Source organism: Lampris incognitus, chromosome 7 (genome assembly GCF_029633865.1).
Source record: "Lampris incognitus isolate fLamInc1 chromosome 7, fLamInc1.hap2, whole genome shotgun sequence".
NCBI classification, from domain to species: Eukaryota; Metazoa; Chordata; class Actinopteri; order Lampriformes; family Lampridae; genus Lampris; species Lampris incognitus.
In genome coordinates this window covers 46,299,415-46,849,781 of record NC_079217.1, presented here as the reverse complement: position 1 = coordinate 46,849,781, position 550,367 = coordinate 46,299,415, and the positions used below count along the sequence as shown (strand labels likewise).

Sequence of the window (550,367 nt, the reverse complement as noted above, 5' to 3'; positions counted from 1 at the left end):
TTATATATCCGTGACGACGTTTCGCCTCTCATCCAAGAGGCTTCATCAGTTCGCGCCTTTCTGACTAGACCAAGCTAGTTCACGGATATATAACCAAGTCCAGTTGCACTTGATTCAATTCCTTTGGATAATTATGACCTGGATGATGAGAACATTCACAGACAAGATTTAAGAAGAGATTTAAATCAGATTTCCATACTAAAACAGGTGATCCCCTGTGGTGACCCCTAAAAGGAGCAGCCAAAAGTAGCAGTAGTAGTAGCAGTAGTTTTAAGAAGAGATTTAAAAGCAGTGATCGATTTAGCAAACCTAATCTTAACAAGTAAGTCATTTCAGAGTTTGGGGACCCGGACTGCTAAAGCATGATAGCCTTCCTTTGGTTACCAATCGGGGCTCTGGTAATGACCAATAGGGTGCTCAGGCTCATGTGGAGTAAGTAGATCCTTGATATAATTAGGGGCCTGGTCATATAAAGCCTTGAAGGCAACAATACAATTTTAATTAAAGTCAATGCGAAAATGAACAGGGAGCCAATGCAGGGAGGCCAGAATTGGAGTTACACCAATCAGCCAAAACATTAAAACCATAGCGAATAACATTATCTCATTACAATAGCACCTGTCAAGGGGTGGGATGTATTAGGCAACAAGTGAACAGTCTGTACTTGAAGTTGATGTGTTGGAAGCAGGAAAAATGGGCAAGTGTAAGGCTGTGAGCGACTTTGACAAGGGCCAAATTGTGATGGCTAGACAACTGGGTCAGAGCATCTTCAAAACGGCATGTCTTGTGGGTTGTTCCCGGTATGCAGTGGTCAGTACCTACCAAAAGTGGTCCAAGGAATGATAACCAGTGAATCGGCAAAAGGGTCATGGGCACCCAAGGCTCATTAATGCGCATGGGGAGTGGAGGCTAGTCTATCTAGTCTGATCCCACAGAAGGGCTACTGTAACTCAAATTGCTGAAAAAGTTAATGCTGGCCATGATAAAACGGTGTTACAGTGCATCACAGCTTGTTGCATATGTGGCTCTGTATGTGCCTCCGTACAGTACCTTGCAACAGTATTCAACCCCCTTGACAATCATCACTCATTTCTGGATTATAAGATACTCACACATCTGTTCCTGAACAATATTATTTTTGTGAACCCATAAGCTCTAACAGCATGTTCCCAAAGCCAAAATAAATTATGTTTCGCTGACTTTTTTAAAATAAATTAAAAGCTAAAATATAGTGCTTGCATAATTTAAGTATTCAACCCCCACATATCAACAGAGTACCCTTTTGCTGCAATAACAGCCATGATTCTCTGGGGGTAAGTATGTATAAGCTTTGCACATTCTTCTGGAGTAATTTTTGCCCATTCCTCTTGGCAGAATGTGTCTTGCAGGTTGGTGGGATGGTGGTGTCTGGGACTGTGATTTTCAGTCTGTGCCACAGATTTTCAATGTGGTTGAGGTCCAGACTTTGACTTGGCCACTCCAAAACGTTCACCTTTTTGTTGCTGAACCATGCCATTGTTGCTGTAGCCGTGTGCTTAGGATCACTGTCCTGCTGGAAGGTGAACCTTTTCCCAAGCTTCAATTTTATGGCAGACTGCAACAGGTTTTCTTCCAATTTTCTTCCAATTTTCCCTCAATTTGAACAAGGCTCCCAGTGCCTGTAGATGAAAAGCAACCCCATAGCATTATGCTTTAGCCATCATGCTTCGCTGTAGGGAGGGTGTTTTTAGGGCATTAGCAGTGTTATGTTTGCACCACACATAACGCTTTGAGTTTTGGCCAAAAAGCTCAACTTCTCATCTTCTCCAAGCGTGCGTTTTTTGCACAGTTTTGAGCAATGGTTATTTCTTGCCATCCTCCCATACAGGCCAGATTTATGGAGAGCCCGTGATACGGTTGACTCTATGCCGGATCTACCATATGGGCAACCTGGGCATATGCCCAGGGGCCCCTAAGCATAAAAGGGCCCGCCACGATGGGAGAAAAAAATGTATGCGTTTTGTTGTTGTTTTTTTTTATGTCGGGCTCCACAGATATATGACATAAAGCTTGACCCATTCTCTTGATAATTATCCAATCAGAATGAAATAAAAGTTGTTTCCAAGAAAATTAAGTCTCATGACTGGTTATTATATTGATGAGATGGCTGGGCAAGTGGTGACTGGTGAGCAAGTGGCAATACACTGTATAGACTGGCTAACGGTCAAGGTGGGTGGGCATAGAGAGGTGGCTTACATTGCACAGATTCAAGATCAGTTTTTCGTAAGCCAAGTCAAGGTTAAAAACTTTTCTCCTGACCCACTATCAGTTAGGTTGTATCAGTGAGAAATTGCGGGGGGAAATTGCCAAACAGCAGAAAATGGACGGCGGTAACCAAAAGCCCAGCGGAGCTGCCAAAAGAAAGGAAAAGGAAGTGAAAGAAGCGGCCACAATAAAAAATGTTCCGCGAATAAGTTTTTTTTTTCCAAAAAAGATAAACAAAGTGAAGAAGAGGGCATTCCGATGGAGGATGTCGAGTTGCAAGTAGTAACAATAGCCTGGAGGCGTCTACCATCGGTTGCAGCAATGCACAGCCTTAGCTAGCTAGCAACGAAAACGTTAGCCTGGGAGTCTTTAGCTCCAGCAGCGACACACTGCCTCTGCTGGGGGTACAGCAAGATAGGGAAATGACGAAAAAACGGGTGAAGAAACAGACAAAGACAGGGATGACCAAACAGTGGAAAGTAACGTTACTTCAAGCTCATTTGCAGTGGCAGGTCCCATCATTGGTGAAGACCCTGCATTGTGGGTCTTCGCATGCTTACTAGCCTGTTTTGGAAAGAGAAGAATGACCTCTGCAATAGGCCTCAGAAAGGTCTTGGTGGAGCCCTGATATGTCACTTTTAGCTCCACCTTGCACACCTTCCCATCTGCGCTGGGATGGGTAGCCACAACAAGAGCCGTAGGCCACTCGTTGTGTGCTGCTTGGCTGTCCTTAAAGAGAACAATGTCCCCTTTCTGAAGATCCCATCGTTGTTCGTTCCACTTGCGTCGTCCCTGAACTGTAGGCAAGTACTCATGCCTCCAATGAGTCTAAAACCTACTGGCGAGAGCCTGCACTCTTCTTCCAAATAAGCCCTTGTCTGTGAAATATCCTGGGGGAGATGGAGCACCAGTCTTCTGTGTGAGAGGTGTCGCAGATGTGAGCAGGAATGGAGAGTCTGGGTTTGATGACACAGGGGTAAGTGATCTGGCATTTAAAATGGCAGAGACCTCAGCCATTAGAGTGCTCAGGACGTCATGTGTGTGAGGTGAATGTGTTCTTGGGTCAGTATGCAATCAAGGATCATACGGGCAATCCCGATCATTCGCTCCCAAACACCCCCCATATGATAGGAATGAGGAGAGTTGAACTCCCATGAGCAGCTGTGTTTATTCAGATATCTGAATGCTCTCACCCTGCTCTTCTCTGTCTCTGAGGAATCCAAGCTCTTTCCAAGCTCTGACAAAATTGATTCCGCAGTCTGACCTAAGACGTTTGGCAGGCCCTTGTAGGGCAAAGAATCGCCTCATATTGTTGATGCAGTCTGTGGGTCCAAAGTGGGTATGACTTCAATGTGTACACAGCTCTTGTGGACATGCATGTGAACAGTAGCGCCCAACGCTTACTTTCAGCTTAGCCGCCTCTAGTAGGTACGCCTAACAGTCACTGTCCATGGGCCAAAAACATCCATGCCTACGTAGGTGAAGGGAGGGGCTACTGTGACGCGCCCAGGGGTCAGATCAGCCATCTGCTGTTCCACCGCTTTGCCTCTGAGCCTCCGGCAGGTGACACAGGTGTGTACAATGGAGCTGATTAGCCTTTTGCCTCCGACGATCCATTGGCCTGCAGCTCGGATGGCTCCTTCACTGAAACGGCGTCCCTGATGTTTCACCTGTTCATGACGATGGCGGACTAGGAGTAGGGAAATGTGGGAAGTGGAACCAAATATATTACTTAAATCCAGGGAAAGAAAAGCCTTTTGCTCAAACAGAGATTGATGTTGGTGAATATGGTTGAAGTTGTAATGGTGAACTTTACAAAATACAAAGCAAAAAACTATGAAAAGAAAAAGAAAATTCAGACAAGAGGATACCCCCCCCCCCCATAGCACTTGCCCAAAGTGCTATAAAGCCCCACATAGTACACAACCGCTTAAGATGCCTTAAACCTAACACTCATGTATCTTGGCACTCCTCACTAAATACCAGAAATGGAGGTGTAAACTCATATCGTCGAGAGAAGGGAAAACAAAAAACAAAAAAAACAAGCAAAAAAAAGAGAGAAAAGAACAGAACACCCAGCCTTCACCATTAGTGGCAGCCTCCAAACACAGTAACGAGTGAGAATAAACACATCTAAGACTGGATCACGTCATTGGCAACAGTCTGGCGTGGATAATAAGCACAAATTATAATTGTGAACTGAAAAAGTCAGTCAAAGTCTCAAAAAAAATCTTAATTGCACTTAATGCAAAACTTATCAATATGATATTTAAGTGGTAGCTTATGTTTTCAACCTTAGAAACGAGTGAAAATAAACAGATCTATTATTGGCAACATTCTGACATAGAGAATATTACATTACATTACAGTCATTTAGCCAACACTTTTATCCAAAGCGACTTACAATAAGTGCATTTAACATAGGAAATCAGGAGAACTACTTGTCATCAGAGGTCATAAGTGCATCTAAACAAGCATCTAAGAGCAAAACCAGTGCTAAAGTAAAAGCGTAAGAAAGAGATTTTTTTTTTAATGAGTGAATACAATAAGTGCTAAGAACAAGTAACAGGGTAGTAGTTCTTAAAGAGGTGAGTTTTCAACCTGCGCCGAAAGATGGGCAGCGACTCCGCTGTCCTGACATCAGTGGGGAGTTCATTCCATCACTGTGGGGCCAGGACAGAAAAGAGCCGTGACCGGGTCGATCAGCAGCAAGGGCCTCTGAGCGACGGGGCAACCAGGTGTCCCGAGGCAGCAAAGCGAAGTGGGGTGTAGGGCTTGACCATGGCCTGGAGATAGGAGGGAGTTGTTCCTTTCACTGCCCTGTAGGCTAGCACCAGTCTTAAACTGGATGCGAGCAGCTATTGGGAGCCAGTGTAGGGACATGAGAAGGGGACTTGTGTGGGAGAACTTAGGGCGGTTGAACACCAGACGAGCTGCAGCTTTCTGAACAAGCTCCAGAGGTCTAATGGTCGACGCCGGGGCGCCAGCAAGGAGGGAGTTGCCGTATTGCCGTAGTCCAGCCGGGAGATGACCAGAGCCTGGATGAGCACCTGTGCCGTCTCGTCAGCGAGGAATGGGCAAATCCTCCTGATGTTATGGAGGAGAAATCTGCAGGAGCGAGGAACCGATGCAACGTTTGCAGCAAACAAGTCGGTCGCCCAGGATCACACCCAGATTCCTCGCAGTCTGAGTTGACGTCACCACAGTGTGGTCAATGGTGATGGCCAGGTCTCGGTGCGGGCAACCTTTCCCCGAGAGGAGCATCACCTCTGTCTTGTCCAGATTGAGCTTCAGATGGTGTGTCGCCATCCACTCCTAGATGTTAGTCAGGCGTGCAGCAATGCGTGTCTCTACTTGTGGGACGCCTGTAGAGAATAGCCACAGTTTACAAATTACTGTCTAGATGATCACGAGGAAATGTTTATTTTTTTATTTTTTACCCGTGCACATATCGTGACGGACCATCTGCACTTCAACGGACAGGTAGCCGGCTATTTCTCCAGCGTGGGCATATCTTTGCTTCCTGTGCCACTCGGCGCTTCCAGAGTTCTGCTGATATTAGCCTTAACAAAGGTAGACGCATCCAACGGTGACTTGAACTCTGGCGGCTGGTGCTAACAATGTTTTTTTTTGGGGGGGGGCGCAATTTAACTCGGCGCAGCACACCTGACAGCTGCTTTAATGTCCACACAGTCACAGAGTTATTAGAAGGTGCTCTTAATAACTCTGACTGTGTGGACATTAAAGCAGCTCAGCTGTCAGGTGTGCTGCGCCAAGGTAAATTGCGTCCCCCAAAATTTTTGGCACCAGCCGCCACTAGACTTTGGACCCTTCAAATGTGAGATGGAGCGTTGCAGGATATATGAGGGAGCATTTCAGGCCAGCTTTGCGAAGCATTTTCTTTACCGGATTGAACGCAGTTCTCTTTCGCACTAGGTCAGTACTAAAGTCTAGGTAGAGGCTAATCTTTGTCCCACGATATGTCAGCTGCCCCGATCTCTCCCAGGATAGGCGCAGAATCTGTTCCTTAGCTCGATAGTGATGCAGGCATAGAACCATGGCTCAAGGGGCCCCGTTTGGCTGCGGTGGTCTGAGGGCGCGGTGAGCACAGTCAACTTGTGTGTCTGACATTCTTGTGTAAGAAGTGGGGTTGTTGTGAAGCGTCTAGTGTGTTGGTGTGGTGTTCTGTGTCTGTCACGTCTCACTCAAAGCTTCACCGCTGGCTAACAGAAATGCGAACAGGAGAGCTGAGCACCTAAGTCTCTCCGGGCCAGTATATACAGGTGCATCTCAAAAAATTAGAATATTGTGGAAAAGTTCATTATTTTCCGTAATTTAATTCAAAAAGTGAAACTTTCATATATTATAGATCCATTACACATAAAGAGAAATATGTCAAGCCTTTTTTGTTTTAGTCTTGATGATTATGGCTTACAGCTCATGAAAATCAAAAATCCAGTATCTCAAATTATTTTAATATTACATAAGACCAATCAAAAAAAAAAGGATTTATAATACAGAAATGTCGACCTTCTGAAAAGTATGTTCATTTATGCACTCAATACTTGGTCGGGGCTCCTTTTGCACGAATTACTGCATCAATGTGGTGTGGCATGGAGGCAATCAGCCTGAGGCACTGCTGAGGTGTTATGGAAGCCCAGGTTGCTTTGATAGCACCTGTAGCCTCTCTAACAGCAAGCCCTATGTAGCGCCTCCTCGTGGCGACACACGATAACTGGGTACACCTTGGACCCTGATTGAACTACAAGGAACTCGGAGGTGGTCTGGCGCCTAAACGTGCGGTACGCAGGCCCACCTGTGTGTAGATATTCCCTAATGCCCAGGATCCAGCCCCCAGCTATGGGTTAAATAGTGCCACTGCCTAGTGGATACCTCCCTCGGGAGAGGAATAGGCTACGGGAGTAAACCCCTACAGAAAATCAAAGTCCATGGTGCTGTTGGTTTTTGTTTTTCTTGCCCTTTTGTATGTGTTTAAGTCGGAGAGTACTGCTGGCGTCGTGTGTGGCTGCTGCTTCTCCCTCTCGTAGCCCCCCTTCCCATCCACCCCTGTATGTCTCTATTATGTTTATATGTTGTCTTGTTTCACCCCGTTTATTGTAAAGCGACTCTGAGTGTTAGAAAAGAGCTATATAAGATTGATTTATTATTATTAACTTCTGGTTTATGAGGGAAGATGCCCGTGCCGAATACCTCGACCAGGAACGATTCCATAACGGAGGAGGGATGGCTGTCTTAAATTTTTTCTGGGAAACCAACAACTCTAATATTCTGCCTCCGTGATGTTTTCCTGATCATCCGCAGGGTGCGAACTACGGGGGAGCCAGGGAGAGCCTTAATAAGACATGAGCTCCCCTGAAAACATGATTTGTGAAAAAAAAATTTGGGGGGGGGTCTCTGAAATATTGACAATATGCTATGCATTTCTATTTTTCTGTGTCTTTATCATCATGGATCATGCGTAAAATTAGGCTATTATTTATGCATGATTCATACACGAGGATCACTTTTAATAAAGATACTGGCATGCATGCAGTTCTTGCCATCACCGTCAAAGCGTGGCGGCGCAATCAGGAAAAAAAACAAACTTTCTGGAAAAAACTCAGTCCCACTCAGTCTGCGCACCCAAACGCCATCATTCATTTCTATTTAGTAGTTAGCATACAGATAGCTATGTCAAAAAGAAAACAAGGGAGCTTAGTCACAAATTTTGGATTAACTAAAAATTCTAAGCCAATCGAAGAGCAACCAGAGCAAGAGGCGGCTTCTACAACCGACGCCAATGCTACATAATGCTACACCTGCTGGGGTGCTGTCAGCACAAACCCGCTAACACCCGGTGTGACAACGCAGGACAAGCCGACAGAAGGAGCTGGAGATAGGGGTAACAGCTCGAAAGAGGAAGAGGCCGATGATAATGCTAACCCTACCTGCCCCTCTCTCCCACCTAACTGGGCCAGCCAGCAGTGGAGGGAATGGAAGGGTGGAAACTTGGGGTGCACAGTATGCAGAGACGCAAAACCCCTTCTGTTTTCTGAAAAGGTAATTGGCACGCACTTACCGGAAGAGTGTATTAACAGGGACGCAGGCAGCCATGCACAGAACCAGTAGCGCAAATAAATAAATAAAATCTACAAATATCGTGATAGCATAGCACACAGAACGAAGTCGCAGTTGAAGTCGCAGCAAACCAAGCAAAAGGAGATTCTGCCACACGAGGTACTCGAGATCAATTCCAAGTTAATGGAAGAAACGGCAACTTCATTCAGATCCGCCTATATGGTGGCCAAGGAGAGGCTGGCTTATAAAAAGCTCCCTCCTTTGATGAAGCTTCAGGAGCTCAGTGGCGCAAAAGTAGGCACTGTACACAAGTCAGATCACTCGTGTGCTGGAATTGTAGGCCATACTGCACAGCAAATTCGAAAGAAGGTTGTTTCAAATATTAAAGAGATTAATTCAAAAATCAGCATCACCGCTGATGAAAGCACAGTACACGGACGTACTTATCTCATTATATACATGAGATGTGATGCGAGTGGGAAAGGCGATGTGGACAACGTATTTTTAGACATTGCAGAACTGACAGGGTGTATCCAGAATCAATTTACAACAGTTTGAGACAGAGCTTTCACCACACGGGATTAGATGAGATTTTGGGGAAACACCTCATCAGCATCGCCTCAGATGGGGCTTCAGTTGTCATTGGCAAAACCACTGGAGTGATTACAAGGCTTAAATGCGATTTCCCAAACATTCAGACAATACTTTGAATTGGCAGTCATTGACTCTCTCAAAGAGGTTGCTGGATGTAACCATTCATTCATTCATCTTCAGCCGCTTCTCCGGGGTCGGGTCGCAGTGGCAGCAAGCTAAGTAGGGCAGACGTCCCTCTCCCCAGCAACGCCCTCCAACTCCTGCATCCCAATGGCTTCCTAAGGCGAACCCCGGGGTTCAAACCTAGGACGTTCTTGCTGTGAGGCGACAGCGCTAACTACTGCGCCACCGTGCCGCAATGCAGTTGTGTACAGTGCAGCTGTGTAGGTTATAGTAATGTTAACTTAAGTAATGTTATAACATGAATTTAAGCTAACTTGATGTACTTTTCGCGCTCAAGTTTAATGCATAGTAAATTAAGTGTTTGCCTTGTTAGACTTTTTTATTAGTTTGTGGACAATTAATAAAAGCAAAACAAGTGTAACGTTACCAATGTCAATTGACAGTTTAATGGCTTGTAGCGGCACTTTCTGAATCTGGGAATGTGCTTCTAAAAAGCTTACCTATGCCCTTGATGGTACTGTACGAATGGTGTTTAGCTACAGTATTTAGCATCCAAAGCGCCTCCACTTTCCCCCTTTAGTCACGCAGTTAGCGATGTCGCCTTGTGGTGCAGTAAACTGCAGATCGAAACCCGCAGCGGGTGGAAATATGCTCGGTTATGTTAGAATAAATTCTACTCAAAATAGTTGAGCTATATTATAAATATAATTAATCAGAAGTTACTAAAAAATAATAAGTACATTCAGCTTAAAAAATATAAGTACACGCAACTTAAAAAAATACATCTGGATCTAGATAAATTTCTTTCATGTGTAACACCCGTCCCACGTAGCTAGTATATAGTTTTCACTGTATAACTGGGGTTTGTAGTACGATGGGCAGGGCCCTGGGTACTTTTAACAAATGGCTGCCGTGCTAACCTGTGCACAATAAATGAAACTCCTAAGCTAACCCTTTTTCTTTTATACAAAAATGAATTTTAATTGGCGACAGTGCCTCCACTTAGCAGGAATATAGATATACTAATTTTGTTTAATCCTACTAAGAATTATGTTTTAAAGTATTTGTTCCCTAATGAACAATTTCTTTAATTACTATTTATACTTCGAACCCAAAATACACCTTCATGAAATGTAAACATGACACACAAAATACTTTAAATGCAAATTATGAATTTAGTAAATGTAAAAACAAATATCTAAATCAATAATAAAAATAACAATTATTCAAAGGACAAGATACTTCACATCACTTAAACGTATTGACCTTTTGATAATGGGCTTTCTAATTAAATTCCATTTGACTTTAAACACTTTCTTATTTCGTTACCTATATACCTCCTACCCAAAGGGCCCATACACACACTCACACACACACTCAATACTACAAAAAAAAAAAAGAATGTCTCTTTTTTCAAAATAAAACGTTGCAGGCCTGAGTCCATGCTTGTAGTCCATGGGCCAGAGCCCAAAATTTCCTATTTCGGTACACTCAAGGTGGCAAAACTTACTTATAATTTTTGAAAGGATCCATGTCTGTAGATGATATTTTGGTATGATAACCATTCCTGAGTGGCAGCTGTATCACAGTTATCACCTCATGAAGTTAACCACCCCCTAAAGTAAATTGCATTTTAGACGCTGGTGCATAGCCTGGTTTAGCCTCATGGTCAGGACATTTTTCAATGTTCTATAATATTGTCTTTGGTATCATTTTAAAGGGGACCTTCTTAGCTTTCATTCAAGCCCTGTTGTGGATATTTCTCACAAATATAGAGGTCACTTCAGCTCTTCAACCCGTCAATAACACACATCTTTCTGCAATGTTCGCCTAAACTATATACTTTCTTTTTGCCCTGTGGCATCTAGGAATATCAGGGACACAAAACACAAAAACTGGAATACTCACAGGACTGTAAAGATTCAGGAAATGTATAATATACCCATACTATTTCATTGTGTGAGGTGATTGTGCACCTTAAATTAGAAGGGCTTTATTACTAAGAAACTAACTAGACCAAAGCCAGTTAGTCCATGGGTCAGACCAGATATCGATATCACCCAAGGTGACACAACTTCACTGGTGCCATTTTATTTGGTAAACTAACAGAAGTAAAATAATACATGATAACCTTTCCAAATGAGCAGCTATTTCATTTTTCTTCCAGGAAACCTGTTTCTGTGCCTCTCACGATTGTGTATTTGCCCAGATTTTTACAAATATAGCATTTCAACACCCCTGGTACTGATTAGCCTAGCTTAAACTCTGGGACAGTTCTTAGTTGGCCAACAACCAAGGATAACCAGTACTGTGTACTTCCATTCATTGTGCTAAGCTAGGCTAACGTGCAGCCAGATAGCTTTCTACTAAACACATATAGAGGAAACTGGTATCTATCTTCTTGTCTCAATCTGGAGAAGATTGTAAGCTAATTTCCCATAATGTTAGCATGTTCTTTTAATGTATATGTTAATATGATTAGTTAAAGTGGCTACGAGAAACTTTCATCTTGTGTGGATTTTAGCGGCCTCATGTGGACAAAATACAGCTGTTGCATAGCAACTAGGTAATGTATCTATTTGTGGCTATGTAAGATAAATAATGGTAATATGACGCTGGTGAAGCAAAGTAAACTTTGTTTTAGTAGTGTTCATACACCTAAGTTACATGTATTTGTTTGTATGTGGCAGGTGAAAACTGACTGAATATGGCCACTGGTGAACAAGCAAGTTTTTACCCAATACCAAAGCGCCCACGGGTGGAGTGCATTATCCACTGTTCTGATGATACAGATAAGCTGGTTTCACTACAAAGTGTCGACTCATGGAGAACTCTGCTCAGGGCAGCTCAGATACGAAATCATGCACCAGTTTTGAAACTGGCAAAAGACATTCCTGAGGGACAGATTCCAGCAATCTACTACCACAGAAAGTGTCGCAGTATCTTCACTATGAAGCAAATTCTTGATGGCCTCCTTGCAAAAGAAAAGAAAAGTTGTGTCTCTGCTGAAGAGAAACAATCTAAGAGAGTAGCTCGACATGCTCCAAGTACATCTAGGACTTATGATGCAGAGTGCATATTTTGTCAGAAAAACAGCAAATATTCCAAGAGACAGAATACGAGAGAAGTACTGGTGCAGTGTCGAGAACTGCGAGCTGATGCAAAGATCAGGAGTGCAGCAACAAAGAAAAGGGACAGCAGAATCCTTGCCATTGTGAGTAGAGACCTTGTAGCAGCTGAAGGGCACTACCACAGGTCATGCTATAGACTTTACACCAAAGAAGAGGTTTCCAAAGGAGAGGTTGCCAGCAATGAAGATGATGATGCTGCAGCCCAGTATGAAGCTACTGTGAATAAGGCCTACAATGAGCTGTTCCTCTTCATCAGGATGGAGCTTTTTGGCAATCCTCAAGTGATGACAATGACTGATCTCTCTTCTAGACTGGTAGCTTCAATGAACTCCCAAGGCATTGCCCAAGTCAAGGAATCAACCAAGAAGCACATAAGGCGAAACCTGGAGAGTGAGTTTGCTGGAGCCTTGCAGATATTCCCTGATGAGAAAGGAAAATTCCTCCTCTATCCCGATAACTTGTCCATGAGGGAACTTGCCAAAGAAAATCAGTCTCTCAAAAGGGAGCTGCAGACCCTGAAAAGTGTCAGTGCACAAGATGTTATAGCCAAAGCAGCCATCAATTTGAGAGCAGACATTAAAAGTCAAGATGTTCCTCAAACCTGGCCGCCTGAAGTCAAACCAGAAGCAGAATGTCCTACCATTCCAGAGTCGCTCATTATCTTCCTGTACTCTCTACTCACAGGCTCAAATGATCCTGATCATGCATCCCAGAGAGTGCAGTGCCTTCTGCAGTCATTTGGCCATGACATAGTATATGCAGTGACATGTGGAAATACCAAGCCTTCCAAGCACATTGTTCTGCCATTCAGTGTCAAATCGTTGACAGGAAATGTAGAGTTGATAAACATCCTCAACCGACTTGGTCACAGTGTGTCCTATTCACAGATGGAAGAGATCAACACTACCCTGTGTCTCCAGAAACTCTCATCATCAGGGAGTGGCATTGCCCTTCCAGCTAACATCCATCCTGGCATATTCACAACTTTAGCCTGGGACAATATCGACCGTCTTGAAGAAACTGTCAGTGGTGAGGGAACATCTCACAGAGTCAATGGGATTGCTGTGCAAGCAAAGCCAGTCAACCCACTTCCTGTCCAATCCATGCCCACTGTTCCCAAAACAAAGAAGAGAAGCATTGATGGACCCCCACCAATGTTACCAACTTACAATGCTGGACAACGGGTAGGGCCACCACAAAGCAAAAAGTCAGATGCCGATACTGCAGCCAATACTAAGCTTGCCAGAGAGAAAAACCTTCTTTGGGTCCTAGCACGCATGTCACAACAAGAAGAACAGTCAGTCAGCAGCTGGACAGGCTTCAACATCCTGACTCGAGGAGAGATGACGGTCATCCCCGACAATTGTCTGTTGATTGTCTGTGTCTTTGACCAAGCCCTGTATGCGAAGGCTGTCGAGATCACATGGAAACACCATGACAAGTTCCATGATATCATCGGTAGGCTTGGGGTATTCCACACCATCTGCACACTGCTGGCAATAATAGGAAAGCGTTTCCAAGATGCTGGACTCAAAGACCTCTGCATTGAGTCTGGCATGATTGCAGAAGGCTCAATTGCTGGTGTTATGGATGGCCGCAAGTACAACAGGGCAGTGCGACTACACAAGCTCCTGTATGAGGCTCTCATGCGACTGACCTTGAATGGTTTCCTGTCCTGGTTGGAAGAAACTCACAGGAATGACATGGTTCACCTGAATGAGACACTGAAGACCATTGACAGCCTTGGGAAAGAAGTCTCACAACATGCTTTGAAGGAGGTCCTCGAGAACAGCTCTTGTACACGCATCATGGATCTATTTGAAGTCTACCGTGAGTTCCTTAGTGGTGGAAACGGCAGCCTCTCGAACTTCTGGATGTCCTATTTGGACATGGTTGAAATCTTGTTGGGGCTCATCCGAGCATCCAGAGAGGGAGACTGGATGCTACACTTGGCTAGCATTCGAGCAATGATCCCATGGTGCTTTGCTTATGACAGGATGAATTATGCACGCTACCTCCCCTACTACTACGCCCAGATGTCTGAGCTGCCCATCACACACCCAGATGTGTACACAGAATTCATGGAAGGAGGCTTCTCAGTCCAACTGGGCTCCACCAATCCCTTTGGCCGAATCCCTGTTGACCAAGCTATAGAAGAAACGGTGAACAAAGACACCCAAACAGCTGGAGGGACAAAGGGATTCAGCTTGAAGCCAGGAGCTGTGACCAAATATTATCTCACAGCTGAGTATAGAAGCATGTACCTCAGACAGCTGAGAGACCTGACAGGTCAAGGCAGGTGCAAATGGTCTCATCCAGATCTACAGAGTCCAAGGATCAAGAGAGATGAAGCAGATGTCCAGTCTCTCATGGACCTTATGGATAATAACTGGCTCAATCCTATGTCCCCTGATGAGATTGATTTGGTTAGCCTCTCCACTGGCAACATGGCTCCACCTGATGTGACCATAGATCTCTTGAGAGCTCTTGAGAAAGGAGAAGAGGCCTACCAAGCATTCCAGCAAACAAGGTTAGATGCAGACCCACCACCTGTGAAATTCCACGACAAGATGACCAAGCAAAGTCTGAAAACATTCTCCAATGTCAGCACAAAACAAGCTCATGGAAAGAAAGCACAGGATGTGGTTCTGAAGGCAGATAGAAACCTTTTCAGTCACATGATCCTGGTGGCTGAAAGCAGGAAGGTGAATCTGAAGGATGTCCTTGCCTACCCATTGGGCCCACTACCATGGGCACTGGCAAATGCTGATGGGTCCTTACGAAAAACAAACAAGGCTGCACTTGCCAGAGAGCTTGAAAAGAATGTATCTCCTGCAGAAGACATCCCAATCCCATCTACTTCCATCATTGATGGGATGAGCCTGGTCCAAAAAATGAATGGCAACAACAAAACCTTTGCACAGGTGGCAGAGTCAGCCTTGACCCAGATCCTCCATGAGGGAGCACAGAGTGGGAGGATTGATGTTGTTTTTGATGTCTATCACCAGACTTCGATCAAAGATGCTGAACGACTGAACCAGGGTGGAGACATCACTCTCCAGTACAAGAATCTTGCAGGGGGACACCACGTCCAGCAGTGGAGAAAATTTCTGTGCAGTTCCTCCAACAAGACCAGTCTCATCAAGTTTCTGGTGGAAGAGTGGAAACTCCCACGATACAGAGCTATGCTGCATGGCAAGGTGTTGTACATGACCTGTGAGGAAACCTGCTACAAGTTGACAGAAGATGGGTGTGAGGAAGCAGCAGAACTGCACTCCACACATGAAGAAGCTGACACCCGTCTGCTCCTGCATGCATTGCATGCAGCAAATGCGGGCTCAAAGTCAGTTATCATCACAGCTGAGGACACTGATGTCATGGTGCTTTGTCTTGGCTTCCAGAAGGACATCACCTGTCCCATCTACCAGAAGTGTGGGACTCAGAACCGCACACGGTTTGTCGACATCACCAAACTGGCAAGTTCACTTGGAGACAGCATCTGTGACAGCCTAATTGGCTTACATGCCTTCACAGGCTGCGACACTGTCAGTGCATTCGCTGGTCGAGGGAAGCTGAATGCCCTGAAGATAGTGAGAAAGCACACTTCCTGCCAAGAGACTTTTAGTCAACTGGGACAGACATGGAATGTGAGTGATGAGCTGTTCCAGAAAATTGAGCAGTTCACCTGTCGGATGTATGTTGCTAATAGCAGCACTGCTGAGGTGAACAAACTGCGTTACCAGCTCTTCTGCACCAAAAGGGGAGAGGTTGAGTCCAGCCAGCTGCCACCATGTAGAGACTGTCTCTTTATGCATGTTCAACGAGCCAACTATCAGGCAGCAATATGGAAGTGCTGTCTGCAGGCTAACCCTGTGGTGCCAAGCCCTACTGAGTATGGATGGACAGACGATGAAGGCAAGCTGGCCATTTACTGGATGCGCTCCCCACCTGCACCAGATGTGGTCTTGGAAATGCTAACATGCAAGTGTGTGCATTCATGCAAAATGCCAAGCTGCATGTGCCTGTCAAATGGACTTCCATGCACAGACATGTGCAGGTTACAGACCTGCAGTAACCAAAAACAGCAGGATGGTCCAGAACTGGACTTTGAACTTGGGGAGTCAGATGATGAGAGAAACGAGCAGTTTGATGAATGACAGATGATTCTGATGGTATTACTGTGGTAGTGGTCTATTGATGCACAGGATGTTGATTCTGGACTTGGTTACCCAGAGCTTGATAACAATAATGTAACCATATTCACATATACCCATTACCCTACCCATTACCATTACATATACCCACTAATGATATGGGATTACATGTATCATTGACTAAGTATATGTAAATGTCAATGTTGTTTAAAATATTAAAATAGTTCATTACCTCACCATGGTATTCCTTTTTATCATGTATTTTGAGTGTGTATTTAAACAAATGTATAGAGACCAGTTTGTGACCTAACTGGCTTTGGTCTAGTTCTCATTTAAGGCTCACAATCACCTCACACAATGAAATAGTATGGGTATATTATACATTTCCTGAATCTTTACAGTCCTGTGAGTATTCCAGTTTTTGTGTTTTGTGTCCCTGATATCCTAGATGCCACAGGGCTAAAAGAAAGTATATAGTTTAGGCGAACATTGCAGAAAGATGTGTGTTATTGACGGGTTGAAGAGCTCAAGTGACCTCTATATTTGTGAGAAATATCCACAACAGGGCTTGAATGAAAGCTAAGAAGGTCCCCTTTAAAATGATACCAAAGACAATATTATAGAACATTGAAAAATGTCCTGACCATGAGGCTAAACCAGGATATGCACCAGCGTCTAAAATGCAATTTAGTTTAGCGGGTGGTTAACTTCATGAGCTGATAACTGTGATACAGCTGCCACTCAGGAATGGTTATCATACCAAAATATCATCTACAGACATGGATCCTTTCAAAAATTATAAGTAAGTTTTGCCACCTTGAGTGTACCGAAATATCGTCTGGCCCATGGACTATTGGAAGCGTGGTGACCAAAAACAAATGGCCGTTTCACTTGACTACGTCACGCAGCAAAATACAACAGCAGGTGCATGGGTTATTGTTACTCACAGGCCGTGAGTTGGAACCAGGGTGATTGATGGCTAACGAATGAAGCGAGTCAAGGCGATGAAAACCACGAGTGAAACACAGGCGGGAAATCGTCAACATGTCCGGATGAAGGGAGAAGCTGAGTGGAAGACGTCTACTTGTCTTTAAGGTCCAAGGAGTACTTCCCGGTCCTCTCGGTCTAATGAGTGGACATGACAGTTTTTTTTCCTCAGTCACCGTACTCGTCATGAAACTCATTACTTGTCATACTGAGTTCAGTTAAGCTTTAGCGGGTTGCTAACATCAATATATGCTAACACACAGTAACATGAGCGGCTACTACAGAAAACACAGGCTTGTAGGCTAATAGGCTAATCGCGACTAGCGTGACAATTCTTTACTCAGATATAGCATCGTTACAGAGTGATACAAAACACATACACTGAGATATTTACCTTCGACAGATTGTACACGTCCTTTACACATTGTGAAACTCTGCATTCACCGGGTGAAGTACATGACGCTCCGCTCTCTCTCTCTCTCTCTCTTTCTTGGCGTTTTCAGTCCGTCCTTCACACAGCTGCCTGCTCTGCTTGTCGTCTGACTCAGCCCCTGCATCGGACCTACGGGTTCAACTTGAGTTTTCAACCCCTCCGCCCTTCTGATTGGGTTTTAAGTTGGCAACAACCAATGCAATTAACCTAATATCATGACAGACAACCAAATACTGCCAAGTTAGTTTGTGAACTGCCCACGTTTTTCCCTTGATTTGTATAGCCAAACAAACTATTTAAATTTCAATCAACTTTATTGACACTACAATGAACGTCACGCAATGACATTTATCAGCCTGTATTGCTTTTCTTTTTCTTTTTTTTTTTATTCACATGAACCGTATTAAACATTCATCTTAACTGATTTTAATGAAATACTTTTTTAAACTTTATTAAGTCATATATATTTGTCTGAAATGTCAGATTTTTAGACGGGGCTACACATGCAACCACTTGACATAATAAAATTAAGTCAATTCGACATTTAAAAAAAAATTCTGTGAACCTCCACACAACACTGAAGAGAGGCATGTCAGCCAAGACAGCCCAACAATGTCCAGAGCCTTCAGCATCTCAGGGCGAATCTCATCCACACCCAGCGCCTTGCCACCGAGGAGCTTCTCAGAGACCTCTGCCAGGGATATGGGTGGGACTTCCCCTTTGTCTTCAGACTCTACCTCCTCCACTGACGACGTGTTAGCCGGGTTCAGGAGCTCCTCAAAGTGTTGTTTCCACCACTCGACAACATCCCCAGTCCAGGTCAACAGTTCCCCTCCCAATTCAAGCCCTTCTTCCCTTCTTCATCTGTGATTTATTTTATTTATGATGTTTGTTTTTCTTTCCCTTTTGTATCTGTCCAAGTCGGAGAGTACTGCTGGCGTCGTGTGTAGCTGCTGCTTCTCCCTCTCGTAGCCCCCCTTCCCATCCACCCCTGTCTGTGTTATGTTTATATGTCGTCTTGTTTCGCCCCGTTTATTGTAAAGCGACTTTGAGTATTAGAAAAGCGCTATATAAGATTGATTTATTATTATTATTATTCCCTTTCCTGAGTTGCCGGATGGTTTGCCAGAACCTCCTTGAGGTCAACCGAAAGTCCTCCTCCATAGCCTCGCCGAACTCCTCCCACAACCGAGTTTTTGCTTCCACGACCACCAAAGCCGGAGCCCTTCTGGCCTCCCGGTACCTGTCTGCTGCTTCAGGAGACCCCTGGGCCAACCAAGCCCAAAAGGCCTCCTTCTTCAGCCTGACGTCTCCCCTCACTGAGTGGATGAAACCACTTCGAGCTTTTTAATCTCCAAGCTGTACTTTCTGTACCACCAGTCTGCAAAGAATGCAAGATTGCGCGAGGAAGCAGCTGCAGATCTAAATATGCTAATTTTGAGAATCAGACAGATATTCAACATCAGGTGGGTGGCAAGTAGTTTTAATATTGTAAAAGCAGTCGGGAATAACTAGTCTGCTTTAGCGCATCACAGCAAGCGAGGATGCATCTCGCAGCGACATCGAGAGGAAGAAATTCCTGGGGCTACAAAAACACTTCACGAACTCTGGGTTTTTACTGGATCTGGCTTGCAGGACAGACATAGTCTGTGAGCTGCAGGGCCTCTCACTGAAATTTCCACAAAGAGACATGTCTCTAGTGGATGCCAGTCACCACATTCAGCAGACTATTGCTATACTGACAGCCATGAAAACAAATGGAGGTAAATCCACACTGAAGGCCGAACAGTACACATCCCTGGACCTGTTTAAAGATGTTGACCTCTTTGAGGGCAAGGGCAAGATTAACCAGAGTAAGTTTTATCAATCTGTGATTGACAGTCTCACAAAGCGAATGTCAGAATCAGACCTTGTCCAGATGCTTAAACCTCTGGATAAGCAGTTTTGGTCACAGGACCCTAATGCATTGATCCTGTATGGTAAAATGAGGTACTGGCACTTGCTAAAACACTTGGCGAACCAGCCAGAGAGTTGGTTGAGGAGTTCCGCGACTGGAAGTTACAAGATAAAGCACCAGGTAAAACGCTGGAGAAGCGTTGTACAGTAAGCAGGACATACCTTTCCACCTCATGTGAGTGGGAAAGGGGGTTTTCTGCAGTTAATAATACTGATAGCAAGACCCACAATAGGTTGCATAAAAACAGCCTCTTATTGCTCCTTTTTGTGGATCTTAATGGACCCCCTTTGGAGATTTGACCCAACGCCCTTTATCACATCTTGGATTGAATCAGGTCATCACCAGTCCACATCATGGGCTTCTGGATGAACAGTAAATAAAGCTGATCCCAGGCCTCTGTGGTCACTTATGTTTTATGGTAAGGGCTATTCCCAATTAACTGTATTATTCACTGTTAGCACTGTATTTTATGTGATGAGTATTGATGAGGACTGGATCCCTTTGTAGGCAGCCTGGCCTATTTCAATCAATCAATCAATCAATCAATCAATCAATCAATCAAGTTGCATTGGTATTTACAATGCTCATGCATGTGTGTGTTGCTATAAGCTGGTTTGTTGATCCGTGACCCTCATATTTGATGTCTTAATTGTACCGAGAAATTAGTGTCCTCATCTGTATGTATGGTAACTTAACTGTTGTTGATGAGGACTCAATCCCTTGTAGGTAGGCTGGCATGCTCTGCAGGTGAGAAGTCGGATGTTGGTATGTGTCCTGGTCGCTGCACTAGCCCCTCCTCTGGTCGGTCGGGGTGCCTGTTCAGGGTCGGGGGTGGGAATAGCATGATCCTCCAATGCGCTATGTCCTCTTGGGGAAACTCCTCACCGTCACTTGTATCAAAGGCGGCATATCGTAGCCCTGCCCGGATTGGCAGATGGGGTGAAGCAGAGATCGGGACGGCTCAGAAGAGTGGGGTAATTGGCCGGATACAGTTGGGGAGAAAAGGGGGGTAAAAAAAAGAGAAGAGGAAATGGCTGCAGTGAATACATATTTCACAAAGAGGGGGGAACACCAGGTGACGTATACAAGTGGAGGAGAGTGCACACAGGTGAACTATATCTTATGTAGGAGGTGCGACCTGAAAGGCTCTGGAGACGGCAAGGTGGTGACAGGGGAGAACGTAGCTAGGCAGCATCAGATGGTGGTCTATAGCAGTGTTTCTCAACCGGGGGTCCGCGGACCCCTAGTGGTCCGTGGTGTAATTGCAAGGGGTCCGTGAAATTAAAATATCTTTAAAAAAAAGATCCTATGACATTTATAGAAATAGGATTATTTTACTCAAATGTGACTCAGACCTTTATCTACCTAAACTATAAAGGGTAACAGGACTTTTTTCTCTAATTACATCTGTTTCACAAGTGTAATTTATTGTATTTTAATAAGAGATCTCGCTCCCGTTTGCATTGTTAAAAGTTACTGCATAAAAATTCTGTTGTTACATATATCTGAAAGTTACTGAATACATACTGTTTTGTTAACTATATCTGAAAGTTACTGCATAAGAATTCTGTTTTGTTAACTATATCTAAGTTACAACTGAAAGCTCTTATTTTTGCCCCAAAGAGTGAATAAATGCTATAATGCAATTTAAAATGCAGTTTCTACTGTTTCTACAAATTGCAACCCCCCTCCCCCGAGATCAGGTGGAGGGGTCCTCAGGGTAGATCAAAAATACGCAGGGGGTCCAGGACCCCAAAAAGGTTGAGAACCACTGGTCTATAGGATGACTTTGGCGACCAAGAAGAGGAAGCGAGTGAAGGCAGAGCCAAGGATCAGATGGTGGAAGTTGAAGAAGGAAGACTGTTGTGTGGAGTTCAGGGATGAGTTAAGACAGGCACTGGGTGGTAGTGAAGAGTTGCCGGATGGCTGGGCAACCACTGCATAAATAGAGAGGGAGACAACTAGGAAGGTACTTGGTGTGTCACCTGGACAAAGGAAGGATGACAAGGAGACTCGTGGTGGAATGAGGAAGTATGGCAAAGTACAAAGAGGAACAGGTTGGCAAAGAAGTGGGATAGTCAGAGATGAAGAAAGTAGACAGGAGCACAAGGAGTAGTAAGGAGGAGTAAAGTGAAGAGAGAGGTAGCAAAGGCAAAGGTGTATGGTGAGTTGTTTGAGAGGTTAGACACCTTGAAGGAGAAAAAGACTTGTACTGGTTGGCTAGACAGAGAGACCGAACTGGGAAGGATGTGCAGCAGGTTAGGGCAATCAAGAATAGAGATGGAAATGTGCTGACAAGTGAGGAAAGGGTGTTGAGAAGGTGGAGGGCGTACTTTGAGGGGCTGATGAATGAAGAAAATGAGAGAGAGAGAGAGAGAGAGAGAGAGAGAGAGAGAGAGAGAGAGAGAGAGAGAGAGAGAGAGAGAGAGAGAGAGAGAGAGAGAGAGAGAGAGAGAGAGAGAGAGAGAGAGAGAGAGAGAGGCCTGCTGGATGATCTGGGAATAATGAATCAGGAAGTATGGTGGATTAATAATTCAGGTACTAAGCAGAAAGACAAAATACAAACACACTAAATGGCCATATGTATGTGGACACCACCCCTAATGAGTGCATTTGGCTCGTTCAACCACATCCATTGCTGTGAACTCCATAGACAAACATTGGCAGTAGAACGGGTTGTACTAGAGAGTTCTGTGACTTTCAACATGGCACTGTCAGGATGCTACCTTTCAAACAAGTCAGTTTGTCAAATTTCTGCACTGGCTAGAGATACTCCTGTCAACTGTAAGTGCTGTTACTGTGAAGTAGAACCATCTAGGAGCAACAACACCACAGCAGCAAAGCAGTAGGCCACACAAACACACAGAACGAGACCACCAAGTGCTGAAGCACCTAGTGTTTAAATTTGTCTGTCCTCGGGTGCACCACTCAGTTTGAACTGCCTCTGGAAGCAACGACAGCACAAGAACTGTTTATCGGGGGCTTCATGAATTGGGTTTCCATGGCTGAGTAGCCGCACACCAGCCTATGATCACCATGCGCAATACCAAGCATCCGTGTGGTTTATTGGTGGTGTGATCCTCCAGCCACCATTGAACTTTGTGACAGTAGTTTGGGGAAGGCCCTTTCCTGCTTCAGTATTATGATGCCCCCGTGCATTAAGCGAAGTCCATTAAGACATGGTTTGTCAAGTTTGGGGTGGAAGAACTTTGCTGGTATGCAGAGTGCTGACCTCAACCCCATCGAACACCTTCAGGACAAATTGGAACACCAAATTCAAGCCAGGCCTTCTCGGCTAACGTGTACCCGACCTCACAAATGCCCTTGTGGCTGAATGGGAGTTAATCCCTGCAGCCATGTTCCAAAATCTAGTGGAAACCTTCCCAGACGAGTGGCGTGGAGGCTGTTATAGCAGGAAAGGGGGGGGGGACCATCTCCATATAAATGCCCTTATTGATGTGATGTTCAGATGTCCACATACTTTTGGCAATGTAGTGGTTCCTCTCCATAGCAGTTTTCCAACAGAAGAGAACACCACCTTCCAATAACAGGCACGTGCTCTTGATTAAATCGAAAAAATTCATCAAAATACAATCTAGATATGTATAATCTTTATGTATATTTATAGCCGGTAGTCACCTCTAAATTGTATTCCTTAACAAAATTATAGAATTCAGGTTTTGCTTTTCATATTTAGATCACTTTCATCAGGATAGCATAACTAGCTAACTTGTCACTATACAGTCTCTTAATGTTAATCAAGCTTTGAGATTAATAGTCTTAAGTGTGAAATATTAAATACATCTGAATATTGACTCATTAGTTTGATCTGTTAAAACTAACATACTAACTTCCATAGGAGCTTCCACTATCTTTAGTATTAAAATGTTCATTCATGCGCAATTTTAGCACATAATACGCCTGCACAAGCTATCTTCATTAGCACTCCCATTTGGAGGTCCTCCGGGCTGGAGACATACCTTTCATTATACAGCCAAGGGCATTAACATTGAAGACTTGGAAAAAGGACCATCTATACTTTTAACATCTTTTTTTTATTATTATTATTTTTTAAACAGATCAGTACAACTAAAAATAAAACGTTTGATGTGCCTGGCAAAAACTGACCTGTGTATGGCTAAATGCTTATGGGCTGGGTAGCTATGATATAGATATGATCAAACAACAACTTGTCTAGCTAAGCCAATACACAACACGGCCAAAAAGTATGTTAACACCCCTTCTAATTAATGGGTTTAGCCACAACCATTGCCAACAGGTGCATAAAATCAAGCATACAGCTATGCAATCTCTGACAAACATTGGCAGTAGAATGGGTCTTACTGAAGAACTCCATGATCGTCAACGTGGCACTGTAATAGGATGCCACCTTTCCAGCAAATCAGTTGGTTACATTTCTGCCCTGCTAGAGCTGCCCCCGTCAACTGTAAATGCTGTTATTGTCAAGTGGAAACGTCTGGGAGCAACAACAGCTCAGCCGCAAAGTTGTACGCCAATACAAGCTCAGAGAATTGGACTGCCGAGGGTGCAAATATCGTCTGTCCTTGGTTGCAAAACCCAATACCGAGTTCCAAACTGCCTCTGGAAGTAACATCAGCACAAGAACTCTTTGTCGGCAGCTGCGTGAAGTGGGTTTCCATGGTTGAGCAGCCGCACACCAGCCTAAGGTCACCAGGTCCAGTGCTAGGCTTTTGGCTGGAGTGGTGTAAAGCACACCACCACTGGACTCTGGAGCAGCAGAAACATGTTTTCTGGAGTGATGAATCACGCTTCGCTATCTGGCAGTCTGATGGGCGAGTCTGGTTTGACGGATGCCAGGAGAACACTACCTGCTCAAATGCATAGTGCCAACTGTAAAGTTTGGTGGAGGAGGAATAATGGTTTGGCCTACACAGAGCCCTGAGCTCAACACCATCGAAAACCTTAGGGAAGGATTTTAACACCGACTTCGAGCCAGGACTTCTCGGCCAACATTGAGTGTCCGACCTCATTAATGCTCGTGTGGCTGAATGGGAGCAAATCCCCGCAGCCATGTTCCAACATCTAGTGGAAAGCCTTCCAAAAACACTGGAGGCTGTTATAACAATAGTGGGGTGTTACCAACTCGAGATCAATGCCACTAGATTTGGAATTAGATGTTCAACAAGCATACATGGGTGTGATGCTCAGGTGTCCACATACTTTTGGCCATGTAGCGTACTTCAGACCAGTCTTATGGATAGAGTAGCTTTAGAAAGGAGATAGGATTAACTGAAACCAACTAAAAAATAAAATAAAACAAAACTCCTTCAGTTTCACTTCTCCAGTGTTATACAAAAGTACAGTGAAATATCTTATTTACACAGATCAACCACTCTTAATTCATCAAAATGGGTGAAGGACAAACAATATGGCTACAGCTCCCATTCTAGCACCAACATTTTGACCCTGCATCTTGCAACTACTTTATTGTATCTTTAATGAGTAAAGGTTTGTGAAAAAAAATGCCATTCAGTGTCATCCTACATCAGCTAACCCAAGCCATGTTGCCGCACAAATCTCACTCTGAACTAGTCTTTCCTGAGATTATCTAAGTTATCCATTATTCAGGAGAACCTTTTTGGATAGTAAGGATTAATCAGTTGTTGGATATTGAGCACTGTATTAAAATTAACTTTATATAGCTGTTACGAGGAACATTTCGTCTGCTTTAACATTCAAACCCCTTTTTGCATTTCATCTTTTGAATTGGTCAAACCAAAGCTGCCTTGATATGGTATCATCAGTTTCCCCCAATTTTAGTGTGTTGTTTACAGATGTCAAAAAATACTCAAAATTAAATACATGAAATTCATTGGTAAAATACCTCACTTTAACTAAAATTACATCCCCATATAAGAAATGTTGGCGTTTTAGACAAATTATACAATGGATTTAAGCTGCATGTTATAGCACAGAGCCCAAACATAGTTGAGGTTAGACATTGGCTCTCAAAGTTACATGACAATGATTTAAACAATTCACCCTGTTTGCCAATAACTCCTACATGCATACTGTTGTAGTGAGACAGGCCAACTCAAAGTTCAGGGGGGTTCCAAATGCTGCATTTAAAGAAAAAAAAACTTGCACCAGCTGCTGAACTAAATACTGCTGCTTGATGCACCATTGAGCAACGGGTAGTGCATTTATGGATGATAGAGACTGCATTTCCTAAACAGGAACAGGACCACAAAAAAATTAATAGCATTTTATGGGCACATTGAAAGGGGTCTTGAAGGTCATATTTGATTTTATCTGAGAGTTTGGAATAGCAGCTTGAAGTTACCATGAAGGCCAAGTTTGCTTCATGGGGAATAGGAAACAGTAGAAACCACAGGAAAGAGATCATCTGGGGCTGGTCATACATGCATACACAATAGACTGAATTTATGTAATTGTAATAGACCTACATTTGGATGGAGCAGCTTACGCCAAACGCAAACTCAAGATGTGCAATTTTTGATAAGCCAAGTGCCGTGGACTGCGCATGAGCTTTGTAATATTATACAAAAAATACTTTAACCCCTCTCCTCTAACAGTTTTACATTTCATTTATTTATTGGGGAATTTTCCGCCCCTTCTTCTCCCAATTGTATCTGGCCAATTACCCCACTCTTCCGAGCCATCTAGAGCTCTGCTCCACCCCCTCTGCCGATCTGGGGAGGGCTGCAGACTACCACATGCCTCCTCTGATACATGTGGAGTCGCCAGCCGCTTCTTTTCACCTGACAGGAGTTTTGCCAGGGGGGTGTAGCGCATGGGAGGATCACGCTATTTCCCCCAGTCCCCCCCCCCCCCCAACAGGTGCCCTGACCGACCAGAGGAGGCGCTAGTGCAGCGACCAGGACACATACCCACATCCGGCTTCCCACCCACAGACACGGCCAATTGCGTCTATAGGGATGCCCGACCAAGCCGGAGGTAACACGGGGATTCGATCTGGCGATCCCCGTGTTAGTAGGCAACGGAATAGACCGCGATACTAACCTCTAACAGTTTTGGGACAACATAGTGAGGCTCAGGGAAAGGAAAAGTAGTAGGGGAGAATCACATTTTTACTACTTTTATCAATCCCCGTAGGGCAATTCTCTCTGCCTTTAACCCATCCTAGCTATGTAGCTAGGAGCAGTGGGCAGCTGCCATGCAGCACCCGGGAATTTGCAAGCACTAGTGCTTGGCTATAACGTATAAATCCCAAAAAAAAGTGTGACGTTTAGTTACTTGACGTTTGCTAACAGTGGTCAAGGCTGCAGTTTTTCTTGTGAGGACCGCCGCAGGAGCCTTTGGCTGGCCGTTACTTTACAAAGTCTGAATTGTATGAATGCTGAAGTGGGATGAAGTGGCATAAGTCATGCCTTCGGTGCAAGCTCTGCACATTTCTGTCAAAAACTGGGTTAAACAGTCTTAAGACACAACACATCTTCTGAACTCCTCTGGTTTTTCCATTGCTACCAATGTCAAGTCTAATTTGAATTTCAGCCATCTTTTACCATCTCAGATATTCATCAACTCAACACTTGGAATAAACAAACCAGCCATACCAAACAGTCCGCCCCTCGGGAGAAACAGTGGCTACATACAAAAAAAGTAAAGCAGTTGCAAACGTAAGCCAAATTTCAGTGAATCTCAAAACCATATACATGGGGAAAATGTCTTCTGTCCAGTTTGGAGTACAAGAGTCAAGGTACTCAACAGATGACACCGTTACTCCTACACCGAGATATAACACGATAATCCAGTCAGTGTCGAGGCCTGGATGGAAACTTTAGGACGGAAGAAAAACAATCAGATGAACCTTTATTGATTTACAGTATGGATTCCTTTTTTAAAATTTACACGTAACATTTCCTGCGATGTTTTTGGTGTATAGGAAAGTAGGGCAAAGGAAAATGGCTTTTTTTTTCTTAAGCAGTGGTTTTGTTCTCAATCTGCCTGCACACAACAACGTAATATTTTTATTCCTCAGAATGTAGTGTGAAAAGAAAAACAGTTCTTAAATACAACGGTTCTGGCAGATGTCTGAAGGGGCAGGTCCGGTCTCCGCTAGTCGGTAGGGAATGAGGGGCTACAGCAGAATCTGATGTTGGGGGCCCAGATGGAGGTCAGTTCAGAAGCTGTCCACCCACATGCCCAATCCCCTCTCTGCTAGTGCACGGTTCACTGACATCACCTGGGTGGGAAGACAAAAACATAGGTCAGTTCAAGATTTAGATTTTATATATATATTTATATATATATATATATATTACTTTATTAATCCCTGTAGGGGAATTCTTTCTCTGCATGTAACCCATGCTAGCTGCATAGCTAGGAGCAGTGGGCTGCCACCGTGCAGCGCCCGGGGACCAACTCCAGTTCGTCTTGTCATGACTCGGTCAAGGTCACAGACAGGAGTATTAACCCTAACATGCATGTCTTTTTTTTTTATGGTGGGAGGAAACCGCAGCAACCGGGGAAAACCCACCAGACATGGGAAGAACACACAAACTCCACACAGAGGATGACCTGGGATGACCCCCAAGGTTGGACAACCCCGGGGTTTGAACCCAGGACCTTCTTGCTGTGAGGTGACAACGCTAACCACTGTGCCGCCCATTATTACTTAATTTTTTTTTTTACTTTTGACATGCTTCCAACCACACACAACACACACAAAACACACTATACCAATGTACGTATATACATATAAACACATTAATTTACTTAAAGCTAAGGACTGTCTCAAAGCAAGATTAATAATTTCATTTTGAAATACATTGTTCCAGATTAACAGCCACCGTACTGCAGCCAACAGTGATTTGGACACCATCAGCTGGCCAAAAAACAAAACCTTGGCTATGTAGGGTTGGGTTGATTATGTCCAATGTGACATTCATAACGTACCTCATCTCCTACCATGTTCCACAACTGGACAAGTGGAAGGCCTGTGTTGTTGTCATAGTTCGAAACCTTTAGAGAGTAAAAAACATCATCAGCAAATGTTTCTCTCAAGTAACTATACAGAATCTCACTGTTCAAGACAGGAAGTACCTGTGCAAGTGATGCAACTCCTCTAGTCATCTCCTCCAGTGCCAGCGTGGCCTCTGCTGAGAACCCATCTTCTCCTGTCGAAGGGTTTTTGTACATGTGTTTAAACAACAAACAGCAGCAATCCTTCAAGTTAACAAAAATCATATTGTAACATAAAAGGAAAATCCCAAATTAACACAGGGTACCTGGAAGAGGGGCGATGTTGTCAAGTAATACCTCGGCACCTTGGAACGGTAATGTTACAAAGTCCGACCTAAAAATAAAAAATGACAGCAGCAATCAGGTAAACATCTCAGAGGCATGTCTATGTTTGGTGCAACTCACACATTGATCACAAGATGGGGTAATTTCCAAACTGTGTAAGAAAAATGAAAGCAGACAAATTCAAGACCTGTGAAAAACAATTTGAAGATTGCTCGTTTCCACACCCATCGTAATGACGATGCTGTCACTACGACGGGTGTGGAAACGAGCATTACTAACCAGTGTCAATATTTACAATTTCATGTCATGAAAAAAATCTCTTGATATGCAAGTCCAAAAATGATAGATGGTAATTTTTGTAAATTTGGAATGGCGCCCCCCCCCTTTTTTTTTTCTCCCCAATTGTACTTGGCCAGTTTCCCTGCTCTCGTCCCGGTCGCTGCTCTACCCCCTCTGCCGATCCAGGGAGGGCTGCAGACTACCACATGCCTCCTCCGACACGTGGAGTCGCCAGCTGTTTCTTTTCACCTGATGGTGAGAAATTTTGCCAGGAGGACGTAGCGCGTGGGAGGCTCACACTATTCCCCCTAGTTCCCCTTCGAACAGGCACCCCCACTGACCAGAGGAAGCACTAGTTCAGCGATCAGGACACATACCCACATCTGGCTTCCCACCTGCAGACACGGCCAATTGTCTCTGTAGGGACGCCCGACCAAGCGGGAGCTAACACGGGGATTCGAACCAGCGATCCGAATTTGGTATGTTATCCTGTGTGTGCACTTGTTCTGTTAGATTTAGTTTTAGTTCATTTGAAATGGTTGTTTGTAAATCTTCCACTAATTTTTCAAAAATACCTTATTTGCCGTAGCGAGTCGATCTTTACCCTGTCGTATCCACCATAGTCCACATATCTGATCTCCAGCTCATTCGTCTCTTTGTAGAAGCTGATAATCTGAGCTCTCCACCAAGCTCCTTCTGCTGTCGGGGCTGCACAGATCACTCCCACTGAGACAGAGACAGAATGACTACAGCAACTGCTCCAAGTGGAGATGTGCGAGTTATCTGAGCAATGATTCTGCAAGTGAGTGATTTTGAAGACGCCATTCTCAAAAGCAATGCAACTTCCTTACCTTCGGCAGGTGAGGGCAGGGCGGGTGTACCAGGCTGCGAGTAGCAGAGGAACATCTGCTGATCCAGGCTGCGCAGGGCATGATAAGTGGGGTGCGTGTGCTGCTGGACGAAGACGTGGCCCGCTGACACAATGTTAACCACGATCACTTCCACTGTCACACCACTGGGGAGCAGCAACTAGTCAAACAGACCACATGTCAAGAGAGAAATGGTAACCTTTCTGACAAATGGCTTACATGTGACCGTATGCATGAGGTAGATTCACACTGCAGAACTTATAAATATATATGCCAATATAGCAAACTGCGATATTGGCCAACAAAAATGTTGATTCATGATAAGAAGTTGAACTTGAGATTTGTCCAATCAACATGTTGTGTGCCTCCATTGTAGGTGAGCAGATTCTCAAAAACATTTAGAAAAGTGCTTAGATTATTCCAGATCAGTAAAGTTTGAAAATAAGAGTTAGTATGGAGACCTGGAGGAGCAGATAGGCCAGCCTTACCCAGGAGGTCATAGGGAGTGAAGGCAATGCAAGTGCTGGAGGCTGAGCTGCATACAAGTTGTTCAAGTCCAAATCTTTGAACTTCTTCCCAATCAGCGCCAGGGCTTTGTCGACTCGCTGCTGAGTGCCTGGGCAGTGATTAAAAAGATGTCAGGCTTTTTGAAGCAGGTGCTACAAGCCTGCTTCAAAACTGTGTGCGTGCAGACCAGTAAAATTGCTTTTCATTTTTCCCCTCAAAAACCCAATCTGCCCTCCCTACTAATGCACTATTTACATTTTACACAACCTACCTGCAATTGTTAGGAATTCTTAAGGTGATGGGTTTAATTAAAAAAAAATTTTTTTTTACTTTTTTTAAAATTAATGAACTGCAAAACCCCCGAAATATCTCTAGTATATCAAAAGCCCCATTCTAATTTTCCTACAAAGCAACTTTGGGCCCAAACTACCATTGAAAAACATGCATGCGCATACGGTTTTGAAAATCATGACTTAATTAACTAGAACGACCAAGGCTGTCATTATGACCCTTTTGGATTTTCAAAGTTTAATAACTTTTTTTTTGGGGGGGGGTACAGACCTGCTGCTCCCTGAATGCTCCTAACATTGCATATATTTGCATTAAAATTAGCTTTAGATCAATTGCAAACAAAAAAAAAGTTAGGATCAGATCTACCTACAACAACCATGAGCGGTCAAAATGACCGCCGTTTTTTAAACTCTATGTTCTGTCAAGATAAATACCCAATTGAGATATTAACGCAGTCCATATGTTAGTACGTCTGTTAAGAAACGAGTGACACCAAAATTAACATTTTAACAACTATAATACTATTTTTAAACAATTTAAACTTCAGAGAGACATGGTTGAACTTGAATAGCAAAATTGAAAAAGTGAAAATATTACCTGAAAAACAAAACTGAAAACACATATTGCTCATCTAGCAAATGTAACAAGGCTTGTAAAATGTGAAATGTAAAAAACGAACTGAAGATAACTGAAACAGTCCCAAACAACAACCGGAACTTAAAAACTACTAGAACGACCATGGCGGTCATTTTGATCATTTTGGATTTTCAAAAATTAATAACTTTGTGGGGGGGAAAAATACAGACCTGCTGCTCCCTGAATGCTCCTAAAACTGCATATATTTGCATTAAAATGAGTTTTAGATCAAGTGCTCCAAAAAGAAAGTTATAAGATCTACCTAAAACGACTACGAGCGGTCAAAATGACCGTGTGTAATTTGCGTGTCATCGTGCACGCCATGTCACTATTTATGACTTGTGTTGTTTGCATCATTGCCTTTGCAGCGTTCAGTTCTTCACATCTCACGTTTTATAGGCATTGTTACGTTTGTTAGATTAGCAATATGTGTTTTCCGTTTTGTTTGTCAGGTAATTCCAACGTGTCTGGTTACAGGCGCCGTTTCAGACGCACCATGACTACCACCGAGACGTTGTAGTATTTACAGGCGTTGGACACCGGCTATTTTGAAAAATAGTACTAAAGTTGTTAAAATATTAACTTTGGTGTCAGTCATTTCGTAACAGACATACTAACATACGCAATGCATTAATATCTCAATTGGGTATTTATCTTGACAGAATACCCCGCGGAGGTAATTTTGACCGCCATTAGTCGTTTTTAGTAGTTTTTAAGTTCCGGTCGTTGTTTGGGACTGTTTCAATATTTATTTTCAGTTCTTTTTTTCTTTTTCTTTTTTACATTTCACGTTTTATAGGCCTTGTTACGTTTGTTAGATGAGCAATATGTGTTTTCCGTTTTGTTTTTCAGGTAATAATTTCCCTTTTTCAACTTTGCTATTCAAGTTCGACCATGTCTCTCTGAAATTTAAATTGTTTAAAAATAGTGTATGGTTGTTAAAATGTTAAGTTTGTTGTCAGTCGTTTCCTAACAGACATACTCACATATGCAACGCATTAATATCTCCACTGGGTATTTATCTTAACAGAATATAGAGTTTAAAAACCGGCGGTCATTTTAAGTAGGAGTGAAATCCCGGTTGTTCTAGTGTTAAAAAAAAGAAGTTGATAACGAACAATTTTTTTTTTTTTACATTTTGTGACAAGTGCTTTCCCTATCAGCTGACAAAGACGGGACATCACACACTGATACAATCCTGCCAATTCCAAACATGTCCCTGACATCAGCGCTTCTGTCTCAGTGTGATGCCAATAAAATGGTGGAGGTTGCCTGACTCAAATGAGTAAATGCTTTGTTTCTTTTTCTTTCATCAGTTTATATATTTTCTTTTCATTTGTGTGTGTTCTGATTTAGTAAGGTCCTTTTTTTTTTTGAGTCTTCACTTTACTTATATCATGCCTCACTTTAAACAAGGCCGTCACTGGCTGTTGGCAATTTGCGGATTGTCACACCACTGCAAGACCCATGGCAAATGACAAACAGCAAAAATCAAACATGTTAATTAATAACATTCTGTTGGCCTGTATCAGTTGCCAAGCGGACTGGGGTGATTAAGGCCCTGTCCCAATACTTCCCTTTAGCCCGAACACTCGGCCCTGCCCCTACATCCTAGTGTAGGGTGTGTCCCAGTCTGATGTGAGATTGAGGGGTAGTGTTAATGCAGCCCTCAAGTTGGCCCTAGAGAGTATCCTCCTGATGCAAGCCCAAAAACAAGTGGTTGAATGAATGCACTGCGAGCTGTGGCTGAAGGAGATTGAAAATGGCTACCGGTCCTAGTAAAGACATGTACGAATGAGAGTATTTCTTTGCAAATAATTATGCAAAAAAATTTAAACTCATGTGGAATATCTTAAGTTTAATTTGCATACAATGGATTATATAATTGATTCTTCATGACAAAAATGTATGTATGGTGTCAATAGAAACTTTACCCCGCCCCTAGAAATTACAGTTACATGATGACTCAGGGAACAAATAACACTATGGCAACATTGTACACATCAAAAGCTATAAGAAATGGGGTTAAAGGCTTGTTACAAAATAAAAATAAAACAAGACACCAAAGATGTCAAAACAAAAAATTGGTCAGAAAACAAAGAAATAAGATCAAAGGAGCATGAAAATAAATGAAAAGGCATTGAGACATCCATTCATGTTTTCTTATTCCTTTTTGTCAATTTTTTTAACACTTTAATGGGATTAAAGAAGATGATTTAAAAACGAGTGAAATTAAGTTTGCAAATGTGAATGATATCTATCCATTAAAATTATCAAGTTGATTTAATCAGAATTGCTTCTTTTTCTTATTCTTTTTGTTCATTTTCTGAACACTTTTCATGGATTTAAAAAAGATCATTAAAAAAATTAGTAAAATCAAGTTTGCAAATCTGAATAAGATATATATCCATTAAAACTATCAAGTTGATTTAATCAGAATTGCTTCTTGGCCAGCCGCCCATGTAAAGGAGAATATCAATGAGCTGACGAGATGGTATATCAGACATTTGCCAATAGAAACTGTAGATACCTGTGATATAACACACACACACACACACACACACACACACACACACACACACACACACACACACACACACGCGCACACACACATATATATATATATGTGTGTGTGTGTGTGTGTGTGTGTGCATGTGTGTGTGAATACCTGTGGTATCTAGCTACAGTGGTTCAGTTATAAGGGAATAACGCTAGGGATCACATGTTATTCTTGGGACGTTTCACTGGTTACTGGGCTATTGATGATGTAAACGAGTGGCGTCCCATTTCGTAGTTAAATAGTTGTCCCCCTACCCCTTGTAGCTTAGTTCTGAAATTCAACTGAGGGCTTCTGAAACAAGGGTTAGGATAAAAAGGAGAGTAATGGAAAACAGCCTAAGACTGGATCTGTGCACCCTTCATACTACCAAAGTCTCAGATTAGGATTTTCTAATTTAAGGGCAAATTGTTCCAACTCTCATGTGCTCCTGGCCTAAGATGAAAGACAAGTCCAAAATACCAGTATTATCTTAAACAATTCTAAGCTGAGAAAACAAAACAATGGCTCCACAGAAACAAGCCTTTTCTTTTTTCCCCCACAAGGGCAATTTCTCTAACTCACCTTCTATGTGACAGATCTGGAACTCCTGCGTGTAAGGCAGGGTGGAAATGTAGATTTTTGCACCCGAGTTTTGCTTTAGGAAGCTGACATATCTTCCCTGCTTCCCAATTAACCGTCCTACCAGATGCTGAGAGAGTCAGACATACACATTAAAGAACATATGCAACACATCAGGACATGAATTGGCATAAATTCATCCAAATAAGTGTTAAGCATTATGCATCAACACTTGGGTCTTATTTGTAGCTTTGCTTTTAACAGTCTCTGCCAGTGCCTTCCTAAAGATTGTGTTGTGGAATGTGTGCAATCTCAGGAGTATATCAATAATTACACATTGTGCTCACTGTGCTGTACATGGCCTTAGTTCAACTTACAGACCACTTGGAGGTTACCTAGTTTTTGGTGCCTTCTTGTGGAGAGTTAAGCTCTAAATTCAGTCACTTAAAAATAAAATAAAATTTAGGAAAAACTAGAAAAAGGATCTAGTCATTTTTAGGTGTCCTTTGGCAGAGGATGGACTCAACCCAGTAAAGTGGTAAATTGCCTTCACCCCTTAGCTGTTCTTTGCTTGTCAAGGGACAAGATGATAGTGTCATATGACAAAAAGTACTCGGGTGAACTGATTTCAGCAATCCCTCCAGTTAACTTTGGGCTTAATAAAACAAATCTAGAAATCCACAAACACCCGTCACTGTTGACTGATCATGCTGGCCAAAGTTCAGAAAATGGACACTGTCAGCATTTGTCTGTAGTGTTTCATCTGATTATTTGTGCCTTGGTGCCAACTGTCTTCACTTACCTTTGGCACCTCGATTTCCCAAATTATGACCTCCGAGCTCGAGGCGGTAGCGAGGCTGCTGTCATTGTCAGCAGCCCCCATAGTGCAGCCGCTGTCCACAGAATCCATGCTGTTGACATCAGAACCTGTAGACAGGCATGCGAACACGCACACAAACACACACGCGTACAGAAACACACCAAATGCCATTTTCTTCACCACTGCTCACTATAAGCAAGACTCAAAAGGTACACGTTCTCCTCAAAAAAGATCCCAAGATGCTTCAGGTCAGCAGAAGGATGTCATCAGAATTCAATGAGTACAAAAATCTGAAATACAGCTCAACACAACCAATGAAGCCTAACTTTCACTTACAAGCCTGAAGACTTTCACCCAAAAAATGTCGTATTTTTTGGGTGTATTTGTGACAATTGCCAATTCAAGAATTTTAAAATTATAACTTTTTTTACATAGCAATTCATTTTTTAAAATGGGTACTGTCATGTAGAACTTGTGGAAAAATGATACAGGGCAAAGTGTTTCACTTTGTTACTGTAGTCGCCAAAAGCGGAACAATGACAGGTAGCAGCCAAGTACGACAATGCAAAGTTGTTGTGACCAAAAGCAGATTTGGCAGACAAAACTTCAAAGATTTTACCAAGAATACTTCAAAGTCGACGGCTAACACTCAGGATCAACCATGTTCCCTCCCCACCCCCCCTTTTCTTCCAATTGTACTTGGCCAAGTACCCCAGTCTTCCGAGCTGTCCCGGTCGCTGCTCCACCCCTTCTGTCGATCCAGGGAGGACTGCAGACTACCACGTCTCCTCCGACACATGTGGAGTCACAAGCCACTTCCTTTCACCAGACAGTGAGTAGTTTCACCAGGGGGACGTAGCGCGTGGGAGGATCACGCTATTCCCCCCCCCCCCAAGTTCTCCCTTCCCCAAAACAGGCACTCTGACCAACCAGAGGAGGCGCTAGTGCAGTGACCAGGACACATGCCCACATCCGGTTTCCCAACCAAAGACATGGCCAATTATGTCTGTAGGGACGCCCGACCAAGCCGGAGGTAACATGGGAACCATGTTTTTTTGTGTGGCGGTGGGCTAGCTGCTGACCGAACATCAGCCGTGATTCTCGTTTCACTTTGGGCGGTTTTTTGGAACTTGGAGAGCTCAAACACTAGGGTCATAACCAGGGTTGGGTATCATGAAACAGTTATGACTTAGACAGATTCCACATTTCCAAGAATCAGTTATGTGATAGAGGTACAATCAATAAGATTTCAACTTAATCACAGCAAAAAATGACCATGTATCAGGAGGGCTGAAAGAGCTGTCGCTCTATTCCAATTGCAAAGCAATAGCTTTTCCAGGAGCTGAAATTTCTGGCCTTCAAAACCTGCATTCCAGGCATGGAATCTTTATTTGGGTAAAATTACTAGACAGCTCCCTGATCTTTAGAAAGTCAATACTCTCCCAGAGAACAACGGGTTAAAGACATTCATCTGCAGGTTATAACATTTCAGTATAAAACAGCCAGCTTTGCAACTAAACTCTGAAGACAATAAAATGCTTTTTCATTAATTGTTTACACGCTAAATCCCACTCCATATGCAGTGATGGGTGATATGGATAATACTTGATTGACATACATATAATATATGGTTACATATGCAAAATACCATAGGTTTTTTTTTTAATCGTCTTATTATTTTTATTTTGACGTTATATCATCGGTCCAAACAAGTCCAACAGAACAGGAAAAACTTAACCAATTCCCCCACCCCCCAAATACCAGACATGCACATATAAACATTTTGTATAACCAGACATCCATAAAAGAAAAACAAATAACACAAGTAAAATGAAATTACAGTGGTGCTTGAAAGTTTGTGAACCCTTTAAAATGTTCTATATTTCTGCATAAATATGACCTAAAACATCATCAGATTTTCACACAAGTCCTAACACTAGATAAAGAGAACCCAATTAAGCAAATGAGACAAAAATATTGTACTTGATCATTTATTTATTGAGGAAAATGATCCAATATTACATATCTGTGAGTGGCAAATGTATGTGAACTTCTAGGATTAGCAGTTAATTTGAAGGTGAAATTAGAGTCAGGTGTTTTCAATCAATGCGATGACAATCAGGTGTGAGTGGGCGCCCTGTTTTATTTAAAGAACAGGCATCTATCAAAGTCTGATCTTCACAACACGTTTGTGGGAGTGTATCATGGCAAGAACAAAGGAGATTTCTGAGGACCTCAGAAAAAGTGTTGTTGATGCTTATCAGGATGGAAAAGGTTACAAAACCATCTCTAAAGAGTTTGGACTCCACCAATCCACAGTCAGACAGATTGTGTACAAATGGAGGAAATTCAAGACCATTGTTACCCTCCCCAGGAGTGGTTGACCATCAAAGATCACTCCAAGAGCAAGGCGTGTAATAGTTGGCCAGGTCACAGAGGAACCCAGGGTAACTTCTAAGCAACTAAAGGCCTCTCTCACATTGGCTAATGTTAATGTTCACGAGTCCACCATCAGGAGAACACTGAACAACAATGGTGTGCATGGCAGGGTTGCAAGCAGAAAGCTACTGCTCTCCAAAAAGAACACTGCTGCCCATCTGCAGTTTGCTAAAGATCACATGGACAAGCCAGAAGACTACTGGAAAAAAAAATGTTGAGGACAGATGAGACCAAAATAGAATTTTTTGGTTTAAATGAGAAGTGTTACGTTTGGAGAAAGGAAAACACTGCATTCCAGCGTAAGAAGAAAGGTTCACATACTTTTGCCACTCCACTCACAGATATGTAATATTGGATCATTTTCCTCAATAAATAAATGACCAAGTACAATATTTTTGTCTCATTTGTTTAATTGGGTTCTCCTTATCTAGTTTTAGGACTTGTGTGAAAATCTGATGATGTTTTAGGTCATATTTATGCAGAAATATAAAAAATTCTAAAGGGTTCACAAACTTTCAAGCACAAACTGTATATTAAAAACAAGGGAAAAGAAGGATTACATTGTCGTGCTGTCAGCTTCCATAGCCTCAACAAAGGTTAAAAAAGGCTGCCAAATAGTATGAGATTTCCTAGTGGACTCTGACAGTATATCCAATCTTCTCCAATTTGAGATGGTACATGACTTCCTTGATCCAGTGACTATGTCGGTGGCACGGGGTTTTTCCATTTAAACAGTATCAGTCTCCTGGCCAAAAGAGAGCAAAAGGCCAACATGCTGATTTCCCATCCACTAAGAGGGGTGCCCACTGGGACCACACCAAACAGTGCAATGAATGGAGACGGTGCTACTGCTTTTCCAAACATCTTAGAGAAGGTCTCAAAGATGGTTTGCCAAAATATGTAAAAATCTGAATATGTCCAAAACATGTGCAGCAGAGTGGCTGAAGCCTGCCTGCATCGATCACATGTAGGATCTATGTCGGCTTTGATCGTAGAAAGTCTGACTTTAGACCAGTGCAGACGGTGTACAATTTTGAATCGAATAACAGCATTCCTAAGACAAATGAAAGAGGAGTAAATTCCCTGTATTATTTTATGCCAAGTTTTTTCTGAGATTGGTTCTTCTAAATCTGTTTCCCATTTATTTTTAAGGAGGTCTAAAGGCGTAAAATTGTACGTGTATAGTACTTCGTAAATTATACTTATAGCCTGTTTTTTGACTGGTTTACACTTAAAAATTGAATCCAACAGAGATGTGGGAGGGCATGATGAAAAGCAATCTAAGTTTGAGGCTACAAAGTTCCGGAGCTGCAAGTACCTATAAAAGTGTGATCTGGGACTATCACATTTCTGCACTATCTGTTCAAAGGAGGCAAAATTGCAGTCAATATAGAGATCAGACAGTGAGACCATACCCCTTCTGGACAAAGTATCAAAAGCCTCATCCATTACTGATGGGACAAACGTGTTTTTTTGCAATTGCTGCCACCTGCGATAGGTCTCTAAGGGAAAAGGATATTCTAAATTGATTCCAGATTTTAACTGAGTGTACAACTATCGGATTAGAAGTAAAGCTACAAATAGATTGTGTGAATGGCAGTTCAGAGCACAATAAGGCTGCTAGAGAAATGGACCCAACAGACATCTCCTCCAGAATTGTCTATCCGAGGACAGTGACATCGTTCCTCATCCAGTATAGCAATGCTCTTATGTTGGCCACCCAGTAGTAATATATGAAGCTTGGGAGCACCATCCCTCCCATTGTACAAGGCCTCTGCAGAGTGCTTCTTTTAATTCAGGGTGTTTTTTTGTTGTTGTGCCAAATGAAAGTCGATATCTGATTATTTAGTTAGGAGAAGAAAGTTTTTGTTAAACAAATTGGAAGACGCTGGAATATATACAGAAATTTAGGCAGTATGTTCATCTTTACCGTATTAATTCTTCCACCCAGAAAGAGAGCTAGGGGGTCCCAGCACTCAATATCTTTGCCTTAGATTAGATAACAGAGGCTGATAGTTAGCTGCATATAGATCTTTGTAGTTATGTGTGACCCATACCCCAAGATACTTAAATTTCTTAGGGCTAATTTTAAAAGGGAGCGATTCTAAAGGCATCCGACTAGCCCCAGCGCCTAAAGGACTCGGCTCACTTTTCTGAATATTAACTTTGTAGCCAGATATTTTTCCAAATTCTGTCAGTAAGACCATTAACTTAGGGAGGCTCGAAAGGGGCTGTGATATGTACAATAACATATCGTCCGCGTTAAGCAAAACTTTATGCTCCAATCCTGCTTGCTGAATTCCGTTGAGATCAGTATTTTGCCTCAGAGCTACAGCAAGTGGTTCCATTGCAATTGCAAATAGATGTGGAGACAAGGGACACCTCTGTCTTGTGCCACGTTGGAGCTCAAAGTAGGTGGACAGATTATTGTTAGTGCGCACGGCAGCCGTCGGAGATGTATGTAAGAGTCTGATCCATGATATGAACTTATGGCCAAATCCAAACCTCTCCAGTGTGTTGAAAATATAGCCCCACTCCACCCGGTCGAATGCCTTTTCAATCATCAAGTGAGAGCACTACCACTGGCACGCCGGGTGGAGAGGGGATGTAAAAAATATTCAAAAGGAGTCTTAATGTTAAAGAAAGAATAATCATTCTTAATAAAACCTGTTTGGTCAGGTGATATGATGGAGGGAAGATCCCCCTCTAAGCGGTGTGCCAGAACTTTAGCACGGATTTTAGCATCGGTGTTTAGAAGAGAAATTTTAGAGTGAAGTTTTTTCTGATTCACGCAATATGAGATGACCTGGCCCCGTAAATATGCCTTCAGCGACTCCTATATTGTTAAAGAAGACATTCCAGAGGTTTGGTTAATATCAAGGAATACTGTAATCTGGGACACTGTGAAATTAGTGAAGGCTTCCTCTGACAGAAGCAAAGGATTGAGTTTCCAAGGGCGATAACTGGACTGTGTATTAGGGATATGCATTTTCAGAGTTAAGGGACCATGATTTGAAATAACTATAGTGCCGTAATCACAACTGGTTACAAGGGGTCTTTTATCCAGCAAAAAATTATCCATACATGAATACGTCTTATGAACTGGGGATAAATAAGAGAAACCGCCACACATCTGCTACGCCGTATGATTTAAGAAAAAGCTGAATCAAACGTGCTGATTCAGCCAGGGAGGTCTTCTTGGGTAAACTGTGGTCTAAGACAGGGGAGAGTACACAATTCATGTCACCACCAAGAATAAGATGGTGTGATGTCATGTTTGGTAAAAGAGTAAAAAGATTGGAGAAGAACACAGCGTTATCCGAGTTTGGTGCATATGCATAAAGTTCCCCCACCACAATAACGTAGCGCCCTGTGGGGTCAGACTCGACACTTATCATCATAAATGGTGTATGTTTATCAATTAGTATGGCTGCCCCTCTAGCCTTTGAGTGGAAATTGGAGTGATGTATCCATCCTGCCCGTCCCCCTCAGTTGGAAATGGTCTGTTGTGCGTAGATGGGTCTCCTGAAGGAATGCAATATCTGTATGAAGCCGTTTCAAATGTGTAATACTTTTTTACGCTTCACTGGATGGTTAAGTGATTTAACATTCCAACTTACAAAGTTGACTGAGCAACCATCCAACCCTCTGGGAATGTTGGTTTTAGTCATGCTAAGTGAGAAAGGTTGAATATCTGAAACCTATAAAAAGCAACAGCATAACAGCAAGTGAAAAGTAAAGCAGACGTCTGGCAGATTGAGTCCGATACATGAATAAGTCTGGTACACGCCCCCTACGAAAACAAGGTGAACACAGTACCCCTCCACAATAAATCCTCACATTAATGTTTGTATTGGGGAACTCTACAGAGCAAACTGCTCAAGCTTCCGCCATAAACTTTGCTGTATACTAAAATAAGATATAACTGGTAATAATGGAAAAAAAATAGTGACAATATGTTTGAGCACATATTATCCCGTAAAAGTTAGCCTTGAAATGTAACAGAGCAATATAAGCCCATGACTGAGGGTAACTAATAATATGTCAACTAATAAAAAAATAATTAAAGGGAAAGGAAAGGAAGCCTCAACAGCATTAGAAAACAGTCTCCCAGTCAAACCAACCAATTTCAGCTCCCCACCCCTTGTGAATATGAACAAATAAGTTGTTGCCCCATTGCAGTAGGCTTTAGATTGAGATGGTAAATAAACACAAAGCTCTGTCTCACAATCATACTTCAGCCTTTGTTGTCAGGCCGATGCCCCAAACAACTACATAAACTATAATAAAAGTGGTAGGATTGGCAAAAAAAAAAAAAGAGAGGCAAGTTTAAACAAACATCAGCCCTTTAAAGTTGGCCTTAAAATGGAACAAAACGTTATCAGCCCATAATTGGGGATAACCAATATTCAAGAGACAAAATAAAGGAGAGAGGAGCATTAACAGAATTGAGAATGGTCTCCTAGTCAAGCTACCTTCACTTCCCCACTTCTTATGAATACAAACAGATTATTTCTGCCCTGGGGCACGCTTTAAATTGGAATAACATATAAGCAACATAAAGGTCAGTCTCTCACACTCCAACCTCTGTTGCGGGGATGACGTACTTCCTAATGTAGCCCATCACTTTAGCTGCGTCTGTGAATTGCTTCTCTTCTACTTTGTACATGATGCAGAGACGGGCTGGAAACCGTATCCCATACCGGATGCCTTGATGGTTACGGAGCAGCTTCCCAACTTCCGTGAATGCAGCCCTGGCCTTAGCGACGCTTGCAGTGTAGTCCGGAAAAATGTCAATCACCTCCCCGTTGAATCGAAGTGGAGCTCGAGTGTGCACACAGCTGAGCATATCGACACAATCGTAATAGTAGTGTAGCTGAGCTACGATAGCGCGTGGTTTCCCCATCTGGTCTTCTTGGAGCCAGGCTTTTATGTGAGTGGTCTACAAGCATTTCTTTAGTGCTTCTCTCAGCAGCTTTGAGACCGATGCAATGGAGCTTGATCCATTCGTCTCGGCTACCCCCAGTATCCTGATGTTGCTGCATCTCATTCTTACCTCCATGTCTTCAAATTTCTCTCTATGCCCTACCACCTCTGCTTTCAAATCAGTTGCCGTCGTCTGCAGCGCTGCCACCTGGTCTGACCATGTTGATAGCCCACCTTCCACCTCTTTGACTGTACCTTTCATTTGGTCAATCTCAGAATGGATCGCCGCCGTATTATTTGTTATTTCCAATTTTACTGCTTGAAGCTCACTTTTAAGAAAATTAAAGTCTTCGGCAAGTGCATTTTTCAGTTCAGATTTTATCACAGCCGAGATGTCCGCTTTTAGTGAGAGAAGGATCTCTGATTTCAGGGCTTCAGCATCCATGTTTGGGCTTTCTGGAAGAGGTGGGGTCGTTCGCACCGGGGTGCCGGTGGAGCTTGAATTCAAGGGGGCATTGGGCCTAGGTCTGGATGGTCCGCTGCTGTATTTATATTTGTGCAGATTTGTTGCCATCGACCTAGATCCAACTGTTGTCTGACTTTCCAAATACCTTTGGGTCAGATTTCAGAATGTTTTATAATGGAAAGCGCTTATCAATTGCTTATCAATTTTAAATAAGACAAGAGGTTCGGCGAGAGCTCAAACTAAACACAGCCTACTCCATTGCTAGCCCAACAGTGCCCCAAATACCATATTTAAGAATCTATTTGAAGGGCGTCAGGGCGGTGTGGCGGTCTATTCCATTACCTAAAAACACAGGGATCGTCAGTTCGAATCTCCGCGTTACCTCCACACTAAATGAAATGGATGTCACCAGCGCAGAAATGACTATGACCCTCAAGCCAATGAAAGAGGCAACCAACATAATGTCTGAGGATAGCACACTGACTTTATCAGTGATAGCGCCACTGCATGCACAGCTACTCCACGACACAGAAGCAGGCTTCTGTGGTGACACACCGATCATCCGGGAAATAAAACAGGCAATCCACTAAGATCTGGCCAAGAAATAAACAAGTGTGGTGGAGAAAAATATGCTCCACACTGCCTCTACCCTGGGTACCAGGTTTAAAGCACTGCCTTTCCTCTCCCAAGATGAACAACATGACATACACTCCAAGGTGATTGCTGAGGCTGCAGCACTTGAGCTAATTTTTCTATCCAAATAATAAGTGTAAAAAAATGATTTGCACTACATCATAATTGTGTGTGCTTATGCTTAATAAATTGTAATACAGATTTCACAAGTACAACCATATATAATGTGTGTGTGATAAACTGGTGTATCCCTACATGACACACACACTTTACTTACTTACATATATATATATATATATATATATATATATATATATAGCTAGATATGTGTGTGTGTGTGTGTGTGTGTGTGTGTGTGTGTGTATATATATATACACACATACATACATATATATATACATGCATATATATACATACATATATACATACATATATATATATACATATATACACATACATACATACATATATACACTACCGTTCAAAAGTTTGGGATCACCCAAACAATTTTGTGTTTTCCATGAAAAGTCACACTTATTCACCACCATATGTTGTGAAATGAATAGAAAATAGAGTCAAGACATTGACAAGGTTAGAAATAATGATTTGTATTTGAAATAAGATTTTTTTTACATCAAACTTTGCTTTCGTCAAAGAATCCTCCATTTGCAGCAATTACAGCATTGCAGACCTTTGGCATTCTAGCTGTTAATTTGTTGAGGTAATCTGGAGAAATTGCACCCCACGCTTCCAGAAGCAGCTCCCACAAGTTGGATTGGTTGGATGGGCACTTCTTGCGTACCATACGGTCAAGCTGCTCCCACAACAGCTCAATGGGGTTCAGATCTGGTGACTGCGCTGGCCACTCCATTACCGATAGAATACCAGCTGCCTGCTTCTGCTCTAAATAGTTCTTGCACAATTTGGAGGTGTGTTTAGGGTCATTGTCCTGTTGTAGGATGAAATTGGCTCCAATCAAGCGCTGTTCACTGGGTATGGCATGGCGTTGCAAAATGGAGTGATAGCCTTCCTTATTCAGAATCCCTTTTACCCTGTACAAATCTCCCACCTTACCAGCACCAAAGCAACCCCAGACCATCACATTACCTCCACCATGCTTAACAGATGGCGTCAGGCATTCTTCCAGCATCTTTTCATTTGTTCTGCGTCTCACAAACGTTCTTCTTTGTGATCCAAACACCTCAAACTTGGATTCATCCGTCCACAACACTTTTTTCCAGTCTTCCTCTGTCCAATGTCTGTGTTCTTTTGCCCATCTTAATCTTTTTCTTTTATTGGTCAGTCTCAGATATGGCTTTTTCTTTGCCACTCTGCCCTGAAGCCCAGAATCCCGCAGCCGCCTCTTCACTGTAGATGTTGACACTGGTGTTTTGCGGGTACTATTTAATGAAGATGCCAGTTGGGGACCTGTGAGGCGTCTGTTTCTCAAACTAGAGACTCTAATGTACTTATCTTCTTGCTCAGTTGTGCAACGCGGCCTCCCACTTCTTTTTCTACTCTGGTTAGAGCCTGTTTGTGCTGTCCTCTGAAGGGAGTAGTACACACCGGTGTAGGAAATCTTCAATTTCTTAGCAATTTCTCGCATGGAATAGCCTTCATTTCTAAGAACAAGAATAGACTGTCGAGTTTCAGATGAAAGTTCTCTTTTTCTGGCCATTTTGAGCGTTTAATTGACCCCACAAATGTGATGCTCCAGAAACTCAATCTGCTCAAAGGAAGGTCAGTTTTGTAGCTTCTGTAACGAGCTAAACTGTTTTCAGATGTGTGAACATGATTGCACAAGGGTTTTCTAATCATCAATTAGCCTTCTGAGCCAATGAGCAAACACATTGTACCATTAGAACACTGGAGTGATAGTTGCTTGAAATGGGCCTCTAACACCTATGTAGACCTTGCACCAAAAACCAGACATTTGCAGCTAGAATAGTCATTTACCACATTAGCAATGTATAGAGTGTATTTCTTTAAAGTTAAGACTAGTTTAAAGTTATCTTCATTGAACAGTACAGTGCTTTTCCTTCAAAAATATGGACATTTCAATGTGATCCCAAACTTTTGAACGGTAGTGTATATATATACATATATATACACATACATACATACATACATACATACATACATACATACATACATACATACATACAGTGCATCCGGAAAGTCGGAAAGTACTCACACCCCTTCACTTTCCCCACATTTTGTTATGTTACAGCCTTTTTCCAAAATGGATTAAATTCTTTTTTTTTTTCTCGTCAATCTACACACAATACCCCATAATGACAAAGCGAAAAAGGTTTTGTAGAAATGTTTGCAAATTTATTAAAAATAAAAAACTAAAATATTGCATGTGTTCACACCCTTTACTATGAAACTCAAAATTGAGCTCAGGTTCATCCTGTTTCCACTGATCACCCTTGAGATGTTTCTACATCTTGATTGGAGTCCACCTGTAGTAAATTCAATTGATCGGACATGATTTGGAAAGGTACACACCTGTCTATATAAGGTCCCACTGTTGACAGTGCATGTCAGAGCAGAAACCAAGCCATGAAGTCAAAGGAATTGTCTGTGGACCTCTGAGACAGGATTGTATCGAGGCACAGATCTGGGGAAGGGTACAAAAAATTTCTACAGCTTTGAAGGTCCCGAAGAGCACAGTCGTCTCCATCATTCGTAAATGGAAGAAGTTTGGACTCTTCTTAGAGCTGGCCGCCCAGCCAAACTGAGCAATCGGGGGAGAAGGGTCTTGGTCAGGGAGGTGACCAAGAACCCGATGGTCACTCTGACAGAGCTCCAGCATTCCTCTGTGGAGATGGGAGAACCTTCCAGAAGGACAACCATCTCTGCAGCACTCCACCAATCAGGCCTTTATGGTAGAGTGGCCAAACGGAAGCCTCTCCTCAGTAAAAGGCACATGACAGCCCGCTTGGACTTTGCCAGAAAGCACCTAAAGGACTCTCAGACCATGAGAAACAAGATTCTCTGGTCTGATTAAACCAAGATTGAACTCTTTGGCCTGAATGCCCAACGTCTCATCTGGAGGAAACCAGGCACCTCTCATCACCTTGCTAATACCATCCCTACAGTGAAGCATGGTGGTGGCAGCATCATGCTGTGGGGATTTTCTTCAGCGGCAGGAACTGGGAGACTAGTCAGGATCGAGGGAAAGATGAATGGAGCAAAGTACAGAGAAGAGAGATCCTTGATGAAAACCTGCTCCAGAGCGCTCAGGACCTCAGACTGGTAGTAAGAATATATCAGTTGTATCCTATTTTATATTAGGGAAATGGAGTGGGACCTTAGTTTATATATACAAGATATAATAACAACACTGAATTTGGAATACAAAGATGAGCTTATTTGTTGACTCTTGTTTTTGTTTTCTTGTGGTCTTTCACTGTAGCAGGAAGAGCCTGAGGACCATGCTGAGGAGCCAGGTGGCCCAGACAAAGGCCTAGGTGATGATGAAGAGGAAGGCCCTGCCCCCAAAAGAAGAACATAATCTTTTTCACTGATGAATCTATTGGGCAAGACATTCACTGAAGTCAGAGTTGTTTTCCCTAAATCTGCCCACACCAGAGCTGAAGAGGCAATGAAAAAGTATCTGGAAGCCTCCCCACTATCACTTGCAGAAGATCCCCTCAGCTGGTGGAGGTCCCACGAGACTGTCTTTCCCCTACTGGCTAAGTTGACTAAACGCTATCTAGTATGCATCCCTGGTACTAGCGTTGTGGCAGAGAGGGTATTCTCAACTGCTGGGGACAGAGTAACTGCACAGCAGAGCACGCTCACTTCAGAGCATGTAAACCAGCTTCTATTTCTACAGAAGAACCTAGACATTCTAGGCAGTGGTGTACTTTACAGCTAAATGTAACAGTTCTTGTTTGCACTTTGCAGCTCAATGTAGCAGGCAGCTATCGTTTGTTTGATTTTGTTATTTGAATATTGAATTTAAGTATTGAATTTAAGTTATTATTTGAAGGTTTGCACTTTATCTTTGCAATCATTTTTATTTTTGTATTAAGTGTTAATTTTACCCTTTGTCTCTGGGCTGCCTTGGTTTCCTATTGACTGAGTGGACTAAAGGAAAATAAATCTGACTCAGGGTTGACACTGAGTAGCAAACGTTTACATTTGATTCAGTGTGATTTTTTATTTGAGACCTATAAAAGTGTCTACCACAATCAAATGGGAAAAGTAACCAAAACAGCAATCTAAAATCAAATCTATGAATGTATTGAGTTGAGAACTGATTTTGAATCACGAATCGAAACCCCAGGTATCAGAATCGAATCGTGAGATTTCCTGAATCGTACACCCCTATTTTGCATATAGCGTGTCAGCCATAACACAATGCAGTATGTGTATATGCTTTGGATAAATTACTAATGTATCAAGTTATATTTAAACATGATGATAAATGATAATGAATGAAAACGAAAGCCACTTTATTTTGTGATTGTGGGTTGTAATGAAATTTGTCTTCTGCATTTAACCCACCCTATTGTATAGGAGCAGTGGGCAGCTGCAGCGCCCAGGGACCAACTCCAGTTCTTTCCATTGCCTTGCTCAGGGGCACAGGCAGGAGTATTAACCCTAACATGCATGTCTTTTTGATGGTGGAAGGAAACCTGAGCAGCCAGAGGAAACCCACGCAGACACGGGGAAAACATGCAAACTCCACACAGAAAGGACCTGGGACGGCCTGGTGTTTGAACCCAGGACCTTCTTGCTGAAGGCAACAGTGCTAACCACTGGGCCACCGTGCCACCTGTAATGTGATAGTAAAAGGTTTAACCACTGAAAATGTCAGTCTTTGTTGTGAACTAATGTAAACAGTACAGTGATGGCAAAAGGATTAATGAATAAATAACCACTGAGCTAGTGGGTGCATCTCAATACAAAGAGCATCTCCCTCATTACTACCTCCCCTCCTCTGTGAACCAGAAATATCTGTGCCACCATAGAACATCTCCTGAGGTGTCCTTCCACAGAGGACACACATGTATCCTACCCAGAAAGTATATTTAGTTGAGAACCCACCCAAAATCTGACATACCAAAAATTAAAAACATGGTGGGTGAGGCACCAGCACCTAAAACTTCTGACAACACTGTTGTTTGATTCAGCATAATGTGTTATGTGTGTTATTTGCACCATGCTTGCTGATATATTTTGTTCTTATTTCTATTTCTTATTTTATTTCTATTTGTTTCTATTTTCTTGTTAGTTTTTAGTTGGTTTTTTTTCTTTTCTTACTAGAGCGTGTGTCTGTAGAAGAACCCAATTTCCCCTTGGGGATGAATAAAGTATTCTGATTCTGATAAAAGAATGTTTATAATGTGCCATCTTATATAGGATATATTAGCTACTGAAGTCACCTGTGAGAACTGCAGGTAATAACATAAAAATAAATTAAAAATGTATATTAAACATAGTATTGAACAGAAGATCGAACTTCGATCCCATGCCAATAGCCTTTCATATTTTCTCACTTTCTCATCTCATTTCTACCCCTCTCACCACTCGTCTCCTATTTGGAAGAAACTTGGACAATTGGTAATGTGTAAAATGAAGAAAAAAAAACAATTGGTAGAGTGGCGGAGGAGGAGAGTAGTAATAGAGAATTTTTTAATGCACCCATTGCATTTACCTGAAATAAAAAAATTTGATTTTACATTATCTCTCAACATAAAGGGAAAGTAAACAGTTTGATGAATGAATACGCAATAAGCAGCACAGTTTTTACAAGTAAGCTGTGAAAATAAAGGTTAGACAGAAGCTATATTATGGTATAAATTAAAGATTATTCGTTAATTTATTAATGTGAATGATTAAAAGGTAGAGCTCATACAACTAAGATGCGAGTCTGCAGAATTCTCTCATTTTTGATTTCATGAATACCACCACTGAAACTTTTCCAAACCACTCAAGAGATTCCTCGTCTCGCTTGCGTAAAATACTCTGACATAACGTTGGCTATGCACACAGCAACTAAGCATTTGGATCACATTTTGTGACACTTTTTTGCTGAAAAACAAAACAAAACCAACACGGGATCGGCGGTTCGAATCACTGTGTTACCTCTGGCTTGGTCGGGCGTCCCTACAGGCACAATTGGCTGTGTCTGCGGGTGGCGAGCCGGATGTGTGTATGTGTCCTGGTCGCTGCACTAGTGCCTCCTCTGGTTGGTTGGGGCACCTGTTCATGGGGGGAGGGGGAACTGGGGGGAATAGCATGATCCCCCCACGCGCTACATCCCCCTGGTGAAACGAACGAAGCAGCTGGCGACTCCACATGTATCGGAGGAGGCATGTGGTCATCTGCAGCCCTCCCCGGATCAGTAGAGCAGGTGGAGCAGTGACCGGGATAGCTCGGAAGAGTGGGGTAATTGGCTGGATACAATTGAGGAGAAAACGAGGGGGGAAAATTCAAAAAAAAAAAAAAAAAAAAAAAAACATGCTACACCTCACCATAGGCGTCAGCAAGGTGAACGAAGATCCTGAGCTACAAGATGGCAAATGTAAGAGACTTAAAAGAATAAGGTTTTATGAAGAAAGCCATTAACACCAAACTGGTAAGGGCAAGCAGTACTTCTAATTTACAGCACCGAGTATTCTTATCCTCACCAACTGCTTTTTACGATTTCATGATTTCAGCTGGGTTAGCGAAGATTATTCAAAAGGCCTCTTCTTACATCATCTCCCATCAAATTTGCAGGCAGCTACATATGGTGTGGCAAAATATCCAAAGCAGAACTATGAAAGGGGTCTGACATTTCTTATTACTCATCTACAGTAGATATAAAGACTACACACCTTGGTTTAAATGGCAGGTTTTTGTCAAGTAAAAAAAACAAAACAAAAAAAATGGAGCTGAGATACATCATGTCAGAACTTTTTCCGCTTATTTTGGAAATTGCAACCTATAAAAATAAAGTGAAAAACAATCAGAAACGTTTTAGGGGGAAAAAATATCCATCCATTCATCCATTGGAACCTGAGAGCGGGAAAAAGTATCATTTTCTAAAAAAACTTAGTGCTATAATAAAATCAAAAGGTTCTTCAACAAAGTATTAGTTTAGGGGTGTGCACACTTATGCAACCAGGTTATTGTAAGTTTTTTTTCCTCCCCTTAAATGTTTGTTTTTCAGTTAATTTTTATTATAGGCCACAATTAAAAAAAAAAGTGAAAAAAGTTCTGACATTATCTTGGTTTCATTTTTTTTACAGCACAAAAACCTGCCTAACAGGTGTGTGTAGACTTTATATGCGCTGTATATTCTACCAAATGTAACAACCAAGATGTGTCTTTGTAGCACTTCAACTGACAAGTTATAAGCTCTGCCTCTTTTTCTTGATGCTCTGGTCACAACAGAAACACCGCTACGCACTGTAACCTTGGTCAACTGTCCTGTGCACTGTGTGGCTAACTTGCCAGTACAGACAGATCCACAATGGTTAGGAGATGTACGAGGGGAACGTCTTTTTTTTTTTTTTGGATCCCCCCCCCCCTTTTCTCCCCAATTGTACTTGGCCAATTACTCCACTCTTCCAAGTCACCCCGGTCACTGCTCCACCCCATCTGCCGATCCGGGGAGGGCTGCAGACTACCACGTGGCTCCTCTGATACATGTGGAGTCGCCAGCCGCTTCTTTTCACCTGACAATGAGGCATTTCGCCAGGGAGAGGTATCGCATGGGAGGACCACATCACCCTCCCCCCTGAACAGATACCCTGACCGACCACAGAAGGTGCTAGTGCAGTGACCAGGACACACACCCATATCTGGCTTCCCACCCCCAGACAAGGCCAATTGTGTCTGTAGGGACGCCCGCCCAAGCCGGAGTTAACGCCGAGATTCAATCTGGCGATCTTGTGTTGGTAGGCAACGGAACAGACCGCTACGCCACCCAGACGCCCATATACAAAGGAAAAGATCTTCAAGTGACAACTGGTATCCCAACAGAGTTTTTAATTTCCTAAACTGAAAACAAATTTGCCACCTTGACAAACTCCGCCAAGAATTATCTTAGCCAGCTACATTCTTAATAGCCTTCTACAGCTCAGTTGGAGGAATGTGGATGGTTTTGTACCAATGCAGCTTTTAACAGTTAGATTAGTCCTGGCACCAGACATAGTAGGCTTCTACTCTAAATACAGCCTTTCGATATCAATTTAGAAATGGTCCAGTATTATAACTAACCTACAAAAGTCATATAGATTAGTGAGGCTATCATCCTCTACTTCCACTGACAACTGATGAGGTTTTCCTTTTTTCATTGCAAATGGAATCATTTGCACTCAATTTTTCTTTCATTTTTGCAGACAGTCATTTATTCATATATTCATACATCTTGCTATGTAGTGTTCCGCAGCATATGTGATGCCTTTCTATTTGAAAAAAAAGTTTCCTGACCTCTATAAATTATCAATTACAACTGGCTAAATAGTATGGCTATTGCGACTTTCAAGTATCGTAAAATAACAGAGAGCAACAGTATGTACGGGTGGGCAGAGCTTCAGGTCTGTCAATCGCCATAATATCATACCTTATCATATCATCCTCCCCTATACATCCTGTACACTAATGACTGCCGCAGTGAGTTCAAAAATCATCACATTGTGAAATTTGCAGATGGCACGGTGATAGTGAGCCTGCTGAAAGAGAATGAAATGTCCCACGGTCCTCCTGTCATAGACTATTTCTCCAAATGGTGTCAGCGAGCCTTTTTAGAATTAAATGTGACTAAGACCAAAAACATGCGTATTCACTTTAGACATAATCCCTCCAACCCAGTCAACACTAAGATTAATGGTCATGAGGTGGAAATTGTTGAGTCATATAAGTACGTGGGCACTACAATTCATAACAAGCTGAACTTTCATTGTAACACCAGTTTGCTATGCAAAAAGCCAGCAGCGCCTTTTTTGTCTGAGGAAGCTGGCTAAGTTCGGTGTCGACAGGTCCCTGTTGACTTTGTTCTACAGATCTTTCATTAAGTTGGTCATTACTTTTTCTTTTATTGGTTGGTATGTCTCTCAACCTTAAACAGGAAAAAATGTACTAACAAAGGTGATCAAGGTACCCAACAGAAAAGTCTATCTGATTTATATAACAAACAGATGTTAAGGAAAACAGAATCCATCCTGTCCGACAGCACCCACCCCCTGCACCTATAGTTTCAGACCTTGCTTTCTGGTTTCCACGTCAAATACCCAGTGGTCAAAACCAATAGATAAACACTCCTTCATTCCCTCAGCCATTTCACTGCTAAACTCCAATAGTAAGAGGTAATACCAGCTCCACCTTGATAAACACTGTTAACACGGTTTACTGTTGCATTGTTTTTTGTTGACTTTGTTCTCCTCACTACATGTTGTATTTATTTGCCTTATGTGCTCTGTGGAGTGTTTGTGTGTTGCCACTGCTACACAACAATTGTCCCCCTGGGGACAAATAAAAACCTACTTGACCTGACTACCTTATGACATCTCCTATATACACGTCAAGCTTACTTGTATCCATCCATCTAGCATATCATTAGAAAATAAAAATGACTATCCAATAAATACATGTTTGGAATCATGTCTCACCTCCAGATTGATCTGCCTCCACTTCATTTGTTGCATGGCTGCCATTGTTCAGACCCATTCCATGGAGCCTTTTGGTTTCACACACAGCATTTAACGTATTCCCTGCAGCCAAGTCCAACACAGCCAAATCGGTTGACGTCTCAGCTAACGGTTGAGGCAGAGTAGGCTCCCTTTCTGACATGTCTACAACTTGAAACAAAGTTTTGTTCTCAGGCACACTGTTATGGAGATCTTCAATGCTGATACCATCCTCAGAGTAGCATGTGCTGCAAGCAGAATCCGCTGCTAGCATAGCACTCTCCTCTGTGTTCAGCTTAACTGAGATTGGCAGTGGAGCGCCTTTCACTGCTTTGTGTGAGGTTGGTGCCCAATGGCCTCTGTTTTCATTTTCAACTTCATTTTCTTTGTGGCCAACTTGAGTATGCTCCCACGCAGGTGCTGTAGAAAAACCATTGGGCATCCCTCGTGCTTCCTTATCAGGGAACTCTTCCTCTGTAAATGCACAGTCCATCGGGGAAGGACCTCCCAGCAAGTGTCGGTGTTGGTGGGCTTTGGTGATCAAGTCTTGCTGGAAGACTTGCCTGCCATTGCACACTGGCACGTCGCTACTGAAACTAGGCTGACTTCTGTCTGTATCATGGCAGCTGGTAACACCGAGGACCTCCTGGGTGGCTGCCATGATTACGTCAGTGATCAGGCCAGCAGCCAGAAGTTTCAACTCCTCAACACTGGCTCCATTTTCCTGCTGCTCTTGAAACACCAGGGAATCCTCTGATGCTAGGTTGGTGGAGTCATGGGCTGGGATCTGGGTTGCAAGGGTTGAGGCTGGGGCAGGTGCCGGAGAGGGTGTGCTGGTTAGAATATGGTGGTAAGAGCCTTGGGCTGACACAGGCATTGCTCGAAAGTCTGCCTCTGATGTTGCTGCTCTCTTGGATTTGGCTGTGATTACTGGAGAAGCCATCTCTTCTATATTATGGTTGGGGTGATCCTTTATAGGCTGTGCTACACAGAGTATTGAAACCTCCTGTGCAACCTCCCCTTCCGGCTCAGGCCTCTCGGCATTAGCAAGGTTAACCACTCGGCGGGAGGCATGTTTCACCTGGGTGATTTGGGCTGGCTGACAGTGCAGCACTATTTCTTTAGCTATCGATTCGGAGACATGGGCTGGCTCCTTCACATAATTCTTAGGGTCTGTTAACTCAGCAGGAGTTGAACTTCTCTCTGGGTCACTGGGGTAGTTCTCTGATACTTTGAAGGCAGGAAGCTCCTCTGCTCTTGATGGATTCAGAGTTGAGGCTATAGGCTGTATTTCTTCCGAGTATGTTGTGACTTTGCTGATGTGTGGCACTGCTTCTTTTGAACTCTGTTCCAGTGAAGGTGAAGCATTAACATCTGCGATGTGGACCTGGGCAATGACTTTGTGTTCCTTTGATCCCAGATCTTTGACTCTTGGAGGTTCATCACTGATGGCTTGTCTGTGGGTACTGGTGGTGGCTTTACCATTTGTTGGAGTGTCTTTCTCAACTAAACCATTGCTGATCTCTTTCTGGGGGCTTAAGAGGCCCATTGTAGCCGGAACCCCCTCTGGGGGTGTGTGGCTGGTAATTCGCTCTTTCTTCCGCGAGATGTACCACCACCAGCCAATGAGTGCCAACACTCCGGGCAATGTGTAGGGAACAACAGAACGGAACCTCAGTGGCATCTCCTTGGGATTTTAGCAGCTACACCTAGGAGGAGTTACATAAGAATGCAGAGGTTAGATTAGGTGGTGAAGATAACTCATAGATCACAAAACCCAGGATTCCATAATCTGTGCTCAACAGGTCACTGTAGGCTGATTTTAATTTAAAAAAAGGTTGCTTTCTCCTGAATTCCTATAATAATAAAAAATTAAATATAACCGCAAGAAGCAATTAGCAGGGTCGAAGCACCTGATGGCCAATGCTTAATCTGGACCCATTTGCCATTATGATCCCTGTAGCATTTCTAGTGTCAGATTCTGATACATTCAGGTAAGAAAGTAGAATAATGAATACAATGGAAGTGAAAGGACCTTCTTAGACTTTAATGCATTTTATAACACATCAATTATACATGACAGCATCATGAGCTTATGGATTGTTCACCAGTTTACAATACTGAGGATTTGGACATTTGAATGGAGTATATACTGCTTTCTATGACTGAATTATACGTTACATTTAAAAGCAAAAGTCCACAAAATTTGGCACGACATCTCAGAGTGTACTCCTGTACATATATACCAAACTTGGTTAAACTAGCTCTATGCATTTATGAGTTAGGGCATTTTGTTATAACAGAATTTGAAGGCCATTCATAGCAAAACAAAACAGTATATCAAAGAAATAATGGATATTTGTTTCATGACAATCCAATGAGGCTGCGTGTCAAATTTGGAGAAAAATGGATCAAATCTTCATTTTAATACATTTGAATAGTGAAAATGAAAAAAATTTCATTAGGTTTCAAATTGCAGACAATTCAGTTTGCCAGATGTTGGCATGTTTAATATGGAGGGATGTGTTATTAAAAGAGGAGCGCATGAGGAAATTTTTTTTTCTATGATTTACAGTGACCAATTTATTGCTGTTTAATCTTTAGAAGGTTGCTATAGCGCACCACTATTGGTGAAATGGCATATTTTGGTGAAATGGCCATGTTTTTGTTGATCAACCTGACGTTTTAGATTCTGGTATAACCTTTGCCAAAGACACAGTTTGCCAACTTTGACCAACCATATAATCATTCAGGAATTATGCAATTTGCTACTGTAGTGCTCCCTACGGGCCAAAATTCTTAACATGTTCTAAATTAATTCAGTCACTGATAATGTGTCAACTTTCATGAGTATCAGACTTTGCATTCACAAGCAATTGTAAACTGTAAATTGATTTTGTAAAGTATGTGCCATGTCCTAAAATTGATTGGATAGTGACCAAATGATATGGAGTACCAAAAATCTTGTAATAATTTTTATGCTGCATTCATATGGAATTAGGGAGATGGTAAACGGCAGTTGGATAAACCACAAACTGCGTGATAGAGAGACAGGATGGTTTTATATATATATACACTACCGTTCAAAAGTTTGGGATCACCCAAACAATTTTGTGTTTTCCATGAAAAGTCACACTTATTCACCACCATATGTTGTGAAATGAATAGAAAATAGAGTCAAGACATTGACAAGGTTAGAAATAATGATTTGTATTTGAAATAAGATTTTTTTTACATCAAACTTTGCTTTCGTCAAAGAATCCTCCATTTGCAGCAATTACAGCATTGCAGACCTTTGGCATTCTGTTAATTTGTTGAGGTAATCTGGAGAAATTGCACCCCACGCTTCCAGAAGCAGCTCCCACAAGTTGGATTGGTTGGATGGGCACTCCTTTGAGCAGATTGAGTTTCTGGAGCATCACATTTGTGGGGTCAATTAAACGCTCAAAATGGCCAGAAAAAGAGAACTTTCATCTGAAACTCGACAGTCTATTCTTGTTCTTAGAAATGAAGGCTATTCCATGCGAGAAATTGCTAAGAAATTGAAGATTTCCTACACCGGTGTGTACTACTCCCTTCAGAGGACAGCACAAACAGGCTCTAACCAGAGTAGAAAAAGAAGTGGGAGGCCGCGTTGCACAACTGAGCAAGAAGATAAGTACATTAGAGTCTCTAGTTTGAGAAACAGACGCCTCACAGGTCCCCAACTGGCATCTTCATTAAATAGTACCTGTTAGAGCCTGTTTGTGCTGTCCTCTGAAGGGAGTAGTACACACCGGTGTAGGAAATCTTCAATTTCTTAGCAATTTCTCGCATGGAATAGCCTTCATTTCTAAGAACAAGAATAGACTGTCGAGTTTCAGATGAAAGTTCTCTTTTTCTGGCCATTTTGAGCATTTAATTGACCCCACAAATGTGATGCTCCAGAAACTCAATCTGCTCAAAGAAGTGCCCATCCAACCAATCCAACTTGTGGGAGCTGCTTCTGGAAGCGTGGGGTGCAATTTCTCCAGATTACCTCAACAAATTAACAGCTAGAATGCCAAAGGTCTGCAATGCTGTAATTGCTGCAAATGGAGGATTCTTTGACGAAAGCAAAGTTTGATGTAAAAAAAATCTTATTTCAAATACAAATCATTATTTCTAACCTTGTCAATGTCTTGACTCTATTTTCTATTCATTTCACAACATATGGTGGTGAATAAGTGTGACTTTTCATGGAAAACACGAAATTGTTTGGGTGATCCCAAACTTTTGAACGGTAGTGTATATATATATATAGTGGGAGAAATGTTTCATCACTCAACCAAGTGACTTTTTCAACTGACTGCAGGTATCCCCCAACATTATAAACAACACAGTTGCATTACAACCGAAACCAACGATTGGTTTCATATGCGAATTGGCGTTAACATTAACTAGAGGTTCAATGGCCATACGTACTATTCACAGAGAACTGGGGAGCAGAGGCAATCACAGCATTGTGAAATGGCGAAAGATGTACTGTGCTTCAGTGGATGATGAGAGTCAAATCTTAAGTACTTATCAGTATGTGTAGGTATAATTTTAGTCACATAATTATAAGATGGTGACAAATGTAGTCTTAGTCCCCCACCCCACCCCACTCAGTTCAGGGATGGTCGTTCTGTCTTCACATAGACGGCATCTTAAAATGCTGCGATTGCAAACATTCCAAAATCCTCTGAATAGTACACATGGCCATTGCAACTTTATGGTCACGCCCATATTTGCATATGAAACTGATCGTTGCTTTCGGTCGTTATGCCACTGTATTGTTTATAAGGGTGGGGATACCTGCAGTCAGTTGAGACTAAAAAAAGGTAATTTAGATGAGTGATGAAACATTTCTGTCCATAAACATTGTATCCAGATGAACTGATTCAACTTTCTTTGATTTTCTTGCCTGGATTTTTGAGCATGCATAAAGACATTTAGAACAATTAGTTTTTTACTATTTTTTACACAAATTGAAAAAAAAATCATTTCAAGAGTATCATCTAGATTTTAATTTAATTTATACTTAATCAAATGAACGGATCTCGAGAAAAAAAAAATTGATTTAATCTTTGTACGACTGACTGGACAAGTGCAAACAGGGGAACACAACTCCAAATGGACTTCCACACTTTGTGGTTTTTTCCAAATGACTATCTATCGCCCACTCGCAACAGATATGAGGATAAAGATTTCTTTCCTCATCAGATGTACCGTTTTCAATTTTTTGTATGCCAAGTTGGCCTTTAGATTTTGATTGATGAGTGACATCTTGGCACACCCGACAATTCTGTACCTCTGACTGTAAATTTTAAAAGTTGTTCATGCTGATGACTTCAGTTATTGAGGACCCAGGGCGTCTGGGTAGCGTGGCGGTCCATTCCATTGCTTACCAACACAGGGACTGGCGGTTCAAATCCCGTGTTACCTCCAGCTTGGTTGGGCGTCCCTACAGACACAATTGGCCATCTGAAGTTGGGAAGCCGGATGTGGGTATGTATCCTGGTTGTTGCACTAGCGCCTCCTCTGGTCAGTGGGGCGCCTGTTCAGGGGGGGAGAGGGAACTGGGGGGGAACAGCATGATCCTCCCACGTGGTACGTCCCCCTGGCGAAATGCCTCACTGTCAGGTGAAAAGAAGCGGCTGGTGACTCCACATGTATTGGAGGAGGCATGTGGTAGTCTACAGGGGGTGGAGCAGTCACCGGGACAGCTTGGAAAAGTGGGGTAATTGGCCGGATTCAGTTTGGGGGGAAAAAAATTACTGAGGACCCATGAAAACATTGTAATACCCATGTTACCCTGTAAAACCATTCCTGTCTGGCTGACAGTCTTTGCAAATTCTGATACTGCTGATAGAATGACTCAAACATGCCTTGGAGAGAGCTCAATCAAATTCTTGTCAATGGCCAGCATGTTTGGGAGCACTTACATCTGTGAGAGCAGCTTCTCAACCATGAAGCACATCAAGTCAAGAGAGACAAACAGGCCAACAGATGAAACTCTGTTCCAACTCATGCAGATTGGATGCACAAACATTGACATTCAGTCCATTGTACAGAACTCTATAATGATCCACCTGTGGGTGAGTTTCAATGGCTTCATCAGTGTATGAATGTGGGTGAATAGGTGAATGTGAGGCATACATTGTAAAAAAAAAAGCACTTTGAGTGGTCGGTAGACTAGAAAAGCGCTATATAAAACGCAGTCCATCATAGTCATACATGTTGAAATGTAACTGTTTCTAGTGATGCAAGGGGGATGTAGAAATCTAACAAGAGGCTTGAAGGGGAAAGGCAGGGAATTCTCACAACTGTTAGGTCAGACTAGTGGTGAGACTACTGACAAGAGACCCCCCCTTCCTTATTGTTAAAAATGGACAACCCAGGCGTCCCAGTAGCATGGTGGTCTATTCTGTTGCCTACCAACATGGGGATCGCCGGTTTGAATCCCCATGTTACATCCAGCTTGGTCGGGCGTCCCTACAGACACAATTGGCCATTTCTGCGGGTGGGAAGCCGGATGTGGGTTTAAGTCCTGGTCGCTACACTGGGGCCTCCCCTGGTCGGTCGGGGCACCTGTTCGGGTGGGAGGGGGAACTGGGAGGAATAGTGTGATCCTCCCACGCACTACGTCCCCCTGGCGAAACTCTTCACTGTCATGTGAAAGGAAGTGGCTGGCGACTCCACATGTATGGGAAGAGACATGTGGTAGTCTGCGGTCCTCCCCGGATCGGCAGAGGGGGTGCAGCAGAGATTGGGACAGCTTGGAAAAGTGGGGTAATTGGCCAAGCACAACTGGGGAGAAAAAAAAAAAAAAGGAAAACCCAGCATTTCTTTCCTTAACAGACCTGGACAACCTGTTATCCATGATGATGGAATGTATCATATGGGTGACACTAGGGCGGTTATCATGACCCGGGTGGTGTTGTGACATCTGGCGGTGTCATGATCTGCTCCGGTTGCAGTCAACGCTTCTGTTGGTACATGCTGTCAGTTATGCATCTCTCTACACAACACGTGTACACCACTGAATATGGACATTTGGCTAGCACACTTCCTCTGCAGAGTCAACAACCTTCCCAGCCCAGCAGTGACAGGCTTTGGGGTCGACCATGTTAACATTACCACTGAACATCAGTAAGAATTAAATAAGCATCAACTTTTCTGCATTTGCAAAGAAATTAATAGCCTAAAAAATGATGCTTTTACTTCCTATGAAGAACACACACCTAAGTGTTTCTTAATGTGGATACAGAAAAACACCTTTTAGAGGACATTGTTGTGCGATAAATGGCCACAATAGGGAGACTCCACATAACGTAAACCAGGGAAGTCCTTTGGTGCTGGGCGATAAAATGTTTTTCACGTTTCACGTCATCTTCAAATATGAAAAATGTGATTCTTGTTAGCCCTTATATCTTCACTTAATTTACATCTATTTAACGCCATGCTCAAGAAATTAAAAAAAAAGTTTTTATATCATTTATATGAATTTCTCTTCCTGAAATATACAAAAATGTTTCAATTACATCCCATTTCACTTACAGGCATACACAAAACAAACAAAAAGGCTGATGAATGGAGTGTGATGGAGAGAAGAAAAGTGATCTACAACCAGCATGAAGACAGCCAGCAGCATATCAATGTCCATGTTCTTCTAAAAATGTCCGGTCATTATTAAGTTGTGTATTGAAGACAGTTTGTCGTGTGCACACTCCAGCTCTTAATAAATTGGTAAAAGAATTACACAATACCACTTTAAACAACAAAATGCAATAGCAGCTTAATATGCCGAGCGTGGTGGTAAGCTACCATCTCCGCGATCACACACAGTTGAATCGGTTCATCTGGACATGATGTTTATTGAGAGAAACCATCTCCATGACTCATTGTCCCTATAATGGAGCAAATAGCATGATGGCTCAAACAGTCAGTTCCACTAGCTGTACCACCACCATGGGCTGTAGCCCAGGGCACACATTACAACGTAGTGTCACAACATGAAAATGAAGCCATGTAATCGACTCTGTGCATAACTGTAGTCCACTGACTTCCGGTTTCTACTGCAGCGGTACCAGTTTCCCATTTGTTGGTGTGTGCTATGAACAATGGTATATTTTTTGCGATGCCTGCAAGATAGATGTCAACGACGTGCACAGAACTGTCGACAAACTTTCACCTGCACCTACCAGCAAATGGGTGACAAGTTTCAAGTTGTACATATCAAGTTACGTCCACAATTATAAGGATGAGGATACTCATCCTCATAATTGTTACGTCAAGTTACTTCCACAGTTATGAGGATGAGTATCCTCACCCTCATAATTGTGGACGTAACTTTATATGTACAACTTGAAACTTGTCCCCCATTTGCTGGTAGGTGCAGGTGAACGTTTGTCGACAATTCTGTGCACGTCATTGAAATATATCCATGGTAAATCTTGCAGGCATTGCGAAAACTATGCAGCTGTCAATAGCACACGCCAACAAACGGGAAACTGGTACCGCTGCAGTAGAAACCGGAAGTCGGTGGACTAGTTATGCTGTTGATTGGGGTATAAAAAAAAAATCTCGAGTGCAACAGTCAAAAGTAGAAAGTTAATCAATGTGCGGCTTGTTCGTTTACCCATTAAAAGTTGCACTCAGCAATATCTTTGACAGTAAAGGATAATTCCGTTTTTTTTACCTGGGTGTTGTTTTCATAGTTTTTGTAATATCATTATACTCACTGGCTTCATTTTGGAGATATTGGACATGGGAATGGTTGGTTAGGTTTAAACAACTTTAGAAAGACACACATTGTGACAAGCCTACATGGGACCACTGCTGGACACAGCTATACAATGGCGTCTTCTGGTGCCATGGAGTACGAGCGTCATACATGTTCAGACACACACAGTTTAACTCAAATATCAAAATCACATATTTGGAAATGAAAGTGGAAGTTATTACACAAAACGTCCAAACACATCGACTTTTGAGTCCTCTGTGAGCACTATCAAGCTTAAATAAAATGTCCCACGAAGATACACATGTGAGACGCAGAGCCACAGCAGTCTCCCAAAGACACTGCAAGCAACAGCATCCCCAAGGGGTGGCTGGGGTTGGGGCATGGCCATCATGCTAAAATTACTGCCCCCCCAACAGACATGTCCCAGTCATTCTAATCTCTTTTTATTTTGAGATAAAGCTATGGATGTGGAATGCCATGTTGGTTATTGTTAAATTACACAAATCTTTGAAATGATAGTGATAAAGTGATAAAGAAAACGAGTATGAAATCTAATGTGTGGTGTTTTGTAATTGCATTACAACTTTAGATCTGACATTTTTGCATCCATAATTCATTATTTTATCCTACAGAATACAGATACACCTAGAACTATAGCCACTTGTGGAATTTTTGGCCACCTAGAATCTTGATATTTGAAATACAATTTCTGTTCAAGACTATGATTCAAGAATGAAAGATACTTGTAAATAATATAAAATATGACGTGCTGGACATAAATTTAACCTTTGTTATCAGCTAATAATATTTATCTATAAGCAACCCACACCCTTGATTTACTGGTGATAATGCATTCAAATTGGAATTTGATAGTTTAATTAATGATTCCTTGGCTGATGTCAATATAATCTGATATTCTCATCAGCCAAGGAATTAAACAGTATGCAATTTATTTATAATATAGTGTCTTTAACTTTGTATTAACTTGCATACCCTGATATTCCTCTATGCCATGGATGGGCAACATGATCCAGAAAAGGCTGGTGTGGCTACAGGCCTTTGGTACAACCAAGCAGTTACACACCTGAGTCTTCAAATCAAGGTCCTTAGCAAAGACTATTGGTCGACTGATAGAACCAGGTGTGTAACTGCTTGGTTGGAACAAGACTGTCGGTTGACTTAATAGAATCAGGTGTAATAAGGGCAAAAAAATGAAGAAAAAAAGGCCAATTAAAAGTTGTTAATTGCAATTGTTTTGTGTAACAACCATAAACTTAAGTTTCATGACAACTGTCCTAAGTGAATAGACCAGTCCTAAATAGACCAAAAAAAGTGCAGATATATTAAATATTTATAATCACAACTTGTGCTGGTATGAAGGTCACTCCAGCTAGTGGACTCATTAACATATCTGCACAACACTGTATACCGTCTAGAACATTTTGTATTTTTTAAGAAAATAAAACGCAAATATCGTTATTTCATATATAAAAAAATGTATCACCAACACCTTCAACGACATTAGAATAGGAGCCCTGATGCCAAAACACAGTTGATTTGTTAAGTGTCCCACAAAAAGGTCAAGCATTCCTCCTTTCACGCTAGACGGCAAACACGTGTGTCTACATGACAGGCTAAATCAGAAAGTCAAAAATCAAGCTGTCTGACCTTGTGTGGTGAATAACTAAGGGGGCAGGCTGCGAATAAGATAGGCTGAACAACAGCAGCCTGTATAAGTCACCTTAAACACCTGGTGTTGGAAGACAGAAAAACCCTAAGCACACTTTATGCATACAAAGCTCACTTCTGCACACTTAGCCACTAGGCTACTCGTTCTCCACTCGGGTATCTTACTGTCGATTGTACGAGAATTTATAAACGTAACGTTCAGTTGAACGAGGCACACACACAAAAACCCCAACAAAAAGCAAAACTACCTTGCCATCGTGCAGTGCACAGTAAAAGTCAACAAGAATGGCATTTCAACTTTCGCCCCTTTTGATGGCAATGCACAACGTGTGCATACCGAAGTCGTGTGTCAAGATAGTTTAAACTGAATTATTAACAAATTGCAAATGGCGATTACGACCGCAAATAACGCTGTCCTAACGCGTCGTGACTACCGGCTGGACATCTCGCGGACTATTTGCTACGCTGCTCGCTCGGGACTGGCGTTACACACCGCTGCTCGCTCGGGACCGGCGTTACACACTGCTGCTCGCTCGGGACCGGCGTTACAGGTCACAGAAACTTGCTGGCTTTGACCTACACTGCTCGTGCACTACACGCTCGGTAGGCCGCGACGCATGATTCGGTCTTTCGAGCGAGTTGACTTGACAGACCGTCTCGCGCATGGCGGCTCTATCGGCCGTTTACGAAAAACCCCAGTCAAGAGCGGGCAGCAGGCGCAACGCACCTTTCTCACGAAACGCATTTTCACATTCGATAGTGACGGCACGGCCCCCCCCCCCCGGCTACCCGACTCAGTTAAGCCTCCTGTCAAAGGCTAACCATTTTTTTTTTGTGTGTGTGCGTCTCAACTCGATTCACGAGTCAGTTACTAAAGCTACGTAGACCACGCTAGACGTGCACGCCATGTCGCAAACTTTACATTAGAGAAGAGCGCGCGTGAAAGTCTTACGTCCAAAGGTCGCGGAGCTAAAGGACATTTTAAGTCGGGCTAATAATTCTGTCCGGCAACTCGGGCCTCTGGAAGCTCCCGTTAGCAAAGCATGACGAAACAGTATACACACACACACACACACACACACATGCGCCTTGTTGCGATAGTTGTCAACTCTGAAACGTGGCGTGATCGTGCTTCGATTTCAGACACCCGAGTTTGCTAACGAGCATGTGCGACCGCATGTCTTGCGCCGGTTACCTTTGGCGATGTGGTACCATGTCCCCGTATGCGATACGCGGGCGGCACGTCGCGGCTAGCTAGCAGTAGCTCCAGAAGCATGACACGCGACTTACCGTTTCGTAAAACCGAGGCAAACGGGCCAGTCTTTTGGTGTGCGACTGCTGCGCCCGGACGCCGAAATAAAACAAACGAAAATAAAAACCCGTCTCGAAGGTCAAGCAAAACGTTTGAATGGACGACAAGCGTGGCTATCCTTAACCGATGCGGACAACAACAACGCGTCGGATAAAAACTGACAAGAGGTTCCCGTTTCCCTGTATTTCATGCTACTCACTTATAGAATTGTGGCGTCTCCGGGGCCGCCACGGTGAGCTGGGCAGGACTACTGTACCTACTCCGGGCCCGAGTGTATTCCTACGTGCCTCCTATCTATAAAGGCTCCCTCTCTATCGGTCCGTCCCCACGTGTTAATCGCTCTAGCGCTAGACACTAAAAACAGACTCAACAGCTGATTAAACCTCGCGATAATAACGCCGATAGCCACGCACCTGCGCCTGGCTCATTTGTCGAGTCTTCCTGTACATTCGGAAACACACGCTTAGATCAATATCATGTCTGCTACATAGCATCCGAAGCCCATGGGTGTAGGTAGGTAAATAAAAGGGCATCGTGACTTTTTGAAAGTCGATGAAAATTCAACCCAAATATAATCTCGCGATAATTGCAAAGGACGCAGTAGTTCATGTGAACTAGTCTACTACTACTACTACTACTACTACTTCTTCTGCTTTCGGCTGCTACCATTAGGGGTCGCCACAGCTGATCATCCGTTTCCATTTCTTCATGTCCTCTGCATCTTCCTCTGTCACGCCAGCCACCTGCATATCCTCTCACCACATCTATAAACCTCGTCTTTGGCCTTCCTCTTTTCCTCTACCCTGTCAGCTCCATATTCAGCAGCCTTCTCCCAGTATACCCAGCATCTCTCCTCCACACATGTCCAAACCATCTCAATCTTGTCTCTCTTGCTTTGTCTCCAAACCGTCCAACCTGAGCTGTCCCTCTAATATACTCGTTCCTAATCCTGTCCTCCTTCATCACTCCCGATGAAAATCTTAGCATCTTCCAACTCTGCCACCTCCAGCTCTGCCTCCTGTCTTTTTGTCAGTGCCACTGTCTCCAAACCATATAACACAGCTGGTCTCACAACCATCTTGTAAACCTCCCCTTGAACTTTTGCTGGTACCCTTCTGTCACAAATCACTCCTGACACTCTTCTCCACCCACTCGAACCCTGCCTGCACTCTCTTCTTCATCTCACTTCTGCACTCCCCGTTACTTTGGACAGTTGACCCCAAGTATTTAAACTCATCCACCTTCTTCACCTCTACTCCTTGCATCCTGACCATTCCACTGTCCTCCCTCTCATTCACGCATATGTATTCCGTCTTGCTCCTACTGACTTTCATTCCTCTTCTCTCCAGTGCATACCTCTACCTCTCCAGGCTCTCCTCAACCTGCACCCTACTCTCGCTACAGATCACAATGTCATCTGTGAACATTCATAGTCCACGAAGACTCTTGCCTGATCTCGTCCATCACCTTTGCAAACAAGAAAGGGCTCAGAGCTGATCCTTGATGTAATCCCACCTCCACCTTGAACCCATCTGTCATTCCAATCGCACACCTCACCATTGTCACACTTCCCTCATACATGCCCTGTACCACTCCTACATACTTCTCTGCCATTCCTGACTTCCTCATACAATACCACACCTCCTCTCTCGGCACCCTGTCATATGCTTTCTCTAAATCCACAAAGACACAATGTTACTCCTGACCTTTTCTATACTTCTCAAAGCAAACATAGCATCTGTAGTGCTCTTTCATGGCATAAAACCATACTGCTGCTCACTAATCAACACCTCTCCTCTTAACCTAGCTTCTATTATTCTTTCCCATATCTTCATGTTGTGGCTGATCAACTTTATACCTCTGTAGTTGCTACAGTTCTGCACATCGCCCTTGTTCTTGAAAATCGGTACCAGTATGCTTCTTCTCCACTCCTCAGGCATCCTCTCACTTTCCAGGATTGTGTTAAACAATCTAGTTAAAAACTCCACTGCCATCTCTCCTAAACATCTCCATGCCTCCACTGGTAATGTCATCTTGACCAACTGCCTTTCCATGCTTCATCCTCTTCATAGTGGCCCTCCCTTTTTCCTTGCTAATCCACTGCACTTCCTGATTCACTATCATGTGAACTATTCTAATGAGAGAGAAAAAATTGGACAATTAGCTCCAATCGGAGTCACCACAGTTTAAGGACTTGTGGGTGCAGCACCTACTAGCAGAGTCTAGGGCAGCGTCGTTTCCCAACCCAGTCCTCAAGGAACACCTATCCTGCAGCTTTTCATTGCAACCTTGCATAGATAGCCCTGCTTGTACTTACTCAACCAATCATCTCACAGCACTTAATTACGCAAGGTGTGCAACAGCTGACATAATTCATTGCTGATTGGTTGAATAACTACAAACAGGTACCTGTTCAGGGTTGCAAAGAAAATCTGCAGGATATGTGTTCCTTGAGGACTGGGTTGGGAAACTCTGGTCTGGGGCATGCATCATCAGTAGTAAATTAAAAAAAAAAACGCCTTTTCAGTTGACTTTGAGAGTGGAATTAGATTGTTTATAAATATTTTGGCAGTGGAGTTTGGCCACCTGCGAAAGTGATTGAATGCATTTTACTAAAGTACTGTACTTGTTACACAGACAAGAATGACGTGAAGCTCACTCTGGTTCAACACATTTAATTTTTGTTGGGAATCTGTTAGAAAATATGACAATACAGTTCAGGTCAGAAGGGCCCTCTGTTGTGTGCATATTTGAACTCACTCATCATGTACTGACTGACAGCTCGTACTTTACTGGACTGTATAATTTTCCCATATTACTCAGTTCCTTCCCACTATAACCAAATATAACTAACAATAATGAATATAAATGCCATTGACAACTCATACAGAATGCCATAAACACCTTATTACCTACACTGATCTGGATTCTCTTTTGACAAATCTCTCGGGTGCCACGCTAGCACGGTTGCCTCACAGCAAGAAGGTCCTGGGTTTGAGCCCCAGGGTAGTCCAACCTTGGGAGTCATCCCGGGTCATCCTCTGTCAGGAGTTTGCATGTTCTCCCCGTGTCTGTGTGGGTTTCCTCCGGGTACTCCGGTTTCCTCCCACAGTCCAAAGACATGCAGACCAGCTGAATCGGCCGTACTAATATTGTGCCTACGTGAGAATGTGTGTGTGTGTGTGTGGGGGGGGGGGGCTGTGACAGTCTGGCGGCCTGTCCAGGGTGTCTCCCCGCCTGCTGCCCAACAGGCTCCAACATCTCCGTGACCCTGAGAGCAGGATAAGCAGTTTATGGATGGATGGATGTCTACTACCTGGTTCTGTTTATAGTCGGCTAACCTGTTGGAAAATATGACAATACAGTTCAGGTCAGAAGCGCTTTCTGTCGTGTGCATATTTGAACTCACATACTGACGGCTCCTACTTTTTGCGTCAACTACTGATGCTGAGTACAATGTATAGAGCGCCCCTGCTGACAATGCTGTGCTTAGCAGGAATAAAATAACCGTGGCGTGGGTCATTTCAGTCCCAGCAGTCATTGGGCGGCAAGCGGGTACACACCCCGGACAGGCCAGCAGGCCATAGGCTCCAGCATCCCCGCGACCCTGAGAGCAGGATAAGCGGTTTGGATAATGGATGGATGGGTCGTTTCAGTCGCACATTGAGTTTCCACAGCTGGTTGCACACGAATGCAACCCGGAAAATAGCTTTTGTTGACAATTTTAGTCTCTTCTGGAATCGCCCTGTTTTCTTCTGTCGAGATGGTATCCACCCAAATGGCCTGGGGTCACACATTTTAACTGACAATTTGTTTTACACAATCGGGAACCGTCCCTCTGATTTACTATTTCCCTCCACATGTCCCACTGGTCATTCCTGGTCACCACCAACAAACCTCTCCCTCCGCTATAAACTACACTACCTCCCCGCCTTGTGCTCAGGAGGGCCTTCTACTACCTCTCTCAGATGTAATCCAGCACTGTGTAGCCCCTCGTCTTTGGTCTGCATGTTGTGCAGCAGCAAAAAGGTCAAAAAGTGGTTTTGCAATTGATGAGCAGTTTTCAATGAACCTTTGATACCACATAATCAACCCAAGGAAGGACTGGATCTTCTTAGGCGATGGTGTGAGGCCATCCGGACACATCAGGTCTTCTGGCTTAATGTTGGCCATAGCATTGACCTTCGCTGGATCTGTGAGCATGCCTCTCTCGGTGATCACATGACCGAGGAACTTCACTGACCGTCTCAGTAAGTGACACTTTTTGGGGAGAGCTTGACGTTGTGAGTTCTCAACCTTTCAAAGACCATTTCAAGCTTCTTCAGAGCCAGATGGAGCAAAAACCAGCAGGTCATCAAGGTAGCAAAGAAGGAACAAAAAATTCTGGTTGCCAAAAATATTCATCATCATCCTCATGAAGCTTGCCGGTGAGTTGCAAAGGCCTTGTGGCAACCTGTTGTACTCATGCAGTCCAACTGGCATTGTGAGGGCCATGTATTTTTTGTCCTCCTCATGCACTGGAATGTTGTAAAACCCGAAGGTTAAATCCATTGTGCTAAAAAACGCATTGTTGCCCAGTGCACTGAGGCAGTCGGCCTGATGAGGCAGGGGGTGGGCATCCTTGACAGTTCTGGCATTCAACCAGCGGAAATCTGTACATATCCGGAGGTCACCTTTTTTTTTTCCAGCACAGGACCAGGGGTGAAGCATACCCACTGGTGGATTTCCATATGATACCCCTCTCTTTCATCTCGTTGAGGGCCACTCGCAACTTCTGGTACTGGGCTGATGGGACGCATCTGTATGGTAGGTGGAAAGGCCTCTCATCAGCCAGGTGGATCCGGTTGACGAAATCCTTCACCTCTCCACCGTCAAGGGCATGCCTGGAGATTATATCTTGGTAACTGATAACAAGTTTACACATCTCAGCTTTCCACTTGCCTGACACTTCACAAGCCTCAAGGTCAACTTTTTCCAATCCATGCTGCCTCAGGACGTTAGAGAAGGAGCCGGGCTCGACATTCTGCCCACCAGTCACGTGCTGCACATAAGAGGACAAGACAGTGCCAGCTTTCTCGTCACATATATCCTCCAGTGCAATGCAAGGGTACACATCTGCTATTTTAGCATTCCTTCTCAGTGACACTGGTCTATCTGTGGGATTCATGACTTTAACTGGCACCCAACCATTACTCCAGAGAGGAGTAACTACACAGCCCACTAGAATGTTCTTAGAAGCAGAACGCATGCTCGTGGGTTCAACAACCACAGTGCTGCCTGGTGGACCTCGTGTCTTTGCTGGGAGCTTCTCCCCACACCAGATGCTCACAAACTGGAGACAGTGTGAAAGGTCGGTTGAGTCTTACAATGCCAACAACATCAGGGACAGTAACAGGAAGTGCCAGCCAGCATAAATCATCATTCTCTGCCTGTGCATGTGTTGGTCTTGAGATAATCTCCCAATATCTGTCTGACTCTTTCAGTTTATGAATGACATATTTTATTACATTGGTCCCGAGAATTAAGTCATCAGCCTGGCCAGGGATAACCAAGGTGGGCACCAAAAGTTCAAAGCCATAAGCATCCAATATTAAATCACACACACTCTTAAGAGTACACATGTTTTCCTCCACAGCCAATAAGCAAAATGTCTGGATTTTCCTCCACCATGCCATCCAGGGTTCCAGCTTCAATGAGCCTCGCTGCTACTAATTCACTCAATGTGCAGGCCATGGAGCCAATTTCCAACATGGCATTAACAGTGAGCCGTTTGTTCACGGTGACCGGCGTATAGAAGAGACTATCTGTGCTACTAACATGCTGCACATTCTGAAATGCAATTTTAGGAGACACGGGAGATAACTAATTAAACGCAGCATAAACTGATTCAAAGTCAGGTACTTCACCGAGGGCATTTCGAATATCACCTACACTTCCCCTCTCCAAATGCAGGGGATCTAATTTCCCTGACGACCGTGAGAACTCTGAGTGACTGGCTGACTCCCATAGGACTGGGTGGTCAGAAGCTGAGCTGACTGTGGGTTAAAATTCAGTGGTTCCCAATCTTTTTTTCTTGGAGCCCCCCCTACTTGTTTCTAAGAAAAGCTGACCCCCCCCCCCACGGCCTGTGATTCATTCCAAATATATATTTGCAAAAATTAATCAATTATAGTTTTTCCACCTTTATATTCAATAAATGTCTCATTTCCATCCTCAGAACATCTGCGTTTAAATGACTCTTGTCTTGTATAAGCTTAACATTTTTTTTACTTTTAACAACCCAACAGAGTAAGCCTGTTGACGTCTGACTCAGGCTCATTGAAACATCAACATAGTACTAGTTTTCATCTGACCCAGGCTCATTGAAACAACAACATAACGTACTGTTGTAATCTGACATCCACGTGCACATCATGTAAAGTTGTGAACACTTTTTTTGACAGACAGTGGGCCTATGTGTTATTCTGGCTCTAACAGTAACATTTTTACTGAGTCTCTACCATCCTGTTCATTCATAAACCAATAACACTGTTTGTTTGTTTTGACAGGCAGTGTGTGTTATTTTGGCACATACAATAACAATAACTTCTTGCTTACATTTTTTTACTGAGTCTGTGCCATCCTGTTCATTCAGAAACTAATGGTCCACCTTGGGCTTGCATGCTTGTGACCAGGGATGGAATGTCAGGTGCGATGCTGGTGTACATCGAGTCTGTTGCGGGCTTTTATTTTTATCATTACAAGGGCACCGAAGGCTGTCTCGGTTCTAAATGAACGGGAGAATAACTCTTGTAACTGCGTGTTTGGCCAGTCTGGGTGCAACAGCATGTCCTTTGACTATCCAAATCTTTTTGTATCCGTTCTCCTGGAAATATTTCTTTGACACCAAGTTGGCTTGAAGGTCAGCAAGCTCATCATAGCTGCAGCCCCACCCATGCAGCAAGTAAAAGGTTCTCATAGGGCAGATAGTTGGATGAGAGATAGTAGTCCATAGCCATAAAAATATATTGGCCTGTTGTAGTTGTGGTTCGACTGGTAGACCTAAGAATGTCTTGTTTCAAGTCATCACCGTCAACATATTGAACATAAATGATGAGCATGGACTTGTCTGACACTGTTGTCATTTCATCCAACTGAATGGCAAAGGGAACATTCCTAAGCTTCTCATGCAGCTGGTTCGGACAATCTCCAGCCATTTTATCAATTCTGTCTTTGACGGCGTTGTCAGAGGTTTTCACTTTATCAACCGCGTGTGGGCCACACAGCCTCTCTACAATGTTCAGACAGGCGGGTTTGATAAGCTGCTCTCCAACAGTGTGTGGCACTCAAATGACGCCTCCGTGGCTCTGTGTAAATCACTGCCTGCTCGTTCAAATGCTTTTCTGATGTCGGCAGATTTTCTTGATAGCGCCACCTGCTTTTTCCTCTCAAAAATTTCTGACTTTCACCAATAGTCTCTTGATGTTTTGTCTATTGGTGTCGTTTCATTTTGCTTGGCTTCATGCTGTCATGAGCTAGTTTCTCACCACACATGACACATTCTGGCCGAGACTTGTCCTGTCCTTCCATAGAACCAAAGTTAAGGTAGCTCTCGAAATAAAGCCTTACTTTCTTTCTTGACACTGAGTCATCTGCACTTTTACATTTCTCAGCCATGTTGTTTCATTTATAAAGTGCTGCTGCTGACTGCAGGAAAAAAACCAAGATGAGCTAACATTAGCTGCTGACTGAGTAGCTACCTGACAACACTGCCCACTCACAGTTTGATAGCGCAGATTGACGGATCACAGAGGTGTGGTTACTAGGTGTAGCCCAACTACATTTTAGAAGGGAGGGGAGGCAAAAATGTATCTTTTTAAATATTTCATATATAGACTTTTGGAAAAATAAATTATCCAGTAAGTGAGTTATTATGCTTTTATTTAACATGTGCACTTTGACAACCTCAATGCAGAAAAGCCTCATACATCCACTGTGATCTTTGGTGCCCCCCCTCAGAGCAGACAAAGCCTCGTGCATCCCCCTGGGCTCTCAAGTACCCCCCCCCCAAGGGGTGTGCGGACCCCAGGTTGGGAACCACTGGGTTAGATGACAGTGCAGGGCAGTTCACCTTCTGGTGGCCTGGCGCATAGCACCTGAAACATAGTGCGCTAGACTTACAGTGAGAGATGGTAGTGTGTGTTGTGTCTTTACACTTGCGGCAGGCACGGGAAGCACCGTGTGCACCATTGCCATTAACACTGTGGCACAGGCTAGATTGTCTGGGTTCATCTCACTGGGAAAGAACATCAAAGACTTTACATAACATTTTGGCCATACGGTCAAGACTGGACTTTTCGGCTGAGCCAAAAAACTCACTAGACTCTACAACAGATTGCTTACATGCCTGGAGCTCAACTGGCTGGGTTGGCACATTGGCACACAGTCCCGTCATTGGTAAGAGTGTTCTGGTTCACCTGCGGGGAGACACCAGCTCTTGATTTTGTCTCACACTGGTGCTCATCTTGCTGTCCAGTACTCTGTAGGCTTGCTCTTGAAAATTAACGCTAAGCTAGGGTCTGGGCAGTTCCTGATAAACATCACTGCAACCTCACTGCTGAGATTATCCATTCTTTTGCGCTGCCCATGAGACACTCATCAGCAATATATGCTGCTCTATTCAAGCGTAGCCAGTAATCAAAAGGGCCCTCACCTTGACTGGGGAGTGTACTATCAAAGTCAGCAAGTGGCATGCTGGAGTATGACATCTCCCTAAAGTGCTGCTTGAGATTACTGTAGATTAGAGCTGGGTGATTAACAAGGTCTAGTGATGGATTGCGGCATAAACTAACCCTCACTACCTCCTTGGCCCTGCCCCTGAGCCTGTACATAATCTCCTCAGACTGGTCTGTGTGCTTGATATTCCTTCTCCTCATATACATCCCCACCACATCAACCAACACTTATCTGACCCATCCCCGCTGAAGACTGGTGGATCTTTGGTGTCAGATTCCAGATTCCAGATTGAATGTTAGGTCCTGGTTTGTACCCTGGATGTTGGAATTACTAAACACACTATGAGACCAGGAGGGCTGAGAAGCTTTACCAAAGCCACCCTCAGTCAATAGCCTGGTTGTAACCGAGTCACCTATCTGCTTACCTAACTCCTCCATCAGCACACCTAACTCTCTAATTGCATCACCTGAGACCCTTGATGTGGATGTGCTTGATGGCATACTCACATTGTGTTCACCTGTACAAGCATCACTGTGTATGACATCATCAAGAGCAATGAAACCATGCTCTGAGCTGGGGACCGTAAGGTTGTATGGGTTCATACACGTGTTCATGCACAGTATCGTTAATATTGTAACGTGCATGGATAAGCAGGGGATGGTGAGACCGTGAGGTCATCGGAAGCGCGTGCGCCCAGAGGCGTGAGGGGGCTGATATGCTGAAGCACGGGGACGCGCTTCCCGGAGGAGGGGGGTTAGTGTAACGTGCATGGATAAGTAGACATGTTAGCCCTTTGGTCGACTGGTTAACGTTGTCGCCCACGACGCGGGAGATACAGGTTCGCGTCCCGGATGTGACGGTTCCCGACTGCCCCCCTGAGTTCGCTGCAATATCTTGCTCCAGCCCCACTCTCATCACTAACCACGAGAAAATGGCTATACAGCATGATCGTATAGACTTTTTTTCCCTTCAAATTAACAATACATTCTTTAGTATCACACGTTTTTGTTTTTTCAATGTTTCCCCTTTTTTGTCCCCAATTGTATCTGGCCAATTACCCCGCTATTTTGAACCGTCCCGGTTGCTGCTCCATCCCCTCTGCCGATCCAGGAGGCGCCCCGACCGACCGACCAGAGGAGGCGCTAGTGCAGCGACCAGGGCAAAGACCCACGTCCGACTTCCCGCAGACACGGCCAATTGTGTCTGTACAGACGCCCGACCAAGCAGGTGGTAACAGGGGGATACGAACCGCCGACCCCCGCATTGGTAGGCAACGGAATAGACTGCTATGCTACCCGGGCGCCCCAGTATCACACGTACACATACATGTTCCCGTGTGGCTAGGACGCTAGTCACCAGAACCCATCTTTACGTAGCATAGAAAATGAACTTTAAATGCAACGAATACATCTGCACAGTATATCTGGCGACAAAAAGAACACTCGTTAATATCTTGCTCCTGCCCCTGCTCACTTAAAGCAAATTATTGCAGCGAATTAGGGGGGCAGTCCGGGGACCGCCGCGAACCCGTATATCCCACACTGCAAGTGACAACGTTGAGCGCAGTCGACTAAAGGGTCCGACCAGTTAGCCAAGGGCCAACGTGTCTACTTATCCATGCGCGTTACATTATCTTGAACATTAGCATTAGCCGCTAGCTACACGACGCTGGAGCGGCAGCGGCAGGCCTGTGGAAGCTAGCTAGCAAATTTGCAGAACACCATTCATTTATCGCGATAAAACAATTACAGTAGGCACTCATAACAATTACACTTGATCACAAATCATTACATATACGTTCATAAAGCACTTAATACGTGTGGATCATATTTTCAGGTTTATAACATTTTAATTCACCAAAGGGGACGAAGCAAAGATTCTTCTTACCACTCTCATCACCGATCGCGAGAAAAGGAACGAAAGTGACGTTTACAATGATTATAGCCAGTGCCAACTAACACCATAAGAGGGCGCCAGGAATATAATAAAACGTTTCGATAATTAAAGGCCATTAGAACATTACTCCCTTGGAAACAATAATGTAAACTACTAATAAGACACATTAGCCCCTAGCTTACGGGTCTGACCCTTTAGCCGAGCGGTTAGTGATGTCGCCTTGTGGTGCAGTACACCCCGTATCGAATCCCGCACCGGGCAAGAAAATAACCGGTTCCATTGGTGGCAGCGGTGGGATCCGGAAGTGTGCAAATCCTCAGAAGTCTCTTCGGAGCGCGGGAATAACAAAGCGCGGGGGCGCGCTTCCGGGAGAGGGTGACGACTGTAAACTACTAATAACACACGTTAGCCCCTAGCTTACGGATCTGACCCTTTAGCCGAGCGGTTAGTGATGTCGCCTTGTGGTGCAGTACACCCCCTCTCGAATCCCACACCGGGCAAGAAAATAACAGGTTACAATAACATAATATTTTGACAAACTTCAGCGTATTAACATGCGGGTACTTTTTACTTCTGCTACAACTGTTTTCTATTTCGGTATTGATTAGAAATAGAAGGAATGGAGTGTACTCAATTTATTGGGTAAACCAGTCTAATCTGTTACCTATTCCACGACAACCTCAGACTACCACGAGGGCTCCTACTATCTCAACAAAGCTAGCCTTACTCAGTATCAGATCTGTAGAGCTGGGGTGCGCGATCTCCTCCTTGCGTATCGGAGGATAAGCAAAGCTTGGCCCTGTTTTCTCTTTCGCCTTTAACGTTAGGCATATTTATTTAGGCAAATACAGCAGGTCTTAGCTCTCTACTACCGACTCTTACAACACACACTGTCGCACACAGAGAACGTGGCGACGTCACATCTGAATGTACCGTAATACAATGAGTAAGGGCGCCATCAAATAACAACACTTAGCACCCTCACTATCTCTCTGGTCATTGGATTACCTGGAAAACAAAACAAAAACAAAATAAGGCTTCTTCTTTACCTTGACAATGAGAACACACTCTTTGCACTTCTAAGTGCCAAACATGTCTTGAGCAAACCTCTTTAGCTTTAGCTTGGTGGCTGGCTTTGTCATTACATCAGTGATCATTTGCTCAGTAGGACAGTACTCCAAGATTACCTTTCCATTATGTTTTTCTCTTGTATACGCACAGTGATCAGCGGGATTCTGTACAAAACAATTTTCGCTCAAACATGTATGTAACATTCCAGTTTCCAGTTTCTGCCGGACTGCTTTAGACTATAGAGAGACTTATGCAACTTGCATACTAGCTTTTCACACGTTTCTGACTTTTTCTCATAACCTTCTGGTTGCTCTATATAGATTTCACAGTCAATTGGTGCATGCAAATAGGCTGTCTCAACGTCCATCTGGTGTAAGACTAGGTTCTCCTGCGCTGCCTTCTGCATGATTACTCTTACACTTGTCATATCAGCTGTGGGTGAGAATGTCTCCTTGTAGTCAGTTCCTGGTTTCTGACTGTAGCCTTTTGCTATGAATCTCGCTTTGTATTTATCAGATCCATCAATGTCACACTTGAGTGTGTAGACCCATCCACCCCCCACTGCCTGTTTACTTGGTGGCAACTGGCTGAGGCTGAAGGTCTTGTTCTCCTCCCGTGATTGCATCTCCTCGTTCATGACATTTTTCCACTGCCTTGATTTGGTTGATGCTATGGCGTCCTGGTAGGTTTGAGGAATGTTGCATACTGCTCTATAACAAGAGTCCACACATGTTTGCAGTTTGTCCTCTGTATCCTCAGTATTCTCGGTCTCGAATTCCTGTAGGTAAGCTGGTCTCCTCTTGGTTCGTGTTGGGTTCCTTCTGATTAAAGTCTCGGTGACTTTGCGCGGCTGTATGTGTTCAGTCTGTTCAGGTAAAGTCCCAGAAACTCCACTCTGAACACCCTGACCTGGTACATTTTCCACATTTTCATCAACATTTTCTTCACTGTCATTGACCCTGGGATGTACATTCCTATCACCATATTCTATGTATAACTCAGGTGTTTGTGTTTCCTTTTCTTTGGCTGTCTTGGTTGTGAACTTCACCAACCTGTGCTTTTGGACCCTCTCTGTGTCTGGATAGTACACCAGATAAGCTGGGCTGTTTTATCGTAGCCAATGAAAACACCTTGCTCGCACCTACAGTCTAGCTTCCCTTTCTCTTGCTTGTAAGCAAACAGATTGATCCAAATTTCTGCAGTTTGGATATGTTTGGTTTCTTGCCTGTGAACAATTCGTATGGCGTTTTCTTTGTGCGCCTGCTGTAGCACCTGTTCCTCACATAAGCTGCTGTCTGCATAGCGTAGTTCCATAGCTTATCTGGTAACTCACTTTCTATCAGTAAGCATCTGCTTATATCATAGAGAGTTTGCCAACCTCTCTCTGCTGTGCCATTTTGGTGAGGTGAATAGGGTGAAGACGTCTCATGTCTAATCCTATTCTTGGTTAACAGTGCCTGGAAGTCTCAGCTTGTAAACTCAGCGCCGTTATCTGAACGGATACACTTGACTTCTCCGTAAGGTGCTATGTCTGCTAAGAACCTTTCTGTGGCTTGCACTGTCTCACTCTTGGACCTTAGATACACAGCCACACGGTACTTGAGTAGCCGTCTGTAAAAGACTGTGCATATCTGTACCCTTCCATGCTCGGTGTTGGCATGGGACCGGCTAAGTCAGTGTGGACTAGTTCTAAGGGTTTCTTAGCCTTTCTGTCTGGCTCCCTATTTCTCATCTGGGTAAATTTGCCCTGTGTACACACTTCACATAACTGATCTGGTCTGCCTGCACTTCCTTTTATTGCCATGCCTTTCACTACACCTTGTAACATTTGTACATCTTCATATTTACAATGCCCCAAAATTTCATGCCAAGTTTGCATGTAGTGACACCCTTTACATTGGTCAACACTCTCCTCAACAGTTGGCAAGTAATACAAATTTCCGTTCTCGTGGATGTCAAACCTGCTACAGTCCTTGTTAACCATGCGACTGTCCCCTTTCTTGAAAGATATTGTCGCCCCTCTGTTTGTTGCTCTTGCCATCGAAAATATGTCATGTGGGTATGAAGGCATGTACAGTGTATCCCGTAGCTGTGCTCTGTGATGTCGTCCAGCGCTGTCTAGTAGACATATCATCACCATCCCTCTTCGCTGTGCCATTCCACTGCACTTGGTCCCATCGGCTAACTCCACTGAATGGGTGTCAGGCTGGAATGAGCTGTCGAAGCTTTTAAACTTTCCGATGTCGTTCACAATGTGGGATGTTGCTCCTGCATCCACCATGATGCCTTTCATCTTCACGTTGTCTGGTGGTCTCTCGTTCTTTGTGTGCTTGGCCTTGTAGAGATGGTCTTGTTCACTATTTTGTTCCTCCGTGACTTTTCTGACACCATCTTGTTCTCCCTTTTTCTTGCAAAGGGATTCTTGGTGTGTATTATTTTTGCAGTAACTGCACCACACTTTTTGAAAACATTTTCTTGCCTTGTGCCCTTTTATTCCACACTTGTAACACGTCACGTTGGCGTCTTCATCTTTTCTGTTGCTAGCATGCGTCTTGGTGGGGCCTCGGCCTTGCCTTGCACATGTCTTCATCACATTATCCGTAGATCTTGCCGTGTTCATTATCTTCGTTTTGTGTTATGTGGACGGCTAGCAGCTTAAAAGAGTCTGGTAACCCGCCTAGTATCATGGCTACTATCAGTCCATCACTCATGGTCTCGCCTGCATCTCTCAGAGCCGTAATGAGGTTCTCCGCCCTTATTACGTAGTCCGTAACACTCTCGTTGTCCGCCATGCGTAGCTTGGTCAACAACGTGTATAAATGTATTATCCGCGGCTTGCTTTTTCCGGAATAATGTTCTTTCAGTATTCTCAGAGCCTTCCTGCCATCATCAGCGGCTTCCTGTCTTATCAGCGATAGGCTTTTATCATCTATTGGTCTTATTAGCTCAGCATAGCAATCAGCATTCTTCCTCCTATCTTCAGCTAACTGTTATCCGCTAGCGCCGGTCGGCTCATGTAAAATAGTGTCTTTGCTTACCTTCAGATCCGTCGAACAAAAGCTGCGGTGCCAAGACTCCTGTTGCTCTGCTTGCCATTTTGCTAACGCGCTAATTTTACCGTGGCCTACTAGCTTGCTATACTTTTTCTTTGCTAAGCCAGCTTTTTGGCTTCATTGGCTAACGCATAATACATTGAGTAAAACTTCTCCCGAGAATATAAACACAGATTAAGAACCTCTGTGATATAAATGCTCACTTATCTCCAAGCTGGTCCACATAGCCTGTAGAAGTTCAGTGTAATACTTTGCGTTAAACCTCTTCCGGAATGCTAGCTTGTGTCCAACTCTGCCTGGGCCCATAACCTGTTGAGCTGGGGTGTGCAATCTTCTCCTTGCATATGGAGGATAAGCAAAGCTTGACTCGGTTTTCTCTTAAGCCTTTAACGTTAGGCATATTTATTTAGGCAAATATAGCAGATCTTAGCTGTCTACTACCGACTCATACAACACACACTGTCCACTTACAACACACACTACTGTCGCACACAGAGAACGTGGTGACGTCACATCTGAATGTACCATAGTACAATGAGTAAACGCGCCATCAAATAACAACACTTAACAGGATCTCTAGCCAACAACCATTTTTAGTAAATGACAGTATAACGTCCTACAATTTAGATTTTTTTTTTCTTCCTGAGACGTGGTTAACTGAAGGCAATAGCGCTACTTTTCTCAACGAGACAGAGCCAGAAAATTTTTGTTTTATGAATACCTGCCTGACTGGCAAGAAAGGAGGAGGAGTAGCTACCTTATTTAAAGACGTTTTCCAGTGCAAAGATTTTATTTGGTGATTTGACTTCTTTTGAGTACCTCAGTTTTATATTGGAGGATGCTCCCAAAATTCTATATTTAACCATTTACAGACCTCCAAGATAGTCTGTTTATTCTATTGATGATTTTACTGAACTACTATCAGCTATTATTATTGATTATAACTTCTTTATCATAACAGGGGATTTTAACACTCATATAGATAATAACATGGGCAATAATGCCAAAGATCTCTCTGCACTACTTGACACTTTTGGTCTCTCGCAACATGTGAAAGAGCCCACGCACACTTGAGGCCACGTTCTATATTTGGTCATCTCTAAAGGTCTCGACATGTCATCTGTTATTGTTAAGCACTTGGCCCTTTCTGATCACTGCTATATCTTCTTTGATTTACTGATCATACCGGATGTTCAAACTAGCTCTGTATCTGTTAATAAGAGGTATATAAATTAGAGTACTAGTGCTAAGTTTACGGAAAGGATAACTATGTCACAAACCATGAATTCAGAGTCAGTTGCTGTACTCCTAGATAACTTGAACATTTTGAATGTCATGGATGTTGTTGCACCGCTAAACGTCAAGAAAACTCTTGAGCAAAAAGAAGGCACCTTGGAGAAATACCATGATGAAGCCTTGAAAAGAGAATGTAGGAAAGCGGAATGCAAATGGAGGAAAACTAAACTTCAAATCCACTACGATTTGTATAAACAAAGCCTTTACAATTTTAACTTTGAGTTATGCAAGGCTAGACAGCTACGTTTTTCTAACTTGATTAACGGGGACATTAATAATACCTGCACTCTATTTGCCATGGTTGACAAGCTTACGAACCCCACAAAACACATAGCCCCAGAACTCCTCTCCACAGAGAAACGTAATGAATTTGCTTGCTTTTTTGGTGAAAAAAACAAAACAAAACTATTAGACAGACCATCAACGCCATACAGTCAAGCAATAAAACTGTGTAGTCTAACCCTAGAAATAATCTGGTCATTATGTCACAATTTAATACCGTTGATCAAGAAACTCTTACGGAAACAGTTCGGCATCTTAAATCATCTTGTTGTCTCGACACACTGCCGTCTGATTTTTTAAAAACTATTCTTATCTGTAAAAACTGAGTTACATCAAATAGTTAACAGCTCACTGCTATCAAGCACTTTCCCAAAGTCGCTAAAAATAGCTGCCATTAAACCACTCCTAAAAAGAGAACTCTGGATACCTCTGTTAAATAACTACAGACCAGTTTCAAATATTCCTTTTATAGCTAAGATCGTCCAGAAAGTTGTTTCTAATCAACTCAGCAATTTTTTTAACTAAAATGGTCATTTTGACAAATATCAATCAGGTTTCCAACCTAACCACAGTACTGAAACAGCTCTTATAAATATGTTAAATGATATACGGCTGAATACTGACTCAGGTAAAATATCCGTTGTGGTTTTACTTGATCTCAGTGTGGCATTTGACCTGTAGATCAAAGAATACTGTTGGACACGCTGGAACATTGCGTAGGACTTTCCGGAGCAGTCCTTAATTGGTTCAGGTCTTATTTAGAAGACCAGAGTTACTTTGTCGCCATCAGCAGTTATGAATCTGATCGAGCGGCTTTGACATGCGGAATACCCTAGGGATCAGTTCTCGGACTCTCCTGTTTAATCTGTACATGCTGCCTTTAGGGCAAATTCTCCAGAGCAACAACATGGATTACCATAGTTATGCAGATGATAATCAGATATATCTGGCTCTCTCACCTGATGATCTCAGCTCAATAAACTCACCGTGTCACTGTTTGGAGCAGATAAATAATTGGATGAGCCAAAACTTTCTTCAATCAAATAAGGAAAAACAGATTATTGTGTTTGGCAACAAAGAGAACTATTATAAATTAAGAACTCAAGTCTCAAGCTCTAAAAACCAAAGACCAAGCCCGAAATCTTGGCGTTTTAATAGACTCAGATCTCACGTTCACCAGCCACATCAAAGCAATCACTAAAACAGCCTTCTATCATCTTAAAAATATAGCCAGAATCAAAGGTTTGGTATCCCAAAATGACCAAGAGAAGCTCATCCATGCTTTTATTTCCAGTAGAATTGATTACTGTAACAGTCTCTTAACTGGTCTTACCAAAAAGACCATTAAACAGTTGCAGCTTATTCAGAATGCTGCTGCTAAAGTTTTAATCAGGGCCAAGAGAACAGAGCACATTACTCCAATCCTGAAATCTTTACACGGGCTTCCAGTTAGATACAGAGCAGATTTTAAAGTGCTGCTACTTGTCTACAAATCAATGGTGTAGGCCCAGAATACATCATGCTTGAAGAGTATAAACCGGGTAGGGCTCTAAGATCCATGGACTCAGGTCAGTTAGTTCAGCCCAGAGTACAAACCAAATAATGGTGAAGCAGCATTTAACTGTTAAACTGCATGCAACGCAAGCAAACTAGCAGAAGATCTTAGATGTGCCCCAAATATAGCAATTTTTAAATCTAGGTTTAAAACTTTTTTTTTCTTGTGCCTATGATTGAGCACTAAAACTTGCATCTTATTCCTACTGCGCTTTAATTCTGGAGGTAGATCTGTAGTCACTCCCGGTGGGGAAGTGACTATATTTTTATTCGATTTTTTTCTTTGTACCGTGTATTTTCCTTTTATATGCCTGTCTGTAATTATATTACTCTTTTAAAATTCTATTTCAAAGTACATTTTCATGTACTTCGTACTCTTATAATTACATTTTATATATGATTGTTCCTATTTGTTTTTATTTTAATTACATTGTAGCGAATTCGGGGGCAACCACAGGAACTGCCGCAGTCGGGACGCAAATCTGTATCTCCCGCACCGTGGGAGACATCGCAAACCGTTCGACTAGAGTCCGACCCATTAGCCAAGGGCCAACGTGTCTACTTATCCATGCACGTTACGATATTTTATATGGCTGTTCCCAGGCGGCACAGTGGCGCAGTGGTTAGCGCGGTCGCCTCACAGCAAGAAGGTCCTGGGTTCAAGCTCCGGGGTTGTCCAACCTTGGGGGTTGTCCTGGGCCGTTCTCCCCGTGTCTACGTGGGTTTCCTTCAGGTGCCCCGGTTTCCTTCCACAGTCCAAAGACATGTAGTAGGTCAGGTGAATCGGCCGTACTACATTGTCCCTGTGTGTGTGTGTGTGTGTGTGTGTGTGTGTGTGTGTGTGTGTGTGTGTGTGTGTGTGTGTGTGTGTGTGTGTGTGTGTGTGTGTGTGTGTCGGCCCTGTGATAGTCCGGCGGCCTGTCCAGGGTGTCTCTCCGCCTGCCGTCCAATGACTGCTGGGATATGCTCCAGCATCCTGCGACCCTGAGCGAAAGATAAGCGGTTTGGATTATGGATGGATGGGTGGTTGTTCCTTTTCTGTTTTTATTTGTGGAAAGCACACTGAATTGCCCTGTGTATGAAATGTGCTGTATATATAAACTTGCTTGCTTGCACAAATCCCAAAATAAAGGACCAAACAACAGTGTAATACTCCCAACCAGCTACGGTTACAGTCCGAGCTATCAATCCTCCAATACATGGCCCTTCGAGTCGGATAGAGTGACCGCTGTGGAGAGTGAAGATGTTCCTATATAATAAAAGTGAAACAATGCAGCAAGCTGATACCCGACCCAGACATCAGATACGTCCACCAACCTGGGTCGCTGACTATGACGCCCCCCTGCCTGCCGCCGAGAGACCGCCCCTTGCTGCTGCAGCACTCTCAGTCCAGCGCCCCCAACAGAGGCAGGAGTCCTACCACCGGATGGAGAGGACAGCTGAGATACTACCTCTCACCCCACCTGCCCTTTGATCAGTGGAGTCCAGTGGGTGGTACCTGTCTAAAGTATCCCAAGGAGTCAGTGTACTCGGGACCCGAGCACAAAAGCACCCCAGACCCACTGTCTCCCCAACAGCAAGCACTGCGACAGATCAGGGAGGATAACCAGGCTCCAACTCCCCATGATTGAGATGCATAGGCAGCTTAATGCAAGTCAAGGGCCAGATCTATCACTTCTTCCTCCACCCCTCTCCATGGTACACAGCCCACTCGCTCAGCCAGCAGTGCACGCCACTGCTCTCAGTCCGCCAGGCCCAGCACCACAGGCCATCACCAACTCCTCATCAGTGCCTGTGCATGCTGTCAGCAAATAAGAAGCGGAGGATGGAGACTGCCCAGTGGCAGAGGAGGACATGAAACCTCAGCCCTCCACTATCACACTGCCCACAGATCTAGTGGTGGAGCTTACTGCATGCCTAAGGAGGATAGGGATGACTCCAGAGCAGCCGCTCAGCCACCTGACGTCTGAATACTGCGAGCCTTATGCCGAGTCGGTTGTATCAGGTCTTGTGGAGAGGTCACACCATCTGACAGAGCCACCAGTCCACACACATAAATCACCTTCTTCCATTAACCCACTGCTAAGCCCCCTTTATGACCAGAGACATGAGGACTTTCACTCCAGCCGACAGACAGAGAGTGTATATCGGGGCCCTCAACCCACCATCTCAGATTTCAGTAGGGGGAACCTGCGTGAGTTTGCCAGGCTAAAGATCTCCCTGGAGAATCTTCCCCCTAGGGACACGATGTAGAGGTTTAAATATCAGATCCTGGTAGACCACCTGAAATTTGAAGACACACTGCTCATTGCAGACTCATATACAAACTCCACCCAGCCCTATACAGACACCATGGCCTCTTTAGCAGAGCATTATGGGTAAGCCCACCAGCTGGCGTTAAGGCGCCTTGCAGACCTAATGGAGGCACCTAACATCCGTAGCCATGACACAGTTGCCTTTAAAAGATATGCCCTCAGAGTGAGAGCCTTGGTGGGCAAGCTTGACCAGCTGGGAGAGAAAGGCCATATTGAGCTTCAAAGAAGAAGTGTTAGATCTGGCCCTTGGCTTGCATTAAGCTGCCTTTGCATCTGAATCATGGTGAGTTGGTGCCTCTGGTTATCCTCCCTGATCTGTTACAGTGCTTCCAGTATTGCAGGCGGAGCCTCTGGCACCTGTCAGGGAGACAGTGGTTCTGGAGTGCTTTTGTGCTGGGGTGCTGAGTACACTGACTCTCTGGGATACTTCAGACGGGTACCACCCACTGGACTCCACTGATCCAAGGGCAGGGGGGCGAGAGATAGCATCTCAGTGGTCCTCTCCGTACTGTGGTAGGACTCCTGCCTCTGTTGGGGCAGCCATCCCTCGACGGCAGGCAGGGGGACATCATAGTCAGCGACCCAGGCTGGTGGATGATTTCCATCTCTTTCTTTGTGTAGGCTGTCCTGGCTCTAGCAGCCTCAGCTTCTGCTAATGCTATAGCCACTGCCATGCTGGCCCTGGTTGACACAGGCAAACTAGCAGATGATCTTGTGGAAAACTTTGAAGACCTCAGAGAATGAGAAGAGTGTGACTTTGCGTCTGCATTTGCTTGTTCTCTAGCTGGAGTGTCATTATTTTCCATGTTGTCAACTGAGTTGTGCTGTTGTAGGTGGGGTTGTTTAATGGCTGGTGAACCTGACTGTAAATGACTGTCACTGCTTCTGACAGAACACTGCATCTTGTTTACATCCCTCGCAGAGTGCTATCATTTCACTATACTGTTATTCCCCAGTGTCCTCACAGTGAGCCTATACTGAGTTTTCACAGTCAGCTAAACTCCTCTTCTTTCATCTCTCCAAGGAACAGGCAGTGGTTGTTTTAGGCAGATTCAATATGAAGAAGTGTGAAACTTAAAAAAGGTACAGTAAAAATAAAGCAAAATAATAATACATGCAGTAATACACTACTGACAGGAAAGCAGGTAAGTACAAAGCTAAGTATGATGGTAAAAAATATACAGGCAGATGCATGAGGTAAGTTTTTTTAATACCTTTATTATATATACAAAATCTGGTCATAATAACAAACTAGCAAATAGTACAACTTAGACTGAGCTATTACACATTTTTTAGTATTTCACAAACTAATAAAAAATAAGGAAAAAAATAAATAATAAAAAGACAAAAAGACAGAGGTCTAATCAGAAATCAATATATGTATGTTTTTGTAAATATTCAAAGCTTGTTTGGATTGTATACATTTCAGTGCTTTCTTAAAATGTATTAATTCATTCATGAAGACTAAGAATAGTGGCCTGGCATTAATAAATCTAGATCTATGGATAAATTGTTTAGCCATAATAATCAGGCTATTGTACAACATTTCCATATTTCTATCCTCCATTACAACTCCAAATTTAACATCCTTATACCCTAAATTGGGAAAATGAAAGTCTTTTTCAGATATCCAATTTTGAAATAATTCCCAAAAGACTTTAGTATAATTACAAGTAAAAACAAATGGTCTAACGTTTCAATAACAGAATCACAAAAAATACTTTTTTTTTTATCAATGTTAAATCTTTGTCTCAGAAACTCACTACAAGGATAAATATCATTTGTCATTTTAAAGTGAGTTTCTTTCACTTTTGGTGAAATTGGTAGAGTGAGGTATCTGGTTCTAATTCTGCCTATAATCTCTTTAGGATAATGTTTTAATAGATTTTTTTCTCTCATGTTAATGGTGAGGAAAGAGTACGGAGGTAAAGGCATCCCTTACAATTTTGTTTGTGCATTTTTTTCTCCATAAAATCGAGATTGTCTATGTAAAGTGAAGGCATCTGTGGTACTAACACGTCATAAGGCAACATTCCTTTTATCATATTCACCATTACTTGTCGGACTGCCTTGATAACCACTTAGAATATATATATTTTTTTGTATATGTCACATTGAATTTATCATTGAATTCATTGTACTCTAGAAGATTTCCTCTTGAATCCATCAAATGTAAAATAGACCAAATACCTCTCGCCACCCAATCATAATCACATAAAGATTTTCTTTTAAGCAAGATACATCTGTTATTTCAGATTGGAGAGCTGTGTGGAGTGAAATTGTGCTTATAAACCAGTTTCCAATATGAGAGCCTGCTGATTAAATCTAGACACCTTAATAGGTAGTTTAGCAATACAGAAATCACATCTTAATCTAAAATTTATCTCACCACACTTATTACATATTTCAGAAGGAACGTTAAACCAGAATCCGTTATTATTTTGTATGAATTGTTGTAACCATTTTATTTTTTTATCATTCCATTCATTGCCTCATATTCAATCACAGCCCCCCTCTTCTAATGATTTTACCACATCCCCTTTTCTAATATAATGATGTTTGTTTTTCCAAATAAAGTTGAAATTTGTTTGATTGATTGATTTAATTAAATTGTCAAGAATGACTAATGAAAAAGCTGGGTACATAATTCTAGATAATGTTTCAATTCTAGTCATCAAAATACGCCCGAAGATTGATAAATCCCTCTGTAACCAAGAAATTAGTATAGATTTACCTTTTTTTTATAATAATCTCAATATTTAGTTCTTCTCTAGCTTTACAATCTTTAGTTATAACCACTCCTAAGTATTTTAATTATTTTTTTACTGGAATATCATACAATTCTATTAGTGGATGGCCATGTATAGCAATTAGTTCACATTTCTTTAAATTTAAGTGTAGTACAGATGCTTTAGAAAACTCATCTATCTTCTTGATTACCAGAGGGATCTGGTCTGAACTCTTGAGGAAGATGGTAGTATCATCTGCCAACTGAGTTATGACCAGATGCCTAGCACACTTAAAGGCTCAATGTCTGGACTATTTTTAATAAAAATAGCCAACGACTCTGCAACTACAATAAATAATAAAGGGAAGCAAGAACAACCCTGTCGAATCCCTCGTTTAACCTCAAATCTTTTAGATGTTCCTTTAGGGAGAGAAACCGAACTATTAATGATGCATGAGGCAAGTATGCGATGCCCAGTTCAACTCAACACCATGTTTAGTCACATGGTTACAAAATATTAGCAAATTCGAACAAATGCACAGAAAATCATTGATCAAAAACATTAATATGATAATGATAAACTTACTGATAATGCCACTCAAAGGTCTGGAAACAAAAGGATGGCTGAGGATTATCTTATCTATCTAAACACAGGGTCGCTCTGCTTTTTTTCTGCTGATGAGGGACTTCCTGTCTGAGACTCTTCTTCTCTGCTACACAGGACTTGCAATTGCAAAATTGTCTGCAATACCAGCAACAGCCACTAGGTGGTAAAAATTAAACGCACTGGAAGGTGTGTCGTCCCGGGTCGTCCTCTGTGTGGACTTTGCATGTTATCCCCGTGTCTGCGTGGGTTTCCTCCGGTTTCCTCCCACAGTCCAAAGACATGCAAGTCATGTGAATTGGCCATATTAAATTGTCCCTAGGTGTGTGTGTGTGTGTGTGTGTGTGTGTGTGTGTGTGTGTGTGTGTGTGTGTGTGTGTGTGTGTGTGTGTGTGTGTGTGTGTGTGTGTGTGTGTGTGTGTGTGTGTGTTTCGGCCCTGTGATGGTCTAGCGTCCTGCCCAGGGTGTCTCCCCGTCTGCCGCCCAATGACTGCTGGAATAGGCTCCGGCATTCCATGACCCTGAGAGCAGCATAAGCAGTTCAGATAATGGCTGGATGGAAAACAGTTCCAACACAGAGCCTAGTTGAGCTAGACCGCACACTGCGTCTAGCTACCATAACGTCTTGCATTACATGATGAATATAAATTATACTATGATCACAGAGAATACTCGTGTCTAGTTAGCTGAGAGCGGCAGCATTAAAACTGTATAATAAACGCGTAGTTAAGTTAAAATTAAATCGCTGTTCTTAATTTATACACTGGCCAAACCCAGTAAATATTCATGTCTAACCTTTGCTTTATAATCTTAATTAGGAGTCCAAAACATTCACCACAAACAAGTGAATGCTATTTCAGTTTTTTGGAGACAGATTATGGAATTGTTTGTCTAGGATATACTGAATGCACGAATAAATGACAGACACGTGTGCCAAGCTCAGAATGTGTAATCTCCAGAAGCATGTAATGACCCTACTACATTGGGGTCATGCATGAAACAAAAAACAAGTAGATTGCTGATGGCATCGAGCTCACTAGACCCTGTAACATACTCCTTTTCCAAAGTAAACACCAACATATTAGAGCATTGTGCAAGTACATAGTGCAACACGTCACAATATGACTTGTAAATAAAATAAATCTTTCCCCATATCAGAACATTACAACAGTCTGTTAACTACTGTATTTTTATTTTTTTAATGGCAACAGCCATACACAGTCCATATTAAAAGTTGAGTCTCTCAGGTGGCTTAGACAGCCGTCTAAGCCCTTGTATATCTGTGTCCCTCTGAGGGTCTGGCTCCAACTGGCCCAAGAGGCCCTAGGTGTGAGCCTGATGGGGCTTGGCTCGGCCACAATTGGGGGAGCCTCTGCAGCGCTATTCTCTGGAACACGTGTAGGCTCTGGCTCATTCTCTTCGCAGGCCTGAGTAGGCGTTGGCTCTGCTGCTCTGAGGTCAACCCTGTTGTGTCGATAGAGTGAGCCGTTGACATTCACCAGGTAAGATCTCGGTGCAACCTTACGGAGGCAGGTCCCAGGCGAACCAGTCATAGAAAAACTTGGCAAGCTGCTTCCTGTGATGCAGTTTCTCAGTGAGCCCTACCACAACGACTGGTTCAATGAGTTTATTTGTCACTGGAATGGAGGTTTTCAACCGACGAGACATGAGGCGTTGTGCCAGGCTGCTGTCCATGTTTTCGATGGGAGTATTCCTCCAGTGTAATATGGCCTTCCATGGGTCGGCACTGTCATGCATAGCCTTATGCAGTAGATTCTTTGCAATCTTAATGGCCGACTCTGTCTTGTCATTTGCTTTCAGGTGCCTTGGAGAGGAGGTCATGTGCTCAAACTCCCATTCAGAGGCAAAACGTGCCAACTGCGAACTAAATTGTGGGCCATTGTCTGTGATGACCTTGTCTGGCTGGCCATATTGTGCAAACTGTGTCTTACAAGGCTTGATGACTTTCTCTGCGGATAAGTCAGGGAGGAGTTCAACCTCCCAAAAATCTGAATAGTGGTCGACTATGAGCAGATAGTCCTTCTGCCTGTGGCTGAACAGGTCCATGATCACAATCTGCCATGGCCTGGTGGGCAGTTCATGTGAGAGCATGGTCTCTTTTTGGTGTTTGTGAACATACTCGTTACAGGTTGAGCAGGTGCTCACAAAGTCCTTTATTTCTGCCTGCATGTTGCGCCAGTAAAATGTCTCTTGAGCTTGCCAATAGCATGCATCTCCTCCTATGTGACTCGTATGTATGCGTGGAAGCCTCTCTGAATGTAGTGATTTCGGGATGATGACATTCTGCCCCCAGAATGAGATGCCATTCTGTGTGCTGACCTCATGCCGGTAGGGCCAATTGTCGGGAACACAGAGACTGGCGGACACAAATGCAGGCAGGCAGACAGTAACCAGTTCTCAGGGTCTTTAATTCGGTCCAACGGTCAAAATCCAGAAAGGCAATCAGACAGGCAGAGGTACAAAATCGGCAGGCAGAAGATTTCAAGAACCAGGCGGACTAACAAACAGGCGACGGGACCAAAACAGGAGACGGAGACTCGGAAACCAGGAACGAAACAGTCAGACACGGGGAAACTCTCTTACATGAAACGCTGGAATGCTGCTCTAGGAGACAAGACAATCTGGCACTGATGCACAGGGGAGCACTGGTGAAATACACACAGGAGGGAAGGGATAACGAGGCACAGGTGAAACACATAAGGGCAGGGACAGGTAATCACATGGGGAATAGGACGTGAACACAGAGACAAGACTATCAAAATAAAACGGGAAACTGACACATGACAGACCCTGACACCAATATTCTCTGATAATGAGAGGCGCTTCTTCTCTTACATCTGGCCAGCCCATGAGAACTGTAGACTTTAGTGTCTGCAGATATTCATCCTGGTCAGTGTGCAGCCTGATTTGTTCTAAACACTGGTCACTTATGTTTAAGTAGTCTGTCTGATTCACATCCTCTTGCTCTTGCATTAAGGAGCAGATAGTGTGCCACTGGTAGGCCATTCCTCTGCTGGTGCATCCTGCCGTTGCTCTGCTGAGCGTGTCGCTGATGAACATTTCAGGACCTGGTTTATAGACGACCTTCAGACTGTAGTTCTGTAACGTCATGCGCATCCTTTGCAGCTTCTGGGTGCGTTGAGGAGAAGTTTGCTGAAGATAGAAATTAGAGGCTTATGGTCTGTCTCTGCTGTGATCAGTTCGTGGCCGTATAAGTAGTGGTGAAACCTCTGAAAGGCGAAGACGATGCTTTTTTGATGTGTGAAGTTTTTTTTTTTCTGTGGGGCTAAGAGCTCTCGAAGCAAACGCGATGGGTTGGCCTTCCTGCATGAGGCAGCAGCCGAGCCCACTCTGGCTGGCGTCACTCTGGACTGTGATTGGCTTAGTCACATCATAGTAGTGCAGGACAGGCATGGATGTAGCCAGAGACTTGAGGTCATGAATGTCCGTCTCATGTTTGGGCAGCCAGTGCCAGGGGGTTTCTTTGTCCAGTAAGCGTCACAACGGCTTGCAGACACTCAACAGGTGTGGCATAAATTTGGCCAAATAGTTGGCAAAGCCGATGAGACATTGCACACCTTTTGTATCTTTTGAATTGGGCATGTCGATGATGGCCCTCACCTTCTCTGGGTCAGGCTTCAGTCCAGCGGATGAGAGAATGTGGCTGTGAAACTGGACTTCGGCTGCCTTGAACTGCAGCTTCTTTAAGCCTAGCCGCAGCTTGACCTCACGGCAGTGCTCCATCAGCACCAGGAGCTTGATGTCATGGTCAGTCTCAGCCTCTTTGTCTGTGTCCCCGCAGCCCACAACCAAGATGTCGTCAGCAATAGGCTCGATGCCTTTCCGTTCAACCAGGAGCTCATGTTGTTTTCGCTGATACACCTCAGGTGCCACTGATACTCCAAATGGTAGCTTGAGCCAGCTTTTCTTCCCCCAGGGAGTTCAAAAAGTGGTCATGAGACTGCTCTCGTTGTCCAATTTGCATTGCAGAAACGCATCTCTGGCAACCACCAAGGTGAAGACTCTTGCCTTTGTAGTTTGTACAGGACGTCCTCCAGAGTAGACATAATGTAGTGAGAGCGCTTTAGGGCTTTGCTCAGGAACTTAGGATCAATGCATAGCCTCAGCTTTTCCGGCTTTTTCATGATTACCATGTTGCTGATCCGGTCGGTCGGTTCTATGACGGGTGCAATGTGGCCTTCAGCCTCATACTTATCCAGCTGGGCTTTAACAGCTGCCTTCATTGAGATGGGATCATTGCGAGGAGCACACTGAACTGCAAGAATACTGGGATCCAGGTCAAAATGGACTTCCCCGAGTACGGATTCAACAGGTTAGTTGAACACATCACTGTATGTTGACCAGCTGTTCCTTGGTTAGGGCTCCGGGCTGTGCATGTTGCACTTTAAGTACATCATCAGGGAAGTGCAAAACAGTGATGAGGCTTAATTACTTAGGAGTGGTTATAACTAAAGATTGTAAACATGTCTTCTCTCTCATGAAGTGCATGAGACACAGGCGTTCACAGGTAGAGCCCAACAGAAGAAGATCTTGGCTTGTCTTCACTATCTCAAATGAGAGCTCGTATTTGTGGCCTCTTACTGTACATTAATTATCAAAGATGCCCATGGAGTCCAATGTCTCCCCCAAGTACAGCTTTAGTCTGGTGTTGGTTGGGTGGAGTCGTGCGTTGGGTGCCAGCCTTTTCTTATCCTTGAGGCTCATTACATTACAAGTGGCCCCAGAGTCAACTGATATTGTTGTGGCTTGTTGTGAAAACTTAATGTTACAAACCATTTTGGGCGGCACGGTGGCATAGTGGCTAGCGCTGCCACCTCACAGCAAGAAGGTCCTTGGTTCGAACCCCGAGGTTGTCCAACCTTGGTGTAGGATGAAGTAAAGAACTTTATTACATAACAGAACATTACATGGAATCAGGAGCGAACCAGACAGAAAATGAATGCGATAAAATCACCGGGGACCTTAAAGTTAACTGGAAATGTAGACGCGAACTTGAGAAATTTCAAGCAGCAGTTCAAGCTGTATGTTGCGGCTATAGGGGTGACGGGCGTCAAAGGAGCGAAAGACCGCCATGCTACTCACCATCGATGGAGCTGATGCGCTGGAGGTGTAACCACACATTCACGTTTGCAAACTAGGGAGACAAAACAAGCTGGACGAAGTCATCCAGAAATTCGACGAACACTGCCTGTCAAAAAAGAATGAGACTTACGAGAGGTATGTGTTTAGGTCGCAGATGCAACGCGAAGGAGAGACTTTTGATAGTTTTCTCACAGACCTTAAGCTAAAGGCTAGTACCTGTAACTTCAGTGAACTAAAAGAGTCAATGATTCGTGATCAAATTGTGATCGTCACATGTGACAAGAAAGTCAGAGAAAGACTGTTAAGAGAAGCGGAATTCAGTTTGGACAATGCTGTGAAAATATGCCAGGCCAGCGAGTTAGCTAAACAGCATGAGGAAATGTTTGAAGGTGCCGCTAAGGGACTAGCTTTAGCTCGGCCAAGTGTGAATGTAGATGCCGTTTTACAAGGAAAATGTGTGCGGAAAATACTGAGGTGCTCGAAGCAAACAAAGTGACACATTTAGCTGCAAACGTTGTGGAGATCATCACAATCCCAGGCATTGCCCAGCATTTGGTAAAACGTGCTCCAGGTGTAAGGGACAAAACCATGATGTAAAAAATTGTTTTTCAAGAGAAAGGAGAGAACGCAAGGTTCATGTAGTGGATAAAACTGATGGAGACAGTGATTCACTGAGTGATTCATTTTTAGTGAACATGGTTTCCTGTGACTCTGGAAAAAGTGTGCTGCCAACTGAGAGTGTAGACATTGGACATCAAGTCAGTGCAGTGGGAACAGACAAATGGACGGCACCTCTGTTAGTTAATGGGACAAGGGTGTTCTTCAAATTAGACACAGGGGCAAAAGCCAACCTGATTAGTGTAAAATACATTAAAGCACTTAAAGAGAAGTCACAAATACATAAACGAACAGTCCCACTGAAGGCTTATAACAGACAGCGAATAGAAACCAAAGAGGTGTGCAGGCTGAAAGTGAATGTGAAAGGGAAGCAACAAAATCTGATGTTCGTGGTTGTTCCTAATGATCATGAGTCACTGCTAGGAGACAAAGCATGTGAGGGCCTTGAGCTGGTCAAGAGGGTCTACAAAATCAACAGTGAAAAGGTGGTTCTTAAGACTCACAGCAACACAGTAACTGACATTGTGCAAAAGTTTCCTGATATCGTCACGGGACAAGGGATATTGCCATTCACCTAAAGAATAGAGCTGAAAAGTGATGCCAAGCCAAGTCGTGCATGCCCCACGGAGAGTGCCAGCACCACTTCGAGCCAGCTTAAAGAAAGACCTCAATCGGATCGTGAAATTGGGAGTCATACAACGTATCAAACAATCGACAGACTGGGTGAACGCTGTAACATGTGTGAAGAAACCCAATGGTGAGTTAAGGTTGTGCTTAGGCCCCAAAGACCTTAATGAGAACATTAAAAGAGGGTACTACCAGATACCAAAATGGGAAGAAATCACTAGCGAAATGTCAGGGGCCAAATTCTTCAGTAAACTAGATGCATCTCATGGTTTCTGGCAACTGAAATTGGATGATAAGAGCAGCAAGTACTGCATGTTCAATTCACCGTTTGGCAGATACTGTTTTCTTAGACTTCCATTTAGAATCAAATCAGCTCCCGAAATCTATCACAGAGCAATGGAAATGATCATTTAGCATCTAGAAGGCACCCGGGTTTACATTGATGACTTAGCTGTGTGAGGCTGTACACTAAAACAACACAATGAGAGACTGCTGAACCTCCTACAGAGAATCCTGTTGAGTGGTCTGAAACCGAACAAAAACAAATGTCAGTTTGGGGCAACAGAAATCACTTTCTTAGGTGATAAGCTGTCTGGAGAAGGAGCGGAACCAGACCGCTCCAAAGTACAGGCCATTCTGGACATGCCCCCACCTACAGGGGTGTGGTAAATTTCCTAGGCATCCTGAATCCCGAATGTCTCTACAAAAACGGTCTGTATCAGAGATCTGCTGCACAAAGGCAAAGTGTTCAAGTGGACTGCCAGACATGACAGAGAATGGAAAAAGCTTAAAGAGACACTTGCCACAGAGCTGGTGCTTACCCTTTTCGATCCCTCATGTAGAACAAAAATCTCCACGGACGCATCCAAAGATGGCTTTGACGCCGTGCTTCTCCAGGCTGACGACGACGACAATTGGAGACCAGTGGCATATGTGTCCAGAGCAATGACAGAGACTGAAACACGATATGCCCAATTGAAAAGGAGACCCTAGGGTTAGTGTTTGGATGTGAGAAGTTTCATGGCTATGTCTATGGACTACCCACCTCATCATGATGAGGCTACAAAGATATGATATGGTTCTAGTCTACACGCCAGGTAAATACATCATTCTGGCTGACGCACTGTCCTGAGCACCTGCAGCAGTCACAAAGACACAGGTCAGCACCTCGGTGGATTTCAGTGGATGTGGAAATGCATGTTAACTTGATTGCTTCTTCCCTCCCAGTGTCAGACACGATGTACAAATTTGCACTAGAAAAGGAAAAAGACGTAACATTGCAGACAGTGATGGCCAACCTCCAACATGGGTGGACAAAAGGTAAACTCTCACAATTCTATCCTATCAGGGCAGAGTTGAGCTTGGTCAACGGCCTACTGCTGAGCCAAACAGGATTATCATTCCAGAGTCTATGTGCCAAGAGATGCTCAGCCGGATCCACCTTGGCATTGAAAAGTGCAAAAGAAGGGCTAGGGAAGCTGTTTATTGACCAGGTATCAATAGAGACATTGAGACACTGATTAGTAAATGTGATGCATGTCAAAGACACCGTTACAAACAAACCAAAGAGCCAATGCTTATTCAAGACATGCCAGCCAACCCATTGCAAAAAGAAGGAACAGATCTCTTCCATTTGAATGGAAAGGACTTCCTCTTAGTAATAGAGTATTACTCAAACTGTCCTGAAATTGCACAGCTAAACAGAACATCTGCAAGCAGTGTTATTACTCACCTGAAAAGTATTATTGCCAGACACGGAATTCCTCAAACAGATCAGAATAACAGTGGCCCCCAGTTTAGCTGCTGGGAGTTTCAGATGTTTACAGAACAGTATGGGTTCCAACACACCACATCAAGCCTTCTCCATCAACAGGCAAATGGGAAGGCAGAGAAAGGAGTGGAAATTGTCAAAATACTCCTGAAAAACGCCACTGAAACCAACTCAAGACAGACCCTTACCTGGCATTGTTGACCTATCGATCCTCACCTCTGGCATGCGGAGCATCACCTGCGGCGCTCCTCATGAACCGTAAACTGCGCAACACACTGCCATGCATGCCTGTGAAAAAGGAAAACAGGGAACTGACACAGAAACACATGTAGCTCAAGTGAGAACAGAAAAAGAACCACGACAAGGCTGCCAGGAGTCTGAAACCTCTTACAGAACATGATGTTGTCCGAATCGAAGAGCCCTCTGCATGGAACAGAAAGGCAATGGTCCTGAAAGAAGCAAGTCCAAAGTCATATACCATTAGGACTGAAGATAGACAGGTGCTGCGGAGAACAGGCAGGTGCTGATGTGACATCTCCTGTTGTGCATCCTCCTGACATGCAGCCGACTGAGCTTCCTCCACCTACCCCAACGACTGAAACACCAGTCATGCGCAGGTGTAGCAGGCCTAGAAAACAGAAAGTTATAATGAACTTGTATGATTAAAAAAAACAAAAACAAGAGACTGTGAGTTTGGTTAGCAATATCCTACAAGACATCGGAGTGTGGAGTTATTTGAAAACTTATCAGAAAGTTGCATTGAGTTGGGATACATGAAAAGGAAATAATGTGACTTACCTGTTTGTTGTTATACAGTATACATGTACTGAAAAGTGTTAATAATATTGTTTGTTTAAATGACTAGGTATGGCAATAGCTTATTGTGACTTACCCGTTTGTTATTTTACCTGAAAAGGAAAGTGTAAAAAATCTGGTGTAATGTTTAGATGACTACGTTTGGTTATACCTTAACAGTCTCTAGACATTATAATTACCTTGTATTCTTATTCTTATTCTTTTTTGTATTAACTTCGAAGGAAGGAGGATGTAATGATATGTGCCCACCTGGCCAGTAGGTGACAGTATTGGTATATCTTGTGTATTGTAGAGGGTTAAGGTTCATGCGCAGAACTTTCTAGGGTCAGAATATGTCACAGTCATTGAGCAGACAAGACGTGATTAAATACACAGGGACAAGAATTACTTTTCAGCTTGATTTATTACACAACAGAACATTATGACAGATTTCTGACAGTCATTCTGGCTGGCGTTCGTTCTCTGGACAGTGACATTTTTGGACTGTGTTGCACATTTACTGAATGGACTGTGTTGTTGACCGTGGTTGTTTTTTTTGGGGGTTTTTTTTGTGCTTTGTTCTCTCCGTTGTTGTATGTTTTTGGTAGTGTCGTTTTCTTTTGGATATGTATTTTTTGTCTTTTGTGTTGCACTGCTGTGGGCTGGGAGAAACGAAATTTCGTCTCTTTTGTGTATGAAAGTACATGAATGAGATAACAATGAATTGTTTCTGATTCTGATTACAATACCTTTTCTTTTGACATTCAATTCAGCTTTGCAATAACAGGCCTTCAAATTTCATCAGCTAGGCCTCGTGTAATAAAATGCATAGAGCTAGCTTAACTGAATGTGATGTATATGTGCAGCACACACTTGAACTGTCATGCCAAATTTGGTGACATTTCACCTACAGTTGACACTACAATATCATATGTAACTCATTCATAGTAAGCAGTACACACTCCATTCAAATGTCAAAATGTTCAGTATTGCAGATGAACAATGACGGTGTGAGCTCATGATGCTGTTATGTATAGTTCACTTCTATTGCATGTATAATCATACTTGGTCTCACCTGAAACTTCCAGAATTTAAGACAGTAAAAACGCCACAGGGATCAGTGCCTCACGGCTCGTCAGGTGATTGGACCCCAGCAACTGTGGCTATACATCTCCCGGTGTGGGAAAATGGCGGCGTGAACTCGCGTTTACGGCGGCCTCACCCAGTGCCGACTATGCGGTGTCTTTGTCCACGTCTGCATCTAAGTTTGTGTCTTCATGTGGAGTTTTTTATTTTGTTCATCAAAATTTTTTTTCTCCGTTTAACGGCTAGGAGAGCTGGCGTTGGATCGGCTGAGAGAGCTTACGGCCCTTTCCGGAGCCTGTACGGCCCTGCCCGGAGCTGGACCCAAGGAAACACCGAGGCGGTCTGGCGGCAGCCTCGCCTAGTGTCGACTGTGCAGTGTTTTTGTGTGCGTCGTCGTGTGGAGTGTGGGTGAGGTGTGTCGAAGGTGTGTTGCTGAGTTGACAGGCTGTCTGTTGCCTCTTCTGCCTTTCAAAATATTTGCATATACCCACCCATGTTGAACTGGAAAAAAATCACATTTACAGAAGCACATCCTTGCAAACATATTTCATAAACTGTAAAGTTAGCTAGAAATTAACTGTGAAATATGATTCTTCCGAGTGCCTTGCTTACCTGCATTTTTTTTTTTTTTACTGCTGAGTTACAGAGCTGTGGGCTAGCTGATCCACACTAGCACCACCCCACTGTGCAGCATGGCTTTACCGACGTTCCCGGTGATGATGAAGGCGATGCCATTTTGCATGATAAATTGTCCGGCATGTTATTATTTTTTTGATTGCAGCACTTTTTCTTTCTGCTTCACAGAGAAAATAGCCACTGTGATACTTCAGCATTTAAAAAAAAACACTGTGCAGTGTGCATTATGTACGTTGTTTTGATGAAGCACTGCTTCACCTGTTGTCTTAGAGGAACCCCCTCTGAACTACATACGTTTACATTACAGTCATTTAGCCGACGCTTTTATCCAAAGCGACTCACAATGAGTGCATTTAACGTAGGAAATCAGAACTACTAGTCATCATATGACACCTTAAGTCTACTAACTGGCATAACTATGCCAATATGCTGGCTCTAGTTTGGTAAAATTAAGGAGGAAACTACCAACTAAGGCTTATGTTCAACAACTCAACATCAAAGTCACCACCGAGGGGAGTTCTGTGATGTTTAATCACTCACTCACTCACACACACACACACACACACACACACACACACACAAAAGCACGCAGACATACATACACACGCACTGACAGACAGAGACATACACACATATACACACACGCACGCACGCACACAGACAGACAGAAATACATGCACACACACACACACACACACACACACACACAGAAATACATGCACACAGACACAGAAATACACACACACACACACACACACACACACACACAGACAGACAGACAGACAGACAGACAGACAGACAGACAAACAGACACACTCACACACACATACACATACATGCTTGTAGTCCATCGAGTCCGATGATGGTATCTTTCCTTGTTAACGGTGTGTTCTTTGTTGACTGTAGAGTCCAATATTTGATCCATAAGTTTTATTGCATGTTGGGCATAGGAAGTCTGAGTTAGTGGGGGCAGGCATGTTGTGTGTCTCCTTAGTCTTTCCTGTTGTTTTTTCCCACTCCTCTCCATTTCTAGCTGTGCTATACCTCTGTGGCAGATCTCCTGCCAGTTAGAACTGTTGATGGCAGCTTGCTCCAGTCTCAAGGAGTCGATACAAAACTTCTTCAGCGATGTTTTTAGCTGGTCTTTGTATTGCTTCTTCTGACCACCTCCGGACCGGCGACCCAGATGATGCTGTCCACACAGGACTTGATGTGGCTGGTGTTCTTGAGGCATGCTAATGACATGCCAAAGCCAGCGCAGTTGGTGCTCAGTGACCATGGCTTCTATGCTCTTGCAGTTGGTCCTAGCAAGAATCTCAGCATGAGGAACACGGTCATGCCATGTGATCCCCATGAGTCGCTACAGACACCTTATGTGGAACCGCTCCAGCAACCTTAGGTGGCAGCTGTATGCGACCCAGGCTTCACAGCTGTATAGGAGAGTTGTGATGCAGACGGCTTTGTAAATGGCAATTTTGGTGTGCAGGTGGAGGTTTTTGTTTTGGAAGACCTTACGGCAGAGTTTGCCAAAGGCTACAGAGGCTTGTTTGATTCTACTAGTTTGGATATATGTGTTCTTGTAGTTCCTGTAGTTTTTGGATATGTGTTTTTGTCTTTATTTGTTATTTCATTTCATGCACTTGCGCACATGAAATGAAACCTCATTTCCCCCAGCCCACAGCAGTGCAACACAAAGTGTTTCTGATTTCTGATTCTGAGTTTTGTGATCAGTGTTGCAGCCCTCAGGATGCTGCCCAGGTATTTGGAAGATGGAGCAACTGAGAGTGGTTGGCGTTCTATAGTGAAGACAGGCATAGTGGGTGAGGGGCTGGACCTCCATCGGCATAACACCTCAGTCTTGGTGGTGTTGACTGATAGACCCAGCCTGCTGTAGGCATTCACAACTACGGTATAGATGGTTTGCAGGTCTTCTTTTGTGTGAACTACAAGAGCGCAGTCATCAGCGTACTGCAGCTCAAGGACCTGCGGTGCAGACAGCTTGGTGGTTGCCTGGAACCTTTGGCTGTTGGAAGAGGTTTTCATCTGGCCTAAAGTCTATTGTGATCCCACTACTGTCTACCAGTCTTCCAGATCTTTATGAAAAAGTTTTGTGACACATAGGAGGTAAATGTTGAAGAGTACCAGTGCCAACACACACCCCTGCCTCACTCCAGTGCATCCATTGAAGGGCGCCAATTTCTGATCTCGTATGGCCACCAGTGCCACCATCCCATCATGGAACTGTAATATAATGTTCACAAATTTGCTTGGGCAGCCAAACTTTCTCAGGATTTTCCAAAGTAGCTCCCAATTCACAGTGTCAAAAGCTTTGGAGAGGTCAACAAAAGTCACGATAAGGTCCTGAAGTTGTTCGTGGCACTTTTTTGTAGCTGTCTTACTGTGAAAATCATATCCACAGTACTCCTGTTCTTCCTGAAAAAGCACTGTGACTCTGGCAGCTGATGTTCTGTCAAGTGCACCACCATCCTGCATAGCATGACCTAGGACCTTGCCTGCAACAGCTAGTAGGTATATGCCATGACTGTTGCTGCAGATGGACTTGTCACCCCTGTTTTTGTACAGGGTGACAATTTTAGCATCTCTCCATTGTTGAGGGACACTCTCCTGGCCCCAGACCTGTAGGATGTACTGATAGATCATTCTGGTGCACAAGTATCCTCCTGGTTTTAGGAGTCCTGCTGAGATACCATCACTGCCAGGGAACTTATTGTTCTTGAGGGAGTTGATGACTGCAAGTGCTTCTTGAAAAGTTGGTGAGTGGTCAAGGTCTGGGATGGGCAGAAGAATTGGCAGCTCTTCCAGGATGGATTGGTCTGTTGGTGAGTGCCGGTTAAGTAGGGTTTCAAAATGTTCAACCCACCTTGCCAGGATCTGCTTTTAGTCTTTCAGGGTTGTCAGTCTGTCTTCTGATTTTAAGGGTGTGATATAACAGTTCCTAGGGCCACATACTATAGTCTTTATAGAACTGTAGAAGTTGTGCATATCATTTCTCTCAGCATATGATTGAATCTCGTGAGCTTTTTTCATCAACCATGCATGTGGTCTGTTGTCACCATTATCAAGGAGAGTTCTAATGGGATCATTTTCTTGTTTTTACTGCAGGATGGAATTCCCAGTAGGTGCAGTAACCTACCCAGGAGGTTGGCTGAGTGGACAATTTTTAGGTCACCTTTTCTAGGCTCCTCCCCAACTGGGGTGAGCAGTGTGGTCCCAAATAGGGCTGCTCAGTCACACGGGGGACTGCCAGAAGCAGCTGCCACTCAATCCTAGCTGCTAGCGACCATATACTCTGTGCCACTGATGTGCAGGACTGACTAGGAGCTCCCAGGGCAATTTTACCCTGCTCCCATCGCCAGACACCCCAACGCTACCAGACTTCAAGCGAATATAAGGCCGGATATTGTACACCATGGTCAGAAGTGGAGACCTACGCAAGGAGGTTTTTAGAGTGCCACAGGGGGTGCACAGTACTCAGTAGCACTCTTTGCCATGACAGGTTGGTCCTTTTGGCAAGGGCTTATACCCAGGATGACCAGTCACATATCATGATTGCAGGAGGCTGCCGGAAACCCCAGACTGTCGATGAACCACCTAATGTGTGCCGCCAAACACATTGCTTTTCTCTTGGGGTGTGCTCCCCTAGCCTTTGTCTCTAACAGACTTCCCACAAGGCAGTGGGGCAGTGGTTTGTCATAGACAGCCTCTGGGGACCATTGCAGCTCTGAGATCCCCTACCAAGTTTACCTGAGGCCACGAGGCACCCAGTTACTGTGTGTGGCCACGAGGAGGCCTGGCAGGGGTCTTGGCGAAGGAAAGGCTATGTAAGGGTGGGGGAAGGCTTACGCACTGGCCTGCTTCCTTGTTCACCACAAGGGCTAGCCAGTGGCTGCAAGCTGTAAGCGAGAGGTTAGAAAAGTAGGTGGTAAGCAAGCGTGCATCTTTCCTGTAACTACTGCAACAGACGCATCACATCACCCTGTGTGAAACACACACACACACACACACACACACACACACACACACACATATATATATATAAACACACACACACACACACAGACAGACGAACAGACAGACAGACATACATTTATAAGTGAAAAACTACCCAAGCCCCAATCAGGTAGGCAGGTCTAATAAAATAAAGGAGGACCCATTATTCTATAGTGACCAAAGAAGTTCCATCTGATCACACCTACTCAAAAGACTGCTTGTGGATAATGTCATCACCTTAATAAATCTACACCCAAGATTTCATTCCAGCTGATGTGTAGGTGCTGTATTTTAACCTTGTTATTAATCATATAAACCTGTTGTGAAATTTTAACTTTTTTTTAGTCTTAAACCAACCAGCAATATGTATTTCTACAAGATATTCTCAAAGATATTTCAGCTTTATTAGCAAAAAATGGTCTCACTTCTTGAAATACCTCTCTGCTTTCTGTTAGCAAGAGTGTAGTATATATATATATATATATATATATATATATATATAGCATAACAGAGGCAAACCGAAAAGCAGTAGAACTTCAGTCTCTGTCAGTAGATATTTTCAAGTATAGTAGGGAACAAAACATTTTATTACTAACAGTGGAATAGTTCAATTTGTATATTATTATACAGAAACTAACTGCTTTACAAAAACAAAATAATACAATATCACATGTATGTACAATGTAGTAAATATACCATCTCAAATTGTACACAAAATATTTACAATTTTTCTCACATACTGCTTTAAAAACAAAACTCAGACAAATACTATAAAGACATTAGATTTTGCATAACATCAAATAAAACATGCCACAGTTTCACCTTTACAAATCCATGACTTATTTAAATTAGTGCAAGTCAACCATTTGATTCAGAGTTTATGGATACCTAATCCTTAATAATCTATTCACATAAAAGTCAAACTAAAGCTCAACGTAAAAGTAAAGCTGTGGAATGATGGACATTTGAACTCGCGTCGCTAAAACTGAATAATTCTCAGATTTGTATGAGTTTATGAATAGCACGTTTGTGAAAGACCAATTTGGGGGGGGGGGATCGAGAAATTATGCAAAAATATTGAGGAGTCTACGATACACGTGTCTGTTCTGTCAGACCTCGTGTTCTACGTTGGGTAAGAGATGCTGTGTGTTTTTCAGGACAACGTGCCACATCTCCCGCGCGGCAGATGCTGTCATACTTCAACGCTTCATATTCTGTGGCCGTTTTAAACGGATTCCTCCCTGTCCCGGGAATTATGCTGCATCTAAAACACCGCCTCGGACACGCCAACGGTGTGAAAGTTACCATATGTGGGTGAAATGCCATGCAAAACCCAGACGTCGCTTCATTTCTAAAACGTTAATTCACCCTTTTGTAATCTCGTGCCCGAAGAGGAAAAGAACGCAAGTGAATTTCCCGCATACTTCAGATGCTATGTTCCCTCAAAAATGGCATGGTTAACAACTTTAATACTTTCACATGTAAATATGGAGACACATCAGAGATCTATGGCGGACGATAGGCACCACGAATAAGAAAGTGAACGTTTCATCAACACAACCCGACACCAAAGTGATCTGAGAGACTTCCCACCTGTAGGATTTTGACAATTGACCCAAACGTTAATTAACACGGTGCTGCAAATCTAACATAGCAAAACATGACACATTTACTTGTGGTTTGGTCTTGATCTCTTCAACGCAACCAAAACAGACCTCTAAAAAAACACACCTACAATGAACACCAATAAGCATCCAGAATACTGAAGAACATGTGACCACTGTGATTTTGCAGCTGTGTAATTGCCACTGACTGATATGTCTTCTTCATGTACCCTACTTATTATTATTTGTTTTTTTGGACCCCCCCCTTTTCTCCCCAATTGTATCTGGCCAATTACCCCACTCTTCCGAACCGTCCCGGTCTCTGCTCCACCCCCTCTGCCAATCCGGGGAGGGCTGCAGACTACCACACGCCTCCTCCGATACACGTGTTGACGCCAGCTGCTTCGTTTAAGCTGACAGTTCAGGGTTTCGCCAGGGGGACGTAGCGCGTGGGAGGATCACACTATTCCCCCAAGTTCCCCCTCCCCTTCCGAACAGGAGCCCCGACCGATCAGAGGAGGTGCTAGTGCAGCAACCAGGACACACCCACATCTGGCTTCCCACCCGCAGACACGGCCAATTGTGTCGATAGGGACGCCCGACCAAGCCAGAAGTAACACGGGGATTCGAACCGGCGATCCCCATGTTGGTAGGCAACGGAATAGACCGCCGTGCCACCCGGACGCCCCATGCACCCTACTTCTTAACTCTGCCACAGGACATCTGCCTCAAGATATGGTAACTGAAACAGTTAATTCAGTAGTTTATTCTATCATTGTGTAATTTTTTTTTTATCCTTTACAGTCTCTCGTGTATACAATAGTCAAAGCAAATATCTTATTCTTCCCTTTACATTGTTCTGTTGTGGACCTGAAGCAATTTAAAAACACGTTAGTTACAAAATGCTGCTTAATGGCCATTTTCATATCATCTGCTCATTCCCTTTCAGTCATGTATTCAGCAGAAATACCGTCTGTAGTAACATGTCTGTTCACCAGATTTACTCTACGCACCTACGGGAATAAAATCATTCCTTCACATGCATTTCAAACGACTAGGGAACAGTTTTAGAAGAAAATGAACATTTTTTTTGTACGCTTTAGTTCATGGTATGTAAGATGAAAAATATTGCAAACAAGAAATGGATTATACAATTTTAAAATATCACAATACAAGGAGGAACGAAATGCCAAGAAAAGTATGAGTTGTACGATACTCAACTCTACTAAGACCATGCATAGATGTTAAGGCAAGATATAAATATTTGATGAACTAATATTTGTTGAGGCTTGACGAGGAAGCTACACGGGGAACCCGAGCCGGTACAGGGTGGAGGATGAATTTCATACTTGATGTGCATGGTGTGCACTTGTCAATGAAACCTCATGGCGAAATGGCAACTTCTTTACAAACTCAAGTTTTTTTGAAAGGTAATTTATATTTAGGTACTTCTATAAGTTCTTAAAACACATTTAACAATGAAAATGTTGTGCCAGTTTGTAATTGATGCAGTGTTCCTTAGTGTGCTGGAAATGACACTACATTTCTATCCCCTCAAACACTAGTCAGATTCTGATAAAGTACTGTGTAGATTAGATCAACCTACAATTCAACTGTCTTGTCAGTGAAATATGAAGTTAAATGTAACGAGTTCAGCGGGTAGGGCAGGAACCGCCGCAGCCGAGATGCGAACCTGAGTCTCCCGCACCAAGGGCGACTACATTAACCAGTCGACTAAAGGGTTCGATCCGTTAGTCAAGGGCTAGCAAGTCTAGTAATCTGTGGTTGTTACATAAACATCAGAACTTGTTCTGATATAACGTGGGTACTGTGTTTTATTAGCCTTGCACAGCCAGTCTAAATCCTGTGAGGTCAGCTCAGTTCACGACGAGATATTTGTCTAGAAAGGATCCACTGAGAACTGATATCTCCTGGCACTGGAAACCTGGTCTGGCACAGCCATATTCAGATTTTATTACTCTTGTTACCTACACGAATCACAGTCTGGGCACTGTCAGATTTAAAAGATTTGAAAAAGGGGTGGCAGCAACGGGCGCTTACAAAAAATACATTGGAGGTGATTGGATCCACCATCTGTTAATCAATAGCTAGTCCAATCAAACGAATGGGATATGGCACAACCTCAGAGTTAAAGAAACAGTAGCAAATGTTATAGCGAACAGTGAGTAAGCATAATGGTAAGCATATATTTAGCTTGTTGCTATGTTGGTACACGATTCTTACCGTTTTTATAAGTAAAATCTATGTTGAAGTCCTGTATTGTTTCTGTTTCCCAGTTCAGTACACTGTGGCTTCTCATGTCATCACCTAAGCCACACCCGCAGTCCCTCAAAGGGCGCCTTAAAGGTTCAGTTGGAGGGAGGCCGGACTGGTTTCACAAGTCCCAATAATTTGATCTCGTGAGACCAGGTGGCTGTGCCAGGCTACTGGAAACCAGGATCAGTCAGAAAACTATGGGGAGGATTTAGATCGGTGGAACTCAATCGTGTGCCAAGGAGGGCCAGGTGAGTTCACTGATTTGCACAACTTCAATCACAGAAGAGGACTAATGAGTGAGATCAACTGTTGTGGAGTGTGGTTGGAATGAGAACTTCCATACTCTCAGACCTCTATGACACATGTTAGACACCACAGGTTTAGATGTTGAAAACCAGCGAGCAGCACAGCCATTGTTGTCCATCCATCCATCCATTATCCAAACTGTTTATCTTGTTCTCACGGTCGCGAGAATGCTGGCGCCTATCCCAGCAGTCATTGGGCGGCAGGCGGGGAGACACCCTGGACAGGCCACCAGGCCATCGCAGGGCCGACATACACATTCACACCGAGGGACAATTTAGTATGGCCGATTCATCTGACCTACGTCTTTGGACTGTGGGAGGAAACTGAAGCACCCGGAGGAAACCCATGCAGACATGAGGAGAACATGCAAACTCCAAAAAGAGGATGACCCAGGATGACCCCCCAAGGTTGGACTACCCCGGGGCTCAAACCCAGGACCTTCCTGCTGTGAGGCGACCGGGCTAATCACTGTGCCACCGTGCCGCCATTGTTGTCATTTTCCAAATATAGGGTTGTCGTCATGTAAACCCTACCCGTAGTTTGCTGACTGAGACCAGCGCTAACCTAAACACTTACTGCTGAGCCTTGCCAGACCGCAATGAGCAAAGTGAAATTTGTGGGCTGGCTGTGTGATGCTTGCGTTTTCTCAGAAGTCATTTCACTCCAGTGAAACTGAGGTGTGAAAGTGTAGTGGGCACAAATAACATCTCTTGCCATTAACAATTACTGAAATTAGTTATTAAATAGGTTCTACTTAAGGTAGAAATCTGGCTGTGAACCTGCAACATAACAGCTGTCATTGTATTGCACCAAGTCCATGTATTGAATTTGCTGTTCTTCATTAGGTTGTACAAAATAAAAACAGGTGGTGGACTAGAGTTTATGTATAAAGGATTATTTCCTACGATGCAGTTTTCATTTTCATTCTGTTTAAACAAAATCAAATGGCTATGCACGGAAAACACAATTCAATCTAGGTTAACACCACACACACAAAAATGATTTCAGCTATTTACAAGTTTGCACCTTCCCCTAGTGTTTTGCAATTCTTAAGATGATATATTGGTAGTGCTTGAAAATAACATTTTTGAAGCATTTTTCAAAGAGTAACATTTTTGTACTACTATCTGTACAGGATAAATACTTTCAGGCAACAGGGTATGTGGATGATTGTATATTTGACGATCATTGAATGTCATTTATGACATGGCTCTTTTGCAGCATGAATAAGGTGGTAATGTGGAGAGGAACCCTTGACAATTAGTACCTTTTCTTTGTCCCTAGAAAGGTTTTACTTTTATTTAAAAAAAGAAAAAATTATACACATCGAAAACCCTGACGAAGGCACACCATGGATAAAACTTCAACATCTAAATCAACACTAAGGACTAGTAAGGAATAATCTCTCTATGTATAGTATGTACAAAACCGGGGGGGGGGGGAACTGAAAAGACATGCACAACCGAATCCAGATTCAAGATGGTTTGAAGATTCTGTTAGAGACGTTGCCTTCTATTGACTGGTCCATCTTGTACCGATCAAGGAGAAGGCTGAAGCGAGATGTTCACCAGTGTTTATGAGAACTTCAGCACGTAGCTTAAACTCCACCCCCCAAAACCACCCCACCCACCCACCCAACCGCGCTCTCACACATACAACGCCTCAAAATACCTCCATGATGTTGTAGTCCAAGACCACTACCACATCACTCGCTTGATCTTTATCATTTTTAACATGATATTTACATAATTTTCAAAGTCTTGTGTTTATATGTGGCCTTAAAGATAATTTTACATTCAGAACCTACCAAACTACAGGGAAGCCAGCCGCAAAACACTGCGGTCAGATCCACACGTGTTGTCAATGTACAATTTATTATCTTTCATCTCGACTCTCAAAAAAAAAAAAAAATTCCTTTCACCAAAGGGACTAAAACTATTAAACGTTGGCTCCTCATTCAATTTAGGCCAGGTTAAAGCTAAAAATTAAGATTTGATAATCTCTAATAGCAAATACTAAAACTTAGCTTTCACTTGTGGTTCTCCTTTCTTTTAATGCTTCGAATGTAATACACACACACACACACACACACACGCACAGAAAAAAAAATCCAATTTTCCTGCAAGTTAACAACAAATAAGAGACAAAACAAATAAAAACTCAAACTAAAGAACTGCAGCATGAAGTCTGGCTACGGGGCCAGGGAGGGCATTGTTCTCTCTTGTCTCTTACTTTCGTTTTCTCATACTATTTTCTTAATGCTGGGTCTCTTGAAGCTTCCTGCACTGCGCTGCTTCTGCACCTGACTGGCTGAGCCGTGGCGTGTCCGGCCGCTGGTGGACAAAGCCGAGCTGGGGGACAGCTGGACGTTCTCCTTGTCCACACCTGTGGGGGGGAAACAAACATGAAAAACAGAGCCTGCTGGTAGCAGCAGAAAGAGCAGATGTCAGGAGTATGGGTGGGTCGCCTTGGCTGAGGCAGAGGAAACACCACATCTGAACACAGTAAATCATTTGGAAACAAAATCAATTTTGAGAAAATCTGTGGGGTTGCTAAGCAACATCCCTACAGACAATCTGGAACTAATTCCCCCATTACAACTGTCAGGGACAGGTTTCAGATATCTGAGAATTTACATCACAAGACCTTAAGGATTTGCTTTTATCCAACCATGTAAATATCTGGTATGCTGGTCAGTGCTGCCAAATTCACTCTTTTTTTGGGGGGGGGTCCCCCTTTTTCCCCCGAATTGTACTTGGCCATTACCCCATTCTTCTGGGCTGCCCCGGTCGCTGCTCCACCCCCTCTGTCGATCCAGGGAGGGCTACAGACTACCACATGCCTTCCCCCGATACATGTGGAGTCGCCAGCAGCTTCTTTTCACCTGACAGTGAGGAGTTTCACCAGGGGGACGTAGCGTGTGGGAGGATCATGCTATTCCCCCCTGTTCCCCCTAACCCCCCAAACAGGTGTCCTGACCGACCAGAGGAGGCGCTAGTGCAGCGACCAGGACACGTACCCAGATCCCGGCTTCCCATCCGCAGACACGGCCATTGTGTCAGTAGGGACGCCCGACCAAGCCGGAGGTAATTGTTTCCCATTTCTAATGCTTTTGTGTATATATCTGTATGCATGTGCTTTGCTATGTGCATTATACACACACCATAAACACTGTGGACAGGTGGATCAAGAAGAGGCCAGCTGTTTCATTGTTGGTGTGCATGTGTGTACGGACCTGGTGAATGCTGTGAAGTGGCCAGTGAGGTCATGGAGTTAGAAAGGTTCAGGTTAGCTGTGATGCTTAGCTGACTCTGACTGGAAGGGGGGTATGGGGAGGTGGGTGTGCGCAGCTGCTCCTGGCCCCGCTCCTCCTCAGCTGTTGGCAGGTAGCTGTCAATCAGGGCCTCCAGAAACTTTACAATCAGCTCTGCGTAGTCTGGGATCTGAGTTTGCTGAGAGAGGGAGAACGTTTCATTAAACGAGCAAAGTTAACATTGCACTGAAAAAGAAACTTTGAAATTAAAAGTTCTTTTGAGGAATAAAACAAATTAATCAGTCACAAACTAGAGTTAAGGGAATAACGTTCCTGTTTAAATACAGTTGCAGAATAAATGAGATGACTTGATTTGAGTAGGTTGCTTCCCCCTTGCATGATCATCCAACCACTTTTAACTGCCTGAAAACTTGTAGCTTTTTTGTATATTTATGTCTGACTGCCTGATACTATTACCATCAGCGCAATGCCTCTTTTAAAGGTATCCCACTTTTGAGTTGATCAGGTTTTTGACTGTGGCGTGTTGAATGTTTCCAATGAAGCTTCCGCGTCCGCCCCACAGCTGTTGGCAAGCTAAAATTGTGAGTTGACAATCCCACAGACTGCACATACCCACGATTATCAAGTATGTAAGATTTGTTTCCATTGAGTAATAAATCATATCCTGCACTTGAGTTACTGAGATAAAAAATCATTAACTAAGGTCAAACAGAAAAAACGGTTTGAAGAACGTCTTTAGCCCAGATGATGCAAAGCCTCAGTTACAGCGAATGCAACAGGCAGAGGGAGCGACACACTGAGACGAGAGGGACGTGGAAAGATCTGTCTCAGAGACTGGGACAACTTGAGGAATTCCTTAAATATTTTACAGTAAAATATTTATAAATAATCTTTATAATAAATGTATAATAAATAGTTTATTATAAATTTATAATAAATAATTTATAAATATATTTATAATAAATATTTAAAATATTAGTAAACAATTTTACAAATACAAAGATGTAAAAGAAGGCTCGGAAGAGTGGGCTAATTGGCCGGATACAATTGGGGAGAAAAAGGGGGGGGAAATCCCCCCCAAAAAAGATGACTGCTATGGGCCACATCTGGCCCGCGGGCCGGTAGTTTGGGACCCCTGGATTAGGGGCATTATTTTCAGATTTTTCATACGTAGTTGACCCATGATCAATGGCAACTTAAGCTTCAGGCTATCTCTGGCAACTCTGCATATGACGTGTGTGTGTGTGTGTGTGTGTGTGTCTGAGAGAGAGAGAGAGAGAGACAGTGAGAGTGTGAGAGAGAGAGAGAGAGTTTTAGTGAGTGAATGTTTTATAGATCCCCACACTAAATTTTACCAACAGGTTTCAAGTCTGGACTGTTTCAGCAGGCTAAGTTTCTTGAGCATGGTGGTGTCCCAAGCTGCCTCAAGAGAATTAAAGGACAATATCAAAGGTGGATAATATAGGTGTCATAAATTATACCTTAGAGAAGGGCCCAGCAAACCTCCACAGCCCATTAAAGCCAAAGCCTGTAAATAGAGAAAGCAGAAGGTAGAATAACAGAAGAACCATAAAGGAACAACTTGCAATTGCTGTGTGCTTCACATGATCATCAAAGCTCAAATGAAAAAGCACAGCACAGCCTCATTAAAAGTGATAGGATGTGTATTACTCTGTAAATAAGAGGGTTGGTACTGTGGGGGTGACTCCTCATGGTACACCACACTCTGGACAATGCCATGGACGGGGTTCAGGAGGTTGGTATCCTGGCACATTGACAGCAGAGTGATGATCTTGGAGTCCAGCAGATTGTGACTGTGGAAGATAACCATGTGTAAAAGTAAGCAACTACTTCCATAATTATGCAAATCGTGATATGCACATTTGAATTAATACTAAGATATTTAACAGGTTCATAGGGGACTGCTGTCAAAAACAGCTATACATTTAATCAGTACTTCACAAGCACATAGTTTTACATTTTGACAATGTAGCCTACAGTTCAGCTTAACGTGGGGTATTTTTTTAATAGATTCAAACAACTTCAGAAACAACAGGCTGCATATGTACTACTTACTATATGCAGGCATGAGTTGGTGTGTATATTCGAACATTTTTAGACTCACAGGAAGTCCAGAGATGCACTTGAAAAAGGTTTCCATAAGACCACAAGAGAGCAGCTGAACAGCAGCCGGCTCTTTTATTTGCTTTGTTATTTACGCTTACTCTGCTCTTAATCTGTTATCACCACTTCTGGTGTGGAAAGATGGTGGCGCGAATTCATGTTTGTGGCGACCTCAGCCAGTTCGGTCCATGCAGTGTCTTTGTCCACGTATAAGTTTGTCTTCATTTGATAGGTGGGAGAGCTGGCGCTGGGTCAGCTGGGAGAGCTTGGTCTGCTGCGTCCTGTGGGCCCAGGGACCATGGCCCTGCCTGGAGCTTTGCCCGAAGAGGTAACACCGAGGGCAGTCTTGCAGGACACGGAAGTGGGGCAGGCTAAGCTAACTGTGAGCCTATGCAGACCGGCAGTTCCGATAACACTGAGGTTGGTCTGGTGGTGGCTTCGCCTAGCCTTGACTGTGATTTTAGTGTCGTCATGTGGAGTGCGAGGAGGTGTGTTGAAGGTGTCTGGCCGGGAGAGCTAGCATTGGATCGGCTGAGAGTACTTGGTCTGCTGCGTCCTGTGGGCCCAAGGACCACGGCTCTGACCTGAGCTGCGCCCGAAGAGGAAACACGGAGGGCGGTCTGACAGGACGTGGAAGCGGGGCAGGCTAAGCTAACTGCTAGCCCATGCAGACCAGCAGTTCTGACAGTCATCCTGGCTAGCGTTTGTTCTCCTTGACAGTAAATTTTTATTTTTTTGTTTAGTTTAAATATATGTGTTAGTTTGGATAAACTATGTGTTGTAGTTTTTGGATATGTGTTTTTGTCTTTGTGTTGCACTGCTGTGGGCTGGGGGAAACGATGTTTCGTTTCATCTCATGTGTGCAAGTGCATTAAATGAAATGACAAATAAAGTGTTTCTGATTCTGATTATTGTCCTTTTGCAGGACAGTGCTCTGTTTTCAAGGAAAAAGATTCCAACATTGTATACTTACACCACAGGGAAGACCTTTGGGAAGACAACACTTGCTTCAGCCAAGTACTCGTACAGAATCCGCTGGTCAAAGTCATCAGTGGTGTATTTGACCTGTGTTGCCTGGAAAACCATAGCAAGAGAATCTTGGAAAATGACAGATATTCATGCCGCAAAGACATACAATGAAATAAAAGCAATCCATATCATTAATTAAAATTCATCTGGAGTAACTTGTACGAAACATCTGAGAGTTGTATGTGATACTTGTAGATATCCTTACCAACACAGTGAGCAGCAGAGCTTGGATCTTGGGGTCTGTCAGCACCTCTTCATCCAGCAGTACATTCGACTCAGACACAGACACCTTGCGCAGGTGAGAGTTGCCGATTCTTTGGGTCTCTGCATGGGACAAAGGAGACATGGGTAGGGTTCTCACTAGGACTAGGTTCACTTCACACCAGGACTACACAACCAACTGACCCAAAACCAAAACTGCCATTTGCATTCTTTGCTATCTTTTTTTCCCTTAAAGGTAATTTAAACACCTGGAAGATAGCCACTGATGGGTGCTGACATCACAAGCGTATAAAATGGGCAGGGTATATGATTTTTTTTGGAAGGAAGTACTTTTGATAGTATGTACAGTTATGACCGTATGATCAAGGACCTCTCATTGCTGCGGTGATCAAAACCTCTGAAAAACTTGTTTTATACTGCAATTAAGTGCCAACTCCTCAGCTGGTTTTTCATCTACATCTGGGCATTGGAGAATGGAAGATAGCCAGGCAGTGCCTCCATATTTTTCCTACTCCTGGTAGGCAAAAAAAGGGGTGGTTTGTTGCCAAGTCTGTGCACTGGAGAAGGGGAGATACGCATGGTGTGGATCTGCACTCTAATGAGTGCATTATTCTAGTTACAATAACGTTTTTATTTCCTGAATCCCATTTCTTTCACTGATTTTTGATGTTTTCTTGCTCTTGTAAAAGGTAAACAGTAATAATTAAAAACAGGATCTGGCAGGGCAATATTACTTACAAAGTGACATTTCTTTGAAGTAAAACAGGCTCATTTGAAAGTCAACTGTTTTTCAATCTAGACATTTTGAGCAGCTGTATTAAGCGACGGCGTTCCTTCGCTGCTCCATGCATGCAGCGCTTTGCTCCAGTCAACACTTGGTTCAACGCTGAGTTCATGTTGAATGGAAAAACCACAGTTCACCACATCCAGTACAGCCGACACACCTTGTGCAAATGTTTTAATAATAATAATAATAATAATAATGGATTACATTTATATGACACTTTATATAGACACCCAAAGGGCTTCACGTTGAAAGGGGAAACTCACCTCAACCACCACCAATGTGTAGCACCACCTGGGTGATGCACGGCAGCCATTTTGCACAAGAACGCTCACCACACATCAGCTTGAGGTGGAGAGGAAGGAATTATTGAGCCAATTACATGGGGGGAATGATTAGGTGGCCAGATGGAGAGAGCCAGGTTGGGAATTTTGCCGGGACCCCCTACTCTTTGCAATAAGTGCCATGGGATCTTTAATGACCACAGTAAATCAGGACCTTGGTTTAACGTCTCATCCGAAGGACGTCATCTACTACAGCACAGTGTCCCCGTCACTGCATTGGGGCACTGGGATTTGATTTTTGTTGTTTTTATTAGGTGCAGAGGGAAGACTGCCCCTAGTGGCCCACATACACAACTTCTAGCAGCAACACAGTTTTTCCAAGAGGTCTCCCAACCCGAGCACTAGCCAAGCCCACACCTGCTTAGCTTCCGTCATTCGGCAGAGCCAAGGTACGTTAGTACGTGTTAGGCTGCCAGCAAGTTTTAAGCTCTATCCATGGCAAAATTTATATATTTTATTAACAAAAAATATCACTAAGTCATGGCCTAAGAATAAAAGTAGGCTTCTGAATAAGTTACTAAGCACGCAAGGATGTTGTCAAACACTTCAAGAAATATATTCCGAAAGAAGATCCAATAGTCTTAGCCTGATGAAGTATCACTCTTTGTTGGTCTATACTCAATTAATACTTTATTACTCTGTCAAAGGGTAAGAAATGCCAACAAAGGTAAAATTCTTAGGACACCATATGACATCAACCTACAATACTGAATAAAACCCTTGAGGAATACTTTTCAACCGATATTATAATCAACAACAGACACAAGCTAGACTAGAGACTGAAAATGAGCAGATATGAGATATGTAGTCTGCAGTTGTTTTCTGTAGGAACTTTAACCACAAGAGTCAGCATAAAATATGTTGGGTTTTTTTTGTGTGAAAAGGTTTCCATCTTGCCACCCTACCCCATGGAATATGAAGATTGTTGTCACTTGTAGGAAGCAACCAGTACTTGCCAGAAATTCTTGCAGCTCCCTGCCATAGGCCTCTTGCCAGCTTCCCTAACTAGTTTTCACTTTGTCTTATCAATTTTTGAGGGCTGTCCCGTTCTTGGTAATGTCACTGTTGTGTCATACTTTCTCCACTTGTTGATGATTGTCCTCCATGTGTTCCATGTTACATCTAATGCCTCGGAAATTCTTTGGACCCCTCTCCTGATCGATACCTTTCAACAACGAGATCCCATTCATGCTTTGTAAGCTGTTTGTGGACCATGGCTTTTGCAGTTGGATGCAACCAAGAAAATGTCAGGAAAATCCTACAGGGAAAGCACAGCTGATGATTTCTTATGACATGAAACAGGCTTGTACTATCTCATAAAGAATTTACTTGACTCACTAGATTTTATATATATAATCTCATCTCTCATCTCATTATCACCCACTTCTCTGGCGTCGAGTCGCTCTAAGAAGGGCACTCCTTCGAGCTCCTCCTGGGGGATCCCAAAGCGGCGTTCCTAGGCCAGATTGGACATGTAGTCCCTCCAGCGAGTTCTGGGTCTAACCCGGGGTCTCCCCCCAGTTAGATGTGCCCGATAAACCTCCGAAGGAAGGTGCCCAGGAGGCACCCTAATCAGATGCCCAAACTACCACAGCCGGCTCCTTTCAATGTGAAGGAGCAGTGGGTCTACTCCGAGCTCCCTCCGGATGTCCGAGCTCCTCACCCTATCTCGAAGGCTGAGCCCAGACACCCTACAGAGGAAACTAATTTCAGCCGCTTGCATCCACGATCTCACCCTTTCAGTCACTACCCAAAGCTCGTGAGGGTTGGAATGAAGACTGACTGGTAAATTGAGAGCTTTGCCTTCCGGTTCATCTCCCTCTTCACCACAATGGTGCAGTACAGTATTAATATTTAGTGCTCTGTGTATGTTTTAATTGATGACTCTTGGATGTTGTTTAGGATAAAAGTGTCTGCTAAATAAGTTGATATAAATTTGAAATAAGGCAAAATGGAACTGAAATGAAGTCTATTAAAATTAAATAGAAAAGATCCATAGGAGCAACAAGCACTGTAAGCCAATCAAAAAGACATATAATCCATCCCATTTCCATTACCTATCTCATAGTCATTCTCTGCCACACGTCTCATCTTTGGTGGGGTGGTTGTGCCCGACTCCATTTCGGGTCTCTTTGGTGCTTTGGAGTCTGATATGAGGTGGTCAAAGCTCTTCCTTGTGCCTAGAGAACCAGACACATACATACATACATGCAAAGTCATCTTTAAGTACATAATTCTAGCAGTTTTTCTTTCTTAAATTGACTCAAAATAAACATCACTGCATTCACATGCAGGGCGTGTAGGTAGCTGGTATATTGGCTGGTATCCATACCTAGGAGCTTCTTGGTGTTGGCCTGGGAAGGCTGTCCCATGTCCAGGCTCATAGACTTGCGTGTACGCGGGCTGATCTGGCCCATGGTGGAATACTGGTGAGCTGAAAGGTAGGGCTCCGACACCTTGGGGGATGTCCACGGCTGGTTCTCCCGCAGGGTTCTTAGGAAAAGATTGATAGTCAGATGTGTCAGTTCAAAAATGTGAAGTGTACAGAGGAGCCTACAGCTAAACACAACCCTTCTGCTTCAACCTTTTAATTGCGCTATGACAACATTTCATTTTATTAAATTCATTCTGAAGATAGACCCCTAAGGAAGATTACACTTTGGCTGCATCCCGGCTTCTCATACAGCAAATCCAGTTCCACTATGACTCAGAATCAGAATCATGTTTATTGGCCATGTTGGTTTGGTTTGCACACACATGGAATTTGACTCCGGTTTCGTGGCTTTCTCAGTGTACTTAAAATTCATTCTTTCAAATTTTGCTTCACCTAACCTTTATTTAAATCCTTGCAAAACACATTGAGGGACAGACCCTGATTTAACATGGTGCACAGTCACAATAAAAAAAAAAATAAAAACTTGGGGAAAAAAACTTAAATGCAATTACAATCAAATACAAAAGGACTTACAATCAAACAAAAGCATCACAGAAAGTTAAATCAGTTCATCTGGACATGTTTATTGGGAGAAACGTTTCATCACTCATCCAAGTGACCCCTTCAGTCTCAACTGACTGCAGGTATCCCCAGCCTTATAAACAATATAGTTGCATAACGACCAAACCAACTATCAGTTTTATATGCAAATTGCCATGACCATTAAGAAGTTACAATGGCTGCGTGTACTGTTCACAGAGGATTGGGGAATAGTTGCAATCACAGCATTGTAAGAAGGCGACAGATGTAATCTTAGCCCCCCCAATTCAGGGATGGTTGTTCCCTCTTCACATAGATGGTGTCTTTGACTCCCTGTTCAAACCAGCGTTCCTCCCCATCAAGGATGTGCACATCCTCATCCTTGAAAGAGTGGCCACTGGCCTGTAGATGGGTGTAGACCAGTGGTACTCAACCTTGTCCTACTCAGGAGCCACATTGACAAAAAAATATTTTTTGTGCAAGAGCCACAATCCAAAAACGTCCCTTTCCTCCCTGAAACCATTATGCATTTGACAATAAGGATAATAGTAAAATGTTATTAAGGAATGAAAAGCATGACCTATAGTGTAATAACTGTAATTTATTATTATTATTATTATTTCTACCACAAATGTCATTACTGGCAGTGTTTCAACAATATTCATTACTAAATGATTTCCAAGTGCTGATCACAAAGTCCATAACAGCAGGTAACACATAGCACATTGCTGATCGTCTCAGTCCATAACAGCATAACACACAGCACATTGCTGATTATCTCAGTCCATAACAACATAACACACAGCACATTGCTGATCATCACAGTCCATAACAGCATAACACACAGCACATTACTGATCATCTCAGTCCATAACAACATAACAAACAGCACATTGCTGATCATCACAGTCCCTAACAGCATAACACACAGCACATTGCTGATCATCACAGTCCATAACAGCAGGTAGTCTGTCTCATTTCTCTGTGATGTTTTCCTTTCTCTCTCCTGTCTCCCTTCCTGAAGCGAAAAAGGTAACAGACTTTCAGTTCTACTGTAGCCTACATTATTAGTATTTCAGACTAGAAGGGGTTGTCAGAAGAGCAACATTGAACTTACTTCACTCAGTGCGATTTCTGACACTCCTTCTGCTGCACAAGGGATTTGCAGTCAGGCTCTGCACTGGAAACGGCAATCTGAAGGGCCTCTGTTGTGTGCTGCAGACTCAATCTGTTTCAGTTGCAACATTTTATTTCTGAGAGCGCAGAGAATGCTGCTTCACACCGGTATGTGGACAGAAACATTGAGATGATACATCTTGCAAGTCTGGATATGTTTGGAAGATGCCCCACCAATTTCCAAAAGTCTACGACATCTTTAATCTGAAACTGACACTGAAGTTCATTCGAGCCCTTTAACTCCACAAACTCCATTTCAAGCTGCACAAGTCCAAACTGATGGCTTATTTGCTTAATTTCATCGACCTCAATCAGGAATGGGTTTTTCACAAGTAGAAAACCATTTCCTTGATCCTTGAAGTCGCATTATCTTGATTTGTAGTTTTGCTTGAGCTCAGTTAGCACATCACAGAATTGTGATCGTCAGGACGGGGCAGCATCCACATGCAGCATCACTTTCTGCACGGCGGGGAAGAAGCCGTGGACACTCTGTTCAATTAAATTAAATTTGTCAGAAAATCCCCTGACAGCCGTGTAGAGCTCATACGCGGTCTTGTTTTTCCCCTGCATCTTGACATTAAGTTCGTTCAAGCGTTGTGTAGTGTCACACAGGAAAGCAGCAGAAAGCACCCACTCCTTGGCAATCCGAAAATGAAAATTGGGAAGTCTCCCCTTGGCCAACACTAAAGGCTTTCAGTGGTTGAAGCAGGTCCATAAAATGTGCAAGCATACGTCCTTTAGATACCCATCTAATCTCGGTGTGTAACATCAAATTCCCATAGTGAGCGTTAAACTCTTCACATAGCAATTTAAAGTTCAAGTCGTTTCTTTCTCAGCAATTCCTTCGTTTTTCAGTACCTCTTTCAACAAAGCCACGGCCCTGTTTCTCTTACAAAGCATCGCTGGCGCGCCATCTGTTGTGAATGCTGTGATTTTTTTTCTTGTCCAAAGTTAAACTTTGCCAATGATTCCAGTCCAGTGTTTTTTTTTATCTCCATGCCTGTTGTTCCATTTACCACCATGTCAAGCAGTTCTTCTGTAATGTCAAACTGACTGTTGATTCCTCGGACAAAGATGAGTAACTGTGGCGTGTCATTGATATCCAGGCTCTCGTCCACTGCAATGCTGACAAACTCAGCGGATGACAGTTTCTCCTTAAGAATATTTTCAGTATTCTCCGAAATGTCTGATGACCTCCTAGCCACAGTAGAATCCGACAGTTTTTTTTACCTCTCGTTCCAGGTCTTTTTTCTTGGGAAACAACATTGCACAGGCGAGCAGTATGCAATCCTTCACCATTTCTCCATCAGTGTATGGCTTCATCTTTTTCATCAGTTCATGTGAGATTTTGTAGGATGCCTGTCGCTCTTTCACTAGTAATAGTGTGGGAGAAGTGTTTCTGAGCAGTTTGGTTCTGTTTGAGCCTCGCCAGCTTTTCAGCCTTTAGCTCTCCACCTTTCAGAAAGTCGGTACTGAACCTTGGGTGTTTTGTTTCGTGATGGCGCTGCAAATTGGACCTTTTAAATTGTGAAATGACGTTATCACAAAGCAGACAGATGCATTTTCCTGAACCACTGGACACGAAGAAAAACTCGAGTTCCCAGTCCTCTTCAAATGTTCGATATTCCTCTTCATATTTGCGCTTCTTATGTTCTTTTGCCATTTTAGCTTCATGCTATGCCAGTTTTCCCAGTGTGATTGAGTTTGCACTTGTCTCGTGCGCGAGTGCGAGACCTAAGAGAAATTGTGATTGGTTGTTCAGATGGTTGAGGGGTGGGAGCGTAATAGATTGATGTGACTTGCGAATGAATGAGAATGAAATGGTGATGAATTCTGATGACAATTTTTTTAAAAGATTTTTTTAAGTAGGACTTAAAAAAGCCACAACTAGTCATAAAGGAGCCGCGTGCGGCTCGCGAGCTGTGGGTTGAGTATCACTGGTGTAGACGGTGGAGTCCTGGCCTGACGCGTTAGCTCTTCTGTGTTGTGCCATCCTCTTGGCCAGTGTCTGTTTGGTTTCCATAATGTACAAGTCATGGCAATTCTCCCGGCACTTAACAGCCCACACTATATTGCTCGGTTTGTGCCGGGGGACCCGATCCTTGGGGTGAACCAATTTCTGGGGTTTTGAACGCAACCGAGATGCGTTCTTTGGAAAATATGTCTCAACTTTTCTGAAACTCCAGCCACATATGGAATAAGCACTGGTTTATGCTTAGACAGCTGTTGTCCTCCTCCCTTCGATCGGCTGGTGCACTGTTTTTCACATCCTCCCTGGTGAACTTGATGTGGTTGTCCACAAAGTTAATGTGGTTGGTGAAATGTGGTATGCCCTGAGATTTAATTTTAACCCAGGTGTTGCACTAAAATCTGAACCAATGGCTAGGTGGTGTCCCTGGACAGGACATCAGAGCCTCTTTCCACTTCCTCCATGTACAAGTTAATTACTACAGTTGAGATTGGGGAACCCATAGCACACCCATACTTCTGCCTATAGTACTGCCCCCAGTATGTGAAGTAAATGGGATGAAGACACAGCTTCAGGAGCAAACACACTTGGTCGGTATTAACAGTGGTCCTATTGCTATGGGTGGGGTCGTCCTGTAATTTAATATGGACTCCGTCTACTGCTTCATCAACAGGAACGCACGTAAACAGAGATATAGCATCACAAGAGACCATTGTTTCATCCGCCTCTATAATGATGTCCCTCAGCACCTAATCCACAAAATTTATAGTGTTCTGAATGTGAGGTTCATTACAATTTGTATCACACTACTACCGTCAGGCCACATATACAGGACTCTGAAATGGAGAAGAGCTCACTTTGGCAGAAGTTTTGTCTCCTGCCATAGTAACACTAAACAAACTGCATTGATGATCTAGCATCCAGCCAAATTTATCTGTGAGTGTGAGTGAATATTGTTTGTTTATGAATGTTACATGTTTATGTATCTGTATGTATATCTGTATGTTGCAGTGCGGTTATCTGTATGTTTCTGTACATGCATTGGCTGTGAAACAAATTTCCTGCACAAAAATTCCTGGGTGAGGCCGCTGCAAACGTGAATTTGTGCCGCCATCTTCCCACACCGAAAGCAGAATACATGTCTATTGTGATTTGAAGCTATGATACTGTCGTAGTATCAACTACAGGGCTGCCAACTTTTGAGTTCAGCTTGGAGTGATATTTATTCCCATGTGTGTGTTTGTGTGTGTGGGGGGGGTTCTAGTAGTATTTACTTTTGTTATACAGTGATGTGGCTTAGCCATAGAAAAAAAAAACTGGCATCATAAGAGTGTACAGTGTTACATTTACTGAAAATGTCAAAACATTTGACAACTGACCAGTATTTCCGACAAGATGAAAAGTTCTATTCACATTTCTTTTTGAGGTTGACTGTCCTAAAAACCACTAAAATATACAACCAGAAAGGTTAACAGAAACAGGTTCACAAATTCTCATGTGCTCTGTTCTAAGTGCCGGTGGCTGATTTTGCAGCCTTGATCATTGATTGGGATGGCTCCCACTTGAAGCATGGCTCCAGGTCTGCCATGTTGATTGTCATAAGAGGTGTCAGTGTCCCCTCCAGGCCACGCTGTTTCTAGCTTTTGTTTTCTTTAATCCCAGCAAAGAAAATACACACTCTGCATCAGTATTGGCGTGTGGCAGGACTAACACCAGTTTAGCAGTGGCAGAGTCTCTCAAACCTTCCCACCCCTGTCACCTGAAAAAACATGAACAACAAAGTTAAGTTGCACCATTAATACATTTAGACAAGTCACTGAAAATAAGTTCAAGTTTTCAAATGAGACATACTTAGATTTCTGACCTTGTCTTTTAAGCTTGCCATGTTGGCCCAGAAGCCCTCAATTTCTGGGTCTGCTGCCAAGTTAAGCGTAGACATTGTCTGATAGTCTAGGGATTCTTCCCCCAATGTGTCATGTTCCAGTGGGCTGTGGTAAGGGAGAAGGTGGACATGTCTTTGTTTAAGAGAGACAAGTGCAGAGTTACAAAATTGTACTCACTCCATATGCGATGTACTCCAAAGGGTAAGGTGAAAATTAGTAGTTTTTCAAAATAAGTATTTGTTATTAATTTCTGAAGAAATTAATGTTGATATTTCAGAATAAATTAATATTTAAAAATGTTACCTCAAAGTAAAGGGCATCCTGTGTGAAGTTGGTATGAAGCATTAAGAGTTATCAACTCTTACTGCTTCATTTATGGCCAAATTTGTGCCAGGCCCATGCACGTGTTTGGAACTGGTGGCACCCCTATTGAGCAATTTCAAAATAGTTTTACACATGTGGGTCAAATTTGTCATGAAACCTATCCTGCGAGTTTTGTAATTATTGGATAAACAATTTCTGATTTATAGTCTGATTTGTTTTATGCCATGTCCTATTTCTTTTTTTTTTAACATGTGTAGCGTCCCCTAGCGTTTGATTTCAATGAAACTTTCAGGGTGTATTTGAGGGACGTATGTGAATATATCCTGCAAGTTTTGTGATGATTGGCCAGACTGTTGTTGACTTTAGTCCATTTATGTTCTGAGCCACACCCTTTTGAAGTTTATCTTGAAAACTAAATGAGATAAACAAGATTTATGCAACTTTTGTAAGTGTGGTCCAACAATGATCCATAGACACAGTTTAGGAGGAAATATAAAAAATGTGTTGTTTTTTTTCTCAATTCAAAATGGCAGAAAATCTAGTCAGGCGGGATTTAGTGGTTCTTGATGCTAATTTATAAAGTAAGGGTATATGGATGCCTAACCAAGTTTTGTGTAAATCGGGACTTGCAGTGTAGGAGTTATGACTTTTCACATTTCAGAATTCTGACCTTTATTATAGCGACCCCATCAGGCCAATTGGGGTCTTAGTTCTTGGGCAGCACGTGCACAGACCTCCCAATCAATGGGCAAAATCGCATATCTGTACCATTTACAATCTCACGGCAATCTGTGTAAACATTTCTGAAGAACAAAAAATAATTACAAATGGCGTAAACTTTAAATGTGCTTGCCCAAAGTACTGCAAGTGGGGCCATGTTTTGAAACGCCATACGTTTCGTTTTCTATGGCGATAGCAGGTAGTTGCTGCTAGCAAAACCTGTTACTAGGCAGTTGCTAGGATGTTTGGTGTAGTTAACAGGGAGTTGCTAAACAGATTGAATGGTATTCGGGCTGGTTGCTATGGTGTTCTGGCAGATTGCTAGGGGGTTGCTAGGTGGTTTCTATAGTGTTTTATATATATTATAGGTTGGGAACCATGTTCGACTTCCAACTCAAGTTCGATGTGAACACAGAGTTAATTGTCAAGTGTGGACAACAAAGAATTCACTTAATGCGGAAGCTTAACTCCTTTAGTGTCTGTAACACCATCTTATGTATTTTTTACCAGTCATTTATTGCACGTCTTTTGACTTTTTCCTCTATTTGTTGGTTTAACGGGTTGTCTGTGAAGGACAGAAATAGACTAAACAGTATCGTTAAGGTCTGCTCCAAAATAATCGGAGTCTAGCAGAGAGACTTGCGCTCCCTCTGGGAGAAACCTGTGGCCCAGAAAGCAAAAGGAATTGTTAGCTAGTCTGACCATGTCCTGTCCAGTGAATTCACTGTAATGCCCTGAGGCCAGCACTATAAAGTGCCCCCTAGGAAAACGAATCACTATTCTAGGTCCTTCATTCCTTCTGCTATCAGGCTGTTAAATGCTGAGATTAGTCATTTTAAATAAATGCTTTACATTCTTTTAAACCATAGTAGTTGGTTTATACTTTGTTTGTTTTTCGCATGGCTTGTGGGCCTGTACATTCACTGAATGTAGTGGGGGAATGTAACATGCAATGCATCTTAGAATGTTTAATTTATCTATTATTCTATTCTTTTAACTTATATTAATTTTGCCCTTCACCTGGTCCTCGTGTGAGTCTGCATGCAAGGCCACATGAGGGTGACAGTGTGCATCTCTTGCCCATGTACTGATCTGTCTATTGTCTCTGACATAATGATGATTGCCACTTGTCTGTGAGCTTGTGTATGGTCTGAGTAGATTGTAAAAACTGAATTGCCCTTGTGGGATATATAAAGTTGTCTGAATCTGAATCTGTTTTGGATGGTTGCTAGAGGTTGTGAGAATGTTGTTATGGTTGGGGTGGTTGCTAAAGGGTTTAAGCAGTTACTAGGGTGTTTAAGGTGCTCGCTAAGCGGTATTTGGACGGGTTGCTAGGTGGTTGCTGAAGTGTTTGTGGTAGTTGCTAGGCTGTTGCTAGGGGCCCTCAAGGTGGTTGCAATGGTGTTTTGGCGTGGTTGGTAGGTAGTTGCGATGGTGGTCTGGATGGTTGCTAGGTGGTTGCTGGGGTGTTCTGGGTGGTTGCTAGGCAGTTACTAGGGTGTTGGGGTTGGTTGCTAGGTGGCTGCTAAGCCATTGGTAGGGTATTTGGGATGGTTGTTAGGGGGTTGCTATGTGGTTGCTGGGGATTTCGGGTGGTTGCTAAGCAGTTGCTGTGATATTTTGGGTGGTTGCTAGGCAGTTGTTAGGGTGTTCGGGGTATTTGCTAGGGTCTATCTATCTATTTTATCTATCTATCTATAGTCCCACAGGAAACCTCTTCTCTGACCCACTTCCCTTCCCCTCCCCTCATCTGCATCTCCATGGCGGCATTTTGATGGATAGTGTGTGTGGGTGGTGCAAAAACAGCGGGTGGTGATTCACGCCGAAAATTGTACATAATAATAATAACAATAAGTAATAATAATAATAATGAGACAATTCGCATGGAAATTGTGAAAAGTGAGAAGTGCTCTTTTCCGCCATTCGTACTGGAAAAAGAGGAGACGAAGCCAGACAGATGGCACGAAGCGACAGCTGAGAAGCTATTGTTCATGTATGTTATAAGGGATTAATATGTTTATTTCACAATTAAATACAATCTTTAGAAAAAGTACGAACCTTCTGGCTGATCCGGTCTGTTGACTTCCTAGTGGGGCACATGGAGAGACCTGCAACAGAGAATTATGTCAACCAACACAACGGAAAACTTTACACTCTGAATAAATGACAATTAATGAAATGTGTCCGCTTAAATCGTATGATAAACTCATGTGTTGTGTTGAGCCATGCCTTACCATGAGTTAGCCGCTTAGCGACCAGCTAACCGTGGCCTGTTGAGGCCCACTAGCCTATTAGCCTACTCTCTTTAAATGTGAAATCAGAATCGGAATACTTTAAACATATTGTAGTGATTTCAGGTGGCAGCCGGGATGCAAACCCAGGTCGCCCGCACCACAGACGACTGGGCTAACCAGTCAACGGTCCGACCCTTTAGTCGACTGGTTAACATAGTAAACCGGGTTTGCGACCGGGTTTGCGTCCTGGCTGCAGCAGTTCCTGGCTGCCTCCTGAATTCACTACATTGATGGCTATGTTAGAGAAGAAGCATTTGTTGGTGGATTTGTAGACGGGAGCACTTTTGTTGTGATTGGGGAAAGAGGGAGGGTAATGTAGGATTTTGGTTAAACAGCATACTGGGTGTGGTATATGTGTATTTTTTTGTTTGATTTCTTTGATTTGGTGGGGGGTCTGTAGGCTGGAAGCCATGCCAAGAGCTACAGGTTACTTCACTATTTTCTGTTTTGTCTACCTGTGTTGTAATTTTTTATTCTTGTCCTCTGATTCCGTAGAGTTCGATGGGTTTGTGAAATGTTTTATTTCCCTATTGGTTTGGTATATGTGTACTGTATTTTGAATGTTTTTTTTCTATAAAAGAGAGAGAAAAAAAGAAAATTCACTACACTGGTGTCAGAAGTAGGATGGTGAGACCGTGAGGCCATCGGAAACACGTGCGCCCAGAGGTGTGAGGGAGCTGATATGCTGAAGTGTGGGGACGCGCTTCCCAAAGGAGGGGGGTTAGTATAACGACCACGGATGACTAGACTCGCCAGCCCTTGGCTGGGGTCAGAACCTTTAGCTGACTGGTTAGTGCAGTTGCCCATGGTGCATGTGACCTGGGTTCGCGTCCCAGCTATGGTGGTTCCCGGCTGCCCCCTGAATTCACCAAGGTTGTCCCTCAAATCATGGATGTGCAAAGATACATGGCTGATGATTCTGATTCTTCTGATCTGTCTATCTATCAAACTGGTCTCTCTCTCTCTCTCTCTCTCTCTCTCTCTCTCTCTCTCTCTCTCTCTCTCTCTCTCTCTCTCTATCCCTCTGTCTCTGTCTTCTCTTTGTTTCTATGTATCTATGTGGCTTGTCTGCTGTCAGTCTATCTATTTGTCTGTCTACCTATCGATCTATCTATATGTCTAAAAGCCCATAGAAAACGTCTTCTCTATGTGTGCATCATCATGGCAACATGGCAGGTGTTTTTGAATGCCCTTTAATTTTCAAAACTCTTGTCAATGCATTTTTAAGGGCAGGCACCCTCTGAACATACGCTCATATCTCAAAAACTACACATCACACAGCTTGGATTTTTACATCGTCAGCGTCACAAAAAGTCGGCGAACAGTTTGATGAATCATGTCTCTGAATAGAGTGAGATTTGAGGACGTGACAGTGACATAAAAACGTCAGAAAGAATAATAATCTAATCTTCTCTTTGCTCTCAGTTAATATGGGAGTCAATGTGGCAGTTGGTTAGCGCTCTTGTCACTTTGAGGCTCTTCGAGTCGCAAGTCTAAGTCCGCTTGCTTCCATAAGAGTGTAAGAAAAGAGAAAACAAAAAAGAAAAGAAAAGAAGAGTAAGTGTAAGTGTAAGTAAAAGAGCGCAAGTAAAAGTGTAAGTGTAAGTGTAAATACTGTGCTTCTTGTCTACTAGATATAGTTTTTGAATGATTTGCATGAACACAATGAATTCATGTAATGGATTATGCCAGCTCCAAAAAGACAAAACCCTTTTGGAAATGAGCTTATGTAAACTGTATAGTGTCATTACCCTCCATTACATAACCGTCACACCACCGTGCTTTACTGACCTTCAATTGTAGGGCAGTCATTACCCAAGCAGAAGGAAGTAGCACTGAGTACTGCTGGATTCCCCTGCTTGATTGTTTTTCCTTTGCTATTTATGTGCCTAGTAATATCTGCTATCCCCTGGTGACAGCAAGCTTTTTTTTTTTACCCTACATACGGAGCACCAATATGTACTTACTGTCCCCTTTGTTATGAATGTCCATTTTGGGACCATTCATATTTAAAAGAGCACCTATAGGATGCAGCTCCGCACTGGGCTTAGGTATTCAGACCCTGTCTCCCGTCTTTCCTCGAGGGCTCGTCTATCTCCCTCTGCTCTAACATCTCAGGATATTCTCTCAGTCTTTCATGTTCTTCCTCTTGTGTCTTTTCCTGCTGCTGACCTGCTTTCTCAGGGTCACAGGACTTCTTGGGGGGCTGGTTAGCCACCCACATTGAGATGAGTCTTTTTCTTCCCTGCAGCTGTCTGTGACACTTTAGAAAACATCCTATACCAGACACCACAAACTTATTTATCAACTACAAGCAGTACCAGTCAAAAGTCTATATTATAAATAAATAAGAGAATCTGAGCTGAGCTGTCATTGACAGCCATGGTCTGTTTCTTTAGAAAACAACAAATCAGCTAGCGTTACCTACTAGGGATGTCCAGATGTTTGACTAATAACATGTTTTATCATGTTTTTAAGCATAGAACGATATAAATAAGTGCTGGAATGCTGCAATAACTTTGCTAACTTTGCTCTACATAGGCCAGCTCCACAACTTTACACAGACAGATCCTGTGGAACACCTGACGAATTTATAAAATTAGACAAATGACCATTGCACTTACCTTCTTCATGTAATTTGTTTCTCCATCCGTGCTCCACTCACGCTCAGGAGGTTAGTTGTTCGACCACAAAATTATCGCGATTGGCTGCTCCACCGGAACGCGCATCGCAAAGATTTGTTGTTGTACACACTGCTGTTTCTTCGCTTAAAAAGCAGACATTTTACATCGGAGGAAGCGAAGACAAAAAGTCAGCAAGAGAAAAGGCATGTGTGGCATGAAATAGTTGAGATCTGTCAACTGGATAAGTCTCACGCTCAATGCATTGGAGCTGGCAGCCCTGCAGCCAAGATAAATGCCATGACATCTTAAGGGTGTAACTCCGCATTTATACACCTAATTCAGTTAAACTAGCTCTCTAAAATTAAGTTATGGCATTTTGTTATAGGAGCCCTAGCTAACAAAATGTGAAGGTCTGTTAGCAAAACAGAGTTGAATGTCAAAAAAACAATGGATGAACTTGAGCATGGCAGTCCAAAGAAGCTGTGTGTCAACTGTATTGAAGAAATAATCAAAATTTGTATGAGCAGTAGCTAAAAAACAGTTTCAGTAGGTTTCAAAATGACAGATAATTCAACTCACCACAAGTTATGATTGTTATAGCAAAACCATTGGACAAAAAAAAAAAAAAAAAAAAAAAACACTAAATGGGCGTCCGGGTACTGTAGCGGTCTATTCCGTTGCCTACCAACACAGGATCCCGGTTTGGACCCTGGTTCGAATCCCCGTGTTGCCTCCTTCTTGGTCGGGCATACCTATAGACACAATTGGCCGTGTCTGCAGGTGGGAAGACGGATGTGCGTATGTGCCCTGGTCGCTGCACTAGAGCCTCCTCTGGTCAGTTGGGGCACCTGTTTGGTGTGGAGAGGGGGAACTGGGGGGAATAGTGTGATCCTCCCGTGCGCTACGTCCTCCTGGTGAAACTCCTTACATTCAGGTGAAAAGAAGCAGCCAGTGACTCCACATGTACCGGAGGAGGCATGTGGTAGTCTGCAGACCTCCCTGGATTGGCAGAAAGGGTGGAGCAATGACCAGGATGGCTCAGAAGAGTGGGGTAATTGGCCAGATACAATTGGGGGGAAAAGGGGGGAACAACACTAAATGAAAATAGTATCTCAGAGTTAATTTCTGCTCATATGTACCAACTTTGGTTAAGATTGGAACAAGTCTTGCTCAGTTACGGCAATTATTGTACAATAGGCCTCACCAACAGTATTTGAAAGCCCAGTAAACCAAAATGGAATCAAATATCAAAATGCATGGATTACTTGTGTATGTGATGTCCAACAAGGCCGTGTGCCATATTTGGCGAAGACTGGATGAAATTTTGTCGAAGTAGTAGTGAAAAAAGGTTTTATTAATTTTCAAAACGAGGGACAATTTATTTCTCTGGAAGTGGGCATGTTTTATAAAGATGGATGCGTCATAAAGAGAGGAGTACAGGGAATTCTAATTATACTACTGTGACAAAGGTATTTCTATTCAAACTTGAGAAGGCTGCTAAAGCGTCGCCTATGAGCGTAATGATGTCAACTATTTTCTGGTTGCTCAGAATCTATATATGTACTAGTTTACCAAGTTTAGTCAAGACAGCAAATTATATAGCACTTTTCTAAATACTCAGATGCTTTACATCAGAGGCAAAAACAGATAAGCAAAACAAAACTGTAATAAAGGTCCACGGCCCTGCCTGGAGCTGTACCCGAAGAGGGAGCACCAAGGGCGGGCGGGCGGGCGGTGTGCCCTCGACAGCGGGGCAGGGTTAGCTAACTGCTAGCCCATGCAGACCAGCAGTTCTGACAGTCATCCTGGCTGGCATTCGCTCTCTGGACAGGGATTTTTTGGACTGTGTTGCACTGAGTGTGGGGATACTCACAAGTCCCCGGTTGAGCACCACCATGTTGGAGTTCTCCCCATGGAATGAGAGGGTCGCCTCTATATGACTGTGAGTCACTGGGGGGAAGGCTCTGACTGTTGTGTGTGCTTATGCACTGAATAGCAGTTTGGAGTATCTGGCCTTCTTGGAGTCTCTGGGTGGTGTCCTGGATAGGGCTCTGCCTCAGGACTCTATAGTTCTGCTGGGGGACTTCAATGCTCACGTGGGCAATGATGGAGAAACCTGGAGGGGCCTGATTGGGAGGAGTGGCCTCCCCGATCTGAACCCGAGTAGTGCCTTGTTATTGGACTTCTGTGTGAGTCATGGATTGGCCATAGCAAACACCATGTTCGAACATAAGGTAATTCATAAGTGTACTTGGTACCAGAACACCTTAGGTCGAAGATTGATGATAGATTTTGTGGTCATATCATCAGATCTGTGGCTGTATGTTTTGGACACTCAGGTGAAGAGAGGAGCAGAGCTGCCAACTGATCACCACCTGGTGGTGAGTTGGATCAAATGGCGGGGAAGGCTGCCAGACAGACCTGGCAAACCCAAATGTGTAGTGAGGGTGAACTGTGAACATCTGGCGGAAGCCCCTGTCCATGAGGTCTTCAATTCCCACCTCCGGAAGAAGTTCTCGTGTATCCCGAGAGAGGCTGGGGACATGGAGTCTGAGTGGGCCATGCTCAAAGCCTCTATTATAGATGTGGCAGGCAGGAGCTGTGGTCATAAGGTCATTGGTGCCTGTCAAGGTGGCAACCTAAGAACCCTCTGGTGGACACCGGTGGTGAGGGATGCCGTCAGGCTGAAGAGGGAGGCATTTCAGACTTGGTTGGCCCAGGGGTCTCCTGAAGCAGCAGATAGGTACCGGGAGGCCAGAAGAGCTGCAGCTTCGGCGGTCACGGAAGCAAAAACTCGGGAGTGGGAAGAGTTCGGCGAGGCTATGGAGGAGGACTTTCGGTTGGCCTCAAGGAAGTTCTGGCAAACCATCCGGCGACTCAGGACAGGGAAGACGGGCTTGAATCAGGCTGTGTTCAGCCGGGGAGGGGAACTGTTGACCCGGACTGGGGATGTTGTCGAGCGGTGAAAAGAACACTTTGAGGAGCTCTTGAACCCAGCTAACAAGTTCTTAGTAGAGGAGGTAGAGTCTGAAGACTCAGAGGAAGCACCATCCCTGGTAGAAGTCTTTGAGGTAGTTAAAAAGCTCCTCGGTGGCAAGACGCTGGGTTTGGATGAGATTCGCCCTGAGATGCTGAAGGCTCTGGACATTGTTGGGCTGTCTTGGCTGACACACCTCTTCAGTGTCGCGTGGAGATCAGGGACAGTACCTGTGGAGTGGCAGACTGGGGTAGTCGTTCCCATATTTAAAAAGGGGGACCGGAGGGTGTGCTCCAATTATTGGGGCATCACATTGCTCAGCCTCCCTGGGGAAAGTCTACTCTAGAGTGCTGGGAGGAGGCTCCGACCGATTGTTGAACCTGAGATCCAGGAGGAATAATGTGGATTCCGTCCTGGCCGTGGAACAACGGACCAACTCTTTACCCTTGCGGAAGTGCTGAGGGGGGCATGGGAGTTTTGTGGACTTAGAGAAAGCTTATGACTGTGTACCCCAGGGCACTCTGTGGGGAGTACTGCGGGAGTATGGGGTACTGGGGCAGTTGCTACAAGCCATCCGGTCCTTGTATAACCAAAATCAGAACTGTGTCCGCATTCTCGGCACAAAGTCAAACCCGCTTTTGGTGGGTGTTGGACTCTGCCAAGGCTGTCCTTTGTCTCCGATTCTGTTTGTAATATTCATGGACAGGATCTCAAGAGGCTGCCGAAGTGAGGAGTGTGTCCGTTTTGGGAACCTCAGAATTGCATCTCTGCTCTTCGCAGATGATGTGGTTTTGTTGGCTCCATCAGAATGCAACCTCCAGCGCACACCGAGGCGGTTTGCAGCTGAATGTGAAATGGCCGGGATGAGAGTCTGCACCTCCAAGTCTGAGACCATGGTTCTCTACCAGAAAATGGTGGATTGCTCCCTCCAGGTTAGGGATGAGTTGCTGCTTCAAGTGAAGGAGTTCAAGTATATCGGGGTCTTGTTCACGAGTGAGGGTAGGATGGAGCGGGAAATTGACAGGCGGATTGGTGCAGCATCAATAGTAATGCAGATGTTGTACTGTACCATTGTGGTGAAGAGGGAGCTGAGCTAGAGTGTAAAGCTCTCAATTTACCAGTCAATCTTCGTTCCAACCCTCACCTATGACCATGAGCTTTGGGTAGTGACCGAAAGGGTGAGATCGCAGATACAATCGGCTGAAATGAGTTTCCTCCATAAGGGGGGCTGGGCTCAGCCTTAGAGATAGGGTGAGGAGCTTGGACATCCGGAGGGAGCTTGGAGTAGAGCCGCTGCTCCTTCGCATTGAAAGGAGCCAGTTGAGGTGGTTCGGGCATGTGATTAGGGTGCCTCTTGGGTGTCTTCCTTTGGAGGTTTACTGGGCATGGCCAACTGGGAGAAGACTCCGGGGTAGACCCAGAACTCACTGGAGGGACTACATGTCCAATCTGGCCTGGGAACACCTTGGAATCCCCCAGGAAGAGCTGGAGGGTGTTGCCCTACTTAGCTTGCTGCCACCGCAACCCGACCCCGGAGAAGCGGCTTAAGATGAATGAACTTTTGTTAACGACAGGACAAAGATATCTTTATGTCAAATTTGGTGAAGATTGGACTTAATTTGTACGAGTTACAATGAAAAAATAATTGTAAGAGATTTAAATGAGATGTATATTCTTGTAAATTTTTCATGGTACCTCAAGGCCCTTGTGTGTACATGTGTACCAAATATCGGAGGAGACGTGGTTGTCGGCAGCCATTTTCAGGACAGTCCAGTTATATTGTGTGCTAAACTTGGGACAAATTTGCATGAGTTATAAAAAAAAAAGGCAGAAAAAAAAAGGCAGAATATCTAGTCAGACAGAAATGGTGTTGTCTATACTGCGAAATGCACACTGAGCCAAGGAATCCAGAAGAAAAGGAAATTTGTCTATATGTCTTAAGCTTTAGAAGTTATAGGCCAAAATGTAATAGGTGTTATTACAGCCCAACCTGTTGGTTGGATTTTTTCTTTTTTGCCTGAGTAATGTGGGAGTAACTAAAGCTATCTGCTAGGTTTGGTGACTGTAGCTCTTACAGTTTCTGACCTACAAATACTTTTAGGGCAGAATAAAAAGCAGCATAATAGTACTGCTACTAATAATAAATATACACCTGCGTGGCAATTAGCAGTTGCAAACACCTTAAAAGCCCTGACGCAATAGTTTTTTTTTTGGGGGGGGGGTGCTTTGTCTTTGTGTTAAGGCAGCATGAGTCAGAGCACAAGAATTTCATTGTATTCAAAAACACCTGACAATAAAGTTGAACGTGAATTTGTTGTGGATCAATGTGCAACTGTGATCCATTTGGCATGTTTCACAAATTCTTATACTTTTAGGATAGACAACAACATTATAGCTACAATTGCCATAGAAGTGAATGGGATTCCAAAGACTTAATTGTATTTAATAACTCAAACAATATGTCGGCCTATGGATGATTGATCAGTATACAATACTGAACATTTTGCAATTGGAATGGTTTTTTACTCTGTATAATGACTGACATGTAAATGCAGTGGATGTCTATGGCCAATCAAAATTATGATTCTGCTTTAGCGCTACCTATTGACAAAATACTACAAAATGTTTCATGGTACTTCAATGCCCTAGCATGCACATGTATACCAAATTTGCCTGAGATGGTACATTATCATCATTGGCGGTCACTCTTGGTCAAGTATGATTGTCCTCCCTCTGGGTCTCTCTGAGTCCTCAGGTGGGTTTAGAGACCGATCTTGGAGCTGCATTATGGGAGGATGCCTGCACATGACAGCTTTTTACATGGAGTGGCTGATGCGCCTGTAACCACCACATGGTCCTTGGCAGGGGGTGTCCAGAGTCCAATAGTATGGAGAACCGAGATGATTGGAGACCACCTCTGTTGCAGCCTTCATCCGCCTTCACTGCTGTTGTGACCTGGAGACATCTTCTGCCAGTTCCACCGTTGAGGTCTTTGTTGGATCGAGCTTTGTCTAGAACCTCCCCCTTGACCAGTTCACTTTGGGTGACCCTACCAGAAGCCAAGCTCCGGACGGCATAGCTCTTGGGATCATTGGTACACACAAGCTTCTCCACCACGGCAAGGTGGCGATCCAGGAGAAGTGAGATAGTACAATGCATGTATGTGTTATGGAAATTTTGGTTTAACAGGTGTCATCTTCAAAACTTGAAAGCTAATTATAGAAAAAAGGTAAGAAATATATATATATATATAAAAAACAGATCAATATATTTTTTTCAGCACAGTCCAGATATGTTGTGTGTCAGAAGATAAGGCTAACTTTGTGGGAGGTATAACAAAAAACTTTAAAATTTTAAAAATGGCAAACAACCAAAAAATAGATATGGCCATGGCCATGGTCTATTGAGAGATGCAGGATGAAACAACGAATGTAGCAAAAAAAAAAAGTTTCTATAGTTAATTTTCACCAAGTTATGGTAATTTACAACTCAAAAGGTTCCTATAGCACCACCGATGGGCACCACTTTTTGTATGAGCCCTCATTGTCCACTTCTTGTTTCTATTTTCTAGAAGTCTATAGAAGTCCTTAGTAAATTAAATATCTGGAATTGTGAGCATACAAATTACAATGGACGGACAACATACGCAAAAAAGAGTAAGTGTTCCACCCAACGTCCCGAGTACCTCCCTCCAAAAACAAACAACCCCCCCTCCCAACCCCCCCAAGACATTATGTCGCAAGGCTTACTTACCAAGGAGCAGTTGTGCTCAGTTGTACTCCATGGCCAATATGACAAAAAGAGTTGATATGCATTTTTGGCTGAAATCATTACATAAAGTAACTGTGGACCTCATGTCTGTGAATGTTCTCATTCACAGACATCATAAACGTATTGGAGCAGTCATTTCATAGCAGAAAAGAATGGTTATTTAAAAAAAGAAAACAAAAATACAGGCGATCACATGGCATCCCCCACTGTTCACAAGCTCACCTGCAACTGTGGTCAGCGAGGTGGCTGGAGTAGGTGTCCATGGGAACGGTGTCAACTGAGTGGTCCGAGAGCAGCAGTGATTTTCTGTGTTTGAGGCTACAGCGACTTCGAACCTCCTCAGACACTGTCAGCAACGCTGCAAACAAATTAAATATCAGGGAGAGATGGTAAGCCACTATCTGTCTCAAGCTAGCTGAACAAAGTCATTTTGGCATGTTTTAGTTTGGCCTAGATAAGCCTCAACACATCAGCTTATCCAAAATGGAAATCTTTTATGGATTAGCAGTTTGTTGATTAGATATACCTGCCAAATAAGCCACACTCTGGGTGTTGACTTCAAACTTGTCGCATTTCAGAAATTTGCTGATAAGGGCCAAAAGGGTGTGGAGGATACGCACAGTTCTCGCTACTGTGGTGGGAGATGGATGCCTGTAGCCTAGACACAGAGTTTATGAAAAACAGACTGAAACACAGATTCAACCACATTACTCTTCATCTTAACAACTGCTTGCTTTACTCATTTTAGAGCATTTGCACACAATTTATTTGACTCAGAAAAAACATCAACTCAGAAAAAACATCAAACAAGAAGTCGTGGTTTGGATGCCAAACTCTGTGTAATGCAAAGCTTAGACACGAACATGCCATTGCAGACAAATGTGGAGCATTGCATGAGATTAAATGAGTCTTGTAATTTGGTATGTGGCACGTTGTATCACTGTTCATCTTATTTGCCAACCTGTGAATAACAGCATGTTTGTGCAAGTCTTAATCAATGGCCCAAGTTCCTCCCTGTACCTTTGAGCAGGTGGCCCACTAGTGCAAAGTTGAAGTTGGAGCTGAAGTTAAGGCCTACAAAGTGATCCATCTGCTTACAGTGCCACTCTAAAGGTCGCCGGATCTCCATAAACACTTCCTCGGGACTCTGGAAAAGCATTAGCAAGGAGAGGTTAAATCAGAGACTTTTTTTTGTTTGTTGATTATCTGGTGTTGCCTCTGACAATTCCTAATGCATCAATGGTCATATGTATTGTTGTGAAATTGTCAAAATACTAGACTGAAACATCACTTACGAAACCCCTTCAGGAATGGAGATTAGTGAGAGCATCCAAATATTGGGAGTTGAATACAAGCAGTATTTTGGAGTATGTGTATGTCTTTGCAAGCTACCTTGTCGTTGAACACTCGCAGTGTGTCCAGTGTATGGAGGTTCTGCTCCAGCAGGGCGGTTCCCGCAGAGTACAAATTGACCTCATCTAGCTGCAGAACAGCTATGGCAACCCAGAACAGTGCCTTGTGCATGGGCGACTCCTGTAATGAATTGTGGGAAACAACACCCAAAGAACTGATTGGTGACAGTGAGGTTTATTTACTTTATTATTCCATATATATACTTTTTTAAATATACTTTATTATTAGTCCCCATGGGGAAATTCTGATCTGCATTTAACCCATCCTAGCTGTGTAGCTAGGAGCAGTGGGCAGCCGTCGTGCAGCATCTGGGGACCAACTCCAGTTCTTTTCCCATTGCCTCTGTCAGGGGCACAGACAGGAGTATTAACCCCAGCATGTGTGTCTTTTTGATGGTGGGGGAAACTGGAGCACCTGGAGAAAACCCACCGCAGACACAGGGACAACATGCAAACTCCACACAGAGGATGACCTGGGATGACCTCCCAAGGTTGGACAACCCCCGGGGTTCGAACCCAGGACCTTCTTGCTGTGAGGTAACAACGCTACCCACTGGGCCACCATGCCGTCCAAAGCCACCGTGCTGCCCAGGTGCCACTTAATTTATCAGGTTGACTGACACCTTGGTTTTATTCCTGCAAGCAAACTTACAGATAGATACAGTACCAGACAGCAATACTACAAGGAGAGTTTTTTTTAGTATTGCTGGATAAAATGCATGGGCTTGCTTAAAGTGTTGTTAAAGTAATTACTTGGTGGTTGATAAGGGGTTGCAAGGTGTTTAATAGTGGATTCTAGATGGTTGCGATCACTATGAGGCCTCAGCTTGGGCACTACAAGGTGGTTTTAAATGCATGACAAAAACAGGACAACACATAATAACCAGTATAGAACCCATAAAAACCTGAAAACAGCAAATCATAACCAACAGTTTAAGCTAGCTTAAAGGCTAGTTTAAACTTTCTAGTTAGCACTAGTCTGCTGCGGGAACAGATCATAGGTCTCCCCTATAACATGCATCCTATGAGTAATTTCAACCTTAAAAACTTGAATGATGTGATGTCTAACATGCATGTAATGTAAAAACTGTATAGGGAGATGCAGTGAGAAAGTTTCCAGAAGAAACAGAAGTATGAGCGATAACAACACTGAGCTCTGCGTAAAGCTGCATGAAGGAATTTGACAGCAGGAGGGCAAACAGGAAAACAGCGATTCCAAAACAGACACTCCCTACACCTTTTTCCTTGTCTCTCCCATCTCTTCCAAGAAGTTATGCCCACCTATGGTGGCTGAATATCAAACAGCGTGTGGTCCCTATCCATTCTATCAATGTTTTGGGCTGGAGAGTGCAGAGCGCTCGCTTCCTCACCTATCCTTGCTGAAGACAAGAGGAATGGGCAATAGTGTAAAGTTCCAGTTTAGGTTCTTTTCCCCATTTTTCTTCCCAATCATACCTGGCCAATTACCCCACTCTTCTGAGCTATCCCAGTCGCTGCTCCACCCCCTCTGCCAATCCGGGGAGGGCTGCAGACTACCACATGCCTCCTCCAATACATGTGGAGTGACCAGCTGCCTCTTTTCACCTGACAGTGAGGAGTTTCACCAGGGGGACGTAGCGCATGGGAGGATCACGCTATTCCCCCCAGTTCCCCCTACCCCCTGAACAGGTGCCCCAACCGACCAGAGGAGGCGCTAGTGTAGTGACCAGGACACATACCCACACCCAGCTTCCCACCTGCAGACACAGCCAATTGTGTCTGTAGGGATGCCTGACCAAGCCGGAGGTAACACGGGGATTCGAACTGGCAATTCCCGTGTTGGTAGGCAACGGAATAGACAGCTATACCACCCGGACACCTTCAGTTTAGGTTTTTGCCTAAAATGTCTAGCGAGGAGTTATTTTTACATCCAACAAAATAGTTAACAAACATCGTTGTCTTTGCTATGCTGGCCTATTCAGCACTATAATTGAACCTTTTTGCCACCAGTAGAGTGATTGGTTTTAGCTTTGGCTTTGTTCAACTGGTGGCCATGTGCAGCTAAACATGTTGCGGTAGCTGATCAGTTGTGAGAGGCTTGCCCATGGCTTTATAGGAGGAAGGCGTCTGATGAGAGAAGGTGAGGACTCAGCCAGACAGGGGGATGCCCTTTGCCTGACCGGCAAAAGAAACAATGTGCTACAGTTTAGATAAACTGTAGACTGAGGTGTTGACTCTCAGTGGGATCAACAGTACTGGAAATGCTTTCACATAACAGGGAGTAATTTTCTACACTGCTGTTGTTAAAAATACTGCTTACTGCAGTTTTAACAGCAAGCAAACTCAAAATAAGGACAGTATTTTTAGTTTAACTTTCAGTTAGAGTGTGCTTGCCTTCAGGTAGCCCACTAATAAAGCAAATTAAACAAATATTTTGTAGTTGCCATAATACATACAGTATACTATACTTTAATGTAACAAGAGATGGGTTTTGTAAATCATCCCCAACAAATGAATGCCATTCCCTTTGTTTGTCTTTATAGAATTTGAAGATGATATATTTTTCCCTAAAATGTACCCACATATTGTCTTATCCCTAGATCAAGACAGAATGTAGCATTCTATTCCTTAATGACACCAAGCAGTACTATTTCCATACATATTTGGATACACAATATCAGCTACTTTACCTTGCTCAGTAGAGGCTGCAGCTTGGTCAGCGCAATGACAGTAGCCTCTATCAAAACCTGGCTGTTGTAATTATCTGGCCCCTTTAGACAGCTCTCCAGACCCTGTGGCGGTAGGATGAGGAAACAAGACAAAGAACATATTAAGACAGGAGAGAAATAATCACACAATCTCCATCCATCCACCATCCAAACCGCTTATCCTGCTGTCAGAGCCGTGGGGATGCTGGAGCCTATCTCAGCAGTCACTGGGCGGCAGGCGGAGAGACACCCTGCACAGGCCGCCTGGCCATCACAGGGCCCACACACACACACACACACACACACACACACACACACACACACACACACACACATACATTCACACCTAGGGACAATTTAGTATGGCCGATTCACCTGACCTACACGTTTTTGGACTGTGGGAGGAAACCAGAGCACCCAAAGGAAACCCACGCAGATGCAGGGAGAACATGCAAACTCCACACAGAGGATGACCCCCAAAGTTGGACAACCCCAGGGCTCGAACCCAGGACCTTCTTACTGTGAGGCGACTGCGCTAACCACTGCGCCACCATGCTGTCTCATACGACCTCAATACATTGAAATACCATTTCATTCTGTCGTGATTGTTTTTCTTCCCCTGCCTTGCTCACCTGTTCCCCATTCCCCTGACTGGCTCCCCAGCAGTTATATCGCCCTCGGGTTGCCCTGACTCTTTGTCAGATCGACTTTTGGTAATCGGATGTTTCATGCCTTGCCCTGAGCCTTCCCTGCTGTGTGTATGTACTGTTCCTGTGTTGTAAGTTAGTTTGTGTTATTGAAGCATTGTTCTCGCCATCCCTGTCTCTGCTGTCTGCATTTGGGTCCTCTGCTCCTGCTCCCGGCATGACACTAACTGAACTGTATCTTGTATCTTCTTTAGTTAGTTTTTTCTTACTACAGTGTGAGTGTCTGTAATAGAACCCAATTTCCTCTCGGGGATGAATAAATCATTCTGACTCTGATTAGAAACTTATTTTTTTACTCAGCACAACCTTATAATTAAAGCATGAAACTAAACTGGATACACTATATATGTCCACTGTATGTGTGTATGTGTCAGTGAGGAAAAAGCAAATTTGTGTAGGAGAAAAAGAGCAAAAAGGTGAGCATACTCACCCGATCAATGCTGAGCAGCGGACTGGCTTTGCTGAGGATGCGGATGATCTGCTTAATCTGGCCATGGCTCACCCTCTTACTGATGCAGCCAAACACCACAAGTGCCCTGGGCTGTAGCGAGGGGTTGTACTGGAATGCAAACCTAACCAAGAAGGATTTACAAGTTTATAACAGAAGGGGTTCTGACTCCGTACACATGGATGAGAGAACCTTGTGAGCCAGACTAATCCTGCAAGAGTATCACATTGATGGTTTGTGCAGAACGGGTGTCGCCTCGCTCTCATTGTGTGAGACTTTTAAAAAGGCAGACCATCCTAAAATATGGCCAGTCCGATAGAAGCTTTCGAGACCAATCCAAGGAAAGCTACCTTTGATGAGACACAATACAGGACAACCACAAAAAAAAAAAAAACCTACTGCAGAAGTGGTGAGAATTAGTTGTGTCAATATCATTGAAAAACTGTTGACATGGCAAAGTTCGCAATTTTAAATCATGTTTTGGTTATTATAATGGATGTCACAACGCATTGTACGGTTTATGACTGCCTTTGCTGATTACAACTCTGCTGCACTGCATCCCAACTACATGACTACCTTGGATCATTCCAAGAAGCTGTGATTGGACAATTCACTTCCTACATGGGCCCACCATTTTGAATTTGCTCTCAGCACGCAGGAGGGCAGACCCGGTCTTGGAAAAGATGAACTTGCAGAGAGTTTGGTTTTCTAAGGTTAGGAATTGGGATAGCACATGTATTTTGGTTTAAAGAGGTCCATACTTCTGAGCGAGCTCTGTCCACTGGTCTAGCCACTTGCAGCCCGGGATGTCCCTCATACATGCCTGAGAAAAGGACAGATTGAGGTGACAATTAGGAAACAACTAATGGTTTTACATTAGGTCAAGTCCCCCCCCCCCCGTTTTTTTTCTCCCCAATTGTATCCAGCCAATTACCCGACTCTTCCGAGCCGTCCCTGTCGCAGCTCCACCCCCTCTGCCAATCCGGGGAGGGCCGCAGACTACCACATGCCGCCTCTGATACATGTGGAGTTGCCAGCCGCTTCTTTTCACCTGACAGTGAGGAGTTTCGCCAGGGGGACGTAGCACGTGGGAGGATCACGCTACTCCTCCCAGTTCCCCCTTCCCCCTGAACAGGCGCCCCGATCGACCAGAGGAGGTGCTAGTGCAGCGACCAGGAAACACACCAACATCCGGCTTCCCAACTGCAGACACGGCCAATTGTGTCTGTAGGGACACCCAACCAAGTCGGAGGTAACACGGGGATTTGAACTGGTGATCCCCGTGTTGGTAGGCAATGGAATAGACCGCCACACCACCTGGACGCCCAGGTCATGATATGTTGATAAAAATGTGTGCTTTAGTTATTTGATAGAACAAAAATAAAGAGAACGCAGGAGGAGGAGCAAAATAAAGAGTGTGACTCTGTCTTTGTTTTATGTTTGTGCTGCCTCTACCTCCATGATCTCGAGAAGGGCCTCAGTGACAGTCTCAAGGGAGGACAAGGCAAAGGTCTCCCTCTCGTAGGAGCCCGGGGAGAAGGAGCGGTCACGGTAGCTCGAGCGGAAGGCAATGACAGCAGCTGACTTGACCTTACTGATACCAAACAACAGGTAGAACTTGGGCAGGGAGAACTCAGTCAGGCTCAGGCGTAACACCTGTTTGGTTTCCTCTGGAATAAAATGAAAAGATAGATTTTGAAGAAAAAAAGTTTAAAAACCTGGGTATCTGTAAAAAAAATTAACAAAGAATAACTGCCTTTTGGAAAAATTTAAAGTCAAGCACAACAGTTTGAGGTATCTGCTGAATTAACCCATTTAAGAAAAATGACATGTTTTTTCTGTTTCATTTAAATTTGATGAAATTTTGGTGTCAGTTTAGAATCTGCACATGGCCATGCATCTGAAATTTATCATAACTCTTATGTTTCATATCGGTTTTGTTAGTCATATTTATTTTCCAAAATGCCAAAACAACAAAAAAAATTTTCAAAATTTACTTCACAGTATATTTTCAACCAGAAATACCAGAAGTAGGCACATCAACTCCACATATTTTTGGTGTTTGACTGAACTGCAAAGTACCATTTATTTCATTCAGTTCATTCTAGCCTTTGTGCTAGAGCTTTTTTCTTATTGTCGTTTTTATAGTCTCTACTCAGAAGGGGTTACTTGTAGATTTCCCATATTTTTCTGAATAAATCCATTTATACTCATTTCTTTTTACTCAATTTGGCCAATTTTCACTTGCCTAATTGAATAGGCCAATGTCATGAGAAAGTACCGAAAAATTTTGTCTCATACATGCACACAAAACACAAAATCTATTCAGTGTGAGTTCATTGTCTTTCAATGGAAACTCTTAGTGTAATAACCAAATCCAATTCTTACACATAGTGCATGCATGCACACAACTGATCCTATTCATACTAATGTTAAATAGTAGTTATACATATGCCATCAATTAAAGTAACTGATTAACCCCAAATAAAGTTCAGCTGTCCCTGTAGGATTTTCCTGACATCTTGGTTGCATCAACTGCAAAACCCATGGTCCACAAAGAGCTTACAAAGCATGTACAGAATCTCATTGCTGAAAGGTATCAATCAGGAGAGGGCTGCAAAAGAATTTCCAAGGCATTACATATACCATGGAACACAGTAAAGACAATCATCAACAAGTGGAGAAAATATGGCACAACAGAGACATTACCAAGAACAGGACATCCCTCCAAAATTGATGAGAAGAAAGGGGAAAACTGGTCAGGGAGGCTGCCAAGAGGCCTACAGCAACATTAAAGGAGTTGCAGGAATTTTTTTGCAAGTACTGTTGCCCTCTCATGCACGTGTCCCTGCACAACTATCTCCCATATTCTTCACGTCTGGGCTATGGGGTGGGGTGGGGGGCAAAAAGAAAATTCAAAATGAAAGAGTTTTCATATGAAAAAACAAACAAACAAACAAACAAAACATCCAAGCCTGGCCAAATTTTGCAAAAAGATACATCCAGTCTCCAAAATCCATGTGAAAAAATGTTACGGTCTGATAAGACCAAGGTTGAACTTTTTGGCCATAATTTCAAAAGGTATATTTGGTGCAAAAACACAGCACATCACCAAAACAACAAAAACAACACCATAGCCATGGTGAAGCATGGTGGTGTCAGCATCAGGCATTGGGGCTGCTTTTCTTAAGCCGGAACTGGGGCTTTAGTCAAGGTGGAGGGACTCATGAATGGCTCCAAATACTAGTCAATTTTGGTACAAAACCTTCAGGTGTCTGCTAGAAAGCTGAAGAGGAATTTCACCTTTCAGCATGACAACGAGCCAAAGCATATACCAAAATCAACAAAGGAATGGCTTCATCAAAAGAAGATCAACGTTTTGGAGTGGCCCAGCCAGAGCCCGTACCTGAATCCAATTGAAAATCTGTGGGGTGACCTGAAGAGGGCTGTGCACAGGAGATGGCCAAAAAGTTCAACCTTGGTCTCATCAGACCATCACACATACCTCCACATGGTTTTGGGAGACTGGATGTATCTTTTTGCAAAATTTAGCTGGGCTTGGATTTTTTTACATTTTTTTTTTTGTGAGAAAAGACTTCGTCTTACCACCCTACCTCATAGCCCAGACATATGAAGAATACAGGAGATAGTTGTGTAGGGACATGTACATGTGGGGAGCAACCAGTACTTGGCAGAAGTTCCTGCAGCTCCTTTAATGTTGCCGTAGGCCTCTTGGCAGCCCCCCTGACCAGTGCCCTCCTTGTATTCTCACAGATTTTGTAGGGACGTCCTGTTCTTAGTAATGGCACTGTTGTGCCATATTTCTCCACTTGTTGATTGTCTTCACTGTGTTCCATGGTATATGTAATACTTTGGAAATTCTTCTGTACCCCTTCTCCGGATCGATACCTTTCAACGAGATCCCATTAACGCTTTGTAAGATCTTTGTGGCTTTTGCAGTTGATGCAACCAAGATGTCAGGAAAATCCTACAGGAACAGCTGAACTTTATTTGGGATTAATCAGTCACTTTAGTTGATGGCAAGTGTATACTAATTATATATTTTTTTAAATGTTTATTGGCATTTACAATTTTAGCATATGCAAGTCACATATTGAATAATTTAACACAATAAACCCCTGACCTACCCCCACCCGACATTCCCAGATCCTCAAGGAGAAATACGGATTAAAGAAATAATGAAATTACATACAACTAAATCGAAGACAAAAAAAACAAAACACACAAAACAAAACAAAAAAGGTTCAAGAAAAATAAATAATCAGCATGGTTCATCTATACACAAAAAAATATGGCGGTTTACAGTCTATACTAGTTGGGCTGTTCCTGACTCGAGTCAAGAGGCTTCCCAGTATGTTATACTAGTTCAAGTGTCAAAAGTAAGTCAGAAAAGGCATCCAGACTTTCTTGAACTTGCCCCTGTTACCCCTTATGGTAAATTTTATCTTTTCCAACTTGAGATGAAACATAATATCCCTGATCCATGACATGGGATAGGGGTCTTGCGCTCTTCCAATTTAAGAGTATTAGGTGAAGATCTAGTAATGTAGTAAAGGCTACCAATTTATACATGTTAGATGGCCAGTCACAGTCTTCCAGTCTCACACCAAGTATGGCAATTAAGGGATGCGGATCAGCAGTTGTACTAAAAATTTCACTTAAGGATTTAAACATTGCTGACCAAAATGTATGCAGATCAGGGCATGTCCAGAACATATGCAAAAAGGCAGCTGGTGCATGTTTACATCTGTCACAAGTGGGGTCAATGTTGGGGTAAATTTTGGTCAATTTAGCTTTGGTAAGGTGGACACGGTGAACAATCTTAAACTGAATGAGCCCAAATCTACTGCATGAAGAGGAAGAGTATACCTGATCCAAAACTGTACCCCACAGATCATCAGGGAGAGGAGTACCAAGACCCTGCTCCCAGAGGTTTCTAAGCAGCCATTGGCTGAGGATTTATAGTGGCTAGTTTATTATAGATCCTTGTGATGGCGCCTTTGAGACTAGCCTCTGTGGCTAAAAGTCTATCAATTGATGTTGTCAGCGGTATCTTAGGGAAAGGATGGAAATCCTTCTGAACAAAATGCCTAATCTGTAAATAGCGGTAGAAGTGGGAGTGGGGTAGGTTAAAATTCTCTATCAATTGATTGAATGAAGCAAATATCCCATCAAAATATAAATCCTTTATAAATACAATTCCATTCCCACAACATGCTCGAAAAGCCATATCTAACTTGGCAGAGGTAAAGAGGTGGTTTGACATTATGGGTGTCATTAAGGAGGATTTTTGCAGACAGAATGTTTTCCTAACTTGAGTCCATATTCTGATTGTAGAGCTGTAACTGGATTTTTGTGTGGTGTGCCAATTACCATGGTAGTGGGGAAGTGACTAAGGAATGAATAGGAAGATCATGGGATTTTGTCTTTGCCCACGCAGGTGTGTGTTCAAGCGAGGTGCTTTGAACATGCATGACAACCTTCTGGATATTACTAGCCCAATAGTAGTAAAGAAGATTGGACATAGCCATCCCTCCCAGTGCTTTGGGACATTGTAGGAAGTCCTTACGTATCCAGGGCTGTCTGTCATCCCAGTTGAAGTTAGAGAACTTCCTGTCAAGAAAGCTAAACTGTTTTTTTTCGAATGAATATAGGAATGTTCTGAAAAAAATAAAGGAACTTAGGGATAATATTAATTTTAAGCAAGCTAATGCACCCAGCCATTGATAATGGTAATGTGCGTCAGCGCACCATATCTTGTTTGCATTTGTCAATTAAAGGGGAGAAGTTTAGTTTGTGAAAAAGCTGAAAGGAGCGAGGAACTTTAACCCCTAAATATTTGAAATTTGAGGTTACTCTCCCGAAGGGGAACATAGAGGCAGGGATACCAACAACCATAGGGTTCAAAGGGAGAACTTTGCTTTTTTGCAGGTTCAACTTGTATCTGAAGAGATCCCCCAAGTTGTTCCAGCTTAGATAGGATAGAGGGAACAGACAGTGCAGGGTTGGTGATATATAAGAGAAGGTCATCACTGTACAATGACACCTTGTGCACCCTTCCACCTCGGGTTATCCCTTTAAAGGAGCCACACTGTCGTGAGGAAGCTGCGAGTGGCTCGATCACTAAATCAAAAAGCCACGGGGAGAGTGGACAATCCTGTCTTGTTCCCCTATACAGCATGAAATATCTTGATTGTACATCGTTAGTTCCAGCAATTGCTAAGGGGTTGTTATATACTAATTTAACCCAAGAAATAAAGTTGGGTCCAAAGCTGAATCTTGAAAGTGCGTCGAAAAGGAAACCCCATTTCACTAGACCAAAAGCTTTATCTGCGTCTAAGGTAACTACAAGTTCAGGTGAAGCAGATTTCGACTGGGTGTATATTATATCAAAAAGCCTACGAGTATTATCGAAGGATTGCCTACCCTGAATAAATCCTGATCGATCAGGTGAAATAAGGGCTGGGAGAACCCCTTCAAGGCGCTTGGCTAAACATTTCGCAAGAATTTTAAAATTCACATTAAGGAGACTGATTGGATGATAGGATTCACAGCGCAGAGTTTTTCTGGGGATGGGACATATTAAGGCTTGCCTTAATATAGGAGTTGATTATACAGTAATGGGGAGAGTTCATTTGAGAACTACTTAAAAAATTCCACTGGGAACCCGTCTGGCCCAGGTGTTTTCCCCGGCTGCATACACTTGATGGCTTCCCGAACCTCTTCCACTGTCAAACTGCTATCAAGGTTGGACTTCTCTGCATCTCTAAGTGTAGGTAAATGCAATCCTTGAGAAAAGGAATCTGCCTCATCGGGACCGTTATTACACCCGAATATATATAGTTTACCATAATACTCAGCAAATGTATCATTAATTTGTTTATGGTCTGTAACCGTGGAACCTGAAGTGGTCTATATTTGTGTAATTTGACACAACACGTATGCCTGGCATGCCTGGTGAGCCAAGAGTCTGTCTGTTTTGTCCTCAAATTCATAGGTAGTGTATTTAGCCCTTGAAAGAAGATGTTGAGCCTTAGTTGTTGAAGCTAAGTCAAATTCTGTCTGAAGATGGATCCTCTTTTGGTAAAGTTCTGGGGTAGATGAAGTGGCATATTGTGCATCCAATTGGGCTATGTTATCACTGAGGTCCTTTAGTTTGGAAATGTTTTGTTTTTTATTATTATTATGTGAGGTGAAATTAATAATTTGGCCATGCAGGTAGACTTTCAGAGTTTCCCAGAGAGTTCCATGCGAGATATCTGGTGTTGCATTTGTTTCAATAAAAAAAAAATTAATCTGGATGCTCAAGTACCTAATAAATTTAGAGTCTGAGAGTAGAAGAGTTCAGGCGCCATGCACAGCATGACATGGGTTGTTCACGGAAAGACAATTTAAAGGAAATGGGGGCATGATCAGAAATGACAATACTATGATACTTATGATACTTAATGTGGTCAGTGATGGGTAGCAGGGGAATTCCTCCCAACCACATTTATCTGTCTGCAATGTTGACTCTTAGAAAACTGTTTTCACTCTCAGGCTTTTTTAATTTTTGACCTATCGATGGCAGGTTAAATACCATATATGTGTACCTTCCCAATCATATTTCACAATGTTTGCTACAGACACTGTAGTCTCCAGTACTACGTGGAACAGTACTGTAGCATAGTGGTTAGCACTACTGCCTTGCATGTTGAAAGTTCTGAGTTGGAATCATCGTTACTTGCTCTATATGAGTGTCTACAACTTGCCTGCAATGTTTTTCTTCCCATTCTTTCAAACTTTGGCATTTAACTGTTCCCAGACTTTAAAATAGGAACTCCATTCATACTTTAAACACTGCAGCTACTTAGCCTGGCTGTACTTGTAATCAACTTTGATTTTTTTTTCAATACTTCTTGAAATATGAGTCTTTTCCCATAGACAGGACTAGTGGTGTGTTCAGTTTGGCTAGAGTGAAGCTAGAATTAAACATTTCAGGTGTTTCAAGTCTGCTTGCAGATAGCCTACACATTTTCCACAGGAAATGTGCTTTCTGAAGAGAAGAAACAGGCATGCACACTCAGCCTCCACCGCAGTGTATCCCATTGCTCAAGTGTAATGGGGTAGATTTTACATAAGGAAAAATGTCTAAAATGTATATAATTTTCAAGGCACGTTTGACAATTTCATTAAAAACAGAATATTGAGGAAAAGCCATGGACACCTACAATAAAATAACATTCTAGAGCAGTGTTTCTCAACCCAATCCTCAAGGAACCCCTATCCTGTAGATTTTCATTGTAACCCTGCATAGGTAGCCCTGCTTGTACTTACTCGACCAATCATCTCGCAGCACTTAATTATGCAAGGTGTGCAACATCTGACAAAATTCATTGCTGATTGGTTGAATAACTACAAACAGGTACCTATTCAGGGTTGCAAAGCAAATATGCAGGATAGGGGTTCCTTGAGGACTGGGTTGAGAAACACTGTTCTAGAGTGTTGAAGAAATGATACTTTAAAATCTCACTGTCTACTGCGATGGGTTCTTTTCAGAGTTAATGAGTTAATTCCGGGGGGAAAATCATGCTAGTCATCAATTCAAATTTGAGTATTTTAAATTTGATAGAAACTCATTTAGCTATACCTAGTTTTGACCATGCATTGAGGTTAGTTAACAAAACAAATTCTACTCTATATTTTTGTCATAAATAATACAACACAGATCAAGTGGCAAATATAGTGTATGAACCCAAGACTTTGGTCCAAATAAATCACTTAAAATAGCCGAAACATTGTTTGAGGCTCCTCACCACTGAAGTTCAGCTGGGAGCAGGTGCAGAGGGAGTGAATGATGTTGATGACCAAACCGTGCGTGGAGGCTCGGAGAGACAGAGGGCCGGTGGCCACCAGTAGTGTTACAACATGGAAAAGATAAGGTAGATGGGCTGCAACATCTAACGAGTTGTTGAAGGACAGCATTAGCATGTAGCGAGCCAAGATGGCGATATCATCCCACATCAGGTGCTGCTCCAGTGTTGGCGTGGGTGACAGGCATGTCTTGTCAATGATCTTGCACATCCGACTAATGACCTGGCACAAAGCAAAAGGAGAGACATATTGATCAAAGGCATATTTCTTTACGCTGATCACAAAGAACTAGGAGGTTGTGCAGACTGTGGTGATATGGGAGGAATTCTGCATCACAATTAACAAATTATCGTATGTAATGCACAGCTGCAAAACGATCGAAGCCGGCATAGTTACGTCACAACCGAAACCAGCGATTGGGTTCTTCTGCAAATTGCCATGACCATTGATTAGCATTAAAATGGCCACGTGCAGAGGTGCTATAGAACCCAATGTTAAAACTATGTTATACAAATACAATTTCAAGAGTAGGATTAATCACAGTCACAGCTGGAAATCATCTCAGTAGCTACAATAAAACATTTCCCATGGCTGAGCTGTTTTCCTACCATTGTTTTATGAATGAAATTCAATAAGCAGAGCAGCCATTCACCTTCATTCATTTTATATCATGAAAACCACGACGGTGAAACAGATCTGAAGTCTTTTCATAAGGACTTTGAAATTATGATCACTTGATCGTTGTCATTTCATGTCAGATGTGGTCACTTTCATGCGAGGGTCCACCTAGGAGGCTGCACATCCACAGACTGACAGGCAAAACGTTTTTATTATGATTTTTTAGCTTGAGCACTGCATATAAAACACTTGTTTTTTCCATATTTCCTGTTCAATCGACTTGGGTGCTGCGCAAAAGTCTTATAATGGCAGGAAAAAAACAGGTTTTTCTGTGTGTGTGTGTGTGTGTGTGTGCATTTCCCTTCTCCCAGTAGGTGAAAAAAGGGGTTGGTTTGTCACCAAGTTCAAACCTTGGAAAAGGGGAAATACGTACACCTGGCGGAGGTCTGCACTCTGAGTGCATTCCTCTAGTTTAACATGTGCTCACAACACACTCTTCTGTATAGTTTCATTCTTACAAGGCTTTTAATTAATGTATGGGTGCTCTGTACAGAAGCGTGGTGGTATGAGCTACATCCTGAAATTCTAGGTTCATGGTGAAGGACTTGTTTGGTAGTATGTTAGCATGTTTTCCCCCCTGCATCAACATTACTGATTTTTCAGCAGGAAATCTCAAAATAATGAAATTTTACATGAAATTACAAGATTTACATAAAAAAGAATATCAATGCATGGCAATTATTTTATTTTTGCTGTTAGCTGTAAAGCGTATCGGTGTGTTCAAAACATCTGAAAACAAGTACAGCACATGAATATGATAATTTATCACTTCACATTCACTTATTACTACATTTACAGTAATAAATTGTAAAATTAATCTGCTGTATATGCTTTTAAATTCTTTTTGATATGCACTTTAAGGATCCAGCAACCAGGCGAGAAATATACACCTGAGTACAGCATGTTGATAGTTTAAAACATTAAAATTCAACTTCAGTAGAGTAACTTGTCTATGCTGAGAACGCTGCTAAGATGTAAATAAAACCTTTTTGTGAGAAATAAACTGTTGCTCCAAACTTTTCTTTTCCATTTTGTAATGTTAATCTATTTCAGTTTCATACAAAATTCAATGTTGTTGAATTCATTGCTGTATTTTGAAATTTACTGCTGGAAAAAAAAAAACCCAGTCATTTTGATCTGGAAAAAAACCGAACACGTGAGCTTCAACATTGTAGGTAATTTGTTAATCACTACACTATGAGGATATTGCCTATGTGTGAAACGGCACATTAATTAGAACCAGTGACCATGTGATTACACATAAAATGCTAGATTGTGTTGTGACTACACATTAAATAAATGCCTAACGACAATAAAGTGGGAGTGATGTGTAACATTTTACAATTCTTCTGCAGCCCCACACATCTCTGTGTCCCTCTTGTCGCCATGGCCATACATTCCTACAGATCCTCTGCCACATAGTACACTCCATGATCCAGTCCATACATCTACTCCAAAACTATCCCTCCCACCCCGCCACAGCACGTGTGACAAATGAAGGATATAAATGCAAGCTGATCTACATGTGTATCTCATCTCATCTCACGTCATCATTAGCCGCTTTTCCAGGGTTGGGTCACGGTGGCAGCAAGCGAAGTAGGGGACTCCAGACGTCCCTCTCTCCAGCAGCACCATCCAGCTCTTCCTGGAGGATCCCAAGGCGTTCCCAGGCCAGACTGGACATGTAGTCCCTCCAGCGAGTTCTGGGTCTACCCTGGGGTCTCCTCCCAGTTGGACGTGCCCGGAAAATCTCCAAAGGAAGGCGCCCAGGAGGCATCCTAATCAGATGCCCGAACCACCTCAATTGGCTCCTTTGGATGCGAAGGAGCAGCGGCTCTACTTCGAGCTCCCTCTGGATGTCCAAGCTCCTCACCCTATCTTTAAGGCTGAGCCCAGACACCCTACGGAGGAAACTCATTTCAGCCACTTGTAGCCGCGATCTCACCCTTTCGGTCACTACCCAAAGCTCATGACCATAGGTGAGGGTTGGAACGAAGATTAACTGGTAAATTGAAAGCTTTGCCTTCCGGCTCAGCTCCCTCTTCACCAAAATGGTCTCATACAATGTCTGCATTACTGCTGATGCTGCACCAATCCGACTGTCAATCTCACACTCCACCCTACCCTCACTCGTGAACAAGACCCCGATATACTTGAACTCCTTCACTTGAGGCAACAACTCATCCCCAACCCGGAGGGAGCAATCCACCATTTTCTGGTAGAGAACCATGGCCTCAGACTTGGAGGTGCTGACTCTCATTCCAGCCATTTCACACTCAGCTGCAAACCGCCCCAGTGCGTGCTGGCAGTCACGTTCTGATGAAGCCAACAAAACCACATTATCTGCGATGAGCAGAGATGCAATTCTGAGGTTCCCAAAATGGACACACGCCTCCACTTGGCTGCGCCTTGACATCCTTTCTATGAATATCATAAACAGAATTGGAGACAAGGGACAACCTTGGCGGAGTCTGACACTCACCAGAAACGTGTTTGTGCCAAGAATATGGATACAGCTCTCACTTTGGTTATACAAGGACCAGATGGGTCCCACAGTACCACCACAGAGTGCCCCGGGGTACACGGTTGTAAGCCTTCTCCAAGTCCACAAACACATGTAGACTGACTGGTCAAACTACCATGCCTCCCTCAGCACTTCCGCAAGGGTAAAGAGTTGGTCCGTTGTTCTACGGCCAGGACCGAATCCGCATTGTTCCTCCTGGATCCGAGGTTCGACAATCGGTTGGATCCTCCTTTCCAGCACTCTAGAGTAGACTTTCCCAGGGAGGCCGAGTAGTGTGATGCCCTGATAATTGGAGCACACCCTCTGGTCCTCTTTTTTTAAACATGGGAACCACCAGATTTGTGGAATGTAATATTTGTTTGTAGATGACAGATATATTTTTGTTTCTGTTTATTTTGCATTTAACAATCTCAATAACACTTTGTGGATTGTAGTATTTATCCTTTCCCATTTCTATTTATTTTATTATACATATTTATCAATTGGGCTCCAGCATCCCCACGATCCTGAGAGCAGGATAAGCAGTTTGGATAATGGATGGATGGAATTTCTCCCATATGGTGGTCAGTAAACAAAACACTATTTGGTCAATGTTCAAACTTTGAGTGACAGATCAACTGTGTCTAGTTAGCTAAATTGTTAAAGCCTACTATTATTATTATTATTATCATAATTCTCTGCAGCATCTTAACAGCATTATCCTCTTATGCCAACTAAATTCATGTCTTTGACTTGCCGAACAAAACTGGCCAATATGAAGTTTTGAGTACACTTTTTCATGCTCACTCACATTTTGATTTTTTGATAATCAATTAATACAAGGGACAACCAATTTTACTGGGTAAGATGGCAAAAAAATTCAAGTGCCTCAAGCCTTGATTTACAAAGAGGCCAAAAGTAGCAGACAAGGGCCCATTGTGCTCAAGAGGCCAGCAGGCCATGACGTCAACTGTGACTGGCACCTGTCACCCAGTGCTGGCCTTAAACACAACATCCATGTAAGGATGGATGTTTTGTAAAGTTTTATAGCAAACATAAGGAAATTATTGTACAAAAATCTAATCGATTCTGATCTAATCTAACACTGTTAAAATGCCAAAATATCGCTGAGGAGATTTATAATTTAGCTCAAATCCCAACTCTGTCCAGCTGTTCCTTGGCAAAACATCTTCACAATGACTCCCATTCACTGCAATGCTTTACTTTGTCTTCCATAGAAGGAGTACGGGCCTGACTTTTGTGTTGTGTCTGAGCTGTCTGTTGCATTTGGCTCATTAGAAGGGGGCACTGGGTTAAGGAATACACAGATAGTTAATGGAGATTAAGTGGAAATCTTGTCACGTTGGATTATATAAGTGAAGGAAAAGGCAGAAACATCCTGTTCCAGATGTGGATAAACTTCCTGAGCTGGTAAATATCTAGTTTACGTTGCATGGTTATTTAACCTTTTCACAACAATAACCCCATTTTAATGAAGGTCTATTAAAACATTTTTTTTCCTTTAAAACTATTAATTCTATTATTATAATTATAGAAAACATGTTTTAATGCTTTCAGAATCCTTTTAGAATCAGAATCCTTTTATTGGTCAAATGTATTTGAATTTACACAGAATTTAGCTTTGTGGTTGCTTGTGTACTTGTTAAAGACATAACAAAAATATCAAAACACAATATAAGGCAATAAAGACAGTTGATAAAAATGAGAAACTGTATATAAATATATAAGGTGCACACACACACACACATATATATATAGATATGTATAGATCTATACATAGATAGATAGATAGATAGATAGATAGATAGATAGATAGATAGATAGATAGATGGACAGATAGATGGACAGATAGATAGATAGATAGATAGATAGATAGATAGATAGATAGATAGATAGATAGATAGATAGATAGATAGATAGATATAATGTATGTCAGACCACAGTTGTATTAAATACAACTGTGGTCTGATTTTTGAAAATTTGCTTAAATGTAAGATTTAGATAAAACTGTAATTCAATATAAATGTAGTTTGTCAAATATTTTTCTTGAAAGCAAAATGCTTTCTTGAGATGACTGCAGTACAGACACAAATGATGCTCTTCACTGACATGGTGCTCCTGACCATAGTGCCTTGGATAAAGGACAGTTTTGTTTTTGCTCTCCATTTGTGTCAGATGAATAGCTTCTTCAGTTGGGCTTTATTTCATTTATTTAGTTTATTTGGACTGAAGTGCTGCCTGTCAAATACAGTGTCAGGAAGGACTTTTCACCACACAGTGGTAGCACTCAAAGTCTTCTGCACTGAAAAATACCTCACGCCAAAGCAATGATGGGTACCTTCTTTTGCAATAATTATATCAAATATCCGTTTTAGAGAGATTTTGTGCATGGCTTCAAGATTACAAATTACACCCGTCTTTTCATTTTGTTTTATCATCATCATCATCATCATCATTATGATTATTATCATCATCATCACATTATTATTATCACATTATTATCATTATTATTATTATCATCACATTATTATCAATATTATTATTATTATTATTATTCCATCCATTATCTGTGCTGCTTATCCTGCTCTCAGGGTCGCGGGGATGCTGGAGCCTATTCCAGCAGTCATTGGGCGGAAGGTGGGGAGACACCCTGGACAGGCCACCAGACCATCACAGGGCTATTATTTATTATCACATTATCATTATTACGATTATTATTATGGCCCTGTGATGGCCTGGCAGCCTGTCCAGGGTGTCTCTCCGCCTGCCACCCAGTGACTGCTGGGATAGAATCCAGCATCCCGCGACCCCGATTGGGATAAACGGCTTGGATAATGGATGAAAGGATGGATGTAATTCATCACAATATTTAGTGAAAGAAAACAAAGAGCAAAACAACTACAGGCTTAAAGTAAGAAAAGTTTAAAGAGCTACCAAGTAGTTGGTTTGGGTGAAGTGCCGCCTCTTGACATTTTCAAATATGTGTCGGGTGTGCGCCCCTACATCAGCGGTTGTGTTCACTTATGCTTATGTTCACCAAATACGTACAGTGAAGGTACATGAAGCTAAGCATCCTTTGGGAAGGAATAGGAACATTTAATCACTGCTCTGCAGCCAAACACCATACATTCCCATAACACTGGTTGTGGATCGAACAGTGGTTGTTGGTAATATCTGTATTCGGTTCTAGTTTTGGTATTGGGAGCAGTTTATAACGCTGTCTGTTCCTATTTGGAACATTAGAATATTTACCATTTTTTATTTTTTTAGGGTGTTGTTCCTTATTCGATGAGAGGGTCTAAGGGACAGGATGTTGTGTTGCTGTGAAGCCCCCTGAGGTGAATTTGTGATAATGGGCTATACAAATAAAATTGACTTACACTTTCTGGTACTATTTATTCACAGGTCTGTACTTACACTGCCTAAACAGAAAACACAATAAGTCTTTAGATGTCCTTTGTAAATTGAAATTGTTAATTACATAGTTTAGAGTAAGAAACAAGTTCAGGACAGAAAAAGAGAATGGGTGGCCTGGGGCCTAAGGACTTAAATGTTTACCTCGGGATTTCTAAAAACAGAAGGAGGGGGGGGCTCGGAGTGAGGACTACAGAATGGGAATGGAAAGGAGTTGGGTGGTTGTAGAACAAATACCGTCGATCACACTGTTTTCAGTGCAACTACATTATTACGCTGTGATAATGACAGAGGCGGAAATTAAGTATATTTCCTAAACTGAGTGAGAGCTCCATGATGAGAAAAATACGCAACATTTTGCGACCCAGGAGGACATTGGGAGAGGAGAGTGAAAATCAGGAGGAAAACCCCCCGGTCTTACTTTCAGGAAATGAGAGCCAATGGTGCTGCAAGGGTAGAAATAGAACAAGCAAACAAGCACAATAATCGATGAACACAGTAAAACATTATTCAAAGAGCTGTTCAAGTTAAATTACTTTATCAGCACATCCCTCTTATGGAATGGTGAGGAGGCCAATTCTTCCCAAATAAACTTTATAATGATATGCTAAAAGGTGTATCAACTTACTAATGAGTGAACCCAAACCAATGGCACAAAGTAGCATCCCACCCCCTTTTCTCTCCAGTTGTACTTGTCAAATACCCCTCTCTTGGAGCCGTCTCGGTCTCTGCTCCACCCCCTCTGCTGATCCGGGGGGAGTTGCAGGCTACCACGTTTCCTTCAATACATGTGGAGTCGCCAGCCACTTCTTTTCACCTGACAGTGAGGAGTTTCGCCAGGGGGATGTAGCGCGTGGGAGGATCATGCTATTTCCCCCCAGTTCCTCCTCCCCCCAAACACGTGCCCCGACCGACCAGAGGAGGTCGCTGCTAGTGCAGCGACCAGGACACATACCCACATCTGGCTTCCAACATGCAGACATGGCCAATTGTGTCTGTAGGGACGCCCGACCAAGCCGAAGGTAACGTGGGGATTTGAACCGGCGATCCCCGTGCTGGCAGGGAATGGAACAGATCGCTACACTACCCAAATGTCCCATGTTTAGACTTTATTGTGCATGGACAACACACACACAAACAAGTAGCCACTCCGCCCAACCTCCCAACAAGTGTAACCCCACCACCATTACCACCACTTTGGAAGCAAAAGTACACACCGCGGGAATCGTTTTGTATATCTCACGTGATGAACAGCACTTGTGCTTGGTTGTGTTCCATGAACAATTTGTCAAATATATTAAATATGCATTTTTGAAATAAAACCAATACATAAAGGATCTGTAGATCGATGAAAAAAAATGTTTTGTTGTAGGAAAGCAGTATTTGACTAAAGCGGGCCTTTAAATCATTAATTTCATGTAGTCCTTTATAAACTCATTGTGCAGAATAAATCTCACCTTGCTGGAAACCAGTTTAACATTCCCTGAAGCCAAAGCAACTGCAGTATCAGCCATGACCTCCGCTTTGATGGATCCCAAGCCTCCTGTGGCGCTGGTCTTAATAAAGCTGTCCAGCACCACATCCAAAAGGTCTGTTATCTAGGAGGAGATTGTAAAGTACAAAGGTCAAACTCATCCCAGTTATATGTCTACTATCATGCAGCTAAATAAAGACCAACAGTTGTCAGAAATAGACTATTAAATTGGTGCAGCAGACTAGTTCAAATTAGCCTCTATAATAAAAAACATTGCCCACTGACAGGAAATCACAGCACAGTCATCTGCGTATCAGCCAGAAACAATATAAATAATGGGTAATTTTACAAATGTGCAAAAAATGATACCACCATCACCATCTCAATACCCTCACAATGAAACCTAAAATGTGTACTGAATACAAAAGGGAAGTTTTCAATCTGGCAACAAGGAAATATCTGAGATGAGATATTGTCCAATCACTCATCGAACCCAAAATAGTACAATAAATAGTTCCAATTGGACCCTATGGAGTACAGTAAGGTTCAATGTTATAAGATTCTAAAAAAAGTTATGCAAACAAGGAATCAGACTTGGTGGTAAATGTTGACGTAAGGTAGTTTTGGCCTATATATTGAAGTGATTAATGCAATTCAGTTGTGGGAATTAAACCTGACAGGGCTATCATGGATTAGCTACTAATGGCAGCAATATTTTTTGGGGGGGGATTTTTTTCCCCCTTTTTCTCCCCAATTGTACTTGGCCAATTATCCCACTCTTCCAAGCCATCCCGGTCACTGCTCCACCCCCTCTGCCAATCCGGGGAGGGCTGCAGACTATCACATGCCTCCTCCGATACATGTGGAGCCGCCAGCCGCTTCTTTTCACCTGACAGTGAGGAGTTTCACTAGGGGGACGTAGCGCGTGGGAGGATCACGCTATTCTCCCCAGTCCCCCCCCCCAAACAGGTGCCCCGACTGACTAGAGGAGGCGCTAGCGCGGCAACCAGGACGCATACCCACATCTGGCTTCCCACCCGCAGACACGGCCAATTGTGCCTGTATTGACGCCCGACCAAGCCGGAGGTAACGGAATAGACTGCTACACCACCCAGATGCCCCCAGTGGCAGCAATATTAAAAAGAACGGTTCAGCATGCTGGTTATACCCACTTAAGATGTAAGAAGATGTTTGTGAGGAACCCCTTTTAGACTGTCCAGTGGGCCCAAGGACCACAGCCCCTGCCTGGAGCTGCGGCTGAGGAGGAAGCACCGAAGGTGGTCTGACAGGATGTGGAAGTGGGGCAGGCTAAGCTAACTGCTAGCCCATGCAGACTGGCAGTTCTGACAGTCATCCTGGCTGGCATTCATTCCCTTGGACAGTGTTTTTTTTTTTAGTTTGAATATGTTTTAGTTTGGATATATGTTTTAGTTTGGATATGTGTGTTCTTGAAGTTCTTGTAGTTTTTGGGTGTGTTTTCATCTTTTTGTTGTACTGCTGTGGGCTGGGGGAAACGATGAAATGACAGTGTTCCTGATTCCTGAACCCATGAGCTGCATGTTGTTGATTTTGGGAAGTGAGAAATCTCCCAACAAAACGTCATCAAAAATGTCGATGTCTGTCGACTAGCTAGAGAGATAGATAATTTGTAATTAAGGAGGACATTCTTTCCACAGTAGGTACATACATAGCACAACGATTAACACATACAGAATTATACAAAATACAGGATTTACAGGCACACTTAATTACAGGAGTCACACAACATAGACAAAGACACAGTTTGACATGCTAAACACCACAGACTAGTTTTCTTGTAACTCAAGAGGCGTTTACTTATTTAAAGCTCATATGGCTGTAGGAACAAAGCTCTGGCCTTTCTGCACATAGGTAATCTATACCTGCATCCAGAAGGAAAGGGGAGTGGGTGGTCTGGTTCATGTGTGATTGTGAGTGCTTTGCGGATCAGGGATGATGTAACACAAACAGATAAACTGGGGGTGGGAATACCAATGTGTTTGCTGGCTAAATGGGTTATCATTTAAGAGTTTATTCTTATAGATGACTGTCAGTATATGAAAAAAGATGACACCACACAGAAAAAGTGGCTCAATAATGCTATGGTACAGCAAAAGAAGATGGGGTTGGACAGACAGGTGATTTAGGTTAAGGATGGCTGAAAGTCTCTGTTGACAACACTTGTAAATGTCCATGGTATGCTGACTGAAGCTGAGGTTACTGACCAGTGTAATTCCAAGGGATCTGAAAGACTCCACCATCTCTACCTTCTCTCCTTTGATGGTGAGACTGGGGGGATGGACCAGTGATATTTTTGGGGGTGGGGGGCGGGGGCTAAAGAGCAGTTCCTTAGTTTTTAAGGAGTTAAGGTTGAGAAATGTATAGTCGCACCATGTGCTAAAATGGGATATGGAATGTTGATAGGCAGAGAGGAAGTCATTGTTGTTATTGAGCGGTGTGAGGATGGCTATGTCATCTGCATATCTGAAGGAGAGGGTAGTGGTGGATGGACTTTGACAGCTGTTTGTATAGAGAAATGGACTGAGTATGAACCCCTGTGGGGTGCCGGTATTGAGAATAATGGTGGGTGAGAGTGAATTGTCAGCCCTTACTGCTTGTTGTCTGTTGGAGAGGAAGTTATGGATCCAGTGGATTAGTGGTGATGGAACTTGGAGGTGCTGTAGTTTCTTGATTACCTGTTGTCACTGGTTTGTGTTAAAGGCGGTGCTAAAAACAATGAAAACAAGTCTGGCATAGTTTCCGGGGGTGTCCTGGTGTTGCAGCAGACAGTGCAGGAGAGAGGCCACGGCATAATCTGTGCCTCTCCTTTGCTATATGCAAATTGGAGGAGATCCAAGAATGGTAAAACTATGTGGTTGTAATTACGAAGACAAGCAAAACAAGCACAATCTATTCATTAGCATTATACAACAGCAATATGCTGTAGATTTAGAACTGACTGGGCCCATTAGAGCTAGCGATGCCAAAAAGAGCTAAAGGTCTATACAACCTGGAAAAAAACAAAAAATCTGGCCATTGCAAAAGTGCAAAATCAATTCTTTGAATGGTCAACTTTTAATTGAAGTCCCTTTTTACTGATTACTTTTTTCGTGATCACGCATGTTGTGAATGTCATTCTTGAACTCTCATGCATGGGACATGCACGTAGGAGCTCAACTTCTGGTATAATTTGGACACACAGCGATAACTGGAATCTGGCACTCTGATAGGTGTGTGTTTTTTTTTTATTATTACTTTGTTCTATTTTCTCTACTGATGAAACAGGAAGCTTGCAAACTAATGTTAATTAAGATTGCCATTGTTAATTAAGTTAGAAAAATGTAACATCAGAAAAATGTAAATAGCCTTAATCTGCAGTGTTCTGCACCAACATCTGTTGGTGAAAAATATATTTACTTGTATCTCGGCATTGTCAGTTTATCAATTATGTTTATGTACTTTTATTATCCTATTAAAGTTATGCATACATCTTGATTTAATGGTTTGGTCATATTTCTTTTACTGTGTTTGCATTATTTTTAAATCTCCAGCTTAAGAATTTGAGTTATGCATGTGTATTAACTATATGGCATCTATTTCCATGGTGCATTTGTGGGCAGTGGCAGGCACACCATTGATCCAAGGTACAATCCCATGGCTTCAGTCAGCTGTGCAGTAGAATAATAATGGTGACAAGATATACTGTTTCTCATTAGACTGCCACTCAGCACCAGATCGGTTGAGGCAGGGGTCTACCACACTAGACAAGAACCAAGAGGCAGGCTGTGTAAATATGCCTATGAGACAGTCCAGCACTTAGTAGCAGGGTTTAAAACGCTAGCTGGGAAAGTGTACACTGAAAGGAATAACCAGTGGCTGGGATAGTGTACACGAACTGAATAGAGACTGGAAGTCAAGTCCAAATGGGAGACACTGCCAAAGGTGGTTCAGAATGGCAGAGCTAAGATCCTGTGGGACTTCAAGTTCCAGACTGACAAGCAGGTGCTTGCTAAAAACCAGACATTGTGGTGGTCGACAATGAACAGAAGGCAACAGTAGTGATCAATGTAGCAACCCCGAGCAACAGCAACATCAGGAAGAAAGAGCATGAGAAGCTAGAGAAATACCAAGGGTTGATGGAAGAACTAGATCTGAAGTGGAAGGTGAAATCCACAGTAGTCCCAGTGGTAATAGGAGTACTAGGGGCTGTGACCCCCAAACTGGGAGAGTGGCTCTAGCAGATTCCAGGTGCAACACCTCTCTGTCCAGAAGACGGCAGTCCTAGGAAGGCTAAGATACTGTGCAGAATTCTTCAAACTTCCAGGCCTCTGGTAGAGGACGTGAGCTCGAGGACACCCCCCACTCCCCCCCACCCCCCGGAAAAAAAAAGAAAGACGAGATATCAACAGAATATTCAGAAAGAAAACATGATGGAACCAATCTACCTATATTTACCAATATTTAAAAATGCATATTTTTTGTTGCCAATTTACATTTATTTGCAATAGCATATATATACATGTATTTTCCATCCATCCTTCCATTATCCAAACCGCATAGGTGGAGCCTATCCCAGCAGTCATTGGGCAGCAGGTGGGGGAGACACCCTGGACAGGCCGCCAGGCCATCACAGGGCGCACACACACACACACACACACACACACACACACACACACACACACAGTCGTGTTTCACTATCCTTGTGCGGACCCCTCATTGACTACATTCATTTCCTAGCCCTTAACCCTAACCTTACCCACGCAAACTACATGCCTTACCCTAACTTTAACCTAACCCTAAAACCAACTCCTAACCCTAAAATAGACCCTTTTCCTTGTGCGGACCTCTGAAAGGTCCGCACAAGGTACATGCTGTCAGGTTTTGCTATCCTTGTGTGGCCATTTGGTCCGCACAAGGATAGCTAAACATGTGTACACACACACACACACACACACACACACATTCACACCTAGGGACAATTTAGTACAGCCGATTCACCTGACCTACACGCCTTTGGACTGTGGGAGGAAACCGGAGCCCCTGGAGGAAACCCACGCAGACACGGGGAGAACATGCAAACTCCACACAGAGGATGACCCACAAGGTTGGACAACCCCAGGGCTCGAACCCAGGATCTTCTTGCTGTGAGGCAATCGTGCTAACTACAGCGCCACTGTGCCGCCCTTTTCTGTTTTGTTTTTTGTTTTTTTCCCCTCTATTCAAAGGTTTGACACCTAATGCCTATGGATTAACAACTGATGGCACTAATGGAACTAACTAACTGAACTATCAAGCTAAACTGCTGAATCTGCCAAAATAAAAGGGGGGGGGGACGCTGTGTGGGCATTGACTGGAATCCAGTTAAAAACTTTCGGGTAGCTGCATCAATCTCTTCTACATGTGACCACTGTAACTCTAATTAATGGTCACAGCAATTTGCATATGAAACCGATCTGATTTCAGTTGTTATGCAACCACGGCAGTTTCAGTTGTTCTGCAGCTGTGTTGTTTACAAGGTTGGGGATACCTGCAGTCAGCTGAGACTGACAAAATAAATGAGTGATGAAACGTTTCTCCCATTAAACCTTGTGTCGTCCAGATAAGCTGATTCATTTTTCTGGGATAGAGTAATTTTAGCTAGAGTCCCTGAATTTGATGTGTCAGAAAGCGTGCAATAAGACCTACTTGTCCCAAGCTTCCCCAGATCTTGGCCTGTATGGAGGGATACATCTGTTTCTCGTTGATCGTCATGGTAATGAGCTTGTCCAAGATGGCAGTGACGCGCTGGCGCTTGGCGTCATCGGTGTGCTTGCAAAACCGCACAAGGTTGAGCAGCCAGGGAGTCATGTACTCAAGACACAGATGCTTCAACTCAATACCTGGAGAAAAAGGGAAAAATCTCTATTTTACAACGTAACATAAGATACAGCAGTTGTTAAATCTGAAAAGCCCCAATATTTTGCAGGGCCATGTTTACAATTGGACTTCTAATAAAGTGCAACTAATGCTTCTTTATTAAACAGCGAACATGTATAAAGATAATACAGACATAGTGTGTTCAGATTTACAATATGATTGTCTAAAACAGAAAAATAAGGAACACAGGCAGTTAAAATTATGCATCTTTACTAAATGTGGCTGTTGCAGATTAAGTTGTAGGAATGATTGTCATGTTGGGGGGAATGTACGTCTTCCTGCCTGCAGCTCATTGCAGGCATATGAACATGTCAATAAAACATTTCCAAACAAATAAGTCAGTTTTACATAAATAGGTCATGACTTATTGATGTCAATTTTGACATGAATGAATATTTGGACTGCAAGTCATGTGTGCTAATGTAAAACAGAAGCTGGAAGGGGGATTGATATTGATAAATTTAGAAAAATGAAAAATTATTAAACGGATATGGAGAGTACTTAAGTGCATGATATTGGATTTTTGCCAATATCCGATGTTTTCAAACTCACTTTGGCCTGTTACCCATACTGATACTATACTGAAAATATGCCCGTATTTTTTTCCACCTAATTGCAGAGAACATCAAGTTGCTCCTGTAATGGACTGAAATGAAGCTGTTACGCTGACCACAAAAGCCGTGCGGCATCGCACCACTGATCACTGCTTTTACGAGGCTGGTCTATTTTGTTTTTTTCTCTACACTCCGCAACGCAGTCCTCCAACAGACAAGTACAACCTGTTTAAACATGATTAAAATAAATACCTCATTGTACCAGAGACAAAGCGACGCAGCAACAGCTTAAGTACCTGATACGGCACCTGGCGAGATGGAGGAGGAGCTAGGCCCGGAGACACCCCACAGTGCCCAGAACCTCCAAGCATCATAAGCTACACCCCAAAGTAGACCATCAGAACATCATCGGGTTGTGTGGCCTGCTGCCAAAAAAGCATCAGAGTGGTGCCAGTTTGACAAAGATGTGGATGCAGCCCTTGAAGCAACAGCCAAGGGTGGTGGAGACCAGAGGCTCCAGTTAATGAGCACCTTAATAACGAGCATCACTTCAGAGAGGTTTGGCATCAATGAACAACGGGCCACAGAGACTACTGCAAATCCAAACCGATGGGAAGTTAAGATCGCCCAACTTAGACAAGCGCTGGGGACAAACAAGAGCCAGTAAAGGAAGGCAAGTGAGGAAAAGAAGGCAGCCTTGTTAGAACTTCAAGGCATGGTAAGGGAAAGGTTAATCACCCTTCGGCACGGTGAATGGCACAGGAAGAGGGGCAAGGAAAAGGCCGGCAAGCACAGTGCCTTTATTGCAAATCCATTTGGATTTACAAAGAAGCTGCTGGGGCAGAAACGCAGTGGTCACCTGCCATGCCCTGGGGAAGAGATCAACTGCCATATTAGCAACACCTACAGTGACAGCATGAGGGAGCAAGACCTTGGCCACTGCACAGCCCTTATATCTCCACCTGAACCCAGCACTCTGTTCAACACCAACGAACCCACACTGAGAGAGATCAAGGAGGTCATCAAGTCAGCCAGAACATCTTCAGCCCCAGGTCCGAGTGGACTACTGTACATGGTCTTCAAAAGGTGCCCCAGGCTTCTGAAACATCTTTAGAATATCTACACGGTGATCTGGAGGAGGGGAAAGGTGCCGCAGCAGTGGAGATATGCAGAGGGCGTGTGGATTCCTAAAGAGAACGCAAACAACATAGAGCAATTTAGGATGATCTTGCTCCTCAGTGTTGAATGTAAGATCTTTAAGATTGTTGTCAATCGCCTCACGGGGTTTCTCCTGAAGAACTCCAATATAGACACCTCAGTGCAGAAGGGAGGAGTCCCTGGTGTTCCAGGATGCATAGAGCATACAGTTGTGGTAACCCTGCTGTGGCTGGACCTTGCTGATGCCTATGGATCGATCCCACACAAGCAGGTAGAATTGGCCCTGATCAGACACTACATCCCAGAGAAGATCCAAAACCTCATCCTCAACTATTACAACAGCTTTAGCCTGACGGTGTCCTCTGGAACCTCGGCATCAGCATAGCATTGGCTAGAAAAGGGTATCATCACTGGCTGCACAATTTCTGTGTCCCTATTTGCACTAGCCAGGAATATGCTTGTGAAGTCTGCGAAAGTGGAGTGCAGAGGTCCCCGATCCAAATCTGGCACCTGACAACCCCAATCAGAGTGTTCATGGATGACCTAACGGTAACAAGTGCAACAGTGCCCAGATGCTGTGGCTCCTTCAAGGATTTGAAAGGCTCATTAGATGGGCAAGAATGAGCTTCAAGCCCACACAATCCAGGTCTCTGGTCCTCAGGAAAGGAAAAGTAACCGACCAGTTCAGCTTCTCTTTGGGAGGTACCCAAATTCCACCTGTGACTGAAAAGCCAGTCAAGAGCCTTGGTAAGATCTTCACCAGCAATCTGAAAGACACAGCAGTGCGCCATGCAACCAGTGATGACCTCAACACTTAGCTCTCGACAGTGGACAAGTCAGGGCTTCCTGGAAAATTCTAAGCCTCAACATGGAATCTTGCCTCAACTCCTCTGGCCATTTCTAATCTAGGAAGTCCCAATCACCATCATGGAGGGCTTCAAATGGAAGATCAGCCAGTTCTTGTGCAGGTGACCTGGCCTAAGCAGCATCGCCCTTTACAGGAATAACACCAAGCTACAGCTTCCTCTCAGCAGTCTGGTAGAGGAGTTCAAGGTCACCTAAGCCAGAGAAGTCCTGGTCTACCGAGATTCTGCTGACACTAAGGTCTCATCTGTGGGTATCGAGGTCAGAACAGGAAGGAAGTGGCACACGCAGGAGGCAGTTGAGTGGGCTGAGGCAAGGTTGCAGCACAGCATCTTGATGAACACGGTGGCAACTGGTTGGGCTGGGCTCAGGAGCAACTCAAGACCTTGCTATGGTAAACCCCAAGGAAAGGAGAGGCAAAAGCTGATCCAGGAGGAAGTATGCACAGCGGTGGAGGAAGCTCACTACAGCAGAAAGGTAGGTATGTGCAAGCAGGGGGCCTGGACCAACTGGGAGCATACAACTGGCCGAAAGATCAGCAAGGAAACAACAAGGGACCGGCAGTTCCCTTGCTTGACCTAGGGAGACAACTGAGGTTCCCGGACACCATCGCAACTACCACACTCAGGCCAAACATGGTCCTGATTTCCATGGCAACCAAGCAAGTGGTTTTGCTAGAGCTGACTGTCCCCTGGGAAGATTAGCTAGAGGAGGTGCACGAAAGGAAAAGAGCTAGGTATGCAGGTCTGGTAGCTGAGTGTTGGAGGAATGGGTGGAGGGCCCACTGTGAGCTGGTTGAAGTAGGCTGCAGGGGGTTTGCCAGCCAGTCTCTACACCAGTCCTGGGACTCTTGGGGATTTGTGGGCTGCAACGAAGAAAGCCACGTTATTTTGTCATTGTACAATTGTTCAGTTACAATGAAATGTTTTCTGCATTTAATCCATTCTATTGTATAGGAGCATTGGGCAAGTGTGGTGCAGCGGCCGGGGACCAACTCCAGTTCTTTTTCCTATTGCCTTGATCAGAGGCACAGGCAGGAGTATTAACCGTAACATGCATGTCTTTTTTTGATATTGGGAGGAAACCGGAGCACTCAGAGGAAACCCATGCAGACACGGGGAGAACATGCAAACTCCTGGGATGGCATGGGGTTCAAACCCAGGCCCTTCTTGCTGTGAGGCAACAGTGCTAACCACTGGGCCCCTGTGCCACCCAAGAGCCATTAGGAACATCATGGAAGCCATTGAAAAGGCTTCCCATTGGCTGTGGGTGAAGAGGGGTGACATGTGGTGTAATGCGCTACCTGGACACAAGTCGGTTGCTGGGTTGCTAGGGTGAGGATGTCTGATGTTAAGACCTGAAACACTTGATGACCCCAGGTTCATTACTGATGATGTGTCCGGGATGGACCACAGGATGTATCAAAGAACTACGAGAGGCAAAGTGACTTAGCGATGAAACCTTGTTTTTTTTTCATTGCACATTAACATACTAAATCAATCAATGGGTATCCATGATCCCATAGCTCAAACCATCTAGCTAATTCAGGACCAGTTAAAGCATTTGCCACATAAATTGGCGATTTCCAAGGTAGCCTACTTGAAATCTCCTTCAAAAACTCCTCAGAAAAAACGGCTGTTATGCAACCACATGTAACAAAGATGCAGTTGGTGTAGCAGGTAAAAAAAAAACCCATTCCGCCCCGCCTACATGACATGCCATGTCCATGCCTAGTCAATGGTTCACATCGCGTGCACATAATTAAAGCGTCATCTTATCGGCCTGTCACATCAGCATTTTGGGCCCATGACAATATTTCATTTTAAAGCCTTTATCGGCCAATACTAATGACGTGCTGATATAATCGTGCATCACTAATATCTATATCTACCTATATATATATATATATATTATAAAAACAGTTGCCAGCCCACAGTCGACCCCCCCCAGCAGCAATGCAGCAGTTCAGCTGGCATCAGCATCGCTGCCCTCCGTGGTGTGTCAACAACCATGGTAATGTTAGGATAGTAACGTTAGTCTTAAATAATCGTGTACACACACACACACACACACACACACACACACACACACACACACACACACACACACACACACACTGCAACTTTGAACAAACTACTTCATTACTGTACTCAAAATACTGTACAAATTATTTACATCACGACACGTATGCAACAGAGGATTTTGAACTGAAGTAATGACACATCAGTGTATGTTTTAATTGTTACTTCCTTGAAAGTTTACAACACCAGCAGCATTTTCTCCCGACATTTCAATCACCGAGTTCAGCTGATGAACGCATCTTCGTTCTGTGAAGCCGACAGCAACAAGCCACTGGTTAAACTGACTGCGGAAACAGTTTATTGATGTCAAAAATAAACTTAACGCTAGTTCTAGTAAGGTATACGCAGTTACAGTAGTTAATAGGCTAATTATCTAGCAACTCGTCCGCTGATGTGTGTATTTTTACCTTCATACCTTCCCAATAACAGCTATAGTTATGTTCACATTCCAGCTCATATTTGATTATTTGATTTGTTGATTTGACTGACCATCTGTTTACAGTACCGCGTGCCGGGGCGCTGTCCATGGTCCTGATTGCTTTCTGTCTGACCGCTCTACTATCCCAATACAATAGTCTAAGTAACTCATTCAACTGGAAAATCCAACACTTTATTGATGTATATATACACACATACACACACACACACCTAATGGTGCGTCTTTGTGTTTCATAACTAGTACATATATATATGCCTGCACCGAGACCTGGCCATCACCATTGACAACACCGTGGTGACACCAACTCGGACTGTGAGGAATCAGGGTGTGACCCTGGACGACCAACTGTCGTTTGCTGAAAACTTTGCATTGGTTGCTCGCTCCTGCAGATTTCTCCTATATAACATCAGGAGGATTCGCCCATTCCTCACCGACGAGGTGCTCATCCAGGTTCTGGTCATCTCCCGGCTGGATTACGGCAACTCCCTTCTTGCTGGTGCGCCGGCGTCGGCCATCAGACCTCTGGAGCTTGTTCAGAAAGCTGCAGCTCGTCTGGTGTTCAACCACCTTAAGTTCTCCCACACAACTCCCCTTCTCATGTCCCTACACTGGCTCCCAGTAGCTGCTCGCATCCAGTTTAAGACTCTGGTGCTAGCCTACAGGGCAGTGAAAGGAACAGCTCCTTCCTATCTCCAGGCCATGGTCAAGCCCTACACCCCCGCCGACCACTTCGCTCTGCTGCCTTGGGACGCCTGGTTGCCCCATCGCTCAGAGGCCCTTGCTGCCGATCGACCTGGTCACGGCTCTTTCCTGTCCTGGCCCCACAGTGGTGGAATGAACTCCCCACTGATGTCAGGACAGCGGAGTCGCTGCCCATTTTTCGGCGCAGGCTGAAAACTCACCTCTTCAAGAACCACTACCCTGTTACTTGTTCTTAGCACTTATTGTATTCACTCTTAAAAAAAAATCTCATTCTTGCACTTTTACTTTAGCACTGGTTTTGCTCTTAGATGTTTGTTTAGATGCACTTATGACCTCTGATGACTAGTAGTTCTCCTGATTTCCTACATTAAATGCACTTATTGTAAGTCGCTTTGGATAAAAGCGTCGGCTAAATGACTGTAATGTAATGTAATGTAATGTGTAGTGTGAACTAGGGCCCGTCATACTAGCATGCACTGGGGTCCGTTGTAACTACCTTACACCACCGGATATGAAAATTCCATCTCACGGTTATCCTAGGCAAAATAATCATGATTCACGATATTATGCTGATCCATCCATCCATCCATTATCCAAACCGCTTATCCTGGTCTCAGAGTTGCGGGATGCTGAAGCCTATCCCAGCAGTCATTGGGTGGCAGGTGGGAAGACACCCTGGACAGGCCGCCAGGCCATCAAAATATGCTTAAAAGGCTTAAAATGGCACTAAAACATACTGGAATCAATTTACCAGATATTTTGTTAAGAAACTAATGTTTTTATTCCATCCCAGATAGGAATCACATCTTTTTTTTAGTGGACACCCTTCAGCCATGGTGGCAGGCTTAGCATTTTGGAATGACTGGAAAGATGTGGGCTCCCTCTCCCTAAAATGGAAGGAATCCCCATCTGTCTATATGTATGTCTGTCTTCTGATTTTCCCAACAACCATTCTTCCAATCAACTTCACACTTAGTGGACATATTGCTGGGGACCCGAGGGAGTGCAGTGTCAAGTGTGAAGTTGTTTGGATGAGCGGTTTCTTGAGAAAGCTGCAAGCAGTAAAGTTTTCAGCAAAGTTAGTCATATGAATCACTGCTTCTTCACTTCTCATGGAGCCAACACACAAAAACACGAACAGCGCCACTCTGCCACTGCAACCCACACTGTGGTTGGAGGGGAGATTACACCCGTAGTCCTTCGAGTGCCGAGTGTTAAGTTGTTTGGATAAGCGGTTCTCGAGAAAGCTGCAAGCAGCATTAACGGAGGGCAAGCAATCAGCCTGTTCCGAATAGGCACTAGTTCAAGTAACTCGTGAGGATATTCACGGTTATCCCCATTTATGATTATCCCGATAATGGAAATTCACCACAATCAACTTTTCGTGAGTATTTATCACGATCAGCGATAAAATCCTTTATCATCTCCCATCCCTAATACACACACACATACACATTTGAATCAAAATGACTACTGGAATCTTTGTGTAGCTCAAGTCTGTCAAGTACCCAAATGATGCATCCTGGATTATGTTGGCAGACCTGGAACACATGCCAGGTATTTGAAGTGTTCTTGGCTAAATGCGAACTTGTGTTTTGGGATGGTGCTTGGGCCACAACAGCTGACGTTTCACAAGTCCACAAGGACACAATACTTAAATGTACACTTATTGATAAATGATCCATGGCTTTCAAATGCACATATGACCTGTACACACACAGAGGCCTGTGTTGGCCTACATGTGTTGATGTGGGGCATTTCCCGACAAGTGTCTGCACTTGTGTTCTTGTGACCTCAGGAAAGGTCATCTGTCGTGGCGCAGGTACTGTCCCACAAAATTTCTGGACGTGTTCTTAAACTACCCACTAAATTGAGGACGCATCAGTTGATTAGTTGGCAGATTTGAGATCCGCAAAGATCCCAGCATTTTTTCGATGTTAAAGGAGCATACCAGTGTTTGTATACTTTTTCACCCATTTACGACACATCACATACACTACCGTTCAAAAGTTTGGGATCACCCAAACAATTTCGTGTTTTCCATGAAAAGTCACACTTATTCACCACCATATGTTGTGAAATGAATAGAAAATAGAGTCAAGACATTGACAAGGTTAGAAATAATGATTTTTATTTGAAATAAGATTTTTTTTACATCAAACTTTGCTTTCGTTAAAGAATCCTCCATTTGCAGCAATTACAGCATTGCAGACCTTTGGCATTCTAGCTGTTAATTTGTTGAGGTAATCTGGAGAAATTGCACCCCACGCTTCCAGAAGCAGCTCCCACAAGTTGGATTGGTTGGATGGGCACTTCTTTGAGGAGATTGAGTTTCTGGAGCATCACATTTGTGGGGTCAATTAAACGCTCAAAATGGCCAGAAAAAGAGAACTTTCATCTGAAACTCGACAGTCTATTCTTGTTCTTAGAAATGAAGGCTATTCCATGCGAGAAATTGCTAAGAAATTGAAGATTTCCTACACCGGTGTGTACTACTCGCTTCAGAGGACAGCACAAACAGGCTCTAACAGGTACTATTTAATGAAGATGCCAGTTGGGGACCTGTGAGGCGTCTGTTTCTCAAACTAGAGACTCTAATGTACTTATCTTCTTGCTCAGTTGTGCAACGCGGCCTCCCACTTCTTTTTCTACTCTGGTTAGAGCCTGTTTGTGCTGTCCTCTGAAGGGAGTAGTACACACCGGTGTAGGAAATCTTCAATTTCTTAGCAATTTCTCGCATGGAATAGCCTTCATTTCTAAGAACAAGAATAGACTGTCGAGTTTCAGATGAAAGTTCTCTTTTTCTGGCCATTTTGAGCGTTTAATTGACCCCACAAATGTGATGCTCCAGAAACTCAATCTGCTCAAAGAAGTGCCCATCCAACCAATCCAACTTGTGGGAGCTGCTTCTGGAAGCGTGGGGTGCAATTTCTCCAGATTACCTCAACAAATTAACAGCTAGAATGCCAAAGGTCTGCAATGCTGTAATTGCTGCAAATGGAGGATTCTTTGACGAAAGCAAAGTTTGATGTAAAAAAAATCTTATTTCAAATACAAATCATTATTTCTAACCTTGTCAATGTCTTGACTCTATTTTCTATTCATTTCACAACATATGGTGGTGAATAAGTGTAACTTTTCATGGAAAACACAAAATTGTTTGGGTGATCCCAAACTTTTGAACGGTAGTGTACTTCATCTTACTCTTGAGTCCTGACCATTTTTCAAAGCATACTGAAATGTTAGAAAGATTTTTTTCATGTTTTTCCTACCTCACAAGTAGCCGTTTTTTCCCCCCATTCCTTTCAACATGGCATGCAAATCAACTTGCAGACATTTGAAACTTGTGTGAGACAGGTAATCCAGAAAAGTTATGCTGTCATTGCGGGACAATGCAGTTGAAAGTGCATAATGAGAAGTTTACTGGGGCTTTCAACTCCCTTTTCCTGCTATGACAACGAAACTCTGACAAAAAATAAAGGTGACTGCTCAGCATGATGTTTTAATCAAGCAAGTCTCTGCAAGCTGGTTTTCACGCCATACAGAAATTAATGTAAACCAAAGGCTGCCTTGAAGGTAGGGAAAACAAAACAACAAAAAAATCTAAAACATCTACGCACTGAAAATAGGTCAGGTGTGATGTGATATATACGTAATTTGTAGTGACCAGGCTGAAATATGGAAAACACAAGTATACACGAAGCCGAAGAAAAGCCCACAGGTTTTATAATATTTGTACTACAGCTGTTAACTTGTCATCATATTCAATTCTGACAAAATCTGAATGAAGAAATCAACAGTGTGGTTTTCATATAATAACCCCTTTTGGAGAAGTAATGCCAACTCAAAAAAAAAAAAGTTCTTACTTTTTTGAAGCCCCAGTAGCCAGGGGTATTGTGCAGTAGTAGCAAGTCCCCCCCATCTCAAACTGTAAACTGAGTGTCCTACATGCTTGTGATCTTGTGCGTTTTTATTCTCAAATTCAACTTACCAAGCACATACTCCTCAATAACAAGAGTTAGCTCTTGGAGTACTCGGTACTGAGCAATGCCCACAGTCACATAAACTTACTAGACTTGCTGAAGCCTGAGATGCACTCCTCCAGAAACTCCAGTGTTAAGTGGGGCTCGTTAGCAGCCAGGGTCTTGCTAATAGATACTATGAAGAGTGTGTTGTTAGCTGGTATGCACAGGCCTGATGTTTCCAGTAGCTGGCCCTCAATCTTCAGGTTGAAGGTGCAAGTCAAAGCACACAGGAGGTTGTATGCTGCAGACCTGTATGTGGCACAAAGAAGTGTTCGGGTTTTTAAAAAGTAAATGCACATGTATCTGTTTATCCATTATAACATACATACATATACAAAGACAAATACAACTATACATCTCTCTCTCTCACTCTCTCTCTCTCTCTCTCTCTCTCTCTCTCTCTCTCTCTCTCTCTCTCTCTCTCTCTCTCTCTCTCTATGTATATATATATATATATATATATATACATATACACACACACACACACACACACACACACACATTGATCAGCCAAAACATTAAAACCACTGAGAGGTAAGTGAATAACACTGATTATTTTGTCACAATGGCATCTATCAAGGCATGGGATATGTTAGGCAGTAAGTGAACAGTCAGTTCTTGAGGTTGATGTGTTGGACGCAGGAAAAATGGGCAAGCATAAGGATCTGAGCAACTTTGACAAGGGCCAAATTGTGATGGCTAGATGACTGGGTCAGAGCATCTCCAAAACGACAGGTCTTGTGGGATGTTCCAGGTATGGACTGGTCAGTACCTATCAAAAGTGGTCCAAGGAAGGACAACTGGTGAACTGGCGACAGCGTCATGGGTACCCAAGGCTCATTGATGCCTGTGGGGAGCGAAGACTGGTCTGATCCCATAGAAGAACTCATGTAGCTCAAATTGCTGAAAAAAGTTAATGCTGGCTATGATAGACGTATGTCAGAACACATTGCATCTCAGCTTGCTGCATATGGGGCTGTGTAGCAGCAGACTGGTCAGAGTGTCCATGATGACCCTTGTCCACCGCTGAAAGTGCATACAATGGGCACATCAGTGTCAGAAGTGGATCATGGAACAGTGGAAGAAGGTGGGCTCATTTGATGAATCACGTTTTCTTTTACATCATGTGGATGGCCAGGTGTGTGTGCATCGTTTACCTGGGGAAGAGATAGCATCAGGATGCACTATGGGAAGAAGGCAAGCTGGTAGAGGTAGTGAGACGCTCTGGGAAATGTTCTGCCAGGAAACCTTGGGTCCTGGCATTCATGTAGCTATTACTTTGACACAAACTACATATCTGAATGTTGTTGCAGATTAAGTACACCCCTTCATGGCAACAGTATTGCCTGACGATAGTGGCCTGAGGTGGTTTTAATGTTTTGGCTGATCAGTGTATAGTATACATACATGTATAATATAAACTGATCAGCCAAAACATTAAAATCACCTGCCTAATATGATTTAGGTCCCTCTCGTGCTGTCAAAAAAGCTCTGACTCATCGAGGCATGGACTCTACAAGACCCCTGAAGGTGTCCTCTGGTATCTGGCATCAAGACATTAGCAGCAGATTCTTTAAGTGCTGTAAGTTGCAAGGTAGGGTTCTCCATAGGTCTGACATCCCACAGATGCTCGATCGGATTGACAGATGGAGAATTTGGAGGCCAGGACAACACCTTGAACTCTCTGTTATGTTCCTTAAACATTCTTGAACTATTTTTGCAGTGTGGCTGGGTGCATTATCTTGCTGAAAGAGGCCACTGCCATCAGGGAATACCACTGCATTGAAGGAGTGTGCTTGGTCGCCAAAAATGTTTAGGTAAGTGGTACCTGTCAAAGTAACATCCACATGAATGTGAGGACCCAAGGTTTCCTGGCAGAACATTGCCCAGAGCATCTCACTCTCTCTGCCTCCTTGCTTTCTTCCCATAGTGCATCCTGATGCCATCTCTTCCCCAGGTAAATGACACACACACACCTGGCCATCTACATGATGTATAAGAAAACGTGATTCATCAGACCAAGCCACCTTCTTCCATTGATCCATGGTCCAGTTCTGATGCTCATGTGTTCATTGTAGGCACTTTCGCTAGTGGACAGGGGTCATCATGGGCACTCTGACCGGTCTGCGGTTACACAGCCGCATATGCAGCAAGCCGCGATGCACTGTGTTCTGATCCTGTCTATCACAGCCAGCATTAATTTATTTCAGCAATTTGAGCTAGAGTAGCTCTTCTGTGAGAACCGACCAGACGGGGCTAGCTTCCACTCACCATGTGCATCAAAAAGAGTGGATAAATCAGCCGAGTTGTGTCTGATCACTTCCTGAAACAATTCCCTCGCTCATGTCTCTCTGTCCTTGGTTTTTGAAAATAATTTCCCAATTACTACTGATTTTGGATTACGGACCTTGGACTATCTACAACAGATATATTTGGCTATGACTGCTGCCTGGATTGCCAATTTTTGGAAGTCAGACTGAAAAGATGCCAGCTAAGGTAACTAGCTGGCTACGCTAACTGGCACAAACAACATGCTGTGGGACCAAAAAAGAATCCTGCAGCTGAGGAAGTTGATGATATAAAAAGTTTGCTCGACTTTCTGATGGAGGAGGTTGCAGCGGTCAGACTGCAACAGAAAACATTTTGGACCTGGTGGAAAAAGTCAAGGCCCTGAGGCTACAAAAAAAACTGAGAAGGAAAATAGGATCGTCTTCCTGGAGAACCGGGTGGCCGATTTGGAGCAGTAAACGTGAATGAATTATGTCATTGTCACCTGGCTGGAGACTATACCCCGGTCATACACCCAGGCAGTGACGATGATGAACAGTGGGGGGAATTCAACGAGCTGGACTCAAACGTTGTGGAGCAACAGGTGACTGCTTTGGTTCAGTCTAAGGGAATTGAAGCAGACAATAAGTACGCTGAGGGATATCACCCTCTCCCTCAGAAAAACAACAGTGATAAACCGGCCGTAACAAGGTTTTCGAGCAGAAAGCATAAAAATGCACAGCTAAGGCAGGGAAAAAAGCTGAAGGGATCAGATGTCTACTCGAACGAACATCTGACGAAAAGACATGCGGACATCGTGAGAAAGGCACACTTGCTGAGAAAGCAGAGTAAGATCCAATCTATATGGTCAGCAAACTGCAAAATCTTCATAAAACTGAACGGAACACCAGAAGAGGCTTAAGTGCTGGTAATCAGAGACACGGAGGAATTGCACAAATACCAGCGAGTACAAAAGAACGACACAACAAGGTAATGAAAAAACCATGACAAGGTCTGAAAGAATTCATTCATCTTCGTCTGGAGAGAATGATGAAAAGCAAACAACAAGGATTACAGAATATAATCTAGGATTGAAAACTTTTGAATACATTGAGCATAAAATCACAAGACATGGAAAATGATATCAATGAAAACAATTTCTTCAATAACATCAACAGCAATTGCTTTTATTACACAGATAATCAGGTTAACATTAAGCTCAAATCTGATCATAAAAGATAATAAAATATCAACTATCTACTTTAAAAGCAGAACATGACACTTCCGAAACATCAGAGAATGTTTAAGCCAATTAAAAAAAAAGCATTCAATATAATAGCAATATCAGAGACTTGGCTCAGCCCTGACAAAAGTGTGGACTTCTAGTTGAACGGATATGTATCGACATAAACAGGAGAAATGATAATGGAGGGGGTGTGGCTTTGTACGCGGATAAAGGCTTAAATTATAAGGCAGCCATCACAATTTCGCTCTTGCCAGCTTCCAACACATCAACTTCAAGAACTGACTGTTCACTTACAATGTTACAATTTCATTTAGCAGACACTTTTATCGAAAGCGACGTACATCTGAGAGTTAATACAACACAAGCAAGTATCTAGTCAGGAGGCAACAACGCAAGTTAAGTTCCAAAAAACTAGGTTCGAGTCCGATAGGACATAGGTGTCAACAGGCAGTGCACAAAGGCAACGCATAGGGTGCATAGAAGCAAAAAAAATTTTTTAAGTACCATCAGGTGTGGAGGTGTTCATGAAAGAGTTGGGTCTTTCGCTTCTTCTTAAAGATGGAGAGGGATTCAGCGGATTGAATGTAGTTTCATAACTTGTTCCACCACTGGGGGAACTACAGAAGAGAAGAGTCTGGCTAGTGACTTAGGGCTCCATTGTGGCAGAAGTTCCCCGACACCTTTCACTGGCAGAACGTAGTGAGCGGGAATGAGTGTAGACCTGAATGAGGGAGTTCATATAAGTGGGAGCTGTTTTGAGTTGCTGTTTTGTAAGCAAGCATCAAGGTTTTGTTGTAAGCGAGCATCAAGGTTTTGAATTCAATGTGGGCAGCTGCTGGGAGCCAGTGGAGGTCTATGAACAGTGGAGTGAGATATGCTATTTTGGGTTGTTGAAGACCAGACATGCCGCCGAACTCTGGATCATTTGCAGACCTGCCAGTAAGGAGTTGCAGTATTCAATGCATGATATTACAAGAGCCTGTACCAGGAGTTGAGCTGCACGCTCAGACAGGTAGGGTTTAATTTTCCTGATGTTGTTACAGGGCAAATTGGCATTACTGAGTAATCGAGGCCACGTGAACCTTAAAGGTTATTTGGTCATCAACCATGACACCCAGGTTTCGGGCAGACTTTGTGGGCATGAGTTGGGTTGATTGGAGCTGGATATTAACCTGTTGTTGTAAGTATGGACTGGCTGGGATGACATGGAGCAGTCTTATATAGGTTAAGCTGAAGGCGGCGTTCTTTCAAGCAAGGCATGATGATATCCTTGCTGAGACTGTGAGGTCATCTGGTGGGAATGACAGAAGAGCTGGGTATCATCAGCATAGCAGTGGTACAAGAAACCATGGGAGTAGATGATTGCACCAAGTGAGTTGATGATGTGCGTGACTGTGGTGTTAGATGTGGAGGAAATGGTCTGTAGGACGTTGCATGGTATCAGGTCCAGTGAACAGGTAGTGGGACAAGAGTCCAGCAGAAACTTGGAGATTTCCTCCTCAGTCAGGGGGGAGAATGAGGGGAATGAGGCACTATTAGCTGGCAGTGGCAGACAGAGTTGGTCAGGCTCAGAGAACTGGTTACTGATGGCAGAAACTTTATCAGTAAAGTACGAGGCAAACATTGCTGCCTAATATATCCTATCCCTTGACAGGTGTAATTGTAATGAGACAATCAATGTTATTCACTTACCTGTCAGTGTCTTTATGCATGCTCAATAATCCAGGCAAGGAAATCACAGAGATGAATCAGTTCATCTGGACACAACATTTATTTGGAGAAACGTTTCAACACTCATCCAAGTGCTCTCTTCAGTCTCAATTGAGTGCAGGTATCTGGTATCGATCTGCTGATGCATTGTTTAGGTGTCTTCCTGGCTTTGATAAACGCCCAATTTGGACAACCACACTTAACCAGGGCTTGTTTAATGTGGGAGCTACCTAGTCATTGGATCAGATTTGTGCAGGACACCTGGGTTAAAATTCATCAACATCAAGTTCACTAGGGAGGATTTGAAAAATGACAAGTTAGCCTTCTTAGACTGTAAAATTGTAATTGGTGAAGAGGGACATTTGATTGCTGTTTTTTACTGTAAACCAACACGTACTGATCAGTACTTAAGGTTTGACGGTCATCATCCACTAGAGCACAAACTAGGAGTCACCAGGATGCTGTACCACCACGCTGACAATGACCCCACCAATACAATGACCGGGGAAGGGAAGAACTCTCCTTTTGTCAAAGCCAGTCAGATGCCCAAACAGTCCCCAGAGACTGAAGAGGTCAACTGGATGAGTGATGAAATATTTTTCCCAATAAATGTTGTGTCCAGATGAACTGATTCAACTTCTGTCAGTGGTTTTAATGTTTTGGCTGACTGGTGTATATAATTATCTATGATCACATACTATTTAACAAAGCTAATGTATTATTTTTATAAATTGTAAAAAATGCGTTGCAGGACTGACCTGAGGCTGGGGTCAGAACTGCCCAGATTGAGTAAGGCAATATTAAGCAGGGTGCCAGGGACATCTTTAGGTCTGATCTTGGTGTGCTGGGGAATGGAATCAGGCTGTGACAGCTCCCAGCGTGTGCGTATATGGATTATGGACTGGACAATGGCATCACACTCCTGGTGCATGAAGGTGAGCGGTGTGCCCTGGTTGGCCATGGTGAGGGTAAACTGGCTCTCATCTACCAAGCAGATCTCCTCAATCTCTGAAGCATAGTAGACGTCGTTGAGAAAAACGGGCTGGCCCAGGACACGAGTCCGCTCCGCCGAAGTCACCTGTACTGCTGTAGAGCCCACCTGATACAAAAGAAGACAGATATGACTGTCTGACCCTTGCAGTTATTACTGAATCTCTTCAGCCTTATCTAACCTTAATATACAATTATATCAATTTAAGGCTGTTGTATGCCAAATCCAGAACAGAATAATTCACTTTTGCATGTTCTATTTTGTTTTGACTTTGCACCACTGGTCAGCAGCTTTTAAAAAATAAATATATAAAATATTGGACATACTCTGTTTTGGAAAGGTGAGGCGAAGTTTCTCATCCAAGAACTAAAGCACTACCATGTTCATTTAAATAAATACTTCAGGATATGTGGGACAATTTAAGGCATAGCTAAATACCCTTCTTTAGCTTGGCTTCAAATACCGGTCAATGGCTCCCTCTTTTTGTTTTCTCTCCATTTTTGATTGTGTGATATTGTTGACGGCCGTGCATATACTGATTGTGCACTCACTCTCCCCCACAAAGTTTCACAATAAGCATGAGGCGGCTCCACATTTGTCTTTGCACATAATTATTACTTTTGGGTGCAGAGTCATGAAAACATGAGGATTTATCTACCATTTTGTTTTTCTGTGAATATTTCAAATGAGAACTCAACACTCGGTGCACAAAGGCTTTAAGTAAGCAACTGGCACCTGATTTATGGTTCTGTGTCAATGTCATCATGGGCTCTGCTGCAGACGGCGGTGACTTCAGTGCCTGATTTGTCTGCATGCTCTGGCGCAGTATGCACAATACTGTGATCTAGTTTGCGGTGCTATACCAGTCCAAGAGCTGCTCTATGTAAGTGGTATTAGTCAAATGCATGCCGTAGGCACCTTTGGTGGGAACCCATAGTCAACTCAACATGGAACCATAAATTTCGCCATACAGAATACTTAACTTTTTTTTTTGTGGACCCCCCCCCATTTTCTCACCAATTGTATCCGGCCAATTACCCTACTCTTCCAAGCTGTCCCGGTCACTGCTCCACCCCCTCTGCTGATTCGGGGAGGGCTGCAGACTACCACATGCCTCCTCCGATACATGTGGAGTCGCCAGCCACTTCTTTTCACCTGACAGTGAGGAGTTTCACCAGGGGGACGTAGCACGTGGGAGGATCACACTATTTCCCCCAGTTCCCCCTCCCCCCCAACCAGGTGCCCAGACCGACCTGAGGAGGCGCTAGTGCAGCAACCAGGACACATACACACATCTGGCTTCCAACCCGCAGATATGGACAATTGTGTTTGTAGGGACGCCCAACCAAGCCGGGGGTAACACAGGGATTCAAACCGACGAGCCCCGTGTCGGCAGGCAAACGGAACAGACCGGTATGCTATCCGGACGCCCCACTTAACTAAATTTAAACATTCTATTTACTGATTCTACTTATACCAGTTCTAAACCAAATGTAGTATAAACAAGAGGACAAATTTTCAGAGGTGATAGGACTCCATCTTTACCTTGATTGACACCTTGGTGTCTTTGTGGGCAAGCTTAAGTGCATTATGAAACACCTTAAGGTCTTCTTCCAGGGTCAGTGTGGCTGCCGGCAGCTTCTGTTGGTCAGGCTCAATGTGTTCCGCTAGCCTGGCCGGAGTGTCGATGAACTGAAGCCGCTTGCTGCCCTTGAGGCCGGTTAGGAGCCTCTCGTGGTACTTGGTATACTCTCTTACCCAAGTGTTGCAATTGTACACGTAGACAGCTGCCACATTCTCATAGGCAAAGCCCGGGAAGACCACAAACCACTTGGAGAGGAAGTCCGTCTTAAAGCGATTGCTTGGCCCGACATGTGTTAGATCCACCACAATCTCGTAGGGCTTGGCGTAATATGGTTTAAGTGTGAGGAGGACATGGTAGATCAGCAGATCACCATTGATCTGGCCTGTTTTGAACCTAAAGAAAGGGAAAGAAATGGGAGAAGGACGGAAACACAAAATCAACTGTAAGTTAATTTCAAAAGCTTTAGGCTACGTCCAGTAAACAACGGTAAGGCAAAGTAAACAATTGTGTGTATATGCAGTAGTCAATGGTTTTGTTGACTGACATTCACATGTCAACATCTGTTCAAAACCCTTCAATAATTGATTTTCTAATTATTTAGTCTGGAAATTGACACTGAAACAAAGATAATAACGACTTTTGGCTGTCACTGATGGACTTTCTTGGAATATTAATTTCTCTCTTTGTCTTTTTTCTTATGAGCTCTCATTAACATCTGCGGCACCAAAGTACATGCCCAAAATAACCTGGCTAAAAAGAGCCGTGTAGAGGAGGACCGGAAGTGTGCGTTCACAGCATCTCAAGAGGACTCTTCTCCCTCACTTACATACCAGACAATTGAACCTTTCACCCACCAGGGACCAACGTGAGGTAAGAGCTGCCTGTACATGTTTACCTAACTGATCCTTTTCTGAGAAAAATACGAAATGTATAAATTCAAGAAATCAAGTAAATTCAAGAAATCAAGTAGGAAATCTCTCTGAATGTATAATGTAGTAAATCTGTTTGTGATATTCGGTTGAGTAACTCTATCATTAGTTCTGTTCATATCAGCATGTGGCTTTCAACCTTGTTTTAGAGATCACAATGCATATCAGTGTATGAATAAGCCATCATTTTATCATCAGGTTTGTGAGATGAAGATTTGTCTGTGTTAGAGCAATTAGGAGGGCACAAAGATTTTAAGTAAACAGCAGGATGGGGCATTATGAGCCAGCTATGACTTGAGAGAAATTCTAAATTTCTCAGAATCCTGAGTTTCGAAGCTTCTGATCATCATGATGAGTGATGAAACGTCCAGATGAACCGATTCAACTTTCTGTGATAAAGCCGATCACTTTAAAATATCAGAATTCGGGCGTCCGGGTAGCATGGCGGTCTATTCCGTTACCTACAAACACGGGGATCTCCGGTTCAAATCCCCATGTTATCCCTGGCTTGGTCGGGTGCCCCTACAAACAAAATTGGCCATGTCTGCGGGTGGGAAGCCAGATGTGGATTTGTGTCCTGGTCGCTGCACTAGCGCCTCCTCTGGTCGATCGGGGCGCCTGTTTGGGGGGGGGGACTGGAGGGAATAGCGTGATCCTCCCATGCGCTACGTCCCCCTGGCGAAACTTCATACTGTCAGGTGAAAAGAAGCGGCTGGTGACTCCACATGTATCAGAGGAGGCATGTGGTAGTCTGCAGCTCTCCCCGGATCAACAGACGGGGTGGAGCAGTGACCGGGACGGCTCGGAGGAGTGGGGTAATTGACTGGGTACAATTGGGGGGGTCCAAAACATTTCAAAAAGAAGAAGAAAAATATCAGAATTGAAATTCTAAAGAAGGATATAATCCAGGTTTAGTAATAGATGTAATCTAGGTTTAGTAATTTGAGTGAAATTTCAGAGACATGACAAGTTTCGTTACCCCAAATACAATACTGAAGTGATACTTTGTCTCAGAAACATCGTTTTTTTCCTAAAAAAAGAAAAGAAAAAAAGATTAGAATTTGAACCTACATTTAGTCGGAATCAGATCTGAAGTTGAAAATGATATTCAAACCGACTTGTGTGGTGGAGCAAAACAAACTTATTCCAGCTTTCTCTGCAGCAGACAATGGAAAATACCACAGATACTAGCTGTCTGATTGACACCCAAACGGGTCTGATTGCTTTGGCCTCGGCTGGGGGTCTGATTGTCTGCCTGCTGGTTTCCACCCTGGTACTGGCATGCCAGGGATGCTATCTACAGCGTCAGGTAAGCGCCCTCTGCCATTCTCACAGCAACGTGGACTTAGTGAGTGGCACTGGCTATTGGAGCACCAACCAGCCTGAGATGGAAGGGCTGGTGGGGCCATGTGACCCCGGTGTCATGCTTGAGGAAGTGAAGGCAGACAGAGAGGTGGCTGAGAGGGAGACGGTAGAGATCCAAGAAAAGGACAAATATGACCTTGCAAGGCCGAAGGACGACGTGCAATCAAAGGCATTTGGTCCTGAAGAAATGGCCTTGCAGGTGTACAGTTCCAGCTCGAGGGACTCCTGTCCAGATATTCCCCAGGATCTAGAAGACATGCCCTTGATGGTGTGATGAGGACACACCACCAAAGTGAACTCTAGCCTCAGAGAAATCGAACGTAAAGAGCTGAATTCCACCATCATCGATGCAACCAGGCCGGTTTAGCTTTAACAATGCAGAGAAACAAGGCGTGTGTCACTGCCATCTCACACAATTAGATTTAAGTAAATCTCAGTGAAATGTGTTTCAAATCTGACAAACGTTGCTGGGATGTTGTTTGCATTAACTGACAAATATGATTTATGAAGACATAAAAGACTGGTTGGTGCGATAAGAATAATTTGATTAGAAAAGTGATTTTGTTTTTTTACCAGCTGCACAAATTAATTGCTTTTATTACTAGGTTTCATGTTCTGTGGATGGGAGATTGACTGATCCATGTCACAGACTATTTTTGCAAATTCTATGTAAACTTTTGAACATCTAACAAATGTGTACTGTGTGATACGATGTTTTCTTAATACTCTTGTTTAACAGCAGTAAGACTGCTGGATTTGACTTGATGCTTTCTTTTCAAAATAACAGATTTAAGTGAATACATTAACTTGGAAAAAAACAATGACAAGGTACCAACAGTAGACCACTAAACCTCTGGTATGTCTAAAGAGAACAAATCGATGCCCAGAATTATACCAAGGACCTTATTTGATGCCAAGGTGTTTGAAAGCCATGTTGCAACAATGGAAATAGAGCTGAGTACACAGAGTGCAAAGAGTATTTGTCACATTAATTCTCTGTGGAGCTATGGGTGCTAGTGCTTTGGGTGTCCAGAAAAGCGCTATATAAATCTAATGATGATGATGATGATTATCATTATTATTATTATCATTGTTATTATCATTGTTGTTATTATTATTAATAATATTAAAAATCGATGCCCAGACAAATCGATGCCCAGAATTTATACCAAGGACCTTATTTGATGCCAAAGTGTTTGAAAGTCATGTTGCAACAATGGAAATAATTGTGTTATTAACAATAATAATAACACAATTATTATTGTGTTATTATTATTGTTATTATTATTATCATCATTTCTTTCATGTTTCCTTTTTTACATCCTGTAGAGCCGGGTCCAAATTATGGACCTGAGGCACTATAGGGCAGATGTCACTTGATTGACAGTACTCATCATAATATGTGGGCTGTTCTGAGTAGGGCGATCTTCTGGACTGCACAGATGTTGATGTTATTATTATTATTGTTGTTTTTATTCTTATTATTAATATTATTGTTATTAATTATTATCATTATTATCTTCATATCTGTCAGATGAGGTATCTTAGATCTCTTACCTCTCCAGAGGACTTACTCTCATTTTAAATGTGATTTCTTAACTCTACTGTATTTGAAACCAAGCCATTTAAAACTCCCTGTTCTCCATAAAAGACTGTTTTGCAAAGTGTAAATTTTTTGATGAAGCTAATAATCAGTTTTGAGTCTATATACTGATGAAAACGGATGTTGCTTGGGTAGTTGTGATCTGTATTAAAATCAATTAATTAATATCTCTCCTGTTATGTACTCACTTTAGATGGAGAAAATCTAACAAGTGGTTGCTAAATTAGCCATTTGAAGTTTGCATCAATTTATTGACTCCAGTGAGGTGACTTAACAATTTTATCAACTGACCCAATGAGCATGGCAAAGTAAAACTAAAATCTGATTTCACATTGATTACTTTGGTCACCATCCTTGATGTTAACAGACAAGAGAAGTATTAAATAAGAACTAGGTTTTGATAGTTGAATGTTTTAATTTATTGGTGTGGGAGATTTCTCATTTGAAACAAACCCAAGTTTACCAAACGCCAAAGTGGAAATGAAAAAAAATTCCCTCCCTTTTTCTACCCAATTGTACCTGGCCAATTGCCCCACTCTGCTCCACCCCCTCTGCCGATCCGGGGAGGGCTGCAGACTACCACATGCCTCCTCCGACACATGTGGAGTCACCAGCTGCTTCTTTTCACCTGACAGTGAGGAGTTTCACCAGGGGGATGTAGTGCATGGGAGGATTACGCTATTCCCCCCAGTTCCCCCTCCCCCCTGAACAGGTGCCCCGACCAACCAAAGGAGGTGCTAGTGCAGCGACCAGGACACATATCCACATCCAGCTTCCCACCCACAGACACGGCCAATTGTGTCTGTAGGGACACCCAACCAAGCTGGAGTTAACACAGGGATTCGAACCAGCGATCCCTGTGTTGGTAGGCAACGGAATAGATTGCTACGGTATCGGGAAACCTGCTGAAATTAAAATTTGATGTGGTGAAAACACATTTTCAAGAGAAATGACCACCACTGAACATATCAATAATTAGTCAAAGATGCACAAAATCACAGTAGATAGTGTCATAACAGATGAACATTTTTGTTAATGACGTGAAGGACAAAAGATGTTTTGTGAATGATTACGTTCTGACTAAGCAGACTTGAACCAAAGGACTGGCAGTATTATCCTTTTTCTATTATCTATGTTTTGTAAAAAAAAAAAAACAAAAAAAAACAAAGCAGTTTTGCACCGTTGTAGAAAAATGCTTAAAGAAACACAGGAAACATGTTTAATTTTATTACTCTAAAATATATTGAGTTATTCCTTTCCTCCTCACTTACGCTGAATTGCAATAACCTCAACTACAACCACAGCTGTGCTGTCTCGCTAAGAGACGATGAATAACATCTTCATTTACATAATGCACTTTACCACTGGACACAGAAATAGAGTCTAAATGCACAGCGTGTTATCATGCTCGAGTTTCACAATCTGAGCAAGTGTGGAAAGAATGAATTGTGTTTGACTGCAGAAGCCCTTCACACACTACATTTATTCAAGGGGCCCCGTGTGAATTGTTCAAAAGTTCAATGTCCTTTAGCATTAAAAGCTTCCATTAGAATGTACTATGGACTGTAACTAGTAACAGCCCAATCTGCCCAGAATCCTTGCTAAATACATTTTAATATTGTATAAAGACACTGCTGTTTTGCACTAATACTATTTTTGTGACTGGTACAAGGTGACAATATACAGTTGATAATGCCTGAACATTTCATTTTAGACACATCTCAATACATTGAGTTCCCTCAGAACCGAGACAAAGGGGGCTTATTTTTAGAACGATGATTTAGGTTGGGAAAACTGCAAAAAATGTATGAAAACTATGCTTGTTGCTGAATAGGTGAAATTAATTCAAAATTGCCATCCCCCCCCCCCTTTCTCCCCAATTACCCTATTTTTCGAACCATCCCGGTTTCTGCTCCACCCCCTCTGCCGAACCAGAGAGGGCTGCAGACTACCACATGCCTCCTTCAATACATGTGGAGTCGCTAGCTGCTTCTTTTCACCTGACAGTGAGGAGTTTCACCAAGGGGACGTAGCGCGTGGGAGGATCACGCTATTCCCCCAAGTCCCAGTCCCCCCGAAGAGGTGCCCCGACCGACCAGAGGAGGTGCTAGTGCAGCGACCAGGACACATACCCACATCCGACTTCCTACCCGCAGACATGGCCAATTGTGTCTGTAGGAACGCCAAACCAAGCCGGAGGTAAAACGGGGATACGGGTCGGGATCCCCATATTGGTAGGCAACAGAATAGACCGCTATGCTACCCGGACGCCAAAATTGCTATTTTAAAAATAATAAATCAAGTTAAGAGAAAGAGGAACATCTCCTTTCAGCTGCTTCCTTTAGGGGTCACCACAGAAGATCATCCGTTTCCATCTCTTCCTGTCCTCTGCATCTTCCTCTGTCAGAACAACCACCTGGATGTCCTCCTCACCACATCCATAAACCTTCTCTTTGGCCTTCCTCGTTTCCTCTTCCCTGTCAACTCCATCTTCAGCATCCTTCTCCCAATCTATCCAGCATCTCTCCACACATGTCCAAACCATCTCAATCTTGCCTCTCCTGCTTTGTTTCCAAACTGTCCATCCTGAGTTGTCCCTCTAATATACTCGTTCCTCATCCTTCTTCATCACTCTCAACAAAAATCTTAGCATCTTCAACTCTGCCACCTCCAGCTCCGTCTCCTGTCTTTTTGTCAGTGCCACTGTCTCCAAACCATACAACATAGCTGGTCTCATAACCATCTTGTAAACCTTCCCTTTAACTCTTGCTTGTACCCTTCTGTCGCAAATCACTCCTCTCACTCTTTCCCATCCCTCTCACCCCAACTGATATATTTCTTAACAGTCAACCACAAATCTTTTTTTTTGTACTTCTAAAAAAAGCCAAAGCCACTTCATTTTGTCATTGTAGGTTACAATTAAATTTGTTTTCTGCATCCTATTGTATATTACTATTATGATTGCATACATAACCATCCTATTGTACAGGAGCAGTGGGCAGCTGCAGCATCTGGGCACCAATTCCAGTTCTTTTTCTCATTGCCTGTCAGGTGTAGGCAGGAGTATTAACCCTAACATGCATGTCTTTTTGATCATGGGAGGAAACCAGAGCACCCACAGGAAACCCACATAGAATCGGGAAGAACATATAAACTCTACACAGAAAGGACCTGGGACGGCCTGGGGTTTGAAGCCAGGACCTCCTTGCTGTGAGGCAACTGTGCCAACCACTGGGCCATCGTGCAGCCCAAAAGATCCTTGTTTCATTATTCCAGCCACAGTTGCAAAACAACCTACAAACCATATTGTCTCTCAAAATTAACACTGTCATGGTTACTATTTTACAAGAAAATGTATCCAATTATACGGGTTAAATCCCTGCAAAAACTTACTCTGAATACCTGCATATCATGGAACTGAAACCTCACGAACAGGAATATTCACCTTGTGCCTAAAAACGTTTCAACCAGCTCTACTAGATTAACTCTAGGCAACAAATATTCTCATCTGGCCTAAACTAAATGGCCTCAGCTGCACCCCCCTCACACATGTGAAAAAACAGAGACTTAACACTGGCATTTTTGCGCAAAACCATGAATTCTAGTGCAATCTGCAATGTGCAAAGAATACAATTCATACTGTTTGATATTATGTAAATTGATACCTTTTTATAATTGTGTGACCCACTCAGTCTAATATTGATTGAGCGTTTTCTGTTGCTGCCACATTTCAAATGATACTGTTCCCATAATTAAGGCCATCTTATAGTTCGATAATTTATGATCACCCATTATACGTCACCACAATATTGTAAAGGACCTATATAGTGCTTTTCTAGTCTACTGACCAATCAATGTATGCCTCACATTCACCTATTCACATACACATTCATACACTGATGGCGGAGACTGCCATGCAAGGTGCACATCTGCTCATCAGGAGTAGTTAGGGGTTCAGCGTCTTGCTCAAGGACACTGACATGCTCTCTGGAGGAGCCGGGGATCGAACCAGCAACTTTCCGAATTTTAGATGACCCGCTCTACCTCCTGAGTTGAGCCATGCCGCCCTAGTATCGCAAATATTCCATAATTGCTTGACTTTGTAGACGCTTGTGGATGCTGTCACTTATAAAAATTGTAAACACACGTGATTGATAATAGAATGCATTACCCAACTTTAATCATTTCTTCTCAAGATATGAAAGCAGAAAAACTAGGAGAAAAATTTGCTTTTTTGTGTATTTGTGAAATGATGTAATAATTGGAATAAGAATTATCCACCTCATAACAAGTGAGCCAGTGATGGGGTCAAAGTTCAGTACAATTCAAGTCTAAGCAATGGGTGCAACAACCCACTTGACTTGGGTAGGGATCAAGGGCTTGGTTCTTAGTTTATTACACTCATACCTCTCCAAAAAAAAAAAAAAACCCTTTTTGTGTTGTTCTGGGTAATCTACTTCCTCGATGGCTCAGTTGAGTTGTGGTGTACCTCAAAGCTCAGTTCTTGGCCCCCTTCTGTTTTTTATATACATGTTGCCTCTTGGCCAGGTTATTTAAAATCATGTGTTTTACAATTTTTATGTTGACAATACTCAAGTTATACATGCCACTAAAACCCACAGATCCTAGCAAATCTGACAACTTGCCTCTCTGATATCACATCCTGGGTGATCCAAAATTTTCTTAAATTTAATGATAAGTCTGAGGTCATTCTGTTCGGTCCCCCGAATTCCATCAGCCCTTTTGGTATTAATCTTGGTCGTCTGTCAAATATTAATCAGGCTGCTAGGAATCTAGGGGTAATATTTGTTGCTAACCTCTGTTTTTGTTCAAGTCAAAAATGTTCAGTTGTGTTTCTTCCAAATCAAGATAATCTCTAAAATTAGGCCATTTTTATCAATTGCTGATCTACAAAAAGTTTATTATTAATATTATTATAATTTTAATATTATTATAATTTACTATCTTCATTAAACCTTTTGCAGCAGCCATTTGCCAACTGGCATACAAACAAGAAACTGTTCACAAAATCAGTTTATATACAGAAAACATTTTGTTATATCTATGGAATGTATCAACATCCCTACCAGAGGTATTACATTTTATATCAAAATTTTCAACAATTTCAGACTATTCAATAAACTGTTCATTAAACTACAGTTCTATCACTCAGTTGGGAAAACTGGATTGCTGTAACTCAGAATGCTCTGTTAACCATCATAACAGAAAATATTAATTTCAATTCTTGCCCCTTTTTCTCCCCAGTTGTACTTGGCCAATTACCCCACTCTTCAGAGCCATCCAGGTCACTGGCCCATCCCCTCTGCCGAGGGAGAGGGCTGCAGACTACCATATGCTTCCTCCGATACATGTGGAGTCGCCAGCCACTTCTTTTCACCTGACAGTAAGGAGTTTCGTCAGGAGGACATAGCACATGGGAGGATCATGCTATTTCTGAATCAAAATCTAATAATTGGCACAACCCAAGGATTTTGTTTAGTACCAGTGATCATCTAGTAAACCCTGATTCTTGAGGCATTTCTGTATGCTAATTCTGAGTGCGAAATTTTTTTTTAACTTTCTTTTAAATTAAGATTACAGACATCAAGTTCAAGATTACCTGACATGCCCCCCTCTTTCTCCCAATTGTTCTTGGTCAATTACCACACTCTTCCGAGCTGTTCCGGTTGCTGCTCCACTCCGTCTGCCAATCCATGGAAGGTTGCAGACTACCACGTCTCCTCCAATATATGTGGAATAGCTTCCTTTCACCCGACAGTGAGGAGTTTCACCAGGGGGACATAGCGTGTGGGAGGATCACGCCATTCCCCCCAGTTACCCCTACCCTCCAATCAGGTGGCCAGACTGACCAGGGGAGGCGCTAGTACAACGATCAGGACACACACCCACATCCAGCCCCCCATTGCCAGACACGGCCAATAGTGTCTGCAGTGACGCCCGACCAAGCTGGAGGTAATACAGGGATTCGAACCAGCGCTCCAGTTGTTGCTAGGCAACGGAACGGTTTCCTTTTCTTTCTTTTATGTTCATACAGTGATACTCTTAGTTTAGACTGATACCTCATAGGGAGCTGATGGACATAGTTTCACGAGACAGTTTTTTTTTCTTAGCTCATTAGACACTTTACCAAACAAATTCTTTATAGAAATTTTATCAAGTTTTAGATCCAACCTGATAACTATTGCTAACCGTCCCCCTGTCCTCCGGTTGTTTCCCTGATGAGATAGCCAAGGTTCAATCTCTCGCTTAGGAAAAAAAGAAGAAGAAAAAAACTGTATAACATCTATTCTAACCAATAACAGCCATATTTCTAAATCTGCATTTATTGCAGTCAAGGACATCGACCAGGCATTAAAATGTGCCTTGCACTCACAAGTGGACAGCGAGACATAGTTTTTCACACCTGGCTTCAAAATGTGTCTCCAAATGTCTTAAGTGACCACTTGTGATCAGATCTCACTTTCCTGCTAAAACTGGATTAGATTAGATTAGATTAGATTAGTAATAGTGGCACTTTAAGTACTCTTAAGCCAGTGCAGGGAGCTGAGCTCTTTCAAAGAGTAAGTAAGCACCCGTTTTAGCCTGTCTTCAGCCATTCACAGTTTGAAATAAACGAAACAAGGGGTTGGGAACTAAAGGGCAGGGATGATGGGTAATGGGGGGGGGGGCTGAGTAATGTAGTAGAATACAATACCCTAGATTCTCAGAAGCCTAACCTAAGAGTTTAGCTGGCAAACAGTGGCATCTAATTTTTTTTGTCCCAGCTCATTTTTGATTGGTCTAACACACTAGACCCCACATGTCACCTATGTAACGTGGGTCTCCGTGTGTTTGATGCCCCCATATTACTAAGGCAATTCAAGAGGGTTCATCTGAGATAGTTCCCACTTCAAAAGGAAAAAAACGATTGCATAGTTGTGTTCAGTATTATTGGGACTCTATATAAAATGGTGCAGTCAGTCCTAAGACCTATTTTATTTTATTTTTGACAACCCAAATACCAATCAACATTATGTCATCACATTTCATAAATGATATGCAGCAGAATGAGAATATCATGCTGTAGTTAAAGCAGGAGAAAACCAGTCAGACCATCTTCCATTGATGTTGATCAACAGTGGTTGTATGGTCTCCTGTCATTGTTACACTATAGATAAAAATGAATGCTCCATCCATCCTGATTCCTGTACAGTTCTCAGGGTAAGCAGGGCAGATGGGAAAGGTCACACTTTTACAATGTGAGACAAGTTGTGAGTCATTTGAATGTGCTCATGTTTCATTCTTCTAGATGTTAAGCTATGCCCCAGCTTAGTACTGTTTAGAAACTAGGTCTTTGTTCACGTCTAAGTTTGTTTTGTCTTTGATTGATGGCTGAGAGAGCTGGCACTGGATTGGCTGGGAGACCTTAGTCTGCTACGTCCTGTGGGCCCAGGCACCACAACCCTGATTGGAGCTAAGCCCAAAGAGGTAACACCAAGGGTGGTCTGACAGGACACAGAAGCAGGGCAGGCTAAGCTAACTACTGGCCCATGCAGACCGGCAGTTCCGATAACATCGAGGGCGGTCTGGGGGTGGCCTCACCTAGCATTGACTGTGGTGTTTTTGGTGTTGTCGTGTGGAGTGCGGGGAGGTGTGTCAAAGGTGTCTGGCTGGGAGAGCTGGCGTTGGATCAGCTGGGGGAGCTTGGTGTGCTGTGTCCGGTGGGCCCAGGGATCACGGCCCTGCCAGAGTTGTGCCCAAGGAGGAAAGACTGAGGGTGGTCTCACAGGACATGGAAGCGGGGCAGGCTGAGCTAACCGCTAGCCCATGCAGACCGGCAGTTCTGACAGTCATTCTGGCTGGCGTTCGTTCTCTGGTCAGTAGAATTTTTGGTCTGTGTTGCACTGAGTGGACTGTGTTGTTAACCGTTTGTGTTTTTGTTTTTGTTTTGTTTTGTTCTCTCTATTTTTGTATGTTTTTGGTGGTGTAATTTTTGGGAAATTTGAGATATGTGTTTTGTGTCACGCTGCTGTGGGCTGGGGGAAATGGAATTTTATTCTTTTGTGTACGCAAGTACATGAATGTAAGGACAATAAATTGTTCCTGATTCCTGATGTGTATGAAGCTTATCACATCAAAGTGTTGCATTTAGCCTGATACCATACGTGCCCTTTTTGGGTTGCATCAGATGAACAAAATCAAACAAACGGGATTTACACAAGTAACAACGATTAAGAAGAAGTAGCAGAGAACAGAAAGTTGCCTATAGAAAATGCCTATGACAAATAAAGAGCACAGGACAAAGCACGAGACAAAAGTGATGTGTTTGGACAAAACACAATTACTTCTCTCTTCTCTGATGAAGTCAATATGGATTCTCCTACATGTAGTGAATGTATAAATAGACCAAGTCAGCATCCTCCTGCAACCCTCTTCCCTTCCTACCCAATCACACAAACTCCACCCCTTCTTGATTCATCAGCAGCAGAGTAGGACAGCCCTGTGCTGCAATTCTTCCCCCCCCTCTCTTTTTCTACCTTCATCCCCCTCCCTCCTTGCATTTGTCCTCTTCCCATCCCAGGCTGCTCTCTCTTTCTTCTTGCAGTGCGCATCAGAGCCTGCAGTGGACTGCATTAAATGGAGGCTACTGCTATCAGGCACCCAATTCAGTGTGAAGTCAGGACACAGGCACAAACCAGAGAGCAGCTGCAAAGGCTTGCAACCAATGGAGAGGTGCTAAATAAGCCCAAAGATAAAGACGGGAGGAGAGTGAGAGCATAAAGACGAGACGAGAAAAAAAAATCATCAGCCCATCGGAAAAACAGGGAGAAATACTTATAATCCAACAGTAGAACGAGGCAAGCTTGTGCCATCAAACACATTGAAAGAGGACTAATCGGTTTCATAAAACGAGAGAAGCTGGAGGAAGATACCACACGAAAAAAAAGGGAGATGACAGACTGACAGGATGGACAGGATGAGGTGAGTGATTTAAGGGAAAAGACGTTTTTTTTTCTTTCCCACCAGCGCACGTTACATATCTTTGTCTCTCACTCTTATATGGATAATAAAATGAGGAAACAACTGGAGCACATCAGCCCAGCAGACTAGTGGTCATTTATTAGGGAACTGCTGCTGTAACTCTTGACTATTGTGGACATATCATTCTTGACTATTGTGGACATATCAATTAGACATTTCATCTTAAATTAGATATTAATGACAAACCTTGAAAAGGTGACTTCTCTCTTTTTACTTGTTGCATTGACCTGAGGCTTCTCGAAAACTACAAATATGAGTGTGGAAATATGATACAGCAGTCTGCACACACACACACACACACACACACGCATGAATACAAGATATTGCACAGACACACTGTCTGTGAGTGTGTGTGCCATCCTAAATAAATTCAGATGCCTCCTGCTGCAGTATTTCCAAGCTACCTATTCCACTGCCAGAAGTTCAAAGCATACCACCACAGAATGGTGGGACCCCCCTCAAATGCAACAGAGCATGACAGCCAATCCACCAGTACAACTCAGGTACAGCGCACCCCTTATCACAGCCTAACGTGTCAACATTTAAGTGGAAAATTTAAGACCACATCAAAAATAGCCCATTCCAAGGGTGTCTAATGTAACCAGCTGCAAACTATCAGCACTTCTGCTGCTATGGATGAGAGGTCCTTTTAAAAGCATTTTAAAACCAGGCTTTGCCTTTTCCGCTGTACTTTGTCACATGGCGCCGATATGAATTTAATTTCAAATTTAACTTCAAAAACTGCAACTTAAAAGATTTTAGGGCAGCCCTGTGAGAGTTGGCGAGCTGAGTAATTTCAGAACCAAAATAATGGGTACCAACACCCAAAGGGGACTGGAGCAAAGGGGACTGGAGTTTTATTTGGTGAAAGGACTGACGATTTGACTCAAGCCGGGTCTTTTCAAACCAAAGGCTTAAAAAAATAAAGTATCAATAGAAAATAAAAATAATAAAATAAACATAAATAAAATAAAATAAGATAAAAACAAAGTATTAATAAAAAGTAAAGTATTAATAAAATAATAATAAAATAAAATAAAATTAAAGTATTAATAAAAAGTAAAAATTAAAAAATTAAATAAAATTAAATAAAAATAAAGTATTGTGGTGGTACACAATTGAGGGTAGATTCACCAGGGGCTGCTGCTCCTTTAAGGAAGACATTCAGAGTGCTGACGTAGGCACTGCTTAGAGTTTCCGGGAGGAGCCATGTTTTCAGCAGCCTAGCGGTTAGCTGGTTACCACGAGAGATTGAGCTGTATTGGTGTTATTTTGTGTGGCGAATAAACGGAATTGACCTTTCGCAAAGTCCCGCCCCCCTTAGTTACTGCCCGTCAAACATTTCAGAACTATCCAGGAAGTAGCCGGAAAACACCAAAACATGAAGGAAGAAATCAGCGCATTGTGTGGGTAAAAGTAACAGTAATAATACGTTAGCTGTATTAGCTATCAATAATAGCTAGTAGCAAGCTTAGCTTGGAGCAGACAGGTATTTTTGTTGATTTTGGATGGATTAAGCTGGCCATGGGGTCTGCTATACTGTGAAATCTATTGCCGACATTGCGCTTCTTGCGCTCTGGGTTTCGGGAAGGGGTAGAAAATTACACCCCCTCCAAACTTTTCAGATATCTAGTATCCGATTTGCAGATCCCATAGGCACACCGTTTCAGCATTTTGTTGTGTGTTTGAAAGCTTGATGGACCGTTGCTAAGGTAGGATTCGACAAGCACTGTTCTGGGGCGGTACTTAGCGAAAGGTCAATTGACTCGACCACTCCGTCTCCTCATTCCTGCACTCCCACAGTATTAACAAAAAAGTAAAGTATTAATAAAGTATTCTGATTCTGATTCTGATTAAACTGAGTTGAGTTATCTGACAGAGACCACAGACGAATAAGATTCTTTTAATCCAGCAGTCTATTTTAAGAGTCAATGCATTATAATGATGGAATAAAGCATGACTGCAATTTACAAAAATGCACAAGGATTAACTTATATAATAATCACGGGAAAGGGAATTATATAGTTTTTATATTCTTGCAGGAGTAGTTGAGGCAACCAAGAGAAGTTTCACGTGACAAAACATACCGGTGTGGTTAAAGCTTTATAGACCTGGTGTGCCACTGTAGAGAAAGTGGTAGTACTTTATGGAAGAACAACTTAGTTTCCTATAAAGCATCACCTCTTGTCGAAAAGATCTACATTCAGCCTCCATTACTTTGTGCATTTGTTTTGAAAAAAAGAGTGAGTGATGTAGTGGTGTGGTGAAAATTTTGTATTTGCAGGATATATAATATTGAGGTAATGTGTTTAACTGTGGCTATGAATTCCGTCTGTGTGAAATAAATCATTTCATCAGATTTGGTGGAGAATATGACCTGCCGACAAGTATTTCTAATCATTTTATAGTAATATCTAATAGTTTTGCTGATGGTCAAATAGGACCATTAGCAAAACGATTAGATATTGCTATAAAATATAATATATTGACTGCCTATGTCAGTCAATAGAGACATCAATATTTTATTGAAACTGAAATAATATACTCAGGCCTACTGATGAAGTATCTTGTTGAAAATTAGACATCAGTTAGTCTATTATCACAGAGTGGATAATGCTATGAATCTTATTCAAACATTTCATACAATAATAAGGATAATGATAATAATGATGATGACGATGATGATGATAATGACTGCGCTTTTACTTGTATTGATCTTTTGTTTAAAGTAAAATAAACCACTTATAAGAGCTTGATTTAACCAGAAATACCAGTACTCATATTAATCAAAAACATTCATATACTGCTGTCTTAATAAATTTATTAATTTCTAAAATGATCAAATGTGTTCCTAAAAGCCTCCTACAGACTGTGCGGTTTTAGCAATCCTATAAGTTTATTGCGAGCCACACTGTGCGATATGGATCTAATAAACGTGGGTACGACATCAACTTTGATGTATGTAGACTGTATGATAACACTACTGAATTGCAGGCTATGACACAAGTCCATAAAAACGCCATCAGCGTGCATGCTGCATCAGCGCGCGTAATCAATCTACGATGCTGGTAAAGCAACATAATCCCAAGCAGGAATCGAGTCTTTTCAATAGTCGCCGTAGCTCATTTTAGCTTGTTTTGTTGCTCGTTTTAGCTCGTTTTGTTGAATCCATTGCATTTGCGTCACTGATGCTAACAGCCTGTTTGTGTTTAGCGCCAGCAAAGATTCTGCATTGCGTTGATCAGTGCGTCATTTCGTGCTGCATTTCTATTGGTTGGTTAGACGTAGATCGCAGCAGCAGTCACATTGTGAGATGGTCATCCTAAATTTCTGACACTGTCAGACTTTTGTCCCAGGTTATCTTCGGTTGCAAGACTGTAACAACAGCCATCTTTGAACCTATCTCACAGTGCAACGTAGGACCACCGTTTTGGAGCCACGACCAAAGATATCGCCAAGTTTAGTCATGTTTCGTCTGAGACGGTCCAAATTGCACAGTCTGAAGGAGGCTTTAAAACTCTGTTGCATTTGACTGTTAAAATTGGTTGAAACCATCAGCACTAAAACTCATGCCAATGTATTTTCTGATTTCCAGAATATCTTAAAAATAAAACTAAATAATAGACTACTTCAATCTTCTTCAGTTGACAGCCAAATCCATTTTGACTGAGAAAATTCTGGGTCCAAAAAAAGCCCCAGTTAGATTTATGTGGTCTAATTAACTCCTTTATTCACCTACGCTACCACATATCTCCATTCCTTTTGGTATTCCCACAATAAAGTCAAATTAGATACAACACAGATTTAATTTTTCACTGAAGCTTTCTTCCACACCATCAACAAAGAGATGTATATTCTAATTTCTCTCTCTCACCCCCCCTCCCCTCCCATCTTTTCCCCTTTTACTCACACTTCATTTTCAAATCTCACGATACCATCTGGGCCCACCAAGAGCTCTCACCGTGAATAACACTTATGCTCCTCTGGCTTGCCTTGGTCTACTTCTTGCGTTTGGACTCCTAGGGAACTGGGTCCTGTCCATCTGCCCTTCTGTGTGCTACTGCACCTGGGGACATAGAGTGGTGGACTGCTCTTCACGGGGACTCACCCAGTTACCCCCTGGTTTGCAGCACAATATCCGCTCCTTAAACCTCTCCTTTAATAGGTGAGCAGCCCTGTTAGCGTTTGATGCTTTGTTGTTTGCCTGCTTCACAGGTCTGAAAATTTAGAATGGATTTTCAAAATGCAATTATGAAGTCCCAGGAAGGTAGACAGGTATGTTTTGGGAAGTAACAAGAGGTAGCTTTAGACCACAGTACAGTTGTTTCATGCATATACTTCTATAGTATGGTCAGCTGGACTTGTTATGATCTCATATGACCTCAAATGACCTCATTATTGTATTTTCCAGAGAACTTTGAAAAATGGCCACCATCTCATAAAACAACTGCACATATTTGTTTGTGTATAAAGGACAAAATTGCCGATTTTCATGCATTAAATTCTTTCGACAGTTTGCAAGATGTGGCGAGCCAGCTGAGTCATTATGGCCACCTTCGAACCTTGGACCTGTCTTATAACCAGTTGGAGCGTCTGCCACCCACCCTGCCCCGATCTCTGTGGGATATACGTGCAAGCGGGAACCATCTTCGATCACTGGACAAAAATGACACAGCCTACCACTGGAACCTTAGGGTTCTGGACTTGTCAGCCAATGAACTAGAAAGAGTGGTCTTCATCAACAACACACTGCCCAGTCTCCATGCTCTCAACCTAAGTCACAACAGGTTTTGGACTGTGCCTACAAATATGCCACACAACTTGGAAATAATTGATTTGTCCCATAATTATCTTGTGCAAATCCTGCCGGGCTCACTGGATAGAATGTCCAGGTTAGCTCGCTTCTACTTGCATGCTAATCGCTTCTTCTGGCTACCGGAAGGAATTTTTGATAGGCTGAGTGGACTTGAAGTCATGACTCTTGGTGATAACCCCTGGGCTTGTGAAGATGAGGAAAATATAACAAGGCTGTTAAGATGGGCTCAGCATACACGCGCCAACATCTTGGGCTGCCCTTGTTACATAAGGCCAACCTGTGGGCAGGCTAATCTGGCAACGCGTGAGAGGGAATGGCAACTTGCCTTGTACACTGAGCGACCATTTGAAGCTGATACTAGAGATATCAGGCATGACGGCCTGCCAGTTGCATGGACTACAGAGGTAACCTCTGATTACCAGGCTAAATCAGCCCTTATCGAGACAGAAATATATGGAAAAGAAAGAGGTGTGAATGAATCCGGGGACCAAATGCTGTTGATCCGGACATCTTCGACCACTTTTTACAGACTCGCCACACACATAGGCACAACTGTACAGCCACACCCTGCTGCTAAGACACCCCACATAGAAAAACCCAAGAGCCAAGGTCACACACTTGTTTTGCAGATTCCATATGCTTCAACTATGAATATTTTAGTCATAATGGCCACCTTGAACACTTTCTGAAATTTCATAACGCGTTATCCTAAAACTGAATTCACTGGATTATCTCGATAATCGAGTCTATAACTAATATTGAAAGAACCCCTTCCTAGATCCTCCTTTATTTCCTTTTTAAAAGCTGTTCCAACTGCTGCTGCCTAAAATCACAATCCTCTATCATATTTTAAAGCAGCTGACTGTTCCATAAATGCAGTTTTACATAGCTCTCAAGTTCTTGTACTTATAAGTGCATTGAAAGAAATGTCCATAATATCCTAATAACCAACCGAATTGGTGCAGTAATATCAAGGCTCAACTCTTGGTATAATGCTTGTCCATCAATAAAAGCTGTTGTGTGTTTTGAGTTATTTGAGATAAATGACATGTAATGAAATTGCATGTTGGTTCAAGATGAGTAAATTTTGCTGTGGTAGCTTCTTCTTTACACATATGGCATTCAACATGTAGCGCAGTTGTTGTTAATAATTCTAAGTGGTGACATCCTTTTTATATTTTATTCACCAAAAAAATCTTGTCAAATTTAACCAAGATTAGCAAATTTAACTAAAGGGATTATGACTGCTTTACAACTTAGTGCAGTGAAAGCAAACAAATGTGACAAATGTATCAATTACATGTAATACTCGTTAAGAGCTACAATGTACATTATATATGAGTGCTGAGTTTATGATTAAAAATGGATATCTGGGGCGTCCGGGTGGCGTAGCGGTCTATTCCGTTGCCCGGGCGTCCCTACAGACGGTGGGAAGCCGGATGTGGCTATGTGTCCTGGTCGCTGCACTAGTGCCTCCTCTGGTTGGTCGGGCTGCCTATTCAGGGGCAAGGGGGAACTGGGGGGGGGAATAGCGTGAGGCTCCCACATGCTATGTCCCCTTGGCGAAACTCCTCACTATCAGGGGAAAAGAAGCGGCTGGCGACTCCACATGTATCGGAGGACACATGTGGTAGTCTGCAGCCATCTTCGGATCGGCAGAGGGGATGGAGCAACGATTGGGATGGCTCAGAAGAGTGGAGTAATTTGCCGGGTACAATTACGAAGAAAAAGGGGGGAAAATCGAAACAAAAAAAAATTTTGATATTTGGTACAAACAATTACAGTCTCAAACAGTTTCAAGCTAAAACTTGATAGCCTTTGAGTGCATAAAATGAAATCAGTCTCTTCACCTGGTCATGATCTAAGAGGCTATATTATATATACACTTTATTGATCCCCATGGGGAAATTCCTCTCGGCATTTAAGCCATCCTGACTGTGTAGCTAGGAGCAGTGGGCAGCTGCCATGCAGCAACTGGGGACTAACTCCAGTTCGTCTTGCTGTGCCTCGGTCAGGGCCACAGACAGGAGTATTAACCCTAACATGCATGCCTTTTTGATGGTGAGGGAAACCGGAGCACCCGGAGAAAACCCACCGCAGACACAGGGAGAACATGCAAACTCCACACAGAGGACGACCTGGGATGACCCCCAAGGTTGGACAACCCCAGGGTTCAAACCCAGGACCTTCTTGCTGTGAGGCGACAGCACTAACCACTGTGCCACGGTGCTGCCCATATGTATATGTACTATGATATGTAGCCTGTGAATCGCCCTTCTCCCCGAGTGACCAGTTAACTGTTGGTGCAATGTCTTTATCATTGATTACATAACTGACTGCTCTGCCTTGTCAGTGGAGCAGTCAGTCGTGTGGACTGGCATCCCAGGTGCCAAGGTGGGGTGACATGGTTGATTTCCCAATTGCCCTGTAAACAGTATAAGAGCTCAGTAAAAGTAGTGATGATATCTTAAAAGATCAGTGCTACATGTCTTTTGAAACCATGATGCATAGCATCTTGAAACATGCTCAATAATCCAGGTAAGGAACTTACAGAAGACATTTTGATTAATTTCAGAGATGACTGCCTTAATCTTGTATGTGAGTATGAGTGTAAAATGGCAGACTACAGGAACCACCTGAGATTCAGCCTCAGGTGCAGACAGAGCAGGATTACACGTAAAAGCCTGCAAAGGAAATCTGTCAAGGGTCACAGAGCTAACAAGATCCTCCAGAAGGCACAGAGCCAGCTGTTGAACGAATGGGTGAGACAAACGAATTTCACCATGGACACTATGAAAGCCAGAGGAGTAGATGAGACCACTTCCCAACATGTGACTGAGTTCATGGCAAAGGCTCATCTAGCGCAACACAGAAAGTAAAAAACCAGACAGCAAAAGAAGTTCGACCTACTCGCTGCACGCCAGAGACAACGGCAAACAACTCACGGCACCCTCAACGGCAGAGAGACAGACGCCAGGCGCACACCGGTGTTGTGGACAAGTGGGTGAAGAAACTGATGGACAGACAACTCACCCAGGTGGAGAAAGACATCCTTACTAAGGGACTGAATTTTGCTGTCACACCGAGGAAAATCCCAATAGTGGAACTGATAACAGCCATGGAATCGGCGATCTGTAACAACAACATCGCAGACCCGGAAGCGGAGCAACTGAGGGCGAAAAATTTCCGTTTGCCTCAGCACTGCGAAGGTGCCAACGTCCAACATCAGTAGAGACGAGAGGAATGTTCTCACAAATCTCAGTAAGGACAATAACATCACCATCCGCACGGCAGACAAAGGCAGATGCACTGTTTTATAAAAACAGACAGACTATCATGAGAAAGTTATGACGTTACATAGCGACATAAATACTTATGAACCCCTGAAACAAGATCCAGGCAGTGGTTACAAGAAAAAAGATGAGATTGTCTGAAGCTGTTGGAACAGGACGATGCTACTGACAAAATAGTGTACAATAGATTATACCCAGGGGAAGCGACACCTAGTCTGTATGATTTACCTAAAATACATAAACAGGATGTGCCATTACGGTCTATTGTTTGTATGATTAACTCAGTGACCTATAACATTTCTTAGTTTCTGGCATCTATTCTTAACCCATTTGTAGGCAGTAATGAACATCACATTCAGAACACTATGGATTTTGTGGATAAGGTGAGGGACATCATTATGAAGGGGGATGAAACAACAGTCTCTTATGATGTCAAGTTTGTCTTCATGTGTGTTGCTGTTGATGAAGCAGTGGAGGTGGTCCATATGAAATTACAAAATGACCCCACTTTTAGCAATATGACCACCCTAAATACTGACCAAGTGTGTCTGCTCCCGAAGCTGTGTCTTCAGTCCACGTACTTCACATACAGGGGGCAGTACTATAGGCAGAAGCATGGGTGTGCTATGGGTTCCCCAGTCTCACCTGTAGTGGCCAACTTGTATATGGAGGGAGTGGAAAAGAGAGCTCTGATGTTCTATCCAGGGACACCACCTAGCAATTGGTTCAGATTTGTGGCAATCTCAGGATTTACCACATTTCACCGACCACATTAACTCTGTGCACAACCACATCAAGTTCACCAGGGAGGATGTGAAAAATGACAGGTTAGCCTTCTTAGACTGTGAAACTGCAATTGGTGATGGGGGACATTTGATTGTTGATGTTTACCATAAACCAACACATACTGATCAGTACTTAAGGTTTGACTCTCATCATCCAGTATAGCACAAACTAGGAGTCATCAGGACGCTGTACCACCAAGCTGACAACGTCTCCACCAACACAGTGGCTAGGGAAGGGGAGAAATCCCACATTAAACAGACCCTGGTTAAGTGTGGTTATCCTAACTGGGCATTTGTCAAAGCCAGGAAGATGCACAAACAGTGCACCAGCCAATTGAAGAGAGGAGAAGGACAACAGCTGTCTAAGAATAAACCAGTAGTGAACCTGTATGTGGTGGGAGTGTCGGAACAGTTGAGCGTATTTTCCAAATGCTGCGTCTCAGTTGCTTTCAAACCCCAAAAAATACTGCACCAGAAATGGGTCTACCCCAAGGATCACGTCCCCCGGCACAAACAGAGCAAAAAAGTGTATGCTGCTTAGTGCCGGGATAATTGCTGCGAGTTGTACATCGGGGAAACCAAACAGATACTGGCCAAGAGGGCGGCACAACATGGAAGAGTTAACATGAACAGAACACAGAAGAGTTAACACATCTACAGGCCAGTGGCCACTCTTTCAAGGATGAGGATGTGCACATCCTTGATATGGAGGAACGCTTGTTTGAATGAGAAGTCAAAGAGGCCACCTATGTGAACAGGGAATGACCGTCCCTGAACCAAGGGGGAGGGGGGATTTAAGATTACATCTGTCACCATTTTACAAACATTCCCAAATCCCCTGTGAATAGTACACATGACCATTATAACTCCAGTTAATGGTCACGGCAATTTGCATAAGAAACTGGTCGTTGGTTTGGGTCGTTATGCCACTGTATTGTTTATAAGGGTGGGGATACCTGCAGTCAGGTGACACTGAAGAGGTCACTTAGATGAGTGATGAAACGTTTCTCCCAATAAACATTGTGTCCAGATGGACTGATTAAACGTTCTGTGAATATGTTGCATAATAAAAGCAAATTATTTCTTTACCAATACTAATAGATCTACAATATATCTGCAACATATGCAGCATTCCCAAACTAGCGCCACTGTTTCCTTCCACTCAACATACACACACACACACACACACATACATATATATATACTGGATTATTTTGCTCCCTATTTGTTGAGCATGTTCCCTATCATTGGGTGTTTCTTTTAACAAAGTTATATATATATATATATATATATATATACATACATACACACACACACACACACATATATATATATATATATATATATATATATATATATTCCGCTCCTCATTAGTTGAACACTTTTATTAACACCATTGATGGTTTCCGGAAAAAAAAACCGCTATATATATATATCCCGAGGAATAGGCTACATGGGCTATTATGCCCATGTAGCTTGGGCAAATAAACAAGAGAGGAATGTCACCTTAATATTTAAGTTTATTTTCAATTTAACATCTATACTTGAATTTAAATTCCAATCTTTTGAGGCTCTAATTCTAGGTCCATCTCCCTCAGCCATGGAGAGACTCTGCTCAGTTCAGATTGTGAAACCGTATCAACCTCCTGATCCTTACTCACTATTTCTTGAAGAATTTGTCTCAGGTCTTGTTAAGCATTCTGATGAGAGTCTAATTCTTGGTGATTTTAATATTCATCTGAATAAGGCTGCTGATCCTCTAAGTAAAGCCTTTCTGGCGCTTGTTGATACTTTTGGGTTCACTCAGTTTGCTCAAGAGTCGACTTATTGCAGTGGTAACACCCTTGATTTGGTTTTATCTAAAGGGATAGCTGTTTCTGATCTGAATGTCTTGCCAACCACATCTGCTGTGTCAGATCATTTTCTCATTAAATTTGAAGCATTATTGGCCTGTCCTGTTAATGTCGGCACAGATGTAATTACCACTCGCCACATTGGTCCCTCCACTGTAGCTGCATTTGGCCAGCATCTGCCTGAGTTCTTGGCTCCTTTCACTGTAGACTGACTGTTGAAAATTACACTAGTGATTTAAATGTGGCCCTCTATAGTCTCCTCAATTCAGCTGCACCTCTCACTACCACAGGTAGGCAACTAAAGAGGCCTACACCCTGGTTTAACGATGAGACAGGTGCTCTGAAGTGGGACCGCAAGAGACTGGAACATAAATGGCATAAATAAAATTTGAAGTTGTTCTTTTTTTAACCTTTCATGGTATGAGTGTTTACTGAAATAAAAGCATGCTTTAGCTGCTGCAAAAGTAGTGCATATCTTTCTCTGACAAAGGACGATGCAGAGGACAGGAAGAGATGGAAACGGATGATCTGCAGTGGTGACCCCTAATGGGAGCAGCCCAAATTAGCAGTAGCAGTAGTAGTAGTAGCTTACCATTCATGGCCCATGAGTTTCTAGACTTTTTCTGCAATAAGGTTGATGAGATCATAAACAAAATTAGTTCTTCAACTCCAGCTACTCCAGCAGATCCTGTCTTATCAAATTCATATCTACACAATGAGTCACTGATAGTCCCTGTTACTACAGCTTTTAAGACAATCTTAATTTGATTGATTGATTTTATTTCGAACATGTTGAAATAATAAAATAAGATATATAGGCAGGAATACAAAACAAATGGAAATAACAGTGAACATATTTTGCAAACTCTTTGTAACAACACAAGTAATAACTAGTCCATGTTTGAAAAGGGCATAGGATGAAGTACAGAACTTTTCTGGTCCTACTCCTTTTTTATACATTATCAATCAAATCAAACCAAAACAAAAATTTCAAAACAAAAGTGAAAAACAAAGAAAGACCAATGCATAGAAATCAAAATAAACAAACCGGCACAAGTCAGAAAAAGCACCTTACACATCCTGTATCATGTCATGTTATTCCAGTCCACCTCTTTGTTCATCCATCCTATATCTGTTCAATATGTTATTTTCAAAGAGTTGTTTAAACTTACTTAATGATTTAAATGTCTTCCATTTCTTTTGTACGGTTGTTCTGTAGATTAACTCCTTTGATGGTTATACAATGAAGTTTCAAAGGAGTTAATCTATGGAACAATTGTCTGTCTTGATACTTTGACTAACCTCGTGTCAGCTTCTAAACCAATTACTTTCATACTTGACCCTTTACCAGCAAAACTTTTTAAAGAACTCAGGCCTTTCCTGGGACCTGCAATGCTAGACATTGTTAATTTATCACTTACTACTATCACTGTTCTCAGCAGTTTTAAGACAGCTGTGGTCAAACCTCTACTTAAGAAACTGCACCTCAATCCAGGGTCTCTTAATAACTATTGACCAGTCTCTAATCTTCCATTCTTTTCTAAAGTAATAGAGAGAGTTGTGTATCAACAACTTTCGACATTTATAGAAGAAAAATATCTATATGAACCTCTTTAATCAGTTTTCAGGGCTTGTCACTCCAATGAAACTGCTTTCACCAGAGTAGTGAATGATCTTCTACTTGCTACAGACTCTGATTCCACATCCGTGCTTCTACCACTGGACCTCAGTGCAGCCTTTGACACCAGTGATCACTGTATACTATTAGACAGAATAAATTGTAATTTTGGTGTCTCTGGCTTAGCTCTCTCTTGGCTTAAGTCCTACTTACCTGGAGGAACACATTGTATGTGCTATAATATTAAATCGACATTCTCTGGCATTAAATATGGCATACCTCAGGGCTCGGTTCTTGGCCCTCTATTTTTCTCCCTTTTCGCCTCTTGTCCAAATTATATGTAGTTGTGGAATAAATTCCCATTGCTATGTGGATCATACTCAGCTGTATGTGCCTATAAGGGCTAATGATCATGCTCAAATTACTAATTTAGAGGCCTGCTTGGCTGCAGGGGAAAATTGGACATCACTAAATTTCCTGCTTTTAAATTCAGATAAAACTGTGATGCTGCTCATTGGCCCTGCTAGACACGGACACCAATCTGATCAAGTAACAATAACAATCGACAACTCTGTGATTTCAAAAAGTTTGGTAGCCAAAAATCTTGGCGTTACACTTGATCCCAGCCTTTCCTTTGATAAGCACATTAAAATAAATCGCCAAGACTGCCTTTTTTCATATATATAACATGGCTAAAATTCGGTCGTTCCTATCTATGGCTGACACAGAGACTCTAATACTAGCATTTGTTTCATCCAGACTTGATTATTGTAATGTTCTGTTTTCAGGTCTGCCACATACTAGTACTAAACGTCTTCAGAAGGTTCAAAATGCTGCAGTTAGGATCCTAAAAAAAAACTAGAAAATTTGACCATTACACCAATTCTTGCCTCCCTTCACTGGCTTCCTATCCATGTTAGATCAGACTTCAAGGTGCGTCTGCTGATTTATAAAATCCTAAATGGGCTTGTCCCATCATACCTGTCTGATCTCCAGCTCTCTGCTCTCAAAATACAGGACTCCTGTGTGTACCCAAACTTAAAAAGAAGTCAGCTAGTGGCAGAGCCTTTTCCTATCAGGCCCCATTCTTGTGGAATAACCTGCCTGCTGCCATCAGACAATCAGACTGTCAAGTCCTTTAAACTCAAACTTAAAACTCATCTTTTTGCCTTAGTCTACAATTAGTTCCCTTTAAATTGAGTACTTCATGACCTGTACTGCATGGCAGGTCAATTTCTGTCTCAATGAATTTACCAAGCATTGTTCTGCCGACAAGATTATAGAGTATTGATTATTGATCACAAACTGTTCTTCTCTCACATGTTTTCTTTCTCTCTGAATGATGTCTTCTCCTTTCTCTTCTGCTATGTGTATGAATGGTGTGATTTGAGTGTCCCGTGTGCACGTGTAGTCTGTCCTTCTCCTAGGTCTCCATTGTGATGGTGGTCGCCACCGGGACACTGCTTGGCATCCTCCTTATCAATTTTTTTTATTAATATATATATCTTTTAAATCCATATCCTGTGCCAGTGTTATATTCTTCCCTCACTCCGATGTGTGATTTATGTTTTTTCTTGTCTCTTCTCCTGCGTATGTGAATGGTGTGATGTGAGTCTCTCCTGTGCGCATGTGTAGTCTGTCCTTCTGTCAGGCCTACACAGTGATGGTGGTCGCGTGGCTCAGGGCCCAGGCTGTTCCGGTGGCATCTGGATACTGCTTGGTATTCTCCCCATCAAGTTCTTTATATATCTTATAATTCTATTATAATTTTGTTATCCTCTTACATTGTTGTATTCTGTAAATTGTGTACACACAACATCCATTACACATCTGTCCGTATTGAGAGAGCAATCCCTCCTCTGTTGCTCTCCCTAAGGTTTCTTCCTATTCTTTCCAACTGTTAAAGGGTTTTTTAAGGTGTTGTTCCTTATCTGATGCGAGGGTCTAAGGACAGGATGTTGTACTGCTGTAAAGCACACAGACAAATGTGCAATTTATGATGATGGGCTGTACAAATAAAACTGACTTGACCACAGCAGTAAAGTCCATGCTGTAATTGAGCCAAATTAGAGGGAGGACTTTGGGAATTTCTTTATTCAGCAGTAGCTGCAGTGCACACCCACCACCATTAGGTAGCAAATGTGAGCAGTCCAGACCAGTGCCATGTATAGTCTGACCATCCTTTGATCTTTGCAACACGCACTGTGATTGGCTGAGAGCCTGCCACATGCTTGAAGGGCACCATGTTGCCTACCAAAGTCTGGCTTTGTCATCATGACGTTTCAATGCTCTTCCTGCATTTTCGGCCCATTTCTCGCCAATTTGTAGCAGTTGAAGGAGAAATGGTGTGTTATGCAGCTTGGGGCTGTTCCGTTCGGCTGGGACAAGGCCGTATGATGCATTAATTTCCACAGGATGCACAAAGGAAGGCAGTTTGGACCGTGAAGATTCGCAGGCTGGGCTGGGACTGGCAGAGTTCCTCTCAATCTTTAAGAAAAGACGAATGACCCAGTGCTTTCACGAACACCTATGCACTTCGTGGACTGAAAAAAAAAAAAAAAAAGAAATCTGCTTCTATGCACTGCCTCTATGCACTTCCTGTTGGCACCTACGTCCTATCAGACTCAAACTTAGCTTTATGGTATTTACTAATATTGTTCTCTTCTGCCTAGATCCTTGCTTGAGTTCTATCAGCTCTCAGATGTAGGTCGCTTTGGATAAAAACGTCTGCTAAATTAAGTTGTAGATTGTAGATTGTAATTTAGGATAGTGTACTAAGCTCGTCATAGGCAAGATTGAAGAAGTGGGCTTTCAGCTCTAAGTCTTGTGTCTCAGTCCAGGGAAATGAGTGTGTGTGAGTGTGTGTGTGTGCGTGTGTGTTTCTGTGTGTGTGTACCGACTTGTAAAACATGTTACTGACCCTCATTGGATAGTATGTAAATAAATTGTTTAAATAAATTGTACTTTTTGTATATCTTTTTTTTATAAAATTATATACCATTGCTAGTGGTATACTAGGTAATTCATCATAGCATACTTATTTACATCAGGCAAATCTATTCAAGATACCATTTTTTTTCCCTTGTTCTCCCAATTTAGTGGCCAATCGATCCCTATTTTAATTCAAACACCCACCCTCGCACTGTATGCATTCGCCAACTGAATCTCTCCGGCCGGCAGTCTCAAAGGAGACGCCTCCCCACTTTCGTGACAAGGCGACTCCAGGCCGAACCACTGCTTTTTCCGACACACCCAGAGACGCATTCATGTGACGAACACAAGCCGGCTCCGCCCCCCTCCTGAAGACAGCATTGCCAATTATCGCTGCTTCATCGAGTCTGGCCATAGTCGGATCTGACGAGACCGGGGCACGAACCACAGTCCCCAGTGGGCAACTATTCAAGATACAATTTATCTCATCTTCAGCCTCTTTTCCGTGGTCGGGTCACGATATACAATTTATGAGTCTAAAATTATAGTAAGCCTATGTATAACAGAGATTTTCTTAAAATGAAGCTAGTACCTTTTCGAAAAAAAGATTCACCTCTGAACTAGTATAAAAAGCTAAGGCATACTTTTTTCCTGACTATAATTTGTGGGGCAAGCAGTAATAATAAAATTATAAGCAATCAGCTAAAAAAAAAAGCTGACAGGACAACATCACGAAGCAGAAAAACTGCTCAAGTTTAATCTGGATGGAAACCTCATAAAGCAACCAGATGTAGCAGCGGAGGCTTTTAACCACTGTTTTGTTGATTCTGTGGTCACTATTGCACAGTTTTTCTCTGCTGAGCACATTAATGAATGGAACCAGACTTCAGCACAAGAAATGTTTCAGATCAAAGGTTATGATAATTGAGATTTAAACCAATCAAGAGCAAATGATGTATTTGGGATGGATACAGCAATGCTTAAAGAGCTCAGCACATCATTAGTTAATCTCATCGGTAGAATTACTAACCACTTGATATCCCATGGAAAGTTTCAAAGTGCCTGGAAGTCAGCTATTGATGCTCCAATATTCAAATCTGGGGATCCCCATTCTTCCTGTTATTACAGGCCCATCAGCATTCCACCTGCATTGTCTAAGGTTGCAGAGAAATGTGTAGCTGAACAAATTATCCTCCGTTTGAACAACAGCTCCTTTCCCCTGAATGAAGAGAACAGCCTGAGAGAGCCAACTGTTTCTTCTTGGAAAAAATTAAATCCCTGCTAGAAAAACGTCCCGTTTTTGGTGCAGTGTTTCTTGATCTCGGGAAACCATTGTAAATCACAGAGTTCTCCTGTCAGTTATCAACCCTTAATTTTTTTGGTAAATGCTCTTACATGGGTGGAATCTTATCTTTCAAGCTGAGCAAAAATCTGTTTAAGTACATATCCATTCATCAGCTGCTTTTTCTTGTCCACTGTTGTCCAACAAGGATCCCTCCTTGGTCCCACTCATATTGTTTATACATCAAAAATGCGGGGACACTAATACAGGTGTTTTCAGTTGAGATGGGTGATTAGACCTCTTCTCAGATCTGGGTGAGCATGTACACACTGAGTAACGTCTCCCTGGCCCTGGTAAAGCCTCCTACAGACTGTGCAATTTCAGCAATCCTATAAGTTTATTGCAAGTCACACTGTCAATATGGATCTAATAAACTTGGGCATGACATCAAGTTTGATGTATGTAGACTGTACGATAAAACCTACTGAATAGCAGGATACGATACAAGTCCATAAAAACGTCATCAGCGTGCGTGCCACATCAGCGCCTGTAATCAGTCTACGCCACTGGTAGACCAACATGATGCCAAGCAGGAATCGAGTCCTTTCAATAGTTGCCGCAGCTCGTTTTGCTGCTCGTTTCGATAGCTCGTTTTGTTGCTCGTTTTAGCTCGTTTTGTTGAATCCATCGCTTTTGGGTCACAGATGCTAACAGTCTGTTTGTGTTTAGCGCCAGCAAAGACTCAGCGTTGTGTTGATCAGTGCGTCATTTCGTGCTTTATTTCCATTGGTTGGTTAGTAGACATAGGTCGCAGCCGCAGTCACATTGTGAGATGGTCATCCTAAATTTCTGACACTGTCAGACTTTTGTGCCAGGTTATCTTTGGTCGCAAGACCGTAACAACGGCCATCTTTGAACCTGTCTCACAGTGCGACGTAGGACCACCGTTTTGGAGCCACAACCAAAGATATCACCACATTTAGTCATCTTTTGTCTGAGACGGCCCAAAATGCACAGTCTGTAGGAGGCTTAAGTTAGTTTAACTGCATTTTATAGCAGGGACAGCTTGCCCTATTGGTTCTTTTGAGTAAATGGCACAAGCTGACCTCACCTTATACCAGGGGTCGGGAACCTTTTTGACTGGGAGAGCCATAAAAGCCAAATATTTCTAAATATATTTCATTGAGAGCCATATAGTATTTTTAACGTATAATAAATTAAATATGTCTTACTTTTAATGCGACTTCTGGTGCTGCATGGTTTTGCTGATGGCCTTGTAGTCTGGTTCATACGTGGTGAGGTTGAGCTTCATGCAGGCGTTGAGGCTTCCATCAGTTAAACGTGAGCGTAGGTTGGTCTTAATGTTCCTCATATGCGAGAAAGACTGTTCACATGCATATGTAGAGCCAAACATGGTCAATACGGCAATACTCACACGCTGCATTGTGTGGTATGTCACAGGAAGTTCGTTCCAAGTTTTAAGAATCAGCTGGTCTTCAGGTTGAAGATTTTTAATTTCTGTCCACTTGTGTTCCCTCGCCAGCTCTGCTCGCTGTCGCGCAAGACTTTCCAACTCTCCATTAAGTGACTTGAACTTACTCATCCACATGTCTGATGCCTTCAGGTCAGCAACTTCCAGCTCAAAGTCTCCGATAGAGACCCCGGGGATGCATGTCAGGTCGATTTTGTCCACTGCACACTCATGTGGATGAGTGATGAACTTGAAAAGACCAGTGCGCGCACGAAATTCTCCAAAACGTGCTTTGAATGACTGCAGGAGATTGAACGTAAAGCCAGCTAGCTGCTGGAGATCCAGATGTTGAGTGGAGTCACTTGCTAAGCATGCATCTCTAAATTGTTGCAGTCTTTCAAAGTGCAGAAGACGACCTGTTTCAATGTCCCTGAGAAAGCCTTCCAGCTTGCTTTCAAATGCAAACACTGCTTGTTGAAGGGATGAGATTGTATTTCCAATACCTTGCATTTTCACATTGAGCTGGTTCAGATGGCCAGTTATGTCCACGAGATAGTGAAACTGCAGGAGCCAGTCAGTGTTGTCTAGCTCAGGATGCTTGACGCCTTTCATTTCAAGAAAAGTCCGGATTTCACTCAGGCAAGCTGCAAAACGGCTGAGCACCTTCCCCCTTGACAACCAACGCACGTTGCTGTGTAAAAGCAGACCGGGATAATGATTCCCAACTTCTTCTAACAGAGCTTTAAACTGGCGATCATTTAAAGCTCGGGCAACAATAAAGTTGACCACTCGAATGACCAGAGACATCACCTCACCAAGCTCCTAGCGCAAAGCGCCTCCTGGTGCAGGATGCAATGAAAACTTAGGATGGCTCTCTTTTCATGTTCACGGAGAAGCGCTACAAATCCTTTGTTCTTCCCCAACATACAGGGTGCACCATCAGTACAGACAGAAATAAGTTTATCCGTCGGTAGTTTTTTTTCTTTAGCAAACTCCATGAAAGACATGAATAAATCCTCTCCTCTTGTTGTCCCTTTCATTGGCAAAACAGCCAAGCTTTCCTCACGCAGTGTGTCACCTGCAGCATACCCGGCAATGATACTGCACTGAGATAGATGGCTAACGTCTGTTGACTCATCTAACGCGAGAGAAAAGTATGTCCCGGCGTTTATGTCCTTAATTTGTGTTTCCTCGACTTGATTTGCCATCATGATGCTACGATCGTGCACAGTTCTTGCTGACAGGGGCATGTCTTTTATTCGTTTGATTATCTTGTCTTTATTTGGGAAGTCATCAAACAGTTCATTGGCCACATCAAGCATGAATGTTTTGGCATACTCGCCATCTGTGAATGACTTTCCATTCCTTACTATTGCCAAAGCCCCCGCAAAGCTAGCGGAATTCCCGTCACCTTGCTTGGTCCACACACGTAGTTGCTGCTGACTCGTCTGCACTCTCCGCTGTAGCTCCTCGCATGCCCTTTTCCTGCTGTCCCCCGCTGGATATTTCGATGCAAATGAAGCATGGTGCGTATCGAAGTGCCGCTTTATATTTGACCGTTTCATCGATGCAATTTTATCATTGCATATTAGACATACCGCAGATCCTGCTCTCTCCACAAATGCAAATTCCTCTGTGCACGCAGCCTGGAATGCACGGTAATCATCGTCTTTTTTTCTTTTCGCCATCTTTTCCGTTACAAGGGTTGAAGCGGATAAACTAGTTGGCTATCTGATAAAATTGATTTCTTCACCTTTACAATGACCCGGACATGCTCGCGAGCCATTGGTTCCCGACCCGACCCACGGGTGACCCGTGACCCGTGAAATGTATCTTCAAAACTAATTTCTGTTTACTTTAAAATGACACAGTATTATTAAGAAATATCACAAGTATTTTAAAATCAGTTCCAAACTGATTTTTTTGAAAAAAAAAAAATTTTCAACTCAAAATTGTCTGGGAGCCATAGGCCGTCACCGGAAGAGCCATATATGGCTCGCGAGCCTTAGGTTCCCGACCGCTGCCTTATACCATACATAGCTCCATCCAATCTCAACATCAGAGGACGTCTACTCAGCAAACGTTACCAAAAACACCTGTGCATGTGTCCTGGTTCTTTAATGACTAGCCATCTGTGCATCCTGAGGTTTACATCCAAATGTATGCCTATTGCAGTATTAAAACACAAGTTACTGTTCAACTACAAAATTCCATGATCCATGTTACACATGGCTGAACAAGTGCTGTCTGCAACTAAATGCACCTAAAGCTTTGAGCATTTTCATTACCAAAACAAATCACTATACTGCAGAACCAGATACCTTTGTATCAGGAGAAAGATTAGAGGCTGTGACAAATCTATATATCTTGAAACTCTGCTTGACTCTAACCTCCCCTTCGAGGCTCAGGCAACTCAGTAAAGTCAGTATCCATCCATTCATTATCCAAACTGCTTATCTTGCTCTCAGGGTTGCAGGAGCCTATCCCAGCAGTCATTGGGTGGCAGGCGGGGAGACACCCTGGACAGGCCACCAGGCCATCAGAGGGCCGACACACACACACACACACACACACACACACACACACACACACACACACACACACACACACACACACACACCCACACACCGAGGGACAATTTAGTATGGTCGATTCACCTGACCTGCACGTCTTTGGACTGTGGGAGGAAACCGGAGCACCCAGAGGAAACCCACGCAGACACGGGGAGAACATGCAAACTCCACACAGAGGACGACCCTCAAGGCTGGATTACCCTGGGGCTCGAACCCAGGACCTTCTTGCTGTGAGGCGACCGCGCTAACCACTGTGCCACCGTGCTGCCCCATGCCGTAAAGTCAGTAATAAAGTAAAATTCAATGTAACTGATTTCAAATGTCAAAGTTGGTGAACTACACTAAAACCACTGCCATCTCTTTATAACCAAACACTTAAAACTCAAGTCACATGAAATTATTTTCAATTTCAAATCTTTTTTTCCATAGCTGAATTCCAAGAAAATACAACTCTGATCTGGGAAAACTTGAACAGTGTGCAAACACATCTTATGTGCAACATTTTTATGGCATTGCTCCTCTTCTACTTGGAGCTTTTGTGAACATTAGGACAAAACCATACGAGATTATGCAAGGAGTAACAAGAGGGGACTACATTATCCCATGATGAAAAAGCGCCTTCAAGTCAGTTTGACTTGTCAGTCAGAGCCTCACAACAGTGGAACTTTATTCAAACACAGAGAACTCAACCAGCACTAGTCATGTAGCATTCAGGTACTATAACATCTGACATCTGTAGGCAGTTCAAATCACAAGCTCTCTGTTGCTGCTGCCACCAAGCCAACGCCTGTCTCTGAACTCATCTCAGTTCTTTATGTGCTGTCCATTGCGGCCTTCATTTCATTGTGCAGCTTGCTCAGTGTGATTCTTGTGTTGTTTTACATGCATGTACCACTTAACTTACCATGTACTTTTGTAGTACATGCTTCAACTGCTTAATGTTGTCATGTCATGTAAATATTCGCTATTAAGAATTACATTTGTGAGTGTAAGATGTCATTTTTATCCATCTTTGCTTTGATTACGGGTAGGCCTATGCTCTAAAAAATTGTGTTTTAATCTTCATCTTTATCCAGCTGTTTGGAGCCTGTACACCATGTAGCAGTGTGACCCCCACCAAAACTCATACAGGCAAGACCAGAATAAAAGACTACAGGAAGAACTCCCTCTACTTTACAGCACCCAGGCTCAGCTCCACATGGTCAGAATAAGCACTCGGGCTGGTTGAGTGGACGCCTCACCTCACCTCTTGAGCAGCAATGTCATGGTACAATGCTGTGATTGCAAACATTCCCCAATCCTCTGTGAATAGTACACATGACCATTGAAACTCTAGTTAATGGTCACAGCAATTTGCGTATGAAACCGATCGTTATTTTCAGTGGTTATGCCACTATACTATTTATATGGGTGGGGATACCTGCAGTAAGTTGAGACAGAAGAGGTCACTTAGATGAATGATGAAACATTTCTCTCTCAATAAAAGTTGTGTCCAGATGAACTGATTCAACTTTCTGTTATTTTCTTACATGGATTATTGAGCAAGCATTAAGACATTTTGATTCATTTCAGCGAAGATTGCCTTAAACTTGTCAGTATGAGCAAACGGCATATAAGATGGCAGATGACAGGAATCCCCTGAGATTCAGCCTCAGGTGCAGACAGAGCGGGATTACACCTAAGTGCCTGAAAATGAAATCTTCGGTCAAGGGCCACCGAGCTAACAAGACCCTTCAGAAGGCACAGAGCCAGCTGCTGAATGAACGGGTGAGTCCAACTAATTTAAACCACTGACGCTTTGAAAGCCAAAGAGGAGCAGATCCAACAGACTCACGTCGCGTCTAGATGAGACCACTTTCCAACGTTTGATTGAATTCACAGATAAGGCTCGTCTAGCACAACACGGAAAGTTGAATCAGGCAGCAAAAGAAGTTCGACCTACTTGCTGCACACCAGAGACATCGGCAGACAATGGACGGTGCCCTCAACGACAGACAGTTCCCCAATTCTGTCTGTAGGGATGCCCAACCAAGCCGGGGGAAACAAGGAGAGTCGAACTGGGATTCCTGTGTTGGTAGGCAATGGAATAGACCGCCATGCCACGGGCCGGAAAAAAGACCTGAGCAATTTTGACAAGGGCCAAATTTTTATGACCAGGCGACTGCGTCAGAGCATCTTTTAAATGGCACGGCTTGTGGGGTGCCCCTGGTCAGCAGTGATGAGTACCTACCGACAGTGGTCTGAGGAGGGGCAAACCACAAACCGGCGACAGGGTGTTGGGCACCCGAGGCTCATCAATGCATGAGAGCAACGAAAACTAGCCCGTCTAGTCCGAACCGACAGAAGGTCTACTGTGGCAAAAGTCACAGAAAATTATAATGATGGTTACGGGAGTAATGTGTCAAAACACAGTGCATCGCACCCTGCTGCATATGAAGCTGCGTAGCCGCAGACCAGTCAGTGTGCCCTGGAAGATCCCTGTCCACCATTGAAAGCACCTACAATGGGCAATCGGGCATTGGAACTGGACCTTGGAGCAGCGGAAGGTCGCCTGATCTGATGAATCCCATTTTCTTTCAGATCACGTGGATGGCCATGTACTTGAACGCTGTTTACCTGGGGAAAAGATGGTACCAGGATGCATTGTTGGAAGACGACAAGTGGTGGAGGGAGTTTCTCACCAACATTTATCTTTTTTGACCCTGTCATTGTACTCCCTCGAGGAAACGTCAAAATGGTAGGGGTATTGTTGCCACTGCTCAACGAACCTTTTCTCAGTTTCGTCATTCCACCTTACAGAAGAAACAGCAGCATTCCTCTTTCTCTTTGCCATGTTTACATATGTGAACCAGAGAGTGCTCTGTCATCCTACTGGTCAAAGTCAAGGAACACTTCATAGGAGTTGTCAGACTAGGCAAGAAAACACAAAAAATGCTGGCATGCTAAGACTTTTCGTTGCGGAGTCATGGGGCGTCCTAGACGCCAAATCACTGTTCTTCAATTATGTCACGTTACATGGGGTTAAGGACGGCCGTTTGTCATTCCCGATGTCCATAATCAGGCCCAACGCTGGAAATTTGTCAACGAAGATAAAATCGTGTCAAAATCGAGTTGAATTCATATAGCCTGATCCCAACATTAGGAGATCCATTCAGAGCACTGAGACTGTGTTACATGATGAGGATCCTGGGTTTGAAAGCGTCTTTGTTTTAACCTATGGTCTATGTAGGTGACAATGGATGGCCAATTTTCAATCGCTCTCTCAATTGTGGGCAAATTTTATAGCCAGCGATGAACACAGAAACATAGGGAGAATTCAGCGGACTTGGTTACAAAGATGAAGTCTTCCCTCCTGTGCAGTAATATAAAAAAGGTTCTCTACCTGCTGCATGGAAAAAAATCACTCTTCTGAGAGTTTTACAGTGTGTGAAGACCCAGCTCTCGACAATCTCTAGCTGAGTGCCACCAAATTGCTCCCCATGTTCTTACTATAGGATCTCCCAAAACATCAAATAACATTGCCCCTTCATTGACAGAGGGAGCATCTTATATATGTTGAGCTCCTTTGTTACCTGCTACACACTGGGTTGGGAGATAAATAAAGAGGCTTAAAAACTCTGGGTCTGATACACAGTGAGCTTATAGCCAAAAGGTCCAGTTTTAGGTCAAATTACCTATGACACATGAAAAAAAGTGCATGAGGTGGTATAACAGGACATGCTGGGATAGTATAATTAAAATAAAACACGAATAAATAAAAACAATAACTGGACAATTATTCCTACACCATTATTCCCCACCACATGTAATTGTCAATTAAGTGTCCTTGGGCTATCATTTTGAGAAAAAAAACGCTGAAACACCACTTGGTCAAAATCCATCTATCAATACAAGCAGCTGCTAGCAGAAATACCCCCCCCCCACACACACACACACACGCGCACGCACACCCACGCACGCACGCACGCACGCACGCACGCACGCACGCACACACACACACACACACAAGTTCTTCTGAAAAAGCCAGTAATAGTTAAGGTCTGATACGTTAACTGCCCGACTAACTTACCTTGAAATGATAAAGTAGGTCCTCTGCTGTGAAGAGGCCCACTCCCCGCTACCCAGAGTAGAGCTAATGTACAAATGTATCCATGTCATCAGCAGTTCAATTTTCATATGGAGATCTTGTTTTATTAATACGTTCATCAAACATGGTGAGAAATGAATTCTCACTGACTTAAAATACAAGCTCTAAATTAATAAATTGAGCAATTCCCGAATTTTGCCAGGTACTTTAACAGTGCAACAGGAAAATGACTTCACATACACAGAATCTGGGAACATTTCTTGAACACAACGTGGATCATGTTGTTGGAATTGTATGCATGGTGTTAGTTAGTGTTAGTGCAAAGCACCCAAAAACCCTTGGCTCTCCGGGTTGCAGCCGGTGGAAAAACTACTCAGCACTGATGAGGCTGAGATCTGACTGAAGCAGGAGATGAAGAAGCAGTAGTCTAGCTATCCTACTCCAAGTAATGGAGTATCCTTACTCCATCAGTTGGAGTACAGTCTGGTTGAACCCCATTACCGACTTAAGATAATCAATCAAAAAAAAGGTCAGGTTGTTCTTTTTTGAAAATAAATAGCGACCATTCTAGTGGGCGAGAAGTCAAGTAACTGTGGTCCTCCAAATGGGTGTCATGTGGCACATTCTTTATCTAGAGGAAATGAGTGATAGTGAAGTGTCCTGTTAAAGCACCATCAAAAATGTGCACATTTGTCAAGTGTATCATCATTATAAAGACAAAAGGAACAAGCATACCCGATTCAATGGTACCGTAAAAAAGATATGCTTTAAATTTGAAAGAATCAATTGGGCCCATTACAGCTAGCAATGTCTTACCCCTTTGCTTACTCCCTACAGACCATAGGCCGCGGAACGCATTTCGAATGGGTAGGGCCAAGAATGATGTGACGACCCCCCCCCAAGCCACACTCATAACGCATAACTTTATTTATTATTGCCGTTTTTATTTGTCCTGATTATAGCCTACACTTGAGTCACAATCAAATAGTATAATCAGTATGATTAGAAAGCATAAATCATTTGACACGTCAACTCCAGTTGCATAGGATTAAAAAATGTCAACGCTCACCACCCCGTCTTAAACATTCCCAAAGAAGTTCCTCCGTCTCTCATTGTGCTGGATGAAGTCACTGGCAATGGCGAGACCATCCACATTGGCCAAAGCATCCCTGTGTGTGTGGCTGCACATCAAGTCATTGAGTCTCCTTTGAGTCATTGTTGACCTTAGATAAGTCTTCATACGACGAAGGGTTGAGAAAGACCTCTCGGCGCTGGCAGTTGACACGGGAATTGCATAAAACAATTTCAACAGCCTGTGTACATCTGGCAATAGGGTTTTCGCTACCGGAGCAGCATTCATTGCCGACGTTACTGATGCTACTGTTGTGACAGTAATTCCAGACGTTCGGATCGCATCTGGCAGCATATTCAACTGTGCGTGTAAACTGTCAAAGTCAAAATCCTTCTCGTAGAGTGACACTGTGGAGGCTGGGAAACTGCCCAACTCCCCTTTAGCCGCAGATACAATCAGACGTTCCAGGTCCGCTGCCACATGCAGGTCTCTCTGCTCAAAACGCCTGTCCATTTCGCCATCAAGAAGATCAAGAACTTCAAAGTACAGTCTCCTACAATGATTCACTGGGCTCTGGAATGTGTGCGCAGCCTCTCCAGAGTCGAATTTTTTGAGGCGTTTCTGTTGCTTGGGCAACACGGGGGCCTCGGTTAGGTCCTTTGAATCCTGTACCACTGTCTTGTAAAAATCCTTAAACGCATTATCTGACCTCTTCCGCTGAATAAAGCTTCGAGTAACTGCCACGGCTTTTTGCGCATCCTCTAATGATATGTTAACAGTTTGCAAAGTCCTAGACAGCTGTTCAATTGGTGAAAAACACATAAACGCAAGGTGCAGGCCAAAGAATGTGCTAAATTTGTCAAGGACTGCCAGAATGCCCCCAGCTTTCCTGCCAGTTTCATCATGTGATTCTTCATTTAGTTGTGTCATTAGAGAGGAAAGAACAGCGTAATTGTCTATGATTGACTTCACTGCACCCGTTCGCACTGTCCATCGCGTCGGACAGAGAGTGCGTAGGTTATGATTGCCAGGGCTCATTTAATTTTTCAAGACTTGGAACGCATGGTTTTGTTTCGGAGATTGCTTCACTAGATGTGTCACTTCTTGCACTAAATCCAACGCATCCCTAATGGCCTTGCATTGTTTCCCAGTGTCCTGCAAACATAAATTCAAACAATGCGCAAAGCAATGCACATATATGGCTGCAGGATTGCTTCGTTTAAATGTTGCGGCAACTCCATTCAAATGGCCAGACATACTTGCGGCGCCATCGTATGCCTGTCCCCGGCACATACTCGGCAAAATGTTACAGTGGATCAGGATCTAATTTAGTGCAGTGACAATGGTCGAGGCGTCGGCTTTGGGTAAATCAAATAATCCAATAAAATCCTTGTGAATGACATAGCTGTCATCAACCCAGCGAAACAGAGACACGAGCTGTTCTTTGGTTGAAATGTCTCTGGTCTCGTCCACTAGTAATGCATAAAATTCATCACGAATAGGCAAAATTACCTGGCCTAACACGCAATGTGAAATTAAATGAATCAGCTCATTTATTATGTCATGGCTCATGTAATTTTTTTCAGCGAGCCATTGGTCAATTTCTGGACAGTCCTGGGCTCGCAATTGCAATAGCTTGTAAATGTTGCTATTCTAGGGATCATGACCATCTAAAGCGATGCCCTGACCCATGAGATACATAATACATGTTATCTCTTTCACTAGCATCTCTCGTCTGAGTTTTTGCTTAGCTTTCAGTTGCGTGTCTAATTGGGCTGCAATGCTAGGTTGCTGGGAAACGTGTAACTGGTAGTAAGCCATGGCCTCTCTGTGGTATTTACTACTTTCATGTTTTCGAAAAGAATGTGCAGCATTTTTCCAATTTTGAAATCCAAGCACTGAAAATGCATTCTCGTTGGTTTTGCTTAAACCCGAACAGAGTCCTTTCATTGTCCAAAAGCGACATTGTGTGCAGAAAAGTTTTGCTCTTGTTTGACACAACGTTAGCCATCTGTGGTCCTTGAACCACTGGGGTTGAACAGACCGGTTTCTTTGAGAGGACCCTTCTCCCTGTACCCTTTTTATACCTGCGAGAACACCAGGGTCGTCTGGTTGACTGGACTTTGAGAGATCCCTGCAGCACTCACTGGAACAGTGGACTTCTGTGAGGCTCGTAACGTTAGAGGTAGCGGCAGAGGGTCGAACACTGGTTGGAGCACTGACAGTTCTGGGGCTAATTAGCAATTCTACTGCTGGTTCCTCAAGCTCAGAGGGCTCATTGTCAGCTGGGGTGAGGCTCATAACGTTGAGGGTAGCGGCAGAGGGGCTAGTTGGAGCAGCGACAGTTAGAAATTCTACTTCTGGTTCCTCAGAGGGCTTATTGTGGGCTGGAGTGACGGTGGTTGTCTCAGCTACCTTGGCTAACTTTGACCCGAAGAAATCAGTTATTTTTCGATGCATCATCATTCATTTTAACGTTACTATTGCTTAAAGTTTAGCGAACACACTAGCAGTTAATCTACTTACATAGAGCGCTGGTATTTTGTTCTGTGAAATTCACGTCTGTGTGACGCTAAGCTCACGTGACACAAATAACCAATCAATCATTAGGAAACAGTTTGTTGCTTGTGATAGGCTACGTACTGTACATAGGCTTACAGCTAGTGGAAATTCGCCAGTGAAGCACGCAAAAGTGCAATACATTAAGAATGTAACGTATTTGCGATTTGAATTTTTACACATGTTTATATTTGATGCACGCCAAAGTAGGTATGGCCACGGCTCTACTGGCCATACCGGTTCCGCGGCCTATGCTACAGACAAAGGGCAATAGTTCAAAATCCAGGCATGTACCATTGCAAGTTTACAAACAGGCAAAGAAAACTAAGCTGCATTAAGCAATTTCTGACCACTAGAGGACATATGGTAGTGCTACAGAAATTCAAAAACAGACACTCAAGCTCAGCTGCTCCTCGTCCCTCCCTCTCTGTGCCTACAGGGGCTGAAGTATTTCAAATGGCATGATCGGTACCCATCTTTTCAGCAGGATAATCCTCGCAGAGGACTTAAAAGTGACGCACAATGTTAAGTTTGTTTCTCCTGGATGTCTAAGAAGTCTAAGAATGTAGTAATTTGCTAACATATTAGCTTAAGAACTTGCTAATGTCATACATATTGCTATTTTATCATGCTTGCTTCCTCGCCACTCCGCAGGCTTCACCCTAGACAATGTTCTCATCGTGTGAGTCACCAGCATCTTCCTCACTGTTTTATATGGGGGGGGGGGGGCAGCTGATGAGAGAAGGAGACTCAGCCAGAGGGAAGTGTACTATTCCAGACTAGCAGAACCAGACAATGAATTGAAAGTTAAGGAAAACTGTAGACTAGGGTATTGAGTCTCAGTGGGATCAGCAGTATGAGCAATCCTTCCACATCACAGGAAGCCAGAAATATTGCTTAACACAACTTTAAGACATATTCTTTGTAAATCAATGATATCGCTCATAGCATGAGTCAAACACAATCACATTCTTCGTCACAGTTATCGATAATGACATGCAAATGGTTCTAGTGTTCTGAGGGGGAAATTGAAATGTGCAACACGAGGCGAAAGGTCGGGTACTTTCCAACCAGATTTGGTTGGCAACAATCAGATTACGACGTGAATTTCTCACATCTGCTAGTTAAGACTAAGTAGCAGTGACAGAGGCTGAAAGACGTACATCACACGCTTGTGAAGCATTTATGTTCCTTGCACCTCATGTGAGAGTCAAGGGCCTTGAACACTGTCTTCCCCAGCTTAAATGATTAAAATATTTTCGGACACATTTTGCACTCCGATTCATTGCAATCAGTTGGTTTGAGCCGTACCTGATATTTTTCCCTCCTCAAGCCAATTTTTATTAAGTTTTCCACATCCCTGCGATCTACTCTTGCCAATATTCTTCATGGCAAACTTTTAGTTTGAGCCGAATACGCTGACACAGACATTTCTTATGACAATTTCATTTAGACCGCTATCAAATAAAAAAAATTTCATGTTCTTATAAATTTCAAATATATAATTTTAATTCTGCTAAAACATCTAAATAATGGTTGCTAAATAGAACTGATAGATTCTCTACCATAAAAAAAATGTATTGACCTTGCATTTTTTTTTTGTTTTAAGATATTTGGAGATTTTTAAGAATTGCGAAGGAACAACCACGGTGCCGTAACACACAACAGGACAATAAAATACATCCGCTCTAACAGCAGACTTTACCCGCTTTGCAATTCTATTATTAAGTGAGATGTAACAGAGGCGCATGCCTTGCCTTACCTGCGAGCCACATAGTAGAACATAGGATTGCCAGTTTTTGAGGTTCCAGCCTGATAAAATATATTGAGAGTCTTCAGGGCTTTGAACTCCTCTTTTTCATGGACCTGGTGCCTTCAAAATGCATAGTAAAAACAGTACAGCTCATGATTCATCACAACATCATTTACTTCAAAAGGTAGAAATGCCATTCAAAACTCAGCAACTGGGGAATGAACCAAGAGCATCCCATGAATCTCTGGCTTAACATATAGAGCCCTATTCGGATGGGAGTAGTTTCTCAAATGATGTCTGAGATGTAATAAACAACATAGAACATCTGTCTTTTCATGTACTGTCTTTTCAGGGATGGTAATGGAATCGCTGTAGCTTTCCCCCAGTATTACGGCTAGGAGTGGCTAGTCTCCAATTGTGCGGTCGTGCACGGTCACGTGATGACTTGTGTGTAAAGAGTTAATTTCTGACAAATTACACCTTGGTCCAAATAACAACAACAGAACTTCAACCCAACCTTAACCATAAACATAACCACTAGCTAAACGCATCCCTAAACTTAATCACTACTTGGGGGCGTCTGGGTGGTGTGGTGGTCTATTCTGTTGCCTACCAACATGAAGATTGCTGGACCAAATCCCCGCATTACCTCCGCCTTAGCCGGGCGTCCTACAGACACAATTTGCTGTGTCTGTGGGTGGGAAGCCGGATGTGGGTATGTATCCTGGTCACTGCACTAGCGCCTCCTCTGGTTGGTCGGGGCGCCTGTTCGGGGGGGAGGGGGAACTGTGTGATCCTCCCACGCGCTACGTCCCCCTGGCGAAACTCCTCACTGTCAGGTGAAAAGAAGCGGCTGGCAACTCCACATGTATCGGAGGAGGCATGTGGTAGTCTGCAGCCCCCCCCCCCCCCCGGATCAGCAGAGGGGGCGCAGCGACCAGGACAGCTCGGAAGAGCGGGGTAATTGGCCGAATGCAATTGAGGAGAAAAAAGGGGGAAGGAAAAAAAAAACTTAGCCACTACCTAAACTTAACTGTAAACCCAAATCTTAATCCTAAACATAACTACCCATAGATGGATTTTTTTGGAATACAGGTGGGGAACAAAAATAATGACTGTAATGACCACAGGTATGTCAAAGAAGTAGAACGCAGTTCAACACCGGAAAAGAGAAGAGATGTTCATTTTACTTTGTCTGGAGTGAACGCCAATTCCAACACCAATTGAAAATTCCGTTCATAACCACAAAAGTCCCTCTGATGGGGCTTTGGTATCCAGATATAGCTGCGTTTTATCAGAAATCAAATTATATATTTGAAATAAATAAGAAAATGAAAAAGCCTTTTTCTGAGACAAAGTTGATATAAGAAATGTCTGCAAATATTACATAGGTTTAACCCTGGGTTTGACAAAAACCAGTAGGCAATTCATTATTTAAGTTCAGAGGAGGTACATGAAAAACAGAGATTGCTGGTTCAGACAGAATTAAAATGATGTTGTGTGTTACACAACAAACAAGAAAAAAACTCACTTCCCCCCAAGAAACTACTCCTGTCCGAATGGGGCTTAAGTGAAAACTCAAGAGGCTGTTGCATTATTGTAAAAACTGTACCTAGTCATGAACTCCTCAAATTTAGAACTAGTCAGATTAAGGCTGGACCAGTGGGTGTCAGCCACAGGTTTGTGCTCAGGAGGCCCCAGGTAGGCTAGAAGGGTTGCCATCTTGTCAAAGGGTCGCCTGCCCACTGCCTTGTGGTCCCTGTAAAGAGATGTAGCAATTAATTGAACATTGTACTGGTATGAAGAGCATTCAAGTGGTTTAGAAACCAGCAAACTGTTCTGCAAATGACATGTAAAGGCTTGTTTAAAGTGTCAAACCTCACTCAATGAAGAGCAGAGCTTGCAAAAGCAAATCATTCCCATCCTGTTGTATATTCCAATACAACTTGGGTTTTGTGTAAAAAAAATAAAAAGTTTATAAATCACCAATATGACAAGGAAGTTCTGGCAAACCATCCGGTGACTTAGGAAGGGGAAGCAGGGCTTGACTCAGGCTGTGTTCAGCCGGGGAGGGAAACTGTTGACCCAGACTGGGGAAGTTGTCGAGTGGTGGAAAGAACACTTTGAGGAGCTCCTAAACCCGGCTAACACGTCGTCAGTGGAGGAGGTAGAGTCTGAAGACTCAGGGGAAGACCCACCCATATCCCTGGCAGAGGTCTCTGAGGTAGTTAAGAAGCTCCTTGGTGGCAAGTCACCTGGTGCGTGGATGAGATTCACCCTGAGAAGCTGAAGGATCTGCACACTGTTGGGCTGTCTTGGTTGACATGCCTCTTCAGTGTCGCGTAGAGGTCGGGGACGGTTCCTGTAGAGTGGCAGACTGGGGTGATGGTTCCAATATTTAAAAAGGGGGACCGGAGGGTGTGCTCCAATTATTGGGGCATCACATGGCTCAGCCTCCCTGGGAAAGTCTACCCTATGGTACTGGAAAGGAGGCTCCGACTGATTGTCGAACCTCGCATCCAGGAGGAACAATGTGGATTCCGTCCTGGCCGTGGAACAACGGACCAACTCTTTACCCTTGCGGAAGTGTTGAGGGGGGCATGGGAGTTTGACCAGCCAGTCTACATGTGTTTTGTGGACTTGGAGAAGGCTTACGACCGTGTACCCCGGGGCACTCTGTGGGGGGTACTGCGGGAGTATGAGGTACCAGGGCAGTTGCTACAAGCCATCCGGTCCTTATATAACCAAAGTGAGAGCTGTGTCCACATTCTCGGCACAAAGTCAAACACGTTTTCGGTGAACAGAAGTGGCTGGTAACTCCACATGTATTGGAGGAGGCATGTGGTAGTCTACAGCCCTCCCCAGATTGGCAGAGGGGGTGGAGCAGCAACTGGGATGGCTCGGAAGAGTGGGGTAATTGGCCAAGTACAATTTGGGAGAAAAAAGGGGGAAATCCCCCCCCCCCAAAAAAATCTCAGGTGCTGTAAAGATTTACTGCACATTCACAGTGTACTGTCTATATTATGGAAGCTTTAAAATACCACACAATAATGACTTTTCGGGAAGACATGCAGCATGTACCATTTAGGACAGAGGAAAACACACTCGTTTTTGTTGGCTATGACTTCGATAACAAAATTTGTTCATTACTGGCTGGATGTTAGTTCAGCCTCCCATGGCTGACAGGCAGTTTTGCAGCTCTCGCTCATCTACCAAGACACACAAGTCCGACGTTCAAGACAATTGCCTATATCCTTCCATTTATTTTCCCTTCAGCAGTGTACATATTCATTCCCATGTATATTCCCACACCTGTTGCTGGAGAGGTACTGCCCAATCCTCTCCTGGTTGTTCCACAGCAGTCTGTGGAGAGCCAGCACATTGCCATCGCTGATAAAGGAGAGACTGTGGTTGATGGAGTCACTGGGTGGTGAGTCAGATGCAATGTCCAAGAAAAACCTACAAAGTGCATAAAAAAAAAGGACAGAAAAGGGGACTTAACGTTGTGTCAATGAAACATATCAGACAAATAACACCCGGCGGAGGTCAAGTTCAGGACCTCAACAAGAGGACATTTTGGAAGGAAAGTATACCAGTTATCAAGGGTAAACTGACTTATGAGGTGACTTTTACAATATCAAAGATTATATCGTTACATAGAAATTATGTACTAAGTATGCAATACATAATAACGTTGGTAAAAACATATCTTACATTTTTTAAGTATCCACTGATATTAAGTATCTGTTGTAGTGGAGTGCACAGCGCGTAAGACAAGAGTAGTCTTCAATATGTTCAATTTAAAAATGTTGCTGCTCATGGCAAAAATTCCAGATGGGTCTGCTGCAATTGGGCTCACTCAGGGATAAGCAGTGTGGAACCAAACACATGATTATATTCCAACATCTTTTTATCAGCAAAAAGAATTATCAGGGTTGGACGGATGTGTTCCACAATATTATTAAGTATACGTTATAAGAAAAGACAGGAAAGGAAGCGATAACAATGACATTGATAATAGTGATAAAATAACATAAAACAGCCCTTCCCTCCCACCTCCATCCTCCCACCCCTTTGATTGTCCAGAGTAGTTTTAAGGCACAATATTTAGCAACAAATAAACAACAAGTAAAGCTGCAGCTATTTCCATGAAGTCGGTTGTTATTTTTATGTCAAGGGCAGATGTAAAATGCATGTCATGTTATGTCATTTGGGTGTTATGGAAGTATATTAAAAAGGGTTCCAAAGTTTTACAGAATTTCTTCTCAGAACCACTGACTGAGAAGCGTGAAATCTCCAGGTTGAGGCGGGACATTACATCTCGAAGCCGCTGACTAAGTGTGGATGTGGCAGCATCCTTCCACCTGAGCAAAACTGCACGTCTGGCCAAGAGTGAAGCAAAGGTAACCATGCGGCACTCTGCAAATGTCAAATCAGGAGCCACTCCATAAGTAATGCCAAACAGTGTTATGTGTGAGTGTGAAAAACATCTTTCCAGAATTTTTCCAAGTGAGGGCACAGCCAGTACATGTGTATCAGGGTAGCGTCACTGTTTTTGCATTTGTAGCAGATGGAGGTGATATCGGGATAGACGCTTGATAATTTAACCGTAGACATGTGAGCCATATGAACCACTTTAAATTGCACTAGGCAGTCCTGCAGAGTGAGGGATTGTGTATTGATGTGAGAATGGAATCCCATTGGTCATCAGATAGTGCATGTCCCAAATCGTGTTCCCAGGCTGTTTTAATCTTCCCTAGAGGTGGACATGTCAGCATGGGCATTTTTATGTATAATGTTGACCATGCACCATTAGATAGTGAGTCAGCGGAGAGAAATGTGTCGACAGGGTTAGTGTCAGGTTTTTCAGGAAAGCACACAAGATAGAACACATATATGTCTGACCTGTTTATATTGAAAGAAGTGTGTTCTGGGTAAGTCATATTTCTCAGACAGCTGGGTGAAAGACATAAAATAGTTGTTTTTGAAAATATTTTTAAAAATCTGACGCCTTTCCTGCACCAACCGTGAAAGGCTGAGTGGTGTCGAGATGGTATGAAAAGATGATTGAAAGCAACAGGACTCCAAAGAGAGAAGTCTCTGTTGCCAAAAGTCTTCCTGAACTAGGCCCACACTTTAAGGGTATGACATAAAACCAGGTTGTCTATTAGTTTAGTCAGAGAGTAGTTGAGAGGTAAGCCAAGGAGTACTGGAAACGAAATATCCTGGCATGATCTTCGCTCCAGAGATGTCCATTCTGGGCTGTTTGGTGGTTCCAAAAAGCGAGACAGCGAATATTAGCAGCCCAGTAGTGGGGCGAAATGTTGAGAAACTGTACTGTTAGTTTGAACTGTTGCAGTGGGAGATGTATATAATAATAATGTAATCCAAGCTATGAATGACTGCCCTAATCCAAATCTTTCCAAAACTGTTGTTACGACCCTTGGTCTGGAGAGGGTGCAACAATTAGTGTACTGGGTAACAGTGAGGTGAGGGTGCAACACAGTGAGACATAAACGTTTAAATATAATATAAATATTTATCGACACCATGACAGGACAAGGGAACCGAACGGTTGCCAAAACAATAAACTACTAACAAAAGTACCCCCCCCCACAGTGATGAAAAGCACCAAACCTAAAGACAGAAGGTGGCAACCGCTCCTAACCTAGTGTTTCTAACGGGAGGTAAGCTACGTGATGGGGTGTTTGCCCATGGGCATCTTACCTTGATCCCCTTGCCCAAAAGAACTAAACAAATTAAAGGCTAAACATAACTCAAAATACACAGGATTTAAACAACGCCAAACTTAACCAAAAACGGGCCAGACATTACAAACACAAAATAGCTACAGAGACAAAGACAGCCACACAAAGTAGCTACATCACATAAACTAAAATCACACAAGCTAAACTAGCTGGCCGGGGAACTGAAGACATGTGGGGGTTTAAATGGGAGACTGCACAGCTGATGGAAATTGGATGATTTGCTGACCGGTTGATTAGGTGATGGAGTACCTGGCGGATACCTGAATGTAGAGTCAGAGTGAGGGTTAGATACAAAAAGGCAACACAAAACAATTATATGGACACGGACACACCTGTGGTCGTAACACTGTAAATAAGTACTTCCACTTGACTCGATCAGATGCTTTCTCCGCGTCTAATGATACAACACACTCACAGACATTTTCAGAAGATGAGTACAGTATGTTAAAAAGACGTTGGACATGAAAAAAAAGGAGTGATGATTCTTAATGAAGCCTGTTTGATCGTTTGCTATTATTTGGGGGATAACTTCTTTAAATCTGTGTGCCAGGACCTTTGCTAGAATCTTAGCATCCGTGTTCAGAAGTGAGATAGGCCTGTACGAGGCGCATTCTACAGGGTCTCTCCCTTTCTTGGCTACGAGAGTTATACATGCCTCATGTACAGAAGGAGGGATTCATATAGAACAGTTGTTAATTGTGGGGAGAGAAGCGCTGGAAACTTCTTAAAGAGTTCGGCTGGAAATCCGTCCGGCCCTGGAGATTTTCCAGATTGCATTGATAATATGGCTGGGGGGGAGGGGGCATATTTTTTGCTTACCTCTCCAAAGTAACTCAGAGCAGCTTTAAAGGATTGTGAGAGCATGAAGAGCGCGAAGATCTCTGGTCTTATTAGACAAAAATTTAACTCTTGACCTGAATGCCTAAGTGCTATATTTAGTGAAAAATGGGTATTGCTCATCACCTGACTAGTTCTATCCCGATGAAGTATGGCGGTGGCAGAATCCTGTTATGGGGGATGCTTTTAATGGCAGCGACATGAGGTCTGGTCATGATTAGGGAATGATAAAGTCAACTACAGAAGTCCTTGAAGAAAACCCTTTCAAGAGACTGCACACAATCTCACGCTGAGGTGAAGACTCATCTTTGAGCACGACAATGACCCAAAACACACAGCCAAGACACTGGAGTGGCCTCAGGACCAGAGGTGGACTTTATAATTAGGCAAAGGTCGGCAATTGCCTTAGGCCCCAAGCTACTACCAAGGGCCCCATAAAATGCCTCATAAACTTACAGTAAAATTTGTTTTCTTTTGTTTTTTACTTTTCTCTAATTATGTCTTTCTAAAAATCTACACGCTGAAATGGTATCAGAACGCTTAATTCATGAGTGTCTCAGGGCTCTCCCCTTCAGACTCCACTACATTTGGACTATTGTGTGATATTACTGCGCATCTGCGGAAATGATTCAGGTAGACAGTAACCAACTCGTTTAAACAAACAGCCCGGCATGGTGTAGACTGTTGGAAAAAAATGAAGCAAAGCTACCCCAACAGTGTGGAAAAGAGGAGGAAGCTGGAGGAAAACAGGATGTTTTTAGCAAAACTGCCAAAGGTAGCAACCTTTTTCATGGGGGCTACTTACAACACTAACATTACTTAAAGCGCACCAAGCAGCTGCTGCTTGCCCTAGTACTAGTGTTAGCACTGCTAATACTAGTGAAGAGCAGCTACCCGTTGCTGCCTGCAGTGTCAGCCCAGGTTGCTCAAGCGATGCTGCTACATGCAAGACAATCTTACAGGATCTTTCGGCTGGAGATGGTTACGGTCTGCCGCATTCACTCTCCATGATAACTATGGCTATGACGAGGATGGCGAGACAGATAATAATCAGCAACTAGTGAGTCGCAGTCACCCTGATCAATGTGTTACATTTGAAGATGACCCAGCACTCTGGCTGAAACATTTATCAGACAAAGACCACTGCTCAGTAGTGCAGAGATGACCAGTTCAGAAAAAGGAAAGAATGTTTCCACAAAAAAAATCAAGAGTTTCAGATTTATAAGCAGTAACTATTACGTGCAAATGAAGAATGGAGAGAATATAAGTGGGTCCTGGGTCATGTAGACTGAAAAAAAAAAGACTGTGTTGTGTGCTTTTGTTGCTGTCTGTTTGGAATTCAAGAAAAGAGCACTCAGCTATATGGGGATGGGTTCAGTCACTGGAAAAATCTTTTAGCCCACTTGAGACAGCATGAGAAGTCTGCTGAACACATCACAAACATGGACACCTGGCAAAATCTATCACAGAGACAACAAACAGCCGTGGATCAGGTGAACCAAGCTGTAACTGCTCTTGAAGTAAACCGCTGGAAAGAGATTTTAGAAGATTAACTGCAATTGTGAACCATCTGGCAGAGTGTGATCTTGCATTTTGTGGCCACTCAGACAGCTTGTTTGAGTCCGGCAATGGAAATTTCCTTGGTCAAGTAGAACTGATGGCTCAGTTTGACCCAGTCATGAGCGAACATTTGAGGAGAATTCAGGCAAAAGAGCTAAGTTACACTTATTTAAGCAAGCGTATTCAACATGAACTGATTTCCCTAGTGGCAAAGTGTAACACTTACACAATTTTAGAGAGAGTAAAGAATGCTAAATATTATGCAGTAATCATGGATTGCACTCCAGACCTCGGTCACAATGAGCAGCTATCAGTGGTGCTTCAAATTGTAAATTGTGATAGCTCAAAAGGTGTCTCCACTCATGGGCATTTTGTTGGTCTTCTTCAGGCACTTGACACAACAGGAAAAGGCTTATGTGGGTCATTTTTTGGGCACCTAGAAATACTAGGTTTGGATCTTTCCAACTGTCGATTCCAGTTTTATGATAATAGGAGTAACATGGAGGGTAAAAAGCAGGGTGTACAAATGACAGTGCTGGAACTAAACAGCAAGGCATTATGTGCTCCTTATGGAAGTCAAACACTGAAGCTTATTGTTGGTGATGCAGCCAAGTCTTCGGTGATATCTGTCAGCTTCTTTGGTCTGTTACAGTGACTTTACACTCTGTTCTGCTTCCCACTTCACTGCTGGACCATTCTCACAGAACATCTCCAGTACTTTACACTGAGGCATTGTCTACGACCAGGTGGGAGAGTAGGGTTAAGCTGTTAAAGCTGTTTGCGATCAGCTGCCTGAAATCATGAAGGCATTGACCGCTCTAAAGAACTACACTGCAAAGAAACAGGATGAAGAGGTTGTCTCAACAGCTGGAAGCATCTGCCAGGAGATGCAGAGATGGACTTTTGTGGTAAGTACCACTGTGTGGTACAATTTGTTGTTCCAGATAAATAAAGTGAGCGAGATCCTGCAGAGCCCCAAAGTTTCAGTTGAGACAGTCAGGAAAGAAATCAGGGCAGTGACAGAATTCCTTCAGGAATTTCAAGATCATGGATTCAACTCCGCCAAAACAAATGAAAGGGGATGGCAGTGAGGCTTAAGGTGGAGTTGAGCTTGCCACAGGGGCCTCAGAGAAGAGCAACCACACAGTCTGAGTATGAAGGAAGAGCGCAAACTCAGTCAACTGCAGAGGAGTTCTTCAAAAGAGTTTTCCTGTCTCTTATAGATACAGCCCTTGTCACATTAGAGGAGACATTTTAACACATCGAAACCTTCTATGAGCTGTATGGATTTCTCTACTCCATTGCCATAATGAGAATCACTGAGAAAAGAGGGAAGCTGGATGAATGCCGCCACAGACTGGAGCAGAGAATCGATGATGTTGATGCTAAGGACCTGAAGCTTGAGGTAAAAGGTGAGTCAGATCCTTCTCCACACATATTTCATCACCATCTGATATGTTTGATCATACATATATATATATATATATATATATATATATATATATAAACACACACACACACACACACACACACGGAGAATATCCTTGACATCTATCCAAATCTGAGTATAGTTCTAGAACTTTTCACTCTCCCTATGACAGTAGCTTCAGGTGAGAGAAGTTTGTCTTCCCTGAAACTCATTAAAATGTACCTCAGGTAAACTATGTCACAGGACAGGCTGTCTGCACTTCCTGTTCTCTCCTTTGAGTATGAAGTCAGGAAATCACTAGATATGGAATTAATGATTGCAAGATTTGCTGAGGTCAAGACTCGCAAGGTCAAATTTTAGTATGGCCATCTAAACTGTGCCTCCCCGCCATACACAATATAGCCTCATGGTATAAGACATACTGCAACTTCTGAGAATCCATGAAAAGAGATCCATCACCATTCTGATTACTCTTGATGCAACACTACACAACAGCCCAAGATTCCCTTCATGTATTTCTCACCCACGAAAGCTGGGTTTATTAGGGAGAGAAAGCAAGACAAACTCAACAAATAGAAGTAAAAAAATATATACATTCAAGGGGGAGGAAGGGAAAGACAGACAAAGAAAAAAGGTAGTCTTTTTAACAGTTTATTATGTTTATTATTTTTGTGTCTCCATAATTGACCTCTTATTGTCTTGTGTGTTAGCTTCTCATTTTAAGAACACAAGAGAGGAGACAGAAGACCATAAACAACTTCTCCAATTTATTCACCAGCAAACAGGTCTAGGATTGTGGTTATTTCTGGATATCAATTAAGAGAAGGAAGCTGATCTCACATCCTTACCTGCCTTCTGGTAAATTAAGATTTGGTTTTTAAGGGTGTTAGTGCTAATTCCGATTTGTTGACCTTCCATTTTCGTTCAGATTTTCTACAGTCTTCTAAGGGCACGAGTGTGATCATTCAGCCAGAGGAGGTTGTTTCATTTTTGTTTCCTAGTTTTAAATGGTGCAATTTGGTCAAGGATGGATAGGTACTATCATTGAATGAATTTAACATTGCATCTGGATTGAGACACTATATAGAGGAATTCAAGACTAAGAATAGAGAGCTGTAGTGGAACTTTGAAAACAACAGCTTTCTGGCCAGTTATAAGCATATCCACCAGATTAAGACACTCCAGAAAAACCAAGATGAGAGAGTACACGGTCTAAAATGTGATCTTGATATTTTGATTTTGATATACTCTATTGATCCCCACAGGGAAATTGTGCTCGGCATTTAACCCATCCTAGCTGTGTAGCTAGGAGCAGTGAGCAGCCGCCGTGCAATGCCCTAGGACCAACTCCAGTTCGTCTTGCCATGCCTCGGTCAGGGGCACAGACAGGAGTTTGGAATGTGCTGCCCCTCTAACATATTGAACAAGGTCAAAAGAGTCTATAAGATCTAAAAAATGTGAAGTGAGGGAGTGGGAAGGACAACATACGTGAATATTAAAATCACCAAGAATAAGCACCCTGTCATATTTAGGCATGGCTATAGATAAAACTGTACTTTTACAAGCTTGAGTACATTGAAGAGGAGTTACATGTAATGTAGCAACACGATAAGCTGCCCAGAGCAACAGTAAGTTTTCCTGCCCAACAAGGAGCTACAGCAGTGGCTGACAGAGACTGGTGGCATACCTGTAAAAATTGTGGACAAGTATTGCCACAAACAACAAAATCCAGAGGGGGCACCAGTGGTGTTTAGTCTTGGTGTTAAAAATGTTGATTTAATAATGCTACATGAAGTCACTCCATATTGAAATTTCGATATTGAATAAGTTTAATGTTCGCACCTATTAATAGTTACCATTATCGTGTGCTCAAGATCTTGTCCTTGATTCATTTTTTTCTGTCCTGTCTCTCTGAGGCACCAGTTTTTAGTCGGCTGATGCAGTCCCCCCCCCCCCCCCCATTTTCAACATATCAGCTGTTAGCTTGGTACCTAATGTTATATGAAGAATATTTTTTTTGTCTTATTAACTTGGCAATTATCCCTCATGGTTAATGTCAATGATAAAATGTTATTAGTTTGTTATGTTACATTGTTTGTCATCAATTATTTGATCATCAAAACAGCGGAGTCTCAGGGTGGTGCCCTTATTCTGTGGGAAGTGGATCTCAGACAACAGTGTTCACCGTGAGTTTTTGGTATTGCAGGAACGGCTGAATCCAGTCAGAACTTGACTATAGGGAGAAATATGGCATTTTCTTGGCCAATGTTGGGTGTATTTGAAATCGTTTTGCTTCTATAAATTCAGGTACAGTAACATTCAGATTGACATGACATCCTAAATACTGACAGCAAAATTTCACTAACATTTTTGCAAAATCCCCTTTAACACTAGAATGACCAAAACAGTCATTTTGACAGTTTTGGATTTTCAAAGTTTAATAACTTTGTGGGAAAAAAAATAAAATACAGACCTGCCGTTCCCCTGAATGCTCCTAAAATTGCATATATTTGCATTAAAATCCGTTTTAGATCAATTGCACAAAAAAAAGTTATGAAAATATCTACCTGAAACGGCCATGACTGGTCAAGAAGATGGCTCGTAATTTATGACATGTGTTGGTCACATCATTTCCTTTGCGAAGTTCATTGCTCTGTCCTAGAAACACACTAGTGTTCTCCAGCGCAGAGAAATAGTCTAAACTTGATTTTTGATTATTTCCAACATGTCTGGGTACAGCCGCCGTTAAAGACGCACCATGACTACCACTGAGGCATTGCAGTTTTTACAGGCGTTGGACCGTGGCGATTTTAAATTGTTTGAAAAATAGTATTATTAAAATGTAAATTTTGGTGTCAGTCATTTCTTAACAGACATACTAACATGTGTTATGCACTAATATCTCAATGGACCTATCACTCAGTCCCGTCCCTCAAATGCAGACGAGCCAATGGCAGTGTTTACCTGGCGTGTGTTTCTCACTACCAAAAAGACAAGTTGAAACTTTATCATCTTACAGTAATACCACCCGTGTGTCAAAATTTGAAGAGGACTTTCATTGCTAGCTAACGTAGCTGCATCTGGACTTTCTCGCTGTGGTGGTTCTACGCAGTGATGGCCAGCAAGGACAGCGCTGCAGGAGTCATGGTTTCTCCACAAGACAGGAGCTGATACGTGCCTTCCCTCCATCCTCCCTCGATGTGGGTAATGTACTGATTTCCAGGCATCATTACGGTAGTCTTTTGAACATTTTTTGTAGTAATTGTGCGCAAATCTTGTTTTTTCCGGAGATACGTTTTTGTTCTTTTCCACGCATACGAACTGAGTTAAATATATGTGTGGTGAACTGAATCACTAACGGGACTGTGCACATGAACAGTGCGTGCAAAGTTAGTGCCAATGTCTGGGCCTCTCGCGAGCAGGGACTGATTTGCATCAGAGCGCTTGAACTGATGGGGATTGCACACTTGCAGTGTCGTGGGACATTCTTTTGTAATTCATTGGGTATCAAGCTCACCACCGTACGTAGGCCTACCAGTATCTTGGGTTTAAATTATAGTAAAGAGCTCTGGTTTATTTTATTTAACTGAGCGCACTCATTTTTGGGAATTACTGGTTGACGTTTCAAAATAATATAAATAATATTCAAGGGGCCAGTGTTTAAAGCATTTAAAAGTTAAGAGAGTTAGCATGTATTGTTTTTTTTTTCTTTGGAAGTGATTTGAGTTGATTAACTATAGACCAATTCAGTGTATAGGTAAATGTTTTACCTTGTATAGGTAAAACATCTCTCTAATTTCAAGAGTCATGGGATGATTATTTTACTGTATTACAGTACATTTTGTAAATCACAATACATGTTATTTTTGAGTAACCTAATTCTTTTGTGTTTGAATTCTATGAGTCAAGTGGTTTATCTAAAACATACACCTTGTTGGGATTTAGAAAATATATTCCTGTCACACTGTTATATCCTGGGAGACAATTACACACATAGTAGTGTGCCTTGTCATTCCAGGTGGACGCACCGCGCTAAGCATCATTGAGCGTAACACTGTCCTCTCAGATTAGAAGGGGCATTAGAAGGGGGTTACATTTTTTTTGGGGGGGGGGGGGTTACAATTCGCTGCATTGGTAATGCAGCGAATTCAGGGGGGCAGTCTGGGAACCGCCACAGCTGGGACGCGAACCCGTATCTCCTGCACCACGGGCGACAATGTTAACCAGTTGACTAAAGGGTCTGACCCTGTAGTACCAAATGCACGCGGGAGCTCACTCGGACATCTAAAGCTAACGACTCCATTAAGTAGCAGCAGAGTTGCATCAGAAGTCATAGTTTTTGTGATGGTTTGTGGATTTAAGTTGAACAAAAATTGTCAAATGATGTGCATGGGGTACATGCAACACTGATACGAGGTATCCTGAGAGGATAGGCAATGGGGTATATTTTATAAGATAAGAAACTTTATTGTCATTGTGTACACACAACGAAATTTCGTTTAGTGACTCTCACACCAGCAACACTAGACAAGGTAAATGATTAAAAAATTTAAAAACAAAGATAAAAACAAGGACAAACAACATTTAGTATAAATAAGTGAGGTAGTAAATATAAGTGAGGTAGCAAAAATTATAACAAGACAATAAAAGATAGCAGCAGCTTTTAAAGTTCAAAATAGTGCATGGGGTTATTGCACATAGTTGTCCATATTGCAGTGGCTATAGGCAGATGTGTGTGTGTGGGGGGGGGGGGGGTGGGGGGTGGAGGCTACAGCTCTGGGGAAGAAGCTGTTCCTCAGCCTGTTAGTCCGGGTTTTGATGATGTGGTATCTTTTCCCTGAGGGCAAGGAAACGAACAGACTGGACCTGGGTGCCTTGTGTCTTTGCTGATGTTGCTGGCTTTCCTCTGTAGGCGGCCAGCATACACAGCATCCAGGTTCAGACGCACAGCTCCCACAATCCTCTGTGCTGTCTTTACCACCGGGGCCAAGTCCTTCCTGTTCTCTGCTGTGCAGCTGGCATACCACACTGTGACACATTGACAGAGGATGCTCTCTATTGTGCTTCTGTAAAAGTTGACCAGCAGCTGAGAGGGGAGACCGGCTTGTTTAAGTTTCCTGAGGAAGAAAAGCCTCTGTTGTGCTTTCTTTACCAGGTGGGAGGTGTTGAGTGACCATGTGAGTTCTTTGGTTATGTGGATTCCCAGGAATTTCATGTGAACCACAATATTCACCTCTTCACCATTTATGTGCATTGGGGGTGGGGTGGTCTTCCTGGAGCTCCAAAAGTCCACAATGAACTCCTTTGTTTTACTGGTGTTCAGGACCAGGTTATTGTCAGAACACCACCCAGCCAGATGTTGGACCTCCTCTCTGTAGTGTGTCTCCTCATTGTTGGTTATGAGTCCCACTATAGTGGTGTCATCAGCAAACTTCACTATAGTGTTGGAGAAGTGAATGGGGGTACAATCGTGGGTGAAAAGGGTGAAGACGGCTGGACTGAGCACACAGCCCTGTGGCACACCTGTGTTCAGGATGAGGGTTGAAGATGTATGGTTACCTATCCTGACATTTTGTGGTCTGTGAATGAAGAAATCCATAATCCATGAACAGAGTGAAGTGGTTAATCCTAGCTTGCTGAGTTTGTGTACCAGTTTATGGGGGATTATCGTACGAAAGCGGAGCTGAAGTCAATAAAAAGCATCCTGACATATGTGTTTGGATGCTCCAGGTGGGACAGGGCTGTATGAAGTGTAATTGAGACTGCGTCTTACGTAGATCTGTTCCCCCGATTGGCAAAATGGTGGCTGTCCAGATCTGTGGGGATGATGTCCTTGATGTGAGAGAGTATAATCCTCTCAAAGCACTTCATAATAATTGGGGTCAGGGCAACTGGGCTATCCCATTTCCCAAACCAAAACAAGACAGAGCCAAATGTCTCCGGTGGATTAAGCTGTGTGGCAGACCACACAGTCAACTCAACGTAATGAAAATAAACAAGGATATCTACATTTGTTCACGCAGGTACAGAGTAATGCTAGCTAGTTAATAAAATAAACTAATGCATGTATACATCTCAGTGCCTCTCCAGGATTAACGTTAGTTAATTGAAGGTAAATTAATTTATCTTACCCTGCAGTGCACTAACAATGCTGGTCCTGGATGATGTTATCTGCAATCGTGATGACTGTGAGTGAGGCTTTTCCCTTTTGCATTGTGATCTGTAAACTCTCACCTCCAATTTAAGCTTGTCACCCACCATATCTAGTTTTGAATTTGTACATATCCCTGCATAGCATGGTAAAGTCTTTTTTGATGCCTTCTAGATGAAATCAGGTCCTTCTGTCTCCAAAAGTTATGTATAGCCTCTTGGAATATCGTTTTGACATCGATAGCTGCCATTGTAACTCTCTAGTCAGCCCGGGTAGCTTGTCCGAGTTAGCAACAGCAACTAAGGGGACGGGGCTTAGTGATAGGTCCACTGGGTATTTATCTTGACAGAATATAGATTTTAAAAACCGGTCGTTCTAGTAGTTTTTAAGTTCCAGTCGTTGTTTGGGACTGTTTCAATGGTTATTTTCAGTTCTTTTTTTTTTACATTTCACGTTTTATCGGCCCTGTCATGTTTGTTAGATTAGCAATATGTGTTTTCTGTTTTGTTTTTCAGATAATATTTTCACTTTTTCCATTTTCCTATTCAAGTTCAACCATGTCTCTCGGGAAGTTTCAATTGTTTAAAAATAGTATTATAGTTGTTAAAATGTTAATTTTGGTGTCAGTCGTTTCTTAACAGACATAGTAACAGATGCAATGCATTAATATCTCAATTGGGTATTTATCTTGACAGAATATGGCGTTTAAAAACTGGCGGTCATTTTGACCACCCAGAGTCGTTCCAGGTAGGAGTGAAATCCCGGTCGTTCTAGTGTTAAGAATGTCAATGCTGCAGCCAGACCAAAAACAACAAAAAAGATGAGAGCAACCTTTGTTATTGGGGTTTTTGGGGCAGGGCTTGCCTTATTCAAGCATACAATAGGCTGTTTTGCTGAGTGCCAATCAACTGTAACTTTTACAATAGGGAACGTTTTAAGGTTAAATCTGATGATACACCGTGCAAGAGCACTTTCAACTGAAGCAAAACAAGCCCAGAATGAATGCCCCAGTAACACACCGAAACCGATGTGAAACACAAGGATTCAGAGGACTTGGAATATATCCATTTACAGTTGGTAAGTACCAAATACCACATTCACCTCAAACATTTTCAGAAGATTCCAAAACCATGTTTTCAATTCCATTTAAGGTCTCACAGTTTTTCAGGTCTCTGCATTAGAAGTGGGCTTTCATTTAGAAGAGGTTATGCTACAAGTGCCTTACCGCCTGGCTGCATCAAAGTTGCTCTTCACAAAGTCATTAAAAGGCCTCATGTGCTCCTCTTTAGTAAACAGCACATGGTTGGCAATGCTCTGCAGGATCTAAAAGGGAAAAACAGGAAACAGAACCTGAACACTGAGGTGGTTTTCACATTTAAACCATTTGGTCCCCCATTTATGATCTTTTTGTTCAGCCCAGATCCATCTTGACTGGTGTAAATGTCCCATGAAGAGACTGGCATACATCAAACTAGTCCCAAAAAAGAAAGAAAAAAAAATGCAAAAAATGAGGGGTCTCAGTCTGTTTGCAATTAGATGGTGGTGTAGACCATCTCTGGTGAGAAATCAATTTTCAGAAGCTGAACTCGATTCAGGAAAAGACGAAGTGCTGCAATGTACTGTGGTTTCATGGTGGGATGCTTTGATTGCTTTAAAGATTAGAAAACTTTAAAAAAAAAGAAGAAAGAAAATGTTCGCCTACGACTCAATGAAAAATCCTGCACTCTACCTTCCTGCCAAACTTGTTCTCCATTTTACCTAGGTAGCAAGTTAAAAGAAAATAAATTCCTGCTTTAAACCCGTGTTCATATCCCTATTTCCTTATTTTTTGGTTTTATTTGAATGACAAGGTGCACTTGGCATCGCAACGTGAAGCAAACTGGGCCGAATAAAATTAATTTTGTAACTAATTTTAAAAAGTGTTATATGTACTTATATTTAATGTTGCCTGCATCACTTTTATGCAACAGCAAAATGACAAGACCATTGGATTTAAACTTGTGACCAACACAGCCTGGTGCATCTCAAAGCAATCACATCCTTACACTTGACAATATCACTCATCTCCATTACCTTGGACATGAGCTTGAGACCACGTTCTATCCTGGGGAGGGGTTTTTTGTCCAAGATGCCTGTCTCATAAGGAGACACGATTGCTGGGTTGATGAAGCGTAGGAACATTGCACTTCCCACCGCACCAATGCTGTTCTGAGGAAACCGTTGGCTCACGACCTGGGAGGACGAAGAGTGAAAAGGGAGGATGAGGGGACAGAAAAGGGGGGAGAAAAAAAATGAGGGGTGACAGGAGTGAGGGAAAGGTAAGGTAAGGTTTGAGAATGGGATGAGATATGAGCAAAAACACTAAAAATAAAAACCAACAAATTACAGGCCACAGTAATTAAATGATGTTACAATGGAGAGTAAAAGTCAATGAGTGAAGCAAAGATCTCCCTCCAAATACAGCTAGCCAGAGTAAGAGACAGAGGCAGATAAAGAGCAAGACAGATAATCCAGGAGATGCAGTTTTGACAATAAAAAGGACCTCTTCTGAGTAGGAAAAAATGACAAATCAGGGTTATGAAGGATGACGACTGGAATTCAGCACTCGAGAAAAGGCAGATGATAAAAGTGGAATTATGGCTTGTAGAGTGAAATGCTGAAAAACTGCTGAATTTGCTGTCTCTGACCTGTGGTGCTTCCTTCACCACCATGAAAAGGAATTTTCCTTTTTTCTTACCTACTCATATTCCCAGATTGACTTTTTGATAAACAGGCATTCATCGAAAACACATAAATGCACTCATAACTCCATAGTTCTTTCAGAACATGCTCCCTTAAAACTAGAGCTCATTCTTACTGGAGCTTTAAGCCTCCTACAGACTGTGCGATTTGGGCCATCTCAGATGAAAGATGACTAAACGTGGTGATATCTTTGGTCGTGGTTCAAAGACAGCGGTTAATACGGTCTTGCGACCGAAGATAACCTGAGACAAAAGTCTGACAATGTCAGAAATTTAGGATGACCATCTCACAATGTAACTGCTGCTATGACCTACGTCTACTAACCAACCAATAGAAATGCAGCACAAAATGATGCACTGATCAACGCGATGCAGAATCTTTGCTTGTGCTAAACACAAACAGACTGTTAGCATCTGTGAACCAAATGTGATGGATTCAACAAAACGAGCAACAAAACGAGCTGTGGCAACGATTGAAAGGACTCGATTCCTGCTTGGCGTCGTGTTGCTCTACCAGCGGCGTAGATTGATTACGCATGCTGATGACGTTTTTATGGACTTGCGTTGTAGCCTGCGATTCAGTAGTGTTATCACACAGTCTACACACATCAAACTTCATGTCATACCCAAGTTTATTAGATCCATATCGCACAGTGTGGCTTGCAATAAATAAACTTATAGGATTGCTAAAATCGCACAGTCTGTAGGAGGCTTTAGACCCCAGAACACCATGGCAATTTAAGATGTGCCTGTTGTCAGATGATGGATTTGCAGAGTTTCTTCCTAACCCAGGGGTAGGGAACCATGGGCCATGTGTAAGGGAGAAGCCCCTTTTAATCAAAGAACAGACTTTTGGATCACACTTGCATAACTGCCACAACATGCACAGCTCTCGTGGAGCGACTTAGTCAGAAGAGAGACAGCAAGCTAAACTCTGACCAGCACTCATGTTCTACCATCACCCCTAGTGGCAAGACAATAAAAGAAGAGACAAAAACCCCTCTTTGATAAGCAGACCTTTTTCAAAGGATATTCAACATCGAGATGATCTAGCCCTCTTCCTCCGGGACAAAGAGTGGACAGTTCCCCTTGTAAAAACAAGAGGCATCCTGGTCAAAATCTCCCATCTTGATTCATCATGATTCAACATCCCTAAACTTTGAACATGGTGCTCGAAGAGTTGACTCAAGCCGCTTTACCAAAACAAGGACAGACTATGATAGTGCCCTCGCACCCCCCCCACCCACACACACTGCCACACATGGGGGGGCTGCACCTACATACAAAGCCACAGCCATGCACCATGGCTTTGTTGCTGCGCTACGAGATAAATGAATAAAGACTGACGCTTCTACAGACTGAATCTAATCTAACTTTCTTTGTATTTTTAAACTTTTTATGTCCACTTCTGTTAATGGTAAACGTGATACTTGTACCTTATCCTACCAGTGAAGTTGTTAAACCTTAAGTTTCAGCAAATGTCTAAGTGTATTTATTCAGCTGATTGTATATTTATGAGAGCTTGGTTGGTACCATTCTGGTTGTGTCAACAAGAACTCTGCAAATTTATGATCGAAGCTGTCAGGAATCGGGAACACTTTGTCGTTTCATTTCATGTACTTGTGTACATGAAATAAAACTAAACACCGTCTCTGCCAGCCCACAGCAGTGCGACACAAAGACAAAAACACATCCAAAAACTACAAGAACACACATCCAAACTAATACAGATATCCACACTAAACAAAAATCACTGTCCAAGGGAACGAACGCCAGCCAGGACGACTGTCAGAACTGCCGGTCTGCATGGGCTAGCAGTTAGCTTAGCCTGCCCGGCCTCCCTGTCCTGTCAAACCACCCTCGGTGTTTCCTCTTCGGGTACAGCTCTAAGCAGGGGCTGTGGTTCTTTGGCCCACCGGATGCAGCAGACCAGGCTGCCACAGCCAATCCAACGCCAGCTCGCCCAGCCAGACACCCTCGAAACACCTCCCCGCGCTCCACACGACGACACCAAAAACACCACAGTCAATGCCAGGTGAGGCTGCCACCAGAACGCCTTTGGTTTTATTGTTAATGCTGGTCTACATGGGCTAGCAGTTAGCTTAGCCTGTCCCGCTTCCACGTCCTGTCAGACTGCCCTCAGTGTTACCTCCTCAGACGCAGCTCCAGGCAGGGCTGTGGTCTGGTCCCTGGGATGCAGCAGACCAAGCTCTCCCAGCCAATACAGCGCCAACTCTTCCAGCCATCAAACGAAGACAAAACTTAGACACAGACGCGGACAAAGACACTGCATGGACGGCACTGGTTGAGGTCGCTGCAAACGTGAATTTGCGTTGCCATCTTCCCACACCGGTACTGGGTGAGGCCGCTGCAAACGTGAATTCGCACCGCCATTGCATAGTGGGAACACCAAGCAATAACTGATACTACAAAAACAACAAAACATGTAAACATTGAATCAACCATTCGAATATCAGTTTCTCACCTGCCTCATAAGGTGACCCAGCCTCTTAAACGCTGCACTCCACATGTTGGTTGAGACACCCTCGAGGGCAGGGCAGACTAAGCCCCCTCTAAAACACTGTTACCCTCTCCTTGGCTCTGATCTTGTAGTCCTGTTCCTGGGCTCACTTTGACTGCACCCTGCATCTTCGACCCCTCCAATCCAGACAGGCTCCAACACCATTCTATTCCATCCTGTCCTCAGCACCCAACTCCAAGACATACAAGTATTCTTACAACCCTCCATTAACTTGTTCATTGTCCTTGTGCTTTTAATTCTATTGTTCCAACTGGCTTTTTAAACTTCAAGCAATTGCTCTAGGACTATATCTGCTGTTGCTTTAACTTGCTGTTTCTGAGAAAAGTGTTCAATCAGGGGGCGGCATGGTGGTGCAGTGGTTAGCGCGGTCGCCTCACAGCAAGAGGGTCCTGGGTTTGAGCCCCGGAGTAGTCCAACCTTGGGGGGTTTTCCCGGGTCATCCTCTGTGTGGAGTTTGCATGTTCTTGCTCCAACCACTGCAATATTTGGATAATACCCCCCCCCCCACTATGTGGTTTCTCAAATACAAAGCAGATCATTTAGATTTTGTAACTCTCTTAGAGAGGTATTTAGTACCATTTTGATAGAAACCCTCGACACCTGCTTCTCATTCCATGTGGGTTAAAAGATACTCTATACTTTATAGCGCTTGAACTAATGAGCCATAAGCCAAAGTCCTCCGGCATTAGATTTTTCAATTTGTGGAGACCTTTCCTCGATAGAAAGACTAGGCTTTCCCACGATGCCAGAAAAATATCCCGAATTGTATTATGTAGTTTTTCTATCTCACCATTATACCGAGGATGCTCAAGCCAGTTCATTCTTAGTGCCGGTCCCAAGTCCAGATAAATAGGGAGGGTTGCGTCAGGAAGGACAACCGGCATAAAATCTTTGCCAAATCAAATATGCTGATCAGAAATCAGATTTCCATACCAGATTGGTCGAGGCCAAGGTTAAAAAAAACCTGCCACCGGTACTGTTGTCCAACAGGGTGTCGGTGGAAACTATGCTACTGCTGGGGGAAGGAGCAGGAGAGGGGAAGGCAAGTCCAGAGGCAGCAGGACAGGAGTAAGGGTAAGAGTGTGGAGGTTAGTCAGAACTTTGAATCTTGGCACTTTGATTGGTAAAGGGTGAGAGCTGGCCGATATGATGGAGAGTAGGAAGACGATATACTGGTAAGAGACCAGGTGGAAGGGGAGTAAGGCCAGGAGTATCAGAGGTGGGTTCAACCTCTTCTACCATGGTGCAGATGGGAGGAGAAATGGGGTGGGGGTAATTCTGAAGGAAGATGTCAAGAGTCTGTTGGAGGTGAAGAGAGTGTCAGACAGAGTGATGAGTATGAAGCTGGAAAGTTAAGGTGTGTTGATGTGCATATTGCCCCACAAGTTGGTTGTGAGATGGAAAAGAAAAGAATAATTCAGGAGTGAGCTGGAGAAAGTGGTGGGGAGTGTATCCAAGGAGGAGAGAGTGGTGATTAGAGCAGACTTCAATGGGCATGTTGGTGAAGGGAATAGAGGTGATGAGGAGGTGATGGGCAGGTACGGTCTCAAGGAGTGGAATGTGGAAGGACAGATGGTGGATGTTGTGAAAAGGATGGAAATGGTTGTGGTGAATACATATTTAAAGATGAGGGAGGAACACAGGATTATGTATAAGAGTGGAGGAAAGTGCACATAGGCGGATATCTTATGCAGGAGGCACGATCTGAAAGGAATTGGAGACTGCAAGGTGGTGACAGGGGAGAACGTAGCTAGGCAGCATCGGATGGTGGTCTGCAGGATGACTTTGGAGACCAAGAAGAGGAAGCAAGTGAAGGCAGAGCCAAGGATCAAATGGTGGAAGTTGAAGAAGGAAGATTGTTGTTTGGAGTTCAGGGAGGAGTTAAGACGGGTACTGGGTGGTAGTGAAGAGTTGCCGGATGGCTGGGCAACCACTGCAGAAATAGTGTGGGAGACAGCTAGGAAGGTACTTGGTTTGTCATCAGGACAGAAAAAGGAAGACGAGGAGACTTGGTGGTGGAATGAGGAAGTACAGAAAAATACACAGAGAAAGATGTTGGCAAAGAAGAAGTGGGATAGTCAGAGAGATGAAGAAAGTAGAAAGGCGTACAAGGACATGCAGAGTAACTCGAAGAGAGAGGAGGCGAACACAAAGGAAAAGGCGTATGGTGAGTTGTATGAGAGGTTAGACACTAAGAAAGGAGAAAAGGACTTGTACTGATTGGCTAGACAGAGGGACCGAGCTGGGAAGAATGTGCCGCAGATTAGGACTATGAAGGATAGAGATGGAAATGTGCTGACAAGTGAGGAGAGTGTGTTGAGAAGGTGGAAGGAGTACTTTGAGGGGCTGAGGAATGAATAAAATGAGAGGGAGAGAAGGTTGGATGATGTGGGGCTAGTGAATCAGGAAGTGCAGGGGATTAGCAAGGAGGTGCACAAGACATACTTGTGGAGGCATGGAGGTGTTTAAGAGAGATGGCAGAAGGGTTTTTAGCTATACAAACTTGGAAAGTGAGAAGATGCCTGAGGAGTGGAGAAGAAGCATACTGGTACTGATTTTCAAGAATAGGGGTGATGTGCAGAGCTGTAGCAACTAGAGGCATAAAGTTGATCATCCACAGCATGAAGATATGGGAAAGAGTAATAGAAGCTAGGTTAAGAAGAGAGGTGACAATTAGCGAGCAGCAGTATGGTTTCATGCTACAAAACAGCACTACACATGCAATGTTTGCTTTCAGAATGTTGATTGAGAAGTATAGAGAAGGCCAGAAGGAGTTACATTGTGTCTTTGTGGATTTAGAGAAAGCATATGACAGGGTGCCAAGAGAGGAGGTGTGGTATCGTATTAGGAAGTCGGGAGTTGCAGAGAAGTATGTAGGAGTGGTGCAGGATATGTATGAGGGCAGTGGGACAATGGTGAGGAGTGCGGTTGGAATGACAGATGGGTTCAAGGTGGAGGTAGGATTACATCAAGGATTGGCTCTGAGCCCTTTCTTGTTTGTAATGGTAATGGACAGGTTGACGCCCAAGACCAGGCATGAGTCTCCGTGGATTATGATGTTTGCGGATGACATTGTGATCTGCAGCGAGAGCAGGGAGGAGATTGTGGAGAGCCTGGAGAGGTGGAGGTATGCACTGAAGAGAAGTGGGATAAAAGTCAGTAGGAGCAAGACGGAATACATATGCGTGAACGAGAGGGAGGACTATGGAATTGGGAGGATGCAAGTAGTGGTGGTGAATAAGGTGGATGAGTTTAAATACTTGGGGTCAACTTTTCAGGGTAACAGGTAATACAGAAGACAGGTGAAGAAGAGAGTGCAGGCAGGGTGGAGTAGGTGGAGAAGAGTGACAGGAGTGATTTGCAACAGAAGGGTACCAGTAAGAGTTAAAGGGAAGGTTTACAAGATGGTAGTGAGACCAGCTATGTTATATGGTTTGGAGACAGTGGCACTGACAAAAAGACAGGAGGTGGAGCTGGAGGTGGCAGAGTTGAAGATGCTAAGATTTTCATTAGGAGTGACGAAGAAGGACAGGATTAGGAACGAGTACATTAGAGGGACAGCTCAGGTTGGACGGTTTGGAGACAACGCAAGAGAAGCAAGACTGAGATGGCTGTGACATGTGTGGAGGAGAGATGCAGGGTACACTGGGAGAAGGATGCTGAATATGGAGCTGTCAGGGAAGAGGAAAATAGGAAGGCCAAAGAGGAGGTTTATGGATGTAGTGAGGGAGAACATGCAGGTGGCTGGTGTGACAGAGGAAGATGCAGAGGACAGGAAGAGATGGAAAAGGATGACCTGCTATGGCGACCCCTAACGGGAGCAGCCGAAAATAGCAGTAGTAGATCATTATAGTTATTATTACTTTTATCACTATCATTATTGCCATTTCCTTTTCCACCTTTTTTTATTTCTTTTTTGTGTTATTCTTTTCTAAAGGGATTCAATATGGGATTGCTACAGGTATTGCATTACATTTCTGAACCATATTATTTTATACCTCTTGCACATTTGATATTCAGCTGTATGACTCAGTAGCTTTATTGATGCATTTAAAAGACAATAAAAATGTTCTGGGAAAAACAGGATGATAACCAGCATTACATTTAAAAACCTACACCTCAGTTATAACTTGTAGCTATGAACAGGGTCCAAATCTTAAAAATCCAGTCCAATGATTTCAATTCGGTCAGGGAAGATTTACCATGGGACTGAAGTCAGGAGTGTAATTTTTCAACTTCGGATATATCTTCTGACCTGTTAAAACTGTTCTTGCACATTGTCTCTGAGCACAGCTAATTCTCAGTGGGTTGCATGCCAAGCAAGTACCAAGCACAACCCCTATTGTTCCCTATACACCAATCAGCCAAAACATGAACACCACCTGATATTGGGTAGGTCCCCCTCGCGCTGCCAAAACAGCTCTGATTAGTCAAGGCATGGACTCCACAAGACCTCTGAAGGTATCCTCTCATATCTGGCACCACGACATTAGCAGCAGATGCTTTAAGTTCTGTAAATTGTAAGGTGGGCCTCCATGTATCAGAGTTGTTTTTCCAGCACATCCCACAGATACTCGATCGGATTGAAATCTGGGGAATTTGGAGGCCAGGCAACACCTTGAACTTCTTGTCATGTTCTTCAAACAATTCCTTAACAATTTTTACAATGTGGATTCAGTGCAGGTAAATGAATTAGAAAAACAGCTGCAATTTCACCATTTTTATCTTATCTGGTAGAATAAAAGAAACGGTGGCTTGCAGAAGAGGCTTCAATTAATGAAGTGGTAGCAGTGGAGGAGAACCATCCTTCTGTAATAAGTACAAAATCGAGACTATGTTTAGTCATGGAATCATCAATGTCATAATATTTTTTGGACAATGATCTTATATTCAATGGAGCAAATTTTAGCTTTTGGACTTTAGGTCTAGCAGTTGCCATATCAGCTTTCTTCAAATTGATATTAGCTTAATTTTGTACTGGTAGGCTTCTCTTCATAAGCTAGGGGTTATTTTAGTTTCTTATTCCAACAGGAATACTATATTGAATATTATACCATGATCACAGAAAACGCTTGTTTCTGATTGATTCTGGAGGGCGTGTGTTGAGCTGAAGTTTAACCACTTTTCTAAATTAATAAGCTGGCCCCAGTATAAACCTAATTACCCATAACTGATTTTAATATTTCTTTCAACTTATTTGGAGAACACAACAATTTTGACAAATGGGACTGCAGAAGGAAAAGAAATGAAAATATAGACAAACAAAAACAGCACAAGGAATTGGTACTTGCAGAACTTAAAAAAATAGAAGAGGATAAGGATGAAATCAATACAAAAAAGCCAACAAATTGGGAAATTACACTGAAAGATTTTCTCGACAAAAAAACAGAAGAACACTGACTTAGGTATGTACAGCGCAGACACTCTCAATGATACCTTGCATTAATTTTACACCTAAGTTCAGTCCACTAGGCCACAGGGCAAATATAGCATCACCAGTGTGGTTGCATTAGCAGCTGTGTAGCTGTTACCAGAGAGCTCGAGCATCTTGGAACTCTACCATTGTAACCTTACCAACTATAAAACCTAATTGTTTTTTGTACACTATCAAATAGTGCCACTATGTCACCAAAGTCTGCCTTTTTACTAGCGCCAAACAGCCAGGAAAAAAAGGAATTTAATGTTGAGCAGCTCACACAGTGATTGGTCAACAGAAAAGGCAGGCCACTCAAAAGTAAACTTATAAATCTCAGCTTTACATAGGAAGCAACTGTAAACTTCTACCTGAAATGGTCACAATATTATTAAGGAAAATATTCACATTACTGTTGGTGTTGAATGTGACAGTTTTGACCATATTGTTTGAGCAAAAAATTCTAAAAACATTATGATATGTAGAATTTGGTCCATACATGCTGGATCACGCTATTCCCCCGAGTTCCCCCTCCCCCCTGAACAGGCACCCCGACTGACCAGAGGAGGCGCTAGTGCAGTGACCAGGACACACCCACATCTGGCTTCCCACCCGGAGGTAACACAGGGATTTTATACCGGATCGTCGCTTTGAATCCCCATGGTATTGGTAGGCAATGGAATAGACCGCTACACTACCCAGATGCCCCGAGGCAATTTTTTTTTTTTTATTGTGAGGAGAGGGACCAACGTACCAAAAATGATAACTCTAGGTCCAACAGAGTGAGGGGCATGAGCTCTCAACGTTAATCCTTTAATTAATCACCCGTATTAGCACCACGGTGTGGACAAAATCTTAGCAAAATGCCATCAACCTATTCTGGGCCTAGATAAATATTATAAAGCAGGACTGGAATGTCTAGCCTAAAAGCTGTGGGAGGCAAGTTGTGGCAAAATTTATTCTGCTTATTCAAGATGATGCTGCTGATGGTAGCCTCGGTTCTGTGCCCTCTTGAACTTTTTTCTTTCTTTTTGTTTATTTGTTTAGCTTCCAGCGCCCACTCACTGATCACATACTGCAGGGAGGAACTTCTAAGCCTCCAACTGTCCACTGGACAAACTGAACAGACTTTTTACCGACTTTAATTGAACATTTTAACAAAAGTCTAGCAGAGCTTTTGGCTCTGTGTGGGCTGCAGCAGAAACACTGACGGGGTAAGCGGGCCGACACGCTCGTTAAATTGCGACAGCGGCGATTCCGAACCGCACTACCGTCAATCCACCTGGCGAATGTCCGTTCTTGGACCAACAAGATGGACGAACTCCTGGGGTTAAAACTGTGAGAAAATGGACCAAGGAGTCAAAACTGGAGCTCCAGGCCTGCCTTAACTGGACTGACTGGAGCGTTGTTGAGGCTGCATCTACAGACCTGGACGAACTTATAGACACTGTGACATCTTTCATCAGCTTTTGTGAGCACATATGTGTGCCCACCAAAACTTGCTGCACCTTCAACAACAATAAGGTTCACAGCTAAACTCAGGCAGCTTTGTCAAGCCAAAGAGGAAGCAGGAGTGGAGATAGGATCCAGTACAACCAAGCCAGAAATACACTCACAAACCAGATCAGACTGGCAAAAAGGTGCTACTCTGAATAGTAGAAAAACAGGTTTTCTGGCAATGACCCTACATCAGTCTGGGGAGGTTTGAAAGACATGACCAACTAAAGGAGACCCCCCCACACACACACACACACACACACACACACACACTGCAGGGAACTATCAACTGGCTGATGATCTAAATCGGTTTTACTGCAAGTTTGATAAGTGCCCTTTGACACCCCTCACCCTCTCCAGCCACAGCACACAACCAACTGTACCTCCTGCCAGCCCCTCTCCCCTTCCCCCGATCCCCACCTGCATTCAGGATCTGTGTTGAGGACGTGCACCAGCTCTTCCAGAGACAGAAGACCAGGAAGGCACCGGGCCAAGATAGCGTGTCACCCTCCTGTCTTAAAGTCTGTGCTGAGCAGCTGGCCCCCATTTTCACACTGATCTTCCACAGATCACCAGAGCTGTGTGAAGTCCCCTCCTGCTTCAAGACTTCCACTATCATCTTGGTCCCCAAGAAACCCTGCATCACAGGATTAAATGACTACAGGGCTATTGCCCTAACATCTGTGGTCATGAAATCCCTCGAGAGAATGTCTTTATGCATGATCAATAATCTGGGTTAGAAAATCAAAAAGTTGAATCAATTCATCTGGACACAATGTTGTGTCCAGATGAATTGGTAGGGGGTGCAGCTGGTTGTGTATTGTGGCTGGAGAGGGTGAGGGGTGTGAAAGTTTGCTTTTCAGACCTGCAGTACAACCCATTTAGGTCGTCAGCCAGCTAATGGTTCCCTGTAGCATAGGAGGATGATCTCCTGTAGCTGGTAATGTCTTTCAAACCAGTCCAGACTGATGATGGGTCGTTGGCAGAAAACCCAATTTTCAACTTTTCAGTGTAGCACCTTGTTGCCTCTCTGATCTGCTTTGTGAGTGTATTTCTGGTGTATTTCCAGCACTGTGTGCTTGGTCCTCAGCAACCAAAATCTTGTTGTAATAAAAAGATTTGCAGAGAAAATATAAAGCATATTTGTAATGCCTCGATTTAGTCACTTTAGTATCAAACCTAAACTAATCATTCCCTGGTTCTACCTGCTGATCATGAACTATCCCTCTAACTACAGGTGGAGAGGTGTCGTTGCTATGACACAGCTGTATGATGGTGGCTACGAATGTTCCTTTATACAGTTTTGAGGTACTGTTTCTGCGCTAATGACAGTTCTCCCAATGGAACTTACATCCATAGTTTGTCTAACTATGGATGTAACTATGGACAACGCTTTTTGGAAACACACCCCTGGAATCTGAGGTTTAGTACAGTATTGCTTAGCTGAGTGTGCAAGCTGAGTGCCATCTGTGGGTAGCATGCCAATGTTACATATGTGAGTTAGCACAAGCGTGTTGCCACCAAGGCAAGTAGTAAGCAGTTGGCTGGCAGAGTATGACATTTTGAAGTGCTGGCACTGTATATTACAACTAAAACTGTTGTTATAACTCTCTGTACTGGTAATTACAGTTACCATTAGCAGCTTTGGAAATGGACACGTGCACCATGATGATTACCTTGCTCTATTAAGCAGCACTCAGAAACAGCAACCAACTCACATCCCAAAGCAGTATCACTCTTAAGACGCTGACTCTTGAGCCTGTCTAAAGAAAATCTATCCCAAAACTTAATATAAAAAGAAATTAAACAAAACCACGAATAAAAATGACTAAAGACGAAGAGTAAATTGTGATGCCATCGATGGACACGTTGACATGTACAAAAATTAATGAAAGGAAACAATGAAAGGGATATCCAGGGATATTCCTTTCCAGGGATAATTTTCTTAAGTTGTTTTACATTAAAAAGCGAAAACAGAATTTGTGATCATATGAGATGTAATGTGTACTTTACATCTGTAAGAAAACATTCATGATTATTGTTTGAAAAAGTGTAATATTATGCATCCCCCAAGGTTTCAGACATTAGAAAATTGAAGATATGAATTCAGCTCATGTACGGTGAGTTTTCCCCTTCCCGTCCAGATACCAGCTTAAAAACCAAATGAAGAGTCCAGTTTTTCAAAACATTCGTTTCAGAGCCAGTTCATTTCTTTTTGTCATGACAGGCTCCAGCATCCCCGTGACCCTGACAGCAGGATAAGCGGTTTGGATAATGGATGGATGGAAGTCAGATTACACCATGTGGTTGGGTGAGTGGGGGGTTAAATTCCGCTCTATGTCAGTGTATTCAATACTGAGCACAATTTGAAACATGTTATTTAAAGGCAAACGAAATGTTTTGAGAAACAGTACTCCTGGAGTGCAGACATGGTGACCAGAAAGAACAGAGGGGTGAGAAGGATGCCGCTGGCTCTTTGGGCATTAATTGAAAACATAAAAATGGAAGAAAACTTACTATTGATATTAGCATAGTGATTTTAGAAGAGGATTGTACACAAACTAGGACATGGACAAAATAAAACATTTCCAGAAGAACATAAAATTAAACCCAAATTTAAAATTAAAGAAACAAGAAATGAACAAAATGCAAAAAAGTTTTTTTTCTTTTCTTTTTTTCTTTCTTTTTTTTTTTTTGCTTTAGGGGGAAAGAAGTGGCTGAAGGAAAAGCATTCTCTGAACTTACTGCTTTTTTGTTTTCCTTTTTTTCTTTAACTGTTGCTTTATTCAGTAGAGAGTGGCAAGTAGCCTACAGAACAGAGATGAGCACAATCATGGTCACCGCAGCAGCTACACAACACACACACACATTCAGCTAGCATGGCCTTAACCACTCAAATTCAACACACATTCGCATATTCAAAACATTTGAAAAACTTAAGCAACTGCTTTTTGTCACTGCAATCAAGATAAATGTGTGTCCATATGCTTTTGTGTGCATGTGCTTATGAAGGCTGTATAGTTTGTGTCTTGGTGTCCCTGCACTGAGGACTGGAGACACACATCCAGGAAGGATGTGAATCAACTAATGGTACCGGAAAAAAAAGGAATATTCTGCATTCACTTTGCATTAATATTTGTAGTCTATGTCACTTTTGTTTGGGTGGTGGGTCAAAAGTTATTGAATTGGTAAAAAAAAAGACACTAGCCTCGCAAAACCAGCCTCATCTCACAAGCTCAGTCTTGGAGCTGGAAGCTACAAATGACGGGGCATGGATTTGATGACGACGACAATAGGCAGCACTGTATTTTGAAAATGAAAACAATGGCTGTGCTGGATGTTCCCATCAATGCTGCTATCGAATTACTTCCACCAAAGACATTTGCAAAGATGGCAAGAATCTTGTGCAGGGGCATCTGGATAGCGTGGCGGTTGTGACAAAGTGGGTGAGAACACACCATTTTTCCCATCATCCATCTCAATTGTTAACAGGTGTTGGCTTTCCCTGCCACAGGGGTGCAGCCTGAACTCAGGTGCTGCTGATCAACCCCAAGGGACTATTTAAGCAGTTGCTGTGGAGTTGTTAGGGGGGTAGGACATAAGGGTGTAGATGTGTGCATGTGTTGTTAATTCAAGTTCTATTATGAGTTGAGTTTTGTTAAGTTGAGTTAACTGTTAAGTTGTTTCCTTTGCTTTGTTGATATTGTTTGTTGTTTCACATGTAGCTATACTCTGTAAATAAAACACGTTGGTTGAATGGAAACAGTTCTGAGTCTGCCTCCTACATTTTACCAACTCAGGCTAGGCTTCCCCACAGCGGTCTATTCCGTTGCCTACCAACACGGAGATCGGCGGTTCGAATCCCAGTGTTACCTTCGACTTGGTTGGGCGTCCCTACATACACTATTGGCCGTGTTTGTGGGTGGGAAGCTGGATGTGGGTATGCGTCCTGGTTGCTGCACTTGCGCCTCCTGTGGTCGGTCAGGGCGCCTGTTCGGGGGGACTAGCGTGATCCTGCCACGCGCTACGTCCCCCCGGCAAAACTCCTCTCTCTCAGGTGAAAAGAAGCGGCTGGCGACTCTACATGTAGCGGAGGAGGCATGTGGTAGTCTGCCGCCCTCCCCGGATCAGCAGAGGGGTCGGCGCAGCGTCGGGGACAGCTCAGAAGAGTGGGGTAATTGGCCAGGTACAATTGGTGAGAAAAAGGGGGGGAAATGAAAAAAAAAGAAAGAAAGAATCTTGTGGAGACATAACGACCTACATCCACTTAACTAAAAGTGGTAGTGGTGTTACTACCATCAGACCAGCGGGTTTGGAAATGTGGCACTGTGGTTCTACAGCATGGTGTTTTGTCTATCTGCTGATGAAAGGTTGATCCATTCACCTGCAAAGGCATTTTGGTCTACTCCAACTGACAACGCCCTGAACATGATAAACGCCTATCGAACCTTGCCCGACCACAATGAGCGAAGCGAAATTTGTGGGCTGGCCTTGCGAGGCTAAAATGACACACTAGAAAATTGCAGAACAACAAGGCCTCTTCATTTGGCTTGTGTACACTGTTGTCCAGCATCACTGAGCTGAGATGTGGTAACCTAGCATGGCTTTACCTTTGAGAGGGAATGGCACACAAGGGTTATTGCTTTTCAGACCCTAGGTACAAACAACACTCAAGCCACATGCACAGTGTGTTTTGTCTCAAAACAAACACTACGAGCTTTTGTACCCTAACACAAGTGCCCTGAGAGAGTTCAGCAACAAATAGCCACCTAAGAGTGTAGGAAGGCAGAAGTTCATATATGTAAATGACGTTAAACAAATGTACATAGACGAATGGCTGTGTGAGCAGCTGGAGGTCTTGCTTGGGGGGGGGGGTTGCGGCTGGGGTGGGGGGATTGGGACCTACCTGGTACAGGCAGTGGCAAACACTGCGGAGCTGTGGGGGGAATTCACTGGAGGATCCGATGATAGCCTGGAAGAAACGCTCGGTGATCTGCAGCAAGTTCCTCTGGTTCTCCTCTAGGTTTTCCCCTTGCTCAAGTCTGAGGAGAAGGAAACGAGAGCGTAAGCCGGAGTAAAGATCTGCCTAACCTCGAAAGAGCTTTTTAAATCACTGTAACATTTGTTGGTGTCTGTTAATGTGTTTTAGATGCGTAGTGAAGATACAAATGTGTTCATCCCAGGAAAATTGGACAAAAAGATTAACCTATTATGGAACAATAAGGACTTTGTGAAGTCAAATCTGAGTCAAAAGCTTCTTTCTTCTGGTCATATTCCAAAGGAAACACAGGAAGCACACACCTTATGGGGTGGTTAATCATGGTCTCTAAGTTTATTTCCAACGTTTCACACTTTATTTCTGACATATCCACTTTAAGCTCTTAATTCCTGTCACGTGAAGCTTTTTAGGGGAGTAAGCACCGTTGATGCATAGGCACACTAATGTAATCATTCTGTTCATTGTTTTGATGCTTTCCCTTCTTCTCTTGTCACATTGAGCTCAGTTTTTACCAAGTTCCCATAAACCAGATCTCTTGGGATTTAGCAGCCTTGTCTAGTCAGTGGGCATTCAGGTGGACCAAAGCCAATGGAACACTTCTGCTCACAGAACCCATAAAGACTGGTATAGTGGACTTTCTGCCATTTTGGATTTTTTTTTTTTTGTGGTCAGAGTTGGACCAATTTTAAACCTCTTTTGGCATCACTTTCTTCCCATAAAATGCCTAAAATGTTTATATCCTATAAATGGATTGGCCAAATCTCATATATTTTGTTAAACATGCTATTGGGCGAAGTATTACTAAAAATCCAGAATTTGGTCAAAAAATACTTCTGGTGGCCGTGGCCTGTGAAATTTCAGCGTATAACAGGGTGTTATTCGATGATCACTATGAAACTTGCTGTGGTCACAGCCCAGTCTATCTCGAACATCTGTACCAGCTTTGTACCAATTAATCCAAGTATGGTCGAATAGCAGAGATACCATCCAGATTTCCACGGATATAAGTTGTTTTCATGTCAGCCACTGAAAAATGCAAAAATTTCATTCAGCTTTGTAAACACATGTTAATCCACGGCATGGCATACCATTTAATAATGAAACGTTCATAGTTTGAGTTATAAAATACATTGATATAGGCCAACAGAATTTGGGTTTCTTCATTGACAAGGATAACAGTAATGCAAAGTGTTATTTAATGAGCCACTGTTGGCATCATTATAAAATCGGTTTATAAAAACCAATTTTACAAAAATTGGTTACAAAAATTGGTTTTGGATTTTCAAAGCTTAATAACTTTGTGGAAAAAAAAGATACAGACCTGCCGCGCCCTGAATTCTACTAAAATTGCATATATGTGCTTGGATGTGAGTAAGAGAGAGTTACACAAGTTACACAAGAGTTACACAAGTTCGGTTATGCACATGCTCTGACTAACACTGTCTACTACCTTGAGCTGGCATGAACTCCCCTGCAGACATCATGATCTGTGTATTTGTGCTTGGCCCTCTTGATCGTCTTGATCGCTGCTTGCAGCTATACTTTAGTATTTTTACAAATATTCCTACTGGAATGTGGATTTCTATATGTTGTAGCACAGATGACCAAAACAAAATCCTACATGTCTTTAAATTGGCAAATAAAGTGATTCTGATACTAGAACGACCAAGACGGTCATTATGATGGTTTTGGATTTTCTAAGTTTAATAACTTTGTGGGGGGGGGGGGGGGGAGATACAGACCTGCCGCTGCCTGAATTCCAGAGGTGTAAAAACCAGATCCAGAAAGTAAAAGTCCAAACCATGTATTTGCTCCACTCATGCACTACACCAGCAGATTCTAGTCAACACCACTCCTCAACTAGGTAGAGAAAACTAGCTAATGAAATCAGCTGGTTTAGTAACATGGTTTGAGCAAATACACGGTTTGGACATTTACTTTCTGGACCTGGTGTTTACAACTCTGCTGAATTCTACTAAATTTGCTTTTAAAATTAGTTTTAGAACAACTGCAAAAAAAAAAAGGTATGATAAGAACTACCGACCATTTGCAAACGATGGTGCGCGTCATGTCACTATTTATGATGTGTGTTGGTCACGTAGCTTCCTTCATGAAGTTCATTGCTCTGTCCTAGAAACACACTAGCATTCTCCAGGGCAGAGTAATAGTCTAAACTTGATTTCTGATTATTGCCAACATGTCTGGTTACAGACGCACCATGACTACCACCGAGGCGCTGCAGTATTGACAGGCTTTGGACAGCGGCCATTTTAAATTGTTTGAAAAATAGTATTTAAATTGTTAAAATGTTAATCTTGGGTGTCAGTTAGTCTCATAACAGACAAACTAACATATGTAATGCATTAATGTCTCAGTTGGGTATTTATCTTGACAGAATGTAGAGTTTAAAACCCACGGTGGTCAAAATGACTGCCCACAGTCATTCTAGTAGTTTTTTAAGTTCCGGTCATTGTTTGGGACTGTTTCAACGGTTATTTTCGGTCCTTTTTTTTTTAACATTTCACGTTTTATAGGCCTTGTTACGTTTGTTAGATTAGCCATATGTGTTTTCTGTTTTGTTTTTCAGGTAATATTTTCACTTTTTCAATTTTGCTATTCAAGTTCGGCCATGTCTCTCTGAAGTTTAAATTGTTTAAAAATAGTATTATAGTTGTTAAAATTTTAATTTTGGTGTCAGTAGTTTCCTAATAGACATACTAAAATATGCAATGCATTAATATCTAAATTGGGTATTTATCTTGATAGAATATAGAGTTTAAAAACTGGCGGTCATTTTGACCACCCATGGTCATTTCGGTAGGAGTGAAATCCCGGTCGGTGCAGCGGGGATGAGGATTATTTCCTTCAGTTTGTGGGTGGTGAGTGTGCAGGGAGCAGCGGTCACTTAGGTAACCCAGCCACCAGTCACTTTCACATGAGAAGCTCAAGCAGATACTAGAACATCTGGAATGTTCTTGCCATAACAGATGGACGGATGAATAGATGGAGGGATTGATGCAGTTCCATCTAATGAAACTCAAGGAAATAATGTTATGAAACATCGTAACAAAGATGAATTTATAAGTTGTACAATACAACTTGTATTTATACAGACAGAACCAACGAGAGTACCGCCTGTCTTTTACATGAGTGCCCTGTATTATACACCACTAAGAACATATTTAAGATCATTTACAAAAACATACAAAATATGACTGTAACAAACAATAAAATAGCACAACTAAAAAGACAAGTCAGTAATTATGAAATGAGGTAGATAATCAATCGAGAGTAGAAACAGATAAACTCAGAAGGTGAAATTAAAGACTTAAAATTCATTAAGACTATACAGTCAGGTTTGAGATAATTTCATATTTCATTGCATCTCAGTGGATCAATGCATTTAAAAGCATTTTCCCAGATCAGAATTAAAACAGGTAACCCAACATATGACCCACACTATCATTCTTTTAACACTACAACGACCGGGATTTCACTCATACCTAAAACGGCCACAGGCGGACAGCCAGTTTTTAAACTCTATATTCTGTCCTGTTAAACACCCAATTGAGATATTAATGCATTACATATGTTAGTATGTCTGTTAGGAAACGACTGACACCAAGATTAACATTTTAACAACTTTAATACGATTTTTCAAACAATCTAAAATTGCCGCGGTCCAACGCCTGTAAATACTGCAACGCCTCGGTGGTAGTCATGGTGCATCTGAAATGGCGTCTGTAAGTTTAGACTATTTCTCTGCACTGGAGAACGCTAGTGTGTTTATAGGACAGGGCAATGAACTTCACGAAGGAAATGATGCGACCAACACACGTCATAAATAGTGACATGACGCGCACCATGACGTGCAAATTACTCATGGTCATTCTAGGTAGATCATATATAACTTTTTTGTGCAATTTATCTAAAACTAATTTTAATGCAAATATATGCAATTTTAGGACCATTCAGGGGGCGGCAGGTCTGTAGCTTTTTTTTTCCCACAAAGTTATTAAACTTTGAAAATCCAAAACTCAAAATGACCTTCTTGGTCGTTCTAGTGTTCAAACAACTGCCTAATCTGAAATGCAACAAAAATGTGCGGTAAGGTGGTGATTTCCCTAACAGAGCTTTGTCGATAAAGTGTAAAAAGTGTTGATCCCTGCGCACTGATGAGGGGGCCTTCTGATCTATGTTGTGAGACTGCCACCATTAATGAGCTGTAAAGCACTGTGAAAAACTACACAGTGGCTTTAATCGTGATGCTGTTGTATTGTGTGCATGTGTGGCACAAAGGTTAAGTGAACCGTGTTAACCATCAGTGGTACAATATATGGTATACAAAAGAGCCCTCTCTTATTCTGATGTTTCCTGAGGTTCTCACAACAGTGAAGGGGCCAGTATTACCTTGTGGGGTCAACCTCAAAGCTAATATGGTCAGGGGTGGTGATGACCCCTCTCAACAGAGGCTCCAGTAGCTTCTGGAGGTACGCCGCCCCATATACCTGGCAGAGAGGGACAAAACGACACAGTCGCCAGTAAACATGCAGTTGATTCAAGCTGCCCAGCCAACAATTCAATCAACAACAAAAAAATGTTAGTAAAAAATGAACTGAAATTAAAAGCGGTTTTCCAAAATCTAATGTATTTCTGGATTTTTCTGGGCAGTTTTTTACTTGGTTCTTATTTCTTATTCTCTATCTAGGAAACTAAAAAAGGACCATACACTAATACAAATGAACTTTCCCACTATAGGTTTGTCAGAAGATCTGACTTGTCGCTAAAAATGCTTAACGTCAACTTAAGAATACTGCATTTCTAAGTACTACCCGTTTGTTGCCTGAGCAAAATACATCTGACATGAAGCATGGTGTAGCGGAGACCAATTATAGTTATTATAGCTATCATCTCATGAATGGTTCATACTAATCAACAGTCCAGTTGAAATGATCATTTTGGGTCTTCCAGATATGGAAAAAAAAAAGAGTGAGAGAGAAAAAATTAAACTGAAGATAATTCAGAAAAACATTTTTACATTAGTAATTTTACAAATGTAAACATTTTTTAATTATTTTTTTCAGTCACTTCCGTTAAAGCGAATGGTGCAACCTCTGGTCTGAAACTAACCTGCCTCTGAAATCACCAAAGGGATAAAGTGGCTTAGGGTGACTTTCATTTTTAAAGGGCTGTGCTCACCAAATCCAAAATTGTTGTATACGTTTTTTTAATTAGCTATCCAAGAGATAATTAAACACTGAAACCTTATTCACCGAGCGTGACGCATTTTTTCCATTATTTGATACGAAAATTTGCACAACAAACAAAAGTGAATCTCAAGTTGCTGACGTCCGGGGGTTGTGGTGGTCTATTCCGTTGCCTACCAACATGGGGCTCGCCGGTTCGAATCCCCGTGGTTCCTCCGGCTTGGCCAGGCATCCCTACAGACAAAATTGGCCGTGTCTGTGGGTGGGAAGCCGGATGTGGGTATGTGTCCTGGTTGCTGCACTAGCGCCTCCTTTGGTTGGTTGGGGCACCTGTCGGGGAGGGGGAACTGGGGCGAATAGCATGATCCTCCCATGCGCTACATCCCCCTGGGGAAACTCCTCACTGTCAGGTGAAAAGTAGCGGCTGGCGACTCCACGTGTATGAGAGGAGGCATGTGGTAGTCTGCAGCCCTCCCCGGATCAGCAGAGGGGGTGGAGCAGCGACCGGGACACCTCAGAAGAGTGGGGTAATTGGCCGGGTACAGTTGGGGGGAAAATCCCAAAAGAAAGAAAAAAACGTGAGCCTCAAGCAGTGAGGATGACTTGGTGGTTCTGTCACTTCTTCAGAGACAAAGAAAATAGGCCCAGTGGATTTATCGAATTCTGAGAACGCCTCAGAAGCAGAGAACTTCACAAGCTAACACAGGAGCTGCAGAATATCAGCGGCCCAGTTTAAAAAGACCAATTACTGTAGTCCAACTGATCCTGAACAGCGGCTGGCAATGTGTAACCAGTAGAGTCTTTGCGGAGGAACTGGATTAGGAGACACAGGTGCGTAATTGCTTGGTTGGAACAAAAACCTTCACCCACACCGGCCCTTTCTGGATGCGGCACGGTGGCACAGTGGTTAGCGCGGTCGCCTCACAGCAAGAAGGTCCTGGGTTCGAATCCCCGGGGTAGTCCAACCTTTGGGGGGTCATCTTGGGTCATCCTCTGTGTGGAGTTTGCATGTCTGCGTGGATTTCCTCTGGGGGCTCCGGTTTCCTCCCACAGTCCGAAGACACGTAGGTCAGATGAATCAGCTGTACTAAATTGTCCCTAGGTGTGAATATGTGTGTCGACCCTGTGGTGGCCTGGCAGTCTGTCTAGGGTGTCTCTCCGCCTGCTGCCCAATGACTGCTGGGATAGGCTCCAACATCCCCGCGACCCCAATTGGGATAAGTGGCTTGGATAATAATAAATCTATGCAATTAAAAAAAATAAAATAAATATATTGTTGTTACTACAGTAAGATATGGGCACTATGCTGAAATATAAGTAAAACACCACTGTGGCTGTCAGAGCAAGCTTCCTTCACCTCATGTTAACAGAGAACATCTACCCTCAGCCTTCTTTTAAACAGCTATGACTTTACTCATATGCTTCCTTGTACTCTGACACCAATGTTACTATCAGCTCAGCCACCATGTTGAGTGGCTCAAGTCATGTGAGCTCTCTGTCACGTGATTAAAGTTAATAACATGTTGATCAGAGTTTTTTACGATATCCAAAAAACAAAAATCAGACCAGCTCCGAATAAGAACATGACACATCGTTGCAGTATTGTAGTTTTGTACTCAGTGTCAAAGACCTCATTGTTTTGTTTTAAAATATCGTTTTTATTTTCATGCGAAACATTCGGACCTTGTTGTGAGTATACCTTTAGAATGGCAATCCCCCCCCCCACTTTTCTCCCCAATAGAGTCTGGCCAATTACCCCACTCTTCCGAGCCATCCCGGTCACTGTTCCACCCCCTCTGCTGATCCGGGGAGGGGCTGCAGACTATCACATGTCTCGGAGTCGCCAGCCGCTTCTTTTCACCTGACAGTGAGGAGTTTCGCCAGGGGGATGTAGCACGTAGAAGGATCATGCTATTCCCCCCAGTTCCCCCTCCCCCCCGAACAGGCACCCAGCAACTAAGACACATGCCCACATCCGGCTTCCCACCCGCAGACATGGCCAATTGTGTCTGTAGGGATGCCCGACCAAGCCGGAGGTAACATGGGGATTCGAACTGGCGATCCCCGTGTTGCTAGGCAACAGAATATACAGCCACGCTACCTGTACACCCCTCTAGAGTGAAAATTTATGTCAGCGCAAACTGTAGCCACAACAGCTACACAAGAGTTCCAACCTCAATAACTGAAATTTGACTTCATGTGATGCGGGAAATGCAAAACAAAGTCATCATTTTGTAGCTCTACGGTTTAAATGTTCTGCACAGATATTTCTTTTTTTGGGGGGAGGGGATTTCCCCCCCCTTTTCTCCCCAATTGTATCTGGCCAATTACCCCACTCTTCCGAGTCTTCCTGGTAGCTGCTCCACCCCCTCTGCCAATCCGGGGAGGGCTGCAGACTACCATATGCCTCCTCCGATACATGTGGAGTCGCCAGCCGCTTCTTTTCACCTGACAGTGAGGAGTTTCACCAGGGGGACGTAGTGCATGGGAGGATCAAACTATTCCTGCCAGTCCCCCACCCCCCGAACAGGCGTCCCGACCGACCAGAGGAGGCGCTAGTGCAGCGACCAGGACACATACCCACATTCGGCTTCCCACCTGCAGACAAGGCCAATTGTGTCTGTAGGGACGCCGGACCAAGCCGGAGGTAACACAGGGATTCAAACCGGTGATCCTCGTATTGGCAGGCAACGGAACAGGCCGCCACGCTACCTGGACACCCGCATGAAAAGACATTTCTGTGTCAATATGCAAAGATGGTGCCAAACCAACCCTGTTCAAAATGATGACTTGTGTGAAAGCCAAATGTAGCAAGAGAACATCTGCCTTCAACGCAAAGGAAATCACTTTAACCTGCACACACTCGCCACCACTTAGGCCTATAGACTACACGTTTCCTTTTCTTTTTTCTTTTCTTTTTAACAGAAAATCATGTCAAAACAAGCACATTTGGTCTACAAAGCCGCTGACTAAATGACAAAGGAATAATGCATTTTTGCACATCCCTACTTCCGCTCACTTGGAAGTTTAAATTGTGTTTTTATATGCGAAGCACCTCATGGACCTGGCCTTTAACTCACTCACACACTCATTCATTCACATTTAGCAGGCTGAAGACTTTACGCACGTGGTCAGGAGGAGCTGACCACATGCACAGCACCAAGGGTGCCGAGTAAGAGCGGTACATCCACGACTGTGTGTCCTTGTTACCTTGAAACAGAAGGTCATTATTTTGCTCGCCAGGCTGTTGCCTCTAAAGAGGGTCTGCATGGAGTCTGCCAGCTCCACCTCCTTGGAGAACATGTTCCACAGAAGCTGGTAGAGGAGGTGGCGAGAGTCAAACAGTGTTACCAGCACACGGGCGAGCTCATCCTGGAAATGAAACACACATGCAGGAATTAGGGATACTTGCGACACTGACATTTTTAGCCCATATTAACATTAACATACTATCTCTGCTGTATTCATCAGAAGTAGGGCCAAGTCATTTTGTTTTGCAACAACTTAAGTCTCACGTCTTGAAAATGAAGCACAAGTCAAGATGGTTAAGTCTCATGCCAAGAAAAAGTCTGATAAAGGCGCTACATTATTATATCATTTTGACATACTTAACTAGCAAAATTGTGTTTTCTCTTGCAAGAGTGAAAATATTTAAGACCTTTTTTTTTATGTTGTAGAAGTTTTTATGACCGTTTCAAATAACCATTGAAACGCCATAGAAATTAAGGGTTAAGGATTTTTTTTTTTGGTAACATGGCTACAACTCTGACCATATTGGCTCAACCTCAAATCACCCCGTACACATCATCCCTATGCACTTCACCTCCATTTCTATATTCCTATGAAGCCCCCGCCATATTGAAGGGAAACTCAACCCATGAAGGGCTCATTCATCAATATGTAGGCTGCCATTTCAAGCCATTTGTAAATCTTGTGTTTGGGGAGTGTGCCTAAATTATCACACTTAATTTTGGCCTACTCATAAAAATTTGGAAATTACATCAGTTGTCATTACTGGGCACAATATTATATTAAACTTGCAGTCAGTCATATTACATAGTTATTATGGTTGACTGCCCATTCTAAATTATCGGACTTGCCACATACAGTAGGAGTACAAGTATTTAAATAACCGAAATTTTCTACAATATGCAAAAACACCACTGAAATTAAAACATCAGTATGACTTGCTGACATTTTCTTCTACTGTATACGTTGCCTTTCATAAGCATCAAGACAGCAAAAGACTGAGCGCTGTGGTGAAGTGAGGTATTTACAAAGACACATGAAAACATTTACTTCCTGATTCTGATAGACATAGTGGCAAGGGTGTCCCAAAGCTACTAACTGTATTTAAAGACTTCAAGCCAGTCCACAACTGCGAGCTTCTCGCAAAGTGATGGTGAAGTGGGTAGGGAGTGGTTTGGAAAAGGCCTGTTTGCTTCTCTCCTCGACACTGTACTACGTTAAACCAAGACCATCAAAAATTATGACCATGGTTAAGCTAGAGTGAATATAGAAAGTCTACAAGCCCCTGTTAAAATGGCCATTTTTTGTGGTGTAGAGAAATGAAACCAAGACAAATCATGTCAGAACTTTTTCCACCTTTAATGTGAAATTGCAATCTATAAAATTCAAGTGGAAAAAAAATCCTTTAAGGGTAAAAATCCAAGTAAAATAACTTACAATAACCTGGTGGCATTAGTTGTACAGGAGCAAGAACAAGGTGTGATTTCCCTTCAGTAGTCTGGCAGAGGAGTTTATGGTGACTCGGGCAAGAGAGGTGCTGCTGTACAGAGACCCCAACGACACCAAAGTCTCATTGGTGGCCATCATAGTTAGAACTGGGAGGAAATGAAGGGCACAGAAGGCAGTCGATCAGGCTGAAACGTGGCTGTGGTAAGGTGTGCTGGTGGGAGCATTGGCATCAGGACAGGCAGGGTTGGGTAGCAACCCAAGACCTCAATACGACAAGGCCCAGGGATAAGAGAGACAATAGCTGGTTCAAGGAAGAGGCCCAAGCAGGGATGGAGGAAGCCCAGTCTAGTAGGATCGTAGGGATGTGGCAGCAGGGGGTGTGGACCTGATGGGAGCAAGCAATGGACTGGAAGATCTCGTGGTTAGAACTCTGGAAGGCTGAGCCACTCTGGATCAAGTTCCTGATTCAATCAGCCTACAACGTCCTCCCCAACCCATCCAACCTCTTCTGCTGGGTCTGGCAGAGACTATAGCATGCCCATTGTGCCAGAGGAGAGGATCCCTGGAGCACATCTTAAGATGGTGCCCAAAAGCCCTGCGAGACTGGCGCTATCGCTGGCGCCACAACCAAGTGCTGAGGGTCATAGCACATGTCCTCATCACAAGGATCTCTCACAGCAGAGAACAACAACCAGTGAGGTAGTCGATCGTCTTTGTCAAGGCTGGAGAGAGGCCAAAGTTGCGCCCAAGTTCAGCAAGGGGGCTCCTTGCAACAGCACGAGACTGGCAGCTGAAAGCCAACCTTGGGAAACAGCTCAAATTTCCAGACACCACACTGGACACACAGTGTCCTTAGTGTGGCCTTAGTGTGAACACACACTAAGGCCAGACATGGTCTTTATGTTGGAAACAACAAGACATGTGATCCTGCTGGAGTTGAATTGTTCCCTGGGAAGACCAGATGGAGGAAGCCTTCGAAAGGAAGAGGGCCAAGTACGAGAGACTGGTAGGTGAATGCCGAAGCAGGGGAATAAAGATCCAATGCAACCCCATCAAGGACAGGTGCAGAGGCTTCATGGGCCAATCTCTCTACAGGGTACTCAAGCTTCATGGAATCATGAGGCTGCACAGCAGGAGATGCATCAAGAAAATCACAGATGCCCCAGAGAAGGCATCAAGATGGGTTTGTATCAAGCAGGGTGATCGGTGGACTACACAAGCTACTAAGACATAAGCCGGGGCCTGATCACCCTGGGCTGGGTCGCTTCGGCGAGGGTGGCTGGTGTTGTAAAACCCAAAAGATCCGATAACCTCAGGTTACATCACTGATGCTGTATTTAAGTTACATCGAAAGGTGTATATTAAAACCAGTTGCATAAGTGTGCACACCCCTGATATAATACTTTGTATTTTTTTATGTTTATTACAGCAGTCAAGTCTTTTTGGGTAATAGTCAAGTCTTTTTGGGTAAGTCAGTTTGGCATATCTTTACTTAGCAATATTTTTCTACTCTCTTAATAACTATTGAAGTCTCCAATCCTCCTTTCTTTTCTAAAGTAGTAGAGAAAGTTGTGCATCAACAACTTTCGACCCATATAGAAGAAAACTATCTATAGGAACCTTTTCAATTGGCTTTCAGGGCATGTCACTCCACTGAAATTGCTCTGACCAGAGCAGTGAACAATCTTCTACTTGCTATGGACTCTGATTCCACATCTGTGTTTCAACTAGTAGACCTCAGTGTAGCCTTTGACACCGTTGATCACTGTATACTATTAGACAGAATAAATTGTCATTTTGGTGTCTCTGGTTTAGCTCTCGGATTAAATCCTACTTATCTGGAAGAACACTGTGTCTGGTATGAAATTATTATATCGCTATACAACCTTGCCAGTGAGGATGCACAAGACAGTGCATTATTAATGCCAGTCCCAATCCCACATACATCGGGACGGTTGCATCAGGAAGGACATCTGGCGTGAAACCTTTGCCAAACCAAATATGTGGATCAGAACTCAGATTTCCATACCAGATCGGTAGAGGCCCAGGTTACCAACGATCAACACCAGTACTGTCGGCCAGCAGAGTACGGCGGAAGCTATGCTACTGTTGGGAGAAGGAGAGGGGGGAAGGAACACCCAGAGGTAGCTGGAGAGGAGGAAGGGTAGGAGTGTAGTGGTGAGAGTCAGAACTTTGAATCTTGGCACTATGACTGGTAAAGGGAGAGAGCTGGCTGATATGATAGTTGAAGTTGATTGATTTTATTTTGAACATGTTAAAATAACAAAATAAGATATATAGGCAGCAATACAAAACAAATGGAAATAACGGTGAACATATTTTGCAAACTCTCTGTAACAACACAAGTAATAACTAGTCCATGTTCGAAAAGGGCATAGGATGAAATAAGGGACTTTTCTGGTCCTACCCCTGTTTTATACATTATCAATCAAATCAAACCAAAACAAAACTTTCAAAACAAAGCAAAAGTGAGAAAAAATAAAAGAAATAAAGACCAATGCATAGAAACCAAAATAAACAACAAAATAACAAAAAAATTTTAAAAAAAAACAGCACAAGTCATACAAGGCACCTTACACATCCTGTATCATGTCCTGTCATTCCACTCTAGAGAGAAGGAAGGTAGATACTGTGTGTGCAGGAGACCGGGTGGAAGGGGAGTAAGCCCAGGATCATCGGAGGTGGGTTCAAACTCTTCTATCATGATGCAGATAGGAAAAATGGGGTAGGGGTAATTCTGATGGAAGAGTATGTCAAGAGTGTGTTGGAGGTGAAGAGTGTCAGACAGAGTGATGAGTATGAAGCTGGAAATCGAAGGTGTGTTGATGAATGTTACCAGTGCATATGCCCCACAAGTTGGGTGTGAGATGGAAGAGAAAGAAGAATTCTGGAGTGAGTTGGGTGAAGCGGTGGAGAGTGTACCCAAAGAAAAGAGAGTGGTGATTACAGCCGACTTCAATGGGCGTGTTGGTGAAGGGAACAGAGGTGACGAAGAGGTGATGGGTAGGTATGGTGCCAAGAAGATTAATGTGGAGGGACAGGTCGTGGTGGATTTTGTGAAAAGGATGGAAATGGCTGTGGTGAATACATATTTCAAGAAGAGGGAAGAACACAGGGTGACATACAAGAGTGGAGGAAAGTGCACACAGGTGGACTATATCTTATGCAGGAGGCGTGATCTGAAAGGGATTGGAGACTGCAAGATGGTAACAGGAGAGAATGTAGCTGGGCAACATCGGCTGGTGCTCTGTAAGATGACTTTGGAGATCAAGAATAGGAGGAGAGTGAAGGCATGGAGTTCAGGGAGGAGTTAAGATGGGCACTGGGTGGTAGTGAAGAGTTGCCAGGTGGCTGGGCAAGCACTGCAGAAATAGTAAGGGAGACAGCAAGGAAGGTACTTGGTGTCATCTGGACTGAGGAAGGAAGACAAGGGGACTTGGTGGTGAAATGAGGAAGTACAGCAATGTATACAGAGAAAGAGGTTTGTAATGAAGAAGTGGGATAGTCAGACAGATGAAGAAAGTAGGCAAGAGTACAAGGAGATGCAGTGTAAAACGAAGAGATGTGGCAAAGCCAATGGAAAAGGCATATGGCAAGTTGTATGAGAAGTTGGACACTAAGGAAGGCGAAAAGGACTTGTACCAATTGGATAAAAAGAGGGACTGAGCTGGGAAGGATGTACAGCAGGTTAGGGGAATGAATGATAGAGATGGAAACGTGCTGATGAGCGAGGAGAGTGTGTGCGCAAGACGGAACGAGTACTTTGAGGGGCTGATCAACGAAGGAAAAGAGACAGAAGGTTGGATGATGTGGGTATAGTGAAACAGGAAGAGCAGTGGAATAGCAAGAAGGAAGTGAGGGCAACTATGAAGAGGATGAAGAGTGGAAAGGTGGTTGGTCCACAAGACATACCTGTGGAGGCATGGAGGTATTTAGGAGATATGGCAGTGGAGTTTTTAGACGTGCAGTATGCAGGCCCACCGGTGTGTGGATATACCCTGATGCCCATGAACCAGCCCCTAGCTATGGGTTAAATAGTGCCACTGCCTAGTGGATACCTCGGGGGAGGAATAGGCTATGGGAGCAAAACCCCTACAGAAAATCAATGTCTACAGTGCTGTTGTTTATTGTTTTTCTTGCCATTTTGTATCTGTTTAAGTCGGAGAGTACTGCTGGCGTTGTGTGTGACTGCCGCTTCTCCCTCTCCTAGCCCCCCCCCCTTCGCATCCACCCCTGTATGTTTGTGTTGTGTTTATCTGTTGTCTTGTTTCACCCCGTTTATTGTAAAGCGACTCTTGAATATTAGAAAAGCACTATATAAGATTGATTTATTATTATTACTATTATTATTATTATCTTATAATTCCATATAATTTTGTTATTGTGTTTCAATATTATATCCTTCTCTCTCTCCGATGTGTGACTAACATCTTTTTTGTCTCTTCTTCCGTGTACATGAATGGTGTGATGTCAGTCTCCCCTGTGTGCATGTTTAGTCTGTCCTGCCAGGTCTAAATGGTGATGCTTGTTGTGTGGCTCAGGACCTTGGCTGTTCCGGGGCAATCTGGACACTAATTGGCATTCCCCTCATCATATTCTTCATATCTGTGAATGTTCTCATTCATCCAGGTCATGGTTATCCAAAGGAACTGAATCAAGAGCAACTGGACTTGGTATATATCCGTGAAGATGTTTCATCTCTCATCCAAGAGGCTTCATCAGTTCGTGCCTTTCTGACTAGACCAAGCTAGTCTGACTGGCTGGTGATGAAACTCAGATATTTAGCCTCTTTGGAGTTGTTATCAGAGCTATTGATGTCCATGGCTCTTTGAGTTCCGATGTTTAGCCACGCCCGTCGTTATCAGAGCTATTGATGTGCATGGCTCTTTATGATCTGATGTTAAGCAGCGACGGTCGTTGGGGGTGTTAGTTTCGACGTCGTTAGTGCTCCGTTCAGTGGTCATGAGTAGTTGGAGCCGTTAGTGACCGACTGTTGTTCTTGGAGACTAAGCTTCTTGAGTGTCCTGGGTAGAGATGAAAGGACGGCATTGTAAGTGGGAGATAGGTGGTGTCGCGGACCTCCTCCTCTGTTGAGGGATGGTTTTTCCAGTTTCGCATAGATGGCTTCCTTCACCCCTCTTTCAAACCATCTATCATCCCTGTCCAAAATGTGTACGTTGCTGTCCTCGAAGGATTCTTCATATATTCTTCATATATTTTATAATTACATTATAAATCTGTTATCCCTCAGTACCCCAGGGCACTCTGTGGGGGGTACTGTGGGAGTATGGGGCACCGGGGCAGTTACTACAAGCCATCCGGTCCTTGAAAAACCAAAGTGAGAGCTGTGTCCACATTCTCAGCACAAAGTCAAACACGTTTTCGGTGGGTGTCGGACTCCGCCATGGTTGTCCCTTGTCTCCGATTCTGTTTGTGATATTCCTTGACAGGATCTCATGGCGCAGCCAAGGTGAGGAGTGTGTCTGTTTTGGGAACCTCAGAACTACATCTCTGCTCTTCGCAGATGATGTGGTTTTGTTGGCTTCATCAGAACACGGCCTCCAGTGTGCACCGGGGCAGTTTGCAGCTGAGTGTGAAATGGCCGGGATGAGAGTCGGGACTTCCACGTCTGAGGCCACGGTTCTCTACCTGAAAATGGTGGATTGCTCCCTCCGGGTTGGGGATGAGTTGTTGCCTCAAATGAAGGAGTTCAAGTATCTCGGGGTCTTGCTCACGAGTGAGGGTAGGATGGAGCAGGAGATTGACAGGTGGATTGGTGCAACATCAGCAGTAATGCAGACGTTGTACCGGACTGTTGTGGTGAAGAGGGAGCTGAGCCAGAAAGCAAAGCTTTCCATTTACCAGTCAATCGTCGTTCCAACCCTCACCTATGGTCATGAGCTTTGGGTAGTGACCGAAAGGGTGAGATCGTGGATACAAGTGGCTGAAATTAATTTCCTCCATAGGGTGTCAGGGCTCAGCCTTAGAGATAGGGTGAGGAGCTCGGACATCCAGAGGGAGCTCGGACTACAGCCACTACACCTTCGTGTCGAAAGGAGCCAGTTGAGGTGGTTCGGGCATCTGATTAGGATGCCTCCTGGGTGCCTTCCTTTGAAGGTTTTCTGGGCACGTCCAACTGGGAGGAGACCCCGGGGTAGACCCAGAACTCGTTGGAGGGACTACATGTCCAATCCAGCCTGGGAACACCTTGGGATTCTCCAGGAGGAGCTGGAGGGCGTTGCTGGGGAGAGGGACGTCTGGAGTGCCCTACTTAGCTTGCTGCCACCGTGACCCTACACTGGAGAAGCAGCTGAAGGGGGATGGATGGATGGATGGATAAATGAATGAATGAATGAATCTGTTCTCCTCTTTCAATGTTGTATTCTGTAAATTGTGTTTTATTATGTACACACAACAGCCATTGCATGTCTAGTTGTCTTGGGAGAGAAATCCCTCCGCTGTTGCTCGCTCTGGGGTTTTTCTTCTTATTGTTAAAGGGGTTTTTTAGGAGTTGTTCCTTATCCAATGCAAGGGTCTAAGGACAGGGTGTTGTATTGCTGTAAAGCCCCCTGAAGCATATTTGTGATACTGGGCTATACAAATTAAATTGACGACTCTTGACTTGACTCACTCTTCCTTGCAAAAATTCTACGTATCTCCTGTGAAAAGCCTCATCAGGTCTACCCAAAGATTTTCAACTGGATTCAGGTATGGGCTCGTGCTGGGCCATTCCAAAACATTGATCTTTCGGTGATGCCATTGATTTGGATGTATGCTTTGGGTTGTTGTCGTGCTGAAAGATGAAATTCCTCTTCATCTTTCTAGCAGACGCCGGAAGGTTTTGTGTCAAAATCAACTGGTATTTGGAGCCATTCACGCTTTACTGTGGGTTTGGTGTTCTTTTTGTGATGTGCTGTGTCGTTTTGGCACGGTTACACTCTAGGTAATGGTCACATAATTTGCATATGAAACCGATCGTTGGTTTCGGATTGTTTATAAGGGTGGGGATACCTGCAGTCAGTTTAGACTGAAGAGGTCACTTAGATGAGTGATGAAACATATCTGTCAATAAATGTTGTGTCCAGATGAACCGCTTCAACTCTCTGTGAGGACGAGAGAAAAGTTTTGACGCAGGTGCATATCGCAAGTTGCGCCAAGGGCTTTGGCAGATTTGATTTTTTTAGCGGCTGCATATTACTTTGAGCTGGTTGAGGTCTGAAGCAAAACAAAATCAGTCAAATGACAGAGGCCTAGTTTTTATTGTGTTTGCTCATTACCTGTTTTGCTACTTATTTGGCTAGTCATTCAAATGTTCATAAGTGCAATGTTCATTTACAAAATGTGTTACTTAAAAAAATGCACATGCCTTCTTTGCTGACTTTTTGTTCTTTTTATGTTTGTTATATAGAAACATCTGTTAATCTAGGCATCTTTTGGTAATGATTAATGTGGGGATGTGTTTATCATTCAGATATGGGATTTGTTGGGTGACATTTTACAAATCACAGAATCAACATATGAAATAAATCCAGTATTATTCCCATCCCTCCCCTGCTCCCTAACATGTCTCCAACCGCCCCCCCCAACATCCTCCGAAATGACATCAAGTACGAATAAATATATGACAGATATACAATGATCTCATTCACATAAACACAGACAAGGGAGAAAAGATTTTTTTTCAATAATAATAAAAAAAATACACTCATTTTTCATCTTTTTAAACTAATTCTTAATTAGACTGCTACAGTTCTGCTCCAACCAAGAAGTGATTAGGTTATGAACTATCCCAGCCTGTTATTTGGGTTAGGTTATAATAGTAGGTAAGAAAAGGCCTCCAGACCCTTTTAAATTTATTTGCATTCCCCTTGAATTTAAATTTGATTTTTTTCAAGCTTCAGGTGAAACATAATCTCTTTAAGCCATCTTGTATAGAATGGTGGCACCGCTCTCTTCCAATTGAGGAGGATGAGACGTCGAGCTAACAGAGTAGTAAAGGCAACCACATTGCACATTTCAGTCGACCACACTGCATCCTCTGGCCTCAATCCCAACAGGGCAATAATGAGTTGAGGTGCAATTGTCATATTATACATGTCACTAAGGGATTCAAAAACCTTTTCCCAAAAAGTCTGAAGGCTTGTTTTAGTCATCAAAACATGTGCAACCAGTTTGCAGTGGTAGTCTTTCATCGCTCACTGGTGGGATCAATGTTTGGGTATATCCTTGCCAGTTTCTCCTTAGTGAGATGAAGACGATGAACTACTATCTTGAATTGTATTAGACCATGTCTAGCACAAGGAGATGAGGAGTGTACTAGGTCGAGAACTGAAGTCAACTGGTCCTCTGCATAAGACAGGCCTAGGTCTTGTTCCCAAATTGTCCTTAGGTTGTTTAGAGATCGTGGGTTAATAGTGTTAATTACATCCGATATCCAGGAGATGGCCCCTTTGAGACTAGTATTAAATCCTAAAAGAGCATCTAAGGGGGTGCTTGGCGGTTGCTCTGGGAAAGGGTGATGGCCTTTCTGTACAAAGTGCCTAACCTGAATGTATCAACAAACAAAAAAAGGTGTGTGGCAGGGCATACTTTTCTGACAATTGTTCAAATGATGCAAATACTCCGTATATATATAAATCTTTAAGAACTCTAATGCCATTCCCAAGCCAGGCCCGAAAAGCCAGGTCTGGCATAGAGGGGGTGAAAAGATGATTTGCAAAAATAGGAGCCCGAAGTGAAGCGTTCTGCAACCCAAAATGTTTGCGAAACTGTACCCAGATCTTTAATGTATGATTAACTACAGGATTTTAAAAAGAGCCAGCACTAAGTGGTATAGGGGCCGAGATTAAGGACAGGAGTTTCCAATTCCAGGCTGACTTTTTTGACTAAAAGTCATTGGATTACAATTTAATTGCATGTATGTTGTGTTCACAAAATTCTGCCATAAATGTTATTACCCAATGTTAAACATATAAAATACTGGCTGCAACTTTTGGTCTCATTAAATCTTTAGGCAGGGGAAGCCATGGTTGGATGGAAGTCAACTGTCTTGAAAATAAGTACAGCATAATGTAACAAGCTGATCATAACACCAACACGAGCACATACCCACTGGGATCCAGGCACCACATTCGCCAGTGCCATGGCAATAGGCAACTCTCCCTGGTCTCCCATCATGGTGACCAGCTCCACCAGCCTCTCAAAGCGGTCAGCCAGGACTGTTTCAGCCAGTGTGTCGAACTCTGTCCCCTGCTGCAGGATTTTGGTTAGAACTTCCATGAAGGTCGCTCGTGTCTGGAGGTCCTTGTGATATCCCAGACCTAGTAAAGAGAGAAACGTTAAGTTTCCAGAACAGGGTTACAGCAGTCACTTGTAACCCCCCCCCTTTTTCTCTCCAAGTGTATTCAGCCAATTACTCCACTCTTCCGAGCCATTCCAGTCGCTGCTCCACCCCCTTAGCTGATCTGGGGAGGGCTGCAAACTACCACATGCTTCCTCCGATACATGTGGAGTCGCCAGCCAGTTCTTTTTACCTGACAGTGGGGAGTTTCGCCAGGGGGACGTATCACGTGGGAGGATCACGCTATTCCTCCCAGTTCCCCCTCCCCCCCAAACAGGCGCCCCAACCGACCAAAGGAGGTGCTAGTGCAGCGACCAGGACACATACCCACATCCGGCTTCCCACCTGCAGACACGGCCAACTGTGTCTGTAGGGACGCCCGACCAAGTCTGAGGTAACACAGGGATTCAAACCAGTGATCACTGTGTTAGTAGGCAACGGAACAGACCGCTACGCTACCCAGATACTGACAACTTCATTTTAGTGCCTTGCAACTCCATTCCCCATCATTTTCATTTAGGAAACATTAGGTTTTAGAGAGCTGTTGTTGTAGAAAGTATTTCTGCAGGGCTGTGTTCACAGCCTTGTGCACGCCGTCCCTGAAGGGCAGGCACTGCACACCCCTGATGCCTGGGGGGTATCAGAAGCATTCTGACAATTCTAAATTCTGCAGTCCTGTTTGCCTATATCAGCATATTCATCAGCTTATGTCATCTAGTTTTGCTCTCACTGTTTTCGTTCACTTACGGGAAGTGGTTACCCTGAGACACTGTTTTCCCTACACATATTGAATAAACCACTTATACTCTGAAGCTGCTGCCACTGAAAATTCTTTTGCAGATCTTCTTCAACACTGTCTCTTACTGTGAATAACCCACCAGTGAGATTTTGGCTCGATTATATCTGCTTTGCAAGATTCACATACTGCTCTTGGGCTTCCCATACAAAGTAAGGAGAACAAAATTACAAGGAAATTCACTCTGCATTTAACCCATTCTAGCTGTGCAGCTAGGAGCAGTGGGCAGCCACGCTGCAGCGCCCAGGGACCAACTGCAGTTATTTCTTCCTATTGCCTTGGTCAGGGGCACATACAGGAGTATCAACCCTAACATGCATGTTTTTTTCTCTTTTTTTCTGATGGTGGGAGGAAACCAGAGCACCCGGAGGAAACCCATGCAGACACGGGGGAAAACATGCAAACTCCACACAGAAAGGACCTGGGACGGCCTGGGGTTCAAACCCAGGACCGTCTTGCTGTGAGGCAACAATGCTAACCACTGGGTGCCCATGCCGCCCTACAATACATATATTTCAGCAAAATATTCACAACCTAGGATATTTTCATACACCCTGATGAGCACACTAAATGTTGAAAATGGGGAAATCAGTTGAGGAAAAACGTGAAAAAATAGTGTCCAGATTGCACATTTGGCAGTTCTGCATACACTTTGTTAATATAAACAAAGAATAACAGGGTTGGTTTTTATGGTGTTGATCATTTAATCTCAAATTTAATATATTATGAATATGTGGGCGGCCCGGTGGTGCAGTGGTTAGTGCAGTCGCCTCATAGCAAGAAGGTCCTGGGTTCGAGCCCCGGGGTAGTCCAACCTTGGGGGTCGTCCCGGGTCGTTCTCTGTGTGGAGTTTACATGTTCTCTCCGTGTCTGTGTGGGTTTCCTCCGGGTGCTCCGGTTTCCTCCCAGAGTCCAAAGACATGTAGGTCAGGGGAATCGGCCGTACTAAATGGTGCCTAGGTGTGAATGTGTGTCGGCCTTGTGATGACCTGGTGGCCTGTCCAGGGTGTCACCCCGCCTGCCGCTCAATGACTGCTGAGATACAGTGCATCCGGAAAGTATTCACACCCCTTCACTTTTCCCACATTTTGTTATGTTACAGCCTTATTCCAAAATGAATTAAATTGCTTTTTTTTCTCACCAATCTACATACAATACCCCATAATGACAAAGCGAAAAGTTTTGTAGAAATTTTTGCAAATTTATTAATAATAAAAAACTGAAATATTGCATGTACATAAGTATTCACACTCTTTACTCAGTACTTGGTTGAGGCACCATTGGCAGCGATTACAACCTCAAGTCTTCTTGGGTATGAAGCTATAAGCTTGGTACACCTATATTTGGGGTATTTCTCCCATTCTTCTCTGCAGATCCTCTCAAGCTCTGTAAGGTTAGATGGGAAGCGTCACTGCACAGCTATTTTCAGGTCTTTCCAGAGATGTTCCATGGGGTTCAAGTCCGGGCTCTAGCTGGGCCACTCAAGGACATTCACAGACTTGTCCCGAAGCCACTCCTTCGTTGTCTTGGCTGTGTGCTTAGGGTCGTTGTCGTGTTGAAAGGTAAACCTTCGCCCCAGTCTGAGGTCCTGAGCGCTCCGGAGCAGGTTTTCATCAAGGATCTCTCTGTACTTTGCTCCGTTCATCTTTCCCTCGATCCTGACTAGTCTCCCAGTTCCTGCCGCTGAAAAACATCCCCACAGCATGATGCTGCCACCACCATGCTTCACTGTAGGGATGGTATTAGCAAGGTGATGAGAGGTGCCTGGTTTCCTCCAGATGTGGCATTTGGCATTCAGGCCAAAGAGTTCAATCTTGGATTCATCAGACCAGAGAATCTTGTTTGTCATGGTCTGAGAGTCCTTTAGGTGCTTTCTGGCAAAGTCCAAGCGGGCTGTCATGTGCCTTTTACTGAGCAGAGGCTTCCATCTGGCCACTCTACCATAAAGGCCTGATTGGTGGAGTGCTGCAGAGATGGTTGTCCTTCTGGAAGGTTCTCCCATCTCCAAAGAGGAACGCTGGAGCTCTGTCAGAGTGACCATCGGGTTCTTGGTCACCTCCCTGACCAAGGCCCTTCTCCCCCGATTGCTCAGTTTGGCTGGGTGGCCAGCTCTAGGAAGAGTCCTGGTGGATCCAAACTTCTTCCATTTATGAATGATGGAGACCACTGTGTTCTTCGGGACCTTCAAAGCTGTAGACATTTTTTGTACCCTTCCCCAGATCTGTGCCTCGACACAATCCTGTCTCGGAGGTCCACCGACAATTCCTTTGACTTCATGGCTTGGTTTCTGCTCTGACATGCACTGTCAACAGTGGGACCTTATATAGACAGGTGTGTGCCTTTCCAAATCATGTTCAATCAATTGAATTTACTACAAGTGGACTCCAATCAAGATGTAGAAACATCTCAAGGATGATCAGTGGAAACAGGATGAACCTGAGCTCAATTTTGAGTGTCATAGCAATGGGTGTGAATACTTATGTACATGCAATATTTCCGTTTTTTATCTTTAATAAATTTGCAAAAATTTCTACAAAACCTTTTTCACTTTGTCATTATGGGGTATTGTGTGTAGATTGATGAGAACAAAAAGGAATTTAATCCATTTTGGAATAAGGCTGTAACATAACAAAATGTGGGGAAATTGAAGGGGTGTGAATACTTTCCGGATGCACTGTAGGCTCCAACATCCCCGTGACCATGAGTAGGATAAGCGGTTTGGATAATGGATGGATGGATGAATATGTGAAGACACATATTAGCCAAGCAACCAAAGAGAAGCACAATGGAAAGAGGCATTGCTTGTATAGTGGGATTTTTAAAAATTGTGAACGGTATTGAGTAAAAATACTAAAAGTCAGGTCCAGATTACCAATTTATTGGGTCATAATGTAGAGATAAAAAAACGTTTTTAAAAGATTTGAAGAATAGGCCTACAAGTAATTAGCAAATATAAGGATTTGTAACAGTCTACTTCATTACTGATATAAGTCATTCGACATGAGACATTTCTGGATGAACAGACAACGTACCAATTTCAGATTGTGTAAATGAAGGATTGTCCTTAAATTACTCTTTGCCGGCAGTTTCCAGTTCATTGTGTTCATTGTGTAACTTGCTGGGGTTTTTTTTCCTTTACACACGAAACAAAAGCAATGCTGTAAAAATAACTGAATCATAAACTTTGGCTTTTCCTATCAAATATATGGAGTCTGATGTAAATGGATGGCGTAAATAAAAATTGATTTAGATTTGTCCTTGATGAATATCAAACATCAATCTGACCGTACCCCGCTTGTCACCATGGGTAATAGCAGAGGTAAGGCTGTGTGTAGTGTTTAAATTTAATGAAATTGACCAAGTTCGTGGCGTACCCATTGTAAGAACCTGTATTAAACATAACCTGTAGATACTAAAAGACTGGTTTGGACTGCAAAATCTGACTCTCCTCAGTCCGTTTCTACAGACAGCCCGTATCCTGTGTATATTCATGTTGCCTATGCTGACTGTTGTCTTAATAAGCCTTATTACAGGAAGTTGAATCAGTTCATCTGGACACAACGTTTACTGAGAGAAACTTTTCACCCCTCATCTAAGTGACTGCATGGTGGGTGCAGTTATCGGGGATACTTGCAGATGAGCTGATTCACCTTTCTGTGATATCCTTACCTGGATTACTGAGCATGCATAAAGACAGTGAGCACTATTGTTCTCTTTGTGATTACAAATGGCTAATGTCAGTACTCAATGTACCAAAGTAGTGTGTCTGGCATTCTTGTGTAAGAAGTGGGGTTGTTGTGAAGTGTCTAGTGTGTTGGTGTAGTGTTCTGTGCCTGTCATGTCTCACTTTCAACCTTCACTGCTGGCTAGCAGAAATGCAAACAGGAGAGCCGAGCACGTAAGTCTCTACCTGCCAGTACATAGCCTCTCCAACAGCAAGCCCTATGTAGCGCCTCCTCGTGGCGACACACAGTTACTGAGTACACCTTGGACCCTGGCTGAACTACAAGGCACTCGGAGGAGGTCTGGCCCCTAGACGTGTGGTACGCAGGCCCACTGGTGTGTGGATATTCCCTGATGCCCACGAACCAGCCCCCAGCTATGGGTTAGACAGTGCCACTGCCTAGTGGATACACCGGGAGAGGAATAGGCTACGGAGTAAAGCCCTACACAAAATCAAAATTTACAGTGCTGTTGTATTGTCTTTTTCTTGCCCTTTTGTATCTGTTTAAGTCGGAGAGTACTGCTAGCGTCATGTGTGGCTGCCGCTTCTCCCTCGTAGCCCCCCCTTCGCATCCACCTGTATGTTTTTGTTACGTTTATCTGTTGTCTTGTTTCACCCCGTTTATTGTAAAGCGACTTTGACTGTTAGAAAAGCACTATATAAGATTGATTTGTTATTATTATTATTATTACTACTACATTACATTAATAATAATGTATGGGAAGATGGCAGCACGAACTGTGGGCCCAGGGACCATGGCCCTGCACGGAGCTGCGCCCAAGCAGAAACACTGAGGCGGTCTGGTGGCAGCCTCGCCTGGTGTCAACTGTCTGCGTCTGCGTTTGTGTCGTCGTGTGGAGTGTGGGGAGGTGCGTCAAAGCTGTCTGGCTGGGACAGCTGGATCAGCTGAGGGAGCTTGGCCTGCTACGTCCAGTGGGCCCAAGGACCACAGCCCTGCCTGGAGCTGCGCCCGAAGAGGAAGCACCGAGGGCGGTCTTGACAGGACCCAGAAGCGGGGCAGGCTAAGCTAACAGCTAGCCCATGCAGACCGGCAGTCATCCTGGCTGGCGTTCATTCTCTGGACAGTGGAGTTTTTGGACTGTGTTGCACTGAGTGGACTGTGTTGTTAACTGTGTTTTGTTTTTGTTTGTTTTTTTTGCTTTGTTCTTTGTGTTTTTGAATTTTTTTGGTGGTGTCGTTTTTTGGAAATTTGGATATGTGTTTTTATCTTGTGTTGTACGACTGTGGGCTGGGTGAAATGAAATTTCATTTATTTTGTGTACGCAAGTACGTAATAGAAATGACAATAAATTGTTCTTTATTCTTGATTACATTAATAATTATATTCATTTATCAATAATATAATTTATATATTATTTATATAATGTAGAATTTATATTATAATGTTATTTTTATTGTTAGTATTCATAATTAATAATTATTAATATTACATTAATAATGTAATACATGTAGTACATGTAGTACACAGCACAAATTAATGTACATTAGTAACTAATGGTGTAGTCTGGTGTAACTGTTATCTATCAGCATAGTCATACATATATAGTCAATAAGGAGAGTGGAAAGTAACAAAGTACTATATTGACACAAGTACTGTATTTACACAGGTCTAACATTTTCAAGCACTGGTACTCTGCGTTTTTCCATTTTGTAGGGACTTTTCTAATGTTGTGGTGACTGGTTTTAGAAGGGTTTTTTTTTTCAGACAAATAAACAATAATCACATTAAATATGGTTCATTATCAAATGTTCAACTAGCCACAGTATATAGAGCAGACGACAACTTAGTGGCATCTCACAGATCTGATATCGGTGTGAACTCAGTGTTCCAGCAACTCTTTACAAAGTACCGGAAAGACTCTTTATCTGCACAGCAGTCACTCACCTTATGTCATGGCAGCTACAACACATACAACCTATGAAGTCTTTCAGCTAACAGACTAGCCACACGTAACCATGAACTGAAAGTGATTATTATCTCTTGCTGAATGTGATTCATGATGGCAATATGTTTTTCTCATTACTAACCACATTTAGTTATGCTCAGCACAGCTGATGAGATCATAATATTCATTAAAACATGGTCATCGTCAGTTCATCTTGGCATGTGGCGACTCTTGTTCGCTATAAAATTTTGTAGGTTGTAAAATTTTAGCGGGGACATTATATCTACCATAACATGAGATGAGCGACTGCTGTACAGATGAAGAAGATTCTTCTGCCTACTTCACAGAGGCAACCCAAAAGCAGTCTGTGAACCTTGCAAGGCAGATAAAACTGAGCAAAGATTTTATTGTTTGGCGAGGCATACGATTGACAGGAAGAGACAGCTATCTAAAACAAAAATGCTTCCTAAAAGAATATGGTAGCAAAAAGAACTGCAAGATAGCTCTTGGGATCATTAGTACACACGAGCTTCTCCACCACGGCAAGGTGGCGATCCACGAGAAGCTTTTGCCTGACAACATTTAAAAAGTGGCTGTTTTGACATCGGTTCCTTGAACAGAGGCTGTACTGGACAGCAGTTTTCAAACCCGGATTATTTATACAGTTAAATAGCGCAAATTAATTTTTATATGAAATAATCACTTTGCTACAATCACCGCTGCCATGATCACTGGAAAGTCTGGGCATGACACCCCTTATAAATGTGCTTCAGTTACCATTAACTCTCTGAAGACGCTAATCATTTTCACTCTTAACTACATGTGGCTATTAGCGCTGGTGTTTGTAAATTGGACTTTTTTTGCAATGAGGCATTTCTGCAGTATCCACAAACAGCAATATTACATTCATTAGAATGTGAACCACTGCACTGATTCATGGTCAATAGGGAAACGCCCACTTCCATGTTTACCAGTGACATCGTTTGTCTGCCGACGGAATACATATGCGTGAATGAGAGGGAGGACAGTGGAATGATGATGATGGAAGGAGTAGAGGTGACAAAGGTGGCTGTGTTTAAATACTTGGGGTAAACTGTTCAAAGTAACGGGGAATGTGGACGAGAGGTGAAGAAGAGAGTGCAAGCAGGGTGGAGTGGGTGGAGACGAGTGTCAGGAGTGATTTGCAACAGAAGGGTACAAGCAAGAGTAAAAAAGAAGGTTTACAAGATGGGAGACCAGGTATGTTATATGGTTTGGAGACAGTGGCACTAACGAAAAGACAGGAGGCGAAGCTGGAGGTGGCAGAGCTGAAGATGCTAAGATTTTCATTGAGAGTGACAAAAAAGGACAGGATTAGGAACAAGTATATTAGAGGGACAGCACAGGTTGGACGGTTTGGAGACAAAGCAAGAGAGGCAAGATTGAGATGGTTTGGACATGTGTGGAGGAGAGATGCTGGGTATATTGGGAGAAAGATGCTGAATATGGAGCTGTCAGGGAAGGGGGAAAGTGGAAGGCCAAAGAGGAGGTTTATGGATGTGGTGAGAGAGGACATGCAGGTGGCTGGTGTGACAGAGGAAGAGGCAGAGGACAGGAAGAAATGGAAACGGATGTGCCACTGTGGTGACCCCTAACGGGACTGGCCGAAAGTAGTAGTAGTAGTAGTAATTGGTCTGCTGACCAATCGTGTAACTTCAGTGACGTGGTTGGTTGCTGCTAGCTGTAACTCGGCTGTCTGACCAATGGCGAAACTCCACTCACACAGGCACTCACACACTCACTCACGGACAACCACGTGTAGGGCTGGCACTGCTTTTACGGTCCAACTAGAAAGACGTGATAGCAAGATACCTATATTAACAGTATTCAGAGGAGGGGTCCATAATTAAAATCCATGAGCAGGCTTTTGGTTTATCCAAGTGCTCAGTCACTGCTTGTATTAGTGTCAGACTGGCTTCCTCCACAGTCGTAGTTGTTCACAGAATGACAGTGTTAGATGATTGCATATGACTCTCTACATGCACTTACTGAGGATGGGTATCAGGGCAATGGGTGGGGATTATCGTTGAAGTTTTCCAAATAGTTGGAACAAAGCTTGTGTCCATGAGCAGCTTTTCCAGCTGCTTGTGGACAAAAGCTTTCAGCGAGCGGCAGGTCTGTATCTTTTTTTCCCACAAAATTATTAAACTTTGAAAATACAAAACCGTCAAAATGACCACCTTGGTCGTTCTAGTGTTAAACAGCAGTTCACTAATTTGAGTTGTAACCAGTGATACTCAATACCAGCACTATAATCTACCTGTGTTTAAACCAAAAGACCAGAAGCAAGTAAATGGAGGAAATCATGCCAGTTACATACCTATGGAGTGCATTAAGCCACTGTCTACGTTGGCATTAAGGAGGTTGGACATGGCCAGAACGGTGCAGTGGCGAAGTGATGCCAAACGGCGGGACATTCCCCTCTTCCTCCCACCTACTGGCTGGCCTTCATCTTCCACCTCACTGCAGTCGTTCAGAAGATTCATGAAGAGGGTGAAGTACCTGGCCACAGATAGTGTAGGGGGGTTAAAAGCAAATGAAAAAGAATGGTGACAGTAGGAAACAATCATTTAGAAGATTTTTTTTTTTTTGTTAAAGCAGGCCAATTGTCACAGCATCTCTGCCGGCTTTCAAATACATTGAATTTCTCTGATCTTTGGTTGTGCTTTGCACCATACCCATTCAGAGTTGAAAATCAGGTGCATCAAAAGGTAGCAAACCACTAGTAACTGAAGAAAGAAAGTTGAATCAGTTCATCTCGACACAATGTTTACTGAGAGTGTGTCCAGATGAACTGATTCAACTTTCTTTCTTTGATTTTCTTACCTGGACTATTGAGCATGCATACAGACACTAGTAACCGAGTCTGCTATGATACTGTATTGCCCGTTTGTTCATCTCAGTTTAAGCCCAATATACTAAACATTACCAGAAGAATATGATACAAAAGTAGAGTGGAACGAGAGCTTTACTTGAGGAAAAGCTGGGACTTGGCCTCCATCAGTTCAACTCCATCTCCCTCCTCTGGCTGCAGTGGTAAGCCAGCTAGCAGAGAAACAACTGCCTCCATACTGGCCTGGTCCAAGTCCCTGCACCATAATGGATAATAAAAAAAAAATCATAAGCTTAGCTAGGCAGGCATTTTAGCTAGTGACAGGCTCTTTCAATTAAAAAACAAAACAAAACACTAAACAATATAATTGAATAATTTAAAAATAAATTAATCTAATGAAATTAAAATTCATCAATTAATAAAACATTAACTTTGAACCTTGTCAGACACTTGATATCGTCATCAGCAGCTTGGTTGGATGTTCCCATTACCCAGTCAGTCAGGTATTCCACCATCTTGTTCCTAAAGAACACAAGGGAAGATACTAATATGAACCTCAGTTATGACATAACTAGCATAAATAACTATGTTATTTAGTGTATTACTAAACTCATCATTTTAAAATACATCATATTCTGTTCATAATATTTCACACAGCTTTAGGTTGAATATTGAACATTTTAAACTCTGCTTCCAACGTTTCTAATTTGCAAATAGGAATTTCGTATTTGCAAATTAGAAAGTCAACATAGGCAATAAAAACTTCTCATGAGACTTTGGCTTGAAATGCCTGGAATACAATTAATGAACACAAAGTGGCACTGATAGATATCGAGCTCTCATCACCGACCTGAACTTCATCTCCTGACAGAAGGAGAGGTCATCTCGTCTCTCCATCATCACCTCCACCAGCTGGCACAGCTTGGTCTTTATCTGAATTGCATGGACCATATTTCCCAGAATACGTACATACCTAGATGATCGAAGGGAGGAAGAGAGAGAAAGGGAAACTTAATCTCTGCAAAAGACGACAGTTTTATGATGGGATGTTTTAACTATGGCTTAACTTTTACACATTTAAATTGTATAATTACCACCAAAAAAATGTGTTTAGATTTTGAAATTGTGTAAGTGTACTGACCTGACCAGGTTGAGCATCATTGTCTCAATGCTGGCCTGTCCCAAGTGTTCCGAACTGCCCTCTGTGTGGTTATCCAGCAAGTTTTTCATGATGGCAATAGTTTGCTCCACAAACTGGGTGTTGGTGTCATTGATGGGGACCTGAAACACAGCAAAATATCCACAAAGGATCATATGAAAAACAAATTAGTGCATTTGGAGGTGTCTACTTCTTAAATACAGACCAACTATGCAAATGGTTTTTATTCATTCTCTTCCAGCTCTTTCAAACTTTGGTGTGTCAACATAGGCTTAAACCTGTGACACAGGACAACTGAACTTGAATTATAAGCATTTAATTTACATTGAATTCTGGAAGATATAAAATTTTGCAGGCCAAAAACCAAGCCATGAAATTCAAGGAACTCTGTAGATCTCATTGTGGCGAGGCACAGATCAGGGCAAGAGTATAAAAACATTTCTAAAGCTTTGAGTGTTCCCAAGAGCAAAGTGGCCTCAGTGATTGTGAAATGGAAGAAGTCTGGAACCACTTGGTTTTGTCCTGCCAGTGAGAAATGTTCCCAAACTCTCTGAATGCATCGCACCATTCTAACCTTCTGTTGGTATCTCTGAGCACATGTGCTCATGTTGTGCGTCCCTCTCTCTCTCTCTCTCTCTCTCTCTCCCCCTGACTTGGAGGTTGGACACTAAGGAAGGAGAAAAGGACTTGTACCGATTGGCTAGACAGAGGGACCAAGCTGGAAAGGATATGCAGCAGGTAAGGGTGATGAAGGACAGAGATGGACATGGGCTGTCAAGCGAGGAGAGTGTGTTGAGAAGGTGGAAGGAGTACTCTGAGGGGCTGATGAATCAAGAAAATTAGAGAGAGAGAAGGTTGGATAATGTGGGGAAAGTGAATCGGGAAGTGTGGTGGATTAGCAAGGAGGAAGTAAGGGCAGCTATGAAGAGGATGAAGAGAGGAAAGGTGGTTGGTCAAGATGACATACCTGTGGTGGCATAGAGATGTTTAGGAGAGATGGCAGTGGAGTTTTTAACTAGATTCTTTAACACAATCTTGTAAAGTGAGAGGATGCCCGTGGAGCGGAGAGGAAGTATACTGTTACCGATTTTCACGAATAAGGGTGATGTGCAGAACTGCAGCAACTACAGAGGTATAAAGTTGATCAGCCACAGCATGAAGTTATGGGAAAGAGTAATAGAAGCTAGGTTAAGAGGAGAGGGGCCGATTAGTGAGCAGCAGTATGATTTCATGCCACAAAAGAACACCACAGATGTGATGTTTGCTTTGAGAAGGTTGATTGAGAAGTAGAGAAGGCTAGAAGGAGTTACATTGTGTCTGTGGATTTAGAGAAAGCATATGACAGGGTGCCAAGAGAGGAGGTGCGGTATTGTATGAGGAAGTTGAGAGCAGCAGAGAAATGTGTAAGAGTGGTGCAGGATATGTATGAGGGAAGTGTGACAGTGGTGACGTGTGCGGTAGGAATGATGGATGTGTTCAAGGTGGAGGTAGGATTACATCAAGGATCGGCTCTTAGCCCTTTCTTGTTTGCAATGGTGATAGACAGGTTGACAGGCGAGATCAGGCAGAAGTCTCCGTGGATTATGATGTTCGCGGATAACATCGTGATGTGTAGCAACAGTAGGGTGCAGGTTGAGGAGAGCCTGGAGAGGTGGAGGTATGCACTGGAGAGAAGAGGAATAAAAGCCAGTAGGAGCAAGACAGAATACATGTGTGAATGAGAAGGAGGACAGTGGAATGTTGAGGACGCAAGGAGTAGAGGTGGCAAAGGCCTATGAGTTTAAATACTTGGGGTCAACTGTCCAAAGTAACGAGGAGTGCAGAAGAGAGGCGAAGAAGAGAAAACAGGCAGGGTGGAGTGGGTGGAGACGAGTGTCAGGAGTGATTTGCGACAGAAGGGTACCAGCAAGAGTTAAAGGGAAGGTTTACAAGATGCTAGTGAGACCAGCTATGTTATATGTTTTGGAGACAGTGGCACTGATGAAAAGACAGGAGGCGGAGATGGCAGAATTGAAGATGCTAAGCTCTTTATTGGGAGTAACGAACAAAGACAGGATTAGGAATGAGTATATTAGAGGGACAGCTCAGGTTGGATGGCTTGGAGAAAAGGAAGAGAGGCAAGATTGACATGGTTTGGACATGTGTGGAGGAGAGATGCTGCGTATATTTCCCTTTTGTATCTGTCCAAGTCGGCGAGTACTGCTGGTGTCCTGTGTGGCTGCCGCTTCTCCCTCTGGTAGCCCCCCTTTCCATCCACCCCTGTATGTCTGTGTTATGTTTATCCGTTGTCTTGTTTCACCCCGTTTATTGTAAAGCGACTTTGAATATTAGAAAAGCGCTATATAAGATTGATTTATTATTATTATTATTATTATATCGGGATAAGGATGCTGAAGATGGAGATGCAAGGCAAGAGAAAAAGAGGAACACCAAAGAGGAGGTTTATGGAATGATGAATGAGGGCGGACATGCAGGTGGCTGGTGTGACAGAGGAAGACGCAGAGGACAGGAAAATTTGGAAACGGATAAGCCACTGTGGCGATCCCTAAAAAGGAGCAGCTGGACGTAGTAGTAATGGATGGACTGTCTAATGACCATGGATCATCGCTCTCTCTCTTTCAACTGCCTGAAGACTTAGGAGCCTTTTTGTGATCCATCCTGTTTTCCCTTGAACACAATCCCAACCTCCTGGAGATTTATGCTATCGTCTGTGCGTTTCTCATTTAAAACTGCTTTTATACTATTTGTTTTAGCTATGACAACTTCTGCATTACTTTCATCCCTTCTCTTGTCTTCTTTCTCTTTGTGTGAATGCTGTGTCAAAGATTCCCTTGCTCTCTTGTGTGCATGTGAAGTCTATTCTCTCTACAGGTCCCCAGTGAGCAGGGTCCTGTCGGCTCTTGACTGCATCTGTGGGGTACCTGACCTTGTCTTGGATGGTCACAGATTCACTAAATTTGTCTTGTACTCTCTTTACAATTTCATTACCAGCATCATTTAACTTTGCTAAATTTTATGCATTTACTGTAATTATTCTACATTATCTTGCTCTGTATAATCTATGAAGTCGCATTACAATTCTGTTATTTTTGTGGATGTTGTGCATTTGACACCTTTTGCATTTCTATCCAGTCGGAAAGAGGGATCCCTCCTCTGTTGCTCTTCCTGAGGTTTCTCCCATATTTTTTTTTCCTGATAAGGTTTTTCTTGTGGAGTTTTTCCTCATTAGGGTCTAGTGTCCAAAGGATAGAGGGTGTCATATGTCGTACTGACTGTAAAGCCCTTTGGGACAGCCTTGTGATTTTGGGCTATACAAATAAACTTGACTTGACTTCCTAGAGTTGCCGCCCGGCCATACTGAGTAATCAGGCAAAAAGAGCCTTGGTCTGGGAGGTGAGCAAAAACTCTAAAGTCAGTCTGACAATGAACAAACGCATACAGCCAAGACAACACTGGAGTGGCTTTGGGACAAGTCCCTGACTGTCCTTCGAGAGGCCCAGCCAAAACTCAGGCTTAAATTCCATAGAATATCTGTGGCGAGACCTGGAGATAGTGGATCAAAGACATGTATGTTAGGGTTGATACTCCTGTCTGTCTGTGCCCCTGACCGAGGCAATAGGAAGAAATAACTGGAGTTGGTCCCCGGGCGCTGCACGGTGGCTGCCCACTGCTCCTAGCTACACAGCTAGGATGGGCTGAATGCAGGGAATTAATTTCGTTCTATGTATGTACAATGACAAATAAAATGTATTCTATCTATTCACAGACACTTCCCGTCCAATCTGACGTAGCTTGAAAGGATCTGACAAAAAGAACGGGATAAACTGCCTAAATCTGGGTGTGCAAAGCTTATAGAGACATACCTAAGAAGACTCGAAGCTCTCATTGCTGCCAAAGGGGCTTCTACACAGCACTGAATTAAGGGTCTGAATACTTATACCTGAATACTTATACTTGAATACCGAAACTGTCGCAGACAATTTACAATGTTGGAATAAAATCATGAGTTTTGCTAGAGTTGTGGCGCACTCGATCGTTCGGTGTAAGATGGTCAAAAAACTTAGCCCGAGCTGTCTTCAGTCAGTCTTTTTCTCATCTTAAATTCCCGATAACATCAAACATGTTTAATATTATCACAGTCTTAGCTCACACAATTTTTTTTTGTTTTTTGCATTTAACCAATCCTAGCTGTGTAGATAGGAGCAATGGACAGTCGCAGTGCAGCACCCGAGGACCAACTCCAGTTCTTCTTCCCTATTTCCTTAGTCAAGGGCACAGAGAGGAGAATTAACCTACCATAACACATGTCTTTGATGGTGAGAGGAAACTGGAGCACCCAACGGAAACCCACGCAGACATGGGGAGAACATGCAAATGCCACACAGTTTGCATGTTCTCCCCTGGGATAGCAAGAGGGCAAGGGAGACATGGAATGGCCTGGGGTTCGAACCCAGCACCTTCTTGCTATGAGACAACAGCGCTAACCTCTGGGCCACCGTGCTGCCCATAATAGTTAAGTTTAATAACGTGAAAATTGTCAACATATGAATACCCTTTCTAGCACCAAACAGGAAGCAGCAAACTGGAAAGATAGTCAACGCAACATAGCAAGGACTCCGGGGAGGTGCTACAAGTCTCAGTTCTCTTGGACTGTAGAAAAGGAGGAGAAACTGTTGTAGCTGTGGAGTGAACAAGAGTGCCTCTTTGAGATGTCCTCTCATTTGTACTACGATAGAGTGGAGAATGAAAAACCTGTTTCTGCCCATTGTTCAACAGTTTTTCTTCCTGTAAATTTCCACTGGAGCAGGATGGGAAATAATCACAAAAGGAATCTATTGGTAGTCTTGCAAATAGGGAGCCTTCAAGATTCCCAGTCTTTGCAAAATCTTATCAGTCTGTGACTAAAAACACAATGACATATGACACGTTGTCTTTAGATGTGAGAGGGTGTCAGACTTTAGTCTTTTGACATTCTTTTCAAAGTCTTTTAGTATATGGTAGGCATTAGATGAGTGAGGAAACATTTCTCCCACTGAACCTTGTGTCCAGATGAACCGATTCAACTTTTCTGGGATTCTACATCTGGATTTTTAGCATGCATCAAGATACCATAGAAAAAAAAGAAAAAAAAACACACAAATTCAATTATAATTCCTATTCAGTCAGCAAAAATCTTAACTTTCAGCCCAAATCAACACTGACATACCCACTAATAATGGTTTAAAACTGGATCTCTTAGTGCAACTCACCGGACCCTGTGTGTCAAAGAACTTGCCAATACTATTCCTCAACTTGTTGAAAAGCATGGGGTAGAGGGCTGGGCTGAGTTCAAGCCCCAACAGATCTTTGACATTGGTGCGAACATGGAGGCCCACCCTATCATGTCCACACACAAGCAGGGCCAGAAGCCTGTCCAGGAAGCGACTCAGTGGTGTCTCATTGGAGGCAGAGGAAGAGGAGCAGGAGACAGTGGTTCCTATAGGGTTCGAGACTTCACAAGAGCTCATGGAGATCATCGAGTGTTTGCGCTCACTAATAGGGCCCATGGGGGGGCTATAAGTTGCAGGGCCAGGAGTGCTGCGCTGCTGGAGGCAAACACCACCTAGAGCACAGAGGAAGCCCGTCATGTTGATCCACTCCTGCTGTGAGAAGGACAAAGGTCAGTCACAACTCATTAACACAGAGTTGGTGAATTTAATCTGTAATTTCTCTAATGCAGCGGTTCAGAGCCCTAGAAAGAGAGAGTTATGTCAACTCCGTAGACGTCAATGGGCCAACAGCAATGGTGGATCATGGGAGCCCTGGATAGTTCCAAACAGTGCGCATATAATATGTGTCACGTCGGAATATATCTATATCTATATATAAATATAAAAATCTGAAAATATTGGTTAGTAGTTACCAGAAATCGCGGCTAAGCAGTTCATTTAAATGACCCGCCAAGCTTTGTTTGGAACTATTCGGTGGCTACATGAACCACGTGATGGGAGCCCGGATAGTTCCAAACAGTGCGCATAGAATATGTGTCACAGTGGAATATATCTATATCTATACATAAATGTAAGAATCTGAAAATATTGGTTAGTAGTTACCAGAAATCGTGGCTAAGCAGTTTATTTAAATGACCCGCCAAGCTTCGTTTGGAACTATTTGGCGGCTACATGAACCACGTGACCCTCTCGCGTTCTGACCCCTCATTGAGGCAACTCTCTCTTTCTAGGGCTCTGCAGCGGTTCTATCACACTTAAACGAGAGTGTGAACATTATGAGAGTTCTGATCAATGAAGCACCCTTACCTGCCCATCATCTGCCTTGTTTTTGGGGACGTTAAGAATGTATTTGGTGGCTTGATCCCATTTTACATATGTATCTTCCCAAGCCTAAAGATATAACAAAGCAACCAAAACACAGCGACACCAGTGCACAGGTGGATGATAAAGACCTGAGCAATGAAAATTGTCTTTTGAAACAATCAATATACACTGATCAGCCAAAACATTAAAACCACTGACAGGTGAAGTGAATAACATTGATTATCTCAGTACAATTGCACCTGTCAGGGGGTGGGATCTATATTAGGCAGTTAGTGAACAGTCAGTTCTTGAAGTGGATGTGTTGGAAGCAGGAAAAATGGGCAAGCGTAAGGATCCGAGTGACTTTAACGAGGGCCAATTTGTGATGGTTAGACGACTGGCTCAGCATCTCCAAACAGCAAAACTTGTGGGGTGTTCCTGGTATGCAGTGTTCAGTACCTGCCAAAAGTGGTTCAAGGGAAGCAAACCGGTGTACCAGCGACAGGGTCATGGACGCCCAAGGCCCATTGATGCACGTGGGGAGCGAAAGTTAGCTCATCTGGTCCATTCCCACAGAAGAGCTACTGTAGCTCAAATTGCTGAAAAAGTTACTGCTGGCTATGATAGACAGGTGTCTGAACACACAGTGCATCACAGCTTGCTGCATATGCAGCTGCATAGCCGCAAACCAGTCAGGGTGCCATGATGACACCTGTATACCGTCGAAAGCACCTATAATGGGCACGTGAGCATCAGAACTGGACTATGGTGCAATGGAAGAAGGTGGACTGGTCTGATGAATAACGTTTTCTTTTACATCATGTGGACAGCCGGTTGATTGTGCGTCATTTACCTGGGGAAGAGATGGCACCAGGATGTGGGATTATGGGAAGATGGCAAGTCGGCGGAGGCAATGTTCTGCTAGGAAACCTTGGGTCCTGGCATTCATGTGGATGTTATTTTGACACGTTCCACCTACCTATACATTGTTGCAGACCATGTATACCCCTTCATGGCAATGGTATTCCCAGATGGCAGTGGCCTCTTTCAGCAGGATAATATGCCCTGCCACTCTGCACACATTGTTCAGGAATGGTTTGAGGAACATGACAAAGCATTCAAGGTGTTGCCTTGGCCTCCAAATTCCCCAGATCTCAATCCAATCGAGCATCTGTGGGATGTGCTGGAAAAATAAGTTTGATCCATGGAGCCCCCACCTCACAGCTTACAGGATTTAAAAGGAGCTGCTGCTACTGTCTTGGTACCAGATACCAGAGGACACCTTCAGAGGTCTTGTGGAGTCCATGCCTTGACGGGTCAGAGCTGTTTTGGCGGCATGAGGGTACCTACACAATATTAGGCAGGTGGTTTTAATGTTTTGGCTGACTGGTGTAAATGTATTATTTTCATTCTAAACCACTCCAGATGATCACACCAATTGTGAAACAATAGTCACCTCAATGTTTCCTGGGGTGGGGTGCTCTATCCTCCTTAGCAAGGCCATCACCCTCTTCTGCAAAGTTGAGCGCCCTAACAAGAGAAAGGAAGAGTGGTAAAGCACCAAACAGCAAATGTCCTGGAGGAGGCCCTATATTTATTTTCTCATATTAAGCTGACATAAACAACATGGTTAAAGAGGGGGTCACAGATATCAAAATGTAATATGCAGGCAATTTATATACGGGACTAAGTATTTACCAGTTTAAAAAAAAAAGCAACGCAGGGCTGCAGCGCTGCACAACATTGGGGCCTCATGCCAAATGTGATGGTCGATCACAGAAGGAAATGGTTTTCATACACATTTAAATGTATTCCCCATAGCCACCATTGTTCCTTTCCAAGACCCAGAGCAGCACAATAATTCTAACACTATTCTATCAGCACATACTCTGCTTAGTATATCTCTCTAGCCTGGTACCTCTCCTGTATCCACTTTAGAGCTTACTAATCTCGTTGTTGCGGGCAGGCCTCAAAGGGTTGTACACACCCAATCAGACTGCTAGGCCGACCCATGATCCTGACCCATCCAAAGATAGTCTAGTTATTTGCAAATTAATTGTACTTTTTTTTACGAAAAAAATAATAGAAAATAAATACGCTTTGTTAAAGCTACAGTAGGCAACATGACCATTCCAATGCAAAACATTCCACCTCTCTGATGCCTCGTATCACTCCGCTAAGCCACTACCACCAAATGACCTCCGTATCGCTCTTCAGCACCTTACACTGATGTATATATAACCAGTTAACATCAAAGCGAGCCTCCTGAAACGTGTATCATAGTTGATAATCCTCTTTTAATGTTGTATTGTGTAAATTGCGTAAACGCATCTATTGCATGCTGTCCGTCTTGGGAGAGAGATCCCTCCTCTGTTGCGCTCCCTGAGGTTTCTTCCTATTTTTTTCTCCCTGTTAAGGGTTGTTTTTTTTTTTTAGGGAGTTGTTCCTTATCCGATGAGAGGGTCTAAGGACAGGATGTTGTGTTGTTGTTACGCGCACTGAGGCAAGTTTGTAATTTGTGATATCAGGCTATACAAATAAAATTGATTTCATTTCATTTGATAATCTATCCATGTTAAAAAAAAACATTTTTTTTCAGTGAATCTCTTAGTTGCATTAATATTGTTCATGTGAAGCCACCATTTCGAGTTGGCCTTTTGATTTTTTGAAAATAAAACACTCATGGGACAGCTCGGCAGGGTGGACACGAATTGATTGCATACACGTGCACCTGCATTTGTAAAACAGCCAATAAGAATGCCCTCTCTTTGAAATGGCCCGTGATTGGCTAAGTCTCCCGTCACGGGCTAGACTTTCTAAAGCTAGAATACACAGCCAAGAGGAGGTGCAGAAGTCTAGTTTTCTCTCAGGCCATTTTAATTAAAATATACTGAAAGGTGATTATGGAATTTTTGCCCAATGATGCAAACAAAAATAATTGCCTAATCCAACTTTAAATAAATCATGTAAAACTCATGAATTGATCATTCATTCATTCATTCATTCATTCATTCATTCATTCATTCATTCATCATCAGCCACTTCTCCGGGATTGGGTTGCAGTGGCAGCAAGCTAAGTAGGGGACTCCCCAGCAACATCATCCAGCTCTTCCTGGGAGGTCCCAAGGCGTTCCCAGGCCGGATTGGACATGTAGTCTCTCCAGCGAGTTCTGGTTCTATCCCGGGGTTTCCTCCCAGTTGGACGTGCCCAGAAAACCTCCAAAGGAAGGCGCCCAGGGGGCATCCTAATCAGATGCCCAAACCACCTCAACTGGCTCCTTTTAACACAAAGGAGAGGCGGCTCTACTCCAAGCTCCCTTCGGATGTCCAAGCTTCTCACCCTAAGGCTGAGCCCTGACACCCTACGTAGGAAACTCATTTCAGCAGCTTGTATCCGCGATCTCACCCTTTTGGTCACTACCAAAAAGCTCATGATCATAGGTGAGGGTTGGAACGAAGATTGACTGGTAAATGGAGAGCTTTGCCTTCTGGCTCAGCTCCCTTTTCACCACAACGGTGCGATACAATGTCCGCATTACTGCTGATGCTGCACCAATCCAACTGTCAATGTCCCGCTCATCCTACCCTCACTCGTGAACAAGACCCTGATATACTTGAACAACTTCACTTGAGGCACCAACTCATCCCCAACCCAGAGGGAGCAATCCACCATTTTCCAGCAGAGAACCATGGCCTCAGACTTGGAGGTGCTGACGCTCATCCCGGCCATTTCACTCTCACCTGCAAACCGCTCCAGTGCACGCTGGAGGTCGCATTCTGATGAAGCCAACAAAACCACATCATCTGTGAAGAGCAGAGATGCAATTCTGAGGTTCCCAAAACTGACGCACTCCTCACCTTGGCTGCGCCTTGAGATCCTGTCCATGAATTTCACAAACAGAATCAGAGACAAAGGACAACTGGGGTGGAATCCAACACTCACCGAAAACGTGTTTGACTTTGTGCCGAGAATATGGACACATCTCTCACTTTGGTTATACAAGGACCGGATGGCTTGTAGCAACTGCCCCAGTACCCAATATTCCCACAGTACCCCCCACAGAGTGACCCAGGGTACACAGTCGTAAGCCTTCTCCAAGTCCACAAAACACATATAGACTGGCTGGTCAAATTCCCGTGCCTCCCTCAGCACTCCCGTAAGGGTAAAGAGTTGGTCTGTTGTTCCACGGCCAGGAGAGATTACGCATTGTTCCTCCTGGATCCCAGGTTCGACAATTTGTCGGAGCCTCCTTTCCAGCACCCTAGAGTAGACTTTCCCAGGGAGGCTGAGCAGTGTCATGCCCAACAATTGGAGCACACCCTCTGGTCCCCTTTTTTAAATATGGGAACCACCACACCAGTCTGCCACACCACACACACTGTCCCCAACCTCCATGCGACACTGAAGAGGCGTGTCAGCTAACACAGCTCAACAATGTCCACAGCCTTCAGCATCTCAGGGCGAATCTCATACACAACCGGCGCCTTGCCACCGGGGAGCTACTTAACTACCTCATAGACCTCTGCCAGGGATATGGGTGGGGCTCCCCTTGATTCTTCAGGCTCTACCTTCTCCAATGAGGAAGTGTTAGCCGGGTTCAGAAACTCCTCAAACTGTTCTTTCCACCACCTGACAACATCCCGAGTCCGGGTCAGCAGTTCCACTCCCTGGCTGAACACAGCCTGAGTCGGGCCCTGCTTCCCCTTACTGAGTTGCCGAAGGTTTGCCAAAACTTCCTTGAGGCCAACCAAAAGTCCTCCTCCATAGCCTCCCTGAACTCCTCCAACACCCAAGTTTTTGCTTCCCCAACCACCGAAGCCGCAGTCCTTCTGGCCTCCAGGTATCTTTCTGCTGCTTCTGGAGACCCCTGGGCCAAACAAGCCTGGAAGGCCTCCTTCTTCAGCCTGACAGCTTCCCTCATCACCGGTGTCCACCAGCAGGTTTTTATGTTGCCACCTCAACAGGTACCAATGAACCTTATGACCACAGTTCCTACCCGCTGCATTTGCAATAAGTGCTTTGAACATGGCCCACTCAGACTCCATATCCCCAGCCTCCCTCAGGATACACGAGAACTTCTTCTGAAGGTGGGAGTTGAAGACCTCATGGACAGGGGCTTCCACCAGATGTTCCCAGTTCACCCACACTACATGTTTTGGTTTGCCAGGTCTGTCCGGCAGCCTTCCCCACCATCTGATCCAACTCACTACCAGGTGGTGATCAGTTGACAGCTCTGCTCCTCTCTTCACCCGAGTGTCCAAAACATACGGCCGCAGATCTAATGATCCGACCACAAAGTCTATCATCGATCTTCAGTCTAAGGTGTTCTGGTACCAAGTACACTTATGAACTACCTTATGTTCGAACATGGTGTTTGCTATGGCCTATCCATGACTTGCACAGAAGTCCAAAAACAAGGCACCACTCGGATTCCAATCGGGGAGGCCGTTCTTCCCAATCACGCCCCTCCAGGTTTCTCAATCATTGCCCACATGAGTGTTGAAGTCCCCCAGCAGAATATAGAGGCCCCAGGCGGAACCCTATCCAGGACACCACCCAGAGACTCCAAGAAGGCCAGATACTCCAAACTGCTATTCGGTGCATAAGCACACACAACAGTCAGAGCCTTCCCCCCAGCAACTCGCAGTTGTATAGAGGTGACCCTCTCATTTCCTGGGGAGAACTCCAACACAGCAGCGCTCAACCGGGGATTTGTGAGTATCTCCACACCCGGCTGGCACCTGGTACCTTGGCCAACTCTGGAAACGTAAAGAGTCCAGCCCCTCTCCAGGAATTTGGTACCAGAGCCCATGCTATGTGCTATGTGTGGAGGTGAGCCCAACTATATCTAGTTGGTACCGCTCCACCTCCCACACCAGCTCAGGCTCCCTTCCCACCAGAGAGGTGACATTCCATGTCCCGAGGACCAGTCTGCGATGCCGGAAGCGGCACGCCCCAGTCGCCACCTTTGCCTGCCACCCGGCCTGCATTGTACCCTACCCCAATGCTCATCCCCCCCGAGTGGTGGCCATGGAGTGGTGGCTCCATGTTGTTTTTTCAGGCTAGGCCTGATAGCAAAATGGCTGCCATGCATCCCCCAGGTGGGTGCTACACAATGGTGGTGGCTGAAATGAGTTACCCCCTTCAATGTGAAGCACTTTGGGTGTCTAGAAAAGCGCTATATAAATGTAATTATTATTATTATTATTATTATTATTATTATATTCCTCTTGACACTGGCAATTCTGAAAAAGATGTCACCTGGAATACAGTTGTTACAGCTGTTGGAGCCCATTTTGTCTTCATTTCATTCTTAATCAGCAATAAAATCTGCCTACTCCAAACTTTTTCAACACTAAACCAGGGTTACGTATATACCCATGCTTATGTTAATTAAAACATGGTACGTCACAATACTATAGTCCATATTGAATGAGTATTTTTAGCTTTTTTTTAAGTGCCATCACTTGTTAAGGTTGCATAACTTGAACATTTTATTCCCCAAGCCACAGAAGCTAGAATGTGTCTTTGAGGAAAAAATACTACCTCAAGTTTACCTTTCTACTCATGTAAATGCTTAATTAAGTTAATCATTCACCTAAAGGGTTGTAACATTAATTGATCACTTTTAACTAAACTTCAGACAGATGTGGGTAGAAGACCGCAGCATTCACAACAAATTCTGGGTATTGTAGTAATGGCTGATTCTACTCAGAACATAACTGTAAGCAGAAAAAAACGAGTTTTCTCAGCAAATATTCAGGCTCAAATTCAGGTGACACTACTTTCACAATAATCAGAATCAGAATACTTTATTTATCCCTGAGGAGAAATTGGGTTCTATTACAGACACTGAAGCACTAGTAAGAAAAAACTAAAAACTAACAAGATACAAGATAACAACAGAAACAAATAGAAACAATAAAAACAGAAACAAATAGAAATAAAAGATAAAATAAGAAATAGATACAGTAAGAACAAAATATATCAACAAGCATGGTGCACATAACACCCTATCTATACTGCACTACCGCAGCACAAAACAAACAGCACAAACAAAACCCAACAGGGTAAAACAAGTCGAAGGGCCAATCAATGACCATTAACTCCGAGTGTCTGACACTCTGAGGGAGGAGTTCTAAAGTTTGATGGCCACAGGCAGGAATGACCTCCTGTAGCGCTCTGTAGTACATTTTGGCAGAATGAGTCTATTACTAAAAGTACTCCTGTGCCCAACTAGCACGTCATGGAGTGGGTGGGAGACATCGTCCATGATGGAGGAGACAGTGGGTCACTGGTGTCATGTCCCTCCTCAGATCAACAACCAGCTACTTTGTCTTAGTCACGTTGAGCTGCAGATGGTTCTGCTCACACCATGTGACAAAGTTTCCCATCAAAGCCCTGTACTCAGCCTCCTTGCCCTTACTGATGCATTCGACTATAGCAGAGTCATCAGAAAACTTCTGAAGATGGCAGGATTCTGCGTGGTAGTTGAAGTCTGTAGTGTAGAGGGTGAAAAGGAAAGGAGACAAGACTGTCCCCTGCAGAGCCCAAGTGTTGCTAACCACTCTGTCTGACCCAAAGTGTTGCAAGCGCACATACTGTGGTCTACCAATAAGATAGTCAACAATCCAGGACACAAGGGGGGCATCTACCTGCATTTCTGTCAGCTTCTCACCCAGTAGAGCTGGCCAGATGGTGTTGAAGGCACTAGAAAAGTCAAAGAACATGATCCTCACAATGTTAGCTGGCTTATCCAGGTGGGCGTAGCACGGTTAAGCAGGAAAATGGTGGCATCCGCAACTCCTAGTGGGGGCTGGTAGGTGAACTGGAGGGGGTCTAAGTGTGGCTTGACCGTGGGCCAAAGCTGCTCCAGGATGAGTCTTTCCAGAGTCTTCATAATAAGTGAAGTCAATGCCAGTCTGTAGTCCTTGGAGACCCTGGGACGCAGCATTTTAGGCACAGGAACGAGGCAGGACGTCTTCCACAGCACGGGGACCCTTTGAAGTCTAAGGCTCATGTTGAAGACATGGTGAAGCACTCCACATAACTGGGGGGTCAAGCTTTGAGCACCCTGGGGCTAACACCATGCGGGCCTGCCGCCTTGCTTGCGTGAAGTCTCATCAACTGTCTTCTGACATGGTCAACCATAAAGCACACTGGAGGTGTTATAGGTAGGGCGGGGTCACCAGGTTGGAGAGAGTCATTAGTTCGGGAACCCAGACAGGGGGGGAGTAGGGCCCCCACTGGAGGCTGGGGAGATGTAAGGAAGAGGAAGGAGGGCAGTGAAGTTGACGGTTGATGAAGGCAGGCAACAGATGAAACCGGGGGGGATGGGGAAGGGTCACTGTGTCAAATCTGTTAAAAAACACATTAAGCTCATTGACCCTGTCCAAGCTGCCGTCCACTCCTCTGCTGCCAGTCAGCCTGAAACCAGTGATGGTCTTCATACCAATCCAGACCTCTCTCATGTTGCTCTGTTGGGGTTTCTGCTCCAACTTCCTCCTGTAGTTATCTTTAGCCTCCCTGATTCTCACTTTAAGGTCCCACTCAGGATGGCTTTGATGTCCTTTGTTACCCATGGCTTATTATTTGAATAACAATGGACAGTCTTTTCAGGGACAATGCAGTCCACACAGCAGTTTATATAGTCTGTGACACACCCTGTGACCCCATCCAGGTCATCCCTGTGTGGCTCACAGAGAGCCTGCCGGTCTGTTACCTCAAAACAGCCCTGGAGTTCCACACATAATGACAATGACATTTTCCTTTAATGGAAATAGTTAGATGAAAGATCAAGTCAATTAGAAATGAAATCACTGGTCTTTCCCAGCTCATTCTTGAGGATAACTGTAACCCTGTAGCATGTCCTACAAACATGACTAAGATGAGCTGCACTCTAGCACAGCTTGATACAATCTCCCTTATATTAGCAATTTTGTCCAAATCTAATACTTGTATGCTTAACTTTATCCTTGCTAAACTTTCTGAAAGCCATGGCTGTATCTGCCTCTGGAGCTGGCTCCATGTGGCAGTTTATATCCCGTGTCAAATCTCATAATGGTCACAAATCACCCAATTCATTTATAATTTATTGAAAAGGGTGATAGAGATGAGATCCCTCTCTGGCATACAATATAGTTCAGCCGCATGCATGAGCATTGCGGCATGATGATTCATACTACCAGTCATATTACCAACCTCCCCCTCCCACAAGCCAAGCGCCATCCAAAAGGTTGCTTCTTTCAAAAAAAAGAAGAGGGTACAGATGGGCATGTTCTGTCCATTTCATGACCTTTTAGAGGGATAGTTTTTTCCCGAAATGAAAATTCTGTCATTATTATCTACTCACCCTCCCGCAAGTAGCAACATGGATTGGTTTTCTGTTTCCATACAATACTGAAGGAGTTAGCCTGTTAAAACACCAGATATGTCGTGTTTAAATGGAGATATCTTGCATGGAACCTGAATGTGCCTGCGCAAGGTTTGGATGCACAAAAGTGTGAACATTTTTTAATGTAAGGAAGGGAGGGACATTTTTTGCAGTATATAAAAGTTTAAATTTCGGTCTTTTTCACTCAAAGAGCTATCATATGGCTTTAGAAGACGTGGATTGTGCTGCACGAGCTGGGAGTCATATTTATGGTCATATTTTGTCTTTTTTTGGAACTGTAACGAACTGGCCAACATTCAATGCAAATGTTTGGAAGAAAGCTGCTCCGACATTTTGATGGTTAACCCCTTCAATGCACTGGTGTCTTCTTTTGTTTCATCCTTTGGTGTTAAGTGTGTGGAGACATTGTGTGATAATGGACTTGAAAGAAATTTAACTAGGCATTAGCTGTCTCTGGGAAAAATGTGTTGGTTGAACAAAAAGTACAAAAGAGATGTTGAAGATGAAGATTATTTTCATGAGTCTTTTTATAACTTGAACATTTTAACTAGCATGTAGGTGTTGCGGGCATTTTGGAAAAGATTTGCTTAGAAAGGATGGGCTCTGACCTGTCCCCATCATGTTGCTGACTGAGGCTAGTTCACTGAAAGTGGCATAGTTGGGCAGGATGGTCTGCACGGGAACCTCATCAGCAGCACTACGGATATCGGCCTCCTCACAGAGGTGGCGGAAGCATGACATGGCCACCAGCACTGCCTCAGCATCAGGGCTCCACAAAAACATGTATAACGACACCTCCAACTTGGTTTGAGCTTGTCGACAAATGGGGATCCCACTGCCCAGGGTTGCACACTCCTGCAAAGTGAAAGAGGACAAATACAGTTCACATAGAGAGAAATATCAGTACCCTAATCAAAGAGGACGTGAATGCTTTTTAAAGTTACCGTGTGTATAGATACACATGCGCACGCACATACACACACACACACACACACACACACACACACACACACACACACACACACAAATAATCAAGCACACACACACACATGTATATGCATGTATGTATGTATATATATTTAGCTCAGTAGGTAAGAACGTCGGCTTTCCATCCCAGAGACTGTGGGTTCAAACTCCCGTTGGGACAAGTATCCAGTAAGAGGCCCTAGCTTACTGGATACTGCCCACTGCAGCTAATCAGACTGAGGGATTTTTTGACTTAACAGGGTGGGGAGTGCTCTTTGAGCCACATGCGGATGACAGTGATAGTCTCATCCACTGCATTATGACTACATAAATGTCAGTGGTGATAACACTGTGCCCACTAAAACGGTTGGCTGTTTTTCAGTAAAATGAGTCCTGGATTACCCCTAAACTGAAGGCCTTACTGAATGATAAAAAGAGGCCTTTAGGTTGGAGGGCAAGAAGGAACGGCAGCAGGTGTAGAGGGAGCTGAAAAGGAAAGTCAGGGAGGGCAAAAACTGCAAAAGGAGGAAGATAGAGGACAAGCTGCACCAGAATAATGTTAGTGAGGTATGAAGAGGTATGAAAGGTATCACAGGATATAAGAAAACAGCGGGTGTAGACCATGGAGTCCTAGTCTGACAAGGTAGCTCTTCTGTGTTGTGCCAAATATACTATAGTGTCTGGTGTTAAGTGTCAGGAGGATTGTCATGAATTGTACATTGGGGAAACCTAAACGGATTCTAGTGAAGCGGATGGCATAACATAGGTGCGCTACCTAGTCAGGCCAGGACTCTGTGATCTACACCCATCTACAGGCCAGGGGCTTCTCTTTCAAGGATGAGGATGTATGTGCACATACATGTTAAGGAGGAATGCTGGTTTGAAAAGGGAGTCAAAGAGGCCATCTATGTGAAGAGGGAATGACCACCCCTGAACCGAGGAGGGTTGCTAAGAGTACATCTGTCACCATCTTACTGTCTATATTGATATAGAAGCTGGATAGCTGAGTTGGTAAGAACATCAGATTTCCATGCCGGAGTCTGGGGGTTCAAACCCAGGTTGGGACAAGTCTCCAGTAAAAGTCATGTCTTCGACTCCTAATGCTATACAAGCCAGCTACCTCGGATATGAGTAAGAGTAACATGAATAGAGTCATACTGGCTCAGACGTCACCCAGATTAACAAGGTTTGTATCAGATTTTGAGGAACCAGGGCAACCTGGTGAGAAATGGGCTACTGGAACAAGACATTCATGGACAAGGGCCAAGAACCCCGAACTGATGAAATGGTACTATAACAGCAGATCCCAGGAGAGTGGCTATATGAAATGTATTTGGGAACTGTGGACCAGTAGGAGACCTACATCCACTCCCAGTACGTTTACATGCACAGTTTAGTCGAGCTATGGTTATAGCTTGATTAGTTCATTAGTCCGACTACTGACTTTGGTCCCAGTATACATGCACGGGAGGGAAATCGATTTACTGAGGGAGTCATGTGGGCTCCGCTACGATAGGTGGCGATATGCACTCTTTCAGCTTGTTTGTATTGGGCCATTACCGGTTGACCAATTACGTCACACACGCAGAGCACAACAATCGTCGTAGTGAACTAGGAAGTTAGCAACCCCTCCGAAGATAAGTCGCCATTTCTTATCTTCCTCCCGTCCATGTATTTTAAAATGTTTAGCTCTTTCAACTGAGTAAGCATATACTCCATCTCTTCATCCGTCCAAAAATGAGCTCTCGATGTTTTCGCCATGTTTGCAGTTACTGGCTTCCTCTTCTTGTGTCCCCCTCTGCTTCTGTTTACGCTGTTCGACTTCCGGGTCAGACTTGGCGCGCGGAAAGTTAAGTGTGTGCGCAGATCGCCTCGACCAGCTCCAGTCCGACTAAGGTGTGTACATGCAGAAGTAAATCGACTTCCAATCGCATTATCTGGGTGTGTTAGTCCGACTATTACAACTTCGATTTCAGTCGAGCTAACATGTTTACATGCATTTTAAAAGTCCTGTTTTAGTCGGACTAACGCAATAATTCGATTTTTTAAGTGTCATGTAAACGTACTGACTGACTCAGAAGCAGCTAATGCCGCAATGCTCAAACAGCAATAGAAGGAAATTACTGTCACAACTTGAGATGGACAGGCTCCAACAGGGTAACTATACAGTTCAGCACCCTGAATGGCCACCCAGTAAGCACAAGCTACACGAAGACAGACCCCAACCAGCTTAAATAATCCTACCAGCTATGACAACTGAGGCTACTGAGGTTCAAATGAGAACCATGGCCAGACTAAAGACAATCAACCTCCGGGCATGGCTTCCACGATTTAGTGACAAAGTACCATCACAAAGCCTGCTTGCGGATTTTATTTCATTACGTACATGAAATAAAATGACAAATAAAGTGTTCCTGATTCCTAATTCCTGAGATGATCAACGTTATTCAGTTCACCTGTGAATGGTCATAATGTTTTGGCTCAACAGTGTATACATAGTATATGTACACACACATATATTACATGGCCAAAAGTATGTGGATGCCGCTTTTAATTGATGGGTTCAGCTATTTCAGCCAAACCCATTGCCAACAGGTGCATAAAATCCATGCAGCCATGCAATCTTCACTGAATAGCTTAGTGATTTTCACTTTGGCAGTTTTATATCATGCCACCTTTCCTACAAGTCAGTTCATCAAATTTCTGTCCTGCTAGAGCTGTGCCAGTCAACTGCCTCCGGAAGCAACATCAGCACAAGAATTTTTCATTGGGAGCTTCATGAAATTGATTTTCATGGCCAAGCAGCCACAAACAAGCCTAAGATCACTATGTGCAATGCAAAGCTTCGAATGGTGTGGTGTAAAGCAAACCACCATTTGACTCTGGAGCAGTCGAAAAAGCGTTCTCTGAAGTTATGAATCAAAGTTCACTATCTGGCCATCTGACAGATGAGTCTGGGTTTGGTGGATTTAAGGAGAACTCTATTTGCCCAATTGCATAGTGCCAACTGTAAAGTTTAGTGGAGGAAGAATAATGGTTTGGTGCTGTTTTTCCATGGTTTGGGCTAGGTCCTTTAGCTCCAGTGAAGGGAAATCTTAATGCTACAGCATACAATAACATTGTGTGCTTCCAACTTTTGACAATAGTTTGGGGAAGGTCCTTTCCTCTTTCAAAATGACAATGCCACCATGCACAAAGTGAGGTCCATAAAGACACAGTTTGCAGAGTTCAGAGATGAAGAACTTGACTGGCCTGTAACAGCCCTGACCTCAACCCCATCAAGCATCTTTGGGATGAAATGGAACACCGACTGTAGCCCAGGCCATCTCGCCCAATGTCAGTGCCTGAACTCCCTAATGTTCTTGTGGCTGAATCGGAGCGAACCCCACAGCCATGTTCCAACATCTAATAGAAAGCCTTCCCAAAAGATTAGATGCCGTTATAGCAGCAAAAGGGGGACAAACCAAACGTTTTGGAATGAGATGTTCAACTAGCACATATGGGTGTTGCTCGGGTGTCCACACAGTTTTGACCATGTAGTGTATCACAGAATAAATAATGTGTATTTGTTTTGGATAAAGGATGAGCAAAACAGATCTTGGTAGTGGACACAGAATTCTGGACACCACTGTACATTGTATAAAGAATAAAACCTTACATTTACCTAAATGATAAATAATCGTATCAAATAAATAGTACTTAGTGAAGTTCTTACCCCTTTTCATGAATCATTTAAATCAGGCCAGACATATTCAGTTTTCTTAAGACATATCACTAAGTACGTCAACAAGGTCCAACAATGTAGATTTCATTTCCACCTGTGTATAATTGTATGATTGCACAATGAATATCACCAACTTTGTGAGGTCTCGCAATTAATGCAGCATATTAGTCATAATGACCTAGGAACTGCCTATGGAACTTAAAGATTATGTTTTTCAGAGGCAAAGAGGTCAGAAAGTTTATCAAATTATTAGCAAATCTTTGAATCCTTTAAGAGGCTTTATTAAGTTTAATGCAACAAAATGGAAAAAATGCTAACAAAATTGCAGAGCTTATTGGCTAAAATGGAAAAAGCTGTCCAAAGATCAACAATATCTTTAGCACTTAACAGATTTGGTCTCTGGGAGAGTGGCTAGAGGGAAGAAACTTCTGAGACAGGCCAATATTAAAGCTGCAGTTGGTAACTTTGGAGATAAAACAAGAGAGATTTCGAGAGATTTTGAACACAAACACCAACACCCCCTCCCCTCCTGCTCTTTCTCCAGCCTTCCTCAGGTAGCCCTTCCCCCAAACAAAACTCAGGCTTGTTCATGTGAGTTAATTTTTATCGGCGGTGGTAACACAGAAATAGCAACCTAACGCTAAAGAAAACAGAAAGGAGCTCCAGTAATTTTTTTTTTTGTTGCTTGAATATGTAGTTGTTGGCAATGGAGGAATTGGAAATTTACTAAGAGTCAATTCCAACACTGCCTGAGCTTCGTTGTCCGCCACTGTTATGGATTTCTCGTGAACGCTCAGGAAACTCAGACAGCAACATGATTGACAAGACCTAGGGACAGCCCCTCAACCTATGAGGGCGGAGAGGCCAGAGAGAGGCCCTGATCGGTCAAAGCTTACGGGAGCGGTAGCATTTTCAGATTCCTGAATACAGAGGCAGGGGATAACACTGAGATCCCAATTTATTCTCAGACCACTTATATTACTGATAGCTGAAAGGGTATTATGGCATTTTTACCAAATAAAACACAAAAAAGTTACCAACTGTAACTTTAAGTCAAGTCTAGAGTTTGCTTGAGGCCTTCTGGAAGATGTTGTGCCATGGTAACATTTAAGTGGAGTTCTTTGATCTGAAAACATAACAGCATGCTTAAAAAAAAACAGCGCAAAAGCCAGGCAACACCATCCCTGACACCATCGTGTCATGCATGGTGGTGGCAGCATCATGCTCTGGGTTTGCTTTCTAGCAGAAGGGACTGGAAAAGTTCCTGCCTTCAAGGGCTTAACACAGGAAAATAACTTTAATAAGATTTTTTAGATCCCCTCATTTAGCAGATTCGTTTATTAAAAACAACTTATAAGAGTCAGTAAATTTGCAGGTGCAGTACATTTGTGTGTCTTATCATATCAAAGCCAATAGTGCATGTCATGTCATGTTTTTAACTAGATTCTTTAACACAATCTTTAAAAGGGAGAGGATGTCTGAAGTGTGGAGAAGAAGCATTCTGGTACCGATTTTCAAGAATAAGGTGATGTGCAGAGCTGTAGTAACTACAGATGTATAAAGTTGATCAGCTACAGCATGAAGATATGGGAAAGAGTAGTGGAAGCTAAGTTAAGAGGTTAGGTGATGATTAGAGAGCAGCTGTATGGTTTCATGCCACGAAAGAGCACTACAGATGCAATGTTTGCTTTGAGAATGTTGATGGAGAAGTATAGAGAAGGTCATGAGTTACACTGTGTCTTTGTGGATTTAGAGAAAGTATATGACAGGTTGCCGAGAGAGGAGGTGTGGTATTGTATGAGGAAGTCAGGAGTGGCAGAGAAGTTTGTAAGAGTGGTGCAAGATACATGTATGAGGGAAGTGTGACAGTGGTGAGGTGTGTGGTTGGAATGACAGATGGGTTCAAGGTGGAGGTGGGATTACATCAAGGATCCGCTCTGAGCCCTTTCTTGCTTGCATGGTGATGGACACGCTGACAGACAAGGTCAGGCAGTAGTCTCCTTGAACTATGTTTGTGGATGACATTGTGATCTGTAGCGAGAGTAGGAGCAGGTTGAGGAGAGCCTGGAGAAGTGGAGGTATGCACTGGAGAAGAGGAATGAAAGTCAGTAGGAGCAAGACGGAGTACATATGCGTGAACGAGAGGGAGGACAGCAGAATGGTGAAGCTGCAAGGAGTAGAGGTGACGAAAGCGAGAGTAAATACTTGGGGTCAACTGTCTAAAGTAACGTGGAGTGCAGACAAAAGGTGAAAAGAGTGCAGGCAGGGTGGAGTGGGTGGAGAAAAGTGTCAGGAGTGATTTGCGACAGAAGGGTACCAGCAAGAGTTTAACGGAAGGTTTACAAGATGGTAGTGAGACCAACTATGCTGAATGGTTTCTTCTCCTGGATCACCCCTTTGCCGTGGTGGAGAAGCTTGTGTGTACTAATGATCCCAAGAGCTATGCCATCTGGAGCTTGGCTCCAGGTAGTATTACCCAAGGCGGCTAGGTCAAGGGAGACGTTCCAGACAAAGCACGATCCAACAAAGACCTCGACAGCGGAACTGGCAGAAGACAATGCCAGTGAAGGTGGATGAAAGCTGCAACAGAGGGTAGTCCTCAATTATCTTGGTTCTCCATACCATTGGACTCTGGCCACCCCCTGCCAAGGACCATGTGGTGGCTGCAGGCGCAATAGCCACGCCAGGTAATAAGCTGTCCCGCACAGGCATTCTCCCGCAAGGATATCCACAAGGACCTAGAAGGAGGACAGTCATACTCTACCCTGAATGACCGCTGATGATGATGATGTGTGGTTTAGAGACAGTGGCACTGATAAAAGACAGAACGCAGAGCTGGAGGTGGTAGAGTTGAAGACGCTCAGATTTTTGTTTTTGAGTGACGAAGAAGGACAGGATTAGGAATGAGTATATTAGAGGGACAGCTCAGGTTGGACGGTTTGGAGACAAAGCAAGAGAGGCAAGATTGCGTTGGTTTGGACATGTGTGAAGTAGAGATGCTGGATATATTGAGAGAAGGCTGCTGAATATGGAGCTGCCAGGGAAGAGGGAACGAGGAAGGCCAAAGAGGAGGTTTATGGATGTGGTGACGAAGGACATGCAGGTGGATGGCGTGACAGAGGAAGATGCAGAGGACAGGGAGAGATGGAAACGGGTGAGCCACTGTGGCGACCCCTAATGAGAGCAGCCAATAGCAGTAGCACTAACGCATGTCATGTCAACTGCAATTAATTTAAGTGTGTGACGTGTAGATCACCAATACTTTTGTGAATCATAGGGGATTAGAAATACAAATTAGCCGGCCAATGTCACACATCAGTATCACAAAAAATGCTTAGGGCCATCTAAGTATTAAAGTAAAGAAAAAAAAGTAAACATCTCTGTGGCCTTGATGGAAGACAGGAGTATCGCTTTTTTGGGGCCATATGAGAGAAATGTCTTGAGCTAGAGCGTAGCCCTGTTCCCCCCCCCCCTTTATTTCTCCCCAATATTACCCAGCCAATTACCCGACTCTTCCGAGCCATGCCGGTCACTGCTCCACCCCCTCTGGTGATCCGGGGAAGGCTGCAGACTACCACATGCCTCCTCCGACACCTGTGGAGTTGCCAGCCACTTCTTTTCACCTGACAGTGAGGAGTTTCGCCAAGGGGACGTAGCGCGTGGGAGGATTACGCTATTCCGCCAAGTCCCCCCTTCCCCCTGAACAGGCGCCCCGACCGACCTGAGGAGGTACTAGTGCAGCGACCAAGACACATACCCACATCCGGCTTCCCACCCACAGACATAGCCAATTGTGTCTGTAGGGATGCCGAACCAAGCCGGAGGTAACACGGGGATTCGAACTGGAGATCCCTGTGTTGGTAGGCAACAGAATAGACCACAATGCCACCCGGACGCCCCTGAGCATAGCCCTTTTAAGTGAGCACGGATAGCAGCCTTTAAGAAGAACAACAAACAGGACCAGCATGAATGTACATGTTAATATGGTAAATAAATCCTAAACCCTTGAGATGCAGATCTCTTGCTGACACAGATCCTAAATGCAACGCACACAGCCAAAACAAATAAGGAATAGATCTAATAATACAAGTGTAATATTCTACTATGATATGAACTGAAAATTGCTTTCCGACACTCCTCGTCTATATTGACAGTTGGAACAATTTGGCACGGAGGGACAGGCAAAATTTCTGAACATGCACCGATACATAGAGACATGACAACCAAACCTTAAACAACATTAGAGTCCTCTGTTTTCTACGATGTAGTTTGTGGAAAACCTATTTGATAAAAAGCACTTCAGAAATAAACAACATTCTACCTTGTTTTTTAGGAGGAACTTGTTCCTGCAGATAAGGATCTCCCTCAGCCACTTGAGCACCTCTGTCCCGTTGACTATTTGCTGCCCAATCAGTTTCCGACAGATGAGAAAAAGCACCTGGGAACTGAAATACACAAAGTCTCATGGAAAGTCACCAGGATCACTGAGTAATAGTCAATAATCTTATACAAGTCAGGATCCTGACCAGGTCCAAGTACAGCCTTAGAAGATTAGAGTACCTGATATCCCAGAACGTTTCAATGGGGGCATCAGGGTTCCACAGCTCTATGGTTTCTGGCTGGTGCAGAACTAATAGAGCCTGGAGAAAGACATGAGGAACATTGGGCATAGGAGCACATGGAGAAAGTTAAGTATAGACATATATTACTAAATTATAAATCACAATAAGAAAAAATGCAACAATTTTATTTTTCCACTACTAATTTGAGGAAGAGGGAAACATGCAACATTTTTCTTACTAGGGGTCCAAGCAGCGAAGCTGCTGGTTTGTTCATTTTATTCTTACAGTTTTTTTTTCTTCCAGCATTTTTTCACACACAAAGGCTCCTATAGTTTGTAAGCTACATATCAACCTGAAATTTGAGACATGTTCAGGAACTTTCACTAAGCTTACATATTAAAGCACACTGCACTAAGTGCGTGGACCTTACCCATTGCAACTTGCAGCTATATTCAAGATTGTTCTTACTAAGAGAGCAAGGGGTCATAAAAGTTGTAATGAACTATCAGCTATAAAACATGTGACAGAATATGGGTGATTCTGGTGTATTTTTAATTATGACCATTTTTTTTAAGTTTGTCACAGTATGTTCAAATACAACATACTGCTCTCAGAAGTAACATATCACAACTACATTCTATTTTTTCAAGAGTGACAAAATACAAATAATAAAATACTCAAAAGTAATTAAAATAAATAAATACTTTGAATTAAAATACTGCCCATGATTTATACTGGAGCCTATTATAAATCAGCGCTCCCTGTGTCAACCAACCACAGTTCAGAGAGGAGTCAGGAAAACTGACAATACACCTGTTATATTTAGATGTGTGTTGTGTAAGCAGTGTATGTATAAGTAAATATAAGTAAATGAGTAAAGCACGGAGCACAGTAGTAACGATCAATCTTTTCTTATTCTCTTCTTCTCTTCTCTTCTGACTTACGTTATATGCAACAGGGCATTCATAATACTGGTGCCTCCTACTGGCATATGCATAGAACACAATACCTTGTAGAGAAAGATAGCAATGGTACTGCAAAAGCAACGCTAACAGAGAAAATGTCTCCAACTTGTCTGGCTAGCTAGAGCGACAACAGCACGTGGTGATCATAACCAAACGAACACCCTTGTAAATTGCATCCCAGACATCAATTGTCTGAATATTTCATCATTAAACTCAAAAGTTCAGGCTAAAAACATGGAGGTAATTTTTGATAGCAACTTGAATTGTGAGGCACCTCTAAATGTTATCAAAATTTCCTTCTATTACATCAAGAATGTTGCCCAGGATAAAATACTTCTTTACAGAATGTCGGAAAAACTCTTGCATGCTTTTGACATGATGGTCATCTTTGGTCATCCAAAGAAAACTATCAGACAACTACAACCAGTACACACTGGTGCAGTAAGGATTGTAACCTGAACTAGACTGAGTGTCACATCACTCCAGCTTCAAAAGCTTTGGATTGGCAGCCAATTTCAGGTTTGAATTTAAAATACTTACATTTTACAATTTCATTTAGCAGGTGCTTTTATCCAAAGTGACATACATCTGAGAAGTAGTTGGCTTGTATAGCACTGGGAGTCTAGAGACTCGTCCCAACCAGGGTCTGAAACCCTGATCTCCAGCGGGAGAGCAGGCGTTCTTACCTACTGAGTTATCCAACTACTACAGTAGAAGTAAAAGTAGTACAGTAGAAGTACTTATCATATATCACATTTTTCAATGGACTGGACCCCCCACTATTACATGAATGATGTCTTTCAAAATATGTTCAATAAAGCCCTCAGATCCAGTGACGCTCTCCTTATCCTCCATCAGCTTTTAATCCTGGATCTCTTAATCTAAGACCAAAACCTTCATTGAAGCTGCTTCTAGTTCATATGCGCTCAGACTCTGTAGCAGCTTTCCAGCAGATCTGGGGGCATGTTATACTGCAGATTCTTGTTATACTGCAGATTCTTTTGAACAAAGTCTAACACTAACCTTTTTACACAGGCCTTTATTTAAGAACTTTGCCTTTTGGAAACTTTATTTTTTTCCTCATTATTTCCTCATTATTAACACAAATATGCCAACCAATGTAGTTTCCTCATAAACTACATTGGTTGGCACAATTGTGTTAAACTTTTTAAAGTGCATTGTATTACACTTAATTGTGCGAAATATCTTATATTGTTCAGTATTATTACTAACAAAGCATAACTGTTTATGTTCATAAAAATTTGTTTTAATATTAACTGGGTGCCAGGGCAAGCCCACGCAGAGGCTTGCAGGCCAGACTCAAGATTTAGATCCCTGAAAAAAAATTACAAATTCTTCACTTGAGTGACAAATAGTTACAAAGAGTTTTAAAGATAATTTTGATAATGTCTTTGGGTAAAGGAGGGGATGTAATTTTGGTTGGACTTGATAAAAAAAAAAATTAACGAAATGATGGATTGGCAGAAGAAATAAGTGCAACAAAATGTGAGAAACTGATATCATCAAGCCATAAAGAAGGAAACAGGTATGTTACCTCCATGGCTTCTTGAGCGAGCTGGGCAGTGTTGGTTAGAGGCACAAGCTGTACCAGGCCTGTGATGAGCTCCGCTGTGCTGCTCTGGGTCTCCAGGGCCTGCTTCACTGGATTCTAACACACAAAATCACACACAAATCAACAATAAGCAAATCCCAAGCACAATAGACAATAAACTATCAGAGAAAATCACGTATCCTTTCAGAGGACATCGGGGTTAGCCAAAGTCCAGTGCTGGTGTAGTAGACTCACGTGCAGCATGAGCTTGGGGTCGGCATGAATGAGCTTGACCAGAGCAAGAAGGAGGCACTTGTAGCTGCGTGTGTCCAATTCTGTGGCTTTCTCTTTGAACTTAAGGCTGGTTGTCATCTTCTCCTTAAATGTGAGACTCTGTTGGAGAGAGCGAATTAAAATAATCAAAATAATAACAACTGTATTTATATAGCCCTTTTCTAAAACAATGTTACAAAGTGCTTTACAATAAATAAATAAATAAAACCAGACCGGGCAAAAATAAGAGTAAGACCAAATAAGTAAGAGTAAAAATAAAAGCAATATAAATAAATAAAAACAAAGATCGAACATTTGTAAAAGCTTTCATAAAAAGAAAAGTTCTGAGACGAAATTTAAAAGAAGCTAGAGACTTGGTTTGTCTTAGTTCAATAGGAGGAGAGGTCCATAGTGTGGGGGCTCTAACAGCAAAAGCCCAATCACCCTTTGTGACAAACCGAGACCTGGGAATAACCAGCAGGGCTCCATCTGCAGATCTTAATGGCCGAGGGGGCGTACACCAAGTCAATAAATCACAAATGTATACAGGAGCAAGACCGTTTACAGCCTTAAAAGTAGGCAATAACATTTTAGAATCAATGTGAAATATATCATGGAGCCAGTGTAGGGCGGCAAGCACAGGAGTGATATGGTCATGCCTCTTTGTCCCGGTAATGAGCTCAGCAGCGGCGTTTTGTACCAACTGCAGACGGTGGGGGAGCCCTTGCTGATACCCGAGTAAAGTGTGTTGCAATTACATAGTCGAGAACATATAAAGCATGTACTGTGGCGACCCACATCTATATAACTAGAGACATTCACCTAAGAGAGAATGCACTTCCGCTTCCGGTCCAGAGTTCAGTGTCGAATGTATGACATGAAAAATGTGGAGCTAGTAAACTACCTCGACTACGTCTACTCTCACGTCTCCTGTCTCGTTGTTTTCTAACTCCACATTGGTGACCCCGACGTGATCGAACTACTAATACGAGTATGTCTGACAACGACGACGCCGGTGCTAACAACATGGCTACTGCTAACGCTAGCATTTACACCACTACTGTGAAGCTACCCGACTTTTGGCAGCATAATCCACGGCCGTGGTTTCAACATGTGGAAGCTTAGTTCCAGCTGAGAGGGATAACGCAGGATGCAACGCAGTACTTCCACGTAGTGGCGGCGTTAGACGCATCGACAACGGCGCGAGCAATGACACTGTTGGAAGCTCCGCCAGCTGCTGGCAAGTACAATGCTATAAAGACATTCCTCCTGAAACTATTTGAACTGTCGGAGCTGGAGAAGGCAGACCGTTTACTGTCCCCGAATGGCCTCGGCGACGGCAAACCGTCTGAGTTAATGGAAAAAATGCTGTCTGTGCTGGGATCGGCTGATCCGGCCTTTCTTTTCACACACATTTTTCTGAGGCAGCTCCCCGCACCTGTACGCACAGCACTGGCCAGTTCTCCTCTCGCCGCCTCCAAGGACTACCGTTCTCTGGCTGCTGAAGCAGACAGGGTTTTCCTGGCCAACCGGCAACAGTTTGTGCATGCCCTGCTACCCCACCAGACCGCCCCACCACCACCTGTGTACGACTATATGGACACCGCGGCTGCGGTGACAGCCCGCCGCCAACCTGACGACGGGCTCTGTTATTACCATGCCAGGTTTGGGGCAAAAGCAAAACGGTGTCGCAAACCCTGCAGTTACAGGGTTCAGGGAAACGCCAAGGCCGGCGCTCGTTAACGGCTATGGGCGCCGGCCGTGACTGCAAGCTGTTGTTCATCAGAGACTCCTTGTCGGGCCGACGGCTGCTGGTTGACTCTGGCGCTCAACGCAGCATACTACCAGCACAAGCTGTGGACACGATGACCGACAGTCACGGCCCCCAGATGGACGCCGCCAACGGCACGTCCATTCGGACGTACGGTATCAGACATGTGGACGTGTGTTTTGGCGGCCGACGTTTCGGCTGGGACTTTGTGATGGCTGCTGTATCCACCCCGCTCCTAGGTGCGGATTTCCTCTGTGCTTTCAACCTGCTGGTGGATGTTAAAAACTGTCGCGTGATTGATGCCGTCTCTTTTGCGTCATACCCCTGCACGCTTGGGGGCGCTGGAGCGCTGTGCCTCACTAACACACTCTCCACCGGGGATCCATACCAACGCCTGCTCGCAAAATTCCCTGAGCTCACCACACCCACCTTCTCCTCGGCGGTGGCCAAGCACGGCGTGGAACATCATATCACCACAGTGGGCCCCCCAGTTTACGCCCGGGCCCGACGCCTCGACTCGGCCAAGCTCGCAATAGCCAGGGAGGAGTTTTCGACTATGGAGCGCCTCGGCATTGTCCGCCGTTCTGACAGCCCGTGGGCTTCCCCTCTTCACATGGTTACTAAGGCCAACGGGGGTTGGCGCCCGTGCGGGGACTACCGTCGCCTAAACAATGCCACGACCCCCGACCGGTACCCCATACCGCACATACAAGATTTCTCTACCCACCTGGCGGGCGCTGCCATCTATTCCAAAATCGACTTAGTGCGGGGGTATCACCAAGTGCCGGTCCACCCACTGGATGTCCCAAAAACGGCTGTCATCACACCCTTTGGGCTCTTTGAGTTTTTACGTATGCCTTTCGGCCTTAAAGGGGCGGCGCAGACGTTTCAGCGCCTTATGGATTCTGTGCTCCGCGACATGCCATTTTTGTTTGTGTACTTAGACGACATCCTCGTGGCCAGCGCGTCGGCGGAGGAACACATGACGCACCTCAGACAGCTGTTTGACAGGCTCAGCGAACACGGCCTCATCATCAACCCAGCTAAGTGTCAGTTCGGGGAGTCGTCCATCACCTTCCTCGGGCACCACATCACTCCACAGGGGGCCATTCCCCTCCCTGCCAGGGTTGAGGCTGTCACCATGTTCCCCCGCCCCCGCACTGTACAGTCGCTGCAGGAATTCCTGGGCATGGTGAACTTTTATAACCGTTTCCTGCCCCGTGCCGCCCACATCATGCGTCCCCTGTATGAGGCCCTGCGGGGTAAGAAGTCTAAGGACGAGCTGGACTGGTCTTCGGGGATGGACGAGGCTTTTGTGGCCGCCAAGACCGCGCTGGCCAACGCTGCGCTGCTAGCTCACCCGTCGCCTGCCGCCCCCATAGCCCTTACAACGGATGCCTCCGACTACGCCGTGGGGGCCGTGGGTGGGGGGGGGCTGGCAGCCGTTGGCGTTCTTCAGTAAACAACTCCGTGAGAGCGAGCGCAAATACAGCACCTTTGATAGGGAACTACTGGGTCTCTTCCTCGCAACCAGACACTTTAGGTTCCTATTGGAGGGCCGACAGTTCACCGCTTTCGTGGACCACAAACCGCTGACGTTCTGTATGGCCAAAACCTCAGGACCGTGGTCTGGGCGTCAGCAGCGCCATCTCGCGGCGGTTGCCGAGTTTACCACGGACATACAACACGTGTCGGGCAAGGATAACTCCGTCGCCGACTGCCTTTCACGGGCGGTTGTTAACGCCGTTCACTTGGGACTCGACTACGCCGCTATGGCAGCGGACCAAGCCAAGGACGCGACCGTTCAAGACTACCGGTCGACCCCTACGGCGCTACGGCTGGAGGACGTGACGTTCAACGCGGCCAACACCACCCTCCTCTGTGACATCTCCACCGGTCAACCGCGCCCCCTGGTGCCTACTTCCTGGCGGCGCCGAGTTTTCGACACCGTCCACGGCCTTTCCCACCCGGGAGTGAAGGCCTCGACCAAGCTGGTGAGCGTCAAGTTTGTTTGGCCTGGGCTCCGTAAGGATGTTAGAGCCTGGGCCGGCTCGTGTGTGGCGTGCCAACGCGCCAAGGTGCACCGCCATACCAAGGCCCCTTTGGCGCCGTTTGTGGTTCCAGAGAGGCGGTTTGACCACGTCAATGTTGACCTGGTGGGTCCCCTGCCCCCCTCACGTGGTTATACGTTCCTCCTCACTATTGTGGACAGGGCCACGAGGTGGCCAGAGGCTATTCCCTTGTCCTCCACGACGGCAGCAGAGGTGGCACGGGCGTTCATCGGCTGCTGGGTGGCCCGTTTCGGCACACCGGGTGACATCACGAGCGACCGGGGCTCCCAGTTTACGTCGGAGCTCTGGACGGCGGTCGCTGAGCACCTGGGGATGAAGATCCACCGCACTACGGCGTACAACCCGCAGAGCAACGGACTTTGTGAGCGGTTCCATCGGGACATGAAAGCCGCTCTGCGGGCAAGCCTCACTGGCTGCGACTGGATGGACCGGCTCCCATGGGTCATGCTCGGCCTGCGTTCGGCCCCGAAGGAAGACCTCCAGACCTCCTCCGCTGAGCTGGTGTATGGCCAGCCCCTGCGAGTTCCGGGGGAGTTTCTTCCGGATGCTACGGCTCCCTGGTCGGCCGCCTCTCACCTCAGTGCGTCCCGGAGCGCTGCCGGTGCCTTCGCTCCCGTTCCGATGTCTCAACACTGCCTCCCCCGGTCCTACGTCCCCAAGGATCTGCCATCGGCGAGGTACGTCTTCATTAGGCACGACAGCCATCGGTCCCCGCTGCAGCCCCCATACGACGGGCCCTTCCGCGTCCTGGAGGCGGGGGATAAGAACTTTGTGGTGGACATGGGGGGCAGGCCGGAGCGGGTCGCTATAGACCATCTCAAGCCTGCTCACTTGGACATTGGGGAGCCAATGCAATTGGCCCTACCCCCGCGGCGGGGACGCCCTCCTAGGTCGGCCCCGGCACCTGCCTCTGTTCCTGCTTCGGCCCCGCCTATGGCCCGGGTTTCGGCCCCATCTGTTTCCCCTCCTCTGAAGCGCGGCCGTTATGGCCGCAGGGTCCGCCCCTCGACTCGTCACTTGTTTTCCCCGTGACTTTGCACTATGTCATTGACTGTTCTGTTGTAGAGTCTATTTTTATGTTCATGACTTGCGCTTTTGCTGTTTTGCATTGTTTTGTGTAGGTGAATTCTGGGGGGGCCTGTGTGGTGACCCACATCTATATAACTAGAGACATTCACCTAAGAGAGAATGCACTTCCGCTTCCGGTCCAGAGTTCAGTGTCGAATGTATGACATGAAAAATGTGGAGCTAGTAAACTACCTCGACTACGTCTACTCTCACGTCTCCTGTCTCGTTGTTTTCTAACTCCACAGTACGACTTTTTGTAGACCAGCGACTGATAAAAATGACCTAATTTTGGAGATTAGCTTGAGCTGGAAAAAGCATGACTAAACAATATGTTTGGTCAAAACCGAGGTTAGCAACAAATATCACCCCACAATTCCTAGGGGCCTGCTTAAGACTACCTGACACACCACAAAGGTTAGTAACAAAAGGGCTGATGGACTTTTTGGGACCAAACAGAATGATCTCAGACTCATTATCATTAAACTTGAGAAAATTTTCAGACATCCAGTATTTAACGTCAAGAGAGGCAAGTTGTGAGATTTTCAAATTGTGAAATAGCAGTTGTTACAATAAAAGCACCTTTTAGGAAAATACCCTGTGGATATTCAGGTGGCTCAGGAAATATGCCACATATTACCAAATGCAAAAGCACAACCTTTCACAATTTACTTTCCATTCTCTCTTCATCCCTTCACGCCATCTAAACAGAGTGCATGCCCCCTCATCTGAATAAAAGACCTGGTTGTCCTGGTTAAAATCGCAGCTTAGAGCCAATTCTTTTTTTTTCAATCCCCCCCCCCTTTTTCCCCCCATTTGCATTTGGCCAATTACCCCACTCTTCCGAGCCTTCCCAGTCGCAGCTCCAACCCCTCTGCCGGTCCAGGGAGGGCTGCAGACTACCACACGCCTCCTCCGATACATGCGGAGTCGTCGACCGCTTCTTTTCATCTGACAGTGAGGCGTTTCGCCAGGGAGACGTAGTGTGTGGGAGGATCACGCTATTCTCCCCAAACAGGCGCCCCGACCAACCAGAGGAGGTGCTACTGCAGTGATCAGGACACATACCCACATCTGGCTTCCCACCTACAGACACGGCCAATTGTGTCTGTAGGGATGCCCAACCAAGCCAGAGGTAACACGGGGATTCGAACTGGCGATCACCGTGTTGGTAGGCAACGGAATAGACCGCTATGCTACCTGGACGCCCCAGCTTAGAGCCAATTCTATCAAAATTAATTTTAACCACAGACAAATCAGAAAACACAAAGACATGAATAGATCCACTTCTTACAAACACATTTTGTTAATTACCAACTGAAAGCAGAGCAGTGATATCAGTGCTTCTACAGCTCTAGTTGAAATGGGACAGATACAGCCTCTTTCACTAGTGTTCAGTATGAATCACTGTTACCTAGTGCTCAAACCTTGAGCACATGCTATATATGACTGTGTGCTGGTGCAACGTCAACTCTCTTCTCACCGGAGTCATGCGTAGTGGAGCATGTGTGTTAAGGCCTTGTATAACCCGGTTGAGTGTTTCTGAGAACATGTAGCGTAGCTCCCCAGAGTAGCAGTACACCGCATCTATCTTCGGCCACCAGTCCAGATGGGACTAGAGGATGGAGGGCAGACCAAAGTAGGAAATGAGAGCCAAAACGGTCAAAAGTACGCAGATTAAAAACTGGTAGCGCTCAAACAAGCTGAACATTTATTGTTCTCAACTGTGTAAGCTTAATTTATCATAATATCAAGCTGTTGTGCAATGATCACAATCACAATAAAACTAGCTAATCATTTCCATTATATCCTATTGTGTCTCCAACTAAACACTACCAAGTCCTGCAAATTATGAATCTATTTAGTGCGTTCCACTTACATTGGTGATTATTCTATGCAAAGAGTTGACCAGAACAAAATGAAAAGTTGAGGGGGAGGAGGAAGCCAGGCAGACCTTCAGGAAGAAAGGGGGGTAAAACATTATACACATTTATTATTTTCCTCTCCTTTTATCTCCTAATGTGTCAATGTCAAATTCATATCAACCTGTCAATGCACAACCCCTTACGTGGTTGAGGAGGTGTAGACCAGTGGGTTTTAAACTGGTCTTTGGGGAACCCACAGTACTGCTGATTTTATCCTCTGCCAGGTACTTATGTCACCAGTTTGATTTTGTCTGAAAACCTCGTGATTACATGACTCGGATAACTGATACAACAGGTGGTTGCAGTTAGCTACCTGGCAGAATGGAAACTCAACGGCATCGTGGGCACCCGACAAACAGTTTGAAAACCACTGGAGTTGCCATGCGCGTCCTCCATAACAAATGGAGTTGCCGACAGCTTCTTTTCACCTGTGAACTTCAGACTTCTCCCAGGGGAACTTGTGCGTGGAGGCTCACACCCTTTTCCCCAGATTGAAATGGAATTAAATGTCATAGAAACCAAGATTTTGAAAGCTTCCATTATGGATATATATAGATATGATATGAAAGACATTTTTGGGAATTAAATGCAATGCATAGAGGACAATGCATATGTGCCACCATCTAAAACATTTTTGTGAATAGTTTCTTGTGTTTGAGAAACTGATACACACTGCCAATGAGCTCTGTGCATAACTGAAGACTTCTGGTTTCTACTGCAGCGGTCATACCATTTTCCTGTTTGTTGGCATGTGCTATTGACAATGGCATACGTTTCGTGATGCCTGCAAGATTGACCATGGATAAATGTCAACGACGTGCACAGAATTGCCAACAAACTTTCACCTGCACCTACCAGCAAACGCGTGACAAGTTTCAAGTTGAACATATCAAGTTACATCCACAATTATGAGGATGGACGGACGGACGTAACTTGATATGTTCAACTTGACACATGTCACGCGTTTGCTGGTAGGTGCAGGTGAAAGTTTGTCGACAATTCTGTGCACGTCATTGACATTTATCCATGGTCAATATTGCAGGCATCGCGAAACATATGCCATTGTCAACAGCACACGCCAACAAACAGGAAACTGGTATGACCGCTGCAGTAGAAACCAGAAGTCTTCAGTTATGCACAGAGCAGCCTTCCCAAATTACTAACTGGTGACTGCTAGCTAGCTGAGACAGTTCGAATAAATCTTTGCTCACTTATTTTGCAAGATGAAAACCACAAAATCAGTTTCAAAATTAACATGCATTTTTAATTGTGAGGACTGACATTGAATGTGCACATTATGTGGAATTTTAATGTAAAAAAATGCCACACTCAACTGTAACCATGTCTACCTTAAAGTGCTGATTGTTGTGTGGATTGATACGGAAGCATGAGACGAAGCAGTCCATCATGAGGTCCACATCAGAATTTTGGCTGCCCGTCCCACGCCAGAAGGGTTTAGCTGGGTTAAAGAGCAAAGCCTGGTGGGACAAAGAAGGTCACAATAAGTCACAACTGTTCAATTCACAAACTTTGTCTTCCCAATTAAGAATCCCAACTTGCGTGTAAATAAAATATTTCTTAACAAATACCTATGGGGGGATGGCGAATGATCTTTTTCAGAATTGGCTCATACAGCAAAAAGAGTAGAAGTTGACTAGTTTGAGGTGACATGTAGCTTTTGTAATCAGAGTGGCTACAAGTGCACATCTATTATGGCGAAAGAGAGGTGCAAAACAACATTTCACAAACAACTCTAGACCAAAACAACATTTCAAAAAAAAAAAATTTTTTTTCACAACAAAACTAGATGACTGCACTCGGTAGATTGCAGATCTCTGCCAGGTGTATCTCCCCTTCTCTGGCACTCAGACTTGGCAACAAAACTTTTTTAGAATACGGGAAGAGGAAAAATACGGAGGAACTGCCTGTGTATCTCTCCCCTTCTCCAGTGCTCGGACTTAGGCAAAAAAAACAGCGGAGGAGTTAGATCTCAGTTGCGGTATAAAACAGCTTTTTCAAAGGGTTTGAATCACCACAACCACCAGAGGTCCTTGATCATACAGTCATAAATGTGCACAAAAATTAGGCTGACAGGCCCAGCAGCATGCAGATTAGCAGCGGACATGTTGCTAATCTCCTGCACACATGGACAGAAAATGGTGTTTTTCCGGCCATTAGAAGACTTTTGCGGCACGCCCAAGTTGATTGAACAGGAAATATGGAGGGGTGGGGGGGGTATTTAATATGCAGTGCACTAGCTAAAAAAAGCTACCTAATAAAAACATTTTGCCTGTCAGTCTGTGGATGTGCCGCCTCCTAGACAGACCTTCACATGAATGCGACCAAGTCTAACATGAATTTGCACTTTCCAAAAAGCAAAAGTTTGCTTTATGCAACCATTTTGGTCTACCCCTAACACTGTCTTTTTTTTATTTTTATTTTTTTTCCATAATATAATCATGCTTGGTAAACTGTTTCGCTCATGCATGTGTGACTCACATCTACGGTTGACTCAGATTGGGCAGCAACAGAGAGCAGCGTTGGATGACCAAGCTAGAGTGAATGAAGAAAGGGAGTGGCGGTAGCGAGAACAAACGTTTTTCAAAGTTTCTGATTCACTGCAACCACTAAGTTCTTGATCAGTCATAACTGTGTTCAAAAATTTTTAGGCTGATAGGTCCAACAGTATGTGAGATTAGCTGCAGAAAGATACATACACGCAAACATGGACACGTGACCAAACGCATAATCCTCTCCACTCCAGGCTACCGTCCGTTGGACATAATTAACAAAAGTGAAAACAGGCCATTTTCACAAAGTAAATGAATATAACTAAGAATAACATTTCACAAAATGAATAAAAGCAGTGCTCCAGACTAACTTTCTCCAGTGGGGACACTGGTGTTCCCTACTCAAATTTTCAGAAGCACCAGCCCAGATTTATTATCACAATATGATCATATTTAAACAAGGCTACAACAATCAGCCAAAACATTAAAACCACTGACAAGTAAAATTGATTATCTAGCTACAATGGTACCTGTCAAGGGGGCGGGATATATTAGGCAGCAAGTGAACAGTCAGATCTTGAAATTGAAGTGTTAAAATCAGGAAGAATGGGCAAGTGTACGCTTCTGAGCAACTTTGACAAAGGCCAAATTGTGACAGCTAGACGACTGGGTAAGAGCATCTACAAAATGGCAGCTCTTGTGGGGTGTTCCCAGTATGCAGTTGTGGGTACCTACCAAAAGTAGTCCAAGAAGGACAACCACTGAAACGGCAACAGGGTCATGGTTGCTCAAAGCTCATTGATCCATGTGGGGAGAAAAGGCTAGTACATCTGATCTAATCCTACAGGAGTGCTAACTGTAGCTCAAATTGCTGAAAAAGTTAATGCTGGCTAAGAGAGAAGGATGTCGCAGCTTGCTGCATACTAGGCTGCATAGCCGCAGACCAGTCAAATTGCCCATGCTGACCCCTGTCCACCACTGAGAGTCTCTACCATGGGCATGAAAGCATAAGAACTGGACCATGGAACAATGGAAGAAGGTGGCCTGGTCTGATGAATGCCGTTTTCTATTTAAGTCTATTTTCAGTTTAACTTCTAAACTTGAATCTAAATTCAAATCTTTTGAGTTTCTTACCTAAGTCCAACTCCCTCACCCACGAGCAGACTCTGCTCAGTCCAGATTGATGCTCTATCGACCTCCTGGTCCTTATACACTATTTCCTGAAGAATTTTGAGAATTTATCTCAGGTCTTGTTACTCATTCTGATGAGATTCTAATTCTTGGCGATTTCAACATTAATTTGAATAAGGCTGCTGATCCTCTAAGTAAATCCTTACTGGTGCTTGCCAATACTTTTGAGTTCACTCAGTTTGTTCAAGAGTCTACTAATTGCAGTGGTAACAACCTTGATTTGTTTTTATCTAAAGGGATAGCTGTTCTGATCTGACTGTCTTGCCAATCACATCTGCTGTGTCAGATCATTTTCTCATTAAATTTGAAGCATTATTGGCCTGGCCAATTTAATACAGCCAATTCACCTGACCTACATGTCTTTGGACTGTGGGAGGAAACCGGAGCACCCGGAGGAAACCCACACAGACACGGGGAGAACATGCAAACTCCACACAGAGGACGACCCAGAACAACCCCCAAGGTTGGACTACCCTGGGGCTCAAACCCAGGACCTTCTCGCTGTGAGGCGACTGCGCTAACCACTGTGCCACCGTGCCGCCCAGACCGGAACGTAAATGGAGAAAAAAAAAAAATGTTTTAACCTATCTTGGTATGAGCGTATTTTATCTGCTGCGAAAGCAGCATACCTCTCTAACTTAATCAATATCAATAAACAATCCCAGATTTCTCTTTGTCACTGTAGCTAAATTTACAACAAGCAGCCATCTATTAGCTGCTCACCATTCACAGACCATTAGTTTCTAGACTTTTTCTACAATAAGGTTGAGCTCATAAACAAAATTAGTTCTTCAACTCCAACTACTCCTGGAGATCCTGTCTTACCAAACTCACATCTATACGAGTCACTGGTAGTCCCTGTTATTATTACAGCTTTTGAGACTACCTCTCTTGATACTTTGACTAAGTCAGCTTCTAAACTACTTGCCTATTTGACCCTTTACCAGCAAAACTTTTTAGAGACCTCTGGCCTTTCCGGGGACCTACAATGTTGAACATTGTTAATTTATAACTTACTACTGGCATTGTTCCCTGAAGTTTTAAGACAGCTGTGGTCAAACCTCTAGTTAAGAAACCACACCTCGGTCCAGGTTCTCTTAGAAACTATCAACCAGTCTCTAATCTTCCATTCTTTTCTCAAGTACTAGAGAGAGTTGTGTGATAACAACTTTCGACCCATATAGAAGAACACTGTCTATATGAACCTTTTCAATCAGCTTTCAGGGCCTGTCACTCCACTAAAACCGCTCTGACCAGAGGGGTGAATGATCTTCTACTAGCTATGGACTCTGATTCCACTTCTGTGCTTCAACTACTGAACCTCAGTGCAGCCTTTGACATCACTGATCACTGTATACTATTAGACAGGTTAAATTGTAATTTTGGTATCCCTGTCTTAGCTCTCTCTTGACTTAAGTCCTACTTATCTGGAAGAACATCGTGTCTTCTATGACTAATTTAGAGGCCTGCTTAGTTGCTGTGAAAAATTGGATGTCAATAAGTTTTCTGCTTTTAAACTTAGATAAAACTGAGATGCTGGTCCTGCTAGACAAAGACACTAACTTGATCAAATAACAATAACAATCAACAACTCTGTGATTTCACAGTATGGCAGCCAAAAAGCTTGGCGTTACGTTTGATCCCAGCTTTTTCTTTAATAAGCACATTTTTTTTAAATCACCAAGACTGCCTTTTTTCACTAAAAACATAGCTAAAATTCAGTCCTTCCTGCCCATAGCTGACACAGAGACTCTTAATACATGCATTTGTTTCATCCAGACTTGATTACTTTAATGTTGTTTTCAGGTCTGCCACATGCAAGTACAAAAAGTATTCAGATGGTTCAGAATGCTGCAGCTAGAACTAGAAAATTTGACCATATTACAACAATTCCTGCCTCCCTTCATTGGCTTCCTATCCATGCAAGATCAGAATACAAGGTGCTTCTGCTGACATATCAAGTCCTAAATGGTCTCGCCCAATCATACCTGTCTGATCTCCTTAAATTGTACATTCCATCTCAAGCTCTTCGTTCTCAAAATATAGGGCTCTTGCGTGTACCCAAAGTTAAAAAGAAGTCAGCTGGTGGCAGGGCCTTTTCCTATCAGGCCCTGTTCTTGTGGAATAACCTGCCTGCTGCCATCAGACAACCAGAGTCTGTTGAGTCCTTTAAATCCAAACTTAAAACTCATCTTTTTGCCTTAACCTACAATTGGTTGACTTTAAATTGAGTATTTCACAACCCATACTGCATGGCGGGTCAGTTTCTGTCTCAATGAAATTTACCAACCACTGTTCTGCCGACGAGATTATAGATTATTGACTATTGCAAACTGTTCTCTACTCTCACATGTCTTTTCTCTCTCTCTCTCTCTCTCTCTGAATGACGTCTTCTCCTTTCTCCTCTCCCGTGTATGATGTGAGTCTCCCCCGTGTGCGCTTATAGTCTATCCTCCTCCCAGGTCTCCATGATGAAGGTGGTCGCCACCTGGACACTGCTTGGAATCCTCCCAATCACATTTTTTTATATATCTTATAAAGCCATATAATTGTGTTATTCTGTTCCAATGTTATATCCTTCTCTCACTTTGATGTTTTTTCTTGTGTCTTCGCCCACGTATGTGAATGGCATGATGTGAGTCTCCCCTGGGTGCATGTGTAGTCTGTCCTCCAGCCAGGTCTAAAGGTGATGGTGGTCGCGTGGCTCAGGTCCAAGGCTGGGTTCCGGTGGCATCTGGACGCTGCTTGGCATCTGCTTCATATAGCTTATAATTCCTATTTCAATGTTGTATTCTATAAACTGTGTTTTATTCTGTACACACAACATCCATTGCATGTCTGTCCATCTTGGGAGGGATGTCCCTCACTGTTGCTCTCCCTGGGGTTTCTTCTTCATTTCTCTCCCTGTTAAAGGGCTTTTTAGGGAGTTGTTCCTTACGCGATGCGAGGGTCTAAGGATGTTATATTGCTGTAAAGCCCACTGAGGCAAATTTCAATATTGGGCTCTACAAATAAAACTGACTTGACTTTTAAATCATGTGGCCAGCCGGGTGCATTTGGAGAGATGCTGGGTATATTGGGAGAGATTCTGAATATGGAGCTGCCAGGCAAGAGAAAAAGAAGAAGGCCAAAGTGGAGGTTTGTGGAGGTGGTAAGGGAGGACATGCAGGAGGTTGGTGTGACAGAGGAAGATGCAGAGGACAGGAAGAGATGGAAACGGATGATCCGCTGAAGCGACCCCTAACAGGAGCCGCCGGAAGTAGTAGTAGTAAGTGAAAGGACCTGTGAACTTCATAAATATTTCTGTTACCGTGCTTGATTCCTTGATTCCTCTCCTCTCTGCAAGCTACCCCCTAGACCACATTCTCCATTTATTCGAGGAGGGCCTTTTTCTGGACCAGATAATGTATACAAAAGCCTGTCTCTGGTTTAGGTGTTGAGTCTCGCTGGTACTGGCAGTGCGAGCAATCCTTTCACATTACAGGGAGTCAATGAACTTAGTATGATATCAAAAATATTGCTTAATGCAGTTTTTAGATATGGTAATGTTGTAAACATGACTTATAAAGATTCATCATTTATCAATATATTCCAACAGTTACATTTCTATATAAAATAATATTTCCTCCTTTATTCTGCTGTTGGAGGGAAACTAAATACTTGCATTAACTAAATAAATGTATTTGTTTTTTAAAGATCTATGCAAAACGATTGGTGGCCCCGAGACCACAGTTCAAATGCAGGTAAGCCTTGCATACTGCTCTTCACAGGTTTTTTTTGTAAAGATAATGGAAACAAACACTACGCATTAGTGCATTTGGTTGAGACTGACATCAGGTCCTCTTTTTCCCGTTTCTCCATCTATCTTCCTTTCACACAGAATATTCACAAGGAAGGAACGTCTTGTCACCTGAATGGAAATAATTTTTAAAAATGTCTAAAAAAAACTTTGAGGCTCATTTTAACGTGCTGTGATAATTATTTCAAGTTTTCAGTTTATTTTTATCCCTATTTGTTGTTTTATCATCTCTTTTTTGCATTTTGAATTCAATTTCTGAGAAAAAAATATCTTGCGTCATAATCAACGTCAGCCATTTTTTGCCTTTCGGTCCTTAAAATCTTTAGTTGGCCCCTCTTCATAAATGGGAAGTTGATGGAGAAGCAATAGCGACACATCCAGTCATTTATAATTTTAAAAAAAAGAAAGAAAAAAAAAGATTGTGCTCTTGCACTTCAAGCCACTCCGGGTGCAGAAGCAGGACTTTTCTGACCTTAAGATCCATAACGATGGACTGGACCAAGAGGAAAATGACTGAGTGATCCTCCCAGTTGATGTAGGTAGAGGCTTTACACAGTTTTACACAGGCTATTGCTGCACTCTCCGTCAGCTGCTTGCCGCCCCCCTGGCCAGCTAGTGCCTTCCGTAAGCTGTCCACGAATAGTTTCTGGAAAAAGTCAAGTTTCTGTGAGCATCAGGAAATGGAGGACTTAATTCAATAAATCAAAAATTATTAATACGTATGTCGTTTGGGGATTCAAATGGACTACACAGCTTCTCTTGTGTGTTAGGTTTGTAAAATAACATTGATTAAATTAAAAAAAGAATTTGCAGTCAAGCTGAGTGGATGTCACTGATTATGGTTGAGCATGTGTGTTCGCATTTGAGAATCTTCTATGTATTTGAGGATGGCCCTTTTCATGAAACAATCGACTCTATGCGTAACTGTAGTCCATTGACTTCCGGTTTCTACTGCAGTGGTCATACCAGTTTCCTGCTTGTTGGCATGTGCTATTGACAATGGCATAGTTTCCGCAATGCCTGCAAGATTTAACTTGAATAAATGTCAATGATGTGCACAGAATTGTCGACAAACTTTCACCTGCACCTCCATATCAAGTTACGTCCACAATTATGAGGTATCCTCATCCTCATCCTTGTCTATAATTATGAGGATGAGTATCTTCATCCTCATCATCATAATTATAGACGTAACTTGATATGTACAATTTGAAACTTTTCACCCGTTCGCTGGTAGGTGCAGGTGAAAGTTTGTCAACAATTCTGTGCACGTCATTGACATGTACCCATGGTAAATCTTGCAGGCATCGCAAAACATATGCCATTGTCAATAGCACACGCCAACAAACAGGAAACTAGTATGACTGCTGCAGTAGAAACCGGAAGTCAGTGGACTACAGTTATGCACAGAGCCGATTAAACTAAAAGTGTCTTTAATCTTTTCCCCTCACCTTATTGGCTTTACTGTCCTCGACGGTATCCCTGGAGATGGTCTGTATGATCTCTGGACAGAGAATTAGGAGGATGATCTGCAGGGGCCACACTGCCGCCTTCCTCTTGGCACTCTCGGCAAAGCTGTCCACCAAGTCAAACAACTTCTCGGCAGCTTCTGATGACCCAAACCCAACCAGCAACAAACCAGCCCACCCAACCACACACAGAGTGCATGAGATCTGGTCACCCAATTTTAAACTGAAGACTTGCCTCAAGTGAGACTTCACTCTAGCCTTATTGTGAAGCCAATAATTGAAGAAATCTAGCATATGTCTTGTGCATGAGGAAACTTGCTAGTCCTGCCAGTTTTCAAGACCAAATTATACTGACATAAAAGGTGAGAAAAAAAACAGCAGGATTTTTATCTGAAAGCAATTTAGACCAGGATGGAAAACTCATGTCTCAGTGTTTTGCACAGTGATCTTGACTAGTTTAGTGAAAAGTTGGTAGCGACTGTGCTGAATGACTTAAACAAACATGAGATCTGCTTTTTCCATCCTTTGTGAATTATTCAGAAATGCCCACCTGCCATGTCTGTCTGTGGCCGCTGGTAAAGCATGGTGAACTCATCTGGGTAGTTTTCCACCCAGTTCCAAAATGCCTGAAGACAGATAACACCATTTAGTATGGTAATAACATATATAATGATGAAACCAGAACCTTGGAAATATCAATTTTTTACGTTTAGCACTGACATTTGCTCTTCCAAAACCTTGTGAAAACAACTGTCAATCTTCCCATGAGGTCAACTTTCCTACTGCAGTTATCTTTTGATTACTGTTAGAAAACATAAAATAAAAATACTGCACGGCAAAAGCTGCAGTTTTGTAATATGCAAAGTAAGGGTAGTAAAAAAGTAAAGATGCAAAATGTGTAAATAACATGCAAAGTATAACAATGAGGGACAGGAGTAGGTCATTAGAAGCAGGTACCTTCTCTAAACTGTTAATGACAGCTAGTTGTGCAGGCTTCTTGAGTGCTTTAAACTTCAACACAGTTTCTGAAAGAAAATCAACAAAAAATAGCAAACATTATAACATATAACAGTGCTTATACAAAATACTAAAATTAGATCATCTCAGGTTTCCATTTTTTCATCTTGTTCTCTTGCTAAGCTTGTGTATGAGCTGTAGTGGAGGTGATCATTATTGCAAATGAGACCCTTTTCAAAACCTAGTCGTAACATAAAATCTCACATACATTTTTTGGGCGTTTCAATCAACAGCAACACATAAAAGTGGAATCCTTCACTACTGCAAATAAAAAACAAGCCATTCCAAATAACAACGACACAGGTGGTGGCTGTTCTTGGGGAGGTGAACCAACACAAAGCTGAAGGACCAGATGGACCACAGCTAGTTGAAGTGCTTACCAAACTTTTCCAGCTGCTCATGGATGCAAGCTTCATTCCAACAATTTGGAAAACTTCAACGATAATCCCCATTCCTGAGAAAACTCGAGCCAAAGAAATGCAGGGTTTCTGACCCATTGCCCTGACACCCATCCTCAGTAAGTGCATGGAGAGAGTCATATGCAATCATCTAATACTGTCATTCTGTGAACAACTAGACCAGTTGCAATTTACATAAAGGGCCAAGAGGACGGTGGAGGAAGCCAATCTGACACTAATACAAGCAGTAACTGAGCACTTGGATAAGCCAAAAGCCTGCGCATTAATTTTAATTATGGACCTGGACACTGCTTGGCATCCCCCTCATCACATTTTCTTTTTATATATCTTACAAATTCATATAACTTTATCCTGTTTCAATGTTATATGCTTCTCTCACTAAGATGTGTGACTAATTTTTTTTTTTTTTGTGGTGATACTGGTCGCATGGCTCAGGTCCTGGGGTGTTCCGGTGGCATCTGGACACTGCTTGGCATCCTGCGCATCATATTCTTCATAAATTTTATAATTCCATTATAATTCTGTTATCCTCTTTCAGTGTTGCATTCTGTAAATTGTGTAAACACAATATCCATTGCACGTTGTCCGTCTTGGGAGAGAGATCCCTCCTCTGTTGCTCTCCCTGAAGTTTCTTCCTATTTTTTCTCCCTGTTAAAGGGTTTATTTAGGGAGTTGTTCCTTATCTGATACGAGTGTCTAAGGACAGGATGTTGTGTTGCTGTAAAGCCCCTTGAGGCAAATTTGTAATTTGTGATGTTTGGCTATACAAATAAAATTGACTTGACTTGACCTCTCCTCTGCATTTAATACTGTTAATATATGTATCCTGCTATCATGTCTTTTTAGCTGGACTGCAAAAGCGGGGCCAGCCCAACACATGTGGTTGCCTGTGAGAGAGTGAGTGACTGAGTTAGTGGAGTTTCGCCATTGGTCGGATGGCCAAGTTCCAGCTAGCAGTGATATCACAGAAGTTGCTTGATTGGTCGGCAGACAAACGATGTCACTGGTAAGCATGGAAGTGGGAGTTTCCCTATTGGCCATGAATGAGTGCAGCGGTTCACATGCTGATGAATGTAATATCGCTGCTCGTGGATGCTACAGAAATGCCTCATCGCAAAAAATTTCCAATTTAAAAACACCTGTGCTAATACCCACGAAGTTAAGAGTGAAAATTATTGGCGTCTTCAGAGAGTTGACGGTAACTGAAGTGCATTTATAGGGGGTGTCATGCCCAGACTTTCCAGTGATCATGGCAGCGATGATTGTAGCCAAGTGATTATTTCATATCAAAATGAATTTTGCACTATTTAACTGTATAAATAACCAGGGTTTGAAAACTGCTGTTCAGTACAGCCATTGTTCAAGGAACCAATGTCAAAACAGCTACTTTTTAAACATAGTCAGGCAAAAGCTTCTCCTGGATCGCCACCTTGCCATGGTGGAGGAACTTGCATGTACTAATGATCCCAAGAGCTATGCCATCCGGAGCTTGGCTCCCGGTAAGGTCACCCAAGGTGGATTGGTCAAGGGGGAGGTTCCAACAAAGACTGCAACTGGCAGAAGATGTCCCCAGGTCACAACGGCAGTGAAGGCGGATGAAGGCTACAACAGAGAGTGTTCCCAAATTGTCTTGGTTCTCCATGTCACTGGACGCTGGCCACCCCCTGCCAAGGACCATGTGGTGGCTGCAGGTGCATCAGCCTCTCTATGTAAAAAGCTGTCACACGCAGGCATCCTCCCATTATGCAGCACCAGGATTGGCCTCTATGCCCACATGAAGACTCAGAAGGAGGACAGCCATGCTCCACCCCGAGTGACCACCGATGATGATGAGTCAGGCAAAAACAGCCACTTTCTAAATGTAGCCACAGTCCAGCCATATACTAGGTCTTAACCTAGTATTGTTGACTTGCATGTAGACTCAGCTGTTATTTGCCGGATAGAATAATTCTTATGTAACCAACCTGAGAGTTGAGGAAAATGATTTTATGTCTGACAGTCTTGTTTTAAACACTGGAGTCCCTCCCCCAAGGTTGCATTCTATTGCCAATTTTATTTTCAGTAAACACAAATGAAATTATGTGCAATATAGAAAATTTCACATGAGCTAAGTATGCGGATGACACGGCTTTAGAGGTGCAGCTCACCAATGCAGTCATTAAACATGGTTTGATTAGTCATCTTTTCTTGAATGTAACCAAAACAAATGTGTCTAGATGGTAACAAGAACAACCTATCAAACTGTCGATTTCCACCATTTAAGTTAAGGGCCACAAAAAAGCACTACAGATGCGATGTTAGCTTTGAGAATGTTGATTGAGAAGTATAGAGAAGGCCAAAAGGAGTTACCTTGTGTCTTTGTGGATTTAGAAAAAGCATATGACAGGGTGCCAAGAGAGGAGGTGTGGTATTGCATGAGGAAGTCGAGCATTGCAGCAAAGTATGTAGGAATGGTGCAGGATATGTATGAGGGATGTGTGACAGCGGTGAGGTGTGCGGTTGGAATGACTGGTGGATTCAAGGTGGAGGTGGGAATACATCAAGGATCTGAGCCCTTTCTTATTTGCAATGGTGATGGACAGGTTGACGGATGAGATCAGACAGGAGTCTCCGTGGACTATGATGTTTGCAGATGACATTGTGATGTGTAGCGAGAGTAGGGTGTAGGTTGAGGAGAGCCTGGAGAGGTGGCAGTATGCACTACAGAGAAGAGGAATGAAAGTCGTAGGAATAAGACGGAATACTTATGCATGAATGAGAGGGAGGACAGTGGAATGGTGAGGATGCAAGGAATAGAGGTGACAAAGGCTTATGAGTTTAAATACTTGGGGTCAACTGTCCAAAGCAACAGGGAGTGCATAAGAGAGGTGAAGAAGAGAATGCAGGCAGGGTGGAGTGGGTGGAGAAGAGTGTCAGGAGTGATTTGCAACAGAAGGCTACCAGCAAGAGTTAAAGGGAAGGCTTACAAGATGGTTGTGAGACCAGCTATGTTATACGATTTGGAGACAGTGACACTGACGAAAAGACAGGAGGCGGAGCTGGAGGTGGCAGAGTTGAAGATGCTAAGATTTTCATTGGGAGTGACGAAGAAGGACAGAATTGGGAACGAGTATATTAGAGGGGCAGCTCAGGTTGGACGGTTTGGAGACAAAGCAAAAGAGGCAAGATTGAGATGGTTTAGACATGTGCGGAGAAGAGATGCTGGGTATACTGGGAGAAGGATGCTGAATATGGAGCTGCCAGGGAAGAGGAAAAGAGGAAGGCCAAAGAGGAGGTTTATGGATGTGGTGAGGGAGGACATGCAGATGGCTGGTGTGACAGAGGAAGACACAGAGTACAGGAAAAAATGGAAACAGATGATCCGCTGTGGCGACCCCTAACGGGAGCAGTCAAACGTAGTAGTAGTAGTAGACTGTTAAGGGCCAGGAGGTGGAGCTACTGAGTTCATTTAAGTACCTGGGGCCTGTGTTAGACCAACCTTTTACCTTTACAGACCATGTTGAATGCATTTATTAAAAAGAGAAAAAAAAGCACAGCAAAGACTTCCTGTTGCATCAACTAAGGAATTTTGAGGTCAGCCAATGCACTTTACACATCCATCCATCCACCCATTGTCTTAACCGCTTATCCTGCTCTCAGGGTTGCGGGGATGCTGGAGCCTATTCCAGCAGTCAAGGCAGGTGGGGAGAAACCCTGGACAGGCCGCCAGGCCACCACAGGGCCGCCACACACACCAATTCATTCCTAGGGACAATTTAGTAGCGCCAATTCACCTGACTTACATGTCTTTGGACATAAGCTTTGTAAGCTTTGTTTAAAAATCGAAAAATGTTTAAAATAGTGAAGAAAACAAATAAGGCTTTGGTAGAGGAAACACTAACAAAAAATTACAACACAAAGAGGCAGAGAACATTTCAAATAGCTGGTTTGACATCTTCCAGTGGCACATTACGAAGACAAAGAGTGACTCATGTTTTGTTCTCCCTGTCAATAGTTTCACAGCAGCCTGCGGGTGCACCGTGCCTTCGCCTGAGGGTTGGTGGTGGGGGTGCATCTCAGGAGTGCGGGCCCACCCATGCCTTCACCTGGGGGTAGCAGTGGGGGTGTATCTCACGAGTCCGGACCCACCGTGCCTTCACCTGGGGGTTGGCGGTGGGGGTGCATCTCAGGGTTGCGAGTCCGCCGTGCCTTCACCTGGGGGTTAGTGGTGGGGGCTCATCTCAGGGGTGCGGGCCCAGCTTGTGCCTTTGGGAGCATGCAGGGCTGTTGCTCTGCAGGCTCCTCACCCCGTGGGCTCGGTGTTCCTCTGGGGTTGCAGTGCTTTGGGCTTCGGCTGTTCTCTTGGTTGTGGGGTGTCTGCATGACTGCGGGGCCTGTGGGTGGCTGCAGAGCCTTTCTGCTGCTGGGAGGCACTCCACTAAGTCGCAGATCTCAGACACCAGAATTATTGGGATTAATCCCGTGCATTCAAAGGTGGACACGTCACATACACATACACACTATAGACACTAGCATCTGCTTCAAACACTCCCTGGAACACTCTCTGGGTTACACCCTTCTTCTTAGTCCTCTCTCCACCTTTATTTCTGTCTTCTTTTTTGCTAACTGCTATCCTAAACTGATATTGATAAGCTCGATTTGATTGTGTTTTGTAGAACACATGGCAGCATCTGTTTCTAGGTCTATGTTTTATCAGGTACATGTTGTCATTTTTTGTTTATGAGTTTCCTTGCTCACTTGTATTGACTGTCCCCCTCTCGGGAATGTGAAGCTGATTGGTTGTCTAGCTGATCAAACATGCAGAAGAGGGGGATCGGTGGCGGCCATAAATGTATAATCACCGGTTCGAATCCCCATGTTACCTCCGGCTTGGCTGGGCGTCCCTACAGACACAATTGGTTTTGTCTGCGGGTGGGAAGCCGGATGTGGGTATGTGTCCTGGTCGCTGCACTAGTGCCTCCTCTGATCAGTTGGGGCAAATTAACCACACTCTCTTGTCGCATAGGTCTATAGTCTACAAAACAACGGAATGACCAATTTTTTTTAACGCTGTGCGATCTCTATTTTTGTGGTGCCAGCTAGAGAAGTTGCCTAGGCTTGATAAGTATTTTGTTTCAGGTTTTAAACTGCAGCTATATGGAAACATTTAAACCAGGGTTATCGGGGTATTGCTTTCATGGCTGGATTTTTTTTTTTTCCTTCAAGTCTGAAGTCGAGTGAAAGCCTAAACCAGTCAAGTAACCACTCAGTCGGGCGTCCGGGTAGCGTAGCAGTCTATTCCATTGCCTACCAACACGGGGAATGCCGCTTCAAATCCCGTTGTTACCTCCGGCTTGGTCAGGCGTCTCTACAGACACAATTGGCCGTGTCTGCGGGTGGGAAGCCGGGTGTGGGTATGTGTCCTGGTCACTGCACTAGCGCCTCCTCTGGTCGGCCAGGGCACCTGTTTGGGGGGGGGGGGGGACTGCAGGGAATAGCGTAATCCTCCCACGCACTACATCCCCCTAGCAAAACTCCTCACTGTCAGGTGAAAAGAAGCAGCTAGTCTGCAGCCCTTTCCGGATCGGCAGAGGGGGTGGAGCAGCGACCGAGACAGCTCGGAGAGTGGGGTTATTAGCTGCATACAATTGGGGAGAAGGCGGGGGAGGGAGGGAGGGGAGTAACAACTCAGTCCACAGCAGAACTGGCCAAGTCCCGATTTTTGTGACTTGAGTCCAAGTCTCAAATCTACAGTTCTTGTGCAGATTATCCGCAGCAAAATTTCCCTTTACGTGTTGGCAACTCACCAATTGTTAATTATCATCAGAGGCAATGGAAGTGACATCACATGATCGACACACTTTTCAAATAATATGAAGTATTTAAAAAAAAAAATTATGTGTTCCTCTGGAAATGGGCACTGAAAAAAAATGCATTATCTCTCTCAAACAGGGATGTCTGGTGATTTCCAAAGAAAGACACATCTAAAAATTTCCTGTTTATGAATTTTGTGTAAAGTCACCTTTGAAAGGGGCTGACACCCAGGTATCACGTGACAGATATTAGCCATGTCTAAGCAAGCTGCACTTTTAATTGGCTAGCATTAGCTAAATAAATTTTAAATAACTTGCAACTATCGTACCAGAAACTAACAAGTGGTGGTATGGTGAAATACTGAGAACATGGAGGGATTCAAACTGGGTGGTCATGTAAAATATGCTTTATATCAAATTAGTGAAGTTTTACCATTAATTTTTAGTGGACATTTGAATGAAAGAATGTATTAAGTCTGTTCTGCATAAATTTGACTGTATATTTAAAAAATAAAAGTCTGAAAAACCTGTTGTCCAGATCTTTAATCACAACAATATCCTCTCCAAATGCCCAGATAGCCCAGAAAGCAGGAAAAACATGCCTTTTTACCAAAATTGGTCTTTAAATTTTGTAATAAAGTTGGGAAATAATGTTCTTTATTTTGCTTTGCAGGTCTAGAGATGCCAGTTACAAATAATCAGCAAAACAATACTGGCTGATTATTGTGAGAATAGGAGTGGCAAACCTTGAATAAGCCTCTTGAGCTTAGAGCAGTCCACGTTGATGTACTGCATCAGCTCTATATCATGTACATCCACAGTGTCTTCTGAACAGACTGTCAGTTCCTGTAGCCTGAGACACAAAGACAAGATCAGACTTTAAAGGTCAGACGTTCATATACAGTGAAATTTTCTATTCTATAGTGACCAACATTTATACCCAGTGATCTGCCTAGTATAAATTTTCTGCTCTTAGACCTGGGGTCGGCAACCTGCAGCTCTTTTGCCTCTCTCCAGTGGCTCCCTGTGGCTTTGAAAAAAATTATTTGGAAATTAATCACTTGTCTTTTTAACATTTTGTTTTCATTTATCATTGTTGTAGGCCTAAATTGATTCTTAACATTCTCCAAACCGTATAAAAAACGATTTAACATTTTGTCGGGGCGTCCAGGTGGCATGGCGGTCTACTCCATTGCCTACAAACACGGGGATCGCGGGTTCGAATCCCTGCGTTACCTCCGGCTTGGTCCGGCGTCCCTACAGATACAGCCGAGTCTGCGGCTGGGAAGCCAGATGTGGGTATGGGTCCTGGTCACTGCACTAGCGCCTCATCTGGTCAGTCGGGGCGCCTGCTTGGGGGGGGGGGGGACTGGGGGGAATAGCATGATCCTCCCATGTGCTACGTCCCCCTGGGGAAACTCCTCACTGTCAGGTGAAAAGAAGCGGCTAGCGACTCCACATGTTTCGGAGGAGACATGTGGTAGTCTACAGTACCCCCCAGATCAGCAGAGGGGGTGGGGCGGCAACCGGGACGACTCGGAAGAATGGGGTAATTGGCCGGATACAAGTGGGGAGAAAAAAAAAGGGGGGGGGTCCAAAAAAAACCCAAAAAACAACATTTTGTCAACTAAAATCTGGGTCATAGCCTACATCTACAGCCGGTGCCTTTCCTTCTAAATTTTATCGAACCTCAACAGCCGTGGCCAGATCCTGAGTCTCCCTACCTCAAGCATGATCTACATAATCCAAATATGGCTCCCACCTCACATATGAGCCTGCAGTACAGCCATGAGAGAAAATATCTACAGTGATATTCAGAAACAGAAATCACATTTAATGGGTGAGAACGCTATCCTCTAAAAACTATTATTTTTCAACCAAGTATCTGTTTTAGCAAGCTGTGATTTTGTCAATGAATTGAATGACCCTTAGCTGTTGTGTTTTGTGTTCAGGCCTGAGGGTTGGGTTAGGGTTAGGGTGGAAGGAGTGACCCTAACCCTAACCCTACATGGCCAAGCAATAAAAGAAGAGGACTACCTCACACTGAGCTGGACTTTTGTTCAGTTTGTGGTTTGTTGGTAATAGTATCCCCAATAAAAATAACAAAACATATAAACAGTTTTCTTTATTGTAGTTCTATAATTTCATAAATGCAACAAAACATGGTATAACTGTAATGGAAATGCAAAGTTAAAGAACCAAAAAATTATAGATAGCCCACTGCAGAGAAGCCACGTGGTAAATCTTAATGAATGCTCACTTACACCTATTAGTAATGTTGATAGGCTAATTTAGACTTAATAGGCTGTGTCACCTTCATTATATGGCTAAAATGTGTTTTGAGGCTCCAGAGATTTTTTGTGTGTGTGTGTGTGGGGGGGGGGGGGGGGCTTGATGGTAAAGGTTGCTGACCGCTGTCTTAGACGATGTTCAGACTGCAGTCAACTTAGATGATGGGTTGACCACTTTTGATACATTGTTGGAGGTACTTTCAACTGACGCTGCAACAAAATGTTGATGAGGATAACAAAGTAACAAAGTTTACAATACATACTCATGCAACATTTTGTGCTATGTAACTATTTATGTTTCGCTATGAAAGGATAACTCATGTAACTTGATGTGAGCTGACACATTGTATCATTATCAGAGTTCAACAGGCTACCGCAGTCAACTAAAATGGTTCAAATTATTCCCCAATCAGGCATATTTACATTATTTCCCAAGGGAAAAGCCTGGCTTGCTGTGATTTTCTTTATATCTACTGTCGGTTTGGGATGCAAGATTCATTTACAGAATAGCCAACACATTGGTAAGAAAACTATCAGGCACAGGAATCTTGTTTGCTGTTGATGGCATTGAACGCCAAAGCTTGAGCTTTGTTTAACATTTGTAGGCTGACAACGTAGCTTAAGACTGTGGAATGCATTTGGGGACACATTAGAACAACTGGAGAAGTTAAGTTTAGGGTAAATCACTCACTCTTCCCATTAGTCCAGCAAATAAAACCAAAGAATGACTGAACAGGTCATGGAAAAATCCTGGCTTTCAAAGTAGCCATACTGCTTTGTTCAAAGAAATTCTATAAAGCCATCCATCCATTACCCAAACCACTTATCCTGCTCTCAGGGTCGCGGGGATATGCTGGAGCCTATCCCAGCAGTCATTGGGCGGCAGGCGGGGAGACACCCTGGACAGGCTGCCAGCCCATCACAGGGCTGACACAAACACACACACATTCTCACCTAGGGACAATTTCAGTATGGCTGATTCACCTGACCTACATGTTTTTGGACTGTGGGAGGAAACTGGAGCACCCGCAGGAAACCCACGCAGACACGAGGAGAACATGCAAACTCCACACAGAGGACCACCCGGGACGACCCCCAAGGTTGGACGACCCCGGGGCTCGAACCCAGCACTTTCTTGCTGTGAGGTGATCACGCTAACCACTGCGCCACCGTGCCGCCCTTCTATAAAGCTAGAAAAGGGTAAATGCCACTTATAAAAAGTCAAACTTTGACTTCTTCGGAAAAATAGAGTGAGAAATCTTGTGACAAATTTGTTCATGGAGATACCTGGTGGAGATACGGCTGAACACAGCATTGAAGTTGTTGCAGCTGAGGGAGAAGAGAACCCCTGAGGCCGAGGCCCGAAGCTCTGCTGCATGCTGATGGCCCTCACGGCAGGTATGAATGAAGTGACAAATTTCTGGCAGGAGCTGCTTCACTAACATGGTTTCATCTAGACGCAAGCAGTCCTTAGATTGCTGAGGACAGAAGAGAGAAAGAGGGACAGAGAAAGGGAGAGAGTGAAAAGGAGAAGATATCAATTAAAGATTTCTTTTGCTGACAAAATTTGATTTTTTTTTCTTACAAAAAGAGCAATAAGGTATACAATAAAACACAATTCTTGTTTTATTTTTTGGTGCATTTTCCATTACCTGGGGGACAAAGGTAGAGATATGGGGAAAAAAATAGTCATTATTTTTAAATATTCATCATTTCATTCTTGTTTGGTGATCCCTTAGTTCAACCGCTCTCCCTTAGATGCAACTCCAAACCACCATATTCCATTTTGCCACCAATTTCAATATGTGTATCTGTTTAATATCCATTTGTATGTAATCAACCTGTTTATTTTTGTGCATCCTACTTTATCAAATATTGATTCTGTGATTTTTTATATTTTTCTTTTGTGTATTTCATTTAGATCCCAGTCCACAACTCTCCCGAATTTCAGAATGGGGCCTGTGGCGGTTCTAATGGGGGGGCAGTGCCCCCGTAATATTAAGCCTGGACCCCTCTCTGCCCCCCCCCCTAACTGTGGCAAATATTTTTGTAAGGCAGAAAAAAACAAATGTGGAACCAGAAAATAAATCATGTTGTATAGTCAAACCATTTAGGTGACGGACCAACTGGATTTTGGCGCTGACTGAGAACAACTGGACGTGAGCAGTGATATTAAAGTCTGTCTCTGGTAACATTACTCCTTTACAACAGGTGAGCCATGTTCATGATTTCAAAACCTACTCACCTACACATTAAAAAGGTAATGTTTTTCATGAAATTGCCATTGCATTTCAATGTTATATGTCTATCGTTTGTCTTTTGGAGAACCAAACCTATGGGGGTGGTGGTGGTAACAGTTGTGCTTAATATATTTGGTACCCCTAAAATCACATGTGGCCCCAGCCTGCCCCCTCCCCCATTTGAAATGGTCTAGAACAGCCACTGAATGGGGCCTCACTGATGAATACTTTGTCGTGTCACTGTCAAGTCTCATTCCTCCTCCTGCCTGCTTCTCTTGTCTTTCCCTTCGTGTTTGGCTTGAAAAGATACTGAGCAAGACTCAAGATTCAATCTCGGGACCCAGGCCGGAGCCTACATGGTATGCCCGTACCTGGCTGAGGTAACCAGGATTTCCCTAGTCCTTCTATGCCTATCTTAAAAGGTGACATCTAATTTCCAGATTAGGCTTTATGAGCATTAAATGGGGGGGACTTACTCTTCTCTTGAAACAGACGGACTAGATAAATTCAGGTAAAAACTTTGATCTCAACATTATTTCACCTGTTAAATCTCCTTAAATTTATTTAAATGTAGAAAAGGATGCAGCTTAAAAGGATTTTTAAAAAGTTTAGGCTTAAATGCTGAATGTGAGAGAAAACGTGCATGTAAAAAGAATGAAGTGTGTTTGAACAGGGTATGCTAGTAGGTGCAGGACATGTTTGTTTTAAACTATATTTACATTACAGGTCGAAGTGGCCCAAATCCTTTTTTTTTTTTGCCTAAATGTGACAGATTTGGGACAATACGTATAAATCCCATAGGAAATACTCTTGAATGTTGTCTGACACAATAAAATTCTTTTTTTTTTTTTGCATTTTTCCCCTTTTTCTCCCCAATTCTATTTGGTCAATTACCCCACTCTTCCGAGCTGTCCCAGTCGCTGCTCCACCCCCTCTGCTGATCCGGGGAGGGCTGCAGACTACCACATGCCTCTTCCAATACATGTGGAGTCGCCAGACGCTTCTTTTCACCTGACAGTGAGGTGTTTCACCAGGTGGACGCAGTGCGTGAGAGGATCACGCTACTCCCCCACCCCCCCCAATTCCCCTCGCCCCCGAACAGGCGCCCGACCGACCAGAGGAGGCACTAATGCAGCGACCAGGACAAATGCCCACATCCGGCTTCCAACCTGCAGGCACGGCCAATTGTGTCTGTAGGGACGCCCGACCAAGCTGGAGGTAACATGGGGATTCGAACCGGCGATCCCCGTGTTGGTATACAATGGAAATAGACCACCACTCTACCCAGATGCCCCACATTACGAAATTTTTACTGAAGCGTATCACACAGGCACTACATTTAAAAATGTTAAAAACAACTTTCAGCAAAGATTAAATGCGATTCTTCGCTGCCAGTTTTGAGCACACTTGTGTGCCATAAAAAATAACTACAATGGCAGCACCCAAAAATGTCCTTCCTCAGGCACTGAATTTGCAAATAGGGGCAAGAACTGGTGGGCCCTCCAATAGCTACAGGGGTGCTTCATAAAACACGACTTATTTATTCACATATTGCATTTATTTACATAGTTTATAACCACACACTCAGTTGAGATTTATTATCCCTTACACAGACCACTATTTGCCACTTTTTTTCTTTCTTTTTTTTAGTTTTTTTGCCATTTTCTGCCTTCATTTGATAGCGATAGTACAGACAGACAAGAAACGCAGGGGAGACGGGATGACATGCAGCAAAGGGCCCGGGCCAGATTCGAACCCAGGCCGCTCCGGTAAGGACTCAGCCTTACACGGTACCACTCTACCAGGTGAGCCATCCGGGGCGCCCCCTATTTGCCACATTTTTGTAGATAAATCTACTTGTGCTTGACTAAAGAAATGCTGACTTTGTAACACCTGAAACAACTCAAAGGTTATTGAATAAGTTTTAAAAAGAACTTTAAATGGAACAGCTACTAGTTAGGTTTTCTAATCGGTCTCAATAAGAGTACCAAAATCTCTGCCACACCAGCTGATTGACAGGTACAAATCCAAAGGTTAAGAATCTCAAACTACGAATAGATGAAGACACAAGGAAGAAACTGTGCTTGCCATACAAAAAAATATTTCAAGGGAACTCTCTCTTCCATATTAATATATAAAACGTTCACTGGGAGGGCTACACAACAGAGTTCGGTGTAGTGCTGATGTATTGTTGCATTTTTTTTAACTCTTATGTAACCCTTTCAAGAAAGCCTTTATTCATTTTTTTAAATATGATTTATTTGTGGAATGTTCAATACAAAAAACACATACATAAACCCTTGCATGTATGACTGAATTAATAAAAGAAAACATTCAACAGAATGAGGTAAACACTGGCACAAGTGGTAATGTTACTAAGAGAATAGGGCAATATCAACAATACAGTCAGAAGAGAAAAAAAAGCAGAACATAAAAATGCATCCAATATAAAAGACATTTTGGAGACAATAACATACTAGACATACTGTGTGCTACTGGTATGGGGAAAAACAAGGGTCAGCCAGGAGGTGCAGGATGTTGCTGCAGTACAGGGTGGGGGGTCACTCAGCCAATGGGGACAGCATCCAGCCAAAGGGATATGACATGTTCTAAGATGGGTTGCCAAATTTTAGAAAATTTTACGTTAGAGCCACAAAGGGAATGTTTTTTCTCTCCAATTTCACAAAGGATACAGCATCCTTTAGCCAATAAGTATAGGAGGACGAATGAGGACTCTTCCAGTGCATTAGAATAGAATGCCTCGCTAGCAATGTGACAAAAGTAAAAGTTCAACAAAATAGGACGGTAGTGAATAGTCAGTGGGTAGGAAACCAAACACAGCAACAAAGGGTGAGAGGTGGATGTTAACAGATGTGATAGCTTAGAGTGAGTCAAAGACACACTTCCAAAATAGAGATAGGGCACGACAAGTCCAAAATGTGGGTAAGATGAATTGGTCCTAGGGGACATTTTTCACAATTTGGATCAGTGCCAGGACTGATGCGAGCTAGTTTACTTTAAGAACAGTGGACTCTGTAAATTACTTCGAATTGTCAGACCCTGTGACAGGTACAAATATAGATGACGTGTGGACATGTTTCAAAACTGACTGCCAAACCTCAGTCTCTATCTCTATATTGAGATCCTCAGTCCAAGCAGTGCGTAGCACAGGGATGGGCAACATGATCCAGAAAGAGTCAGTGTGGGTGCAGATGTTTGTTCCAACCAAGCAGTTACAAACGAGTCCACAAATCAAAGTCCTTAGCAAAGACTATTGGTTGACTAATAGAATCAGGTGTGTAACTGCTTGGTTGGAACAAACACCTGGACCCAATCAGCCCTTTCTAGATCAGGTTGCCCATCCCTGGCATAGATTATCAGAGGGTGAAGACTGGAATGTGAAGAGTGTGTTGTATAGCTTCTAAATGGTACCTTTGAGGTAAGGATTAATATTAAAAATAGTGTCTGAGTTTTTGTAAATGGGTTTTTGTAGAATGCCTTTTCAAAAACGTTTTTTTTGTTCTATATGAACTGAGAAGTGGAGCTATTAAGTGAATAGAAAAAATATTTTGAAATAAAAACAGGTATGCATTGAAAGAGATATAGATTTTTTTTCTACATGGTGATGGTGGTCACGTGGCTTGGGTCCTGGGCTGTTCCAGTGGTGTCTGGACACTGCTTGGCATCCTCCTCATCATATTCTTCATATATTTTAGAATTCTGTTATCCTCTTTCAATGTTTTATTCTGTAAATTGTGTAAACACAACATCCATTGCACGTTGTCCGTCTTGGGAGAGAGATCCCTCCTCTGTTGCTCTCTCTGAGGTTTCTTCCCATTTTTTCTCCGTTAAAGGTTTTTTTTTAGGGAGTTGCTCCATAACCGATGTGATGGTCGGGGGACAGGATGCTGTGTTGCTGTAAAGCCCCCTTAGGCAAATTTGTAATTTGTGATACTGGGCTATACTAAAATTGACTTGACTTGACGCACATTCATTTTTATGCAACTTATCCTACCAGCAAGATATAGAGGTATGAGAAAACAACGGTGGAAGTCTTGAGTCAGCTGAGCAAGAAAAGGGGAGAAATTACATTTAAACAATTGGGAATGGTTCCAAGTTACACAGATGCCCAAATTCAAAAATTTCCAGAGATGTCTTACACAGCAACTTTGAAAGGGGATAGGCTGTAGCTGCAGCATTAATGGGCATAAGTTCATGTTTGTTTTTGTTTTTTTGTAAATATATTTAATTGATTTTCACATTTTTTATCCAACAAGAATTACAAAACATGTATGATGTCAAATCAACTGCTCATCCCCTAGATACAAAGTATTATTCATCACATGTATTAACAAATTGAAAACCCCATTCCCACCCTAACCATCCTACCCACCCACCCACTCATAAGGTTACAGGTTAGAGAATACATTTAGGTAAAGAAGGAAAACACAAGATAATCAAATAATTGTATTAATCATTCAAACAAATGGAAGAAAAGATGAAGGGGGGAAGGGAAAAAATGAAAAACAAAAACAAAACAATTTTTTTAGAAAACGGGAGGGCGGGGGGAATGCTCATTACTGTAACAGGACATTTATGGCTTCTACCCTACTCTTTCAAGGGGCTCCTGTAGAGAGTCATAGAAATCCAGAAGGGGCATCCATATCTTAGCAACGGTTCCAGATTACCTTTTGAGTGTGTATTTAATTTTTTCTGGATTTAAGAAATGCATAACATCTTTGACAGAATGAGAAAAGGATGGAGGTGTGTGTTGTTTCCATTTTAAAAGGATCAAACGTCTCTCTCGCACGCAGTGTGGTGAAAACTATGATCACATGGGCTTTATTTGGTAAGAGAGCATGAGATTGCTTTGATGTTAAACCAAAGAGAACACATTGGGTCAGGGTCAAATTGGATTTCAAACATCTCACGAAAAGCTTTGAAAATTCTTATCCAAAAGATGGAGAGATTCAGACACAGCCAAAACATGTGCATTAAATCAGCCGACTGGCCTCGACATCAAGGGCATAAAGGTTCAATGTTTGGATAAATCTTTGCCAGGCTAGCATTAGTAAAATGTATTTTGTGTACAACTTTCAGTTGCATTAAGCCATGTTTAGCAGACATAGACTGTGTATCAAATCCAAAATAGAGTCCCATTGGTCATCTGTTAAAGCTATTCCAAGATCAGAGTTCTAGGCAAGTTTCAAATTTTCCATGGAATGTGGATTGATGTTGTTAATGAACTCATAAATCTGGGATGTCAAGCCTCTATGGTCTGAATTCAATTCCAGGATATGGTCGACATGTGATTTTATGGGCTTGTTTGAAAACGAGTTAAATGTCTTTTTGTACAAAACTCCTGATCTGTAAATAACAAAAGTGGTTCTTATGTAAGTCATAGAGTTTTGATAATTGAGGGAAAGATGCAAATTCATCAGCATAGAGAGAAACTTTAACTCTAGCCCACCTCAATGTACGCCTTTAGAGTCCTTATAGTGTCGCAGTGCTATTGCTAGGAGCTCAATTGCTAGTGCAAACAATAGGGGGGATAGTGGGCACCCTTATCTTGTCCCCCTTCCAAGGAGAAAGTAACCAGACTGAGTGTTATTAGAGATTACGGCTGCAAGGGGAGAGGAATAAACCAATTTGATCCAGGCAATGTATTCATCTTTAAAGCCAAAATTTTGGAGGGTGAAAAATAGATATTTCCACTTGACCTGGTCAAAGGCCTTCTCAGCATCAAGTGCAGACCCTTCTAAGATGGAATATGAAAAAATTATCAAGAGTATATCTACAGGACTGATGCATCTTGTAAAGGCTCCTTTACTTTATGGCCCTTTTTCTGGAGAACTCCCCAGAATTAAAACAGGGGGCATAAACCTGCTTGATCGCAAATGTAATAATATACACATCAGGAGAACACTTATATCAGACGAGAGCTGTGTTCCTAAAGCATTACATATTTGGAAGCTATCTTTCCCAATGTCTGTCAACGAAAATATATGGTCTGAATCTAACAAGTTCTTTATACCCAATAAAGTCAAAGAAAAACACTTGAGGATACTACATAAATATTACTCATGTAACACATTTTTATGCAAATTTAAAGCAGAAATCTCAGAGAAATGTTCATTCTGTAACACAGGCAAAGAAACTATTTTACATTTATTCTTTAATTGTCCTTATTCATCTAAGCTATGGACAGATATTGCATCAATCATTTTTGATTAACAAACTACTTAGTATAAAAGAAGGTATGGTCTTATTCCTTGATTGCACTATTGGCTCATCTACTGTGGATAATGCTCTCAAAATTCTGTGTTTGTTTGGTAAATTTCACATTCACAAATCGAAAGTGATGGGCTCGATGCCCAATATTTGCTTATTTTACATTGACCTGATATTCTTTTTCAAGTCCCTTACTAAAATAACCTCGAACAAAAAAGGCAATGAAAACATCTCTCATCTTGGAAAAAATAACGAACACACTAGATAAATGAACAGCTTAGATTTACAGTTTTTTTCTGAAAGACTCCTAACAGTGACTCTTATCATCATGTGATCATCCACCTCCCAAGTTTATTTTTGTGTCAACCTTTCCTTGTTTATGTACTTTTATTCCTTTTCTTTTTCTTTTTTTTTGCATTGTATTATATTTAGACTATAATTATTACTTTTTATGTTTTGACTCTCCCATGTACCAAAACTCTGACATTGTATTGTTGCAATGTAAAAAACTATTGTACATGACAAAAAATTAATAAATATGTTCAAGAAAATAAAAAGTTGTACACATCATATTTTTACAACACGAATGACTACAGTACAAACAAACATGCCGGGGGGTAGGCCAGCTAAAAAAATTAAAATAAAAAGTTTCTGTTCTACCTTTTCAGATTCAAGGCCATGCATAACAAGGTGTTAGAAAAATACAAAAATAAAAAATAAAAAAATTGTGCTCCATGGCTATGCACAACAGTCAAGGCACACATATAACTTGACTCATTGGCTTCCTGTCTGTTTTAGGATCCAGTTTAAGATTTTATTACTTGTTTTCAAGTCGTTAAATGGGCTGGCACCATCTCATTTATCTGAGCTAATATATTATCATACACCAGTCAGAGCACTCAGGTCAGCAAACCAGATGCTCTTACATGTTCCGAGATCCAGGCTTAAGAATAGGGGTGACAGAGCCTTTGCAGTTGCTGCCCCTGATCTCTGGAACAACTTACCAATACACATAAGATCTGCTCAGACCCTGGAGACTTTTAAATCTTGGTTAAAGACCTACCTCTTCTCGCTGGCATTCAATTCAATTTGAGCTAGACATTGTGATTTTATTGTGGAAATATACTTTTACTCTTGTGTTTTATTCTTTACATTTTAATTCCTTTATTTTACTTTTACATGTATTTTTATATTCATATGTGTTACTTATATATTTTATATTGTATTGTAAGCTTGTGCAGCACTTTGGTTCAACTGTGGTTGTTTTAAATGTGCTATATAAATAAACTTGACTTGACTTGACTTTACTAGTCAGACCGAGTTCATCAACTGAACGTTAAACCAAATAAAAGCTATTATGTATTCGGCTAGTAATGATAGCATGTGGTTAGCAATTAGGGCTAATGGCTTAGCATTGGAGACGTAGTTGGCCATCGCTGAACAACAACTGAACAGTGTTGCGCAAACACACCCCATGATAAACTGCTCACAACGCAGACACCCCCCCACCCCCACCCCCAGTAAACACACACATAGACTAACAGCATATGGGAGATGTTCTTCAGTTTTCAAGTGCTGGTCAACTTAGTTAGCCAGCCATTTTATTCACTCACTGGACAGTCCAACCAACCTAATCTAGGAAAATGGCCTGAATTGTCTGATCGTGTCTGACAATAGTAGCATGGATGGAGGAAATTTGTGCTGCCATGTTTGTGATTATTTGCTCCTCCATGCCAGAGAGTAGTTTCTGTATATCAGCCAAAGTTACCACTATGTTGCTGCCGTTGCCATGCCTGGGTTTGTTGTTAGTTAGCTCGGCAGCTAATTCACCATGTTGACCGCCATTCCCCTCATGTTCTGCTTTTTTGCCTTTGGTTGTGGTTGTTTTGCCAATGTTGAACTGGATATAAAGGACGTTAAATCAGGAGCCAGTCTTAGAAGTGGGTTCTCCAATGTTTATATGGGTAAATAATACAGCAGATATCTAATAAATGTCAAATGGTGACAGATGTTTTCCGACTTCCTGCCTACTCCGCCATTCGCCAAACCTCATAAACTACTTTTTATGAAAAATTAATTTATAACCCGAAATGTGTCCAAACTCCTTCACCAAAGCTGACTCTGGAGGAATAGATCTGTCTGCATCAGAAATGAACAGTGAAAGGTTGTCAGCATACAAGGATAGTTTATGCTTGAGATGCCCAGCACCTGACTGGACCTGAGGACCACTGCCAGTGGTTTGATTGCAATGGCAAACAGTGGTGGAGAAAGTGGGTAACCCAGCTGAGTTCCACATTTGAGGGGGAAATTTTCTGAATAATCATTGTTAGTGTGGATGCAAGCAAGGTATGATACATATAAAAGCTTAATCCGTGAAATAAATGTGTTACCAAATCCAGATCTTTTTAATGCATAAAACGAATGGGGCGATTCCACACGGTCAAAATGTCTTCTCAGCATTTACTAAAATGACCAATTCTGGGGTATCAGAAGATGAGGGCAAATATAATATATCGAATCGCCGTCTAATGTGATGAAAAGAGTGTCTATCCTTAACAAACCTTGTTTGGTCTGTGGAAAAAAATAATTGTCAGAACAGACTCTAAACATCATACCATCATCTTCGCTAATAGCCTGACCCCTGCACAAAGCAAAGAGATAGAAATTACTGCAACGAAGAGGATCTTTGTCCTTTTTTTATTATAAGAGAGATAGCAGCCTGAGGTAATGTAAGGGGAGTATGCCAGATTGTAACAATCCGTTAAACACATTTGGCAATACTTGTGATAGTTTATCAGCAAATGTCTATAATAATTCGGCAGGGAAGCCATCGGGGTCTGGGCATTTCTCATTCTGCATAAACATTAGGCATGTTTATTTCATCAACTGTTAAGGGTTCGTCCAACCCAGAAGATGCTTCAGGATCAATGGAAGGGATGTTTAAGGACCTAAAAAAGTGTTGGTATTGTGTCCTATCAGATGAGCTCTCAGTGAAGCATAAAAGCTCCTGAATTGGTCATTGGTGGTTTGAGGATTAATAGTTATTGCATCAACACTATTAATTTGAGTGATATGAAGTGATGAAGAGGATTGTCGAATTTGGTGACTGAGTAGTTTACTTGGTTTATCTCTGAACTCATAATAATAATGACGTGTTTTTAATAGTGATTCTGTTGCCTCGTTGGAGGCCAGAATGTCTTCTTTTTTTTCCATTCTTGTGAGTAACTCTTTAAAAAGATCTGCATCAGTTGAGTCCACACAACTTGTCTGCACTTCTGATAAAGACATGGAGACACAAATACCCTTATCAGAAATTATTTTATTCTGGTAAGGAGAATAGGATATAATTTCTCCTCGCAGGTAGGCATTGTGTGTCTCCCAAATTGCTGCTGCAGATGCAGCTGGGTTAACATTTGTGGAAATAAAAAAGTCAATGCAACTGTTAATATCTTTAATAAAATCAGGGTCAGTAAGTAGTAGAGAATTAAAGCACCATGGTGATCATGACAGGGACCTACCAGGAAGAGTGATGTCAACTATGACAGTCGCATGATCTGATATTACTATAGGGCTGTAAGAGCATGTGCTGACAGAAGAGAGTATTTTTTTGTCAATAAGAAGGAAATCAATTCGGAAGAAAGTACCATGAACAGGAGGAGAAAGAAAACTGCTTGGCAGTAGGATAAAAAAAAGCACCAAACATATGAGACTGCATATTGATTCATAAAGAGTTGAATGACTTTAGATGATTTAGATGGAACAGAGGGCTTGTTAGATGAACGGTCAAGTGAAGGATCAAGACAGCAGTTAAAGTCACCTCCAAGAATGAGCTGGCAGGAGTTTAAGTCAGGAAGAGAGAAAAGAAAAGAAAGGTCCTTGTTATCCCAATTTGGACCATACACATTTACCAAAGCCAGATTATTGCCTCAGATTTTCCCTGTAATGATAATAAAGTACCCATCTGTGTCTGATATCAGAATAAGAAACACTATTTTTCATTTTATTTCATGCACTTGCACACATGAAATGAAGCGAAACATTGTTTCCCCCAGCCCACAGCAGTGCAACGTAAAGACAAAAACTACAAGAACTACAACATATACTATATCCCCAAAAAAAACAAAAAAAAAACAAACAAACAAAAATATCACTGTCCAGGAGAACGCATGCCAGCAAGGATGACTGTCGGAACTGCCGGTCTGCATGGGCTAGCAGTTAGCTCTTAGCCTGCCCCGCTTCCACATCCTGTCAGACTGCCCCCCGGTGTTTCCTCTTCGCAGCTCCAGTCAGGGCCGTGGTCCTTGGGCCCACAGGATGCCGCAGACCAAGCTCCCTCAGCCAAACCAATGCTAGTTCTCCCAGAAAGACACCTTCAACACTCCTCCCCACACTCCACACGATGACACTAAAAACAAAGTCAAGGCTAAGCGAGGCCGCCACCAGACCACCCTCAGTGTTACCAGAACTGCCTGTCTGCATGGGCTAGCAGTTAGCTGCCTGCTTCCGGGTCCTGTCAGACTGACCTCGGTGTTACCTCTTCGGGCACAGCTTCAGGCAGGGCTGTGGTCCCTGGGCCCACAGGATGCAGCAGACCAAGCTCTCACAGCCGATCCAGCGCCAGCAATCCCAGCCATCAAACAAAGACAAACTTAGACACAGACGTGCACAAAGATACTGCATGGATGGTACTGGGTGAGGCCACCGCAAACGTGAATTCGTACCACCACCTTCCCACACCGGAAGCGGAACCTTGGAAAAACGGAATATATCTTTGGACACAGTATGAGTAACAATTGCAACACCTTGAACCTTACTTGAGAATGAAGACTGGTAGAGCTGGCCTACCCACCCTCTGTGAAATTTAAGGTGGTCTGACAGCTTCATAAGGGGTTGCCTGCAGAAAGGCAATTTAACTGTTTAAATTTTTTTAAATGCTTAATCACTTTGCCACTTTATACAGGTGAATTCAGCCGTTTGACATGCCAACTGGTAAATCTTAAAGCACCACTTTGTGCTGTTAAGGTGTTAAAGCTTAACATGAAATAATACTTTGGGACCTGAGCAGGTAGTATTCCTGCACTTCACTGCCCCCATGACTGACATCCCCTGCCTGTTGTCTAGTAGCACAGAGAGTATGGCACATGACCAAGTTGAGTATGTTGAGTGTCGAAGTAGCACACACATTAAAAAAAGAAAAAGAAAACAGCATAATGGAAAACCTAACTGAAAAAAAATTAAACACACAATCCTTCCCCCACCCACCCCCTTCCCTTCACCCAAACCTCAATCCAGTTGCTGCAAAAAGCAACCCTCTAATACACTGATCAGCATATCATCATACTTCCTTATTCCGATCTCTCTACGTATTCCCGCAACATTGTGTTGATAAAAGAACTAAAGATTTAAGAAAAAAAGTTTAAACTTTTTAAATACCTCAAGTGAAATGTATAAATACATTTGCATCTGGTATATACAGGGTTTTTAAAAGCATTGAAGCCTTACTATTGCAATGACCTGCTGAAAATATGCCTAAAAAGACAACGTTAACCTTACAGAAGAAAAGTGCATGAATTTAAATAAAATTTTCACCCCTTCCACTTCCAATTAGTCAAGCAAATAACACAAAGATATATATAAATAATAGTAGTAATAATACTTATATATAAATAATAAAGATGAAAAAAAGAGGGGGATAAATAAAGGGAGATGACTCATATAAATCAGTAGCAAAAATCTTTAAACTCCCCTCAAAATAATAGTGAAGACCATTAAGAAGTTATGAACAAAAGGAGTTAATTAACAGTCTAATATATAAAGACAAATAAATCATTAAAGGAAATACTGACTGAAAGAAATGCAAAATCAACATGCAGTTACAGGCAATTATACAGTGGGCATTAAAAAGAAGAGAAAAGCAAAAAAAAAACAAAACAAAAAAAACAAACTAAAAAGCCATAAATGGCATTTCAATAACAATAAAAGCAGAGTGTGTTACTTAACTTACTTATGGATCTGTGTCCAAGTCCTGGACAAACTTGGTAGCCTTTGAAGTGGATAAAAGCCATGTCTTGTCCCCGTTACGCAGGGTTATGCGCAGCTCGGCTGGGTAGAAGTGAGCCGGCTTGTACCCGTGCATCAGTGTTGCCAGATGTACCATGATTATCGTATTTTATGATAATTTTGCCCTCTATATGATGTACAATCAATAATGAGAATAATGACCAAATTATTGTACATTATGGGACTTTTTGTCATTACTGATCGTAAATCGTACAGAGGGCAAAATTACCGTACAAATACAATAATTATCGTACATCTGGCAACACTGCCATGCATATACAGCTCGGCCATGGAGCCTCTGTACTCGGCAAACTGCTTTAACAAATCGGGGCTGTAGTCATAGTAGCAGCTGCTCTTATGGCCTTTGTAGATCAGATGACCCCACCTGCGACCCTCGTGGATCACCAGGTCTTTTAACTTGGAAGCAGTGAGAACGTAGGATGACAGGTCGTGGCCTCCCCCCGAAGCAGGTTTGGTTGCGAGGCTCCGGTGAGATTGGACAAACTCGGGGGGGATGAGAACATCAGTGCCGCGATAATGAACAAGAAGTTGAAAGAAGAACATGTATGGATGAGGACCTTCAACCAATTCAGGTAAGCCGATGATCTGGATGTTTTGGCGTCTGCTGCATCCCTCCAGGTCTGCCCTTTTTGCTTTGAGTGACTAGTTGTCTCCATGTAAGGCGGAGCACACATCTTCAAGTTGTTGGAGATGTTGGTCGACTTCAGTAGCAGTAGATTCCAGAGAACTGACACGCTGCCCTTGGTCTGTAACAGTGGAGAGCATGCTGTCCAGTGTGGACATTTGAAATCTACCTCGAAAGCTGCTCTGTGTTCATTCAATAGCAAGTTAATCTCAACCATAATTATGCGAGGAGTTGATGGGGATTCTCTTTCTTTTTCAGAGCATTTCTGCTTTGATTTTGACATTGCTGGATGGTCTGTACACTTAACACTGATTATAAAACTACTGCAAACACTTTATACTGAAGATGGAGAAGTTTTAAAAGTATATGAAACTGCAATAGTAAGAGCGGGCTGAGCAGTTGTCTACACCGCACACCTAATAATGAAGGTTCGTTCGAGAAAGCCTTTTTATAGTTCTATGTAGGGGGTCAATTTTAAAGGAACATTTCTAGTTATCCCCTGCAGGCGGATAGCCTGGAGCTAGCTGTGTGTGTGTGTGTGTGTGTGTGTGTGTGTGTGTGTGTGTGTGTGTGTGTGTGTGTGTGTGTGTGTGTGTGTGTGTGTGTGTGTGTGCGCGTGTGTGTGTGTGCATGTGGCTAATCTTGCAAATTACTAGATTTATCTGCCAACATATTGTGTGCACAGTTATGACTGTATGATAAAGAACTTCTTGTCGTTGCAGTGATTAAAAACCATAGAAAAACGTTGGTTCTCATTATCATCGCTACCTCTCGTCAGTCACTCTCTATCTTGCTCGACCAAAGCTGCTCTCTGTCACTGCCCAATCGAGGTCAATGGTGCACACGCGCGACACGCACTATAGTTGACTCGGATCGGGCAGCGACATGATCCAAAGTTACTAAAAGAATTTTGATTATCCAAAATTCTCCCAAAGCTATAAAGGAACAACTTCCTCTAGGTTGCAGTCAAAATAGGAAGTGTAGAGGGCATCCGGGTAGCGTAGCGGTCTATTCCGTTGCCTACTAACACAGGGATTGCTGGTTCGAATCCCCATGTTACCTCCGGCTTGGTCGGGCGTCCCTACAGACACAACTGGCCGTGTCTGCATGCGGGAACCCGGCTGTGGGTACGTGTCCTGGTCGTTGCACTAGTGCCTCCTTTGGTTGGTCGGGGCACCTGTGCAGGGTGGGGGGGACTAGCGTGATCCTCCAATGTGCTACGTCTCCCTGGTGAAACTCCTCAGTGTCAGGTGAAAAGAAGCAGCTGGCGACTCCACATGTATCGGAGGAAGCATGTGATAGTATGCAGCCCTCCCCGGCTCGGCAGAGGGGGTGTGACCGGGACAGCTCAGAAAATAGGGTAATCGGCCAAGTACAATTCGGGAGAAAAGGGAGGGGGAGTGGAACAAAATAGCAAGTGTTGCATATTCATGTCACTGCCCAATCTGAGTCAACCGCAGATGTGAGTCGCGCATGCGTGAGCCTTAACAATTTACCCAGTTTTATTATATTAATTAAACAAGGACAGAGTTAAGAGTTACACCAAAATGATCAGATAGCAAACCTTTTTGGAAACTGCAGTTTTATACTGGTCGCACTTGTGCAAGGATCAGCCTATGAGATTGTGCATCCACAGACTGACAAGACAAATGTTTTTACTAGGTAGACTTTTTAGCTTGAGCGCTGTATATTAAAAAAAATTTTCCCCCATATTTCCTGTTCAATCGAATTGGAATTAAGCGCCGCGCAAAAGTCTTATAATGGCAGTAAAAATACTGGTTTTTCTGTCCATATGTGCATGTACCTTTCCACTGCTAATCTCACATACTAACAGGCCTGTCAGTCTAATAATTTTTGTGCAGAGAGTTACAACGGCCGTGTGTTTACAGATGTACTCTTAGCAGCAGAACAAGAATACATCTGTCGCAATCTTACAATAGAAAACCAAGGGCTGGTTTTTGATTGTAATGCAACTGTTTCGGTCATTATACAACTGCGCTGTTTACAAGGGTGGGGATACCTGCAGTCAGCTGAGACTGATGAAGTCACTTGGATGAGTGATGAAATGTTTCTCCCACTAAACCATGTGTCCAGATGAATTGATTCAACTTCCTGGGATTTTCTCACCTGGATTATGGAGCATGCATCACGACATTTTGACTCATTTTGGCGAGGATTGTCTTAAACTTGTATGTGAGACAAGTGATAGGCACGAAAGATGGTAGACTAAAGGGACAACCTGAGATTCAGCCTCAGATACAGACAGAGTGGGATTACACCTAATAACCTGCATATGAAACCTTCTGTCAAGGGTCAATGAGCTAGCAAGGTCCTCCAGAACAGTGTTTCCCAACCCAGTCCTCAAGGACCCCCTATCCTGCAGATTTCCATTATAACCCTGCATAGGTAGCCCTGCTTGTACTTACTCAACCAATCCTCTCATAGCACTTAATTACGCAAGGTGTGCAACATCTGCCATCATTCATTGCTGATTGGTTGAATAACTCCAAACAGGTACCTATTCAGGGTTGCAAAGAAAATCTGCAGAATAGGGGGTACTTGAGGAATGGGTTGGGAAACACTGCTCCAGAAGGCACAGGGTAAGCTGTTTAACAAACAAGTGAGACAAACTAATTTTACCATTGACATGGTGACAGCCAAAAAAGAAAGAAAAGAACAAAGCCACTTTATTTTGGTAATTTTACAGTTATTTTTGGTTACGATGAAATTTCTCTTCTGCATTTAACCCATCCTATTGTATAGCAGCAGTGGGCAGCTGCAGCACCTGGGGACCAATTCCAGTTCTTTTTCATACTGCCTTAGTCAGGGCACAGGCAGGAATATTAACCATAACATGCAAGTGGTGGGAGGAAACTGGAGCACCCAGAGGAAACCCTCACAGACACGGGGAGAACATGCAAACTCCAGACAAAAAAGGAACTGCGACAGCCTGGGGTTCGAACCCAGGACCTTCTTGCTGTGAGGCAACAGTGCTAAACACTGGGCCATGGTGCTGCCCAGAAGAGCAGATCCACCAGACACTTGCATCACATTTAGATGAGACACATTCCAACATGTGATTGAGTTTACGAAAAACGCTTGTCTAGCACAACACAGACGGTCAAAAACCAGGCAGCAAAAGAAGTTTGTCTTACCGGCTGCATGCCAGAGACATCGTCAGAAAACGGATGGCGCCCTCAATGGCAGGCAGAGAGAAAGACGCTAAACACACACCGGTGATGTGGACAAGTGGGTGAAGAATCTGTTGGACAGACAACTCACCCAGGTGGAGAAAGACATCCTTGCTAAGGGGCTGAACTTTGCTGTCACGCCGAGTCAAGTCCCACTAATGGAACTAATCACAGCCACGGAATTATTGAGCCATAAAAACAACATCGCGGACCCGGAAGTGGAGCAACTGCAGACGAAAAGTTTCAGCCTGCCTCAGCAATGCAAAGGTGTCGCCATCCAACATCAGCAGAGATGAGAGGAAAGCACTCACGACTCTCAGTAAGGACATAAACATCATCATCCTTCCGGCAGAAAAAGGCAGATGCACTGTTGTATTAAACCAGACAAGACCATCATGAGAAATATATGATGTTACTTACCAACATAAATACTTACAAGCCCCTGAAAAAAGACCCATGCAGTGGTTACAAGAAAAAGGTGAAAGATTGTCAGAAGCTGTTAGAACAGGACATTACATTATTACATTACATTACAGTCTTTAGCCGACACTTTTATCCAAAGCGACTTACAATAAGTGCATTTAATGTAGGAAATCAGGAGAACTACAAGTCATAAGTGCATCTTCTCTCTAAACAAGCATCTAAGAGCAAAACCAGTGTTAAAGTAAAAGCGCAAGAACGTTTTTTTTTTTAAATGAATGACTACAATAAGTGCTAAGAGCAAGTAAGAGGGTAGTAATTCTTGAAGAGGTCATTTTTCAACCTGCGCCGAAAGATGGGTAGCGACTCCGCTGTCCTGACATCAGTGGGGAGTTCATTCCACCACTGTGGGGTCAGGACAGAAAAGAGCTGTGACCGGGTCGATCAGCAGCAGGGACCTCTGAGTGATGGGGCAACCAGGCGTCCCGGGGCAGCGGAGCGAAGTGGTCGGGCGGGGGTGTAGGGCTTGACCATGGCCTACACCCCCACCCAATGCTACTGACTGAATTTTGTTCCATAGATTATACCCAGGAATCTGTTATCAGCGCATATGCCCCGCAAGTTGGGTATGAGATGAAAGAGAAAGAAGAATTCTGGAGTGACTTGGATGAAGTGGTGGAGAAGGTACCCAAGGAGGAGAGAGTGGTGATTGGAGCAGACTTCAATGGGCATGTTGCTGAAGGGAAGAGAGGTGATGATGAAGTGATGGGTAGGTATGGTGTCAAGGAGAGAAATGTGGAAGGACAGATGGTGCAAAAAGGATGGAAATGGCTATGGTGAATACATATTTCAACAAGAGGGAGGAACACATGGTGACGTACAAGAGTGGGGGAAAGTCAGGAATCAGGAACACTGGGTCATTTCACTTCATGCACTTGTGTAAATTAAATGAAACGAAACGCCGTTTCCCCCAGCCCACAGTGGTACAACACAAAGAAAAAACGCATCCAAAAACTACAAGAACACACATATCCAAACTAACACATACAGTGCATCCAGAAAGTATTCACACCCCTTCACTTTCCCCACATTTTGTTATGTTACAGCCTTATTTCAAAATGGATTAAATTCCTTTTTTCTCTCATCAATCTACATACAAGACCCCATAATGACAAAGTGAAAAAGGTTTTGTAGAAATTTTTGCAAATTTATTAAAAATAAAAAACTGAAATATTGCATTTACATAAGTATTCACACCCTTTACTCAGCACTTGGTTGAGGCACCCTTGGCAGCGATTACAGCCTCAAGTCTTCTTGGGTATGAAGCTACAAGCTTGGCACACCTATATTTGGGGTATTTCTCCCATTCTTCTCTGCAGATCCTCTCGAGCTCTGTAAGGTTAGATGGGGAGCGTCGCTGCACAGCTATTTTCAGGTCTTTCCAGAGATGTTCAATGGGGTTCAAGTCTGGGCTCTGGCTGGGCCACTCAAGGACATTCACAGACTTGTCCCGAAGCCACTCCTTCGTTGTCTTGGCTGTGTGCTTAGGGTCGTTGTCGTGTTGAAAGGTAAACCTTCACCCCAGTCTGAGGTCCTGAGCCCTCTGGAGCAGGTTTTCATCAAGGATCTCTCTGTACTTCGCTCCATTCATCTTTCCCTCAATCCTGACTAGTCCCCCAGTTCCTGCCACTGAAAAACATTCCCACAGTATGATGCTGCCACCACCATGCTTCACTGTAGGGATGGTATTAGCAAAGTGATGAGAGGTGCCTGGTTTCCTCCAGACGTGACGTTTGGCATTCAGGCCAAAAAGTTCAATCTTGGTTTCATCAGACCAGAGAATCTTGTTTCTCATGGTCTGAGAGTCCTTTAAGTGCTTTCTGACAAACTCCAAGCGGGCTGTCATGTGCCTTTTACTGAGCTGAGGCTTCCGTCTGGTCACTCTACCATAAAGGCCTGATTGGTGGAGTGCTGCAGACATGGTTGTCCTTCTGGAAGGTTCTCCCATCTCCACAGAGGAACGTTGGAGCTCTGTCAGAGTGACCATCAGGTTCTTGGTCACCTCCCTGACCAAGGCCCTTCTCCCCCAATTGCTCAGTTTGGCTGGGCGGCCAGCTCTAGGAAGAGTCCCGGTGGATCCAAACTTCTTCCATTTACGAATGATGGAGGCCACTGTGCTCTTCGGGACCTTCCAAGCTGTAGACATTTTTTTGTACCCTTACCCACATCTGTGCCTCGATACAATCCTGTCTCGGAGGTCCACAGACAATTCCTTTGACTTCATGGCTTGGTTTCTGCTCTGACATGCACTGTCAACAGTGGGACCTTATATAGACAGGTGTGTGCCTTTCCAAATCATGTCCAATCAATTGAATTTACTACGGGTGGACTCCAATCACGATGTAGAAACATCTCAAGGATGATCAGTGGAAACAGGATGAACCTGAGCTCAATTTTGAGTGTCATAGCAAAGGGTGTGAATACTTATGTACATGCAATATTTCAGTTTTTTATTTTTAATAAATTTGCAAAAATTTCTACAAAACCTTTTTCACTTTATCATTATGGGGTGTTGTATGTAGATTGATGAGGAAAAAAAAGAATTTAATCCATTTTGGAATAAGGCTGTAACATAACAAAATGTGGGGAAAGTGAAGGGGTGTGAATACTTTCCGGGTGCACTGTATAATAAACAAAAAAATCACTGTCCAAGGGAACGAATGCCAGCCAGGGTGACTGTCAGAACCGCCGGTCTGCATGGCTTAGCAGTTAGCTTAGCCCACCCCGCTTCTGCGTCCTGTAGACCACCCTCGGCATTACCTCCTTGGGCGCAGCTCAAGGCAGGGGTCATGGTCCCCAGAGACAAAACTTAAGACACAAACGTGGACAAAGACACTGCCTGGATGGTACTGGGTGAGGCCGCCGCAAATGTGAATTTGCGCCACCATCTTCTGACACCAGCACTGGGTGAGGCCACTGCAAACATGAATTTGCGGTGCCATCTTCCCACACCGGACGTGGTGATGAAGTGCACACAGGTGGACTCTATCTTATGTGGTAGGCGCGATCTGAAAGAGATTGGAGACTGCAAGGTGTTGACAGATTAGAACGTAGCTAGGCAGAATCAGATGGTGGTCTGTAGGATGAATTTGGAGACCAAGAAGAGGAAGTGAGTGAAGGCAGACCCAAAGATCAAACAGTGGAAGTTGAAGAAGGAAGACTGTTGTGTGGAGTTCAGAGAGAAGTTAAGACAGGTACTGGGTAGTAGTGAAGAGTTGCCCGATGGCTGGGCAAGCATTGCAGAAATAGTAAGGGAGACAGCTAGGAAGGTACTTGGTGTGTCATCAGGACAGAGGAAGGAAGACAAGTAGACTTGGTGGTGGAATGAGGAAGTACAGGAAAGTATACAGAGGAAGAGGTTGGCAATGAAGAAGTAGGATAGTCAGAGAGATGAAAAAGCAGACAGGAGTACAAGGAGATGCAGCGTAAAGCAAAGAGAGAGGTGACAAAGCAAAAGGAAACGGCGTATGGTGAGTTGTATGAGAGGTTAGACACTAAGAAAGGAGAAAAGGACTTGTATAGATTGGCTAGAAAGAGGGACCGAGCTGGGAAGGATGTGCAGCAGGTTTGGGCGATCAAGCATAGAGATTGAAATGTGCTGACAAGCGAGGAGAGTGTGCTGAGAGGGTGGAAAGGGTACTTTGAGGAGCTGATGGAATGATGAAAATGAGAGAGAAGGTTGGATGATGTGGGGATAGTGAATCAGGAAGTGCGGTGGATTAGCAAGGAGGAAGTGATGGCAGCTATGAAGAGGACGAAAAGTGGAAAGGCAGCTGGTCCTGATGACATACCTGTGGAGGCATGGAGATGTTCAGGAGAGATGTCAGAGGAGTTTTTAACTAGATTGTTTAACACAATCTTGGAAAGTGAGAGGATGCCTGAGGAGTGGAGAAGAAGCATACTGGTACCATTTTCAAGAATAAGGGCGATGTGCAGAACTGTAGTCACTACAGAGGTATGAAGTTGGTCAGCCACAGCAGGAAGATATGGGAAAGAGTAATAGAAGCTGGGTTAAGAGGAGAGGTGACGATTAGCGAGCAGCAGTATGGTAGTATTGTATGAGGAAGTCGGGAGTTGCAGAGAAGTATGTGGGAGTGGTGCAGGATATGTATGAGGGAAGTGTGACAATGGTGAGGTGTGTGGTTGGAATGACAGATGGGTTCAAGGTGGAGGTGGGATTACATCAAGGATCGGCTCTGAGCCCTTTCTTGTTTGCAGTGGTGATGGACAGGTTGACGGATGAGATCAAGCAGGAGTCTCCATGGACTATGATGTTTGCGGATGACATTGTGATCTGTAGCAAGAGTAGGGTGCAGGTTGAGGAGAGCCTGGAGAGGTGGAGGTATGCACTGGTGAGAAGAGGAATGAAAGTCAGTAGGAGCAAGACGGAGTACATATGCATGAATAAGAGGGAGGACAGTGGAATGGTGAGAATGGAAACAGTAGAAGTGGCAAAGGTAGATGAGTTTAAATACTTGGGGTCAACTGTCCAAAGTAACAGGGAGTGCAGAAGAGAGGTGAAGTAGAGAGTGCAGGCAGTGTGGAGTTGGTGGAGAAGAGTATCAGGAGTGAGCAGCCACATTTGTTATGTGCTTTCATGAAATGTATATCGCCGTTACATATCACTATTGTTTTATCGCCCAGGCCTATTTACATAAACGGCTTCCACTGGTCTGTACCACTGTAGAGTGTCTCTGCAGCAGTAACTACTACCATGCTATTCTTACACTCAGATCACCGCAGCGTTGACTTTGCGTTGCACAGTACTTTTACCACTGATTTTTATGAATATGAGCCATAGTTTCATATCTTTTCTGACAAACACTTGGCCTATTTACTATAAATGAACTTATTTACTCTGGTGCCAAGAATGTCAGGTGCATCAAGTTAAACGATAAATCAAAGGGTGAAAAACTGAGAGTTCATTTGTCAATTTTAGTCTATTTTTTAAATAGACGAGTAGACAATCATAACTCAAAGAACAAAATCATCTGTGCACTGGCACAGTCAGCTTTTTTTGTGCCCTGCAACTCCTGAGGGCAGAAAAGAGAACAGCATTTGGATATCATGAGACTAGACAGCAATGTATTCAAATGAGTAGTACCCACTGCAGGGTACCGTGGCAAATACACAGTAGAAATGGGTGACATCTTTTAGCATTGCATCTGTACCTCTGATAGGTAAGCTGGCAAACAGGACTGATGGTAGATTACGTATATTATCAAAGGTTTTGTCTGGGAGAGTGCAATTAGAGAAGAAAGATATCTATAATTACTTTGGTTTGCTTCAGAAGCTTTAAATTAATGGCAATCAACTGCAGAGGGATGCATTCTGCACCTACACTATTGACTTGTCATGGGAAGTGCTTTGAACTGATACCATTTAAAGCTGAAGGAGTAAAAATGCTGGTCTGGAATGAGACAAAATCAGCTCGCTTTTGTATGAAATACTTAAATCAGCAAAAAGGTTTAAGTTCAATGTGAAATCCAAGGAATATCTTCATGTCAGTGGTAATTATCAGTAAAATTAATATATAGTGGACATTTTACAGTTCCCTGACATCACAGTCAGAAGGGAGAAAATAACACATGTGGATTTGGATGCAAGAATGTGGTGATTTCTAAACATCAAGATTCTACAATTCTCACCCCAGCCAGGCACTTCTCCAGTGTGTCCAGTATGATGAGCTGAGAGAGGTAGAGGTTCTTCTCCGCAGTCTCCCCAAATATTCTCTAAAGAAACACAATGAGGCAGAGTAAACAATATAAAACCTCTTTTAGCAAAATTCTGCACAAATGGGATTTTTTTTTTCTAAAAACCATTGCTTAATTTTTTTGTCATCAGTTCCACATAAGACTGAAACTCACTTTCACACATGGCATGTTTAGTTTCACTGAAATAAATAAATAAATCAACTTTGGAACAGTCACCTCCTTGATACAGTTTGCTTGGGTATGTGAAAATGCCCCAATCTAGTTCAAGTGTGCAAGAAATATCTAAACTCTGGTCTATGCAAAAGAGGTGGTCTCAGAGTCCTTCCAAGTGAACTGGAGCCATGTGTTTCAATTGAGAAAGCCATTTTTATGAACACTGGTGTATTATAGGCTGCAAATGGCCATTTATAATAATATACAGTCCAAAACAAGCATATTAATACTACTTTTAATTAACTACGAGGTAGGCTGTTATGAGCCCATTGTCAGGAAGAGCAGACATAGTCCTACAAAGATGTCAATCTAATTTTACGTTAACTTTTCAAATTTAAAGAATAAAATGCAAATAAGCTCAATTTACGATGCCAGCCTGAAGCAATTTAAAAATCTCCCCGTGTTGGGGACTTTGCCATTTAAAACATTTAAAATTAAAAATGGGGAATGGTTGAGTGACATCTTCACTCTAAACTGACTGCGGGTATCCCCCACCCCTTATAAACAATACAGTACAATATAGTTGCATAACAACCGAAACTAACGACCAGTTTCATATGCAAATATGGGTATGACCATTAACTAAAGTTGCAATGGCCATGTGTAAGATTCACAGAGGATTAGGGATTGGTACAACTGGTCATTGGATTTGGTCGTTATGCATCTGTCATCATTTTACAATGCTGTGATTGCAACATTCCCCAACCCTCTGTGAACAGTGAACATGGCCATTGAAATGCTAGCTGATGGTCACACCCATATTTGCATAGGAAACTGGTCGTTGGTTTCGGTCGTTAAGCAACTGTATTGTACTGTATCGTTGATAAGGGGTGGGGATACCTGCAGTCCTTTTAGACTGAAGATGTCACTTAGTTGAGTGATGAAAAGTATCTGTCAATAAACGTTGTATCCAGATGAACTGATTCAACCTTCTTTGACTTTCTTACCTGAATTATTGAGAACACATCAAGACGATATAATACAATCATTATTCTGTATCGTAACATCTATATTTTTATGTTAACTTTCCTAACGTAAGCATAAAAACTTAACTACAAATTTTAAGTGTTTTTTCTTGATTTTTTTTTTTATCTTAAAATTCCATCACACATCTAGACCAGAATTAGTCCAGATATGTTGTTGAAATAAGAAGCAACTAAGCAGCTTGTGTTCCTCCAAGTGACATTTCCATGGGAAATGGAGAAGGCTCATAGGAGAAAGAGGGACAAGTACCAAGAGCTGGTTCATGAGTGTTGCAATCAGGGCTGAAAGGCAAAGTACAGTGCATCCGGAAAGTCTTCACACCCCTTCACTTTCCCCACATTTTGTTATGTTACAGCCTTATTCCAAAATGGATTAAATTCCTTTTTTTTCTCATCAATCTACATACAATACCCCATAATGACGAAGTGAAAAAGGTTGTGTAGAAATGTTTGCAAATTTATTAAAAATAAAAAACTGAAATATTGCATGTACATAGGTATTCACACCTTTTACTCAGTACTTGGTTCGAGGCACCCTTGGCATCGATTACAGCCTCAAGTCTTCTTGGGTATGAAGCTACAAGTTTGGCACACCTATATTTGGGGTATTTCTCCCATTCTTCTCTGCAGATCCTCTCGAGCTCTGTAAGGTTAGATGGGAAGCGTCACTGCACAGCTATTTTCAGGTCTTTCCAGAGATGTTCAATGGGGTTCAAGTCTGGGCTCTGGCTGAGCCACTCAAGGACATTCACAGACTTGTCCCCAAGCCACTCCTTCGTTGTCTTGGCTGTGTGCTTAGGATCGTTGTCGTGTTGAAAGGTAAACCTTCGCCCCAGTCTGAGATCCTGAGCACTCTGGAGCAGGTTTTCATCAAGGATCTCTCTGTACTTTGCTCCATTCGCTTTTCCCTAGATCCTGACTGGTCTCCCAGTTGCTGCCGCTGGACAACATCCCCACAGTATGATGCTGCCACCACCATGCTTCACTGAAGGGATGGTATTAGCAAAGTGATGAGAGGTGCCTGGTTTCCTCCAGACGTGACGTTTGGCATTCAGGCCAAAGAGTTCAATCTTGGTTTCATCAGACCAGAGAATCTTGTTTCTCCTGGTCTGAGAGCCCTTTAGGTGCTTTCTGGCAAACTCCAAGCGGGCTGTCATGTGCCTTTTACTGAGCTGAGGCTTCCGCCTGGCCACTCTACCATAAAGGCCTGATTGGTGGAGTGCTGCAGAGATGGTTGTCCTTCTGGAAGGTTCTCCCATCTCCACAGAGGAACGTTGGAGCTCTGTCAGAGTGACCATCGGGTTCTTGGTCACCTCCCTGACCAAGGCCCTTCTCCCCCAATTGGTCAGTTTGGCTGGGCGGCCAGCTCTAGGAAGAGTCCCGGTGGATCCAAACTTCTTCCATTTACGAATGATGGAGACCACTGTGCTCTTCGGGACCTTCAAAGCTGTAGACATTTTTTGTACCCTTCCCCAGATCTGTGCCTCGATACAATCCTGTCTCAGAGGTCCACAGATTATTCCTTTGACTTCATGGCTTGGTTTCTGCTCTGACATGCACTGTCAACAGTGGGACCTTATATAGACAGGTGTGTGCCTTTCCAAATCATGTCCAATCAATTGAATTTACTACAGGTGGACTCCAATCCAGATGTAGAAACATTTCAAGGATGATCGGTGAAAACAGGATGAACCTGAGCTCAATTTTGAGTGTCATAGCAAAGGGTGTGAATACTTATGTACATACAATATTTCAGTTTTTTATTTTTAATAAATTTGCAAACATTTCTACAAAACCTTTTTCACTTTGTCATTATGGGGTATTGTGTGTAGATTGATGAGGAAAAAAGGAATTTAATCCATTTTGGGATAAGGCTGTAACATAACAAAATATGGGGAAAGTGAAGGGATGTGAATACTTTCCGGGTGCACTGTATCTGCCAGTGGAAGTGGGCTGGGGGGAGTTTGGAGCGCAACCACTCTACAAGGCCTATGGCATGCTGGGTTAACAGTTTTGAACAGAGTGAAAGCCATCAGGAACAATACAGAGGCAGCAGAAAAAGCCTCAAGATGGCTCTGGTTGAAGATTCAGATTCAGAGAACTTTATTTATCCCAGAAGGACAATTCAAGTTTACAATCTACCCAGACCATACACAAACTTACAGACAAGTGGCAATCATCAGTATGTCAGCGACAATAGACAGATCAGTACATGGAAGAATGACCAGTGGTCCATTAGCCACAAGCTGAGGCCTGATCACCCCCAGCTGGGTTATCTGGGCAAGGGTGTCTGTCTGATGTTGAAAGACCAAAACACCTGATGATGCCAGGTTCCATCACTGTTGATGTGTCCAAGATTGTGCATCAGTGGCTGTATCCTTGAACATATATTACTGGTTCCATCAGTGATGACCAGGAAAGACTGGTTGATGACCATGATGGCAATGGTGGTAACTGGAGAGGCAGTGAGAGCTTGAAGAGATGACAACCGGCGCAGCAGAGGCTGGCAAGCCAAAATGCATTTTTTTGCACGTAAGAGTCCAAACTATGGCTCTTTCAAAAAAAAATTTTTTTTAAATCATGCCCCGGGGAGCCCAAGAGGGGAAAGTATGAGTGCCCCATTTGGATGGATATATGGTGAACGACTCAGGAAAACAACAAGCATCACATGTATATGTGGAAAAAGCCTGTGAGAACATAAGCAGCCTGAGGATCCACCAGGCCAGAATGAAGTGCTTGGCAAGAGGATGTGACAATGCAAAGAAACTACCCCTGGTGACACAGTGGAAGAGCCAGGCCTGGAGCCAATCCACAGTGCCCAGAGCCTCCAACTGCCACATCCACCCTCCGCCAGCATATCATCTTCCAAAGTAAGGATTAAATGGTCCCAATCCAGAGAAAGAACATCCTGGCTACAGTTTGAAAACAATGTTGACAATTTACTGGAAATGATAGCAAAAGGCAATCTGAAACAATGTCTGAGGACAATGTCAACCCTCATTGTCAGCTTCACAACAGACAGAAATGGAACAGAACCCATCAAGATGGCTGCAACAACATGCACCATGCAGTCAGGATACAAAACATCAGGAAAGAGCTGAGATCACTAAGGAGGCTCTTAAAAAAAGAGGGGGAAGCTGAGAAGATGGCTCTGGCAGATCTGTAGGCGATTCTCAGAAAGAAGCTTCTGACTGTCGAAGGGCAGAAGGGCACAGAAGGAGGTGGAGGGAAAGCACATAGAAGAAATAAGCCTTTCCAGCTCATCTCTTTAAATCTGTGTAATGGCTACTGGGTCATAATTGAAGTGAACATCTGTCTTGCCTGAAAGAAACATCCACCTGAAGAGCACCCATTGAAGGACCAACCATTTGGATCCCGCAACAAGCTGATTTCACCGCTGGAACCAAGTACAAAGTTCGACCTGAAGAGCCCTGCTTTTATGAAGGATCAGCACCACACCAGAGAGTATTCTCTTACAAGGTTTTCAAGAACTGCCCAAAGTTAACCCATAGTCATTTGGGTGTTTGGATACCTAAGGAGGAGGACTCTCTCGACATTAGCCAGTTCAGAATAATCTCATTACTCATCTGTTGAGGCGAAGACCTTCTTCAGCCAAGTAGCTAGGACACTGTCAGACTTTCTCCTCCTAAACAATTACATTGAAACCACAGTGCAGTAGGAGGCATTCCAAAAGTTCAGTTTGCTATGAACACATGGGGGTGATGACCCAGCTCATCAGGGAGGCTAGGAAATGCAAAGGGGACCTGGTAGTGCTGTGGTGACACCAAGCCATTGCATATGGCTCGACACCACACAAACTGAGATTGAATTAAAGAAACACCAAATGACCTACAGGAGGATCAAGAGCCCCATTCTTAAAGATTATTTTTTGGCCACTTTTTACCTCTATTAGATAGCAACAGAACAGGCAGACAGGAAATGGGTGAGAGAAAGAGGGACATGCAATAAAGGTCACCGGCTGGAATCAAACCAGTGACAGTTGCAATTATGTGACACGCGCTGTGACATTTGGCTACGGGGGCGCCAAAATCCCAATTCTTGACTATGACAAATACTTCAAGTTGAGATTCTCCTCTGGATCAATTACATCTGATTAGCACCAGCTAGAAGTGGGGATCATGGTGGGCTGCATGAACTTTTTAAACTTTTTTTCCCTTATAATGAATCACAGTGAAATCTTTAGAGTCAGAATAGAGGGGACAACTCAGCAAACCTGGAGTAAGACAACCACCTATCCGAGTATTAATTCGTCCGTGGCGTCATCAAGATGGCACCAAAGACTGTAGCCTCAGGGTCTGCACCTTTTTTGGGGGGGGGGGGTCTCCCCAATTGTATCCAGCCAATTACACCACTCTTCCGAGCTGTCCTAGTCACTGATCCACCCCCTCTGCCAATCCGGGGAGGGCTGCAGACTAGCACATGCCTCTTCCGATACATGTGGAGTTGCCAGCCCCTTCTTTTCAGCTGACAGTCAGGAGTTTCACCAGGGCCACGTAGCACGTGGGAGGATCACACTATTCCCCCCAGTCTCCTCCCCCCTGAAAAGGTGCCCCGACCAACCAGAGGAGGTGCTAGTGCAGCGACCAGGACACACACCTATATTCGGCTTCCCACCCGCAGACACAGCCAATTGTGTTTGTAGGGACGCCCGACTAAGCAGGAGGTAACACAGGGATTCGAACTGGCGATCCCTGTGTTGACAGGCAAAGGAATAGACCGCCACGCTACCCAGACGCCTTAACTGAATATTTTAATGAAAGTCTTGCTGAGGTTTTGGCCCTGTGCGGGCACCGACGAAGACATCAAGTGGGTAAGTGAGCTGGTGTGCTCATTAAACTGAGACAACGGAGATTTTGATCCACGCTACAGTCAATTCACCTTGCACATGTCCACTCTCTAGCCAACAAGATGGTTGAACTCCTATTCCTAAACAGAAAAATACTTGGACTTTTCCAGATCTGCTGCCCTGTGCCTCACTGAAACCTGACTTAGTGGGCATATACCGGACAGTACACTTCATCCACCACAGTTCCAACTCCACTGAGCGGTCCACAAAACGGAGCTATTGGGGAAAGAAAAAAAAAAACGAGGTGGGGGTTTAGCTCCTACATAAACAAAAGTTGGTGTACAGATGTCACAGTGGTGAAGAAATCATGCAGCCCTCACTTTGAAATCCTTTTCATTGATTGTAAACCATTCTATTCACCGTGGGAATTGTCATTTATTCTGGTTGGTGTCTGTATCCCACCCCAGGCCTGTGTTAAAGAGGCGTTAAAACACCTGGCTGATCAAATTACAAACATGGAGCGCAAATATCCCAACTTCCTTCTCAATATCCTTGGGGATTTTAACAGAGCAAAACTCAGCCAGAAACTGTCAAAATACAGACAGCATGTTAAATGTTCCACCAGGGACAAAAATACTCAATCATTGCGACACAATATTTAAGGATGCCTATCACTCTGCCCCCTGTGCATCCCTGGGACTCTCTGATCACTGGCTGATTCATCTTATGCCAACCTACAGGCAGAAACTAAAATCTGCAATGCCTGTGGTTAAAACTGTGAGGAAATGGACTGATGAGTCAAAATTGAAGCTCCAGGCCTGCCTTAACTGAAATGATTGGAGTGTTTTTGAGGCTGCATCTACAGACCTGGATGAACTTACTGACACTGTGACAGCTTACATCAGCTTTTGTGAGGACATGTGTGTGCCCACCAAAACGTTCTGTACCCTCAATAACAATAAGCCCTGGTTCAAAGCAAAACTCAGGCAGCTTCATCAGGCCAAAGAGGAGGCCTACAGGGGTGGAGATAGGATCCAGTACAACAAAGCCAGAAATACACTCACAAAACAGAACATAATGGCAAAAAAGGTACTATTCTGAAAAATTGAAAAACGGGTTTTCTGCCAACGACCCAGCTTCAGTCTGGAGCGGTTTGAAAGATATTACCAACTACAGGAGACCATCCCCCCACGCTGCAGGGAATCATCAACTGGCTGATGTCCTAAATGGGTTTTACTGCAGGTTTGATAAGCACAATTTCCCACCCCTCAACCTCTCAGGCCCTAACACACAACCAACAACGCCTGCTGCCAGCCTCTCTCCCCTCCCCACCCGCACTCAGGATCTGTATTGAGGACATGCACCTGCTTTTTCAGAGACAGAAGACTAGGAAGGCGGTGTATCAACCTCCTGTCTGAAAGTCTGTGCTGCCCAGCTGGCCCCCAATTTCACATTGATCTTCAACAGATCACTTGAGCTGTGTGAAGGCCCCTCCTGCTTGAAGAGTTCCACTAACATCCCAGTCCCAAAGAAATCGCGTATCACAGGATTAAATGACTACGGGCCCATTGTCCTAACATCTGTGGACATGAAATCCTTTGAGAGACCTGTGTTGGCCCACTTGCAGGAAATCACAGGCCCCCTGCTCAACCCCCTGCAGTCTGCCTACTGAGCAAACAGGTCAGTGGAAGATGCAGTCAACATGGGATTGCACTACATCTTCCAACAACTGAACTCACCAGGGGCACATGCAAGCATCCTGTTTGTGGACTTCAGCTCAGTGTTCAACACCATCATCCCAGATATCCTCTACTCCAAACTCACCTGGCTCACTGTACCAGCCCCCATCTCCCAGTAGATTTAAAACTTCCTGACAGACAGGAGGCAGCTGGTGAGGCTGGGGATAATTACATCCAGTGCCCGAACAATCAGCACTGACGCCCCCCAGGGATGTGTGCGCTCCCCTCTACTCTGCTCCCTCTACACAAATGACTGCCCCTCAGAAGACCAGCCTGTTAAACTCCTGAACTTTGCGAATGACACAACCATAAATGGCTTTATCCGGGATGGTGACTAGTCTGCATATAGACAGAAGGTTGAACAGCTGGCCCTCTGGTGCAGCCATAACAACCTCTAGCTCAACACCCCCAAAACTGTGGAGATGACAGTGGACTTAAGAAGGAGCCCCCCAACACTGCCCTCCTTACCATACTCAACATCATGCGGTGAAAACCTACAGATTTCTGGGTTCCACAATCTTCCAGGTCCTGAGGTGGGCATCCAACATAGACACAATCATCAAAAAGGCCCAGCAGAGGATGTACTTTCTCCACCAGCTCAGGAAGTTCAATCTGCTTCAGAAACTGCTAATTCAGTTCTACACTGCAATAATCCAGTCTGTCCTCTGCACATCCATCATGGTCTGGTTTGGTTAGGCCACCAGACAGGACAGGGACAGACTACAATGGACAGTTAAATCTATAGAGAAAATCATTGGTGCCAACCTGCCCTCCATTCAAGACATACATCTCCAGAGTCAGGAAATGGGCAAGCAACATCACTGCAGACCAATCGCACCCTGGTCACAACCTGTTCCAACTCCTCCCCTCTGGTAGGCGCTACAGAGCACTGTACACCAAAACAACCAGATATAAAAACAGTTTCTTTCCGCAGGCTCTCATTCAAATGAATACTTAACATTATCAAATAAATCCATCCATTTTGTATATGCTGTACTGTACATTGTACGTATAATGGTACGCTCTGTGATGCCCATCTACCTCAGGCATGTATATGTAAGTAACCTGCTAACATTTAGTTCAGCATCTCTGATATATTCTTTGCACCACTGCACTTTCTCACCTCTTATTTCGCCTGTATATAGTCAATCCTTGTGTATATATCTGAAGATTGCTGTGTTGTTGTCTATGTTAAGTGCACTGTGAGAGCCACAAAACAAGTCAAATTCCATGTATGTGCAACCCAACATAGCCAATAAACTTGATTCTGATTCATGGGCAATCTAACATCATCTGTGCCAGGGGCAAGATGGATACTGCTTTGTCAGGAAGTATGGACATTGTATGACTTTCCAACACACTAAATACAGATCCATAGCACTGAAGAGGGGTAAAGTGGTCAACAGGTACCCATTCAAGGCAAGTGAGGTGGAAATTCCATCATTCTCTGAAAAGCCAGTGAACAGCCTAGTGTTCAACACCAGCCTTAAGAGCGCAGACTCCATCAAAGACACAAACGAGGAGCTAGAGAACTGGCTTAGGCCAGTGGACAAATCCAGTATACCAGGTGAATTCAAAGCTTGGATTTATCAGGAAGGGAGTCTCCCAAGGATTCTGTGGACTCTAATAATATATGAAGTTCTGATAACAATGGTCAAGAGCTTCAAAATGAGATCAGCAGCTATCTGTGGAGGTTGCTCAGACCTGGAAAGGATTGCACTGTAACAATAACAAACTTAAGATTCCATTAAGCTCTGTGACAGAGGAGTTTGTGGTAACCCAGGCCATAGATTATCTGCAGTACATGGAATCATATGACCCCCAAGGTGACCCGAACAGGCATAACTGTAAGAACATGAAGGAAGTGGTATGCGACAGATGATGTTCGAGAAAATGAATCCAGGCTGCTACACAAGGTCCTAGAAAGAAGAGTAGCAGAAGGCAAGGCTGGGCTGGAAACAATGGAAGATAATGGTGCAGCAGGATGTCTGTACTTCAGTGGGAGAGGGGAAGGCAAAGCAGACCAGTGGCTATGAGTAAACAAGGAACCTGAACTAAGTGCAAACAGGTGAATGACCTGGGAAGACATCTGGAAGGCCGAACCCCAGCAAATCAAATTCTTCATCCAGGGAGTCTATGATGTTTTCCCAAGCCCATCTAACCTGTTCTGCTGGGGAAAGTGGAGACATCAGTTTGCTCTCAAAGGGGAACACCACAGCATTTCTTTGCTGCTGCCCAGGGGCTCTGGGCAAGGGGCAATATTGCTGAGGCCATAACCAGAGGCACCCACCATGGTATGAAGGTCTGCCCACACACACAGCTGATATCATTTGTCAGAGCAGGAAAGAAGCACAAACAGCAACAGAAACACTCTTCCTCTGGCCTTCTGAGCACCACATGCGACTGGATGATGGCAGCTGACCTAGAGAGACAGCTGAAACTTCCATCACACATCACCTAGATAAGACTGAGGCCACACATTTATATTAACATCAGAAGCAACAAAGCAGCTTGTGTTCCTCGAATTAATAGTTCCATGGGAAGAGAGGATTGAGGAGGCCCACGAGAGGGGGAGGGCTAAGTACCAGGAGTTGGTTGATGAATGTTGCGGTCAGGGATAGAGGGCACAGTGTCTGCCAGGGGAAGTGGGCTGTGAGGGTTTGCACCTTAATTCCTCTTCAAGGCCTACAGCATAGTGGGCATTACAGGTTTGAGCAAAAGGAAAGCAATCAGGAACAACACGAAGGTAAAAGAAAAAGCCTCAGGATGGCTCTGGATGAGCAGGAACAACCAGTGAGGTCATTAATTACTCAGACACAAGCCTGGACCTGATCACTTCTGGCTGAGTTGTCTGGGCAAGGGTTTCTGATGTTGGAAGACCCGAAACGGCCAAGATTACACAATTGACGAATTGTCCAAGTTTGTACATAAGTAAATGTATCCTTGTTGTGCAAAAGTAGATGTATCCTAATACTAACAACGGTGTTTCTATTCATCTTTAGAAAAGTCAAAATGTGTATGAGACTAGTTTAACTAAATGCAGCATCTGTAGAATTGTATGGAGTCGAATATTTCTCATCAGCACAGTTTTTAGACTGAAGAGGTACATAGTCTAAAGTATAATGCAATGAAAAGGTCATTTTGCCAATATTTGCAGCCTGTTGCACTCAGTGGTTGCAGATCGTCTTTGTAATGTATGCATGGCATCGATAGGACATTTTACAAACTATCTGAATCAGTGGAACTTGGCTATGATAGTGGCCAATGGCTGCGCAGCCTCAACTGGTCACATGGGGACATAAATCACCGTTTTGCAAGGAAGCTCCATACAAGAAGTCAAGGTACTGTCATTGTGTACCTGAGATAATTAATATTCAAATGAAAGTTCACTTTATATAAGACACCTTTAATCGTAAATTATGAGCTTGATAAGGTTGTTGGTTATATTATGGCATTATTAATGCATTAGACTGAAGATAACTGCTGCTCTGCGGAAAGCATGTTGTCTCTGTTTTGCTAGCAAGCATGGTCCCTAGAATTTGGCTAGGTGCAAGTGCAAGCCTATCAAAGAAAGTTGAAACAGTTCATCTGGATACATTTATTGACAGAAATGTTTCATCACTCGTCTAAGTGTTTATGCAGGTATCCCCACCCTTATAAAAAATAGAGTGGAGGACATCCAGGTAGCATGGCAGTCTATTTCATTGCCTTCCAACACGGGGATCGCTAGTTCGAATCCCTGTGTTACCTCAGGCTTGGTCGGGCGTCCCAACAGACACAATTGGCCGTGTCTGCGGGTAGGAATCTGGATGTGGATATGTGTCCTGGTCGCTGCACTAGCGCCTCCTCTGGTCGGTCAGGGCACCTGTTCAGGGGGAACTGGGGGGGGACTAGCCTGATCCTAAATGTAATGCTGTATCCAGTTTTTATAACATCCAATAGACCTCTAATGACACCAGGGTATATGGTATTATCAACTTTCAACAAATAAATGTCTTTGCTACATCGCCATGCAAATTTGAAATTTTGGTAATGGCAATCAGTTGTTTATTCACTATTCCACATGGATATCCTGACTTTCATAACTGTCATACAAATCTGTAATGGTGGTTTTGGAAATGTGTTTCCTCCCAAGGAGCTCATAAAATGGCTCAAGTGTTTGGGTCATGGCTTTAACTGACAATTTGTCCACTGTGTTTAATAACACAATTTCTTTGATTTTATATGTTGCCCCTGTACCACTAAAGGTTTTCCACTATATACAGTGCAGGCTATTCAGTTTTTTTTTTTGTTTTTTTTTTTGTTTTTTGTTTTTTTTGTTTTTTGCAAAAGCACCTGCTATACTTGGCTGTGAAGGTCCAATCTGCAATGTACACAAAGTGCAACATTTGTAATTCTCTGAACAAATAGGCAGGTGTGTACTTTCATAAATTGTGAATGGATGAACAGTTAAAAGTCTAGTTTATTAGATAGATGTGCCATAGAAATGTTATGTTGGTGTTGAAATGGATACATCATTTTTAAATATGTTGGGCTTATCGTACTTCCACTATACTGCCCAACCCTTTAACATGTATCAACATCACAAATGGTTTGAATTTGTAATGATTCAAACAATGTAAAGTGTCCTTTGATACACTATCCTGGGGCTATGTTGACACCTAACATGCACTATGTTCACACCTAATATGCTTTGTGCTGTTGAAAGAGACTGTGCTATAGATCTTTGATTGGAAATTTGGTTAGGAGCGAAGAACCAGACTACAGGTGTGAGTACAACCTGAGTGCGAGTCAAATGAGTGAGAGGGCTAACTTACCAAGTTGTTAACATTTTTCAGGATGTTGGTGAGGCCGCTGATAACAAGGGAGAACTTGTACTTGGAGATGTTGATCAGACATTCCTTGTTGTGCTCTGTGCTGACTTTGGTGTGGGTGTTCTGGTGTCCCACTTTGATTGGAAGCTGAAGAAAGAGACATGGGAAAAGATGACAACATAGTGGAACAGAGTAATCAATTTGTGGTAACAAACTGCACTGAAGGAATAATAACAAGAAGAATCTGATTTTTATAGCACTTTTCATAGCACATAGTGCTTTACAAATACACTGATGGAGAAAAATGGGAGAATTATTCAATTAAGAGTTTAAAAGATCAATTCAAAGCAGAGATAAGAACAGATGAATTAAATAGTCAGAGATTCAATTCACTTCAAGTCACTGTCATTAATATAAAAGTATTAAGAGAGATGGCTAGTTACAGTTACAAACAGTAACTTGTACTTGTCAAACATAAGATGGCCCAGCTGTGATGGCGTCTTCATTGAACTGGCTTCAAGTTCAAGTTCCACTTTATTGTCATGTGTATTTGAATAAATAAAATTCTTCTGCCCTGGCTCTGTCTGCCTTAACACAAAGGACACAAAGACACACCATCCCAAAGAAGACAGAAAGAAAGAAAGCCACTTTACTTTGTCATTGTACAGGTTACAATGAATATTTTTTTTCTGCACAAAACTGCAGTGAAAAAAAAAGAGGCTGAAGTGAAACTATTTGCTATGCATATGGGCTCCTGTCATGCCAAGTCCACTTCAGTCCAGCCAGCTCAGATCCTCTCCCAACACCACTGTTGTCTCTGCCAGATGACAGCCTGGAGGGAATTATGCATTTAGTTGCACATGCGTTTATGTATGCATGTATGTGCGTGTCTGTCCGCAGCCAATCTCGCAAACTACTGGACCTCAGCCTCCGTTTTTTTTTTTGTGCACATTTACGGCTGTATGATGAAGACCTCCCATGGCTGCGGTGATTAAAAGCCTTTGAAAAACGTTTGTTCTCGCTACTGCCGCTCCCTCGCCTCACTCGCTCTCTAGCTCCTTCGACAAACACTGCTTTCTGCTGCTGCCTGCCCTGAGTCAACCGTGCACATGTGCGACTCACATCGATGGTTGAGTCCGATTGGTCAGAAACAGTTTCAAAACCAAAACGTTACATATTCAGGTATGAGTCTTCAAAGTAAACGAGAAGTGGATCATATTTCACAAGTCAGCAAATCATTCACTGCTGATCTCAGCACAGGAGAACCAGATGAACAACTGATGAACCAAAAATAATTTGCCTTATTCTTCTTATCCTCGCGGAACTGCCATAGTCTCCAATATTCAAACTCCGCTATAGAATTACAATTTCAAGAGTAGGATTAATCAGTCACAGCTGGAAATCATCTCAGTAGCTACAATAAAACATTACTCATGGCTGAGCTATGTTTTCCTATCGTTGTTTTATTGCTTTAGAATGAATGAAAGTCAGTCAGCAGAGAACCCATTCACCTTGGTTCATTTTATATAATGAATACCGCCATAGTTAAACACATTTGAAGTCTTTTCTACCAGTTTTATTGATTTAGACTGAATCAAAGTCAGTCAGCCGAGCAGCCTTTCGCCTTCATTCATTTTATATAATGAATAACGCCATGGCTAAACACATTTTAAGTCTTTCCTACCGTTGTTTTATTGATTTAGAATGAATGAAAGCCAATCAGCAAAGCAGCCATTCGCCTTCATTCATTTTATATCAGGAAAACCGCCAACGGTTAAACACATTTGAAGTCTTTTGATAAGGGCTTTGAAGTTATGATAGCCTGATCTGTCATTTCATATTAGACTTGGTCACTTTCACGTGAGGGTCCATCAAGGAGGCTAAGCATCCACAGACTGACAGGCAAAACATTTTTATCAGGTAGATTTTTTAGCTTGATTATAGCAAATTTTTTTAGCATGAGCATTGTATATTCACAACCCCCCCCCCAAATTTCCCATTCAATTGACTTAGGCACTGTGTATGTACGGAGAAGGAGATACATACGCCTGGTGGAAATCTGCACTCTATGTAAGTATGAATTTTTCATATTCACTTTATTCATCTTCAAGTATCCAAATTTGAATATTTGTTCAATTGAGAAAGTGCTTGTAATGTCCCAATTTGCAGCACAGAAGACCAGTAAACACTTCACTCTATCACTCTGGGGGGGGGGGGGAGGATCTTTCGGAATCTCACAATCCAATTTGATTTTGATTCTTGGAGTCGTGATTCGATTCAAAATTTATTTTCAATTCAAAATTATTCCCAGTTCAAAATCAATTATCGATTCAGTACATTGGGCTGCTAATTTCAGTACCTACTCCAGTCAAATGTGTGCTAAGAAAGGCACTGTGGCAAATTATGGCATGAGGCGTCCAGGTAGCATGGCGGTCTGGCAGCGACCAGGACAGCTCGGAAGTGTGGGTTAATTGGCCAAGTACATTCGGGGAGAAAAAGGGGGGGACCCCCCCCCCCAAAAAAATGGCACGAAATCAGAGCAAAGTATGTATTTGATTCTGTAGTTTTTATATTTGAAAAATGTATATGAATTGATCAATGTGAACACAAAGGCAAACCTAAGACGGAAATTTATTCATACTAAACTTGCACAGCTAAAACTGTTAGCAGCTTACTTTTTAGTATGTGACTTCAAAAATAAGTTCAAGTTATACAAAAAATAAAAAATACTGTTACATAAATAAAATTATTAGGCTTAGGCTAGCAGCCTTTGTATTTCTCAGAAACATCCCAATTTCAAAAATAAATTGTGCACAAATAACACTATAAAACTGGCTAAAGAAAAAAAAATACTGTTACATAAGATCATATCTCTCTACCCGCACTCAGTTTGTCCAACTTAGAAATTTGACATCACCGTCCTTTCCTGTTACTACCGGTGTTCCCCAGGGCTCTGTATTGGGACTCCTCCTATTTTTTATTTACTTATTACCTCTTGGCCACATTTTCAGGAAATTTGGCATTCAATTTCACTGCTATGTGGATGACACCCAGCTTTATCTATCCACCAAGCCTACCTCCACTCTTCCACCCACTTCCCTTTCTGACTGCTTACTAGAAATTAAATCCTGGTTTTACCACTTCCTCAAACTTAACAGTGATAAAACAGGTCCTCCTCATAGGTACTAAATCTACTTTGGCTAAACCTGATAGTTTTTCTCTAACTATTGACAATTCTATAGTTTCTCCATCACCTCAGGTTAAGAGTCTGGGTGTCATCTTGGACAATACATTATCTTTTGAAGCTCATATCAACAATGTTACTCGGTCTGCATACTTCCACCTAAGCAATATTAATCGTCTTCGCCCATCACTTACACCTAACGGCACCGCCATACTCATTCAGACCCTGGTTACATCCCGTATTGACTACTGCAGTTCTATCCTCGTTGGTCTTCCCCTCAAGTGCCCTCATGAACTTTAACTGGTCCAGAATTCAGCTGCCCGTATCATTACCAGAACTCCTTCCATAGCTCATATACTCCTGTTCTTCAGCAACTCCACTGGCTCCCTGTTAAATACCGTACTGACTTCAAGATCCTGCTTCTCACCTTTACGGCCTTTAATAACCTAGCTCCTTCATATCTTTCTGAACTCCTTCATATCTACATGCCCTCCTGCACTCTCACATCCTCTTCTGCTCTCCAATTCACTACACCATTGGCCCACTTGACTACCATGGGGTCTAGAGCCTTCAGTCATTCTGGCCCCCACCTATGGAACTCTCTCCCACAAGACAGTCGCAACATTGACTCTCTTTCAACCTTCAAATCCCATCTCAAAACGTACCTTTTCAAACTGGCATATTCAGTCTGATCCACACTTCATTGAGTTTTGTGCTGATTATGATTTTATACTTATGTTGTATTAACTTTTTATTGTCTACCCTGCTTTGTTTCGATTTTATGCTGTCTGATACAGTATTGCTTATTTTGTTTTTTGTTTAACTGTGTTCTGTAAGGCGTCCTTGAGTGCTCTGAAAGGCGTCCACAAATAAAATGCATTATTATTATGAATGAAATCAGGCTTAGGCTAGCAGCTTCTGTCCATCCATCCATTATCCAAACCACTTATCCTACTCTCAGGGTCGTGGGATGCTGGAGCCTATCCCAGCAGTCATTGGGCGGCAGGCAGGGAGACACCCTGGACAAGCTGTCAGGCCATCCCAGGGCCCGCCCGCATGCGCACGCGCGCACACACACACACGCACACACACATACGCACACACACACGCACACACACACACACACACACACACACGCCTAGGGACAATTTAGTACGGCTGATTCACCTGACCTACATGTCTTTGGACTGTGTGAGGAAACCGGAGTACCCGGAGGAAACCCATGCAGACACAGGGAGAACATGCAAATTCCAGACAGAGGACAACCTTGGATGACCCCCCGCAGGTTAGACAACCTTGGGGTTCGAGCCCAGGACCTTCTTGCTGTGAGGCGACCACGCTAACCACTGCGCCACTGTGCCGCCCCTAGCAGCCTTTGTATTTCCCAGAAACTTGCCAATTTCAAAAATAAATTGTGCCCAAATAACAAATAAACTCGTATTTTGTGTGATTTTTCAACAACGACTTGGTATGTAGGACTACTGTCCACCAGTTGCAATATCTAGTTTCTTTTGTAGAAAAGGAAGCTGATCTACATATATGTTCTGGAGTAAGAGCACTCTGCTGTGCTGTCACTATATCCCCAGCAGTGGAGAATATTCTCTCCACTACAACACTAGTACCAGGAATGCATAGGTAGCATTTAGCTAATTTGGCCAGTAAACGAAAATCTGTCTTATAGGACTGCCACCAACTGAGTTCTTCTTCAGCAAGGAAAGGCAGTGCTTTAAACTTGGGATCGAGTGTAGAGGCTGTGTGGAGAATGCTCTTATCCTTCACACTTGTGTATTTCTAAGCCAGGTCTTTGTGTATCATCAGTTTGATTTCCCAGACAATTAGTTTGTCAACACTCGCAAAGCTTGCCTCTGTGTCGTGAGGCAGTTGAGCGTGCAATGGAGCGATCACTGACAGTGTAGGTGTAGAATCCTCCAACATGATGTTGGTTGTGTCTTTCATTGGCTTGAGGGCCTTTGCCATTTCTGATTCTGATTTCTGCAGTGTCATAAATGTCCATTTCATTGAATGTGCAGATGTCACTTTCAAATTTTCTCACCTAGGGAGAGAGAAAAGCGGTACAAATGGGTGAAAACTGTTCCAGAAAACTTTCAACCATTTCGAACGAGCTATTCCATTTTGTAGCAACAACCTTTTGCAGTTTGTGTAGAAGCAACTGCAAAAGCCACTGTTTCTCCTGCAGGGCATGACTTGCGATGGTGCTGCGGAGGAAGAATTCAGTGATTTGCCTCATCCTCCCTAGCAGTTGTGATACTGAATTTAGGTTCACAGCTCGCTGAACAGCAAGGTTGATTATATGTGCGAAAGACTTTGTGTTTTAAGTTGTCCAGCTGCACAGCATCAAGCATGTTCAAAGCGTTATTGGTGACAATAACCAAATCCGTGATTGTTAGCTGCCATTCATCTGTGAAAGAGTGAAACATTGCCACAAATTCACAGCCGTGTGGCTTTCATGCATCACCCTAGTTTGTAAATCACAAGACTCCAGCTGCCAAGTATCCATGATATAGTGCAGTGAATGTGACAAATGACTGGGTTGCTATTGAGGTCGATGCATGGTAAGAGCTACTCTGGTAACTTTGGTCAAGGCTTCCTGACTTTTACCTTTGTTTATTAGTAAAGCTGAAGTACCGCTTTCTCAGTAAAAAAAAACAAAAAACGAACACGATGGTATGTCATACCTTTGCCTCAACTGTCTGGATCACAGATCTAAAGCCCTCATTGTGGGAGTTTGGCAAAGTGGTGCAGTGTGTGTTTGTTGTTTGATAATGCAGCAGGAGGTCGTTCTACTTCTTTCAGTTCTGGGTGATGACGTGTGATGTGAGCCCTGACATTCTTAAATGGTAAAATCATAAATGGACTGCATTTTACATGGTGCTTTTTTGTCTACCGACCACTCAAACCACTTTGCAGTGTATAACTCACATTCACCCATTCACACGCACATTCATACACTGATGGCGGAGGCTGCCATGCAAGGTGCCAACTTGCTCATCAGGAGCAGTTAAGGGTTCAGTGTCTTGCTCAAGGATACTTCGACACGCTCGCTGCAGGAGCTGAGGCTCGAACCAACGAGCCACATGCACTGAACCATTGAATCTGTAAAGATGATCTGATGATCTTGATCTGATATCATGGAATTACCTAAAAACCAGGTAGGACCTGTTCTCACCCAACTTTCAGCACCTGACATAGGAGTACCAAGTACACCAACCAGGGGAGTCTCACCATCTGTTACCAAGGGACAAGTGATGGATTGGTCATCTTAAGGGGATGACACAGCAGCAGCCATTGAGGCCTTTAGAAAGCTGTGTAAACTAGTTAGCCCTTGGCAGGAACACAATTTGGCAATTAATGAGGAAAAGCAAGAGCAAATTAAGATAGAACAGGTGACCATTAAGGAGGAGAATGAACCTCGGATATCGGGAAAGGGGCTTGGTGAGGAAGGTCAGTTGGGAATAACAACATAATGACATTTTGTGTAAGCACAAAGTATTATTCAATATGAATCCAGTTTTATTTACTTGTGTTTTATAATCAAGTAGTTAATAACAGTAAATCATGAAACAGTTGATGTGGTATAAGTATTTAAATAACCTTATTCAACTAAGACCCTCACTGTAAGAATATATAGCTAGGATATTTAATCACAAAAAGGAAAGATTGTTGAAATGATAACGTTGTATTCATATTATCAATGTGACCTGTATAATCAGTGTCACAATCATGAGGGTATTATTATGGGTTATAACTGAATGATTATCTTGTGACTATGAAATCATAATGTGTTTAACATAGAATCATTGTGTTTAATGAAGATACTGTATGTTGTATGATGATAATTTGGTAATATAATAATCTCTAATTGACTGTCCCATGACAATGAGGCCATGGGACAGTCAATGAATACTGTGTGTGAGTGAGAAAGGCTACTTCCGTCTATGAGGTTGTACACTTTTGCAACCAGAGTGCAAAAAGAAACAAGATGCACCTATAGAAGATTGGGCAATAAAACCAAATATGGATGTAAGGAGGTGAGATGCTCTGAAAAACACCTGTATAACTGGCTGGAGCACCTCGAAGAGGAATACATTTCTTTCTCTCCCACCTCCTAAAATATGGGATCAATTGAAGCTGCAATTTCCATGAAATTATATCCGCTTCTGTTTCATACCATGTGCTGAGATACCAACTGATTTCAACCTTACAGTGTCTCTGGATAGACGAATCCTTGGTGTGAGGAGCCGACGTGGCCCGCAGCTTTTCCAGCATTGGTAGAATCACAGAAGAAGTGACCCATGTTACTGAGCTTACTATAGTATCACAGTAGCCTCTTTAAAGGGCTCAAGCACAACCAGAAAATCTCAAATCTGAACAAGATCACTTTCCGAAAGGATGAGGTCTCTGTCACATGTTTTTCCTGACATGGTGAGAGTGGCACTGAAAGTGGACTCTTGCCCAACGACGCGGCTCATCACATAATGATAATGATGAGGCAGCGTGCACAGACTTTGTGCTCCCCTTACCAATGCTTCTTGTTATTATTCTTGTTAATAATATTGATTACAATCATCTCCCTAGTCAAGGAAATTAGGGTAAACATTCGCTACAGTCACCAAGAAATTCTAAAAATTGGCATGGACTGTAAAGAACACTATTTCAACTCAAAAACAATACTGCAGGAGCTTCTCAGACCACCAGGTCTAACGTGGATCTCTATCCTCAGGTGGAAGCGACATGGACGGTGCACGGAGAGGAAACAGAAGCGGGGTAAGTGAGCTGGTTTGCTAGCCCGGCTAAGGGTTGCTCCATACAAAACTTCTCTCCCTAGTGTTTTTCTCATGAATGTAAGATCACTCGCCAACAAAAAGCATGAGCTCAGAAATGAGTATCACTACAAAGAGAACTACAAAGGACTCCTGTGTTCCGATTTTCACAGAGACATGGCTGAATCACAACAGTTGCCACAGTTGAGCTAGCAAGCCGCTCGCTCCACTGCGCCGACAGAACATCTGAATCTGGTTAAGAAATCAAGCGGTGGACTTTGTGCTTACATTAATGAAGCATGGTGCACGAACACAACCATAATCGATAAATTCTACTATCCAGCCCTGGAACAGCTAATGCTTAAGTGCCAACCTTTTCACTTTCCCAGGAAATATACAGTTGTTGTCATGGAAGTATGCCTACCACCACAGGCTGATGCTAAGCTGGCGCTTGGACACATGCTTGACGCCATCAGTAAACTACAGAACACAAACCCTGATTGAGTTTTCATCATTGCTGGGGACTTCAACCAAACGAACCTCATAAATGTTCTTCCCAGATTCTATCACCATGTCAAATGCACAACCAGGGGGGGAAACCCCTTAGATTATGTCTATACTAACATAAATGATGCCTACAGGGCCATACCCTGCCCCCGACTTGGACAGTCAGACCACCTCTCTTTGTTTCTTGTCCCAGCACTGAGCACTAGCGTCCCCCAGGGTTGTGTGCTGAGCCCCCTCCTTTATGCACTGTTCACACGTAACTGCCGACCCATTCACAACTCAAACACTATTGCTATGTTTGCGGATGATACGACAGTCATCGGGCTCATATCAGACAATGACAAAGTGGCATACAGGGAGGAGGTTCAGAACCTGACAATGTGGTGTGCTAACAACGACCTGGTCTTAAACACCAAAAAGACCAAGGAGATTATCATGGACTTTAGGACCTCCAAGGTGATTACACACAGCCCTGTCCACATCAACACAGAGGCTGTGGAGATAATCCCCAGCCCCAGGTTCCTGGGAGTCACCATTACAGAAGACCTCTCCTTGACTGACAACACATCAGCAGTGGTGAGTAAGGCACAACAACGCCTTTGTTTTCTGAGGGGGCTAAAAAGAGCAAACCTCCCCCAAAAGCTGCTTGTCAACCTTTATAGATGCTCCATCGAGAGCATCCTAAGAAGAAAAAAAACGCATGACAGCCTGGTACAGTAGCTGCACCAAAGCTGACAAAAAAGCCCTCCAGCGTGTTGTGGAAATGGCACAGGACATTATTGGCATTGCGCTGCCTTCACCAGAACATCTTCACAGCACTCGCTGTGTGGGGAGGGCTAAGAGCATCATAAAAAATATACACACCCGGGATGCCATGTTTCAGCCCCTCCCAATCAGATAGGCGCTTCAGCTCAATCCGCACACGCACAAAAAGACTGAAAAACAGCTTCTTTCCAAAAGCTGTGGCACTAATGAACTCATCTCCTCAGCCTGATGAGACTGATGTGCTGCCACCGTTGGGCACGTGCAATATTTGCAGTATTTACTCACATTTTGAGATTAACACACCATTTTGAGATTAACACAACTGCAATTTTGTTGTGCTTGCACAATGTCACTAAAGGTCTTGAATCTTAATGTGTCAAATTCCACCTGGATTCAATGTCTTTCAACAGTTGGTGTTGTGGTTGATGAAGCGGCACCCATTTGTCAGTGAGGGTCTTCGATAGAGTGACACGCCCCTTAAAATGTCAAACAATATGTCTGCACTTTGCTACAGGTTTACTCACTGCTCACAAAGCCAGTTCCTTTCCCCCCCACAAGGTTCAGTGTGTGCCCTCCACCAAATGTGTTGACGCTGTAGTAATTCTATGGTAGTTTTGACATTACACACAAACTGACATAAATGAGACTTTGGTCACAACATACATTTTCCCATTTAGTTTCCATCTCAGAAAGGCTGTGACATATTTTGTGCTTTGTGACTGCATCCCATTGCAACATCTCCAACATGAATGTGCTCATTTTAAAGTGAAAGATTGGATTTCCGGTGGCGTGATGAGTGGGTAGGCGGAAGATTTTAGAACTTCCTGCCAACTGTTCAATATTTCAATAAAACAACGGTGCTTTTGTTTCTACATCGTCCATTTTTTAGCTGGGAACAGATAATTGTTCCGGCAGTATATATTTTTACTACTAAATCTTTTTGAGTACTACAAACTATGTACTATGCCTACTACATGTGTTAAATGTGCAAAAACAATAGCTAACACTGAGCAAGCTATCTCCAACCGCCTCGGACAATGCCTCGGACAATCCAATAGCCTCAGTGCTATTGAATCACTTCAAGCTGATGTAACATCCAAGTTAACATCACTTAAAGAGGACATTTGTGCCTCCGTGAACGCTAAAATAAGACACTTTGGCAACATCTCTAAAGTCCTAAATTGCATCAATACGGACCCAACTGCATGGCGACCTAACGTCAGTCAGATCCGATTCTGGGGCTCTATCTATTGCGTGACAGAATTGGAAAAGGGGGCAAATCACTGGTTGGATGAGACTACATCCCTGGAGCGCAAGCTACAAAGTCTCACTAAACAGGTGGCTTTCCTATCCAATATGTGTGAGGATTTAGAGGGGAGGTCACAGAAACAATTTTAAATTATTGGTCTACATGAAGGCGTGGAGGGACCATGTCCAACTGAATTCATCGCTGGCCTGCTTAAAGATGCTTTGAACTAGAAGAAGGACCGCTGCTTGACAGAGCACACCGTTCCCTGCTGCCACTTCCCCAATCTGGAGAGAGGCCACATCCCTTCATTGTTTGTGTACACTATTTTTGTGTCAAGGAGGACATTACGCAATGCGCAAGATGAGCGGGTCCACTCTCTACAATGACCAAAGATTTCTACTATTCCCGGACCACACCACCGCTTTTAAATCGTAAATTGACTGCATCTATAGAGCGCTTTTCTAGTCTACCGACCACTAAAAACACTTTACAGTGTACGCCTCACATTCACCCATTCACACACATTCATACATTGATGGCGGAGGCTACCATGCAAGACACCAACCTGCTCATTGGGAGCAGTTAGGGGTTCAGTGTCTTGCTCAAGGACACTTCAACACACTCTCTGCAGGAGTCGGGGATCAAACCTGCGACCTTCTGATTACTGGACAACCCGCTCTACCTCCTGAGCCATGCCACCCCTGTTGCTAAGAGAACAGCATTTGACAAGGACAAGAAACTGCTCCAAGATTGCTAGGGGGTAAAAATAGGGCCTGCTATTCACTGCGCGATTTAGGATTACAAGCAATGGCAACCAGTCCGTGTTCAACACTCCCAAAGAAACAATATCCTTTAACAGAAGTGATATCCTGCTCACCTAGTCAGCTCATGCTGATTTGACGTAATTAACTATATATCGTAAAGTACTATGGCAAGTAGCTATGCTAGCTGACTGACTACGGACTACCTCTGATTGCTAACGCTAGCATTACCTGTGCACCAGAGCAAATGCTGAACTTTTCTTTTACTACTAGCATTACTTGTGGGTAAACAAAGCCAAAGGGTGATAGTTACGCCGACATGGAAATGTTTGTTTACTGGATGATTATTGTATTTTGTTTAACACTGTTAGTATGGTGTTCAGCCTGCCGGTTTGTTATTAGCTGGTCTTGCTATGCTAAGTTAGTTGTTTTTAGCCACCTCAGCCTTTAGTCAGCTGTTCACTGAAGAGCTGGCCCATACTACATATTTGATAAGAGAATAGTAATTACATGGTGATGACACCATTTGCATAAATTGCACTTTACAATATTACCTGGCTGATGCTAGATAATCTATCACTGCCTGAGTACACTGGAACTGTCATGTTCTTGTTGTTCTCCCACTGAAATAGTTCACTAATGTTCCCAAGTGCCGACATATTTTTATTTTTCCATGTGTCCACTTGGCAGGAGTCTAATTGTTTGCTTGTTTGTTAAGGCTAAGCAATAGCATGCATGTCCCTGTTGGGGTTTGATGTGGGGGGCAAGGAAGTGGGTATTATGGTGTTTTTGCACGCACACGCACACACACACACACCCTTTTTCCTCCTTTCTTTCCCTTTTTACTCATCTCGGCAGTCTATCTTTCCTCTACTGGTCTACTGATGGTAAACATGTCCCCTTTCATTTGCCATTCTGACTCCATCTCTCTCTCCAACTTTGTTACTAGATGTTCTGTGTCCATTATCTCTTGCAGTGACATACAATGTCACTAACATCTGGACCAGGGAGTAGTATGAGTAGGCCAGTCAACTGCACCAGCTGGAAGGTGAAACGCCTCAACCTACCTGTAAAAAAGAAAAAGGTTCTGCCACATTTTAAACACCTCAACATTCAAGATTGCACTTTTCCTGGAAACTGACCTTCACAACTCAGACCAAAACCAGCTTCACTGGGGTTGAGTAGGTCAGTTGTTCCACTTGAAATTTCAATTCAAACCCAGAGGGGCTGTTATACTAATTAACAAAAATATCCCATTTTCGGTCAAAAAGGTTGATGCAGATTCAAGGGGTCATTACATAATTGTTACTAGTCGGACTTATGATAGTGTGGTTATTCTAGCCAACATATACACGCTAAATTGGGATGATGTGCAAATCTGTAAGGATTTTGTATCCCGCTTACCTGAAATCAATACACAGAGTCTTATCCTTGGTGGGGACTTTAACTGTGTCCTTCCACCACTCTTGATCGTAGCTCATCAAAACCCGCCCCTCTTTCTAAATGTTCTTCTATTAATACATTTCTAAACTCCTATGGAGTTTCGGATGTTTGGCATTTTCTAAACCCCGTGCCTGTTGATTATTCTTTTTTTTCCATGTTCATAAGAATTACTCTCGGATTGATTACGTTTTACTAGCAAATAAACTGCTCTCATCGGTTTGAAAATGCAGTTATCATGCTATCATAATGTCAGACCAAGCTCCATTGACTTTTATTTGACTTCCCCCCCCCTTTTTTTTCTCCCCTATTGTATCCGGAAAATTACCCCACTTTTCTGAGCCTTCCCGGTCTCTGCTCCACCCTCTCTGCCGATCCAGGGAAGGCTGCAGAGTACCACATGCCTCCTCCGATACAAGTGGAGTCGCCAGCCACTTCTTTTCACCCGACAGTGAGGAGTTTTGCCAGAGGGAAGTAGCGGTTGGGAAGATCAAGCTATTCCCCCAGTTCCCCTTCCACCGGAACAGGCGCCCCGACCAACCAGAGAAGGCGCTAGTGCAGGGACCAGGACACATACCCACATCCGGCTTTCCACCCACAGACACGACCAATTGTGTCTGTAGCATTCAAACTGGGATCCCCTTATTTGTAGACAACGGAATAGACCACTACACTACCTGGACGCCCTAGTCCCATTGACTCTTGAGCTAACTTTACCAAACCAAACCTTATCTCGCCAACTGTGGCGCTTTAACTCTCTCCTACTTTCTGACGACGCTTTCATCACATTTCTGACTAATCAAATTATTTTATTTCTCAGAATTATTGCAACCCCAGAGATATATGTGGCAACTTTTTGGGAGACATTAAAAGTATCTATGAGGGGTCAAATTATGTCTTACTCTGCCTACGCCAGAAAATGTAAAACCCAACGTATTAATGCCTTACAGGATGAAATTCTGGAACTTGACAGTACTGATGCCACTTCCCCATCACTTGACCTATATAAAAAACTTCTCTCACGACAAACAGAAATTTAAGTTTTGTCAACTGGACAAGCAGAGTGTCTCCTTTTGAAATCGTGCTCCAATAATTATGAATGGGAGGAGAAATGTGAGAGAATTCTTGCACTTCAGCTTCACCAAGCATCAGCTCGTCAAACCATAGCAGAAATTCACACTCCCTCGGGTACAGTCACTACTGACCTTGATGAAATAAGTGATACATTTCATCATTTTTATTTAAAACTTTATGCTTCTGACACCCCTGAAGATCCGTCATTAATGGATTCTTCTTTTCAAAAACTTGAGAGCTCGTCTATTGATGTTAATGTTAAAGATAGACTTTTTTTTTACTACTTTATTAATCCCCATGGAGAAATTCTTTCTCTGCATTTAACCGATCCCAGCTGTGTAGCAAGGAGCAGTGGGCAGCTGCCGTGCAGCACCCGAGGACCAACTCCAGTTCGTCTTGCCATGCCTGTCTTTTTGATGGTGGGGGAAACTGGAGCACTCAGAAAACCCACTGCAGACACGGGGAGAACATGCAAACTCCACATAGAGGATGACTTGGGATGACCCCCCCCCCCCAAGGTTGGATAACCCTGGGGATCAAACCCAGGACTTGAGGAGCCAATCTCTGAAATTGAAATAATGCAAGCAATTGGAACAATGCACAGTGGCAAGTCTCCAGGGCCAAATGGTTTCCCAACCGAATGTTATAAGACATTTTCATTCATTCCCCACTACTGGCTGAAATGTTTGGCGACTCATACCGTGCTCACTCTATCCCTTCGTTGTTATGTCAGGCCTCAATTTCTATATTGCTCAGGAAGGGTAAGAACCCCCTTGATTGTGCATCTTACCAACCTATCTCGCTACTTAATATTGATGTTAAGATACTGGCTAAAGCCTTAGCTCACCATTTAGAGACAGTGCTTCCAGTTATAATTTCCCCAGACCAAACTAGATTTGTCAAAACAGGCACTCTTTTTTTTTTTTTTATCTAATCTTCACGAAAATTCGGTTTCGGTGATATCCTGGGTCAGATAAATGTAATCGTCCCTGTAGACCTCAATATGTACAAATGATAATCTCATTTTCTTTCCAGTTACGCAGAGGTACTAGACAGGGGTGCCCTTTAAGCCCCCTGCTCTTTGCGATAGCAATAGAACCTATGGTCATGGTATTCATAGAGACCTAATGATAACCTGTAGATTTTTGTATCTGACCCCTTAATCTGCATCCCTAAGATTTTGACATTACTGAAGAACTTTGGAATTTTTTTCCGGATATAAACTCAACCTACATAAAAGTGAACTAATCCCAATTAATTCTGCTGCAGAGAAATGTCTGTTTAGTTCACTTCCTTTAAAGATTTCACCTAATAAATTTACTTATCTTGGCATTGTTGTAACACGGAGAGACAGCGACGTTTTTAAACGTAACTTTCTAACTGCTCTAGGCAGTACTAAACTTGATGTGGAACGCTGGTCTGGGTTCCCTCTATCTCGCAGGTCATATTAATGCAGTTAAAATGAATATCTTACCCAAATTTTTATACCTTTTTCAATCTATGCCAGTTTATATTAAAAAGACATTCCACTTTTTTTTCACAGGCCATGTTCTTGGTTTAGGACACTTATTGATTATCTGTGACAAGTGGCACTGTCTAGTCAAGGAACATAGAGAGGAAGGAGTATGTTTTACGTCTACGTGTGCTCTACGGCATAGGTCAAGTGTATGGTGTGGGGTGAGTTCAAACTAAAGTAGAGCAGCACACACTTTGTTTCACATGCTGCACACTTTATTTCATATGTTATGACAGGTGCGTTAGTTCCAATGGGTTGGTGTGGGCCCGACAATTGGCTTTTGCCAGCCGGACCTGGCCCGCAGGCCACTTATTAAGGTTCAACAAAAACGTAGTTTTGTATAGCGCATTTCAAGCAACCCACAGACGCTTTACGTTAGATAAGAACAAAAAAATAAAAAAGGCTCAGGGGTCTATGTAATTCCATCTGTAAGTGGTTATATGACTTTCTGACAGGCAGACCTCAGACAGCGAGAGCAGGTACCAGTTACTATATACCTTAGTTCTCAAAAAAGGAGCACTGCAGGGTTGTTGCCTTAGTCCCTTTCTTTATATTCTGTTCACACATGACTGTTGCAAAGTATCAGTGTCTAGAATAGTACACATTCCCATTGAAATACTAGTTAATAGTCACGCCAATCTGCATATGAAACCAATCACTGTTTTCGGTTATTATGCCACTGTATTGGTTATAAAGGTGGGGATACCTGCAGTCGGTTGAGACTGAAGAGGTCACTTAGATGAGTGATGAAACATTTCTATTAATAAACGTTGTGTCCTGATGAACTGATTCAACTTTCTGTGATTCAACTGTCCAACTTTAAACAGGGATTTCCTACTGTAGTCTCTATAAGTCTCACAAATTTCACTTCCATACACAATTTATACATTAAAATGAAGAGAAATTTGTTCTTTCAGACAATGTAACAACCAAAGCACAGTGACTTACAGAAGTTGAACTACAAGCCATAGAGTGACAGGAGTATCATCCAACTGCCCCATAGACTGCAATATAAATCGGAAACTGGATTTTCAGAGAAAATCAGAAACAACCCTTTTATTTAACTCACCATAACAGCCTCAATTCTGAATCTATTTGGACACATGACACATCAAAATGTTTGCTGACTTCTTGTGACACTCATGATTAAAAAAATCTAAGCTGCATTTTTTTTTTGTAGATACGAGCATTTATTCAAAGGATGTGCCTCGATAGAAAATGAATTAACAGAAACTTTCAAAAATTAACTGTCAGACCATTTGAAAATTAACTGACACGTTGCCATGGTGATGCACACAGTGGGGAAGATGAGAGTGAAAAGTCCCTCAGTAATGAGTCACGCTGTCTGTCTGTCTGTCTGTCTGGATGGATGGATGGAGATAGATAGATAGATAGGCAGAAAAAAGAACACAGACACACGCACACAAAGGCACAAATATGTTTTTTGAAATACATTATGATTGTTGTGCGTGCAAGCGTGTGTGTATACAGTGCATACGGAAAGTATTCACACCCCTTCACTTTCCCCACATTTTATGCATACCTATATTTGGGGTATTTCTCCCATTCTTCTCTGCAGATCCTCTCGAGCTCTGTAAGGTTAGATGGGGAGCGTCGCTGCACAGCTATTTTCAGGTCTTTCCAGAGATGTTCAATGGGGTTCAAGTCTGGGCTCTGGCTGAGCCACTCAAGGACATTCACAGACTTGTCCCCAAGCCACTCCTTCGTTGTCTTGGCTGTGTGCATAGGGTCGTTGTCATGTTGAAAGGTAAACCTTCACCCCAGTCTGAGGTCCTGAGCGCTCTGGAGCAGGTTTTCATCAAGGATCTCTCTGTACTTTGCTCCATTCATCTTACCCTCGATCCTGACTAGTCTCCCAGTTCCTGCCGCTGAAAAACATCCCCACGGCATGATGCTGCCACCACCATGCTTCACTGTAGGGATGGTATTAGCAATGTGATGAGAGGTGCCTGGTTTCCTCCAGACGTGACGTTGGGCATTCAGGCCAAAGAGTTCAATCTTGGTTTCATCAGACCAGAGAATCTTGTTTCTCATGGTCTGAGAGTCCTTTAGGTGCTTTCTGGCAAACTCCAAGCGGGCTGTCATGTGCCTTTTACTGAGCAGAGGCTTCCGTCTGGCCACTCTACCATAAAGGCCTGATTGGTGGAGTGCTGCAGAGATGGTTGTCCTTCTGGAAGGTTCTCCCATCTCCACAGAGGAATGCTGGAGCTCTGTCAGAGTGACCATCCAGTTCCTGGTCACCTCCCTGACCAAGGCCCTTCTCCCCCGATTGCTCAGTTTGGCTGGGCGGCCAGCTCTAGGAAGAATCCTGGTGGATCCAAACTTCTTCCATTTACGAATGATGGAGACCACTGTGCTCTTCGGGACCTTCAAAGCTGTAGAAAATTTTTTGTACCCTTCCCCAGATCTGTGCCTCGATACAATCCTGTCTCGGAGGTCCACAGATTATTCCTTTGACTTCATGGCTTGGTTTCTGCTCTGACATTCACTGTCAACAGTGGGACCTTATATAGACAGGTGTGTGCCTTTCCAAATCATGTCCAAACAATTCAATTTACTACGGGTGGACTCCAATCAAGATGTAGAAACATCTCAAGGATGATCAGTGGAAACAAGATGAACTTGAGCTCAATTTTGAGTGTCATAGCAAAGGGTGTGAATACTTATGTACATGCAATATTTCAGTTTTTTATTTTTAATAAATTTGCAAACATTTCTACAAAACCTTTTTCACTTTTTCATTATGGGGTATTGTGTGTAGATTGATGAGAACAAAAAGGAATTTAATCCATTTTGGAACAAGGCTGTAACATAACAAAATGTGGGGAAAGTGAAGGGGTGTGAAAACTTTCCGGATGCACTGTATGTATGTCATATAGTACATGGGAAAGCATTGGGAACAATGATTACAAATACAATCAAACAGTGAAACTATTTTCTAACTCCTGTGAGTTAGAGTTTGACGTGAGTACGTTTTTTAAATCTGTCAATGCACGCAAAGCTGCCGGCCCAGTATCCCATCTTATGTCCTTAATGCCTCCTATAGACTATTTGATTTGGGCCATCTTAGATGAAAGAAGACCAAACGTGGCGATATCTTTGGTCGTGGCTCCAAAACAGTGGTCTTACATCGCACTGTGAGACAGGTTCAAAGACGGCCGTTATTAGGGTCTTGAGGCCGAAGATAACCTGGGACAAAAGTCAAGACAGTTTCAGAAATTTAGGATGACCATCTCACAATGTGACTGCTTCTACAACCTACGTCTACTAACCAACCAATAGAAATGCAGCACAAATTTACACACTGACCAACGCAATGCAGAATCTTTGCTGGTGATGAACAAAACAAACAGACTGTTAGCATCTGTGACCCAACTGCGATGGATTCAACAAAACGATCTAAAACGAGCTAACAAAATGAGCAATAAAACGAGCTGCAGCAACTACTTAAAGGACTCAATTTCTGCTTGGTGTCATATTGCTCTACCAGCAGCGTAGACTGATTACGGGTGCTGATGCAGCACACACACTGATGACATTTTTATAGACTTGCGTCATACCCTGCGATTCAGTAGCTGTTATCGTACAGTCTACATACATCAAACTTGATGTCATACCCAAGTTTATTAGATCCATATCGCACAGTTTGGCTCACAATAAACGTAAAGGATTACTAAAATAGCACAGTCTGTAGGAGGCTTTAGACCTGCTCTAATCAGCTATCAAATGTTTATACAGACATTTTTAACCTGTCATTGTCACTATGTGTGGTTCCTACATGCTTTAAGACCCCTATTGTGCCTGCACCCAAAATAATCAACTGTATCCTGTCTTAATGACTAAAGACCTGTTGCTTTGATCTCACCAATACTGAAATGCTTTTAAAAATTACTTAAGACAGACATAAATCTTAACATTCCTGTCAACCTTGATCCTTTACAGTTCGCTCATAGATCTGTGGAAGATGCTGTGTCATTGGCTCTGCATACTTTGTTAAAACACCTTGAAGGAAAAAAGACCTATCAGAATGTTGTTTATTGACTATAGCTCTGCATTTTATACCCTGGTACCATCTAGCATTAGTACCATCTAAATTGGCATTAAAGCTTAGGAACCTTGGTCTATGTAGTTTCTATCTGTAAGTGGAAAATGATGAGCTGAAGTGCATTCCCAAAAGAAAAACCATTGACACTAATGCACCTGTCATAACATAACATGTGCGTTAATGTCGATAGGTCAGTGTAGGCCAGACATTTGGATCTCACCGGCCGGACTTGGCCACTTATTGGGTTTCAGGAGTCTATGGTGTCAAGATAACAACCTCTCCTTAAATGTTGAAAAAACAAAGGAGATAATAGTTGAATTTAGGACATCCAAAACAGTTCAGACAACAGTTAACACAACAATGTCCCTGTTGAAATTGTGAAGAACTTCAGATTTTTAGGCATTCAGATCCCAGACTCCCTCTTCTGGGGCCTCATGTATCAATTGTTACTATGGGCAAATTTGTGCGTACACACCCATGGGATTTTTTTAGCCCTGAAGTTTGTCTCAGAGACTAGTCTAGAGCCTGGGTAACCCCTGAATTTAGACACCGTTTGGCTAACACTTTGCAGGCGTGGGTGATTGCTCATTGCAAGAGGTAGACAATAGGAGGAAGGAATTACAAATAACCATCATGCTTTGCTGCTAACTGTCAGACAATCTTGAGGGCTAAAAAATTCCATGGGTGTGTACGCACAAATTTGCCCATAGTAATGATGGATACATGAGGCCCCTGGTCTCTAAACACCAGTTGTCATTAAGAGGGCACAACAGAGACTATACTTTCTGAGATGTCTTAAAAAATCCAGAATGTCCAAAAAAACCCTGGACAATTTCTGTTAGACTACCACAGAGAGCATCCTTACTGGAGGCATACTGGTGTGGTTTTGCAACTTGACTGAACAGGACCACAAACACCTGAGAAGGATAGTAAACACCACTTCAAAAATAGTAGGAACAGCTTCAGGACATTTACACCACCAGTTGCAGAGGGAAGGCCCTAAGTATCATAAAGGAAACCATCCCCCCCGGACATGGTCTGTTCTCACCCCTTCCCTCAGAACAACGCGTACAGCTCATAAGAGTTCGGCCCACTCCCCGCAAACACAGTTTTTACCCCCCAGTAGACAGAGTAATGAATAGTAGGTGCCTTAATAATAACTTAATCACAACTTCAGTTATTTATTATTTTGTAGGATTTATAATTTTAAAAAGTTTTTATTATTATTCATTATTTCCTTATATATGGTTTTACAGGCTGAGAGAGCCACGGCCTATGCATTTCATTACATTTGAAGGTATATGGTACTTTTTAACATGTTTATGAAATTTAAGTAAAAAACCCAGCCACTGAGGATGTAGAAGCCAATGCATTCTTAGTGCTGGTCCCAAGCCCAGATAATGGGGAGGGTTGCGTCAGTAAGGGCATCTGGCATAAAATCTTTGCCAAATCAAATATGCGGCTCAAATATGCGGATTTCCATACTGGATCAGTGTTGACCCGTGTTACCAATGACTGCCACCAGTACTGTTGGCCAACAGGGTACTGGTGGAAACTATGCTACTGTTGGGCGAAGGAGAAAGAGAGGGGGGAAGGCATGTCCAGGGGCAGCAGGAGTGGAGAAAAGGTAAGAGTGTTGAGGTGAGAGTCGGAACTTTGAATGTTGGCACTATGACTGGTAGAGAGCTGGCTGATAGGATTGAGAGAAGAAAGGTAGGTACACTGCGTGTGCAAGAGACCAAGTGAAAGGGGAGTAAGTAAGACCAGGAGCGTCAGAGGAGGGTTCAAACTCTTCTACGATGGTGTGAATGGGAGGAGAAATGGAGTACGGCAGTAGTGCCACACCCTGCTCCTGGAGAGCTACCATCCAGCCGTTTTTCACTCCCACCCTAATTTAACACAACCTGATTCTACTAATTACCTACTGACCAAGACCTTGATTAATTGAATCAGATGTGTTAAATCAGGGTTGGAGTGAAAACCGGCAGGACGGCAGCTGTCCAGGAGCAGGGTTGGGCACCACTGGGGTAGGGGTAATTCTGAAGGAAGAGTATGTCAAGAGTGAGTTGAACGTGAAGAGAGAAGAGAGTGATGAGTATGAAGCTGGAAATCGAAGGTGTGTTGATTAACGTTATCAGCACATATGCCCTACAAGTTGGGTGTGAGATGGAAGAGAAAGAAGAATTCTGGAGTGATTTGGATGAAGTGGTGGAGACTGTACCCAAGTGGGAGAGGGTGGTGATTGGAGCGGACTGTGGTACTGTAAATGTGGCAGCATACACTGTAAAAGTTACGTACATTAAATTTTCAAGGGAAGTGTAAGCATGTTTTGGCAAGTAACTCCCACACTGTATATTGCACAATCAAAAACCTTTCATGTAAGTGTTCCCTCAATTGAGCTGAAGCTCGAGCTATAGACCACGCCCATTTCCGCCAATACATTTTTCGTAAAGTTGAAAAATATACAAAGCCTACTTTTTCGAACTTCTAGGCTTTTAGTCCAATCTGCACAAAACTTTGCACCTAGAATCTACAGATCCTCATGAACAAAGTTATCAAAAGAATTTTTACAATCCAAAAAATGCGAACGTTATAAAGGAACAACTTCCTCTAAGTTGCAGTCAAAACAGGAAGTGTTGCATATCTTGGCAACTATCAGTCCATTAACACGAACTTCTACTCCGTAGTTACGCATCTCCCTGGGGCTCTGTGCAGTTTGGCACCATTCAGCAACTAGATGGCACTGTTTCACAAAATTACAAAACATACGAAACCAGCTTTTTTTCAAACTCAAATTAGTATGCTCGCGTTCCCTGAACCGAGCTGAAACTCGAGATAGAGGCCATGCCTATTTCCACTGTAATTCCCCCCCCCCACAAAATTGCAAAATATTAGAAACCTTCTTTACAAACTAATCCTAGGTTGTAAGTCTGATCTGCAAAAAACTTTGTACCTAGAATTTATGGACCCTAATGATCAAAAGTTATTAAAAGAAATTTGATAATCCAAAAAATGCAAAAGTTCTAACAGCAAGTTCCTCTAGGTTGCAGTCAACAAAAGGTGTTACATATCTCGGCAACAATCAGTCCCATTAATTGAAAACTCAGCTCAGTGTTTTCCACTGAGGCTCTGCGCAAAATTTTGTGCCAATCAGCCCCTAGTGAGCGCTATTTCACAAAATTGCGAAACATGCAAAACCTACTTTTTCGAACTCCTCCTAGGCTGTAAGTATGAGCTGCATGAAATTTTGTACCTATGAACCCTCTTGACCCAAACTTATTAAAATAATTCAGATAATGCAAAAAAAAAAGCCAAAATTACAAAGGAGGGACTTCCTCTAGGTTGCAGTCAAAAAAGGAAGTGTTGCATACCTCCGCAAAGCAGCCCTATTAACACAAAACTTGGCACAGAAGTTTCCCATGTCCCACTGAGACTGCAAAATTTAGCACCAATGTGAAATTAGCTGGCACTATTTCACAAAATTGCGAAATATGCAAAACCTACTTTTTAAAGGTGTCTTCGATTGTAAATTCAAACTGCATAAAACCCTGAAAAAAATAGTTGACAGCTTAACCTTCAAGCACCTCACAATTCACAAAAACTAGTGGCCTTATTACTCAAACTTCCTTCCATCTATCCATTATCTGAACCACTTATCCCGCTCTCAGGGTGGCGGGGATGTTGGAGCCTATTCGGAGATGTTGGAGCCTATTCCAGCAGTCATTGGGTGGCAGGCAGGGAGACACCCTGGACAGGCCGCCAGGCCATCACAGGGCCGACACACACACACAAACACATTCATACCCAGGGACAATTTTAGTACAGCCAATTCACCTGACTTACATGTCTTTGGACTGTGGGAGGAAACCGGAGCGCCCGGAGAAAACCCACACAGACACGGGGAGAACATGCAAACTCCACACAGAGGACGACCCGGGATGACTCGCCAAGGTTGGACTACTTCGGGGCTCGAACCCAGGACCTTCTTGCTGTGAGGCAACCACGCTAACCACTGCGCCACCATGCCACCTATTACTCAAACTTATACTATACATATGCTGTGTGAGACTTTGCTGCACTTTTACCCTATCCTTGTATCAATACAAACAATGTATGACACTTGTACTGCAGCAGGCATGGACTGGCCATCAGGAAGTTTGGTAATTTTCCTGGTGGGCCAGTCTTGTGAGCGCTGGGTTTGTTTTCCCTCAACCCCAGCATTATATATTCAGGTCATAGGTCATCTTAGCTACAGCGACACAGCTGGTGCAATCCGTAATAGCAGGTAGCAGTTGTCATCACAACTGAAAGTATCTAGCACTCAGGCAGTTAGTATGTAGCACTTGTTGCTGAAACATGGATAGAAAAAGAAAACCTGTGGCTGGCGGTTTAGAGAAGGTGCACCAAAAACAGAAAAAGGCTTTGCTGGCTGACTCCGCAAAGTGTGGTGAGGTGACGGATTTATTTAAGCAGTCTGCAGGTGATGATGAGGACAGTTACAAAGAGGCTGAAACATCAAAGAGGAGTTAGCAAGTATTTTGTCATGCTTACATGCTATGTGCTGTGAACTAGCTAAATGAACTAACTGAAGATTAAAATGTTTTTGTTAACCGTGGGGTTTCAATGCTAAAGTCCCGCTGTAGGTTCGATCATTTTCAAGTTTTAACTAGTCAGACTCAATGCACAAATGCTTTCTAAAGTGTTTAAAAAATGGTCATCAACTTCAACTTTAAGTGGTAAAATAAACGTGTGTAGGAATTGCAGGAAAGTAGAGATGGACAATTTCTCTCACTGACTACATGAACACGTGTGTCTTTTATTTTCTTTATACAAAACCAGCAGCCCGAGCAACATGGCGCTGCCCCAACCCATCTAGTCCTCGCTCTGCCCTCTCAACCCAGACACCCTTTCTTAAAGGGCCCGTGTCTACCAATTATGGTGAATTGTACCCGTATAGTCCGCTACATATGTCCCCCCCAGAATTCACCATAATAAAAAAAGCCAACGTGGAGGGGGGCGGATGGGCCGGCCGCAACGGCTTTGCCAAACAGGTGCGGAGGCCGGGGTGCCTACAGGAGGGGCCTTAAGGACCCTGCGACGGCGTGGGGGTAGGGCGGGTAGTGGAGGAACCTTAGGGGCCTTGTTGGGGGGTGGGGGCAGGGTAGGAGAGCGCCCCCGCCATGGGGGCTGGGAAAGTCCAACAGGTTGGTCCTAGTCCAGATGAGCCGGTTTGAGGCGATCTAATGAAATGCATCCTGGCTTGTTGCCGACTTCCACAACAAAGTGCTTGTTTCCGGTCTCCAGGATGTGGAACGGCCCATCGTAGGGAGGCTGCAGGGGTCCACAGTGGGCGTCATGATGGTTGAAAACATATTCTGCCGACTGCAGACTGGCGGGGATGTGAGACTGTGGGAGACCGTGTTGCAAAGTTGGGACTGGTGCGAAAGCTCTGGCGTTATCCAGGAGTGTGGTCAGTTGATGGGCTGTACAACCAGGGAACTGTGGTGTTGCGGACGAAATCCCCTGGGACCCGCAGCGGCTGTCCATACACCAGTTCAGCGGACGAGGACTGGAGGTCCCTTTAGGGGCGGTCCTGAGGCCCAGCATAGTCTATAAGGCATATATTTGATATCCAGCCCAGTAATAACATTATTTAAATATTTACTCTACAATCTAAACAGGGGACCATGGCTCTGAACAAGAAAGGGAAAGGATGGAGGAGAAGGGAGCAGGAACCAGCACAGAGCCAATTAGAGGTGCATTATTAAATGTTATGTTATGACTGTGAAGTAAATAAAAGTTTAATACATCATTCATTTGATCAGGTTGGACTAATTCAAGTTATTTATTGTTGCATTACCAGAAACAGAATGAGTGGCATGTATGTTGCATAATACACCACATATGTATTTGCCTATGTCAAGGTTGGACTATTCATCATGAATTTAATGAATACAACAATATTTAATAGTCATGTCAGACAATCCAAATTATGTCTGTTTTATGGATTTTTAACAAACAGATGAACCTGAATCAGAAAGGGAAAGTTTTGACGCAATCTTTGCAGGGACCTCTATGGAGACAGGTGTGTGTGACAACCACCTAGTGCCACTTAACAATAGAGTTTAAAAGTAATTCATTAATTCAAGTTTGAAGTTCTGCTTTCTGCACTCACAAACATGGGGAGGAAAATCTTGGAAAATTAGTTTGTTTTACATAAGCCTATCAGAAACAATACAAACTAACATTGTAATTTCTTTTTTTTTAATTAATGACTCGATCAACAAACACATTGGGTCAGTTCAAATTTGGTGTATCAAATTGGGGCCAATTGACAGCAAATCCCCAGGCTGCATTTTGTTGCCAGTCCGTCCCTTTACTGCAGCTGCTTCACCTCAATCCTCAACACATTTAAACCCTTCTTAAGCACCTCTCTGTGCTGCTCTCAACTCGTGGCTTGCATCGGACCTGTGAGCCTGCAGGTCCGACTTGCATGAACTCCGAGCCACCAAGGGCAACTTGCACAAGGGGCTTGGACTCCATTCATACCTGCCTTCAGGTTTAGTTTACTTTTTTCTTTTTTTTTGTGGGGGGGGGGGTTGTTTTGTTTTGTTTTTGGTTATTTGTTGTTTTTATTTTTTCCCATTTTGATTTGTTAAATACGAAAATACTGGACATGTAAATCTTGTATGCCATACTATATATTTCTGCTAATAAAAAGTTTATTAAAAAGGAAAAAAGCAATACTCCCCGCCTTGTCAGGCCCCAAACATACTTGAACCTTCACCTTCTCATAAATATTTCTAAAGACAACAAAAGTCATGTGTGAATGGCTGGGCATCTCATATTCTGACTTGAATTCAGACAACATATTTTTGAAGGATGGGCTCTCCATGACAGTCAGCGGGCTGCACGTCTCCAATGATTAATTTTGCCTAACACCTATTTAGCTTCCTGGCCTGTGGAGAATCAGTCACCAGAATTTTCCATTGGTACCAGGCCTCTTAGATTGTGGGCTGGGTCCCACTAGAAGCACTGACTTTGCATATTGCCTCCATTGTTCATGGTTATATTTTCTTAGGTGTGTGACGAGATTACTTGTATTGCCCTAGTTGCCCAATTTTTCAGTATTTGCAAACTGTCTTTGTTTTGTCGACAAATTGACCACTTGGATCAATATACAATCCAAAAAATGACATGATGTAGAGGAAAAACACCAAACTGAAAAGTGATAAGTGGAGAGGAGGAGGGGTATACAGGTGGTGGCAGAATATTATATCGCCACTGGATGGTCGCTCATGGAGCAACCAAATGCATAGAAAAGTGAGACATCAAACAATGAGGTTTTAAAGCCATTTTACTACATATGATAAGATGTACTTTATTAATCCCCATGGGGAATGCTACTCTGCATTTAACCCATCCAAACACAAAATGTAGCTAGGAGCAGTGGGCAGATGCTGTGCTGTGCTGCCGCATAGCTGTGGGTGGACCTAAGTAGGCCTGGGCCCACCCACTTGGCACTCAGACCCACCCAATCAGAAGGCTTCCTTTTTTACTGGGTCATCCAGTGAACAGCAGCCAATGAATACTATTTCAATTATGACTACATTACCAATAAAAATAAAACAATTCTTGTTTCTTGTTTTTTGTTTACCATATGATGAGATTTTTTTGAGTGGCAATGCATTTGGCAAGTGCCTTAATGCGAGCAGCCCCTCTTTCAGGAGGGGCACAGAGAGGTGCTTAAAAAGGGGTTTAAAGGTGTTGAGAATTTAGGTTAAGCAGCTGCAGTAAAGGAGCGGACTGGCAAGCTATTCAGGCATCTCATTAGGATGCCTTCTGGGCGCCTTTCTTTGGAGATTTCCCAGGCACGTCCAACTGGGAGGGGACCCCAGGATACGTAGATCCAGAACTCACTGAAGGAACTACATGTCCAATCTGGCCTGGGAATGCTTTGGAATCCCACAGGAGGAGCTGGAGGGTGTTGCTGGGGAGAGGGACATCGGTACTGCCCTACTTAGCTTGCTGCCACTGTGACCCGACCTCAGAGAAGTGGCTGATGATGAGATGAGGCTTCAGCAGTACCAGTAGCTGCATCTCAATTACCAGTTACACTAGCGATGTTGGCATACCAGGTGCTGTAAAACACAGTGCTTGAGTGTTGTTCATTCTTGCGGGAGTACACGAAGCTCACGTTCACTAGTTGCAAACAGATACAATCAGTTCACCGTTCATGAAAAACGTGAGCACGTTTAATGCATTCTTGCATAACACTATGTGCATGTGCGGCTTACGTGGCTGCCATGCCAGGCTATGTTGAAGTGTGTCTTGCTTGTGCCCAGCACAACATGATCTCCAAAGCCACGCCCCGGTTTCGACAGTGCACAGGTCGCTGACTGGGCAGAACGCACACACAATGATTGTTCCATTTGTGCACAGCAGAACAGCTTTCCTCTCCCACACACTATTTAATCCAAATATAGGCTAATGAAAAGAATATCCCCACCACCAAAATTCAATCATATTAGAGACACACTATTATTCCCACATACCAAGTTTAATGCATGAAAAATTGATAAACTCATTATTTAATGATCTGAACATACTATATATCAGATTTACTTAGAAAAAAACACATACTGGGATCTTAAATTGCCCAAACATAGGCAGTGGGCATGTAAACCTCTTTTCTAGTCTGACCCTTAATCCCGACCAGGCTTGTGCGGGTCCCCCTGTTCCAGCGGTGCTATACGGCATCGGTTGTCATGCGCTCGGAGGGCTGATACAGTGGCAGTGACGGCGGGAGCCGTCAGAGTCGGACCTACCTTGACCTAGAGCCCAGGACAACTGACCCAGTGTTCCGCCAGTGTCAGCGGCCCTGTGTGTACCTCTATCCATACCCTTGATTAATGATGCTGTTGCATCTGTCAGCTGTGTCTGTCAATATGTGGCCATCATATGCCAGGCTATGTGATGCTGTTAATGTTCGTCTTGAAGCCTGTAACATTACCGCTGATGATGTATAAGGCTTGTATGAGGTGAGGTTACTGAGCTTCTCCTCAGTGATGTAAAATAACTAGTTCTATGTGACCAAGCCAGGTTCATAGATTGAGGTTCTAATCAGGTTTTCTAGACCAGAAAAGAAACACTTCCTGAGAAATGACAGTATGCTCATTGCTTAAATCAAAAATATCCAACAACAACTTTAATTGTGTTGCACTTCGGGAATAGCTGTCATTAACTAAGGTGGCCCAACACTGTCTTTCAGAGCCCAGGTTTGGTGCCGACTGGGTAGCTGTAGAGACGGCTTCAGTAAGGAGACAGTTAGCAGTCTGTTAGCAGTCAGTTACCAGCCCTAATGGTTAGAAACACACACTGGTAACATTGAAGGCAAGCAAACAGGCATCCAACTTAAGAGTGAGGGCTGGTCAGGGGTTCTGTAAAGGATCTGCCGGCAACAATTTTGGCATCCCTGGATGAGCCAGAAGAGTAATCAAGTGACTAGGCCTGGGACCTTAGGTGGTCAGTTAGCAAACCTGGGAACTAGGATGGTGAAGACGGAAAGGGATCCTGATTCCCTGGAGCTGGCCAAGGAGGACATAGGAGACCTCTTACCTAGGCAGGGTGAAGCCATGTCCAACCCACTCCCGGTTATGATATTACCCCTGACCTGCCCTAACTCTAAGGTGCCTATTAGCTCACCGACTGCACTACTAAGATTAGTTTTAAGAAGCTCACCTTTAATGAGTCCACGTAAGTTACAATCCGACTTTCATACAGGCATTAAGTGGGCAGCAAACAGCTCTAGCCGGGAGGCCCTTCACACTTGATCCCACATTGGACTACTGTGAAGAATTTGTGACTTTTTAAAGTTCAGGCAAGTCCATTCTTCAAAACAATATGGACAATGCTTTTGATTGCGAACTTCATGACATTAAATTGTATTTGGATTCAGTTATGCACACCACTGCATTATGGCTTTCATGGAATATTGGCAGCCAGAAAGTGATACGGTCATGGCAGGACTCCAAGATCCATGTAAATGCCATTACGCTGCAAACTGTTCTTAAGTCAACAGGGCTATATCTGACTCAGCCATCACACTGAGGGGCAAAAACTATCTCGAAAAGCCGACCGATGGACTCTGCTTTAAGTGCTTTTGATGTTTCTGATTGTGAGCTTCAACACCATTAAATCAGATTTGGATTCTGTTATGCGTAACGCTACAACAAGGCCTTTGTGGAGTTTTTGCAGCCGCAATATGACATGGTCGTGGCAAGACTCAAGATAGATGTCAATGTCATTATGCTGAAAACTGATCTTGAGTCTTCAGGGCTGTATCTTGCCCAGCCATCACTCGGAGGGGCAAACACTCAAAGTCCTCAAAGACCTCAAAGCCGACCAATGGACCCTGCTTTAAGAGCTTTCAATTGCCCTGTCCCACTGTGTTCATGAGGTTGAAGAAATACATCACCATCTCCACAATACCTCCATTTGTGAAAGGGCAATTGAAGCAACTGTAGGAACTTCAGATATAGCATTTGCCTCTCGGTGTGATGCCTGAGTCAGATATAGCCATTCTACTGAAGCTACCCAAGCTACTGCCTTTGAGTCAGCCCAAAGTGCAGGCTGTCAAAGTCACTGCTAAGGTACACCTTCAAGAGCAATGGAAAAAGGAGACCACTTTCTCAGACAACGCACCAAACATATCAATCCTCTCTTCTGCCCTGGACTCGAAGTTCAAGAGACTAAAGTTCAAGACTGAAGACCAGAGCAAATCTTTAGTGTACAAGCTGAAATCTAAACAGTTGCAGTGGAAGTGAGAGTGAAGGTGGATCAGCAGCGGCATGACAAGCTCTGATCAAAAGAGTGCCACCTCCAACATCACAACAGATGCTGGATCTACAGCTCCTGCTGATTTTTTTACTTGACTCAATACTAGGGCTGTCCCAGATACTATATTTTGGGCTCTGAAGTGGTGCAACATGTGTCTTTCAGTTTAATTAAATCAAGTCAAGTCAAGTCAATTTTATTTGTATAGCCCAATATCACAAATTACAAGTTTGCCTTGGTGGGCTTATCAGCAACACAAAATCCTGTCCTTAGACCCTCTCATCGGATAAGAAAAAAGTCCCTAAAAAAAAAAACCTCTTAACAGGGTGAAAAAATAAGAAGAAACCTCAGGGAGAGCAACAGAGGAGGGATCTCTCCCAAGACAGACAACGTACAATGGATGGTGTGTTTACATAATAGAGCAGCGGTCGGGAACCTATGGCTCGCGAGCCATATATGGCTCTTCCGGTGACGGCATATGGCTCCCAGACAATTTTGAGTTGAAAATTATTTTCTTTTCAAAAAAATCAGTTTGGAACTGATTTTAAAATACTTGTGATATTTCTTAATAATACTGTGTCATTTTAAAGTAAACAGAAATTAGTTTTGAAGATAAATTTCACGGGTCACGGGTCACCCGTGGGTCGAGTCGGGAACCAATGGCTCGCGAGCATGTCCGGGTCATTGTAAAGGTGAAGAAATCAATTTTATCAGATAGCCAACTAGTTTATCCGCTTCAACCCTTGTAACAGAAAAGGTAGCGAAAAGAAAAAAAGACGATGATTACCGTGCATTCCAGGCTGCGTGGACAGAGGAATTTGCATTTGTGGAGAGAGCAGGATCTGCGGTATGTCTAATATGCAATGATAAAATTGCATCGATGAAACGGTCAAATATAAAGCGGCACTTCGATACGCACCATGCTTCATTTGCATCGAAATATCCAGCGGGGGACAGCAGGAAAAGGGCATGCGAGGAGCTACAGCGGAGAGTGCAGACGAGTCAGCAGCAACCACGTGTGTGGACCAAGCAAGGTGACGGGAATTCCGCTAGCTTTGCGGGGGCTTTGGCAATAGTAAGGAATGGAAAGTCATTCACAGATGGCGAGTATGCCAAAACATTCATGCTTGATGTGGCCAATGAACTGTTTGATGACTTCCCAAATAAAGACAAGATAATCAAACGAATAAAAGACATGCCCCTGTCAGCAAGAACTGTGCACGATCGTAGCATCATGATGGCAAATCAAGTTGAGGAAACACAAATTAAGGACATAAACGCCGGGACATACTTTTCTCTCGCGTTAGATGAGTCAACAGACGTTAGCCATCTATCTCAGTGCAGTATCATTGCCAGGTATGCTGCAGGTGACACACTGCGTGAGGAAAGCTTGGCTGTTTTGCCAATGAAAGGGACAACAAGAGGAGAGGATTTATTCATGTCTTTCATGGAGTTTGCTAAAGAAAAAAAACTACCGATGGATAAACTTATTTCTGTCTGTACTGATGGTGCACCCTGTATGTTGGGGAAGAACAAAGGATTTGTAGCGCTTCTCCGTGAACATGAAAAGAGAGCCATCCTAAGTTTTCATTGCATCCTGCACCAGGAGGCGCTTTGCGCTCAGACGTGTGGCCAGGAGCTTGGCGAGGTGATGTCGCTGGTCATTCGAGTGGTCAACTTTATTGTTGCCCGAGCTTTAAATGATCGCCAGTTTAAAGCTCTGTTAGAAGAAGTTGGGAATCATTATCCCGGTCTGCTTTTACACAGCAACGTGCGTTGGTTGTCAAGGGGGAAGGTGCTCAGCCGTTTTGCAGCTTGCCTGAGTGAAATCCGGACTTTTCTTGAAATGAAAGGCGTCAAGCATCCTGAGCTAGACAACACTGACTGGCTCCTGCAGTTTCACTATCTCGTGGACATAACTGGCCTTCTGAACCAGCTCAATGTGAAAATGCAAGGTATTGGAAATACAATCTCATCCCTTCAACAAGCAGTGTTTGCATTTGAAAGCAAGCTGGAAGTCTTTCTCAGGGACATTGAAACAGGTCGTCTTCTGCACTTTGAAAGACTGCAACAATTTAGAGATGCATGCTTAGCAAGTGACTCCACTCAACATCTGGATCTCCAGCAGCTAGCTGGCTTTACGTTCAATCTCCTGCAGTCATTCAAAGCACGTTTTGGAGAATTTCGTGCGCGCACTGGTCTTTTCAAGTTCATCACTCATCCACATGAGTGTGCAGTGGACAAAATCGACCTGACATGCATCCCCGGGGTCTCTATCGGAGACTTTGAGCTGGAAGTTGCTGACCTGAAGGCATCAGACATGTGGATGAGTAAGTTCAAGTCACTTAATGGAGAGTTGGAAAGTCTTGCGCGACAGCGAGCAGAGCTGGCGAGGGAACACAAGTGGACAGAAATTAAAAATCTTCAACCTGAAGACCAGCTGATTCTTAAAACGAGCTTCCTGTGACATACCACACAATGCAGCGTGTGAGTATTGCCGTATTGACCATGTTTGGCTCTACATATGCATGTGAACAGTCTTTCTCGCATATGAGGAACATTAAGACCAACCTACGCTCACGTTTAACTGATGGAAGCCTCAACGCCTGCATGAAGCTCAACCTCACCACGTATGAACCAGACTACAAGGCCATCAGCAAAACCATGCAGCACCAGAAGTCGCATTAAAAGTAAGACATATTTAATTTATTATACGTTAAAAATACTATATGGCTCTCAATGAAATATATTTAGAAATATTTGGCTTTTATGGCTCTCCCAGTCAAAAAGGTTCCCGACCCCTGTAATAGAGGATTGAAAGAGGATAAACAGAATTATCATGGACTTGTAAAATTTATGAAGAATATGATGCGCAGGATGCCATTAAAGATATTAATTGTTAAGGATTCTGTTATTCTAAAGTGTAGTTTGAATTATTATTTGTTAATAAAAAAACATTTTCCAAAAGGTTTGGTGTGTTTTACGCATGTTTATCATCCCAAGGGACTTGGTTGAATGAGGTCCTATCTATGCACTTTTTGTGACATAACAGCTTGTGACAATTTCTCTTATCATGGATAAATTATAGACCTATATAAATACTCATAAATTATAGACCTATATAAATGCTCACCATAACAGGCTCGAAATCCGAGACAACGCCTGAGAAAGCACTGTGAAACAGAAGCGCAGAAACAGCATACTAGCGCTAACAAATTTATGATTTGAGATTTATATTTATAAACTTCATATTCATTTGTTATTTCTTTATTGTCATTTCCCAGTACTCGCATACATTGAAATGAAATGTGTCCTCCGCATTTAACCGTTCCTAAACACTAGCAGCGGTGGTTGGGCACCAACTCCAGTTCCACATTCCGTCAGCTATTAGCCAAAGTCTATGACGTTTTACAACCTGAACCCAACAACAGTCAAACAGAGTTACAAAACACGCTTACTTCTGTTATAACAACAAAACTTTTAATGAGATAGCCATAACAGTAGGCTTAACAGTGTAATACTCTGACATTTTTCTGACAATGAACGAACTGTAATAAACGGAACGAGGTAGCGCAATTATAATAACAGCAGCAGACATTTCAGTACCCTGAGAGCAGGATAAGCAGTTTGGATAATCGATGGATAAATTAATGTCCTTATATAGAATAAAATGAACTGTAATAAATAGAATAAGTTAGGTAGCATAATTAGCACAGGTATAATAACAGCAGCACAGCATGCATCTTAATAAACAAACAATTTCTTTCGAAACATTCAAATAAAAATAACTACTCGCTTGTGATTTGGAATGGCAAAGGCGACAGCCACTTCCTCTAGCTGTTGTGCAATATTGACTCCCATGTGGCTCACCTCTATTACTTTAGTTTCCAATACGAAAGCAAAGAGTTCCCAACTCCTGAGTTATAAAGTGACAGGTGACAGCCATGTACGCCTCCAGATGTCCATTGTGAAAGTTAAGGCAGTAGAATTTTCAACGAAAGTTAAAAATTTGGTCTCACACATTGCTGTACTTTACAGACAGAGCATGTGAAATACTGGAGCGTTTGGGTACAGTGTAATCGCGCTCCATCTTCTTCATTAATTTTCTGAAGCCTTCGACTATGTTAATGGGTCTTATATCCATAGTGATGAATTCCAGAATAGAGGTCTATTCCATTGCCTACCAACATGGGGATCACTGGTTCGAATCCCTGTGTTACTTCCGGCTTGGTCGGGCATCCCTACAGACACAATTGGCCATGTCTGTGGGTGGGAAGCCGGTTGTGGGTATGTGTCCTGGTTGCTGCACTAGCGCCTCCTCTGGTCTGGCCTGTTCAGGGGGGGGGGGAAACTGGGGGGAATAGCATGATCCTCCCATGTGCTACATCCCCCTGGCAGAACATCTCACTGTCCGGTGAAAAGAAGCAGCTGGCGACTCCACGTGAATCGGAGGAGGCATGTGGTAGTCTGCAGCCCTCCCCGGATCAGCAGAGGGGGTGGAGCAGTGACCAGAACAGCCCAGAAGAGTGGGGTAATTGGCCGGACACAATTGGGAAGAAAAAGGGGGAAAAGAATTTTTAAAAAAAAAGAAAAACAATCCTTACTCCATAAATTGGACAGAAACCCAGAGCCCCGCTGGCTGGTCCAGCCAAAAAGAAATATGTTTTCCGACAGAAATGACTAGATGAATTTCAACAAAGTTGAAGGTTCAACAAGGAAAAGAACGAAATGCACTGTGCACAGTGTGGTGCTTCCAGTGCTGGCAATACAAGGTTCGCTACAGCCACAACCATCTTCAAGCACTGCAGTAGACCAAGCTGTCACTTGGTGTACAAACAACAACCTTCTGCTTAATACAGCCAAAACCCAAGAACTCATTATTGACTTCCGATGCGTGAAAATTAACACTGAACACATCATTGCAAAAGCTCGACAATGACTTTACTTTCTTATGCAGCTTAAAAAATACCGGCTCAAACATCAACTGCTTGTTGTTTTACTCAGCCATTACTGAATCCATCACAACATCTTCTATTACAGTATGGTACGGTGGTACGGACAGTCAAACACAGAAAAAAACTGCAGCAGATTGTCAACAAGGCATCCAAAATCATAGGCAACCCACTCCCTTCAGTTGAATCTCTACATCCTAACCGGACTGTAAAGCGAGCAAAGAAGATCATCGCCGACCCCTCACATCCTGCTCATCACCTGTTCTAGCTCCTTCCCTCAGGGAGGCCTACAGGTCACTGTCCACTAAGACTAAACGCTTCACAAACAGTTTTTTCCCCCTAGCCATCAAGACTGAATTCGTCCCTATAGTCCCCTCCTCACACACCACTGGCATAAACACCACTATTAACCTAATTGTTATGCATGATGTGTCTATTTCTGTTATTGTGTAACTGTATTGTTCATGATAATATGTGGAGTGTCTGTTGTTGTCATGTTGTGCTGCAGAGTTTAATGTGTACCAAAAACAAATTCCACCGGCCTTGGTCGTGTAAATAAAACAATCTAATCTAGAACAATCTAAACATGACACATTAAAGTTGCACAAGTGTTTATTACATATAAATTTCCCCATAAATATACACACGTCTGGGGCATCTGGGTGGTGTGGTGGTCTATTTCATTGCTTACCAACTGGGGGATTGCTGATTCGAATCCCCATGTTACCGTGGCCTGTCGGGCGTCCCTACAGACAAAATTGGCCGTGTCTGCGGGTGGGAAGCCAGATGTGGGTATGTGCCCTAATCGCTGCATTAGCGCCTCCTCTGGTTGGTCGGGGCGCCTGTTCAGGGGGGAGGGGGAACTGGGGGAATAGCATGATCCTCCCATGCGCTATGTCCCCCTGGCGAAACTCCTCATTGTCATGTGAAAAGAAGCAGCTGGCGACTCCACATGTATCGGAGGAGGCATGTGGTAGTCTGCAGCCCTCTCCGGATCAGCAGAGGGGGTGGATCAGCGACCGGGACAGCTCGGAAAATAGGGTAATTGGTCGGTCAAATACAATTGGGGAGAAAAAGGGGGAAATATTAGAACATTTATAGGTCAATACACATTCTTTCTTTTATGTTATGCTACAAAATTGAAGCAGTGCCATCAATTTGGGCACTGGTGCTACCATCTGAAAGCCTTGGTGCCACCAGCGTGAAATTTTAGCCTGAAGCCCTGGGATAGATAACCTACCTTAGCCAGACTAGCAAAGTCCTACTTTTGTGTCCCTGGAATATCTAAGGGCCTCTTCTCAGTAGCAGGCAACATAGCCGCCAGGAAGAAAGTCAGCCTTGGCTTCAAGCTTGTGGACACTTTAACATATCAAACCTACAATGTAAAGTTCCTGTAACCATTCCTATAGAAACCTGCTTTGTGTTTTGTTTTTTTGTTGTTTCTTATGCAGTTCAGGTCCTTTCAAATCTCTGACTTGAAATATCTTAATTTTTGTACATTCGATCAATGTTAAAGAAATGTTGCTAATGCACTTTACTAACAGTTATACAGTCAATGTTTCTGGAATATAACTGTCGTATTCTAAGTTATTTGAAAGAGAGCACTGTTTAAGACAAGAAATAAAATGGCATTGTTTAAGACAAGGTATAGAACTTAAGTTTTCAGATTAATCCTGGGAACAAAATCTTTTTTCTTTTTATCCAATTAACTAAAAAACTGATTATCAAAATAGTTATTTGTGGTCGTCGTTAAAATCTAAATAAAAGGTGAAACTTTGATCCCACTGCAAAAAGTGAGCATAGTAGCAACCAATCAGATTTCTTAAAAATGTCTACTGTGAGTGGTCTATTCCGTTGCCTACCAACACGGGGATGGTCGGTTCCAATCCCCGTATTCCCTCCAGCTTGGTCAGGCGTCCCTACAGACACGATTGGCCGTGTCTGTGGGTGGGAAGCTGGATGTGGGTGTGTGTCCTGGTCGCTGCACTAGCGCCTCCTCTGGTTAGTCGGGGCACTTGTTTGGGGGGGGGGACAGGGGAATAGCATGATCCTCCCATGCGCTATGTCCCTCTGGTGAAACTCCTCATTGTCATGTGAAAAGAAGCAGCTGGCGACTCCACATGTATCGGAGGAGGCATGTGGTAGTCTGCAGCCCTCTCCGGATCAGCAGAGGGGGTGGATCAGCGACCGGGACAGCTCGGAAAATAGGGTAATTGGTCGGTCAAATACAATTGGGGAGAAAAAGGGGGAAATATTAGAACATTTATAGGTCAATACACATTCTTTCTTTTATGTTATGCTACAAAATTGAAGCAGTGCCATCAATTTGGGCACTGGTGCTACCATCTGAAAGCCTTGGTGCCACCAGCGTGAAATTTTAGCCTGAAGCCCTGGGATAGATAACCTACCTTAGCCAGACTAGCAAAGTCCTACTTTTGTGTCCCTGGAATATCTAAGGGCCTCTTCTCAGTAGCAGGCAACATAGCCGCCAGGAAGAAAGTCAGCCTTGGCTTCAAGCTTGTGGACACTTAAACATATCAAACCTACAATGTAAAGTTCCTATAACCATTCCTATAGAAACCTGCTTTGTGTTTTGTTTTTTTGTTGTTTCTTATGCAGTTCAGGTCCTTTCAAATCTCTGACTTGAAATATCTTAATTTTTGTACATTCGATCAATGTTAAAGAAATGCTGCTAATGCACTTTACTAACAGTTATACAGTCAATGTTTCTGGAATATAACTGTCGTATTCTAAGTTTTGAAAGAGAGCACTGTTTAAGACAAGAAATAAAATGGCATTGTTTAAGACAAGGTATAGAACTTAAGTTTTCAGATTAATCCTGGGAACAAAATCTTTTTTCTTTTTATCCAATTAACTAAAAAACTGATTATCAAAATAGTTATTTGTGGTCGTCGTTAAAATCTAAATAAAAGGTGAAACTTTGATCCCACTGCAAAAAGTGAGCATAGTAGCAACCAATCAGATTTCTTAAAAATGTCTACTGTGAGTGGTCTATTCCGTTGCCTACCAACACGGGGATGGTCGGTTCCAATCCCCGTATTCCCTCCAGCTTGGTCAGGCGTCCCTACAGACACGATTGGCCGTGTCTGTGGGTGGGAAGCTGGATGTGGGTGTGTGTCCTGGTCGCTGCACTAGCGCCTCCTCTGGTTAGTCGGGGCACTTGTTTGGGGGGGGGGGGGGGGAATAGCATGATCCTCCCATGCGCTATGTCCCTCTGGTGAAACTCCTCACTGTCAGGTGAAAAGAAGCGGCTGGTGATTCCACATGTATCGGAGGCATGTGGTAGTCTCCCCGGAGCGGCAGAGGGGGTGGAGCAGAAACCGGGACAGCTTGGAAGAGTAGGGTAATTGGCCAGATACAATTGGGGAGAAAAAAAGAGGGGGGGGGGGTCAAAAAAATGTCCGCTGTGAAAATCCTCCCTCTTGCAAATAGTTTGCCTTTTCATGGAGGAGAAGCAGATTAACCTTGTGAGGTTTTCCTGAACTGTATGAGTCACCTCTGTCAATGTATCGAGACAGATAAAAACAAAACTTTTGGTGGAAAATAACAGAAAGAGTCACCACTTCTGTCGTGAAAAAATAATGTGCAGAATGATATTATCGACATGCCATGAATGTCTTATCTTCGCTAATTGTTGATCTTACATAGGCTATTCTAATTTATTCAAATCCGATATAAATCTATACAACAGATACACGTCTATTGCAGCGGCATAGTGGCACAGTGGTTAGCACGGTCGCCTCACAGCAAGAAGGTCCTGGGTTCGAACCCTGAGGTAGTCCAGCCTTGGGGGTTGTCCCGGGTCGTCCTCTGTGTGGAGTTTGCATGTTCTCCCCGTGTCTGCGTGGGTTTCCTCCGGGTGCTCTGGTTTCCTCCCACAGCCCAAATACATGTAGGTCAGGGGAATCGGCTGTCCTAAATTGTCCCTAGGTGTGAATGTGTTCGTGTATGTGTCGGCCATGTGATGGCCTGGCGGCCTGTCCAAGGTGTCTCCCCGCCCAATGACTGCTGGGATAGGCTCCAACATCCCCGCGACCCTGAGAGCAGGATAAGCGGTTTGGATAATGGATGGATAGATGGACGTCTATCGCAAGATAACATGTCCACAGTAGGCGGTTTTGCTGCTTCCAGTTTGTCTTCCATCTGGCTGTCGTTCAACTGACTACTCGCGAAAGTTTTCACTTCCCTAAGATTGGACTGGCTGGTACACTATCCTGAAGTTTACAAACCAAAGATGGTTCGTCACTACGACATGGAAAGACACACACGCAGTCACAGGCAGAGTGAGGGAGAAAAACAAGACATCTCTCTCACTCAAATACACTGTACTTTTTCCATAACTGTTACCGTTTCACTATTCATTTGGATAAAAATAATGCTTTGTTATAGAAAAAAAAAAAGAAATGGCTTTTATAGTTCAATAAAAATACCTTTATTTTGGTCGATAAAGCTATTCAGTAGAAATTCAGAATCAGAAACACTTTGTCATTTCATTTCATGCACTTGCGCACATGAAATGAAATGAAACATGGTTTCCCCCAGCCCACAGCAGTGCAACACAAAGACAAAAACACATGTCCAAAAACTACAAGAACTACAAGAACACATATAACCAACCAAACTAACACATTTATCTAAACTAAACAAAAAAAGAAAAAAAAATCACTGTCCAGAAGAACGAACGTCAGCCAGGATGACTGTTGGAATGCCGGTCTGAATGGGCTAGCAGTTAGCTTAGCCTGCCCCGTAGCCACGTCCTGTCAGACTGCCCTCGGTGTTTCCTCTTCGTGTACAGCTCCAGGCAAGGCCGTGGGCCCTGGGCCCACAGGATGCAGCAGACCAAGCTCTCCCAGCCGATCCAGCACCAGCTCTCCAAGCCATCAAACAAAGACAAACTTAGACGTAGACGGGGACAAAGACACTGCATGTACGATACTGGGTGAGGCTGCCGCAAACGTGAATTCCCGAAGCCATCTTCCCACACTGGTACTGGGTGAGGCCGCTGCAAACGTGAATTTACACCGCCATCTTGCCACACCGGAAGCAGAAGTAAAATTGTTTTAGATTTTAAAAGAATTTTAAAAGAAATTTGTTTTAATATTTTGTGGAATCTCATGCTTTTTTCCTCAGTGGTATTGAAAATGGTATTGAATATAGAACGTTTTACCAGCATTGGATAAAAGTTGAAAATTTGTCCATTATGACAATCAAGAATGAACTGTGGATTGGCTGGTTTATTACTTATAATAACAATAATGTTTGGCTATTCTGATGTACTTGATATTTTTTCTGATGTGATGCCAAAATTAGGATGGACAAAATGACATGGGTGCAATGGCAGTAGCTAACGTCACCACAACGGACTTCATTCTGCTGGCAGAACATTGTCATGACAAAATCTTGCTGTGTGGGATTGTTTCTAAAGTTTGTGCACGTTCTTATCATGGTACTGAACCAAAGTAAGATGTTTGTCTTTTACTGAAGATTTGACGCTGCGAATAAATCATTTGGCCCTTTTCCTTTTAAATCAGTTACTTCTTTTATTCATAACTTGGTTTATTTATCTTGATCCACCATCTAAGAAACAATCTTCATATTTGGTGCCATTTCTCTTTAACTTCACCAACACTTAATTGCTCTCCTCTCATGGTGAAAAGAAAATACGAGGTTTTTGAATTTAATTTGCACTCTGACCAATAGTGGAATACATTCACAGGTTAGCTTTCACAAAAAACATTTGCTTGTCAGAAAACTATGATGAACAAACTAACTGACATTAAGACATCTTACAGTTAAGGTCAAAAGTATTAGCCCCCAAGGAACTATGGAACATTTCTCTAACATTCTGCCCAATGTTTGCATCATTCATAAAACTTTACATAGTAAAACATTCATCAATGTTAAGGCCCCTATTTGGTACATTTTGGAATGTAAAATAAATCTTCAGGTTTGCTTTATACCAAATGTAGTGAAAATTGAGGTGGTCAATCAAAATTATTAGCCCCCTTGTGATTTTTTGCTTTCAAACCACACCTAAGGAATCAATCAGCATTGAACTTTACTTAAGAGACTCCAATGAACAGGGCTAGTGGCAATTGAACACTTGATTGAGAAGGACTACTCTTAAATTCTTGGTAAGAAGTAATTTCATCATGCCAAAAAGTAAAAAAAATCAGTTTGAAATTCAGAAAGAAGATAGTGGATGCTAATCTTAAGGGAGAAGGCTATACTGCCATTTCCAAGCATTTCACAGTGTCCAGAACAGCTGTACGTTGCATCATTGCAAAGCACAAGTAGACAAATTCTGTTAGAAAAAAACCTGGGCGTGGTCGAAAGTGCAAGATTTCAAAAACTTTGGAGAGGAAAATAGTCAGAGATGTCAACAACAATCCCCGGATCTCTGCCAAGATGACTGTTGCTGAACTGGCCTCTTCTGGATTTGATGTTTCGAGGAAGACTGTTGTGGGGGCTCTTCATCGTGGTGGGCTTCGAGGTCATCATCCAAGAAAAACTACATTGCTCACACAGAAGCAAATCAAAGTCAGACTGAAGTTTGCCCGTGAACATTTGAAACATGGACATGAGTTTTGGAAGTGTGTCCTTTGGTCTGATGAGACTAAACTTGAGCTGTTTGGGCACATGGATGTTGCTTTTGTTTGGTGAAGGAAGGGAGAGAGAGGCCTTCAACCCTAAAAACACAGTTGCCACAGTTACATATTGTGGTGGGAGTATAATGCTGTGGGGCTGTTTTGCTGCATCAGGCACAGGGAACCTTGTTCGGGTACATGGGATCATGAAGAAAGAAGATTATGTTGACATTTTGAAGGCTAATGTAAAGAAATCTGCTGCCAGTCTAGCTTTAGGTCGCTGCTGGGTCTTCCAGCAAGACAATGACCCGAAGCATACATCCAAGTGGTCCAAAACTTTTTGAAGGACATCAAAATCAAGGTCCTGGAGTGGCCCTCTCAGTGCCCAGATCTCAATCCTATTGAGAATGACGGGAGCTCAAGGTTAATGTCCATGCTCGAAAACCACACAATTTGGATGAGCTGGAACAATTTGCCATGGAAGAATGGACTAAGATCCCTCAAGAGACACGTGCCAACCTAGTTAGGAACTACCATAAGAGGTTGTTGTCAGTTGTGAGTCAGAAAGGTTACACTATTGACTATTAATTGTCAGCGGGCTAATAATTCTGGCCTTGTCATTTTTGTTTTTTCTTGTTTCAATTCAGCGCATCAGTAAAATATTGTAATCAAGCTTAGTGGAGATTTTGTCTTTGTTCTTTTGGAAGCAATTAACTATAAACACTTTTGGTTATGGTCATTTCCATGGAAAAGTTAAGACTTTTGTTTGATTTCATAAAGGGGACTAATAATTTTGACATGTGCCAACCTAAATTATTAGGTCAAAATTATTAGCTCCCTTTATGAAGGGGGCTCATGATTTTGACCTTAACTGTACATCAGCTTTTATGAAGACGTGTGTGCCAACCAAGACCTTCTGCACATACAACTATTACAACCCATGGTTCATGGCCAAACTAAGACAACTTCGGCTGGCCAAGCAGGATGCCTACAGTAGTGGGGACAGAGCCCTGTACAAGCAGGCCAGAAACTCACTGGCAAAGGATATCAGAGTGAGTAAAAGAAGCTACACTGAAAAGTTGAAAAACAGGTTTGCAGCTAATGACTCTACGTCAGTGTGGACAGGCCTACAAGACATCACAAACTGCAGAAGACCATCCCCCCATGCTGAGGCAAACAAAGACCTGGCTGACGACCTGAATGTCTTCTACTGTAGGTTTGAGAGGGATAAATTCACACCCACTCCATCCCGATGACAACAGCCCCCATCACACCTCTGGCAACCCCCCTACTCTTCCCTGCTGATACTCAGGCTGAGCTCGAAAAACATGTACAGGATGTGAGCTGGCTTTTCCAGAGACAGAAAACCAGGAAAGCACCAGGTCCAGACAGTGTCTCCCCCTCCTGTCTAAAAGTCTGTGCTGACCCAACTGGCTCCAATCTTCACGCAGATCTTCAACAGATTCCTGGAGCTATGTGAAGTCCCCTCCTGTTTCAAACGCTCCACCATCATCCTGGTCACCAAGAAACCCTCTATCACAGGACTGAAAGACTACAGGCCTGTCACGCTGATGTCTGTGATCATGAAGTCTTTCGAACAACTGATGTTGGCCCATCTGAAGAACATCACAGGACACCTAGTGGACTCCCTGCAGTTTGCCTACCAGGTAAACAAGTCAGTGGATGACTAAGTCAACATGGGACTACATGTTCAACACCATCATTCTAGAAATCCTCTCCTCCAAACTCTCCCAGCTCACTGTACTCCCCCCACCATCTGTAAGTGGATCACCAGCTTCCTGACAGGCAGCAAACAGCAGGTGAGGCTGAGGGAAGTCCCTTCTGGTATATGGACAGTCAGTACTGGTACTCTCCTGGGATGTGTCCCCTCTCCACTGCGCTTCTCCCTCTACACGAACGACTGCACCTCCAAGGACCCAGTGGTTAAACTCCTTAATTTTGCAGACGACACTACAGTCATCAGACTCATTCAGGATGGTGACGAATCTGCATATCGGCGGGAGGTTGAGCAGCTGATGCTCTGGTGCAGTCAGAACAACTTGGTGCTGAACATGCTCAAGACTGTGGAGATGACAGTGGACTTTAGGAGACACCTTTCAGCACTGCTCCCCCTCACAATATCCAACAGCACAGTGTCAACCGCGGAGACCTTCAATTTTCTGGGAACTACCATTACATTACATTACAGTCATTTAGCTGACACTTTTATCCAAAGCGACTTACAATAAGTTCATTTAACGTAGGAAATCAGGAGAACTACTAGTCATCAGAAGTCATAAGTGCATCTAAACAAGCATCTAAGAGCAAAACCAGTGCTAAAGTAAAAGTGCAAGAAAGAGTTTTTTTTTTAACTACCATTTCCAAAGACCTGAAGGGGGATACCACTATCAACTCCATCCTCAAAAAGCCCCAGCAGAGGATGTTCTTTCTGCAGCAATTGAGGAAATTTGGTCTGCCACGGGAGCTGTTGAGCCAGTTCTACACCACAGTGATTGAATTTGTCCTATGCACGTCCATCAGGGTCTGGTCTGGAACAGCAACAAAACAGGATAGGAACAGACTGTGGCAAATAGTAAGGACAACAGAAAAAAATCATTTGCACTCCCCTCCCCACCCTGCAGGACTTATACACCTCTAGAGCCCGGAAATGGGCAGGCAGAATCAAGCACAGACCACCCCCCACACCCAGGACCAGTCTGTTTGAACTCTTACCCTCTGGTAAGCACTACAGAGCTATGAGCACCAAAACCACCAGACACAGGAAGTTTTTCTCGACAAGCCATCTCTCATGTACACTTAACAGCACAGTGCAATAATGGAAACTTATCATGTAAATATGACACTTTGCAAACAGCCCCCTCTCATCAAGATGTCTCACTTACATATCTCCGATGTGCACTACCTCTTTTTAAATCAGATGTGCAATATAAATATACAATTGCTAATACACATACAACTGCTGTATACTGGTTATGAATTATTATTGTTATAATTATAAGATAAGTATACAATATTGTATATAATTATAATAGATAAATATATAGAATATATTAAAGTATATAATATTAGTACATATATAATATATAAGCATCAGAAGTTATAAATTATTCAGCCATAACAAAACTTTGTATAATTGTGAAATACCTTGTTGTGTATGCATACTTACCTCCAGTTAGGGCTGGCCAATATATCAACATTATATCGATGTCACGATATATAAATCTAAGTATCATCTGGGATTTTGGATATTGTAATGTCGTGATATGACATAAGTGTTGTCTTTTTCTGGTTTTAACAGCTGCATTACAGTAAAGAGATGACATTTTCTGAACTCATTAGACTGTTCTAGCTGTTATATTATTTGTCTCTACCTCATATCCACATTACTAATGACTGTTTATCAAAAATATGATTGTGTTCATTTTTTGTGAGAGCACCAATAGCCATTCTCTTCAATGTCATCAAAATATCGATAAGAGGTATTCGGTATCTGGAGTATTCTATTTATCATTCCATTTATTTCTTTTGTTTTTCTTTTTTGTTACTTTTTTTTTCAGTGATATATGTAAGTACTAAAAGCTGCTGTAAACTGGACTCAAATTCCTCTTATGCATAAGCACACTTGGCCAATAAAGTTGATTCTGATATAAATACTAAAGCATTGCTAAAGTACATAACATGAAGGGGGGGTAATTATAGCCCATATCCTGGAGTATGTTAGCTGACTCCTGATTTCTTACTTGTATTCATTATTTCAAAGCAATGTAATTCCATACATCCATCCATTATCCAAACCACTTATCCTGCTCTCAGGGTCGTGGGGATGCTGGAACCTATCCCAGCAGTCATCGGGCAGCAGGCGTGGAGACACCCAACACAGGCTGCTAGGCCATCACAGGGCGCTCACACACACACACACACACACACACACACACACACACACACACACACACACACACACACACACACACACACACACACACACACACACACACACACACACACACCCCTAAGGACAATTTAGTACGGCTGATTCACCTGACCTACATGTCTTTGGACTGTGGGAGGAAACCGGAGCACCCGAAGAAAACCCACGCAGACACGGGGAGAACATGCAAACTCCACACAGAGGACGACCCAGGATGACCCCCAAGGTTGGATTAACCCGAGGTTCAAACCCAGGACTTTAATTCATCATTAACTAGCTTGACATAAGAGAGCACATGCCATATGTATGTGAAACGTATGTGACGGAAAACAACAGACTCTGAGGGAAGGCAAAACAAACTCTCAACAAAAGGGAAAGCCAACTGACACTTCTTCCCCCGTTAGTTTATAACAAATAGTACTTAAATTCGTAAACACTGTAATTAATTCTCAACCAGCCAAGTTCAATTCTAGAGAAGAAAAGGTAAAAAAATAATAATAATTTGTCTGCCAGGTTTGCATTACTGAGGTTTTATTGACCAGGATTAAAAATAGGGACACACCAGTATCAGTGTTTCACTGTGATTAAGAGTACAAATATTTAATTATCAGCGACACCAAGAACCGATCCGATCCAATACTTTTGCTGAACGGTGCAGACTTAAACTATTAGTTTAGGGTCAATAGGCAAAATAACTGAAATAGAATCAGTTATTTTCGACCCTTAAAGAAAAATGCTTCCATGTGACAATAATGCAGTAAATCAAGCCATTTTGCTTTCATTTGTGACGTGTTTTTCATGGCTTTTGGTATCAGACTTTTGCCTTGGGTAAATTCTCCAATACAGACACCCATTTTAGCCTGGTATCGGCCTGATAAGTAATACCAGTGCATCCCTACCTGAAAACTGGATGTCTCGGGCATCCAGACAACCTATTTGTCCTGCCCTATTGCACTCTTTTCATTTGCTCCCCTCCAGTGTTAGACTTGCTACTTCCTTGTCAATCAAAGGCAAGATGCCCACAGAGAAGCCAGCTCAATGTGATGTGATGAAATAATGTATTTATGGATTTGGTGCATACAATTTATTTATTCTCAGTATTCATCTAGGTAACACTGTAGTCACTGTATAAAACAAAGTGGGCCATATGATATATCAAACAAATTTTATGACGGTACAGTCAGTGGCACTAGGGAATCTTGTGTGGACCTACTTGGGTTGAACCAATTGAAGGATTAAAATAGGTAGACCTCAGTGGAGGTAATTTTGACTCAGGTCAACTGTATAGTAATAAAGGAAACCTATATAATCAACTGATTTCATGACCTCAACAGAATTTCAGATGACAAGAGGTGGATTTAACCACACAGCACTATTCTATTTAGACTGTTGTGATGGGGGAAGCTAGTGGACCTATATACAGTTCACTGTTTGTAATCACTGACTACTGAAGGTGCTAACAGCAAAGTCACGGGCCTTTCAAATAAACTCGGGGGGGTCAAACTTACAAATACACATATTCATGTTAGCCGTTTGTGTGTCAAAATGCAACTTTATCCCCCTGTTGAACTGATTATTATTTGGCCCACGTTGCATCGCGTGTACTGATGACAAACAAGTCACCTCATAAACTTATAGCTATTTATGCTGTTTCGTTTTACACATGCTACATTTTCTACAAATCTTACGTCAACCTTTTAACTATCAACGCTCTTAATTTGTGCATCTGTGAACACAGATAAACTGAAATAAGGCAACAACAACAACAAAAAAGGGTTTTATCGTTGTTTTATCCTTCTGCAGCACATACGGTCCATGAATTACCTTAGTTTGACTCTTGCAGAAATCGAGAGCAGTTCAAACAGAGACTGGACTTGCAGATGTCTTTAAATCAACGGCTTGGTTAGCGCGCTTTGTTTGCCAGAATTCTGCAGCTCAGTATATCGACGCAGTATGGGATAGCATATTTGTTTGGTTAGCTAACCTACATTAACAAATGGGGACAACTAACGTTAGCTACATAGCTAATATGAAAGCATCGTTAGCTGACCGGCTACTAACGCGCATCCGGATGCCCAGTGTGATGTGCCGAAACTGTCGCGGTATCGTTCGGTTTGAGGGGGTCACACCAGAGACTCGTCTCTTTAATTTGATCGCTGATCATGGAAACATTGCCAGATCGTAGCACACAACCCAACGCTGTGTTTTGTAGCTGGCACAAGTGGCTAATAGCTATTAGTCATGTCGAAATGCAGCGAATCTTAGGCAAGGCAAGACAAATCAAAGATCCAAATGAGCGGTCACGGGGTGTCACCTCTTACCGCAGAATAAAGGTAGCCAGGTAGAAAGGCCTAAGGATCCGCAAAAGCCAGCTACATCTCACACCAATTCATATTTGATTGTCTTACCTGCTCATCAAATCTAGTGATCACGGCCTGGACCCATTCCACTGGTTTGTGTGCCGCCATTGCCGGGCGGATGGCAACCGTGGATGCTCTGCTTCCAAATCCAAGGTGTGCGATCGTACCTAACAATTTTAGATCGGCATGGAAATTATTCGAAATCGATGAAAAGGTGGAACAGGGCGAGTTATATTTCCCTTTCAATTAGATTCACCGTGCCATCGCCATGACACACCACCGGAAGTCTTCCTCGGCGAAATTGATGGGAAACGTTTGGAGCGCCTGCGTCAACTCGGGCCTATCAGCGTTTGGTTGCAGCTCGATTCATGAAACCGTCGGAAAAGATGCTGGACGGTCTGCGTGTGTAGTAGTGGCGTGAAAACCATCATGAATTTCCAGAATTCAGCCGACGTGAGAGTTCTCGGATATCGTTTTGAGTTTGTTCTTAGTTCGGCGGTGTCTCGAATACCGACGAAAGCGAGTTTTTGTTGCTATTTGAACGACCAAAAGTTCATGACGTTTCTTGTGTTTGACCAAGCGTTGCAGCTCAGCAGAGCACGAAAACTATTAACGGCGCTTCGAGTGTCCGCGCTTGGGCCTGCCTGTTTGCAGTATGATGGTACTCACGTGGACTACGCTCCCCACAGACAGACACCTCACGATGACAAATTACATATTAGGCCTGCTAATGAGCACTGGTGATGAGTGCGCAAAAGGACTTTTTTTGGGGTTTTTTTTTGAGAGCAGGATAATGGATGGATTTAACGGGTTAGATTAACCTGGTAAATTAAATGGCCAACTTCCAGAAGTTAATTCATTTAAAAATACATTCCAATATACAGAGCCTACAGTAAACACATTTCGAGCATATTCAGACGACCAAACCTCATGAAATACATGGTTTTCATTCTTTTATGAAGGTTTGTTAATGTATAGATACCCAAAGTACTACAATTGTTGCGAAAATATGACTCGAACCCCTTGAGAAACTATCCTGATTTCTGAAATCAAATCAAATCGCATCACATCAAATCAAATAAAGATGTATTTTCAACTTAATGCAGTGTATTACACGGTTTCGTGTAACACACTGCATCATCTAATACCCTGATTTGATTGCATAATCAACGAATAGTCGTCAGTCTGTCAGTTGGTCGGTTTTCGAATAGTTGCCTAGCAACGTCATGCATTGTAGCGAGCTAGCTAGCTATTCATAGAGCGTTGTGAGGTCAGGGCCAACCCCCTCGTCCGGCTGACGACTGGCTGTAGTCGGACGCAGTGCGCTAAAACAATTGTAACAAATCATATCATATGCTAACAGTAATAGTCCACAATAAAACGTGTCTTACTTGCATCTATTAAGTAATCACAATAACAAAGTTTAAAAGGAAAAAGTGAGCTGCTCTGTTTGGCTGCCAAGTTCTGTTAAAATGCACTGATCATATACAGTGCATCCGGAAAGTATTCACACCCCTTCACTTTCCCCACATTTTGTTATGTTACAGCCTTATTCCAAAATGGATTAAATTCTTTTTTTCTCTCATCAATCTACATACAATACCCCATAATGACAAAGTGAAAAAGGTTTTGTAGAAATTTTTGCAAATTTATTTAAAATAAAAAACTGAAATATTGCATGTACATAAGTATTCACACCCTTTACTCAGTACTTGGTTGAGGCACCCTTGGCAGCGATTACAGCCTCAAGGCTTCTTGGGTATGAAGCTACAAGCTTGGCACACCTATATTTGGGGTATTTCATCCAGGTGAGTGCATGGTGTGTTGTCCTGGTTTCATGTCTGCTCTGCTATGCGCAGATCCACCCTGTTGCAGTGGTAGAGAGCGTCACCGATGTCCACCAGGTAAGAGCGTGGTGTGACTTTTTGTAGGTACATGCCCTGCCTCCAACGTCCTGTGTGGTCACTCGGCAGCAGTTTCATCCTGATTGCCTCACCCACCTCCAGCTCTGGTAGGTCAGGAGCAGTCCAGTCATAGAAGCACTTGGCAAGCTGTTTCCTGTGACGCAGTTTGTCTGTGACTCTGACCACAATACAGGGCTCAAGTAGCTTGTTGACTACAAGGAAGCAAGTCTTCAGATGCCTTGACAGGAGGCGCTGTGCTGGGCTGCTGTCGATGTGCTCAGTTGGTGTGTTCCGTCAGTGTAAAATGGCCTGGCAGGGGTCGTTGCCATCATTTGCACCCCTGTGTAACAGATTTTTAGCAATCTTAGCGGCCGACTCTGCCTTGCCATTTGCCTATGGGTGCCTTGGAATGGAGGTCATGTGGTCAAACTGCCATTCTGTAGCAAAACGTTTGAACTGGAAGTTAAACTGTTGCCCATTATCCACGATGACCTTGTTGGGCTGGCCATGCCTTGTGAACTGTGCCTTGCAGCGCTCTATGACGGTCTCTGCCAACAAGTCTGGGAGCAGTTCAATCTCCCAGAAGTCAGAGTAGTGATCAACGATGAGAAGATAGTCCTTTTGTCTGTGGCTGAATAAGTCCATGCTGACAATCTGCCAAGGCCTTGTTGGTAACTCGTGTGATAGCATGGTTTCCTTTTGCTGTTCCTGAGCATACTTGTAACAGCTAGTGCAGTTGCTGACAAAGTCTTTTAACTCTGCCTGCATGTTTGGCCAGTATAATGTCTCCCTGGCCTGGCGGTAGCATGTGTCACCGCCAATGTGACTGGAGCGTATGCAGGTGAACATCTGTGGTCATAGTTTTTTGGGGATAATGACCTTTTGACCTCTGAACAGGATGCCGTTTTGCGCACTGATCTCATCTCGAAAAGGCCGGTATTCTATCACTGTGAACAGTGTTTCCTCTTTCAGGTCCGGTGAACCGGTGAGAACCATGAACTTCAGTGACTGCAGGTGTTCGTACTTGTCCATGTGTTGCCTGACCTGGGCCAGGTGGTGATCTGTGATGTTTAAATAGTCTGCCTAATTGATCTGTTGAACATCTTGTGTTTCCTGCAGAAGTGAGCAGATGGCATGCTGCTGATATGCCATATCGCTGCCTGTGCATTGCACCGTTGCCCTGCTCAGTGTATCGCTGATAAACATCTGAGGTCCCGGCTTGTACTAAACAACCTTCAGGCTGTAGTTTTGCAGAGTCAAGAGCATGCTCTGAAGCCTTTTGGGCGCAGTGAGGAGAGGCTTGCTGAATATGGCAATGAGTTGCTTGTGGTCAGTTTTGTCTGACTTTCTGTCTCTATGGAGGAATCCGATGACGACTTTATAGTTCAGTGTCTTTATTTCAACGGTGACGGTTACAATCATACAGTAGCTAGCTCCGCAGTAGTGACTCGTCTGAGTGCTAAACATAGACTGACGATTATGTGGTTCCCCAGCGTCCTCATGCGTCAGATGGACCAATCAGCTTGCAGCTAACTTAACAGCCAATAGGGGTGCTTGTATCGCATCCTTATAGCCAAACGGGCTATTATAGTCTAGAGAATATTACATCCCCCTTCTTAAGAAATTGAAATCAAACATTAGACTCCCAACATTAGTAGCACATGTCCTATGTCAAACTGACTTGTTCACAGACATGAAACCAGGACAACACACCATGCACTCACCTGGATGAAATACTCCAAATATAGGTGTGCCAAGCTTGTAGCTTCATACCCAAGAAGCCTTGAGGCTGTAATCGCTGCCAAGGGTGCCTCAACCAAGTACTGAGCCAATACTCTTAATAAAACAGGTAATATCATTCATTCAATATTACTGTATGCATATTAAACTACGGTAAGTAATCAAACACTTAAGAGGTAATACAAATCACAAGAACATTTTACAATTTTTTTTTTTTAGATAAGGGCAGCGATCCGCCTACACCCTTGTACGTTACAGGTCCAGAACCTCTCTGGGCTTCACTGCTCGTCCATACCTTGTCTGGTAGGGGACAGTCTCCGAGGTTGTCTCAGCTGCTGCATGTGAGACGTGTGGTGTGTTGTGAATTGTGAGTTGACCATATTTCTCGTCAGTGCCTGTGTTGGTGTGAGTGTCAGTGTGTGTTTCTTTTGTGTCCAGGAGGTGACGTCTGTTCCGTCTGTACTCCTGTCCTTCAGCTGTGCGGACGTGGTAGTCGTGTGGGTGAACTCCCAAGTCTTCACGAAGGTCTCAAACTCCATACTTGAGTACTGAGGTCCATTATCTGAAATAACAGTCTCAGGTACGCCGTGTCTGGCGAAGGTTGCCTTCAGCTTGCGTATCACAGCTGAGGATGTTGTGCTGTGTAGCTTGTCGAGTTCGAAGTATCTGCTGTAATAGTCCACTGTGACGATGTAATTGTCATGATTCCAGGTGAACAAGTCAGTAGCGACTACTTGCCATGGCCTGTCCGGGATCTTGTGGCTGATCATGGGCTCTTTAGTGTTTGACGGTCTGTAGGTGAGACAGGTGGGGCACTGTCCAACCATCTCCTCGATCTGCTTGTTCATACCAGGCCAGAACACTATGTCACGGGCTCTCTGCTTGCATTTCTCCATGCCCCTGTGTCCTGTGTGTATCCGGGATAACATCTCTGCACGGAGCGAGGTAGGTATGATGATTTTCTCACCTTTAAACAAAATGTTATTCATCTCTGACAGTTCATCTCGGTGGTTCCAGTATTCTGCAACTCTCTGAGGGCATCTTCTCCTCTCCTCAGGCCATCCTTCTCTAATTGTCTCTCTCAGCATTGTGAGCTGTGTGTCTGCGGCAGTCGCAGCTCTGATCTCTGTCAGTTTTGTGTCACTGACCGGCAGGCCACTGTACACTGTATGTACCTGCATGTCCATGCCTTCTCTGAGGCTGTCATCTTGGTCTGTGAGCAACTTGCGGGACAGTGTGTCTGCCACGTGGATCTCCTTGCCTGGTCTGTGCACGATGGTGAAGTCATACCGCTGTAGCTGGAGGATCATCCGCTGTAGTCTCGGAGGCGCTGCTGCGAGTGGTTTTCTCATAATGGACTCAAGCGGTTTGTGGTCACTCTCCACGATGACATGACGACCATAGATGTATTGGTGAAAACGCTTGCATCCGAACAGAATAGCATATAGCTCTTTCTCTATTTGTGCGTAATTGACTTCACTGTCATTTAGCGATTTGGATGCATATCCGATGGGCTTTTCTTCCTGTAGCAGGACTGCACGTAGTCCATACTTCGATGCGTCGACTTGTAGTCTGAGCTCTTTACCAGGGTCATAGTAGGCTAAGACTGGTCCTGGTTTGCATGTGATCACGTCTTTCATCTTCCTGAAAGCTTCGTCATGCTGCACATCCCATCTGAATGCACTTGACTCCTTCAGCAGGTGACGCATGGGTGCGTTGATGTCTGAGAGCATCGGGGCAAACTTGGACAGATAGTTAACCATACCGAGGATTGTCTCCAACTCACATTTGTCCTTGGGCGGCTCCATGTCTCTCACAGCTGCAATCTTGGCTGGGTCAGGCTTGACTCCATCCTTTGTGATGCAATGCCCGAAATAGCTGACCTCGGTGGCACAATTCGTGCTCTTCTCCGGGTTGAGTTTCACTCCTCGCTCTCTGGAGCGCTGCAACATGGCTCGGAGGTTGCTGTGGTGCTCCTCCTTGCTCTTTCCATATACGAGGACATCATCCACTATGGCTGTGACTCCATGTAGACCTTCATAGGTCTCATCAACCTTCCGTTGAAACTCGTCCTGGGCGGAGATCAACCCAAAAGGTAGACGAAGGAAACGGTATCTTCCGAACACCGTGTTGAATGTTGTCAACTTGGACGACTCTTCTGCGAGTTTTATCGCCCAGTACCCTGAGCGAGCATCCATGACACTGAAATAGCAGGCTCCTGCCAGTTTGGAGGTGATGTCGTCGAGGGTAGGTAGAGGATAATGAGGTCGTTTCACAGCCTTGTTCAGGTCCTTCGGGTCGAGGCACACTCTGAGCTTTCCTGTGTGTGGCTTTTCTGCTGCTACCATTGAGTTGACCCATTCAGTCGGTTCGGTGACTTTCACAATAATCTGTTGCTTCTCCATGTTCTGTAGCTCCTCTTTGAGACGGTCGCGTAAGGCTACTGGAATGCGCCTCGTTGGATGGACCACAGGTGTTACATTTGGGTCAACGTGGATTATGCATTCACCAGAAAACAGTCCTATTCCTTTGAAAACATCTGAGTACTCCTCAATGAGTGATACCTCGGGTGTGTTGGATACAGACAGTATGAGCTTGATCAGTCCAAAGTCTAGGCATGCTTTTAATCCTAGCACAGGTGGTGCCTGTGTGTCAACAACATAGAACTTCAACATTGACTGGGTGCCTTTGTACTGGCATTTCAGGTCACATTTACCTTGAATGACGAGCCGCTCACCACCATAGCCATATAGTGGGCGAGTGGAGGGCTGCAATGCACTCTGTATTCCCAGTCTTCTGAAAGCTTGTGTGGGAATGACATTAGCTGAGGACCCAGTGTCTACTTTAAAACTGACTGTGCTTTTGTTTGGACCTACTTGCATATCAGCGAAAACTTGATCCGTATTTTTACTGTCTTTACCTTGTGTCAATGCGTCGATGAACAGTTCTTCATCGTCTGAGCATCTGTCAGACTCATTTTCCTCCACAGTGTGTCCCTGGTCTGGAGAGACACACTTTAGCGAAATGGTTCCATTTGCCGCAGCTGTTGCATTGCTTGCCTTTTTGCTGGGCAGGTTTCGTTTCCACTGTGAGTCTTGTTCCCACAGTATTTGCATCCTTTACTGCGGTTGTTGTCTCTCGCTCTCCGTGAGGCATTGTCTGACGCTGTGCGCCATTTTGTGTCGTCCTCGCGCCTTTTCCAATGCTTCTTCTTTGTTGCATTCCGACCGATTGCATGCACAGCCTGTTCGCGCGTGCCCGTGCTGGTGCTAGCAATGGTTTTGAGCTGTGCTTGTGATAGTTCATGAGACCTAGCAACGTCTATTGCGTTTTCCAATGTTAGCTCGGAACCGATGTTCAGTAGTTTTTCTCTCACTCTCGGTGAATGAACTCCGAAAACGATACGGTCTCTGATCTCCTCTTCACTCTCTATAATTACAGTCCTTCACAAGCAGTCTCAAATCTGTCACAAACTGTTCGAAAGGCTCGCTAGCTGCCTGTGTCCTTCCATGGAACTTATAGCGCGCGAAGATCACATTTGCTTTGGGTTTTACATACCGTTCAAAACGACCGTAGTATTTTTCCAACAACTTTCCTTCCGCTTCTGAGAGCGTCCATGTATTGTAAATGTCCCGGCCATTTTCTCCTACCCAAATCAGTAGGTAGCTGCATTTTTCTTCCTCCGATTTCCTCTTTAAAGGTCCAGAAAACATCAAATCGACGTGTAGTTTAAACTTGCGCCATGCTTCGGGCAGACTGCTAGCTTCCCAGTCCATGCGGGGTGCAGGAACTCCAGCGACGTCCATTCTGACTTTTCTGTTTCTTCTTTTTTTCTCCTTTTCGCACTTTTACTCTGACACCATGTCTGACTTTCTGTCTCTATGGAGGAATCCGATGACGACTTTATAGTTCAGTGTCTTTATTTCAACGGTGACAGTTACAATCATACAGTAGCTAGCTCCGCAGTAGTGACTCGTCTGAGTGCTAGACATAGACTGACGAGTTTGTGGTTCCCCTGCGTCCTCATGCGTCAGATGGACCAATCAGCTTGCAGCTAACTTAACAGCCAATAGGAGTGCTTGTATCGCATCCTTATAGCCAAACGGGCTATTATATTCTAGAGAATATTACAAGTTTACGCAGCGATCATCTCACGACCATACAAGTACTGATGGAAGTGCTGGCAGGTGAAGACAATGCTGAGGCACTCTTTCTCAATTTGTGCATGGTTTTTCTCAGTGGGAGTGAGAGCTCTTGAGGCAAACGTGACTGGTTGGCCCTCCTGCATAAGGCAGCAACCAAGTCCACTTTGGCTGGAGTCACTCTGGATTGTGACAGGCTTTGTTACATCATAGTAATGCAACAGTGGCATAGACGAGGCCAAAAATTTCAACTCCTGCCAGCTCCTGTTTCAACTCCTGCCAACTCCTGTTTCGTTTTCTGCTACCAGCAAATGAAACATCACCTGGTACAACCCACCCTACAGTGATACCATGGCCACAAACATTGGTAAGCAGCTTTTTGAACTTTTGGGTAAGTGATTACCCCGGACCATCAACTGAGGAAGATATTCAATAGGAACACCATCAAAATTAGTTACAGCTGCATGCCTAACATTCAACAAATAATATCATTCCACAACACAAGAATCATGAACAAATCAATGACACCTTCATCAAAATCGGACTCCCCCAAATGCAACTGTCGTGTGAACGACCATGCCCCCTCGAAAGAAAACGCCAGATGACAGGAGTTATCTACCAAGCTACGGTGACAAGAAATGACAACGGCAAAATAGAAACATACGTCGGTCTAACAGAGGGAACATTCAAAAAGAGGTTTAATGCACATATGTGTAGCTTTAGAAACTACCGTTTAAAGAATGCAACATCTTTAAGCCATTATATTTGGTCATTGGCAGACAGAAACATTGATTATTCAACCACCTGGAAAATCCTTTCAAAGAACAGGGCATATTCAACCAGTAGTGAAATGTGCAATCTATGTCTAACTGAAAAATATTTTATCATTTGCAAACCAGAAATGTCCACATTGAATAACAGGAATGAATTGGCCAGCAGTTGCAGACATAGATATAAGCACCTATTTTGTAACTGTAAATAAATCATGCCAACAGACAAACACCAACCCCACATTGGACCATTAGCAATCACGTTATTGAATTTTTGAATGTCACATCGCTCCCTTCCCCCACTGGACGTTGTGCATGTGATGTGCATGACGAGGCAGTGAATTGTATTTTCTTTCACAGTAGCTTTATTGACAGCTGTTGATTGCTTATGGCATGAAACAGGTTTGTACTTCAATACATAGCAGAACAAGCTTGTTTTGTGCATACTTATCAGCTGCCAATGTGGTTAAACAACAATGTGGTTGTTTAATCACAGTGGCAACTGATGAGTGTGTGACGCACGAAACAAGCTTGTTAAATTACAATGTCCAATTAGTCCATGGGCCAGAGCCCAGAATTTCCTATTTCGGTAAACTCAAGGTGGCAAAACTTACTTATAATTTTTGAAAGGATCCATGTCTGTAGATGATATTTTGGTATGATAACCATTCCTGAGTGGCAGCTGTATCATAGTTATCAGCTCATGAAGTTAACCACCCCCTAAAGTAAATTGCATTTTAGACGCTGGTGCATATCCTGGTTTACCCTCATGGTCAGGACATTTTTCAATGTTCTATAATATTGTCTTTGGTATCATTTTAAAGGGGACCTTCTTAGCTTTCATTCAAGCCCAGTTGTGGATATTTCTCACAAATATAGAGGTCACTTGAGCTCTTCAACCCGTCAATAACACACATCTTTCTGCAATGTTCGCCTAAACTATATACTTTCTTTTAGCCCTGTGGCATCTAGGAATATCAGGGACACAAAACACAAAAACTGGAATACTCACAGGACTGTAAAGATTTAGGAAATGTATAATATACCCATACTATTTCATTGTGTGAGGTGATTGTGAACCTTAAATTAGAAGGGCATTATTACTAAGAAACTAACTAGACCAAAGCCAGTTAGTCCATAGGTCAGACCAGATATCGATATCACCCAAGGTGACACAACTTCACTGGTGCCATTTTATTTGGTACACTAACAGAAGTAAAATAATACATGATAACCTTTCCAAATGAGCAGCTATTTCATTTTTCTTTCAGGAAAGCTGTTTCTGTGCCTCTCACGATTGTGTATTTGCCCAGATTTTTACAAATATAGCATTTCAACACCCCTGGTACTGATTAGCCTAGCTTAAACTCTGGGACAGTTCTTAGTTGGCCAACAACCAAGGATAACCAGTACTGTGTACTTCCATTCATTGTGCTAAGCTAGGCTAACGTGCAGCCAGATAGCTTTCTACTAAACACATATAGAGGAAACTGGTATCTATCTTCTTGTCTCACTCTGGAGAAGATTGTAAGCTAATTTCCCATAATGTTAGCATGTTCTTTTAATGTATATGTTAATATGATTAGTTAAAGTGGCTACGAGGAACTTTCATCTTGTGTGGATTTTAGCGGCCTCATGTGGACAAAATACAGCTGTTGCATAGCAACTAGGTAATGTATCTATTTGTGGCTATGTAAGATAAATAATGGTAATATGACGCTGGTGAAGCAAAGTAAACTTTGTTTTAGTAGTGTTCATACACCTAAGTTACATGTATTTGTTTGTATGTGGCAGGTGAAAACTGACTGAATATGGCCACTGGTGAACAAGCAAGTTTTTACCCAATACCAAAGCACCCACGGGTGGAGTGCATTATCCACTGTTCTGATGATACAGATAAGCTGGTTTCACTACAAAGTGTCGACTCATGGAGAACTCTGCTCAGGGCAGCTCAGATACGAAATCATGCACCAGTTTTGAAACTGGCAAAAGACATTCCTGAGGGACAGATTCCAGCAATCTACTACCACAGAAAGTGTCGCAGTATCTTCACTATGAAGCAAATTCTTGATGGCCTCCTTGCAAAAGAAAAGAAAAGTTGTGTCTCTGCTGAAGAGAAACAATCTAAGAGAGTAGCTCGACATGCTCCAAGTACATCTAGGACTTATGATGCAGAGTGCATATTTTGTCAGAAAAACAGCAAATATTCCAAGAGACAGAATACGAGAGAAGTACTGGTGCAGTGTCGAGAACTGCGAGCTGATGCAAAGATCAGGAGTGCAGCCACAAAGAAAAGGGACAGCAGAATCCTTGCCATTGTGAGTAGAGACCTTGTAGCAGCTGAAGGGCACTACCACAGGTCATGCTATAGACTTTACACCAAAGAAGAGGTTTCCAAAGGAGAGGTTGCCAGCAATGAAGATGATGATGCTGCAGCCCAGTATGAAGCTGCTGTGAATAAGGCATACAATGAGCTGTTCCTCTTCATCAGGATGGAGCTTTTTGGCAATCCTCAAGTGATGACAATGACTGATCTCTCTTCTAGACTGGTAGCTTCAATGAACTCCCAAGGCATTGCCCAAGTCAAGGAATCAACCAAGAAGCACATAAGGCGAAACCTGGAGAGTGAGTTTGCTGGAGCCTTGCAGATATTCCCTGATGAGAAAGGAAAATTCCTCCTCTATCCCGATAACTTGTCCATGAGGGAACTTGCCAAAGAAAATCAGTCTCTCAAAAGGGAGCTGCAGACCCTGAAAAGTGTCAGTGCACAAGATGTTATAGCCAAAGCAGCCATCAAATTGAGAGCAGACATTAAAAGTCAAGATGTTCCTCAAACCTGGCCGCCTGAAGTCAAACCAGAAGCAGAATGTCCTACCATTCCAGAGTCGCTCATTATCTTCCTGTACTCTCTACTCACAGGCTCAAAGGATCCTGATCATGCATCCCAGAGAGTGCAGTGCCTTCTGCAGTCATTTGGCCATGACATAGTATATGCAGTGACATGTGGAAATACCAAACCTTCCAAGCACATTGTTCTGCCATTCAGTGTCAAATCGTTGACAGGAAATGTAGAGTTGATAAACATCCTCAACCGACTTGGTCACAGTGTGTCCTATTCACAGATGGAAGAGATCAACACTGCCCTGTGTCTCCAGAAACTCTCATCATCAGGGAGTGGCATTGCCCTTCCAGCTAACATCCATCCTGGCATATTCACAACTTTAGCCTGGGACAATATCGACCGTCTTGAAGAAACTGTCAGTGGTGAGGGAACATCTCACAGAGTCAATGGGATTGCTGTGCAAGCAAAGCCAGTCAACCCACTTCCTGTCCAACCCATGCCCACTGTTCCCAAAACAAAGAAGAGAAGCATTGATGGACCCCCACCAATGTTACCAACTTACAATGCTGGACAACGGGTAGGGCCACCACAAAGCAAAAAGTCAGATGCCGATACTGCAGCCAATACTAAGCTTGCCAGAGAGAAAAACCTTCTTTGGGTCCTAGCACGCATGTCACAACAAGAAGAACAGTCAGTCAGCAGCTGGACAGGCTTCAACATCCTGACTCGAGGAGAGATGACGGTCATCCCCGACAATATAGGCTATCTGCCTACCATCAATGCTCCAGCGACACAAATGTCTACTGTCAACGAGGTGCTTAACCAGTCACTGAGCATCATGCAGTGCTTAGGCCTGAGGAAGATTGTCTGTGTCTTTGACCAAGCCCTGTATGCGAAGGCTGTCGAGATCACATGGAAACACCATGACAAGTTCCATGATATCATCGGTAGGCTTGGGGTATTCCACACCATCTGCACACTGCTGGCAATAATAGGAAAGCGTTTCCAAGATGCTGGACTCAAAGACCTCTGCATTGAGTCTGGCATGATTGCAGAAGGCTCAATTGCTGGTGGTATGGATGGCCACAAGTACAACAGGGCAGTGCGACTACACAAGCTCCTGTATGAGGCTCTCATGCGACTGACCTTGAATGGTTTCCTGCCCTGGTTGGAAGAAACTCACAGGAATGACATGGTTCACCTGAATGAGACACTGAAGACCATTGACAGCCTTGGGAAAGAAGTCTCACAACATGCTTTGAAGGAGGTCCTCGAGAACAGCTCCTGTGCACGCATCATGGATCTATTTGAAGTCTACCGTGAGTTCCTTAGAGGTGGAAACGGCAGCCTCTCGAACTTCTGGATGTCCTATTTGGACATGGTTGAAATCTTGTTGGGGCTCATCCGAGCATCCAGAGAGGGAGACTGGATGCTACACTTGGCTAGCATTCAAGCAATGATCCCATGGTGCTTTGCTTATGACAGGATGAATTATGCACGCTACCTCCCCTACTACTACGCCCAGATGTCTGAGCTGCCCATCACACACCCAGATGTGTACACAGAATTCATGGAAGGAGGCTTCTCAGTCCAACTGGGCTCCACCAATCCCTTTGGCCGAATCCCTGTTGACCAAGCTATAGAAGAAACGGTGAACAAAGACACCCAAACAGCTGGAGGGACAAAGGGATTCAGCTTGAAGCCAGGAGCTGTGACCAAATATTATCTCACAGCTGAGTACAGAAGCATGTACCTCAGACAGCTGAGAGACCTGACAGGTCAAGGCAGGTGCAAATGGTCTCATCCAGATCTACAGAGTCCAAGGATCAAGAGAGATGAAGCAGATGTCCAGTCTCTCATGGACCTTATGGAGAATAACTGGCTCAATCCTATGTCCCCTGATGAGATTGATTTGGTTAGCCTCTCCACTGGCAACATGGCTCCACCTGATGTGACCATAGATCTCTTCAGAGCTCTTGAGAAAGGAGAAGAGGCCTACCAAGCATTCCCACAAACAAGGTTAGATGCAGACCCACCACCTGTGAAATTCCACGACAAGATGACCAAGCAAAGTCTGAAAACATTCTCCAATGTCAGCACAAAACAAGCTCATGGAAAGAAAGCACAGGATGTGGTTCTGAAGGCAGATAGAAACCTTTTCAGTCACATGATCCTGGTGGCTGAAAGCAGGAAGGTGAATCTGAAGGATGTCCTTGCCTACCCATTGGGCCCACTACCATGGGCACTGGCAAATGCTGATGGGTCCTTACGAAAAACAAACAAGGCTGCACTTGCCAGAGAGCTTGAAAAGAATGTATCTCCTGCAGAAGACATCCCAATCCCATCTACTTCCATCATTGATGGGATGAGCCTGGTCCAAAAAATGAATGGCAACAACAAAACCTTTGCACAGGTGGCAGAGTCAGCCTTGACCCAGGTCCTCCATGAGGGAGCACAGAGTGGGAGGATTGATGTTGTTTTTGATGTCTATCACCAGACTTCGATCAAAGATGCTGAACGACTGAACCGGGGTGGAGACATCACTCTCCAGTACAAGAATCTTGCAGGGGGACACCACGTCCAGCAGTGGAGAAAATTTCTGTGCAGTTCCTCCAACAAGACCAGTCTCATCAAGTTTCTGGTGGAAGAGTGGAAACTCCCACGATACAGAGCTATGCTGCATGGCAAGGTGTTGTACATGACCTGTGAGGAAACCTGCTACAAGTTGACAGAAGATGGGTGTGAGGAAGCAGCAGAACTGCACTCCACACATGAAGAAGCTGACACCCGTCTGCTCCTGCATGCATTGCATGCAGCAAATGCGGGCTCAAAGTCAGTTATCATCACAGCTGAGGACACTGATGTCATGGTGCTTTGTCTTGGCTTCCAGAAGGACATCACCTGTCCCATCTACCAGAAGTGTGGGACTCAGAACCGCACACAGTTTGTCGACATCACCAAACTGGCAAGTTCACTTGGAGACAGCATCTGTGACAGCCTAATTGGCTTACATGCCTTCACAGGCTGCGACACTGTCAGTGCATTCGCTGGTCGAGGGAAGCTGAATGACCTGAAGATAGTGAGAAAGCACACTTCCTGCCAAGAGACTTTTAGTCAACTGGGACAGACATGGAATGTGAGTGATGAGCTGTTCCAGAAAATTGAGCAGTTCACCTGTCGGATGTATGTTGCTAATAGCAGCACTGCTGAGGTGAACAAACTGCGTTACCAGCTCTTCTGCACCAAAAGGGGAGAGGTTGAGTCCAGCCAGCTGCCACCATGTAGACTGTCTCTTTATGCATGTTCAACGAGCCAACTATCAGGCAGCAATATGGAAGTGCTGTCTGCAGGCTAACCCTGTGGTGCCAAGCCCTACTGAGTATGGATGGACAGACGATGAAGGCAAGCTGGCCATTTACTGGATGCGCTCCCCACCTGCACCAGATGTGGTCTTGGAAATGCTAACATGCAAGTGTGTGCATTCATGCAAAATGCCAAGCTGCATGTGCCTGTCAAATGGACTTCCATGCACAGACATGTGCAGGTTACAGACCTGCAGTAACCAAAAACAGCAGGATGGTCCAGAACTGGACTTTGAACTTGGGGAGTCAGATGATGAGAGAAACGAGCAGTTTGATGATTGACAGTGTGATGATTCTGATGGTATTACTGTGGTAGTAGTCTATTGATGCACAGGATGTTGATTCTGGACTTGGTTACCCAGAGCTTGATAACAATAATGTAACCATATTCACATATACCCATTACCCTACCCATTACCATTACATATACCCACTAATGATATGGGATTACATGTATCATTGACTAAGTATATGTAAATGTCAATGTTGTTTAAAATATTAAAATAGTTCATTACCTCACTATGGTATTCCTTTTTATCATGTATTTTGAGTGTGTATTTAAACAAATGTATAGAGACCAGTTTGTGACCTAACTGGCTTTGGTCTAGTTCTCATTTAAGGCTCACAATCACCTCACACAATGAAATAGTATGGGTATATTATACATTTCCTGAATCTTTACAGTCCTGTGAGTATTCCAGTTTTTGTGTTTTGTGTCCCTGATATCCTAGATGCCACAGGGCTAAAAGAAAGTATATAGTTTAGGCGAACATTGCAGAAAGATGTGTGTTATTGACGGGTTGAAGAGCTCAAGTGACCTCTATATTTGTGAGAAATATCCACAACAGGGCTTGAATGAAAGCTAAGAAGGTCCCCTTTAAAATGATACCAAAGACAATATTATAGAACATTGAAAAATGTCCTGACCATAAGGCTAAACCAGGATATGCACCAGCGTCTAAAATGCAATTTAGTTTAGCGGGTGGTTAACTTCATGAGCTGATAACTGTGATACAGCTGCCACTCAGGAATGGTTATCATACCAAAATATCATCTACAGACATGGATCCTTTCAAAAACTAAAAGTAAGTTTTGTGACCTTGAGTGTACCGAAATATCGTCTGGCCCATGGACTAAATCTGGCCTGGGATCGCCTTGGGGTCCCCTGGGAAGAGCTGAAGGGCGTTGCTGGGGAGAGGAACGTCTGGAGTGCCCTGCTTAGCTTGCTGCCACCGTGACCCTACCCCGGAGAAGCAGCTGAAGATGAATCAATGAATGACCGAATACACTGGACAATGAATAGTTTGCTTCCTTAATATTTTTGGGTGTATTTTATGGATTTTGGACTGCTGATCACAAAAATCATCTTGCATATTTCCTATCCCATAGCCTTTTGTAGATATTACCTATTGTAGTGTATGGAGATACACACGAAAGCAAATGTTTTTATTTGCAGTAATATGTATTTCACCCAAGGTGACGCGTCCACCGGTTCAATGATGCCAGCTTCCAGCAGTTGTTGCAGCTCGGCGGAGACCCCATCACGGAGAGCCAATGGGATGCGGTGCAGTGGTTGGATGACAGATTTCACAGCAGGGTTGAGGAGAGGTTGATGGGCGAAGGCGGAGAGGCAGCCCAGCCCCATAAACAGCGATGGCCACTTCTGCTGCCAAGGCGTGGCAACAGTCAGGATTGCTGCCCCCCTTGTGTCTAAGAGGGAGAACCCCAGAGTGGAGAACAGGTCCAGGCCCATCAGGTTGGCCCCACGGCGTGCCACATGAAAAACTGCATTGGGCACCAGCTTGGTTCCATAGCGGACAGTCACTTGGAGAGAGCCAACCAGATCGATTTTGGAGTCACCATACCCACAGAGGACAGCTGAGGGTGCGGACAGTGGCAGTGAACCGAAAAATTGACTGTAGGTATCAACATTCAGGAGAGACACAACTGCACTGGTGTCCAACAGCAGGGGGATGCACACATAATTAATGTTGACTGTGTATGATTTGAATGACACTGGCCCAGAGCTCACCTTGTGAATGATGGCGGTTGAAGACTGGGGGGTGTGGCCCTCTGACCCAGCCAGGGAAGATCGACAGACGTTGGCAAAGTGATTTTGCTTACCGCAGCTACGGCATGTCTGGCCACGGGCAGGGCAGTTCTGAGCCCTTGAAACATGAGACCGAGATCCACAGTTACCACAGGACTGTTGAGGGCGGGGCCGAGAATGCTGTCATTGCAGTTGCAAGACGTCCTCAGTGGAGTCGGCGCCCGCCTGAGTAGAGGGAGAAGTCGTTGGCAGCTTGACTGGAGGTGGCCACTTGCTGTGTATTTAGCATAGCAGCACACTCAGCTGCTCTCTCAACCCGTAGTGCGATGGTAATTGCTCTGAACAGCAGCAGATCATCTTTTTCCAGCAGGAGAGTCTCACGCACCTTTGCGTTGTTGGTGTGTTCGATTAGCTGGTCGCGAACCATCTCGTCCTGAAGCGCGCCAAACTTGCATGAGCTAGCTAGCCCTCGCAAATTAGCTACATACTGCTGCACATACTCACCAGGCAGTTGGTGTCGCTGACGGAATATAAATCGCCGAAGGAGGGCACTCTGTGGAGCAGCGAAATGGGTGCTCATAAATCCCACAGCTTCGTCAAAGTTTGTGACGTTCCCCAGATTCCCGAGCACACGATGACCCTCTGCTCCCAAGCAGTGTAGCAACAGAGCCGTCTTCCTAGCCTGGCTCACGTCGTCGAGCCCTGAGGCGATGATGTAATTTTCAAAACTATGTAGCCAGTGAGTCCATGGTACCGGAGGCTCGCCAGGCAATGCCAGGAAGGGGACAGGTGGTGGGAGAGAGATATCAGCCATCCTCGTCGCCAATATTGCATTTAGAAATCACGTCAGGACACAGCGCTGTCGCTCGACACAACCGCTACGTTGCATTCTTTATTTAGATTAACACAGCATCACAGGCAGACCCGATCAAACAACCCAGAGCCCGCAGGCATCACCAATCGATCCCAGCACAATAGAACAGCACCAAATCAAATGCAGCACTGTCGATGTGTGCAGACATAACACACTTGGCTTAATCAAAAGTCCATGAGAGTGTGTAGTGTGTGTGTGTATATGTCAGCACTCAGCTGTTTCAACAGTCCATCATGAGTATATGGTGTATATGTGTTAGCACTCAGCTTGTACAACAGTCCATAGAGTGTGTGGTGTGTGTATATGTGTTTGCACTCGGCTTGTCCAACAGTCCTTGAGTGTATGGTGTTTGTGTGTGTGCTCTTCATTTAGTACCCTGGTACAACAGCAGGCTGGTAGTTAAAGTGCTGTACCGGAGTCATCCATGCAGTTGTCGCTTACATAGCTCCATAGGGTGCTGGCGAGTACCTGTACATGGTGTTACTTGGGAGTCCAGTACTGTAACATCTGGGATTACCCAGCTAATCATATGTGAAAACTCTCGGAGGTCGTCTCTCTCTCACCAGTCGCTGGTATCGTTGTTCATTTTCACTGTTATTTTTACTTTGAACAGGTGACAGTGGTACTGGCACTCTCTCTTCCAGGGCAATTTCCTTTTGAACTATTCTCTCCTCGTCACCTGATGTGTCCTCCCCTGTCAGTATGTCTCCCCTGTTCTGATCCAGCTGAGGAATGCCTTGTTTCTGAGGCTCAGCATCCTGTGACAGTTGTGTGACCTCCCTGTCAGCATCCTCTCTGTCTGTATTTACCTGAGGCTGGACCACAGGCAGAGGCTGATCTCTTGGCATATAGTATTCATAGTCATCATCATCACTATCATCATTGTCAGCTTCTTGGTTTTGTCCTCCCCTGTCTCTACTGGTGTGAGCTGTGATTTTTCTCTTCACTTTGTTAGGTTTTAACTGAATCTCTGGGGCAAGTAGTCACATAGCAACAAGAGGTTACGGTGCAGTATTCTACTTCCTCTTCCTCTGCCTTACTCTGGCAGTACTTCATATATGGGCATATCTTTTCCACCTGACGGATGACTTTGTGGATGAAATCTTCCCAATGGTTCGGGAGCTTCCCCGTTCCTCCTCTGGGTGTCATGCTCCTAACGAGAACCTGGTCAACCTCATGCAACACAGAACTCCTTATTTTGTTGTCATGATTTCGTTTGCCCCTCTCAGCACATTTTTTTTGCATTTGCTGTTGTGATCTCATATGCCTCTTGCATTTGTTGTTTCCATTTTTTCATGTACTCTTGATGATCAGTAGTTCCAGTCTCAGGGGTCAAGCCAAACAGTAAGTCAACAGGTAATCTTGGTGATCTCCCAAATAGAAGATAGAAGGGAGAGAAGCCGGTAGCTTCACATTGAGTGCTGTAGATGAGCTTGGGCAACGACTCTCTCCAATTTGACTTCTGCCTCTCAGTAAGCATTTTCCGCATTTGCAGTAAAGTTCTGTTTAGCCGCTCAACTTGCCCGTTGCCTTGTGGGTGATACGGTGTTGTTCTTGAGCCCATCACGCCACATTTTTCCTCAGCTGCGCAAACAATTGATTTTCAAATTCCCCTCTCTGGTCGTGATGGATTCTTAAGGGGAACCCAAACTTCAGCACATAATCATTGAATATCTTATCGGCAACAGTTTTGGCAGATTTCAGTGTTGTGGCATAGGCTTGTGCAAAGCGTGTGTAATGATCAATGATCACTAATATGTATTCATATCCACCTTTGCACTTGTCTAAATGCAGAAAGTCAATGGATACAAGTTCGAATGGTTGAGTTGTGACAATCGACGTGAGAGGAGCTCTTGTTTCTCTACAGGGCCTTTTCTGTTTGAGGCAGGCATAGCATTGAGTGACATAGTGCTCTATCTCTCGCTGCATGTGTGGCCAGAAGAAGCGATCCCGAAGGTGTGGAACGCACAACATCCTTCTCATCATCTTGTTTTTTCTGTTCCTCGTCTACTTGTTTTAGTGTATCGGTTTTACAAGCTGTCTGGAGCTCAGAGATTTTGTCTTTAAAATGGAGTAAGTAAGCCATTCCTTTATCCTCGAGTTTTTCTAGCTCTTCGCTCTGTAGGTAGTTTGAAATTAGCGTGATGAGAGCTGTTTGACCCTTGCCAGTAACATGCCCGAACTCAGCTCCGGCGATGATTCGATAGTCACACAATTCCACTAGAATGTCTCTGGACAGCACACATAATTCTCTTATTACTTCTAGCTGTACATTCTCCAACTCTGACGACGAATCCATCTTTCTAGCAGAGTGTGGATATTAACGGTGTGAAGTGGTACCTTTTAATCTTCGGGTAGTGGTAGCAGCTCTCCTGGTATGTAGAAATACCTTAGATGACATGCATTCTGCCCTCAGACGGTCAGGAACCCACTGTAGCCGATTCACCACCTGCTCTCGATGTGTGGGTTGATTAAAAGGATGCGTGACGGCTGGGGGACTTCTCTGGTAGATGCTGACCCATGCTGCACACAATCCCAGCGGTGCCTCCAAATGTTACACCCCTGTAAGGGGGAATAGAAAGAAACAAAACACGGACACGATGTTGCTGCAGTCAAGTCCGATGTTGTAAAGGCCGACCGCAGGCAACACTTTATTCCCCTACTGGTCTGAACAAGGCATTAGCAATCGACAACAGACCAGTAGATTACAGGCTGATGACTAAACTTGGCAAAATAAGGAAACACTGCAAAACGTAACTTCAAGTGTATTTTCCCAAAACATTATGGAATGTAAATTAGAATTAGACTGTGCATTTTAAACACAGCAACTTTAACTTGTCTTTTTATACTCAGTGCACATCTAGTGGATGTTTTTTCAACATATATTTTTCCCATCCAGTGCATTCAGAATTACATTATTTTCATAACCATTACATTTGAGCGTACTAAAGCACAGCTTGTAGCCGCACCAATGCTTACACATTATGATCCTAAACTGCCTGTAATTTTGGCATGTGATGCTTCGCCTTACGGCAAAGGTGCCGTAATTTCACATCAGTTCCCAGACAACAGTGAGAAACCTATAGCCTACGTGTCTAGGACACTCAATAAAACAGAAGTCAACTATTCTCAGATAGAGAAAGAACCACTTAGTATCATATTTGGGGTGACCAAGTTCACTCTGCTTAAAGACTACAAATCACTCCTAAAGATACTAGGGCCCAAGACTGGAGTGCCTAGATTGGCAGCAGCTAGGCTGCAGAGGTGGTCATTAATTTTAGCAGCATACCAGTATGACATACATTACAAGCCATCCTTACAACATGCAAATGCGGATGCATTATCGCGTTTACCACTACAGACTCAAGAGGCAGACTCAGATTATAGTTCTGTGTTTAGGGTCTCATTCTTGGATAAAGTGCCAGTGTCCTCACAAGAGATTGCAAAACAGACAAAGACTGATGCAGTACTACAGAGTGAAGCGCTTCACATTGAATGGTTGGCCAAAGCATTTGAATGAAGATGAGTTAAGGCCATACTTCATAAGAAACACTGAACTGACAGTTGAAATTGACTGTGTGATGTGGGGTTTCCGGGTAATCATACCAGAGGTGTTAAGACCACAGATGTTACGTGAACTGCATGAAAATCACCAGGGAATGGTAAAGATGAAGGCATTAGCCCGTAGTAACTTTTGGTGACCAAACCTTGATTCTGACATAGAGTCACTGGTAAAAAGTTGCCAGACATGCCAGTTAAACAGACACCGACCTGCCACAGCTCCTGTTCACAATTGGAGCTGGCCTAACTGTCCTTGGCAGAGGATACACATAGATTATGCTCAGAAGGGAAAGTTCAACTTCCTAGTGGTCACTGATAGCTATTCACGTTGGCCAGAAGTAGCTTTGATGAGTAGCACTACATCTGAAAAGACCATAGAAGTTTTGAGGGGATACTTTGCCACTTGGGGGTCTTCCAGACGAACTGTGTCTGATAATGGACCACAATTTGTATCTGCTGAGATTGAAACATTCCTGAAAAACAATGGGGTTCTCCTTACCACCCAGCTTCTAATGGGGCTGCAGAGCATTTGGTGCAGAACCTGAAAACAGCTCTTGGAAAGGGCTACGATTCAGCATTGGAAAGCTTGACCACTGTTTTTTTGGACCTGGTTATATAAGACAAAAATGCAAAGAGGAATACAGAAAATGTAACAGAGAAGTGAAAGTTGCAATGAAGAACGATAAGGAGGAATGGCTTGAACAAGAATGTGGGAGTATTGATAACAACCTGAGGCACAACAACACTAAAATGGCTTCCCAAACAGTGAAGAAATTAACTACAGAACAAAACGTAAAGACATGTGCTATTAAAGATGCAAATGGAGAACTGATCTCACAAAAAAGAGATTGCAAAGCGGTGGGCTGAATACTGCAATGATCTTTACAATTGTGACCTCAATGAAAATCAGGAAGTATACAACCAACTGATAGCTGATGAGAACAAAGGCATAGAAGACGAAGATGCGTAGTTGAAGAAGACGCCAAACATCTGAAAAACGACAAAGCACCAGGAACAGACAATATACCAGAGGAACTAATCAAAAATGGCGGCGACGAAGTTATAGACACCTTACTTAGCATCTGCAACAAAATTTATAGCCTGAAGAAATGACCTACGCAGTGGACTACTTCGGTACTGATTCCACTTCCAAAGAAAGGAAACTTGAAATTATTCAGCAACGACAGAACCATACTCTAATCAGCCATGCGAGCAAGGTAATGCTCAGGATCATTCTCAGGAGAATCACACTACAAGTTGAGCAGATTCTTGCTGACGAACAAGCTGGTTTCAGGTCTGGAAGAAGCACAACCGAGCAAATCTTCAATTTGAGGGTTCCTTGTGAAAAATGTATAGAACATCAACGAGAAGTCAGGGCTCGAATTGAGGGGGTCTGGGGGGGTCTGGACTTCCCATAACAAACAAGGGACCTCCCATAAGAAAGGAAAAATTAAGCTGGGGAGTATTATGGTTGTAATGAGATTAATGACAATAAATTATCAATTATTTTTGGGGGCATATTGTAGCGGTTCTTATTTGGCATGTAGCAGTAAATCTGTGAACCATTCCTGTCTTTATGTTGCACTGGTACCTCTGTTCTGCCTGCATGGCCACAGTCAGATCGGGCTCTCTGGACTGCAAATGCTGACCAATCAGAATCCCTCTAGGCAGCACAGTCAAATCACGAGCGGGTACAGATACAGCCCTCTGTTCTGTCTCCCACTCCACAATTACAAGTAACGACTAAAGTTAGCTAACGAAACATGTTAATTGTGAAAGAAGCTCCGGTAAATAGTTTAAGTAAGTATTGATATCACATATTGTAAAACTAATTATTTCTCCCCGATATTGCTGCAATGAATGTTCCAGAACCATGTTAGCTAGCTAGCTAATGCTGCTTGTGGTGTGTACCTAACATTATCATAGACATTCTATTTACTAACGATACAAGAAATAACCGAGAAACTAATGATATATTGCAGCTAGCTAGCTGTGCATTTGTGGGATCAGAAATTAGAGTATATTGGCGATACCCAATTCAGGGTAGATTCACCAGAGGCTGCTGCTCCTTTAAGGCAGACATTCAGAGTGCTGACGTAGGATTGCTCAGAGTTTCCGGGTGGAGCCATGTTTGCAGCAGCCTAGCGATCAGCTGGTTGCCAAGAGAGATTGAGCTGTATCGGTGTTGTTTTGTGTGGCGAGTAAACAGAATTGACTCGACCTCTCCGTCTTCTCATTCCTGCACTCCCATAACTTTATTTGTAAATACTTTATTTATACTAGAGAATTTATTTTGCAATTGAAGATGAATGTTTTGGATCATATGTTACAATCTGCACTTGAAACGACGGGTACATGGCACGAGCGACTCCAGCGAGGCAGAATCGAAAATAACAGAATTAAAAGTCTCGCTGGAGTCAGGCACTCTCTACTGGTGCAAGGGGCATTCATTCATTCATTCATTCATTCATACTGTCTTAAATTGAAGAGTAAATACACCTATCCTCCCAGAATTACAAAATGGTCTCTTTGAGTCAAAAGACCTTTCAAAAGACAGCATAATTTTAGCGTTTTAACACCCCTTCCCCCAACCGCAAACAGGGGACCCCCCCGAACTGGTCACTCAATTCGAGCACTGTGAGAAGTCCAACACAACTTTATTGATTTTAAGAAAGCGTTCGACAGAGTGTGGCAACAGGCTCTATGGAAAATCATGAGAAAACATAACATCAACGAACACCTTGTCCAAGTTATCGAAGTTCTTTATAAAGATTCGAAGAGCGCAGTGCTAGTGGACAACACACTCAGCGACTGGTTCACTACAACAGCAGGAGTGAGACAAGGTTGTTTACTGTCACCGTGCCTTTCCAGTGTATTCCTTGAAGAGATCGTCACCAACGCTATGGGTTTTTTGATCCAACTCTCACAACCGGCGGAAGAAAAATCACCAACCTTCGCTTTGCAGATGACATAGATCTAATCACCAGCAACAGGGAAGAACTAGCTAAAATAACCAGAAGACTGGACAAGGCGGCTAAGGACATGGTTATGTTGATCAGTTCCCAAAAAAAGCAATCATTATGGGCAGCGATAAACTTGAGGAAGTCACGTCTTTCAAATATCTCGGATCTGTGATTAACGAAGACGGAAGACCGGAAAAAGAAATTAGAAGCAAAATCGCAATCGCAACAAGTGCAATGACCAAGCTCAACATGATCTGGAAAGATAAAAACCTTGGAATGAAGTCAAAAATGCAACTGCTCCGCACCATCATAATAGCAACTCTTCTATACGTTGCAGAATCCCAGACCCTAACTAAACCTATGGTAAAAAAAAATACAAGCCTGTGGTGACCCACATCTATATAACGAGAAACATTCACCTAAGAGGACGGTGTACCTTTAAGGGAAGAGGCGAGGGGTCAGATAATGCACTTCCGCTTCCGGTTCACAGTTCAGTGTCGTTGTCGAATGTATGACATGCTACGTTGGAGCTAGTAAACTACCTCGACTACGTCTACTCTCACGTCTCCTGTCTCGTTGTTTTCTAACTCCACAAGCCTTTGAATTTAGAGCAGATAGAAGAATGCTGCAAATCCCATACACAGCACACGTCACCAACATTGAAGTGCTGAACAGAGTTAAGGAAGCTATTGGGCACCATGATAGTTTACTGACAATGGTAAAAAAAAAAAATTAAAAAAAAGGAAATGAAACTGGTTTGGGCACGTTTGTCGAACGGAAAGAACAAATGCAAGGGACATCTTGCAAGGCCTTTGTAGAAAGGACTAGGAAGAGAGGGAGACCGAGCAAAACATGGGTAAACAACTTCAGAGAATGGCTACAGGTGAGCGTAGTGGAGGCGGGGAGAGCTGCAATGGATAGGGAACAGTGGAAGAGACTTGTTGAGGCATTAGCTCTGCTCCTACGACCTCCATAGGTTACGGAACTAATGATGATCAGTGGTTAAATTGGGATTTCTGAGGTGGGGGATCCCTAGTTGGTGGAGGTTGGGACTAAGATGTGGCAGGAGCAGTGCCAATATAAATCAAAACACATATCACACTTATAGTAAAAAAAAGGTGCTTTTTCACTGCTGTAACTGGAAGCTATTACACTTCGGAAATAGCAGTCAAACAAATAATAAGCATAAATTATATTCATTAATTTATTGTATGTCATTGTCATTACCATTACAATACAAAACACAATCTAATTTTTTCCCCTGACATTGGTGGGGACACAAATTTTAGCACATACACAGCTGAGGTGTTTTGCGCGGGTAAATTAGAGTGGTAATAAAAGAACGTGGTTTCAAATGAAAGCTAACTTTGCTTTCTGTGTAGCTAGCTAACTAGCTAGCTAGCTGTTTTCCTCTCCACACAAATCCATTTTGCTCACTCAGTCAAGTGCCCGCTAGCAACAATAGCTAATGTTAGCTGCCTGGCTAGGGTTATATTTTTCCTCTCCACACTGCCCACAAATCCCTTTATGTATTGCTCCCCAGCAGACAGCTATTTTTGCTTGCTATTAGTCTACAGACATATTTTTGCTATGGTATTGAACTGTCTGGATGCTAGATCTAGCTAGCAAGTTAAATAACCTATAATTTACCTCAGTCAATGCACGGTCATCTGCTCTACTTTGCTGCTCGCTTCTGAATTCTGAGCACACTGTGGCACGCTTGTTGCATGACATCTCCAGATCGCGCGCTGACACGAGACACAACAAACCAATGATGATGCAGCTTGAGTTTGCGCTGCAGATGTCAGTGTGGCTCATTATTCATCAGCACCAGAGCACTCTATACGGCGCTGGGTATAGCCGAACCAACAACATTACTTTAGACTTATTATGAGGTGATCAATATTCTTTTTAATTTAACAATTACAATATATTTCTATGACGATCTAATGTGCCGGAGCTGAGATCCGCTTGGTTCCAATTTTGATCCTAGGTGCCGGATCTCAGATCCGGAAAGATCCGGCCCAATTTAACCCCTGATGATGATGATATAAGACATACATCCCTATTTACCCTACACACCTTACTTTTACAAGCTGACTTATGGAAAGCATTCATTAATGCGAATCTTCCCAAAATGCATAATATATTGTAACGTGCATGGATAAGTAGACACGTTGACCGCTGGCTGGCGGGTCTGACCCTTTAGTTGAGCGGTTAGCGATGTCTCCTGCGGTGCGGGCGACACGGGTTCGCTTCCCGGCCGCGGCATTTCCTGTGGTTGCGTTGTCCCCCGAATTCGCTACATTGGTTTCAGAAGTAGGATGGAGCGACCGTAAGGCCATCGGAAGTGTATGCGCTCTGAGGCGTGAAGGAGCTGATATGCTTAAGCGCGGGGACGCGCTTCCCGAAGGAGGTGGGTGGTGTAACGTGCATGGATAAGTAGACACCCTGGCTGGCGGGTCTTACCCTTTAGTCGAGCGGCTAGCGATGTCTCCTGCGGTGCGGGCGATACAGGTTCGCTTCCCGGCCGCGGCAGTTCCTGTGGTTGCGTTGTCCCCCGAGTTCGCTACAATATGTATGTAGGTCACCTGATTGATCCAATTCAATTCACTGCTATATAGATACTGTTCTGTATACTCCTATTCCTGCATGCATGAAATGAAACAGGCACATCTTTTATTAATATCATCAATAATATGGAGGGCTCGCCGTATGTTATCATGGGTTTGCCTGTTTCCTATAAACCCAGTTTGATCCACGTCTATCAAGAGTGGCATCACCTTTTCTAACCTTAGTCAGAATTGATGCATATAATTTATAATCCAGTGAGTCAAGTAAATTCTTTATGAGACACTACAAGCCTGTTTCATGCCATAAGCAATCATCAGCTGTCAATCACTTGACATCTTCATTCACTTCCGAGTCGTCCCGATCGCTGCTCCACCTCCTCTGCCGAGCTGGGGAGGGCTGTGGACTACCACATTCCTCCTCCGATACATGTGGAGTCGCCAGACGCCTCTTTTTACCTGACAGTGAGGAGTTTCGTCAGAGGGATGTAGTGCGTGGGAGGATTACGCTATTCACCCTCCTCACTGAACAGGCACCCCGACCGACCAGAGGAGGGGCTAATGCAGCGACCCGAATATTTACCCACATCCCGCCTCCCACCTGCCGCAGACACGGCCCCCACCAAGTAGGAGGTAACACAGGGAATCGAACCGGTTGGTTGGCAACGGAATGCTGCGTTTTCATCGACGTCACGATTTACGCGGAAACCCGGATGCGCGGCCATATTGGAGGCACTGGAAACCCGGATGCGCGGCCATGTTGGAGGCACTCAATGTAAACAAGCCGCAGCAACAGAATGGACTGCAAATTCACGCCGATTTTAGTATGTCTAAATCAAGGAAAGCGACAGCAAAACAAGTGGAAGCTGCTCAAACTTACATTGAAGGACTCAGTCAGCAAGAAAGAGCGCAATATTCTGACAAAATAAGGTTAATCGGGGGCGAAGATCCATATCAACCGGATCTTGACACGTCACTTCTGCCTTCTGTTTCCTATCCTGATATAGTCAACTACCTAGTTTTCTCACCAAGCCCATACACAGTTGAAGACCTTAAATCTTTTAAAGGTTTGGAAGCCTACAACCAGATGGTATGTGGATGGGTGAGAGAAGCACAGTATCAGCTCATCAACGACATGTGTGTTGTGAATAGGTGATGTTAACATTAACTTACTAATGTGACCCAGATCAACTGGTCTTTACATTCTGGGAATTTAAATATCTAATATTTTTTAGGATTTCGAGTCTAATAGCCTTATTTACTTATTCAGATCTCCACTCCCAACGAATACGAGAAAAACCCCTGGAACCCTGGATAACTGCTGAGAGGTTGGGTAGGATCCGTGGAGCCCACTGTACCTGTATGGCTGGCCTGGGGGAGACGTGCAGACATGTTGCTGCCTTGTTGTTCCTGATTGAAGCAACAATGAAGTTGAGGGACTCAAAGACGGTGACGCAGAAAAAGGCGTATTGGCTGTTACTGCAATGTCAGAGGTGGAGTACAAGGAATGTCGAAAGATCGACTTCACTGCAGCAAAGACAGATAAAGTAAAATAGCTGCTAAGAGTGACCGTGCTGGTCATGTACAGTCAATTGAAAAAGAAAGCGCTACTTCGACCCCTAAAGTGAGCAAAACACTACCTCCATCCAGTGACAAATTGGCATCATTCAACGCTCTTAGCACAACTGGCTCAAAGTCTGCTATTTTGCCCCTGGTTGAGCCTTATTCAGATTGTTTTGCTCCAAAACCGATTGGTGAAAACTTTCGTCTGGTTTTGAGTGAATTGCGAATGGTGGACTATAGTGATGTGTTGTCTGGTTGCAATAATGTTGAAATTTCAGTATCAGAGGAGCAAGCAAAGGCAGTTGAGGAAGCTACACAGGATCAAACTTCTTCTAAACGGTGGTTTCAATTTCGTGCTGGTCGAATTACAGCATCTAAAATGAAAACTGCGTGTTGCACTGATAGTCAGGACCGAAAATTGAAAAGGCCCCTTAGAAAACAACATGGTAGGCATTTTTGAGGAAAAGCACTTTATGTGTTGTTTCTATATGATTTTTTAGTGCTGAATCCATTTCTGCCGGTTACCCAGCTGTAAAAGTTACTGTTTAGTCATAAACATTGATTAATTAGCATATGCACATATTAATCTCCAAAACTGGAAATGGCTATACTTAAGCTTCTAGGTAACTTATAAAGGTGATGTAAGACTTTAAATCCATGTTTGTGATGTCCTAAAATCCACCTTTTACCATAATGCAATCATGCCACCTTTCCTTATTTGCATAATTTGCATATATTATGTAACAATTGGGTAAAAAGCAGGAAATGGCGAGATTCTTGATGATACTATATAGTCCTATAAAGAAATTCTTTTAGGTTTTAGGTTTTAAAAACCAAAAGGTCAATCTCATAATTTTCTTATTGGAATAATTTGCATCAAATTAATTTAGTAATAATTAGGCCAAAACTATGATATACACCAGCAATGTACAGATCACAATAGGGATATGAAGTGCTTCACAGTCATCGTAATTTCTGTATTATAATTATGTGCTGAATTCAACAACAATAATGATGATTATGATAATGATAATAATAATAATAATAATAATAAGGCAACTTAAGCGGTTTGATCTATTTATTAAACCAAAACAAGGTTCTTACACAGGTGGTGTCATGGTCTGGTGCCCCCTCTTGTTGTTTAGTGTATTTTTATGTTGTCTTCCTCTTTGCTCCGTGTTCCCCATTCCTGTTCTGTCCTGTGTCTTCTGCATGTCCTTCCTGGTCCCCAACCCTCTGTGTACTTCCTTGTTCCCAAACCTACTTCTCTCTCCATGCCCCTAGCTCCTAGTCCCTAGTTCATTCTCGGTCTTCTCCTTCCCAATCCCTATATCCTTATGTCTCCTTAGCTCCCTTCCTGTGTTCCTTCCTTGTCTGTTTCAGAGGGTGGTGCAGAGTGCTTAAAAATAACAATTTAGTTATTCATATAGGTTTCAGTGGAGTTTCTGCACTTGCAAGATGCAGTACAAGGGTTAGGCTTGCAGCCGCATCGCGTGTCTTGCATCCAGTGGTGCAGAAACAGGTGATTAGCTCCTCACATGCCTCTGGAACTGGAGGCAGTGACATGAGTTGGGGAACAAGAACATTTTCCTCCATCTTCCATCCCATATCTTCAGGCAGGGGCAGAACTGGGTGCTGTAAGTGGGCCTGCTGCCAGACCAAAGCCTGGAAGTGAGAACGCTGGATATGAAAGTAGAGAGCATCTCTAGTCGGTGGTAGGCTCTCTATTTTCATACCTTTACTAAACATGCTTAGCCAAACATCATCAATGTTGTCAGCATTCATCGCACCCTACATTTTACAGAAAAATACTTCTGCATCCTGGACGGTATGGTTGGTAAGTTCAAGACCTTCACCAAGCCCCTTAAGTAGGTGGTTATTCTCTAGAATCACACCCCAGCACGTCTTCTTAGTATGTCCTGCGATGTACGAGGTTGAGTCACTCCCTGTCAGAGCATGGAAACCCAGAAGCCGTTTGAGGACCTCCTCTTCCATCTGTAGCTTTTCCACTATTGTATGAATTGGGATATACTTTCTTTCCTTTGCAGTGCCAGCTCTCATCCAGATTTTTGTACATGGCATCATATGGAAATATGCAATTAGCAGTATCAAGACATCTGTGTCTCTAGCAGAGACAACAGTGGTGTCTGCGCTGCTTTTGATGCAGTGAAGAACGATCCTTGTGTCAGCTTCTTCGTGTTTGGCTTCCAAGTTAGCAGTGTCAAGGGCTGGATCTGAAACTTCCACAGTTTCCTCATCACTGAACCCACCTGCAGCAACTATGATTTTATTTTCTGGTGCTCTCAGGATCAGCTGTTGAGAGATGAAACGTGCAAGATCTGCCTTGTTGTCCTCATGGGCAATGAAGTTATCCCATTTTTCAGGAAGTGGCACATCTCTGCTTGTAACTGGTCTCCTGATTGCCACTGAGCCTCTCCCACGCCATTTCCGTGTTCCACCTTTAATTGAGTGCCTGTCGTAATGATCAAACAGCACATCAATTCTCTGGAACTGTTCTCCACTTCGAATAATGCTCTCAACAAAAGCATCTGCAAGGTCCCCAAAGGTCTGTGCTGCTTGTGGTTTTCCTATTGCTATGACCAGAGCTTGACCATCAATGACCAGCATTGGTTCATTCTGTAGGTCGCTGGCTTCAAGGCGATTAGGACATGGAATGTCAGTGGTCAAGATCTTAGAAAGTATTGCCTTTGAACCTGAACGAAGCTGGCCATCAACTTGTGCCAAAGATAGAGGTACAACAAAGAGTTCATGCTTCATAATGTTGTTGAGGTTGACTGGGCGTCCTGCCTCATATGCAGTGATGAGGCACTGAAGGATGTTTCTGTCTGCCTTGACAGTTTTTGCCTTCCCACTTTTTGCGTCTGATTGTTGCACTTCATACAGGGAAGAAAAAGTCAAATACCTGTTCCATTTCAGTGTATCCTTGGAAGTGACTCTGCTCTCCTCCGATGGTATCAGCCTCTCCTTGACAAATGCATCCAGCTGATCTTGCCCTTTCTGTGGAGCTTTCAATATGTCATCTTCGATTTCCTGGGTAGCCAAGTCTTTGTTCGCAATATTTTGCAGTGTCTGGGGCAGGTTCTCTGAAAACAGATAAAATCTCTGCAAGACTTTGAGCATGGCATCTTCATCTTTGAGTCTCGCTTCATTCTGCTTTTTGTAGTTTCATTGTGGATGCAGTCATCACCTTTTCCCAGACCAAAGGCCTCTTTGGTATCATGGGTTAGTTCAGTTCGTAGATTGAACGATAGAGCCCACCTGCTGAGAGCTGATGATGTTTTTGTGATTCCAACGATGCCTCCATTCTTTTTTCCAATACAACCTAGCCACTCTTGACTTTGGTCTGGGTCCACTTGGTTGAAGCGATGTAAAGAGCTTTTGACCACGAAGTTTCCAGCCTCAAACTCCTTCACATTCTGTGGAAGTTGGTGCATCTCGTTCAGGTAGATGGTTCCCCAGCGAGCATAGTTGTATGATTGTACCACATGAAGTAAGGCAACATTCGCTGGAATGCACAAAGGTGCAGGTCCCAGATCCCATCTCTCTGAGCACGAGTAAACAACAGAAGAATGTGAACCATCTGCATGTAGCCCCACCAAAATCAGAAGTTTGGGTTGTTGTTGGCTGCAATGTAGGCTTCTGTGACAGCTTCAAACTCTTTGGTATTTAGCCAGCTTGTTTTGATGTGGTTTACTTAAAATGTCAAGCAATTATGGAATGGAACTAGTAGGACTAATAACTAATTAATAGTTATTATTACTACCTATTAATAACTACCACTACCACATGCTCACGAGGATAGCCTGCTAGCTGGGCTAGCTGGCTAAAAATCTATGGACTTTTCAGAATTACCTTATTGACTTATATTTTAAACAATAAACACAAATGTCATTTAATGAAGATAAATATTAGTTACATAGAGTACAAAGTTGAATGAACTTGGATTAGGTAGGCCTCCTGGCAATAGGTAAGCTAGACTATAATGAAATCAATGAATTCCATGAATTCATGTTAGCTAGCTAGTAAGTAGAAAATAGCTAGCTAAAATCTATGGATAATCTAGCTAGCTAGCTTTAATCTATTGAATTCATTGATTTCAAATAACTTTATTGACTTACATAAACACATTCATCTAATCAAAATGATTGTTAGTTACCTTTACTAGAGTAGATGGATACCAGCAAAATATTGAAAGCTGCCAGCATGCATGTTGGCTTCTTGTCTGCAGTAACTCACCATCTGGGCTGCTTGCTTGCAGTAATTCCCTAACTGCATAGTCAGGTTCCAGGCTCACAGTAACCCCTCAGATTGAAATAATATGGTGATATTGTACATTTTCTGAAACTCTATAGGCAAGTGAGTATTGCAGTATCTGTTTTTTGTATCTCTGGTGTTCCTAGGTGCCACAGGGTTAAAACAAAGAAAATAATTTAGGCGGAAATTGTTAAAAAATATGTTCTTTGTGGTTTGAGAAGCTCTAGTGACATCCATGTATGTTAAAAAGGTTCATAATTGGATTTGAATGAAAGCTACAAATGTCCCCTTTAAAATGATACCAACCACAATATTATTGAACATTGGGAAGTGCCTTAACTATGAGCCTAAACCAGGATAGGCAACAGCATCTAACATCCAATTTACCATAGGGGGGTGGTTATCTTGGAGGAGGAAATATAGAAAACCAGGGGCCTTATTTGAAGTGTACTTTCAAAAAATGCTGGTTACCCATTTTTCCTCAAAAATGCCTACAGGGTCACATGATTCTGAAGTTACAGCCCATACTATGATACAAGTAAACCAGACCAGAGCTTGATAAAAAGTGTATGCTATCCCGAATCATACAAATTTACATAAAAAGCCACTACCTGGGGTTGTACTCATGAGAAATTTGCCCGTGATATGTTTATAGATGAACATAAGAACTCTCATGAAAATGTGACAGTGCACAACACAGGTTTCTTTATAAATCCAAGTGTGCCATTCTTGGGTGCTTCCCCCGGATGGCCTAGTTTCTTGTGATTGTTGTGTCAGTGACTTGAAATTAAATGTCCATTCTGTGCTAAAAGTGAGAAGTTGGATAGTGTTGCAGGATTTTATTTGGAGAAGGATGGTGAAGGAAAACTGAAGCTAGATAGAAACCACCAGTATTTCTACCAGGTGCAAACTCAGCTTGGTGTGTGCAAACTGGAATCTGCCTATTTTGCTGTTTGGACAGAGAAAGATCTGCATGTTGAGCACATTTTATTTGAAGAAGAGTTCTGGGGCATGATATGCCAGAAAAGCAAGCACATTTTTGACACATCCATTAGGCCAGAGCTAGTTGGCAAGTTCTAACTAGGCTTTCATCTACCATGGCAAATGTGTCCCCACAACCTGGTGTCTCTGTCCCTGCTGTTTCAGATGGTTCTAATGTCACGAGTGCCAGTGAGCAAGAAAAAAACCTGGTGTTCCTGTGACCATGTTGAGTTTGGTCTGATGATTTTGTGTGACAATGAAAAATATCATGTTCAGTGGTTTCACTATTCATGTGTTAATGTTGAAAAAGGCCAAAAGAAAAATGGTATTGTCCCAACTGCCGCAGGCTACCTCAGTTTCTGCCAAAAAGGGCCAAGAAAGGAGTAAAACACCTGTTGTTGTTTTTTTTAGTTTTTTTTTAGTAAACCATTGCGTAGCTTCATCCATGCATTCTTATTGAGATGTGACATTTCTAAATGTACATCTGTGATGTACAGGCTAATTAAAGCCAGTCCAGAAACTTGTTCTTAAGCACTTCAGCTTTGTTTAGATGAGGCTGAAATATGTATTTAAATATTTCGTTTTATTTCCTTACTTGTATTTTTTGAAGATGCAGTGATGTTTCCTTCCATCCATCCATTGGCTTAACCGTTTATCCTGCTCTCGGGGTCATGGGGATGCCTGAGTCTATTCCAGCAGTCATTGGGCAGCAGGCGGGAAAACACCCTGGACAGGCCGCCAGGCCATCACAGGGCCAACACACACACACACACACACACACACACACACACACACACACACACACACACACACACACACACACACACACACACACACACACACACACACACCATTCTTTTGTAGGGACAATTTAGCACAGCCAATGCACCTGACTTACATGTCTTTGGACTGTGGGAGGAAACCGGAGCCCCCCAAGGAAACCCACGCAGACATGGGGAGAACATGCAAACTCCACACAGAGGACAACCTGGGATGACCCACTGAGGTTGAACTACCCCGGGGCTTGAACCCAGGACCTTCTTGCTGTGAGGCGACCGCGCTAACCACTGCGCCACCGTGCCACCCTAATAAAGTTTGTATTCTCTTAATACATTTGTGTTGTTCTGATGATTTCCTTCCCCAACTATTGGAGCTTGCACAAAATATTTACACATTAGGCCTAGATTTTTGATAAACAATCATCAGTAATGTGGATATAATGACTAAGTGGGTAAATCCAAATAATGGAACAGTGTTAAGTTCAGAAAAGTACAATTTTATTGTAAGGCAGCCTTTAAAACCAGGACAAGACAACACTTAGCCTATGCCATATTACGATAGTCTCATATCACATTATCAATATTACATTGACATACTGCCCAGCCCAGACACTTCAGTTGAAATCAGCAACTGATGGGCAAAGGTTTGCCAGAGCACAACAAACAAGGCTAATCTTGTCCAAGGTACTAAAGCTGTCATTATCCTTACACATCAAGAAATCAATTGGCAATGCCCCCCCCCCCAATACAATATTTCTGGCGCACCTACCGATCACACACTCAACATGAATTCTAACATGAGCAATTTTCCTTGTGGTTTCTAAGTCAACTGGAGCTAACTGCGACTTCCCACGAGTAAAGGCTGAGATTTTGACTTGAGCCATCATGCAACCTACAGTATCCTGAATATCAAAGCCACAGTCAGCGAGAACTAAATCACCAGGAATGATGTCGTCGAAAATGCCAAAGTTTTCAGTTATGAACTTACCACTAGCTCTTCCTCCCCATGCGTTTGATATGTATGAGACTGTGTCCTGTGGTGTAACACCAATCAAAAATTTAACTGTATTATGGTGCTTGTAGGAAGTCCATGTTTCTGCTCTGGCTATAAGATTAGATGGACGATCTATAAATACCTCAAAGCAGTTGAGAATAACAACACATTTTTTCCCAAAATGTTTTCTGAATTGCATTGGCATGTTTTTGTTTTTGTTTAGCAACTGTTCTCTTTCTGGCCATATAACAAGTGGTTTCATGCAAATGAATATGACATCAGTGAATACCCTAGAAGCAGTGGATATTGACACTTTGAATGCATAAGACAGGAAGGTTGTAGAAACATTAAGCCTTAGTCGCATCAATGTCAGCATCAGCACCTCGAATGGATTAAGTGACTTTTTCACAGGGAGGTGGGGACTCAGGTATGTAAAGAGAGCTAACAAAATCTGGAATGTAGGTAGACCAGTGAAAAATAAAACCTTTTCATCTTTACCCACAAATACACTTTGGTCATAACTAGAGGACAAATGTTCCACATCAGAACGCACCTGAATGTTTTCTGTTCTCAGATTTTGAAGTTCACTGGCCATATAATCAATAACATCACCAGTCATTTCAGTTTGAGTCCCAATACTGTACAGATTATCACTGACATAATCACTTGTGATGGAATCATCAGCAACTGGTATGTCCATAAGAAGCAAGGAATTGGCAGTATCAGCCTTCAGTTTCTCTTGGGTTCTGGCCATACGACGCTTGTAGCGTGATGTCACTCTCTCTTTAGGTGACTGTGGATCTTACTTCCGGGTAGCCTAGCGGTCTATTCCGTTGCCTACCAACACGGGATCGCCGGGTCGAATCCCCGTGTTACCTCCGGCTTGGTTGGGCGTCTCTACAGACACAATTGGCCGTGTCTGCGGGTGGGAAGTCGGATGTGGGTATTTGTACTGGTAACTGCACTAGCGCCTCCTCTGGTCGGTCGGGTCGCTCCCCGGATCGGCAGAGACGGGGTGGAGCAGCGACCGGTACGGCTCGGGGTAATTGGCCAAAGGCAATTGGGGAGAAAAGGGGGGAAATGGGAAAAAAAAATCTTGCTTTCCTGTCATGGCAGCAGATGGCACCCAGTCTGGGTCATCCTTCTTGTACAGGTCAGACTTTTTACCTGGAATACAATAATGGGAAATATAGCACACTTTGAGGCTACATTTTAGGTATAATTTTACAGTAACTATAATGTCAGAAGTCTTGTACTATTACAGTGCCAGTAGGCTATGAAATGAGATCAGAATCAGATATTCAACGAAGAATGCAAGAAACAGCATTAAGTTACACTATAAAATTAGTTGCTGTTATTAATATTTCGCCTACCTGACAAGAAATGTGCAGAACAAACTTGAATGTTGTCAAGATTATTGCCCTTGAAGTCCTGGTTCAGCTTTGCTAGCCGAAAACGTCTCCTTTCCTCCGACAGTTTTTTGCACTCCTCTCCCTGATTTAGAATGACTTTTGGAAATCTGAAATACTGCAGATGCTTTTCCCGGTCCGAGCGATTTGTGCAACCAAAAACACAACAATAATTAACCATTTTGAGCAAGAAAAGTAACGTAAAGAAGCAAGAAGTAAAGAAAAGTTGGTCTGCGTGAGTTGTTTACTTTGAGTGCCTCCAATATGGCCGACTTGTAGTTTTAGTGTAAATCAGTGATAAAAAACTGCAGGATAAGATGTAAAAACATGAAATTGGCTGGATACAATTGGGGAGAAAAAGGGGGGAAAACCCATCAGTCGTTGCTGTATCTTGCTGTATATTTGTGGCGGACTCTATGAACACAATTCCCCATAGTCGAGTCTGGTCGCTTAAGAAAGTGTTTCCGGGTTAACAGGGTGAGCTATGAAGGTGATTGGTTGGGGCAGCGCCATGTTGCTCGGGCTGTTGGTCTTGTAGAGAGAAATAAAAGACGCACGCGTTCGTGTAGTAAATAAGAGAAATTTTCCGTCTCTTCTTTCCTGCAATTTTCACATTGGTGACCCCGACGTTTGTCTGTTGGACGTTTACAGAGACAACTCTTTATGAACATGACGACTAATGCGGTTTCTCTCAAGTTCCCGGAGTTCTGGGAGTCGTCCGCCTCGGCTTGGTTCGCCTAGGCCCTAGACAGACAGAAGCTTAGTTCGCATTGCGGGAAATCACCGCGGACGTCACAAAATACTATTATGTGGTGGCGGCTCTCGGCAGTTCAACAGCAACCAGAGTGGTGAGCCTTCTCAAAAATCCTCCGCAGCAGGATAAATACGATACACTCAAGGCTCACCTGTTGAAAACTTTTGAACTTTCTGATACTGAGTGGGCCAGCCGGCTCTTCTCTCTACAAGGTATCGGTGACAGTAAGCCGTCTGAACTTATGGACAGGATGCTGGATCTCCTGGGAGAGCAGATCAGCTACGGCCTGCTTTAGCCAACACCGCCATCATTGACTGTCGTGCTCTGGCCGAGGAGGCCGGTAAGTTTTTCCTGGCTGGTCGACAGCACTGCGCGACCGTGTTTTTTTCCTGCCCAAACATTTTCATCACTGCCTGGAGACACAGCAGTCGCCGCCGCAACAGCAGCTCCTCGACGGCGGCAGGACCACGGCCTGTGTTTTTACCACGCAAAGTTAGGACCCATGGCCAAGCGGTGCCGATCTCCACGCAGTTTCAGCGCGGCGGGAACCGTCGGGGCCGGCGCTCAGTAGTGGCCATGTGCGTCGGCCGAACTGGCAGGCTGCTGTTCACCCAAGATAGACGGACGGCGGTTCCTGTGCGACACGGGTGCGCAGAGGAACGTCCTACCCGCATCGAGAGTAGACAACCTGTCCTGCGGATATGGCCCCCCATGGAAGCCGCTAACGTCAGCCCCATCCGCACTTGTGGCACTAGGTATGTGGAGCTGTGTTTCGGAGGACAGGGGTTTGGTTGGGACTTTGTCACGGCAAAACTGGCCGTCCCCCTCCTCGGCGCGGTTTCCTATGCGCGTATGGGCTGCTGGTGGATGTCAAAAACCGCCGCTTGATAAACGCTGTCACTTTCTGCTCATATGTGTGTACTCTCAGCGGAGCGGACTCCATCAGACTGTTTAGCACGCTCTCCACCGCAGACGATTTTCTCTGGCTTCTCGCTGAGTTCCCGGTCCTCACGCAGCCCACCTTCTCGTCTTCCACCGCCAAGCTTGGAGTGGAGCACCACATCGCCACTACTGGCCCACCAGTCTATGCTCGGGCTCGGCGCCTCGACCCGGCCAAGCTCACTGCCGCCAGGGAGGAGTTCGAGAAAATGGAACGTCTCGGCATCATTCGCCGCTCCAATAGCCCGTGGGCTTCACCCCTCCACATCGTCCCGAAGCCTGTTGGCGGGTGGCGTCCGTACGGTGATTACCGCCCACTCAACAATACTACAACACCGGACCGCTACCCAGTCCCGTACATCCAGGATTTTTTCACCCACCTAGCTGGAAAAGTCATCTTTTCCAAAGTGGACCTCGTCTATGGATACCATCAGGTGCCCCTCCACCCGCTCGATGTCCCCAAAATGGCGGTTATCACCCCATTTGGTCTGCTCGAGTTCCTGCGCATGCTGTTCGGCCTCAGGAACGCCGCGCAGACATTCCAGTGCCTCATGGATTCGGTGTTACGGGACCTGCCTTTTGTTTTTGTCTATCTAGACAACATCCTCAGCACCAGCACCTCCAAAGTGTAACACCTGTCCCACCTCCGGACTCTTTTCGAGCGGCTCAGCCAGCACAGGCTGATCGTCAGTCCAGCCAAGTGCCAGTTTGGGCTGACAACCATCGACTTCCTTGGACACCGCGGTCGTGAACTTCTAAGTACCGCTCACAGTCATGTCCCTACAGGAGTTAATCGGCATGGTGAACTATTACCACTGTTTTATCCCCTGAGCGGCTCAACTCATGTGACCCCTGTATGAGGCCCTGAAAGGCAAGGGCACCAAACACACTCTGGACTGGTCTGCGGAGAGGGACAAGGCGATTGTAGACACTAAGACTGCTCTGGCTGATGCAACAATGCTTGGCACAGCCGTCACCCAAGGCTCCAATCGCCATTACTACAGATGCTTTGGACTACGCAGTCAGGGCGGTTTACGAGCAGTGGGTGAATGGCGCTTGGCAGCCGCTCGCTTTCTTCAGCCGACAGTTACGCCCCGGCGAATGGAAGTATAGCACCTTTGGTCGAGAGCTCCCCGCTCTCTACCTCGCCATTTGACACTTCCGTTCCCTGCTGGAGGCCTGCCAGTTCATGGCGTTTGTGGATCACAAACCACTGATATTCGCCATGGCCAAAGTGGCTGAGCTGTGGTCTGCCCACCAGCAACGACAGCTCTCCTACATCTCGGAGTTCACCACGGACATACATCATGTTGCTGGCAAAACCAACCTCGTTGCTGACTGCCTCTCCCGGGCCATTGTGGGGGGCCGTCCACTTGGGTCTTGACTATGCTAGCATGGCAGCTGACCAGGCCGCCGACCCGGACGTGCAGGCTTCAGGACAGCTGTCACGGGGCTGCAGTTATAGGACGTGGCTTTCGATGATGCTGGCACCACGCTCCTGTGCGACGTCCCCATGGGTCGGCCCCAGCCCGTCATTCCCACTGGCTGCAGGCAGCATGTTTTTGACGCTGTCCATGTCCTCTCCCACCTTGGCAAAAAGCCGTCTCAAAGATTAGTGGCGGCCAAGGTCATCTGGCACGGGATCAAAAAAGACATGAGACACTGGGCTGGTACCTGCGTGGGGTGTCAGCGCTTTAAAGTGCACCGCCACACCAGAGCCCCCCTGACACAGTTCCCGGTGCCCGAAAGGAGGTTCGACCATGTAAATGTGGACCTAGCGGGCCCTCTGCCCCCCTCCCACGGTTTTACTTACCTCCTCACCATGGTGGACAGGACCACTCGATGGCCAGCAGCTGTCCCACTGTCATTGACGACGTCCACCGTCATAGCCCGAGCATTCATTGGGACCTGAGTCGCCCAGTTCGGCACCCCATTTGACCTCTCCTCGGACCGGGGCTCACAGTTTGTGTCTGAGCTCTGGAACGCAGTCACAGAGAGCATAGGGGTGAAGCTCCACTGCACCACCGCGTACCACCTGCAGGCCAATGGGTTGTGCAAGCGGTTTCATCGCTGTATGAGGACCGCTCTTCGGGCCAGCCTCAAGGATAGTAGCTGGGTTGACAGGCTCCAGTGGGTCATGCTGGGCCTCAGGACCGCCCCTAAGGAAGACCTCCAGTCCTTGTCCGCTGATCTGGTTTACCGACACCCACTGCGGGTCCCAGGGGATTTCCTTCCCAACACCACCGTCCCCTGGTCTGCAGCCCATCAACGGGCCATGCGCCTGGATAACGCCAGAACTTTTGCACCGGTCCCCACTTCGCAACAAGGCCTCCCACAGTCTCACATCCCCACAAGTCTGCAGTCGCGGAAAACATTTTCATCTGCCACAACACCTACCATGGACACCTGCAGCCTCCCTACGATGGGCCATTCCGCGTCCTGTAGACTGGGAAAAAGCACTTTGTCATGGACGTCGGCAACAAGCCAGAGCACAGTTCAGTGGCTCGCCTCAAACCAACTCACCTGGACTTGGACGACCTGTTGGTCTTACCAAGCCCCCATGGCGGGGATGCCCTCCTACCCTGCCCCCACCCTCCAGCAAGGCCCCTAAATTCCTCCGCCTGGACCCCCACGCTGCCTCAGGGTCCCTCAGGCCACTCCTGTAGGCACCACGGCCTCCGCACCTGTTTGGCGAAGCCGTAGCAACCAGACCATCCACCCCCCTCTGTTGACTTATGGTGAATTCCAGGGGGACATACGTAGCGGACTCTATGAACATAATTCCCCGTAATCAGTTCTGGTTGCTTTAAGAAAGTGTTTCCGGGTTAACAGGGTGAGCTACGATGATGATTGGTTGGGACAGCGCCACGTTGCTCGGGCTGTTGGTTTTGGGGGAGGGAATAAAAGACACGTATGAGTGAAATTGTCCGTCTCTTCTTTCCTGCAATTTCCACAATATCAACATTGCTGTATATCTTGATGTTTTACACCAAAACAGAACTTGTGGAGGGCCTGGCTGCTGTTCTGGCATGCTTGGAGCAAGAGGGCCTTAAGGTCAAGCTGGAGAAGTGCTCGTTCTTTAAACAATAGATTAGTTACCTAGAACATGTCATCTCCAGTGAGGATGCATCCACTGACGCTTGAAAAATAAAAGCAGTGGCCGAATGACGCCGGCCTAAAAATTTGTCTGAGCTGCAGTCTTTTCTAGGCTTTGCAAGCTACTACCAATGTGTTGTGGAAGGCTTTGCAAAGATAGCTGCTCCCCTACACCGGTTGGTAGCCGAGGTGGCTGGAAGCAAGAGCAAGAAGGGATCAGGACAGAGCCTGGCCACCGTATGGACAGAGGGGTGTGAGCAAAGTTTTGAGGACCTCGAGTAAGTTGGTTGCAGCTCCAGTGTTAGCTTATGGCAACTTTTCGCTACCCTTCCTTCTGGAAGTGGACGCCAGCTATAGTGGTTTGGAGGCAGTGCTCTCCCAGGAACAAGAGGATATCGTCAGGGCCATAGCATATAACAGCAGGAGAATCTGGCGATCAGAGCCTAATATGTAAAATTATAGCTATATGAAGTAGGAGTTTTTGGCCTTTAAGTGGGCAATGTGTTATGGCAACGGCCGGAGCGGAACCAAAAGAGGCAGTTCAGAGGCAGCGGAATCTTTAGCCACCGGGAGGGTGGATTTATTAACAAAATTAAACAAGGGAAAGCACAAGAATAAAGTGTACTGTGTGTAGTGCGTGGTTTGTCGGATGTATTTCTAAACTGTGTGATGACCAGCGGGTTGTGTTTAAGTAATTTATTTTACGTGTCGTGCGGTATGTAAATGGCGGGTCTAACGTATATGAAATGTGCGTGCGGGCAAAGGTGTCCGTGGTTCGTGATCCAAGAGAAGTCTGAGCGTGGTTTTCCAGGGTCCGTAATCCGTGAGAGAGAATAAGTCCTTTAGAGGTCCAAATCCAAAAGCCGGGAGTTCCAAATGAGAGGTTAGGGTGGAAGAGAGCAGAGCTCGAGGGGTTCTTGATGAGACAGGGAAAATAGGATTAAACGGCACCAGAAGACACGAAAGAGAACTTGGGTTGACAATTTGACGAGAAGGCACAAGTAAACTAGGTAGGCTAGACAAGGTTACTGACTGTCACTTAGGCACGCTCTGGCCGCTACACAACGGGATGGCTGGGGTCATATAGATTGGATGATGAGCTGATCCCCCGCAGGTGTGGTGGTTGTAGATTAGGCAGGTGCGTTGTTACTGATTGTGTCTACGCGACGCTCAATGAGCGCGCGCAGACGTGCCTGGCGTTTCAGACAGATGATGGAGATGTGCTTCATGACCTCACGGTGGAGCCAGAGGGCCGAGCAGGGGGCTAAACCACAACAGGCTAAACCACGACAGGGGGCTAAACCACAATAGACCATGATAGACGATGATGGAGACTCTCACATACAGGTTACAGATGAAGGAAGGACATTTTGAACCAGACTGGGGGAATGGTTAACATATAAAGCAAAAAGAAAATGACATAAACAGTAATGCTGTCTAGATGCTTCCTCGACCCAACAGTCTCACCAGAAGCACTCACTGAAAATGATGACGAAAAAATTGAGGAGCTTCTGAGAAAAGCATAAGATTACGTGTGTGTGTGTGTGTGTGTGTGTGTGTGTGTGTGTGTGTGTGTGTGTGTGTGTGTGTGTGTGTGTGTGTGTGTGTGTGTGTGTGTGTGTGTGTGAATTGATGAATTGTAAAGCGCTTTGAGTGGCTGTTACATCTAGAAAAGCGCTATATAAAATGTAACTTGATTGATTGATTGATTGATTGATTGATTGATTGATGAATATGGACTGGCTCACCCCTGCAGGCTCTGTTCACCTTTAGTTGTGTCTTTAAATATCTTATGTATATAGTTATGTATTTTCTGCTGTATATATCTCCTTTTGCGTTTCCCCCCGTAATAGGTACACCCTAAAAGAACACAAAAGAAGATAAAGTTCAAAGGGAAGAAAGAAAGAATGAACTACAGAACAAGGTGAAATATATCCAGGGCAATTTATTTGGTCTTAATCATTACTAGGTGCACTTATGTGCTTTCTTCTTTGGATATGGCATCTAGGAGGTTATATAGAGGTTCCAGATGAGAAAGGAGCGGTTCATTAGTGTTTTGGGTCATCTGACCTGTTCAGCCTCCTTCTCTGGAGATTGGGGCAGGTGCTGCTGATCAGTCATCTAGAGATACAGTTAAGGTCAAAATTATTAGCTCCCAAGGAACTATGGCACATTTCCCTAAAATTCTGCCCAATGTTTGCATCATTCATAAAACGTTACATAGTAAAACATTCATCAATATTAAGGCCCCTATTTGGTACATTTTGCAATGTAAAATAAATCTTCAGGTTTTCTTTATACCAAAAGTAGTGAGAATTGAGGTGGTCAAATTTATTAGCTCCATATGGTTTTTTGCTTTAAAAACACATCTGACCAATCAATCAGCTTTCAAACCACACCTGAGCAATCAATCAGCATTGAACTTTACTTAAGGGACTCAAATGAACAGGGCTAGTGGCACTTGAACACTTGATTGAGAGGGACTACTCTTAAATTCTTGGTAAGAAGTAATTTCATCATGCCAAAAAGTAAAGAAATCAGCCTGGAACACAGAAAGAAGATAGTGGATGCTCATCTTAAGGGGGAAGGCTATACTGCCATTTCCAAGTGTTTCACAGTGTCTAGAACAGCTGTACGTTACATCATTGCAAAGCACAAGCAGACAAATTCTGTTAGAAAAAAACCTGGGCATGTTCGAAAGTGCAAGATTTCAAAACTTTGGAGAGGAAAATAGTCAGAGATGTCAACAACAATCCCCGGATCTCTACCAAGATGATTGTTGCTGACCTGGACTTGATGTTTCAAGGAAGACTGTTGTTGTGGGGGCTCTTCATTGTGGGGGGCTTCAGGGTCATCGTCCAAGAAAAACTCCATTGCTCACATAGCAGTGCATCAAAGCCAGACTGAGGTTTGCCCGTGAACATTTGAAATATGGTCATGAGTTTTGGAAATCTGTCCTTTGGTCTGATGAGACTAAACTTGAGGTGTTTGGGCATATGGATGTTGCTTTTGTTTGGTGAAGGAAGGGAGAGGCCTTCAACCCTAAAAACACAGTTGCCACAGTTAAACATGGTGGTGGGAGCATAATGCTGTGGGGCTGTTTTGCTGCTTCAGGCACAGGGAACCTTGTTCGGGTACATGGGATCATGAAGAAAGAAGATTATGTTGACATTTTGAAGGCTAATGTAAAGAAATCTGCTGCCAGTCTAGCTTGACAATGACCTAAAGCATACATCCAAGATGGTCCAAAACTTTTTGAAGGACACCAAAATCAAGATCTAGATCTCAATCCTATTGAGAATCTGTGGCGGGAGCTCAAGGTTAATGTCCATACTCAAAACCACGCAATTTGGATGAGCTGGAACAATTTGCCATGGAAGAATGGGCTAAGATCCCTCAAGAGACACGTGCCAACCTAGTTAGGAACTACCATAAGAGATTGTTGTCAGTTGTGAGTCAGAAAGGTTACACTATTGACTATTAATTGTCAGAGGGCTAATAATTCTGGCCTTGTCATTTTTTTTTCTTGTTTCAGTTCAGTGCATCAGTAAAATATCGTAATCAAGCTTAGTGGAGATCTTGTCTTTGTTCATTTGGAAGCAGTTAAACTATAAACACTTTTGGTTATGGTCATTTCCATGGAAAAGTTAAGAGTTTTGTTTGCTTTCATAAAGGGGGCTAATAATTTTGACCTTAGCTGTAACTGCTGACAAAATGATATTTGCTTTTGAACATTATTGTGCCTTATCTATGGGGACATATTTTCAATAAAAATATTGAGTTACAAAAAAAAAAGAATTTGGGATGATAATGTGTTAACAGGTAACAGAAAGGAAATTTAATTCATACACTTTGATTTTTACGGTAAATCTTTTATGCAAGCACTTCGATTCATATTGTAGTTGATTACACAATTGTCCTTATATTAAAAAATGTGTAAAAAGACTAATCCAAATAAATAGAAAAATAGAACCCCGAATCTGGGGTGTATCATGTTGAGTGGACAACAAATTGTTAGAATATTAATGACTGAAAATTTGATTATAAAATTATTTCGAAAAACAATGTGGGTTATGTTTTTTTTTATTGAGCAAGAAAATTGTTTTGTTATATGTCAGTGTTTGTTATATTTGATTTTTCTCATGGAAGGCAGAATTAACAGTACAAATAAACACCTCACTAAGGAAGAACACACCATCAATAAGTGGCTCCTGTACTTTTATGCACACAGCAGGTTGCAATGAATGTTCGTTTCTGACCCTGTCTAAGCCCATTACTGTAAATAACTACTACGACACAATACAAATACACAGCAGAAACAGAATACACACTGTCAGACGTGGTAAAACAAGGTCTAAAGAGTAAACGTCCTAACCGTATATTTGCTCCATCCATGCAATGAATCACGTGGTTCTGATGAACACCACTCTTCAGCTAGGGAGGGAATGAAATCAGCTGATTAACAATATGGGTGGAGGAAATACACGGTTTGGACTTTTATTTTATGGACCTGGTTTTGCCACCTCTGCACAGTCGTGGCAATTCATACGTGATTGCCCTCACAGCGTACGGTGAAATTCACTGACGGTCATCTTCTGTGTAATGCTGTAGTTAAAGAGAAGCACACCAACCATTTCAAGAGGTGGTTTGACAGGCATTCTGAACATTACAAAACTAGAGGAAGTTGTGTTTGATCACAGCTATCTCAATGACATCACTGTAGTAATCCATGACCACAGTGATGCACACATAGCTCCTGAAAATGTTGGTCATTTAAACACAAAGCTAACAAAGTGGTCAACTGAGCAGCATCTGCTATCAACAACCCCTCACTTCAACTCACACCTCACAAAACAACGTAAACGCATCATCATCAGGCAGGTCCAAGCTTCTTCTATGTCCATCGCCCTATAACCACCACTCATTTCCCTCTGTTAGATGATTCAGAGTCCAACAATGTCAACTCAGCTATATGTATAAGAGTTCTTGCTCTCTTGTCAATCAAACACATCACAGAAGGATTAAAATACATATTTATAGTCTATCAAACACCTAATAAAACGATTAAAAGAAAGACGCACCAGACAATTTAGATTAAATTGTTTTATTAGCCACACGACCAAGGCTGGTGGAATTTGTTTTGGGTACACATTAAACTCTGCAGCACAATCAGCCCGGTATCACTACCCTAACCCTAACCGCCATAGTTTTTGTGTTTTCAAATATACCAGCATTCTCCCGGGAGGCCAGACCAGCCAGAGCCAGCATCTTGATAACGTGACTCGCGCAAGAAAAACTTGGCCCATAGAAATGCATTGGATATAACTTAGTGGTGCCAGACAAGAAAATTTCAGTGTCCTCCAGCATGATTTCATAGATAAAATTTCGTGACTATGATATGAAATCTCGTGATACCCGGTTGGCACAATACATACATGACAACAACAGACACTCCACATATTATCATGAACAATACAGTTACACAATAACAGAAATAAACACATCATGCATAACAATCAGGTGAATGGTGGTATTTATGCCAATGGTGTGTGAGGAGGGGACTATAGGGAGGAATTCAGAGTCCTTATGGCTAGGGGGAAAAAACTGTTTGTGAAGTGTTTAGTCTTAGTGGACAGTGACCTGTAGTGCCTCCATGAGGGAAGGAGCTGGAAGAGGTGATGAGCAGGATGTGGGGGGTCGGAGATGATCTTCTTTGCTCGCTTTACAGTCCAGTTAGTATGTAGATATTCAACTGAGGGGAGTGGGTTGCCTATGATTTTGGATGCCTTGTTGACAATCCGCTGCAGTTTTTCCCATGTTTGACTGTCCGTGCTGCCATACCATACTGTAATAGAAGATGTTATGATGGATTCGATAATGGCTGAGTAGAACAGAAAGAGCAGTTGATGTTTGATACGGTATCTTTTAAGCTGCATAAGAAAGTAAAGTCGTTATTGAGATTTTGCAATGATGTTCAGTGTTAATTTTCCACTCCAGGTTATTGCTGATGTATGTTCCTAGGAATTTAAAAGAGTCGATGGTGGGGATGGGGTCTCCGTTCATTTGTATGGGTATTTTAGGATTCAGCATGCATCGGAAGTCAGTAATGAGTTCTTGGGTTTTGGCTGTATTAAGCAGAAGGTTGTTGTTTGTACACCAAGTGACAGCTTGGTTTACTGTAGTACGGTACTGGGTTTCATCATTGTTGGAGATGAGGCCTACAATGGTTGTGTCATCTGCGTATTGTCCATGGATGTGAGGTGGGTGGTGTAAAGTGAGAAGAGCCAGGGGGAGAGAACACAGCCTTGAGGAGCACCTGTACTGAGGGTAAGAGGGTATGAGGTTAGGTTATTAACCTTCACCCTCTGTGGCCTGTTCCACAAGAAGCTCCGAATCCAGTAGCATATGGCTGGGTCAATGTTGATATCCAAGAGTATGGTAAAGAGTTTAAGTGGGTTGATGGAGTTGAAGGCGGAACTAAAGTCTATGAACAGGATGCGTGCGTAGGTGTTTGGTGATTCCAAGTGTTGCAGGGCATGATAGAGGGATATGCTAACTGCATCCTCAACAGACCAGTTGGCTTGACAGGAAAATTGATATGGGTCCATCATTGGGGAGGTGCAAAATTTCAAGTGTGACAGAATGATGTACTCAAATGCTTTCATGGCTACAGGTGTCAGGGCAACTGGTCTGAAGTCATCGAGGCAGGTGATCTTTGAGGACTTTGGCACAGGAATGATGGTAGGGAGTTTGAAGCACTGTGGGACTGTACACTGGCTTAGAGAGGTGTTAAATATGGTGGAAAATATTGGGGCCAATTGTGCTGCACAGCGGCTCAACAAAGCAGGACTGATGCCGTTTGGCCCTACTCCTTTCTTATTGTTCACTTTCTTGGATGTTGCTCTCACCTCATCCTCCTGGATGCAGAAGGGTGGCATTGGAGTGGGAGTAGGGGGGATGCCTGGTGGAATAGGTTTTTCAAACCTTGCATAAAACTTATTTAATTTATCTGGGAGGTTATGGTCATTATCGGGAGGGGAGCAGGGGCGTTTTTGTAGCCTGTATTTTCCTTACGTTTTTATATATTGATCTGGAGTTACTGGAAGAGAATTGTTCGAGTTCTGTTGTGTAGCTAGACTTTGCTTTTCTGTTTTTGTATGCCCAGTTCTTTTCTTTGTGCAAGGAGGTGTAATTCTTTGGAGAACCAGTTTTTTTTTAATTTATTGCCATACAATGTCACTGTTTTGGTAGTAATACACATTTCCTCGCAGGAAATGAGACCACAATTCCGATATTTGAAGTGTTATATTGTCTGTATTTTCCATTTTAAATATATATTTATGTCCTTAGTTTTAACGAAACGTATTATTAGAATAAAATACAAGCCATGCTTAAATGTATATCGGTAATGGCAAATTATGTAGTATAGGCAGTTTGTGGACAGACGACGCCACCCCTTTACATTTCCCTTCTTCAAACAGACCTCCCATTTGGAGTTGCCCACCTACCAGTGGTTTACGATCCGCCTACTTTTGGTTGAACACCCTCCCGCTTGAAGATCTCCAATCTGCAGATACATACTTGAAAGGACCCCACATACCATGCAAACCAGCAGGAGACGCCATAAACGCAAAGCTCATGTTAACTTGTCGTTCAAAAAATTAAAAAAAAAATTCACAGTCGTGAAGGAGAAAGTAGCCCCATAACTCAATATGCAAAGGATATTTAAAATCGGCAAACGAGGTAGTATGCCCAGCCATCCCTTAATAGGTTTAAACTTAAAATCAGGTCAGTCAGCCTGATCACTATGAAATTTGAGGTCATGACTCGTGTCAGTACTTTCAGATGAATATTATACCAAGGAAATAGTGTTTCAACCAAAATTCAGTGTTTAATTATTCCAAGTATTTTCAGTAATGTTACAAATATAAATGGATGGAGGTTATCACCGTAATAAGCTCTTTAGATTCATTTTACTTTTTTTAATTTAAGTGTGAAAGCCTCACACTCAACACTCTGGTCTTGATCTGAAAGCTTCCAGTCATCACAGGCAATCATTAACATATTTCAATGCCACAGTTGGTTATCCTTATCAGGGGATTAAAATTAATATACCCTATATGACCGTCTACAAAAAAAAAATCCAAATCAGTAAATGTGTAACTTGATTCATTTTAGGTGCTAATGTGCTCTTTGCATATTTTATGATAAGCGATTTGCCTTGGCTTTAAATAACGTCTAACAGCAGGTTTACGTCACATGCTTCTAATTCCACGTTCCAACTTTTAAGCGATAGAATTGATAAACTCAGATTTACTAAAGCTGCGCAACGCTGCATCTGGACTAATACGGGTGGACATATTGCCGCAAAAACACGCTTGATGAACATCGTTGGGCTTTGCATATTATATAGATTTGTCTTTTAGAGAATTATATTTGTGCATTTGCTCAAATACGGCGGCACATTTTTCTCTCTCTCTCGCATATAGCCGCAAACTTCCAAGAAAAGGTCAACGGGAAGGATCCTGAAACTGATTTATTTGTTCCAGACGTCCCGCAATGTCCATTGGCTACGGTTCAGCCCGAGGGTTACAGGAAGTTGTAGCTGCCATATTTAGCTGCTTTGTTGTAGATTCCTTGTAGGTTTCCTGCAGATTTGAAATGATACAATGGAACCAAGCTGGAGTACGTTTTTATTTCAAGTAAGTGACACAATGCGTGGGGAATGCGATAATCAATATCGACGTGGCGTTAAATCCGTTGCCCCCGAAATACGCGCGGAGTTTAAGCGGAGCTATTCACGCAAAAACAATAGTAGTTTGCGTTAGCCAGGGCTAACAGTGCGTTAGCTAGCTTGCTATTTGGCTCGGTGGAGCAAACAGCTCGCCAGCCTCATCAAATTGGATACCGCCGGTTGTGACTGGTCAATGGCGACAGTTGAAGGATGTTGACGCTTCCATTTTGTTTTGGCGTGTGCGCGGGGTGGTGTGTCATTTCGGTTTATTCGTTTTATTTCCGATCTACTCAATTGTTCGGAGTTGAACGAGATTTGTAATTTCAGATCCGCGAGAAGCGTTCACGCGCGCGCTGGCAAATTAGGCTAGCAGCTACAGCTATCGCTGCGTTATCTAAGCTAAGCAGCTAACGGGTTAGCTGACCTAGGAAATAAGAATTTCGGAAAAGAAAACTTCACAGCAGGAAGCGATATTGGCTAGTAAGTAATTTGTTGTTGTTTTTTTTTTCTTTTACCCAGCCTTATCATTTACTGAGCGAGCTAGGTTAACCAAAATGTGACTAGCCGTGTTTGTCTTCCAACCACGGGCTATAGTCAGCATAGTGAAATCTTAGCTACTTGGCACGCAAACATCAAGTGAACCTGCACTTCCGACTCTAAACTTTCCCCTCTCCTTGTTGTGGACCGCGGATCGTAAGGAAGAATGCCAACTACACTGCTCTTTCAGCAGAGCCCCCCGTTGCTTAATGCCTGTCAGAGATTTCAGGTCGTTCCGACATTAGCGCTGCCTTTCGCCATCAGATAAAAGGCCCAGTCTCTTAAAAAAAGTGTCCTTTTGTGTTTTGATTTGTTTGATTTTTTCCTGTTGAATACATAATAGATATAATCTGGCAGATGTCAAAATTGAACATGATTACTTCAGTTTGGATTAATGTTTTAGTAAAGTTTTTCGGTGACTAACATTGGCCAAAACTATTGTTACAAATAACAGATTCTCTTGCGCCTTGATTTGTCTTAAGAATATAGTAAGTAGAGTAGGTGTACAATAGTGCGATTTCTGCTTACGCATAGTGGCACATACACCTGTGTCATCTTATAGAAGTTCGTATTGTTACTGTTCCTGTTCATTTGTGAAGAGGTTGGTGGCTCATGTGAGTCTTTGATTAAATGGCTTACAAGGACAAATATCTGGGGTTGGTACTTAACAGAGGTGAAGGTGGTTATTTAGGTTTCACTGCAAGAAATGTAGGACTGATGCACTTCCTCTGATTGTCTTCAGTTGGGTGCTTTGCTATAGTCCAAAACAATATTTTGTGTTACTGTATATCAGCTATATCTCCACTTTGGTATATGGACTGCATTTATGAAATGCTTTACAATTATTGCCTCACATTTACCAATGTTCGCACACTCACACTCTGATGGTGTCAACAATGCAAAGTAACAAGAAGCTCATCGGGAGCAGTTAGGGGTAGAGGTCTGCAAGCCCGTCAGTTCTGGATAGGCCCCAACATGCTGAGTTGATTCGGGCCGGGCTCGGGCCATTTTTTATTTTTTATTTTGTGTTTAATAGATCAGGCACGGGTCGGACTCGGGCTCGTTTAACTCCCCATATATGTGCAGAGCACTCATAGGCCACTGTATGAAATATTGTTATATTGATTATATTATAAATATTGCACATACTCATGTATGCATGCATTACAAGTGACAGTTAACCATGCTGTTTGTGTGTATCAGGGCAAACGCGCATCAGAGAGTGCATCAGAGAGAGTGTGCATCAGAAAGGGCACGCGTCAGAGAGAGCTTGATATTGGTGATATTGATGATATTGATGTCCGTCTCGGGTCGGACACGGGCTGAATAATTGCAGACTTTTTCGGGCTGGGGCTGGGGCTTGAACACCATAGGTCGGGGTCAGGCTACGGCTGGAGTTTTTGGCTTGTGCAGGGCTCTAGTTAGGGGTTAGGCATTTTGCTCAGGAACACCTCAACATTTTTGCAAGAAGAAGCCGAGGATCGAACCAGCAACCCTCCAGTTACCGGACGACCTGCTGTACCTTCTGATTCCGAGGCACTGCTCTTATGCCAATAAGGGCAATATAATGAAAAAGGATGAAGATGTGACATTAGTTTACCTTAGGCTAAGGTCGGGTGATCATTTCTATTTTCATATCGTCCAGTCGTGGCTACTCGAGATTGTTGATCGGTGATCCGATCGCCAGGGCACAGTGGGAGTGTGTGTGTGTGTGGGGGGGAGTTATGTCACAGCATGCCAGTTAAATGCCTTAGTGGAAACAATTAGAGAGTTTGGGGGGAAAAAAAATTGCATTGCAGAGCCAATCCAAAGTCTTTGGGGCGGCCCTTCATATTGGGATGGTGACATGCAGAAGTTGTGTGCTTGTAAACACTGTCGTACCAGCAATGCGTGCATTGTAGAATGGCTCAGCAGCAGTCCCTGAAGAAGTCCCTGAAAAAAACTCCTCCGAAGTTTGTTGATGTTTGTAGCGTTTATGGCAAAACATATTCATGGGTTAAAAACAAACAGATATTTTTCTACTCTACCGACCACTCAAAGCGCTTGCAATATACACCTCATATTTCGCCAATCACACACCATGGCAGAGGCTGCCATGCAAGGCACCGGCCCGCTCATCTGGAGCAGTTAGGTGTTCAGCATCTTGCTCAAGGACACTTCAACACACTCTCTGGTGAAGCTGGGGATCGAACCTGCAAACTTCAAATCACTATGGAGGAGGAAGGGGGGGAGGCATAATTTCTGGTAAGGCGTGTCCTAGATGGCCTAGATTTCCAAAGCAGTAGGCGTAGATTTGTTCTCGCCGCCGTTGTCGCAGCTATCTTGCGTTTAGAAGTCCCCAGACGTTGGTAGGCTGAGCTCTCCGATTGTCTGGTGTTGCGAGACTAGGGCGGTGCTCACTTAAAATGAACTATTTTGTTTGGTAGGATTGGGTGGTGTACATAATGGACAAAATATGACATAATATGGTAACCCTATTATGTCTGGTACAATCAGTTCCACTCTGATGTGCAAATAAGACACCTTCACAATACAACACAGTGTACTCCTCAGAACAGTGTCGGATTCCCCATACACAATAATGAAAGAACCCCTCTTGGAGGGAAAAAAGGATTCGTTTGCAAGAATAATTATGAAATGTCTAGATTTACAAGTTGAATATAATGCTGCCACAGCCGGCTAAATGATATTTTTCAATTCAATTTTTAATTTCTTTTAAATTTGTGGTCTTAATCTATTCGACAACAAAATAGTGGGATGTACATGTGGGGCTTGTATTAAACATTTTGTTCCTTTTTAAGAGGGATTCTTTCGGTAGTGTGTATGTGGAATCTGACTGTGTCCTGGGGAATGTGTTGTTAGTGCCTGGTAGATTTTGTACACTCACCTGTGCACCGCTGCGATAATAATGGATTCTGGATATGATCATACCACACATGTATTGACATTATAAAATATATCTAATTGTTTTGTGGTTATTTTCCTCTGTATAGACGGGGTCAGTTGTATTTTTTCTGATCATAGTGACTTGTAGGTCCAGGTTTTGACCACCAAATGACGCTGTTTCGATGATTAGATGAAGTGTAACGAGTCTTGAAAGTCTCCAACCACTGAAAATCAAGTAAAATTTCTTGATACATGCTCAATAATCCAGGTTCCCAGGTGAAATGGAGAGGATTTGAGGACATCTGTAGGCTGAAGTGCGTGAAGACTTGTTTTCTATTTCCAAGTATCCACGAGGATGTTCGTTTGCGTTCAGCTTGAGCTCAACACGCCCAAGTCACGCTCGTGTGTTAGTGGTACATCGTCATTTGACAAGAAGATCAGTTTTGGATCAGATAATTCAGGTATGTCAAGATTATTCCTTGTGATATGTGTATTATATGTATCTAGGATGCAGGTGTACTTTGACCCTTGGGTCGATTGATCAATCAGACGATCAGCTATTGATTGATTTTCACTTAATGCAGGGTCCCATGGCTCTCCATGTTGCTTGTTATTATTACCCTTGTTTTTACGTAGCTGAATTACTAGTGTTTGCATATCTGCAAACTCAGCCTGCTAAGTTATTAAGCTAGCCAGCTGACTAGCCACATACAGCACCCGGCTCTCTGAATAGTTGCTTTTGAAGTCATCCTCATGTAAAAGGTTATGGCATGTATTATATGAATTTCTTGTTAAGGGTTAGAGCTATCAGTGATGGTAACGTGTCCAGTAATGTTAGGAGGTCAAATTGTCTCTCCCTCACGACACTCCTCACTGAGTTTGTTTACATGCACACAATACTCTGATTACTGTGAATAACCAGGTTTAGGTAAAAGCTCGATTAAAGTATACATGATTCATAATAACGCGATTTCCCTAAAACCCGGTTTACATTGGTTTGTTTGATAGTCTGGTTAAGTCTGTTTTTTTAAAATTATTATTATTTAAAAAAAAAAATTCTCCCTTTTTCTCCCCAATTGTACTTGGCCAATTACCCCACTCTTCTGAGCCGTCCCGGTCGCTGCTCCACCCCCTCTGTCGATACAGGGATGGCTGCAGACTACCACATGCCTTCTCCGATACATGTGGAGTCACCAGCCGCTTCTTTTTGCCTGACAGTGAGGAGTTTCACCAGGGGGACGTGGCACGTGGGAGGATCACGCTATAGCCCCCCAGTTCCCCTTCCTCCCCAAACAGGTGCCCCGACCGACCAGAGGAGGCACTAGTGCAGCGACCAGGACACACCCACATCCGGCTTCCCACCCGCAGACACAGCCAATTGTGTCAGTAGGGACTCCCGACCAAGCCGGAGGTAACACGGGGATTCGAACCAAAGATCCCCGTGTTGGTAGGCTACGGAATAGACTGCTGCACTACCTGGACGCCCTGGAGGCTGTTTTGTAAGGCTGTTTTGGCAGTGCAGACGCGGAGAGCACGTAGCTCTGTCGTTCTGTGCTCGCGCTTTCTGCCTCTGCTTTAGTTTTCTGCCTTGCGCAAAGCGGATAGTCACACATACAGTCAAACAAACTGAATGTAAACACAATTTATAAAATCATCACATCATCACCTGAGCAGCTTATTTGTCATTGAAGTGCAGTCGACTAAACTGTTGACTGTTAATCAATTCAGTATCGGCAACAAGTCAGGGAAATGAGGGAGAGTGCACTGTGAACGTGGACCCACAATAGGATTCAGCCCCCACTCAGCCTGAGTCAAAAATGACGATGGTTTCACCAAAGCAAATGTTAAATAAAGTTCACTGTTAAGTATTAAATTACTCGCTTGGGAGATGGAAAATTGTTTCAATATTGATTAATTTACTTTATGTAATTATAGCACTAGAAATAATTTATTCTGGTTTCTCTATCAGACCAAATGAAGCGCATTGACTATTCTTGCATTGTAAAGATAATTTCCATTATTTTTGATTTCCAGCTCACATGGACTCGTAGCGGGCTAGCATGGCAAGAAAATGGCCTAAGATGCCATTGTGGCAGTAGCTGTGAGTGCCCGAAGCAAGCTCCCGAAGGAAGCGTGTGCAGTCCCTAATGATGCTTGCTGCAAAGGCTGAAGATGCATAAAAAATTGTGGGCGGACAAGTATATTAGAGCGACAGCTCAGGTTAGACGGTTTGGAAACAAAGCAAGAGAGGCAAGATTGAGATGGTGTGTACATGTGTGGAGGAGAGATGCTGGGTATATTGGGAGAAGGATGCTGAATATGGAGCTGCCAGGGAAGAGGAAAAGAGGAAGACCAAAGAGGAGGTTTATGGATGTGGTGAGGAGGACATGCAGGTGGCTGGTGTGACAGAGGAAGACACAGAGTACAGGAAGAAATTCGAAACGGATGATCCGCTGTGGCGACCCCTAACAGGAGCAGCTGAAAATAGTAGTAGTTGGGTTTTTAAAACTGTAAAAAGAGATCAGCATCATTCCAAGTTGCTTCTGCTGAGTAAATATAAAATATATAAAAATAAATGATCTTTTTTTTCCCCAAATAACTTCTTGTCATGGGCCAATACCAGGGCAGCACAGTGGTGCAGTGGTTAGCGCGGTCACCTCACAGCAAGAAGGTCCTGGGTTCGAGTCCCGGGGTAGTCCAACCTTGGGGGTTGTCCGGGGTCGTCCTGTGTGGAGTTTGCATGTTCTCCCCCTGTCTGCGTGGGTTTCCTCCGGGGGCTCCGGTTTCTTCCCACAGTCCAAAGACATGTAGGTCAGGTGAATCAGCCATACTAAATTGTCCCTAGGTGTGTGTGTGTGTGTGTGTGTGTGTGTGTGTGTGTGTGTGTGTGTGTGTGTGTGTGTGTGCGCGCGCCCCCTGTGTGATAGTCTGGTGGCCTGTCCAGGGTGTCTCCCCCGTAGAATGTACTCTGCTCTTGGCAAGCACCTTCCACAATATGGTATAGTCAATTCCTTTGTCCGCCAGGGACCAGATATGGCGGCTTAGGGTTGTTGCATTCCTTAGATGGTTATTTCTCAAGCTGCACATGTGGGTGTTGTACCTGGATTTAAAAGTGCGCTCGGTCAAACCTATGTAATTGTCCACTTTCCCGTTGTCCATTCTGGTTACCGATGCCTGGTACACAACACTCTGTTCTTGGCATTTCCCATTAAGGGAGTACGATGTCTTATCTCGACAGTTGCAACTGGGGGGGGTAGTGGTGTGGGTTACTTTTTTGGCCATGGTGCCTGCACAGTGGGGTGTTCTAACCTGGTTTATACTTGGCATGCATCTATAGCTGATTTTGACCATATTTCTGATGAGGATCTTTCTGAGTGGGTGACCTGGTGCAAAGCATTCATCGAAAAGGGTGAGGAGCATCCTGCCGATGTTAGAGGCTACGTTGTGGCTTTAGGGGGGGTTGAACCAGGTGGTGTTTCTTTTTCTGCTTTGCTTCTTTTGTTGTTGGCTGTTCAGATTAGGTGGTGGGTTGTATTTAAGTTTGAAGTTGAACCCACTCTTCCTTAAAGCTTCTTGGTATGGGGGGGGCTGCTTCGTTAAATATGGTCTCATTGGATGATAAATTTGAGGGCCTCCTATTTACATTTAGTGGGGTGTTGTTTAGGATTGAGGGTGGATGGTTGCTTTCTTTTGTGAATATACTGGATTGCATTGTTGGGCTTCGTGTATGGCCGGTGTGTCCCATCTCTAAGGTCTAATGTGATGTCAAGGAAGTTGATATGTTTCTTGTTGGCTTCAATGGAAATTTTTAGGCCATTGTCTGAAAACAATTTGCACATCTTCTTTCTAATTTTGTTGACTTCCCTTGCTGGCTTGTTGCAGACAGCCAACCCATCATCCCTGTTGAGCCCTACATTTATGTCTAAATTGTTCTTCTGGGAAGACAGGTGCAAGCCTACTAGCTCACAGGTCTCCGACCTGTCGAAACTGCACATGGTCCCATCAAATCCATTGCTGTTTCGTTTTTGCCATGGACCTTCCTTATAATACAGCACTGCCTTTTTTGTGTGGATGATGATATCCCTGTCCCGGTCAATATCACCATGTGTGCTGATGCAAAATCCATGGCCCTAGTTAGCAACTCTTCAGTTATGAAGGGGTAAAAGTCACAGATATCGAAGCAGATGAAAGTGTGGCTGTTTTTGTTGTCTATACCCCTGAACCAATCCAAGACTTGGTCAGTATTTTTCCACTGGTTTAGGGAGACCCTCCTCAGGACAGTGCTATTGATGTTTTCAATTAGCTTTTTGCTAATTCTTCTGATCTCTGATTTGGTGGGGGTGAATTAATCTGCTTGTCGGTTTGTTGGAAAAATTTGGTTTGTGGTCCTTCAGGGTAATAAAGGTCTACTTCCGGGCAGTGACATCTATGCAGTCTTGTATTCCTATATTTGAGGCGATTCTTTTGTCTAATTTAGTAATTTATTTTTCGGAGGACATTGTGGCATTTTTGTATGACTTGGTGATGTTACTATGAAGTAGGCTGTCATATTTGCTGGGTTCTAGCTTGTAGAAGTTAGTTGTTTTATCGGCCGCAATAAAAATTCTTTTATCTTTTATCATTTTTGAATCGAAAAATGATAAATATATATATATAACTTTGTTAAAAGAAACACTCAATGGTAGGGAAGCGCTCAACAAAATAAGGAGCAAAATAATCCAGTGAGTCAAGTAAGTTCTTTACTGGACAGTACAAGCCTGTTTCATGCCATAAGCAATCATGTTTTATATATATATATATAGTGTTTTTTTCCCGAAACCATCAATGGTGTTGTTATAAGTGCTCAACTAATGAGGAGTGGAATGTCAATACAGATGCAGGGAAAAAAGTTTTAATACATAGCAGTACAGGCCTGTTTCGTGCATCGCACACTCATCAGCTGCTAATGTCATTGGATTTTATATATATATATATATATATATATATATATATATATATATATATATATATATATATATATATATATATACATTGTGGCAGGAATGAGGAAAAACACAGGAGACCAAGGCGAATTTGATGTTTATTCCTCAACTCCAAAAACCAACTGCAGCAGGAACAACCCTGCACCGGCGAGTCCGGGAACGTAAACCACGCCCCCAGCTCACAGTCCTGCTGGGTGAGAGGCATAGCCCCTAGTGTCCGCCACACAGCCCCCCCCCCCCCAACACCCAGAAGGGACTCCTGGAAAGAAAATTAGTGTCTCACTGGAGGCTTAAGCAGCCTGCCATAATGGCTGCGCCGTCCCTCAGCCGAAACAGTAGGTGAAACACAGTCCAAAGCCGGCTGAGAAGCAGAACGCTGAACCCGTGAAGACACTGCCGGGGTCCTGGAAGGAGGACTTCCCCGACGGGGAACCTGGGCCGGAAACAACTTCGCCTGCCACCCTGTGCGCCGGTTTAAGCCTATCAAGCGAGACACGCTCCCTACGCCCACCCATATCTAGCACAAAACCCTTAGGACCCGTCTCAAGAACCCAAAATGGGCCATCGTATGGGGGTTGGAGGGGTGAGTGGTGAGCATCATGCCGTACAAAAACAAAACGAGCCGACATGAGCTCCGCAGGCACGAACGACCGCGGAAAACAGTGGTGAACGGGGCCTGGAACCCGAGTGCTGTCGGACAAAAAAGGATAAACGGCCGGACGGGGTGGAGGAGCGGAACTCCCAGGCAAAAGTTCCCCAGGGACGCGGAGGGGCTGACCGAGCACCAGCTCAGCGGGTGACGCGTCGAGGTCCTCCTTAGGAGCTGAACGCAACCCGAGCATAACCCAAGGTAAACGCTCCACCCAGTTACCATCCGAGAGCGCAGCGCCGCCTTGAGCGACCGGTGAAAACATTCACACAACCCGTTAGCCTGAGGGTGATACGCGGTAGTGCGGTGTACCTGCACACCCAAGGATCGCGCAAGTGCCGACCAGAGCTCTGACACGAACTGGGGGCCCCTGTCTGAGGTGATATCTGACGGACTGCTGAAACGGGCGACCCAGGAGGAAAGAAAAGCGCGTGCAACATCCGAGGATGTTGTGGAGGATAGAGGGACAGCCTTTGGCCACCTGGTGGTCCGATCTACCATTGTGAGCAGGTGCGTAAAACCCTGTGAAGAAGGTAGAGGGCCCACCAGGGTCCCACCAGGCTGCCACGCATTCGCCACACGCTGTTCAAACACAGCCCCCACGGCTATGTCAGACACATCGGTTGTTAAAGCTATGGACGCCGTGGGTGTGGAATGGGCGAGGAGGGCAGCGTTAGCCAGGGCGCACTTAGCTCCGTCAAAGGCCTGGACCTGTTCGGGAGTCCAGTCGACAGGGTCGTTAGCCTTCCTAAGCCGCAGGGCTTCGTAAAGTGGCTGAAGGAGGTTGGCAGCGCGAGGGAGGAAACGGTTATAGAAATTCAACATTCCCAAGAATTCCTGCAACGCCTTAACAGAGACTGGGCGGGGAAACTCCGCCACTGCTTGCACCTTAGAAGGCAACGGGACCGCGCCTTGTGGCGAAATGCGGTGACCCAAGAAGTCAATCACCGGCAGTCCAAACTGACACTTGGCCGGGTTGACTATCAGGCCGTGTTCGTCCAGACGACGGAAAACCTGTTTCAGGTGCGCCAGGTGCTCTTCAGCTGACGGACTGGCCACTAATATGTCGTCGAGATAAACGAACACGAAAGCAAGGTCACGCAACACCGAGTCCATCAGCCTCTGAAAGGTTTGCGCTGCCCCCTTCAAGCCAAAAGGCATGCGCATGAACTCAAAAAGCTGGGTGAGAGGCATAGCCCCTAGTGTCCGCCACAATATATATATATCATGACCTTGGGCAGGTGGGTCAAAAAATTGACAAAGCAGCATTCCGAGTAAGTTATAAATAACTCAGTTTGTAAAGTGCTTTGAGTGGCTGTTGCAGCTAGAAAAGCGCTACATAAAAATGCAACGTGATTGATTGAACTTACAGAAACTTTGTGTGCAACAGGCTACACTGTGCATTAGTAGTCCACCTTCTCTTCCCCTATCTGTCTCTCTTTCTCTCTGTCTCTCTTTCTCTCTCTGTCTCTCTCCCTCTCTGATGAACATTATCTTGGGACAAGCAAAAATGGCTATTTGTGTAAGCAGAAAGAGGAAGATGGACAACTCGGTAGACATTGATGTAAAAGAGCTGTTTACTAGGATGGTGAAAGTCAGGAGGATGATTGATTTTAATTATTACAGAGAAATGAAAGATATCCAGCAGTTCAGTGTTATCTTGGCTCATGGGGATGTGTTGTGCTTGGTAAAAGACAACCAACTTGTTTTTTTTTTCTGGAGAATTGATGCGATTTATTTATTTTTAAATATCTGTTTATGCTTGTGTTTTGAATATGATTGTATTTTTTTTTAAATAAAAGTTTTAAAAATCAAATCAAAATCTCTGTCTGTCTGTCTCTGTCTCTTTCTCTATCTCTGTCTGTGTCTGTCTCTTTGTCTCTCTCTGTCTTTCTGTCTGTCTGTCTGTCTGTCTCTCTCTCTCCCTCTGTCTCTCTCTCTAACACACACACACACACACACACACACACACACACACACACACACACACACACACACACACACACACACACACACACAGGCAAACATCGTTGATTTGTGATTGTGGTTTTGGTCAGTGCATGTGTTGAGAATTTACCTATGAGGAGTTTTTTTTCCTAAGTGGTATCCATTGCATTTTTTGACATCAACCTTTAATTTTTTATTTTGGTCATACGTGTGTGTGTGTGTGTGTGTGTGTGTGTGTGTGTGTGTGTGTGTGTGTGTGTGTGTGTGTGTGTGTGTGTGTGTGTGTGTGTGTGTGTGTGTGTGTGTGTGTGTGTGTGTGTGTGTGTGCGCGCGAGGGAGAGAGAGAGAGAAAGAAAGAGAGCGAGAAAGAGAGAAGGATTTCATGTCTTTAATGCTAGGTTACTTGTTTTGCTGCTATTCAGCAGTGAAGAACACTGTTTGGAGCAGTTCGTCTGTTTATCTAGCAGCCTAGACCCGGATGCTATCAGGCTAATATACAACAGGCTGGGCCTTGCAATCAGTGTGTTATGCTGGGCAAACAGCCCAAAAACAAAATGGTAGAACACTGCTCACTTGGCTTTAGCCTGGGCTAAATTTGGAGGTTTGCGGGTCGGGTCGGGTTTGGGTGGTTAATTAACGCATGTTTTAGCGGGTCGGGTGATGTGGATTGGCTTTCATAATGGGTTGGGTGGGTGCGGGTACTAGAACGACCATGACGGTGGTCAGTATGACCGTTTTGGATTTTCAAAGTTTAATGACTTTGTGAAAAGAAATAAAAAAGGATACAGACCTGCTGCTCCCTGAATGCTCCTAAAATTGCATATATTTGCATTAAAATTAGTTTAGATCAATTGCACAAAAAGTTACATAAGATCTACCTAAAACGACCACAGGCGGTCAAAATGACCGCTGGTTTTTAAACTCTATGTTCTGTCAAGATAAATACCCAATTGAGATATTAATGCATTGCATATGTTAGTATGTCTGTTAAGAAACGACTGACACCAAACTTAACATTTTAACAACTATAATAGTATTTTTAAACAATTTAAACTTCAGAGAGACATGGTCGAACTTGAATAGCAAAATTGAAAAAGTGAAAATATTACCTGAAAAACAAAACGGAAAACACATATTGCTCATCTAACAAACGTAGCAAGGCTTGTAAAGCGTGAAATGTAAAAAAGGAACTGAAGATAACAATTGAAACAGTCCCAAACAATGACCTGAACTTTAAAAACTACTAGAACGACCATGGTGGTCATTTTGACCGTTTTGGATTTTCAAAGTTTAATAGCTTTGTGGAAAAAAAAGATACAGACCTGCCGCTACCTGAATGCTCTTAAAACTGCATATATTTACATTAAAATGAGTTTTAGATCAATTGCACTAAAAAAAAAAAGTTATGGTAAGAGCTACCTAAAACGACAACGAACGGTCAAAATGACCATGCGTAATTTGCGCATCGTGCGCGTCATGTGTTGTTCGCGTCATTTCCTTCGCTAAATTCAATTCTTTTTTACATCTCACGTCTTATAGGCATTCTTGTGTTTGTTAGCAATATGTGTTTTCCGTTTTGTTTTTCGGGTATTATTGCCAACATGTCTGGGTACAGCCGCCGTTTCAGACGCACCATGACTACCACCGAGGCGTTGCAGTATTTACACCGGCCATTTTAATTTGTTTGAAAATAGTATTAAAGTTGTTAAAATGTTAATTTTGTGTCAGATAGTTTCTTAATAGACATACTAACGTATGCAGTGCATTAATATCTCAGTTGGGTCTTTATCTTGACAGAATATAGTTTAAAACCCGGCCGCCATTTTGACCGCCCATGGTCGTTTTAGGTAGGAGTGAAATCCCGGTCATTCTAAAAAAACTTACTCACGCATCACTAGTGTACTGATGCTGCTATAGAGCACAGTAAGAAAACTGGGTCACTGTGTTGTTTGTATCATGTATTCCTTTAGCATGTGTACGAGGATGCACTTGCACGCCATGAGTGGGACATACCTATCACCACGTTTCTGCATACGTGAAATGCAACGAAGATGACAATTACTTGTCAACTAGAGTTTATTTCGTTTTGAGTCATCCATCAGGACAGGAAATAAAACAAACAGTTTAATATAATCAATTTAACCGCAGTGGATACTGCCTGTAGTTGTCACATCCATCCAGGCTGATACGATCATTGTGGTCAGTTGATTGACCATAACCCTAAGGATAGAAATACAGTTAGGAAAATGGATTTAGATATAAATGAACACTTCGTACTAATGTTATCTGACTCCAAAAGTCAGTTTTGAAGTGGAATTGATAATTTTTTGGGCACCACCGTTGAAACTTTTTCAACCACTTGGGGAAATCCTGACCCGCTTGTGTAAAACCTGTCACATTGGGCCAGCGCACAGTGAGTAATACTTAAAAAATAGTGGGATCACAGGCCATTAAATCAACCGATTTTACAAATTTTCCTGCGCAAAAGGACACTATTAGTCTTTATTTCTTTCATCCCCATTTGTATTCAATGTTTACACCACTGACATTTTTTTAGCATCGAGAAAACGTTTTCTCAGCATTGTGCATATGATAGTGTGCAGCAGACCATGGCAGCCCCCCTCATGGCAGTAGAACAGTAGTGCAAAATGTTCACATTTTCTAATAAATGGTCAAACATGCCTGAAAGTTGTCTTATGGGTTGTCAATATTACAAGCTACCAACCCATGTATGCATTTACATTGTATTTCCTATCACTTTATAAGCCTTCAAAGCCATGACAGATCTCCTTTCAACAACAGGGAGGGCACAACAGACAACGATGTAAACCAAATGCTTCAGGAGTTTCTTTGGTATATAGAAATGCCAACCAAATGCATGAGAAATACTAGTCAGTTGACCAAAATTAGAATGAATGTAAATGTCATACTGGCTACCCAAACTTGTCAACTATTAACTCTGATGGAAATAATGATTAAACGCTGTGGACTTTTGAAAGAGTAAATATGAGCCAACAAAAGAAATGAAGACCTGGAAGAATATTATATAAAAATGGAATAACAATGAAATTAATGCTGTCATTTTGCTGTTTCCAGGAAGTACATTTCTTTGCATCGAATACATTATTTCACATTACATTATATTTCATTTCTTATACCACATTCCAGGTTTGGCTGAGGAAAGACTTTTAACTTTTAATGTTAACCTCACATTCAGTCCATGAGGTGTTGACAGTGTAGATTTTCTTCCAAAATGACTGTGATTTGGTCTGATGAATGCTGAACTGAGTTTCATCATCAATCTAACAGCTATAAGCATATTGCTCAAAAATGAAACAGTTTTCCACCATAAGCACATATTAGTTCACTAGTTGATCATCTCTTGATAACCCCCCCCTCCCCCGCCCCATTGCTTCTCTGTACTATTTGCTGCTGTTGAATATTTTTGGCTGTCTGTTCTGATCTACTGCATTGCTGTTTCTTCCCACTACAGCAGGCCAATGAGGCCCTGCATCACCAGCACCAAGTGGCAGGGAACAGCCTTCTGCCTCTTCTCAACTCTGGATCAGAGCCACCAGATCAGAAGCCAGTGCTGCCCATCCCCTTGGACCAAAAGCCCCCAGTCAGTGCCACAGAACTCCTTAAAGACAATGTGGCGAGTGGGACAGGGGGAGGTGGGCCTCCCCTTGCCATTGTCAAGAAAGAGCCTAAATCAAAGACACCCTTTATTTGTGGCTACTGCAACAAAACCTTTCGGGACAGTTATCACCTGCGGCGCCACGAGTCTTGCCACACTGGCATCAAAATGGTGTCGCGGCCCAAGAAGACACAAACGGCCCCCACCTTGGTGCCACTTATTTCCACTGTACCACGGGAGAACAGTGGCAACTCCCCATACATCTCTACTGTAGCAGGCATTTTGACTACAGCTACAACTTCCACATCCACAGGAACAAGCATCATGACCCCTATGCAACACCAACAGCAGCAGAGCATCCCTAAAAAGCCCCCTAAGCCAGTGAAAAAGAACCATGGCTGTGACATGTGTGGGAAGGCTTTCCGTGATGTCTACCACCTCAATCGTCACAAGCTCTCGCACTCTGATGAAAAGCCATTTGAATGTCCCATCTGCCAGCAAAGGTTCAAAAGGAAGGATCGTATGACGTACCATGTGCGCTCACATGATGGTGGTGTTCATAAGCCTTACATTTGCTCTGTTTGTGGAAAGGGCTTCTCCAGGTATGTGGAAATCATTCAAACACTTACTTGTTCACACATGAATGATCTACAATGTTAGTCAATGTTTATAATAATAATATAGTAAAAATGAAATTGGTAATTGTTACTATTATTATTTGCTAAGGGGCCATGCACCTAGTCTGTGTTACTCAGACCGCGGCTCGTGATCCGCATTCAGCTCTTTGATGACTATATTGCGGCTCTTTTAAGTCTCCAATTTTGTTTTGTTTTGTTTTTTTAATGCTTTTTAACCAAATATTTCTGAGACATGGGCATCTGGGTAGTGTAGTGGTCTATTCCGTTACCTATTGTTTTCATTCTATTTTATTATTATTATTATGTCACTTTGAGCTCATTTCTCACCAGGTGCCCATGGATGAAAACGCATCTATTGTTGCAGTGGTGCAAGGATAACTCAGTTCAGCATATTGTTAGGAAACTGTAGACAAATTATCCAGGGTGTTTATGTGTGCAAATGTATTCCAATATTTTTGCATCGGGGGCGCCACAGATGTTAGAAATTTCCATCCATCCATCCATTATCCAAACCACTTATCCTTACACTGGGTAGCAGGTGGGGAGACACCCTGGGTAGGCCTCCAGTCCAGATGTCATGAAATTTGCTACACGTGTAATGTGTAGCAAATTTGTACCTACATACACAATGTAGCTGCACACACAATATTCAAAATACAAGATTTGGTCTAAATTACTTAAGTGGGTATGGCCTGCGACATTTCATCTGAACTTATTATTACTTGATTGTTTTGAAACTTGCTGAGGTCATTAGACACCCTATTTAAAACATCCATACCAAGTTTTGAACAATTTAATCAAATTATGGTTAAATAAAGATATTAGACAAATCTACATAGACATCAATTGATTTTATACGTTAGATGCTGAAAAATGTTGTAACTTCATTCAACTTTGTAAATACTAATTTTGTTTTGTTGTTTCTAATTTCATAATGTAAGGTTTTATTGTTTGAGTTAAAAAATATATTGCTGATAAATGCATTTCCGCCTAGACACTCGGGGTGACAGTATTCTCAGCCTGGGTGCGGGCGTGCAAACTTGTCACCTGTCGGCAAAATTTGCTGTTCTGATTCGTGCAGATCTGCTGAGATTGATGGGACTGATGTTTCTCACCGACAGGCTGCACAAGAAGCTGATACCTGCAGACTTAAATGCAATTAAAGGGTATCACCAGCTCACCGGTGATGGGACACAGATGTGCTGGTGTTACTTCTTGAGTTTGCACACCAACTGAGCCAAGAAATTTGTATGAAAGCAGGAACAGCCAAGAAACCACACTATACCAGTGTTCATGGTAACAAAATGCCAAATGAGATGCTTAATGGCATGTTGGCATTTCATGCTATCACTGGATATGACACTACCAGTTCACTGGAATAGGAAAAAGGACTGCATGGAAAGTGTTCCAGCAGTACTCTCATATTCTCCACACATTTGGTGAGGATGAAGTACCAAGTCCAGTTACTCTGTCCAGTTTGTATGCAAACAATATGACCCAAAATCAACCAGCAACTCAATCCATGTACTTCGCTGTGCCCTGTTTCGGAAACTGAAAGCCAGTGTTGATACTTTACCACCAACAAGGTATGCCTTGACTCTGCGCATCATGGGGGCTCACCATCAAAGGTTTCAAAATGGTCACTAGTTACCCATCCACAGTTGCCCGCCACCAGTCAATTGACCTTTCGCAGAGTACCGCCCCAGAACGGTGCTTGTCCAATCCTACCTTAGCAACGGTCCGTCAAGCTTTCAAACACACAACAAAATGCTGAAACGGTGTGCCTATGGGGTCTGCAAATCGGATACTAGATATCTGAAAAGTTTGGAGGGGGTGTAATTTTCTTTCCCTTCCCGAAACCCAGAACGCAAGAAGCGCAATGTCGGCAATAGATTTCGCAGTATAGCAGACCCCATGGCTAGCTTAATCCATCCAAAATCAACAAAAATACCTGTCTGCTCCAAGCTAAGCTTGCTACTAGCTAGTTAATACAGCTAACGTATTATTACTGTTACTTTTACCCACACAATGTGCTGATTTCTTCCTTGCTATGCTTGACGGGCATAGCAACAGTAACTAAGGGAGGCGGGACCTTGCGAAAGGTCAATTGTGTTTGGCACATGGTGGATGGCATACTAGTCCCTCAGCTTTCCCACCCCCCTTTTTTTCCCCCTCCCAATTGTTTTTGGCTAATTACCCCACTCTTCCGAGCTTTCCCGATCACTGTTCCACCCCCTCTACCAATCCAGGGAGGGCTGCAGACTACCACATGCCTCCTCCGATACATGTGGAGTCGCCAGCTGCTTCTTTTCACCTGACAGTGAGGAGTTTCACCAGGGAGACGTAGCGTGTGGGAGGATCACGCCATCCCCCCCCCCAGGCATCCCGACCAACCAGAGGAGACGCTAGTGCGGCGACCAGGACACATACCCACATCCAGCTTCCTACCCGCAGAAACGGCCAATTGTGTCTGTAGGGACGCCCGACCAAGCCGAAGGTAACACGGGGATTTGAACCGGCGATCCCCGTGTTGGTAGGCAACGGAACAGACCACCACACCATCCAGACGCCGATAATTTTTTCTTAACTCAATGAGTGGAGGTGGGACCAGGCCATGGAAAACTCAACAGATAAAGTAATGAATTTTATCAGATTCTCCCAGCTCATGAAATCGTTCTTGATTGAAATTTTGCATTAATGATATTTATACGGCTTTGTATCTAAACCTCCTTACAAAGTCTCAGTTGGTTGTAATGTAGTCATGCATGACTGTTCCCAACTCGTAAGACAATAGTTCATGTGCTAAAAAAATAATGGGGTACTGTTAAGTAATCATTTCATAGCCAGGAGTGCATGTCATGTCAAGAATAATTTGCACAGATGTGCAACAGGTAAATCAGCAATACTGACCCAAATAAAATGGGATTCCAACTTGGCTGGCAATTGCCACAAATCTATATCAAAGTCATGTTAAGAGGCCATCTATGTATTAAGCTATGTAGGCCTGAAAAGGAAAGTTTTTAGGCCTCTCCTCAAGTCTAGTCAGACTCATCATAAAGTTGATGACTTGAGACTTGACTTGGAAAAAAACAGATTTGAATTGGATTGAACAGCTATGATGCGTGACTTGAGGCTTGGACTAAAAAAGTCATTCAAATGAATGATTTAACCTAATAGCCATTTCACCCCTCCAAAATAATAGTTATTTTTCCTTGACACTTTCTGCAATCTTCGAGAGTTGAAAATTGTATCCTTGGTTGTTCTGAATTCAAAGAGTGTCGCCTTCACGATAGTCACTAGATGGCATGCTGGAAGGCACAACCGCGCTTCCAGATTATTATCCTGAACTTAACCATAACAAACCCCTACCTAAACTTAACTAGGAGGTGGAGGTGTCTGCAAGTCCACCGCCAAACTCTTTAGGACTTATCCCCAGGTTTTGTGTAGCTTAATCATTGTCACAGTTTTCAGTAGTTGCAGCTTTTGATGTAACACGGTTACCGAGTGGAGGAGAGGAGAGAACAGGCCTTTCCCAAACCACTCCCACTTCACAATTTCTGAGTGTCATTCCAAATCAAGGGACACTTGCAGCTGTTGAGGGTGCTTCCAATTAAAGGGAAGGTGTATGAAAGCAACTGGTAACCCTGGGCGCCTTCACCTCTACACCCACTGGAAGCAGGGAGCACGTGTGGCCATGGCTACTGGTGAACACCTTGCTCCACTTCATTAGTGCTCAGTCTTTTACAAATAGCATCAATATGCACCATAAGAAAAGGCCTGCGAGTCATATTTATTTTTCATGTTGCAATTGAGTTGGTGCGTATTGTCAAAATTTTCAGTTTTCGTATTACCCCGGTCCATGGCAAGTCCAGAAAATTCTAATGAGGAGTGAATGCTCTGCAAGGGAATCATGGAAGGACAGGTGTGTCCTGTTAGTCATTCCTAGTTACAATTACCACGTGATCTGATCTTTTGCAGGCTTTATTTAATTTCATGCCATATAATGACAACTGATACAGTTTCCACAATTTTAGTGGAGGCCAAAAGACAATCTTTTACATTTATTACATGTCACAGTGTGACAAAATGAAAATCTTGATCAGCTGTTGCTGTGATGTTGGCAGTGCTCTGTTTGGAGAAACCAAAGGAGAAAAAAGAAAAGACTTGATCGGGACTTGGAACTGGACAGGAGAGGACAGTATGGGCTGCAATCATGTCATCAAATAGGATGCATGATTTTTCTTGCTTGTGATGATATGGACATGAGACATTATAGAGAGTCCTGTGCTGTTGCCACAGTTATCCTAATCTCTCGCTTACTGGAGAATGCTTCCCTTAACATGATTGTAGCATACTGTTTCTGCTACTGTGTTTAAATACACATCCCATGTGCAAGCATGGCACCTTCTGTGGTAATGTTCCCTTTGGTTAGACACTGGGATTGGCTAATAAGTGGAGCCACACGAGTCAGTCAAAAAAAGTGCTTGGCTGATCTTGGGGCCAAGTGATGTAAGTGTAGCAGAGTAAACACAGCTGCAGCTAACAAAATTAATGTTAGGTCAGTTTGATTTAGGTGTACTAACAAGCCAGCATTAACAAAACGGTTGTCATTGCTTGCTCAATGTCTGAGATCACTCCAGCACTTATTAGGGGGTTTCGGGCCAGTAGTTCTGGGAACTTTTTTCGAGAGGGATTATCCACTGGGGAGGTTCCCCAGAGAACTACGAACCTTCAGGGGCTTTTTTCTTTGTGCATTTGCACTGCCAGGAATGCTGAAGCGACGTAAGTCAGCGGTTAGTATGCTAACATCAAATGTGTATGAATACAGACGCTTGTCTCATTCTGTGTGCAATGCAACAAGATGGAGGACGCCATGCTCGGTGCTGTGTGTTTTTGTGTTGTGGGTTTCATGATAACGGAGTTGGAGGGAGTCAACGTGGGATCACTGAGAAAGATGACTAAGCCCCACTTGCTGTGGTTATATAGCCGATATTTTCTCCACACTTTTTCCCAACTCTCATGTACCTGATGCCCTGTTACTAACCTTTCAACTGATATTGATGGTTAGTCTTAATGGTAGTATGTTTACAACCTCAAAATATTTAAAAAATACATGCGCTTGATTGAGGTAGACTACTACAATGGACTCCAACTAGCCCAAAACAACAACCTACGCCAGGGATGGACAACATGATCCAGAAAGGATCAGTGTGGGTGCAGGTCTTTGTTCAGCCAAGCAGTTACACACCTGATTCTATTAGTCAACCAGTAGTCTTTGTTGAGGACCCTGATTTGTAGATTCAGGTGTGTAACTGCTTGGTTGAAAGAAAGACCTCCACCCACACCGGCCCTTTTTGAATCATGTTGCCCATCCCTAACACAGACGGTCAGTCTGAAAAACCTTTTCACAGAAGTGAGTAAATAGAGTGCGACACTTTATACAGTGGCCTTAGATGTGTCAGTGGTTAAAGTAACCACCGCGGAATTGAAAAACGTGGTGAGCACTTTGTAAGAATGGGTAACAGGGACGGAAGGTTAGATATCCAACATGGAGGACATCACTCAACATTTGGTGAATCACAAAAATTCCTTACCACCATTAATGAACACCATTCATAGCTATTCAAAGTAATCAGGTTATCAAATCAGTTGGAGCAAATCTGAAGCGATGGCAATATCTAAACACTATCACCCAAAAATAACACAGCGTAATTTTAGATGGATCCCAAAAGGCATGGTATACTTGGCTTAGTCCAGACCTAGGTGAGATAATGACATTGAATGATGAGCCACTCCTTCAAAAAAATTAAAGCAAACCTAGAGAAATGGGAAAGGCTAAAGCTGTCCTTATGGGGCACAGTAAAAGTTATTCAAATAATAGTCCATTTTAACTGCATATCCATGATGCTGCCACTCAGCACCCTGGACCACATTTTTAAACAATATAAGAATCTTATTAAAGGCTTCCTCTGGGGAGGGAGGAAGCCCAGATTCAAGCTAAGCAAAATGTGTGAGCCCAAAGATAAAGGAAGGCTTGGCCTACCAGATGTGAGATTATATACTGTGTCATTTGAAATGACTAAGATAGCCAACCACTCGTGGGAGATTACGTCTGGTTTGGTTTGGCGCACTATAAAGAAGAGTATTTGAAAGATGAACGTTTGAGTGACACACAAAAAAAAAAACAATCTGATTACTTCGCACTCTAGCGAGGCCTTGATGAAGGCTCGTAAGCTGTACAAGATCTCACATTACGAACAGTGTTATGCTTCACTTTGGTTCAGTCTGGAAATACAAATAGTGAAGCAGAAAGAGTACTGGGAATGGTGGCTAGATAATGGAATATGTACAAACAGTGATATTTATAGGGATGACACATTTATGTTATTCTCCGAATTAGTCCAAAAGCACAAACTGCAAGAGAGGGGAGACTTGGAAGTAATTACAGATCAGAGATTGCATCATTAGTAAGTTTCAGCCAGATGAGGTAGATAATCCAATTGTTAAATATCTTAAACACACTTAGTCATAAAGCGTCAGCATTCTATAATCACTCATTTTATTCAGTTAGCAGTACATGTGACCATTTAAGGATATGGCAGAGACCTTAACTGTGAAATCGACAAGGATAAAAGAAAACAGGAAAACTAGAGGGAAATTTATTCAATATAAAATTCTGCACCGATATTACTGGACACCATGTAGGCTTTTCAGATTAGGACCAACAGGTAGCAATACATGCTGGAAATGTAAAAAAGAGATGGACACGGTTCTGCATCTTAGTATATAGGAATGCTCTATGGTCGAACCATTTTGGTATTAAGTGCTAGAATTTTTAGAAACACGGGTGGGACGACCTTTGCCGGTATCCCCACGCTTATGCCTTTTAGGAGATAATACAAATACCAAATTTGACCAAAGGTGCATGCTCAGTTTTGGTGGTTGGGATAGTCTCAGCCGCCAGAATTATACTGAGACATCACCCACGTGCCTGACACTTCAAGAATAGTTCTAATGAGTGAAACGGCACCATAAGAGGTTATGTTGGCTAGGGTGGGGGCTTTGACATTGGGAAGTTGGGATTACTTCATGGTTCATTTGACTTTTAACTAGAAACTTGAATGTAAGGCTACACTACTCCCCCCCAGTTCCCCCCTCCCCTTGTCAGTCAGGGCGAACAGGCGCCCCGACTGACCAGAGGAGACACTAGTGCAGCAAACAGGACACATACCCACCCACATCCAGCTTCCCACTCACAGACACAGCCAATGGTGTCTGTAGGGATGCTCGACCAAGCTGGAGGAAACACGGGGATTCGAACTGCCGATCCCCGTGTTGGTAGGTAACGGAATAGACTGCTATGCCACCCGGATGCCCTGTAAAATATTTTTTAGATGTGGTTTGGTTACCTCACCCGCTTTTCCACAGCCCTTCATTAGTTTACTTAAAATTATATTTAATTTTTGACAAACTTCAATTTTGTCATTGAAACTACCACTACGTAGACTATATCTTGAATTAAGAATTTTTCATTTTTTTCTTTCTTCCTCACTTCTTGTCAACCTAGACCTGACCATCTAAGCTGTCATGTCAAGCATGTTCATTCCTCAGAGAGGCCCTTCAAGTGCCAAGTTACGGTAAGAGTGAGAAGCTACAAATCTCGAGTTATGATGTCCTTTTATTTCAGTTTCATGTTGGGTTCAAGCTTAACACATCAGTATTGGCCTAGCTGAGAAATCATCCTTGACAATAAAAGTAATCTTTTAAATTGGAAGTTGAAGTATAAAAAAGAATGCAAATGGTTACTGATTCTCAGCTACCCTCACCAACCTCCTTAGGCATGTACCTCGGCATTCGCCACCAAAGACCGGCTTCGCTCACACATGATTAGGCATGAAGGCAAGGTCACCTGCAACATCTGTGGAAAGATGCTAAGTGCTGCCTATATCACCAGTCACCTCAAGACACATGGCCAGGCCAGCTTCAACAGCCAGTGTAATAAAGGTAGGCTAGACAACTTTTCTCTAGCTCTTTTACTCATCTAATTGCCTCTTTTCCTCATAAGTCTGTATTTTAATGCAATCAAAATTTTCTCTCCCTTTGCTTTCATCTACTGTTCTTTTTGTTATAGATCCAACTAGCCCTGTCTCTGAGATTATTAACAAACCATTGGTGATATCCTTAGATAGCTGGGAATTGACCAAATCTAAGCCCACCTTTTGTTACTGTTGGTAACTTGGTCATTTTACGATCTTTGAAAATGATGATGCGCATACCACTCATCTAGTTACTGCCGAGTTAAGTCATAACTGATGGTTTCTAGAAGTTGATACATTTCTTCAAGAAACTGACAACAAGGTCTTCAGTTTGTTATTGAAGGATACCCGTAAGATGTAAAACTATATGACTGAACAACATGTATAATTAACAGCTGCAAAACTAAGAAAAATTGAGGCTAAGTCATTCCACTGGCAACTAAATAAGGAAAATTCTCTTGAGCTGTCATCAGTCTTGCTCTTGCACTGCTGGGTCAGTTTAATATCTACCTATTGCTAATTTGGTTTTAAAAAGTTGAATGCCGGTTTGTTGTATAAAGCCTGCTTCATGTCCGGTGTAGAGACTAATGTAAGCATGTTGCAGCCTGTATCGGTTCCAGTTGATTCCAAATGTAACACAGTCTTGTAACTGGGCAGTTTTAGGGATATGCCTTTCACCCTCAGAGACCAATTCGATACATTCTCAATATGCAAATCTCAATATGCAGTCAATGAGCCATTGCATCTGGATGCATTTTAAGCAGCCAAAAGATAGATACAATTAAATTCAGCCTTTACTTGGATATGATGCTATTCAATACAGTGCATTGCAAAGTGCACACAGTTCTATTTTAATTCTGCAAACGCTATAGTTTTGTGACTAGTTGTGAGAAGAAATCCAATTAGTTATACAGCTTCTCAATTCAGTAATGATAGAGGGCGATAAGAATGGTTTTAACCTTCTATTTGGAATCTCATTTGTTCATAGTAAAACATGAAAATGGTAGGTTTCTGTGGTTGTAACGACAGTTCTATGAGTTTATGTAGCCCCGCAGGGCGTCCGTTATATGGCACAGCTATTACGTTACAACCAATCATCTGGAAGGTCAAACCAACTCACATCAACCAACCAGGACTCAGCAGCACCTTATATCAGGGCGTGATGCCCACAGTGCACCCTTCCAATGAGTAGCACATACAGCACAATAACACAACCCAGCTGGGCGTCGAAGCCCTGCGAGGCTGCTTTGACTCATAGAACTGTAGTTACAACTACAGTAACTGTCTTTATGCATGATCAATAATCCAGATAAGGAAATCACAGAAAGTTGAATCAGTTCATCTGAACACAACATTTAGAGGAAGAAACATTTCATCACTCATCCAAATAATGGGAGTACTTTACATCCTATATATGACTCGGGTGTGCTTTGATCCACACTATTGATTATGTGGATAAAGTGAGGGATACCATTTTGGAGGCGAATGAAACAATTGTCTTGTCTGACACTATGTCTCTCTTCATGTGTGTTCCTGTTGATGAAGCAGTGGAGGTAGTCTGTATGACATTTCAAGCTGACCCCACCTTTAGCAACAGGACCACCCTAAACACTGACCAAATGTGTCTGCTCCTGAACCTGTGTCTTCAGTCCATGTACTTCACATACAGGGGCAGTATTACAGGCAGATGCATGGGTGTGCTATGAGTTCCCCAGTTTCACCCATAGTGGCCAGTTTGTATATGGAGGAAGTGGAAAAGACGGCTCTGATGTCCTATCCAGGGATACCACCTAGCCATTGGTGCAGATTTGTGGACAACACCTGGATTAAAATTAGGTCTCAGGAGGAAATCCCACATTAAACAGGCCCTGGTCAAGTGTGGTTATCCTAACTGGGCATTTGTCAAAGCCAGGAAGATGCCCAAACAGTGCACCAGCCGATCTAAGAGAGGAGAAGGACAACAGCTGCCTAAGCGTAAATCAGTGATGATTCTGTATTTGGCGGGAGTGTCAGAAAAGTTGAGACACGTATTTTCCAAACACCGCGTCTCGGTTGGTTTCAAACCCCAAAACACGCTGCACCAAAAATTGGTCCACCCCAAGAATCAGGTCCCCTGGCACAAACAGAGCAATATAGTGTACACTATTAAGTCCTGGGAAGATTGCTGGGACTTTTACATCAGGGAAACCAAACAGACACTGGAGAAGAGGATGGAACAACACAGACAAGCTACCTCGTCACGCCAGGACTCTGCAGACTACACCCATCTACAGGCCAGTGGCCACTCTTTCAAGGATGAGGATTTGCACATCCTTGATACGGAGGAACATTGGTTTGAAGGGGGAATCAAAGAGGCCATCTATGTGAAGAGGGAATGACCATATCAGATTTGTGGGGGGTGGTCTAAGAGTACATCTGTCGCCATCTTACAATGCTGTGATTGCAACTACTCCCCAAACCTCTTTGAATAATACATGTAGCGGTCTCGGAAAGTGAAACACTTTTGTTGTGATTTTTATTTTATGTTCTGTTAAAAAATACACATGATTATTTTAGTTTAAGGCTTTTCAAATGTGATGACAATAATATTGGTTAAAAAAACTATAGGTCACATGCTTTCACAGTGAGTTCAGAGTTCATTGACATAATGCATTATGGGTAATTTTGGGTCAAGGAAACAAGTGGGACCCACATTCTACACATGTCCAAGGCGCACACGGTAATGTTATTCATTTGATTCTTTGTTTTTTTATGTACTTTTGGACGTGATATTTGATTTGAGTAATTGTTTTTGAATGGTATTTCTGTTGGACACGTTTATGTTTGCTATGTCTATTTATTTATAGTTTTCACGGTGTCATCTGAGAAAGAAAATAAACGGTTAAAGACATCTGTATGTCCACATGCCACATGTAAAAGGGCTTCAAGTGTTAAATGACTGTGAAGAGAATCAAAAGATGCTTCAAAAACTCCCTGATTGGGTGACCTCTCGCTGGAATCGTCATGTCACAAAGCAGTTGAAACAAACAGAGGAATACCCTAATTTCAAGGAGTTTACAGAGTTTATGGCACAAGAAGCAGAAATTGCATGCAATCCTGTAACATCCTTTCATGCCTTGAAGCCTACCGAAGAAAAGCCATCTAGAGATATAAAGCGCCCAAAGGCTAATGCATTCATCACAAATGTGAAAGCGTCAGATAAATTAAGTACAGCGACAAAAACGTATGGTGCTGCGGAGAACAGCTCAGGTGGTACTAATGCATCCATGAAAGTGAACACTTTATTTTCATCTTCAAACCCAGTTAAATGCATGTGCTGTGGAGAAAGCCACTCCATCCACAAATGCCAGAAGTTCGCAGATAAGTCTATGGAGGACAAGAAAAAGTTCATATTTGACAATAACCTGTGCTTCGGCTGTCTTAAGAGAGGACAAAATTCAAAGGACTGTAAGAATAGAGGTACTTGTGGCATATGCAAGAAACGCCATCCAACACCACTTCATGAAGACCGTCCTTCTGCAGACGAATCATCTTCTCATGCCATGCAAGCAGAAGAAAACACATCTTCCTCTTCTTGTTGTGTATACCAAGGTGATGGTGGGAGCACATCCATGATAGTGCCTGTATGGATCTCCTCGACCGACACCACCACTGAAACAGAAACTTTAGTGCATGCCCTGCTAGACACCCAGAGTAGCAACACCTTTGTAGACCAGGAACTGTGTGAGCAGATGGGAGCTGCTTCGGAACCAGTGAAGTTAAAGCTTTCCACTATGATGGGGAAAGACTCCATCGTTAAGAGTGAAAGAGTTAGTGGGCTCAGAGTTAGAGGGTTTTCCTTGCAAAGCTTTATCAACTTGTCACCTGCCTACATCAGGGATTTCATCCCCGTTTAAACGTTCCCACATTCCTACCCCTGACAAAGCCAAAAAGTGGAAACATCTGGACAGCATAGCACATGAGATACCAGAGCTGATGGATTGTGAGGTTGGATTACTAATAGGCTATGACTGCTCCAGAGCATTAGCACCAAGACAAGTTATCATGGGAGGAGATTACGAGCCATATGCCATTAAGACAGACCTAGGTTGGAGCATTGTCGGTGGCACACCACAGGATGTGAAGTCAACAGATGTGACAGGTCTGTGTCATTGTATATCAGTTAAGGAACTTCCACCGATGACACCAGCCGCTGTCATCCGAGCCCTAAAATCAGACTTTAAAGACACAAACCCTTGAAAAAAAAGCATATCACAAGATGACATACAGTTCCTACAGACCCTGAATGGAAGAATACACCAGAACACTGATGGTCACCTGGAAATGCCCCTCTTTAAGACACGCCCACAACTCCCACTCAATAAGCAGCTGGCTTTAGTGCGACTGAAGCACCCGACAAGAAGACTTGAGAAAAAACACAGATTCAAGGGCGACCCTGAAGTCAAATCGACACAAGTACGACAAACTGAAGTAGTAGAAGAGGACCATTTTATGGAGAGATTTGAACGGTTCTCAAAATGGCACACAGCACTGAATATTGTTGTCAGGATCCAGTGTCTAGCAAAGGAGACAAAACAGCAGAGCCCATAAATGTGGAAGACAGAAGAAACACCAGTCTTGTGCTTGTTAAATTAGCACAAAGGGTTGCCTTTAAAGAAGAAATACGGGCACTGAGACATGGCAAACTGCCACACAGCCATCAATGGCACCAGCTTGATCCAGTATTGAAAGATGGTGTTCTCAGGGTGGGAGGGCGTTTAAAGAATACTTCCTTACCCCTCGACTTGAAGCACCCAGTAATCCTGCCACGGGATGGTGTAGTCATACATCTGATCCTAGAGCACTACCATGGCAAAACTCAGCACCAAGGCAGAGGACAGACATTAAATGAATTAAGATCAAATGGTTATTGGATTGTTGGTGGGAGCAAAGCTGTGACAAATCACATTAAACAATGTGTCACATGCAGGAAAGTTCGCAGGCCTACAGAAGAGCAAAAAATGACAAATCTACCCGCTGACTGTGTCGATCCCTCACCACCATTCACCTACTGTGGAATGGATTGTTTTGGACCGTTGCACACAAAACAAGGTCATAAAGAGCATAAGAGATATGGTCTCATACTCACCTGTCTGTCCTCAAGGGCAATTCACATAGAAATGTTGGCAAATTGAACAACTGATGCTTTCCTGAATGCCTTGCAGTGTTTTATAGCCATCCTTGGAGCTGTAAGACAAATCAGATCAGATCAAGGGACAAATTTTGTTGGGGCAAAGAACGAACTAACAAAGGTGTTAAAGGAAGTGGACAAAGAGAGACTGGCTGCTTACCTGGCTGAAAAGCAGTGTGACTTTACATGAACGTACCTGATGCCAGTCACATGAGAGGTGTTTGGGAACGGCAGATTAGGACAGTAAGGAGCGTGCTGAGCTCGGTCCTCTCAGAGAGTGCTGGAAGATTAGATGATGCTTTGTTAAAACATTTTTCTATGAAGCCATGTCAGTTGTAAATAGCCGCCCACTCACCACTGACAGTATCAATGACCCCAAAAGCCTAGAGCCACTTAGCCCAAACCATCTAGTTACCATGAAGACCTCGGTCCCGCTGCCTCCACCAGGAAGGTTTGTGGTGGAAGATCTGTATGCCAGAAAAAGGTGGTGCAGAGTACAATACTTAACAGAGCAATTCTGGAGCAGAGGGAGGACGGAATGTCTTGTGAACATCACCCTCAGACAACGCTGGCAATCACCAAGACGAAATGTGAAGGTTGGAGATGTTGTCATTGTCAAAGAAAATGAGATCTCCCGCAGTGAGTGGAAACTAGGTGTTGTACTTGATGTTTGCAAAGATGACGACGGATTGGTGAGAAAAGCCACCATACAAATAGGAAATAGAAAGCTAGGGAAAGAAGGTCAATGCCTCAATCCATCCATTCTTGAACGACATATACATAAGTTGGTGATACTTGTAGAAAACAGCCAAGTCTGATTCCAATTGAACTAGACTCTAAACACTTCATACACTTTACACAACCGCACAATAGTACCTGTGTCTCCAATTAAGTAAGCAGAAAGGGTCGAGGTCATATAGTGTGGTTTAACAAGAGTTGAACAAGAGTTGTTATAAACGGTAAGTTGGTTCTGGAAATTACTAAATGTAGTTAAATAGTGGCATGATAAATCAGTAATTTGGTGGGAGTGTAGCGGTCTCAGAAAGTGAAACACTTTTGTTGTGATTTTTATTTTATGTTCTGTTAAAAATTATACATGATTATTTTTGTTTAAGTCTTTTCAAACGTGATGACAATAATATTGGTTAAAAAACTATAGGTCACATGATTTCACAGTGAGTTCAGAGTTCATCTACATAATGCATTATGGGTAATTTTGGGTCAAGGAAACAAGAGGGACCCACATTCTACACATGTCTAAGGCGCACACAGTAATGTTATTCATTTGATTCTTTGTTTTTTTTATGTACTTTTGGATGTGATATTTGATTAATTGTTTTTGAATGGTATTTCTGTTGGACACAATTTTATGTTTGCTATGTCTATTTATTTATAGTTTTAACGGTGTCGTCTAAGAAAGAAAATAAATGGTCAAAGACATCTGTATGAAGCTTGGCCTTTATTGGACTTGTGTGGCTACAGTACACATGGCCATTGTAACTAGTTAATGGTCACGTCAATTTGCATATGTAATCAATCTGGTTTTGGTCGTTATGCAACTATGCTGTTTATAAGGTTGGGGGATATCTGCAGTCAGTTGAGACTGAAGAGGTCACTTGTGTACAGATGAACTGATTCAACTTTCTGTGAACTACAGTAACCCACTTTTCATTACATTGACTCCACCCTGCAGGGTCTCGGTCATGTGGTTCAAAGGGTCTCGACCCGATATCTATACCCTGTTGAGTCATGACAATCTTCAGGCTGATGTAGAATAGGCAATGGCCAGTGTGCAAGCGCAGCATCAAGGAACACCCGAGTCATATGGAATGTAAAGTACTACCACAGGTTGAGGATATGTCAAAACGAGGCATAGAAAATAGGTGCTGAACAAAACACCCAAGATATATAGTAATGTGGCGGTGATGAGATCAGAGCTGTGGTGACACATCTACTCAACAGAAGAAAGATAAAAATGCTCAAGGATATGCAGTGCATATCAGCACTGCTATAGATTGAACAAGATACACTGCAAAGAAGGAGAGACTTGAAGCTGTAAGCGAAAGTTACGACTAACAGCTGAAAGCGAGAGCCATCTCATATGAAGCTATACCCCTACACTAAGTCATGTGATGAGCTACACTCAGCAAGAGGATGGCCAAGAGGGTGCCTAGCTACCCTCACAGCATCTACACTTTAACAGCGGAGTAAGATTAAGGCTTATTCAGTATAAAATGTGAGAAGTCTTACACTTGAGGAAGAGGGCATGATGTAGGATCAATACTCATCTCCACACATCATGTCTCAAAACAGCCTCCACTTAACAGCCATACAGACAGTGGAGGATGCGTGTGCACCCCTGTTGGTGGCCAGTACATTATTAGAACTGCTGGGATAGCCTGGGATAGCCTCTCTGGTAGAAGCCTTCCAGAAGCCATGGCCTCAGTGTAGTTGGCGGGCACCGATATCGGAGGACATAGGATCTCGGATGGTTTTGGCTTGTTTCATCTGAGGACTGTGGGGGAAGCGGGGAGGGCTATATCCAAGCATCCTGCTTGATTTTTGATGACCCAGCTGAAGTCTTTGGTAGGAGAAGTCTTTTCCGGCTTCACTGGTGAAGAGGAGGTGCTCAAAGCTGAGTGTTATTTTTTTGCGGGGGGGGATTTTTCTCCCCAATTGTACCTGTCCAATTACCCTAATCTTCCGAGCCATCCCAGTCGCTGCTCCACCCCCTCTGCTGATCGGGCGACCCCTGTGTTGGTAGGCAACAGAATAGACCACTACACTACGCAGACGCCCTTGAAGCTGAGTCTTCTTGAGAGAAGAGAGAGAGGTTGACAAGGGAGAGGCTGAGCTCTGGTGCTGCAGTGGACGCCGGCGTGTCCAGTGCCCAAATCCATCACCGCTACGCCTAACTGAAGGATGTCCTCCATCTCCTGTGGACACCTAGAAGAATCCTGGTGGGTGGAGGTTTCCTCAGATGGAGAAGTGCTCATTTTAGTTCTGAAAAGAACTGTTGGATGTAAAAGAAAGAGAAGAAGCTCTTTTTTGAAAACGGTGGAGAAACTTTTTCAGATGAAGGCTGAAATGAATGTAAAGGTGCACTATGGGCTTCATGCCTTGATATAGAGTGCTATTGCATCTTGGTTGGCTGACGCAAGTTGGTTTGAGTTTTCAGATGACTGTTCCCTGCGCAGCGGCTGTGCCATATGACAGACGCCCGGAGGGAAGGAGTCAACAACATAGAATAGTGCAATACTTGGTAATCCTTTCAAACAGGCCACTGTACATTCTATGTTAACAACAATTTGATAAAGCATTGTATTTTTATTTGGGGGGGGGGGAACCCTGACTGCCTCTACCTAGAGGAAGCACTATCTTGATGACAGTCCCATAGTGAATCCATGGCATGGCACAGAGTGGGTCGTGAGGGTGGTCGGCTAACCCACAAGGTGCGATGTCAGGGGTCTCAGGGAGTTTCTGACTCATTGGTTGACAACTGAAATAACTTTGGATTATGTCAAACTTTAATTTTTTTTGAGGCCATTAAGCTAATTATTTACACTGTTCAATAGTGAAAAGCTTATTTTGATGCTAATATGTTCGAAGGTTTACGCTCTGTTCTGAATAACAAAGTAAAAAAAGAAACTAACCATGCAATTTGTGCTATTACTCTTCGATGAAGAGTCAACTTAAATTTTAAATGCGGCCTTCGCGGTGCCATCACTTTGCCACTTCTCTCTCTACAACTTCTCTCTCGCACCCCTTAAAGCTTGTAGAAACTAGCTAACTGTTTAATAATTGAAGTATTTCTGTTATCAGTGTTAGTCAGTTTATTATTTGGTGATTTATGATGGCCTGTTCAGTGTTGCCATGATGTCAACAATGTTTCATCACTGCCCAACTTTGAATTGGATGCTGTCACTGATAAAGTAGAATAACATGAGCAAACATGGAAGACATCTCTGAAGTTTAATTACTTGCCCTCAAGAAATGGAGGCGGAAAACAAGGAGATGAATGTGCCTTTTGTTGCACTTTTGGGCTTGCCCCTTTTAATCCAATCTTTGTAGTCAGCTCGATCTGCCGCATACAGCTAATGGCCTTAAGAGACCCCTGATTTCCATAGGATATTTTGCACATCAACTGCCTGTATATTTCATTACTCTTCAGCAGGTTTTGCATATTATCACCCTTGTCTCACATTTTAGTAAACCCCTCCCACATCACTGTACTCTGTATTCCCTCACCAACCACTCTCCTCTCACCATGCATCGATCCATTCACCGGCTTACAGTTATTTTTAAGTCCGTCCTTGGTTTGCTGCTTTCTTATTTATGTTTTTACATCTCGTGCAATCTCGGCAGCTGTCAGCTACGATCTCAGGACTATTTGATGATGCTGGTCCCCACAGTCCGTACTGAACTTGGCTAAAAGACATCTTACTCTGCACCTTCTGCCTGGAGCTCCCAGCAAACCTGAAACTGCCTCGTGTGATTTTAAGAAACTCATGAACTTATTGATGATTGACTCTGCTAGCACTTGCACGTGTGCACTTTAGTGTTCAATATCGTTTTAACTGCGTTGACTTGTTTATTTTGTTTTGTTTTCTTCATTTGGACTCTTGAAAATGAGACTCCTTGTCTCAGTGAGACCTTCCTGATTAAATAAAGGGTAAATAAAGAAAAAAAATAAAGTTTAGGATTTTTCTGATAAAACCCAAAGTTAGCCCCAATTTGTGATCTTTCTGTTTGGTTGTGGTTGTGAGTCAGGGAGAACACACAGAGTTGGTCGTATTTGAGTTAGAGGTAGGGGGTTTTACATGTCAACAAGCCAAGAGATGAGCACACTTGGGAGAAAACACGAGATAAACACAATGTAAAATAAGCAGAGATAGCAATTATTACATGCTAAAAAACAAAAGATACTTGTTTCATATCGCACATTACTAGTGCACCAAGTCCTGCATCTGTTTGTCTGCCATTCCCTCTCAACTTCTGCCTGAAACAAGCTTGTCTGAATCAATGTAGCTGTGTGTTAAACATGAAGCCCTGCGGCTGGGTTTGAATCAGTAAATAGTGTGCCCCTAGTCTATATTGGTCCAGCAAAAGACAGTGGGCTATTTAGAATGAAGCTAGCAGGCCAAATTTGCCTAAATGAGTCAAACATGAAGTTAGACTTTACTTTCCTAGTGTCTAGCTAGACTGCAGGGTGCAGACATAGCTGTTAGAAAATACGTGTCTGACCCCACATTCTAGCATGTTCTTTTTTGGTTTTGGGGGTTGGGTTGTTTGATTCAGCACTCAGTAAAAGGTTCATTGTCCCTCGTCTTGTTTTTGTAATCGTGGTTTCATGGCTTAAGAGTAGCTTGCATACTCCTTCCTCCATCGCACTCGCTGAGTTATTTGCAGTGAAGCATGAGTAACTAAGGTGAATGCCAGTTTATCGGGGGTTGCTCAGTTAAGTGAGGTATATAGAGTCTATTCAGGTTTACAAGGCCAACTCCTACTTAAGTCCTTAACAGTAGCCTCATAATGGTTGCTGTCTCTATCTTAATCCCTGGGCAAACTGTTTCCTTCAAGACAAAACTGAGGTGATAATAGCTGTCTTGTATAGCTTAATAGCCTGTTGTAGTGTTGTTATTCTATGTTAAGTAACTGAGAGGGCCATGAAGCCAGAGTCAAATCCCATGTTTGTGCAAACCTACATGGTCAATAAACATGATTCTGATTAATTATTGTATGCTGGACGCTTGAATGTATGCATTTTATAAACTTTATATATTTTTTGATGAGAATCTGTTTTTTCCTGTCTTTGGCCAGACTTTCACAAAACTATTGAAGTAAAAAAAAAATGTCGACAATTTAAAGGAAACTATATAAACGGTGGACAGAAACGTAAGCCTATTTCTTCAAAACTGCCCGAATGAAACCTGAGTGCAAGCGTTCCTTTCTTTAACACTGCTACTGTCCACGTGAACCTGATTCTTAGAAACTGGCACAGGTGCCATGTGCTCTTGTAACCCCCTATATGTCTGTATCCTCTAAATAGGCATAAGTGACTGGCAGTGGAACCACCCAGTGCCACGAAAAGGTAATCCTGTAGCTAGTTAAAAGAACCCCCCAAACCTTCTAATTGACTTGTTGTGTTAACCCACTAAGCATATGTGATCATTTATTGGCCATATTATACACGTGTATTTTCTTCCAAAAGCCTTTCAGCTGGCGACTTTGTTGAAGCCTCTATATGTATTGTTTTGACAGTGTATACCGTTTTGCTAGTGTTTAGTGTTAAGGGTTAAATTTTATGAAGCAGGATCAATTAATTTAACCAGAAATCATGCTTGAACATCACTGTTATTGGTTTTTGAGGAACTCGGTAGATGGATCCTAACGCATAGGCTTTTGCATACTTGGTAATGTACTTGGCCTTTAACCGTAATGATAAAACAACTGTCAGCTGGTTAGTCTATTGATCCTGCTTTTTGAATTTACCCCTCAGGTGAGTTGACGGTAGGAGAGATTTTAAATAACTCGTTCCAAGTCCTAATTGACATCTCTTGCAACCAAGGTAGGTTTTTTTTAACAGTACAACCACAGTTGAACTGACATATTAATGTTTTATTAACCTTTTCAGTGACCCAGTTAAGCAACCAAAACCGAAGGAGCTGTGTGGAATGTTGTTTTTTTTTAAGAGGGTTATTTCATAAGGACTTGCATCATACAAATTTACTCTTCCTATCTCTACATTCTTTGCCCCCCCCCCCTTTTTTTATACAGATGGTGGCAACATTCACAATTCGTCATCTGCAACTCCTGTCACTAACTCGGCAGCCATCACGTCTACTGTGAATCGTGTTTGCAACACCAGCAACTCAGTCACCATTGCCGCCCAGATGAACATCACCACCAGTACAGTGAACATCACCTCACCAGTCAACCTGCAGCACCCAGTTACCATCACTGGGCCCGTCAATCTGGCCTCAGTCAACATTCCCACAACAGCTCACATGAATATTGCCCATCCTGTGGCAATTACTACTCCCATGCCCATGAATATTACCGGCCCCCTTAACATCGCCATGAGGCCCATGGAAAGCATGCCTTTTTTATCCCAAGTTCTGCCTTCCTCCCCTCCTTGGTAGAGCTTTAGCCCCTTAAAGAGTGCTCAGTCACCCCCTCAGTCCATGTAGATTATGATGTAGTATAGCAAAAAGTAGAGGGTGAAGTGGCAAGCCCATTTTGATGAAATCCGATTTAGTTTTTGTTTAGTCACTGAAGTACGGAGTCAGTCTTGTACAAGTGACAAGTTGAAAATGATGTATCAACTGGATGTCTGACCTCAAACATGGGTGACACATCAGAAATTACTGTACCTTTGATAGTGGAAAAAAATCTTTAACAGAGGTGTGTTGCTGATATTTTACATGCTCTCCAGAAGAGAGATTGTTTTATTTTTTCATTTGTTATTTTAGATTACTTATCAGTATTTAATAGTTTTATGTATTTTAAAGACTAAATGTTAAAGAAAAGGGACAAAGGCTTCCATTTCTGGGGGGGGGGGTTGAGTGATATATTGAAATATTTTGCTAATGGGGAGATGGTTTAGAGGCCATTTGGAATTGTTGTCTACAAGTGACTTCAATCACAAACCTCCCCCATGTCTCCCCGTGTAAGTTGCTGGAACCCCTCACTGCTGGATGCTTGATACTGTATGTTCGATTCTCTGGGACGTTTAGAACTTTTGGATGTATTTAGATGAGAACATAAAAGATTAAGGTACAGGAAAGGCGAGGAAGCGGTGTCTTTTCGTGAAGTCATGACCTCTAGGCTGTCCCCTAAAACCAGCAGTATTTCAAGGTCAAAAAATTACTTTCCTAAATGTAGAGGTTCAGAGAGCCACCTAGTGGCGTAGAAGATACATTGCTGTAGATATTATGAAAACAGTCCCAAAGCTTTCTTTTTTCATGACGATTCTAAATTTTAGTTTTGGGAGAAGTATTTATCTCTCTCTCTCTTTTTTTTTGCAGGTATAGAATTTAATCTCTCAGCCGAGGAAGCCTACTGAGAAAATAATTTTAAAATCAAGTTTATCAGTTTACACTTCTTTTTCTTTTTTTTTGTAAATACGAAACACTATTCAGTTGACATTTCTTGTGGGAGAGGGAAACTAAAGCCTGTCTATCTGCCACACATTAGCAGTGCTAGTACTTTATTGTCACTAATGTGTGTATTTCTATGCCTGAGGAGAGAAAATTATCTTAGATTCTTTCGAACCAAGTTAGCACCATAGTTCTTAAAGACGCTGCCCCTGTTTTTTTTTGCCCTGGGAGGTTATTTGACAACGGAGAATAAAAACTGTTTGACTCTGTTCACGTTTACAGACAACCAACAAACGTTCTTGTTTGTCTTGATAAATGAGAGGCTTCTTTTCTGTAAAGGTCCCTTCCAGTCCAGCCAAACTGTAGGCTGTTCACACTGCCTATGGGCTGCACTGGCACTGGAACGAGGTAATAATGCACACTGATGAGAGGATGTGACCATATCGTTTATACCCGCCCACACCCAAAATCTGTTGGCCAAGGATTTCTAGGCCTTCGAAAGTATTGCATGCATACCAACACTTTTGCCCTAGGTAATTCCTCAAGTATAGAACAGCATTGTGAGTTAGGAAATGAGCTCCTTCCCCATCCATTTTTCTGTTGCATGTGGACAACTCAGCTTGTTCAGTTAAGATTTGAGTTTGAAACTAATTGTAGAGCTAGTGGAATTTTTATTGCAATTTAACACTAAAATTAGGTTCACACGGAGTGTGTGGTGTCCTTTATTCTTCCCGAGTGGCTGTAAGCAGTGTGCATGAACTACTCTGCAAGGCACTTCCCACATTTACATGCTGGGCACTTCCCACACTTACATGCTTCCTCCTCTACATGTGCTGCATGATGGAGTCATTTCTGAAGGGAGCCTTCAACAATTCAGACTGCCGCAGCCAGACAGGCGATCAACAGGTGATTTTCTTTTTTCACGCCATGGTCTTGAAGTTGTTCAATTTAACATTCCAAAGTAGATCGCGTAAATCTTTTTTAAGGGTAATTATGTAAATGTATCTGACATTTGACTGTGGTTTTGTTTGATTGCAAACTAATGTGAAAAGCATTTCTTTGGCCAAATTATGAAGTGGAAGATAATTTTCACAAATCTTCCCTCTATTTTTCATGATGACCTTGGCAGATGTTGTGAAAGTAAATGAATGTATATCTTTGTACAATACATTTAGTTCAGAGAACATGTTAGCTAAGTTAGACACGTGCGGGGAAAAAAAACAAGATAACCTTTTATAAATGCTTTTGTATTAGAACATTAACAATGATAATTTTTGTATATATGAAGACTAGGCTTTCTGATTAGCAGAAAGGGAACATTCCTACATTTTTTTAAATGTATGTTTGTCAATAATTATGTAAACATATGCGCAGTGTTTTATGTGCCTTTTATTTGGATTTGTCTAAATAAAATAATAAAACAAAATTGTGGACTGTCCTTCGGAAGTCCAAAATTTAGGAGGAACGTTGATATGCCTCATTAAACAATTATTCTCCAAAGCCCCCTGCAACTAAGACACTCCTCCAGACCAGAAACCAAATAGTTACTTCCATTGATTTTGCTTGCTGTAAAGTTTTATTCATGTTGGCATGGAATCCCGAGAAGGACCACCAGAGTCCTTCATCAGACTTCGTCTCCAGTGGTCTCCGATCGACAGGCTTGGGGTGAAAACAAGTTAATTTAGTTTCTTCACTGGCTTGCTGGCTCACAGTTGCCAACATGAAGTGCCTCTGTGATTGTTTGCTTAATGGAGAGGAGTGTGGATTATTTTGTGCCAAACCATATTCTTCATGTGACAACAAAAATTATTTGGGTGGTTTTTTTTCCCAGTATTTTACTTTTACCTATTAAACTTGGAAACTTTAGTCTCTGTGAAGTTTGCTTTTTTGATCCAATGCCAATGCTTAATTGGCAATGCTTAATAACAACTAAAGATCTCTTGAAGTTTTGTCTTATTTAGTTACATTATTCCTCACTAGTTGTAGACTTAAAAGTCGACCTCGTGATCGGACTCCAGAGATTAGACAAGGGTGAGGAGAGTTTTAAGTGTAGGGTTTATCTCCTCAACCATCAAAATGCAGCGAATACATGACGGTGTAGACATCGATCACTGAGGCTCCACTGGCATCAGACCTCAGGAGGGTCATGCAAAAGCAGACGATAGAGAGATGCAGGACAAGCTGAACCAGCACCTTAAAAAGCATGTTTATTCCCATCCATCCGTTATCCAACTCGCTTGTCCTGCTCTCAGGGTCGCGGGGAGGCTGGGCGTGTTTATTTTTCCAGACAAATATGAACATTTAATAGAAACGGCTGCAGAAAGCTGTATTCAGTTAGATGTATTCATTTTCCATCTCCCATTCATTTTTTTCCTCAGGAAGGCTGGTCGCCTGTGCACCCTACGGCTTAAGTTTCCACCTCTTCCTGCGGGCTAGTTAGCATTACGGGTTCTTGCAGGACGTCGGGGTGGAGGCCGGCCTTTCTTCTTCGCGCTCCTGTTGGCCTAATGTCATCGCAGCAACAGCGCCCCTCTGGCGAACAGTATATCTAAAGGATTTAAATCTTGTCAATTCTCAACGGGGCTACAATTCACTATCGCATTTCCACTTCGCCAGAGCTACCCTTTTTGTTGTTCGAGAGCTCGATAAGAGGCGGATCCTGTAAAAAAAAAAACTGGACCTTTGACTCCCTTGCGTAAGTACCAGCTGCGTTCCGGTCTTGTTTTAGCGGCTCTGCACGACGCTGCCATAGTAACACTTTTGATAGGGTGTTGGAAATCTCGGATAATTCTCATTCGCAAACATCAGCAGAACGACGGACAGCGTGCTTTGTGTTGGTAAACCTTTCGTAGCGAAAACGGGTTGGCTATTCATCCACGTTTCCAGTTCGAAAGATTCAACACCCCCAAGGCCTTGTTTCCCAAACCAGCCTGTGTCCCAAAGCTCGCCCCCTTATTTTGATAGGGATCACACGCCGTTCTGCTAAGCTAGCGCTACGCTTCAAACTCGCTAAACGTTGTTTAGCCACACCGAGTGTACTTCGCTACGCTTTTTTTTATTGTCCAGTGAACACTCGGTGTTTAATGTTGAACCAAAACACGTTGGACATTCCAGAATTAGCTAATGACTAAACGATAGCCGCGTTGTAGCTTACGGCGTGCGAGGGGAGCTCGAGACCGTAAGGCGCGTGCCTCGCCTGCAACAGAAGCGTGGCTTCACGCTGCCGTTTGCTTAGAAATTGCACAAACCGTTTGGGACAGTCAGTGCTCACTGGGGGGGGGGGGGGGGTTACGCAAGAGATGAGGTAAGATTTGTAAATATTAACATTTGTCGGGCACAGCCAGTAGAAACCTTTTCGTAATGCACAAACCGTTAGGGTCAAGCACTTTAACGTCAGTGCAACGGAAGATATTGGCAAATGCGGTGAAGTACCAGTGGGAAACAACGATGCAGCTGCGGCCAAACATTTATGCCGAGTGCGCGAGACACGTCTTTATAAATCCCAAAATCGCGGTGCTGCTCACACAACACAACACAATGGTTGAACGAGCTGAACAGAATCACTCGCTTGAAACGATCCGTTCGTTTCTCGGTAGCCGGTTCAGTTGCTCTCAACACTACATCGGTTTTACCTGGATGATTTATTATTTTTTTCCTTTAATATTACAGTATTCACACATCAAGCGTTACACTGAGATGTGCACTTTGTTCATCAGTTTGTTTGTTTAAGAAATTGCATTTAAAGTTCTAAATGTTTTATGGTTATCAAGGGCAGTTGGTCTCTTGATTTGGCCAAGTGATATCAACACATCAACTTCTAAGATTGACATCTTTCAGTCTTACAGGCGCATCCTTACATGCCAAGCGTGTTCAGCACATATTTCTTCAGTGCCCTAAACAATGCATCAAACATTTCAGAGTTAGCAATTTGTAACGTCAACAGGGATAGAAAGAAAAGCAGCGAGGCTCCTCATGAAGGCTGACTCAGACTTCTTCGTGCACTTTGGTCTTTGGTAAACAGAAAATGTGGCCTTGAAGATAACATGTTATGCACCGAAGTCTTAGCCATATTTTTATGCTTCCTCTCGCTAACATGGATGTTGTCTCTGTCTTTTTCAGGTTGCCGATACCTCTGACCTAGGTATGCCGGTCCTCCATTTAATCTCGGTTTTGCTGTGCGTCTGGTGACAAGACCTTGATCAGGCTTCAGTTCTGTCAATCCTTGACAATGTTATTACTTCCACGGCCTCACAACTGCAGTCAACTATGCTAAATAACAATTTGTAAAGGGACGGGACAAATAGTCCAACTATTTTGTCCAGGTATAAATCCCAATTTTTTTTTCATTCGATTGACAAACTGAGAGCATAAAAATTAGAAAGCGAAGGAAATTAAGTGATAGTGTGTGTGTCACAGAAGAAAAGAGAGGAGTTGGAGGAACGCAAGACTGCCATCCTAATTGTAGGTTGGCAGTGGCCAGAGCCATTCAGGCCCTGAGGATGACCAGCCTGTTCAGGCGCAATAATAGCAATGGAGGCTCCAGAAGTGGAGGGGGTGGTGGAGATAGTGGGGACAGCTTGACTTCAGAGCAACTTAACAATAGTAGGCCCAACCGGCAGGTCCGACGCCTTGAGTTTAACCAGGCTATGGAGGACTTTAAAACCATGTTCCCCACTATGGACTATGAAGTCATTGAGTGTGTGCTGCGCTCCAACAACGGTGCCGTGGATGCTACCATTGACCAGTTACTTCAGATGAGCATTGATGGACAACTCTCAGACGATAGCTCTGACTCAGATGACAGCATCCCACAAGAGGTCAGTGGAATTGGTCAAGGGGTAGCCAACACCAGTAGAGAATCATGACAATCCAACCCAAATATGTTCATTAGGGGTCGATCAATAATCCGTTGACCCCTAGTGTTCAAAAGAGGTGACCACTAATGTGGTTAGATAAAAAATGAAATAAACTCAACATTTACAATACGTAAACTGATGCATCAGATTAGAAAAAAAAGTTTTTGCACGCTTTATTAAATGATCAAATACACATCCAGTAACATTCATGCCCTGTGCACAGCAGATGCTGGTCAATCAAAAACTTCTTAATAGTGAAAAAAATGATAAAAATACAAAGAGAATTCTGCTAATAATGATAACGGTGATGGCAATGATAGAAACAGTAACGGGTGTATTTCAGTATTTTAACTTTTAAATAGAAACCATTGCCATTTTTTTGGGGTATCATATGTAACTTTACTAACCAAAAGATCATCACATGAAGTATTTCTATTGGAGAATGTGTAGCCTTGACGGTAGTGCGTAGTGCAGAGACATGGGAGAAGCCAGTCCGTTGGAAAATGTTACATGTTAATTATTCAGTGACTCTTTGAAACGTTTCAGCTATTTAAACACTTTGATAAAGATCTATTAACTAGTTGTTTCAGTTCTTTTGATAGCCACACTTTTTTTAGAAACATTGTGACTCAACATTTTTGTTTGTCTCATATTTTTAAAATCGGACCAACTGGGTGGCGTGGCAGTCTATTCCATCGCCTACCAACACGGGGATCGCCGGTTTGAATCCCCGTGTTACCTCCAGCTTGGTCAGTCGTCCCTACAGACACAATTGGCTGTGTCTGCGGTTGGGAAACCAGATTGTGGGTATGTGTCCTGGTTGCTGCACTAGCGCCTCCTCTGGTCGGTCAGGGCGCCTGTTCGGGGGAATTGGGGGGAATAGCGTGTTCCTCCTCAGAAGAGTGTGGAGAAAAAGGGAAAAAACAAAAAACGGACCGAAATCAGTCATCAGATCAAACTTTTCATGTCTGAAAACCTTAAACACAGTGTAATGAAATATTCAGAAACATGTTTTTAATGTGTAAATGACTAATGTGTTTTCATACTTGTGTCCATAACTGTTGTCAGTCGTATTCAGAAGTGTGAGGGAGGGGTTTAGTGAGGACTAATGAAGTGATCATGAGGTGAGTGACAGGTACAATCGAGGGTTAGCAGTAAGGTTGGGTGGCGTTTCATATTTTTAGAATTTGACCTGATTGTCTGTATACGTAAAAGAATGTCTGACATCAAAAGTACCAAAAAGAGGCCAAGAGACCCAAAACTGGGGGGGGGGGGGGTAGAAAATTTGATTTCTACATTTTCTACTTGTTTTTTCTCTCTCCAGTAGACGGTGACACTAAAAAATGCATTACGGTTTAAGTAACAAGTGAGGGTGGTAGAGGGCGTCTCAGTTTCAGTCCGACTTTTAAAAATATGTTTATTGATATTTGTTATGCACCAAACACGACCAGCGAAACAGACAAACTGAAGGAAGTTGCTGTTGCAACTAAGTTATTTTCATAACTGATTCATCTGTTGCTTATTAATAGAAAAATAGCCATTTTCCAAGTAAATTCAACTATTAATTTATTCGAAAATAAATCATGTGGATAAAATGAACTTTACATAGCAATTTTCAAAACAAAAAGTTAAATACAAACTAAAAGATAGAAAATTTTGAATTAAATGGGTGAATTGATTTATTATATACGATACTATAGTGATTAAAATTGAAATCAAATAAATCCAGAGTTCTCCCCAGGGATTTGTAAACATGGTAGTGCTGTGTGGTTCATTGGAGATATGATGCATGGGAGGAAACTTCACAGTTCAGAACCCCGTTTGCTGTAATTTCCTTCAATTTAAAAACGTACGCTCAGTAAAGTGGAAAACGGAAAGTGAGGTCCAAATCAGAAATTCATTTTTATTAAAAGTGTATCTCGAGTAATTAAAAGGATCCAAACGTTTTCTTAAGTATATAAAAGGATGGCATCGTGGCCCAGTGGTTAGCACTGTTGCCTTCCAGAAAGAAGGTCCTGGGTTCGAACTCCAGGCCGTCTCAGGTCCTTTCTTTGTGGAGTTTGCATGTTCTCCCCATGTCTGTGTGGGTTTCCTCCGGGTGCTACGGTTTCCTCCCACCATCAAAAAGACACGCATGTTAGGGTTAATACTCCCGCCTGTGCCCCTGAGCAAGGTAATGGAAAGAAGAACAGGAGTTGGTCCCCGGGCGCTGCAGCTGCCCCCTGCTGCTATACAATAGGATGGCTTACGTTCAGAGGACACATTTCATTGCAGCTTGCAATGACAAAATAAAGTGGCTTTCTTCTCTTTTTTTGGGGGGTGGGGGTTCCCCCTTTTTTCTCCCCAATTGTATCTGGCCGATTACCCCACTCTTCTGAGCCCACCTGGTCGCTGCTCAACCCCCTCTGCTGATCCGGGGAGGGTTGCAGACTACCACATGCCTCCTCCGATACATATGGAGTCGCCAGCCGCTTCTTTTCACCTGACAGTGAGGAGTTTCACCAGGGGGATGTAGCGCACGGGGGGATCATGCTATTCCCTCCAGTTCCCCCTCCCCACCAAACAGGCACCCTGACGGATCTGAGGAGGTGCTAGTGTAGCATCCAGGACACATACCCGCATCCGCCTTCCCTCCTGCAGACATGGCCAATTGTGTCTGTATAGATGCCCAACCAAGCTGAAGGTAACACAGGGATTTGAACCGGGGATGCCTGTGTTGGTAGGCAACTGAATAGACTGCTACGCTACCCAGACGCAGTTTTCATCGTTTCTCACTAAGTTTTATTGAGCTTTGGTAGATACGTAGCATTGGATCAAACACATTAAAAGAAAGGATGTTGTTCCCAATAAACATGATTATGATTACTCAATTTCATCTTCTATTCAATTTTTATTTTCTTCACTAACACTATGGATCATGACTAGCGTGCTGCCTCGCCTATCCCAGCCTATGTTGGCTTGAGGAAAAAAGTACCACTGTTTAGTTTGGGCTGCCAGATTTTAGAATTTGTCAAAACCAGACGACATTAGATTGGAGCAGATTAGATTCAACTGTATTGTCATTGGGCAGAGTACAAGTACCAAAACATGCCCACATACATAACATGCAGACATGTATGGGGGCTCAAATATAGAGGCTATGAGGAGTGCTCAGCTGAAAGTGCAAATAAACACACACACGCACACAAAGTATATCTATGATGACACGTTGACATCAATCCAGTGGACCAGTTGTGATTCACTATGACTTTGCCACCGCAGCACTGGTGGCAGGACAGAGGGTGAAACAAACAACATAATTTGATTGCCGGATTCCTCTACAGCTTTTTTTGTGCATGATCTCTTGAGTTTAGTTGATTGGGAGAATGATGTTTGAGTGTTGTACACAGAATCAGAATCAGATTTATTTCCAAGAAGTTCAAGAACATGTAATGAATTTTTCTTATGTTGGTGCAATATGGAAAAATGAACAGTAAATACTAAAGATAAATTTAAAGAAAAAAATATAAATGCACAAGATAAAATGAAATAAAATGAATAAAGATAATGTACAATAATGGAGAAACACGGAATATGGTAGATACTGAATTTAAAAAATGTTAAATGAGAATTTAGAATAAGTTAATTACAGAATAAGAAGTTATTGTAGACTAAGACTTAAGAGTTATTTACAGGGCAGTGTGGGCTTTATGCAAAGTGTCTGTGTACAGAGGACACAGTTGGGCAGGTAGATATATTGCACTGTTTGTGCATGTGAGCGTGTGTGCATGTGTGTAGGTGTATGTCATGTCGTGGTGTGGTGTGCAGAAATTGTCAAAGGGGGTGGGTTGGGGGCACTGTCAGTATCTATGGATGTCTGGGGGCTTGTTTGGCTTGTTCCCTACTACTGTAGGGGAGAAGCTGTTCTTGTGGCGCAAGGTTCTGGTTTTTGTTGACCTTAGCCTTTTGCCAGAGGGGAGTGTTTTGAAGAGACCTTGGCCTGGGTGGGAAGGGACGTCCATGACCTTTCCTGCTCGCCTCAGTGTCCTTGGGGCATACGGGTCCTGGAGGGGTGGCAGGTTGCAGCCACTCATCCTTTCAGCACAGCGAATGATATGCTGCAGTCTGCCCTTGTCCTTGGCAGTGGCAGCAGCGTACCAGATAGTGATAGAAGAGGTGAGGATGGACTCAATGATGGCGGTGTAAAAGTGCACCATTATTGGCTTTGGCAGGTTAAACTTCAGCTGCTGCAGGAAGAACAACCTCTGCTGTACCTTCATGTTGAAGGAGCTGATGTTCAGCTCCCACTTGAGGTCCTGGGTGATGATGGTGCCCAGGAAGCGGAGGATTCCACAGTGTCGATTGGAGAGCCACACAGGGTGGTGGGGCAGGGGCAAGGGGGTTCTTTCTGAAGTCCATAACTATAATAATAATAACTATCTCCACTGTCTTTAGAGTGTTGAGCTCCAAGTTGTTTTGGCCACACCAGGGCAGCAGATGGTCAATCTCTCACCTGTAAGTGGACTCATTCCCACCAGAGATGAGGCCAATGAGGGTGGTGTCATCAGCAAACTTCAGGAGCTTGACTGATGGGTGACTGGAGGTGCAGCTATTTGTATACAGGGAGAAGAGTGGAGGGGAAAGGACACAGCCTTGAAGGGAACCGTTGCTGATGGTCCCGGAGTCAGAGACGTGTTTCCCCAGCTTCACGTGCTGCTTCCTGTCAGATAGGTAGTCAGTGATCCACCTGCAAGCGGAGACATGCATGTGCAGTTGGGAGAGTTTTTCCTGCAGCAGATCCGGCATCTATGAACAGGATCCTGGCATAGGTTCCTGCAGAGTCCAGGTGCTGGAGTGTGAAGTGGAGTGCCATGTTAACTACATCGTCCACAGACCTGTTAGCTCTGTAGGCTAACTGCAGGGAGTCCAGGAGTAGGTTGGTGATGATTTTAAGATGGGACAGTACAAGGTGCTCAAAAGTCCTGTGGTCCTTGGTTTTATGGGGACGGGGATGATGGTGGAGGTCTTGAAGCAGGCTGGTACATGGCATGTTTCCAGTGAGGTGTTAAAAATGTCTGTGAACACCGGGGACAGTTGATCGGTAGAGTAAGACTGAAGGACAGAGTATGGTCCAGCTGCTTTGCAGAGGTGCTGTCTGTTAATGTTCCTCTCCAGGATGGAGAGCATTTTCATTGTGGTAGGGGAGTAGGGGACCTGTAAGGTGGGCAGTTGTGGAGAGGCCTGGGCCCCTGCTGAGGTGGGGGAGGGGGAGCGGGTGGTCTGAAGCTGTTGGGTGGAGTCACAGGGGATGGTGTCAGAACTGTCCTATTGTTTTTCAAACCAACAATAGTACTCATTTAGACCATTGGCCAGGCAGGCGTATGTCATTAGTGGAGTCGGGGACTTTCGGTTTGTAGTTGGTGCGCTATCTGAGGCCCTTCCAAACAGAGGCTAAGTTGTTTTCTGAGAACTGCTGTTGAAGTCTGTTAAGAGTACAGTCGTTAAGCATCTCTCACCGCTTTGTTAAACCTGTGTTTAGACTCTTTAAACCGGACCTAAATGCTTCCTCCTTTTCCAACCTTAGCTGTCTCAGTTTAGCTGTAAACCAGAGTTTGTCATTGTTGTAGCTAACCCTGGTGTTTGATGGCACACAGCTGTCCAGACAGAAGCTAATGTAAGACGTCACAGCCTCAGTGTACTCATCCAGACTGTTGGTGGCATTCCCGAAAACATCCCAGTCAGTACAGTCCAAGCACGTCCGAAGATCCTCCATCGATTCACTGGTCCACTTCTTAGATGTCCTCACAACAGATTTAGAGAGTTTTAATTTCTGCCTGTATGTAGGAATCAGGTGGACCATGACGTGGTCAGAATGTCTCAGTGCATCGCAGGGGACAGCATGATAGGCACTGTTAATTGCAGTGTAACAGTGATCTAAAGCGTTCTCCTCTCTGGTCGGGCATTTAATCAGCTGATGGTATTTAGGTAGTTCATGGCTGTGATTCCCTTTGTTAAAGTCACCAAGGACAATAACAAAAGAGTCTGGGTTTGTCCACTCCACACATGCGCTTCGCCTCCTGCACATCGGCCTGCAGTGAAATGTAAACACCGGCCAGAATCAGTGAAGCGAACTCACTGAGGGAGCAGAAGTCAAGTCAGGTCAATTATATTTGTCTTGTCTTTATTTGTTAGTCTTCAGATTGAAGACTGAAGAGATCACTTCGATGACTTGTGCCAATGTTTCTGTCAATAAACGTATCCAGATGAACTGATTCAACTTGCTTTGATTTTTCTTACCTTGATTAATAAGAATGCATAAAGACAGATATGTCTTAGGTCTTACAGTTGTCGACAAATACAGTAACCTTTTTTTCTGTCTGACCCCTCTATCAGGTGATGCCAGTGGTAATGTTAGGTAGGGATTGGAAATGGTAGACAGCTAGAACCTGCTTCATTCACATACATTCGTTCAGGGCAGAATGACTGATAAGATGATTAAGATCATGCAGACTCAAACACAAATACATTACCTAGTGTTTGCCAAGTGATATTACAGCCTCATTCCATTAATGAACGTCTCTAATTTGGGGTAACAGTTACATGTTTGTTGAAATGTGGTCCAATTGCTTTAAAATTGTCTTTTTTTTCTAACTTGGAATGCTTGCTATCAGTATTTACAAAACAGAATTCACTGCATGGAAGTTTTTATTAAGGCAGAGCTCTTTTTTTTTTAAGTAAATGAATAAAACTATGTCCTCTTGCTTTTTGGCTCTTGCTAGATTTTGGAGCGAACACTGGAACCAGACAGTTCTGATGAGGAACCACCTCCTGTCTACTCTCCACCTATGTATGACATGCATATCTATGACAAAAAATCCCCAGATGCCCTGTCCACAACACCACCAAGGTAAGAGAAACATATTGGGCCTTTGGGTCTGGGGAGCAGCTGAAATCATGAATCTGAATTTCAGATTTGGAGCTGAATAAAGGCTTTTTTGTTAGATTGCTGTTGTTCATTTGAAGTCTTTGGATTGTTTGAGATACGGTGTAATTCTTAACCCAAATAGTCTGCAAAATGGGAACTGGAAAGAAACAAAGGGAATCAAAAATAATTTTTTACAGATTGCATATAACTCGGTTCCTGTAAAAACCACAGACTGCCTCCCCATACCCAAAATGGCCCATTTTTTAACTGTTTTCATCATACTAACTGAAATTTCTCAGCCAGCCACAAGAATACAAATGTAACACTGACCCTATCAAGAACATTGTTTTTATGATGGATACGCATCAGCAGATCTCTACATTGCCCATTTGGAGTCTCCAGATAGCCACATTTTGTTAGATGATGTTATGGGCCTTTTGGAGTGTGCAAGACAACATATTTTGTGACTTTAATCTTGATGGCCCCTATATGTTGTCAGTAAATATTTTATCATCACTCCATATTTTGCAGAGGAGTGATGATAATTCTGATGCAGACGTCTGTCTGATTAAGGGCACCAAAAATGCAAAGCAACACTGATTGTGGGTTTCCCTTAGTTTCCCAAGAGAAACCCACTGTAGGCCTGATCACCACAAATCAGATAGACCTTTTCAGGCAGTGCGGGTTACTTACTGAATGTTAATTTAACTGTCCTATTACGGCGAGTAGTGTCTGCTGTGATTTCATAACTGGGGTTCTGTACACACAAAGAAACATCAGACAGGGCATGCACATGCAGAGTAGACCAAGTAAATTAACAGTTGTGAGTCAAAGACGTAGTAGCAAATATAAGCACAGAGCAATTATATACAGTACAACTGGAAAATACCAGCTGTATTTGCAAATTTGATGGGGCTGAATACACTCTGGCTACAATACGATAGGTATATTCTGATGCAGTCATAGGCTTACATTCTATATCATTACTGCAGTTAGCAGGCATGGCCAGAAACTACACGATATTGAATCATTCCATTTATCACCGTTTCAAATTTAGTTATCTTCCACAGTACTGCGTGGTTCAACTAACGCGGCCTGTAAACTTTATTGAATTCAGACAAGGCAGATAAGATTATATCTACTGCGCTATCAGGTAGATCATAAAGAATAAGCCCTGAGACATAACAACTGAGGAGGCGTCAAATAGGTCAATATTGAATACCTTAAAGTCTGCTGCAGACAACGGTACTGGAACTACCATAGGTGATTGGGATGATGTACTAATTAATTGCTGACAAATCCAACAATTAGTAAAGTTACGAGAGGTGGCCCATTCTTTTATCATAGTTGTAGCCAGATTTCCCCTATAGGTATCAAAGTGTCCTACACGCATTAGAGGGGTTTCAACAGTCTGAGTGGCTACTGTGGAGTTAGCAATGTCTTTACATATCTGTGATTGATGCCCTGGTAGCCAATCTTCAGCTATACGGCAGGTGAGCTTTCCATCATTTTGGCACCAGACGGCAGACTGTTTCAAGCCCTCAGCTGTAGGTTGGTCTGTAACTACCAGTGTACAGTATCCTAGCGCCCTAGCAAATCTCACAACTTGCCTCTCAGACATTAAATCCTGGATGTCTGACATTTTTCTCAAATTTAATGATGATGAGTCTTTGCCCCCAAAAATTCCATCAGCCCTTTTGTTACTAATCTTGATTTCTGTCAGGTAGTCTTAAGTGGACTGCTAGGAATCTTGGGGTAATATTCGATGCTAACCTCAGTTTTGATTTCAGTCATGCTTTCTCCACCTCAAGCTAATCTCCAAAATTAGGTAATTTTTATCAGTTGCTTATCTGCAAAAAGTTGTACATGCTTTTATCTTTCTCAGCTTGACTATTGTAATGCACTTTATTCGGGTATCAGTAAGGGTGCCCTCCATCGTCTGCAGTTGGTACAAAACGTCGCTGCTTGGCTCATTACCAGGACAAATAGGCGTGACTTTTATAGGGAGTTGTTCCTTATCCGATGTGAGGGTCTAAGGACAGGATGTTGTGTTGCTGTAAAGCCCCTTGAGGAAAATTTGCAATTTGTGATATTGGGCTATACAAACAAAATTGAGTAGACTTGACTTGACCATATCACTCCCATGCTTGCCTGCCTATGCTGACTCTGTTATATTTCAAATTGATTTTAAAATTTTATTGCTTACTTTTAAGGCTTAAACGGTCTTGCTCCTATATTTGTGATTTATTGACTTGGTGTACGCCCCCTCGACCATTAAGGTCTGCAGATGGAGCCCTGCTGGTTATTCCCAGGTCTCGGTTGGTTACAAAGGATGATCGGGCTTTTGCTGTTAGAGCCCCCACACTATGGACCTCTCTTCTGTTGAACTAAGGCAAACCAAGTCTCTAGCTTCTTTTAAATCTCATCTTAAAACTTTTCTTATTATGAAAGCTTTTACAAATGTTTGATATTTGTTTTTATTTATTTATACTGTTTAATGTTTTATTTTTATTTTTTACTCTTACTTATTTGATTTACTCTTATTTTTGCCTTGTCTGGTTTTATTTCTTTGTAAAGCACCTCGTAACATTGTTTTAGAACAGTGCTATATAGGGGCGTCCGGGTAGCATAGCAGTCTATTCCGTTGCCTACCAGCACGAGGATCGCCGGTTCGAATCCCCATGTTACCTCTGGCTTGGTCGGATGTCCCTACAGTCACATTTGGACGTGTCTGCGGGTGGGAAGCCGGATGTGGGTATGTATCCTGGTCACTGCACTAATGCCTCCTTTGGTCAGTCGAGATGCCTGTTCAGGGGGGAGGGGAACCTGGGGGGAATAGCGTGATCCTCCCACGTGCTACGTCCCCCTGGTGAAACTCCTCACTGTCAGGTGAAAAGAAGCGGCTGGCGACTCCATATGTATCATAGGACGCATGTGGTAGTCTGCAGCCCTCCCCGGATCAGCAGAGGGGGTGGAGCAGCAACCGGGTGGGCTTGGAAAAGTGGGGTAATTGGCAGGATACAATTGGGGAGAAAAGGGGGGGGGGTTCTATATAAACTTAGCACAAAAAGTAAGGAAATTTGTGTGTGGTAGATTATTTCTTTGTTGTAACAATGCTTCTTGGCAATAAATCTTATATCAGGCACCTAATTGTCAGCACCTGGGGTACCACAAGCTCAAAACAAGAGTCAATAGCAACAGCAAAATAAGCTGTTTGGCATTAGCGGAGAAGATTTGGCAAATTTTTCATGGGCGCAACCCACATACTCAGCTCTGCTGCTCATCCCACAAATGCATGTTCCTTACAAATGTGGCATCATTTAAAAGGGAAACAAACAGGCTTTCCAACAGTATAAGATTTATTGCCAAGAAGCGTTTTTACACCAAAGAAATAATCTACCAAACACAGCTTTCCTTACTTTTTGTGCTAAGTATAAATAAAGTTATTATTATTATTATTGTTATTATTTATTATTATCCTGTTCTACATGTAGTGAGGCAATACTGATTGCCGTTTATCCATGACCAATAAACTTTGATAAACTTTGTCCGGCTGACCAGGATAAACTAGGCTCTCTCTATCACACATATCTCTCCTGCACAAATAGACATCTATCTCCTGCCATCTGCATGTTTGGGAATTTGCCTGTGGTGGGGGTGAAAGGTGGTGGATGAGAATGTAATGGGGGTTGTTGTTACAACAGTGTTGTCTTGTGGAGAATCAAACACCCATAAAGCGGAACCGACAGTCACAGTAGTTATTATTGCAAAACAATACATTGTTCTCCTGTGACCAAACCCCATTCTCCTAAAAGGATGCCAGGGCCTGTTTGCCTGCCTGCTGGCCTCATCACTACAAAGTACCTCAATGGTACCTTATTGTTATAAGGCTCAATTTGATAAAATAATACTTTTCCATATAGCGTAGCAACCGTTGGCTCTCAGTAGGTTTTTTAAACCTCAGTGGGAGCTGGCCACATCTACTTGTCTTCTTCATTTGTGAGCGGAGCGGGTCTCTCACCCCGGACCTCCGTCTTGAGTGGGGGCACATTTTTGCAGGGGCTGGCATGTATCCAGCTGACTCTCCCCTCCACCTTCATCACTGCAGGTGTGGTCAAAAGCACTTGGTGGGACCCCTCCCGCAAGGGCTTCTCCGATATTTTCTCTTTAGGTCCTTTATCAGCACCCAATCTCCTGGCTTCAGGTTGTGCAGCGGACCCTCTGTTGGCTGTGGAAATGTTGACCTCACCTGCATGTGAATAGAACTTATCCTTTTGTTTAACTGCACATAATAGTCAAGCATTATATCCTCCATGAGGTCTGAGCTGAGGACCTGATTTTGCAGAGGAAGGGCTATTCCAGTGTTCATTGGTCTGCCTGTGAGGATTTCAAAAGGCGACAGACCTGTTGCAGCCCCCCCTCTTGTTCTCATGGCCATCAGCACTAACGGTAGTGCTTTTATCCATGTGAGCCCTGTCTCATGACAACATTTGAGCAGTTTATTTTTAATTGTCCCGTTCTGTCTCTCAACAGCTCCACCACTCTGTGGGATAGGCACAATGTTGCCTCAGATTGATACCCAAAAATGTTAAAAGTTGTTTAGTAGCACTATTTACAAAATGTGTACTGTTATCACTGCTGGTCTTCCGTGGTATTCCTTATCTGGGAATAATATCTCTTACTAGCACCTTGGCTACTGTGGAGGCGTCTGCCTTTCTTGTAGGGGGCGCTTCAACTCAATTAGAAAACATATCAACAATCACAAGGCAATATTTCTTTCCCTCATATGGTGTTAGTTCAATGACATCCATCTTTAGGTGATCAAATGGGTGGCCAGGGGGAGGGTGGTTTGAGGCTTGTGTAAATACTGTGTTCACCATCCCCCATTTTGACACATGGCCCTTCCCATTTGCCAATTTTACATAAAAAGAAAACAAACACTTTGGCGGACATGGACGCCCGTCCTCAGACTACTATACGTTATTTACACATGCACTTAGCCTTTTTTTCCCCCCTCTGTCTCTCTCTATCGTTTCAACAGACATCATAAAACCTCCTTCTCTGTCCACAGTCTGTGAATGGTCTGTCCTGAAGTGGCCGTGGTAGTCAAAGTGTGTTTTAGTTGAGTGAGAGCTGCGTCAGCAGCCTCTGTCTACATCACGTTGTCAGTTGGTTTTAGTCCATGGCCATGCATAATAGATAATAGTGGCGCCTCCAGGGATGCACAGTTACAGATAAACTGTCTACAGTGGCCTGTCCTCTCTAAAAATGACATTAATTACCTCTTGTTGAAAGCTTTTTGAATTTTGAGGATGGCTTCCACTCATTTTGAGCTCAGTGTTTTACTTTTTTTTTTTAGAGATCTCGTAACTGAGAAAGGTGACTTTTTCCTAGACAAATTGCAATTTACTCAGGCTGGCCTTGTGGCCCTGCTCTGCCAGATGTTTTAGCAATGCAATGGTAGTCCATCACGTGATCCTTCTGTTCTTGCCATATCATTGGGGCTGCAAATGATATTGACTTCGGAGTACCTGTGAGCCAAGCTCTCAGGTTGACTTCACATGTTGTACAACAAATGTGAGGAGCCCAGGGTTTCTCTAGGTCACCAATTTTACATCCGAAGTAAAGCTCATAGGCTTTCTTAATAAGTGCAGTCATGGTGTGTTTGAGCCTTAAGCATATACTCACCACAGATGTAACAGAATGTATCGCAGCTGTTGCAGCATTGACGAGACATTTCTGCTGTATTAAATCTTCCTGAAGACAATAAATCCTATTGTTACGTATACTCACTATGCTATTGTCTGAAGAACGTGTGCATCAATATTTGTCCAAACAGCATCTGTAAATGTGAGCAGCTTTTATAGCCTGTCTGCCAGCATCTAACCTGACTAACCATGCCCAGGTATGCCTAAGACAACATTTGCATAGCACCTACACTGAGTGCATGCCCAAGTATGCTTGGACTGACCAAAACAGCTTGCTTTGTAAGCAATATACTAGCAGACTTAAAATATGACAGGAAATCACAAAAATAGGTTATATCTTCAAAGTGTTATGTGATAGGAAAATGTTTAATGTGATTTTCGTGATCAGCAGCCCAAAATCCATAAAATACACCCAAAAGTGTTCAAGAAGCAAAATCCATGACTTCTATAGCTCTGATAACGACTCCAAAGAGGATAAATTCTGAGTCTCATCACCAGCCAGTCAGACTAGCTTCATCTAGTCAGGAAGGCACGAACTGAGGAAGCCTCTTGGATGAGAGGTGGAACGTTTTCACGGATATAATAACAAGTCCAGTTGCACTTGATTCAACTCCTTTGGATAACCATGACCTGGATGAATGAGAACATTCACAGACAATTTGTTGGAAGTTGCGCAAGTGACTGGTGAACACTACATCAACTGTGAAAACTTATCTCTACCAGGCGGTATGCGTTTGTTCGTGTGTGTGTCCGCGGCTAATCTCGCAAACTACTCACCGCAGCTGCGGTGATTAAAAACCTTCGGAACTTGTTCTCGCTATCGCTGATCCCTCTCTTCATTCACTCTCTAGCTTGCTCAACCGAGGCTGCTCTCTCTCGCTCTCTCTCTCTTGCTGCACACATGCGCACTGTTGATATAGCTTGGGCAGCGACAGTGCCCATGATGCATTTGGGTATGAGTGTTGAAAGTAAATGAGACATCGATCGTATTTTACAAATCAGCAAAATATGCACTGCTGATCTCAACACAGGAGAACTGAAGGAACACTGGATGAACCAAAAATAATTCGCTTTATTCACCTCACCACCATGCTTGTTTAACTGACATCATGAGGGGGATTAGATGCGGAAGTGCCGTAAACTCCCAATGTTAAAACTTCACCATAAAAAGACATTTTCAGGAGTAGGATTAATTACAGTCACAGATTGAAATAATCTCAGTAGCTACAAGAAAACGTTTCCCATGGTTGAGCTATGTTTGTTTTAAACAATTTTTTTTATTGCTTTAGAATGAACGAAAGTCATTCACCTATATTCATTTTATATTCCATGAAAACCGTGACAGTTAAACACATCTGAAGTCTTAAGATATTATGCTCTAAGTGAGGACATTCCTTAACCAGTTTGCCTGGTCGCCAGACCTTGCTCCCATTTTTTATAGCTCACCTATTAGCATATTGTAGCAGTGCGGTCATTGACCTAGTAGAGGTGGAGTGGTCATGTAATGCATGAAAACCGTGGGTAATAGCTAACCTGGCAACAACTCCTAGTCGAGTTTTTAGAGCCACTTGTCCAAAAACTACTACTACTACTTTTGGCTGCTCCCGTTAGGGGTCGCCGCAGTTGATCATCCGTTTCCATTTCTTCATGTCCTCTGCATCTTCCTCTGTCACACCAGCCACCTGCATGTCCTCTCCCACCACATCTGTAAACCTCCTCTTTGGCCTTCCTCTTTTCCTCTTCCCTGGCAGCTCCATATTCAGCAGCCTTCTCCCAATATACCCAACATCTTTCCTCCACACATGCCCAAACCATCTCAATCTTGCCTCTCTTGCTTTGTCTCCAAACCGTCCAATCTGAGCTGTCCCTCTAATGTAATCATTCCTTATCCTGTCCTTCTTCATCACTCCCAGTGAAAATCTTAGCATCTTCAACTCTGCCACCTCCAGCTCCACCTCCTGTCTTTTCGTCAGTGCCACTGTCTCTAAACCATATAACATAGCTGTCTCACAACCATCTTGTAAGCCTTCCCTTTAACTCTTGCTGGTACCCTTCTGTCGCAAATCACTCCTGGCACTCTTCTCCACCCACTCCACCCTGCCTGCACTCTCTTCTTCACCTCTCTTCTGCACACCCCGTTACTTTGGACAGTTGACCCCAAGTATTTAAACTCGTACGCCTTCGCCACCTCTCCTCTTTAAATAAAATACATAAAGTGCCTCTCCAAATTATTTACGCAGTGGTGTGGCCTTAAAATGTCAAACCCCTTTCTCTGTTTTCCCTTATTTCTTTGAAAGTGCAGCATGAGAGATCATGAAGCGAGCGCGATTTTGAATATCGCGGTAGGCAATATGGCGCCCGTGTAGCCAGTTGGCCAGACTCTCTCTTTACACGGTGCTGGTCTGGACTGCTCACATTTGCTCGCTGGTGGTTGTTGGTGCATACTGCATACAGCTAGTGCTGGATAAAGAAGCTCTCCCAAAGTCTCCCTTTCATTTGGCTCAATCGTCGCGTGACCTTTGCCGCAGCGGCAATTGAGCCAAATGAATGGAATGACAACTGTACCTGTAGGCGTATAAAATATAGATACAAAGCCCTTATTACAGCTATAGCAGAGTTTGTTTCATACAGCAGTGGAATGCCACGAGCAAGATGCATTTGCTTGCTCTACACGCACTTCTTGCTTCACTTGGTCACAAGCTCCCTCTACTGGTACATGTATGAAACACTTACAACAATAAATACATATTTATCTGTATATAATACAATAAACGGTATATAAAATAATTAGTTTACAAAAAAAGGAAAATACAGGCCATTCATCTTACTTGGCAGTTTTACTACTTTGCCAGTTATCTTAGAACTTAACATATATTTCAACTTATTACTAAACAATAACCTAAAAATATGGGGTTTCTTGTTTTATACTCTTAATTTCAAGTTCATCACACACATATGGTCGGAAATGGGGAAATCTAATTTCTCTATCTTATCTACAGTAACTCCCAAGGTCAGTATAATATCAAATGTATCACCTTTGTTGTGCGTTGGACCAGGATCAGGTTAAATGAATTTAAAAGAATCAATTGAATTGGAAAAATCATGAACCAATTAATTTTTTGCACTACAAGTATGAATATTAAAATCACCAAGGATGATGTCAAATTTGACTGATCAAAGATAAAAATTCATACAAATGTGAAATAAAATGCTTATAGAATATAGAACATGTATATAAAGAAAAGGTGATGTAGGAATGCAGCTAGCTTTAGAAACCCCTCTTGATGTCTTTGCAGTGTCCAAATGTTTTCTCTTCAATCTAATGCAATGGTTGAAATGCGGGGGCACTGTCGGCTGAAAGCATGAAATGAAGCTTTTAGACTTTTTAGGTGATGCTATGGTGCTTAGGGCTACTTGGGAAAATGTCAATAATGGCATCATCAAGATTGTATTCATTAACTTTTCTCAGTATTTTTTTCTAATTCGAAAACAAATGAATGAACAATGTCACGTACAGTGTCCGGTGTTCCTCGACTTGTGCCTTCACTGTAATGTTAACGCTCAAGAGATGTGATGAATTACAGTCAAAAAGCTGGAAATACTCAAGCATGGTTTCAAATGCCGATCGTGTTGAAAGTGTTACTAATATATTACATTACTTCAAACTGCCCCCATAGATTGGAAGCACTGCAGTGTTCAGGGCACAGACAGAGTGGGAGCTACAGGAACTGGAACCCTCCAATGCTTGGCAATCTCCCATATGATTTTCTGAGGATTTTACCCCAACAGTTGGAGACTATGAAGGTAATAAGTGACATCCTGACAAATAGATACAATGCTGGCACACTCTTGTTATGTTTTCATTTACAAATACAATATTTTAAAGAGACTGCCCTGGACAAATGTTCAAAGTAAAATATGCTTAAAATGTAAGAATTGTAGTTATTGGCAATATTACCGTAAAAAAACTAAAGTTGACAGGGCCTTTTAAATTATCTCTGCTCTTCTTTTGCCTCCTAGCAAGTGTGACTCTCTCTCTCTCTCTCTCTCTCTCTCTCTCTCTCTCTCTCTCTCTCTCTCTCTCTCTCTCTCTCTCTCTCTCTCTCTCTCTCTCTCTCTCTCTCTCTCTCTCTCTCTCTCTCTCTCTCTCTCTCTCTCTCTCTCTCTCTCTCTCTCTCTCTCTCTCTCTCTCTCTCTCTCTCTCTCTCTCTCTCTCTCTCTCTCTCTCTCTCTCTCTCTCTCTCTCTCTCTCTCTCTCTATCTATCTATCTGTCTTGCTTAAGGTCCCTCTGAAGAGTTCTGAGAGAAGTCTGTCCCAGCCCTCATTCTCCGTCACAACTACGAGCCAGCAGACAGCTCAGACTAGTTGTAGGTCAGTGACTGAGGGAGCCGGTAGAGTGCAAGGTGCAGTGGCAGGAGCTGTGGAGCGAGAGAGTAAACTGAAGCAATACCTGGAAGATGAACGTATTGCCTTGTTCCTGCAGAACGAGGAGTTTATGAGGGAGCTGCAGCGCAACCGAGAATTTCTCATTGCCTTAGAAAAAGGTACAGCTATAAGCATACACTTTTCATTATGCAACAACAATAACAACAACTTATGCACACAGGAAATGCCCTCATGGCATTTGATCATGTGATCCATGGCTAAGTAAAGCCAAGTCAAGCTTGGAACAGTTAATATGTAGTAAACGGAACATTAGACATTGACCTCACATGAATTGACCTCCCTCTCTCTCGCTCTCGCTCTCTCTCTCTCCCTCTCCCCCCCCCCTCACTCTCGTTGACTGTCCCATCACTTCCCTTGTCATTTCCCTTCTGTCTGTGGATCTCTGCAATGGGGGAAAATGGAATTAAGGCCGAAAGTTCTGTTTACAACCACAAAAAGCAAGCAGGAAACCAAACTAAGTGACGTGTTCTGTCTATCTGTCTGTCTGTTGATCTCCTCCACTCCGTTTCAGTATTGTCGACAGTGCCATCATTGCCACCCTGTTGAAACAACTTTAGCCTGCTTAGGGTCTGACTGACCTACTGGTTCGAAGAAATAATTGATTCTCTTTTTGACATTTTACTGATATCCTCCTTGTTGCTGAGAGTATCCTAATTCAAATCGCAGTAACATTAGCTCACGTGACGTGCACAAAACTCACACGCTTCAGGTGTCGCTGACTGACCAGCTGATGTCTCTTACTTTTTTTTAAAAATCAGATTTAAAATGGATCCAAAATAGGCAAACAAGCAAATTACAAGTAACTTCAGTGGGAAATAAAAGAATGACAGAACAGAGAACATTAAGTATTACACAAAATTTATTTACATATTTTGATAGTGACAAAGGAGATGCTGGATCCAATCTAGGAGGCCCCGGATCCTGTTTCAGCAGGATCCAGCAAAAATTAAGCCCTGCTGATCTTATACTCTGTTCAAGTCTAAATTCCAGCTTAGATTCAAGTCCAGAGAAGTAGGAAATACAGGTCTGTGCGATGGCAATCTGCAGGGATATGTTTGAAATGTTCAAATGACACTAGGTCTGGTCTGGGGTGGTGGCATATGTTCAGAACTCTTGAGTTTGGAGGTAGATGTTCTTCATTAATGAGAAACTGTGATGCTACTTCCCTGATGACCGTGGCACAAACAATTTGTGGCCCATGTGGATGGGGTCTGAATTGTTTTTTGGCGGGATTTTGTGTAGATGTCCAAAATAGAGGGAGTGAGGACTGGCTAGTGAATTGGGTCGTTTTCACTTTATTGCTGCAAGATCGGTGGCTGAGCAGATGTCATACCAGACAGTGATGCAATTGGTGAGGACTCTGGAGGAATTATTGGCTTTAAGTAATCTCCAAAGAAAGTGAAGGCATTGTTATGCCTTCTCAATCAAGGAGGAGGTGTTGAAAGGCCATGTTAGGTCCTCTGGAATGTCTGAGCCCAGAAATTTAAATCTGGCTCCTGTCTCCACTGCATTCCCATCAATATATATGGGGGTGCAGGCAGCATGCTGTCTGAAGTCTAAGCCATACTTAATTATTTTCTCCTGTTTACAAGAGAACATTGTTATTGGTACATCAATCTTTTTTTTTTTAACACAGAAATAGAAACAGATGTGTTCCACAAAACGTAAGATTTCCCCCTCCCTTTTTCTCCCCATTTGCACTTGGCCAATTGCCCCACTCTTCCAAGCCCCTTCTGCCGATCCGGGGAGGGCTGCAGAATACCACATGCCTCCTTTGATACATGTGGAGTCGCCAGCTGCTTCTTTTCACCAGACAGTGAGGAGTTACACCAGGGGGACGTAGCACGTGGGAGGATCACGCTATTCCCCCCAGTCCCCCCCCCCCCCCCGAACAAGCCCCCCGACCGACCAGAGGAGGCACTAGTGCAGCGACCAGGACACATACCCGCATCCAGCTTCCCACCCACAGACACGGCCAATTGTGTCCGTAGGGACGCCCGACCAAGCCAGAAGTAATACGGCGATTCGATCTGGCGATCCCCGTGTTGGTAGGCAACGGAATAGACCGCTACACTACCTGGACGCCCGACAAAACATAATTAAATTAAGCATATCAATATCAGTTTAGAATAGCAGTTATAGTGATAAAAGAGATGACAGAAAAAAATGCGGAGAAAAGACCAAGAAGGATGTAATCCAGAGAGCGTTCTGTGGAGTGTGAGGCAGATGCTAGTGGTGTGTATGTGCATGTGACGTGTCCACTTATGAGTATGTAAAGTGTCCATGATCCAGGTGTCTTCTATTCAATCCATATCCATTTTGAAATGTAAAAAATTGATCATGAAAAACACTGTCGAAGATCACCAGAAGGGCTCGATAACGATTTTGACAAGTAATATGAGTTCACTGGAAAAAAACAAACAAACAACATAATTACCGTAGCTGGTACCAAAGGAATGCCAAATAAATGCAATATAATACAAATCCAAAAACACGTTAACAAATCACAAAACAGTGAAAAGAAAGAGCCTTGCCATGTTAGCGTTAGAATTGCTGTAGGCCTATATATAGTTTATAGTGGTTTGACTGTTTTATGCTGGGGTGCCAGTCAGGGCAAGGCCTGACAAAATTAAATCAGTAACACCACCAGTGGCGATATCTGCAGGGGCATCACTTTTGATGTGCAATTTTCAGTTCTAGCCATCAGCCTCCAAAGGTTGCTGGTAGTTTCATATGCTAACAATGCATGGTGGAGGTCATGAGGCCACAGTGTCTTACTCTATGCTAGTGCAAAGCCATGGTCATGGAGCCCTCTTGGCTCCTTAAAGGGCATGAGAAAGAGACTTACATTTGACTTTGGAGGATGACAAGTGGGATAAAATATGCAGAAATTCTAGAGCATTGTCAAGGGATCTTGGCGTATATCTTATTCAGTATAAGATTCTGCACTGCTTTTACTTGACATCTAACATATTAGATTGGATTAGTCTAAGACTAGCAGCGCGGTGGCACAGTGGTTAGCAGGGTTGCCTCACAGCAAGAAGGTCCTGGGTTCGAACCCCGAGGTTGTCCAACCTTGGGGGTCATCCCGGATCGTCCTCTGTGTGGAGTTTGCATGTTCTCCCTGTGTCTGTGTGAGTTTCCTCCAGGTGCTCCAGCTTCCTCCCACAGTCCAAAGACGTGTAGGTCAGGTAAATCGGCCATTCTAAATTGTCCCTAGGTGTGAATGTGTGTGTCGGCTCTGTGGTGGACTGGCGGCCTGTCCAGGGTGTCTCCCCACCTGCCGCCCATTGACTGCGGGGATAGGCTCTAGCATCCTGCGACCCTGAATAGGATAAGTGGCTTGGATAATGGATGGATGGTCAAAGACTGAATTCAGACAGCATGAGGCAATGCGTTGAAAACACAAGTCCTGCCATTCATTTTGAATGAGGGTAGTGTGTTTACACTGTAGCAGTGCAAGGAAACACTAACACAGTGCACTCTCCAGGCAAATTTTGAGATGTAATATTTTGGCCATTTTTTTAGTTTGTTGGAAGCATACGTGCTTACATAAATTCAGAGTAGCTAATGTTAAATGAAGTCTAAATTACTCACAGCTAAGCACCCTTATTTACATCCTTGTAAACATTAAATTATTACCAAGTAATATAATGAGACAGGGCTCTATGCTGACTTTTTTTAGGCAGCATGTGGGACCTAGAGTAAAAAGTTGGGGGGCACAGTCAAAAATCGAAGTACACAGTCACATCATGTATGTACGTATATTGTAGTCCACACAATAATGTAGAATTGGTCAATAATTCAATATTTTTGTTTATCATCTTTCAATGGTATTGTATCTGGATGAAATTTGGATATTGTCAAATCCCGTTATACAATTGTGTTGTGTAAATTTTAATGATAACAAGAATTTAGAATTTAAGGTTTTTCACAAAATACGGTCTGAAATATTTGAGGGAGTATTATTTGTAAACTTGCCTTGGTTTGATATTATACTTAATATTACTAAACAGCTCAACATGATGAACCTCAGAGTCTTAAATATGCACTTTTTGCACATGTAAACAGATATCAGGATATATATTGATATTGTTTAAAATTCTTGATGATTATCGTGATAATAACTGTGGCAAATCTGCACTACGGCTGGGACTCTCCAGCACAGAAACACTGAAAAAGATGGTGGTTGAGGGCTCAAAAACCTGTTTATTAAAACCAAAGATTAAAAACAGCAGGGATTAAAACATCAAAACAGGGGTTTTAAAGGGATTAAAACATCATTAAAACAGGGATTAAAACAACAAATGCTAAGAAAAGACATGTACCAAGATGTTTTTGGGGTCTGGCAGAGGGATTCAGGCGCAAGTGGCCTAGGAGCTGATGAATGAGGCCGGGGATCTCAGGCGGACGGCCTGAGGGCAGGACTAACGGACGCAAGCGATCCAGAGGGCGACAAGGATGCAGGAATGGAGGGTGGGGCGGCTCTGGAGGATGGGTAGGAGGATGACCAGATGTGTGGGGCTGCTCTGGAGGATAATCTGGAGGCCAGCGACGTAGGTGGGACTGCTCAGGAGGTCAGCGACACAGGCAGGACCGCTGACGTGGACAGTACTGGCAGAATAGGCGGAACTGCTCTGGAGGCTGGCAACATAGGTGGGATCGTTCGGGAGGTGGGCAACGAAGGGGGAACCACTCAGGAAGCCAACCAGATTAAAGAAAATCAGGAAGGCAGTGCTTGGTTGGCCAGTAGAGCGCAGGAGAATCTGAACAGAGGCCCCAGGACTGAAGGAACAGGAACCTGGGGGTTGAACCTCCGGAGTCATAGGTAGCGGGGCTGCTGAAGATCCTGGAGGCGGAGCCACAGGAGACATGGGGAGCAGGGTTGCAGGAGACACAAGAAGCTGGACCACTGGAGACACGGGACGCTGGGCCGCAGGAGACCCCGGAAGCTGAGCCGCTGGGAATGCTGCAGACTCAGGATACAGAGACAAGGGAGCTGGGCCCCAGCAGACACAGGAAGCTGGGCTGCGGGAGACACATGAAGCTTGGCCACTGGAGACACAGGAAGCTGGGCCATTGGAAAACACAGGAAACTGGGCCATTGGAAACACGGGAAGCTGGGCCACTGGAAACACAGGAAGTTGACTCTAGCGGAAGGCCCGCAGGGGATTCTGCAGACTCCAGAGGCAGGGCCACAAGGGATTCAGGAAGCAGGGAGCTGGCCTTCTTAAGAGAGCAGGAACCAGGCAACCTCAAAAGCCACCCAAAAACCAAGGACTCCACTACTTCGGGCAGCTGCAGGTCAGGTTGGGCAATGGCGAAGACGACTGTCTGATCATCTGGGAGGTTTGGCTGTGGGTCGGCGCAGACGGCTGACTGCTGGAAATTTGGCAGGTGTGGCTGATGGCTGGAGGTCTGGCAGGGTGTTGGCAGGCGTGGCCGATGGCTGGAAGTCCAGCTGGTTGTCAGCAAAGACGACTGACTACTGGAAATCTGGCAGGGCGTCGGCAAAGACGGCCAACTGCTCGGGGTCAGGCAGGGTGTTGGCGGGTGCAGCTGACAGCTCGGGACTCAGGACCATGTTGAGCATCGGCAAGGGCAGCCAACGATTCGGGATCAGTCTGGGTATCAGAAGAAATGGTCAACTGCTCGGGAGCCGGACGGCGAATGGCTCTGGAATGAGTACAGGCAGGACCTCAGTAGTGGTGCTGGGCAGCAGGGACTCTGTTATGTTGGGCAGCGGCGACTCTATAATGCTGGGTAGCTGAGACTCTGTAATGCTGAGCAGTGGAGACTGTGGTGCTGGGGAGTGGAGACTCTGATGCTGGGCAGCGGAGAGTCTGGAGGCTAGACTGAGGACATCAGTGAGGTGGCTGTAGGCTGAGCTGGTGGTGTCTGGAAGACAGGAGGCAGGTTTGGTGGTACACGTTCTGGGTCTGATCTGGAAGAATCCAGAGGGGAGGCTGATGTCAAGTACGTCATCGTACTGGGGACAAAGTGGCTCACCCACGGCCTCTCTCTGCACCACTGCATTAGAGTGTAAACCTTCACCAGGTGCTGGTTATGCTGCAGTCGGTTAGAAGCAATGAGCAGAGCCACTGCACTATTAGGCTTTGGTGCTTTTTCTGGGCAGCTGAGCAACTCTGCTGTGGAGATAAGTTGCTGATCATGGTATTGAAGAGCACAGGCACACGCCAACAGCCTGTTCAGATATAAATCTGGGTCGGCTGGGTTCATGTTTGGCCAGTTCCTACTGTTATGTTTCCCAGGGAAAACTGACAGGTGAGAACCCAAACACCTGACTCAGATAAGGAGATACAATACACTTAGTGTAATTAACAAAACCAGTCTTGTAATTGCTGCAAGGTTCATATACAAGGTTCAACACAGGTCATAAAGACGAGGCGAACCAAATCCAGCAATAAGTAAACAAAGGCAAGTCAGGGAACACAAACCTGAAATTAAAACACTGGAGGCAAAACACTTAAAAAAAAAAAACAGGGTGGATCATTTCACACAGGTTACACAGACACGAACTGGCACTGAGCGAGGAGAACAAACACACTAAATGCTAAGTTGATCAAATGCTCTCATTACTATTTATAAATGTAGGACCAAATTTGCATTACTCCAAATTTTGGACTCGATTTCCTGCTCTGAGACACTTGATATATGGGCCCTGGGCAAAACAGTAGTTGTGCGGCTATTTAAAAAAATATGAAGAAAGTTCAAAGGCACAGTCGCCTCACAGCAAGAAGGTCCTGGGTTCGAGCCCCGGGGTAGTCCAACCTTGGGGGTTGTCCCAGGTTGTCCTCTTGTGTGGAGTTTGCATGTTCTCCCTGTGTCTGCTTTGGTTTCCACCAGGTGCTCCGGTTTCCTCCCACAGTCCAAAGACATGTAGGTCAGGTGAATCGGCTGTCCTAAATTGTCCCTAGGTGTGTGTGTGTGTGTGTGTGTGTGTGTGTGTGTGTGTGTGTGTGTGTGTGTTTGTGTGTGTGGGCCCTGTGGTGGACTGGCGGCCTATCCAGGGTCTCTCCCCACCTGCCGCCCATTGACTACTAGGGTAGGCTCCAGCATCCCCGCAACCCTGAGAGCAGGATAAGCGGTTTGGATAATGGATGGGTGGATGAAGAAAGTTGATTAAGCTTTCAAGCAAAGTGATTTCTGAACCACCGTTGAGGATCTTGAGATGTTTTATGTTTGACATGTGCGATAATTTGTTTTTATGTTGTTTGTTTTTTTTTAATGCTAAACTTATTGATAAACACAGGAAGATATTGCGATCAAGAAGGTAGCCTCCCAGGGCAAGGCACATGCTTTGTATCCCCGCTTGCTGACCTCTCTGAATTCCCCCAGTGTGGGAATATTGCCGGCACAATTTCTGGCGGTGGAGTACTGCGTTAGCGTTCTCTGCTGATTTTATATGAGTTTTTATTTTATTTTTTATTTCTTTTTGGGCAGTACAGTGGCCCAGTGGTTAGCACTGTTGCCTCACAGCAAGAAGGTCCTGGGTTCGAACCCCAGGCCATCCCAGGTCCTTTCTGTGTGGAGTTTGCATGTTCTCCCCGTGTCTGTGGGTTTCCTTCGGGTCCGCCGGTTTCCTCCCACCATCAAAAAGACATGCATGTTAGGGTTAATACTCCTGTCTGTGCCCCTGAGTAAGGCAATGGAAAGAAGAACTGGAGTTGGTCCTCGGGTGCTGCAGCTGCCCGCTGCTCCTATACAATAGGATGGGTTACATGCAGAGAACACATTTCATTGTAACCAAACAACTGCAAAATGTTAAAATAAAGTGGCTGTCATTATTATGGCCCTTTTTAGACAATGAGGAGCATTCCCATAATGCTGAGTTCACATTCTTGTGTTGTACATTGCTGTCTCATGATCCATAATAATTCAGCTGTTTGAAATTGACGACTTTTGCTATAAATGAAATGCAACTTTTTGGGCAGTACACTTTGTTCGTGATAATGTAGTCAAAAAATCATTCAGAATACTTGCTTCTGCTATCAGAGTCACTCATCCCCCGAATCCAGCTGTCTTGTCTTCTTCATTAAGCTCCACATATGTGAGCATGGGCTGATCAACACAAATGGGTTTACACAGTAAAGTTTACTGCCTCATGTGACTAGAGCCTGGTTCTCACATCAGCTGTCATTATATCTGCTCTCTGTTTTCAGACCGCCTGAAGTATGAATCAAAAAAGTCCAAGTCCTGCCATTCATCCAGCGTGGAGAACTCTGCAGGTAGATGTCACACATCAAGTCTTCTCTCCAGTGCAGTTTTTGTCTTTCTATGTACACATTTAATTCTGCTGAGTGTGATTCTGTGTGTCTTGTACATTCAAAGTGACATTTGCTGGCTGTGTCAGTTCATCTGTTAGATGCACATATGCCATTGTATTAGTGTTTTCTTCTGTACCTCTAACCACCGTTGTCTGTGTCTCGAGGGGAACATCATGCTTCAGGCTCAGGGGAGCCCGTGTCAGATGACGCCATGTTCCGAGATAAACTCAAACACATGGGCAAATGTAAGACCGCAGATTCAAATTCCACATATTTATCATAACCACACATGTCTGCCAGACTATTTAAGACCCCGATTGTTTGCCCCGGTTCAGCAACAAGAAAGAAGCTGTTTGAAATTGCCAGAACGTTTTCAGAGAAGACAAAGAGGAAAAAGTCGAAAAGGAGGACGCTCCTGAAGCATCATCTGTATCCTTTAAACATATTACTACACATCCATGCAGGTTTATAACTTCCACTTTCAGATATTTAATTACTTTTGTCAGGGACATTCAAAAAGTAGATGCTCTTAGGGGGCATCCGGGTGGCGTAGCGGCCCATTCCGTTGCCTACCAACATGGGGATCGCCGGTTCGAATCCCCGTGTTACCTCCGGCTTGGTCAGGCATCCCTACAGACACGATGGGCCGTGTCTGCGGGTGGGAAGCCGGATGTGGGTATGTGTCCTGGTCGCTGCACTAGCGCCTCCTCTGGTTGGTCGGGGTGCCTGTTGGGGGTGGGGGAACTGGGGGGAATAGCATGATCCTCCCACGCGCTACGTCCCTCTGGTGAAACTCCTCACTGTCAGGTGAAAAGAAACGGGTGGCGGCTCCACATGTATCGGAGGAGACGTGGTAGTCTGCAGCCCTGCCCGGATCGGCAGAGGGGATGGAGCAGCGACTGGGACGGCTCGGGGGGCTAATTGGCCGGGTACAATTGGGGAGAAAAGGGGGGGGGGGGAATCCCAAAAAAAGGTAGATACTCTTCAAATTCTGTAGAGGGGTTGCTTGCATTAGAGTATCGTTGACATTTTCCTCCAGCTGCAGTAGAATCAGTTTTATTAGCCAAATAGATTTGCACTACAGGGAATTGGGTGGAATGTGTGAATGAAACTAAATATGGGGTAGAATTGTACATTTAAATAAATATAGATATATAATGCGGCGCAGTGGTTAGTGCGGTTGCCTCACAGCAAGAAGGTCCTGGGTTCGAGCTCCAGGGTTGTCCAAGTTTGGGTGGTCGTCCTCTGTGTTGAGTTTGCATGTTCTCGCCGTGTCTGCGTGGGTTCTCTCCGGGTGCTCCAGTTTCCTCCCACAGTTCAAAGACATGTAGGTCAGGTGACTCGACCGTACTAAATTGTGCCTAGGTGTGAATGTGTGTGTGTGTGTGTGTGTGTGTGTGTGTGTGTGTGTGTGTGTGTGTGTGTGTGTGTGTGTGTGTTGGCCCTGTGATAGTCTGGTGGCCCGTCCAGGGTGTCTCTCCATCTGCCGCCCAATGACTGCTGGGATAGGTTCCAGCATCCCGCGACCGTGGTTGGGATAAGTGGCTCGGATAATGGCTGGATGGATGGATATATAACAACGCACCTCTTAAGATGATGGGTATATTAGAATAGATGATAGGATAGTTGGGTACGGGGGTTTGAAAGCTGAGGTAGGCTGCTGCTGTTCATTGTGTTGCAGAGGAGAAGTGCTTCTGTGTCACCAGCGGTAACACAAACAGTTCGAACCGAACAAATCGGGTAGAATAAATCCACTATAGCAGCCTTCTAGGGCGCTATCTTGCAAGACTGATGTACCTCAAGTGACTGTACCCAAGTTTTATTGTCCTTAGCTGAATTGTTGTCCAGACTGGGCACAGCTCATTCCACAGCCAACCTCCTCGATGATGTGGAGGGCAACCCCTGTGGTAAGACTGACCTACACAACCCATAAGATATGATAACAGCATAGCTTTGTTTTCAGAAGGTCAACATGACTGTAGTGCTAAATGGTGTTTTTTATGTGGTCAATAACATGAAGTAAATATCACATCGATAATGTCACCTTGTGTGTCTTAATACAGCAGCTGTGAATTCTCACACAAAAAGTACCGTTTCTCACATTTCATTTACGTTCGAATATCACGCAAAATGAAGACTTCTCGGTTCTTTTTAGTTTCTTGTCAGTATATGAAAATGAAAGTGCTGTATTGTCAGTGACGAAGATGTCTCTCTATTTGTTTTTCTGAACATGAACGCGTCTCTGTGTCTTCGTCCAGAGGAAGAGGGTCAGTCTAGAAGAGCAACCACTCAAAAAGAGGATGAACCACACCCGGGGCCAGTATCATAGTGAGGCAGCTGGCATGTTGGTCCAGCTCTGTTATGACTTTATTATTCTCCCAATATTGGAAAGAAATTACTATAATATAAAGTGGTCCATAAAATTTTTAAAAAAATGAACCGGACGTATGGTGAATGTGTGATATGGTACTGCAAACAACTGCATATTATGTCACACTTCAGATGCAGAAGTTTGTGTGTGATAAGATTATTTTACATGTGGAAAACTTGTAGAAAAAGGCTTATTTTAACATGACATGATATCTTCAAGTCTAACTTTTTAGGACGTCAGACAGTTTTGCTGAGTGTTTATTTTAGCTTCACCGTTTTCATGAAAACTAATCGAGCTGACTCTCTGCTGCCTTTCAGATCCTACCAAGGTTCAACCACATCAGGGTCACCATCAGGTTGAACCATTGGCTGTTGGCCTTGCAGCTCTTTTGGCTCCTCCCCCTAAAACACCAGCCAAGTACAAAGCCTAGCCCTTTCTCTGGACCAACCTCAAACAAGGAGAGGAACGAGACAGTTTCCCCCCAAAACGATTTCATTCTCCCCGTACAACTTGCAGCCCGTAACTCCTCTATCTCTGGATGATCATACCTCCTAATATGATGTTCACATGTGTGTCCTCAGAGGTGCGTCAGCCCTAATGATGATTCATATCTCTGTGACTGGGGTCCTTCAGGTTGGGCATTTCAAAGCCAAAGTATGTACATATCTTTGTATATAACCATTTAGAGCGATTTTCTGTCATTTTTTTAAATGTTGTTCCATCTCTAAAAATCTCATCACAGACAGACACAACGACTGAAACTGACATACAAGTCCAAAAAAAATACCGAAATAAGACCCTGTCCAGCGTACATGCTCACGATCGTTGAATTAGATAGTTGGACACAGTGTTGCAGGGATAAAATTATATTTAAGTGGATTGTGGCTGTTCGAGTTGCGCTCAAGTTGTGCCTGCTGACATGCCAACAGCTCATCCCATGGTCAGAGTAAACAGTCATCACAGCTACAGTACAGCCTCCATCATCTGTTCACTACAGTACAGCCTCCGTCATCTGATCACTACAGTACAGCCTCTGTCATCTGTTCACTGAAGCCAAGGTTCGCTAAAGGCTTCGACGTAGCTTAAGAACTTATGCTATAAACCTAGACAAGAAAAAATAGAAAGTATCTTATGCAACGGAAATTTCACTGTTGTACTACACTGCCATATCACAGATATTCCTGGTCTTTTTCAACCTGGAACCTCCACACTGATCTCATCAGCTGTAGTGCGAGGAAGGCGTATTTCACAGTGCCAGTATTATTAATGTAATGGTGTCGGACTGATTACATGTTGAATGAATGAATGCTTTCTATTGATGTATCATTACTACAACTGTTCAGGTAGGGCGTCTGGGTAGCGTGGCGGTCTATTCCATTGCCTACCAACACAGAGATCGCTGGATCGAATCCCCGTGTTACCTCCGGCTTGGTCGGGCGTCCTACAGACACAATTGGCTGTGTCTGCGGGTGGGAAGCCGGATGTGGGTGTGTATCCTGGTTGCTGCACTGGCACCTCCTCTGGTCGGTCGGGGCACCTGTTGGGGGGGACTAGGGGGAATAGCGTGATCCTCCCACACGCTACGTCCCCCTGGTGAAACTCCTCACTGTCAGGTGAAAAGAAGTGGCTGCCGACTCCACATGTATCGGAAGAGGCATGTGGTAGTCTGCAGCCTTGCCCGGATCGGCAGAGGGGGTGGAGCAGCAACTGGGACGGCTCGGAAGAGTGGGGTAATTGGCCTGGGGGGAGAACTGTTCAGGTAGTGATGGGATGTGACCTCTGTGAGAATTAACATTAATAGTCTGTTGATGGAAATAAATACTGAAGTTGATCTTGTGGTACATTTGAAATACTTTTCCAAAAAGAGTTTTAAATGTACCAGTGGGGTTTCTATGATGTAATTGCCATTATAATGTACATCTTAAAGGTTTTGCAGGGATTTGAGCAATAATAAAACCTCCATGTAGCTTTTTTGATAATTTTTTGAGGGGTATGTTTTAGGGTTCAACATGCTGATGTTTAGGGTCAACATCAAGGAACCTGGAAGACCTGAGTCAGAACAGAAGAGGCAGGGTTTGTCTTCCAAGCATGACATTGTTTTGAACGTTTCAAGTTTTGAGAGGTTGTTATACTTTTACCCTTCCACTTGGAATAGGGGAAAGCTATACTTGTAAGTATTATTACTTCTTTTTGTTAGAAATTTATATCTCAAGTCTTCACGAGCTCATCTGAGCTTTCTTTTCTAATCCTGTGGTTCTTGTAGCTTGGATTGTTAAGGCTTGTGAAATCCTTTTTACAAAGTCTGACAAATAGGGGTGCTGTTGTTAGATGTTAGGTGTTTTTTTTCTGATTTTATATGAGTTCTCTTTTGTATTGGTGTGTGCAGTGCAAGTGTGTACCTGAAGGAAATTAAAAAAGTAAAGTCAGAAAAGTTCAGTTATGATGTTCTCAGAGCTTCTTTGGTTGCAGTAGTAGTCTTCTGTAGGGCCAGTCAGATGTGAGCCAGACGTCAGGATGAGGAGATAAGGTACCTGACCCGCTGGCTCCCCCATTCCTCCATGTGACATTTCACCCACTCCAGTCAACCCATCAATATTAATGTATTCCAATCTAGTAGCCACACAATACTTGGTGTCCTTGGTTCAAAATGCTCACACCCTTTCAAAGACAAGAAGATTTCTTGGTCTTCTACATTCAAAATTAACCTTAAAAACAGCACCCTCCTGCCTGTTTTCTGGAAATAGCTCCATGTTAATTCTTCTTGCAGGAACTTAATTGTAGAATTGTGATCTTTCTAAGGACTTTTTTCTCCATTTTGTTTGCATTCGACATGTAGCGCAAGTAGCCTCGAATACAAATTCCTTTCCTGAAGGAGAACGACATGTCACTATGAAACATTGGAATAACTTCCTCACATTGGGAGTCTCCCCCCAAACTCTTGGCAGTATCAGTGCCTTGCTTTAGGTGGATGCTGTCACAACACCGGGGGCTCTGCCCATTGAGCTACAACCAAATGACAGCATATGTCTTTGTTGTTACTGCGGTGTGACGACAAACTGATCCCAAACGTAACATGACACGGCCATCACAGGGAAAGAACCACCAAGTGCTGATAATACAGGACATTTTCTGTTCCTCTGTCTTTGCACAACCATAGTTCCCATACACACATAGTCTTCCAAAGCAAGGAAAACTTGAAAAGACGGACATTTTTGTAGTGTTCCTGTAAAGAATACTTTTTTACACTTAGTATTGTAGATAAAACTTTAAACATATCTAGTAGGCAAATTTTCATGCACCATTAATACTCACTCAGAGTTTGACCAAGTCAACGAATCTATTTTTCTCAGATAGCATAAAATAAGAAAAACATAACCAGAAGACCATTCTCAACAGGCTGCTGAGATCTCAACATGTTTCTGTATGTGTGTTAATTGTTTGCCATAGTGTGTAATGAATGTACTTTGAGTTTAAACTGTCCCAATCATAATATGTATTTGTTCACAATGCACATTTCAGTCTCTGGCAGTCCCTCACAGCAGAATGTGCACCCATGTTCATGTAAAGGAAGAATCATCCTGTCATTTTCTGTGGAGCTCAGAGAAACATGTTTTCATCATTTCATTGAAGCTGATTTTTATTTTTTTTTTTTTTGGGGGGGGGGGTCAACTCAGATTGGATTATAGTCAACGTATGGTTGTTTTTGTTATTAAAAAAAGTCAAAATGTAAAAAAAAAATGCACAACTTCCCGCAAATGATAAAAGGTTGTGATTGCTGTATTTTGTTTCATTATGAATTTTCTTAGAATTAAAATTTATCAGCTATTGAATTCAGTGTTCTACCGAGTCTGATTTGTTTGAGTTATTTTATTTATTTTGCCCCCCCCCCCTCTCTTTCCCCCCCCTCCCCAATTGTACTTGGCCAATAACCCCATTCCTCCGAGCCGTCTCGGTCGCTGCTCCACTCCCTCTGTCGATCCGGGGAGGGCTGCAGACTACCACATGTGGAGTCGCCAGCCACTGCTTTTCACCTGACAGTAAGGAGTTTCGCTAGGGGGAGTAGCACGTCGGAGGATCACGCTATTTCCCCCTCCCCGACCGACCAGAGGAGGTGCTAGCGCGACGACCAGGACACACCCACATCCGGCTTCCGCAGACACGGCCAATTGTGTCTGTAGGGCGCCCGACCAAGCCGGAGGTAAGACGGGGATTCGAACCGGCGACCCTCATGTTGGTAGGCAACGGAATAGACCGCTACGTTACCCGGACGCCCGAGTTACAGTTAAGGCGTGCTCATGGAAGGTTTTATTTCCCTTTTTAATGGATATTCAACTGAGCCAAAACAATTTGTACACTTCATCTAGTCTTGGAATTAATAAAAGTTTCCATTAAGTTTTGTGTCCTTTTCACAATGGTGTCATGAGATGGCAGAAGAGAAATCCTGTAAACATGTTTTGAAGTAAGACTGGGGGTTGTCCTAATTATGACTATAGTTATGACCCAGTCTTAATTTGTTTGGCCTTGGTGTCCACAAATCTTTGGAAAACCATTAACTGGGTCTTATCAGCGCAGTCGGTGCTTTCATCGCACGTTGCGTGCACGAGAGGGGCTTCCCCTACGCTAGCTAGGCTAGCAGCTGCTAACTTCCGCCCTATTCAGCGATGTCGTCAGGAAGTGGAGCGTTATGCACCAGAGAGAGGGGGGGGGGCGGGATAAAGAGGACTGGCGGAAGTTAAAGACTGTTTATATTACATGTCCTGCTTTGATTGTCGTTGTCTCAACATGACGATTCTTGATTGTTCCGTTTCAGATTGGCACGGAGGCAGCTTACGGATCAATGAGCAAATGGTTTGGAAAGCTCTCTATGGTTTGGATAGCTATCTAAAATGGTTAAAATAGACTTTAGATTTTATCATTGGTTTGTTACAGTGCCGCCTAGCAGTCACACCGAGTAATGCACTTCTTATTCAAATACACTACATCATGCAGCATTGTTTCTTGTGCTCTTGGCTTGTGGGTGGATAGTCTGA

General features: G+C 43.4%; 5 protein-coding genes across 8 annotated transcripts; 3 read left to right on the top strand and 2 right to left on the bottom strand.

Annotated features, from left to right (window-relative positions):
- Positions 1-27,522: 27,522 nt before the first annotated feature.
- Positions 27,523-65,672, bottom strand: akap1b (A kinase (PRKA) anchor protein 1b). 2 transcript variants are annotated; one of them, XM_056283485.1, is made up of 11 exons: positions 65,537-65,672; positions 53,573-55,299; positions 35,477-35,601; positions 34,678-34,804; positions 30,611-30,738; positions 30,105-30,282; positions 29,829-29,979; positions 28,956-29,023; positions 28,771-28,844; positions 28,624-28,689; positions 27,523-27,910 (listed from the first exon to the last, which is right to left on the bottom strand). In XM_056283485.1, the coding sequence occupies exons 2-11, from the start codon at positions 55,272-55,274 to the stop codon at positions 27,848-27,850; spliced, it is 2,682 nt and encodes an 893-aa protein (XP_056139460.1). In that variant the 5' UTR covers positions 55,275-55,299; positions 65,537-65,672; the 3' UTR covers positions 27,523-27,847. The 2 variants fall into 2 exon arrangements, with proteins under 2 accessions (XP_056139460.1, XP_056139461.1); XM_056283486.1 differs by lacking the exons at positions 34,678-34,804; positions 35,477-35,601.
- A 44,267-nt stretch (positions 65,673-109,939) lies between these two features.
- nf1a (neurofibromin 1a) lies at positions 109,940-426,166 on the bottom strand. Its single transcript, XM_056283131.1, has 57 exons — positions 425,929-426,166; positions 377,836-377,979; positions 365,211-365,294; positions 342,002-342,192; positions 339,170-339,276; positions 332,153-332,220; positions 331,746-331,821; positions 331,178-331,335; positions 330,199-330,372; positions 323,576-323,704; positions 322,181-322,255; positions 321,785-321,916; positions 315,376-315,513; positions 315,124-315,237; positions 312,602-312,681; positions 312,363-312,486; positions 303,960-304,206; positions 295,413-295,486; positions 293,960-294,043; positions 292,913-293,305; positions 287,646-287,785; positions 287,355-287,477; positions 286,943-287,026; positions 286,644-286,760; positions 285,992-286,173; positions 276,974-277,185; positions 266,357-266,518; positions 262,350-262,447; positions 257,847-257,982; positions 255,686-255,748; positions 242,821-242,979; positions 241,973-242,070; positions 228,315-228,461; positions 226,615-226,761; positions 225,012-225,122; positions 181,931-182,363; positions 180,153-180,493; positions 174,217-174,419; positions 164,117-164,310; positions 158,397-158,537; positions 150,266-150,545; positions 142,905-143,119; positions 142,211-142,272; positions 141,432-141,573; positions 140,277-140,378; positions 137,588-137,728; positions 137,216-137,342; positions 136,722-136,853; positions 136,418-136,553; positions 117,816-117,976; positions 117,541-117,663; positions 114,339-114,457; positions 114,078-114,178; positions 112,652-112,794; positions 112,462-112,508; positions 110,942-111,158; positions 109,940-110,091 (listed from the first exon to the last, which is right to left on the bottom strand). Exons 1-57 carry the CDS (start codon positions 425,986-425,988, stop codon positions 109,949-109,951), a joined length of 8,334 nt encoding a protein of 2,777 aa, XP_056139106.1. The 5' UTR covers positions 425,989-426,166; the 3' UTR covers positions 109,940-109,948.
- LOC130115804 (uncharacterized) lies at positions 184,068-216,742 on the top strand. The gene is made up of 6 exons (XM_056283647.1): positions 184,068-184,532; positions 194,473-194,600; positions 198,862-199,074; positions 199,424-200,028; positions 200,077-200,279; positions 216,608-216,742. The coding sequence occupies exons 1-6, from the start codon at positions 184,068-184,070 to the stop codon at positions 216,740-216,742; spliced, it is 1,749 nt and encodes a 582-aa protein (XP_056139622.1).
- Positions 426,167-476,084: 49,918 nt separating the features above from the next.
- Positions 476,085-514,615, top strand: LOC130115619 (vascular endothelial zinc finger 1-like). Of its 2 annotated transcripts, XM_056283353.1 has the most exons (7): positions 476,085-476,150; positions 490,677-491,422; positions 499,026-499,095; positions 499,297-499,462; positions 510,714-510,755; positions 511,164-511,232; positions 511,442-514,615. In XM_056283353.1, the coding sequence occupies exons 1-7, from the start codon at positions 476,118-476,120 to the stop codon at positions 511,804-511,806; spliced, it is 1,491 nt and encodes a 496-aa protein (XP_056139328.1). In that variant the 5' UTR covers positions 476,085-476,117; the 3' UTR covers positions 511,807-514,615. The 2 variants fall into 2 exon arrangements, with proteins under 2 accessions (XP_056139328.1, XP_056139329.1); XM_056283354.1 differs by lacking the exons at positions 510,714-510,755; positions 511,164-511,232.
- Positions 514,616-515,303: 688 nt separating this feature from the next.
- Positions 515,304-549,151, top strand: cuedc1b (CUE domain containing 1b). Of its 2 annotated transcripts, none has more exons than XM_056283308.1 (11): positions 515,304-515,458; positions 516,883-517,580; positions 524,378-524,505; positions 533,909-534,035; positions 534,515-534,776; positions 542,862-542,927; positions 543,131-543,211; positions 543,302-543,395; positions 544,815-544,873; positions 545,225-545,294; positions 545,655-549,151. In XM_056283308.1, coding segments are annotated over exons 2-11 (1,206 nt in total). In that variant the 5' UTR covers positions 515,304-515,458; positions 516,883-517,262; the 3' UTR covers positions 545,656-549,151. The 2 variants fall into 2 exon arrangements, with proteins under 2 accessions (XP_056139283.1, XP_056139284.1); XM_056283309.1 differs by lacking the exon at positions 515,304-515,458 and adding an exon at positions 516,765-516,776.
- The last annotated feature ends 1,216 nt before the right edge of the window (positions 549,152-550,367 follow it).

Coding starts and splice junctions, on each gene's coding strand:
- akap1b (XM_056283485.1), bottom strand. CDS start 55,274: ATGCCACTGAGGTTCCGTTCTGTTGTTCCCTACACATTGCCCGGAGTG. Junction 29,980..30,104: donor CCTGCCCTCACCTGCCGAAG/GTAAGGAAGTTG, acceptor TCTCTGTCTCAG/TGGGAGTGATCTGTGCAGCC. Junction 28,845..28,955: donor CAACATCGCCCCTCTTCCAG/GTACCCTGTGTT, acceptor ACCCTTCGACAG/GAGAAGATGGGTTCTCAGCA.
- LOC130115804 (XM_056283647.1), top strand. CDS start 184,068: ATGGAAAATACCACAGATACTAGCTGTCTGATTGACACCCAAACGGGT. Junction 184,533..194,472: donor TAGAAGACATGCCCTTGATG/GTGTGATGAGGA, acceptor TTCTTCTTGCAG/TGCGCATCAGAGCCTGCAGT. Junction 200,280..216,607: donor CCACACACATAGGCACAACT/GTACAGCCACAC, acceptor ATCTTTATCCAG/CTGTTTGGAGCCTGTACACC.
- nf1a (XM_056283131.1), bottom strand. CDS start 425,988: ATGGCGGCACACAAACCAGTGGAATGGGTCCAGGCCGTGATCACTAGA. Junction 142,273..142,904: donor CCCTTCTCGAGATCATGGAG/GTAGAGGCAGCA, acceptor TCCTTTTCTCAG/GCATGTATGAGGGACATCCC. Junction 112,509..112,651: donor CCAACCCTCTTATTTACAGA/GTAATACACATC, acceptor CTCTATTTACAG/GCTTTGGCTTTAATGGGCTG.
- LOC130115619 (XM_056283353.1), top strand. CDS start 476,118: ATGGAACCAAGCTGGAGTACGTTTTTATTTCAA. Junction 499,463..510,713: donor CAACAGCCAGTGTAATAAAG/GTAGGCTAGACA, acceptor TCCTCTAAATAG/GCATAAGTGACTGGCAGTGG. Junction 510,756..511,163: donor CCACCCAGTGCCACGAAAAG/GTAATCCTGTAG, acceptor TTTACCCCTCAG/GTGAGTTGACGGTAGGAGAG.
- cuedc1b (XM_056283308.1), top strand. CDS start 517,263: ATGACCAGCCTGTTCAGGCGCAATAATAGCAATGGAGGCTCCAGAAGT. Junction 543,396..544,814: donor ACGCTCCTGAAGCATCATCT/GTATCCTTTAAA, acceptor ATTGTTGTCCAG/ACTGGGCACAGCTCATTCCA. Junction 544,874..545,224: donor TGTGGAGGGCAACCCCTGTG/GTAAGACTGACC, acceptor GTCTTCGTCCAG/AGGAAGAGGGTCAGTCTAGA.